Consider the following 559,994-nt stretch of genomic DNA (forward strand, 5'->3'; position numbering starts at 1 on the left):
AGGTATACATTACCTCATATTTGTTAAAATACATAGAAAATGTCTGGAGGAATATACATCAAAATGTTAATGGTCACAAATTAAAAAAAAAAGATAAACTGATTTCATCAAAACTTAAAACTTTTGTACTTCAAAGGTCACCATCAAGAAATTGAGAAGACAGCCCACAGAATGTTGGGAAACTTACAGATCATACATCTGATAAGGTACTTCTATCCGGAATATATACAGAACTCTTACAACTCAATAACTAAAAAGACAAATTACCCAGTTAAGAAACGGGCAAAGGATCTAAATAGACATTTCTCCAAAAAAGGCCAATCAGCACATGAAAAGATGTCCAACATCATTAGACATCAAGGAAATGCAAAACAAAACCACAATGAGATACCACTTCACACCCTAGGATATCTATGATCAAAAAGACAGATTAAATAACAAGTGTTAAGGATGTGGAGAAACTGGAGTCGTCATACGCTGCTGGTGAGGATGTAAAATGGTGCTGCTGGTTTGGAAAATAGTCTGGAAGGTCCTCAAAAAGTATCACCAGATGACCTAGTGATTCCCCTCCAAGGTATAGAAGTTCAAGAGAAATGAAAACACATCCACACAAAAACTTGTACACAAGTTTTCACAGCAACATTATTCATAATAGCTAGAGTGGAAACAAGCTAAGTGTGCATCGACACGGACAAGCGAAATATGGCATACACATGCAGTGGAATATTATTCTGCAATGAAAAGAAATAAAGTCCTGATAAATGATATGACTTGGATGAACCTTGACAGCATTATGCTAACTGAAAGAAATCAGTCACAAAACACCAGATTGCATGATTCCATTTCCATGAAAGGTCCCGAGTAGGTAAATCTATCGAATCAGAAAGTAGATTCATGCTTGCCTCAGGCTGAGGGTGGAGGGGATTGAGAGGAAATAGAAATTGACTGCTAATGGGTACAAGGTTTCTTTTAGAGTGATGAAAATGTTCTAAAATTGATTGTGATGATGATTGTCCAACACTGAGCATACTGAAAAACCATTAAGTTATATACTTGAAATGGGTGACTCATATGGCATGTGAATTATATCTTAATAAACTTGTTTTAATTTAAAATCATTAATGATATTGTTTTTATAAGGCTTGGAAAGGGGTAGCAGCATCAGTAGGGACAGGAGGGAGATGGATTTAGAAGCAATTGATGCACAACTCTGGCTTAAGCAAAAGAAAATGTTTGTGTGTGAGGAAGTTTTTGGAAGGATACTGGGGTAGTTCATAAACTCCAGTGAATTATTGAAAAACCAAAACTTGGTAGCGAAGTAAGATGGCAGCCCTGGGAAGTTTGGTAGGAGGAACTCATAGTGCTTCTCTCTAGAATGCTGCTGTTAGTATGACTCAGCTCTGGTGACTCCTAGTCTCAGGAGTCTCTATTCCAAGTTCCAAACTCCTGAGAGAGTATTTATTGTCTCAGTGCGGGTTAGGTGTCTACCCTTGCATCAGCTCGCTCTGGGTGAGGGAAGCAGGATCAAATAGCAAGGACCTGATTGCAGGAGGCCTCTGCTTGTGTATCCAACTCACCGGTACAGTAAAAGGAACAGCTGTGAGTGGAGCAGATAAACAAACACAAGAAATGATTTCTGCAATTACGTTTTTAAAAAGCAAGGTCCAGAACAGTGTGTATGATATGACTCATTTTCATCTTAAAAATTTATGTCATGTACAAATGAAAACCGCGGCCAAGTAGGTGACCCATGAATGATGCAAGCATGTGTAAGACCATAGAGCATGCTGGGGACTGTGGTAAACTAGAGAGAGGGTCCTGCGTTTAAAGCAAGCACATGCAACTCCATTCCAGTTGGTTTGTCCTTCAGGAATGCAAGTCCACTGTTGCTAGATCTTTGGATTTCCCAGGCAAAGCCAAACACTTGATTTTTATGTTAAATTTCCTGAGTTCAACAACCCTCTGGGAGCCAAACAAAAATCTCTATGGCTGGCTCTGTGTGTTTGCAGGCTTCCGGTTTACAACTTCTGATGTACGTATTTTTATATAAATAGTGCTTAGACAGACCTGAATTTCAACTGGCTGTGTGATCTTGGATAAGTTATTTTCCCTCAATTATGTAAACTGGGGGCAATAGTCCAAACTCATGCATCCATGAATTAACATAAATAAAGTGTTCAAGTGCTTCCAGTTAAAGATGGTGGGCAGAAAGCATACATTTAAGCCTGCTCCCCCTCCCCGCCAAAAAAACCTGTTAAAACCACAGTAAAAGGATTTAAAGAAGCAGGAATTCACCAGGCTAAGGGAGAAAGGAGAGGAGACAGGAGAAATAACATCTTGGAACTTGGAAGGAGGCAGATAGACACATGACTGGCATCTGACTTGGCAAATCTAAGAAACTAAATCTTACACTTGAAGAGGGAAAAGCAGAGAACCAACCTGATCTATGCTATGGAACCATCAAAAGGAGGTGGAACCTACTTTTGGGAAAATCTAGTGAACACCGTTTAAGAAACAGATTCTTACAGTCTCCTCCATATTTTATTCCCCTGAGTGACTACTCCATCTCTACTCCAGCAGAAGACTGAAAGGTTATTCTCTAGAAGAATAAAAAAGAGACGGGTGCCTGGGTGGCTCAGGCAGTTACTGAGTCAGTGTCTGACCCTTGATATTAGCTCTGATCCGCATCTCAGAGTTGTGAGTTCAAGCCCTGCTTTGGGCTCCACACTGGGCGTGGATCCTACTTAAAGAAATTAAAATTAAAAATTAAAAAAAATAGAAAAAGAGAGAGTCCCTTTATTAAGGGATGCATGGGTCATCTGTGGACTAATAAATATATGCCTACAGAAGGCTGACCGCCGAGACCTCCCAGCTCCGTTCCCCTTCTTGGATCCTAGCAGCTGAGGCATCTATCCTCCAGACATAATTAAAACATTTTCTGGACGATCTAATCAGCCAAATGGGAAATATATAAAACACACTGATGTTGGGGGGTTCTCTGACAAATGGCCAGAGATCTTCCCACAGTGAAGTTCCAAATCAACAGACTTCGCCTGCGTGCTCAGTGCTTCCAATCAATGTTTAGTGTCCCTTCTTCAACAGAGCAAACAAAGATTAACAAACTGAGTAAAATTTCTATCAAGAAAGATAAGACCAAACAAACAAGCAGATAAAAGTAATTTGGAGGAAAGAAAAATAATGCAGGAAAAGGGAGATTTCTAAATCACTATCATTAGTATGCTTAGAGACAAGATCTTTCCTCCCGCACTGAGGGGGGCACTTGATGGGATGAGCACTGGGTGTTATTCTATATGTTGGCAAATTGAACACCAATAAAAAATAAATTTATTAAAAAAAAGATTTTTTTCTCGCTATCATTATTTTTAATTGTATTTATTTGAGAGAGAGAGAGAGAACAGGAGTGGGGAGAGGGGCAGAGGGACAAGCAGACTGCCCGCTGAGCAAGGAGCCTGACTCGGGGCTAGATCCCAGGACCATGCGATCATGACCTGAGCCAAAGGTAGATGCTTAACCAACTGAGCCACGTAGGTGCTCCTTTCCTTGCTATTTTTAAATAAAAAAACATGCAGAGTCAAAACAGAGCTTGTAGAAAATGAAAACCTTAATAGAGAGATGAAAAATTCAATAGGAAGATTGGATGTTAAAATTGAAGACATCTCCTAGAAACTAAGGGGAAAATTCAAAGAGATGATAGGTGGGACATGTTCCTGGTTTCCTCTGTCTTCTTAAGCATATGAAACATATTTATAGTCTCTGTTTTGTTTCCTTGTCTTCTAATTCTAGCGTCTGTGCTATTAGGAGTCTGTTTCTATGGATTGATTTATCTTCCCATTATGGGTCTTCTGCTTCTTTGCGTGTCTGGTAAGTTTGATTTGATGCCAAACATTGTGAACTTTACATGGTTGAGCACTGGACATTTTTATTCCTTAATTATTTTGAGCTTTGTTCTAAGATTCAGTCAACCTACTTGGAAAGAGCTTGATCCTTTTGAGGTTGCTGTGGGAGCCGAGTCTAGTTTAGGGGTAATTTGGCTCCATTATGGGGCAATATCCTTTTGGATATGGTACTCTCCCCATGCCCAACGCGTTATGAGGTTCCTTTACTCTGGTTGTTGGGAGTATAAACCATTTCCAACCTTGTGTGTGCCCCAAGAATGGTTCTACTTGCTTCTTTCAAGTGCTCCTTCCCCAGCCTCAAGCAGTTTCTTCAAATGCATACAAGTATCAGTACTCCGTTGAAGCCTTCTGGAGAACTTTCTGCGGATCTCCAGAGCTCTCTCGGTGCAACTCTGTCCTGTCTGGTACTCTGCCCTGTGAATTCTAGCCTTCTTGACGTCCCTGAACAACCAGCTCTGCTTAGGTTGCCTCTCCACGCACTGCAGCCTGGAAAGTCTCTCCAGGCAGTAATGGGGTACAGTATTTGGACCCACCTTATTTTTTCTCCCACTTTTAGGGATCAATGTCCTGCACTACCCATTGTCCAAGGTCTGAAAACAGTTATTTCATGTATTTTGCCTGGTTTTATAAATTGTTTTAGACAAGAGGTTAAATCCAGTGTCTGCTATTCCAGTTTGGCTGGAAGTGGAAGGCCCCCTATTCCAATAACTCCCACATTTTCCCCAGATATTCTCTCTCATTGTTCAAGTTTAGATTGGTCTGGGATTATTTAGATGATGACTATAAAAAAGAGTGTAAAAGACACCCGTAATTCCCCTCGAGTAATAACTCCGGTTAGTGTTTCATGTATTTCCTCTCTCCTTCTAGTCTTCTATCTTTTAGTTTTGCATGGTTTTTACATCCGTCTTCAACTTCACCTTTTCTAGACTTTGACATAATAACCACTCCCTCATTTGAGAAATTTTGTTTGCTGTTAGCTTCCAGGAGATCCCTCTTTCCTGGTATCGTTTCTTTTATTATTTTTTTAATTAAGCTCTTAATTTTAATTCCATTATAGTTAACATACAGTGTAACATTAGTTTCAGGTATGTGATATAGTGATTCAACGCCTCCGTACGACACCCAGTCACAGCAAGTGCCCTCCTTAATCCCTATCACCTGTTTCACCCATCCCCCTCACCCACCTTCCTTCTGGCAACCATCAGTTTGTTCTCTATAGTTAAGAATCTGTTTCTTGGTTTGTTTCTGTCTCTGTCTGTCTCTCTCTCTCTTTCCATTTGCTCATTTGTTTTGCTTCTTAAATTCCATGAATGAGTGACATCATATGGTATTTGTCTTTCTCTGATGTATTTTGCTTCGCATTATTGTTCCTAGCTCCATCCATTAGTTGCTGCAAATGGCAAAATTTCATTCTTTAAAAAAAAAAAAAAAGCACAGCCCAGGTGGCCCAGCGGTTTAGTGCCGCCTTCAGCCCAGGGCCTGATCCTGGAGACCCAGGATCGAGTCCCATGTCGGGCTCCCTGCATGGAGCCTGCTTCTCCCGCTGCCTGTGTCTCTGCCTCTCTCTCTCTATGTCTCTCATGAATAATAAATGACTGAATAATATTACACCATATATTTACATAGATCTAATATACATATCATGTACATATGCATACCATCCTGGTGTCACTTTCATCCTTCCAAACCCTACGAATCCTCCCTCAGTCTCCCTCACTTCTTCCTCTTCCTTCGTGTATCCTTAAATGTTTACTGCTTTCTTGCTTCTCTTCTCACTCATATCTACATTCTCCCTGCATGATCTTATCTATTACCCATGATTTGAGTTATCATTCACCTGCTTACGACTCACAAATTCATATTTCTAAATCTCTTTTCCCAGTACTCTGGACCTAAACAGCCAATTGCCTAATGCACATCTCTAGTTAGAGGTCTCACAATGTGTCCCAAACAGAACAGAACTCATTATCTTCCCCAACAACCTAAAGTGTACGTTGGTTCCATCACAGTGAATGACACTAACATCCACCTTTCTTCCCAAGCTAGAAATACGGAAGCCATGCTCAACTACTCCTTCTTTTTCCTTCTTAACCCCTGTACATTTTTTAAAATTTTTATTTATTTATGATAGTCACACACAGAGAGAGAGAGAGAGAGGCAGAGACACAGGCAGAGGGAGAAGCAGGCTCCATGCACCAGGAGCCCGACGTGGGATTCGATCCCAGGTTTCCAGGATCACGCCCTAGGCCAAAGGCAGGCGCCAAACCGCTGTGCCACCCAGGGATCCCAACCCCTGTACATTTAATGCGCCTAATTCTTATCTACTTTATCTCCTAAATATCACTTTTCTTCAAACCAATGCTCTGGTTTTCCCACATTCCTGTCGTTCACACCTTCATTATCTGTCACCCAAAGGATTGCAACAGTTTCTTTATCTGGTCTCTGGGTAAGTGCTGGGTGCACTGTGGTCTTTAAGATACCAATGAGGTCGTGCCACTCTCTTGTTTAAAAAGTTTTAATTGTTCTCCATCACTTACAGGATAAAATCCAAAACCTTTGGCTTAGTATATACAAGGCTCTCAGACACCCTCTGCCCCCAGATACCCTCTTCATCCCTACCTCCTGCTTCTCCCAAATGTATTCCTCCCCAAATGCAGCATCCTTCTGCCTTTTTACATTCTCTCCTTTCTGCCTAGAAAGCCCTTCTTCATTTCCCCTGTTTGACAAGTAGCTTCTCATATTTCAAGATATGGCTTAAGTGTCTACTTCTTCAGGGACTCTTTCCCTGGAAGCCCTCAAGAACTGTGTCCCCTCATTCCTCCCATGCCCTAGACGTTCCTTCACTCGATCATGACTGCGCTTGTCATGGTGGCCTGTGATTACATATTTTCCTTTATTTCTCCTACTGGACTGTCCACTCTTCACAAACAGTGGCCACCTTATTCCTCTATGTACTTATTATCTCTCTAACAAAGCCTCAGTACAGTAGAACTCGGTAAGTGCTCAATAAGTGTTTGTATCATATTTGATTTCCTAACTGAGGTCTCTAATGGACTTTGGAGAGCTCCTTGAGTTCTGCGATATTTTGTGGAAAATTGTGTGTTTTGGGGGTATTTTCCTGGAAAGAGGGTTCATTCTAGTCACCAGATTTTCAGAGGGGGCCTGGATTCACAAAAGTTAAGTACTGCTACTTAGGGAGAATGTATAGCTAGGAAGTTGTTTTTTAGAAACGTGAAACTCAGTCAGAGGCTACACTTTGCCCTGGAAATGGGGTACTTGCAGCTGCTGCTGCTGTCATTTGGTCCTGGGATGAGGACAGAGATGGAGAGAAGGATGTGTAGCATCTCTGAACCACAGGTGGGACCAGTCAGATGACTGAATTCTCAAAGCTTAGGACACCCTTCTCCCCACACTTCCCTGTCTTTCTCTCTTTTTTTAAAAAAGATTTATTTATTCATTTTACAGAGAGAGCATGAGTGAGAGGGGCAGAGGGAGATGGAAAGAGAAACTCAAGCAGACTCCACCCTGAGCAGGGAGTTGGATGCCAGACTTCATCTCACGACACTGAGATCACAACCTGAGTTGAGACCAAGAGTCAGATGCTCAACCTACTGCACCCACCAGGTGCCCCCCCGTCTTTCTCTTTTATGCTCCTGATTTTGCAGCCTAGAATGAATGCAAACTTGAAATTCAAACACACCCACTCATATACACACACAGCCGTCTGCATGCACAGAAATGCACACACACACACAGCCGTCTGCATGCACAGAAATGCACACGCACACACACAGCTGGACAGGCACAAACACACGCATCTGCAGGCGCACAGGTAAAGAGGTGTGCACAAAGCGGCCTCCCGCGGGGAGCGAGTGGACCCACTGCAGGGCGGGGGGCGGGCACGCAGCCCAGCTCTTCTCTGCGGCTGAATCCTGCTGAGCGCGCCAGGCCGTCAGCGCTGATCAAATCAGAACAGAATTTTGGCAAAGCAGATGACTTGTGAGCTTGGCATTTGTGGGCCGGAGAGGTGGAGACCTGCAGGGGGAGGAAGGAGGAGTGGAAGGAGGGGAGGAGGGGAAAATCGCTTCCTGCCACACCGAGACCGAGAGGCGGCCTGGGGCCCGGGATGCGGATGCCACGTAAGAGAACCTGATCCAGAGTCCAGCTCTGGCGTTTCCTAGCCGCGACTTTGAACACGTTGGTTGGCCTCTTGGAGTCTTGGCTTCTCCTATAAAATTGACCTAATGTAATTATCCAACACACGGGGCTGATAACAGCATCCTCTAAGACACCGATTAGATCAGCCTGGTGCCCTGGCCCTCAGTGAGGGGTGGCTGTGACAGTCGCAGGACGCGGGAGCTTAAAGAGAACACTAGATCAGCAAGCCCAGCCCCATCAGTCCTCTTATTTATGTATTAGATTTATTTATTTATTCATGAGAGAGAAAGAGAGAAGCAGAGACACAGGCAGAGGGAGAAGCAGGCTCCAGGCAGGGAGCCCAATGCGGGACTCGATCCCAGGACCCCAGGATCACGCCCTGGGCCCAGGGCAGGCACTAAACCGCTGAGCCACCCGGCTGCCCTGATCAGCCCTTCTAACTCACCACCTGATCCCCACTGGGCAGCCAGACTGGCTACCCCGGTGGAGTGTGTGGTCTTCATCTGCAAACCAAATGCCTTGACTCACCTTGCACCCCAGAGGCCTCTGGTGTGGCTTCTACTCTTCCCCATACCCCCGGCTCGACTCGGAGAATCAACACTGCCCCTCTGATACCAGTCTTCACCGCCAGCTGCTCAGCCCGTGCGGCTCCCACCACCCCCATTACCTGATCTGGGTAATAGTGGTAAAGAATAATAGCAGTCTGCAAAATCTATTGAGCTCTCACTGTTCTAGAAATTTGTGAAGCGGGCAGCCCGGGTGGGGTTTAGGGCTGCCTTCAGCCCAGGGTGTGATCCTGGAGACCCAGGATCGAGTCGCATGTCGGGCTCCCTGCATGGAGCCTGTGTCTCTGCCCCCCCACCCCGCCCCATCTGTGTCTCTCATGAATAAATAAAATCTTTAAAAAAAAAAATAAGGGGATCCCTGGGTGGCTCAGTGGTTTCACGCCTGCCTTTGGCCCAGGGCACGATCCTGGAGTCCCGGGATCAAGTCCCACATCGGGTTCCCGGCATGGAGCCTGCTTCTCCCTCTGCCTGTGTCTCTGTCTCTCTCTCTCTCTCTCTCTCTATGTCTATCATAAATAAATAAATAAAAATAAATCTTTAAAAAAAAAATAAGACGTTGTCTGTAAGTCACGCTGTTATCTCATGTACCGCTAAGAGACCCAGGAAATTAAACCATGTTACAATGCTAAGATGCTTTGATGCAGGGATGCTTAAAATAAGGGGGTGAGTGTAGGGAAAATACATCGCAGAACCAGTGAAATACAGTAGTCGTGCCTTAGCTGGAACGTGACCTCTGAAGGTCTGTCTGCCTCCGGGGCTGCAGTTCACATTCACTGGAGCACTCCATGGAACAGACGTTGGGCTAAATTCTTTTTAAAAACTTATCACTGAAGTCTAGTTGACATACAATGTTATAGTAGTTCAGATGCACAGCACAGTGAGCTGACAATTTACAGTATTACTCAGTGTTCATTCACCCCGATAAGTGTAGTCACTGTCCGTCACCGTACAACGTTAGGACAGTATTATTGACCGTGATCTCTATGCTGCACATTTCATCTCCATGCCGTGCAGTGTATTGCCCCATTCAGACCTCAGCTCAGTCACTGTCCTACGAAGGAGACACTGTTCTCCACTTTAATTTCTAGATCAGGAAACTCTCATTCTGAGAAGTTATGTAATTTGTTCAAGGTAGCATTGTAATTCATGAATCTGAGATTCAAAACCGGGCCTGACTCCAGAGACCTTGCTTTTAACCATTTAAAAAAATAGATTTTATTTATTTATTCATGAGAGACACACAGAGAGAGAGAGAGAGAGAGAGAGAGAGAGAGACAGGCAGAGGGAGGAGGAGAAGCGGGCTCCATGCAGGAGCCCGATGTGTGATTCGATCCTGGGACTCCAGGATCACGACCTGAGCCAAAAAGTAGAGGCTCAACCACTGAGCCACCCAGGCGTCCTTTGCTCTTAACCATTATGCAAGTCAGATACCTTCTCTCTGATAGAAGAAGTATCTAGATACCCTCGATGGCTACTTCCAGGGTTTCCTCCAAAGGTCTCCTCAGGCTGGTTCTGGGGCTGAGCCACAGCTCTTGTTCTGATGATTCCCAACCCTAGAACTGATCTTGCTGTGGATGGCTGGTCAGTGTCTGGGGGCAAGGCACTGTCCTGGACTAGAGGTCTCCCTGTGACATCTGTCTCTGGGTGACATGACCTCTCAGCAGGCACTTGCATTGGGCCTCAGTTACCCTATTGGTAACATGGAGAGAATGATCCTACTCCTGGTACCTGCTAAAGTTAGTATATTCTTCTTTGAGATTATGAATGGAAGAAATCTGCATACAGAGCTAGAATGCTAGTAGATTGTCTATGGATCTAGCCCCCAACTAAAGTTCCAGCCTTGGTTCTCAAATGTTTCCACCAAACTAGGAAAATCTCCAAAGGATCGTCATCTCCCTGCCTTTGCTCACGACTTTTCATGGATCTGAAAGGTCTTCTCATCTTCACCTATCATAGTCCTACCTATCCATCAAGGCCCAATTCATAGGCTTCCTTCTAGGAGATATCCCTGGACACCTATCCTTGATGGGACCCATTCTCCTACCTAATCTTTGACTATAACTTCTTAAGACATGCATCATTCATAGCCTTGCCATATAATTACTAACAGAGGACATTTCCTCTATGGAGGACTTGTGTTGGTTTTTGCCTGCCCAACATCTTACCCTTCTTTTGGTAAAAGCAACTTGATTTTCTTCTGGTGAACCACCTTCCCTCCCTTGTAGTCCATATGATTTGGGTGGTGTTTTTTATTTTTAATTTTTATTTATTTATGATAGTCACACAGAGAGAGAGAGAGAGGCAGAGACACAGGCAGAGGGAGAAGCAGGCTCCATGCACCGGGAGCCCGACGTGGGATTCGATCCCGGGTCTCCAGGATCGCGCCCTGGGCCAAAGGCAGGCGCTAAACCACTGCGCCACCCAGGGATCCTGATTTGGGTGGTGTTGACCTCATTTCCCAAATCCAGAGGTAGGAATGTGCCTTAGGTCTTTTCAATCAGAGTCACTGTGAATCGATTCCGAGAGAGACTGGTGATTCAATACAACCATTGAGAATTATCCCTAAGCTTCTCCTGGAACCATTGGAGTAAGAAACTCTATTTTTGCTATGATCAGATGTAAATTCGGAGTTGTGAAGGAAGAAGAATTCCTGAGGATGAAGCCAACCAAGACTGGATTATGGAGAGAGATCTAATCTTTGTTGGGAGCCCTTGGGTCTAGACTTAGTTATTCCTAAAGGGAAAAGTAATCTGACTAGGACAAATAAATTCTGCCCCATGCACATATTTTTTCCCTCTTAAGCTAGTTTGAGTTGGGTTTCATGTCCCTGACTTATTTATGGACTCAAGAGAACAAGGCCTAATCTTTTTTAGCTTAACATCTCTTTGAGGTCCAGGATACTCCCTACTAAGATACAGGGTCCTCAGGAAAGGGGGAGTTGATGATTTATGGATGGGTGTTCAATTCATTAAATCATCTTGAGTATCTACAATGAGCTAAGCACCAAGATCACATAAATTGATTAGACATTGTCCTTTTCAAAGAGTTCAGAGCTTACTAAAAGAAGAGCTATGGGGGAACCTGGGTGGCTCAGTGGTTGAGCCTCTGCCTTTGGCTTAGGTCATGATCCCGGGGTCCTAGATCGAGCCCTGCATCAGGCTCACTGCATGGAGCCTGCTTCTCTCTCTGCCTATGTCTCTGTCTCTCTCTGTGTTTGTCATGAATGAATAAATAAAATCTTAAAATTTTTTTCTTTAAAAAAAAAAAGAAGAGCTATGAAAGCAAACACATTATAATATAACCCAGGCTACAATATAAATCTGAACAAGTTTTTGTGGGATCTAGGACGTGGGAGGTTTGGGGAGATAGGATCTGAGAAGGCTTCTCAGAGGAGGTGACATCAGAGTCAAAGTCTTAAAGAACAAACAGAGGTTCCTAAGCAGAGAAGTGGGGGTGGGAAGAAGGTATTGTTGGCATAGAGTATTGCAGGAAGAGAAAAAGATTATACATATTTACAAAATTCATAAAAGTAACCCCATCTCCTCTTCCTCAGGCTTCTTCCCACACTCTTCCCTCTATTTCTCTGCCTCACATATTGACAGAAAAATCATAGAGATTAGAAGCACAGCCTGTGGGCTCTGAAGGATTTGGATTCTCTCACGTACTACCCATTTGACCTTGAGCAAAGTCACTCACATCTTAGAAAATAAGGACAGTAGTTTTATTTGCCTCATAAGATTGTTGAAGACATTAAATGAAATTATGGATTTAAGGGGTGGGCCTGGGCCAAGGTAGTGCTGAAGAAATGTTAGCTGCAGGGCGCCTGGGTAGCTCAGTCGCTTGAGCATCTGCCTTCGGCTCAGGTCATGATCTCAGGGTTCTGGGATTGAGCCCCATGTCGGGCTCCCTGCTGAGTAGGGAGCCCGCTTCTCCCTCTCCCTCTGCGTGTGCCCTGTGTGTGTCAAATAAATAAATGTTAAAAAAAAAAAGAAATGTTAGCTGCTATTATTTTTATTGTCCCAGTTAAGAACCTTTAAGCCCCAAGGAACAGAAAACCTATCTCACCCTGGCACGAACAGTGAGGAGATTCTTCATGGCCTATAATGGGGGTCCTGAAGTAGAGTAGGCTCCGGGCATGGAATAATCGGGGCTCTGACTCCATTTCTCTGCAGTTCCCTCAGCTCAGCCCTCCTCTTTGTATTGGCTCTGTCTGCAGGCTGGCTCTCCTCATTGTCTAGAGATGGCTGTGCCACATGGCCCAAGCAACTGTGACAACATGCTTCCTTGTTCATGTCCATCATGACAGGCTTTGAGAAAAAAAAAAAAAAAAACCCTTGCCCGGACAGAACTGTGAATCCCTTCTGTTTAGGCCAGCTTAGGCTATGTGTCTGCTCCTGGGCCGATGACAGGGACCGGGGATTCCCTGCATTCACTGCCCTAGGCCTCGCTTCCTGAACCGGTGGGTCCCTGGGAAGTGAGGTTGGCTTGCCAGGAGCGCTCCGACTGCTTGGGATCTATCTCTGCAGCCAGACAGCGGTGGAGTCCAGCCTTGTCCTGGTCACATGGCTGTGTCACAGCAAGAGGGCAAGGGTCCTGGCAGAGACGGGGAGGCCTACGTGGGTGTTGGCTGGACAGCCAGCAGCAGCCTCCACGATGGTAAGTTTTCTTGTAGGCCGGTTCGCGTGGGTCTCGCTGGTTCAGGCCTTGGCTCAAATGGCTCCTCACCAGTGAGGCTGTCCTTGACCGTGAGACTAGTTACGTAAAACCGTGCACACACTCCTCCCTCTCTCCTCCACTCCTCTCCCCTGCACTTCCTATCTCCCTTACCCTGCGTTAGTTTTACCTAAATCACTTATCACCACCCGGTATGTCATGTACTTTGGGTTTGATGCGTTACTTGGCGTCTCTTCCTCTAGAAAAAAAATTCTTTTTTTAAAAAAGATGTTTATTTACTTATGAGAGAGAGAGCATGAGCGAGAGAGTGAGAGAGAGCACGAACAGGGGGGAGGGGCAGAAGGAGAAGCAGACTCCCTGCTGAGCCCGGAGCCTGACCCGGGGCTCGATCCCAGGACCCCGGGATCATGACCTCAGCTGAAGGCAGACATGGCGCTCCTAGGAAACAAATCCTATGAGGGTTTGGTTTGTTCAGTACGGTAGTCCTAGTACAGCAGGAGTTCTGGCTCATAGTGGGCACACCGTAACTGTTTGTTGAATGAATAAGTGATTCTGGCCACACCAGACTCCTCTTAACTTTCTCAGAGGTTGCCACCTGTTATGATGCCCAGGAATGGTCACAGCTTCCACAGAGCCCCTCCCCTTCTCCCCTGCTCTCGCTCCATCTATACTCCGCCCCCCACCCCCGTCTGTCCCCCTGGCCCTCTAACATCCAACTGCAGAGCGGGCTGATATTTGTCATTTTGCTTTCTTTCTACACAGGATTGATTATACATCTTTTCCATTTCCCTCTTCATGCTAACGATTCCCTCTTCCCTACGTGCACAGTATTAAATCTATTGTGTCCAAATAAAACTAGAAAACTTGAGTGGCTCTTCCGTCTTGCAAAGATATAAGACATGGCATTTCATTTTTTTTTTTTGAGAACTACATTTATGTTTTTAGACGTGTTTGAGAAATGCATACGGAGTTTCTGTAGGTTGTTCAGAGTCTACCATTCCACGGCATCCTAAATTTTCACCCTTTTGAAGTCTCCTTTGATATGAATATTTTAAATATTTTAAGGGAAAAGAAATCTTTGTTTCCCCCCATACCTTCCCCACCTTAACAAACATCTGCCTCTAATGAGGGACATGTAATAGGGCATTCTTTTCTTGGCTCCCCCAAGAAAAGAAAATTTTCTTTTTTCTTTTTTTTTTTTTTGAAAAGAAAATTTTCTGATTCTAGGGCTGGACAAAAGAGTAATAATAAAGGTAATGATAAAAAAAAATAAAAAAAATAAAGGTAATGATAAATATGTATTTGCTCAGAAGTTTTGTGAACTTGCCAATTGTTCTTGATTATAAAATGAATATGTGAGGGGCACCTGGGGGCTCAGTCAGTTAGGCATCTGCCTTCAGCTCAGGTCATGATCTCCGGGTCCTGGGATTGAGCCCCACATCAGGCTGCTTGCTCAGCAGGGAGCCAGCTTCTCCCTCTGCCCCTCCCCCTGCTCGTGCTCTTTCTCGCTCGCTCACTTTCTCTCTCACATAAATAAAGAAAATCTTTTAAAAATTAATATGTGCTCATAAAAATAGGACTTGCTTAAAGTACAAAGTGAAAGTCTCTCCGCCTTCTCTCATCTTACTCCTGGAGGTAGCGTCTGCTCATGAATTAGGGTCTATTCTCCAGACTTCTTTCTTCTCATGCACAATTTCAGAATTTCAGGTCCCCCTCTGCCACAAGCTGTGGTCAGGAAGCTGATGGGGCAGGGATTCCATCCTCTAGCCATCCCTGTGTCCAGGTGTGGCCCTAGGTGTAGTTTCTGCAGTGGAATGTGAGCAGACACGCGGACTCACTCCTGGGCCGTGGCTTCCAGGGTGAGTGTGAGTCTTCCACACCCTGTTCTCTGGCTGCCTCTTGGAGCCCCGGGGACGGCAGAGCCACCAAGTGAAGGGACCCTGGGTCTTAGAATCACTGAAGAGGGAAAGGGCCACCTGCCAAACAACCTTCAATTGCTATGAGTGGGGAATCAACCAACTTCTATCATGTGTGAGTCTTGACACATTCGGGGGATCATTTGTTGCAGCGGCTGGCAGGACCCTAACTAACCTCGCGTACACAAACGTGAGCTATTTTGTGTTACATTATATTCACCTACAGAAGTTTAAAAAAAAAAAAAATCATGGGATCACATGGTACACCATGATGGTCTTTGACTTTCACAGCTCAAAGAGGTTATCTAAGAGACAGGGGCAAGAAGTGGAAAAGCCAGAACTAGAATCTGGGGCTGATGGCCTCAAAGCCTGTGTTCTTCTCAGGACCCTCATACCAGATATAAACTGGTCTGAACCTACCTTTTTGATGATGCTAACATGGGAGAAGGTGTTATTCAAGAAGCTTCTTTGATGACTCACAACAGCTGCATTCCCCTCTGAGGTGGTGGGTGGGTAACCCAGGTAAGCTCTGCCCACCCAAGAGCCTGTGGCTTCCTGCTGGCCTCAGTTCAAGGGTTTCTCAGAGAAGGAGCCTTCAAAATGGTCCTAGTTCTCAGAAGACATGGTTTGATTTGACAAGCACAGGCGACAAAGACTGGCCCAAGGGACTGGGGTATGAGGGCGTGGTGAACAGCAGCGGAGATGAGAAGAGCTAGAGCCTTCAGCCTTCAGCCTAATGTGTTCACCCCCACCCCCCACCCAGGCACCCAGAGCTTACAATTAGTAAGCGTATGTCCCCAGAGGGGGCTCCTTCCTCCAGGTCACAGACACCCCCAGACAGGGACTGCAGAGGACCAGATGGCCTCAGCGCTCATACTCTTCCAGGAAACTCAACCGTTCTAAGAAGCCCCTATTTCCTGCGGCACATCCAGAGCCTGGGTGGGGAAAGTCACCCCTCGCTCACCGCGCCCTCCACCCCAGTCCTTACCCTGGGGAATGCCTCTGCGTGCACAGCTGCTCACAGAAGCCCCATGAGCGGCAGATGGGGTGGGGAGGGAGGCCCTGCTGCTTCTCTGACTCTGGGATCCCCCACTTCTCTGGGGCACCATCCACACCCCTTTCTCCAGGCTGAGCAGACATCTATCACCTCCTGAGCTAAAGACAAGTCCCAAGGTGAACCAAAGCAACTGATAAATCAAAGATATTATCATTGTGGCTGTGAAATTTAATAATTCAACGTCTCCCCGTGCGGGAGCCACATAGCCTTGGTGGGACACAAAATGATTTTAAGGTTTCCACATAAACACCACCACTAAATGATATTCAGTTATTCCTGTTTTCACTCCTCTTGATGACATCAAAAATGTCTTTGTCAGTGCAATCAATCTTTAACACCTCCGTCGTGCCAATAAAACTCAGCAGGAAAAAAGAGAGAGAGGGGAAGAGAGAGAGAGAGGAAGCACAAATAACGTTAGAACGAAAAATGGGTTCATGACAACTGGTACCAGCAGATACTAAAAAGACCAGCAATAAATATTTTCTAACTAATGTGATTGTCTTCAAAAAGATATCCTTTACAAAAGCAACCACAATTGTACACATCATCTAGAAACAAATCTAACCAAAGGTGTGTGTCTGGTCTTTATCAAGAAAACTGTAAAACTTTAGTGAAAAGCATAAAATAAGACCTCAACAATGAAGAGATAGAGCATAGACGGGAAGACGGCTCCGTATTATAAAGGTGTCAGTTCTCCCAAATTATTCTAGAAATGTATGTAGTCCCAATCAATACGCTAACAGCGTGTATGTTTGTGTGTGTGTGTGTGTGTGCACATGTGAAATTTTTCTAGCTGGTTCTACAGTGTAGTGGGAGGAGCAGAAGGGGCTGCCATTGTACATAAGGTGCTCAGGAAAGGTCTTTCTGAGAGATCACTGGGAGGAGTGAAGGTTCTGGGCAGGTGGGGCCGAGGCTCTGGGGCAGCAGGTGGCTTAGGATATTGGAAGAACATGAGGGGCCCAGTGTGGCTGGAGCGGACTAGCTGAGTGGCTGAAATGAGGCCAGAGAAGTATCCAGGGGCTAGATTATGTGGGCCTTGAAGGCTGTGGTAAGAGCTTTGGGATTAACTGTGAGATGGGACGCCAGGAGGTTTTGGAGCAACGAGTGACCAATCTGAGTAAACACTTTTAAAACTTTAAAAGGGCTGGAAATATTGAGTAAACATGTTTTCAGATGGTATGGAAGTGCGGTAGGAACCCTGAAGGGGGCGCATGAATGGGAGTTTGGAAAGTCCGCCTTGGTTGTGCCTCAGGTCACAAATTTGGCCTGATTCTGCTCAGTGTAAACAGAATGGGGGGAAAAAAATCTAAGTTCTTGGAGCCGACACTGACAAACATGCCAAAGGGCCATAGGGCCGGGCCAGGCCCACGTCTTTCCTGCTCCTATGGCTCGGGGCTAATGCCTTTGGGGCTTCCAATTACAGCCTCCCAGGGAGCAGATCTGAAAAACAGTAACTGTGCAGCTCTGGAAAAACATCACTGACTTCCAGACTAACGAGGCTTAAAGAAGCCTAAAGGTGAAAGGGACTCCAGAGAGGGAAGTAAAAATAATAAATTATAATACAAGTAGCATGTCCCCAAGGGAACTTCTTATCTTCTCCAAGCAATGGTTCCTTCTCGGGCCTTCCCTAGTCCTGTAAATGGCCACACCATTATTCAGTCAGTCAGTCGACACTTGTTAAATAAGCACGTGTGGTCAGGGCCGGATTCCCCATGAGGAGCAAAAGAGGCATAGCCTCCACCCTCCTGGAGTTTATAGTCTAAAGTGGGAGGAAAGACCATAGAAAATAAAGCTATTACAAAATGTTCAGTGCTGCGAAGGAAACAAAGAGGGTGATGTGGGAGAGCAAGGGTGCTAGAGGCAGCAGGTGGGTCAAATCTGGCCTCCTGCCTTTCCTTGGTAAATGAAGTTTTCTTGACTCACCCTGCCATGGTCATTTGTGCACACACTGGCTGCAAGGGCAGGCTTGAGGAGCTACAACACAGACCACATGGCTTTCAAATATTTACTGTCTGGCCCTTTACAGAGAAAGTTTACCTGCCCCTGTGATGAGGATAATGGAGGAGCCCCTCTCCTACTCATGTCCAGTAGAACATTCCACAAGGCAGAAATGTTCTAGGTCTACGCTCTCCAATATGGCAGCCACTAACCACGTGTGGTGACTGAGCACTGGAAACGTGGCTAGTAACTGAGGAACTTAAATCTTACCATGCTCGATTCCTCTACCTATTTGTTAAATAGGCTCCACCCTCAACGTGGGGCTTAGACCCACAACCCTGAGATCAAGAGTCCCATGCTGTACCCACCGAGTCAGTCAGGTGCCCACCCCTTTTTTTTTCCTCATTCAATTTTAATAATTGGAAATTTAAATTTGAACAGCCACATGTGGCTAGTGGTTACTCTGTTGGACAGCATAGTTCTGTACAATGGCTCAGGTCAGAGACGTAAAGCTCTTCCTTGCATCCTCATTTCTTCCTTTTTTTGTTGTTGCTGTTTTTAAAGATTTTATTTATTTATTTATTTATTTATTTATTCATTCATTCATTCATTCATTCATGAGAGACACAGAGAGAGAGAGAGAGAGAGGCAGAGACACAGGCAGAGGGAGAAGCAGGCTCCATGCAGGGAGCCCGACGCGGGACTCGATCCCGGGACCCCAGGATCACACCCTGGGCCGAAGGCAGCACTAACCCGCTGAGCCACCCCAACTGCCCTCCTCATTTCTTCCTCACGCTTCTCCCGAATATCTCTTGAAGTCCCAATAAGGCAACATAACCCCCAAATCAAAACGCATGTTCACCGTAATTGCAGTTTGTACACGAATGTATACAAGGATACGCAGAAGTATATTTTCAATACTTGAAAGCTGCTGCTATAGTTTTTATTAAATGGGGATGCATGGTGGATGATTGTATTTTGCTCTTTCTTTTTTTTTAGATTTTATTTTGCTCTTTCAACATTGTCACTAGCACTGCTGAATCTTGATAGTTATTAAAAATCTGAGATTAGTCTGTGCTTGGTTCCTTTGGTTGTCAGGGACAAAGAATCATCACTGTATCTCAAGTAGTGTGTCTAATGTGTGTGCGAGAGAGAAATGAAGAAGGAGACAGGCTTCTCATTGAATCCAAGGAGAGGACCCCCATTGTAGCATGGCTGGCCCCTAAAGTCTGGAAGGGTGCTCTGGATCTAGACGGGTTCCAGGGACCTTAACTACAGGGTTTCCCTAGCCCTTCGCTGCCCTGGTCCTGACCGTGACTCAGTTGCTCGACACGTCTGCCTGTCTGCTCCGCTTTCTCAATACTGTCTTCACTCCTGGTTTCTGATTCCTCATAATTCCTGTTTCTTACAACTGTTTTTCTGCTCATCACGCTTGCCCTCGAATGTCTGTTCCTGCTTCTAAATGTCTCATTCTCTCAGCATTTCTCTGTTTAAATTTCCAAGTGAAGAAACATGCCTTATCCCAGCTCCTCTTTCCGCGCCACTCAGTGTCGTAGGTCACGGGCTGGCCTGTGCATTGGTGTCCCCTCTGGTTCCAGCCTTCTGCCTCCACCCGTCCGGTCCACTGTAGCCAAAGGGAGGTAGTAGGGTCATGCGGTGCGAGCAGCACAACCCCGGGCTGCAGGGACTGTGGGATCCCTGACACGACTGTGGGCTCCTCCCCCCGCATTGCCTGCACTGGCTGCGACCACCTCCAGGTACCCGAATCTGTGACCCTGTGATCGTTCCACGAGGCTTTGACTCCCAAAGGGCTGGCGCTGTGACCTGAGCTGACTCTGGGCACGGCCAGAAGTTGCCAGATGGTGGCTTGCTTGGGGCAAACCCACAACCCTCCCCCGCAACTCAGACTTCCCCTATCCCTTCCCCAAGTTAGCTTCAGCAGGGGAGGGTAAGGCCAACGCTTCCCACACGTGGGGCTTAGAGCCCCGGAGAAGCCTCCTGTCCCTTGGGAGGAACCCTGCTGCAGAGGCCGCTGGAGAATTTCTGATTTTCTGCTTTGGGCCTTTAGTAGTTCAGGGATGATGCGGTCAGAGCCTGGAAGGATCCGTGAGCAGTTTCCCCCCTACCAGCATTGGCTTGGGCTCCGAAGCCTGGGCCACCTCTGACTCAGAGCTGAGTTAAGGAATTAAATCTGCGGCCTCCCAAATTTGGCAGGGACCGAGATGGGCGGTGGTGGCGCACGCCCTAGGCAGGCAGAGTGGGCTTCCTTGGGCCGGATGGGGGGGGGCGGGGGGCCTGGAAGATTTCCATTCCTAGCACGCCTTCCCCAGCTGCTCTGAGCACCAAAAATAAGCCAGCAGACGCTTCCCCTTACCTTTGGAAGCCTTGGTCCCAAATTAAGATGCAGCTCTCTACACCTCTCAACACTGTCCTCAAACCTGACCTCCATCCCACAGGCTTTTTTTTTTTTTAAAGATTTTATTTATTTATTCATTCATAAGAGACACAGAGCGAGTGAGAGACACAGAGAGAGAGAGGCCGAGACACAGGCAGAGGGAGAAGCAGGCTCCATGCAGGCAGCTGATGTAGGATTCGATCCCGGTTCTCCAGGATCACACCCTGGGCCAAAGGCAGGCACTAAACCGCTGAGCCACCCAGAGATCCCCAACCCACAGGTTTTTAATCATAGACGGAGCTTCACTTCTTGTCCTCTTAATCTGGTTTGGAGAGGGAGACAGCAGGAGCCTGAGGGGGTCTGTGTGTGTGTGTGTGTGTGTGTGTGTGTGTGTTTTGGAAGTAGATGTGGGAGGTGGAATTAAAAGAAGAACCGTGTTCACCATTGGGGTGGGGGGTTCCCCAAGATGCAGACTATCCCAAGGCTGGACCCCTGGTAAGGACCTGGGTCTAATCTGCCCATGCCACCCACTCTCTCAAACAAGTTGCTCGATCTCTCTGGGCCTCAGTTTCCTCATCTGTAAAATGAAAAGGTTGAGTAAGTCTCTCAGGGCCTTTCCAGTTCTGCATCGCTGGACCTCAACCGAATGCCCTCTGGAGGAGAGCCCATGAGAGGAGGAAATGTCCACTGGACTCTCTCCTGTTAGGCTATGAAATAGTAAGAGCCACAGTAGCGGCCCATGCTCAGGAAGTCGGGGGTAGGGAAGGTCTTATGGTTGTGTTCAGACTGTTCCAGCTTCCCACTGGCACTTTCGTGAACTCCAGTCCAACTGGAAAAATGTATCCCTTCTTCACGGCTGTCTTCCAGAAAATTGCCAGTGGCTGTACAAACCTACAATGTCTACACTGTGAAGGGCACTCCAAGGTTGTGCAAAGCACATCCTGCACATTTCTTGAGCAGTGGCTCCCCATGCCACCACACACTCTGGGAGGGGAGGCGTGTGGGCTCGGGAGGCACTGGGTGCCATAAAGACTGTTCGATAGAGCAGGGGTGCGCCAACTGCTAGGCCCCATCCTGGTGGGGTGATCCTGATTCAGTGGGTCAGGACCCATTTTTATAAGTTCCCAGGTGATGCTGATGCTGCTCGCCTGGGTGCCACACATTGAGAACCCCTGCTATAGAGTATTAGAGAAGAAAGGAGTCTCAGAGGGATCCCCCACCCCACCCCCATCCCCATCACCATCTTCCTTTCTTACAGATTAGGAAACTGAAGGAAAGTGAGTTGTCAACATGGTAGACCTGTGACTGGATTTCTTATCCGGTCCTCTTTCTACTCCATCACCTTGCTGTTCCCTGGATGGTGATATTAATGGAAACCCAGCACCTTCCTCAGTCTTCCTAGAGATCTCTGAGGAGAAGTGAGGCCAAGTCAGGGCTCCCTGGAGGCAGGGGAAAGGATGGGCAGGCCCCTGACAGGACCTGGGAAATTCTTTCTCACATGGAGGCTGCACCAGCAGGGACAGAGCCCCGGCTCAGGGAGGGGCCTAGTAGGGCCATGGGAGCAGCTCCTCCACATCTGGCCAGGGGAAGGCCTCAGTAATGACAGCCAGTTCAGAAGCAACTGTGTGAGATTGTAGCTTCCTGCTCCAGCTCTACCAACCCTTGCTGAGCTGACCTCAAGGACGTTGGCATCAAGGTCCTACACCTTGTGTTCTGTCCCTGAATTCCAAGTCTAGTTTTTCTATGAGGTACTGATCCTGCTTCTGCTTCACACCTTCAGGGAGTAGAAAGTCATCCCTTCCCAGGCATCACTCTAACTTTAGAGAATCGGAGAATTTCTCTTTTTGAAGAAATACCTCCACTGATGCCCAAGGTCTTCCTGAGGACCAAGCACTTTGTCTTCCCAAACCAGAGAGGCTCCCTCATGCCTATCAGCTCATTAGGTGATCAATCAATATCTGTTAAACAAGTGCAGTGGGGTAGGGATGGGGGCGAGGACAGAAGCAAGGCGACTAGAACACTGGCTTCACCAGCAGTGTACACCATTCAGCCTCAGCGTGGCCTCGCATGATCTGGCCACTCGCTACCTCTCCAGTCTCATCTAACACTTTTCCCGAACTCATAACTTTTGAACTTTGTATTTGTTTGTGTGACTTCTGAATAGTGTCTGCCTCTTCCATCACACTGGAAGACCTGTGAAGGCAGGGACAGCCTCTGTTTTGCTCACCGAAGTATCCCTAGCATTTAGCAATGTGCCTACTACATGATTTATGCTCAGTAAATATTGTGAAAGAAAGGGGGAGGGGAGACTGCCTACTCTGTGGTAGCCCCTTGGCTCAGACATCGAGGGAAATACGCCAAGACAGTGCCTAATTCCAGAAAAATATTGGGTGGATATTAGGGTAAAGGCCAAGGTGCTATCAAAAGGGCCCAAAATACAATGATTCAAAGAAAACAGAAGTTTATCTCTTGGGGCTCCTGGATGGCTCGGTTAAATGTCTGACTTTTGGTTTCAGCTCAGGTCATGATCTCAGGGTCCTGAGATCGAGCCCCATGTCAGGCTCAGCGTGGAATCTGATTGAGATTCTTTCTCCCTCCTTTTCCTTCCCCCACTGCTCCTGCCACCATTTGTGCACACACACACACACACACACACACTCTCTCTCTCTCTCTTTCAAATAAACAAACAAACAAACCACCCATCCCAAAGTAAGCAAGGCAGGGAGGTAGAGACCTTCTGATCCACACAGTCATTAAGGGTCCTGGTTCCTTCCATCTTACTGGTTTGCCACCCTCAATGACATTGTTTTCTTTCTTTTCTTTTCTTTTTTTTTTTTAAAGATTTTTATTTATCTATTCATGAGAGACACACACACACACAGAGAGGTGGAGACACAGGCAGAGGGAGAAGCAGGCTCCATGCCGGGAGCCTGATGTGGGACTCGATCCTGGGACTCTAGGATCACGCCCTGAGCTGAAGGCAGATGCTCAACCGCTGAGCCACCCGGGCGTCCCATTGACATTGTTTTCACTTGCATGGTCAAAGATGAGCCATGAGTGCCCATGTGTGTTTCAGTTTGTGAGAAGGGGATAGAGTACAAGTCCAGAGCAAGTGATTTTTTTTTTTAAGTGGGGCAAAGCTCCTTCCTTCACTTCCACTCACAATCCATCGGTGATAATTTAGTCACGAGGCCACATCTAGCTGCAGACTCGATGGCCATTTGCCCACCTTACCTTCTGTTACTGTAAAAGAAGGAGAGAATGGATTTGGGAGGAGACCTAGTAATTTTTGTCACAAGAGGGCTGGTAATCATAAGTAACCATTCCTTGGGGGATATAGTTATAACCCAAATTGTTTAGCCCAAACCACTAAGTCTCATCAATTAACTGCCAGGAAAAAAAATGTGCCTTATCGATGCTCAGACTTATTCTTGAGAATGTTTCAGGGTGCTATTCCGTGTGTGTTCCAAGAATAGGCCTCTCCTCAATCGGGCAATGTATGTCAAAATTACAAATGCTCATACCCTTTGACCCAGTAAGTGTATTTCTAGGAGTTTCTCCAATAGATCTATTTGCCCACATGGGGAATGAAATATGCACTGATAATGGAGAAAAAAGATTAAATACAATATGATGTCCCCATACAATGGAACACCATGTAGCTATTTTTTAAAAATGAGGACACTCTTTACAAACTGCTATGCAACAAATTCCAAGGTATGTTGTTAGGGGAATAAAAAAGGTACAGAATAGTAAGTAGAGCGTGCCACCTCTCATATAGACTAGAATAAAAGGTATACAGGTATTATGTATGTTTATATTTGCTTCTGTATTCATAGGATATCCCTGGATGAATTCAAAAGAAACCAGTAAAAAAGGTGAGGAGGGGATTGGTTGACTGGATACCTGTGATATATGCTTTTTCATTTAGGACCATGCAAATACATTGCCCTATTAAAAGAGAAGGAAGGGTTATGTGGGTGGCTCAGTCCACTGAGTGTCCAACTCTTGATTTTGGCTCAGGTCATGATCTCAGACTCATGAAATTGAGCCCGTGCTTCGCCCTGTGCAGTAGAGTCCGCTTGAGGTTCTCTCTCCCTTTTCCTCTGCCCCTCCTCCTGCTCATGTGCTCTCCCTCTCTCTATCTCTCAATAAATAAATAAAGTCTCACTAACAAATGATAGGAGCACCTGAGTGGCTCAGTTGGTTGAATGTCTGATTCTTGATTTCTGCTCGGGTTATGGTCTCTGGGTGGTGGGATGGAGCCTCCCATCCGGCTCCCTGCTTGGTGTGGAGTCTGCTTGGGATTCTCTTTCTGCCCCTCCCCTCACTCACTCTCTCTCTAAATAAGTAAATAAATTTTTAAAAATCTTTTCTAAAAAAAAGAGGAAGGAAGGAGAAGAGGATAAGAAAGGAGAGAACAGAAGAGAGGGAGAAAAAAAGGCAGGAAGAAAGGGAAGAGGCAAGAAGAGAGAGGGAAGGAAGAGGAGCGGGAGAATTCTTGCCGTTGTGTGCTGGCGTTGTCTCTGCACAGCCACTGTGGCCTCTGCTGTCCTGGCCTTGAGGCTGCTGTTCCCCGGGACCCAGTTGTCCTCTGCCAGCAACGAGTGTTGATGGTCTTTGGGTTTGACACAAGGCACTGCTCCCCTCTTGGCTTCTCTAACCCAAGAGAGAGACAAGACCACCCCTTCAGCACCGTGTACGCCAACAGACACCAGCTTATAAGGTTTAAAGAGAAGACACTGATGATTCCAGAATAACGAAAGGGAAGAAAACAAAGGATGGTAACTTCCTACAACGGCACAGACTCAGGTCCTTCCTCAGCATCCCCTGTGGTCCATCCTCATCCCTCCGTGTTCCAAGCCTGGCCTCACTGCCCAGGAGTCACTGTTCATCATCACCCGACGCTCTCCAGGAATGTCCCCACTGGGCCCCAGAGGGAGAGAAGGAAGATTTTCCCTTACCCTGACCTGTGGATTGGCTCACCGGAAATTATTTCCAGCCAAAAGACTGAACTCTTGTCAGGATGATTAACAATGGTAATATCCATCCCCTTCTGGAAGTATCCGCTGCATGCCCACAAGGGGGTATTTTGGCTTTATGGGCCCCTCAGAAGACAATCACAAGAATTTGACTTGAATACATTTCCAATGTCTTGTCAGTGGGCTTTAGAAATCAAATTAGGGTTTGTATGCTGGGAGAGCAATTGCCGACCCAGGGGTAATACGCCAAGCTAAGTCCAGTTTCAGCTGGTCTCTCTTCATGGGCTCAGAAGTCCTGGGGTCTAGTCTTTCCCAGAATCAACTTATTACATAAAGAACAACAACAACCAGCACCAGATCTTAGATACAATATGAGAAATAGAAGAAACATAACGGGATGAGATCGTTAGGGCTACTGCGCACTAATATAGCTCTGAGCTTCGCTGCTGCAAGAAAGAATGATGACGGATTGTGTGATCGTACTTGTTTGGTGAGGGGACACTTGTCCATAGATACAAACTTGTAATTCTGAGAAAATGCATCACAGATTCTTATAGAAAAGATAGTGAGCGAGAACACAAACAGCGTCTTCCGTGGCAGTGAAGCAAAAACATCCAGGGAAACACAAGCTGTGCCCAAGGGGCTGATTCCAGAACTCAGTGGGGAGGTGGGTAACAAGAAAGAGAGGAGAATTGTTTTGGGGGAGGAGTCCACATCAGAAGTGGGTAGTGGGGACAGCCCGACCTCAGGGGTGCAGTCTGGCCCAGGCCAGCATATTTGAATCGCAGTGTGCCACGCAGAGAGTTCCAAGCTGTGTGAACCCACAGCACAGACTTTGTGGCCTCCAGCTTCCATTTCAGCAGAACCAGGATTTTGTTCTTCCATCCTCTTCTTCACGCAGCCATGTACATTAGGGACAGTGGACTTTGCTCCCAGCTCCAAGGAGTAGGCCTGACCGGCTGCTCTAAAGGCAGTCTTTTCCCCTTGACCGTGTTCAGTCTAAGGGTGTGCATATGACCCAGTTCTGGCCAATGAGAGCTCAGAAGCGTATTGGAGGAATCTGGCAAAACTCTCTTTGTTTCACAGAAAGACTCACAGACATGTTTTCTCTGCTTCCTCTAGATTTTGTGCGATGCCTGGACCCTTCATCTTGCAGCTTGAGGGATGAGGTCGACATCAAAGGTGACGTGCAGAGAGAGCCGGAAAGAACCAGGATTCTCACGACATTGTTGAGTTGCTAAACAAACCTGAAAACATATCCTACCTCTAAACTTATTTTATTTTATTTTTTTAAAAAGATTTATTTATTTATTTTAGAGAGAGAGAGAGCATGTGGGGTGGGGGAGGGAGAGGCAGAGGAAGAAGGAAAGAAAGACTCGCAAGCAGACTCCCAGCCAAGCACGGAGCCTGACGTGGGGCACCTTCCCATGACCCTGACATCATGCCCTGAGCTGAAACTGAGAGTTGGATGCTGAATTGACTGAGCCACCCAGGCGCAGCTCTAAACTAATTTTTAAAAAGATTTCTTTATTTATTTGAGAGAGAGCGAGAGAGCAAGAGAGAGCGAGCAGGGGTGAGGGGCAAAAGGGAGAGAGAGAAAGAGTCTTAAGCAGAGTCCATGCGGAGCCCTGTGCAGGACTAGATCTCACAGCCCTGAGATCTTGACCTGAGCTGAAACCAAGAGTGGGAGGCTCAACCAACTGTGCCACCCCAGCGGCCCCCTCCAAACTTATTTTAAAGCAAATTTCAGTTGGGAGTTCGGCCACTTGCAATCGAAAGCATATACTCCACAAATATGTATCGGAATCCAACTATTTATCAGGTGAAGGGCAAACAGTTCTAAATGATAATACGTCTCTCTCATCTCTCCTTCCACAGACCTTATCTTAGAGTGGAGGAGGGCTAGACATCAGACAACTGATTTAAATGAATATTTACTCCTAATAGTGTAAATTGCTACAAAGGAGAACGCACACAGGATCAGAGCAGATCTGATCCGCTCTGCACATACGCTGTCTCAGTCTCTCTCTTCACTGAGCTTTTCTTTCTTTCTTTTTTCTTTTTTTTTTTTCTTTTACTTCAATTGTGCTTCCTGTAAGAAGGTAGTTTGCACCAGGTTCTAAGTTTGGCTTCTTGGTAAGGGCTTGTGGCATTCGTTTGATGACTAAAGGGATTTCCATAGACTTTCAATGTAAGACCAAAGCTGACGTGCTTCTGTAAACTTGTAAAGGCTAAACTGCATTCCTTCTTGGATGGAAGGAGTCCAATCTGTGGTTTGCCTCAGATGAGCAAATCCCATTCCACTAAACAGCAGCCCTGAAAGATTGCCAAAGAAATTCTGAAAAATGAGATAACTTAGGAGGGCTTGGGACAGTGCTCAGGGAATCATTCACAGTGGTGCAAGTATTGGATAAATTACGAGTAAGTGTTATATTAGTCATCAGTCAGCAGACTTTTGGTTATAAGATAGCAAAATCGAGGTCTTTTTCTTCTTTACTCAGAAATCAACCCACACAAAAATAAGACTAATAAATACAGAAAGTCCAAAAAAAAAAAAAAAAAAAAAACCACCCCAAAACAAAAAACAAACAAAAAAGAGGCCCCTGAGGGACTCAGTCAGGTAAACGTCCGAATCTGGGTTTGGCTCAGGTCATGATCTCAGGGTGGTGAGATTGAGCCCAGTGTCGGGCTCCACTGGGTGTGGAGCCTGCTTAAGATTCTCAGTGTCTCCCTCTCTCTGTGTCCCTCCCCACCACTCCCCTCTCTAAACAAAACAAAACAAACAAAACAAAACAAAACAAAAAACAAACAAAACAGAAAGTCCATTTCTGTTGACACCATCTAAACTAGAGAGAGCCGCTGGGGAAATTGTCTTAAGGAAGTGGAGGAAGGTAACGCTGCTACCCTAGGTCCCTGGGGTGTCTTACTCACATTTCCTCAGCCCACCTCTGATTTCAACCATAGCTCAACCTTGCCTGTCCTGATAGCATCAAACTTCAAGGGTGTGACTTGCATCTTTTCTCTTTTTTGCCCTGGAGCCTCTCTCATATTGTGAAAGCTGCTTGGCTCACGTACAAGTGAAAGAATTATTCTGGGGGGCAGTACTCAACCCAAAGGGAAGCAAACAGTAGACAGATAAGTGCTCCAGCGTCCAGTGCTTCAGACAGCCCATTCGAGGAGGCACGCTGGACACTTCTCCAGTTCCCATTGTCCACAGTGACAGTCTCAATAACGCACCCTTATAGGGCTTTTCCTTCTTCTCTTGACTTGTTTTTCTTTGCTTCCTTACTCCTGCTTCCTGGGATTGTTTCCTAGATAAACTACCCGCACCCTAGTTCTTCTCTCAGGCTTTACTTTCAGGAAAAACTAAACTAAGGCAAAAGATGTTTGTAGAGGGGGGGACTGAAAAGAGGCAAATCAGTTTTCCCTGCAGTATCTGGAATTAGAGGGACGCTAGATGTTCTGGAAGGCAGGAACAAGATCCACCAATAATGAACAAGTCAACTCTCCGCCTGTGGAGAAGCTTCAGGGAAGCCTTCTATCAACAATTCCTGCCCATAGATAGATTCTAATCAGCATTTAAAGACTCCATTCTTCTCTGCTGCCAGATGAATATTAATTTTTTTAAGTTTTGTTTATTTATTTATTTATTCATTTTTATTTATTTTAGAGAGAGAATATGTGTGCGAGCAGTGGGAGGGGCAGAAGGGAAAGGAAAAGGAGGGGGAAAAATCTCAATCAGACCCCACCCTGAGCCTACCATGGGGCTCGACCCCAGGACGCTGAGATCATGACCTGAGCTGAAACCAAGAGTCGGACGCTTAACCGACTGAGCCACCCAGGCACCACAGAATATTAATTTTTAAAAACAGTGTCAAACCTACAGAAAAGTTGCAAGCTTAACACCGACAGAGGTAATTCGAAAGCCGATGAGTTTTAATATACGTAGAGTAACCTCTTACCCCTGAACTCTTTGAGGGTAAGACATCGACAACAGGGTCCATCACTTTAATGTGTATTTCCTTAGAACAAATATAGTCTCCTACTTAACCACGGTAGAGCCGTCAAAATCAGGAACTCAACATTGACACATGACAATCAACCAGTCTTCAGGCCCCTTCTAAGTTTCACCAGTTATCCCAAAGAGATCTTTTACGGGAAAGCATGCCAGTTCAGAGCCACGTGTTGCATTTAGTTGTCCGGTCCCTTTGTCCTCCTTTAATCTGACACAGTTCTTCAGTCTTTCCTTGACATTCATGACCTTGACACATTTGAAGATTATAGTCTAGTTATTTTGTGGTTGGTCCTTCAATTTAGGTTTGTCTGAGATTCACGTTTTGCATCTTTGGCAGATACATCACAGGACTGATGTTGTGTTCTCAGGGCATTCCATCAGGTATGTGGTTTTCATTTATCCTGCCACTAATGATGTTCACTTTGATCACTTGGTTAAGGTGGTTTCTTCCAGGCTTCTTCACTGAAAAATTGCTCTTTCCTTTTGTAACTAGTATTTTTTTTGTTATTGTGGTAAAAAAAAATGCTTTACATAAAATTTACTGTCTTAACCATTTTTTAAGGTTTTACTTATTTATTAGAGAGAGAGAGAGCACAAGAGCAAGATTATAGGGGGAGAAGAGGGGCAGAGGGAAAAGAAGAAACAGGTTCCCTGCTGAGCAGGGAGCCCAATGTGGGGCTCGATCCCAGGACCCTGGGATCATGACTTGAACTGAAAGCAGATACTTAACCAACTGAGCCACCCAGGTACTCCTGTCTTAACCATTTTTAAGTGTACAATACAGTAATGTTAACTTTTTGCATATTGTCAAGCTGTTGATTGCTAGAGCTCTTTCATCTTGCAAAACTGAAACTATATCCATTGAGCAACAGCTTGTCTTTTTGTAGCTAATGGGTATTTTGTGGAAATGTGTTTTGAAACCACACAAATATACTGCTCTTCATTAAGCTTTCGATTTACTCTTTTATTTATGTCAGTATGCACTCATTGTTTCCTGCCTTATGTAGTGGATTGTACTCCATCATTATCATTATTTATTTTGAAGTATTCTAGATTTGCCCAGTGGGGGTCCTCTCAAGCTTGTTTCTATGTCTTTTTGATATGTCCCCCATTGTTTTTTGACCATTTCCTAACATTCTGATAGAAAAAGATGTTTCAGGCAGCTTCTTGAACTTTTCCTGACTGAGCCCTGGAAGCAACCTTTTCTCCAAGAAGCTCTGGTTCCTTCGGTGGAAATGGTTTTGAGAAACTCAGAACTGAGTATTAGGTATGCTCATCGTGTTTGGGATATCACTGCTTCCAGACCCTAAGCATGGGCAGCTACGGAATATATCTGTGTATATCCAGGTGTGAGTGTTTGTGAGTGTGGGTGTGCATGGTATATGTGTGCTGCTCACATACAGACATTTGTGTGTATATTATTTCTATATCTGTCCATATATATTGAAATTTATGTTTTTATCAATACCTCAAGTTCTAATTGAACACTACATTCTGTTTTTCTCTTTCACTATATTTAACTACATTCCAACAGTGAGAAAACATACGAATGTGTAGGGAATATACTCAATCAATATATGAAAATAAGGAAGTTACAAAAGAGTATGCACACTATGAGTTCCCCCTCCTTTTTTTTTTTTTTTTTAAGATTTTATTTATTTATTCATGAGAGACAGAGAGAAAGAAGCAGAGTTACAGGCAGAGGGAGAAGCAGGCTCCATGAAGGGAGCCCGACGTGGGACTTGATCCTGGGTCTCCAGGATCACACCCTGGGCTGAAGGTGGCGCTAAACCTCTGGGCCACCCGGGCTGCCCAAGATCCCCCTTTTTAAAGTTAATAAAGTTAATCTGCATTGCAAAAAAGTCTGGAAGATTGCTAGCACTGGCTTTTTGTTTTGATTTGTTTTTCAGAGAAGTGGGCTTATAGAAGCTTTATACTTTCTACATTACATCTGTATTTATTGTATTAAAATTAGCTTTGCCAAGAGCAGGAATTATTTTTTTAACAGGATGTCAGTGGCTCTTTTCCTACTGCTGTCCAGTCACACTAAAGCCTAGGGACAAAGAAAAAAAGACAAAACTAAATAACTCACTTTCTAAAGAGAATAAGCTATATTTGAGGGTGTACTCCCTTCCTCAATCTTCTCCTGGGCTTAAAAGATTAACTCTTTTCAATTCAAATTGATGATAGACCCAAATGTGGGAGCTAACAGTATAAAACTCCTAGGAATAAATCATGACCTTGGATAAGGTAATGCCTTCTTGATGAAGTCCAATTGATCTATTTTTTCTTTGGTTTCTTGTGCCTTTGGTGTTGTTATTATAAAAAATAAATTTATAAATAAAAAAATGGGTGATAGACTTGAATAAACATTTCACTAAAGAAGATATACAAATATCCCTTAAGCACATGAAAAAAAAATGCTTCATACCACTAATCTTTAGGGAAATATAGTTGATCTTTGTTTTTTTTAATAAATTTATTTTTATTGGTGTTCAATTTGCCAACATATAGAATAACACCCAGTGCTCATCCCCTCAAGTGCCCCCGCTCAGTGCCCATCACCCAGTCACCCCCACCCCCCGCCCACCTCCCCTTCCACCACCACCCCTAGTTCGTGTCCCAGAGTTAGGAGTCTCTCATGTTCTTATAGTTGATCTTTGAACAATGCAGATTTAAACTGTGAAGATCCAGTTAGATATGGATTTTTTGAGATAAATATAATACAGTACTGTAAATGTACTTTCTCTTCTTTATGATTTTCTCAACAGTATTTTCTTTTCTCTAGCTTACTATATCATAAGAATATAGTATGTAATCATATAACATACAAAGTATGTGTTAATTGACTTTATGTTATCAGTAAAGCTTTCAGCTGACAGTAGGCTATTAGTAACTAAGTTTTTGGAGAGTCGAAAGTCATATACAGATTTTTGACTACATGGGGGGTTGGCCCTCTAGCACTTGTGTTGTTCAAGGGTTCACTACATGAACCAAAACCACAGCAAGATACCATTTCATGTCCACTAGGATGGCTATAATGGAAAAAATAATAACAGATGTTATCGAGAATATGGAGAAACTGGAACCCTCATATGCTGGTAGTAGAGATACAACATGTTATCACTGTTTGGGAAAGCAATCTAGCAGTTTCTCAAAAGGTTATACATACAGTTACCATATGACCCAGAAGTTCCAAGAGGAGTGCAAAAGAATATCCACACAAAACCTTGCACTTGACTCTTCATGGCAGCATTATTCATAATAGCCAAAAAGTGGAAAGAAAACTAAATGTCTTTCAATTGACAAATAGATAAATAAAATGTGGTATATTATTTGGCAATAAAAAAGAATGAAGTACTGATACATTCTACAAAATAGATAAATCTCAAACGCGTTAGGATATCAATCAATCAATCAATCAATCAATCATCTCTCTATAGAAGAAGTCAACATAAACAGATGAACAAGAAAATATTTGTAACACAGAGTGCAAAGTTCTACTTCAGATATAAGCTCTGAAAATTCCAGAGCAGTCTGGAACTGGAGAATCAGTCAAGGTCCAAGGACTTGAAGATGTTTTGAGTGGGCTTGGAAGGATGAATAGGCATTAGCTAATTGATGAGGTTGGAGAAAGTCTTCCTGGTAAAGCAAACAGCATATGGTGTGCAAACATAAAAGTCAAATTCAAGGGGCACCTGAGTGGCTCAGTTGGTTAAGTGTCTGACCCTTGATTTCAGTTCAGGTCATGACCTCAGGGTTGTGAGACTGAGTCCCGCATCAGGCTCCACATTGGGCTCTGCACTCAGCAGGGAGCCTCTGCCTCTCCCTCTGCCCTTCCCCTCACTCTAAAAAAAAAAGAAGTCAAGAAATATTTACTAAGTGTCTCCTCTGTGTCTGATAGAGTGGTGGGCACCGGGATCCTGCTGTGAAAAAAATATGCGTAAAGCTCTTGGGGCTGATGTCCACTGTGGACTAATTAGCCAATTATAAGGATGAGAAATAGGGTGATGGAGCAGTCACATGGCTTTTGCGAAGTAAACTCCGGAGACAAGGCAAATAGTTTCTACAGAGAAGTCAATACATCAGTATATGTCCCAGTGTGGCTGCGAAGGTAAGAGTTTTGTCTCAGGTTCTGATGGGATCTGTGCAGTCTTGACAGCTTTTCCTGGGCCTCCTCCAGGTTACACACCCCTCACCCTTCCAAGCTGTGTCCCATCCCCTTTGTTGCTAGTTCAAGTTGTGCCACTAGGGGCTGGACAGTGAGTGACTGGCCAGGGCGGATGCACTCTGAGTCTGAAGGCAGCAGGGAGGTCGGGGTGCAGCCCCCTGACGGTCTGGCCTGAAGACAATTGGGCTGGCCCCAAAAGAGGCAGAGAGGATATGGCAGATGGATGCCTAGTGCAAAAGGCTCCCTGCTAGGCAGCTCCACTCTGCCTCTGAGTTCTTTCCATGTAATTACCACCCCGAGGCAGGCACTAATAAGGTGATCTGAGAGGCAGGCAGTATTTTGCATAATTCCCAGGAGGCCAGTACTGAGGACCAGGACCGATTATTCCCTTGTGTCTTCCAAGAACAATAAGGGCATGTGGATGAGTGTCACTGAAGGAGCAGACGCGGGGGGACACGTGGCAGCTCCCTGTTGTGGAACCAACCCGAGGGACCCTCTGGCGTGGTGCTGGGGGCGGAGAGAACTGAAGCTGTTGGAGCTGGGCTGCAAAATTGTCCTCTGTCTGGGTCAGACAGGCTAACTGTGGCATCTCTCTGGCTCTGCGCTCCTCCCTTCAGCCTTCAAACTGCTCAAGCCTCATTCCACGTTTACAAAACCCTCCCTTACACACCTCAGTTGGCAGGTGAGCTCCCTACCCCCCTCCCGAGCCAGACTTCTGGAAAGAGTTCGCATCTGCTGCATTCACGTCTCATCTCAATAGTTCTCACCAAAGTCTTTAAAGCAGAAACCAATCCCTTATCTTCCTCGCCCCTCAGGAGGACTTCATACGCTTGGGATCCTCTTCCCTTGGCTCCAGTAGCACCAGCCTCTCTGGTTCTCTTTGGACCTCTCTGTTTTCTCAAAATCCAGCTTGGGTCACTGAATTCTCCTCTGTGGCCTATTCCGTAAATGCTGCTCACACCCAGGATCTGCGCTTGACACCCTTTCCCTTTGGCTCTGGGTGATGGCACCCATACATCTGGTCTCACGGGCCCCTCACACACTGATGATGCCCAGCTCTCTATCACTTTTCTGAGCTTCCAGCCTCTTTATCATCTTGCTCCCCGGATTGACCAGGTCCCCCAACTCAATAGTTATACAGTTGAGCTAACCACCCGTTCCCTCAGATTTGCTCCTGTGATGCTCTTGAGCTCAGCCCGTGGCAAGACTCTTTCATTCAGATGCAAAAATAAGACATCTAAGTAGTAGTCTATCCAATCCATCTTCGTGTCTAATGTCATTGGCAATTTGATGCCTCCATTGCCCTCCATCTGCCTCCCCAGCTCCCTAGCATCACTAACTTAGATCAGGCCTCAGCATCTCTTCTATGGACTTTGCAACAGTTTGCTAATGCGCTTCCCTGCCTCTCATCTTTCTCTCCCTGTATTCCATTCTCTGTAATTCTCTCCAAGTGATTCATTGAAACCGAAATCTATGACTCCATCACCCGGTTGAAAATCCTTTAATGTTTCCCATTTCTCTCAGGATAAAATCCAAATCCTTGACCCCAAATCCATGCTGAAGGGGTACCCGATAGGAAGTCTGCAGGAGGAGGGTTGGGAGAGCGGCTCCTCACAACTAAAAGGGATGCACAGGAACAAATGCTCCTCTTCTCTTTTAGAGATGAAATGTCTGCTTGTGACATCTGGAAATTCTTTGCTCATCTCTTAACCACAAGGACAGATATTGCAGACATGCTAAGGAAAGACTAGAAGACAGACAGCACTTGGATCCTGCTGAGCTCCCTAAGCCAGTGAATTAACCAGCCCTAGAATGGCATACTTTTAGATTTCCTGGAGCATGGGGTAACAAATGCCCTAATTATTTAAGCTACTTTACTTAGGTTTTCTGCTACTTGCAGTTAAGAGCATCCTAACTAACACATTTATAATATGTTCCCCCTTTTGTAAGATAGAGAAAATATCAAAGACTGTGTTAAAATGAAGTCTTCTAAAGAAGGGGAAAAAGAGGAGGAGAAGGAGGAGGAGAAAGAAGAAGTAGTTATGACCCTCTTTGGAGGTATTAGGTCTGTATCTTTGTTTTGTTCACACAGTAATAGGTACCTTCCCCTGTTGTGGCACATAGAACAGAAATTTTTAGGCTTCTTTGAACACATTACAGCCCAAGCATTAATGCCGCTGCGGACAGCCAAATGCATTCCCAAATTCAGTGTCTTACTTATGCAAACAAAAACTTCCCCACCCCTCAGAGCCATATCTAGCCTGCTTTAGCCCTGAGGTCAGTGTAAGGAATATAATAATAGCTAGTCAGCCACCCTGTGCAGAGCTGGGTGTCTCAGCTCATCGCTGCTGAAACATCTAGTTATGCTGGGCTCGTCGTCATGGAAACACAGCTGATGATGTGAGCATATGGCCTAGAGCCTCTGTCTCTTACATTCCCAGCGAGGGAGGGGGCTGGTACTTGAGAACGACGCAACAATGTCCTATATTATCTGCTGTGCCTGTTGAACGAAAGGGGAAGAATAGATTGCTGTGGAGAGAGCTGAATTGGGGGTGCTGTGAAGAATTCGAATTTAGAGAGCTCTGGTCCCTCTGAGAACAGACACCGAGTAAGGCTTGTGTACATAAATTGTGTGCAGATGGACCTGTGGAGAGTGGAGGAGTGGAGGGCAGGATGCAGGAGAACACATGTCATCAATACTTACTGTGTGGCGGACTCTGAATTACAGCTGGTCACAATAACAGGCATTTTTGGAACACATAGGAAGCGCACATCATAATCTCACGCAATCCATGTGATAGCCCCATGAAACGGATTCCGTTATTATCCCAATTCTTCAGATAAAGGAAACTCAGTGAATAGTTGCCCAAAGTCACCCAGCGAGGAAGTGGCTGAGCCCAGGCTCGAACCCAGGGTGGTCAATCTCCAAAATATCTGCGTAAACCTATGCTACACAGTCTCTCTATTATGATTAGTACTTTGGATATCTTATTTTGTTCAAAAAGATGTATTGGTATTAGACTGCATGCCTAGCTTCTAAGATAGAGTACGGGGTGCTTGTCTGAAATATCATCACATATAGTAAACGAGACTCTCTCGGCCTGTTAACTGCATTATTGCAGACCTCTCATGATGATTTGGTGAGGTTGCTAAAATCATGAGGAGTCCTATGCTCAGGTAGGTGAAGCAATTTGCCCAAGGTCGCATGGCTGGTGGCAAAGAGGAAAAAGAAACTAATGGGTGGCATTCAGAGCCTGGGCTCTGCCCATTGCCTCCTCTGCTGTAGGGCCAGGTAGGCTGCCTCTCGCTGCCCACTGTGGCTGCTCCTACCATATGGAGTTCACCCCAAAGCCCACTCCTCTCTGACCGAGAGGCTCAGGCAATTTCACTGCTTTCACAATTTCATAGTCAAACTTAGTCTATCCAGACCAAAACCACCAAGACAACCACCATCACAACCAGAAAACCCAACGTGGCCAAAGTTGACCTAAAGGTCTTCTTCTGTAAAAGTTGCTCTTCCTCTCGTACCCCAGTCTTAGTAGACGGCATCATCATTTACTCTGTTGCTCATCCCAGTAACACAAGGATCTTCCCTAGACATTGCTCTCTCTTTCCCCTTTTCCTACTGGATCCATCACGGAGTCCTGATGGCTCTACTGGATTGGTCTAGTCTCCCCACTCCCCTAACCCACGCCATGTCCATCTTTTATCTGATGACTGCAAGAGCTTCTTAGCATGCCTCCCTGACTCTACTCTGGCATTCTTTCAATCCAGTCTCCACTGCAGTGGACTCTTCCCCTTACTCTCAGGGTTAAGTGAGTTCCTATGACTCTTTGAAGAATGTCCAAAATCTTTCACATGACTTCTGTCACATTATCCTCTGTTTTGCTTCCTCATAGTATCCTCTACTTTTCCTTCACAGCACCTGTCACATCTATGAATTAATCGTTGCATTATTTATTTGTTTGATGTGTCGCTGCATCAGAGTCCAGACCCTGCATTCCAGTCCTTTCTCCGCCCCTCACTGTCTGTGCTGCCTTGACAAATAAGCAAGATTATTGCTTTTGCGCCAGTCTCTTTGGTCTCTCTTTGTGTGTCTGTGTCCTCCGCTGCACTCTGAGTTCCTTTGGGAGGAAGGTGACTAGAAACCAAGTCAGCCTGACCTCGGAACCTAAATTTCTAATTCCTGTAGCAGGACAAGAATGAGGAGAATAATTGTGCGGATAAGGAAACCGAAGCCCAGAATGGTAAAGTGATTTGCCCAGTGTCACGCAGAGACAGGACAGGAACACTAGCCCCCTGGCTACTAATCCAGAGCTTCTTCCTGCAGCCACTGTCTGCCACGCAGCAACACCTGGCAGAGGCTAAGGCGACTTCCCACGTCTATCCTTGAGTGATGGCATTACGACTACTAGACTTCGCGGGGTCTCCACACCCCTCTTCTCATCCTGAATCTGCATTAGAGCTTAGCTCCAGATGAGCTCTGCGGGTTGTTCTCACTGATGGAAGGCAGCAGCGCTCATCTGCTTTGCAGGGGCCCTGGGAGGCCTCTGGGAGATGGGAACATATCCCTCTCTGGCCCTAGAAGACCTGTGTGGGTTTTGGGTTACCACCTTTTAGTCCTTGATACGACTTTCCTTGGGGCCCACGTGGGGCTCTGCTAGCTCAAGAGCACCCTAGGGCATATTATAAGCAGGCATCATGTCTGGTGGGTCCAACTGGGAAAGAGAGCTGCTCCGGGAGCCCACATGAAACCGCTTTCCTTCCTGGGACTGGCTCCGTGTCACTTGGAGGCCCTGGGCCACCCCCTCTGCAGGGCGCCTTTCTTCAGGGCGCAAACCAGAGGCCGCAGCCTATCAGAAGCTTGGAGCCCTGGAAATTCTTCCCCTCCACTGGCTATTTCTCTTGATCCTGTGCAATTTGTCCATAGCTTATTCACCACCTACTTGTTAAGATGAGGTCTAGAGGACTCCACATCCACACCTACTGCTCTGTACCAACCTCCGAGAGCATGGCTCTTCCTCTCCTGGGGCTCATGATCTAGGGAAAGAGACCAGGAAAGAACGCAAGGTTGTTCTGAGGAGTCACTCAAATTGCAACCGTTTATCTCCTCTCAGAATCACACTTAGGCACATGAGTGGGACCTCGTGAGGAGGGCCTGACAGAGGGGTCAGCCAGGATGGCGGAGGGAGGGACAAATGGAGAGGCAGTGGGTAATGTGGAACCAAGGGCACTGGGCCAGAGGTCAGGAACCCTAGCCCATCTCTCTCCTGATGTGTGACCTTGGGAAGGTGGGCCTGTTGCTGGGCCTCACTCTCCTCAGCGTGGTCCCAGGTGCCAGCCGTGCTTATAACTGGGGTCTCAGTCACTGTGGCCATACCATGACGGGCTCTGTAAAGGCTCACCAAATAGAGCAGGGGCTCTCCCAGCGAGCTGTACACGGCTGTCCCATATTATGACGGCTACATACTCATACACATCATGTTAGATGATCTTAGACGGTCAGAGGATGAGCGTTTTCTATTTTCACGGTTATGTATTTTTTAATAAAGTACAGTATATTAGGGAAAATATATAGCAAGCACTTAAAGAAGGGGTATATTTCTTCCTTGGGGAATATTTTTTGTTAGACTCTTTTAAAGTATTAACTTAAAGTATATGTGACACACAGAATCAGCAAAAGAGCTGAGGATGGCTTACAGAGGACCCATACCCAGCAATGTGGATTTAGAGAACATTCCATTTTCCCTGAAGACATGTAATCTTTTCCTCTGACTAATCTTCTTCTCCAATAATGAGAACAGTATATCTGATCATGGTTGGGTTTTTTTTTTTTTTTCTCTGCCTTCTCCGTTGTGAAACTCAGATCTCAATTCAAAACCCAATCCCCAATCTCAGAAATTTAATCGATTTTACATTGGCAAGCATGCGTCTGCTTTAGACGTGCTTTCCTTCCTACCCCCGTACTATCATTTCTCCGTGGAGGCTTCCCCTGGAAACCGCTGCAAAGCGGTGAAGTGCATTTAATTTTAAGTAAGATTCCAAATTAAAGAATGAAACAGTGTCCATCTGATGAGTGGGGACTGCCATCAGCCTAGCCTTTCATAATCTACGAGGCAGTTTTCATGTGTCCTTTCTTGTGTCATTCTGATCTTCAGTAATAAGACTTCTAGCTACCTATTGGGGTAAATAAATATTAGCGTGATCCCCATGTCACAGTCGGGAAATTGGGCTGTCAGGCAGCATGAGGACCTGCTCGCCCTCTCAGGCCTCTGACTCCTGTTTCCACTTTTCTGTATTTTGTCTTTTATTTTTTTTTAAAATATTTTATTTATTTATTCATGAGAGACAGAGAGAGAGAGAGAGAGAGGCAGAGACAGGCAGAGGGAGAAGCAGGCTCCATGCAGGGAGCCTGATGTGGGACTCGATCCAGGACTCCAGGATCACGCCCTGGGCCGAAGGCAGGCGCCAAACCGCTGAGCCACCCGGGCTGCCCTGTAGGGCTTTTTTCATTTGTTCATTTGTGTTTTTTTTTTCTTCCTAGCAGCAAATCACAGACCTTTTCTGTACCAACGAGTGTTCATCTATAATGTGATTTTTAATGGTTGTATGGGATCCCATTACATGAATATATCATAATTTATTTAATCAATACTCTGTTGTTTAGCATTTAAGTGGTTTCCATTTTTTTCTCACTGCAACAATGCTTGTGTTGAGTACTCAAGAACATACATTTTCATGCATTATTTCTGATTATAGTCTTAAATTCTTGGAAACAGTACTGCAGGGTCAAACAGTATGCATGTGCGTAAGGCTTTACTCCAGCAATCCTACGGTGGTTTTAAAACACTACTTTATTTAATGTAAAAACAACATTAGAGCAACAATAATGAATTCCTCAAAAGAACAGCCACCAACTTCTTCCTCTGACAAATCAATTGTTTTTATTTGCTTCTCTTCCTGGCCATATGCAAAGAGTATTTTTATGATTGTTTTTCTACCCATTCCAGGCCATTATCATCCCCAGGAATGCATACTCAACACAAGCTACAGGGTTTCATTGAAACCATTTAGCCAAAAGGGAAGAGGAAAGAGTTCCACTGAAATTCAGCAAAAGGCACTGGAGTCCAGCTAGGCCTGTGGGACTGGAGCCGGAGAGTTGTTCTGGATGTAAGGGAGCTTTCTGGAACTCAGGAGGACTTCTTGATCTTTGCTCTAGCTCTGCTACTTGAGTTAGCTACTCTTTGTGGGTTTGCTTCTTTCTCTGTCTACCTCTTTCTCTCCATTCACCTGACCCACTTCCTCACACAGCTTACTATTTTCTGGTTCTTTATGACACACATGTTCACAATCTCTCATTCCCATCCTTGATGTCATGATCTATGTGTCCTTTAAGCTTCAGCTCCTGATGTGATTTACCTGATTCGCTTGGTATTCCCCAATTCAGATTCCAAAGGATGAGAAACCTGTTGGCCCAGTTCACTCCTGTTTAAGCAGTTTTGCAGCAGAGCATCTCAGAGGATGTCGGCTACTCTGGATCTGTTGCCCATTCCTGACCCAGTCAGCTGTGGGGAGGGAAGGGGGTCATAGAGCCACATGGCAAAGAACGTGATTATTTAAAACGTGATCATGGGCTCCATCCCACGATCCTGAGATCATGACCTGGTAAGCAGGCACTTGTGGGTGATTCCGTTCCTTAAAAGGTGATAGTGGCTATTGTAGGTAGCTGGGCTTTTATGAACACTGTGATAATATAGATAAAATTATATAGGGTGTTTTAATTATTGTTTTAACATAAACATATAAAAACTTCATACTTATCCAGGCTAAATAGGCCTAATAGTTTAAACAGTGGATTGATTGTAATTTATTTATTTAATTTATTTAAGCAATCTCCTACAATTAGATATTGAAATTCAGTTCTTAAAAAAAAAAGTGTTAACCAATTTGGAAAATCCTATAATGAATAACTTATCAGTATATATTTTTACTTTTTAAAAAATTTTTTTCTCTTAGGGATGTATCAATTAGCAATGTTTTCCTTTTTTTTTTTTTTTCCCAAAGATTTTATTTATTTATTCATGAGAGACACAGAGAGGCAGACTCCCTGCTGGGAGCCTGATGCGGGGACTCGATCCCAGGCCCCTGGTATCATGACCTGAGCCAAAGGCAGCCACTCAACCAAGGACCCAGAAAGCCAAAATACCCCCTTGTGGGCATGCAGGGGATACTTCCAGAGGGGATGGATATTACCATGGTTATTACCACCATCTGTTTTCCTGTTTTTAAAAGATTTATTTATTCTTTTTTAGAGAGCAAGAGTGGTGGTGGGGGGGGACGGGAGGAGCAGTGGGAGAGGGAGAGAGAATCTTGACCAGACTCTGCACTGAGCCCAATGCGGGGCTCGATCCCACGATCCTGAGATCATGACCTGAACCGAAACCAAGAGTCAGGTGCTTAACCAACTTTACCATCCAGGTGCCCCTAGCAATGCTTTTTAACTGCAAAGAAAAGTAAGCTTCTCTGAAGTTCTTTAAAAGGGTTTTGTTTTGTTTTGTTTTGTTTTTAATGCAACGAGTCATTCAAAGGTGGATTTGGTTCTCTGGGCCTTTTTCTCATATTCATGTTCTCAAAATCAGTCCTGAAGCTCTGGGTATAATGTCAGCATTCAAGGTAGAAAAGAGAAAGAGATAATGTCATTCAGGTCCTCCTTTTTACTGTTATCATCCAGAGTCACCCCGAGTAGACATAGACTTACGTCTCTTTGGCCAGAATTGTGTTCGTGGTCACCCCTACCAGTCTGGGAGGCTACAAAAGCAAGCATCTTTCCAACCTCCTTATTTGGAAGCAGCATGGAAGAAAAGAGGTGGTAATGTGTACGGAACCAGGCTTTCTGGTGTTGTCACAGGGGCTTCTCAAAAGTGTAAAAGCTGTGAAAATCTTCCTTTGAATAAAATCTTGCCTGGAAGCACATTTGGAAAAGCTGATGCAAGTGCAGTTGCTTTGGCTAAAGTGACAATGAGGGTTTAGAGCTTTGCGTGGGCAGCACCTCCCCACTCAGTAGGAGGTGTTTCCTGCTTTCTCTCTGTCCAGCACCCATAGCATCTTGCAATTAGTACTCCAGGCTTCCATCTGGGGGACACCCCACATGTGTGTAAACTCGGGAGAGAGTTCCCATCTCCCCTTAGGAAGCTGAAGACCCAGATTCTGCAACCCCACCTCCTGCTTCCTTGCAAACCCTGAAGCATGGGATTTAGGTTCAGTCAATCAGATATTCTTTTCTGTCTTTGAAGGACAAGCATGTGACACTGTGGGGGGTGACCGGAGGTCATTTTCCTTTCAGCATCAGTGCCACATGCACCTGACTGTTCTTGCTCTGTGACCTGTGGTTCCAGCCGCCTAGCCCTCTGGAATTCTCATTTCCTGCTTGTTTTCAGAACCTGGTTGTAGAGCTTCCCGGAGATTCTGAGAGCCTCTGAGTTTGTTTCAGCCCATTGACTCTTGGCTTAAGGTGGGCAGGGTTGGGGCACCTGGGTAGCTCAGTGGTTGAGCGTCTGCCTTTGGCTCAGGCCGTGGTCCTGGGGTCCCGGGGTCCCGGGATCAAGTCCCTGCATCGGGCTCCCAGGAGGGACCCTGCTTCTCCTCTGCCTGTGTCTCTACCTCTCTCTTTGTGTCTCTCATGAATAAATAAATAAAATTAAAAGAAAAAAAAAAAGGCAGGGTTAACCTCTCTTGCTTGTAGCCCCCAATCCTAGCCAATACATAGGCTCCCTAGCAGTCCCATAGAGAGTTCTGTAGAACTTCTAAGGTTGCCAGGGGCATAGTTTAAAATCTGCTGCCTTAGGATAAATCCCTTGGACTGGAATTAAGGGACAAAGGTACAAAGAGTTTAAAGTTTCTTGATAATTATTGCCAAAGAGTGTTCTAAAAGTATTGTGAAAATGTACTGAACAACAAACATCGGGTTTTATCGTCGTCTTAACTTTTGCCAGTATGATGGCAGGGAAATGGTGTCCTATTAGTGTTTTAATTTGCATTTATTTGAGAATATGAAGCTCAACACTTTTTCCTTATGTTGATTTATGGTTATATTTCTATTTATGGAAGATGTCTGTTTATTCAAGCTTTAATTTTTCTGTTTACGATGTGAATTTCATATAATTTAGATATTCATTCTTTGAATGCTTACTGCAAACATTTTTCTTGGTCTATTTTTATCTTCCCCTTCTTACTTTTCTTTGTGCAAAAGCTTCACATTTTTATGTAGTAAAATCTGTTCATCTTCTCCTTTGTCATTTCTTCTTTTGCTTCAGTGCTTTAAAAGTTTTACTATTCCTCCCAAAATCTGATAGGGAATTCAATTTCCTGCCAGTTTTTCTGTGTTTTGGCTTTTATATATTTTATTCTTTCATCTGAGGGTTTTTTTTTTTTTTTTTTTGAGTATTGTATGTACCTAAATTATTACATTGGCTTTTAGATTGATAGGCTTTTGTGAACAAGCCAAGCCTCTGGGTTTTTGTTTTGTTTTGTTTGGGGGTTTTAGTAATGCAAACAAAATTGTCCAGGGAGCAGGGGCTTGTTATTGAGAGAAGTGTGAGTAAAATGGAGAGAGAACTTCAGACAATTGAGATAGAAACAAAGAGACAGGGAAGCAATGAATCAGAGACAGAAAAGCTGGAACAGAGAGTGAAACAGAAACAAAGAGAAGTGAGGAATCAAAGGTCAAGAAGCCAAAGGAAGGAAACCAAGACTCAGTGTAGGAGAGGCCTTTGGATGTCTCGTGCCTGGAGATTGGATTGGTGACCACAGAGGCTGTGGGAGTGACCAGCAGAGGCTAAGATGACACCAAGGGGCGGCAGTAGAGGTGCTCCCTCTGCCAAACTGCCCCATCCAGCATTGGCCTGTCCATGGGCCTGGGGAGGCCTCTCATTTCATTTGGGGCACCCAATTTTCTCCTCATTCTCTAGTTGGCTCTGGGTCTGGGGATCTCAGGCATAGAGAAAAATATCTTTTCTCTCTGCAGTCTTCCTTTCTCTGGTCTCCTTTCTGGTCTGCCTTCCTGCAAGCACTCAAGGAAGAGCCTGAAAACCAATCATCTACAATTTCCATCTGTGGGGGCTATAAAATCCAAATATCTCAGCCTGGCTCTGAAGCCCCCTTATCCTATCTGAGGGGTTAAGTAACTGTGCCCAATAATAAAGGGTAGATCTGGATTCAAACCCTGGTCTCGTCGTTTTCCAAGTCCTGTAGTTCTTTACCATGCATCAAGATACTGGGCTTATCCTACCTCTCCACTAGAAATTACCTCCCCTAACATGCTTCCCTTTTTATCTCTGCTTATCCAGATGCCATCTTCCCATCACTGCCACCTTGTGTGTCCTATAGCTCAGGCTTCATTTGGCATTGAGGCCTTACTTATAGTCCAACCTTCTGCTCTTACCTAAATATCATGGTATGTTTTTCTTGTCTCCCCATTATAACCTGAGATGGTGTGTTTTACCTTTGGACTTCCTGCATTACTTTACACTGAGCTGCCCAATTGTTGGATCATTCACTCTATCACTCCAGGGAAGAAAAGGCAAGCATTAAAGGGATGTGTTATGAAGCCAGATATTCCAGTGGGTGACTGGAGTTTATTCCCACCAAGAAATCATGAGATACAATCTGGATTTTCCTAAACAAAGGTGAGAGAACTGCATCTCCCCAGAGTCATTGGCTGAAGGCTGCTCTGGGAGCATGGGAGTGTGATGGGAGTAGGGGGTAGGTGCTAATTCCCTCAGCAGGACTGTTGGTGGCAAGAATGGACTTGCACAGTTTAGAAAAGTCCCTCAGGCAAAGAGATGAAATTCTTGAGGCGTTGGGTCCCTGAGTACCTTGAAAAGTCCTAGGATACGGGTTGGTAATCAGCAATGAATGAAAATATCTGTTTCTGGGATGCCTGGGTGGCTCAGTGGTTGAAAATCTGCCTTCGGCTCAGGTCGTGATCCTAGGGTCCTGGGACTGAGTCCCACATCATGCTCCCCACAGGGAGCCTGCTTCTCCCTCTGCCTGTGTCTCTGCCTCTCTCTGTGTCTCTTATGAATAAATAAATAAAATATTTTAAAAAAGAAAATATCTGTTTCCCCTTTCACACCATAGTGTTATTAAATATTTGACCTTTCCAGTTGTGTAGGTGAAAAATCATACTAATAAAACAAAAATAGTAACTGTGGCATTTTAACATTTATGTATATTATATAATTCACATTAACTTTTAAAATGACTTAAAACTCACCACCCATCTAATACTTCTTTAACTACAAAGAACTCTGACATGTTCCAGTAAATGATCACACCCTCATCTCACCCTCTAAGTAGGTATGACTGTTATTTTCATTTAAATAACACCAAAAGCATCAAGTAGAGGAGTGCCTGTGTGGCTCAGTGGGTTGGGTGTCTGCCTTCAGCTTGCCTCACGATCTCTCAGGATCCTGGGATCCCACCCTGCATCATGCTCCCTACTTAAAGTGGAGTCTGCTTCTCTCCCTCCCTCTGGCCCTCCCCCCAGCTCTTGTGCTTGCATGTGCTCTCTCTCTCTTTCTCTCTCAGTAAAGAAATAAAATCTTAAAAAAAAAAAAAAAAAAAGGGCACCAAACAGAGAGCAAAGAGATTCAGTGACCTGCCCTAAACCTTTCAGGTCGTCAGTGGTGCGGATGGGAGTTGACATCAGGTTTTCTTACTTCAAAACCCATGCTTTATTTATTGTACCTGTGTGTCCTTTGGACAAACTTTTATCTTTTGAATGGGAGACAACAGACCAGCCACTTAACCTCTCAGTTTTTTGATCTATAAAACAAAGAGTAGTGAACATCTGTTGTTTGTGTCTCTTCAGCATCTTCTCTCTCGTCTTCTGAGAGCATCAAAACGATCAACTGGGAATTTGTTAGAAATGCCAATTCATGGGCTTTCCCCATGTCTACTGAATCAGAAACTCCTGGGCTGGGCCGCAGCATCTGTGTTTTCACAAGTCCTCCAGGTGATTCTGATTCATGCTGAAGGTTGAGAAACAGTGGCTTGGGGAAAGAAATGGAGCCACCCTGCTAACCTCAGGGGAAACCTTGCTTAAGACAAGACCCATGTAGAACAAGCCCAGCTGAGAGATACAGAGAGTGAAAAAGTACTAAAGAGACCATTGGAGTCTCTGAGTCTGGTCCAGCTTGAAGTTAGATCAACAGCTGTACCATTTAGTTACATGAACCAATAAGTTCTTCTTCTTCTTCTTTTTTTTTTTTTTTAGATTTTATTTGAGAGAGAAGGGGGAGAGAGAGATAGTGCACGAGCATGAGTGAGCATGCACACAGGAGAAGGGGGAGGGGCAGAGGGGGATGTGGACTCCCCTCAGAGCAGGGAGCCTAACACAAGACCAAGACCTGTAGACCATGACCCGAGCCCAAGGCAGGCACTTCACTGACTGAGCCACCCAGATGCCCAATAAGTGCTTTTTAAAAACAAAAAGATGTTATTTATTTATTCATGAGAGACATGGAGAAAGAGAGAGGCAGAGACACAGGCAGAGGGAGAAGCAGGCTCTATGCAGGGAGCCTCATGTGGGACTCGATCCCCGGTCTCCAGGATCATGCCTTGGGCTGAAGGCAGGCGCTCAACCACTGAGCCACCCAGGCCTCCTCCAATAAATGCTTTTTATTTCAGTTTGAGTTGAGTTTCTGTCACTGGCAACCAAACAAATCCTGTTAAGGGGAACGTTTATTCCTCCTAAGTTCCAAGTGGAGAGATTCTCTGCAAGCATTGGTTTTCAAAGTGTGGTACCAGGATAGGTAGCATCAGGTCACCATGGAGCTTTTTAAAAAACACAGTTTATCAGACTCTACGCTGGTACCTACCCAATAAGGGTCCTGGGGGTGGAGCCTGGCAATCTGTGTTGGAATAAGTCTTCTTGGTGATTTGGATGCCCACTAAAATTTGAAAATCATTAGAGTGAGACTCCTTAACGACTCCTTCCCCGCCTCTTATTCATTCTTCTCCATGAAGATGGTATGCATTATCAGAGGTCAGCGGGATAATCTGGGCATGCTCAATTTGACTCTTCCCTTTGTTCTCTTTGGCAGCCTGTCTGATTGAAGGGGGCCGTTATTCTGTGTTCCTGTATGTGCCACAAGCTGTACAGAGGCAGATCCCCAGAAGAGGAGCCCTGCAGTTTGTCCAGCCTTGCCTGTAACTCGGCAGTAAGTTTATTCTGGGAACAGTGTAGGCAAGCCCATTTGGCCTCACATCTAAGCCATGTTCTCTGGTGTAGCTCTTATCAGTAATAAAGCTGACACTTTTTTATCTCCATCTGTTGGTTTTCTGTGTCCTGTTTCTCACTTGGTTCAAAACTTGGGTGAGGAAGGGGGCTATTATTTATTGGGCCCCCTAATGCCCAACACTGAATGATATGGTGGCGGGTGTGTGGCTAGAGGATCTCTCAGGTGCCTTCCCTTCTTACATTTAGGGCATTGTATCTCAGGCTGTCTCTCCAGTGCTCCTGAGTGCCCGGTGAAGAAAACCTTGTTTGTTCTCACTAGACCACTGGTGTTGCACCTGCAGGAGACAGAAGTATCCTGTGGCTCATGGGGCACAGGAGGGAAGATTGCAATCACAAAGCATTTCCTTTCAGTTGTCTCCTCAAACAGTGCAAATTCTGTGGGGCAGGAATTGGGCCTAGAAATGACTGCATTTTGAAAAGCCTCCTAGGAGTTGTCTATCTTGCCTAATTGTCAGGTTCTACCAGCGGTCTAACCTCAATCCATCTGGCTGCGTTTGAATTTGTGTCCTTCTGTTCTGGAGGCTAGGGTGGTCTTAGCTTATCATTCCAAAGGGAGGACTTCCATTTTCTCTCTTCCACACTCTTGGTTTTTTGCGAGTTCCTCACAAAGCTTTAAGACAGTCGTGGTCATGGTCCTGATAAGGGATGTGGATTACAGAGAGGCAGGCAGTGTGAAGCTCTATAATCCAGGCCTGGGTGCTACAGAAAGCTTGATTTTTCAGGGCTCAGTCCCCCTATAGCTGCAGGCACGACTCTCTTCAGAAAGCTGCTGTATGAAAGGAAGGGACAAAGAGGACATCATAGTTCAACCTGAGTGATACAGGATGACATAAATATTTTCTATATGTTGAACCAGATTCTTGTTCCTCCTGGAATAGTTAATTCTCCTAGATTATCTAACTAACACTAAAATTTCCATAGTTAGATTATATCTGTACAAGCTTGGCTCCTGCTTTGCTCATATCATTAAAAAATGTTCATAAACAGGGTTGCTTGGGTGGCTCATTTGGTTGAGCATCTGACTCTTGGTTTTGGCTGAGGTCTGGATTTTGGGGTAGTGAGATCAAGTTTGGGATTCTCTCTCTTTCCCTCTGTTCCTCCTCCACCTTACACACTCTTTCTCATAAATAAATAAATAAATAAATAAATAAATAAATAAATATCTTTAAAAATTTGTTAGTAAGCATGACTTCATATTTTTTCTGACTTAAAGATTGGATTTCATTAAAATAAAAAAAAATTGTGCATCAAAAGACAGTATCAAGGAGTGAAAAGCCACAAAACACGAGACTACATTTGCAAATCACCTATCTAATAAGAGTTTGCTATTCAGAATATAAAAAAGAACTCCTACGATTCAACAATAAAAAGACAAACAGCTCACTTAAAAAATAGGCAAAGGACTTGAATAGACATATATCCAAAGAAGATGTACAAATGGCAAATAAGCATATGAAAATATGCTCAACATCATTAGTCATTAGGAAAATGCAAATCAAAACTACAATGAATCGCAACTTCAACCCAGTGGGATGACCTGATTCAAAAATGGAAAATAAAAAGTGTTGATGAAGACGTGGAAAAATTAGAAACCTTCCACATTGCTGGTGGGAATTAAAATGGTGTAGCTGTTGTGTAAAGCAGTTTGGCAGTTCCTCAAAAGATTAAACATACAATTACCATTTGATCCAGTGATTTTAATCCTAGGCATATACCCAAAAGATTTGAAAACAAGAACTCAGATATTTGTGTATGAATGTTCATAGCAGTATCATTCACAATAGCCAAAAGATGGAAATTATCCAAATTTTCCTCAACAGATGAATGGATATACAAATTGTGGTATGTCTATACAATGGGATACTATTTAGCCAATAAAAGGAAGGAATCATGACTACATGCTGCAACATAAAGGAACCTTGAAACATTATGCTAAACAAAATAAACCAGACACCAAACTGTTATATGATTCCACTTACAGGAAATGTTTAGAATAGGAAAAATCATAGAGACAGAAAGTAGACTAGAGGTTACCAGGGGCTGGGGGTAGGAGAGAATGGGAATTGCCAAAAAGAAGAGAGAGAGAGAGAGAGAGAGAGAGAGAAAGAATGAAATGCAGGAAAACGAAAATTAGGAAATAAAACTCTCCTGTGATCTCACTACCTAGGATAACTGAATATCCTACTGACCTTTCTTTCTTTTCATCTATTCATAATGATTAAGTACAAAAGCTTTGGGCTACTTGTAGGTTCAAATATGCGTGCTGCCATTTACCAGCTATATGACATCTCTGTGCTTCAATATTTTTATAAAATACAAATAATAATAGAACCCACTTCAGATGGTTGAATTGTGGATTACATTGGATAATAGGTTTTAAGTGATTAGCACAAAGCCAGGCTCCTTTTAAGTGCTCAGTAAATGGTAGCTGTTATGTCTATATTTTATATTTTCATATATACTGATTTGTATCCTGTTCTTTCTCATTGTCCCATACAGCTACAAATTATTTTTAATGCCAAATAGTATTCTTTTTCTCCCCCAAAGATTTGTATTTATTCATGAGAGACACACAGAGAGAGGCAGAGACACAGGCAGAGGGAGAAGCAGGCCCCCTGCAGGGAGCCCGATGTGGGACTCGATCCCTGGACTCTGGGATCACGCCCTGAGCCACAGGCAGACAGATGCTCAATCCCTGAGCCACCCAGGCGCCCCCAAATAGTATTCTATTCATATTGTAGCATCATTTATTTAACTGAGTCTCTGTTGTTGAATATTTAAGTGGTTTTGATTTTTCAGTATGTAAAAGAGATGCAGTGGTAGACATTCTTGCTTGGTTCTTCCTGGCAGCTGTGGCTGAGAGGGGCATGACTTTGACCCTGCTCCATCTCCTAGGCTCTGGGGTTCCCAAGACAGTACGCTATGCTGAGTCAGGCCCTAAGCCGGGAGACAGAATCTGAGCTCCAGTCATGCTCGGCTCTATCTCTAGGCAGTGCTGGGGACTGCTCTTTTCCACCTGGGCCATTGCTTCCCCTACCTTTCAGATGAGAGCTTTCATAGGAATGATCTCAGGGTGCTTTTTCTGCTCTCAGTCTCTGATTCTCAGACAATCCTCCACTAAGCTACAGACTCCTCCGGCTCTGTTGTGGCCTTCCTCAGGGCTGCGTGTGCCCACGCTTCAGCGTGTTTCAGTTTCTATTCTTAGCAGTGTGATCTTTAAACAAGGAATAGATTTGTGCATCTGTCTCATCTCAGATGCATGCAGCTCCTGCTGGGCTGTTTCATTCTCTACCAGCCATTCATTCACATTAGAAGCAGTGGCCCATTAAGGAAATAAGTGGATGGTGCTCTTCCATCAACCATGGTAAGAACTGAACGCTCTCTGATCCGGGGTTTGGCCCTCTTTGGTTATCAGGCCTGGGCTGTGTCTGACTCAGCTATAGATGAGGTCATGGGGATCTTCGTTTCAGCAGTACCTCCTTCCCCACTCCACCCCTAGATCCTTTCTCTGGGTTGGGCCAGGGATGGTATTTGGGCAATGGTGGTTTTTAGAGATGGTGAGTCACCAGCATTCCAGATGAGAAGGTCATTGTTTGTTCTGAAATAGAGTGGACATGGATGACTCTCCTCTCCTCTAAGCATTTTCAGTTGTGGAGGTATCTCATGGTTACTTTGGATATTTCAATATTCGACTTCCAAATCTTGGTCTGCAATCTTACTTATCAAGATGGGTTGGGGGTGGGTGAGCCCAGGTTCTTCATTTTAAGACAATACAGGTGATTCAGATGTGCAACCTAGTTGGAGGGCATTGGCAGATAGTAGTAGGATTTGCAAACACTTGAAGCTCATAGAGGCCAGGCAGGTAACATCAATTGGATGGGGTGCAATATGACTGCTGGTGAGTCTGAAGAATAGGAATACCCTTTCTCAAGGGTAGCCTGTACTTACCTGTACCCAGTTGTCATGTGATAACATTGACCTGGTGTTGCTAGATGTTTCATTTAACTTTTTTAAAAGATCTTATTTATTTATTCATGAGACACAAAGAGAGAGACAGAGCGAGAGAGAGAGAGAGAGAGGCAGAGACACAGGAAGAGGGAGAAGCAGGCTTCATGAAGGGAGCCTGATGTGGGACTTGATCCCTGGACTCCAGGATCATGCCCTGGGCTGAAGGCAGGCACCAAATGATGGGCCACCCAGGGATCCCCCATTTCATTTAATTTTATTGGGAAGAGTTAGAAATCCAGAATTGTTTGTGAAATACTCTATTTTACAATACTGATAACTCAATTAAATATTGGTAATTCAATTAAAAAATTGAATTATGTACCAGAACACATCTGTTGGCCAAATCAAGCCTTGAATCTGCCTGTTGAAGTTTCTTGACAACCCTTTAGCCAGACAGTCACTCAACTGAGGCCAAAATGATGCATTTAACAGTTCTCTTGACTGGTAGCATTACACCATCTCTGTGCTGTGAGGCTCTGCGGGGTTTGAGATAATACCCAGCTTGGCATGAGGTAAAGTGCTCTAAGCAGGGGAGTCAGAAGACTCCTGTTAACAACATGCTGGGTGACGCTGGGAAAGAAATTCTTTCCCTAGTCACAGGATTTCTTTCGGCAAGGTAAGGGGGAATGATCTCTACCATTCCTTCCAAGTTTGTAGGTCATTCTTCTTGTAAAGATTTACATACCTATTTTATTCCAGCTACTTGAGGAGCAAATTTATCACATTAAGGTGAAAATTCATCTTTATTTGGCTCGAATGACAACTAGTTCTTTCTTTCCCATATTCTCCTGTGCCATCAGTGATTTGTTTTTGTAGAGGTTTCTTTTTGTGTAGGCTTTTGGGGTATTTTCTAAGGGCAAGAAAACATTTTGGAATAGAAGTCTGGGTGGAGTTGAACCTATAAGCTTCTTGCTGAACACTTGACTTTGAGTCCAATAATATTCATAATAAAAAGGAAGAGAGTTGATACAGGGGACATCTTGAAGCAAAAAGATGTTTCCTTGACAGTTCAGATAAAATCCTGCAATTGAATCTTTTCTCCTCATAGTTTTATTAGGATTTAATTCATATACCATAACAGCCACTTTAAAAAGTGTATAATTCAATGGTTTTTAGTCTATTTACAGAATTGTGCGACCATCATCACTGTCTAATCTCAGAATATTTTCTTATCTCCAGGACGAAACCCCATACCCATTATGGGTCACTCAGCATTTTCCCCTCAGTCCTGACAACCATTAATCCACTTTCTGCCTTTATTGATTTTCTTCCTTTGAACCTTTCATATAAATGGAATTATATAATATGTGACCTTTTGTAACTGGCTTCTTTCAGTTAGCATGATGTTTTTATGGTTCATCCATGTTGTAGTGTGTATCAGTTACCTCATCCATTTTTATTGCCAAATAAAATTCTGTTGTATGAATATACTACATTTTGTTTACCCACTCATCAGTTGATGGGACAATTGGTTATTTCTACTCTTTGGCTATAATGAACATGCTGCCATGAACTTGCATGGGTCCGTTTCTGAGCAGGGACCCTGATGCCGTACTCGACCCCAGGACCCTGAGATCATGACCTGAGCCGAAGGCAGATGCTTAACTAACTGAGCCACTCAGGCACTCCCTCATTGTAGTTTTTATCCCACAATTGAATCTGTTCCTGATTGCCCTGACCTAGACCATATACCCACCCTCCAGCTAATTACTGTGGCCAATGGAGGTTGATAATCCTAAGTGAATAAGAGTGAACCCCTGGAGCTGGTGGTAGGTGCCATTCATAAACTAAAGGGGAAATCCGGAGATACTATTTGAAAGGTAGGAGAAATAGATGGGTGGGAGGCAATCGGCCCATGTTGTCTATAGGATGAGTTTGCTTGCTTGGTTTCAGGAATTGTCCTACACACAGGGATCGTAGTGGTACAGAATAGGAAGGAAAGAAAATCTTGGTCAGGATTCAGGCATAGAAGCAGCTCACAATAGGTGATTGAAATAGATTCTACTGAAAATGGGCTGGTACTTCAGAAGGCAAGGAGCATAAGGAGGACATTTTGGTCATCTTCTTGGTCCTGAAAGTTTATGGGAAATTTTAGGGCTTGGCAGACATTGAGAGACATTTGTGGGAAGACTAACTGGCTCTTTCTCACACTTCTTTGAGATGGGCTCCTCTTTCCTTTCTTTCTCCTTTTCCCCCCTTCTTTTCACATCGACGCTAATACCTGTCGCTGAGGCCTTTCCGGATATTATTGCTGTGTAACAAATATTTTGCTCCCCCTCTCAAAAAATGGGGACTTAACACAACCATTTTATTCCATACTAAAAAAGATCAAAAGAGTTTGGCGGCTAAATGCAATGCTTGACCCTGGGCTGGATTCTGTGCTAGGGGAGAAAAACATTATTGGATCAACTGACAAAATTGGAATATCAATGTAGATTAGATGAAAATATTCCTATCAATATTAAATTTACTAAAGTTGGCAACTGTGCTACGGTTATATGAGATAATACCCCTATTCTTAGGGAACAAACACTGAACTACTTAGGGGCAAATGGCCATAATGTCTGTAACTTACCCTTAAATGGTTTAAAAAATTCATTTTTATATTTGGGTTACATATATATATATATAATATAAACTTATATATGTATTATATATATGTATTTCATATATATATATGAAAGAAATAGGGGAGAATGATAAAGGAAATGGGGTAAAATGCTCACAATAGTGGAATTTGGGTAAAGGCGGTATATGGGGGATCCCTGGGTGGCGCAGCGGTTTGGCGCCTGCCTTTGGCCCAGGGCGCGATCCTGGAGACCGGGGATCGGATCCCAGGTCGGGCTCCCGGTGCATGGAGCCTGCTTCTCCCTCTGCCTGTGTCTTTGCCTCTCTCTCTCTCTGTATGACTATCATAAATAAATAAAAAAAATTAAAAAAATATTAAAAAAAAGGCGGTATATATGGGTATACTTTATACTTTACAGATATTTCCAAATGAAGGATTGGGAGAAGCACAGCCAGTTTACTACTTTATTTTGCTCATGATTTTGTGGATCAGGAAGGGCTGGCCTGGGCAGCTCTTGCTTGGGGTCTCTCAGGCAGCTGCAGTCAGATGCCAGCAGGGACTGCCATCATCTGAAGGCTCAACAGAGTTGGGTATCCAAGCCGTGTCCCATGGCTGGCAGTTGATGCTGGGGGTCTGGTGGGAGCTCAGTTGTACCTCTGCACTGCATGCTTACGTGTGGCCTCACTAGCATGGGGGCTTTGGGGTAGCCAAATTTCTTACTTTGTTTCTCCCAGAGTGAGAATCCCAGAGTGAGAATCTCCCAGCCGTGAGAGGCTGCACGGCTCTCTGCCCTAGCCGTGGAAGTTACACCGCACCTCTCTGCATTCTATTGGTCCTAAGCGAGTCGCTAGGTAGTGCCCAAGAACTTGCAGTCGTGTTCCAAAGCTGCCATAAATGCTTACTGCATGCCAGGCACTGCTCTCTGTGCTTTGTAGGTATTCACTCATTTGATTCTTACTGAAAAATCAAAAACAAAACCAAAAAACCACAACTCCTTATGATAGGTAGTCCTACTGTCCTTAGAGAAAACTTGAGGCACAGAGGTTTGGTTCTCAACATCACACCATTAGTGGAAGAGCTAGGATTTGAATCCAGACAGTCTGGCCACAGGGCCTATGGCTTTATCTATTACCCTCTACATAGAGCTGTGATTCCTGCTACATTTGGTTAAAATGCCATACACATAAAATCACTTAAAAAAAAAAGATTTATGTCTTTGAGAGAGAGAGAACTAGAGGGAGGGTTAGAGGGACAGGAAGAGAGAATGGCAAGCAGACTCCCTGCTGAGCATGCAGCCAAAGGCGGGGCTCCATCCCGGGACCCTGAGATCAGGGCCTGAGCAGAAACCAAGAGTTGGAGGCTTAACTGGCTTAAGCCAGGTGCCCCCATAATCCCTTTTCACTCGCAATCACTGAATCCCTTTTCACTCACAATCACTGGCGTGCAAACTTCCCCAATACACTCAAAATCACATGACATAATTCTTATCTTCTCAGCTTTGACTTTTGCACATGCAGTTTCCTTTCCCTGGAATACTTATAATTATTCACCTATTATTGACTTTATTATATTATGATTTATTCTATTATTTATTCTTCAGAACTTTTAGGAAGCCTTTCTTGACCACCCGACTCTGGGGTGAATGCTTCTGTTACGGGCACACATGCTGCATGGCGCTTACTAGTTACAGCGCTTATCGTTATGCCTTATCGGTTTGTTGTCTGGCTGTCTCCCCGTGGGACGCTAAGCCCCCTGAGGGCAGGGACACCGTGTTGCTTAGGAAAGCGTCTCCAGCACGGAGTACACCCAGTGCCCTGTATGGAGCGGGGACATAGTGACAAACCGACCTCCCTCTTACACTCCTCCAGACGGCGACCACATATTTCTCGCACGCAAATACAGCCACTAGCACACTCTCTGGACACCTACAAAACACCTGTCCCATTCACTCTTGTCCATGCACTGTCCATCGCTGTGACTTATTCCCCAGGCTCAGTCTCTGTCACGTTCCTCACACACCCTCAACACACACAACACTGTGACACAGCTCTGATCCTCAGTCACTGTCACACGCTGTTTTTCACACAATCACGGTCACCATCTGTAGTCTTCAAACAGGGTATTGACTCTCCTACAGAAGAGGAGTTAAGATGCCAACAGTTGTGTTTTTCACATACGCCTTCAGATACTGTATTTTTTCATCCACATAATCCTTGACAGTCCCTGACGTTACACAGTTATGGTTACACACTGTGTCCTACCCACTCCCACTGGACGCCGACTCGCCCCGCACACGCGCACACATGCGCGCGCACACACATGCATGCGCACACATGCGCGCATCCTCTATGCACACACACGCGCGCGCGGACACGCACACGCACACTCACACACGCGCACACACACGCACACCCTCCACATGCACACACGCACGCACACAGGAGCACACACACACGCATCCTCTATGCACACACACGCGCGCGCGGACACGCACACGCACACTCACACACGCGCACACACACGCACACCCTCCACATGCACACACGCACGCGCACAGGAGCACACACACACGCATCCTCTATGCGCACACACACGCACACACACGGGTGCACACACACGCGGACACACACGCGCGTACTCACAGACACGCGCACACACGCGCACACACGCGCGCGCACACTCAGTCCCGGGATCCCAGGGGTCCGGGCGCGGGGGTCTGCGGCGCCCGAACCTCACTGCCGCGCTCACACCGGCTCCCGGCTCGCCCCGGCTGGGGGCCAGGGACGCGGGGGGCGGGCTCCGCCCGGGGGTCAGCGCCCCGCCCGCCCCTCCCTCCCGCCCCGCCCGCCCCGCCCCGCCGCCCGCCCCGCCCCTCATGCATATGCAGCGGCGCCGCCCGGCAGCCCGGCCCCCAGACGGCCATTTGTCGCGGCGCTGGAGGCAGCGATCGGCAGGCGCTGCGGAGACGTGCGCACGAGCGCGCCCCGGCCGCCGCCGCCGCCGGCCCCGGTCCCCCCGCCTCGCCGCGCCTCGGGCGGGACCCGGCCAGCCGGGGCGCCGCGCTGCCGCCCGGAGCGGCCCCCGCCTCCGCCCCCGGAGCCCCGCCGCCCGCCGCCGCCGCCGCCGCCGCCCCCCCCGCCCCCGCCCGCAGCCCCGGCCGCACGCGTCCCCGAGCCGGGCCTAGGGCGGGCGGGCTCGGCGGGTGCCCATGGCCGCGGCCGGCTGGCGGGACGGCTCCGGCCAGGAGAAGTACCGGCTCGTGGTGGTCGGCGGAGGCGGCGTGGGCAAGTCGGCGCTCACCATCCAGTTCATCCAGGTGCCTGGCGCGGGCCTACCTGTGGCCGGGCGGGCGGGGGCGCGGGGGCGCGGGGGGCGGCGGCCCGGCTCTGCCCTCCCCTGCCCTGCCCTGCCCTGCCCTGCCCTCCCCTGCCCCCTGCCCCCTGCCCGCGGCCGCCGGCTCGGCGCCCTGCTCGGCGCCCCGGGAGCCGGGCTTCCCAGGAATGTGTCCGGGAGGGCGGGGCTGGCGGCTGCGGAGCGCGGACCCACCTTATCGCTCGGGGGAGGCCGTGCGGCCGCGTCGGGCTTCCTGCCGGGCGGGGCTCGGGGCTCGGGGCTCGGGGCTCGGGGCTCGCGGCTCGCGGCTCGGGGAGCAGGGGTGGGGCGGGGTGCGCGGCCCCTCGGCCCGGGCCCGCCGCCTGCAGGGTCGCGGCGGCCGCTGGGCTGCGCGTGGCCCGCGGCCGGGTCCCTGTCGGCGCTCGCGGCCCGGGGCTGCCCGCTCGGGGCGGTGCGTGGGCTCCTCTTTGTGTGCGCGCGTGTCTGCGGCGGGAGCTCTTAGGGGTCGCGCCCGGGGGACTTGGGGGCTTCGAGGAACTTAGGGACGCTCCCCGATAGCGGGGAGACCCCCTTTCCCGGGGATTCCCGGTGCCTCCCGGTGCCTCCCTGCTTCGGGCTCGGCCGAGGTGAAGTTTGGGCTGCGCTGGGTGACGAGCGCCCGGGGCGTGCCCTCCGCCTGGCTTCCAGCTCCCCGCTCCCCCGCGCCCAGCTCCTGCGGTTGCTGGAGGCGAGAGTCAGGGTGCGGGGGTGGGGGTGGCGGTGGGGGTGGCGGTGGGGGTGGGGGGCGGCAAAGGAAAGGGAGGCGGAGTTCTTTATTCTTAGGATCTGCTCCTGTTAAAGAGGTGTCAGTGGTCTTCTTCGGGGGTTTTAAGAAAATGAGAAACCCAGATGGTTGTCTCTCTGCTTTTGTCGACCTAAAAGGTGTGGCATATGCTGGAAGAGAACCAAGGGTATGAAGGATACACCCCCCCCCCACCACCACCCAGTATAACAGGCAACAAAGATAGTCTTAAGATGTCAAGAGGACCGTGAAGATGCTCTGGTGGAGAATTAATTCCCGGTTTCCGTCTCATCCATTTGTCCTCAGCGGCTTATTTCATTTCGCTCAAGGTTTGCAGTGACATTCAGAGGCGAAATACTGCTAACAGAAACGCGACTGCTGGTTACCTTTCGTGTTGACTGAATGAGCAGTAATCGCTGTGATGCTGCTTCAAGGCGTTTAAGAACTGCTGTAGCCTTTGTGTCCAGGAAGAGATGATGTTTATGTAATGAGCACTTACAGTACGGTCATTAAGTGGGTTAAAAAGAATCACACTGAGTAAGAGGGGAGAAATAAGAAAATTCTTATTTCTAGGAATAAGAGCATTGTATACAAGTTTAGCAGGCTGCGGAATCAGGGATGTTGTCATGTTGCTATTTCCCCAGGGCCGAGAGAGACTTTAACTGATGGCAAAGCAAAGACAATTTATAGCTTAACCTTTATTAGGAGGCTGTAGTTGAGGGGCTGGCAGTGGTGGTGAGGAGTGAGAGGAGAATCCTGGGTTCTGCTGTTAGGAGAGTTGTCACCTGAAAAGGTAAACTACACAAACGTAGGTCCTTTGTGGAGAGGGACCGTCTGAATGTATTTGAATCTGTTAAGGTATTGAGGTATCGGAACCTTTTGCTTTTTTTTTGCGAAATAGTTTTAGAGGCTGTTAAGATAATAATAGCAATTGCTGTTTTTAAAAATGATTCTCCAGAATTCATTTGTTAAAGAAACACCTCCTTTATGGAGAGTACCCTACTAGACGATATAAAAGAAGTAAAGGAAGCGTGAATGGATGAGAAACACATGTATATGTATACACAGAAAAAGTGAGCTTGAGTCTGTCTTGCTCTATCATTTATTGGTTGTGAGAACACTGCCAGGATATTCAGCTTCCTTGAAGTCTCAGTTTAATCATCAGTAAAATGGATAGGATCACACACTGTAATCCTTTAAAGTATGGGAATGTTCTTAGCACTGTCACATAGTATGTACCCGGTTAATGATGGCTATGAGTAGAAGGGTCTATGTGTATAATTCTGTAACACATTTAAATACAGAGGGAGTTCGGAATTGGGGAAAAGTCAGTTTGGGAAGAATTGATAAAGTACTGCGTAGGCTTGGCGGTGGGGAGAGAGAATGCATCTTATGTGAGTATGGGGGAGTTCTATGCTAGTTTGGAGAAAGAAGGCTGGCAAGGAGGGGAGCGAGAGAGGCAGAGGAGTTGGAGCCAGTAAAAGGGAGGGATATGGGCTCTGATGCCTTTCTGGAGAGATAGGAGCCAGTCCACCTGGATGGAGTCTCAACTTTGCCACTTGCTGCACGTATAATCTTGGACAAATTACTTCACCTCTCGGTACCTCAATATTCCTCATCTGTAGTCTGGGGAACTACAAAGTACCACATACCCTTGTGGTGAGAAGTAAATGAGTTAACCTGCGTCGAGGCGTAAAACAATGCCTAGTGCATAATAAGTCTACAGACAGTATTGTTGTTATATTAATCTTATATTATGGAGCTAAAGTGACTATTTATCATCTACACTTAATCGAGCCACTATTTATTGTCTGACTCTTGGGAAATTAAAATTCATTCTGTGATTGTCTAGCAGTAGTAACTGGAGGGAAAGGAGAAGGCAGGAGGATAATATCTTAAGTGGAAGTCAGTTCTCTTTGTAGATCAGGATGACACAAATTGGTTTTATTTACTTTTTAAGTCTTCTGAAATATGACACTTTTTAGTCTTCAGTATGTATTTTTCTATTCTATGATCTTGAGCAGAAAAAAATACAAGTTGGGGAATGGAAAATATAAAAACAACTTTGTCTTTTAGCCTTGCCTTTCTTTGACCTTAGGTACACTTGTGACCTATGCATATGAAGAACTGCAAGATAGGAAATTAAGGCAATAATTACTTGACATGCCTTCTCCTCCTTAAAAATGAATTTGGCAGATCATAAAATGTATAAAAATGTAAAATATGTGGAGTTAATGTTTCTGCTCATAGTTTTTTGAGAATGTTTTAAGTTTTGTTGGTAAATAGAATACCTAAATGATGAGTAAACTGTAGATAGGAAATGATCTTAACATTGTATAAAATGGAGAGAGTTTTGCATATCTGGATTCTAGGTCTCCCTACTCAGGTGATGCTGGGGAATCTCTTAATCTCCCTTAATCTTTTCAAAGCTTTAGTTTTTTTGTCCATAAAATGTTGAGTTTGGCTGAACAAATCTGCGCCTTTGAAATTCTAGGTTCTTTTTTACATAGTTAACTAGCTGTGTGTCTTCAGGCAAGTTTCTTGGGTTCTCCAAGCTTGAGTTTCCCTGTATGAAAAGGAAGACTAATAGTAATAGCTAGCACCTTTAGGGTTTTTGGAATAAATACAGGAATGCATGCAAACCATTCGGCACAGTGCCTTCTGCAGAATAATTAATAATAATTGTTACCTGGTTTTATTTGCTGCTCTTATGTTACTTCTGTATCTTGTTCTTCCAAAACAAAATTTGTAATTTCTTCATTTTTCTTTGACATATAATCTGGTCTATTAAGTTTTTAATTCCTGGCACCGTGGTGCCCCCCCCCTCCCCGTCCCTCCCCCCCAAACTCAGATTCCCCTCTTCACATGGTGTGGTATTTAGGTGATGAATGTTGATCCTGTTTTGAGTTGGGGAAACTTCGTTTTATCAGTTGCAAGTTGATTTTATAAAATGATGGAGTAATTATTGGGGTTTTGGGTTAATGCTTTACCTGCTAACTCTCAAAAGAGAGCATACACATGTTTTACAGAATCAGAGGGAGGAATTTCCCAGCTTCTAGTCTTTGTTTAGCATCCTGACTTTTTACCTGAGCAGTTTGTCAGATTTTGAGCTGTGTAGGGGGTAGTTGATTGCTCACGTGTTGTTTTAGTCAGTCTTACAACCTGTTAGTCTAGACCTGACTCAGACATTGCTTTTTACCCAGAAGTTTTGTTTTTGTTTTTGTTTTTTTTGCTGCTGAATGCTTTTTCATTGCCTTTTCCTGAGGCAGAGATCCTAGAAGAGATTCCAAGACTCCACATATTTATGATATAGTTAATTGATCCATGTGTGAAGGGCGGGAGTTTAGGTCTTGGAATTGCTGCTCTACTGCAAGGTCTTGAAGACCATCTCTGCCATGAGAAGTCACTTAAAATAACTCGTGTCTGAATTTCAAACTATAGACTTATCTTTTGTGTGCAAACTTACTGTTTTACATTTTCAGAGTAGTTTACAAATGAGTTCTTAGTAGTGAAAAATAAGGCACCTCTCCCTACGGGGGTACTTATTAGAGATTGCCTTGTTTTGGTAAACACCTGAAATGGGTCCGCTAGCAATTCCTGCATAGAAATGGTAGGCATGCAAGGAGGAAGATGGCCACTTTCTTCAGAGGAGAAGCAGAAGGAAATTCTAACCTAGGGTCTCTTAAACCTCATTCTAATGTGTGTGTGTCTCCTTTTTGGGATGGGGAAAGTTGCAGGAGTGTAGTGGGGACATTTCTGTTGAGTAGGTCAAGAATCCTGTTTTTCCCCTTGTTATAATATCATTAAAAGGCAAAGTGATGATGACAGGCAGCCACCTACTGGAATGAGATTCTTAATTAATTTACCTGTGAGGCTGAAATGTGGGTCTCTCCCAAACTTTGACGTGAAAGTAGTCGGTAATTTGGTTAGGAAATAAATTGGCAACTTTAAAAGGGTGGGGGGATGGGGTGGGAAAGGAGACTTTTTAAAAGCAGTATTGTTTTTAAATTTTTAATGATTCCTTTTTTTCTTTTTCTTTTTTTGAGGGGGCAGGGACAGAGTGAGAGGGAGAGAGAGAATCTCAAGTGGACTCCCCACTGAGCTCAGAGCCAGTCTCAGGGATTGATCTCATGACCCTGAGATTGTGACCTAAGCCAAAATCAAGAATTGAATGCTAAACTGACTGAGCCACCCAGGCACCCCTAAAGATTCCTTTTTCAAAGTAAAATTGACCTCGTAAAATTGAAACAGATTTTGTGATGCCACATGAACCAACCTTCCTTTGTTCCTTCCAGGAAAAATAGAAGTGTCTTTAGAGTATTAGCTCTATTGTGCTTGCCTTACTGGAAAAGTAAGAATGAGTAAATGATTTTCACTCTGTTGGCAAACATTGTGGAGTTAATAGTGAATCTTCTTGCAAGGCCTTGATCTTGAATTACTTTGGGTGAAGCTGCTGAGTCTGTGTTTGGGTTTGAAACTTAGTTTAAAGTAATGTCCTTGGTAGGCCTTTGATTTATTTCTACTTTGCAAAAAGGAATGACACTCAGGCTTTTATAAAAAAGACCAAGATTTATATACTCACTTATTTTCTGTGTGGTTCTGAAAAAAAAACCCAAGTATAAAGTGTCTAAAATTATGTTTTTGGAGACAGAACAAGTTCCTGTTGCCTTATAAATTATATTTTCTTTTTAGTAATTTATAAAAGCAATGTGATTGTTTATTGGTTACATAGCATTATTAAATCATAGTTTAATTAAAACTATTAGAGTCACAGAATTTTTTGTTTGGATATATTTAATATTGCCCACCAACTTGTCACCTCATATGTTGATGTTTTTTCTAGGAATAAGAGCATTGTATACAAGTAAGTACATGTTCAGTACTGCAAGTATAGCTATAAATATCAAAGTAACATCCAATGTGCTTTTTAAAAAAACTTTACTCACATTTTCCAAATGCTAACATTTTACCATGTTTGTTTTATCCCTTCCCTTATCTATGCTGTTTTTTTTTTTAAATCATTTGAGTGTAAGTTGAAGACAATGACCCCTTATTTTTAAGTCCCTCTGTGTATATTTCCTAAACACAAGAGCATTTTCTTACATAAACATAGTCTATAACCAGAGACAGAAATTAACATTGATATATTACTAATATATACAGAGCTTTTTTTCAGATTTTGCTGGTGTCCCAATAATGTGCTTTATAGGAAGAGAAAAATCTCAGGTTATGCCCTGCATTCCATTTCCATGTCTTCTTTATTTTGGAGTAGTTCTTTAGTCTTTATGTTTTAGTAGGACATTGACATTTTTTGAAGAATGTAAGTTATTTGTAGATTTCCCTCAATTTGAGTTTGTTTCCTTATGGTTAAATTCAGGTTATGCATTTTGGGGGCAGGAATAACAGAAATAATGAGTTGTTCTTAGTGTACTATATCAGGAGACATAAAATAGATGTAGATTTGAGTGGTGTGTTTATCTTTTCACTCAGTAATCCCAAATCTAGGAATTTATCCTGCAAGTATACTTCCAACAGTATGAAAATCACAGGAACAAGGCCATAGCAATGTTTGTAATTAAAAAAAATTAGAAACAATTTACAGAAGAGGAGAGGGATTGAATAAAATATGATACATCTACCCAGTGGAGCATTATGTACCTTTTAAAAAATAAAGATCTCTATGAATTGATGTGAAGTGCTTTCTAGGATAAATTGTTAATGAAAAAGAGTGCAAAAGTATCTATAATGTGCACTATACTACCTTTTGTGTAAGAAGGAAGGGGAAATAAGAAAATATGCATGTATTTTCAGCTCTGACTGGATAAATTAGAGATTAATGCGATTATTGGTTAGCCATAGGGAGTGGGTAGGAATGAGGGGGAAGGAGTAGAGGGAATGGGGTTGGTGACCTTTCTGAGGATACTTTCTGACTTTTGAACCATGTTTAATGTTTCACATACTCAGTCCATAAACAGCAGATACCAGTACCAATCAAGTGATGAAGAAAAAAACACCCTAAGGTGGAACACAAATAAATGAACTAAACCTTATTTCAAATGAGGAACATAACCACACTGAAGGGGGGAAAGAAAAAACTAACTTTTGAACTGGATGTTTGGACTATGTCCTCAGGATAGAGACAAAAAGAACTTGAAACAAACGTTGAACTCCAGTGAATAAGCTTTGTGTGTGTGTGTGTATTTGTGTGTGTCACAGAGGCATGGATTTTCAATTCTGAAATGATTTTCTATACTAGAATTAAGCAGATAAGTAAATATATTGTGGAAAATGGGAGCCAACTTTCTCACTGTTTGTTCTCACCGTGGAAAGGGGGAAAATTAGCATCAACTCTGATGCTTGATTGGAGTTGAGGATATTGGCATAAATTCGTGGTTTAAAAATTATAGATGCAGAAATTGATGCATGTGAATACATATATACACATCTGTGCATCTTTTTTCCAGCTCTAAGAGTGCATAGAAACATTGACTCCCCCATAAGCAATGAAAAAAACTAGTGCCAGATCTTGATTTCTTTTTCTTTCTTTCTTTCTTTTTTTTTTAAGATTTTTTTTATTCATGAGAGACACACAGAGAGAGGCAGAGACAAAGGCAGAGGGAGAAGCAGGTTCCCTGTGGGGAGTCTTATGTGGGACTCTATCCCAGGACCTGGGAATCATGACTTGAACCATGAATCACGACCTGAACCAGAAGCTCAACCACTGAGCCACACTGGCATCCCTTGGATCTTGGTTTCTAAATACCATTCTTTATTAATAGGAACCTCAGAGAAATGACTGATCCCAGGGCTAGGGCAGGGAAATCTAGAAGATGAGCTTGGAGCATCGTGTAGCACGTGAAAGTAAGGAAGTGCTCAAAAGACTAAATGATGGTGATGTGTCAGAGAGACACAACCAACGCAGAAGGACTCCCGTTGGCTAACTCTGGGACAGTATGACCAAATAATTATAGTATTTGATTACTATTCATAAAGTAGGAATCTATGAATCCATAAGGATAAATAAATAAATGAAGAAGGGAGGGAAGTTCTTCCTTAAGGTAGAATTCTAACTAATAAACTTAGAGGAAGTGGTGGAATTAGGAAATCACTATTTGACAGTCAGAACAATTGATTTGAGTCAGAATCATAAATAGTTGTTAAAACTAGTGGATTTGAGGGTAGCTGGATATTAACATAGTCTTGAAGTATCTGCCCATGAGATACTATTATCGAGGGGAAAATAGTAACCACTGCGGGGAAACCTGGCTGATAGCACCTTGACCAAGTGATCAAAACTAATGCTTCTGATACTGCTTTTGATAATGATAATAAGCAGTTTGTTTTACTCAGTTATGTCAACAAAATCTGGTTTTCTTAATCAATCTAGCTAGGCACTGAGTGAAATTAAGCTTAAAGAAACCAAGTTGAGGCAAAAAGGGGACCAACTCTGTTTCTGTTTGAGAAAATTTCTGCCACGTATTTTCTAGCCACGTTTCTTTCAAGGGAAAAGTTGAAAAATTTAAGTCACTACTGATTTTGGCCATGATCTTTAGCATAATGACCTCCTTTTGCACTAATCTTGTATTTTGAGATATATATATAATATATATATATATTTTTCTGTGTTCAGTGGTAGATTTGAGTGGTAGATTTTCTCTCTTCCTCTCTCTCTTTTTACAACTTAGATGTACCTTAAAATTATTCATAATCTTAGGGCACCTGGCTGGCTCACTTAGTTGGTTAAGCGTGGGGCTCCCTGCTCGGTGGAGAGTCTGCTTTTCTCTTTCTGTCTGTCCCTGCTCATGCTCTCTTTCTCTCTCTCTCTCTCTCTCTCTCACACACATAAATAAAATCTTTAAAAAATTATCATAGGGGCGCCTAGGTGGCTCAGTTGGTTAAGTGTCTGTCTTCGGCTCCGGTCATGATCCCAGGGTTCTGGGAATGAGCCCCATGTCGGGCTCCCTGCTTAGGGGGGAGTCGGCTGCTCCCTCTTCTGCCTCCTTCCTGGCTTGTGTGCACCCTTGCTCACTCTCTTTTAAATAAATCTTTAAAAAAATTATTCATAATCTTAAACATATTTTAATTAGAACATCAGAATAATAGTGTTTTATTCCCAGTTATGGGAAATAGGGAATTTAGCAGTTTCGTTTGCTGTTTCTCCCATCTCTTTCATAAATTTAGTGTCCATAAGGCAACCAAAAATGTGTATTGCAGTGTTTTTAAAAGATTGTTTTTTTGTCTGTTGCATTTTATTTGCTATTATAATAGTAAATAATGTATTAATCCCTTTCTTATGAAGGGTTATTGCTTTTATTCACCATTTGTATCATTCTAACTGGTTTCAGTGCTTACAAGTAGTCTTTATCAAGTTAGTTTTTATTTTGAATTATGACTTAGAGAATTCTTTCAAGTGCTTTTTACTGAAAAGATACCTAAGATAATATTTACTTTTTCATGATAAATTTGGCTGGATGTAAAATTATTGGGCTCCAACATTTTTGTATTAAAACAATGGAGGTATATCTTATTTGGCTAGCTAGCCTCAAGTTTCCATTCTGCAGGAATAACTTATTTTTTACTTGCGTGCTTGTAGCCTTCTCTTGTCATTGGAAATGGAAACATTTATCAGGGTATATGTAGAACTTTTTCCCTGGGAAATTGAAACCCTCTCCGATCTGGGAAGGTTTTCTTCTCCATTTTTGTATTAATTTTCTCTGTCATTTATGAAATACTTATTATTTATGCATTGATTCTCTGAAATCATACCAGATTGTGTTAATAGCAAAAGGATAAGCAAAAAGATAGTCTCCATCTAGAAAATTTGTCAAATTTCCCTTCTGTATCACTGATGAAGTTTTCTGTATGTGAAATCTAATTACTGTCTCAAACAGATTTAATGCCCTTGATATCTTAGTCTGATATTAACCAGTGATAATGTTCTCTTGTTTTTCCTTAATGCCACAAGGCTATTTTCTAAAGTTTGCTACTGTTTAAGGAAACAACTCTTTCGAGGGGAGGAGTTTCTTCTTATGTGGTAGGATAGTTTTGTTTTTTTAAGATTTAAACATTGTATTTATTCATGAGAGACACAGAGAAGCAGAGACATTAGGCAGAGGGAGAAGCAGGCTCCCTACGGGGGAGCCTGATCAGGACTGGATCTCAGGGCCCCGGGATCACGACCTGAGCCAAAGGCAGACACCCAACCACTGAGCCACCCAGGCGCCCTGGTATTGAATGTTTTAAAAATGTTGATTTTAGCTGTTCCTAGTGTTGGAGGTAAAGAACTGACCATCTTTTAGAATAACCATGGGGCAATTTGGATTTAAAATTTTTTTTTATTTGACAGAATAAGAGAGCACTAGCAGGGACATTGAGAGAGGGAGAAGCAGGCTCCCTATAGAGAGCAGGAGACCGATTTGGGACTCGATCCCAGGAGACTGGGATCATGACCTGAGCTGGAGGCAGGTGCTTAACTGACTGAGCCGTCCAGGTGCCCATCTTGGGGGCACTTTGAGTCCCAATCTTTTTTGATGTTGAAGGGCAGTTTGATACTAGGGAGCTATAATTTTTGGAGTGTCAGCAAGATTTCAACAAATGTGAAATTCTATTAAACCCACTAAGGCATTCAGTCAATTTTGAAGTTTTGGCTGAGGGGTATAATTTTGGAGAATTAGAAATGATTAAAAGGGATAGTTTTTAAATTTATTTACCCTTCAAGAGCCACTGACGAAGCTGGGAAGGCAGTGAGAGCGTGTGTGTGTGCGCGCGCATGCACACACATGCTGTAAAATGAAGATGAAGACAAAGGTTTTCTTGCTGTAAGTATAGAAATTGGAATGGCTTAGAAGCAAAAGAAGTCCTTTCTTCAGTATGTGTGTGTTTGTGTGTGTGTCTGTAATCTGAAATATGCTTATTTTATATTGTGTATAGATGTCTATGATTTCACACATAAACTTTTTTTTTGTTGTGCTTCTTAAATTTTAGAATTCAAATTCAATTAACATATAATGTATGATTAGTTTCAGAGATAGTGATCAGTGATTCATCAGTCTTACATAATACAGTGCACATTATATCACGTGCCCTCCTTAATCTCCATCACCCAGTTATCCCATCTCTCCATCTCCCTCCCCTCTAGCAACTTTCAGTATTGTGCTTTTTTAAAAAATGAGATTAATTGCCATCTATTTTTCACAATAGTACTTAGGTAATTTATATGTTATAATGTATATTTTTAATGGTATTTTAAAGAATTTTTGTGTGTGGTTTTCCAGAGTATTTACAGTATCCTTAATGATTTGTAGAAAGGAATTATAGCACTGATTTTTGCATTATTTTCTTTGGTATGAAATCTTGTACTTTTTATTCTTAATTTTTTTTTAAAGATTTTATTTATTCATGAGAGACACACACAGAGCGAGAGGCAGAGACACAGGCAGAGGGAGAGGGAGAAAGAAGAAGGCTCCATGCAGGGAGCCCAACGCGGGACTCGATCCCAGGTCTCCAGGATCAGGCCCTGGGCTGAAGGCGGCGCTAAACTGCTGAGCCACCCGGGCTGCCCAATTCTTAGATAATTTTAATTGCATTTTGGATATCTCCTTAATTTTTAAGATACATATTTGGGAAAGGATCAAGTGGATCCTTTTGTGGATTTCTAGCTTTGGGCTGTCATCAAAGAACATGACCTGTAAATTCTCTGATTTGGAATATTCAGGATTTTTAATGGCCAAATGTATCATTAATTTTTGTAAATATTCCAAGAACATGAGAGAAGAAGGAGTATTCACTTGTAGCTTATAAGGTGCAAAGTTTTATTTAAATCTACTAAAATGGAATTTGTTCATTATATTATTCAAATCTTCTATATCCTCCCTTTTATCTATTAAATCTGTGAAACTGAAATACATTTATTAAATATCCCATGAAGACTGCGTTTTATTTTTTTCCTTGTATTTCTTAGTTTGATTATTTTGATGCTATGTCCTTTGGTTTATTGAATGTTAGGATTGAATCTTTGTATCTATTAGAATTCAGTAGTATTGGGGTGCCAGGGTGACTCAGTTAACCCTCTGCCTTGGGTCAGGACCATGACCCCAGGGCCCTGCATCTGGCATCTGGCTCCCTGCTGAGCGGGAAGCCTGCTTCTCTTTCTCTCTCTGCCTGCTGCTCCCCCTGCTTGTAGTTTCTCTCTCTCTCTCTCTCTCTGGCAGATGAATGGATAAAATCTTTAAAAAAAATTCAGTAGTATCCTGTGTGGAGTTTAACCTTGATTTTGATTCCATGATATTATATTGCCATTTCTGTATGCATTTACTTCATTTATATTTCACATTTCTTCTTTGGTCATTTTCTGGTAAGCTTTTGTAAGGAGTACTTAATGTGATCAAATCTGAGAATCTTTGTCTTTTAGTAGGGAATTCAGGCCATTTACATTTATTGTGTAATTTGGTATGATTATGTATTTGGTTATGTATTTGTCAAGTAATCTAGATAAATTTGTTTTTATCCTTTTTATATTTTGTTTTAAATTTTTATTTACGTAGGCTTAAATTTGTTTTTATTGCTTTATTTCTCTTGCATTGAGAATATAAATGTAGATACTATTTTAAAAGTAGAGGTGGTTTCTGTGAAACTTATTCCTTGTGGTTGCTTTTGTCATAGTCCTATGTAATCTATGAAATCAAACACCACAGCTGCCATGTTTTTGTTTTTTAAAAAGATTTTCTAGACCTGGAACAATTCGTGCAGCTTATCTGAGAAAAGACAGCTTGAGGTAGTGCAGAGAATCCTTGTAAGTCAAGACATTTATTTAGATCTTGGTTTAGTCACTATATGACTGGCTTTGGACAAGATAACCATTCTGTGTCTGATTCACTTTGGCATCATTATTTTCAACCCTGTAAACACTAGAATGTTTAAACTAAAAGTATTTTAGTAGAGGATTTTATAGATTTGGCATATTTTGCCTGAATGTCTGCCCCTTAGTTGTATTTGTTTATACATTTTATATTTTTACATTTTTTAATTTAAATTCAATTTGCCAACATACAGTATAATACCCAGTGCTCATCTCATCAAGTACCCTCTACATTTTATGTTTTATATTTTAAGAGTCATAGACCAGGGATACGTTTGTTACATAGAAGTAATTATATAGCAAAATAATTAATATTTATTAATTGTTAGTATTAGATCTTGAACAGGATATAGTAAGTAGTTGGGGGAAAAATGAGGGTCTTAAGAAAGATGAGTTGTATCTTTTATGTTCCATAGCCTCTAGTCACTGAAGAGGACAAAGAACTGAACTGTTTTTCATTTTGGATTTCAGAATTTCTCTGTAATTAAAAGATTATTTATATGTAGCGTGTGCATATTTGAATTGAATCTTGAATTTTAGAAGTTAATAATAGCATTTAGTGTTAATGAAAATAGTCTTTGGAGAAGATAGTCCTATTTTAATTTCTTTGTGGAAATTCTGACTCAGGAAATGTAAAACAGCCTGAGAGTGAAGTCTTAAAGATTTATTACTTTTGTCTTATTTCCTGGTGGGTTTTCTTTTAATACCTTGTTTTTGGTTAAATGATGACATGTGGTTGAGATTACAACAGTCAGCAATTTGTTAGCTGAAAGGAAAAGAATAGTAAGCAAGTAGTTGAGTCAAAATGCAAAGGAAGTTTTGTGATAGATACAACATTTTAGAAATCTTGTGGAGAAGATACATGACTATGAAATTTGTGATTTTTTTTGTCCCTTTAGTCTCTGAAATTAAAGTGTGTCAATAATGTAGAGAAATTCTCCTGACATTTGTGTGCATGTGTGCAAGCATACACAGATGTGTATCTTACTCAGACTGAGAAAAAGTGAATTTAAATTTGGAGAAGAGTTCATAGGTTTTTGGAATTTAAAAAATGGAGATAAAATATAAAACATTGGACTAGGTCTGTGATAATTTAATGACTTGCAGATGTTTAAATGAATGGTTTTAGTAGCTTGAGTACTACATGAATTTATTATTTTCATATATTGGCATGGAATTTCCTTGCCAAAACTTGGTTTGAATTAGCTACTTTTTAATTATCAAGTTACTTAATAATTTCTTATAATCACTGCAGTGTTATATGATCAAACACTTTTCATTTAGTTGAAAGTTAAGAATGGAGTAGGAATTGGTGAGATGGCATAGCAGTAATTCAAACTTCATCAAACGTTGAGTCTTGGGATTATTTTCTTCCCATTACAAAGTTGATAGGTTCTGTAATTAGCAAGTGTCAAAATAGTATGGAAAATTTTGTTATAATGTTAGGTTGTGATTCTCAGTTTTTAACTTTACATTTAAAGACATTGATATTTTGTTTATTTTTTTCCTTCCTTAATTGCAAATTCTGTATTTACTTAGATTTCTCTAGCAGTTTCAGGAAGGAGCCATTGGCTGAGCTGATTAGTCAAATGAAGTTGTCTGACATGGGTTACTTTAGTTTGTGGTTTTAGATGAACAGTGCATGGTGCACAGCTGTTGCTCCAACAGCTTTGTTCCAGCTGTCTTACTGGCCTGTCACAAAATACCCCACATTCCTTTTTTTTTTTTTTAAATGGAACCCCTTGTAATATTCTATACTTTATTGCTTAAAATGGATCCTACTAATTACTTTAATGACTTCTTCACTTTTATGCCTATCCATAGCTATTTATTTAGGATGGTGCTAAAATGGATTATGAATAATAGATTTAATCTTTGTCATATTTATAATTTTTTGTTGTTAAAGTTGCAGTTGTGAAATATTTGTACAAGTTAAAGAGTTAACATTGAAAAAGGCACCAAATTTAAATAATCTCAGCAATTTGGATAATAATAATTGGTATTTGGATAGTGAAACTGGCATCTTCTAATTCCTTATTTTAACCTTGAGTTTGTATTAATAAGTTTCAACAGAATTGTAAGATGAAAAGCACAATATAGTTTATAAAGCTTATATAGTACTTATAAAGGTAGACTTTAGTTTGTGGTTTTTTGTTTTTTTAAAAGGTCATAGTTTTACATAGTCTCTACATTAATGTGGGGCTCAAATTTACAACCCTGAGATCAAGAGTTGCATGCTCTTCCGACTGAGGCAGCCAGGTGCCCCTGGTTTGTGTTTTTGATAAAGTGGTTGGACTTCAGTTCATTTTACTATCTTAAATGGTAACTGAATTATAATAGTAATGGTTTCAAGTTTTCTTTCTTTCTCTCTTTTTTTTTTTTTTTTTAATTTTTAAATAAGGAACAGGGACCTATGCAGAACATTTTGAATCAATAATGTCAAATGTATGTTGAACATATTCTTTGTGTTAGATGTCATGCTAAAAGCTTTACCAGCATTGCCTCATTTAATCTTTACAGCTTATCATTTCTTTTTTATAGCTATGGAAACTGAGGTTCAGAGGTTAAATATGTTGCTCAGGATCCCATAATAATGGCTGAGATGACTTGAATCTCTTTTCTGATAAAGCACCCATAGGTGCTAAGGGCTACACTATACTACCTTGCCTGAGTAAAATACCTTTCATGTAATGAGCTAAATTGCCTTAATAATGAAATCTTTGAGTGTTTTTTTTTTTTTCCTCAGTGTTAAAAAAAAAAAGGTTTGTGAAGCATTTTCCATTTAGTTGAAATTAGAGCTAGGATTGAATAGTGAGTGAAGTTTTGTTTAAAGTATTGCCTTGCCTCCCTTTTTGCTCCCCTGCCTCCTTGTGACCGATGTCCCATTACTCCTGCACATGCTGCCTCAGCTACTGCTCTCTCCAGACCTGGCAACTCCCAGACACCTGTGCATACCTATTTGAAATTCCTGCTCTTACACAGTATTATGTCTGAAGAATCACAGTCTGATCACACTTAGTCATAATCTGTGTGAAGTACAGATCCATGACTCTTCTGAACCTCTATCCTTTACCAAGTATGCCCTTGTATCTGACTAATTCTTAGTCATATTTCTAGATGTGACTCAAGGTTCATCTCTAGGCCTTTCCCTAGGGAATATCCAGATTGGAATAGGTGCCCCTCCCATAGTATCCTATGCATTTTTTTTTTTTTGTGAATGTTCTGAAAGTTATGGAAGTAATGACCCATTAGTGTTTTTCCTGAAGAACAAAGAAGATCGTGAGGCATTAATATAACCTTAGTACAGTTACTAAAACCAGGAAATTGTAATACTGTTATCTAACATACATTATTTAAACTTAGTTGATCCAATAATGTCCATATAACAAAAGAAACATTTTTTTTGGTCTAGGATCCAATCCAGGATTGCACATTGCACTTATTTTTCATGTCTTTTTAGTCTTAAAGTTATTTGTAAAATATTCCACAGTTTGTGTTGTCTGATGTTTTCTTTTAAGAATCAAATTGTGTAGTTTTGACAGAAATATCACAAAGGAGAAGTCTTCCTCCAGTACCTCATATTAGGGAGGCACATGTCTGTTTTTCCCAATGCTGGTGTGGAATCTGACCACTTAGTTAGCCACTGTTAGACTGTTCCCTTTGTGATTAATAAATATCTTGTGGATAGAGATAGATACCAAGGCCAGGTTAATAACTTGTTACTTTTGAACCTTTGAGGTTATATCTCTAAATGTCCCACTCTTGTCTTTTCTTCATTTCCTAGCTTGCTTCTTTGTCTTCCATCTTGTACTTGCTGTCTCCAGTTTGCATTTTGTGACAGGGATTTTTTTTTTTAATACCCTCAAAGAATGCTTGATTTATAGTCACATTTTATTTAGGGGCAGAAGCCCCCAGTTATACTATATTTTCCTTATTCAGTGAATGGATCTATATCTTGTTGGCCTTGGTTTCTTCATCTGTGAAATGGAGGTTCCAAAATAGATTTTATCAGGTAGCCGGGTGGCTCAGCGGTTTAGCGCCGTCTTCAGCTCAGGGTGTGGTCCTGGAGACCCGGGATCAAGTCCATGTCGGGCTCCCTGCATGGAGCCTGCTTCTCCCTCTCCCTGTGTCTCTGCCTCTCTCTCTGTGTCTGTGTCTCTCATGAATAAATAAATAAAATCTTAAAAAAAAAAAGATTATATCTAGGGTCCTTTGAGATTCTCCAGTCCTTTGACACATGACTTTATGAATTTTTAAAAAATTAATTAGATTGTTTTATCTTGTTTGCCCTTTTTTCCCTAAGGTTTTTAAGAAGTTGTCTTCATACTTCTTTCTATACAATATACAATATCTAAATGTCTCATTGCTTTGGCTTACTTTGGCTTACTTTGATGGGGGCCATGATATTCTTTGCACCTGCATTGATAATGCCTCTTCCCAAGGTGGAAGACCGAGTGTGGTATTCTCTTTTGGTGAGTAGTGAACTAATTCCCACAGCATTCAATAAATAAATCCTGTCATTCCATGGAGTTTTCTAAATTGCTTAAAAAATAAGAGAAGAAGAAAAAAAAAATAAGAGAAGAAAAAAAACCCGTTTGGTCCAATAGTGTTTATTACTTTAAACACATGATTTATGTGTAACTTCTTTTGGAGGGTTTATAGAGTTTCTAATTATTATAATTTCTAAGGAAGTGAGAATCTTGATTCATTGTGGAATTTGGAACAAGTTAGTTGTAGAAGTTAATTTCATTTTAAATAGTCAAAGAGTTGTGTTATTTCAGCATTGTTAATACTTTTAAAGTTCTGTAGTAAAAGCATTACGTTATTTAATGAATTGTAAAAAATTGCTTAGCCACATTTTAGCTTTTTAGAATAATTCCTAAGAGTTTTTATAATACTAAGAACTCACTGTTATGATCTTTTGCATTTGTGTAATACTTTAGTTTTCAGAGAACTTTTATGTACATGATTTCCTTTTAATACCAGCAACAACCCTTTATGACGACAAGGTGGTGATCATGGTCATTGTTATTTCCATCCTAGAGAAGAGGAGATAGAGATTGGGAAGAAGTGATTTGCCCAAGGTCTTTTAGCAAGTAAGCAGCGAAGCTGGGAATGGTTTTCCCAACGCCTAAAATACATCAGTCTTCTTACTATAGACTGAATATTAAATTGGAACAAGAATGCCAACACCTACTGGAGGGGAACTGAAAGGAGTGATAATTCTCATTTAATGGATGAAATTCTCTTACTTGTTACAAGTATGATTCTAGGGGGAACACTGAATTGGGGAGAGGGGGAGAGAGAGTAAATGAGGTTTCATCAGAAGCACACTTGATGAGTTTCTACTACAACTGGATGAAGGCATTGTTGAAAGCTACTGTGGGGACAAAGATTTGTAATGCATCCTTTCTGTAAGTACAGTTTAGAAAACTGACAAACAGCAGATTTAGGTTCTGTATTGATTACCCCTTGGGTAGGGTCGGGGAAGAGGGGGGCATATGATTGTTGAGGAACATATAAAGGTCTCGAGTTGCTAATATCTTATTTTCTAAGTTGGGAGGTAGGTATACATATCCTTAATATTTTTTCTTCATAAAAAACATTTTCTGAGTTATAGTTAATGACGAACAGTAATGTGCTCTGAATTGACTTAAATTATGTAGTCAAATGGAAACTTAGCTTTTCATTTGATGTTCAAGGTATCATGACTTGGTTGACAAGACACAAGTGTGTTCTTCAGGGGTTTTCCTTCAAGATGGGAAACTATTTTTTTTCCCTGACTATTCAAACAGCAAATAAAAGTTGAGTATAATTCTTATTAGAATAAAATGTTCACATTTGAATTTGTGAACAAAACTGTTTCCTGTAGATTTGTGTGTATTAGTGTGTTGTGATTTGCTTCTAAAATTACCATACACTGTTTTTGAACATTTCTCCAAAGCACTGTCTCTGATTTCATGTTGGTGGTTACAGGAACTGATGATTAATTTTGCCTTAAATTTCCTGTATGAAGAAGTGATACTTTAACTTTTCCCATCACAAAATTCTTAATACTATTTGTAGATCTACAAAATAAATGCTCACATAATGTGATTTTAGGTAGGTGTGACTAAGTATAAAAGAAAATCTGGAGTATCATATACTAGACCTGTGTTCTGTGCTGTACTTTTGACAGTTTTGGCTCATACATAAAATGGATAACTTTTAGACTGAGAACATGTTTCATGAAGAGTTGATAATTTTGGGAGGGGGGAAGAATTATTTTAAAAATGTGTTACCCTTTTGGTGGCCTTGTTGAATGAGAGGAACTTTATTTCCAAGTTTGGTAGATGATCATGGGGTAAGAAAAAATGCTCTTCGTGGTTATGCTAAAAAGTTTTGCCTTTATTTGGATACTTGTGCTTTTTGGAGAGGTGAGATGAGAGTGAGAGAAGGAATTCTGTTTTCCAGTGTGAAAGTATATCTTTCAGTATGTATACTTCAGTACGTATACATCTTTCAGTATGTATACTGAGATGTTGCTAATTCTCATAAAGAAATTGATTGAAAACATGTCATTTAAGGGCACCTTTAGATTTATAGATTATAATGTGTGCTTAAGAGGAAGTGGGTGGGATGGGGTGGGTAAGAGGTGGAAGGCTGGGGAAGGTGGAATTAATGTTCTTGTTTCTGAGTTCAGAGGTTTGAATTATCTCCTTTTTTGGGAGATTACCTACAAATGAATTCATGGTGTGTGTTGGGGGTTTCTTGGTGGTTTTTGTTAAATTCCGAAAGCATCTAAGGACTAGACTCCTATGGTATTGATTTTTGAGAACAAGAAAAAGTGTTTTGCTTGTGACATAATTTAATTTTACAAGTTTTCTTTCTCTGGTGCCTCCTCAAAAACAGAGCTGTTCTTCTCATTCCAGTGGCACGTGGAAGCTGTGGTCCATTAAGACTTTTGAGATAGAATTTGGAAAATTTTCTACATGCAAGGCTTCCTTAATCTTTTTTTTTTTTTTTTTTTGTACAAATGACTCTTGGCAACCTGTTGAAACCTATGGACTTATCAGAATACAGTTTTTTAAATATATAAAGTATGTAGGTTTTAATTACATTTAAATCCAGTTATCAAAATACTAAAAACAGAAGTCTTCTTTTTTGACTTGTGTTGAGTGTAAATGCTATTCTGCTGTATCTGCAGTAATTGTTAAATGAGACAGGTCTGTGATTTCTGTCGCTGACCGCCATAGGTACTGCTACAGTAGTTGAAGGAAATACTGAATTTCAGTTAGAGGTTAGTGAAAAAAAAATTTTTTTTTCCCCCTTTATCCACAGTTTTGAATGATGATTTAATCCCAGGAACCCTTTTTATAATGTAATGAAAAAGTGTCAGGATTTGGAGCCAGATAACTATGAGATTCAGTTTCTTACTCACTACTTAGCTACTGTCAATGTAATTTCTCAACTCTGAACTTTAATTTCATCATCACTATAATGGAAATGATAGTACTACCCATGGGGTGTTAGCTTATTGTACCCAGAACACCCACAAAACCCCTAAAATCCCACAAGTATTATTACCATCTCCATCCTACTATCCTAGTCAACCGGCATTGTCATCTTACCAGTTTGAGTGAAGTATTAAAACCTTACTTTGGGCAGCCCCAGTGGCCCAGCGGTGGCCTTTGGCCCGGGGTCTGATCCTGGAGCCCTGGGATTGAGTCCCACGTCGGGCTCCCTGCAGGGAGCCTGCTTCTCCCTCTGCCTGTGTCTCTGCCTCTCTCTGTCATAAATAAATAAAATCTTAAAAAAAAAAAAAACCCGTACTTCACTTTATGTTTCTCTACTCTCTCCTGCTTACTCTCTCCTGCTTAGAATAATTTTCAGTGTTTCCTCTATATACATATAGAACCAATTATAATTTTGCTTCAAATGTCAAGTGTACTTTAGAAAATTAAACAGCAGGAAAATCTGTCATACTCGTCCATATTTTTGCTGTGTCCATCCTTCCTTCCTTCCTGAAGCTTCTTTTATTATTTCCTTCCTATTTAGAGAACTTCTTTGCCATTCTTTTAGAGGAAGTCTGCTCGTGGCAGAGTCTCTATATTTGCTTTATCTTCATTTCAGAAACAATTTTTTTTTCTGGATATAGGATTCTGGGTTGATAATTCTTTTTCTTCGGCACCTGAAAGATTGTGTCACTTCTGGTCTCTATGGTTTCTGATGAGAAATCTGTAGTAATTTTAATAGTTTTTTTTTTTCACCTATAGGTATGATGTTTTTCTCTTACTGCCTTTTTAAGACTTTTTCTTAAGGTTTTAGAAGTTTAGTAATGATGTATCTAGGTGTGGATTTCTTTGGGTTTTTTCCTTTTTTGGGTTTGCTCAGCTGCTTGACTGTAGGTTTTTGTCTTGCCAAATTTGGGAAGTTTTCAGCTATTATTTCTTCAAGTATTTTCTCAGTCCCTTTCTGTCCTCTTCTGGTATTCTGATAATGTGAATTTTAGATCTTTTATTATAGGCCCTCAGGGTCTTGAGGCCTGTTAATTTTTTTTTTTCCATTCTATTTTTCTCAGTTTTTCAGACTGGGCAGTTTCTATTCTTTAAGTCCATTGAATATCTCTTTTTTCCTTCCATTTGCTATTTAGACCAACTTCTAAATTTTTTATTTTATTCTATTTTCTAGCGTAATTTCCCATTTGTTTTTTTTTTTAATATTTTATTTATTTATTCATGAGAGACAGAGAGAGAGAGAGAGAGAGGCAGAGACACAGGCAGAGGGAGAAGCAGGCTCCATGCAAGGAGCCTGATGTGGGACTTGATCCCAGGTCTCCAGGATCACACCCTGAGCTGCAGGTGGCACTAAACTGCTGCGCCACCAGGGCTGCCCCCCATTTGGTTTTTAAAAACATATTCGCTGAGATTTGACCTTTTTTCTGAGACTTTTTTTCATTTCTTTCAAACATGCTTAAATATTTTATCAAGACCACTTTAATGTCTTCTTCAGATGATTGTAACTTCTCTGTCCTTTTGATGTTGGTATCTTTTGATTATTTTTATCCTTCTGTTTGAGATCTTTCTGGTTTTTGGATTTTCTAATTGAAACCTTGTACATTTTCATGCTTTGTTCTGAGGCTTTGGATCTTACTCAGGCCATTTATTTTAGTTGACTTTTTTCATACTACTCTGGCAGGAGAAGGAAGGTGGAGGTGTTGCCTCATTGCTGCCAGGTGGAGATAGATGTCCATGGAGCTGCCACTGAAGCCTGAGGTGGGGGACACTCCATATTACTCTTGGATAGGATGGAAATTCAGGCTTCCCCTCAAAATCTTCTTCGACACTGTTAGGGGAGAGTTTATAACCGGCCATTAGGGATGAAAGCCCTGGCTCCGTAGTTGGCCTTTTCTGACACTATTCCAATGGGGTGTTTATAGCCTTGAGAGTGGAACTCTAGGCTCCCCACTGGGCCTTTGCTGGTGGGGTATGAGTGTGACCATAGTGGCTTTTTCTTTTTTCCTTTTGGAGGGTGAGAGAGAATGTGCACACACGTGAAGGGCAGGGAGGGCATGGGGAGAGGGAAAGACTCTTAAGCAGGCTCTATGCCCAGCATGGAGCTCATTATGGGGCTCAGTGTGGTGCTTGATCTCATGACCCTGAGATCATGATCTAAGCTGAAATCAAGAGCTTAATGCTCAACCAACTGAGCCATCCAGACACCCCACATGGTGTGTGTTTTTTGTTTTTTAATTTATTTTTGTGGTGGTTTGAGTGGAGTAGGGTGGTTATTGTCTAAAAGCTTTCCATCTTTCTGGATTGCCCTTTTTATAGTCCCTTGGTCAGAAAGAGCATGCTTTTGTTGGAATTCTTTTTGTTTGCTCCTATTGGTATTTCCAGGTTGGAGGCTTTTTCAGATCCATTTCTGGCATTTTCAAGGTTAAAAAAAACAAAACACAAGGGACTCACCACAGTTTTTTCCCTTGGTTTCCAAAGCATTAGCACTGCCTCCTCTTTGAGTCTTCTTATATTTGTTTTGTGTGTAATATTAAGTTTTACTTTTGCATAGCAGGAGGAATGGAGAAAGTATGTGTACTCTATCTTTCCAGAAGGAAAAGTCTTTTAAGGTTTTTTTTTTTTTTTTTTTTGGATTATATGAAATAATGCTGTAATTAATATTTTCCTTCAATGTTTTTATTATGTTTTTTAAAATTTCTCTTGACTTTGGGTTATTAACTTAACAATGGATTAATATTTTTGTACCTCTTGATGCCCATTGTGAGTTATTATTATGCTGTTCAACATGATTTTTTTTTAAAAAGATTTTATTTATTCATGAGAGACAAGAGAGAGAGGCAGAGACACAGGTTCCTCGCAGGGAGCCCGATGCAGGACTTGATCCCTGGACCCTGGGGATCATGCCCTGAGCCAAAGGCACATGTCTAACTGCTAAGCCACCCAGGCGTCCCCAACTTGATATCATAACGAGTTCAGCTCTATACCTGTTGTGTTTGAGGTGAGGTGCTTTAGGGGCAGCTATGTGAAGGCATGTATTATCCTTATTTATGACCAGAGGAGTAGTGTAGTAAAGAGATCTGGGCAGAGAAAGATTTGGGAATATAAAGTAATGAATAATTGAGGTAGCTTGTGTAGATGAGGCTTACCAATATGGAGGAGGTCATGGCTCAAGATAGAGCTCTGGAAGGCTGCCATTGAAAAGAGGACAGGAGGAAGAAAAGGAAGAGAATGATTGTGAATGCCTTGGAGAACTAGAGACAAAAACTGTGTTAGGTATTGCAGAAACCAAGAGGAGAGAGCTTCAAGAAATGTTGTGAGTGTTGAGCAGGGTCACGTCTTACATTGGTTAAGTAATCTAAGGGTGAAAATTCTAAGATTGCAATGAATAGGTCAGAAAGGGCAGTATTAATGGAATGATAGGAATAGAAGCCAGACTACAATAAATGGGAGGTTAAAAGAATTACTGATGGAGGAGAAAGAAGGAAGGTAAAAACTGGGGTGCATGTGTTTTAAAATTAAAAGAATAATTCTTGTTTATAATGCCAAAGAAGAGCCAGTATGATAGGAAACACGAGAATGGTGATGGCAAGGACCTTTGAGAAAGTAGAAGATTGAATCTAGAGTACAAACTGAAGCATCAAAAGCTGAGCAGGATAGCAATATTTTCTTTTCCTCCCTGGAGGGTGGAAAGGAAATACATACATACGCACACACACACACATATACACACATACATGTATACACACACACACACAAATATATATAAAATCCAGTCACATCCATATGTGATTATGGATGAAGGAGACATTTTAGAAACAAGGCAAAGTCTGATGGGAGTCTCAGCCAGAAATAGGCAGAATAATCTAGATGTACATAAATGCTTTAAAAAATTTTTTTACCTGGGGATCCCTGGGTGGCTCAACAGTTCAGTGCCTGCCTTTGGCCCAGGGCGTGATCCTGGAGTCCCAGGATTAAGTGTCCTGCATTGGGCTCTGGGCATGGAGCCTGCTTCTCCCTCTGCCTGTGTCTGCCTCTCTCTCTCTTTTCTCTCTCTCTCTGTCTATCATGAATAAGTAAAATCTTAAAAAAATTTTTTTTTACCTAAATGGGTAATTTCATAGGTTACATTACAGGTATATCAGAATTGAATATATTTTAAAAACATGCTGACAATACAGTTCTTATGTCTTAAAAGAAAAATGTCAGTAGGATGAACAATTAAACAAAATACTGTGTTTTATCTCTCATTGAGTAGCAAAAAAGATAGAAATAAAAGAAGAAATATTTAAGTAAAATAAAATTCTTAAAAGAATTTTAAGTTATCAATTGACAAAAGTCAATAGAAGTGACCTATTATAGGTAAAGGTATGGGGATACGGATACTCTTTTACACTGCTCTTGAAATTATAAATCTAAAAGCTAAATTAAGCCTTCAGTTTCACAAACTTTGACCCAGTAGTTATTTTTCAAGGATTTTTCTCTGATCTGGGAATTTACTATATGGTACAAAGATTTATATATATATAAATATATAAATATATATATATATATATATTTATATATTTATTATGTGACTTATGCTAAAATTTCAGAAATGGCTTATGTGGTCAGTAATAAAAGATGGATTTAATAATGGCCCACGTTACTAAAATTAATTTTTAGACACTTTGGTAAGGAAGAAATGTATCAGTAAGTAGGGGAGGAAAATAGATTATAAAAGCATATACAATACAACACAAGTTTAATTATGTATGCATAGAGAAGGAAGGACTCAAGAGTAAACATTCCTGGATGATTTTAATTAGTTTTGTTGTTTTTCTTTCCTGTGTCTGGATTTTCTTCACTGCACTTATATCCTAAATAGGGAAAAAGAACTTCAAACTTCAGTGCTGCTGAATGTACTCTTAAGGGAATACAATTGATACAGCTTTCTTGAGTATAGTTTGTAGTTTATCAATAGCCTATCCTTATCCTTTGACTTGATAAGCATACCTCCAGGGATTTTTACTAAGGAAATGAGTAAGAACCATAAAGATCATTTTACAAAGATTTATTATGACAAGATTTATAATAGTGACATGCTGTAATTGTCCTAAATAGGCCAATGGTTAAAATACTGTTCATCCTTCTAGTGGATGTAAAGCAGATCAATGCAGCCTATGAAAAATGATTTTAAAAATCCATATGTTGAAACAGGAAGTTGCTGATACTATAATTTACACAAAGAAAAAATATTACATGGTATGTCTTGTCCTGATTTTCATCCTTAAAATAATAGAAAAAACAATGGGAAGAAAGAGACCCAAATACTGAGTTATTTTCTTCTGTATACTGCTATAAGTTTTTTACAGTGGTCATTTTATATTTAAAAAATTGTAAATAAATAAATTTGCTAATTGATAGGAAATGTATGCCTTTACTGTATGCCTTTTACTTCAGTTAGTTTTCCTGTTATGTGGTAAACACAGAATAGAGTAAAATCAAGATTTCTTTTATCACTTAAAGCTTAGAAAAACATTTCTCTCAAAATCTGGTACATGTGTCTTTTTCTCTGATCAGATTTTCTTATTTTGTTATATCTTTCTTTCTTTTTTTTTTTTTTTGTAAATTTTTATTTATTTATGATAGTCACACAGAGAGAGAGAGAGGCAGAGACACACACAGGCAGAGGGAGAAGCAGGCTCCATGCACCGGGAGCCTGACGTGGGATTCGATCCCAGGTCTCCAGGATCGCGCCCTGGGCCAAAGGCAGGCACCAAACCGCTGCGCCACCCAGGGATCCCTGTTATATCTTTCATAAGGGATCTATGTCTTGATTTCTGCTTTGCTCCAGTGATAATATATGTGTGATTGTTTTGAGTTGAAATATTAGTGCAAATTTCATTAAAAATAAGATTTTTTTTAACCTTACCATATACAGAGCAATACAAAAGTCTGTAAAAAAAAAAAAAAAAAAAAAAAGGTCAGAGCTTCCTATTATGCCCATCCATTGCATTCCTGCTTGCCTTCTCATTCTTTAGTTGTAACCATGTACAATAAAATGCAACCATATTCAGTGGATTAGGTGAGTGTTGACCAATTTGTATGTCAAAATTATGTGACCATTAGCACAAGCAAGATAGAGAATATTTCATCACCCCAAAAAGTCCCTTGTGTCCCTTCCCAATTAATAATCTCCAGAGGTACCCACTGTATTGATCACTATAGATTAATTTTGCCTGTTTTGGATTTTATGTTATGGAATTATACAGTATGTACTCCTTTGTGCCTGGGATGTTTTGGGATTCATCCATGATATTGCTTGTTTTGGTAGTTAGTTCCTATTTGTTGCTTGCTCGAGTTCCATACTATGATACACTGCAATTTATTTGTCTGTTTACTTGTTGATGGAACATTTGGATTGTTACCAGTTTTTAGGAACTATGAATAAAGGCGAACTGAAGGGATGCCTGGGTGGCTCAGCGGTTGAGCACCTGCCTTTTGCTCAGGCCTGATCCTAGATTGCTGGGATCCAGCCCCACATTGGACTCCTTGCATGGAGCCTGCTTCTCCTCCCTCTGCCTGTCTTTCTGTGTCTCTCATGAGCAAATAAATAAAATCTTTATTAAAAAAAAATAAAGCCACACTGAATATCCATATATATGCTACCATGTTGATTTATTTTTCATTTCTCTTGGATTATAAACCAACTTGTGGATTATTAGGTCATATTGTAAATGTGACCTGAGCTGAAGGCAGATGCTCAACTATTGAGCCACCCAGGCGTCCCAGTTGTACCATTTTATAACCAAAGGTGTATGGAAGTTTCAGTTCTTTTGGGTACTTACCAGCACTTGGTATTTTAGCTAGTTTAATGGATGTGAAGTAGTATCTCACTGTGGTTTTAATTTGCTTTACTCTGACTGATGACAGTGAACATCTTTTTAGGTGTATATTGGCCATCTGTTTGTTCAAATCCTTTGTCTTTTTAAAAAATTGGGTTGCTTATGTTACTGAATTGCAAAGCTTCTTACATTTGGAACACGAGTCCTTTGGCAGCTATGTGTATTGTAAATGTTTTCTTCTTGCCTTTTTGTTTGTGTCTTCCTATTTATTATTTAACTTTTGTTGAGGTATAATTGAGATATTAATTTATTTTTTTAAAGATATTATTTATTCATTCATGAGAAACAGAGAGTTAGACAGAGGCAGAGTGAGAGGCAGGCTCCCCATGGAGCAGGGAGAGCCTGATACAGGACTTGATCCTGGGACCCCAGGATCATGACCTGAGCTGAAAGCAGACGCTTAGCTGACTGAGCCACCCAGGCATCCATAACTTTATATTAGTTTCAGGTGTACAGCATAATGATTCAGTTTTTGCATATACTGGGAAATGATCAACACTATAAGTCCAGTTAATACCTGTCTCCATACATACTTTTTCCCTTTCAATAGTTAACTCTTGTTTCTATAATTGTACTGCTTGGGCTAGAATTTTTAAACTTTTAAAATATCAAGATAGTTAAAATCAAAATGAATGCAGTATATGTCCTTGTTTTGCTACTGATTTTTTTTTCTCCTTATATCCTATAAAATACTTTACAAATTTTTTGAATAATTTATATTAAGTGTCCTATTAGTGTTTTTACTTAATGTTGTTATGAGCAATGTAATTTTATCACATTTGACTACATGCTATAGATATTTTTTCAACTTCTAGTGTTTCTGATAGTTTTTGCATTGACAGATACATTCTGTTGCCTAAGTAATACTGTTTCCATTATTGCAGAATGGCATTTAAAAGTCTCCCTATAGCTGTTGCCGAATAAATTTGACCATGTTTGATGCGATGTTTTCATGTTTGCTTTCCTCTGTTGACTAAATTTGATGCTTTTTTTTTTTTTTTTTTTTGCTCACCCTTTTGTTGTTAAGCACCGGTGTTATAAGCACCGCATTGTTATATTTTATTTAAAGAGAAATCCTGTTGGGACGCCTGGGTGACTCAGCGGTTGAGCGTCTGCCTTTGGCTCAGGATCCAGGATCGAGTCCCACATGGGTCTTCTTGCAGGGAGCCAGCTTCTCCCTTGGCCTGTGTCTCTGCCTACCTCTCTCTCTCTCTCTCTCTCTCTCTCTCTCTTTCTCTGTCTCTGTCTCATGAATAAATAAGTAAAATATTAAAAAAAAAATCCTGTTGAGCTGCTTTTTTTCTAATGAAGCCACTTAACGTGACCATGATTAATAGTTGGCCTCTGTATTTTTCCCTCCTTGCTTTCTCATGTGTGACCTGTGTTTTAATCCTTTCATTTTACGGTGACTTACGGACAGCATTTCTTTTCATTACCTGTAGTGTGGGTGGGGAGTAAGTCAAGCTTTCATCTGTATTTTTTTCATCTCATGAGTTGTGGTTGTGGGCAAGAAGTACGTATGAATCTATGAAGAGCTGGTTGGAAAGACATTGAAAGTATGTATTATACGTTTTCTTTTTCCTTAAAGCATTTAGAGATTTGTTAAGTAGGGGGAGAATTTCTGTTGTTTGGACTTTATTGCATGAATTCATATTGTCACGATTCTAGTAGCACTTTTACTGATGTCTTTAGAATGAAATCAAATGAAAATTGGTAAGATAATCAGTTATTCTCCGGGAGTAAAATTTTAATCTTCACAGCCTTCTGGGGTTTTTAGGGTGTGTGTGTATAGGCAAACTACTGCAGACTTAGTTTGCTTAGTTTATGAGTGCAAATTAAAAGCCAGCTATGCTAGTACTGATAAAAATGCTTTTGATGCTAATGTAATACTGCTTGCCTCTTTTAATGTTAGTAATGGCAAATTGTATTTGTTCTTTGAACACATAGGAAGGGCGTGAAACTGATTTTTCCTCTGTGGGACTACTTTCCCTGGTGGAATAAAAGTTAGATAGAATGAGCATTTTTTCCCTCTTAAACTCTGAAGAAGACAACTTCCTCTATTTTGCATTTTTGGGTGGTGGTTATAGCACTTGTTTTGAGGTTTGACCACCCTTTGTTCAGCTATTTTTATTTTTACATATCATTTTGAGTACATTTAGTGGTATTTTAACTATAATAGCTTGTGTAATGAAATTCATGCATATTATATCTTAAAACTCTGCTGTTGTTTTGACTTATTTTGTATTAATTGGTTTATGCTATTTCTGCTTCATCTGAGTTTTTTTCTTTTTTTTTTTTAAAGATTTATTTATTTGAGAGAGAGTGTGCATGAGAGAAAGCATGAACAGAGGGAAGAGGCAGAGGGAGAGGGAGAAGCAGGCTCTCTGTTGAGCAGGGAGCCCAGTGATGTGGGGCTCCATCCCAGGACCCTCGATCATGACTTGAGCAGAAGGCAGACACTTAACTGTCTGAGCTACCCAGGCACACCCTGAGTTGTTTTTTTCTTTAGCCAAGTAAATGCCTAGTTTCCACCACTGAACTAAAAAGCCAAATAATTGATTTGCAATGTTTGTTTTCTCTGCTGAACATGTAAATTATTTAAGATATGACATAAATTTCAACTTATTGGTTGTTCGTGACCACTCTTCCACCCCCAAACACCCCAGTAGAGGATGGACTTTTTTTAAAATGAATTTTATATTTGCAATTTGCTTTCATTACTCTACTGCTAGACACTAAACAATATCTGGGTCACACACATTACAATGTTACAATGTTTTTTTCAAATGCCAAGGATCCCATAGTAGTGTAATATTTGGTTTCTATAGGTGAATAGGACTGGTGGTCAGCCAAGAGTGTCCATTGAGCACTTTTGTGCCAAGGACTGTGAAGAGAAGAGAAGGAACAGAAAAGACTGATGGAAAGAGCCCCACCTACCAGAGCAATAGCAATAATGACTGCATGGTTTTTATGGAGCAATATGACAACTTACATTCGAAGTAATATACTAACAGGAAGGACTTGAGTGCTCAGAGGGTCACAAATTGAAATTCAGGGCTCAGTTGGAATCCGAAGTTCAGGTGAGGGCAGCTGTGAAAAACCACAAAGGAGAGGTACAAAAGGGGCAGTTTTCAGGGGCAGCCAGTGTGGTCTAAACACAGGAGAGGACAGACATTTTGCTCTTAATGGAAACTATGTCCTAAATTGAATTGGAACTCTTGATTTTGTTACGTGAACTGGAGTAAATGCTTCAGAGAACTTTTACCATTCATTCATTCATTCATTCATTCATTCATTTACCATTGTTTAGCTTTCAAAGGTCTTACTAAACAAATTTCAGAATCAATGAAACTGGATAATTAAAAATAAATAGACGTCATGTAAAATAGTTAACAATTGTGTATTTCCTGGCACAGAAACTCAGTATACAAAATGCTATAAATTATGTAATAGTGACGTTTTAGAAGCCATATAACCTAATAGTTACTTGTAGATTTAAGCTGTCACTATGTCCTTTTGTGAATAAAGCATCAGGCATATGCCCTGGGATTTTCAGATTTGTACAAATTCTGTCGAAGCCTTCACTGCTGTTTTTGGGTTCCATACCATGGGGTAATAAGGTCATTTTTCAGTGCTATTCAAGGAGAGAAAACCAAATTACGCTGCAGAGGTTCTAGTATGTTAATGTTTTGCTGGATGCTTTTCTGTAATATTCCCAGACATAAAGTTTTAAATTTGAGTAAGTAGATTGAGAGAAGCCTAATGAATTCCATCCTCCCTCAAAATGGAATCAATTGCTGTTCTTTCTCTAATCCCTGCCCCAGTCCATATCGCACAGTAGTATTTCATGAAAAAAATTATCCTTTTATAAACCAAATAAAAGATACAGTGGAGGAAGAGACTCCTTATACGATAGCAAACAAAAAATACTTTTATGCACTAAAATGAAGTGTAACATTTCTGTCAGAAAACCTAAAAATGCTACCATGGTTCACATAGAAGACTTGAAAGAATAGAAAAGCACACTGTATTCTTAGATTTGAAGATGTAAGCTCTTAACTTATGTCAATTCTAAATGCTAATCTACAAGCTCAATGGCATTCTAAAAACACTAAAAGAACTAAAAACTCCACCAGTTACTCTGTTGTTAAGTATTAGTATAAGTTCATTTTGTAGAAGAGTAAATTGAATCTCAGAGAAATCAAGTAACCTCTCCAAGGTCACGAAGCTACAAAGTGGTTGAAGCAAGGCTTCACAACAAGGTGAGTTTGAGAGCTCAGACCTAAGAATAATATTTAGTAAGCACTTAAATCATTCAGCAATACTGTTCCAAGTAAAGCACTATATATATTTTTTTCAATTAGAATAGCATTTAAATATATTTGGAAAATAAGAATCTATGAGACTGCTAGAGAGGTTCTAGAGATAATGCATGCGGTGTTTGAAGATTTATAGGTCCCTCCACCCAGTTTCACTTTCCTCATATCCACAAGCAGCTATTCAAAGCATCTTTTTTTTGACTAGTTCATCTTTCCCCTATGATCTGTTCTTTATATGTCAGGTTTCATATATGTGGATTTTTTTGGGCCATCTATTCTGTTCCATTAGTTTTTCTGCCTATTCCGTGTCAGTTCCATTCTATCTTAATTTTACAAATGGTTAGGATAAGCCTCGCTGCTGTGTTCATTCAATAAAAAAGTCATTGAATGAATATTTGTGGCCAATACTGTATGTACTAGGAACTGTATATGTGCTGGCAAAACAGCATTGAACAAACCAAACAGTTCTCTCTTGTAAAGAATTTCTTGGGTGTTTTCCTATTCATAAATTTTACAACCATCTTCTGGTTCTTCTGGTTCTGTCACCTTCAGTGCCAGATCCAAAAACCTTTTGATTTTATTTTAAAAAAAATTTTAAAGATTTTATTTATTTATTTTAGAGATAGGGTGGGGGAAGGAACAAAGGAAGAGGGAAAAGCAGACTCCGTACTGAGCGCAGAGCCCGATAATGGGGCTTGATCCCACAACCCTGAGATCACGATCTGAGCCAAAACTAAGAATCAGATGCTTAGCCAGCCAAGGCACTCACGTGCCGTATCTTTAAGTTGTGTCATAATAATGAAAATAGGCATTTTGATAATGCTTTTCAAGTCATATGTATCTCCCGCTGTCTTTGGCCTTTATTTAAAGCTTTATAGTTTCCTTCCATAAAGGTCTAGAATATATTTTATTAGATTTACTCCTAGTTACCATTTATTTGCTGTTGCTACTGTAAATGGTATCGTCTATTTGACTAAAGTTTTGTAATAACTTGTATTCAGAAATGGCCTTTCTTGGGAGGGAGGCCTGAGGATTGTTATATAGATTTTTGTATCCAAATACCTTGTACAACTCTTGCCAATGATTATTCTGTATATTCTGTAGGATTTTTTGTATTGATGAACATATCAGCTAACAATTTGTTTTCAGTTCTTACTGTATTGTTTGGACCTCCAAATATAATGTTGAACATGGTGATGGTGGACATTCTCTCTTGTTCTTGATTTTAGAGTTTCACGGTTAAATTTGTTTCTGCAGGTTTTTAGTTCCCTTCTAGTCCCACTTGCTATGAATTTTTAAGATGTGACATTTTCTCATGCTTTCCTGTATCTCTTGTGATCATGTTATTTTTCCTCAATCTGCTCATATGGTGAATTATATTTGTAACTTTTTTTAAAAGCTTGTATATCCTTGTGTTCATGGATTCCTGGAATACTTTGGTCATAATGTATATTCTTGTGTTTGTATTTTTGGATTCTGTTTGCTGATATTTTATTTATGGGCTTTCGGGTTTTTTGCATCTATATTTTAGTGAAGTTGGCCTATGACTTTGATTTTCCTTAATGTCCTTGTCTGATTTTGATATCTGGATTATACTGGCCTCATGAGTTAGGGAGTGTTTCCTCCTTTCCTGTTCTCTGAAAGAATCTGTGTAATTCTGGAATTCCCTGCTCCCCGAAAGCCCAGCAGAACTGGCTCTTGTGACTTCTGGATCTGATTGTTTAGCAAGGCTTTTCTGTTTTTTAATTTTTTCTCTTATGTTGGTCCTAGGACTATTCAGGCATTCTAATTATGCTGTCCCCAAACAAGGCTGAGCTTAAATAAGAGGAGGGAGGATTTATTGATAAGAAAACACAGGAAAGGGAGAACTTCAGGAAGGAATCAGAATTTCAATTAGAGACTAAACTTTGGTCCAGATAAAAGTTGGGGGTGGCTGGATGGGAAAGGAGCTAAATCTGAGACTTTGCTGGTTAAGAAGGAGCCCTCCAACCAGGCTGACGTGGGTAGAGGTGGGCTAAAGTGGTCTTATTGAATTGACGGCCCCCCATTCTCCCTGCTGCTTTTACGCTGGAGTGATCAAGCAAATGTGCACCAGCAGAAAACAAGACCTGCCAGAAATAACAAACAGATTTAGGTTCCACCCCTAGCCCTGCAAGGGGGTTATTTTGGCACTTTCTGATCATTCAGTTGTTTTGGCGCGTTTTGATCATTCTTTAGAATGTAGGTGTAAAGAATAAAGGATGTCAGTGCCATCCTTGTAGAGTTCCCTACCCCATCCCACCACCTTTCCATGAAGGGAAATGTGTTGAGAAAATACATTTGCTCCTGGGGAGTCCTACTAGTAGAAGAGGAGAGCCAGTATGGACACTCTCCAGAGGTTTAAAAGTATTGACCTGCCTTTATTTCTTTACTACAATCAGTTTTCTCTTTTATTGTTAAGTTACTTAAGGTACTATGAAAATTAACTGGTATTTTCAGAGTTTTCCCATTTAAAAAAAAAAAGATTTTATTTATTTATTCATGACAGAGAGAGAGAGGGGGGCAGAGACACAGGCAGTGGGAAAAGCAGGCTCCATGCAGGGAGCCTGGTGTGGGACTCCATCCCTGGTCTCTAGGATCACACCCTGAGCTGAAGGCGGCGCTAAACCGCTGGGCCATCGGGGCTGCCCAGTTTTGCCATTTTTTATATGCTGTTTCTTTTCATAACTGCATATAGGGTCTTCAAAAATAAATTATATTACTTAGTATTTTTACTTTTGCCCATCCATGCTGTTTTTTTTTCCATCCATGCTGTTATATATATATATATATATATATATAATAAATTATATTACTTAGTATTTTTACTTTTGCCCATCCATGCTGTTTTTTTTCCATCCATGCTGTTTATATATAAACACAGTTTATGTAGTGCCTTTCAGAAAAATTCCTTTTTTTCAGCTTTTGTCTTCTATTCTTAGCTAATGTTTTTACATAAGTTTTTCTGAATGCAACAAAAAATGGATTAAGGCAAATCTCTGGGCCAACCTGAAGTTTAACTTTGGAGACTAAGTATTAATGAGTTTTCTACAGAAAAAAATTTCAGTTGCTTTTGTTTATAGATTGAAATTAGTGAAATGAGCAAGTCAGCCAGTGAGAGTTGCTTAATGCAGTCCATTTACAATTTTTGACTTAATATCCAGTTTTAGTGTCCATTGACCTGACTTTAGGTAGAGAGTGTATGACTCTAGACAAGCATGCAGTCATTCTAGGTATATTGCTGCTTAAGAAAATGACTTTAAAAAATGTGTTAGAACATGGGAAAAAAAGATGTTGCTCTCTTGTGGTTTTACAGGGTGCCAGAGGTTTGGTTGCTTGTATGTTTCACTCAATTGCTTTCTGTTCAATGAGTAGGATCACCACCATGCCTCACAACTTTGCAGACTCACTGCAGAGGAAATAGCAGGAGGTAAAATGACCTCAAATGAATGTGGCTTTTTTTGTGGGATGAAGTGAGTAGACAGGGCTACAACTAAATAAACGAATTATGCAGGAAGACCTTTACTTAACTCATCTTTATATTCTTTTACTCTGTGACTCTCTCGCCCCTATCATTCCTTCTTCTTTAAACATTTGTACAATGATTAGTTTGTTGTAAATATGTAACATGATTACAGTTGAGTTGTTTAGTATTTTTATAATCTTATTTCTGGTAAACTCTTTCTTTTCCTCTTTTGGGCTGACAGCTTCCTTATTGTGAATGCCTTAAGGTAAGAGGTCTTAGACTCAATGTTGGTTGGATGGAACTAACTCGCTTTATCTTGTCATGTTGGATTCTCTTTATCCTGCAAGTTCCTGTTGTTTTGATTACATAATCATTTTGTACTTGGGAAAATAAAACTGATTATTTGTATTTCTCTACCATAAGTGTTGGGTAGCATGATGACCTTTTACCAGTTTAGTATTGGGTATGAGATGTTTTGATATAACAATTTGAAGGGGAAAGAGAGGGCAGCCAGGATGGCTCAGTGGTTTAGCGCCGCCTTCAGCCCAGGGCGTGATCCTGGAGACCCGGGATCAAGTCCCACATCAGGCTCCCTGCATGGAGCCTGCTTCTCCCTCTGCCTGTGTCTCTGCCTCTTTCTCTCTGTGTCTCTCATGAATAAACAAATCTTTAAAAAAAATAAAGGTGAAAGAGAAATCATAATGTACAGTAAACTTGCAGTTATCTGTGAAGGTAGAAGGGAGTCTGTCTGGATAGTTTTAGATCTATGTTTATTGCAGTGTCCGTCATACATACCTAGGAAACATTTCTTTGACCACTGGCTGGCTTATTACCAGTGTCAGGATTGACCGAGATGTGTGGGGACGGTTTGAGGTCTGGACATTTAACTCCATAAATATAGAGAAAATAGAGACAATACATTTATTTTGTTTTCCAAAGGTAGCTCTCAGTGTAATGTAGTGGTTTTGGGCACAGAATTGAGCCAGACTGCTTGGAATCAGTCTCCACCACTTATTGCCTGTGGCTTTGGGCAAGTTACTTAACCTCTTCTGTCTCCTCCTCCTCACCTGTAAGATAGAGGTGAATAATAATAGTGCTTACCTACTTCATGGACTTCTTGTGAGGTTTCAGTAAGCTAATGTATCTAAAGCACTTAGTGCCTGGCACATGTAAATATAAATTGTGTTCAGGCATTGCTGCCAAGTCAGTACATGTAATTCTGTGTGTACCTGACTTATGTGTCCCTGAAGGAGTTTGGAGTGTAAAACTTAATTTTTCTGTTAGTCAGATTTACAGTTATTTTTGAATAGCCTCAAAAGTGGGGATTGAAAGAATCGATAAGATATCTGTGTTTGGGTTGTCTTTACTGTACACCGTCTGTCTTCCTCAGGAAATATTTTTGTCTTAGCTGTTCCGTGACCTGGCCGAGTTAGGTTCTTTTGCAGTGACCACAGCAGGGAAGCATGTCCTGGGAGACTGGGATAGGTGGTTCCCCTGCCCTGGGTTAGATTTCCTGCTGTAAAGCAAAGGTTTTGCTTCTCTTAGAAGGGGCACCTAACTGAACAGATGTCATCTCATCCCTGGGCACTCTAGTGTTAAAAAGAAGTGAATGTCCAAATAGGATTTATTAGGATAGTGATTCATTCATTCAACAAATATTTCTCTAGGGTTTATGTGCATGGCCTTAAGGAGTTTGCAAAGACAAGGCTTTCCTGTCCTAAAGTAGAGTGTTGGTCCTAACTGAAGGGAAAAACATGAAAATGATTGTTTTGTTCTTCCTGTTATCTCTGACAATGGCCTGGTTCTCTTTTAGAAATGTAGTTTATGATTGCTCTCTCTGTGCACTTAAAAGTGTTGGTATATCAGATTTGTTTTGTAGAGGAAACTTAAGAGGGAAAACTGATTAAGTTCTCTCATCTGGTTAATAAGATGGTTAGGATCTGGTTAAGTTTCTTTCTGATAAAACGACCATTTCTTTTTTTTTTTTTAAATAATAAATTTATTTTTTATTGGTGTTCAATTTGCCCACATACAGAATAACACCCAGTGCTCATCCCATCAAGTGCCCCCCCTCAGTGCCTGTCATCCATTCACCCCCACCCCCCGCCCTCCTCCCCTTCCACCACCCCTAGTTCGTTTCCCAGAGTTAGGAGTCTTTATGTAAAACAACCATTTCTTAGGAGTAAAAAATTACCTGTGAATTTTGTTTCCCAAATAATTTAGTGAAATGTCAATATGAATTTATTCATGTTGGCTTTAAAACTTTTTGTTGATAAAGATATTCTGCATCTCTAACAGGTCTGTTTTACATTTGGTAAATAAATTTGTTCTTGGCAAGATGTATAAATTTTGAATTGTATTTTCCCATTTATTTAGAGGATTACGGGTCGCAGCACTGCTCATGCTGACACCCGGACCTTTGAAGATAGTAATATCAGATGGCAGTACATCTACACCTGTGCCTCTCCAGTATTTGAGGTTAAACTCACTGTAGCGTTTGTTATCCAGAAACTATGGTATCTTATCCATTCTGAGACATTAAAAAATTATTTGTTTAATATCTTTGTAATTAGGATGCATCTTCCAATTGATGGCATCCTAGAATCAACAGAAGATGGCATTTTTTCCTTGTCTTGCCTTCTGTTTGACAACTAGTAGATGCCTTGAGGGCAAGGACTTACTCATTTGTGTTATCCTTCAATGTGTGATTTGCGTTTAGAACCCTACTTTTGCTGAATTGCAATGTAACAGTTTTTAGGATCATCTCAGTGAGTGTTAATTGAAATGAGAGTTTCTTTAGGAACTTTTGCAGGAGGATGCATTTAAGAGGAGGGCCCGGTAAATGCTGATAAGTTAAATGTGACTTCAATTGCCCCCCCTTTATACCCATTTGGTCTTCCTCTTGTGGTTCTCTTGTTCATATTGATGCAAACCAGAGACAAAGTATTACATAGACTTTACCAGAATTAGTTGCTTTTAGCAGATGCTAGTGAAGTGTTTAAGAATGTTACGTTCTTATTTATGATATGCTATTATTTTGTGAGCATCCTTTGGATATTGCACTATGCTATAGTCACTTTTCATTATGTAAATGAGGAAATGGGGAATCAGTGTGTTTAGAGACATGTTTATTTTCGTCCATGGTGATGGAAGAAAGGCCAAAACTTCCTGCACAAAGCTGCTTTAGAAGCATCTTCTGAATTACTATTTTTTTTTTTGGTTATTTTTATTGGTTTCAAATTAACTTATTTATAAATAGCTCTGTGATTATGAGACCTTGGGTTTTCACATCCTTATCATGATAAATCAGATGTTTGTTTGAAAGGTAAAGTAGGTCTAGACACCCTTTATCTTGCCCCCAAGTACTTTAATTATCAGTCTTGCAAAATCTAGATGGAATCTTAGTGCTAAAAGAAACTGCGTACTGAGTAGCTCTAGTTGTTTTCTATAAGTTAAGCTTTACATGTGGATGATTAGAAAAGTCTTATCTGGGACCTTAATTAGTATTTTACTGGAAATGACTGCCATGTAAATTTTAAAATAGATTTTATTTAAGAAAATTTTTAGATTTATAGAAAAATTGAGAGGATAGAACAGTTTCCATATACCCAGCATCGAGTTTCCCTGTTAATAACCTTGGACATTGTGCGGAATATTTGTTATAATTAATGAAGCAATATTGATGATACTTTGTTATTAACTGAAGTTCATACTTTAGTCAGGAGTCCATAGTTTTTACCTGTATCTGTTTTCTGTTCTGAGATTCAGTCAGGATACCACATTACATTTAGTTGTCATGTTTCCTTGGGTTCCTCTTTGCTGACTTCCTTTGTTTTTGATGACCTTGACCAACTTCTTTGAGGAGAACTTACAAAGTATTTGTAACTGCCCCTCTATTGGAATTTGTCTGATGCTTTTCTCATGACTAAACTGGGGTTACGGGTTTTTAGAAGGAAGACAGAAGTGAAAAGTGCCATGTTCATCACATCACATCACATCACATCACATCACATCACATCACATCACATCAAGGGTATCAACATAATTCTTACTATTGATGTTGATCATGGTCACCTGGCTGAGATATTGTGTGTGGTTCCTCTACTATAAAGCCATGTTCCATACCGTATTCTTTGGAAGGAAGTCGTTGTGTGCAGTCCACACTGAAGGAATGGAGATGCTGTGTAATTTTGTGTAAACATATCTAAATGGCAGAACAGTTTAAAATTGTACCTGGAGTTAGTGAAATTTTTGTTTTCAACAAAAACATCACTTGTTAGCATGCATTCAGAGATTCGATTTGGCAAAAATTTTCACCCTCAGTGTTGCAATCTTCGCTATTGTGTGGCAGCTTAGATGTTCCTCTTTACTACTTTTTGTGCCATCTATTTGATTCTTATTTTTGAGAAAATAAAATGAAAGCGAAATGTGGGAGATCAGTATCCAAAAACTCTTAAATAAAATTTGTTAGTATTTTGATCATCATCTATTGCTTTTTCTCTCTTAAAAATATTATTTCTAAAATTGAGGACTTGGTTGATATGTAAATTATGATTAGAGACCAGAACAGTTTAGGACCCAAAATGATGAAGGGAAAGCACCTTGTCGGAAACCCCCATGACAATAGCCTCTCCTTGTAGTTCCCATTTGTGTGTTTCAATTATAAGGCTTATGTTAAAATTAGATCAGAATTTCCATTGTACACTCTCAATTTCATAGTTGTGTAACTGCCATATAAACTTGATTGTAAACAAAGGCCTGTAATGCTGGGCCTTATTTGAGCAATAAAGGTGAGAAATTGTGGTGAGGACCAGATTTGATTTTAAAGGTGAGTATTAAATTTTTTTTCTTATGATTTCCCAAATTTTTTACAGCTGGGATATATTATTTTATAATAAAAAACTAAAGTAAAATAATATTTTGTTATGCTCTTGAGACTTTATTATTACATGTAATTATATATAGTTCTTTTTGATAATTTTGATAATTATACTTCTTTTAGACTATTTTCCCCAAACTATTAAGAACTTAGAACTATTTTTTTTTTTTTAAAGATTTTTTAAAATTTATTTATTCATGATAGTCACAGAGAGAGAGAGAGAGAGGCAGAGACACAGGCAGAGGGAGAAGCAGGCTCCATGCACCGGGGGCCCGATGTGGGATTCGATCCCGGGTCTCCAGGATCGCGCCCTGGGCCAAAGGCAGGCGCCAAACCGCTGCGCCACCCAGGGATCCCAAGAACTTAGAACTATTTAAATCCATATACCTTCCTTCACTTTTTATTTTGTTGACTGAATCTTTCTAGTTCAGAGAATGAAAACTGTTCCTTTCAGGAACTGTGTGTCTATGTATATCTCTTTGTAATAAATTGTGGTGTTGGTACTCTGAATGCAGCTCAGTTTTAATAGTTTCGTGAATAGAAAAAATATTCTGTTTTGTCCTCCACTCTTCTTGGGCTTACGAACGACATACAAAAAATTATTAGTAAGAAGGGGGAATTCAAATTTTATAGGTGAATGTGTTAGATTCCTGGGTCTGCTATAACAAATTACCATAAATGTAGCTTTAAACAACAGAAATGTATTCTCTTGCAGTTCTGGGGCCAGAACCTTGAAGTCAGGTTGTGGACAGAGTTGGTTTCCTCTGGGGGTTCTGAGGGAGGATCCCCTTCCATGCCTTTCTCCCAGCTTCTGATGATTGTTGGCAGTCCTTGGTGTTCCTTGGCTTGTGGACACATCACTCCAGTCTGTCTTCACCTTCATGTGGCCTTCTGCTCTGGGTCTTGTCTGTGTTTGTGTGTCTCAAATCTTCCCCTCTTTTCTTTTAGGAACACACAACCATTTGATTTAAGTCCAGGATGATCTCATCTGGAGATCTATAACTTAATTGTATCTTCAAAGACCCTAATTCCAAGTAAGATCAAATTCACAAGTATGAGCATATTAGGAGTTAGGCATCTTTCTGGGTGCCGCAAGTCAGTCAGCCCACTACAGTGAGTAAAACCTTTTCTCGAATTTGCTAATGAGCATTGTAAAAGTACTTTTACTAAAGGGAAGAATAGTATCCGACCTATGTACATACAAATGTGATTCAAAATTTAGTTGCATGTTTATTTTCTCTTCGTGTGGTTTGTAATTGATGTGGCATTCTTGTACTGTAAAATTAGGCTGTGTGCATATAGGCAAGCTATAATTTGGGACTTTAAATGGTGTGAGCAAAGTCTTAAATTCTACGAACACATGGCATTTAACTCTTGACTTTTAAAATATACATATTTGGGTATTTTTGTAAGATGAATGTTTATATGCTTCCTTTTGATATGAATCATGTTTTCTCCACTTAAAAGAGTTTAAATTTGTCCAGTGATCTAGTCTGATTTAAATTTGTGTGCCACAAGGAGGGATTTCACAGAAACCAGGAATTGCTGGGTGGATAAATGGGGCTAAATAGTTAGAAGTAAGAAGGGTAGGTAGTCTTTGGTGTGAATAGACAGAGCCACTTTCTGAGAAGTGCTGGCCCAACCTTCTGGCATGTGGTTAGGAGAGAACCTCTGGTAAGAACATTCTCTCCTCTCCCACTTTGAGATGAAGGTCATGAGAAATTTAGTTCTTATTTTTAGGATAAGAGGTTTAATAAGGCTCTTTTTCTTTTAAGTTCAGTTGTGCTATAGACCCATGGCTACAATATTTGGTACTCTAATTTTTTTATTTTTTATTTTATTTTTTCTAATTTTTTAAAAAGAAGCCCCTTCTTCCATCCATTCTCTAGCCACTGGAGTCTGTTCTGTTTTGTAGTACTTATCTCAAAAATTTTCATATTGGGGCTCCTGGGTGGCTCAGTCGGTTAAGCATCTGTTGATTTCAGCTCAGATCGTGATCTCAGGGTTGTGAGATCAAGCCTGCTTGGGATTCTCTCCCTCCCTCTCCCACCTTCTCCCTCCTTTTCTCCTCTCTCCCCTTCCCCCACTGTCCTTACCTCTCTCTCTATCTCTCAAAAAAAAGTTATCTTTATTCTGCTTATTTATGTATTGTCTCTGCTACTAGGATGCAAGCTCCACAGGAGGAAGGAGCCACATGAGTTTTATTCTCACTCAGGACTATATCCCAGTTCCTAAGCAGTAAATACTCCAACAAATATTTGTCAAGTGAATGAACTTACTATACCATGGGTACTCTTGAAATCCGTATTACAGGGGCAGCCTGGGTGGCTCAGCGGTTTGGCGCCTGCCTTCATCCCAGGGTGTGACCCTGGAGACCCCGGATCGAGTCCCACGTTGGGCTCCTGCATGGAGCCTGCTTCTCCCTCAGCCTGTGCCTCTGCCTCTCTCTCTGTCTCCTCTCTATGTATTCTCATGAATAAATAATAAAATCTTTAAAAAAAAAAGAAATCCATATTACAGTGTTAATATTCTTCACTTGTACCTATATTTCTATAAAATGATTAAGCACATTTAAAAATGTATTACTGAAATAACTTTCACATATAATTGACCTACATTTCCCTAAATATGTATAAAATGCTTTTACTTTTTTTCCTCCTTGAATCAATAGAAATCTTTTGCCACAACATTTTAAAGGGTATTGTAAGTGAAGTGTACATACACACTGCTTCGATTGCCTTTGTGGGATGGTTGTTGACTAATCCCTGTGAAAGGAAGTATCAGAAAGACTTCTGTCCATTACATACCAAGACTGGGAAAGGAAGGCTTATTCTACAGCCAGTGTAGAATAAGATCCGAGCATCAAACTCTGTAGTGCTTTTCATTTTATTTAGAATAAGATCCAAAGTCCTTAATCATGGCCTTCAAGGCTTTGCCTCTTTTAACTTTCTGAACTCATGTACACTTTGCCCATTCGTTCTTTCTGTGTAGCCACATGGCCTCCTTGCTATTCCTCACACATGATACCTGCACTCTCACCTCACTACTTTTAATGTCTCTCTGCCTGCAGTGATCTCCCCCACATAGCAGCATGGCTGACTTCCTCTGGAGTCTAGGATTTTATTGATCTAGGATTGATCTAGGATTTTATCCTGAAAAGTCACATTGCCAGCAAAGCCCTCTCTGGCTCTCTTAAGCAATATCACATTCTCCTTGCTAGTTCCTGCTGCTGTCAGCCCCCTTTATTTTCCTTTAGAGTTCACATGACCTTTCCTATATATATTTTGCTTATTTATATGTTGATGGTCAACCCTCTACAAAACTGCCAGTCCCTACAAAAGCTGGGATTCCATCCTTTGCTCCTAATGCATCATAGGTGCTCAGTTAGCATTTATAAATTGGATGGGTTAGTGAATGAGCCCAAGGAAGGTTCATGTGGAAGTTTTAAAAGTTTAATAGAACATGGACCGTGAAAATCACCAGCCCCCTTTTACTTCGAGTTTTGCTCCTACAGACCATTCATTCTCTGTCTGGAAGAAATGAGAAATGAAGACGGGGTTTAGGATATTCTAGGTGGCAGTGGATAGAAGGGAAAGGAAATGAAAAGGGAAGCAACCAGGCCCTGGGCAGCAAAAGTTACAGCCAGAAGAGAGATGTCAGCTACCTGCTTTATGAGGCAGCCTTTTCTAAGTTTGGAAATAAAGAGAACCATTTATTTATTTGTTTGTTTGTTTATTTTTAAAAGATTTTATTTATTTGAGAGAGAGAGAGGGAGGGAGCACAGGAGCAGGGGGGAGGGGCAGAGGGAGAGGGAGAAGCAGGCTCCAGCTGAGCAGAGCTCCATCCCAGGACTCTGAGATCATGACCTGAGCTGAAGGCAGACACTTAACCTACTGAGCCACCAGGTGCCCCAAGAGAACCAAATTTTATTTTATTTTATTTTTAACGATTTTATTTATTTATTTATTTATTTATTTATTTATTTATTTATTTATTCATTCATTCATTCATTCATTCATTCATTCATTCATTAGAGATAGAGAGAGAGAGAGAGAGAGAGAGAGGCAGAGACACAGACAGAGGGAGAAGCAGACTCCATGCAGGGAGCCCGACGTGGGACTCAATCCCGGGTCTCCAGAATCAGGCCCTGGGCTGAAGGTGGCACTAAACCGCTGAGCCACCCTGGCTGCCCGGGAACCAAATTTTAAATGCTTCCTTTGAGCTGAGCAGTCCACAGTAGCCCTTTCAAATGAGAATCACTGTGGCCATCTGATAGGTCAGGAAATTGAGATTTGAAATCCCAAGATCACACATCAGGTAATTGGGATATCCAGGCCTGACAGATTCCAAAGTCCATGCTCTTTCTTGTACTTAGTTTATAATACCTGGAGGGGGGATCCCTGGGTGGCGCAGCAGTTTGGCGCCTGCCTTTGGCCCAGGGCGCAATCCTGGAGACCCGGGATCGAGTCCCACATTGGGCTCCGGGTGCATGGAGCCTGCTTCTCCCTCTGCCTGTGTCTCTGCCTCTCTCTCTCTCTGTGACTATCATAAGTAAATAAAAATTAAAAAAAATTATAATACCTGGAGGGGGGTTCTGTATATATTAATAATTTACGTTTCACATACTGGTTTAGAAATCTGAGAAATTTTTTTGTGTCTTATTTTACTCCTTTAACAAACTTATGAAAGTAGCTATAATCTCAGCCTCCCAGGTAATAGTACTTGTTAGTGATGTGATCTGCTGCAAATTCTACAGCTACAAAGTAGTGGGAGCTCAGGGTATAAGCAAACCTTCCTAACTTAAACTCTGATATTTTTTCTGCTATATCACATGCATAAAAAAAAGGAATTCTTGATAGAATCTACAAATTTTGTTTGACACAGTATGGGGACTAAGTATGTCCTAATAAAATTAGAGAGCCAGAGTTTTTTTTTAAAAGATCAGATGGGGCAGATTTCTCATTTCCCTTAATAGCCAAGAAAGAGGTTTATTCCTCTAGGAACACTCATCTGGTTGTGGTATTGCTGAGTCTAGAACCAGGCTTCCTCACATTCCTGTGCCCTGCTTTTATTACTAAAGAGTTTGTGTTTAATTCATCTAGACCTTTCCCTTTGATTCCCTCTTTCATTCACATATTTTGGATTTCAAAACCTACAAAATTTTTTTTTCCTGCTCGTTTGGGTCTCCCAGCAAACCAGGTTGAGTTCTTCCCACAGGTAATGATATCTTGTGTCTCTTGTGTATCTTTCCAGAGATACTTTAAGCACAGTAATGCAAATAAGTAAACTCTGTTTATTTAACAACATATCTTGTAAATTCCTCCACGTTTATTAGTACATGAAGTCATTCTTTTTTTAATGGCTGCATTCATATTGAATGAATGTTTCATAATTTAAGCAGTCCATTTATTGAAGGATATTTGTTTCCAGTCTTTTAGGTTAAAAAAAAATTCAATAATGAATGACCTTGCACATTTCATTTCTTGTCTGTATAGATGGATCAGTAGGATACATTTCTAGAAGTGAAATTGCTAGATCAAAGAGTATTTTTTATATTCCATCCTCAGATCTTTATTCTGAATGTAGAAATGGAATGTTTTCATTTCGAATGAAACAGCTTTTGTTTTTTTCTATTTGGTAATAGCAGTTTGTAACTTTAAAAATAATTATTTGAGAGTGTTGGGATTTATTTTTAAACTGGTTCATGCTGTATGCTTTGATGTTAATATGACAGATTAAAGAAAGTGTAATGGAAGCAGGACATTGCTTTGGAGTCAAACCTGAATTTGGATCCCAGTCCTACAAGTTTACTGACTGTGACTTTTGGCAGGTCATTTAACTGTCGAGCCTCAGTGATCTCATCTGGAACAGCAATACCAGCCTTACAGAGTTGTTGTCTAGAACTACTGTATTGTGTTGATTCTAAGACACATTTTTCCTTTACATTCTAGCATCTCTGACACTGAGAGGCTTCATAGTCAAAGACATGCTAGAGTTGTTTTGGTGGCTCCCCCCTCCCTTTCTTGGCGCATAAAATAATGTTGGCCTTAAAATTAATGGCATCTTAGATTTGATGAAGTAGGGTGATTCCACAAACTGGCACAAATGAACTGTGCTAGGGCATGGTATAGGTAGAGGAAGTAGGAAGTTCGGTGTGATGAAGTAGAACGTTCAGGGTTGGGATAGGCTGGATGGGTGTTAGGGGAGTGGATATAGCAATGGAAGTTTTGCTCAGGGCAGCAGTTAGCATAGCAGATCTACCACATAGTAATAGAATAGTGCAGTTTGTTGATGGAGCACAAGGATAGACATGACTCACAATTCTGGGTATATGGAAGTTGGAATTATGGCAGATTGTTGATGGGTAACAGGACTTTGGCCTAGGGTTGGGATTTAGGAACTGTGTGCCCATTTATAGCAGGAAGACTTTGAAATAATGGGGCTATGGGAAAAAAATTTGCAAATGATACATCTGATAAGGGATTTGTATCCAGAATATATAAAGAACTCTTACACTAAACAATAAAAAGACAACCCACTTTAAAAGTGGTCAAAGATTTGAACAGACAATGTGAAAAGACATGTGAAAAGGGACTCAATATCCCATCTTGGGATGGGACTGCAGGGAGGGGCACCTGGCTGGCTCAGTTGGTAGAGCATGCAACTCTTGATCTCGGGGTTGTAAATTTGCCCACGTTGAATACAGAGATTAGTTTAAAAAGATTTATAACAAAAAACTATAAGGAGATACTACTGTATACTCACTAGCATCGCTACAATCAAAAAGACATACATTCAGTTAAAATATTGGTGAGGATACTGAGAAATTAGAACCCTCAAACACTGTTGATGGGAATGTAAAATGGCACAGCTACTTTGGGAAAGAGTTTGGCAGTTCTTCAAGTTAATGGTATGATCCAGTAATTCCGCTACTAAAAAATGTACCCAAGAAAAGTGAAAACATATGTTCACCCAAAAGATTGTACATGAATGTTCATGGCAGCATCATTCATAATAGCCAAAATATAAAAACAACTCCAATGTCCATCACCAATGGATGAGTAAATATAGTATGATATAGTCATATGATGGCAAAGGAATGGGAAATGAAGTACTAATGCATGCTATGACATGGACAGATGTTGAAAACATATACTAACAAGTAAAAGAAGCCAGACACAAAAGACCACATATTATGTGTTTGGATTTATATGAAATGCCCTGCTCATGCAAGTCAGTAGAGACAGAAAGTAGATTGGTGGTTTAGTTGGCCCCAGGGGTGGGAGAGGATTGGGAGGAAGGGGAAATGCCTGCTGAGGGGTGTGGAATTCCTTTTGAGGGTTGTGAAAATGTTCTGGAATTAGGTTGTGATGACTGCTGCACAACCTTGTGAATTACTAAAAACTGTTGAGCAGTATACTTTAAATGGATGAATTTTACAGTATGTGAATTATATTACAGTAATGCTCTTAAAAAGAGGCCCTATTTCTAGGAATGACCTGGATTATTTACTTAGCAGATTATCTGTATAAGAAAAGAGTTAAGGGTAGAAGCAGCCAGTTTATAAGAGCTGAAACACATGTTAATTGGGAAAGTCTGAGAAGAGGGAGGAGTGATGGTGATGTCTGCGCCTGCTGGGAATAAAACAGAGGCAGTTATCAGCATTGTGACTGTCCTGCCAAGGTCAGATGAGTTAGAGCTAACAGTGCTGAGACTCTGAATGTGGATCTTGTATTGGTTGAAAGTGCTTCCTGCCTGAAGTCAGAATTGGCCCTGAGGTCTGCATGGTGGGGACCCCCAGCACGGGCAAGACCCTGATATGGAGAGGAAGGATACAGAGATAAGACCCAGGTGAGGCCTGGCCAGTTGCATGCCCTAGAGGTCAGGGACTGTCTTCATCTGAAATGTCCGACAGAGGCCACTGTTACGTTGCTTAGGCAGCTTTGGTACGCATGAGGGTGGAAGTAAGGAAGGCTAACTTAAGTAAGTTAATAGCGAGCAGAATGGAAAGGATGGCTGGATCTGGAAATTCCCCAGGAGACAAGATTCAGTCAAGACAAGAACCGAAAGACACAGTAAAGACTTGGTGTGTTAAAGGGAATGTCATGGGATTTACTCAGTTTTCCAATGGGGATAGTATGAGCTGTTTATTAATGTTCACATATCATTCACAGGCTTATGTTGGCCCTCTGTTTTTCACTTCTGTCTGTGCCAATTGTCCTTGTGCTTTAAACAAATTAAGTCTTACCCTTAAAACTTCATTTAGGCTTTGTACGTTATCTTTTGAAATAAGATTGCAATTATTGGAGGATGACAGCAAATGAATAACTATTAAGTTCAAACAAGGAGCATAAACTTAATTATGCTGCATGATGGAGGCACTGGCTTACCATTGCTCACTGGGTTTTAAATATTATGGCAACTCTGAGGGATGAATATGTAGTTGTGTAGGCAGTATCTGAGTTAAGCTTATTGTACCTGCTAGTGGTCTGTATGTACGAATAATGGCTGTAGCCATGGCAGGGCCCTCCTTTCCTTTTTATCAAAATCACTCCACCGGTACTGTGAACTAAAAGTTTTTGTTCACCCAATAGATTAGTTTTACAAGTTGTGATAAAGTTGGTGGAGGGAAGGGGTAGGAAGAAAGAGGAAAACCTTTCTCTTCCCTTCTTTTCTTTTGAAGCTGTGGGTTTGGAAGGATAAAAGCTTTGAAGAGTAAGCTGACACTCCCTTTGGAGAGCTGACATCATGAAATGGTGGTTTACTCTTCTGAATAATTTTTCTTTCAAAGAGTCTGAAGCTTTTTCTTTTTGACCTGTGCCGAAAATGTTACTAACAATTCATTTTGCTTTAGAATTTTGCTCTTTAAAAGAGCAAGTATCACTTGAAGGGTTGGGGTGAGCTCCACTGCAGCATGCTCTAATTTGGACTGATAATTTTTCACCTTGTGCCTCTGGGTGAGCTCTAGCTCTCCGGAGGGGATTGTTAGTTTTAATTTGAGAGTGGAAAGTGGAAGGAGCAGTGTGGAGAGAGGTGAGTGGTTATACTGAGAATGTTATCAGAGGGAGGTAAGTGCTAGGGATAACAATGAGGTAGTAGAGAGCTGGAACAGGATGATGTGCCGGAGTGTCTAGGGGTGCCCTAAAGACAAGCTTTTCCTCCTTGGTGTAGCTTTGGCCTGGCTCTCTACACTGGGAAAAGAAAGGAAATTCTCTTCCCATCTCTTCTTGGGCCAAATGCCTCTGCTGCAGAGTTTAGATTAGAACTCAGAGCTAATACGACTCAGGACCATATTTCAGTGGTGGCTTTTGTGATCCGGCCTTACGGACCTAAACACAGATGAGAACAATTTTTCCTTGGGAAATGAGCACCGAGTAACTTACTTAGAAATAAACTTTTGAAATAGGGCCAGTTTTTAAGTTGACTTTGTACTGTACTTTTTCTTGTTGCGTACCAGGCCCATTGATTTGCACCTAGGTACTTCACATAAGATGTGAATATCATCCTTAGAGATTGCACAGAAGTCACATGAAAGGCATATGGGGGGTTTTGGACAATCTGAGATAATTAGCAACATTGCCTGAAGGCCTAAGTTTTGTTAAAAAAAAAAACAAAACAAAAAGAATTACTGGACTTTTTCTTTACATTAGAATTGTGGAGGATCCATTATGGAGATCTTCATAATTATACTTGTTAGATTAAATGAAATACTAAGTCCAGTCAGGAAAAACTATGTCCTTGCCTGAAGAAGTATCAAGCATATTGGAAACATTTGACATAACAATAAGGGAGGGTGTTGCAGGGAACAAAGGTTCTCTGTGACTTGACAGCTGCTGTTAAAAAGTGACACCAGGAAGAGCCTGACTCTGGCTCCAGCTGCCTGAAGTTACTGCAGCCTTCTCTAGTGTTACCAGAGGAATTTGCACTGCTCTTGTGTTAGTAGATAGAGGCTGCTGATGGATAGCTAACTAGGTCCTTATTGTGCCCTGTGGAATCACTTTCTGACTTCTCAGGACAATCTTCTGGACTACTAGGTTTTCTAATGGCCAGTATTTTGGGGTTCTATGTACTAGGTACCTTGCTTAACTCCAAGGAATTTCTAAGAAGCATGAGTTAGGTGGTGGATACATCAAATCTGGTTGGAAATATGTAACAGGGCTTTAACTGGAATTCTAACCTATTTTAGTTTCTCTTGAAGCCCAGAGGCTGAGAATAAAACAGTAGTTACCAAGTTACCTTCATATTTCAACGACTTGCATAGAAGGTAGCCTTAAATTGGTTTTGCATATTTTGCTCCTACCTTATCTCCAGGAAATAAAAGTGTGGAGAGTTAAGGGTTCTAAGACAAGGATGTTTTGGGAGAGAACTGCTAGAATGTGGTGTGTTCTGTGTCTTTTCCCACCTCCACACACAGCTTTTGGAGGGGTGGATGCTTCTCTTAAGCCCCTTTCATTGAAACCAAGTGATAGAGGAAGCTCTAATAGAAACATTCTGAGAACTTGACATGTATCCCCTGATGTTTGGCAGAGCATAAGGAATAGTATGTGAATCTGTGGATCTGTAGCACAGCAGAAAGGAACAGGGCTGTATAGTTAGTAATCTGCATTTCAGAAGACAGTGTTTCCTTGAGCTTCTGGATGGAACCAGGTTAAAACCTTCTAAAGAGGGACATTGTGCATGACCACCTAGAAGATGATATGAGCCAGAGGGAAATGCCCGTGGAAACCCCAAAGACTGAAGTTTAGAGGCATAAATGGCCAGTACTCATCAGGTTCTGGGAATTACACATGGAGGATCCCATGTAGGGACTCTTCTAGGAAATCCACAGAAAGCTAGCATGGACATAAGATTTCATTGGTGTCGCCTCTTTGCCGTTCCTTACTTCTCCCCACTCCTTCAGCTCCAACCCTAAAGGAGCCAGAGACAGCCTTGTTAGAAGTAGAATAAAATGGGGAAAGAGATGATGACTGGTGTCCCCCTCACCTTGCCCCACCCCCACCCCAGCCCAATTGCAGACTTTTTAGCTCTAGCTCAGAAAGGGAGAAAAGCTTTTGAATTTAGATGAGTATTGACTGATACACTGCACAAGACATCTTAATTATTGAAATCATAATGTCTTAGGGCTGGCAGTGATTGAACAACTATTTGTATGATTGGAAAAAATTGGGAGACTTGTGTTAGATTTTGTTCATGAGCAAGGAAAAACTTGCCCACAGAAGGGCTTTGAAGGAAAGTTTTATGCTTATACCCTGTTGAATTTAGCTCATTGCATCATTTATACTTTCACATATACACATATATGAAAAAGATAAGCAATTGTAAACGTAAATTGTAAGTACCAATTACTAACAGAAGGTATACATAAAGTTTGGTGTACAGATTTTCCAAATCGCAACATAGGTCTAGATTTTCCCAATTTCAAATATTCTATCACCTTGAGGGGTAAGAGTAATCCAGGCATATTGAGATGGTTTTCTAGTTGGAGTGTTTGTAGGTCTTGCAAAGGAAGTAAGATATGGATTGGGCTTCATTAGGTATGACCTGTAAGAACCTACTGTGTGTCATAGGCTGTACTTTGTACTCCACATACAATATTTTACTTTTCACCATAATAATCCTGCGAGCTTAGTATTATTTCCGTCCCTTTTTTTTTTTTTTGAGGGAGGTTGGGGCTGAGGGAGAGAGAGAATCATTAAAATATATTTTGTTATTTATTTATTTTTAGACAGAGCTGGGAGGGAGGGGCAGAAGGAGAGTGAGTCTCAAGCAGACTCTGCCCAGAGTCCAATGCTGGGCTCAGTTGGAAGAGAGAATCTTAAGCAGGCTCTATGCTCAGTGCAGAGCCCAGTGTGGGGCTCGATCTCATGACCCTGAGATCACGACCTGAGCTGAAATCAAGAGTTGGAGGCTTAACCGTTTGAGCCACCTAGGCACCCCAGTATTATTTCCATCTTATCAGACAATGAAATAAAGTTCAGACAGGTTAAGTGAGGTGCTTTAACTTCCCATAGGTAGTAAAAAGAGAAAGCTGTATTCTGGTCTATTTGACTTACATCTCAGGCTCTTTCCACTCCACCCTGCTGCCTCCCTGCAGCCCCACACACCAGGGTACAGTGGTAGGATGAAGCTGCATAACCTCAGCAGACACTCCTAGCCTGGAAGAGAAGGGGGGCATACATAGCACTCACTGGTGACTGCAGCTCTTCAGTCCCTCTGGTCATCTTCCCCATTCCTCCCCTAATCACCCCCCACCCCACCTCTGCCCCTTCCCTTTCTGGAAGGTTTCTTTTTTTCCCATGGTCCTCCAGTGCCACATCTATAGTGGGTGCTAAGATGTACCCTCCTTAAATTATCCCTGTTCTTAACCCTTTTCTGTTGAGGAAATGAGCTTTAGAGATGTTAATCATTTTACCCAAGGACTCAAATAGCTAGGAAGTGGAAATGGCACCTGGGTTTGAATTTCAGGTTGCTCAGACTGTGGAGCCCATATATTTTCTTCTCATTGTGCTGCCTCCAGCAAAGACCTCATATACATGTATTAATAGAAAATGAGCCCTTATAAAACCTCATGTTTTGGTTTATCATAAATTAGAAAACATAATACAAGTTTTGTGGCTAGGATTAAGAATGGGAAAGTACTGACTTGAAATGGAGGGGAGCGGGGAACCACAGAATTCTGTATCTACAGTGTATCAAGATGTGGATTCTTTTAAAAAATTTTTTTAAAAAATATTGTATCTATCCATTCATGAGAGGCACACAGAGAGAGGCAGAGACACAGGCAGAGGGAGAAGCAGGCTCCATGCAGGGAGCCCAATGTGGGACTTGATCCCGGGACTCCAGGGTCACGCCCTGAGCCGAAGGGGTCACTAAACCGTTGAGCCACCCAGGAATCCCCTCAAGATGTGGATTCTGTGTGTAGTTTGGGAGAAAAGAGGTGGGCTGAACGGGATATCAAGAAAAGAAAGTCTCCCTTTCCCTTCTTTCTGTACCCCGGGTTTTTAGAGGATCCCTGAGACTCTTCTGAGAATGGCACTATGCTCAGAAATACCTGTTCCTTTGCCTACAACTCCCCAGTGACAGTTTAGATCTAGCCTCCTGTCCTTTTTATATGCAAGGGTAGTAAACTTAACCATTGTGCTGGATTTGTGGAGTTGCGGGAATCTCTAGTAATTACCCATCCCGTTGTGTAGACCAGGCACCGCTCTGTGGCAGTGCTTGGGAACTGCACTTTCACCAGTAGCTGGGGGTCAGGAGAAAGTGTGCTTTCCCTCCTTCCCACTGAATGCAGAAGTGGCCTCAGCTCGTTTTCTTTCCTCCCCTTCCCCCTTCTTTTCATCCTTAAGGCGGTGGCTGCTGCTGCTGCCTTTTCTTTTTTTTTTTTTTAAAGACACCTTTGAATGGGAGGATAGTGAGCTGGGAGTTCTCTTAGGCCAGGCAGAATTCCTGTTGTGCAGTCTCATGGCGTATAATCAGGAATACTGTTCCTGCCATGTCAACAGCATGATTCTCTTGCATTATTAAGGCTTCTGATGACTTTACCCAGACCAGATTTTATCAGAGGGAAATAGACTCTGTCTGAATGGGATAACTTCCCTAATTCTAAACTTTTCTCCATAAATCTTAACCTTAAAGAGACTTATGTCCATTTGCCCTTCATGCTACCTGCAAGGCATCCTGCCCTTTGAAAGTAGGCTTTCCCTTACTCTCCAGTGAGGGTCCTTCTCCATGCATCCTTTCCTGTGATACCAAGAAAGTACATTACTTTCTCCCTGGCCCCCTTTCCTTTCCATGTGTTCTCTCCTGTCTTCTGCTATGCAATACTGTCCTTAATTTTTTTTTTTCTTGCTTTCTGCTATAGAATGTCTTTCCTGGACTGTGGTTGGCAACTTCTTTCAGCCTCAGGAGAGAGAGAGACTGTTTTCTTTTCTGGCAAATTGCTGTGAACTGTGTTTATAAGTGAATGCACACATAGTTCTATACATGACTGCAGTATTAACCACTTAAATTTTGTTGCCTTCTGAACTAGCATAGTATTGGCATTTCATGCTGTTTCAGTTCTTTGGCCAGTATATTTCACACTCCCCATTCCCCTCACCCTCAACCACAGCCCTGGATGTTGTGTAAAAAGCAGTGGGGCTCTGTGAAAGTTGGGCCTTGTCCCTGTGATGCTCCATAAATAACTGTCAAACAAACGAATGAAGCCAGGAGAACAAGAGCAATTGGTTGAGGATTTCAAATAGTAAAAAATAAAGCTAGAAGGTTTTGCATTCTGTGTAAAGAAAGTACTGAATCCTGTAAACAGCAGGGAACCATTACATTTATGTATTTTATAGAGTTCTAATTTGTATACATACGAAAAAGCGCACACATTTTATGTAGAGCTTGATGAGAGTTTTTACCTGTGTGTATATCTGTGTAATTACTGCTCATATCCCAGAAAATACCTCTAAAACCCAAGATGAGGAGATTTTATCTTGACTCATAAGATATTTCGGATGCCAGGCCCCATGGTTGATCTGTGGTATAACCAGGATTAAACCAGGATTAGGATTATTACAGTTGTTCTCAGGATTAACAAGTCTTTATACTTGAATACTAACTCATACCCTCTAATTGTGTGACAAAAATAATACAGCGTGGTTAACATTTATCAATCGCCAGCAAGTCTTGGCACTTTATAGGCACTACTTCCATTATCTGTTCCAAGAGGATTTGTTACTATTGTATTTTACAGATGCTAAAGGTTAGAGCGGCATAGTAATTTGCCTCAGGTCCCACAGCTAGCACATAGCAGAGTTCGTGTCAAAAATCTAGGACTGTCCATCACCAGACTGCTTTGATGGACAAATCGGTGATCTGGCTAATTGGTGGTGATCTGCTGCCCCAAATACTTGGTACCTAGGTTATGTAGACATGGTATGTCTCTGTGGTGGGAGGTGGATGATTATATTTGTTAACTGCACGTGAGAAATGTTCTTTTTAGGTGCATCCTGACCTGTGACTTATGAGACTTGAGAGAGGAGGAGGCCTTGGGTTCTGTGTCAGGTCCTGGAGCGGTGTTATTTGGATGGGTTTTTATGAGGGAAGAAGATGCTTCCAAAGAGGATGGGTCCTTAAAATCGATATATGGCAACAGAATGATGGTCCCTACAGACATGATTTGAAAACAGGATGCAATGAAGATGAAGCATGGACCTAAATATCTAGAAATCCCAGCAATTAGTTTGTCTTAAAAACGTCAGTGGAGGGATCCCTGGGTGGCGCAGTGGTTTAACGCCTGTCTTTGGCCCAGGGCGCGATCCCGGAGACCCGGGATCGAATCCCACGTCGGGCTCCCGGTGCATGGAGCCTGCTTCTCCCTCTGCCTGTGTCTCTGCCTCTCTCTCTCTGTGACTGTCATAAATAAAAATAAAAACAAAACAAAACAAAAAACATTAGTGGAATAAGTATGTGCCAATGTTAGCAAAATGGAGAATTCTTAGGACATTAAGGTTATGTTGGGTCATGTGGGTGCCCAGTTGTTTAAGAGTGTGACTCCTGATTTTGGCTCAGGTCATGATCTTAGAGTTGTGAGCTTGAGCCCCACGTCCTGCTCTGCCCTGGGCAATGGAGCCTGCTTGAGATTCTCTATCTCCCTTTCTCCTTCTCACAAAAGGAAGGAAGGAAGGAAGGAAGGAAGGAAGGAAGGAAGGAAGGAAGGAAGGAAGGAAGGAAGGAAGGAAGGAAGGAAGGAAGGAGAAAGAAAGAAAGAAAGAAAGAAAGAAAGAAAGAAAGAAAGAAAGAAAGAAAAAGAAAAGAAAGAAAAGAAAGACAGCCAATGTTTCAAGAGCTAAGGGTCAAAGAAAATGTGAAACTTGAAAATTTCCTCAGCCACTAAAAGGAAAAATAATTTATTTTAATGGCTCTCAAAGTTGCTTAAACCCAGTAATCTTCTATATACATTAATGTTTTACTTCTGTTTCACGGTGCAGGAAAAAACCGGTCACAGTGAAAGAATTCATTATTGTGCATGACTAAAATATAGTTAATATTTGTCCATTATTTTTTTCAGATTAAGTGGGAGGGAATGTGTGGCACATTTTAGCACATTTAGGTATAAACTGGGAGTAGTCAATGAAATTCAGGTTTCACAAGATGAAAGCATGGCAGGAAGTATCTGATTGCTACCGAGAAACATGTTTCAGGAAGCTAATCTTAAAAAGATATAAACAGCATGCTTATCCAACTTGCTTGGGGGAAAGAATGCAGTTTTAAGTTGTTTAGATTAGTGTGTACAAAGATACTGTTGCCAGTTGTATCACTTTTTGAAGAGGTGTGGGTGCCAAAAAGTAAGTTTGGGATTGTTTTAGTATCTGTTTATTTTTAAATGGGGACGGGGTGGTGATGGAGATGGTTTTCTACTCAAAGCTGCTCCTGTTGGTAAATGTTTCTTTTACAGACTTTGTTTAAAAAAAATCATATGTTTAAGTGAAACCATCCAAAGGGAAATAGGATTACGGATACTGAATTCTGTGATTAAAGTTAATCCTAAAATATAAATAAAATATAGAAAGTGGCCTTCAAAAATAAAATACATAAAATCATAGTAGCAAGCAGACCAGCGTCCTTCTTCCAACTCCCCAACCAGGGGTTTCTTTTACCGTCTTGCTCAGATGCCTGCCTCTGAGTAGCCGTATGGTGTTTGTGTATGTCATAGGCTGGGGGGTGTCACTTAAGAATGCTGTGTCCCTGGAGTCAGTAGGTGCAGCTGCCAGTAACCTGCCTGAAGGATGGCTGAACCCCTGTGGCTCTGGTTCCCAGCATTAAGTGGCCTTCCTCTAGGTCATTCCCTCAGATTTGGTCCCGAGCCAGTGGGAAAGTAGGCTCTGAGGAAGTCAGTCAAGAGGGGAGAGCAAAGGAGATGCTCAGAACAAAAGAAGGATGATGTCAGTGTCCTAGTTAGTGCCCTTCTGTAAGAAGTGGGAAATAAGTGCTCTCTCGGATTCTTGTTGTTGCCATTGTTTACTTTTTAAAACCTTTAAAAAAAATTGTGAAGTGTAATACACAAACATTTTTAACTGGCCCACTGAGATTCTTCCTTTCTTACTCTGCTACCGTAACTGTTTTTTCTTCTGGTGATGATTGCAGAAGATAACATTTGGAGGCTTTGCTAACAGAAGAAGACAGGAATAAATGTTGAGATAAAAAAAAAAAAAACAAAAACAACAAAAATATCAGCAAAAGAATAAGTTTGAGACCCCTGGAAAAAAAAAATTCTGAAATCCCATGGGAAAAAGACAAGGTGTGAGGAGAGAAGGGGAGAAATGAAGACAAGGCCTGGGATCTTCCAGGTCTCTGCTGTCTCCCTTTGCTTCAGACTGCTTTGTTCTCCGCCCTGATGCTCACCACTGAGTTGAAAATGGACCTGGATTATAACTGGTTGTCTTTCTAGTTTATAAAGAATGTGAGCTCTAGGTATATATTATCTTAGGTATACATAATTATGAGAAAGTTATTGTATATAATTATGTAAAAAACCGAGTAGGTCTTTTGGACTCTTATTGCATATACCAGAAAGGAAAATTGTGGTATTTAGTATCTTTTCTCCACTTGAAAGCGGCTCTGAATAGACTTCAGTTAATGGGGAATCAACATAGCAGGATAAACCTCAATACGATGAATGTATTGTCAGTAAAAATTCTGGATAAGTGGGATTTGATAAAGTTGATACTTGGAGAGGCAAGTAAACATAGATTTAAAAATAAGATTATTTTTCTTACAGTCCTATTTTGTAACGGATTATGACCCAACCATCGAGGATTCCTACACAAAGCAGTGTGTGATAGATGACAGAGCAGCCCGGCTAGATAGTAAGTAATCTTCTTTTATTTGATAGTTCACATATAATATTTTTAAAAAGTAAGCTTGGGTGTTTTGCTAGTTGGATACTACGATTGAAGTATTAGGTGGTCTTGAATATAAGCCTATCTCTTTCATTAGTTTTGATTGGTGAATCAGCATTTTAGGATAAATATTCCTCACTAAATGTAGTGTAAAACAATAATTGTGTTCATCTTGTGCTAGTGAAACCAGTTTCCACTGTAACTTGTCGAAGTTGTATTTTTGGGGACATTTGGAAAAAACATGAGGTTTTGGCTCTTCCTGCGATCTTGCAAAGGTTCAAATGAGTAAAGTAAATATAGACAATTGAGTATTTGTTAACTTGCTTAGAATTTTTAGCACAGAGGTTTTAGCAAATAGGGTTTTGTGCTTGGTCACATACTGTGTCTCCACAAGAGATAGCCCTGATCTTTTAAGTTACACAATTCTTTCATTCACAGAGATTAAGATGTATATTAGCACCTGCACTTTAAGTGTGGTATTTGGGGGTGGGGGAGAATAGACCAAGATTCCTTTCCTGAATTTACAGGTATCTTTTTTCAGTTTTTTCCCTGGAGGAGATCAAACATGCAAGTGACTTCAGAGGTTATCTGACTCCATCTGCCTAGATGTATTTGATATTTTTAACCTTGTAATTGGTATGCTAATATATTCTAGCTACAAAATCAACCCGTACTGATGAAGATGACTCTGAAACTGTCTCAGTGAGATATGTTTGTCTTTAGTGTTGAGAATAAAGCACTACGAGGAGAATGCCATGTCTTTATTTTACTAAGTCTGATGTGCTCTAAGGACCCACATTAATTGGGCCTGCCCTTGTGGAGAAGCCATTTATGAAATGAAAACATGAACATAGTTACATGTGTTGTTTTCTCTTTAGTTCTGGATACAGCAGGACAAGAAGAGTTTGGAGCTATGAGAGAGCAGTATATGAGAACTGGCGAGGGTTTCCTGTTGGTCTTTTCAGTCACAGATCGAGGCAGGTTTGTACCAGTATTAAGATGTAGATCTTATGTTCATATCTAGATCACTATTGTATTGAATTTGAACTTTCTTGTTTTTATAGAAAAAGGTAAAGTAATAAGGTACTAAGTGGGACGTGGGACTTGCCAAGCTCTGATATTTGAGCAAATTGATTTGTCTGTTTCTGTTTTAGTTTTGAAGAAATCTATAAGTTTCAAAGACAGATTCTCAGAGTGAAGGATCGTGATGAGTTTCCAATGATTTTAATTGGTAATAAAGCAGATCTGGATCATCAAAGACAGGTGAGAAGGAATGTTGCTGCTGGGAAGCCCATTGTTGATAATCATGTAGGTGAATAGATGTGTTTCATGAAACCAATGAAAGTGCCATGATCAGAAAAACTGCCCAGTCTGGCACACTGGATCTGGGGAAATCAAATTCTCATATATATTTACACAGAACTTCAGTTAGATCCTGTACACCTGTAATTATTTGCACCAGCTCCATTTACATTTTATAATTTCTTGGATAATCTCCAAAACTCTAATTCAATTAGCTCATCTTAAAGTTACCTTTATTACAGGCCACGTTCATTCAGTGCTAATGCTAAATACCTTCATTTAGAGAATGACTTTGACCTGAATGAGAGTATTTGGGTTTTCCCTGCATCCCATCAGTGATGGAGTGTGTGTGTGTGTGTGTGTGTGTGTATATTTATTTATTTATTTATATTTATCTAAAATTCCTTTGAACCTTTAGACCCCCCCCCCTTTTTTTTAAAGATTTTATTTATGAGAGAGAGAGAGAAGGGCAGAGACACAGGGAGGAGTAGCAGGTTCCATGCAGGGAGCCCAATGCAGGACTCGATCCCAGTACTCCAGGATCACGCCCTGAGCTGAAGGCAGACGCTTCACCCAGGCGTGAGTCACCCAGGCGTCCCAAAGAAGAAGATTGTTAGTATTTAGTTGTGTGCTCAATTATATTCACTTGTTTCTTTACCCACTTATTGCACATTTAATTTTTAAAATTTGAGGTATATATATCATCCACTCTTCTTTTGTAGGGGAGCAGAACAAAGTCAGATGTAAATTAGTGCAGGTGCTCCTTTATTTGGGGTTTCTTTTTGTGTCTTTTTATTTCTTTTCAGGGTTTAGCCTCTACTCCACATCTGGAATATAATGGTTTAAGTTGTTTTTAAATTTTTTTTTTTTTTAGTTGTTTTTAAATTTTTGCTGGTATTTGTCTTTTGTTTTTATATAGCTTTGTGTTAACATTAATGTTTTGTTGGAGAAGGACAAAAATCAGGAAAAATGGGTTCATAACAGATTGAGGACAGCCTTCTATTTCGTAGTTAACTATTTAAAACAAGTCTTTGATTTGTGTGTTCTACTTGTAAAATTTTGTTGAAAGTATACCAAGTTTAAAATATGGGCTTAAGAGTATTATTGTTTTAATATTAAGATTCAGAAATGTTTACTGGTGATACTTGATATAGAATAAATTTTATTGCTAGGACTTTTTAAAATTGGAAGTATTATAAAGTTAAGGTGAAAAAATATGATCTTCACTTCGAACCAGTATAAGCTTTTGGAAATAATTTAGAATATGACATTGCTCACATCTTAAGTCTAAGCAGTCCTATCTGTTTTTTAATTTTTGGGATCATTTCTTTCAGGGTGTCTGAACCTAACTGTATTTATTAAATGTTGCCAGTAGAACCTGTCTACTGATCTTCTCAGTTCTTTCCAGTACTAAAAACACTTTTATATGTCCCTGGATCTGGGGAATGAATAATTGCAAAGTAGCTCTGCAGTGAACAAGCGGCTCTCTTCCCTGTCTCACGCGGACTTCTACCCCAGCAAGCTGAGTGCTTTCTGCCCTGATTATGGAAAAGGTTTTTCTCAAACCTCTTCATGCTTGTACACAGCTCCAGTAATAGAATAGGTGGGAGGACTGGGGTGAGTCGGAGTGGTGGCAGGTCAGGGAGAGTGGGGAAGCCTACGTTCACCAGAACAAACAGGGCCTGCCGTGATGGGCCTGGGGCAGAGGGTCTATAGGAGTTATTTGTAAGTCATCTCTCTACTGGAGGCTGCCAGTATTTGTGGTACGGTTTCCATCTGTCTGCAGATAGTCAACAACATATTGTGGCACTTCAACTTGGTTTCACACCATGGGCTTATAAAATTTTTCATCTAAGTTCTTTTCCTTTTTTAAGAGTAAAGATTCTCAGAGTAAAATAAAAAACAAGGTGATGAGAGGAACAGTGTAGGGAATGATAAGTTTCATATTTCCGTCACCCTAAAGATATGCAGTTAGCCTGGAGTAAGTTCTTCTGTATTCGTTTCTCTGCTTTAAACCATATACAAGATAAAAATGTATATGCTGAAAGCTCAGATGTGTGTATATTCAAGAGAGAAGAGCAGGTGGCTGAGATCTGACTGCTTAGTTTTCACTTGTTCCTGTGGATTCTGCTCTCTGAAGGATAGGCACCGAGAAAAACTGGATTCCTGCTCATGCTTCATTGCCTCTGTTCTAGGTTCCTTCGTACACACACTCAGGCATGACTGCTGCACTTGTGGGAGCCTTGAGTGCTGACTGGCTGCAAATCCTACCACCTTTCCCTTGTCCAATCATTTTCTGCTTGTTTGCATGATTATTACTCACTTTCTCGTTCTTAAATTTACAACACTTTCTTCCCCTTCCTCATTCTCAGCTAATGATGAGTAATATTTTCCTACTTCACTGAGACATTTCTGCATGTTCCACCTCCACATGTACTAACCCAAGTACACATGTACCCCATCAATTGTGCCTTCCCCCACTTCGGTGGATAAACTGTTCACCTCTCTATGCCCATCCTCTCTGGTGGGCGCTGGGTCCCATTCCTTCTCACCAGCTCACAGGCCTCACCCCAGCAACGGTCCCGTCGCAGTTGTTGCATTTCTCTGCCGTGTGATCGTTCCCACCAGCATGTGCGATGCTGCAGTGGCTCTCATCTTTAAAACAAAACGTAACTATGGCAAAGGCTTGTTCTTAATCTCACATTTTTCTCCTGTACCTTTCTGCTTCTTCTGTCAAGCAGAACTCCTTAAAAGTGTTATCTACATTTGTTCTCTCCTCTCTTTCCTGCCATTCTTGCTTGGCCTGACCTCAGGCATGCAGCACCCGAGTCAAGGTCACCATTTACGCAGATGTCAGTAACATTTGACACAGTTGTTTGTACTCCCATTTTTTGAAACACTTTGTTTACTTAGCTCTGGGACACCGTAACCTCTGCCTTCTCCCTCCTCCTTTTGCTGATATTTCCTTCTCTCTCTCAGGTGTCTTAGGGCTCAGGTAAATTCTCTTCTAAGGCGCTGGGTGTACAGAGACCACCTTTCTTTTACCTCCCAGCCTTGAGGGCTATGCACAGTGCGTTTGAAATTGAGGTGTAGTAAAGGGGTTTCACCTTTGTAAAGTCTCTTCAAAATTACAGGTGTTGTCTAGAATGTCTTGGCACCTTGCCTTGCTTTGCTGACAGCCTGGACAGGCTACAGGGATCCCATAAAAATTTCTTCCTCATGTTTAGAAATGCTTACTTTTTTGGTCAGCATCCCGAAAGGGTTCTTATTCAGTAACCAGTCGGGCTTGCTCTTAGTTATTGACCCAGTTCATTCTTTTCTGCCTTTGTTATAGACATGATCCTTGGGACTTTTTCTATTTTCTAGCCAGTTTTTTCTTATATAGCAAATGCCAGTTCTCCATGTTCTTTGAATTTGTGGGTCAGTCCTGGGCATTCCTCCTACTAGTTCCTGAGATTTCTTTCTTTCTTTCTTCCTTCCTTTTTTTTTTTTTTTTTTTTAAAGATTTTATTTATTCATGAAAGAGAGAGAGAGACAGACAGACACAGAGACACAGGCAGAGAGAGAAGCAGGCTCCATGCAGGAAGTCTGATGTAGGACTTAGTCCCTGGTCTCCAGGATCACAACCTGGGCAAAAAACGGTGCTAAACCACTGAGCCACCCAGGCTGCCCAGTTGCTGAGATTCCTAAACCCTTCTGGGAAGGGAGATTGGCCGGAAGAGATTTTGCTTACTTTCTTTTGGCTTCTGTATCTCTGGATTTGCTGCTTCTACCCATCCACCCATGCAATATTTATTGAACCCTTTTTCTAGACACTAATGGTAGAGCAGTAGAAAGAACAAAGTCACTGAAGTTTACATTAAAAAGAATTTGAATGGCTAGAGTTACCACGCTCCTAGTCCCTTAGAGACACATTGATCATTTTGTTCATGATGTCAAAGATGAAGGAAGAAAATATAGCCAAATGACTTGTTTGTGCTTGCTAAAATGTTAAAGGTAAATATGATAGCACACTGATTCTGAAATTTAATATAGCAGTATTTGGGCTTGGATTGTGGACTTCATGATATCTCTGATTTCAAGTTCCTTATCCTTGACTCAGCTCTCTCTAGAAACAGACTGTTCTTTTTTTTTTTTATTTATTTATTTTTTATTGGTGTTCAATTTACTAACATACAGAATAACACCCAGTGCCCGTCACCCATTCACTCCCACCCCCCGCCCTCCTCCCCTTCTACCACCCCTAGTTCGTTTCCCAGAGTTAGCAGTCTTTACGTTCTGTCTCCCTTTCTGATATTTCCCACACATTTCTTCTCCATTCCCTTATATTCCCTTTCACTATTATTTATATTCCCCAAATGAATGAGAACATATAATGTTTGTCCTTCTCCGACTGACTTACTTCACTCAGCATAATACCCTCCAGTTCCATCCACGTTGAAGTAAATGGTGGGTATTTGTCATTTCTAATAGCTGTTTTGTTTTTATCCTCTCTTTCCTCCTCCGGCTTACCTTAGCCTCTCCTTCTCCTTTCTCCCTTATTAGGTGCTAGTGGCTACTGTCAATTTGAGTTAGGAACCCATTACACTTAGAGTAATACCCAAATGCTAATCCTGACTCCGTCTCTTAGCACCATGGCCACAGTGTGTCCCTGTAGCCTTTTAGGAAAAAGACATCACCTCTACCCCCAGTGGTAGATTAAAGGTCCTCTTCTTGCCTTACCTGTTTGTGCCTTGTCTGCATGAAAAAGATTTGTGAACCACTGAGTGTAAGTAGCATGAGGCTTCTCAGTTTTGACCAGGTAGTTTTGTTCATGCTTTGTCCTTAGCACATAGAACAAAGATATGCACTCAATAAATATTTGCTGAATGAATGATTCAAGGCATCAATGAATCAAGATGTGGTATTTGATGATTCTTTCTATACAGTAGATATTTTGGGGAAAAAAAAAACAAAAATAACTTTTGCTTCTATAAACTTAGGTTATTCATAACTAGACACATCCCTAAGTGAATATTGTAAATATTCTAGTCTATTCCTCTTAAACCCAGTTTGTTTAATAAAATTACTCTTATCATATTTATTTTACTCTTCTCTATTGGGAAATGCAAATACAGATAAGTTCATTATTGTGGATATCTGCTAATATTCATTTGTGTCTTGGAAGTGAGACTTGCTGGAGGTTCCTAAATGTAGATCTGTGAATTTGTTCTATTGAATTTATCTTTGTTGTTTCAAATGAAACATTTTGGGTAGTGTTGACCTATCAAGTTAAAATATCCAGGAGATACGGTGTTTAGCATTATTTGGGATCTTTATGAAATTCTCTGGGTTAGGGAACCTCTAAGATATCCTTATTTGTGTAGCTTTCAATCTTCTTTGATTTCTGGCTTCACAAAGCTTTGGCTTTGTTCTATGTGATATTATTTTTGTGTATTTTTGTTTGGTTTGGTGGTAGCAATGCTATTTCTATTTCTTAGTTAAAATAATATTACATCAGTGAGCCCAGAAGCAGCTTTATATGTGAATAGAGATTTCTTGAACAGAAATCTGTGTACAAACTGTGCTGACCTTGATTCTTGGAAGATAGTGATATGAGACCATGCTTTAAAAATAAATAAATGAAGCACATAAATAGTCTTAACAGTGGGGATTGTTTTATCATCTAGGCCATTAATTAATTTTACTTACTATGTATAAAGATAGGTCATTTGCCATTTCTCTCCAGTTGAATTACATTATGCAGAGGGATTGGGGAAGGTACTTTTTGAAGAATAGTTGAGCAGAAAGACAAATAGAATTCTTAAGGGCATATATTTTCCTTTCCCAATAAAAGTTATATTAGCAAAAAAAAAAGTTATATTAGCATAGTAATTCTTGATTGACTTGTCTCAAATATTAATTTTTATTTTTTTCCTGTATGTTCTCATTTACTTGTTTGATTGGTCCTACTCAGCATATGTCTTTAGTTAATGACTTTGCATTCTTCTGAGCTCTGGGCGTACAAGACAAATATTCCTTACCCCCTAGCTATGAGGGATATGATGTTGGGAGAATAGGAAAGCAAACCCAAGAACTGGAGTGTATTGTGTTCAGGGTTTTGTTACTGGCCACTCTAGGGCATGATGGGAGCTCTGGGGCACTGTTCCAAAACCACATTGACACTAAAGGGCAAGTTGTTGATTGCTTGAGTCTTGAAGTATTACCAAGGAACAAATAAAGAGTATAGAGTTGGGAGAGAAGGGGTGGCATCCCAGGAAGAAGGAACAGAGTTTGTTATAACATGGGGGTATTTTTGTGGGAAGGAATTTCCCATGTCAATTTAAAATAAGAATTTTCTTTTTAAAATTCACTTTTGTGAAGCTTTCTTTTCTTTCTTGGCTTTCTTACTTGTTAATTGCTTGCTTGATTTGATTGATATTATATTTCAAAACCATAGGCCTTATGGTACATAAACTATTTTGAAGAGAGGCAGGAAAGTTTTAAAATTTATAGAAACTTGGATATACCAGTGCTGTGGAGAACCTGCCTACTGCCCTTTTGGAGCACAACGAGGTTATCAACTATTATGAAGTAATTATATTAGATATATGTGTTAATGTAATAATCTAATGATACTGCCTTGAGGATGCTGAATTTTGGAAATGGAATGTTAAATTGAGAGAGCAAACTACCTTAAAAGACCAAAGGGAACAATACCTTGAGCTCAAATAGGGCCAGGAATAATTCCTATTCTAGTTAGCTAGAGTGAAAAACCTCATAGTCCTTGGGGTATTGGGTAATGTATTCATACGGGTTTTGTTCCAGTGGTAGAGCAAAATGAGTCCTAGATGAATCCTGTTCTGGTACTACGTAACAAAAAGGATCACACTTTCCAAAAAGCTACATCTGAGGGGCAAGCTCAAGAAAGTTTATAGGCATATAAACTATCTAGAACTCAATAGGTAAAAGTCCAGTACCCAACATCCACTCAATAAATACCAAGCGAAAAGCAGGAAAATATGACTCATAACAAGGAGAAAAAACAAGGAATAGAAACAGACCCAGAAACAACACAGATGATAGAATTAGTGAACAGATACTTCAAAAAGTTCTTATGGCTATATTCCATATGTTCAAGAAGCTAGAGAAAATTGAATATGATAGGTTGAGACAAGGAAGATGGAGAAAGATCAAAATCAAACTTAGAGAAATTAAAACTGCAATGTCTGAGATGAAAAATACCTTGGCTGGGATTAACAGCCAGAAGTAACAGCTGAAAAGCTTCTAAACTGGAGGAAAAACTGTAAAATGCACACATCTAAGAAACTCAACAAACCTTGAGCATAAGAAATACAAAGAAAATTACATGACACGTTTTAATGAAATTGTTTAAAACCAGTGATAAAGAGAAAATCTGAAAGAAAACTGTATTATGCACAGAGGAACAGAGTTAAAGATGGCAGCAGTCATGGTGGTTTCTCATGGGCAATGATACAAGGGAGAAGACGGTGGTAGGACATCTTTCAAGTTTTGAAAGAAGAGTCTTGTCTAGAATTAAATGCCCACTAAAGGGCAGCCTGGTGGCTCAGCGGTTTAGCGCCATCTTTAGGCCAGGGCCTGATCCTGAGGTCCTGGGATCGAGTTCCACATCGGGCTCCCTGCATGGAGCCTGCTTCTCCCTCTGCCTGTGTCTCTGCCTCTCTCTCTGTGTGTGTCTCTCATGAATAAATAAAATCTTTACAAAAAATGCCCACTAAAAATTTATTTCAAAAATGAAGGTGAAATACTTTGCCTGGATGTGCAAAAGATGAGAGGAGTCGTTACCAGCCGACCTACGTTACAAGAAATGTGAAAAGAAGGAAAATTATACCAAATGGCAATCTGGATTTATACCAAAAAATGAAGGGCACCAGAAATGATAATTGTGTGGGCAAATATAAATTACTTTTGTTGTTATTTAAATCTCTTTAAAATATAATTGGATGTTTAAAGCAAAAATAATAGTCTATTATGAAGTCAAAAGGTACTAACAATAAAACGTGGAAGGGAGAAACATACTATTGTAACAAGGTTCGTACATGATACGTGCATTGGTGTAGTAGCATTAAATGAGACTGTGGTTAGTGAAATATGTGTATTATAAACTCTAAAGCAGTCACTAGGGCGCCTGGGTGGCTCAGTGGTTGAGCTTCTGCCCTTGGCCCAGGGTGTGGTCCTGGAGACCTGGGATCAAGTCCCATATCGGGCTCCCTGCATGGAGCCTGCTTCTCCCTCTGCCTGTGTCTCTGCCTCTCTCTCTCTCTGTGTCTCTCATGAATAAATAAAGAAAATCTTAAAAAAAAAAAAACCGTCATTAAAACAACATAACACATAGTTCATTAGCCAACAAAGGAGAGAAAATGGAATGATAAGAGCAATACAGTTAACCCAAAAGAAGGCAGAAAAAGGATAAGTAGATCAAAGAACAAATGGGAGGGACAGAAAACAAAGTTCTAGATGACTCCATGACATCAGTAATCACAGTAGCGGAAAATAGTGTGAGGACCTCAAATAAAAGGCAGACATCGTCAAATTGGATAAAAAAGTGAGACCCTACAAGAAATCTACTTTCTTGTATAGACACAAATAGATCGACAGTGAAAGGATGGGGTAAGATATACCATGCTGATCTTGATGGAAAGCAGATTGAAGTGGCAACATAAATATCAGACTAAGTTCATTTCAGAGCAAAGAAGATGACCAGAAATAAAGAGGATTGTTTCATAATGAAAAAGAAATTCATTTAGAGAACAGAACAGTCTTAAAATATTCATATACTAGATAACATCTTCAAAATTCTTAAGGCAGAAATTGAAAGAACTGCAACAAGTAATTGACATATTCATACTTAGAGTCAGAGAGTTTTTTTAAAATTTATTTATTTATTCATGAGCGATAGAGAGAGAGGGAGAGACACAGGCAGAGGGAGAAGCAGGCTCCATGCAGGGAGCCTGACGTGGGACTCAATCCTGGACCCCCAGGATCACACCCTGGGCTGCAGGCGGTGCTAAACCACTGTGCCACCGGGGCTGCCCAAATTTTTTTTTTTTTTTTTAAGATTTTTGTTTATTTATCCATGAGAGGCCCAGTTTACTGCTAAGCCACCCAGGTGTCCCTAGAGTCAGAGTTTTTAACACCACTCTCAATAGTTAAGTAGAAAGAAAATCAGGAATATAGGTGGCTTGAATAACATTGAACAGCTTATTCTGACATTTGAATGCTCCACCCAACAACAGCAGAAAACATATTATTTTGAAATGAAAACAAGTCCCAGTAAATTTAAAAGGACTCTAGTCAGGCCAAGTGTGTTCCTTGACCATGGTGAAATTAATGTGGAAATCAGTAACAGAAACCTATCTAGGAAACCTCTAAATACGGGGAAACCAACAGACTTCTAACTAACCTTTGGCACAAAGAAATGATCAAAAAGGAAATTAAAAAGTATTATGAACTGAATTATAATTAAAGTACAACATATCAAATTTTGGGATGCTACTAAGGAAGAAAATACAGAGAAATTTATCGTACTAATGGTTATATTAGGAAATAAACCTAAATTTTTAAAGACTGGCTTCTACCTTAAGAAACTAGAAGAAAAAAAGCAAATTAAAGCCATAGTAATTGGAAGGAGGGAAATAATAATGGAAATCAACAAAATTGAAAATATAAAATCCATAGAAAAATCTGTTTTTCAGAAGATCAAAGTGACAAATCTAGCCATAATGACCCGGTAAAAAAGAGCAAAGACACAAATCAACAATATTAGTAATGGAAGAGATACCATCACTCCAGATCTTACAGATATTGAAAAAATAATAAATACCGTATAACAAAATACTATACTATAAAGAAACTTTATACCAATAAATTGAGCAAGTTAGATGAAATAGACATATGTCTTAAAAGACTCACAAACTACCAAAACTCAAGAAATAAATAGACAACCCGAATAGTGCTGTATCTGTAAAATTCAACTGGTTGTAAAAATCTTCCCTCAAAGAAAATCCCAGGTCCAGGTGGATTTGTTGGCGAATTATACCAAACTGATTGTGCTGAAAGTATTCCAGAAAATTGAAGACCAGAGGACTCTTTCCAACTCCTTATATGAACCCAACATTACTCAGATACCAAAGCCAGACAAAGATATAAGAATACTATAGTTGAGTAGTTCTTGTGAACACAGATGTAAAAATTCTTAAAACTTGAACAAATAGAATTTAACAGTACACTGAAGAGAAGGACAGTGCATTGTTACTCAAGTGGGGTTTATTCCAGAAATGCAGTGTTGATTTAACAGGCAAAAATGAATCAACAGAGTTCACCGTTATTAACAGACTAATGTGGGAAAATCACAATCTCAGTAGATGAAGAAAAAAAGGATTTGAGAAAATTTAACATACTGTTGAAAACTTTACAGATGGACTAGCAGGAACTTTGTTAACATGATAAAGGGCATCTGCAGTGAAACCCTGCAACTAACAGTGTGCTTCATGGTGAAGGACTATATGCTGCTGGCACCGCCCTGAATGTGCTAGGCTGTGAGGTCCGGCCTGAAAAAGAAATGAGAGGCATCAGAAAGGAAGCAACAAAACAGTCTTTAGTAGCAAATGACATGATAGTGTAGGAAGGCCTATGGAATTTACAAAAGAACACCCAGATCAGTGAGTTTAACATATTCCCAGGGTATAACATAAATACAGAAAAATCTTGATCCTATTTTTGTAGAGGAAAAGGTTACATCACTGAGAAAAAGACCAGAAGAATGTGGTTCTCTACGGGAGACCACATTTAAATGTACACCCCTCTTCCAATCTGCAGTTTCTGACTTCTCTGCAAGTGTTTACTTTTGTGGTAATGACAGCAATAAAAGTCTTTTTTTTTTTTTTTTTTTAGAAAAATAGTTTTCAGCCACGCTATATAAATGTGATGTAGTTTAGCAGTTTTAGGTAAATGTCATGACTTCAGCCTTTTATACTGAAAACGTATGGGACATTACATTCATCTTATGTTTCTTATCCTGTCCTACTATGGTAGGTTGTTACCTCGGCCGCGCTTTACCTGCTAGTATAAGGAAGGCATTGTGATCGTAATCATTACTCATTTTTCTCATGTATTTATTGTGAGTCTCCTCTGTACCAGGGATTGGGGAATGCAGAGATGAGGAAGACCCATGGCCTCTGGAGGCTTCTGTCCTCTCTGTCCTCACCTCTTTGTTGTTTTCTCTCTAGGCTGGTTGTATTTAAGCTTTTAGTTCCTGGAACTTGGAAAGTGGCTCTCACACATGCCATTTCTTTTGTCAGGGATACTTTCTTACCCTACCCCCACATAACTCCATACTCTTTATTTAGTTCTTACTTTAAGTGTCATTCCTCAGGGGAGCTTTCCCTGATCTGTCCAACAGGGTTATAGAGTCTACTAACACCTTGTACTTTTCCTTCCCAGAATTTATCACTGTTGTATTTGCTACTTTTTGAGTACTCACCAGACTGAAATTGTGTTGCATGGTAATATTTTTGTCACAAATATATTCTGAGTTGTTCTGCGGAGCTGGGCTTCGGTATGGATTGAGCTTGTAAGTCTCAGTTCATTTTATGACAAAGCAGCTTGGCCCGTGGCTGGATTAGCAGCACAGTCTGTGGCCAAGGATTAGATGGAGCAGACCTGATTTTTAATTCTGTACCTCAAATACAACTCTTGGAATTTCAGGTAACGCAGGAAGAAGGACAGCAGTTAGCACGACAACTTAAGGTAACATACATGGAGGCGTCAGCCAAGATTAGGATGAATGTAGATCAAGCTTTCCACGAACTTGTCCGGGTTATAAGGTAAGTGAAACAGATCTTAGCAATTTGTTTTGGGGTGCTTGGTGGCTCAGTTGGTTAAGCTTCTGCCTTCAGCTCAGGTCATGATCTCAGGGTCCTGGGATTGAGCCCTGGGTCTGGCTCCCTGCCCAGCAGGGTGTCTGCTTCTTCCTCTCTGCATGCGCGCGCGCTCTCTCTCTCTCTCTCTCAAATAAAGTCTTTTGCAAAATGAAAAGAAGTTTGTTCTAATTTATTGAATTTGACAGGTAGTCACACTATGCTTTTTAAAACTGTTAGCTGAGAAAGAAATTACCATTAAATATTTTTAATAAGAGAGGAGACTATATGTAGAAGTGCTTCTGTGCTAGGAGTTAATGCCCATGATGTGTATTAAAATTTTTAATTAAGACACACTGTATACTACGTACTTCCTACGTATAAAGCTGAATTTAATTATATTGAAGTAAAAAGTACACATAGGGATTTTGAGAAGAAACTATCCTGCTTTCAAAGATGTCAAGTGGCATGAAGATAGGGATGGCAGTAGCTAACATATGAATGGAAATTTCTGCCAGATACTGTACCTAGTACTTCACATGCCATATTACATTGAATTCTCACCTCAGTCCAAAAGCTAAATACTATCATTTATCTCCACTTTTGGATAAGAAAGAAGGTACGCAAAGGTGAGTTAACTTGCTCAGAGTTTTGGCTTTAAATGGCCCAAAGGTGTGGGACTCAAATCATATCTCTGATTCCACAGCCTGTGCTCTTCAGCTTCGCTTCTTACCCATCTCCTCCCAGGCTGAGGTAGTAGAGAGTTGGACCTCCCATTCAAGGGGTGAAGTATGATAGCTCAGATAACAAAGGGTTTTTCTGCTTGTTGGTCTAGAAGGCCCTGGCGGTTCAGAAAGTGTTAATGGTTCCAGGAAGCTTGAGGTGATGGGTGAGGTTACCTGGAGTTAGTTTCTGTGTGAGAAAGATTGAGTTGCTTTATATAGTGGGAGGGGTTTGATTTGATTATTTTTAGTCTTGGTGGCTTGGCCTCTACTTGACCCTGGGCTTTTCTAGATCTGCTAGTCTCTCTGTCTGACAGGTATGTGGATAGGGCTGGTGTTAATTATGTATCTAAGACGAATCAACATCTGAGCTATGGGCTTCCTGTGCTTTTTTAGCCCCTTGCCTGGGCATTCTCTTGTGGGGAAAGAAAAGTAAGGATTATAGTTTTTTTATTTCTTAGTAGTTTGTTAAAAGTACTGAGTTCCATTTTTAAATGAATACAGAGTTTCAGTTTTACAAGATGAAAAGAGTTCTGGAGGTGGATGGTTGTACCACATTGCGAATATATTTAATACTACTGAACTGTATGCTTAAAATGGTTAAGATGTTAAATTTTGTTATATGTTAACATGCGTGCGTGTGCACACAAATCAGTACCTTCTTAAAATAACTTTTACTGCCTTTTGAAAAATTTTGTCCTTGGTTTGGATCCTCAGAATCTATATCCATATACATCAATCAATCTGGAGTGAGAAGTGGGTAGATGAAGCTTTTAAAAAAAAGTGTTTAATTCTAATTTTATGTTTATTTTAAGTAGGCTCCACGCCCAGTGTGGGGCTTGTAGTACGACTGAGATCAAGAGTCGCATGCTCTACCCACTGAGTCAGCCAGGTGCCTCGAGAGGAGGCTTTTTTATTCCAGGCAGATAGGCTTTAAACACAACAAGATCTTAAGTCCTCAGAGCATCTATGAAAAGTAGAGTTTTATTATTCCCTTCTAAAAAACTGAGGTTCCAGAGAGGCCAGCTGACTTGTCTAATGCTGACTTTAGGTAGTAAATGGCAGAACAGGCATAGGAACTGTGTACCTCATATTTTTATATTGTCCTCTAGCAATGATGCTTATTCTTAGTATATACCTTGTAGTCGTGGAATTTTAAATTGGGAAGGCAACTTAGAGGTCCTTGAGTTCAGGATCTCAGTCTGATTCAAGACTTGGGTATCAGTGAAACTCGGCTCTGCTTATGCTGGTTTTTGAACCATTTGTGCCTTTTTTTCCCCTGGGAAGATTTGCTTTGATTCCCTAGTTGAAATTCAACATTGAGAAGCCAATGCCCATAAACTGGGCTGTCCAAAAATAATATACTTGTAATATTACCCCAGCAAGACAATTATATGTAGATTTTTCTGTCTTACAGGAAATTTCAAGAGCAGGAATGTCCTCCTTCACCAGAACCAACACGGAAAGAAAAAGACAAGAAAGGCTGCCATTGTGTCATTTTCTAAGAATCCCTTGAATTTTAGCTACCAACTGCCAGGAAAAGCCCTCATCTTCTCCTTTTCTCCTTATGGTTTACATCACATCACGTTGGTACCTTTTCTAGCCTTAGACAAATGATCACCGTGGTAGCCTTAGACCAAGAAGCTGGCTAATCCTTTCTGTGAAGCTAATCCTATGGTCATTTCAAGACAGATTTAAAGGAAACACTAAGGCTGCTTCAAAGATTATCTGATTCCTTAAAAATAATTGATCTACATACACAGACACATTCTTTTTTAAGGGCTTACATTTTAATAGGGATGAATCCATTTTGGAACGTAAGCTGTTTGCCAAGCCGAAGTCATAGGTTGTGAAATAACTTTTAACTTCTGGAATCCTATTGCCTATTGTTACTCTAAATAGAAATGTGAGGAGTTTTTTTAAAATGTGAATTTTTGCCTATCTCTAAAAATTTTGATGTCAGCTTCAGTTAACCTTAAATACACTGAATTGAATCTGCAAAAGTGAGACATCTCGACCTTTACTGATGTACAGCCTTTGTTTTCCAGTGGCCAAAATACCAAAATGCCTATTGTATTTGTAGAATAAAACTGCATATGAAGCCTTTATTAAGTGCTCCAATCCTAAAGATGATGATAATGTTCTGTGTGGCCAAATATTTGGACTTATTCTGGACTTAGGCATTTCAGTGTTCTTGGTTTTTTTAAGTTAACTCTTTTCACAGCCATGTTGAGAGTAAAAAATAATTTCTGTCTTCCTTTTCAAGTATTTCTGGATAAGGGATTCAAAGAAACTAAAACTGTTTTTGTTTGTAATATAAAATATGGAATTGATCTTTCCAGGTCAGAGATGATTAATGTTTTTGCTATATACTTTTATACATTATTTTCTTATCAAACTAGTTAACAAGTATTTTTATATGTTTGTAAGCAAATATGCTTTCACAGCATACCTTGTGTATATGTAAAGATAAGTATTTAATTCTCACTGTTCACTTTTAACTGACAAAGAGAAAAAAACAGTGAAAACTACAGAAACTGTGGTAGAACTTACTTGCCGTACTGGTCCTGGTCCTGGTGGCGCCACCTCTGGCCAGTCACACACCTGCTTGAGAAACCTTCTCCGTAGATTACAACCGGATGAGAATCTGAAGTCACTTTTGGTATCCTGTACTAGGTATTGACTGTTATATCAAGTAGTAAGTTGTAAACCTTTTAATTGACAATTAGTATAACTGTGGATGGCTTCTGATTTTGTTTTTAATTCTGTGGATTGTGTTTAAACAATTCAAAAGTATGTTCCTGATTGTGAGATACTAAGTGGTATTGCACAGTTGTCACTTTATTGAATGTGTACAACAGTCCCATGAAATTGATAAAGCGTACCCTTGTATAGCTTCAGGTGCTAGAATTAAAATTGATCTGTTATCACAAGATAAGGTTTGATGACTTGTTATTTTGGTGGTTTCTTGAAGGAATGAGTGTTGGAAGAAACTTATTTTAGTAGCTAGTTCTGTGCCTTTTCTCAACAGTGCCTTAGGGTTTGAATCTAAAAATCAATATTGGTTATTTGGCAAGTGAACTTGAAGTGAAATGGCTTGGTATTCTTAGGGATTTCCTGAATATTTTCTTAAGTTGGTGTTTCTTAAACTTTTTCGATGAGGTGCCCCTGACAGAAACCCCATCTCTCAAGGAGAGAGGAGGGTGAATTCATACACATATACCCCTCTGAAGATGAAGCCTAAAATAGCTCAAACAAAGCACACACGTGTATTTGAATGCTAATTAAAATTACTGCCCAGGAAAGTACCATGTTTATCCTGTGAGTTTTGATGCTTATAGTGCTATCACATATCCTTGTTAGGACTTTCAGCTGGGAACATTTTTTATTTATCATAGGTAGCTTCAGATAACGAGAGACTGTCCACATAAATAGGCAGATTTAATGGGAAACCTTTAATTTTATTCTGAAGAGATGATTTATAGCAAAGCAATTTGAAGGTTAAATTTCGTTAAGTCAGTTTACTTTTCTTTCCTCTCTGTGCTTCACTTTGGATACTTTTATCACTACATCTTCAAGTCCCCTTTTTCTTCTCCGGTTGTTTCATTTGCAGTTCATCACATTTAATGATTTTTTCATTTCAGACCCTGTATTTTCTTTTTTCTTCTGAAGTGGTTCTCTTTGGTTGTTCTTTTACATCTTCCATCTCTTTCACCGTGCTCATGTATTTCTCTTATCAGCCCCTCTCAACTGCATTCCTAGGGAATTGAGTCTAATGTCTTATCTATCTGTGATTTCTCTTCAGTGCATCTAGAGTGGTTCTAACTGTGTACTCTCCTTGGGAGAATTGAGAAAGGCTGCTTTGAATATTTATTTGAACATGGTCATAAGGGCTGTTTTAAAGTCCTTGTCTGCTGAACCCATTATCTCTATAATTTTTGAATCTGTTTCTCTTGACTGATTTTTCTCTAGTTATGGGTCACAATCTGTACCATCCCCTTTTTTTGCATGTCTAGTAAGTTTTGATTGGATGCTGGACATTGTGTATTTTATGTTTTTGAGTGCCTAGGTCTTATCTTCATTTAAAGGTTTTTGGGTTTTTTTCTGGTAATTAATTTACTTGTAGTTCAGTTTAACCCTTTCAAGGCTTGCTTTTAAACTTTACACAGTCTCATATATCTCCCCCACCCCAGGGTGGTTTAGCTCTACTACTAAGTTGTGGCCCTTTAGTGTCTCTATTGAATGCCACGTAATCAGTGAGGACTCTCCAATTTGGCTAATGGGAACCAAACAATTCCTAGCTCATGTGAGCTCTGGGGAACTGTTCTATCCATAGCTTCTGGGTGGTTCTTTGCCTAGCCTCTGAGTTTCATCCTATATGTGCATATCTTAATATCTGTCAAAGACTTGGTGACCCTATGCATGTATGCATATTTTTGGAGTTCTTTTTTTCTGTGTAGCTCTCTCTCCTCCAGAACTTTGTCCTGAAACTTTTAGGTGCCTCAAACTTCCAGTGTCTGGGGTGGATCTCCATTGTCTTTCTTTTCAGTTTAGGGGAAGAAACATTTATGCCCTGCTTGGAATCCCCCATCCACTCTATCATCTGGAACATGCCTCCAGGCAGAAAGAGCACTCTTCAGGCTCACATTTCTGTTTCTCTTCCATCAGGGATGGTAATCCTATGCTTTCTGGTGTATAACGGCTAAAAATAGGTGTTTCACATATTAACTCCAGTTTTATGATTGTCTAGGATAGGAGGGTAAATCTGATTCCTGCTACTCTTTTATTGGAAGCCTCAGTCTCTCCCATTTAATATCTATCATAAAATCAGAGGTACCTTGTAGCCTTCTTAATCTTTATGACTTGAAATCTTTTTTTTTTTTTTTTTTTTTTTTAACAAAGAACGGCCAGTCTTGTGGCAGGAATAGCCCTTGTTTTAGTGACCACTTTTTTCCTCTATAGCTGAGCGATTGTAAACTTTTTATTGTAAAGGACCATCTGGTAAATAGAACATCATCTTGGGTTTTGTGGGTTATATGGTTTCTGTCCCAGCTACTCAGCTCTGCCATTGTAGTGTCAAAGCAGTCATAACCAAGGTATAAATGAATGAATGTGGCTGTGTTCCAATAAAACTTTATGTGGGGACACTGAAATTTGATTTCATATCATTTTCATGTCATGAAATATTAATCTTTTGAATTTTTTAAAAATTCATTTAAAATTATAAAAACTATTCTGTACAAAAACAGATGGCAGATTGGATTTGATCTGTGGGCCATGGTTTGCCAATCTTGCTCTATAGCACATTTAGCATTTGAGGTTACATTCCCAACTTTAGAATCTCTTCTCTTTATATATGTGAAAATTCTTTCAAACAGTATTTCCTGAATTGATAGTCATGAATTTTTCTCCTAGGAATTTTCTCTCTATATTGTTTGTTTAGGGATTTACAGTTTTTCAGAGTTGTGTGTTATGCTCTGTTGATATATATCTTACATTGATGATTCCTCTAAATTTGGGGCTTCAGAGTTTTATCATATAAATTGGTCCCTTTAGCATTTGACTTTAAAAATTTGCTATAACAAGGTTGTATATATGCCGGATCTACTTGTTCCTCTTCTGACTTTTCATCACCACTAATTTTAATTTCTTTCTTTTCCCATTCCTGTACATAAATGACCCCATTAAACAGATAACTGGCAGGTAAGTAGGAGAAGATGATGATAGAGTCATTACTTTCAGTAGCACTTGACCACTTAGAGTGTTTAACCAATAACTGCATATAAAGTGTCAAGGAGCTTTTTAGAAAAAAGATACTTTAATTTGAACAGATGTCTTTCTGCAAGACTTCATTAGGTGTTCTGAAAAATGGATAATTGTGGGGTGTTTCCTCCCCACAAACTATTTGGTATCTAGTGGAGGAAGATTATGAGCGAGAACACAAATGCCAGGGCTGTAGTTAAGGCAGAGTGAGAAGCACGCACAAAGCTGTCTGTCCTACAGGTGGTATATATGTTCCTTCTGGAAAATCTGGGGGAGCTTCTTAATTAGAAGTGGTGCTATAGCCAGAACTGAATGGATTGGTGGGATCTCAGATGGGAAGGAGACAAGAAGAGAGGTGGTGGGAAGGAAGGCTGAGGAGAAGCCTGGGCAAAGACACAGAGTTGGCAGAGTGCAGGGAGTATTCTGGGATTGGAACTTTAATCTAAAAGGATTTTAAGTGCAATGGGAAAAAATAATGATAAAGTAGACTGGGCTCGGGTTGTGGAGAGCTTTAAATAGGATGGCCCTTCTGTATGTGACGGGAACTGCCAAGGATTCTAAACAAGGAGTGCCTGGATCTAGTCTGGTGGTAGTATGGATGACAGCGGTGCAGGTGCGAGGAGGGCTGGTCACTTAAGAGCTTATGGGAGTCATGGAATCTGTCCCTTTCCAATTTGTCTGCCACCACGTTATTGCAGTGACCCGTGAGGTAGTCTTATTTGCATTTTGCCCCTACAAAGCTGTTCTGTAAATACAGCCAAAGGATCTTTTTTAGGTCATAAATTAAATGTTACACTACTGCTTAAAATCTGTCATCACCTCAGTGCACTTGGACTAATATCCAGATTCCTTACCATAGTGCACAAAGAAAGCCCCCTGCAGGATCTGTCCTCTCCTTGCTTCTCACATTCAGGCTGCTGTACTTTCTTACATACCGGTGTTTCCCAGATCCTTGATTCACTTGACTCTTCCCAACTAGGCATTTCATCCTTTTGCTTTTAATTCAGATGCCACCTGCTCAGAGAGCCCTCTTAGACCAGCCCACTGTCACACCACATAGCTCTGTGTTTACTTGCTGACACATAGACATCTGTGGCGATTTTGTTTGTCTAGTTTGATCTGTACTTGAGTGTCATAGGCTCTGTGAGGGCAGAATCATGTCTGCTGTGTTTACTGCTTTACCCACATTGCCTGGCATGGGCAGAAAAACCATTTGATGAATGAGAAAGGCACACAGACAGCTCTCTAGTGATAGAAAAATCTATGGTGATTGTGACATGCAGGGTGAATCCAGGAGGCATTTGGGAATGGGGATGGGAGCTCAAAAGAAGAGACTAGGGGACTGCAAGTGCAGGTTTGGAATTTATTTATTTTGAGCTGGTGATTGAAGAGGTGGGAGTAGATTGAAGTAGAAAGAGTTAATCTGAGAGAAGATCTAAGGGTAAAACTTTTGGGGGAGATGAACATTTGGGGGTAAAACATTAAAAGGCAGCAGAAAGTCCAGTGAAGAAGTTGGAAACTGGAGAGAACCAGGATACTGTTATCAAAGAATCCAAGGGGATGTTGGTCAGAAGCTATGAGTGCTGTAAAAGATTGGGGTAGTGGGGAGGAGTAAGAGGCATCACTGATTGCATAGACATTGCTGATGATTTTGAAAGTGTTATGTCAGCCATTTGGTTGTGGGAACCAGATTACAGTGGGTGATGGTGTGATTGGAGGGCAAGGAAGTGGAGGAAGTGTGGACTACCATTCTGAGAAATTCTGTGGAAAAATCAGGATGATTGGGCGATTATCATGCTTGAATAGGGTCGGATATTAGAGGACTAAGGAGAGCCAGGGCATGGTGCTTAATCACATAAGCAGGTGTACAGGTCTGGAAGTAGGTATTGCCCTGTAGACACTGATTCTCTGGGGAGGTTCAGAGGCTGCCAGTTTGCAGGCTGGCGTCCCTTTCTGACTGGGGAGTGAGGGTGGCATGTGTTGAGCTTCTCAGACTGAGGCGAACAGCCAGTTGGAAAAATTGTTCATCTCCACTGCCGTGGAATGATACTTTTCCTAAATGTAATTTAAAAAACCACTATTAGAAAAATAATCATACTCTTGGCTATTGTGGCATTGTCAAATTACTGTAAAAGTTTCTGAACCCTTGCTTTCAATTTTTGTATCTCGTTGTAGGATGGTGACAGTAGGTGGATGTTCTCAGGCTGCATGTCTCTGCGTAGCACTAATGTAGTGAGTAAGGGAGCAGCAGATTCAGGTATTTTTCACAAGTGCTCCTTCTGACTTCCCAGATAGGCTCATGAATTCCAGGTGAAGATCACAGTAGGTAGCTGCTTGCCTCCTAAAAATACAGATCCTACCTTTTTTTTTTTTTTTTTTCTAAAGAAGTACAGACTCTACTTCTATAAACCTCAAGTGTTAAAAAGGAGTCAGTAGTCTTGAATAAGATGTTTGCCCGTTTGCCTTCTGCTAATACTTAAAATTATTTGAAGTAAAGGAAAACTGCTCAAACGCATAGCAGTTAAAATATGAGAACTGTTAACTTAAATATGAGAAATCCTAAAATACGAAAACTATTACCAGTCACTTCTAAAGCCAGGAAGTGGTTAAGAGCATATTCTGAATTTCATGAGAATTTAGAGCAATGTGAGAAAATGTTAATGAATGCTATCTTATGTTCAACATTATAAATGTTAAGTGAAAAATCTGAAATTGCATTTTGGCGTGATGAGAGCTGGGTTAGAAGTATTGCGTGTGTATTTTATTTGTCGGGACATTTTCAGTTCGAAGTGACAGAAATGCAAGTCAGGCCAGCTTCAACACAAAGGTGGGCGTTTACTGGTTTGTGAAGAAGTGGGGGGGCCAGTGGGGTGAATCAACTGGCATTCGGTGACTCCTCCGTCAGCATGCCATCACCACTCGCTCTTAAGATGAGAGAATTGGCTAAACTGGGTGGGGCTGGGAAGTCCTTTAGTGTAAGACCACTTGGATCAGAGCCTGAGCTGGAGAAGGGGAAACACCTGGGCCCCGCTCTCACGGCCCCTCAGGACCACTGCAGTGGTTTGAACGCAGGTTCCGTGTGCTCAGCCGTTGTAGGACTCGTGCTTCTCCGCCCCACCGAGTGCATAAAACCTTCCAAACCAATGGGGATCTAAAGTGGGGATGCCATTATTTAAATTTAACATTTTAGTACAGATCTTTTGCTCACATTTCAGAGGATTCAAAATGAATTATCTTCATGCTCATTAGCATTCAGTTGCTATTTATAGTTGTGCAGCGTCTCCCTCACTTTCAGAAGGGACTAATTAATTTCACTCATTTTCCCCACTTTGGGGCAATATGTAGAATAAAAATCAATCATTGTATTATTAGAATTAACAGCACCAAATAAAGAGTGGAATGAATGTGCCTTCCTTGATTCTGCATTGTAATTAGGAATTAGACATTTATGTTTACTCTTATTTGGACAGTAGTGTCCATTTCTTTAGGGTATATTTAACTCTAGGGGGGAAAGGGGACTAACCATGCAGTCCTGGTACCCTATGATATTTAGCTCCTTTAATCTGCTGCCGGAAACCTGTGGACTGTTAGGTCACAGAGATTGTTTGATGTGGAGAATTATCGTGTATTAACATTTTATCCATCGATATGACCTGGACTGAGTTTCTGGAGAATTGTAGTCCTATCAGAATGTGTAATGTGCTTTCCCTTCCCAGCAGCAGTATATAGACTTTGAGTATGCCTAAGACATGTTTAATACACAAAGTTTAAATTATAAACAGCACAGAGTCTTTAATTTTTTCAGTTCTGGGTCTGAAGAAGCCCAGGCTTTATTCTCTTTTGCTACAAGAGATTTCCTTCAATTAATGGAGTGGCAAGGAAGGTGCCAGGTGAGTGACCCCTTGTCTGCTTGGGGAATAGATCTCTGAACTTACTGTCATCTTCAAATGTGGATGTAAATCGGGTTACAGCTGGTTTGGCATTGGTAAAAATCTGTACAACAATTATAGCTCCTCTTTATGGGTGTTTTTTACTGGGTGTCTTATCTATTTAATATCTCATTTGGAAGTTGAAACATATTTCATTTTCATAGTAAAAAGTCTTTATTTCCAAAGGTTTGGTTGCCAGGAGAACTATAAACTACCTAACCCAAGACTTTGGTAAGAAAGAGATTTGATGCTTCTTATTAATTCCCCCTTGCAAAAAGAACTGTAACACTTAAGTAGTAAGAAACAGGTTACACATTCTTGGCCATTAACCAGTGACCAGGTTTTAAGTCTCCAAAATTAAGATTTAAAAATGTGTCCCATAGAGACCTGATAAGAACATGAGACACTAGGGTGGCTTGTCCTTAGACTTATTTAGGAGCCACTGATTTAAGGAATTTTGATTCTTCTTGGGTTGAAAATAAGTATGCCTCTAGATGGCCAAGAGTTATATTGGCTAAGGGGGCAGATTCTGTATCAAGACTTTTTGTCCAAATTAAACTTACTTCTTTATATTCTCCTTTGTGGGGCAGGATAGCAATTCATGTAAGGATTACAAAAATAATATTGGAAACAACTCAAAGTTCCAGAAGACTCAGGGATGTGGTAATCATGGCCCTTCTCCAGTGAGGGAACAAAAACAGTATCTTTTGCTGAAGATGGTTCAGGTAGAGAATAACCGAAAAAGGCTCAACCTTCTGAACACTTAATTTAAAAACACAGCAGACCGACCCAAATGAGTTTTTTATTGAACAGTCTCTGATGTTAAAGAAAATACAGATTCAGGGCTATACCATATATATGTTGTGTTTGGAAATATCTTGACGTGTTTAATGCAAATTCTTAAAGTAGTGTATTCAAAACATTGTATGCATCTCATCCATGATACATATTTGGATTAAGCATAATGAAAACCTGCAACAGAAATGAAACAGTTTTAACAATAAATCAATGAGTAAAAACTGATGTGCTCAGCTCAGTAAAATGTCCTTTTACACGAATTCTTGGTAGTCAGAATCCCTGAATTTGAGGCTTTATGAGTGCTCAGAAGGGGATGGAGAACCACGGCCTTGGCTACGTGTGTATGGGAGGACCAGAGCCCTGGTGTGGAAAGCTGAGGTAAAGTTTGGCTTCCCCCCAGATTTTCCTACCCAGCCTGATTCTGGAATATTCCTTTCTCCCTCGATTTCTGTCTGTCTTGGTCTCTGAAACCCTTTTTCTCTCTACATATAAAACTTTGATTTTTTTTTTTTTAAAACAAACAAAAAAACCCCTTTGAAGTATACATAGTAATTTTGTTGAAGCAATGGCCTGGTGGGATGTGGGCAGACGTTATGTAACTAAAAGATGTTTTCTTGGTAGAACTGGTTTGAAAACTTCAAAGTCTAGATGTGTGTCAGAACATTTTAAAAGCGCAGGTTTGGGACTGCTAGAGAGGCCAGTTTTGCTGCTTTGGCCCTGGTTCTGGTAAGGGTGTATGTCACAAGGTTTATAAGGCTGGCTTCCCAGGAGAATTGTGCCCCCCCCCCCCCCCCAAAAAAAAAAGCTAGGGAAAAATACTTTCTAGACTTAGTACCTTTTACCTCAGGTAGAAGAATTGGCAACCTTACATTCCATTAAAGCAGCCATCATTTCCTTTCTCTGGGATAGCAGGAACCAATATTAGGGGAGATGAATTTCTGAAAGAAAAGCCGCCCTACATCAGTGCTCTTCACATCTACCAGCTGTGTTTTCCCCACGAGGAGACTTAAACAAGGGACCTAAAGTTCCACTAAATGGAAGGACACGGGCGAACAAGAGGTTCCTACAAGAGCAAGCAGGCCGAAGGCAAGAACGAGAGGAAGCTGCGCTCTCCGTCTGGGCAGGGCTGTCTCCTCCCTGCTGTACCCCGAGACCGAGGCATGGACTCCCTCCCACACCCAGCTGCCTCTCCGCGTGGAGGGCCAGGCTTTTGTCGGCGGCCCAGGTGGATGCTCCAGAGGGACACATTTCTGTCTAGTACAGGGTGGCAGACGCTTCTGTGCTGCAGGAGGGCCAGCAGGGGACGAGGGAGCCCCGCGCAACCTGTGCCTACCAAGCGTGGACAGAAAGGATGGCCCTGGCATCCACAAGACTACTGGGCGGACCGGACCGCAGAAATGAAAACTAGGGTATACGGTTTAAATTGCCTTAAACAACAAGCAAACAGACACTCCAGCCATTGGCGACTGTGCAAATCTAGGGTGCAGCCGTGGAAAACTTACACCCTTGTTAACAAGGGTGAACATTGCACGCTCTGATCTCCTTCTTGTCCTTGCAGCTGGTAAACTGGGAGCTTTTGAACCTCTTCTTGACAGTCATGTAGCGTTCCTGGATCCCGCCGCCACACAGTTTGGTGCATTCCGACCAGGCTGTCCACGGGCGCATCCTACAGCCTGGAAGCATGAGAAGGCCTGGTTAGGCTAGTAGGAATTGGGAGACCAAACTGAATGCTGAATTCCAGTATACAGCTGTCAGATTGCCTGGTCTTGGCTTCTTTGCTCTTGTATGAAATGATGGGTTGAGTTACACAATGGTTAGAGAGTCCTTCTTAGGGACCATCAGCCCCTCTGTGACCGAATGCTAGAAATGCCCAGAAGTGCTTTGCAGCATTTCCCATCAAGGGGCAAGAGTCTGTATCTCCACCTCTAGAATCTGAGCTGCTCTATGACTTGATTTGGACAGTGGGACATGAGCAAACAGGGCTTGAAAAAGGCTGCTGGGAACACTCCCACCACCAGGTAAGCAAGCCTGGCTAGACTGCTGGAGAGAACATATGGAGAGAGGCTCCAGCCAGCCCTTTGGAGGCCCCAGAAATATAGGTGAGGCTGGTCTAGACCTTCCAGCTGAGCCAGCCCAAGTCACTGACCCACATAATCATCATCATGATTTTGATGGCTTGTGGATGCAGTTAACCACTTTCTCCTAATGCTTTGTTCCCCCTGTACTTGGCCTCCTAAATGCTAAGTAAATTCAAGTATAATTTGTTATTTTCCCTACACAGATAAACATGCCTCCCTCAAAGAAAGCTTCCCAGGGGTGCCTGGGAGGCTCCGTCAGTTAGGCATCTGACTCTTGATTTCAGCTCAGGGTCATGAGACTGAGCCCTGCACTCAGTGGCAATCTGCCTGAGGTTCTCTCCCTCTGCGCTGTGCTGCCCCCGTCCCCCCTTCCCCCTGCCATCCCGCTCACTCTTATGGGCTCTTTCTCTCACTAAACAACAAAAACACAAAACAACTTTCCTGACTCCCAGAGGTAGCTCTCCTAAAGAAGTGTTTCCATGGCCCTCTGTATTACTCTCGTACAACTAAGCATGTTTGACTCTCCATCCAATACTATGCTAAGTTTCACGGAGAAGACCATGGCACAGCGCCTGCCTGGCACATAGTTGGGCTTAATGAACGTTTGTTGAATGGCTGACCGCGTAGTGTCCAAAGCGCGCCCCACTCCTTAACAGAGGGGTAAGTGAACTAGCAGGTAGCTCTTCCTATCTGTTTTTCTCATTGTCCTTGGTGGAGGTGAAATGTCTTAAGAAAAAGAAAAGGGTAATTTGAGCTGTATCATTTAAAATAGAAACTCAGCATGCCCCTTAACCTTCAGTTTTATATGGCGTCTTCCTCACCCGCTCCAGGGAATCCAAACACCATCGATCAGCCTATATACCCAGGACTGAAACCTGAAATAACTCATTATTTCATCCATTTGCCAATGATACTGCAGTCTTCGCTTGTAGACCAGCTTATTCAACAGTGAAGTCCCAGGCTCTTTTTTTTTTTTTTTTTTTTAATGCTAGTGTAGGGGTCACGACCCCTGTGTTTTTCCTGGGCTACAAACACAACTGGCCTCTGTTTTTGCCATCCCCAAGCCATTCAACACTGGTCTATTATTAAAGCCCCTCTTGCTTAGAACCTCCTGCAGAATCAAGGCTCAAATCCTCAGCAGCCCACTGGACTTTTTATGGTTTGGTCCCCACCTCTCCAGCCTGGTTCCCGTGCACTCTGCTCCATCTGCCTCATGCTCTTTGGCACTTCTGTGCCTTTGTAAGTACTATTCTTGGTGCCTGAGATGCCTTCTTCAACTCGCAAACTCCTGTCAGTTCAAGAGCTGCTCTCCTCTCCCCTGCTTTAATGCTGCCCTGAATGCCAGGCTTGAGAGTGATACCTGGGAACTGCTCGCCATCAGACTCTTCCCGCAACTGCTCGCCCCTCCGGCTCTCTCGGGCCTCCCTCCAGCGCAACTTCTGGATGGATGGGTTTTTCAGGCATTTCCGGATGCGGCACTTTTTTCGCTGCACAGTCTCTGGGCAGGGTGCACCTCCAAACTGAGGCTCCATTTGGATCATCCGGGTTCGAATCATGTGGCCTTTCCCGCAGGACTTGTTACATTCCGACCACTGGGACCACTCGGTGAGCTCACAGTCAATGGCTGGCAAGACACAGATGGGCATGAGTGTATCTCATTCATGTCTGAAACAACATATGGCCCTTTACACCTTACTGTGAACATCTCAACACAAGCCTGTGAGAAATGCAGAGAAGGTGCTGTTAGCCCATTTACAGAAGAAACTGAGGCTCCTAGAGCATGCCGACTTCATCCAGCCCACATGGTTGGATAGTGGGGATAATGGTATTTTCCCCATTAGGTTGTGAGGAGAAGAGGAAATAATGCTCCCAGCCCTATTCCGGGTGCACAGTAAGTGTTCAATCTTTCTTCTCCCTTCAGTGCACCCTGTGAATCTATGTTTACATGGGTAGCTGTCTCGGTCAGAACTTCTGGAGCCCCAACTCTGGGATGAACTGGGATGAACACGGGGTCAGTCTTAGTTATTAAGAGCCTCAGGCTCCTTTAGTTTGGTGGTCTGGGTCTCCTTCAACACCTGACAGAGTCTGGTTAAAACAGCTCAGGAACTGTAGTATGGAACATCCAGGGCGGCCTAGGCTTGTCCGGTCTAGTGCTTGACACTTGGTACCAGTTACATGGTTCAATCCTCAGAGCAACCTAGGAAGTGTTTCCTGTGATTTTACAGGTAAGGGACAGGGGTGCTAAGTCACCTGCTGAAGGTTGTGCAGCCTGTAAGGGGCAAAGCTGGGACTTGCACCTAGGCAGGCAGCCTGAGTAAGAACAAGAGGGAGCATGAAAGACCAAGTGCGTTTCAGAAGAAGCCAGAAAACCTCCTAGCAAATGTGTCTTTCTACCTCCTAAAAGAGAAACTCACTTCGAAGACCAGCCAGAGAAATGAGCTCTCTCTCCTTGGAGGTTAGTGCCCACGAAATACAGCTCATCACAGGGATTGGGGACAAGTTGGGGTTGGGCACTGAGCTTTCCATGGCTCATCTTAGCAAGGCTGCAAACCACAGGAGTCACTGATGTAATGTCCACCCTTGGGTCACAGGTAAATGGTCCCGGGGAGAAGGAATAGAAGAAGCATGGAAAAGCCATGGATCAGGCAATTGTGGAGGTGGGGAGGGCAAGTCCTACGTGATCAGGCATCTGGAGCCCCTGCTAAGTGGTTTCCATCCCACTGGACTTCATAGCTTGTAGTTGAGGTGGGGTCCCCTCTTGCTATGAAGGACATTGAGAGGTCAATAGCTTTGTTAACACAGAGACCCAAAGCCCATGTTCTTTCTCCCCAGCAGGCAGCTGGGTTATAGGATTTGGCAGTAGGATCTCCACCCAGTGCTGGGTAACTGGAGAACTGGGTTGAGGGTGCTGGGAGGGGGGCACCGGGAGCTCCAGGACTTACGGCATTCAGGCAGCATGCACTTTTCCACTTGCTCTAGCTCCTCGTTACAGTCCCCAAGTTCGGCCAGAGACTTGAGCATCCGCTGGCGGGTCCTCATGCCCTTCCCACAGGTCACACTGCAGTCACTCCACTCCGACCATGGGGACAGCAAGCAGGGGATGGTATCTAGGCCAAGAGCCACGGGTTGCCTCTGAAAACAGGCTCTTTTGACTTTCTTTGATCTCCTGTCTCCCCTACCCTCTGTCTCCCACTCTAGCCCCTGGAGTCAAGTGAAATGGTCTGGCTTCAGGTAACCCAAATGAGCAAGAAATGGTTCAGCTTCTTGTCACTCTCCTGCCTCTCCCCTGGGGGTCAGGACGTCAGCTGTAATTCAGTAATATGAATACACAAGTCCCCCACCCCCGCCCCGAAACACAACCCAACCCCCAAGAGCCATACAATACATTTTTGTACACTTGCTGAAATCCCTAGTACATGGATGTCCCTAGTACATGGATGTCCATGTACTTGTGTGCATGTGTATGCTTGTGTGATGTGTGGGCCTGTGTACATTTGTGCATAGAGCAGGGGACTGAGGACTGGCTGTCCTCCCTGAATATTACTATACCCCCACCCTCCGCACCCAAGACACTCTGGGGTTCTATAAAACACAGCCGCAGAGGCCGGCAGCTTGCCATCTCAGCATTGCTCAGGATGTCCCCCAAGGGAGGCCCCTCCGGGTCTCCTTCATGGCCCTTATCTTGCAAGGACAGTGGGCACATTTTCTCCCAGCACCCTCCCAGCCTCTGGCCTTGTTGCTGGGGTTAGTAGGGGTGCTGTGATCCTCCACACCGCCCCCAGCCCCTGCCCCACACCCACTCACGACACTCGGGCATCATGCACTTCTCTGCCTGGGATGTCTCGGCCTTGCACATGGAGCCGTCCGCCGGGCTCATCTTGACCATGCGGTGCCTCTTCTTCATGCCCATCCCGCAGGTGGCGCTGCACTCATCCCACTCGCCCCACTCGGTCATCAGGCAGCTGCTGGGAGCTGAGAGGCCAGCCCAGTTGGAACCGCATCCGGCGGCCTCAGGAGCACCGCCCCACCCCCACCTGCTGGGCGCCCCCTACTCACAGCACTCCTCGTTGACCGTGCACTTCTCCGTCTCCTCAGTGGGCAGCGTGCACACAGAGCCGTCCTCGGGGAACTGCTTCACATACCTCTCCCGGGACCGCATGCCCATGCCGCAGGAGATGCTGCAGGGTGACCAGGTGATCCACTCGGACATGGTGCAGGTGGAGCCGTCTGCAACACACGAGCAGACGCTGCAGCCTGTGCGCCCAACTCCCCAAGGGCAGCAATCGAGAAGGAACTGGTGACTTTTTCCCACTGCATATTCTTGCCTCTTTTGCCTAAGTTTAATTCACCATATAGTTGTGGGTTTGTTTCTGGGTTTTCTGTGCTGTTCCGCTAATCTATAGGTCTATTTTTGTGCTAATACATGGTTTTGGAGGGGGAAAAAGGCAGTCTCTTCAACAAATGGTATTGGAAAACTGGAGAGCTGCCAGCAAAAGAATGGAACTGGATCCTTTTCTTACACCATACACAAAAATAAACTCAAAATAGGGATCTAAATGTGAGACCGGAAAGAGCACAGGCAGTAATTTCTGATATCGGCCATAGCAACATTTTTCTAGATAGGTCTCCTGAGGCAAGAGTTAAGAGCAAAAATAAACTATTGGGACTACATTAAAATAGAAGCTTCCGCACAGCAAAGGAAACAACAAAACAAACAGGCAGCTTACAGATTGGGAGAAGATATTTGCAAATGACCTCAAATAAAAGTATCCAAAATATATAAAGAACTTGTAAAACTCAACACCCGCCCCCCTCCCCAGTAATCCAATTAAAAAATGGCCAGAAGACATGAACAGACATTTCTCCAAGATGACCTACAGATGGCCAACAGACACAAGGAAAGACTTACCATGGGAATGTAAATCAAAACTAAAATGAGCTATTACCTCACACCTATCAGAATGGCTAAAATAAAAAACACAAAAAATAAGTGTTGGTAAGGATGTGGAGAGAAAGGAACCCTTGTATAACGTTGATGGGACATGCAAGCTGGTGCAACCACTATGCAAGACAGTATAGAGGCTCGTGAAATAGAATTATTGTAGGGTCCAGTAATCACACTACTGAGTATCCAAATACAAAAACACTAATTTGAAAGGATATACGCACTCCTATATGAATTGTAGCATTATTTACAATAGCCAGATTACGGGAGCAGTGTAAGTGTCCATCACTTGCTGAACGGATAAAGATGGGGTGTATGTATATAATGGAATATTATTTATCCCTATGACAGACTGAAATCTTGCCAGTTGCAACAACATAGACGGTGCCAGGGAGTATAATGCTAAGTGAAATAAGACAGATCCCATGGGATTTCATCACTCAGTGCAGAATTTCAGAAACAAAAACAAAAGGAGTCTTTTTTGGTTTGCCTCAACTACAGACAAACCAATAGTCATTAGAGGGGAGGGGGATTAAGAGTACTTATGACGAGCACTGAGGAATGTACAGAATTATTGAATCACTGTATTGTACACCCGAAACTAATGTAACGCTCTATGTTAAATATCCTGGAAGTAAACCTGAAAAAAGAATTGGGTGGCATTGAAGGAGAGTTAGCAGTTGAGGATGGAAGGGAACTTAAAAGGTAGATACATCTTGAAACCAGGAATTATTCTCTAAGAGATCCCCACTTTCCAGACTCATGGGCCACTCAAGATTACTCCTTATTCCATGACAATGCATTTGAAAGCTGCTTGAATGGATAGAAGATGTTTTATTATACATCAAGTAAAATTTAAGATAAATCATAATCTCAAATCCTACTTGTAGATAGTCTAGGATGTATCCTACACCTAAGACCATTAAATAAAATGAAAAATTCCCTTCCTCAGTCACTAACTGCATTTTAAGTACACAGTAGCCATGTGTGATTAGTGGCTACCATTTTGGACAATACAGAACTCCTTCATCACAGAAACTTCTTCTGGACAGTGCTAGAAAGATATTATATATATTCTGAGATACCGTGTAAGCTCCTTTGCTCTGAGCAACCAGAGATTTTATAGTTCTTGTCTAAAGCTGCCAGTTCCCGGTCTAGAAGAATGGATGAGAATTTGGTTCCTGAGGGTAAAGATTGTGACTGGCTTTTGGACATAGAGACCTGAGGACGGACACTGGATGGATCTGTACCCAACCAGCAGATTACGCTCCGTGACCACAGACCTCTCATTGCCTCTACTGAGGCTGGTTACAATGGGGAGCAAATGGTGGGACGGAGCGGGAATGTCTGTGTGTGCTAGAGGAAGAACGAGGAAGGCAGTATAACCAGCCTTCTCTGTTGATATCTTGGGCTGTATGTGCATTGGCTCCTATCCTGGTGTTAGCAAAGGCCATCGTCATGGAGGAGATACTCTGGAGCTTGGTGGAAAAGATAATCAGAGCTCTCGGCATGGCCTGGTAGGCCTGCTTCCAAGTAGTGGTGGGGTGCTGCTCCTGGTGGGAACACAGGTGTGTGTGTCGGCCCGCTTGTTCTTAAAAAGCACTTATTCATATGGATAAAGGTGTACGTACTAAATGCTTTGAAAGCTTAATGGTATGTTCTGAAGTTAAAAGGATGTGTAAGACCTGGATCTTGTTCTACTTTAGAAAGAGATGGGCACAATAATTCCAGGTATGGAAAGTATGATAAAGGTAAGCCCGCCCAGGGAATTGAACATAAAAGGGAAAAAAAACTCTTCTTGGAGTTGAGGGGTGTGTGTATGTGTGTGTGTGTGTGAAGATTTCACCCAAAGGGCACATCTGGGTATACTTTTGTTGGGTAAAGGATATCCGCATTTAAGGTGAAGGGAAAGCTGATGCAAACACCCCTGTATAGAGTGTTCACATACATGGTATTGGGAGACGGAGCTAAAAAGAAGGATTGAGTGTGAGTCCAGCCTGCATATGTCTGCAGCTGTCATTAGCACATGTGTGATGTCTAACACATGGTTGTTTAACCTATGAGCAGTGCTGGTGGTATGTGTAGTAAGATGTCCCTGCTGGAACCCACGTTAGACCCAAAGACAAGGCTACCTAAAGGCAGCATGTATGTACCACCGAACAAGAACATTATGTTCCAGACTCAGAGTGGTTAGGGGTACAGGTCTTGACAAGTCCTAGGTCAGGCTTTCCAGGACCTGGCAAGAGATTACCCTGGAAAGGGGGAATCAGTCACCCCCCTACTAATAGGAAGCGCTCCCTCCACTCTTCTGGTGTCCACCCTCCCCCCCACAGCCACCCCAAATGGCTGTCCACAGGTGCCTTTATTGACACTGTAACTAACATTCACTGTGTGGCTGTGTGGCAGCGTGCTCCTTTTCCCCAGTCTCTACCCTGGCTCTCTGCAGGACTGTTTTCCTAGTAAATGAAGCTGAGGATTTTGCATGTGGGCAAGAGGGAGCCACAAATTTTTCAGCTGGGGAGTGACGTGATCGGATCTTTGTGAAAGATCCCTCTGGTGGTGGCCTGGAAGGTGGGCAGCAGCGTGGGATGGAGGTGGGGTCTGATGATGAGGCCTGGCCTAGAGGGCTGGCCCAGAGAAGTAGGAAGAAACCAAGATGTAGTTGCTACAGTAAGATGTACATTTGTGTAGTTGTAGAGTTCCTTCCGAACGTCCAGAGGGGTCTCCGCTTCCTTCCTATTCTAACCACTCCCCAAATAATCAAGTGAAGAAAGTAACTGGGTGTGGGCACGAGAGAACGCTATCTGGCTTTGAGTGGGATAGCTTCTGGAGAGCATGTACACCAGGCACAAAAAGCAGGCACAATCACAGAAATGGGAAAAAAAAATCTAACCTAAAATTCATAGGGAGTCTTAAGGGCCCCTGAATAATTGAAATAACCTTGAAAAAGAACAAAGGTGTAAGATTCATACGTCCTACAAAAATTTACTACAAAGCTATAGTAATCAAAACCGAGTGGTACCGGCCTAGGGACAGACGTAGAGACCAATGGACAGAGAGCAAGACTAGAAACAAAGTCTCACATAAATGGGCAAATAATTTGACAAGGGTGCCAAGACCATTCAATAGAGGAAGGACAGTCTTTCCAGTAGACGGTGCTAGGAAATCTGGGTATCCACCTATGAAAGAATGAGGGTAGACTTTTACCTAAGATCATATTCCAAAATTACCTTGAAATGGATCAGAGACCTAAACACCAGAGCTAATACTGTAAAGCTCTTAGGAGGAAACACAGGGCAAAACCTTCACGACGTTGAATTTAGCAGTGATTTCTTGGACAGGACACCAAAGGCATAGCAACCAAAGAGCCAAACCAGATTTCATGAAAATTTGGAACTTGTACAATAGGACGCTCTCAAGAGTAAACGGGTAACTTAAGGGAGGAGAGAAAATATCTGCAAATCTGATAAGGGATTAATATCTAGAACACATGGGGATGGAAAGGTTCACTCCCCTCCGAAGTGCCTCTCAAAGGCATGAATGGCAATAAACCAGCGTGGGAGTACAGGCCGGAGGGGTATTTAGGATCACCCCCAGGAGGAGCCGGAGGGTGAATGACCTGCACTGGGTGAGCTTCCTTCAGTTACCCTCGGCTTGGAAGTGGTTTTCTTCCTTCCATAAACCAGCCTTTGGGCTCCCTATTGCCCCACATGGCACCTCTGAGATAGTTAAGATCAAAGTACAGAGAGAGTCTAGATCTCTCTAATCCAGTCCAGGTGGAGAGAGCGAGCGGGCCCTGCAAAGAAGGTGGCTGGGCTGACCTCTGCACAGCTGGCAGCTCAGTGCCATTCCGGAGCTTGAGCCATCATGACGGAGGTGGCACAAGCTCATAGCTCGAGCCTGATCACTGAGCAGATGCAGAGAGAGTTCTTGCCATCAGCCCAGAGGCCCTGACACAGGAAGAAGGTGCTCGAACTCGGGTGGAAGTGAGACATGAGGGTCCACAAGTGACACAGAATTAGGGCACCGGCTCTAGATCCAATGTTGGCCAACCTGTTCACCTGTTTCTTACAGAGACTGGAGTTAAGGCCCAGAAGCAGGCTGCTTGTTCCGTTTGTGATTTGTCATAAGATGTTTGCTAGCTCTTTAGTGACTGATGTATAATTGATCCCGTGGCTGGGGAGGGAGTTGGGGAGACAATCAAGAATTCTTTTGGGGGCACCTGGATGGCTCAGTGGATGAGCGTCTGCCGTTGGCTCAGGTCGTGATCCCGGGGTCTGGGGATTGAGTCCCCGCAGGGAGCCTGCTTCTCCCTCTGCCTGTGTCTCTGTCTCTCATGAATAAATAAAATATTAAAAAAAAATTCTTTTGCTGTCCTAAGACCTATAGGTTTTTAGAGCCCTCAAGACATTGTTGGAGATGGGGTCTTCCCTAGTGGTCGCCACCAGCCACTAGAGTCCAGGGCCTGGTGCCCTCCTAGGGACACTATGTGGGGCTGGCAAGGCAGTAGCACGTCCCTTCCTCTGGCTCGGACAGCTGCTTGCGCCCCTGGGCCGCGTCCTCACCTTCATCGCTGCAGCCCGGGCCCATGCAGGGCTGGAAGTCTTGAGTGTCTGGGCAGGGGACACTGAGGTCCAGCTGCGCCTTCAGCATGCGTTGCCGCATCCTCTTGCCTTTGTCACAGGTGGAGGAGCTGCAGGCGGACCACGGGGACCAGTTGGAGTAGATGCAGGTTTCGGGAGTGTCATCTGGAAAGAGTATGTGACAGGTTTTCCCTGGGAGCCTGTGGACCCTGGGGCTGGCCCTGTCACCGCACAAGCTCACTTGGGGATAAGAATATCGCCGCTGGCTGACCTGCCTCAGCAAACCTGGGTATTCTCGGGGTGGAAGCAGCTATTCACATGCCTGTAAAAATTCTAGTTTAATTGTTCCCGTAATATCTAAACAACAGAGAAGATCCTTTAACTACCCCTTCCCCTCAACCCATGAGGGGCTTTTCATGTCTATCCCTCTCCTTGGCAGGCATAGCACAGGCCATGTTGTTGTTTCATCGTCTCAGTGACCCTATACACAGGTGTCCTGTAAGGGAGCGGTGTTCACAGAGCACGTACTACACACTGACATCATTCCAAGAACTTCACATGTTTTATCCCGCTGGATTCTTAAAACAACTCTCAATGAGGCAGGTGCTGTCATTATCCCCATTATACAGGTAGGACACCATGGTGGGATATGAGCTGCTTGCCCAAGGTCACAGGAAGAGGCTTGGTTGTGTGGCTCCAGATCCCATGAGAAAACAAGCTCAAGCCCTGGCTTTGCCACAGCCTCTTGACTGTAGGATCTGGGCCTCCCTTCCTCGCTGGGCGAGTGGACATGTCCACACCTGCCTCACAGGCCAGTGCCCCAAAGCAGAGAGTGCTGGGGACACTCTGACCCCACGCAAAGGCCCGATACCTAGGAACACATACTCCGATATCCTACTTACTCCAACTCCCTTATACGTGGTGCTGAGTCTTGGCCTTATTTTGGATTATCTTCCACGTACAAGTCCTCAAGGATGAGCTTACCAAGTCAAAGGACACTATAGTTCCGCAGCTCTCAAAACCTCTTAGAAAATGGCTCTCCCAAAAGGTATTGCCAGTTCACTTTGGTACCTGCAGCAAGAGACAACTACATACCTTCATCTTTCTCTTCTGGAGCCAGATCTGCTACGATATCATCGACATTATCAGGCACAATATTGCATTGTTCCCCCTGCAAAAGGAATTTTACTTGGAGGGCTCACATTAAGGAATGGCATGGGGGGGGGGGCAGAGGAAGGAGGACATAAAATCGGATGCTCGCCCCGTGAACAGATCCCAGGCCGTGATAGAATTCTGAGCCGACATTCACAATCAGACCGAAAGAAATGGCAAGAAAGCCACAGCCTCCCAGTCCCTGGCCCGTGGCAGACATTAGTAATCAACTATGGAACTCACAACGAAACCTGTTTGTCTGGATCGAATCATTCAACTGATGAATGATTCGATCATTCATCTTACTCTTATGTTTATTTTGCTCATTTAGATCTTATGAATAATTTGCAATGCTTATATGCCTCGGGTGGTCCAGAATTTCTGGAATATGCAAGGGACCCCATAATTCTAGAGCAGAAGAGGGTACAGTCTGCTTATAGTCCCTGTGGGAAGAGTCTGTCCCAGGGTGAGCTCTATCTACTTCATTACCTTCCGGGCGATTCTCTCGATGACAACTCTGGCCACTTGAGTGATGGACCCTCCCTCTGGATCGTAAAAAGGACTCTGAGGATGGTCCAGGCTGGTCAGGGGCCGGATTTTCTCCTGGGGGATTGTGGGCTTGTTGGGTGACTGTGGAGGGTGGAAAACAACACAGTTAAGGAGTGTGGGGAGCAAAAAAAAAAAAACAAAAAAAACAACAAAAAAACAACAAACAAACCACACAAGCAATCTGACTGTAATATGATCAGAACAAAAGCCCTGATAGGGATTCACAACAGCTGTAACTACTACTGATGTTCATGCAATTCTATGCACGCCGAACGTCGTCCAAGGAAGTTGGTGGCCTGTACTTTCAGATTCTCCCGGGCACGCAGGATTACATCCTGATGAAGAAAAAGTTTCAGAGAGGCCATCCCAGCTAGGAAACAGCTGAAGCGGGCTGGCCTGCATCCAGAGCTCTTCCTGCTACACCAGGTGTTGGCAAACTCGTCTGGAGAGGGTCGGATGGGAATTATTTTAAGGCTTTGTGGACCCTCCGGAGTCTGCTACCGTGACTCAATTCAGCTGCTGCAGTGACAAAACAGCCCCAGACAACATGTCATTGAATGGGGGCAGCTGGGGCTGAAAACCGTACTTACGAATCAGGTTGGTTGCCCCGACTTGGCCCACGAACCACAGTTCACCCAGGTCTATTCTAGATGGCCCTGGCCCTGGTTTTCTGATGGCTTCAGACTGCAGTGCAGTTGGTGTGCTATGGCTGAGAAATTTTAACATTGAGGACAGAATCCAAACTCCTTAACCTGGCTGGCTGGAAACCTCCAGAATCTGGCCCAGCCTAAGGTACGTACGTCAACTTCTGTTGTTCCCCACTCTCACCCCTTCTTTTGCCTTTTTTTTTTTTTTTTTTTTTGCTTCTGTGCCTGTTTCCTGCTGTTCCCTTGCTCACCTAGGAACTACTCTTCAGCAGATTTCTTCTCCGTGGCCTCGTGGCCAGCTGTGTGGGTCCTACTGCACGTGGTGTGTGAGGGTGAGACGCCCGCCTGCCCGGGCACACTGTGAGCTCAGCTACATCATGAGCGTCCAGGCCTCCCCCAGCGCACTGGGCACAGAGGAAGCACCCAGGAAGGGCTGTCGTCAGCACTGCAGGTGCACACCCACCTCGTAGGTCACCCCGCTGTCGGTGCCAGCGTCCCAGGGGATCAGGTCTTGTACCACCTTCTGGACCCAGCCACACTCCTTGGTGCACAGATCCTCCGCAGACAGACCCACGTTCCAGTCGGGGCTGGGGCCCATCATGGTCAGGAAGGACATCAAGTGGCGCGTCCTGTCCACGGAAAATTCAGCCGAGGGTGCTGCTCTCCTGGAAACCAAATACATGACATTAGGGGTTCCAGGGGTGCACACTCTGAGGGACAACTGGCCAGACCACGGCTAAAGGAGGAGAGGACAGAAGGAAGGTCTTCCTTGGTCTTCCACCGATCTCTGCCTTTGGCCCGTTTTACACCCTTTACTGTCCAGAGCCCATCATCCCCTGGCCACGTAAGGGGAGAACCACTGCTGCCACCCTACCCAGTTTCAGGGCACTCCGAGCACTGGCTGGTTCCTCTGTGCTTACGGTTCGGCTCTCCCTGGAGGGGGCGCGCTGGGCAAGCAGGGCTTTTGTCTGTCTGACTCATGGCTGCATTTCCAGCGCCTACAACAGCGCCTGGCACAGAGTAGATGCTCAGGAAAAGTGTCTGAATAAGTGGGTGAGCAAATATCCCATGTTATTGTACCTGAACTCAACGCTCACCGGCCTGATGCCCAGCCCGGGTCCTGATGCGGATCATGGGGACGCGGGGAGGCGGCAGGGAGAGGGTTTGCGAGGCAGCCAGGGGAGTAGATGGGAGGGCAGGTCCACCTCCCCGACAAGGAGAGCCAGGGGACTAGGAAGCCGAATGGAAAAGGTCCAGGTGAGGAGTCGCGGCTGAGCTTACTGGTGTGCAGCTGGGTTCAGCCTCCTTGTCCCCCTTGGTTACTGGTTCCAGTCCCCACCGTCCTTTGATCGGTCCTCATGCTTGGGGGACTGAGGACGCTGACTGCTGAGTGACTTCCTGCTGAGATGGGGCGAGGGCCCGAGTTAGAGGAGTGCGAGCATCCGCAGGCCGTTAGAGCCCTTTGTCAGCTCCAGGGGGGAGCCCAGCGTCCTGCCTTATTACCAAGCCGCGTGCACCTTGGTTATTAGTGCTTGGCCCTACTTTCCCGAGGGCCTTCGGGGAGGTCTGTCGCAGCTGAGCCATCAGAGTTCTTGAGGGCAGCCCCCCCGACTCGCAGCTGCAGGTCTGCCAGGGGCTCACCGCGCCCAGCGCGCTCCCTGCAAGGTTCTCCCTGCTGACAGGCAGTGGGTGCCTGCGGGTTCTCAGAGCTCGGGTGGGAGGAACCCCCCGGCTCCATTCCCTTGGGTTTCATTGAAGAATGGGTGGTGTGCAGCAGCTCACAGCCCCCTGCCTGGACGGGGAGGCCGGAGCTGGCCCTCGGGGGCTCACCCTGCATGTCTCTGGGGACACCAAGTCTCCAGGATTGAGGGGCATGAGGCCACATCCATGGGGCACACCAGCCTACTGGGAGTGAGCTTACCCTACTGGGTGTACCCAGTAATATCCAACTCCCTCACATGAGCCCCATCAAGAACTCCTAAGTCTTGAAAAGGGTATAGAAAGAGTCTTCCGTGGAACATTTCATAGAGGCGTAAATCAAGCCCACCTGTAGGGCCCCTCCTACCCAGAGCGGAGCAGCCAGCAAGGCTTTTTTTCCCCCAAGTTAGTTTCTTCTCATATCTTTGCCAAAGTTCTTCTTTGTTTTTCCAGTTGGCTGGGGTCTCCAGGAAATATGTATCTCCATTGAACACCCAAGGCATTGGGCACCGCTTGGGTGACTTTGGCCACAAATGCAGCCCCACTGTCGTCTGAATTGTTAGCGGCGACCCAGACCTACGAATGATGTCGCTTAGAAGTGTTCTGACAACTTCTGAGGCCTCTGAACGGCGTGGGAAAGCATCAGCCCAACTTGCCTCTAGAAATACCGGCAAATACTGAAAACTACCTGTTGTTTTTGGCATCACGGTAAAGTCCACCTGCCAATCTTCTCCAGGTTCAGTGCCTAGAACTTCATAAGGGATTAGACAAAGTTCTAAGGTGTTTTTTTTTTTTTTCTTTTCCAACTCTTTTGGGGCAAGTTTTGCCATGGAGATAATATGAACTTATCTGACTTTCAATTACAGGCAGAACAAAAGTCTTGTATTGAATGCGTTTAATTCTAAGCAGATGCCCATTTTAATTGAACCAGCAACCTTAAATTAGCTTTAATACTGAATATTTTCAGTATATTTTATGGATGAGGAAACCCAGGCTCAGAGGGTTATGTTTCGACAATGCGTCCAAAGTCACACAGTTAAGTGGCAGACGGAGACCATGACCCAAGGCAACGTTAGCTCAAGATCAGTGTTCTTCTCGTCATCAGTTTCAAGTTCCTGCTCTCTGTCCCGTTTTCACTCTACTGAGATCTACATCGTGCCACAGGAGGACTGCACTGTCCTCACGGGGTTGCCTCCAGCAAGGCCCTGGGATCAGGGCTCCCACGAACTCACAGCTGGTTCCCTGGCCACGTCCTCCAGTTGGTGAGCAAGGACCCAGCTGCAGCACCACAGGCCTTTGCTTGACAACCCCCAAGCCACAAGGGGTGATTCTTCGACCTCCGTCTCAAGCTGCTAAGAAGAGGTCTTACTTGCAGCCAGGGCTGGGTGAGGTCAGGGGTGGTGACCCACCAGGGGGCTGGGGAAGGAAGAGTTCCACTCACTCAGCACACACCTGGTGGCCGACCGGAGTGATTTTATCTCCCACCCCCATGACAATCGTGTGGGGTTAGAATTATTATCCCGTTTTGTAGAGAAGCAAGCAAGAGTGTAAAGGTTAATGGACCTAGAGACACAGCTGGTAGGGGCTGAGGTTTAAAGGCAGCTCTGGCTGACTCTGTATCCCCAGCCTGCTAATGGTGGGGAATCCTTGGCTGGGGACCAACCCGTCTGCTCAGTCCAGCTGGCAGCTGGTGCACCTCAGCTGTGTGGGAGTCCCTGTGTGCTTCTGTGGAGACCAGCTGCTTCTGGCTGCCCTCACCTGTCCCCAGAAGCAATGACCCCAGACCTGGTTAGGCCTTGTGGAACTGGACCCTTTAGGCTCTGGAAGGCCAGACGGGGTCACGCAATGAGCAGAGAGGAACGGAAGCCTGGGTGTGCATCCTGGCACGCTCCCTCTTTTGGCTGCGTATCCTCGGGCAAATTACCAAAGCATTCTGTGCCTCAGTGTCCCAGTCTATAAAATGATGGCCTCCATATGTCTACTCCAAAGTTTTAGTGTGTTTAATGTGTTTAATTTAACTTGCACACAGTACTTAGTCCAGTGCCTGGCTCTGGAGCTCTTAGTACTATATTGAGAGAAGCCGTGGAGGGCATACAGAGCTCAGACAAGAGAGGCGAGGAGGAGGGAGGCCTTCTCGAGTAGACTTTACCTTGTAGCCTGCTGCCAGTCTAGGTTCCAGCACATGAGAGGGCGGAAGGGCCTGGCCTGAGCCCTGGCTTTGGCATCAGCAGCTCAGCGAGGCCTGGTGTCGCCTTCCTGTCCAGGCGCTTGCCTCCCACCCCACCCGCTGCCCTGTGCCCTGGCCAGACCAGCCTGGCTGCAGATGCCCTGTGCACTTGCATCTGCTGCCAAACTCATCTTCCGCAGTTTGCACAGTGTGGTCCCCTGGCAACTTGTTAGAAACGCAAAATTACTGAGCCCCACCCCAGATTTACTCAATGAGAGACTCTGGGGTAGGACCCGGCTTTCTAGTTTACCAACCCCACCAGGTGATGCTAATGCACCTTCAGGTTAAGAATCATAGGTTTACTCATCTTTCAAACCTCAGGTCAGGAGCCACCTCGTCCTGGAGCCTTTCTGATCTGAGACCAGTGGCCGTGGCCTGTGTTTCCACACGCTCCGAAGGTCTCTCGAGCTGTGCCCAAGGGCTGATTGACATCACTGTCACATGAGGTCTTCCACTTGTAGGCCGGGAGCTCCCTGAAGGCAGGCACCCTAAGCTTCACCCCAGGACCCAGGTGCCCCGCGGGAGTGTGGGAGGACGTGAGCTCCACGGAAGTCCCTCACCTGTCTCAGGTTCTTCGTCTGACACCCCCTACCTGCGGGGTTGCTGCGAGGCTGCAATGAGATGCTTTTTGAGGAAGCCTTTACAAACTGCTAACGCCCCGCACCTCCCTAGTGGGCTCTGCAGTTAGGCACAAATTGGGGGATTTCATCTTCTTTTCCCAGGTGTGCGGTTACTGGCATGTCAGTGAGTGGTTTTAGCAGCTTCTTTTTGTTTTTGATTTTTTTTTAAAGATATTTATTTCACAGAGAGAGTGTGCATGAGCAGGGGGAGCAGCAGGCCGAGGGAGAGGGAGATGCAGGCTCCCCACTGAGCAGGGAGCCCGATGCAGGGCTCGATCCCAGGACCCCGGGATCATGACCCGAGCTGAAGGCAGGTGCTTAACTGACTGAGCCACCCAGGCACCCCAGCAGCTTCTTTAAAGACCTGGCTTCTCTAAGAACTGCTGTCTGGGGAGCTGTGGCATTGCTCACCTGGGGGCTAACAGGACATGGTCCAGGGCCTGCCTTCCCGTCAGTGCCAGGCAAACAGCACGGACTCTCACTGGGCTGTCTTCCGCCCCAGTGCTCTTTGGCCTGGCCCCTGGGGACCCAGCAGTGCCTTGGCCACAGACTTCCTCTTCCATTCCCACAGAGACCAGCCCCTCCACTTATTACCTTCCCCTCTCCCTGGACATGTGGCTCTGAGTCAGGTTAGCCATTTGTACCCTGTAAACCATGGGTGACTAATCACCATGACAACATAAGAGGCGAAAGCCTCTCTACTCAGGAGTCCAGTCTGGGGAAACCGAGCCAAGCCAGACCCGACGCACCATCCTGATAACTCTGCTCAGCTGATGGATGTGACCCTCTGAGAGCCTCCCGTGTCTTACAATTTACATAAGTAAATTGTTCTCCGCAGCTACACTTTGGCCAAGTCTGTAACCTGAGTGGGGCTTTAAGGAATAGGAAATTTGGAGCAACCAATCCCTGCACAAAATGCCTGACCTTAGTGGGGTAATATGGCAAATTTGAATCTGTAAGGACCTGGGAGCATTTGTAGCAATTTTCTAGCATCTTCACTTATGCTCTGCTCTTTCCTCTTAGCCTTGGCGGGGACATTATGCCCTGACTCCCAGCTCATATAATATGTCCTGGAGGAAGCATTTCCTGACCTCTCCTCAAATTGTTTAGGCCTCCTGGTGCACTTTCCCAGAGTGCGCCGAGCTCACTCTTTCCTTGGGGTTTCTTGTTTAATTTCCATCTTATCCATTAGGTTCCAGTAGAGTGGAGACCATTTTTGTCTTGCTTACAGCTATATCCCAGAACCTGGTTTAGGAGTTGGCATGCAGTAGATTCTCCTCAAATATTTGTTTTAAATAAATTACTTCATTTAGGAAATGAATATGGAGCTCTTGTACTTCCTTTGACCTTCAAATTTAATTTAAAAATCACCTCAAAGTATTTATGACTTCTATAATAAAAAATGCTATTTAAAATAATGAAATGGGTAAGAATATATATGAGTTTTCTTTGGGAAACCCAAGGTTTGACTGGAGCTCTTTAATTTGTCCAAACCATCATAAAAATTCACATTCAAGCTTTCTTATATGCCATGTCTTCCCGGATGCGATATTCTGTGAATTTGGTTTTATTTTTCTATTCGGGATTTACATTTTTATCCGTTTTCTAGCAGAGAGAGTTGATCTGGCCATATCGTATAACAGAGTATATTATAAATCATGATAATTAAAACGGTGTCATATTCAGGATAAGAAAGAAATATAAATGAATGGCAAAGACTGGAGATCCCAGAAACTTTAGATAAGGTATCATACAAAGGAGACTTCACAAATAAGGAGGGGGAAATGGGAAGGTTGTGCAACAGTGGGGCTGGGCTAACTTAACTGCAATAAAAAAATAAAAAAGGGGGATTCGCATCTAATCTCGTACGCCAAGATAAATAAATTAAAAAAAAAATCCAGAGCTACATAGAAAGCAACCAGATTATAGGAAAAAAGTTGTTTACAGATCTGTGAGAGAAATGTTAATTTTCTCAGCTTTGGAACAATAAAGCAATCACAAAAGTAGCTAATTGAATTATCCACCAGCTAAAGACATCTGTGTAATGAAACAACAGTGTCGAATTAGAGAAAAAAATGGCAGGTTGACAAAAACGTCTCCGTGCAGTGTGGCTGACAAATGTGACTATCTGTAGTATGTCCAGAGCTGGTCCAGATCTGCCAGAGAGACACCACCACCGTCCCAACAGACACAGGACGGCTCTGAACAGACTGTGCACACCGGAGAAATGAAAAAGGAAGACCAAGTGAAGACAAGGAGAAGTGTTTCGCCTCTTTTACATTCGGAGAGGCAGTGTGGCGTGTCAAGAAGAACACAGGCTATTGGAAGAGGCGGCTGGATTTGAATCCGGGTTCAGCCACTCGCTAAGCTCTGTGCCAGGCTCTTACCCCAGTGCTCTTTGCAAAATGGGAGCATCCTCAGGCCGGCCCAAGGGCTTTGTGTGAGGCAACTGCTTGTGGTCGTGACCAGCACATCACAGGACTTGGTAAATGTTGGTTTTCTACTCCTTGAAGCTTTTCCAAACAGAACTTTGAAAAGCACCATAAAAGAAAAGAGGCAGTAGGGGACTTTTACGCTCCTTCTAAGAACTTGTTATTCCTTCTGAACCTGAGCCTCACTGGTGAGACTCCAGTCGCTGGCCGTTCAGATCCCTCATGCACTGGGTTGGGGCTCTCCTGTATTTCAAATAATCCCCAATAAAGAGCTTTCAAAGTTGCAGAAACTCAACCAAAGCACTAGAGGGCACCCGAGCCACGCGCTAGGCTGGACCCCCGCGTCGGGGGAGGCAGGTTTGAGCGCGGTTTCCTCGGGGAAAGCTGCTGCTAAGCCGGAGGCATCTAGGACTCCGGTCCCCCGGGCAGGTTAGGCCTGCCTCCTGCCCCTCGGGTCCAAGGCCAGTCTCTGCAAGACCGAGGACACCGACAGAGCTGGGCAAGTGCCACAGGAGGCAGGGAGGGCCGGGAGACCTTCAGCCCTGATCTGAGAGGCAGAGACAGACAGACAGACAGACAGACAGAGATGCCTCTGTCCTCGTGGGGCCATTTGCCTGGCGCTGGCCCTGCAGGGGCAGGATTTCTGGAGAGGGCCACCAGGGTCTCTAATCCACCCTCCCATCTGTCTGGGACACGGAGATGCTTGTCTTATTAAATATGAATTAAACAGAGTGGCTGGGAATAATGAAGGGGACTGTAGTCCCTGCCAAGATTCATTAGGACAAAAAAAACTATTTTGAAAAGTTCCAGGGATTCCTAGCATTCGGATTAAACCGGAGGAGTGGTGGAGATCCAGAGTCGATTTGCAGGAAACCTGGTCACTTTCTACCCTGGCGCCCGCAGAACTCGTGAAGGATGTGGGGTGTGCCCACAATCTGCCCTTTCTGTCTCCTCCTGCGCTCCGGCCCGGAGCTACGGCGGGGTTTACTGAGCTAAGCAAGGCAGCAGCGCACTTGTTGGGTCAGGGCTGTCCTTGGGGAGGTCGGTCCCGGGGAAGAAGGGGAAGATCATTGAAAAGCAAGTCAGTTTCACCGGCAGGACCTCACAAAGTAGGTCACCCCGGCTTTCCACTGGCCCAAGGGAGGCTGGCATCCCATTAACCTCAATCGGGCAGGCTCAGTGACGAGGGGCAGGGCTCTTTCTGCAAAACAAAACTTGGCTGCGTGGAGGCTTCCTCATTTGACTTCCTAATGAGATCTGGAAGAGGAATGGGGGTGCTGGGGTCCGGGAAAATCAAAGGAGAACTCCTCTCCCTTACCAGGCTGGTAGCACTAAGTGGCGAGGGACGGGGTGTTCGGGCCGTCCAAGTGTTTGCCAGCAATTAATTCTGTTCCACTGGGGTCTCAGCAAGTCTGAGGGATGGGCGAAGGGTGAGAAGGTGTCCCCAAGTTTTTTGGTGGGTCCCCCCCCCAATTTTTCAGAAAGTCTCTCCCATCTTAAAAAAGGCAAAAAAAAAACCAACCAAACAAAAAACCATCACAAACTTCATGGACTCTTTCATCTCCTTCTTAGAGCCACTGCTTGGTCTCCCTTCGTGCACAGCAAACCGCACAGAAGACCTGTCTATACGCGCTCCCTCCATGAACTCACTTTCTGTTCACATTCCACCTGCTCGAGGCCTCTGGCCGTTGGCAGCAGGAAGGGTTCTCAGTAACGTCACTGGCGTTCGTCATGTTGATCCATCCAAGCAGCACCGGGCAGCCCTCGGCTTACTTGACCTCTCAGCCACCGGGCGCAGCTGCCCACTCTCTCCTCGAACACTTTCTTCCCTTGGTTCCCCTCCGATACCAAGCTTTCTGCCCCAATCCTCTTGCTCCTCCTTTTCTGTTTCCTTCCTTTGCCCGCAAGTCCTCTTCTGCATTAAATGTTGGAGCTCCTTGGAACTTAGCCCTAAACCTTGGACTTAGGCTCTCTGTCATCCGTGCCCTTGGCATTGATCGTCTACTGCTCCTCGACGGCTCGTGGTTTTATGCGTCAGTGCAGAACTCTCCCGGAGTTTCAGAGCTCTGCGGTTAACGGGTCACGCCTCCAGCTGGACACCTGAAGCCTTCGCCAACGTATCGCATCCAGAACTGAGCTCCTGGCCTTTCCCACTGAACTTCATTTACTATTCGAAACCTTTTAAGTGGTCACGCCAACTTATTAATTTAGGTCTCCCTGCCTCTCTCACCCTCCCTACCCAGTCTATCACGGCAGCCTGTGGGGTTCTCCTACACATCTCTGAGATCTCTGCACCTGTCCCATCTCCACCACCACCACCCTTGTCAAGGTCACTGTGACTTCTCTCCTCACTGGTCTTGCTTCTTGTTCTTAACCTTTTCATATTGGAGCCAGAGTGGTGTTATTATTATTATCATTTTTTTAAAGAGATTCTTTTCATTCATGAGAGACAGAGAGAGAGAGAGAGAGAGAGAGAAGCAGGCTCCATGCAGGGAGCCCAACGTGGGACTCAATCCCGGGTCTCCAGGATCATGCACTGGACTGAAGGTGGCATCAAACCGCTGAGCCACCCGGGCTGCCCTTATTATTATGTTTTAATGCAGATGTGATCGTGTTGGCGGCCTGCTTAAAACCTTTCAATGATTTCCCATTACTCTTAATGCAAAAATCAAAATCCCTAATGTTGCATGACTTGGCTCCACACCAAGCTCACCTGTGATCTCTGGACCTACTTGTACCACAACTGCTTAGTACCCTAAGTATGCTGATCCCTCCTCAGGGTCTTTACACATGACGGTCTCTCTGGACTTTCTAGAATATTCTCCCCTTGCTTTGCTTCTTTACCTAGTCCACTCCTATTGATTCCTTAACTCTTAGCTCAATTGCCATCCCTGAAGGATGCTTTCTCTGACTTTCAGGCTGGGTCAGGGTCCCCTTCACACACTCTCATGGCACCTTCTATCGTTACTTCACAGACACATCACATTTGTCATCATCTGGTTAATGTCCCTCACTAAACCGTGAGTTCATGAGAAACTCCGCACTGCTCACTGCTGTATTCCCAAGTACCTTTGACAGTACTGCCCTTTAGAGACCCACCATAAATGTTTGTTGAGGCAATGAAATGCTTCAGTCATCCTTGACAGAAGGACACAAGTGAAAGTCACGGTTCTGTTTTGTTTTGGGGCAGGAGTCAGACAGTTTGTTGTGGTCACGCTATTTATCTCATGCTGGCCCAAAGTCTGACTAGCAGATACGTGGGTCTTGATTGATCTAAAAACTGGACACAGAATGAATTGTTACTTAATTGGAGGGACGATGTCAGAAGTGAAGGGCAGAGGTAGCGGAAGCAGCTGGATATGGCTGGAGTTCTAGTTCCTCCGCGGGCGGAGCTGGATGCTGAGGTTGGCCCCGCCATGGAACCTCTGAGCCTCAGTCTTATCTGCGAAGTGAGGCTCAAAATCCCTACCCTGTGGGTTAGTATGAAGATGAAGTGGGATGAAGGACATAAGTGCCTAGCAGGGTACCTGGCACACAGTAGGTGCTCAAGACAAAAGGTCAGCTCTCTGCTTTCTTCTTTCCTCTCTTCCCTCTTTCCTCTCTCCTTCTGGAAGCACCTTGCTTTGTCATTTGCATCTTCCTAAACCCAGGCTCCTTAAGGGAAAACTGGGCTCAGGGCTCCTTAGTGGTGTCTACGTGGGCATCTACAAACCCGGCTCAGATGCCCCCAACCCCTCCCAGGCCTGAGCCTCTTCCTGCTTAGAAAGCCAAGGTGAGGACCCCTTCACCTACAGGTTTTGGGAGTTGGGAGCAGCTGAGGAGCAAACAGGTTTCACGGTGGGCCTTTTTCCTGATTGATGTTAATCAGGTGAAGGGGCTCAGGGCCTCTATGAATTCACATTAGTGGGCTTTGGTGGGACAGGCCTGAGACAGGCAAATGCCCACCTAGCAGGGGAGAGCCCAGGGCAGCTGGCCTTGCCACTGTTGCTTCTCTCTGGAGGGAAAGGCACTCCCAGGGCTGGGCACGTTTTCAGTGGAGATCTCCCTCAGAGGAGATCACCGTAAACTAGAAAAGGCCTCCGTGCAGCCGGCTGGGCTGCCTGGGTCAGCTGTCCAGGTGTGGGCCTCTCTCCTCAGGTGTCCACGTAGGGCCTTAGTTCTGCCCAGATCTGGGCCTCTCCAGGGCAAGGAGCATCCTTCTAGACTCAGCCCTGTGACACCTCCTGAACGAGGCCTTCATGATCTCTCCCCAGCCCTCAGCTGGGTTGTGCCCCTTCTCTGGTCTTCTGGAATCACTTATATCCTCATCGTAACGTTTATCCCCTTGCAGTGTACGGGGCTACCATGATGCTGTTATATACATATTCTGTATATATGGTGCCACCTGAACGTGTGCAAAGGGCAGCTCTGGAGTGGAAGGACTCTGGTTTTGGACGGTAACCCCCTCACCCCCGCCCCCAGCCAGGCATTCCAAAGGGTGGGGATTGGCACATAGTGGGGGGATGGACTATTAATTTGCTGAATGTTAAACAGGTGGGCACCAGGGGCCTGGCACGGCAACAGCTTCCCTGCTCCCAGCTAGCTGGTCATGGGTGAGAGCTCCTCCTCCCTCCGCTCCTGCTGCCTCATCCTGTGCTTCCCTTCCTATCATTTTGAATTTGCCTTTTCTCCCACTGAGCAGACTCAACATTGCCCGTGTTGTCACTGTCTTCAATCCCATCATTAGTGGGTGTAGACTATTCCAGAGAAGGGACAGCCAAGCCATTCTTCCTAAACCATGTCCACGTGGCTGGCAAGAACTTTGCTCCAGATCTTGCATCCTTAAAGGATGAGTGAAACTAGAGCTCACTCAAGGAAGTGCACAGGATTCAGGGCAGCCGGAGTGAGCTGTGGAGTCGGGAGAGGCAAGACATGAGCCCTAAGCAAAAGGAGGCAGGGGCTGGGGTAGGTTGGGCTCACGGTGGCCTCATAAAATGATCCTGGAGACTAAGGGAGGTCACGAGGGGATTCTCTGGAGAGGAGGACACAATCAGATTTGGATTCTTAAAAGATCACTCCAATGACGGTGTCATGTGGGATCAGATGGGAGAAAGCACCGAAGAGGGCAGAGTTGAAGCGGTCCAGGTGAGAGCACGCTGGTTGGCACTAACAGTGGGAGGATGGCCAGATTGATTCGTGAGATATCAAGAGGGCAGGGTCCACAGGGCTTAGTGATGGGTTCCATTTTGGATAAGAGAGTTCAAGGTAGGTCCATGTGCGCCATCTACACAGAGGTGTCCAAGAAGCCGGTGGATGGAAGGGCATGGCTGGGGTCTGTTTGCTACTTACACATTGAGAGGCTGCCAGGCTGGCCACTGAGCTTTGGCTTTGATGACGGTGAGGACCTCATCACTCTGCAAAAAAAAAAAAAAAAAAAAAAAGGACCACAGATATTTAGTGAGGGGAACCAGGCTCCCGGGAACAAGAGAGGTTTGACATGGTGACACCGTCCATCCCCACTCCCTTACCTGCTGCTGAGGCTTTACCTGCCCAGGTGTGGAGCCATCCCTCCCCAGGGTAGGGAAGCCCTAGGACCTCGCCAATCCAGGGGAAGGGCTGCAGGGCCACCGTGACTGGTGTGTGCTGCACTCTGTTGGGCCCACTGAGCCACGCTTTGGTTTCTAGCTCAGTCCTCCGCTTCCCTACTGTAGCCAGGGCTGTGACCCGGACTCTGCTTTGGATGGCCAGGCTTCTAGATTGTGCCCAGCCTGGAGGGCAGGTCATGCATTCCGTGTTCAGGCATTGGCTATGTGAGGAGCTGCAGGGTAGCCAACCCCTGCTCCAGAGGATTGTCATTCCCAATGCCTCACCGGCTGTTGAGACCCACGCACCTGGTCAGACTCCCCTGGACCAGGAGGTCAGAACAAAGTCTGTGGCCAACACCCCTTGTGCCACTCATATTATTCTGCTCTATTCTGCTTTGGACAGTGTGTAGCATGGGCACTTAAAATAGTTATTTGAGGAAGAATGTGATAACATTTTGAAGGAAAGCATTAAGTTAGTCATCAGGGGGCAAAAATCAGAACTTTGTTGATTTTGCTTAACTTTGCAGTTTGGTTTTTATTTTCAATTATACGTTGGGTCAGAGAAGGAGCATAATCTTTTCAAGGCCTAAGACTTCCACAGGCCCAAATCTGGCTTCCCTGGAGTGGATTCAGCTCGTCCTGGATCTCCCCTCTCCCTGGCTGGGCCCAGTGGTACTCAGATACCACTATCCACAGTGCCCAGAAAAGCCTAGAATATCACTGACGGAGGAAGGGAGAACTTTGGTGCCGACGAACAGGCCCCTGAGTTCAGGGGGGCAGAGACTTGCTTGGCTGGCTTACTCACAGCTCCGCCCTCATCTTTACAGCCAGGGCTGGCCTAAGTGCCTAGAACATACTGAGGGGGAACTGGTGAACTTCTTAATTGGTGGGTACCATGCCCAGAAGACCTCACAGCCCTAAGGAAACTGGAAGGAGGTCAGAGGTGTCCCCGGGCTCAGGCCCAAGGATTATAAAAAGCCTTCTGGAGCACCTCGCCTGCATCCCATTGGGTGGTGGGGCGTCAGGAGGACAGGAGCTCAGCTGGATCCAGCTCAGCCTGGGCACCCACAGATGGTCTTGGGGACAAGCTGGCAGAGACAATGGCCTCTTGAGCTCAGGCTTCCCTGATTATTCCCTCTTCCGGTCAGAGGGAAGAATCTTTGGATGCAAGGACACCCCCACATTCACATGGCTGCAAGGAGCTCATTCCGAAGTCCCAACTGGGTGCTTTCCATGTCTCATGGGAGACTTGCTTAGTCGTTGGGAATGTATCCCTCACTCATTTCTCCTAAGTATCTGGTGAGTGGCTGCGAGAGGTTGTCTAGCGTGAAGTCTCACGTGAGACCCAACGCATCTCCGAATGCCAGCGCTGGACCTCCCGTGACCTGGTTCCCTGCACCATCTCCGAGGTCGGTGTCCCTGGCTGAGCGCCGCCCCTGGCCCTGGAGGTTGAAAGCACATCCACCTCATGCCTCCACTGCATCTCCCGCCCCTCCCAGGTCGGGCTCCAAGATCCACCGCGCTCACTGTCTGCAAGTCCTGAGCCCTTCCACGGCCTGCACGCCTTCTTGCTCCCTGCAGTGCACCCTCCACGTTGCTGCAAGTCCGACCACCCCCATCCCCTCCCTTAGCCCACAACTTCCACGATACTTTCTTAACGCCCGAGTCTTCCTACATGGCCTTCGTCATCTAGCCCTGCTGTACTTCTTCCCCTTTGCTTTTACATATACAGAATATTGCATAAGCAGAACTGTACATGCTTACTGTAGACAAATTTAGCATCCCAGAAGCACACAATGTGAATGCTGAGCGCATTCCACCCTAGCATCTTCCCTGCCTCCCGCCTCCTTCTCCAGAATGTTATAGTTTAGTGTGTACTGTTCCAGACCTTTTACTATGCATATGCAACTACGTGTGTGTGTGTGTGTGTGTGTGTGTACATTAGACAGAGCTCAAAAACTGCATCATACCGAATATCTTATTCTGCACCATGATTTAAAATTTTTCCCTTAATATATCATCGGGAACTTTCCACGTCAGTGGACACTACATCATTGCAATCCTTTTGTTGCATTTTAGTGTTGGAGATCTTCAAATTATGGTAAACCAAGTCAAGACGTATAAAAGAGAAACCCGAGATATGAGATCCAAGTAACGAGATAGTGTCTGATGACAATCCCTTTGCCGTTGAAGAACAACTTTACTAAGAAGTGAAATCCATGTGGGTGGAGTTAAGACGGCCACCAAGCTAGCTGGCCCTACAGATTTACCTTGCATGATAATTAAAACTTGGCTTTCAGGTCCCAGCTAATGACATATTGATTTCACTTTTGCAGTATATAACTCAACAAAAAATTGTTTGGGCCTTCCATTACTGTTTACTTACGGTGATGAAATTCCACCTGTAATTTTTATTTTTTTATCTTTAATTTTTTTCCACCTGTAATTTTTAGAGCTACGGAGGCTCCAGGGATGGTGGATCCTCGTGTGCGGGCATTAGAACAGCTTCTTGCTATAAATTGTTTCATCTCATGGTTGCATGCCGTCTGCATCTACTTGTTTATGATCATTTGTGTTATTCAATCAAATGAGAATGTAGGAGCATGACGGAAAGATTACTTAAAAAGCTAATAATTTTTGAAGCATTGAAATTCTTTGGTAGAACCTAAATTCTGCAGGATTGGAGAATGTCTGGCTTGCTTGTTCATGGCCATCTCCAGTGCTATGGATACTCAGCAAATTGTTGGAAAAGCAAAGCCTTTGATGTATATGTCGGATTCCATAGCACGGATAGTCTGTAATTCACTTAACCAGCATTTTTGGTGGACATTTGTTTCCATACATGATGCTATGATGAACACTTGCATATACATTTGTTTACCAACCCAAGGTTTCCTGTGTTACAGATTGCCAGGAATGCTGAAAAGATGAAGCAAATTTGTAATTTTGGTAGGACCTACCAAATTGTGCTCCAAAAATCTGTGCCCATTTTCACCCCCCACAAGAATGTGCCCATGTTGCCACAATTTTGGGCACACTGAATACTATCAAACTTTTTAGTATTTACTGAACCAGCCGGCAGGAGAGTAGTGTGTTTGAGAGCACAGGCTCTAGAATCACACCTGAGTTCCAATCTGGACTGTACCATTAGCTAGCGCTGTGTCCTCTGGGAAGTCTCTTGACCTCTCTTAGCTTTCTCATCTGTGAAGTGGGATTTAAAAAGAATCTCTACGGGGGCACCTGGGTGGCATATGCATCCGACTCTTGGTTCTGGCTCAGGTTGTGATCTCGGGGTTGTGAGATCGAGCCCTGTGTTGGGCTCTGCGTTCAGTGGGGAGTCTGCTGAGATTCTTTCTCTCCCTCTGCTCCTGCCCCCCTCTCTAAAATAAATAAATCTTAAAAAAAAAAAAAGAGTCTCTACCACGTGGGGTTGTTGGGGGATAAAATGACATAGTTCACATACTGTGCTAATACAGTGCCCGAATAAGCACATATTAGCTACTCGTCTTACTCTCATTTACATTCAGGCCAAGATGGTATTAGAATCAATTTGCACTGCTTGAGCACAGATTGTGAAGCACACAGTTGCATCTACAAACCCACAAAGCCTCGGGAGAACACTCCCTGACTTAACGCCAAGTGCTGAGGCTCAGGGAGCATATGATGGGAGGTTTATGGAGCTGGGTTGAGTCTTGGATGGGGCCGCTGGGGGGGCAGGGCATCTTCCATTCTGGAGAATGAAGGACTTAAAGTCAGAGTAAGCAATCCAAACTTTAGACCTAAATGAAAAGCTGTTTTAACAAGTCTCTAAGGCACAGAAAGGATCTTCCAAGAATCCTTAGAGCCCTTATACATCTCCCATAGGACTCTTTCAAACCAAGTATTTCAGGGTATTCACAGTTCATGCCTCTTCTCGATGACATTAGCACTTTTCCAAAATATGCCAATTAAAATAAAAAGCCCCAAAGAAGCCACAGGTCACTCATGTCCATCTTCATGGAGATGAGTTTTTCATTTTGCTTTTGGTAAATATACTGTGAAGATGCAGCTGTACGCAGACTTCATAGCTACTGACACCAAATGGGAAGCACACAGCCCCCAAGAGGCCGCAGGCTGGAGGAAGGAGGGCCACGTGGGGTGAATACAGGCCTGGGATGGGTTGGAGGCAGAAATCACATCGGTATTAGGAGATGCCAAGGCTGAGCAGAGCAGAGAGTAAGAATGTGGGTCCGCGGGGATTGGGTGGGGGCTGGTGTTAGAATCAACTTCACCCAACACTGACCCTCCCAGGCTCTCCAGAGCCAGCACTCAACACAGGGGGGGCTCTGGGCATCTCAGCCCTGCCCACAGTGAAGGGCCAGAGTGTGTCACCGCCTCCCGGCCTTGTTCCTCACCTCCTCTCTGGTCTCGGTGCCTGGGTCTACCCGAACCTTCACCTCCCGGTCCTGAACCACAACCTCTTTCCTCATCCTAAGGCCCCCTTTGTCTGCGGGCAGCACGGAGCATGTCTACCCTAGACCTACAATCTGGGGGTCAGCCTGGACAACCTGCCTCCTCCCTGCAGGAAGAGAAGTGGGGTGCAATCCATAGTCAGAGGGGGAGGCGATCAAAGCAAGTAGAAACAACAATAATAACAACAATGCTCGTTTTTCAGCAAGAGCATGGCTGCCCCTGGTCCACAGTTTTCTCCTAAGACCCTTGCCTTGAGGCACAGGGTCACCCAGACCCCTCCGTGAGGGCTGTGCCTGGCATCTCATGTAAAGACTCTGGCGAACGGTGCTTGGCTCCATTATTTGCTTGTCTCCTTTCCCAGAATTCCCACTTACCACCCATAAAAAATATCAACCGTGATGGCTTCCATGTCTAAAGGGAACTCTTTCATCCCTTGGTGGGTGTCCTGGTGATGAGCAGTAGGAAATGAGCCATTTTATGAGGTGATAATGGAGCTATAAGCATCTTTAAAATCAATTGTGCCCAACGTCATAGTTTCCCATGGTTTCGACAGGCTCTGGGTTTATTGGGTCATAAATAAAAACAGATGGTTCATATTGATGGTGCGCTATGGCTTGCCCGTGGTCTCATGTGGTCTACGCTGCAGAACTCTGAGGCAGGCAGGCAAATGGTTCCCATTTTTCAGATGAAGTCACTGAGATGCCTCCCTCCTCGATGCTGCTATGGTCAAGATCACGAGTGACCTCACCACTGCCAAGCGGTATGGTGCCCAGCTCCTAGCTTCCGTGACTCCTCAGCAGCGTTCGACACAGTTGGTCATTCCCTCTGCCTTGAAGCACTTTCTACCTGGCTCTGGCACCTGCTGCCTCTCCATCTCTCCTCACCCCACTGACCACTAGCCTTGGGGATGCTTCTCCATCCAGCCGGGTTCAAGCCCTTGATCCTCTTCCACGTTGCCGTCATTTCAGCTTGTCTCAGGCCTTAAAATACCGCTCTATACACAGCGATGGCGACTGAAGTTCAATCTTCTGCCTTCTATATCAACTGTTTAACCTCTTCATCTGGACACGAGTTGGTGTCTCAACCTCAACATGTCTGAAACCAAACTCTCTCCTAGCCTGGCCGCCCCCGTTCTCAGCCCACTCAGTAGCAGGGCTATCCTTCTACTTCCCGCCATCCCATCAACTCCACTTCTAAAATGTATTTGTGAGCTCACCACTGTCCATCACCCCTAGCTTGAGAGCATGCTCTCTCTTCTCTCCCCCCCCCCCAAAAAAAAAGCAAACCCTTGCTGGCTCCTCAACCCAGCATGCCCCCATCACTATCTGATTATGTTTTCCTCATCACATTGGATCACTGTCCAATATACTGTGGATTTTGCTTGCTTATTGATTGATTGATTGAGAGAGAGAGAGAGAGAAAAAGAGTGTGAGCAGTGGGAGGGGGAGATGGAGAGAGAGAATCCTAAGCAAGCTCCACGTTCAGTGTGGAGTCCCATGCGGGGCTCAGTCTCATGACCCAGAGATCATGACCTGAGCCAAAAGGAAGGGTCAGACAGTTGACCAACGGAGCCACCCTGGTGCCCCTGCTTATTTACTTTTTACGGTCTGTCTCTCCCCACTAGACAGGGGCCCCCTGTGGGCAAGGGCTTTCGTCTGTTTTGCTCCGTGCGGAACTATCAGTATTTAGGACGTGCTTGGAGCCTGCCCAAGCAATATCTGTAGAATGACCGAGAGGCTGGAACAGGAAGGGCCGGCGTCCCCCCAGGCCTCGGTCAGCCCGGGTCAAGCGAGCCTCAGAGATCTCAGCCCTGAGCTGGTGGGCGCTGGCGGGCGGTGCGGGGTGCCAGGCACCCAGCTCTGCTGGAACTGCCTGAGCTGGAGGGAGAGGGAAGGGCCAGGACGCAGGGGCCGCTCTAGGAACCCTGGCCTGCGCCCGGGAGTTCTGGGTCGGCCTCGGGGGGACCCCCAGGGACACGGGCCGGCGGCCGTAAGGGCCACAGGACGCCTCATCCCCGGGAAGCATCGCAGGCCCCGCCTGACCAGCTATTTCAAAGCCAGAGAAGGTCTCTGAAGCCCATTAACAGACCCGCCAGAAGATGCTGTGGTTGCACAGAAGCATTTCAAATTCCATTTCTTTTTAGTTCTTGTCAAACATAGCCTGCAATTCCGATGGGGAAATTGCATCATGCCCGGAGATGACAATTTTCCCGCGAGACGGTTCTGTGCCAGCGCGTGGCATTCCCGGAGCGGGAGACCAGAGCCCGGCAGAGCCCGGCCGCGCCACCGCTCCTCAGCCCGCGTGTGACCTGGCGGGTGACCTGGCGGGTGAGGACGCGCGTCACCCGCGACCCGAGAGCCCGGCCTCCCTTCCGTGTGCTTCCAGCGGCCGCAGGCATCGACTTAGCTTGTCCTTTGGTGACCGGAGTGTCAATCCTGGCTTTCACCTCCTTTTCCGGACTTTTTCATTTTGTCCTTTGTGATGCTCCTGCGAGTCGGCCCCGGGAGGGAGGGAGCTGGGGGCCAGGGGGGCGGCCTGTCTCTCCAGCCCACCCGGCCCTCTCGACCTGCTGCCCAGGCCCCCTGCCCCCCTGCCCCCCTGTCTCCAGCGATCGGGAAAACTAAGTAGCAAGGGGGCCGGGCCGGGCGAGCTCCCGACCACACGCGGGGCAGGACCTGCCAGGGAGGCCCCGCGTGGGGCTGGAGACCGGACCTGAAGGGCAGTGCCCCGCCCGTCCTGGGGGAGCCCCGCAGAGCTCTTCAAGGCACAGCACTGGGCGCCCCTCGGGCCCTGCCTGTCTCCCCCACCCCCCCTTCCTCTGAGGACAGCTCCTGGCCGGGTCTGGTCCCAGAGGCGGGCGGTAGAGCAGGGGTGGGGACGGTGTCTTCCCTGCACCCGGCACCAGCTTGGTTTGCAGGCGTGTGCAGGGGACGCCCGAGGGACGGCCAGCGGGTGAGTCCATCAGGTGACTGATCAGTGACAAGCTAGAGGAAGCCTGTGGCCCGCGTGGCCCTCCCCGGGGTCTGAGGACCCTTGTGAGCGCCGTGGGACCAGGATGCCACCGCAGGGTCTGCAATCAGGACAGTGTGACCCGACGCACGTGCTCAGAGGGCCCCGCTGCCTGCTGCCGCGGGAGGGTAACCGCTAGTGGGGCGGGGGGGGGCACTGGAGCAGGGGAGAGCGATGGGATCTCGGGAGACAGCGGCTGCAGGGCATTATTTTAGAGGGAGACGCAAAAGGACCTGCTGACGGATGGGGGTGTGAAACAGAGGGGTCAAGGATGACTCCAAGGGGGCGTGTCTAGGCGGCGGCTGGATAGATGAGGCTGGAGTTCAAGGGACACGTCCAAGCTGGAGATAGAAATTTGAAAGCCCTCGGCGTATAGGTAGCATAGTCACAGGACAGAGAACCTGGGGACTGGGAGGACAGAGGTGGCGGGGATAGCAGAGAGCCTAACGCAGGACAGCTAGAGAGGCGGGAGGCACTAGGATGTGCCCCAGGGCACATCTGCGAAGCCCTTGTGCTGCCCCCCCGCCCCCCGTGCCCCTACTACATTCCTGGTCCCCTGCTGCCCCTGCCATCCCCGCTGTCCCCTGCTGTCCCCACTGTCCCCTGCCGACCCCCGTCCCCCTGCCGTCCCCACTGTCCCCTCCCCTGCCCCCCTGCTGCCCCACCGCTACTGTCCCCTACTTGCTCGCTGCTGCCACCGCTGCCCCGCCCGTCATTTGCTGAAAATGCAAAACCGAGGCAGGGTTGGGAAAGCTGGGCGGTGAGGTGGGCGGAGGCCCGGAGCGGGCAGGAGCAGCAGGGCCACGTGGTCACTCTTTAAAAGGTGAGTGACACTCAGGCACGTGTGATGTGGAAGGTATAACCTCCTCCAGAAAGAGAGGCTGCTGCTGTGGGGCGAGGGGGCGCACTTCCCGGAGTGGGGTCCTGATCCCGACCCGGTGGAGGCGCGGCCCCACCTGAGCTGCAGGAGGGAAGAGCAAGGGCTGGTGCAGTGGCAGCCGCTGGTGAGCCGAGGCTACGGGCGTGGGGGGCAGAGGATGGGGGACAGCAGCTGGGGAGCAGCGGCTGGGGGGACAGAGGATGGGGGACAGCAGCTGGGGGGGACAGTGGCTGGGGGGGACAGCAGCTGGGGGAGCAGCGGCTGGGGGACAGAGGATGGGGGACAGCAGCTCAGGGGGGACAGCGGCTGGGGGAAGTAGCGGCTGGGGGGAACAGAGGATGGGGGACAGTGGATGGGCGAGCAGAGGCTGGGGGGGACAGTGGCTGGGGAGAGCAGCGGCTGGGGGGCAGCGGATCTGGGGTGGGCCAGCAGCTCAGGGGGGGGCAATGGCTGGGGGTGGCAGTGGATGGGGAGGCAGAGGCTCAGGGAGGGCAGATGATGGGGGAGCAGCAGATCCGGGAGGGGGGCCAGGGCTGGCGGGGGCAGCGGATGGGGGGGCCTGCACCGCGGTGGCTGCAGACAGAGCCCCAAACAAGCTGGAAGCCAAGCCTGCCTTCCCCAGCGGGAGGCCCACCTGCACGACCGCAGCTACCCCGTGCCAGGCTCCCATGGGCGCTCTGGGGACTGCAAAGGTGTGGGCTTGCAGAAGTGGGGAGGTGGGGAGGTGAGGGCGCTGGGCAGGCCCCCCATCGCCCCCAAACTGCTCGGGTGTTCTGACATTCATGCCAGTGCACGTGAGCAGGGACAGGTAGGTACTCTGTCCCAGGAGAATGACCTCACCTATTAAAATAAGGTCTTTAAAATAAAAAAGAAACCCAACATAACCATATTATAGGATGTTAGAAAAAGAGAGGGTGTGTGTGAGAGATGCAAAAAAGAAATATCCATTATTCCACCATCCCTACCAGCAGCTACTATCAATTCATCGTTACATTTGTATGTTTTCATCACAGAGTTGAAATCTGAGCTGCCACACACACACACACACACACACACACAATTTCTTTACCCTTACCATTTCTTTGCACAATAGTAGCTAGATTATTATACAAATAGATGATTACACAAATTGTCTGTATCCTTTCTAATTTACTATATTTCAGAGATGATCTTATTTGTGATATAGCTGCTTTAATGATGACTTCAAAGACCACAGAGCAGGGGCGTCTAGGTAGCATTGTCAGTTAAGGGACTGACTCTTGGTTTCTTTTTTTAAAAATATTTAATTTATTTATTCATGAGAGAAACACACACAGAGAGAGGAAGAGACAGGCAGAGGGAGAAGCAGGCTCCATGCAGGGAGCCCGACATGGGACTCGATCCCGGGTCTCCAGGATCACGCCCTGGGCTGAAGGCAGGCGCTAAACTGCTGAGCCACCCAGGGATCCCCTGACTCTTGGTTTCAGTTCAGGTTGAGATCTCAGGGCCGTGAGATCAAGCCTGGCATTGGCCCCATGCTCAGCGCAGAGTCTGCTTAAGACTCTCTTCCTCTCCCTCTCCCCCCTGCCCACACGTGTTTCTCTCTCCCTAAAATAAACAAAACAAAACAAAATAATATACTATAGAGCAAAGTAAAAAAAAGATACAAAAGCATACATGTGTGTGTTTTTACACTGCTCCATGGTCTTTGGGTTCATCATTAAAAGAGCTATGTCACTAATGAGATGATCTCTAAAATTTAGAGGACTTCTAAAATAGAGAGCAAGGTAGAAGCTTCGGGTACCACCCTGTCAGCTTGTTTTGTTGGGTCCTTAAATATCATAACATTTCACTTCGTCTCCCTTCATCCACTGATTTCCAGAAAAAGCTTTCAGATTATTAAGTAATGAAGCTGCAAATGACCTGGTCGGTGGAGAAATAGGTGTGCCTTAAGGTGCGTGCTCAGCCCCGTTAGCATCAAATAAGGTTCAGAAAGGCTGCTTTCTTAAATAGTGCTATTTAAATGCAAAGGAACAGCTTCAATAAGCTTAACCCTTCTCATTCCTGAGAACCTCCGGGCGGCCCGTCCCATGTCATCACAGAGGTTCAGGGACACTGGGGAGGTAACAGGCGAGGCTGTGCCTTGCGGCTGACACTAGAGGGGTGTCCCTACCTCGGGGATGTAAGAGCTGGCCTCTGCCAGGCTTCCCATGGTAAGGGCAGTTTCCCTGCCTGTGAAGACCAGCTCCTGGCCCCCGGACAGGAGTTAAAGAGCAGCGTGGTTCACGTCTTGGCTCAGCCACTTACATACTTACGTACGTTGGGGGAAATCGCTTGTCCTCTCTGAGCAGATTCCACATGCATAAAACACGGATTTAGTGAGCTCCTTTTATGGGTCAGAGACTATGTTGGGCACAGGGCATAGGGCAGTGGACAGGTGACACAGTCCCAGCTCTTGTGGGCAGAGTAGATGAATAATAATACCCGAGGATTGAGGGAGATGGGGTAAGGGAAGGGCCAGGAGGATGGCCAGGACGATAGCTGAGATTACCTAGTTACACCCCCACGTCTCCACCTCCCTTCCTTCTGTGTAACTGTCCACTTGTAGCCACTTATCTCTGTCCCCTCAAGCAACTCTTCCTCTGAAAGGCCTAATTCTTTTTGAGTAGAAACTTATATATTTAAGGTGTACGACACCCTGTTTTGACATATATATACAGGCCGACCCTGGAGATGCCGTGGGTTCAGTCCCAGACCACTGCAATAAAGCCAATATCACAATAAGGGGGGGTCAGATGAAGTTTTTGCTTTCCCAGTGCATATAAAAGTTATGTTTACACCACACTGAAGTCTGGTAAGGGTGCAATGGAATTATGTCCAAAAAAAAAACCAACAATGTGCAAAATCAAAACATAATTTATTGCCCCAAAATGCTAACCATCCTCTGAGCTTCCCGAGAGTCACAATCACTGATCACCCTAACAGACATAATTGTAGTGAAAACGTTTGGAGAGAATGACCAAAAAGTTACCAAAAAGAGACTGACCCAAAAGTGACACAGAGACACAAGGTGAGCAATTGCCACTGGAAAAGTGATGCTGAAAGAGTTGCTCAATGCAGGGCTGCCCCAAACCTTCAATTTGTTAAAAAAAAAAAACAAAAAAACAGTTTCTGGGAAGCACAGTAAAGTGAAGTGCAATAAAACGAGGCATGCCTGCACATAGTAACATGGCTACTGCTCTCAAGCTCATTCACTTATTCATCTCTTCACATAGTTACCTTTTTTTGTGTGTGGTAAAAGCACTAGAAATCTACTCTCTTAGCAAATTTCTGGTATAAAATACAATATTTTATCTTATTTATTGTTATTTTTTAAGGATTTATTTATTTGAGAGGGAGAGAGAGGGAGCACCAGTGTGTGTGTGGAGGGGCAGAGAGAGAGAGGGATAATCTCAAGCAGAGTCCCCTCGGAGCATGAGGTTGGATGTGGGGCTCCATCTCCCAACCCTGAGATCACGACCTGAGCCAAAATCCAGGGTCAGATGCTTACCTGACTGAGCTACCCAGGTGCCCCCCGATACAGTATTTTAAACATAGTCATGGTGCTGGATGTTAGATCTCTAGACCTCGTCATCCTACATCACTGTAACTTTGGACCCTTTGTCCAACATCTTCCATTCCATCTCTGATGCCCCCAGATTGTCTTTTTCCATCACCTCAACCATGTGGCATTGTTATTATTTGCATGATTATTTGTTCATTTGCGTGTCTTTCCCACCAGAGGTATCCAGCAAAGCACCCATCTCATAGTAGGTGCTTAGTCAAATATACTGAATGTCCAGTAAATGAAAGCTTTTATTCTCCCCAATTTTTCTCTTTATTTGAAGATCACATCACCTAGCAGTGCCAGGCAATTTCAGCAGCCAGGATGTGTTCGTGTTTATCCCACTGCCGCTCTGTACAACTTTACTGTGGACCGTGATGCTCTGCCTAGATCCCTCTTCAGCTGCTGGGAAAGCTGCAGAAATGCGGCTCTCAGTTGTCAGTTCTTTTGGGGGGAGTGCATTGGCTGGATAAAACCGCCTCGTGTGATGTTGGCAGAGGCCTTCTTTGGGTTTGCAACATAGCTCAGCCTCTCCCTCTGCTCATCCCTGCCTGCAGCAGCCCTCCCTACCCCCTCGACCCCCTTGCCACCCCAGGTGTGGTTCCCAGGAGCTTTCCCTAACTTCATGCATGCCAATCTGGACTCTTCCCACTGCCCAGAGAATCCAGCTGCTACAGTTAGTGAAAAAACAAAACAAAACAAAACAAAAACCAGAGTTGGCACATCAATGACATTCTCGCCGGGTTAAGATCAAATGATGCGTGAGCTGTCAGTGGTCGGAGAGGTTAGTTAGGCCAAGGGACAGGCATAGCCAACTCTGAAGGACCCTGTCAGGGCAGCCAGCATCAAATCTGGATTGTGAGCCGTCAATTTCAACAAAACAGCATCACCCACCATGTTCGAGCAATGTTCCTAATTAGCATTTTAAAAGGTTTGTAGTTTGTGTTCGTATTATTATCCTTATTTTGCTTTTATGGTCATATGAGAGCTATAAGCATAAAGAGTTAATATCCAGTTATCTTTGCATACATTTAAATAATATGATAATGAAAATAATTATAACTCAACCCTGGGGGTTTGTGAGCTTACACATGCCCTTTAAAAAAGGTCCGTACATTACTTGGGTTTGGGAATGATCTAATTTTGCAAGAGCTTGGTACGAAGAGCTTGGGTTTTAGAGGCTCTGTGGCTTAACCATGCAACCTTAGACGCGTTATTTAATTCTTTGAGCCTTGATTTTCTCGTTCTGTAGAGCGGTCTAATGATAATGACCTTCCAGGCTTGCTGCAAGATATAAATGAGCTACAAAGGAATGCAGAATGCTCGCACAGTTCCTGACACACAGTAAGTGCTCAGTAAATGGCAGCAGGCAGGAGAGGCTTAACCAGGAGAGAATGTACCTTTCTCCCCGCCTGGAGAAGCCCTGCTGTCTGCAACCATCCTTGAAAGATAGCAGGAGGATGGAGTTTTATTTTTATTTTTAATATTTTTATTTTTTAAAGATGTTACTTATTTATTCATGAGAGACACACACAGAGAGAGAGAGGCAGAGACACAGGCAGAGGGAGAAGCAGGCTCCCTGCAGGGGAACCCGATGTGGGACTCGATCGCAGGAACCCAGGATCACGACCTGAGCTAGAGGCAGACGCTCAGCCACTGAGCCACCCCGGCGTCCATGGAGGATGGCGTTTTAGGTAAGTTACTTCTGACAGGGGGTCAGAGTTCAATTTGCTTCAGAGTACAAGCAAGCAAGCAAGCAAGCAGACATGAAAGTCCCAAGGCACTCAAAAGTGAAAGGTTAAAAATAGAAAACTCAAAAGAGCGATGACCTAAATTTAAATTCAGGGAATTTTACGCTCAAGGATCATTCAGTAAATATCCCCAAGGTAGGCTGACCAGTGCCCCCACCCCAGATGTCCATGTTCTAATCCCTGGAACCTGCGAATGTTACCTTATGACCAGAAGGACTTGGCAGATGTTATTTTAAGGATCCCGAGATAGGGAGACTACCCTGGATTATTCAGGAGGCTTGCAATATAAGTGTCCTTGTAAGAAGGAGGCGCAGGTTTGACTATAGAAGATGAAGGCAGCGTGAGGATGGAAGCAGAGGTTGGAGTGATGAGGCCACAAGCTACGGAATGCTGGCAGCCTCTGACATTCTGGAAGAGGCAAAAAGCCTTCTGGAGCCTCCTGAAGGAACCAGCCTGGCTCCCATCTTGATGTTAGCCCTGTAAGACCCATTTTGGAGTTCTGATCTCTACATGTAAAGGGAATATATTTATCCTGTCTTAAAATACTTAATCTGTGCTAATTTGTTGGAACAGTATTAGGAACTCATACTCTTCCTATAGACCCTACTTGCCCTTTTTTTTTTTTTTTAAGATTTTATTTATTCACGAGACACAGAGACAGCAGCAGAGACACAGGCAGAGGGAGAAGCAGGCTTCCTGCAGGGAGCCTGATGCAGGACTGGATCCTGGGACCCCAGGATCACGACCTGAACTGAAACGCAGACGCTCAGTGGGTCTAGTGAAGATGTGGTAATTAAGACCAGTTATTAGAAGGGAGGAAAGGAAGGAATAGCACCGAGTCCCAAGAGCTGATCTGAGTCCTGTCCCTCCAGCTGTGTGGCCTCAGCTTCTTGGAGCCTCCTTGTCTCCATCTCTACAAGGACACTCGAGTTAACCCATAGGCCCCTTGTGAGGATTACATGCTAGTACACTTTTTGTACCATAAAACTATGTGAACTCTTTTCATTATCATTATAATTACCTTTTTTTAAAAAAAATTTCAAGTTGAAGATTGTAATCGAGATGCTACCTCTGAGAAGATGCCTAATGGTACATAAAATGTCCGTCTGAGGCGACTCCATGGACATGTGACCTAGGCATGACTATTCCATGTTTTGGAGCATAAAGCTGAAAAATTTCAGTTCTTGGACCTGTGTGTAGTTCCCACTGAATTGCGCTAAATTTCACCCAAGGCCTCCCAGCAATTCCTTATTTTTCCATCCCAGGCGGAGAGCCTATTGTCACTTGGACTTCTCTTTGATGAGATGTTGGTTTTCTAAAAAAGAGAATATCAATAATCCAATCACCTCTAACTACTGGGTACTTTTCCTGGACTTGAAGCTTCCTGAAATAAAAATCATGGGGAGAATCTGTGCTTGAAGAGATCACAATAAAAATGACTGTGATTTTTCAAACTCAAGACTGTTCACATGTCTCTGGTCTGTCTTCGTTGGTACAATCTTTCAAAGCAAAAGGAAGAAAATAAAGACCTTCAAAGTTTGAGGTTGGATCCTATCAACAATATTTTCCCCCAATTTGTAATTCAATTGAGCATTTCCCTACTTAGGTAGTAAGGAAAGAATTGCTGTTTTGATTGAAACTATGTGTAGTTTGGGTTTTTTTTTTTTTTTTAGAAAACATTTTTATGATGGATTTTTTTTCTTATTACAAAAATATGCTCATTGTGGAACATTCAGAAAATTGAGATAGGCAAAAAAGAATAATATGGAGTCAACTTGTAATCCCACCACCCACAGCTCGCCACTGTTACTGCTTCCATTTTATTTTATTTATTTTTTAAAACTGTTTCCATTTTAAACTGAAAAAGCATACTTCCATGCCTGAGTGTGACACACGTGGAATCACCAAAGCAGCTAATTCCAAGGATAATAGGAGCCTGGATTCTCTATTCCTCTACATGGTCAGGCCCCGCTGTGAGGGAGGGGAGTTGGCTCAGGAAGTCTGAGAAATCACAGGCAACACCTTGCGCCCTCACGTGAGTGCCTGGGCCTTCTAACTGCCTCCTGCCTCCAGGGCTCCTCTCCTGCTCCCACTCCAGTCCCTCGTGGGGACCTTTCTAGAGCATACATTGGACCGGCCCACTCCGCTTCTTGAACTCCTTCCTTTGGCTTTAGGGATAATGTCCGAATTTTTTAGCATGGAACCCAAAGCTCATGCTTCGGGCCTGCCTGCCCCTCCAGCTTCGTATCTCCTTCCCCCACCTCCCCTCCTCCCATAATCCCCGTCACCACCACCTTCACCTTCATCACCAACCCGGCCACCAAGTATTGGCTGTGGTCTCCGTGTGAGGTTCCACCTCAGCTCATCTGCACGCCAACAGTCCTCTAAGGTGGGGTTTATGGATGAGGCTTGAAGAAACCCAAAGATTCAGTCCCCTGCATGTGGCTAATAGGCAAAGGGGCCAGAACCTGAGCTTGGTGTCCTCCGATGGCAAAGCATCAGCATTAGGATACCCACGTCCCTACTGAACTACCTGAAGTTTCTTGAACCAGAAATGCTTTTTACAAGCTACTGTTCCTTTGCATAAGCCATGATCTCCCGAGGGTGCCTCTTCGCTCTTTCTCACCCACCTATTGCCTCCTTATCTTTCAGGATGCTGCTTAAGTCTTTGGTTTGGCGTAGCTGCCCCTCCTCTGTGCAGCCAAGGTACCTCAAATTTTTTTTAAAGATTTTATTTATTTATTCATGACAGACACAGAGAGAGGCAGAGACACAGGCAGAGGGAGAAGCAGGCTCCCTGTGGGGAGCCTGATGTGGGACTCGATCCCAGGACCCTAGCATGACGGCTTGAGTTGGAGGCAGACGCTCAACCACTGAGCCACCCAGGTGCCCCCAAGGTACCCCAATGTTGACCTTGGTCATGGGATCCACCTTACTGAACTGTAGTTACCCTTTTACAGGCATGTATCCCCCCCACCCAGGTGTGAGTGCCTCAGTGTGGGGGGTTGTGTCTCATTCACCTCTCTCTCCCTCTTTCCCACTGGCTAGCACAGGATTTGGGAGATAATAAAGACAAGTTTGTTTAATAAATGAATGAATGGGCAGCAGCTCTTATAGACTTCAAATAGGTTTCAACTGATCAAAACTTGATTTGCTTATAATGTTCGTGCCAGAAGTAGCTCAGAGAAATAAGGAAAATGAAACCCAGAATTCTTCGCCACCACATCCCTTGCCAGGCTGGAGCCAGATGAAAGAGCCCATCATTTGTAACTAACTGCTGATCCTCCGCGAGGCGGAGGGAGCTGGACTCCCTGACCTTTCCTTGCTGTGTTTAAGTCTCGACACTTGGTCATTTTGTCATCAGGATAAGGTCCAGTGGCAGGTGAAGGGTAAGAGAATATGCCACCCCCAAATATGCCTCTTTGGCACGAAGATTATTTTGAGAAACTGCAGACACAGAAGAAGCACTGAAAATAGAATAAAAGTTACCCTTTTGCAAAGGAAAATTACATTTAGAGAGGGGACCTGTGCCAGCAAGAGAGCTATTACTAGAGATCGTATTTTCATCTAAGAGACATATCTGCATTGCAGGGCAAATTTTGTTTATCATATATTTCCTCTTCTCACCTTCTTGTGCTTGTCTTCCTCCCCTATGAAGCCCCAGGCCCTTATTCCTTTCCTTAGCTTCAAGATGGCCTATAAGCCTCAATGACCCGGCTGCCTTTTGACATAATATATCTGTAATTAAATCTTTTTTTTTTTTTTTTTTTTACTCTTGTGAATCTTCCTTTTATTACAGGGGTGGGTGGGAATGTCTTAGTCAAGAACCTAAATGGGTAGAGGAAAATCATTTTTCCTTCCTGACACAGGGCACCTGGCTTTGGAAATTCTTGAGAGGCAAGGAACAGAGGCAGGAGGGAGAAAACTATGTCCAGTGAACTACATTTCAGGAGTGGGGAGGCAGGGAGGTAGGGAATGCGGGTTGAGGTGCAAGGGTGGACACAGGATTGGGGGGCCTTCTGCTCAGTTTCATGTTCACAAAAGCCTGAGATTAAAATCGGGTATGATTCCAGAGGTCACAGAGATACACCAAACAGGGCTGAATGAAGAAGTGCATCTTACATCTTTTAACACGTCCTGCTCCTGGCCAACCCCACCTCTGGTGAAGTATAAATCTTGTAAATGATCTTGAGATGGGCACAATTTTATTGTCTTATATATATTTTTGTTATAGCATTACCTCAATATACTAGTCAATCCTTAGTATAGCATTTCCTTCCACTTTTTAATATGTTGCAAACTTAAAAAAAAATGGGGGTAGCTTGACTTCTGAGAAGCCCAGGTTGTGTTGTAGGATCTGAGTGAGACCCCTACTCCTTGGGCAGAAGCTGGTTTGCTTTTTGGAGACAAGTAAAGGGGTGGGTGGTACTGTGGTGTTGGGAGCTCACTTATCTGGCTCACCTGAGCTGACTGGAGCCACCTCTTCTCAACTCTGTTCAGTGACATCATGTTAGTAGCTTGCAATTGGCCATGGTGGGAGTATTTACATGATAGAAATTGGCAAACACTACAAACCAAGGCCTTTCTTTCTTTCTTTCTTTCTTTCTTTCTTTCTTTCTTTCTTTCTTTCTTTCTTTCTTTCTTTCTTTCTTTCTTCTTTCTTTCTTTTTCTTTCTTTCTTCTTTCTTTCTAATGGTTAAACACTTACTAGCCTATCACTGGTGGTGGGAAAGGGGATGACAATCGTAAGCTGGAGGCTGATGGTATTTTTCTGGCTTCATGATGGCAAACATGAGGGAGGAAGGACTCACTACATTCACCTGGTGTCAAGATGTAGGGAGCAACCAGATTCCATAGGCAGGGGCTAAATGCCAGTGCTCCCCAACCTGGCTGTGCTTCAGAATCAGCTGAAGACTTTTTTATGTCTACTTGTGTTCAAATCCCACCTGGGAGCTACTGAATGAGAATCTGTGGGTGGGGCACAGGAATTTGTAGTCTTAAAAATATTCTGAAAAATGGTTCAGGTCAATGGAAACTTTGTTATGTGTCTCAAGGTATTAAGATGCCTCAAAAAGAAGATGATTGGGATGCCTGGGTGGCTCAGCAGTTGAGTGTCTGCCTTCAGCTCAGGGTGTGATCCCAGGATCCGGGATTGAGTCCTGCGTCAGGCTCCCTGCATGGAGCCTGCTTCTCCCTCTGTCTGTGTCTCTGCCTCTCTCTCTGTGTCTCTCATGAATAAATAATTAGAATCTTTAAAAAAAAAAAAAAAAGATTTCCCAAACAGATCTCCTGCCTCTTCACATAAGGCCTCTGTCAACCTGTCACAGCTTGATGAGATCTGGGTTACGATGGAGGTAGTGGTACAAGGCCTAAACAAGAAATAGGCTGTAGAATGTTCCCCTGGGAAAACGAATGGCGTGAAAGCATTTTTTTTGGACTTCCATAAAGCTTTATCAGGCTTACTTCTTTGATTTGGACTTAGCCCATTGTATCACCTGCCTCTGAATTCCTGACTTACTTCACGGGGCAACAAAAAACCTCCTGGGGCCCACAGGATTCCAGCACCCATAACAGCTGGACGTGGTCCCAGTCCCAGTGAAAACTGCTGACTTGGTTTGGAGAAGACAGTGATCTCAGGGCTAAAATCTTCAGTGAAGGTTGTGAGTGACCAGAAGGCTGGGAGATGGAGACCAGGAGGACAGAGGCGGGGTGGGTGGGTGTGACGAGCCTCAAAAGAGCATGGTTCTATCTAGGAGGTGAGGTGAGAGGAGGTGATGGAGATGAAGCAGAGCCTCACCCCTCCTCTTGCTGTGAGTTTTATGGGGTGTGGAAGAATTAATGCCCTTTGTTTGGGACAATGAGGGGGCGGGCATGGAAACCAGGTGTTTGAGAAGTAGAAAGAGAGCTGTCATGGGGTAGGGATGTACGGGAGCTTTACATGACACATCAGGCCACCTAGACATCTCCCACTGCCCAGAAGGGCAATGAGTCCGCCCAGAGTGGGGATCTGGCTATCACCACCATGGTTGTCCTGCTCCACATTACTGTGTGCCATTTGCATAACTTATCACCCTGCATCATAATATTTTAAAAATGTTTTTATATCCTAAATCCAAACTCTGAGTGTAGTGAAAACAGCTGAGACCTTGAAATAAGTCAGGCCTAGGTCTGAATTCGGATTCTTTCCCTTTCTAGCCATAAGGCCTCGGGCAAGTCATTTCACCAACCTGACCCTCAGTTTCTTTAGGTATAAAATGGGTATAGTAACTTTATCTACCTCATGGGCTGTAGCAAAGAAAAAATTGGATATTATTTGGAAGCTCCCACTGTGTTGTCGGAGATATAGAAAGTTCTCTGTAAGCCCTGACCCTCCCTCCTTGACCAAATCATCTTTGTTTCTTAATGGTCTGAACCATTTGTGGTTTCGTGAAGGTACACAAACTATGTAGGTTGAATGAATGAGTTGGTTGAGGGAATGAATGGGTAAGTGAATTAATGAATTAATGAATGATGGTTAATTTTCAGAAAGATATGGTTGAGGAAACTCATGGCACTCTGCCATGGCTGAAAGGACTTCTCTTGCAATTCTTTCAAACATTTAGGCCAGGCCAGGTCCTTTGTCCTATTTCAAGGTCAGGGCTATTCCTTTGTTCTGACCTTGGCATAATGAGCCATGAAAAGCTTGCAGCTTTTTTTCTATTTTAATCCTTCCGTCCATTTAATGGGCTATATTTTCTCTGGAAACAGTGGGGTGAACATCACCAAGATAATGGGTAATAACATTAACATTATCACCACTGGCATGATCCAGATATTATTCAATTAAAGTAATAACTCCTAATGCAGGATGAATTGTTTTTATCCTAAGAATCCAATTCAGCCATCAGCTCACCATCATATTCAAATGACAGAAATTACCTTTAAGTCATAGATCTATAATGTGATGTTGAAATGATTTCTAGTTATATTTTATGATGCTATATTACAGACATTTTTAAGGTCAGAGTGTATAGAGCTTGTCGTGTTTTCATTTTCTATCACCAGGTAATTTGAAATCCTTTTCAAATACATAATGAACAAAAATTAGAAATTTGGGGAGTGAAATCACTTCAAAGGCATGCTTAAAACAACTTAAAAATTCACCTTACTGAGAATAAAAAAGAAGAGAGTCTGGTTCTTATTTAATTTTAACACTGGCCCTCTGAAGACGGAGATGGGAGAGAAAAATCCTCTTCCTACAGTTGAGTTCAAGAGCTGTGTCACCTAGGATGTTGGCTGCACTGTGCACAGAGGGGGTCAGTCAGAGGGCTGACTCGTGCTACCCAAACTCTCAAGATGTAGAAGATGTACCCAACGGTGAGAAATACAGAAACGACGCAAGGTTTATGTAAACCCATGAGTGCTGGGTGGCACAGCCTCCTGGTGTAGCAAAGCCTTTTTGAGAAGCTATAATCTTAAGTGTGGTTGCCTGGGGAGCACAGAGTGGAACCGATGGCTTTAATGGACAGAGTCACAGAGCTCTCTTAGTCAAATGCGCTTACCCCCATTATGGGGGAGCCCTGTTGTAGATCAAAGCATCATGCCTGTGGGTCATGGCACCTACTCCCTTGGCCTGCACAGGAGACCTCGACCAACTCCTTCTCTCTGACCACCTGCTTTCTAAGAGGCTATGAAGACCACTCCCTTCTCTCTGCATCTTCCCTCTGCCAGGCCACAGGACGATACAAACAGGTGGCAGCTTTATAACAAACATATGACTTTAGAGGACACACCCTAGTTGCAGTGGCTGGAGTCTGGCCATCCCCCACTCATGACCAGATCTCAGGACCATTCCTTCTGCACCCATTCTTCCTCCTTCAACTCTGAGAGGGTTGCTCTCCTCGTGATGGGGGCCCCTCACCATAGCCCAATACTACTGTCTACACTCTCACTTAGAGAGAGAGGCTCACCGGGGACGGCTTGCCCCTCACAGCCTGAACTTGACTGTCAGCGTTTTCTAGCGAGGAGGAATTCCCTGCTGCTTTTCAATAACGTTGAATGTGACCGCAGCAGGTAGGAGCCCAGCAGCGAGAAAGAAACAGGAAGGTCCCATAAGTTAACGTGTGGAAGAAGAAATCTATATTTATTCTGGTTCTTCTAAGGGAGCTAGATGAATGGCTGCCAGCTTAGGTGGCAGTGGGTGTGGGACAGGCTGGGGAGCAGCGTGGCTTTCTGCACCCACCCAGCATGAAAAGAGCCGGAAGGCAGCAACAGCTCATGGAAAGTTCCAGAATAGGGCCCAATTCTTCCTTTGCTAAGGCCGTGCTCAGCTCCCACCTAACCCACTGACTGCTTTGTTCCTTTTCCACAGCCCAGAGCAGAATCTAGTCCTTCGCCATCCAGGATTCACAAAACAAAATATTCTACCCAAATGGTCAACAGACAGAGTCCATTTCAACTTCACCTGTAACTGGGCAATTATGACAGGGCAAAAAAAAAAAAAAAAAAAAAGAAAAGAAAAAAACCCCAAACAACCCCCCACCCCCACCCCCCCAGAGACTGGCTTTTCTAGGCTGTTCCTAGTGTGGTTCTGATCTGCCCTGAGAGTCTCTCACACAGCCCTCCTTGTGGCCGTGGACTGAGCCGAGGGGTGGAGGAGGCATGGCTCAGGGAACATTTCACAGGTACGTGGGCGATCCGTTTGCCTGCCTGTCACCAGGGCCAGAGATATATTGGCTGCGAGGATGCACCTACCACCTGAATGCCTCTAGAACAAATGCCCCTCTGATATTTGGGGCTGACACCTCATTCGTTCGCCACCCATTGATTAGGTGTCCACCCTGTGTACCAGGCGCTGGGAACACAGAGATGATTAAGACATGGTTCTTGCCCTCCAAGAGCTCATATTTCATCAAGGCGACAGACGGAACACACAGTGACAAGTCAGGGAGATATGGGCCGGCCCCAGGAGCCAGGGCTGCTCTAAGGAGGGGAGGAGCTACTCACTCTTTCTAGAGCAGCTGGCTCTCTGCACGTATTTCACAAACACCGACTGATGCACTCAGGATGCAGACCCTTGGGGGTAGGGGGCTAGGACCTGGGAGGTATTTGGCTTTCCTGAGTCTCTGACCTTCCATCTTTTTGTAAGGAATGGTTCTGAGAGCCACTCGTGGCACAGACGTGACTAAGTCAGTAAGACTCTGGGGGCCGTCACCAAACAATATAGAAGAGGACAGGCGTGCATTGGTTTCTGCACACACTATGAGCTGCAGTGTGGATGTGAACCTTATATTCTCTGTTTCTCCAACACCGAGGCTGGTGGTCTGCAAACTTGAATGCATGTCAGAATCACCAGGTGGGCTTGTGAAAGCAGAGTAGTGGGACCCCCCCCCCCCGCCCCCGTTCTGATTCAATGGGGCGGGGGATGGGGCCTGAGGAGAATCTGTAGTCCTCATAAGATCCCAGGGGATAGCTACGGACCTGGGTAGTGCCTGGCACGGAGTAAGGGTTCAATCAATGATGGGGTTAATAGTATTAGGCACTGTGCTTCGTGCTTTACATAAACCAGCTAACTTAACCTTCAGAACAGCACGATATGGTGGGGATTGTTACTATTTCCCTTCTCTTAGACACGAGCAGGTGTAAAGAGAGAGAGCCCAGTACATTCCCCAGGGTCACGGAGCTAAAAAGTGGCAGAGATAATAGTTAGACCAAGTCTTTTGAGTAGAGAAAAAAAATCCATGTTTTTTTCTCTCACTCTGTTCTCCCTCTTCCGAGAAAGAAGTATTTCTTTTCTTTCTTCTTTTTAAATACGGAAGCTAAAGAGATCCAACTATAAATAAGTGAAGTCTAGAATCATAATACTCTCATTCCATTTCAAATATGTCTTCAGATATATTATTAAAATTATCCCACAAGAGCCAATGAAAAGACCATTTATTTCTTGAAAACAGTTGTGAAAATATACGAGAGCATAAGCTGCCCGTGCCCTGTGCCCAAGGAGCCTCCTAAGCCAATAGCCATCAATCCTTTTATTTCCCCCAAATAATGGAACACATTTTGTTAAGCGAAAGTATACTCAGAACCCCAATATATAAAGCAGACAGGAATCGGGCTGCTTTTAGACTTGCAAAAAAACGTTGGTGCTGAAATGATGGATTGTGAGCGTTTCCAGGCAGAGACGGAGAGTTATGCCCACAGAAGCCCCAGCTCTGATCCAAGGGAGAGCCAGCCAACCTGCTTTGGTGTAGGGTGCAAAAGTGGCACAGTGAGTTTCTCAGAACCTGGAAGAAGGCTGAAGAAATCCTAGAGGACACCCAGGACAGATGCCACCTTCTCCTAAGAAGGGCTGCACCATCATCCTACTCAGGTGAGGCTGCTTGCTTGTTATGCCTTCTTTATGGGACCGGGTTTAACACTAGTTAGATCTGCTGCTGGATTCTGATGGTTGGTAAACCACTTGGCAAACTAGCGCTGGTGGGTTCCTTTTCAACTAATTCTCCTGCGGTCTTCGTGAAGTTTGGAGTAAGATGCTGCATGGGATATTTCTAAGGAGCAGGACCTGACCAAGTGAACCCAACTGACAATTATCATTCACATCCAATGAGGGGCTCAAGCGAGGTACGGCTTCTAATAGGGGTCCACCTGTACGTTGTTTGCTTCTGAGGCGGGGAGTGGCCCCCACACTTAGGGGTGCATTCAGAGTACCTGTGATTGACTACTCAGCCTTGGGAAGATGCTCTGCACTTACAGGGCTGATTCAGAAACCACCCCCAGATACCGACTCTACTATTTAGAGCTGAAACCCATCTACCACTGTCTATCTTCTGGCCGTCAGGAGAGCCCCAGAAGTAACTGTCTCTATCCCATTCTCCCCATCTTCCATTTGGTAACAATGTGCAGTCAGGTGTGACCATGGGCCCAGTATTTAGCCAGTGTGATGCAAACAGAAGGGATGGCTGTAACTTTTGGATCACCTTATTTTAGACAGCTGTTTACCTTCTGTTTTCATTAGCCTTTCCTGCTGCTTGGAAAGGAGTCGGAACCACAGCAGCTGACTTGGACTCAGATATGGGAGCCATGTGCAGAGCCTGGCAGAAACGGACCACCAGCCTTGCGCTGCTCCCCTCTGCACTGTTACGTGTGAGGGAAATAAACGTCAATCTGACTTAAAAACCATATTTTTGGTTTCTTTATCACAACAGCTTAGTTTACAGCCTATGTATGGGTCAAAGGTGACCATAATCCTATCGCTACTCTCACGAAGAGGTGGGGGTCCATGTCCCCTCCTCTTGAATGTGGGAAGCTTTGTGACTGCTTTAACCGATTTCTGGGCCCCAGCTTTGAGCAACTGGCAGCTTCCACTTTCTGTTTTTTTGGAACACTATCTTTGAGGACTCTGGGTCGTCATGTAAGAAATCTAATGACTCCCTGAGACCACCGTGCTGAGGAAGCCACGTGTGGGCATTCCATATAGTCCCAGCCTTCCAGACCCCCCTCCAAGGTTCCAGACATATGAATGATGCCATGATCCCTCAGACCAGTCCGTTTGTCAGCTGGTTACTGTGAGTACCCTGGTCTACAGCAGTCTGAACAGAAGAAATCACCCAGGCTATCACATGAGAAGGCGATGTGGGGAACTGCTGCATAGATCTCATGGCCACGAAGGGAGCCATGGTTGATACTCTCAATACGGCAGAGCAGAAAGATGTTGGTTCCCTAGTCTCTGATGACATCTGCAAGCCACTGTCCTAACCCTGGAACCATCAATCTCCAAATTTCTCATTCAGCGAGACAGTAAACATCCACATTGTTTCAGCCACTCTTGGCTAAGGTTTCTGTTACTTGTGGCCGACAGCATTCCAGATATATCTCCCTCGCCGTCCCCCGTCTTGTCTCTCAGGAGGAGTTTGTTACATGGACAAGAGCATTCAGCTGGGCTTGCGACCAGACTCTACTCCTTCAATAATACGTTTACTGGTGGGGAATGGCTGATTTCTCCTGAGGTTTTTTTGGAACTTGACATACAACGTCCAGTTATTTCTAGCCTCCTGGCTAATGTTGCAGGGGGAATCCCACTGCACATCATCCCATCTGCCTTCCCTTCACCTCGCCTCAGCTTCCCTAGGGCAGGGGAGTGAAGGAGAGCTGGAAAGCCCCCATGACTCCTAGAAGGATAATGAAGGGAATTCTTCCAACAGTTACCTTGGCTACAGAGTTTTTCTGGCTAGGGCTGCGGGCTTTATGGGCAGAGGACTGAATCTGAGGGTTTCTTCCCCAAGATGACACAGAGGAAGGGCCTAAAACTCAAGGAAAGAAGCAGAACCGAAAACCATATGGAAAAGACCAGATCTAGGAAGCCATACTCTGGAGGTCACCAAGCTGCTCAGGGCCAGAGGCCATCTGGGAATGAGGATTTGGAGCTGGGCAAATGCAGTGAGGGGAGAGGAAAGCAAACACATGTGAATTGGGGATGTGTCTGTGTGTCGTGTGCACACATGGGGCTGGTGGAGTGGCCCAGAAGAGCTGCTTGTGTTTGCTGACATCTGGGGCATCATGCACGGGTACATTGGTCAGCTCATCCACAAGAATCTGAAGGAACACATGCCTATAGGAAGCCTATTTATGTTCTACGATGCAACATAATTGCAAGTTGCTCATGAAAGTCCTTTTGATCCATCCCATTGATCTGTGCCCCTACAGGTGTGCCTTACACCCCGATTATAGCATTTATTTCAATTTCCTTGTATTTCAGCCAGTCTATTATTTAGGCATTTCCCCAACCGGATTGAAGGACTTTTGAGGGTAGGGACTATTTCTTAATTCTTCCCTCATAGTGAATAACACAGTGGTTTGTACATAGAAAGTGCTCAGTGAATACCTTTTGATTAATTACCATTGTCAACCTTTTGGCTTATTTTTCTATTGACATTTACAAACAGATCAAGAATGTTTCTAACAGTGCATTTTTTTTTCTAAATGACAGAATAAACACGGAAATCATCACCAAGGAGGCAAAATAAATCTCAAGCAGAAGAGTTAAACATATTTCAGGGAAAAAAAAGGGGGGGGGGGATAGGGAAACAAGGGAAGGAACTGGAGGCTGAAAATTTCTGTCTTAGACCAGCTCCAGGCAAATGAATGCCCTCTGAAAACTTCATCAGCCTTTTTCTACACAAAGTGCTTTCTGACCATTTCTCTACAGTGTCTCTCCTATTTGGACACAGGGTTTCATTTATTAATCAAACATAATTGGGCCCCATTTCAAAAGGATGAACAAAGCCTGTTTTGTTGTCCCATTCAAAAGCTGGGTTTAGTCTGGGTCATGGTGTTTGTCAGCGTCTGTTCCTAGGCCCCAAAGGGTTGGATGCTGGAGTAGGACAATTGGGGGCCAGTTGGTCAATTTCCCATTCCCTGGAGCCCTTGAAAAGGCCTCTCCTGAGCCCTGGAGCCTCTGTTCACTGCCTATGAATGTAAAGCCTACACCTCCACATCCCACTTGGCAAGAAAGGTCTAGCTGGCCCCTTGTCAACTGTGTCATTTCTCACAGCCTAGGCCCATCTTCTGATGATCGGTCCACAAACCCAGCTCAGACAATTACCAGAGCTGGTGTTCTTTCTTCAAAATCCTTCAGTGGCTCCCCATTGCCTACATGTTGCTGCTGAAAATATTGAAAAGACTATGAAAACTAGAAACCCCTTGCAAATACAATTCAGAGCCAAAGAGAAAGGAGATCAACAGTATTAAAAAAGAGAATCTTGTAATATTTTCTATTCATTGAGGACAGGCATGGTGCTAAGAACTTTACATACATTATCTGTAATATAGCAACCCTGGGATACAGTAACTAACATGACTTCTATTTATAAGGAAAATGTTGTCAGAAGTCAACTTAATTGGTCGAAGTTGCATTGATAAATTAGTGGTAGAAGCTGGTTGACAATTCAGGTCTCATTCCATGTATGAAATATAAAAAGGGGATAAACTTATATGTAAAAACTATACCTAATTACATGCTACTTGACTAAAAGCCTCAATACATGGATAACATTTTGAAATAACAACATAATATATTAGATATAAATATATAATAAAATACCCCAAATGTGACAATAAGGTAGGAAACCTTATTAAACCAGGAATAGAGAAAGAAATTTTAAAAATTTTCAGGAAACTCAACAAAGCAAGGCACACAGACTTAATGGATTTCTTCAAACTCCCAAGGAACAGATAATTTCCAAGCTATGCTGACTGTATCAAAACACAGGCTAGGATGGACTCCATCTAATATATTCTATGTGACAAGTTTTATCTTAATGAAGGTTACTCCAGGAATGTGGAAAACAAATCAATAAAAGAAAATCTATTAACATTAGACGATGCAACCCATTTCAACATATTTCAAAGAGGAATTAATAAAACCTTTCTTTTGAGTAAAATAATTAGTACCTTAACTCGATAAACATACTATTTAAAATCATGAAGCAATAATGGAATAACACTAAAAGCTTTTCTTTCAAATATAGGCCCAAAAGCAGAATGTTACTACCATCCATTATAATTTAAGATTGCTTTAGGCAAATTGCAAAAGATACAAAGAACAACTGTTGGAAAAGAAGTGAAAAATATTTACAGACTTTGCTAAACACTCGGAACTAAATCAACAAGCTTAAAAAGAAGGCAGATTTAACAAAAAAAAAAAAAAAAAGAAGGCAGATTTGGTATTCAAATTAAAACATTAGTAGCATTACTATACATATTACTGTATACTATATATACTACTGTATGTAAGCAGTAAAGACCTAGAATCATATAAATATGATAATATAAGAATAAGATACCTAGAATACATACAATGATTTAAGAAGTTAAGTATAATGACTTGATGTGCTCTAAAGCAAAATCACCACTTTTTCTTAGAATTTAACGATTCTAACATTTATTAGGCAAACAGTGTCAAGAACGTGAAAGGATATTTTGAAAAAGAAGTCTTCTGATTTTGTAAGGCTAGAACTATACATTCTATACATACAAAAAGCAAGGATAATTAAAATAGTGCAGTACTGGTATGAAACCAGACATACAGAATAGTAGGGGAGAATCAGATGCCAAATTAAACCTATTTGTATGTAATAACTTGATATACGATGAAGTATGATAAACAATGAGTCAAGGACAAGCCACTTAATAGCTGATACCAATTTGGTTTTTTAAAAGATTTATTTATTTATTTTAGAGAAAGAGAGCATGCAAGTGTGCAAGTAGGGGAGAGGCAGAGGGAGAGAGAGTCTTAAGCAGACTCTGCTCTGGGCCTGAGCCCGATGTGGGGCTCGACCCACCACCCTGGGACCACAACCTGAGTAGAAACCAAATTTCGATTGCTTAACCGACTGCATTGCCCAGACACCAATTTAACTATCAGTTATATTTAAACATGTACTGAATATGCTCAAATACATTAAAGCATTAAATATATATATTTAAAACCAGAAGAATAGAGAACCAAGATTGCATCAGATGTTGGGAACTATGAGTAATGAACCAGGATGAACTTTCCCAGGCTTGAAGCAATAGAAGAAATAACAATGGAAGAGATCCAAAGATTCCACTGGATAATACTTAACCTATTTTGATCTTAAAAAATATAAGAAGTGGAAAGAAAAAGAACATTCTGAGAAGATACTTATATCAAGATAGTAAAATCCATAACATAAAAGGAATCTGTTAAAATCAATAGGAACACTTTTCTAGAAAAATTGTCATCTGTAATGAGGATATTCAACACAGTATTACTTCTAAGAGCATAAAATAAATAAAAAGTTGTTTTAGCTGCGATGGAAGACCTGAATAAATTAGAGCCAACCAACCTAAACATCTGTCGTTTAAAAAGGTAACTACGAAAGATGTGTCTTACGTAATGGAACAATATTTACGGTATGGTGCTAAGTGAAGAAAGAAAATACAAAATGCTGTGCGCAACATGACAGCCACTCTATAGAAACAAGGATGCACGCACTCTGGGCCCGGAAAGGAGGTCAGAGAAATGACAAGTGCTCTTAGAGGGCTGGGTTTGTTGCAAACTCAAATGATAGCTGGCATCGGGCAGGTGAGGATGGATAGAAAAAACATCACAAGTCGCAGGGTTGGGGGGTGCAATGGTGGGGCTGGAGAATCAGGTTCTACCAAAGGTAATAAAAAACAAAACTGAAAACATAGAACACTTAAACACTTAGATTTTGCAGAATATATTTTTTTAAGATTGATTTATTTATTTGAGAGAGAGAGAGAGCACATGTGCATGAGTGGGAGTGAGTGGGGAAGGGACAGAGGGAGAGAAAATCCCAAGCAGACTCCCCCGCTGAGTGGGGAGCCCAACTTGGGGCTCCATCCCAGGACCTTGAGATCATGACCCGAGCTGAAACCAAGAGACAGAGGCTTCACTGACTGAGCCACCCAGGCGCCCTGGAACCTCTTTGATGGTAATAAAGGGTGTGGGGCCCAGAGCCACATTCCTCCCCGTCAGATCTCCTCGGAGACCTTACCCATAGAGGTCCCCAAGGTATCCCTGAAGCCCCACGGAGGAATTTGAAAGCTATCGGCACCAGGGAGCTGCACAGATTTTAAGTGAAGTGACTTCGGATTAGCAGGGTCAAATCATGCCAGCTTCAGAGGCCGTTATGGTCCATGGGTTTTCAACGTGTGACCTCTGTACAGTTTTTCTTTTAATGTTCTAATAGTGATTTCTACAAAAATGAAATTCAGATCTAAACAGAAGTAGTTAAAAGAAGTTATGTTCTTTGTTAACACAGAGCTGCCTGAGTTGGTTATGAGAGTGGCTCTGTGTCTTTGAACTGCTTCTGAATAAAGCTGTTTGGGAAAATGCCAGCTTGCTATCTAGTGGTGAATTAAACAGCTCCACATCCATCCATCAAATATTTATTGAGCGCCCACCGCATGCCAAGCCCCGGAGGAAGACGGAGGAGGAAAAGAAATAAGACATGGCCTCTACCTTCTGTGCGTGTGCAGATGGGTCCGAGGGCCAGACACATGGGGTAACTCCACGTGCAACCACACATACACGGATGCTAGGGGACCATGGCTCATTACTGCGAGTGCGGGAAGGGTAGCGCTCAAAAGGCAAAAATTTGAACCCAGTCTTCAAGCAAGGATACAGATCCCCCTGGCAGAGAAGAAGGACTTTCCAGGCAGAGGGAGCAGAAGGGAGGCAGGACACAGGAAGAGGGAGGAAGGTCAGTGGGCATACCTGGACTGTGGGAGCTGGGGGGGCGGTGTCTGAGAAATAGCTAGGCTGGAGAGAGGGCAGGACTGGGCCAGATTTCATCCTGTAGGCCAGTCCTTTGGGAACTTTGTCTCCAACTTCGTTGGGACTTCCAGCTTTGTTAATTAATTAATTAATTAATTAGGGAGAGAGCATGGGCAGTGGGGAGGGGCAGAGGGAGACACCGACTCCCCATCGAGCAGGGAGCCCCACGCAAGACTCTATCCCAGGACCCCTGGATCATGACCCGAGCCAAACTGAGCCACCCAGGCACCCCCACACAAGGATTATACACAGCTAGTGTCTCGGTCAGATTTTCTGGGGTCACGCTATGGGAAATTTAGGAGATTGCTGTTATATCCAAGATATAGGCCCTTGGCGGTAATAGCAAAACACCCCGGGTTTCTGATTTCATTTTCTTTGTGCCTGAGCTGCTAAGCCTCATGGATTTTGGACTTCTCTGCTCCCACTGCTGGAACGAGGGTTCCAGGTTTTGAATAGTGGGGAGGAAAAGTCCTTTACGGTAACGTCTCCCCTGATGCCGGGGACCAGCACTCACGTGCGGATCAGTGCTTGCTTAATCCTTTCTTTCAATCGGTGCACAAAAATCTCTGGGGGAGGTAGCGTAACCCGTGTGTGTTCATTTGTAGACTTGGGGCAACGGGGACCTGAATGCTGTCTTCTCCCCCGGCCCTCTCTGAGGTGTGAAGCTCCTTTTTAGCCAGTGGGTACTGCTCAGGTTACCTGGCTATGTGCTGGCCAGGAGTCGGCAGGCACTTAGGGTTGACCAATTTGTATTCTCCAAAAGCTCAAATTCTCCATCTGCCACCTCCATTCTTGGTGACTGTGTGTGATTGAGCATCCGGGATGCTGCTTTTTGGAATGGACATCTTGATGCACGATAATCATCTCTTAAGGACATTTACATCGCACGTTTCTCTTTCAGAGGGAAACATATGAAGATGTCTTTCAATAAGGCAGGTGCTGCTGCTTCTTGCCAAATCCTGCCTTGGGTATTAAAAGCAGCCCACCTAACAACAAGGCCTGGTAAGTGCCAGCAGCAATGTCTGTGTGTGGGGCTGATAGAGCCAAAGAAAATATCTTGCCAGAGAGGTGATTGGGTGATATTAAATGTCAAGATCTCAATGAATTACTCTCAGAGGTTCCATAAAAGAGAAACATGGTCTAGTTTCCATTGCTGCTGTGTCAAACAAAAAACATTTTTTGTCTGCTCCTTTGCAGAGAAATGTTAACTATTGGCTTTTGATTTGGGAATACATCCTAAGGAGGAATCAGAGGAGAGATCGGCCTCTTAAATCAGGAGTTCTAGGGCCCTGGCAGGGCAGGTGAGGAGATTTTCTGGGCCTCAAGGGCCACTTTCAGTGTGTTCCTGCAGTCTGGCATTTACCTTTTGGCGTGGTGAAGGGTAGATTGAGGTTGATTATAGACAGACACGATTAGCACCAACACAGCAGAGATTAACGGCCACCGCAGCTTCCAGATGAATCTGTAAAGAGCAGCGCCAACACCTCTGCTTGACTCTGCTCTGTGTGATCGGTGATATATAGAAGCCCACAGTGAGATGGCCTTGAAACTTGACTTAAGGAGAAGATTACCCTCTGAGAGTTGGATGAGTCAAATAATCGATGATATTAGCCACCTGCAGAAATCGTGGTAAAAGACAGGATGTTTCCCTAAGGGTTAAGCAGGATTTGGCACGCCTGAAAATGAAAGACACTGAAAGCTCCTCTGTAAGTTGGTCTCAAGAGGAAGAAGAGGTTAGCCGAGGTGGGTGAGGGTGGGCATGGGGCTGAATAAACTTGGAAAACAGAGTCCCAGAGACCAACCTCAGTGGAGTGGGACCCAATCTGGATAAGCTGGCACTGACTCTGGGGGCATGAGGATTCTGGCCATGGGGGGTGGGCATCCCCCTCCCTGCCTCACCCTCCTTCATCGTTTTCATTCAACACATATTCTATCAAGCACTGCTGTGGGCCACACACTGTCCTAGGCATGGAGTGGGGGTGGGTGCCAGGAACAAGACAGAAGGGGGTGCGTGGAAGATACATGGAAGAAGCTGCAAGACCCCAAAACATAAACAAAGGTATAAAACTGTTTCAGAAAGTGATAGGTACTGTGAAGGAAATACAGGAGATGGCTGAGGGAGGGAGAGAAGGGCTTTGTGCAGAGAGGACATGAGGCCAATAGCTTTCCAAGCCTCCCCCTTGTCTGGATGACTGGGCCTGGAGAGCTCCTCCCTCCCTTTGCTGGGATCCGTGATGATGACAGGCTGCTGTGCAGGTGCTTGGAGTCTAAGGGAAAGGATGCTCTGGGCGGGGGAGCAGATGGGAGTGTTCTGCTTACCACCCGGCGCCTTCCCTCGTCATAAGCGGAGAGTTGGCCTCTGGTGTAGGCATGGGGCTTCGGTGAGGTTGGGCAGCCTGACGTGGGCTGCCTGACACCCAGCAAGCATCCCATCAATGTCAGTTATTACCCTTGTGCTTGATGCCATGAGATCCCTCCCACACACTGATGGATGTCTCCTCAGAGACTGATATTTATAAAGGGACCATGTCTTTGACTCATGTTTTGCTCCTACAGTGGTCCATTAGAGCTCTCGATTTAGGATATTAATCCATATTAGGATCTAATCTTGCTAGAAAATCATATTAAAGGGAAATTCATTCCACTTAAACTAGGATATCTTTTCAAACAAGTTAATACAATGAAGAATTTATCCATTTTGTAGGTGAAAGAATAATCTTGTAGCTTAATTATAAGAAAATGAGCTAAACATATTAGAATAAAAATGGTTTCTCCATCACCTCATTATCTCTCTGTTCCCAGTGAATGTGCTGTTTCTCCTTTATTAGAATCTGCTACTTTATAGTCACCTACTAATGAAGCCATAACTTAAGATTGGATATATTAGATTTTGTCCCTAATCATTTTTTGAACAGCTATGTATATTTATTTAGTTGCATTTTCTCGTTTGACGTTCAAGTGAACGGTATGAAGTTGTTAGGTTTATCATCCCCATCTTATAGATGATGAAACTGAGGCTTAGGGAGGACAAGCAACTTGCCAGAGCCACACAGATGGCAAATGGCCAAGAGCGATTCAGACAGGGGCTTTGCTTCAGAGCCCACCCTCTAGGCCACCATCCTATGGAAGACCCTCTTCTGGAATCTGGGAGCACGACAGATGCGAAGCCTGTGAAGCCTTTGTATAACTTTAACACAAGTCACCAAAAGTGAGAATAATGAAATAAGCCAAAAGGTCTCTTACGTAAAGACGAGAAATGCACGATGTCAACAGTAAAACCGTATCGAAGTTAATAAATGGATGTTAAAAGTATTTTCTAGGCTTTGATGGAAAGGAACTGATGACAGCTCCGCTTTTCCACCTTCTCTTCCTTCTTCCCTTCCTTCCACAAATATCCAACATTAGCAAATAGCTACGATGCAAAGCACTATGCAGGGCACTGGCATCCTAAAAACTAGTAATTCAAACTCACTAGTCTCAAGTGGCTTACACTCTAGTGCACAAGACAGGTTACTCATTAGAGAGAAGTGTGGAGCCGTAAATGAACTTAGGGGCAGGCCAGAGGGATGTGGATAGAGCAGGGAAGGTTTTCTGGAGGTGGCAGTTCTTCCTCTGGGTCTTAAAGGATTGGCAGGCGCTAACTTGGTGGATGAGGGGCGGAAGAAAGTGTCCAAGGAGAGCGAACTCAAGGTCGTACCATCAAGTTTCACACTCTGCACTTCATAGGCGATTGAAACTTTAAGGACAGTTGTGATGAGGTGTGATTTTCACATTATGCACCGGGTTTCAGAGCCTGGCCTTCCCTCCAGATGGGAGCTCCTGTCATCATTCTAGTTATCTGCATGGTGGCAATGAGAGTTAATTAAGCAATTACTTACACTCTATTTTTAAGAAGAACTGGAAGGCGAGGAGGCTAAGAATGGTAAACTGCCTCTAACAACAGACATTTAGACACAAAACCAAAATAAAATGCAATTAGAAGGAGCAGGGAAATGAACATGGCCAGAGGCAGATTTACCAGGAGGCTAAGGAAGCTTAACTTCCAGAGAGGGAGTCCTCCTTGTGTGAGCTTCAGAGGCTCTGCCTTTAATTTGCATCCACAGTTCTGCATTCCTTTTTTTTTTTTTTTTTTTTTTTTTTCTGAGAAAGGACCCTCTCCCACACTGAATAAGCTTTAAGCCCCGTGGATTCTGGATTGGCCCTGTAGCCAGCAGTCACTACTCTCGGGCCCTCAATTTAGCTCTGCGCTTTCAGACACCCAGGGCGAAATGGGCCCCGTGACCTACTCTCTAGCAGCCCCCGAAACGTGAGGAGGGAAATCGGACGGGCCAAAATGCCAAACTCTGTAACTGCCGACCTAAATTTACAGAGACTGAGCTGACAGCTGCAAGAAAATTCGGCATCAATGCTAGGAAATCATACTATGTCACTGCCTTATTAGCCAATATTAAATTTACTTACAGTTCACCAGTAATTCAGTGCACGGACACTGATCAAGTTTTTCCTTCGTGGCCAGCCCTGTGCTAGATTTCTCCAGGAAATCGAAAAGGATAAAGATCAGATCCCTTTTTTCACTTTTTCACTCATAAATTCTGAGAAGAGGCAGATCGGTGTGTCCTGAAAACAGCGAAACACCTAACAGAAGGGAACACAAAACCGTTGCTGGGATCAACTGCAGACACGTGCACGTCTGCAAAAACAGAGAAGAGTGGAACAGCCACTGGTTGGAAATCAAGGAGCAAGATGTCTGATTTCCTTCCTTCCTTTCTTCCTTCATTCCATAGATGTTTACTGAGAACCTGTTTGTTTGTTTGTTTTTAAATAGCAGCTTTATTGACGTATATTTTACATACTCTACAACTTAGCTATTTGAAGTGGTCCTCTCAAAGGTTTCTAGTATATTCTTTTTTAAAGATTTTATTTATTTATTTATTTATTTATTTATTTATTTATTTATTTATTCATTCATTCATTCATTCATTTTTTCATTTTTGAGAGACACAGAGAGAGAGGCAGGGAAACAGGCAGAGGGAGAGCTCTCAGTGGGGAGCCCATGCAGGACTCAATCCCAGGACCCCAGGATCACGCCCTGATTCAAAGGTAGATGCTCAACCACTGAGCCATCCAGGCGCCCCTATCCTGGACATTTCTGAGCACCTGTCCTGCATCAGGCCTCAGGCCAGGAACAGGTGGCTACAGACACCAGTATCTCTCCCTTCTACCCCCAAGCTCTCTTATCAGCTCAGAGGACACACACCTATGCTCCCTGGGCTTCCCTTCTTTTCCTTCTAAAACTGAAAGGGCTGGAGTTCCTGGTACTTTAAAACAGTCTATAATTCAGTTCTAGAGAAAACAGCACGAGGGGAGTGGTGACGAGGTGGGGAAATGGGAACTTTGAAATGATCTCATTATGGACCAACTGTATAATCTTCCTAGAGGCCCATTTGCTAATCTGTATTAAAAGCACCAAAAATGTACATATGCTTGGCCCCAGATTCCACGTCGAGGATCATCCTTAGGTGTTCATCAAGGATGGCTGCAAATGTTGTTGACGGGTCTACTGAAGGTGGTGAAAAAGTATCTGACAAAAGAGAAAGATGTGACCTCTCAATTCTGGCCGGGAAGCCCCAGTGAAGAATCCTTATTCTAGATCCCATTTTCTAATGTCCACACTCACACCAGCCTTTCTGCAGCCTCTGTACGCCGCTGACCCTAGCCCCACCGCGCACTAAGACCTGCACGTTCTTTTTCTGCCCAGTGCTGTTCTCCGATCTTGTAACTGTGCTGTTGTTTCGGGGCCCAAGTGTGGGGCCTGACATTTCACCCTCCACCACAAGGCAGTGTGCTCACGGGGTTGGACCTGACCTGCCGTGGGAAGAAATCCACAGTATTCTAGGCTTTTTGATTATGGGATTTTGCTGTCTTCTCTTTATCGATGCCAGCTTTTGCCCTCCGACTCCAGGCTTCTCCCAGTCATTTATGTCTTCCCCATGAATATCCGCACTTTTTCGGTTCATAAATAACTTTCATCATTGTGTGGGAGAGCGGAAAGCCGGACACTTTTATCACAAGGCGTCTCCACCTCTCTGTGAGTGAATGGAAACGACTTCATTAAGGGCTTGCAAAGCGATTCATCAGGGACCGCCGCTGTTTGAACTTCGCATGGCATCCAGGGGAAGTGGAATTTAGAACTTGAGTGTGAATCTCTATATTATCATAATTTTATTTATTTATTTTTTATTTATTTATGATAGGCACACAGTGAGAGAGAGAGAGGCAGAGACACAGGCAGAGGGAGAAGCAGGCTCCATGCACCGGGAGCCCGACGTGGGATTCGATCCTGGGTCTCCAGGATCGCGCCCTGGGCCAAAGGCAGGCACCAAACCGCTGTGCCACCCAGGGATCCCTATTATCATAATTTTAAAGAGGGCAGAGTACACATTAAAATTTTTTATTTATTTATTTATTTATTTATTTATTTATTTATTTATTTATTTATTTATGGTGGGGAGGAGCCCAGGGGGAGGGAGAGGAAGAGGGAAAAGAATTCTAAGCAGATGCTGTGCTGCGTGCAGAGCCTGACCCCACCACCCAGAGATCACGACCTGAGCTGAAGCCAAGAGCTGGATGCTTAATCGACTGAGCACAGCCCCCTGCCCTGGGTGCCCCTGAGCACACACTTCTGAAAAAGGTACTACTTCTAGCTACTTCGTTGGCACCACGTGGTGAGGCGGCTGTACCAAATGATGACCTGTACAGCAAGCACCAACTAATTTCCACCCCTGAAGTCATTTCAGCATCTCAGTGACCTTGGCTGGTGAGGACCGTTCTGTAAACATCCTACACAGACTGCCCCCCTCTAGCATTTCTAATGATTCAAACATGCTTTCCTTTTTTTTTTTTTTTTGGCCATTTATTAAGGAGAGAATAAGTATTTCTTTTAGGAGTACCTTTATTTTATTTTATTTTTTTAATTTTTTTTTAGGAGTACCTTTAAATGTAGGGTTTCTTCTTGAAAAACTCAATACCTCAGTAAAAGACATCAACAAAACATTTCTCAGTCTAGAAAAATCGTTCAAGTCAGCGCTTTATCCTAGATAATTTTCAGAAGAATGCCCTGACTTTCACTTTGATACCAACTAATTTATTCTGTAGCTAATTTAATGACTTTGTAATTAGCTCAGCAGAGCAGGAGAGGAGACAAAGCAAATATCTTTGCGATTGGTCCTTTGTGATGAGCTGAGTGAGGAAGCACGTGGGCATGTACTTCCTACGTGTGTGCGGTGGGCCTGGGTCCCCTTTAGCTGGGGCCCATCGCATTCTCCCTCTTGAGCTTTCGCTGTGGGCATTTTCCTGTTGAAATCTACCCTTAGGCTTTAAGCTGACCCTATAACTGACATCTGCCATTCAAGTCAGTCACTAAGGAAGTTTAATTTGCATTTATTGCCAAAGGAGCTGAAGGGTCCTTAGGACTGTCGGGTGGCTCAGTGACAGGCCCACAGGTACATGCTTCGGTACGACCCACGTCAAGAAGAATCCAGAGCATACCTCGGAGACTAAATCTTACACACGATGCGAAGGTTTCATAGGTATGTTCTGATTCACCAGTGGGAGGAGGGGGGGACCGGAAGACCAAACCCTGGAGGAGGGCAGGTGAAGCTCATCCTTAACCCAAAGGGCTGGAACCCTGGGCCTGAGCTGGCAAGTGCCAGTGCAGACTCGTTTCCTATAATCAGCCTCAATGAGCCTGAAGACGTTTCTAGAGAAAGATGTTCCTTGGGCAAGCTGTGCAGCAGCTGGGCTCGCCGGGGCTCAATGGGGTCTTTTGGTTAATTGCCAACTTTTATTCATTTAGTTATTTATTTTTAGAAAGAGAACAGGGTCGGGAGGGTGGGGAGAGAAACCCAAGCAGACTCCCCGCTGAGCCCAGAGCCTGATGTGGGGGTGGGGCTCCATCCTAGGTCCCTGAGGTCATGACCTGAGCCAAATCCAAGAGGTGACCGCTCATCCAAGTGAGCCAGGGGTTCAGGAAACTGCAGCCTTCTAGAAGCACTGCTGGGGTCCTGCAGTGGCCAAAGAGCTCTGCAGGCCAGCAGGAAAGCCTGAGAGCCACTGATGGCCACTCTTGCGAGTCTTCTGCAAGCACCCTGGTATGGGTGAGGCCTCACGGTGGGGCTGCCCTGCGGCGGGCATCCCTGGATATTGGAGGGGAGAGTCTAGACCGATGGTGTATTTCAGGATGTCCTCACAGAGAGTAACAGTTTTCCACCAGGATATACATGCACTCGGAGACCCAGGTGGAGCCCGGGGTCAGGACAGGCCTTGAACTCCGACCCAGCTGAGACATTCCCACTTGCAGGCCTTGCCCGAGGGGCAGGACGATCCTGAACACCATCCCTCCTACTCACCTCCTTCCCACAGACACCAACCAAGTCCCCACCCGCCACTTACTGCTTCCCTTTTCTAAAGTTTGAGGTAGCACATGGCTTATCTTATGAGAAAATTTGTGCTCTGAGGGCAGGGTGGTGTTAGGTGGTGGGATCCCTAGCCAGCACTCCCTTGGGGCTTGTAGGCAACAGTGTGCCAGCCCCACCTGTCTGGGGAAGAACGGGGAGAGGAAGGCGGAGAATGAAGAACCTCCTCCCCCAGCATCTCACAGAGCAGCCACACTGAATGCAAGTTCACTTAAAATAAACTTGAAGGTCACTTCAAGTGAAATGAATTACGACCCCCTTTATTTTTGGGGTCAAGCAAGGCTCAACACCCTCAGAAGCCTTGGAGCAGGATGCTATGTAGGCATGTATGTATTTTTCCTGCAATGCCTTCTGGGTCTTGCCCATGTCCACAGGCTATCACTGATGAAGTTCAGGGTATGATGCCTTTGAGACTGGGGTCATGTGGCAATGGAGGTGAGGCCCCATCTTCCCTTCCAAGGAGGCCCTGTCCTTGCAGAGTCATCCTGACCCACCCGTCAGCCTTCCTGCCAACCCTTCTAGGCTCTTGGAATCTCAGGCTGACCCTGCTCTGCCCTTGTTCTTGGGCTCACCTGTTGCGGACACTGCTTTTTACCTCTGGGCTTGCGGCACTGGTACCACAAAAATATTTCTCCAGCGGCTGACCTCAATTGTATCCAATTTGTGGCTTCATTATTTACTTTTGGAGCTAAGACTCCATAGACTTGCTCTGCTGGGGCACCAGCTTAACTTTCTCTTTCATATTGTCGTTTATCCATCTTTTGTACAGTAGCCACATGCATTCTGCTCCAGTTTCTTCAAATGTGCACAGCCAGTTGGTGGGAAATACCAATTTGGACGCCTTCACTTTACTTTGAGAATTCCTCCAGACTTGTCTCTCTGAATATTCTTCACTCACTAGCATCTCTGGTTTGAATCTTTACCTTGGCTCTGGATTTTCATTTTATTCCTTGGCTTGGATTATTGGCCTTAATCTCTCTCTCTCTCTCTCTCTCTTTTTTTTTTTTTTTTAGTGAGGTGTAAGTGACATATAACATTAGTTTCAGGTATACAACTTAATGTCTCAGTATCTATATACATTGTGAAATGATCATTTCAATAAGTCTACTTAATAGTCTAGTCTCTATACATAGATATGAAAAGATGTTTTTCTTCTGCTGAGAATTTTTAAGATCTACTCTCTTAGCAACTTTCAGATATGCAACACAATATTATTACCTATAGTCGTCATACTGTGGATTACATCCCCATGACTTATTTTATAACTGTAAGTTTCTAACTTTTTACCCTCTTCATCCATTCCCTTTTGAACCCCCTTTCTCCAACCTCTGGCAAAGACCAGTCTGTTCTCTGCGTCTATGAGCTTGTTTTTTTTTTTTGTTGTTGTTGTTTTGTTTTTAGATTTAGATTGCACATATAAATGATATCGTATGGTATTCTCTAACTCACTCCACTTAGTATAACACCCTCATTATGCCTTCATAGTGACCTTGATCTCGATGCTGGGTCCCTTCTGGGCACAACTTCTAGTTCTATTTGCTCCCCAAACACTGCATCCTCTGAGGAGAGGTATCTTACTCTTTGTCCTTGGAGCACATGGCCTGGCTGGGCCTGTGGTTTGCTTGACCCCATTCAAGTTTGTGTGTGTGACTTGGAGGAGGGGTGTGGTGTGGAAAATATCTGCACGACAGTGTACAAAAGGCCTTCACTGTCACCTCTCTGCTCAAGTCCACTCTCTGCCCCTCTAAGATGCTGGCCTATCATAAAGCACACGAACAAAGCAGGCTGGAATCCATTCTTTCCTGCTTCCCTTTGTATATTTAGAGACGAGAGAATGTACCTCTACCTTCATGCACAATGAAATCCCTAAAACGTTGAACCAGCAACTGACTTACGGTATTCATTTATTCAATAAATATTATAGTCCATCTATTATGTGCAGAGAAGGTGTTGGGACATAATGAATAAGAGAAAGGGCTAGCAGGGTCCCAGATAAGAGAAGTTTCCATTTTCAGCAAACAAAACCCCCAAAATCCAACTCCTTAGTGATACCTTCCCTTTTACCTTCCATTTGCTACCAACATTTTCTCCACATTGCTACCTACCAGGGTCCCAAGTAAGAGACGGCTTCAGTTTCAGTACACTAAAAGAAACGTATAGCTCCCTAATGACATCTTGTCTTTCACCCACAATTTGCTACCAACATTTTCAACACATGTTGTTGTTTTCCTTCAGAACGAAACACATGGTTGACTGGCTTAAGTCCAATGACTATCTGAGGCTAATGCTCTTCTGTTTTCAACAACTTCATAATTTCTTTTGTTTTCTCAAGCATATTATGAGGTTTTGAGACCTATGCTTCTTATGACTTGTTCTATTGCTTTACTACTCTTTTTACTAAGCCAATCAGGGTAACAGACAATAAAATCCTCAAATAGTCATGCAAACACTGCTGTACAAACTGTGGAGATGGCTGGCATTTGGTGTTCAAAGGCAGTTTAGGGGTCAGTGTTTAACGTATGACAGCGAAGGTTATTTGAAACTTGAATATACAAAACCCACAGGACCGCTTGGCTCCTGAATGCCTCTTGTCTGACCATGATGACTTTCGTAATCGGCATCATTTTGGCAAAAAGTCTATTTCCAGCTGTTTCAAGTCACAGATGTACTGTTTTCTAAATTGTTCTAAAAATATGTACAGGCTGTTTTCTTAAGTTTTAAATCAGAGTTCTCTTGATAGATTTTTGCTTTGATTTGGAATCTTTTGGCTCAGGACTGTTTGTGAGAGTGAACGGGATGCTAACTTACCCTGAAAGAAAATTTCTGGAGCTGGAAAGTCACGCAGCCCATGCTGTTCCTCCCCTTCCTTTTATTATTTCACAATGTGTGCCCAGTCCCGAAAGTTCGTGAAAAACAAGATGTCCCCGAGTGTTTTAGTGTATGAGGAGGGAAGAGAGAAATGACTCTACATCAAAGGAGTCCTATTTGAGGAGGGGGGAGTGGGAAGATGTGCGGGAAAGGAGGGAAGCTCAGGTGTAAGGTTATAAATTAGGGAGGAAATCGACACGGTCAATGCACTGTTGATAAACTTCATCTACGAGCTCTTCCTAGCAGAGACTGGTTCTTAGTTGTCCAAGTTCTGTGTCTTTAGGGGCCACTTGGTACAGGAATTGGATTTGCAGCCCAGGGCTACTGTGGACCATTTGAGGCAGATTGGGGAGAAATAGGATCATCTCTAGAAGAGAGCTAAGCCTCGGAAGCCTCGTAGGGCACGCAGGAGGATTGATTTGTGAGAGGTGGCCTGGAATAGTGGGCGGAATAAGAGCTTTGGAGCCAGTGGGCCTGTGTTCAAATCCCAGCTGTACTGCTTGGACTCTGACTTTGGACAAGTGAGTTGCTCATCTACTCTGAGCCTCAGGGGTGTGTCAGCTGTCAAATGGAGATGATAACAGTACCGAGCTCATCTTGGGGTTATCGGAGTCAACATGACAATGCGTGCCAGAAATCCAGCACAGCATCGGCTGCCTTAGCTAATGTTCAAAATCGTGGGACTAATGAGTATGGCGTCATCCTCATTCTCCAAGAAATGTCTGATGATACAGAGAGATAGACAGCTTTGTTTAGATACATTTAAGGGAAAGCTGGGAAGGACACCTTACACCAGGCTGGTAAGGATAGTTAGCACCTCCGGGTGTTAGAAGGTGGGATAGGAAAGGGAAGATGTTCAGTGTTTTCTTTATACACTAAGTAGTGGGATTGTCAGTGCTTTTTTCTTTTTTGTTTTCTGGTATTATGTAAATAAGAAATGGGAAAAAGGAAGGATAAGGGAGGAAGGAAAAAGAAAGGAAGGAGGGAGGGAGGAAGGATGAAAATAAGGAGCAAGGAAGGAAATTAGAAGGAAGGGAGGGAGATGGTTCGGCATTTGCTGTGCTCACTACAGGGCTCCTGGCACGCAGCAGGTACTGAGTAAATGTTGAGTTGAAATACTGATTGATTATTGTTCATCCCGTAAAACAACATTAAAGAAAAGATGACTATTCTGTTTATTTTTACAAACATGGCCGTAAACTGTGCAGCAATTGTACGAGGCCGGTGCCCTAGGCTTCTGGGAGCAAGGGAAGAATGGGGACCTGGGCAGCTTGTTCTGTGCTCTGCTGAGGAGGCTCACAGAAGGTTCCACCACACGGTGAACCTGGGCCACTCTAGGTCCAGATGCTGGAGCTGCCAGGAAAAGCCCAGTTGTGAATTGCCCTTAGGGTCGACAGCGTCGAAGCCAAATGCTACCCAGTGCCTGCCAAAGCTGAGAAATTGCAAAAAGCACACAATTACACAAACTCAAGAGAAACCACATGCTCTTCCTCCTAGATGTTATCAAAAGAAGTTCCAGCTTCCAAGATAAAGGCAGATCAAGTGGTTCTACTGAGCTCTCCTTTTGACCAATGAAGTGCCTGTCTGTTTTTTTTTTTTTAACTTCATGGATGCCAGCTTTGAAATGATGTGATCGAATGACATTTCAGCCCTGTCTTGAGGGATTTCACAAAGTATTCAAGGCTTTAAGACTCAGAGTCTAAGTGTCAATGGGCTTCTGAGTAACCTTTAACATCCAAGTTAATCTTCTCCCCCTTTTATTAAGTGTATTTGGATGAATAATTTTTGGACACTTGAAAAATATGCTAACTTAGAAGGACACATGAGCTGTGCTGGAAATTATGGAAAAGAGGTTGCAAGTGGGCAAACAGCAGGGATGTGAGGTGGAGAAGGGGCAGGGCCGAGGAACATGCATTTGCAAAGCAGCCCTGGGAAATAGAGAGAGCAGAGCCAGGGGGCCCCGGTCGTGGAGAGCAGCTCTGTGTCTGTAGGAAAAGGAGCTAAGGTGTGAAGCCACAGAAGGGCTGGGACAGCTGGGTGAGAAGCCTAAGCTGTGCGTGGTGGCTCTGGCATGAAGCCCCCATGGTGGTGCCCAGATGGCAGGACACTGGCAGACAGGGGGCTAGAACTGCTGGTCTGTGGGCCTTGCAGGGAAGCCCTGCAGAGAAGAAGGGTTGGTTAATAAGCTGAGGAAAAGATTATGCTTGATCCTTGACCGATTGACCTTACCCAATCTAAAACATGGCTATGAGCTCTGTATTTAGGAAGGAAGGGAGGGAGATGGTCCGATTTAAAAGCATTTTCAGAGCATCAGCATAATGCAGAAGCATCTGTTCCTGGACGCTCAGGTTGCTTCTAATTTTTCACTGTAGCAAGCCGTTCGTGCAGAGAAACTCTTTGTGCATTATGCTCTTCCTGTATTGAGGACAATTTCCTAAGAATAGATTCCGAGAAGTGGAACAAGTGGGTCAAAGGATATGAACATTTTTATGTGTCTTAATACACAGTGGAAAGCATTTGGAAAGCCAAATTGCTTTCCAAAGGGTTGGTTGAACCCAATCACTTTTATTTCAAACAAGATTTTATGGGTGATTATGCAGGGCTTTTAATGAGATGTTTGGCTAAGAAATGATAGTATAAAAACTGACGTTTATTCTGTGCTAATCACAGCCCCTTTCTATCCACTGTCTTATTTAATCCTCGCAACAACCCTGTGAGGCAGATAGCATTATCCCCATTTGACAGATGAGGACACAAGCTCAGAGAGATTAAATATTTTCCCAAGGCCATGTGGTTAGGTAAGCGGCTGAGCCACTCTGAACTCAGGCCTGTCTGGCCACTGCCCAGAAGCTTAGTGCCTGAAGCTTCTCTCCCAATTGTGCTGTCTCTAGGGGTTTCAAAAACACAATCCAAGACACACAGATACACCTGAGATTCATTCGGGGGAGTCCAAAGGGCTATGAAGCTAGAAGCTGATTCTCTACAGATACCCCAACACTGGTGTGAAGACATTTATTTCAGGAGAAATGCATTTTATTTCAAAGTAGAATGGGTTGATTCTTTATTATTGTAGTCTATCTCCACCACCATTATCTTAATTCAGGCCCTTTTCACTTTTCCTTGGACCACAAAATAGGCTGTAAATTGTTGCCTCTTCCTGCAGCCTCCCCACAGCCCAGGATGGAACATACAGGATAATCCTGAACTGGATCCCAGTTTTCTTTTTCTGAGAACATGGGTTTTGACTATATTATTTCCTATGATTATCATGATCCTGAAACCTTCAGTGGCTGGGAATTATCATTAGGATCAAATACAAATGTTGGTGTTGAGAGTCCTTTAGGACGCCAAACCAACCATTCATTCCATTTTGAATTCCTATCTGTGCCATGTCCTTGGTACTCAGGGGCATGGAGCAGGATGGCAGCACGAGGTAGGGCCTAGGTTTCCAAAGACTGACTATAGTGAGACATCCTATCAAGGGTGACCAAAGAGGAAAGAACCAATGGGGCACATTTAGACAATAGGGTGCTCCCCGTGACTGGGAATCATGCTATGGGGTCAACAGCTTGGGGATTAAATCCCAAATCTATCATTTATAGGTGATATCACCTTGGGCCCTGACATCTCAAACATCAATTTCCTCAACTGCAAAATGGAGGTAGGAACAGCAGTATCTCACGGGGTTTTTTTGAGAATTAAAGACGATAGGATATTTGAAGCATTTAGCACACAAAGGCCTAGGTAAGTGTTAGTTTTAATGCTACAGGTTTGAGTCGGAATTAAGTAAATCTCTGAGGTCAGACATTAGAATTGGGTTTTCAGGGCTTGAGCAGGGGTATAAACGGAAAGCGTAGGCAAGGTTACAGGTCTAGCTGAGCTGGAACAGCAAAGGGTGCTGGTAGGGAACAAGAAAGACAGGGTGTTGGGTAAAAGACATGCCAGGCTTGAAGAGTGTGGAGCTTATTATTCACCTGGTTAGAGCATGTGGCGTAGATGTGTTGGGCTTGTTTGAAGGTGTAAAGTCAGAGCAAACATTGTTCACAACTTCCCTCTCTATCCATGCTCCCTAGACTCTGCCTACTGTCAAGCTCACACCCCTCTGCCCCTTTCCCCCAAGTATCCCATTGCCTTTCTGTCCACCCACCTCCATTTAACTCATCTTACATATACCTAGAATGCCTCCCCCACCCCCCCCACCATCGACCCAAATCCCATCTGTCCTACAAGACCCAGAACAAATCTCTACTATCTACTATTCTATCCAGCCTCTCTGGAGCCTCATTCCATCCCTCCCCCACCAGCTAGAGCTGAGCCTTCTCTTGTTCATATTCTTCTGGCAATTATTCTTCTCACAATTCACTTGGCAATTAATCACATACTGTCTTGTGATGCATTTACTGTTGTTGGCTTAAACAGATAAAAATATCTTCTATGCCTGTTTAACTTGTCACATGTGTCTGGCTTGCCTTTCTCTAGGGGAGTCCAAAGGACAAGCCAGCAATCACTAACAGGGGAGAGCTCCTTTCAGAAAAAAAAAAAAAAAAAAAAAATAACAACAAGGCCCATATGCTTTTCAAACTCATTTTGCATGTATTATTTCATTCGACACTCATGCAACCTGGGAGGGGGGTGCGTACTATTATTCGGACTTACTCCCCAGCTCAATAATCTTTATCGATTATGAGATCAGATGCAAAATCTGGCATCGAAAGGCCCCCTAGTCAGGTCAGATCAGTTGGACTAATGCAAAGAATCAGAACTCTTTGCAACGTGAACGTCGACTCTGATGTAAGGAAACGGTCTGATGAGGAAGCAGGTTGATCAGCCTGGAGCCAGCTGCAGATGGTCAGAAAGCACAGAACCCCACACAGACACAGGTGGACTGGGGAGGTCCAGCGTGGGTCTACTCAGCCGGCCTAGGCCAAGCGCCCTTGGGAGGGACATAGTCCTCATGCACCTTCACTCTGGAGTGCCCTCTGTTGGCTCTCGGTGGTGGCTGTGTACACATTAGAGCTCTGCGGTAAATTGCTGTAACTCCTTCTGCAGGGGGGGTTCAGGTTTTGCCTGCTGCTGCTACCCCTTTCTGTTGCAAGGAGTCTTTCCAGCTGTGGATAAGGAGTGTCACCCCCTTCGCTGGTTGGTCAGCATCCTGCTGTCTGTGATACGCAAGCAACAAAACACATTTTACCAGGGAATCCGTAGAGTGTCGTCCTGCGTATGCGGCCCACCCCTGAAGCACAACATGCCTTCCACGACACCGGTTCTAGGGACGCAGTACCCACCGGCCTGACTGCCGTGGTACCACCATCTCCAATGACAATGCAAGCAAGGAAGAATGAGTGGAATTCCTAGACATCCAAAGCTCTAAATGCCACAGAGAGTTCAGTTAAAAGCGGTGGAGTGCGCGATTCACTCTGAAGCAAGCCCCTGGTCTGTTCCCATGATTCTTTCAGGAAAAGGGATACAAGAGTCCAGAGATGAGTTATGAGTCCAGCCAAGTCTGACTGAGGGAAGTCTCTTCTCTTTAGGGAAAGGGCACAGACATTGAACAAGTCAGGGCTGGTGCTCAAGGGAGGGAAAGCAGTCCAGAGAGATCCTGGAGGAGAGCAGACGGGGGCTATGCCATGGGCACAAGTGCCAACTGGACTCTGCAGCCAACAGCAAGGAACGATGGCTTTACTGCTTGGGAGAAAGTGGCCTTGCGGAGGGGGCCTTCCAGACAGGCCCTGTGATGAGGAGGATGTGCGAGGCCACGTTCGCTTGATGGGAGTCCCTCAGCAACAGCGTGTGCTTCGCGCTGGCACCACCCTCGAATCGAAGTGGAAATGCCTCCGGGCTGCGAGAGCTGCCCGGGAGATCTGTGTGAGTCTCCAGGGGTTCCCTTCGTCATCTGGGGGAGCTGCTTGTGAAGGGGGCGAGGCAGAGTGGGCTGGTGGGAGGGTGGGTGTCCTGCAGCTGACCCCAGCCTATGGAGCGCTTGTCCTCCACGGGCTCTGAGTGCTGGGGGACGAGGGTCGTTGTCTCAGGGCTGGGGTGACGGGCCTGCAGCTACGCGCTGCGTTGACCAGAGCTGGCCGGACAAACAGGCCCACTGTCCTCTTCCATCGTCCGACCGGCTCTCAGGAACTCCTGGGGGCGGAGGGTCTTGGGGGCAGGGAAGGGCTGGCAGTGCCGGGCTGCAGGTGTGTGGCAGTGAGGGAATCCCCGGAGTTGTGGGGAGCACCCGGTCAGAGTCAGGGAGCACGAGCAGTGGGTCAGCCGTGGTTTGGGCCGTGACAGCCTTCGCACGCGTGTACAGTGTCCCCCTCGTCCGCCACCTCAGTTACCAGCGGTCCACCGGCGGCCAGAAGCAGATGACCCTCCTTCTGCTGTATCCCCGGAAGGGCAGTGGTAGCCTAACATTACGTCACGATGCCTACGTCATTCACCTCCCTGCATCTCATCACGCGGGCATTTGGTCATCTCGCATCACGCCACGAAGAAGAGGAAGGGTGCGTACAGGACAATAAGGCATTTTGAGACAGAGACCACATCTATGTAACTTTGATCACAGTGTTTTGTTATAATTGTTCTACTTTTTTAAGTTATTGTGAATCTCCTACTGTGCCTATTTTATAAATTAAACTCTATCACAGGTATATATGGAGAGGGAAAATCAGAGTATATATAGAGGTTGGGATTATCCGCATTCACGCATTCATTGGGGGGGGGGTCTTGGAATGTTTCCCCTGCAGATAAGGGGGGCCTTCTGCACTCCCAAGGTGACGTTCACTTTCCCTACCTGGCAGGTGATGGCTCTCAACTTTTGCATGAGAGCAAGAAGCATTCTTTTAGCCTTTCTCTCAACTACCGTGACCATTTGATGCTTCAAAGGTAATAGCAATTAATGATGATTGTAACAGTTATGAGCCATTAATCCATCAATTAATAAATTAATCTCTTGCCTCATTCCACAAGAGATCTGAGGCGGGAGTTATTAGTGACATTTATCATGGTAACCAGGAGGAAATGATGATGGCCTCGCAAGGAGCCCAGACCAACGGTAATTGCAATCATGGCTGTAATAGCTGTAAGTTAGTAGATCGATGCCAAGTACAATGACTATTTGGAGAAAGAATTTATGTTAATAGATCAACGAGGAAGAGACTTGGAAGAGAGAATCTGTAAGCGAGCAGGGCTCACAGAGGTGGAAGATAGCCAGGGACTAAGACGGGCTGAAATAATTGTGAAGTGAAATGATTTTGTTGAGTGTTTCAATTCCGGGCAATGTGCTGGATGCTTTATATGACCCCATCCCATTCCATCCAGGGATGAGCCTGCGCACCCCCTGCTTACAGATGGGAAAACTGAGTCACCAAGGGACCTGCAGATCCATTAAATCACCTCTGGAACCATGAACAACTTAACTCCTTCTCATGGTGTCATCTTCTTTTCCCTTTGGATCTCATTTACCCTAAGTCCCAAGGACGAGGTTTCACTTATGCTCTCTCTGACCTTCTTGTGGCATCAGCTGTGCGGTTTCAACCTCGCAGAAGGAAGGGAGAGGCCACCCAAGACCTCAGGAGACATTACCTATCACTTCTGTATAGTACCTCATCTGCAAGGGCCATCTACATTTATTACTACCTTTGATCCATACAACGAACTGTGAGGGGATGAGTATTATTATCATCCCTGTTTTATAGATGAGGACTCTGATGATCAGAGTGTAAAAGTGACTTCCCAAATTCCCAGGACTAGTAAGTGGCAAAGAGAGGCTGACGATTTAAATCTCGGCTCCACAATTTGCCAGCTGTGTGACCTTTACTTTACTTACCCTCTCTGAGCCAAAGTTTTCCCATCTGTAAGTGGAGACAATAAGGCAAGTTCACAGAGCTGTTATAGGCATTAAGCATCCTCCCCAGAACCTAGCAGATGGTGCCTAATAAATGTTCATTCCTTCCCTCTACCCTTCTTTCAATTCTAATGTTAGAGGCTGAGACAGAACAAACACTAACTATGATATTCAGAATAATAGGAGAGAAAACTTACAGGCTCTAATTAGATCTTAAAAACATTTCAACAATGGTGTCATATTAACCAGACGTTGTGTCTGCTAGCAATACTTAATGGTTCAAGTGGGATTTTGTGCAGTAAAGGGTCTATACCTCTAATTGCACAGAAAGTTGTGTTCCATGAACATTGCTAAGCAAAAGAGGGGGAAAAATAGCTCTTCTTCAGTTTCTTTTGCAAGGAACGCTGAGACAATCTAATTAGCATGCCTGGTGTCTCCAAAATTGAATTCAACCTAAGAGTATGCTATTAAAGGTTCCCACATTAGACAGGAAAGTAATTTGAAATGACTGAGCTATCTGCACAAACACCTTAATGTTACTCTAATGGGCCCAGAAAAAGGATGACATCAAATACAGTTAAAAGGAATTTAAGTTTAATTGCTGCCTAATAAAATTATTAGTACATTTTCCTAACCATAAAGCCATTTCACAGTCATGGGCAAGATTTTGCAGTTTGATAAACGATCAGACATAGCTCCTTGTTGATTTGGTGTATTCCCCCTTTGCAGACACATTGGCTTGGATGCTACCTGCTGGTGTCGCCACATCTAGACCCACCTGGGGGTTCAGCTCTTGCCAAGAGGAGCCAAAGGATGCAAAATTTGGCTGCCCTCTTGGCATCTGGAATGCCACCTTCCTGATGGAAACTGGAGTCCTAACTACTCTTCGGGGAGCAGCATCCCTTCTAAGGGCTCTGGAGTGTGTTGACATGGAAGGGTCCCCACTAGTCTATATGGTGCCTTTGTGAAAGGTAGAAAAGAGCCCCCTGAAGATGGCCAGATTAGAAAAAGGATTCCTCCAAGCTGGGGGCACTCAACTCGACAAGCAGAAACGAGACTGGATTCCAGCTTTTATTTGTGTCCTTTAGCTGGAGGCCAAAGTGTGTAACCACATATGATAGTTCAGAACAGTGAGGTCCCTGTTATTGGGGGCGTGGTAGGGTGACTACCTGCTAGGAATGTGATGGAGTGGTTTCTGGCATTGCATGAGAACTCGGTCTGGGTGATGGGCATTCAGAGGTTTTACCTAATGGCTGATAAACTGAGTGTTGATCTGGTGTAAAGATGAAGAGGCCAGGATGAGAACTTGGGCTTCTGATTCTCAGAGCGTGTCTCATTAGTCTTGCTGGGTTGTCTTCTACAGCTCCCTATGGAAAGATTTTCACTTGAAAGTGAGTAAGCTTCCCTCACACATGCCTATTCAAGTGTGATTTTTAAAAGATGAGTGAACTTGGGAGTGAATGAATAACTATCAGAAACAATAGCGCATGGAGATAAGGGGCCTAAGGGACAAACAGCAAGAGGTGTATAAGAGACTTTAAGGCGTTAGAGATTCCTCTACATTTCTAAGACTTAAGAGTGGAAGTATGGGAGTCAAAGCAGAACACAGGTGTTTCTATACCTTCCCACAGAGACTCATAGACACTTAAAAAAAAAAAACAACACCATTTTTTGGCTTTCACGGTCTGCTCCTGGATAGAAACATCACATTTCCCAGACACCTCTGAATAGTTCTAATTTTATCCTGTTCAACATACTATTGTCTTTCTATTCGAAAGCAAGTAAGCCTTAAAAAATGCATAAATCTAAATTTGGTGTCATTTAAAATAATTTTATGGGAGTTACCATTAGAAAGAAATCTACAAATGAGGGGGAAAATCCTTCATCAGACAAGAAGTATCATTTTAGCAAATACAACAAAAGCCAGGAGAAGGGAGAAAGCTAACATGTACCGGACATACGCTGTGCCAAGTAGGTTTCATAAATCTTCTCGGTGTAGAGATTAGAAAACTGAGGTCCAGTTAAGTGGGGTCACACAGCTTCAACATGGAAGAGCTAGGTTTTGTTCCCAGATCTGTGTGACCACAAAGAAGCCCTTGGACCTTTTTCCATTCCACACTTATTTCCAGAAACAATCACTCATGTTCCAATCTGCTCTCATTTTCTCCATCCTGCCAAACCCCTTGAGGTCTTAATCCCTGCTAGGTTTTCTACTCAACTTGCCGTAAAACTTTTATAGGGGAGAAAGTTACAGCTTACTGCCTGGAAAGGTGGTTGGAGGAAATGGACAGACCCTGCCTGCTGCCTGACTTCCTGCCATCAGGCGGTGGAATCTGCATTGTCAAAAAGGGCTCCCAGCTGTTTAATGCTGAGCTCCAAAAAGACTCAACCACTATGGAAGTGGAAATGACCCATATTTCATCTCTTTGTAGTGGGAAAGCCATCTGGTATGGCTTTCTTCTCCATGTGCTAGTGGCCTTTATACTTAACTGTGTAGGAAATCTAGTTGAGAATTTTCTTCTATCTGAAATCAGCCTTTGGACAGAAACCATTTTTCCTCTGGAGTTTGTGTCTATGGGACGGGGGCATAACCTTAGTAATTTTTAGCTATAGGTACTTAGGGACAGCATGGGGCCATGTTTGGTTCCAACAACTGGTGCCTTGTCCAGGGCCCATGGCTAGGTCAGGGGACAAACCGAAGGGAAGTTTATTTCACTATGAAAATTCATCATCTGGCTCCTATCTAAAGAAAGATGTATTTATTCATTCATTCAAAGTATTAATTGGGCCCTGCTGTGTACCAGTTACTAGAGGAGAACACCAAGAAATCAAAGAAAATCAAGATAGGTGGCTTTTCTGCTTTTGAGAAGTTCAAGTGTTGTGGGAGTGGGGAGCAAATGTGTATCTCTCATGTGTTCATTCTTTCAACAGTAAGCACTTACTTGTGTCAGCTTCTGGAGTTACAAAAATAGAGAAGACATAGTCCTTGTGCCCAGGGACCTCTCCATCGATTCGAGGAGACAGATCATAATCACAGAAGAGTGCAGTAGATGTCAGGTCAGAGGCAAGACCAGGGCACTATGGGAGCAAACTAGAGAAGCATCGATTGTTGGGGCTAAGGGAAGACTTCTTAGAAGAGTGGAGGCCTTAGATTCTCAAGGAGTCAGCCAGGTGAAATCAGTAGGGGAGTGGGCATTGCGAGTAGAAGGAACTACAAGGGATGCCTGGGTGGCTCAGTGGTTTAGCTCCTATCTTCGGCTCAGGGCGTGATCCCAAGTCTTGGGATCGAGTCTCACAGTGGGCCCCCTGCACAGAGACTGCTTCTCCCTCTGCCTCTCTCTCTCTCTGTATGTCTCTCATGAATAAATAAATAAAATTGTTAAAAAAAAAAAAGGAACTGCAAAGGCAAGGACAAAAATGGGGCTGGGAAAGAGCTCAACACATCTGTGGAAGTCCAATATCACCGAAGCATAGATGTGAGTGTTTGTGTAGCAAATACGGAGGGTGTAGTGAAGATGAAGGCCGAAGGCAGGCAGAGCCAGATTACAAAGGATTTTGTTTTGCGTGTTACATTGACCAACGTAAATTCATCTTGCAATTTCTTGAGGAACCTGTGAGAGATTTTTTTTTTTTTTTTGAACCTGTGAGAGATTTTAAGTAAGGATGTAGGGTGACCAACTCATGCTGCTTTGCCCAGCAGTGCCCTGATTTTAAAACTCCAAGTGCCACATCCTGGGATCCCCTTCAGTTCTAGGCAAACTGGGATGGTTTATTACCCTAGAGGGGAGGGATAGGAGGGATCACTGTGGAAGCCTCATGGATATGCAAAGGAGGGGGTAAGACAAGAGGAGAGGCAGATCTAAAGAGACCGTTGCATTAATGAAGAAACCATGCATGAATCAAGGCATTTAGCAGTGAGGTCTAAGAAGAGGGAATGGACTGGAGACAAAGGACAAATGAATTTTATCACCTTTTACTTGGGCAGGGGTGGGAGGAAAGGATAGAGTCAAATCTGAATCCCTGTTTTCTGAAATCCTTTAGCATCATCAAGGAGATTTTAAAGTGCTACTGTTGGAGGTGTGAAACAGGAAAGTAATATCATGCCCCTTCTATGACCAGACATTATCCTGAGTGCATCCTATAAAGTATCTCATTTAGTTTGCATAATAACATGAACTAGGAGAATGTTAATTCTTCTCCAGTGTGCAGATGGGGAAATCAAGGCTCAGAGAGCCTAAGTAACTTGCCCAAGATCACACAGCACTCGCATTCCCTGTCAGATATGCCTCATCTAAGGCCTTCTCCCCCTTCCTATTAGCTGCCCCTGCCGCCCCCCCGCCCCCCAACAACCACCCCCAGGGACCAGCAGAGGAAGCAGCAATTGAGCTGAGCTCTGCTGGAAGATACTATTTGTCCAAATGCAAAAGACAAGAAAAGGGAACAGCATGTGCCAGGACTCAAGGGTATGAATGAGTATGAAGTGTTCTGGAAAACCCCAAGAATGTCTCTGGTTCTCTGGTTTAAACAATAAATAAATACGTATGCATGTCAGGGTTAATTATTCTTGACCCTTTTATGCAGAACATCTGCAATGATGGCGAGATGCTGTCTCCTATCTTGACCCACTCAACGCATTTCAATTGCCCAAGTAAAATAAACAAAAATAAACCGAATGCTGCTTTCTTCACGGCTTCCAATCTGCTTGCAAATCCCAATGGCTTGCCAATATTTCCCAACACAGAGCCGGCCGAGTTGTGGCGCAATGAGAAAGGAGATCTGTGTCAGTAGAGACCACCGTACCCTGGATTTTATTTTCCTTTCAGGAAGTCTTTTGTTTCAGGACACTGAGCAGGGGTGAAAGTGCTACACTCTTGTAGATGTAATTAAAATGGAAGCGCGTCCCTCTTCCTCCGTTGACTCAAGTCATTGAAATTAATCATCACTGGGCCAGTCTACAGGCTGCCACGGTCTCTATAGGAAATGCATCTCGAGGTGTCTGCAGCAGCAGCTGCAATTAAAACCTATTGAGCGATGGGATAAAATGAACCAGACGCTTGTCACTATAGCAAAGACACTGGGGAATTGAAGGACATGTAATTAACAGATAAGTTGAAATGGGGCCGGGGGCTTCATGTAGATTGACACTTTAGTGCTTTCTTACAGGAACCATCTGATGGTAAGAAATTACTTTATTAACTCTAGCCATGATTTATTTAGGCATTTATTGTATTTACCACCAACTTCACGTGTATGATAGTTCGGTCTCGGAAATACCCCTTCTCATTTCCTTGCAGGGTATGTTAACCATTGAGCAAAGAAACAAACGAGGGGGGGTGGGAATTGGTCATAAGATGAGACCAAGTTTGTGTAGCATTCTGGGTTCTTCTGGACTTCTAAACGCTCATTTAATTGAAGAATTTTGTGTAGATTACATTACCAATGAAAACACATGCCTCTTTGCTAGTCACCTGAGACCAAAGTATATATGCGTGTTTAGGACAGTGTAGTGAAGAAAAAGAAAGTTAGAGAATCCTCGATCTAAATATACTTCGCAGGACAATTCCCTTGAAAGGGAATAAGAAACAAATATCTTAGTCTTGAAAATACTTCTGGAATTCTTACCTATGTTGGTTAGGAATCGATTTGACTGCATATAACTTAGAAACTCAAATATGATAACTTAAGAATAAAAGTGTGTCTCTTACATAAAAGTTCTGTAGGTGGACAGTCCAGGGGACAGAGACAGGCATGTGTACTCCTTTGACATACTCTTCCAGGAAATAGCACGCATTACTTTTCTTACATCTCATTCATTTTCATACATCTCAGAAACTTAGTGTCCCAGGCTAACTCAAGGGAAGCTGGGAAATGCAGTCTTCATTCTGGGTGGCCATGTATCCAGTTAACTATTGGTATTCTGAGACTAAAAGGCATAGGGGAATAGACACCCGAGCTACACATTAGGTTACTTGACAGGGGCAGCTCAGACTTAAGTGTGGGCTTTCTCTGAGTTTTTGCCATTTTGATGCAGCCAGTAAGTCTTTCCTGAGTGACAGTTATTCAGAGGAACAAAGCTGTTTCCAGAGCTAATAGTTAAGGGTGGCTGAAGGTGGGGTTCTCCTGCCCTGCCCACTCAACCCCATGAGTGCCAGGTAAAATATGGGCATTTTATGAGAGCTTTTCTAGAAATCACAATGCTTAGTGACTAAACAGTGACCACTAGGTAATGCTTAGAGAAGTCTTTACTGCTATTGTGCATGTCAGGCAGATTCCTAGAAAATCGGTACCTTCCAGTCTGAAGTGCTTTAGAGCACAAGCCTCCCTGTAAACAAGGGGGCACCTGTGCTGGGATAAAGAGCCTTTACGGGTGTGGAGGTAACAAGGGCTGTTGTCAAAGGGAGCTAGGGAATTGGGGAGCCCCTTTTTCAGGACTAAATATGGAGGACAACAAACCAAGGGTGCATTTGGTTCCCACTACAGCCTGAAGAATGGTAGCTCAGGAGCCAGAATTCAAATATGCTATAGGTTTCGGGAAACTATTGTTTTTCTGCATGTGTTCTTCTCTTACTCTGTGTCTCCATAGTGATGGTAAGAAAGTCCTTAAAACACAAAGAACTCACAAAGATGTCTTCAGAATCAATTAAGAAAAAGGGAGCTTTGGATGCCGGAAAACTGGGCTTTGCCAGGTTGGGGAGGGGGAGAATTTGGAAGATTAGAGTGCTCATCCTTGGGGAGGTTATCAATTCCCAAAGTGAAGGAGAATGGGCTGAGTTACAGTTACAGTTACAGATGCTGACTAGAGTCAAAAAAGGGGGGAAATGGCAGCATGTTGCTGTCCCCAGCCTGAGAAGCAGGCACTGGGCCACCACAGAAAGGACCCATCACCAACTCCTCAGTTCTGCTACAAGGGATGCGGGTTAGTGTGGGGCCAGGAGATGGGTTCTGGATTCTGATGGCCTGGCTTTGAATTCTGCATTTACCCTCACCAGCTAAGCCTTGAGCAAATCATCTCACTCCCCTGAGTCTCAATGTCCTCAGGTAGAAAATGAGGATAATAATAGTACTGCTTAAAAGGGGGATGAAGATTCAGCGAGATGGTCCATGTTTTGTGCGTTATCGAGTACAGGCTGGCACTTGATAACACACAAAACATTCACGGTCATAATTATTAAATTGAGGCAATATTACAGATTGGTGAAGGAGCTAACTTCGGTCATTTTGAGATCATGCTAGTGAATGGATGTGAGGGACAGGACAGGTGGCAAGGAAGGTGACTTCAAGTCAACACGATTCAACCCTAGCCTGAGCAAAATGAACTGTCCCCATTACAAGCACTGTAAGAAGCTTTCTTGAGTAACTGCCACTTCACCTCCTCACAGGACTAACCAATGCTTGTCATTTTCTCTGCAGGAAATCCTGACAGAGTCCCCTGCACACTGGATGCTTCCATTGTGTGCCATCCTTTGTGACAGCAGCATGCTTATGCTCCTGCCATAGACCTACGTGTTTACCAAGTTGTGTATGTCCCCATATCTCCTTCTGCCAGTTATTCTTATACTGTATTTACATAGTTTAATTTTTGAAATTGATGAGAAATGAGAAAAAGAAGGTGTCATTTTATGACCGCTTTGGAACGACTCAATAAAGCCAAGTTGCTAAAAATATTGTATGATTAGGTGAGAACAAGATAACTGTCAAAGCCTGGGAGAAGTAAACAGCAAGGGTTGTGCACTCAGATTGCTTTACAAGTATCTTTAAATACTAGGTCCACTTTCAAGAAGCCTAAACTGGAAATCAGGAATGATGATTTTTTTTTTGAATGATTTATATTTGTGACTAAAAGCATACTTCTATAAGTTAAAATATTTGACATAATCACATATTAGTTTTTATAATTCCTTGATTTAGTACATTCTTTTTGAGATTACAGTAATCAACTGCTGTTTGCAACTGAGCTGGGTTGGAGGGCATCTACCAAACTAGACATTCCTACGTATGCATTGATTGGTCCTCAATATAGCCAACACAATTTATTTTATACCTTCAGCAAAATCTGCGTTATTGTAGTATCATTCCTTTCAAAGATACTACGAAAGTCTTTGATAATGCCCAATTCACATTTAATGACTCAACCATTGAGAAAAAGTGGCATTAACTTTATAACATCTTAGAAGAATCAAGTCCTACTAGTTGACTACTGTAAAATTATTTATTTTAAATCCATAGATATTTTAAAAAGTTTTGTTTAATGATATGAATATTTGGAAAAGTCAAAATTCAATTTTCCTAGCACTTATGATGACCTATGTAGCAAGTCAGTCACTTGTATGCAATGGAAACCAATATGGCAGAAAGCAAAGCTCTAAGATAGGTAATTTGAGTTCAAATTCAGGGGCAGGTAGTTCCTTCGCACTGGGATTGTGCAAGTGGAAGCTGGACACAGAAAAATAATGTTTTATTCAGTAGTAGAGAGACTTCAATGCAGAGGAAAGTCCACAGATCAATGCAGAGGAAAGCCCCCTCTCCATTGCAGAATTTTGCTAAGTCACTCACATTGAAAGAAGTCACACATGGTGTGTGATACTGTATTTTCCAATATCAATTAGGTATGAAGATACATAGCAAATATAACTTATATAACAAATATAACTGAAGGAGGAGCTTTGAACAACTATAGTCCAAAACCCCTAGAGTTCTCTACACTTAGCACAGTAGTACTGAAACACCAGAAAGTGGGATTGGGTGGAAGACAAAGGATCAGAATGATGTTAGAGACACAGCTACGTGTTGGAAAGACAAACTTAAAGAAGAGATTCTTTTTGAATTAGCATTTTTATTTTCTTCAGGTAAATACCCAGAAGTAGAGTTATTAGGTCATATTGTAATTCCATTTTTAATTTTTTCAGGAACTTCCATACTACAGTGGTTTCAGCAATTACCTGAAGAAAACAAAAATGCTAACTCAAAAAGATAAATGTGCTCTTCTTCACTGCAGCATTATTTGCAATAGCCAAGATATGAAACAACCGAAATGTCCATCAAATATGAATAGATAAAGAAATTGCGGTGTAGATCACAATGGAAATACTATGCAACCATAAAAAATGAGAAAAATTCTACCGTTTGTGACAACATGGATGGACTTAGATGGTATATGCTAAGTGAAGCAAGTCAGACAGAGAAAGACAAATATCATACCATCTCTTCTATATAAAAACATCTGAAAATACACAAACAAAAAAAAAAAGCTCATAGATATAGAAAACAGGTTGGTGGTTGCCAGAAGTGGAGGTAAGGAGTGGGGGAAAATGGATGAACTGTTTTTTGTTTTTAGTTTAAATAAACTGAATAGTAATAATACACCAGAAAGGGGCACCTGGGTGGCTCAGTTAGTTGAATGCCAACTCTTGATTTTTGGCTCAGGTCATGATCTCAGGGTCCTGGGATGGAGCCCTGCATCAGCCTCCGTGCTCAGTGGGGAGTCTGCTTGAGGATTCTCTTTCTTTCCCTCTGCCCCCCTCCTTGCTTGCTCTCTCTCTCAAATAAATAAATAAATATTTAAAAAAAAAACAACAGAAAAAAATAGAGATTCTAGTTTCACCTCCAACAATTGTGAACTAGCTTATACCAGACCAACAACCTGCCAAGAGTAACTAGAAAATACAAATAAAACAAAATAAAACAACTTAGTTTAGAGCACTGGAGTGCTCTCAATGTAGCCAGGACTTGAAGGCCAAGATCTTGGAGAGAAGGGAGATGCATAGAAGTGAGTCAGATATTCTGAGATGCTTTTCCCCTTTAGGCACTGGCTTTTCCATCAGCCATATGAGGCTAAGAGGCTGAGAAGCTGAGCATAGCTTTTGGCAGGACTGGGGAGAGAAAATGACTTGAGCCAAGATCTTGAAGAGAAAGGAAGGACAGAGAAGCGAGCCCAGCATTGGGCACTGCTTTTCCTTCTGAGGCAGTTGCTGATTTGTAAGAGTCATAGGGAGAGAAAGTTTGCAAATCTGGGTAGAAATTAGTAGCTAAGAGACTGAACAGAGCTTTCAGCAGCCTCATGTTTCAAGAAGATTAAAATTGTAAGTCAGAAACCGTAAGGAATAGAGACACTGGTAAGTACCCCAGACTTTCCATTAGGGCCCTAGAAAAGCTGCATCCTTGGAGTAAGGGTGAACCATAAATAAAACAGCTTTCACAAAGATTGAAATTCAGCTTCAAAACAGCCCAAACTAAGATTTGATTAAAGTGATCTACCCTACACTAACTGCCTGCTAAAAGTGGAAGTAAATCTTCTGTGAAGGAAGATAATGTCATCCAGAGCCTCTACAGTTTTTCATATACAATGTCTGGCATTCAGTAAAAAATCATCAGACATACAAGAATACTGGACCAAGGAAAAAAGACAATGGAAAGAGACACATAGATAATCTAGATATTGCAGTTACCAAACCTAGATTTCAACAAAAACTGTGATTAACATGTTCAAAGAAACAGAAATCAGAATGGAAGATTTTTAGCAACAAATTGGAATTTGTGAAAAAGAATCAAATGGAAATTCTAGAACTGATAAATATGATAACTAGAACTAAGAAGTTTTAACAGTAGTTTAGACAAGTAAAAGATACTGGGTTAGGAAATACCCAGACTAAAGAATGTAGGGGAGAAATGATGGAGAATATTAAAAAATAAACCCATATTAAACATATGGGAAATGATAGCAAAATTTAACATTTATGTCATTGGAATCCCAGAAGAGAAAGAAAATTGGAGAAGATCCAATCTTTGGAGAACAAATAGCCAGGATTTTCCCAAACTGACAAAAGATAGGAAGCCATGGATTCGAGAAGTGCTACAATCCCCCCACCTACACAAAGGATAAACAAATCCAAACAAAACCACCCCTAACCATAGAGTAAAACTTCTGAAAATGACAAAGACAAAAGTGTAAAAACAAAAATGAAGACATGGTATCTTCAAAGGAGCAACAGTCAGATATGTAACTTCACAACAAAATAATGGAAGCCAAAGGCAGAGGAATCATGTCTTTAAAATACTGAAAGAAAATATTTGCCAACTTACTTATTAAAAGATAACCTTCAAAAATGAAGGCAGAATAAAAATATTTTCAGACAGACAGAAACGGAGGTTTTGCCTTCAGATTTTCACAGAAGACCATGCTGCAGGTGTCCTTCACCTGTAGAAGGAAATAATCCCGGAAAGCAAATGGAAGGAAGAAGCAAACAGAAAGGGTAAATACAGGGGTAACGCCAAATGAATACTGACAGTAGGAAATAATATGAATAATGCCTCGTAGGGCTAAATATATTTATATTTATATATATATTTATTTTTTAACTTTGAAAGCATTTCCTTTATTTTCTTTTTTAATAATAAATTTATTTTTTATTGGTGTTCAATTTTCCAACATATAGAATAACACCCAGTGCTCATCCCATCAAGTGACCCCTCAGTGCCCGTCACCCATTCACCCCCACCCCTCGCCCTCCTCCCCTTCTACCACCCCTAGTTCGTTCCCAGAGTTAGGAGTCTTCATGTTCTGTCTCTCTTGCTGAAGAAACGGGTAGGAAATATCAGAAAGGGAGACAGAATATTTATATATATATATATATATATATATATATATATATATATATATATTTCATTATTTGGCATTATTAAGGCAACAGTGGGGTGCAGGGAATTAAAATATCCTAAGGTCCTTGTATTGTCCCAGAAGAAGCAAAAGCATATTCCATGTTAATATGTTAGACTCCAATGAGTCAACAGTGCATTTTGTAAAAGAATGCAAAACCTCTGTGAAGGTTGGAATCATAAAATAAAACCCTGACTCAGGCCGGATACCTACCATGCAGCGAACACTGTCTTAGGCTCCAATCTGGAAGGCTTTGGAGTTCCATCTCAGGCCCACTTTTTTGTGGTTCGGTTTGTACGTAATATGTATTTGATATAGGAGTTTGCTTAAGTTTGGGGTCACTACTTTGCATGTAAGTCTTCAAAGGGGTGAGTCTTAAATAATTAGCAAGTCTGTTTGAAAGAGATAGCCCTTTAGGCATTGGTATGGAGGAAATCCTCATCTCAGAAGACCCAACCATATTTGCAGTCATGATCCCAAATCATTAGCCAGGTGAGCATACCCTTTATGTTTGCATTGATTGATATTTTTGAGTGAATTCCCTGCAGAAATTCATTATACTTTAAAGAATAAATTAATTTTGCTCTGGGAAACACATATATATCTGTCAGTTGGTTAAGTATATGCATCTATGAAATCTTATCACATACTTAGTCTCTATACCATATTATTTTTTTTTTAATTTTTATTTATTTATGATAGTCACAGAGACAGAGAGAGAGAGGCAGAGACACAGGCAGAGGGAGGAGCAGGCTCCATGCACCGGAAGCCCGACGTGGGATTCAATCCCGAGTCTCCAGGATCGCGCCCTGGGCCAAAGGCAGGCGCCAAACCGCTGCGCCACCCAGGGAACCCTATACCATATTATTGACAAGCCAATAGTCTCCCCTTTCGTACCTCCTCCCCCAAATCTGGTATGTGCCTATGCAGTAAAGGCTAAAAGCATTCCAGTCCCCCCAACACTGCCCCAGAGAGCCGCTTTCTGGAGCTGCAGCTTCCAATGAGCAGGCCGCCCATAACATACATGGATCAATGCCCTCTGGAACAGCATTGGCTTGCCAGTTAATAGACTTTTGATTTTCTATACCCATTGATTAATGAAGCAGTAATTTTGCTTCTGAATAGGAAGATAAATTAAGAATTACTGTAACTGGAGCCTACTGGGAAATAGGGTATCATTTGGAGAACTGATGGTAGCTATGGAGACAAAGTTGGTCGAAAGGCTGCCTTTGCTAAAGCAGTCTTCCTGTCGGCGATCTGAGGGCTAAAGGGTCACTTAATTCAACAGACACTTACAAATGGGTTATGAGCCAGTCACATGTAATGCCTCACTGGGGAGAGAGAGGAAGGGGTGGGTCCAGGGCATATCCCTAATGAGACAGACCCCGATGTGATTTTCTTTCTTCCAGAGGCAGACACAGATGCCCACAGCATAAGGCAGGAAGTGACCAAACTGGGATTCAGGATGCTCTGGAAGACCCGAGAAAGTGGAAGCAACCTGAGCGGACCAGGAAAGGCATCACGACAGGGTGGCATATGGGAGGCAGGGTGGAATTCTGATACAGATGGAGAATGAAAGCTTTTCTAGGGATGGAGAGGCAGCATGCGGAAAAGTAAAGAGCCAGCCAGAAGGAAGGAGCTCAGACTCAGGTGCTACAGATTATTAGCTGTGTGATCTTGGGTTAGAAAAGTTACTCAACTTTCCTGGGCTTTGATTTTTCTCATTTGGAAAATGAAATCAATAATAAGCACCTTCCAGGTTTGCCGTGAAGATTCATTCAAATAGGGAAGTCTGTAAGGAGTCTATCAAGTCTATCATAGTGCCTGGTATGGTGCAGACCCCAGTAAATGGAATGCTGTCAGTCCCTTCCTTGACTAGGAGGACCTGGAGGGAATCATTGGCCTTCCTTTCTTTTGCCTTCTTGAAGCAAAGGCAGTGTACGCTTTTTGGGTTTTCTGCCTATCTGAACTCTTGAGTGCTTGAGCTCTTTCAGGGTCAGATCTGTGTCTGTGCACTTGGGATCACCTTCTTGCTTACCTGAGGGCAGGGCCCCAGGAGGTGAACCTGTGTGGGAAAGAATAAGTGAATGCATGTATCCTGCCTATTTCATCTCCTACCGCTCTCCCATCATTTGGGGTTTGGTGAAGGTATCTCACACCTCCACGCGGCCTGGCATGCCCTCCCCTTCCGTCTACCAGAAAACTCTCTTCATCCTTCAAACTGATTTCATGAGGTACTTAATTCAAGCCAGAATTGGACAGGACCAACACCTAATTTTTGTGACCTTACACAAAACTTACTCCTTACAACAATCACAGCTCATCAGCTTGTGATTGCCCACTTTTCCCTTTGCTCCCTCAGCCCTCCATGCCAGGTCTTACCAACGTCATTGGCCACATGGTGTCAATGAGACGTTCTTATGTGAGGACAGAACCTGAGGAGGCCACAGAACATCTCTCCGTGAGACGGGGTTCCTGCTTCCTCTTTCGTTTGTTTGCTTATATATTTCTATCCTAAGGAAAAATTGCTATGTTTACATAGTTACAGAACATTTGGAAGTCTGACTTATGGCTTTATAATTTCTGTAGCTAATTTCATATAGTGGGAAGTTTCTCAGACAATTTAATTTCTTTCCTTCCGTGAGACAAGGATTCTAAATTGTTGCATGGGGTAAAGAGTGCATTATAACCCAGGGGGATGATGTGATGTGTCTCCCACACTAGGTCTTACTCATCTCTGTACTTTTAGGACCTAGCACGAGGTCTCACCCAGTGCTTTGCACACAATAGGTGTCAATAATTATGTTGAATGAATGAATGCCCTGGTCTCTGTTACTTCCCTTCCCAGAAACCCTTGATGGCTGCCCTATTCCTACTGGCCTACATCCAGTCTCCACAGCCTGGTATTCAAATTCGTTCATGAGATGATTCCAACCTCTAATGTCAGATAAAGCCATTTAGAGGCAAGCTGGACTACTGAGTGGAAGGCTCTTGGTTCTACAGGCTGGAGAAGCTTGTGTGCCCGTGGAACGCCAGGCTTAGCTTTAGGAGAGCTTCAGGATGAGAGAGCCAAAGAACTGTACGGCCAGGAGGGACCTTTACAGCCACTCTGATCAGAGGTGGGAAATGAACTCTGCATTCTCAAGCAGACCTGAAGACCAGATGCGTCTGTATCCCTCACCAGCTGGTGGTGAGGGATACAGCCCTTGGGACAGGTACCCCATTCAGCCCAAAGAATGTCCTGGCTGCATTCCTAACACATTTAACTCATAAGCTCATCCTCACATGGAAAAGGTGACAACAAAAATGGCTATCCCGACAAACAAGGAAAAGCAAGACAAGAACAGAGCTAGTATTTTTTTGAGCAGCTAACTACTGAGCTCCTCATGATATTGCCATTTTCTGAAGCAGGGAACATCCTGCTCTGTGCTCCCAGTATGCCCTGTACTGACTTTCCCTGCCCAAGTCATGCTATGTTGCCATCACCTATTTCCATGTCAACGTTTCTCAAGGGATCATGAGCCTCTTAAGGACATGTGATTTCCCAAATATGGTGCTTGACACATGAATGAATGAATGAATGAATGAATGAAGTCTATGAGAAGTGCATACACCTTTTTTACCACCAGATGGCAAATGTTCTTTGGAAAGTCTATCTGTAAACTGTCTCAGAAAGAGTCTAGTGAAAACTAAGTTTTCTGGATGAGTACATACAATAGCATGAGATTTTCAGGGCTGCCTATGTTTCCTGTCTGTTAGCAGAGATTGGAGAACGCATCAGAATGGAAGTCTGGAGTCCTGCGGTAAGGATCTGTGCTGCCATTACCATCTGGGCAAGTCACATATATTTTCCAGGCCATGGTTTTCTCATTTCAAAAAAATTTGTGGACTGTGGTCAATATTTGGGAACATCTATGCTATTCTAGATCATGACTCAGACCCTGAGGGTAAGGAAATGACTCTGCCTCGAAAACAATGCTTCTCAATTCTGTAGTGAAAGATCGGCTTGTTGTTACTGTTTTTAAATTACATAATCTGTTGCAGACTGTATTTTGGTAAAATTAAAATGTAATAGCAAAAAAAGTAAAAATGTACCAAGTCCAAGTTCTGATTTTTTTCTATTATTAGTTTTTTTTTTTCTTAAAGATTTTATTTATTTATTCATGAGAAACACAAAGAGAGAGGCAGAGACATAGGCAGAGGGCGAAGGAGGCTCCATGCAGGGAGCCCAAAGAGGGTCTCCATCCCAGGACTCTGGGATCACGCCCTGAGCCGAAGGCAGATGCTCAACCACTGAGCCACCCAGGGGTCCCGATTATTAGTTTCATTAGACATTGTTAAAGTGCTATTTGCAAATGCTTCTTCTTAACTTCTGGACTTAGTGCATCATGGACTGGTAGCAAATGGGCTGCAGGCAGGCACCACCTCGTAGACCACACTCTGAGTAATGCTGACTTAGCTCACACTCTCGCGAGAGAGGCTTGCAGAGGCCCCAGCAGGGCCCGTGAATGTGGGACGCTCCACTGACTAGGTTCTCTCTTCTGCAGAGTGTTCAACACTTTCAGCACATAGACCTACTGCCTGGTGGTTATAAAGGTAAAGAAGCGGTAGTTGTGATCACTTCTGGAGCCTTGACAAAGGCTCTGGCTGGTCCCCTCTGACCCTTTCAGACATCAGGCTGTCCTAAGCCATGTGGCTGCCAACACACCACAATAGGCTTTGGGCACATCACAGCCCTTTCCCAAACCCTTCCCTGGATTTCCTGTTGGTGTCCTCACCCCTCAGACCTAAGGCCAGGCACCGACTTTGACCTTTTTTCCTTGGTTTAGGATTTATATTTTCTGAATAAACTGCTTCTGGCCACCTGGATTATCAATCTGTACCTCTGACCCCAGGAAACTAGTGGGGCTTTTCAGGGCACATTGGTACCACATTGGCAAGTCTAGACAAGCTCTGTTGATTACCAGGATAGAACAATCTACTAAGACCACATGGTATGCTTCCTTATATGGTGTCTTTTAAAGATTCCTAGGCTGGGGGTGTTTGGCTTATTTCTTTCTTATTTCAATGATAAGAATAATCACTTTCTGGGGGGTGCCTGGGTGGCTCAGTTGGTTAAAGTGTCTGCCTTCAGCTCAGATCCTGGGATCTCAAGGTCTTGGGATCCTAGGATTGAGCCCTGAGTTGGTCTCCCTGCTCAGCAAGGAGTCTGCTTCTCCCTCTCCCTCTGCCCCTCCCCCTGCTTATGCCTGCACAGGCTCTCTCTTAAGTAAATTAATAAAATCTTAAAAAAAAAAAGAATAGTCACTTTTTTGAGTAGATATTGCAAAAATATGGTACAATATTCAAAAGGCACCTTGGGAATATTATGGAAAGTTCCCTTCCTATTCCCATCCCATAATCTCTCAGTTCCCCACCCTCAAGGCAACCACTATTCATGTTCTTATACACATCTTCTTCAGGAGATGTAGGCATATATCTTAAAAAAATGCAAATGGAGCACGCTATAAATACTCTGCTTCGCTTTCTTTTTTAACGAAACGGTTTGTCTTGGCAATGTTTAATTTCAGATTCTCATTTTTATTTTACTGGTCCCCTATTAATGGATATTTAAATTTTTTCACTTTTTCTGTTACAGTGTTCAGTAAATAGCACATTCCTATGTGTGAGCCTTTCTGCATGTATAAATTCCTGGATATTAACTGAGTCAGAGAAATGTACCCTCTGCAAAGTTGTACCCATTGGTACTGTTACAATCAGCTTGGAAAGGGTTTCCTTTCCTATACTTCTGTCAACATGTGGTTATCAAAAGCCTAATAGATCAAAAATTGCAGCTCTGTTGAATGAATTTGATTTTTATAATTGTGAGTGAGGTTGAGCATCTTCTAAAGTAACTAAAAGCCATCTAATTTCCAAGTGTTTTGATAATTTTTTCTATTACTTTATTGATTTTTTAAAGCAACCCCTAAGAACTCTTTATATATTAAAGAAATTAGCCCTCTGCTTATTGTATAGGCTACAAATATTTCCCTCCACTTTGTCCTTTACCTTTAACATTTTCAAGTATTTCCTAGAATTAAAAAGTTGTTTTTAGCTTAATCAGTCTTTTGTTTTATGACCTCTGTGTTTTGCGACATGCTTACAAAGGACTTTGCTTTAGATTCTAAAAATGATTCTCTCATGTTTTCTTCTAGTGCTTTTATATCTTCATTTAAAATGTTTATTTTATGATTTATTTTTAAATATTTTATTTTTTAAAAGATTCTTTATTTATTCATGAGAGAGAGAGAGAGAACGAGCAGGGGTGGGGAGGGCCAGAGGGAGAAGAAGCAGACTCTTGGCCAAGCAGAGAGCCTGACACAGGGATGGATCCCAGGACCCCAGGATCCTAAATTGAGCTGAAGGCACATGCTTAACTGACTGAGCCATCCAAGTGCCCCTTAAAGCTTTTAAGCAATCTCTATACCCAACGTGGGGCTCAAACTCACAACCCCGACATCAAGAGTGACATGCTCTCCTGACTGGAGCCAGCCAGGTGCCCCATGTCTTCATTTTAATATTTACATATTTGCTATATCTGGAGTTTAAGGATTGAGTTACAGAGCAAATTATTTTTTCCCCATGGCTTCATTTATTAAATAATCCATCTTTCCTTAACTGATAGGAGATTATAAGTTTCTTATATACTTGCAAGTGAATTTGGTTTTATTTCTGTAGTTTCTGTTAGATTCTACTTATCTCTTTACTCATGCTGGTTTCCCACAGTTTTAGTTAATGTGGTTTTAAAATGTAGTTTTATTTTTATCTATTTATTTATTTTTATTTGAGTATAGTTGACACACAATGTTTCATTAGTTTCAGGTGTACAACATAGTGACTCAACAACTCTATATATTATGCTGTGCTCACCACAAGTGTAGCTACCATCTGTCAGCATATGACACTATTACAGTACTACTGACTATATTCCCTGTGCTGTGCCTTTTATTCCTGTGACTTATTCATTCCAGAACTGGAAGCCTGTAACTCCCACTCCCTTTCACTCACTATACCCATTACTTCTACCCCTTGCCCTCTGGAAACCAATAGTTTGTTTTCTATATTCATAGGTCTGAGTTTGCTTTTTGTTTATTAATTTGTTTTGTTTTTTAGATTCTATATATAAGTGAAATTGTATGATACTTGTCTTTATCTGACTTATTTCACTTAGCATAATATCCCCTAGTAACATTCATGCTGCCACAAATGGCACAATTCATCCTTTTTTATGGCTGAGTAATATACCATTGTATCTCTCTCTCTCTCTCTATATATATATATAGAGAGAGAGAGAGAGAGACTTCCCCTCCAATCATATATATAAAATATCATATATCATATCTTTTTAAAAAAGATTTTATTTATTTATTCATGAGAGATAGAGAGAGAGCGAGAGGCAGAGACACAGGCAGAGGGAGAAGCAGGCTCCATGCAGGGAGCCTGACATGGGACTTGATCCTAGGTCTCCAGGATCACACCCTGGGCTGAAGGTGGCAATAAACCCTGAGTCACCTGGGCTGCCCTATATCATATCTTCTTTATCCATTCATCTATCAATGGACACTTGGATTGCTTCCATATCTTGACTATTACAAATAATGTTGCAATAAACATAGAAGTGCTTATATCTTTTTGAATTAATATTTTGTTTTCTTTGGGTAAATACTCAATAGTAGAATTACTGGATCATATGGTATTTCTAGTTTTGATTTTTTGAGGAACTTCCACATTGTTTCCCACAGTGACTGTATCAATTTATATTCCCACCCATACTGTATAAAGGTTGTTTGTCCCCCACATCCTCACCAACATTTGTTATTTCTTATATTTTTGATACCAGTCATTCTGACTCGTGCTTGTAGTCATTGTGGTTTTGATTTGCATTTCCCTGATGATTAGTGATGTTGAGCATCTTTCCATGTGTCTGTAGCCCTCTACATGTCTATTTTTAAAACCAGATTACTTCTTTTGTTGATGTTCAATCGTAGAAGTTCTTCATATATTTTGGATATTAACCCTTTATTGGATATATCATTTGCAAATATTTGATTTGGCTAGTTGTCCCTCCGTCTTCCCCTCCAATCATCACTATCTTTCTGACATTTTCTGGCTCTTCTTGGCTAGTTCATTTTTCATTTCCATAGAATCAACTCTATAATTTAAAAAATTATTTCATTTATTTGGGGGAGCAAATATTTTTTACAATATTCAGTTTTGAATCAAAGTTTTCTTTATTTAAATAACATTCATTTAAAAAGGTAACATGTATACATATAAATAGTACAAAGGGGTATATGATAAAATGTGAACACACCTTTCAGTTCTGGCTCATACATTTCTAGTTTGCTTTAGAGACAATGAGTTTCTGGTGTATGTTCATAGAGATATTCTATGCACATAAAATGTTGTATGTGCATATCATCATTTGGCTCTGACCCAGCTGCCTTTTTTTCCCAGATGGTAGCAAGCTAGAGACACTGTCCTGCTTTTCTCTACCCAACAATATATACTGGGGGAATGTTCTAAGTCAGTACATACCCATCTACCTTACTCTTTTTAATTGCCGCATGGTATTGAACTATATAAAAACAGCCAGAGTTTTCACTATGCTCCCTATTGATAAAAGATTGCTTCTTTCCATCTCTTATTTCTATAAACAATGTTGCAATGAATGTCTTTCCTCATATACCTTTGTGTGAGAAAATTTCTGGAAGACTAGTTCCTAGATAATTACTATGTTGACTTATAAGGAAAATATACACACTATGATGTGAATATACTCAACACTATTGAACATTTAAAAATAGTTAAGGTGGTAAATATCATGTTATGCTTTTTTTTTTTTTGCCACAGGAAGGAAAAAGAAAATATACAATGTTGACAGATATTGACAAACTGCTCTTTAAATATTAAGGCGACCAATTTTAATTATACCCCCTTTAAATTTGCCTTCTGTTTGCCATATTTGGGCTCAGTTGTAAAAATAGATTTTTTTAGCAAGTTAAATAACCTATAAGTTTTGAATAAAATAGTCCCCCATTTCTCTTATAGACTTTTGGAAAAATTCCAGGGATCAGTGACGCTCTGCTGGAAAACTGCGGAGGTTGGGAATTGCTGCTAAGAGGCAGGCTCTGCTTCCTTCCAGCAAAGGCAGCCCGCGCCAGTTTTATTAAAGAACAGGCTCTGCTGAATCACTTTGGCTGCCTGTCCTACTGTGATTTGGATTTGTTTGAAGACTCAACTGAAAGCAAACAAGAGCTTCATATAACTGAAATCACACCTTTCAGAGGATGTTCTAATTTCCGTATCAAGTGTCTGTGACTGGGAATCTTTAACTCCTTTCTCGATCCCCACCCTTAGAATCACCTGATTTCTATTGACCACATGCCTGCTTGGACACACTCTATGGAGTGAAGTCTTGAGATGTGAAGGACAAAGGAGGTATGGGTAGTGATATTCATGTGGAAGCAAATAAAACTCGGCACCCCTGGGGGGCCTTGGGCAGATGGGTGACATACCTACAAGGATCTACCCAATCTGACTCTAAGAAGCTTGAAAGGCACTGCAGGTCTTTACTGAATGTTTCTTGAGGAGGCAGCAGAGGGTCAATGACCTCACACAATGTTTTGCAAAGTGGACTGTTAAATATTACCTTTCGATGGCTCTTCTTGTAGAAATTCAATTCACAAAAAGTCTTCTCTGGCCCTTTCCTTCTCTGTCTGATTTCTACTCCAAATGGCAGCTGCTCGAATATGTCTGTTCTCACTCCTTAAAATTCTCATGTTGCCTCAGCTTCCCAGACTCCCTTCCCTCACTTCTCTTTCCTAGTCTTCACTCTCTAGCAGCTTCTGTGTACCACAGTTTACCTCTTCCAGTTGCATTCCCACCCAGTAAACCAGAGCATCTTAGAAGGTGAGAGGAAAAGAGGATGATAAATCCTTCAAATTTAATTTCCTGTCCCAATAATAAGAGTAACAATGGGCTTATACTTTGACAGGCACTATATGTATATGATTACACCTATCACTTCATAACCAACATAGGCAGTTCATATTCTCATCATCACCATTTTGCAAATGAAGACTCTAAGGCTCAGTGAAGGTTAGGTGACCTACTCAAGGTCAAAGACTTAGGAAGCCACATTAAAGCTTACCTATTTGCCTTGTACTGTGTTCATGGTTTTTAAGTAACAAGGTAAGGCAGCAGGTGGCACGGGCACCATGTAGTCTTGACAGTGTTCTCCATGCCCATATTCTTTCTCTGCTCTCTCTTTTCCCAAATCCTCATGCTTGGTTCTAACAATGCCTCCTAGTCCCACTTCAATGGCTGAACCAATCTCTAGACTTAGCATTTTCTTGCCCAGTTGGTTTAGCTCTGCATCCCAATGTTCTGTCAACCTCTCCTCTCCTTCACGCTGTCTCTGTTCTCTTTAGTGCTTTCCTTCTCTCTTGCAGGACTGACATGCTGCCCTGAATTCTGGTCCTTTGGCTAGGGTTCAGTGACTTGCCCTAATTCTGGCCAAGCCACTGCTACCTTGAAATGTCAATTTACCTTCTGCTTTCCATTCCTTTTCTAGTATAATCTGCCCTGCCCACAGCTCCTCTATGGAGTAACAGACTGGGTGGTTCTTTACATGGGGGTAACCACTAACTGGACTGGGGTAGATACCTGATACGCGGATGCCTGTGCACTGACTGTCCAATGATCAATTGTCTTTCTAACGTTTCAGCTAAGAGTCTCCAAAACAGCTCAGATGGCTATGAGAAGGCAAGGAACAAAGTTCTACGGCCAACATTTGGGGCCATGTACAACATAAGCAAGCAGAGACAGCAGGTCTATTGAGAAAGGATGGGGGAAGAGATTCACATGGATAGAAAATGTGAATATGATTCTGGGAGGTAGTGGGGTTATCATAGGGGGAAGAGTGATTAATTTGTCTCAGCCTGATGTCTTCCAGTTCCAGCTCTCATGAGGCTTTTTGCACTCAGTATTAACCTGTATTCTCTTAAATTCTACATCATCCCTACAATAAAGTATCCTTTCTTTCTTGAGTTAGTTTGAGTAGGTTCCTGTTACTTATAATCAAGAAGCTTCATTAGACCGCCTCCTTCCTTAGGTTGGGAGCCTTGCCTGCATTTCCAACCATGGGTGTGGCCTATTGCATGTGAGGAGATCTCCTGATTTTAGTTGCCTCGACCTTATTCTGGAGATAGCACTGAACTAGCTCCGGCAGACACCCAGATAAGGCTATTCCAAGGAAGAAGAAGAGTCTGAGGACAAGAAAAGCGTTGGAATGGGTATGGAGTTTTGCCGCGGCTCCTTTTTGATATGACAATGTGGTTTTTGTCCTTAAATTGCTTAGGGTCAACTTTGGGACAGACGGGTAGGGTATATATTGAGAGGGAGATGGCATTACTAAGCAGGGTAAGAGGGGCAGGCAGAGGCAGAGCTTGGAGGATGGGAAAGGAGTTATGTCCTCATCCTGTGGGTGTTCTCAGGCTGAGGAGTAACATAATGAACAATTAGAGTCACTAGCTTTTTTTTTTTTTTTTTTTTTTTTTTTTTATCACTAGTTTTTCTAACACCTGCAGAGGCTTTTCCATCCAAGGACAAACCTCTGATTTCACTGATGAGGAAACGGAGACCCAACAATGAAAACATGGCAATGATAGATAGCATTCAGTGAGCACTTTCTACAAGGAAGGCTCTGCCCCAACCACTGTACACACATCAGAGCACTCTGTCCCCACAGTAACCCTCTGAAGAGGTACTATTACCACCCTCATCTCATGGAATAGGAAACGGAGTCACAGAGGGGTTAACTAACTTGCCAAAGTCACACAGTAAGTGACAGAGCCAGCATTGAACACAGGAAATATTGGTTCACAGCCAATGCTTTTAGTTATTATACAATACTACTTCTCACAAGTACTGAAGATCATTGGAGCTTTATTATTATAAACAAAAACTGGTAATGAGTGTGCGTGTGTGTATGTGTGTGGGTTTGAGTGACTTTCTCAACCAAACGAGGCAGCATGTCACGATCCATGGAAAACATGAGAAATAAGGCAAGGGTTTTAATTAGAAGAAAGAGATCAAATTTTAGAAACAAAAAATCAGGAAAAACAAATGTTCGGTAGACATATGATTTAAATGTTTTAAAGGATTAGATGAGAAAGGAAAATTCTCAAGCCCTTCCTGTCCGTTCCCAGAGCCCTATACACTATATTAACTTTAAAGAAAAAGAACACCTGCTAATTTATTGATTCTTATGCCACAGGTGGTGTGACAATCCTGCCGGCTGGCTTAAGTAATCTGCCAAATCAAGGCCTCCTGAAATGAAATAATCAATGCCCTCTTTAGGGCTCACCATTATCTGACCTCTTACAGTCACAGAAGTCTTGAATCCAAGGATATATAAAAGCTGGAGTGTTTTTTTTTTTAGGTGGGGGGGGGCATTTTCTATGAGTAAGTGGCCATTTAACCCTCAAGGTTTTATGCAAGAAACATTCATGGCTTGCTTGTCGATTAACCAATTCAGATATTTGTTGAGCACCTGCTATGCATGAGACACCGTGTTAGGTGCTGGAGATGTTAGGTGGATATCTGGAAACACGAGACACTCAGCTGATACAAAAGCCCAGCTTTCTCCCTCCTGCTTCAAACACATAAAAATGTAAGACAAAATATAATAGGCAGATTTTAAAAAATATACAACTAAAAACTTAGACAAATTTAGAAAAATTTCCTGGATGCCAGCAACGGGGAGGGAAGTTTGAACAGGCACTCGCACATGGTGGCCTGCTTGGGCCATGGCCTGGGATGCGGGCCCCAGGGGCAGGGGTTTTAAAGCCACATGAGGAGAGAAGGGCAAGTCCTGAGGTGGTATGAGATGAGATGTGGGAAGACCACCCCCCCCAAGGCCCTCCCCCTGCCCCCCACTGCATTAGGCTGGACATTCTAAAGGGCTGCCTGGTTCCTGAACAGGGAGTGGGGCCACTTCCCACCAACCACCTTAGGAAGGTGGCAAGGACGCTTGTCCTGTGTCCTGGCCCCCTGAATGAAAATTCTCCTGCGGGGAATGGAAGCCCCAGCCTGCCTCTCTCTCTCTCTCTCTCTCTCTCTCTCTCTTTCTCTCTTAAATGTAGAGTCTATATTTACGCTGGGCCTTCAGGGGGGATCTCCACACTGAGAAATGACATAAAAATGTGGGTGGACAAGATGGAAATACGATGTTACCCCCAAGGAACCATCACCACTTGAGCACATAGGATGCCCACCAGAAAATAAAGAAAAGCATCTGCTGCAGGTGTGAGAACAGCCCATAAGTAAATGAGGAAACTAGAGATGGGGAGAGATACCAAGTTCAGTTCAAAGGAAGATTAATCCCTAAGACCCTGAGATAATAATCTGAAAGAAACAATTAGACATGTTTAAAATTGAAGTGATAAAAAGAAACCATACTAAAGCAACAGAGTAGGTATGGACAGAAGCAGGGGTGGGTTTGAAAAAGAGACTCCAGCAGTGAGGAAAACCAGGTGACACCTGATTCAGGGGACACACCGCCTACCTGGGGAGACAGAGAAGGAAATGGTGGAGATGATCCAGTCGAGGAGCGGGGCTGCAGAGGGAGCTAAGGAAGCCCAGGGAAGGGGCTCTGGACCCAGCTTCCACATCTGACGTGGAAGCTAACACGCGTCTCTGGCCATGGCGGGGACAGGGGCTGTTAAAGCCTGGGGAGGTTCAGGAAATGGCACATTAGGGATTGTCATAGTCCAACGCCTGCATTTCCCCGGCTGATGCACAGAGTCCCCTGAAGTCTAAGTACCTTATTAGACTGGATATTCAGGGACCTGCCTCTTCCACCCTACCTGCAAATTTTTCTTCAACTTGGCCTCATGCTGGGCCACACTTGCCCTCCCTCCCTCCCTCTCCTCTTGCCACACCAGTCTTCTCTTGGGTCTTTTTTTTTTTTTTCTTTAAGATTTTATTTATTTATTCATGAGAGACATAGGCAGAAGGAGAGTCAGGGTTCCCGTGGGGAGCCCAATGCAGACTCGATCCCAGGACCCTGGGATCCTACCCTGAGCTAAAGGCAGATGCTCAACCACTGAGCCATCCAGGTGTCCCTTCTCTTGGGTCTGAAAGCACTTTTCCATTTCAAGGCCTTTCCATATGCTGTTGTCACCACCTAGAATGACCTTTTCCTTATGTTTTTCTTTTGGGTCTCAGCTTAAGGGCTACTCTTTGGGGAGATCTTTCCTGGACACCTCAATTCCCAGTCCCTCCCTAACACTGCTTTCTGTGTCATCTCATCTTGGTTTCTTTTTACTTACCCTAATTTCTAAATATTTAATTTTGTCCTTGTCTCCCCTGCTAGAACAGAGACTCCACGAAGGCAGGGAATCATCTGCTCACTGCTGCATCTGTGATGCCTCACATTTAGCTGGCATTCAGTAAAGTTGAGTGAATAAATGAATACGCTCAAGAAACATTCATGAAGCAGCTAACACTCTGCCCAGCTCAGAAGACACGCCGATGGAAAGCGTGGAACTTTGCAGATTGGAACTTTGCTCTTTAGTGATGGAGAAACATCTGACAAGGGCCTACAGTAAATGTGAAGGTGGTGATGACAGGGGAGTATCAGGCCCTGTGTGAGCGCCCTGCAAGGGCGCCCGTTTGGTCCTGAATTAGAGAAGGCTTCTGGGAAGAAGCAACATGTAAGCTGAGCATGGAGGGATACTTAGGAGTCCACCAGGTGAAGGCAAGCTGGAAGATGTTCTAGGCTGGGGGAACACCCAGATGCCTCTTTGGGGAGAATAAAAGAGGTTCTGGCTGGGCAAAGCTTAGAGCTGCAGCAAGAAATATGATGGGAGAGGCGAGACAAGGCTGGATCACGGAGGGTTTTCAAGCTATGATAAGGAGTTTGGACTTTTTCTTTGGGTCAATGAGGACATCTGTGTCAGAGCGAATGGCATAATCTTATTTGTGTTTTACTGAAATGGTCCTGGAGCAGTGTGGATAAGAGAAGGAGGACCGGAGACTGGGAGACCAGGAAACTAGTGTGATAATTCAGGCAGGAGATGAGGATGGCTTAGATGGAGCCTTGATGTTAAGGAAGTGAACTGGATGAATTTAGGACAGAAGGCAGAAAGTTGGGGCAGGGGACAGAATCAAGGGTGATGCCTAGGTTTCTAGCATGACCAACATGGTGAATGAGGGACCATCTTTGAGCCGCATCTGGCAGAGGACCAGACACCTAGTACACATGACTAGGGGTGTGCTGGATAACGTGGAAATGGACTCAGTGCAACGTTTTCATAACAGTGAGTATATATACATCAGCTCACTTCGAGTTCCTGGGTCTGCCTACAAGTGCGATCTACCATTTCCTACTGCCTCCACCTGCCTTGGGTTACGGATTTGCGACCTGTCAGTCTAGCCTGAGCTCAGGATTTCTTTTTCTTTTCTTTTTATTTTATTTACATTTAATTTGCCAACATATAGTATAACACCCAGTGCTCATCTCATCGTGCATCCTCCTTAATGCCCGTCAACCAGTAACCCCAACCCCTCACCCACCTCCCCTCCTGCAACCCTTTGCTTATTTCCCAGAGTTAGGAGTCTCTCATGGTTTGTCTTCCTCTCTAATTTTTCCCCACTCATTTTCCTCCCCTTCTCTTATAGACCCTTTCACTATTTCTTATATTCCACATATGAACAAAGCCATATGACAATTGTCTTTCTCCAATGGACTTATTTCACCCAGCATAATACCCTCAGTTCCACCCATATTGTTGTAAATGGTAGGTAGCTCAGTATTTCTAATCCACAGTCCCCACTCCCCACCAGGACACTCTGTCTCTCTGTTAAGGAGTGTGATTGTGCCTTTCCCCCCACTCTTTGTGGCCACCAGTGTTATAGCCAGTAACGCTACTGTGATTTTTCATTAATTTTCTTGGTTGTTTTGCAGTTATAGTAACACTAAAATTTATACTCAATAATATTATTACAATTTTCCACTACTAATGGGATTATTATTTTGGTTCATTTGTGTTTGAAAGCCATTAGCATAAGATTTACCTCCAACAATATGTACTGTGATTTTTAATGCCCTTGAAACTTGCAAGCAAGCGATAAGTCTATAATAAGAGAATGCTAGTAAGCATATAAATGTCTTTCTTGGGAAAAGAGGGCTTTTTTTCATCCCGGTTGGACTCAGGTTCTTTGATAGAGCGATTGGTAGGATATAAGGCATTAAAAGCTAAGAACACTGTGTTAGTTTGTAGATCTGTTCAAACAAACTCCCAGTTATTCAGAGGACACTTTTATATTCTAGGAGGATTCATATTCTTGCTCCTTTTTATGTTGTTCCTTACCTGACTTACACAAAACTATAATAAATTATGTGTTTGCAGGGAACAATATTGAGAACTATGAATTGTTTGGAAGTGGAAATCACTCTATCTGACTGACTTTCCAAGGGGCTGGGGGGCTTGATGCACTGCTAGTGGAGCTCTGGAAATGGATTATTTCAGGGGCTGGTGAGAGGAGTTTCTCTGGGGGGCAGAGAAGTAGATGGGCAGGGCCAGCTTCAAGGGTATGTGACCAGGAGACTCCCAGGACCCCATGCTGTGAAATTCACAGTATCACCACCTTAGAGTTCTTAAGTTGAACAAGTGACTCCACTTTGCACTAGGCCCTGCAAATTATATATGTGCTACTGTGTACAAGTGTTGGAACCAGGCAGATTTGGGGTCAAGTTCTAGTATTCTCTAACTATTGGCTGTGTCTCAGTTTCCTTATCTGTAAAACTGAGATAATACTACCGTCTTCCCAGGCTAGACATGAGAGTAGATATCCAGCACCAGAGGGCCTGAAAGACAGTGACACACCCCAAGATATGCTCAGTGGAATTTTAATTCCCCAGTACAGTACTCATAATTAAACTTATTATTACGGTTTAATGTCAGGAATACTAGCCAGCTGGGATAGGCAGACTGCATGGCACAGAAGCTAATCCCATGTGTGCTGGTTAGGAACACACCAAAGAATGTTTTCCTGAGGGGGACACACCAAGGCTGGGGGCCCCATCCATCAGCTTCCAACCTTTGTGCTGCTATGACACATGATAAATAATGTTTGCTGGCACAACGGGTCCCAGTTTCTCATGATTCATACCTATTTCTCTTCCCTCCAGAAATCTCTCAAAAAAGACAACGAAGGAGACTGGCATTATTATGAAGATGTCCTTGACCTTGACCTAATTTATTTGCAAACTTTAGTATTTGTAACTTTTTCTCTTTTCTTTTCTTTTCTTTTCTCTTTTCTTTTCTTTTCTTTTCTTTTTCTTTCTTTTCTTTTCTTTTTTCTTTCTTTCTTCTTTCTTTCTTTCTTTCTTTCTTTCTTTCTTTCTTTCTTTCTTTCTTTCTTTCTTTCTTTCTTTTTCTTTTCTTTTTTTTTTTTTACACCATAGCACACAATGGAACTTGATAAGCCAGTGTACCATAATCCTACACTTGAGACCCAGGAACATGGTCCCTCAGGATCCCAAACAAAGGATCCTCCCCTTCTGACAGGCTGGGCTGACGAGGACGAAGCTGGAGCCTTCTATGGCTTCACAGATGTCTGTGCTGTGCTTTAGCCTGAATGAATGATGCCCGTCATGAGGCATGGCATCCGGAGTCAGAGAAACACCACTAACTAGTTCGTTGGATACACTTGTGATGAATAGCATGCAGTCTTAAAACATCTGGTTAAACATTTTTTTCCCAAGAATGTAGAAAAGGCTTTAAATCAAATTAATAAGAAACATAAGCTAATTCCTGGGCATTTCTGGACTCTGGTCCAAAAAGATTCCTCAGGGGATTATAGGAGGAGTTAGGGTGACCTTTGCTGCATTCAGTTTAAAGTTTGTGGGCAGCTTGGAGTCCCGATGGGAGACTTCAAAGGGAAGCACCAGGGCCCTCAGCTGTGCTTGCCCTCCGGTGCCGCTCAGGCCTCTGGGCACATACACATCATGAGACGCGGGCCCAGTGTCTCCAGGGCCTCCTGCGGTCTCAGATGTGGGTCAGCCTCACAGTGACCTGTGTTGTGAAATGACCACATCCCAAGCATGGCTTGCTCTTTCCTTACTCCCCTCTGAGCGCTTGTGGGCAGTGAGCCACGGTTGCCCACTGCGCTCTTTCAGGCCTGAAGGGCTTCTGTGGGTGGGAGTTGTCAAAGCTGGTCCCCCACCTCTCCATAGTACAGCCGTGAATGGCCATAGAAAAACTATGGCAGCTCTTCTTTCCAGATTCCTCCTTGGCCTCTTTCTAGTGCTTTGGATGAGGGACGACGGCACTGTTAGTGAAACAAATCCAAAAGAACAACGGCCGATTCCTCCCTCGTCTCTCAATGGGATGAGGAGAGACCTAGAACATAGTCTAGCTCCTGGGTCCATGTAACACGGTACATAGTGTCTAAAAGATGCTTCGATCCATAACTATTACGACTAATGACCCACTACTTTGTCAAACACCTCGAGGTATTGTTACAGGAAGCATGTGCTGATAAACAGCTTATTTTCATGGTGATTTTGAAATGGTGATTTTGGTTTGGGTGACTTCGGGGTCACTCCCTTGACCCTCTCAAGGATCGAAAAAAACCAAGTCACTGCACTGACTCTCGGGAGACCAGAGACGTGCCATCCCACCAACGTGGCCACAGCAGCAGCTTTTAGCCCAAACTAGAGAAAACGCAAATCCTGTCAGGTTAAATCTGAGACAACAAGATGGACATGGGTGACTCTGTCCTCAATTTGACAGAAACCCCCAAATTCAGCAAATAGATTTTGCTTCCAATGGCACCGATCATCCAGCACATTGTACTATAAACATCAAGCCCCTGGGAAAGAAATCGAAGGGATGCTTTGGCTGCATTCCTGGTTTTTGGTCATTCTGTGATTGATTTTCTTACCTGTTGCCGAATTTCTTCCTCCATTTTCACGGGTGAGCCCAATTCCGCAACTTGCTTGACACCTTCACTCGCATATCCTCCGTACTCCCACAGCACATAGTTCTTGGAGTGGGATCCACCAATGATTGCAGACCAGTGATTGGCCCGACCTGGGAAAGCCAATCAGGATGCAGGTAATCAGCGTGGCTGTGGCTAAAACTTGAGCCCCTTATATGTTGGGAACAAAGTGTCATTTGACAATCATTCAACCAGTGCTGGCTAAGCACCTGTGTTAGGCCCTGTGCTGTCCAGAGAGGAATAAGACCATCCCTGGAAGCAAGAAGGTCTTGGGAATGTGCAGACAGGAGAGCAACAGATGCCTGAGAGAGACACAGAGGCAGCCCAGAATGATGACTTCTGTTGGGGAGCGTTTCAGAGAAGGGGGACGACTGTGAGACTTTGAAAGGCTGATCAGATTTGTAAGACAGACTAGAGAGGAGAAGCTATTTCTGGCAGACTCAGAAGCATTAAATAACACTGTGTGTTTGGGGAGCCATAAGTAATTTAGCATCGCTGTGTCACCAACTGTCAGGGGAGAGGCAGGAAGCGATGCCAGGGAGGTAGGAAGGAGGCCGCTCATGGATGGCTCTGCTCGAAATGCTCCAGGAGTTTGGATATCATTTGAAAGGGTCTGAAACCACTGAAGGGTCCTGAGCAGGGGAATGGCATGATCGCATTTGAATTTTAGATAAGTCATCCAGGCAGCAGTGTGAAGAATGCATTAGATGGAGCAAAATGAGATTGTAGAGCTGTGGCGGGAGAGCGGGGAGCCAAGGGTAGAGGGAGTGAGTGGGGAGCAGGCTTGGGCAATTCTCGGGAAGGAGCTTGGTTGACTTTGAGCTGGCTTTTCTGTGCCTGCCAGGATGCAGGGCAGGTAAGCCAGCCGTGTGAGAGGATGGGCAGGCAGTCTGGATGTGTGGAAGGGACTGGTCCCTCTGCTGAGGATCACGGGTGGGGGCGGGGGCTGGTGGCCATAGGGAGTGCAGGAGGGAACCTGGGGGTGACACAGGGGAGAACAGAACAGCATCTGGACAGGACCAAGACAAAACTGACTGAGGGCTTTTCAAAGTGCCAGAGGGAGGATGGAGAGTCAACATCAGCACTGTGCTGGGTGTTGTTTCTGCCCGTGATGGGTGCGCACACACACACACACACACACACACACACACACACACACGGTGATCAATTACTGGCTAAATAACATACAATTCATCATAGGCCAGTTCAGTCTCAGCCATTCTTTGGTTGGCTACTAAAGCCCCGAGGTAAAGAACATTTGGGGGCACAGCACAGAGGAAAACCCGAACTGGCTGGACCCAGGTGCCACATGCAGTACCTGCAGCTTACCACCCTGTGGCCATCGTGACTGGACTCTGCTCCACCCCAGCATGTACGCAGACCACTCTGGACAAGGCCCGATCCTGCTGACATCAGCCCTGGGCCTGGGGAACGCGGGGAAGCCCCCCTCCCGGCCTGCCCAGGGCAGCCGACATCACTATGTCAGCCTGCCGATGGCTTGCTCATTGTTCCTACACATCGGGGAGGTGCAAACACTGTTCATCCATCATTTCCCTAGAGAAGACAGACGGGTGTGCTGCCCGCTTTTTCTGTAAGTCACTTCCTGAGCCAGGGGACTGTCCTAGCTGTCATCCAAGCCACGAGCACTACTTCTGCGCAGGGGCAAGGGCTGGGAGCCACTCGTGACCTTTGTTCATGCTGTGAACATACAGAGACCAGCTTCAGCATCTCTTGCTCCCTCTGCCTTGTTCCACCAAAATGCCCCCTTTTCCCAGACCCATTCTGCCTACAATTCTGTACCTCAGGGGCTTAGCACATGCTGTTGCCCGTGGCTCTCTTCTCGCTTGGCTTGGCCAACCGTCATCCCTCCTTTATGATTTACCCAGAAGTCCCCAAGATCCCCCACCCCCACCCCAGACTGACCTAAGTCTTGTCTCCTGTCTCCCCACACAGATCACATGTACGATCACTGCTTCAGGTCTGTTTGCCCGCCAGCCCGTAACGTCCTCGAGGTGACCTGTCATCAGCGCTATGTCCCCACGGCCCAGCGCTATGTCCCCAGTGCCTGGCACTGTGTCTGATGCACCGTGAGTTTAGTTTAGTGCATGTTTTCCAAAGGATTTCATCCGAGGGTATTATGCTGAGTGAAATAAGTCAATCGGAGAAGGACAAACATTATATGGTCTCATTCATTTGGGGAATATAAAAAATAGTGAAAGGGAATAAAGGGGAAAGGAGAAAAAATGAGTGGGAAATATCAGAAAGGGAGACAGAACATGAGAGACTCCTAACTCTGGGAAACGAACTAGGGGTGGTGGAAGGGGAGGAGGGCGGGGGGTGGGGGTGACTGGGTGACGGGCACTGAGGGGGGCGCTTGACGGGATGAGCACTGGGTGTTATTCTATATGTTGGCAAATTGAACACCAATAAAAAATAAATTTATTAAAAAACAAAACAAAGCAAAACAGGATTTCATCCAAACAATCAAAGGGGAGAAGCATTTCGGAGCAGGCTTACACAGATTTGATTCAGTGTGATTAAATTCAAGTCTCAACTCAGCAGAGTTCCTGACACCTATTGGGCTAACACACTCAGCTAACCTGCATGCTGTTAAAAAACAAACACTACCACCAACAAAAAAAGAAAGGCATTAGCCTTAACACCAGCAGACAGGGATTCAAATGCCAGCATTGCTACTTTCTAGCTATGTCAATGTGGTCCAATTCCAGTTATTTTATTTCCCTGAGTCTCAGCCCCCTCCTCTGTAATTCAAGGATGAGAATGCCTATCTTACTGACATATATAAGAATTAAATTAAATTTTTAAAAGATGAGATAATATATGTGAAATCACCACTGGCACACAATAGACACTCAATAATTAGAGTTTCCTCCTTTCCCGGTTGTTAGGGAGGCTACAAAAATGAGTAAAACATGAAACCTGCCTTTTATTCAGCAGAGGAAATAAGAAATCTATGTATTGTGAAATAAGAGAAGAGACTAGGACGGAGCACAATCATAGGGAGAGGAGGGGATGGGCCCAGATGGGTCTTTCTGATTTATTCATTCGACTTCCATTTACTGTGTGCCAAGCACAGTGGCAGGTTCTGGACACCGACAGGAATTGGACAGGGGCTTGTCCTGGAGGGACTCACAGTCTGGGGGTGGGGAAACAGATGGTTAAGCAGATTACTTAGGATCCAGCATGGTCAGGGATATTATAGAAACAAGAACGCAGAGCAGAGGGGATGGAGCTGCTAACTCCAAAGTCCCCAAATCCAAAGAATCAAAGTCCAAAGGCATGAGTACAGAGAAGCAGGTGCCTCAAGAATGGGATCTTTGTGGTTTCTTACCCTTGAATAAAATGTCATTGTATCAGTTCAACTTTCTGATCAATTTAGTTGTTAATTTCCTACAATGATCTTGCAAATTACCACATTAATTCAAATTTCAACCCACTGAATGATATCAACCACATAAATAGATATCTCCCAGGCGCTAGCTACGGGGAGGGAGCAGACTCTACTGCCCCTGGGGGAGAAGGCAGGAATCCATGGAAAACAATCTGCAACATCAGAAAGGTAATGACTTCAGGTGAGTGGCAGTGACTCGGGTGCAGAATGGTACAGGGAGACAGGCACTGGTGACCAAGAGCCAGAGGAACTGTGCTCCAGGCCTCCATGCATGCCCATGAATCACAGCCTCAGTTTGCCTATTAAAACTATTACTAGCCAGACTATTTCTCAGAGTTGCGCAAACTAATTGGGCTAGTTTTGGAAAGAACTATGAAAATTTTAAAAAACTGTACAATACAAAGTTCTCGATAGTGTTATGGATGGAAAGCGTAATGGGAATCCAATCCACGAGAGGAATCCAAAAGATGACAGAGGAGCAAGGAAACTTTCCCAGCAGAGACTTTCCCAGAAGAAACTTTCCTAGGAAGGCTGGCAGGACAGAAGTGGGAATTCCAATTATGACACAGATAAGAGGATTAAACACTTACTAGGTGTCAGGTGTAATGCTGTCCTAGGTGTGACCCTCACTACACCTTCATTCTCATTTTATAGTAAGAAAACTGAGACCCAAAGATGTTAAGGAAGCTGCCGAAGCTCACAGAGTCAGCAAGGGTCAAAACCGGGGGTTCAACTCCAGGTCTCCCTGGCCCTGGAGCACACACTCTTTTCCCTACATGGCACTGAGAGGTCGAGGAAGAGAGAAGACTGTTTGGTGGACTGGAGGGATGGAAGGCAAAGAGGGAAGATGAAAAAGAAAGTCAGGACTGGGTTGAGGAGAGTGCTGAGTACCCACCACGAGAGGGAGAAACATAATGGAAGTTTCCTTCTGGGAAGAATCATATGACAATAGTTAACATGCAGTGAGCCTTTACTAAGTGCCAGGCACTGTGCCAAGGCCTGACCTACATTATTGCATTAAACACTCAAAAAAAAAGAGAGCCTGCTCTGACACAGAGGCTGTAAGAATTCCCATTTTTCACATGAGCAAACCCAGACTCAGAGAGGTTAAGTGAGTTTAACCCAGGATCGCACAGTGGATGAGAGAGGACACTGGGATTCAAGGGCCCGAGCTGCGCTCCCTACCACAAGGCACCGCACCTGTATCCAGGCCACACCCAGTGGTGCCAAGGGAGAGGGCCCAGGGTGAGGAGACCCATCAACACTCTCTTGCGTGAGTTGTGTCGGGTGGGACTTAGGGGCAGTGGAAAGGGAATGAAGACACGGGATCAGAGGTACGAGCCAACAAGAGGGAAGACTGGACAGACTTCAGAAGGCAGGGTGGGCATGTAAGTTAAAGCTCTGGGTTCTGAGTCTGACCATCGTGTATTCCAGGCTCAGTTCTGAAGCTCAGTTCTAGACTGGACAAGTAATCAGTAATCTCTCTTCAACTCAGTTTCTTCATCTGGAGATTGACATGACCAGTCTCCAGGGGTTGTTCTGAAGTCAAGACTAGTGGCTGGAACACAAAGTAGGCTCAATAAATATTAGCCAGTCAAATTAAATGCGAATAGGATGTCCAGGAGCAGATCCAGACAAGCTTCTGGAAGGCATGGGAAGCAAAAAAGACCTGAGCAGGTGATTGGAGGACAGTCTGGTTTAGAATGGGTGGGTAGAGATGTCAGAATGTCAGATGCAAGGACCTGAAGCTGAAAGAAAATCCAGGAGGGAATCATCCAAGTGGGACTCAGTGGTCTGGGGCCTGAGACTGAGGTGGCTCAGCGGACCCAGTTAGCTGGGACACAGAGAAGTGAGGCACGGGGCTCCAGCATCCTCCAGGAAATAAGGGAGGAGGGAGAGGGAGAAGCCACAGGTAACAGAAGGCCCAGGGAGGAGGAGACAGGGCACATGCTTGTGGCTTTCTTAAAGGGATGCTCGGGGGCGGGAGTGGGGGGAGCTATGGCTGAGGTCCTTGGGGAAACACTAGGGCTTCAGTTTTGGGGTCAAGGACCGAGACTATCGCCAACCCTTTTGGCTCTCAGGTAAGGCCAAAGCTCTGGTGACCAGAGGTCTAAACCAGAGGTCTGGTTTAGCAGACCTCTCTCTGGTTCCAGTAGTGTTCTAGCGGCCTACACATACCTGAGTCTAGACGTTTATTCCCAGTAGTTTAGATGAAGCATAGATGGGACAGAGGCAGGTGGGAAGCTGAGAGGAAGAAATGATTAGATGTGTGAGTCTGAGATACTGATGGGCAACCAGGTACACCCCGGTTGAAAAGCCCCTCCAGGGGGACATCCTGAATATACGTGTTGTACCCTCACTTCTGACACCTTTTCTGTTGTCATGGCTGGTGCTAAGTTGCCAGTGATGCCCAAATTCACAACAAAGCTGAAAAGGCCATTGCTGATAAAAGAAGAGCCGTGCCTGGCTTTCTGTCTCATGTGGAAGGATGCGTGTTGCACATAGATGGATTCTCTGAAGGGTCCTACCTGTGGCAGGTATTCAGCAACGGCCCAGCTTTGCCGGCCTGCTTTGTCAGAGGCTGCATTCCGCTGACAATCTCAGTCCCGCAAAAAGTCCCCCGTGCATTTCCTTGACATGACATTCACAGCGCTTCACTGGAGACGTCTACAGCCTTGGTGTCTACATTGCTACAACTCACCCACTATATCTCAGCAAATCTTTGATTTTAGGTGCTGGTTGGGTCCTTATGGATCTGCTAGCTGCCTCTCCAATCCCCATGTCCTCCTTTCATGTCTGAGTGGATAACCTTGTTACTTAACTCTTCCGAGAAGACCCAGGTCAACCCATCCACAGACTTATCCAGGCACCATGTGGCTGGTGACAAGCAGAAAAATGTGGTCGGCCTGCCAGCCCTATTCATAAAAGTTGTCTTGGATCTCATTTTCTTCTGGCCCTTGCTGTTCTCACCCTAGGCTCAGTTCCAGAATCTGCCTGGGTTTTGATGCTTTTTGGATTTGGCTACAGAACTTGGCTCCTCTGGGTTTGCTCCTGGGTGCTGCCCAGGACACAGCTTGTACTTGCCCTCTGGCTCTTCCTGCCTTTGGTGGCTTCAGGAACTCACTCTGACCAAGCTATTCAGGTTTTCAGGATCCCCTCCCGGCATGGCCTCCTTGGAAAAAAAAAAAAAAAAAAAAACCCTGCATGGGGAGATCTGTCGGTTTGGCCAGAAATTCCTCAATTTTCTTTCTGCCCTCTTCACCTTCACCTTCAGCTAGCCTTTTTTCTTTCCTTAAGGTCTTAAGAAAAATGTCACTTTTCCATTCCAGGGAAAACACTTGCACTTACACAATGGATCATATTCTTTTGCATTTACTTAGAGGCTTCTAATAATATTCTATTCTATTAATTCGTTCACTAAATAAATGTTTACTAGGCATACTACGTGCTAGGTTAGAAATCAACAAGCCACAGCCCATGTCCTGTTTTTTTTTCCCCCAATAAAGTTTTATATTTTACATGTTACTTATGTATTATTTATGACTGCTTTCCTGCTACAATGGCAGAGATGAGTAGTTACGACAGAAACTGCCTGGCCTGCAAACCCTAAAGTATTTACTATCTGGTCCTTTATAGAAAAAGTTTGACAAAATCTGTGCTAGGTCATGGAGACTCTGAGCAGAATCCAGCCTTGGTCCTGGCCCTTGAGACGTTCAGTTTGGAAGATGAGGTGGACTGCATGGAGGACAGGTCATGACAGGTAATTTCAATAAAGTATACGTAGTACAACTTTCATAAAGGCAATGCAGAGTGATATAAAAACACGAATGGGGGATATGCAAACCAGACTGTACCAGAGAGAGCTTCCTGGAGGAAACGACAGCTAAGCTACCTTCTGAAGGGTAAGTAGGAGCTAGGAAGGCAATTACGGGGAAAGAGGAAGGTATTCTTGTAGAAGGACAAGAATTGTGCAAAAGCAGGACATAAGAGAAAGTCAGAGGTACATGGGAAACCATAAGGTAGGTCGAGGTAGAGAGAGAAAGAGAGACAGTGTGTATTTGTAAAGAAGGAATGATCAAATGAAAAAGCCAGTCAACCAGACAAATCAGAAGAGACATGAGTGTCTTAATAAAAAAGTTTTTATTTTATCTTGAAGGCAACATGAAATAGAGAAGAAAATATGATGGTTTTGTCTGCAGACGCCCTCCAAATTTATTTATGCTCACACAACTTGTGCTTCTCACTCTGATGGAATAAATGGCACCAGACTAGCCCTCACAACAGAAGTGACTAAATAGTGCGTAAGATGTATATAAAGCACCAATGTTCAGATGTTAGAAAATAGATGGCAAACACTATGACCCCTGAGAGAAGGGTAACAGAAGAGGTGAGCCCCATGTTTGTCCCAGACATTTTCTGGTTTGTGGTACAACAGAGCATGACAATCTTCTGAGCTGAGGAGATAAAGATAGGAATTTGAGGCTTCTGCGGGTAGATAGGATTTACTGGCAAGAATGCCAGAGAGGAGGATGCTGCACAGAGAAGGAACTTCAGAAACATGCACAGGAGTCCCTTTAGGTCTTTGAGCAAACACTAAGTCGCACATGTGCGGGACAAAACTCCAAAGGCTTGGGAAATAAAGCTACTGGGTAGCTAAGGGCTGAATGGAGATTGCAGAAGTCACATAATACTGAAGGGACCGGATTCCAACCATCCATATTCAAGACAACTTGATGACCATTCTGAGCATTCACCTGAGACCCAGGAAAAGGCATAATTTGGGAGAAAAATACTTCAGCACTAGAGTAAGGGCTAGTCTGGACTTACCCTGACAAAGCTTAGAAAACAAGCCTTGAAAGTAAAACAAGCAGATATACCAGTAAATTAACCAACTGCCAGATTGAAACTCCATACTCTTTAAAAGAAGATAATGAATCTAGTTATTCATCAATGTCCATCATATAGTCAAAAATTACTAAAAAGTGCAGAAGCAGGAAAATATGATCCATAACCACGAGGAAAAAAAAAACAGTCAAAAGAAAGAGTTCCTGAAATGATGGGTTTGCTGGGATTGCTATACAAGGACCTTAAAACACCTACTATCAAATTCAAGGATTTAAGGAAGAGATGAACATAATGGGTGAACAGAGGAGGATTCTCAGCAAAGAAATTATTATTATTTTTTTATAGAGAGAGAGAGACAGTGCAAGTACATGGATTGAGGGAGAGGGGAGAGTGAGAGAATCTCAAGCAGGCCCACACCCAGTGTGGAGAAGATGCGGGACTCTATCTTACAACTCTGAGATCAAGACCTGACCTGAAATCAAGAGTTGGATGCTTAACCCACAGAGCCACCCAAGTGTTCCAAGAAAGAAACTTTTAAAAAACCCAATGGAAAATCTAGAACTGGAAAATATAATATCTGTTTTAGGATATGGCAAAGAGAAAGGTCTATAAATGGAAAGATAGGGTGATAGAAATTCAAAGCAAAAAGCAGAGAAAAATGTTAGAAAAAAATGAACAGGAGTCTCAGTGACTTTTGGAACAACAGTAAGTTGCTTAACATAAGGGTTATTGGAATCTTGGAAGGAGAGGATAGAGATATTGAGTTATGAAAATATTTAAAGAAATAATACCTGAAATTACCCAAAATTTGATGAAAAATATCAACTTATATATCCAAGAAGCCCAATAAACTGCAGACAGGATAAAAACCAAGACAATTATACTTATGCACATCAAAAACAGTTAATGATGACTAGAGAAAAAGTCTTAGAAGCAGCCAGAGCCTATAGGACACATTATAATCAGAAAAACAAAAATAAGAATGACTGCTGGTTTCAAAAACAAGAGACAATGAAATGATATCACTAAGGTTCTGAAAGAAATAAAAAACTGTCAACTGTGAATTCTTTTTTTTTTTTTAAGATTTTATTTATATATTCATGAAAGAGAGAGAGAGAGAGAGAAAGAGGCAGAGAAACAAGCAGAGGGAGAAGCAGGCTCCACGCAGGGAGCCCAACACGGGTCTCGATCCCAGGTCTCCAGGATCAGGCCCTGGGCTGAACGCAGTGCTAAACTGCTGAGCCACCCGGTCTGCCCAACTGTGAATTCTATATCCTGCAAAAATATCCTTCAAAAATGAGGGTAACTAAAAAATAATAATAAAAATAAATAAATAAAAATGAGGGTAACTAAAACACCTTTCTGATAAAGGCAAGCTGAGTGACTTCATTACTAGCATACCTGCTGTATATGAAATATTAAAGGACTTCTGGCTGAAGGGAAATGAAAACAGATGTAAACTCAGATCCCATAAAGGAAAAAAATAGTGCTAGAGATGGTAAATACATGGATGAGCTCCACCTTTCATATCTTTTTCACTAAGGAGTTTCTCCCTTGAAGTAGGAGGTTCAAATTTCCTTATTCCAAGTAAAAAAAAATTTTCTCGTCAATGCTCTTTCCACAAGGCCTATCTTTTGTCTTTCCTACACCTCCGGGGTTTTTGAGAAAGTCAAGCTCATGGTTTCCACTTCTTGAATTCTTTTCAGGTCCTTGCAACCTGATACTGAGCTCCCACCACGTAAGCTCATTTATGCCACCCAGTCTTTGAAACTTCAACTTTTGCTCCCTTCTATTCCCATAGTTGGACAACTGCTGGGGCAATCAGGAGAATATTACTATCTGCTTTATTTCCTTTTAATCTTTAAAAATTTTTTAAAAAATATTTCATTTATTTATTCGTGAGAGACACAGAGAGAGGGAGAGAGGCAGAGACATAGACAGAGGGAGAAGCAGGCTCCATGCAGGGAGCCCGATGTAGGACTCAATCCCAGGACTCCAGGATCATGCCCTAAGCCAAAGGCAGATGCTTAACTGCCGAGCTACCCAGGCATCCCAAGCTTTATTTCCTTTTTAAAAAATAAAAGCATATTTTAAATTCAAGAGAAGTCATCCTTTCAAATGTATCATTTAGTGAATTTTGACAAAGGCATGCAATCATGTAACCAATCACAAGGAAGATATAAAATAGTTCTACTACCGGGAGACCTGGGTGGCTCAGCAGTTAAGCATCTGCCTTTGGCTCAGGTCATGATCTCCTGGGATTAAGTCCCACATCGGGCTCCCTGCATGGAGCCTGCTTCTCCCTCTGCCTGTGTCTCTGCCTCCCTCTCTCTGTCTCTCATGAATAAATAGATAAAAATCTTAAAAAAAATAGTTCTACTACCGGGACACCTGGGTGGCTCAGCGGTTGAGCATCTGCCTTCGGCTCAGGGCATGATCCCATGGTCTCTGGATCGAGTCCCACATCAGGCTCCTTGCATGGAACCTGCTTCTCCCTCTGCCTATGTCTCTGCCTGCCTCTCTCTCTCTCTGTCTCTTATGAATAAATAAATAAAATCTTAAAAAAAAATAGTTCTACTACCTAAAAAAATTGCCATGTGCCTCTTTGTAGTCAACTCCATTCCTCCATCCCCAGCCCTTGGCAACCTCTGATCTGTTTCTGCTTCCTATAATTTTGTCTTTCCTAGAATATAGTATAAATAACTCATACAGCAGGTAGCCCTTGGAGTCTGGCATTTTCAACTTGACATAATACATTAGAGATTCATCCATGCCCTTATATGTATCAGTTTATCCTTACATCAGATGCCTTGAAAGAAACAGGCTATCTCCTACTGGTTTAAGGTCATCATTACACTCCTGTTTCCACCATTTCCTAGTTGTGTTACCTTGAACAAGCTACCTAAAGTTTTGAAGACTGTTTTCTTTTCTTTGAAATGGAAATAATGATAGCACCCACCTTCTAGGGTTGTTATGCATAACGCAGAGGGAAATCCATATGAACATAGTACAATTCCTGGTACATAATAAATATTCAATAAATGGTTGCTTTTAATATTGATATTCTATTTCTCCAGGGAAGAAGAGATTGGGAGCAACCTGGAACATGCACAGAGTCTGTCCATTAGAGTAAGGCAAGGTCTTAGAGGAGAGTTGGATTTTCTAAGGTGTATGGTCAGCGTAGTGGTGGTTCTAGTGGCAGTCAGCACTGTGTTGGGGGTGGAGGGGATGAGTGGTAGAAGTCCATTGGATGGGGGGGAGTAGGTGGTGAGAAAATAGCAGCAGATTGAATCAGGTGAATGGACTAGTTCCCAGGAGCAAGCAGCAGAGCCTCAGAGCTCAGGTTCCATTGTCTGGAGTCAGTTCTATCTTCTGGAGGCTGATGGTGAAGTGGTAGCAAGTGTGAGACACCCATGCTGTGAGTGAGTGTCCACTTCAAGTATACTGTGCTTCTTTCCATTTACTGCCACAAGGCCTTCTCTGGAGCTTTGAAAGCCCAGTTGGCCAGCAAGCAAGCACCTGACGTGCAGGGAAGTTAGTATTCCTGGAGACAATTCTCCGCCTATGGAGGGGTGGGTGCTCGTGGACAATTCTGTACACTTTTCTGAGGTATACTGATGCCAGTGACCTCAAAATATATTCTTAGGTTGATTCTTCCTCTTCCCTTGTCATTCTACCCCAGGCCCTTCACTCCTGCTTCCTGGATCACCTTCTACATAAACTACTTGCACCAAAGTCCTTTTGTCAGGCTCTGCTTTTGGGGAAACTAGACATGGCTCATTTAACCAAGACTATGTGTATGGCCTCAGCCATCCATAAAATAATAGTCGGGAGATTAGGCAAGAGTCAGGTGGGGCTACTTTTCCTGTTTTGGGAAGCAGAGTAGTCCTATAGAATACAAATGATCCTTCAGCACCCCTCCACCCAAAGCTATGGGTGCTGACTTTGTTATTGTCATCATAATTGTTGCCACTGTTATCACTATAGATACCATCATTCTTACAACCACGACCATTTATTGAGCACATTCCCTGCAACAGGCACTTCAGAGATATTAGCTTAACATCCTTTCATTCTCACAATGGTCTTGCTAGATGAGTCAGTTACCAACCCCATATTATGGATGAGGCAATTGAGCTGCAAGTAAGAGGCAGAGCTGGAATTATCATCAGATGTGTCGAACTTAAGGCCGTGTTCCTTCTACTCCGATGGGAAACAAAGCCTAAGCTAAGTCCAGATTTAGGTAGGAGATCACTCTGATGTCATGCATCGCTGTCACCAGAATCAACTCTTAGGGTGGGGATGCCAGGGGATAAGTAGGGTGGTACCTGTCTAATGCCCCAGACAACAATGAAAGTATTGGCTCTCGATGTTCATAAATTTCCACCTTCTTTGAACTCAGTCTTCCTGGCCCAATTTTGTGAACTTCCAACTTCTGATTTATTTGGATATCTCTAAAACCTAGCCAGTTATCTGATTCTCATCTCAGAGGCAAAAACCATAATCTCAGAGCACCACCAAACTCCCATCCCTTTTGCTCTCTAGAGGCTGGTTATAAGTTTATTGTGCACTGACAAATGGCACTGCAGTTATATTTTTAGAAAGAGGAACTTTATTTAAAAGTGTCCTTCCAAGCTGACTTTTCTACATAAATATGGTTATATATGGGAGAGAGGCTATCCTTCTGGACAACTTCCAAATGTTTAATACACCATTAACACCTGAGTTTGAAGCCTCAGGGAAGGAACTGTAGCACTTTGGATGATAAATTCTAGCAATGTTTATCTAATTTTAAAAATCCAGGAGCTTGTATTTAAAAACATAGCAGGAGCAGTAAATAACTGCTTTGTGTCTTAAGAGTTCAACAAAAAGAATAGATTTCTCCCATCCCCATTAGTTCATTTGCAGGTTTGAATCTTAACTGTTGGCTAAGCTCTGTAAATAGGTAATCCAATGCTCTCCTATGTTTAAAAGTTTGTAGGCAGTAGATAGAAAAGGTAGCAAGAAATAGGAATTACTGAGCATATACTTGCACTAGGTGTTTTGGTATGTTATTATCCAATCTTTTAAATCTCATTTCATTGATGAGGAAATAGGCTCCAAGAAGATCTATAACTTGTCACTGGACACATTGTCAGTGAATGGTTGAAATGGGATTTGGCTTATGATTACTTTGTCTTTGAGGAGGTTTTTTGCACTGCCAGTGATCGAGAAGATAGGCGTCCTAGGGAAAAGTTTGTTAAGCTAATAATAGAAGCAAGGACTATTGAATCAGGTCTATATATAGGATGAAAGGGGAGTCAGGCTGGGGTAGAAAACTTCTACCCCAAAATTGAAGGGAAAAGTGAAGACAGAACCTCAGTCTCTTTTGTGACCACAGATGCAGAAACCTCAAAGAATATTAACAAACCTTATATCCAGCTATATCATATCACAGCCACATAGAGTTTATTCCAAGAATATAAGGGCAGTTTAACAATCAAAATTCAATCAATACAATTCATCACATTAATGGAAAAAAAGAAAAATATATATGTATACCTTCATAGATACAGAACAAGTATTTGATTGCATTTAGTATCCATTCATGATTTAAAAAAAAACACTCAGCAAACTAAGGATAGAACGAACTTTCTTTACCTAATTTTTAAAAATCTACAAAAAAGCCATAGCAAAAACCACACTTAAAAATGGGACATTAAAAGCTTTCCCCCATAAGACTGGGAACAAGGCAAGAATGCCCACTATCACCAGCTTTTAGCCACCAGTGAAATAAGGCAATAGAGAGAAACAGAAGGCACAATGGTTGGAAGGGAATTTTGGTAGAAGATACAATAGTGTATATAAAAATTTCAAAATAATTTATATATAAACTAACAGAATTAATAAGGACATTTAGCAAGGTCTCTGAATACTAATATGCAAGAATCAATGTCATTTCTATATACCAGTGACAAAAAAAAAAAGAAATTTAAAAAAGCTATTACTTGCTATAGTATAAAATATATATCTAAGAAAAAACCCAATGAAAAATGAGTAAGACCTCTTCTCCATAGACATCTATAAAACATTATTGAGTGAACTGGGGGTAAATAAATACATGGAGTGATAGAGTCAATAACGTAAAGTTGTCAAATCTTCCCTAATTTGTTCATAAATTCAACATAAGCTCAATAAAAATACTAGTGTTTTTTTTAAATGAAAATTGAGATCATGATTTAAAAATTTATGCAGAAATGTAAAGGCTTGAGAGTAGTCAAATAATCTTGAAGAAGAATAAAGTTAGAGAACTAATGCTTCCATATATGAAGGCTAGACAAATAGATTAATGAGACAGAATGACAGATTCCAGAATCCAGAAATAGACCAACAGATACATAGTGACTCAATACATAACAAAGGTGACACTAATGTAGAAGGGAAATGATGGGCATCTTGATGAATGATTCTAGCAAGAAAAGGAAAAAAGTACCTTGACCCTTACCTCACACCATACACAATTTCAATCACAGATCAATTCAGCATCTAGGCATGGAAGGCAGAAGTTTGTGAGAATCATCCATGTGATGGTGCATAATTTTGGTTTTCTTTTTCATAACTGTGTGTTTCACAGCATCAATATACCACGTTGAATTTTTCCATCCTATTCATGAGATTATTATGAATAGTGCTGTATAGACACTCATGTGCATGTCCTGGTAAATATATGTACACATTTCTGTTCTTTATATACTAGGAGTAGAATCCTAGTATCCTAGTATATCATAGGATATGTAGCCCAGCTTTAGTTGAGATTGTTAAACAGTTTTCCACAGTGAGAGAAATCTGGTAATCTACATCCTTGCCAACACTTGGCATTGTTGGTCTTTTATTTTCCTCACAAAAGAGGATATGCTATAAAAATTCCACTTATAAAAAGTTTAAAAATAGGCAAACTTGACCTATGATAGAAGTCAAGATGGTGGCTACCCTTTGTGGAGAAACGCAGACTGGAAGGGACAAAAAGAGGCTTCTGGAGTGCTAGTAATTTTCTGATTTCTGTGTTGCTAACATGAACGTGTTCCAGTGAATGGGAAACTGTGAGCTGTACACTTATAATGCATCACTTTTTGTACATCTATTTGTAAGTGTGCTTCTATTAAGTTTGCTTTTAAAAGGGAAAATGTGAAGGTAGAAGCAGTGTTAGCTTTCTTTTCTTGTCTCTCAAGGCTCACTGTGGTCTACCCTAGGCTGGAACTGCATTGTATTGGAATGAAAAATTTAATTCTCATGTAATGGGCATGGTGATAGGGAAATGACAGGGACGAGCTGCGAGCTTGTAAGAGGTAGAGGTGGGAGCTCAAAGCTTACCTCAGAGCATTTTAAGGATCAGAGGTCAGGGGCTCTGGGCAGGAGGCCAGCCTGCACAGAGCCATTAGCCAGAATTGCAACGCTGGTATCTTTATTTTGGGATTTGACCTGTCAGGGAGGCAGCTTGGTAGAGAGAGAGCTTGGTTCCTCTTAATTCAATAAATACTCACTGGTCATGTGTTATCTCTAAATCCTGGGTCCTGGGGATTCTGAGCCAAACCAGACATGGGCCCTGCCCTGTCTTGGGATATTAGGGGTATGAGACATGTGAATATGCGATTGCAATGCAGCATGGAAGCTGTCATGATAGGATAACCACAAGGCTGGAGCAGAAAAGAGAAGGGCAGCTAATCTAGATTGGGGAGTTGGAAAAATCTTTCCAAGGCAGTGGGATTTAACCTGAGAACAAGAGAAGGGGGTGAGGGCTGGACAGGACAGTTGCAAACATACAAAATGGCCAGTGCAAAGGCCCAGAGGTCACATGAGCATTGTGCTGTCTGAGAAAATATGATGGGTGTGGAGCCAAAAAAACAAGTTACAGAGGGCAAGAGATTAGGCTGGTCAGGTCTCAGTAAATTCATCTCTGTTGAAGAATTAGTCTTTTAGGTTAGGTTCATGTAATTATATCCTACATCTCCCCCTCCTGGGGCACGTGACCTTGGTCAAGTCTCTTTTGCATGGGTAGTATCAGAACTTATCTTAGTTTTGCCATGAATATTAGCTTTCCTTCCAATGCTTTTAAAAATACATAAAGAGGTGACTTATTTTTTAAAGGGCTGCACATAGTAGGTACATGTAGGAAACTTGGTTGATGGATGGCTGTCCAGAGTTGGCTGTTTGCTGGGGGTCCAGGGTTCTGCAGCAAAGGAGGACAGCATCTCAGCCTTATTATTTAGGAACACAGAAGTTGGCTCATACTCACGCCCACCACCATGTGCTGGCAGCTGAGAGCACTGCAAAGGCAATAATCAGGATGGAGAATTCCCTTTCCAAGTTCCTGAAACCTGCAGCCCAAGGTGGCAGCTGGTGGCCTATTATTCCCTGGAGCTCTGGTGAAATGGAAGAGCTCTGCTTGTGCAATTCTAAGCAGGAAAAGTCTGTTTTCTCTTGATGAAGAGGGATCGTTTATGATCAGAGGGATATTTCCTTAGGTTTTTTTTTTTTTTTTTTTTAACTTTTTAGAGATTAAATTATTGCAGTAAAGGGGCAGCAGGAATTCCTTTGACTTGATAAGGTCTGGCGTCCTAGTTCTTCCTTGGAGGGAAATAAAGAGGTGAATAATTTATTCATTGCTTGAACAAATTTCAAGGGTGCTGCCAGAATCAAAACCAGACAAGGCAGTGAGCTTAGAGATGAGACAGAGAGACTGGTGATGGAGATGAGCAGGCTGGGTGGAGAGCTCCCAGTGTAGAAAAGACCAAGGACACTGGGCATTACGCAGATCTGGCCACTCTGAGACGCAGAATTCCAGGAGCAAGGGAAGGAAGGACCTCATCTCTGCTGGGGCACAGAGGGGAAAGCTCAGCCAGATGGTAGGCAGTTCCTAAATATCTATGGAAGCAATGAATGCCTAAAGATCGAGATAAAATTTTAAGAACTGGGTTTCAAGGCAAGAAGTGGATCACACAAAATGAATCATAACGGTAGCTAACAATTATATAACACTTAATATATGCCAGGCTGTTCTAAGCTCTTTACATACATTAATCCATTTCATCCTCACAAGAGTCCCGGGAAGTTAGTATTGTTATTATTCCCACTTTATGGGTAAGAAAACTGAGGCACAGAGAGGTTAATGAAGAGATGTGCCTAACATCTCATGGACAGAAGTGGTGGAGGCAGGAATTAGTCTGGTTCCAGAGCCCACACTCTTTACCATTAGATGTAATGGCCTTGTTAGAATCCGGACAATGATGGGTTGCTTTAACTCCTGCAAAATTCTTCCAATCAAGGAAAATCACTGGTCCCAGAATTCGGGGTGGGGGGTGGGGGGTGGGAGGCTGAACTGAATCTGAAAATAGGGTTGAGGGTCTCCAGCAGGCTCACTCTTGAGGAGTGCTTTTGCCTGTAAGTGCTCTTTGCTGTGAGTTATTCTTCAAGCGTATACCCCCTAGTAGCCGTGATTAGCAAACCTAAGACTCTGGTCTGCCAGTTTTTTGCTTTTTTCCTCCTCCACCCCCAAGTTTTGGCCCATGAGCTACCAGGATGGGAAGCTGATTTTTGCTTTGGCTGATGGAAGTCTCGACTGACAACCTCTCAGTTGGTGCCTCTGGCATGGGAGTAGCATGAGCCACTTTTCAAGTGTTGTGTGTTCACAACCCAAACTGACATCAGAATTCTGATAACTTGTTCCCATGCTTTTTGGTTGAAAATCCATGTCACTTTGTAAACCTAAATAAGCATTTTCAAAGAGTTGAGATGTTGCCCTACTCAGGGTAGCCTAAGCAAGTCCTCATGAAGAATAAGACCCATGTAAGTTGGGGTGAAGAGGCATTTTACTGCTTTATTTCCAATGTGAAACCCAAGAATCCTTGCAAATTGGGAGGATGTTTGGCAGGAATGCAGTGGCTGGCAGAAAACATGCAGCAATTTCAGTCATGACCATGAATACTCAGCCTTATTTGGCATAAACAATTCTTCAGGGTATATTTTCAACTCATTGTTTGGAAAACTTTAAGCACATAAATGCTGTTAGCTTCATGAGAGTTCTGTGTATATGATTCTTAGTAACCTTATTAAGATTTTTAGCACATATACATTGCCTCTTCCTGTGATTGTGTTAGATAGGTAAATATGTATATATATTTATATGTATATTTACACATATACATATATATACATATTTACCTACATACATTTCTTTTTAATGGAGAAGATTTTTGCACCAAGACCATTGAATAGCATGCATTGAGCACTAATGCTAGATTGGACACGGTGTGCTTGGAATATGGTGATGGTCCCAACCAACTCCAACGTTTTTCTCCAGGGGTCTGGCATAAAACCACTCTAGAAGGTGGAGAAAAAGCAAAGAAGACACAGGAGATGGAAGGTAAGGAAAAGGACCATATAGGAAATTTGTCCAGGGTTATTTCTAATATACACAGTACCATGAGGATGCTAATTATAATTGCATGACCCAAGGTTGAGGAGAATACAAGAGATTTTTCCAGATCTTATGGATTAAAGGAAGTGGGATGCACTTAACTAAGGTAGGCTTTAGAGAGGGTCTAGATTCTGTCCTTTGTGACATTTCCTTGATGTCATTACAGGGGATGGTGCAGACCCCAGGAGCCTTTGAGCTCAATAGCTAAGTGGTTTCTTTATCTTATCCCAGCTTTGCTTCCTCTTTAGTTGGGTGCTGCTCAGGTCCCTGTATACTTGGAGGCAAATCCCACCTAAGAATTTTTTGTGCGTGCTTGTAGGGGGAGGTGGGGAGAGGGGAAGGAAACGAAGTAAAACCAATCTTGGTCAACAGAAATCACAGAACACATAAATCTCAAACTGTTTACTTCCTTTAGCTTATTTACAAAAATACAAGTCAGTAAACACTAACTTCTAATCAAGATTAGCTGACTAGTTCCATGTGTTTGCCTGGCTGATTGTGAAACGTATGTTGTATTTGTTACTAAATTCCTTTCTGAGTGGGGAAAAAGTGTCACAAATGCAAATTCTATTTCCTCACTGCTGGTTGGGCTAACCGAAGTATTAGATCTTTTGTAAAGTATCTTTGCATTTTAAATTTGAGGCTATTCATCTTCATTGGTATTTGTAAGGTTGGGGATGATAAAATATACCTGGAACTCAGCCCTGTCTCCTCTGGGACATGGAGAAAATTTAGGAGCCAGGCGGAAACTTCAGGAAATTCTCACCAGGTGATGGAAACCAATCAGATGAGAAGGTTTGTCCAAGATTTCAACATGAGATCACAGCTAAATCCTTATTTAAAGGTTGAGAATGTGGGTGGGAATAATGATAAGGTTAGAAAAAAGCACATTATAGCCACAGTTAACACAGAACTTGCTGTGTATCTGGTACTAAGCAAAAACAAAATCAAACAAAACCAATCCCTCCCCCCTCAAAAAACCCCACAAAACAAACAAAACCATTTACAAGTCACCTCATTTAAAACTGATAATGACCAACACTTTGTGAGCTTCTACTATATGCCAAGCCTGTTTTAAGGGTTGCAAGAATATTAACTCATCTATCCCTGCATTATTCCAGTGATGTTGATTTTGGTTCTACTACATACAATCAGAGCTCCAAGGTCAGCTGGTATCTTTTCCAAGGTCCTATAGCTAGTGAAGAGAGGAGCTTAGAGTTGAGCCCTGGCCCATTTTCAAAATAGTTTCATAAGGTAGGTGCTTTGATTATCCTGCTTTACAAACAAGCAAAGGAAGGCACAGAGAGGTTAAGCAATTTTCATAAGGCTCTAGAAGTAAGCGTCAGATGCAAGACTCCGAGTGGGATCTGACTTCCAAGCCCACGATGGTTCTGACTATGCAGTACACATCGCTTTTTAGCAGAGCACTGACCACTGGACAATCTTTGGGGCAAGAGAAACCTGCCTTATAGTTTCTCTCACCCGAGAAATGCTCTTCAGCTCTCACACTGTTCCGCTATTTGGTGCTGAGCTTCACTATTCCAGCAAGAAACTGCTCTCTCCCACCTCCTGCTTTAGCTTATTCTCCTGGCGTTTAGCCTTCACATTAAAAGCTAGCCCACTTTCACTTTTTTTCTGATGAGCTCGCCTTCAGAATACAGATCAAAGTTTAAGAGGGAGCAGAATTAGCCCAGGAGCTGGGTAACCACTCAGGTTGGCAGGCAAGAAATGTTTACCTAAAAATTCAGTCAATGGACTAGGGATGGAACCAGAGACTTGAAAAGCAAAGCCAAATGAATCCATGTCTGCTGTAGTAGGGACGGCCGGACAGATGTACAGCGCTCTTCAAAGGTTGCTTAGGGACCCAATAAACCTGAAAAGACTGTGCCCTGAATCTCAATGTGGGTGGGCGGATAAAGGAACATTATTCCACTTCTTCCTCTTGGTTTTCCCAGGGTGTGCGCAACAAAGCAAATGCAATTTGCATTCAATAACTGAAAGCCACTCACATCTGTAAACACTAACTGTCCCAGTCAGCAAAAGCCTCCAGAAAGCCTCTTAGCCCCATTTCGAGGAGCCAGATGTGAAGAGAAAGCCTTCTGCTTTTCATTGTTCTTTCCACTCGAGCTGCAGGACCCTGGGACGCTCCATGCGCAGGGAAAACATGGCACACGGTGCTCTTAAATTGAACCAAGCTTATTATGTTAGAGAGAGTTTAATTAAACTCTTGCTGGCGGTTGTGAAAAGGTTTAGCTTGCTCCCAAGCCTTTCTTCATGTGTTCCCTACAGGTAGCGCACACTTGTCCCTTCCAAGGGAAGGTCGTTAGAATCACATGGATATGCAGAGATTGAAAGGTTCCAAGATGTTCTGGGGGGGATTTGACTCATAACTTTTAATTTAATCAATCAACTCAGCGGTATAGTAAAGAGATTACAACCATCCTGCTCCCTGATCACAGGCAATGGCTTTACTGCAGGGCAGCCCTTACTAATCCTTTTTACTAAAAATAAGGCAGGGCTGCTTGTGCTGTGATTTCCTATATCCTTTGTCCTGTTATGTGTTTGTTCTTTCGCTCTGAATTTAACTGAGGCTAGGAAAAAGCTGCAAGTATTTCTTTGTACTCATGCTTCACTTCCAGCCCCGAACAGTAGAGTTCTTGCAAATTGGGAGGGAAGTTTGCCAGGACTATAGTGCCTGGCGCAGACCTTCGCAGAAACTCCACTTGTGATTATAAATAGTTGCCCTTTCTCGGCATAAACAATTCTTAAGGGTATATTTTTCAACTCGTTGTTTGGAAAACTTAAGTACATGAATGCCATTAGCTATAGCAGAGTTGTATGTGCAAATTCCTGGGTAACCATACATAATGCTGTGGTTGAATGGACTTTGTATATTCCCTCTCCTTCAGTTTCATCAAGCTTTTCAGAGTTTAGAATATTTTCATGCAAAGGGAAAATCAAATCTTTATTATTAATGTATGCGTTGGAATCACAGCATAGGTACTGGCAAACAGGTTTGAAGGAAATACTGCATGAAAAATGCATGGGTTGGTGTCATACTTAAATGTTAATTACATCCATTTTGTCAGGGGAACTGGTGGCATTAGAACTTACATAATTACTGATCCATGACTTGCCAATGAATCCTCCTTCTCAAATCGGTGGCCATTTAAGCTACATGAATGAGATGCAGGAACCATGTGCTCTTTGAATTGCCAATCCGTAGGAGTAAGTGGCAAATAAGTCATCAATAAATTAGTTTACCCCTATCGTTGGTAATAAGACTTAACAGATACAAGGACAGTAATACTTTACATAATATACCATATTTAATGGCCAATCCAGTGCAGGCATATCTTACTTAAGAAAGAGTATGCTTGAGAAATAGTTCGAGGACTTCCAGGAGGGAGGTAGCACAAGAGGCTGGAACCTTCCAATTTTGAGTCCCATTTAAATGCCAATAGAAGAGTCTGAGGCAAAGGTTTTAGAAACAGCAGTCATAATTATCACCCAAGGGAAAATGGGTAAAAGGGGGAGAAATTATTTTGAACTTTTAAAAATGTTTGGCAGTATAAGAACTCTGAATTAAGAAGTTGGATGCAGCGTGAGGTGGGGTGGGGACGTGGAAGCAGTAAACCGTGGAATGAAATGAGAATAAAAACAGAAGTTGGAGAAGAGTTGCAATCCATTTTTTATATATACCTATTTCGGGAGAGCTCATTATGGGAGGAAGGAGTGGGCAGGCACAAACAATGATAACACGGGTCCAGTATGGGACTGGATGCTATAGAAAACTAACCAGAGAAAGAAAAATGAACTAGGGGAAAATATGCAGAGCACGAAGAGAGATATGAAAAGATGGGAAAGAAGATGGCTCTGGAGGATGGAGCACCCTGGCCAAGCACTGAGCTCCTGCAGAAACAGAAGGAATAAACAGGAATAAGCTGACATGTTGTCTGCACACAGTAGATGCTCTGAATAGGTCTGTAGGATGACTGGACAGACAACAAACAACAACAACCAATCAAAGATTGGGGGAAAAAAACCAGAGGACTGTGAAGAATAATGTCACCAATAATAAAATAGCTGAAGGTATAAATAACACTCTATTTAAAGTCTCATTTAGAATAACAGGCATCATCAACTATTTTAACTGCAGGAGAAAAAGAAAGCACTCTGTATGGAGCTAGGTTATAGATTCCGTGTAAAGGAATATAAATCATAAGTGAATAAGGATGAAGTTTTTTATTCACTATAATGGAAAACCATGGACAAACCATAGTCAGAGGAAAAAAACTGTATAATTTGGGCTTTTACCCCAAGTACAAAGACTTGCACAGAATTTCAGTCTTAAGAAATTCAATCACCCACCAGTGGACAAGTGTTGGATCCCAACTTTATTTCAAAAAGAAACTTGATCTTAAAAGAGCTGAAAAAAAAAATGATGCTGTTAAAAATAGTAAGAAATTCTGAATCAGTACATCTTTTTTGAAGAGGTAGTAAGTAAATAAGAACAATAACAGAAGAATTGATGGGAGTTGGGAATGAGGAGAATTGTTCAAATAAAAGTAGATAAAAAGAAATGAACTGAGTAGTAAGTAAAGTCAATGAAGAATGGGAGTAAGAAAAGAGTTGAGAAAAGCAAAAACCAGCAAAGTTTTCTCATAAGAGTGAATCAGAAGATGCTATCTTAAGAAGATAGGAGTGTATTGATAAAATACAAGTAATATCCTGGTTGTATGTTTTAAATTGATAACTAATTGAATTAAAAGAAGACTGTTGCCAAATGAAATAAAAAAATAGCAAAACCAAAACCAAATAAATGCTTGTTGCCTATGTAATACCAAAGAAAATCCAGAAAAAAGAAAACAAATGAACTATAACAATAGAGAGGTAAAAAGTAGAATGGCAGGTTCTACTGCATAGAACTGAGGTTAAAATAAGTGTAAATTTAAATAGTCATGTTGAGAAATAAAACAGAATAAACAAATAAAAAAACTGAAACAAACAATAAAAAAAGAAAAACACAAAAGCACTTCCAATTGGATTAATGCAATACTTTACTGGAAAATCTTTAAAAGGTGTAGAAAGCCTAAAAATAAGAAAAAATATATTTAAGAAATACTAAAAGGAGAAATTAATTAAAGCGAAGAAACAGCAGGTAGGGTTTCTTTCAGACATGATTGAATTTAAGGCAAAAGTTAGTAAAACCAGCTAATTATGTCACTTATGTGATGTTGAAAGTCAGAGTTCATCATGAGGATATAATGATATTATGCTATAAGTTCCAAAGACATCGTGACAAATGGAGAACAATCTGTTAAACATCAAGGAGAAATGATAAGTTCACAGTTTTAGAGCAAGGTGTTAATACCCTTGAAGGTGTTATCAGAATATGAAAAGTCAGGAAGAAATGATAAGTAGAGCCTTAAAAAATGGAAAAACTCTCTGTAATATAACAGTAAGTATAGATATTGCAAAGAATTAAATGGATTGAACGCAGTAAACAAAAAACCCTGCGAGTTTATTGCTGGTTCCTGATGAGATAGTGAATTAGCGCCCACGCCTCACTCCTCTGAGTTCAGCCCTGGGAAAGTTCAGAGACACAGACCATGGAACTACCAGACATTGAAATAAACATGAGATCAAAGGCTGTCCTAGGAAAGAACCAATGTGAATGTGTATCGGGGAGAGGGAGGGATGGTAGACAACAAAGGAATCTGAGAGCACGCTAACGGTCTTGTTTTGTTCAGGGGAAGACAAATGTTGAAATGTTTATGAAATCAATACAGATAAATCAACATTAAGTATGTGTTCTAAATTAGGGCAACCACCACAAGCACAACAGCAACATGAATCCAATAATGTCTAACCCAGCAGAGGAAAATTTAATGCAGGCGACGGAGAGAAAAGAAGTGGTTAAAAGAAGAAGAAGAAGAAGAAACAAACAGAAGTATAATCAGCAAATACAAAACAAGATGGCGGAAAGACGAAATGGCGGTAAATGAAACTTGACACAAAGCAAGTAAAGCCAGAGGGGCTCTCAATGTCGGGCCAAGGATGCTCCTGTGCCACCAAGTAAATCACATCTCTCTCAGCACCTGAGGTGGAATAAGAGAAAAGGCTTTCTTGAGTAAACATGTATGAGGCCATGAAAAAAACCAGCAAAACAAGTTCCGTACATACAAAAAAGCAGAAATGTCCCATTACGAGCTCTCTTACCCAAACATGAGAAAGAAACTTCAGTGAAAAAGTGATGAGAAAGAAACCTGACCAGCACATGGAGACGACAAGAGCGGAGCTGCTCTGTCTCAGCCCCATCTCCAGGCTGAGCAAGAAGGGTCCCTCCTCAGAATTTATAACTGCGAGCTCGAAACTTAACATTGCCCCATTGTGTTGCAGCTTTTGTGTTGTTCTAAAGAGGTCTGATGCTTTGTTTGTCCATTTGCCTGTTTTTCTGGATGCTTTTCGTGTTGTCTGTAGCCCCGTTATTCTAAAATTTCACGATGGCATGCTTTATCTCATTCATTGTCCTGAACACCTGGTTCCTGAGGCCGTTCCTGCGTTTCTGTGCAATTGGTTGGCTTGGTTCTTACGCACCACCCTCTCTGCAAGTACGTGGGATTCTTCTTTCTTGACTCTGCTGAGAGTGGCCACCAGTCCAGCTCCCCAGATTTGGGCAATATCCCTTGTATGCTGTGGCCCTCTTTCCTTTTTTTGTCTTTGTGGGTTTTTCTTCATCTAGTGTTACCTTCATGGGATGTGAGGAAAGATCAGAGATGAATGTTTGCATTCAACCTGCCATGTTTAACTGGAAGACCATCAACTGACTTTCCTTCCCCACTCCCAGCACATAAAACAGGGAGTTGTTGTTGCCGCGAGACTTCCCAGAGAGATGGAGGGAAGAGAGGAGCAAAAGGGGAAAGAAGCGATTTGATCCTTTCTCTTTTTGCACCGTCTTTCACTGAAACTGTATCATGACACGTGTTCTTGGTACCAAACTCTAATCCTCGGTGACACTACTCTATTCATACTCAGCCTGGCGGTGGCACCACTGGGGAGGCGCTGAGGGACACAGTGACTCAGCGTGGAGAGGGATTTATCTCCCTGTCATGGCAGGAAGGAGTGGGATTATTGTTTGTTGAATGTTTCCTTTTGTTTCCGAAGTTAGGTTGAGAGAAGAGGCCCAGGGTCTACCTGTGACTCATCCCCGGTCTAGGCATGGGGCTGCAGAAACCCACAGACTGTCTTATCAGAAACAGAGAGAAACTGAGCAAGCTAAATATTACAAAGCTAACAATTCTTCCAAAAGTAATTTGGGGATGTAATGCAATCCTGTTTAAAATTCTGACAGAATTTGATAAAATGGTTTCACGATCACTTGCAAAAATAGAGAGACAATAATATTGAGGAGTATTTTAAGAAGCAGGAGTACTTGTCAGCTTTGATGCATCTCTCGTCACTCCTCCGCATCCAACCCATGACAGACTCTACCTCTGGAAGATACCTCAAGTCCATCCATTCACACGGTCACCACTACCTCAGGCCGAGCTGGCACCATCACTGTGGTATCCTCCTCACCGACCTTCCCAGGGACCGCCGGCACCATCCAACCTGTTCCCCACTTAGCAGCCACACGAGGCCCTCTCTCCTGCCTCACCCTCTTCAGGGGCTTCTCATTGTTTATCTCCCTCTACTCTCTTCCTTGCTCATTCTGGAACTGCTTCCCGTTCACTCATCCCACATTACTTATTTAGAGGCTTTCCGTGTACCAGACCATGAGCTAGGCCCTGAGGAGATAATGAGCAAAGTCAGACTTGACTCCTGTCAGCGCCCTCGTGGCTTTAGAGGCACACACAATAAGCACCCGAAGAAGATTCGAGTATGCTAGTAATTAAACCGATGCCAATTTAAAATAGCGAGATTAATTTTTTTATGACCATTAATTGGTAAAACCCGAATTGAAAACACTAAGTTAAATGCCGAGGAGGCCGGGAGAAGGAGACCTATTTATTCACCATTGGTAACATGGTGAATTGATACAAACATTTTGGAGAAGAATCTGGCAAAATGCCCTCAAGAGCCAATAAAAAGTGCATATCCTTTGATGGGGCCGTCTTACTCTTGGGAAATTATTTCAAGGAAATGATTCAAAGGGAGGAGGAAGGGTGGAAGAAGACCTTACTACAAAGCTTTTTTTTTTTTTTTTTTTTTTTTTTTAATTGTGGGGCGCCTGGGTGGCTCAGTTGGTGAAGCGGCCAACTCTTGATTTTGGCTCAGGGTCCTGAGATGGAGTCCTGCGTTGGGCTCCCTGCTCAGTGGGGAGTCTGGTTGTCCCCCTCCCTCTGTCCCTACCCCCGGGCTCATGCTCTCTCTCTCATATGAATAAATAAAATATTTTAAAAAGCCCAAAACAACTAAGGCGCCTGGGTGGCCCAGTGGTTGAGTGTCTGCCTTCGGCTCCAGTCATGATCCCTGGGTCCTGGGATTAGGTCCCACACCAGGCTCCCTGCTAAGGGGGGACGTCTGCTTCTCCTTCTCTCTCTCTCTCCCCCCCTCTCCCCACCACTCATGCTCTCTCTCTGAAATAAATAAATACGCAAACAAACAAAATCTTAAAAACAACAACCACCACCTAGGAGCTGTGTTTAGAGTAAGTGAGCAAAGAGACTCAGCATCTAATAGGCAACTCCCAATCCCCTGGCAAAGATGGAACGTGTCTCCAAGTTCTGGGACATCCTTCTGTGGTGAACCTGCCTGGTCACCATGTTCCTATAAAAGACACATGCTCCTGGACCGCTGCTAGGCACTGAAGAGCCTTAAGACACTGGGGAAGCTTGCCTGCACTTCTCCTAACACTCCAGGGTTCCGGATCTCTGTTCAGGCCCAGTGAGCCCAGACCTTCTCTTTCTGACTTCTAAGTCAGGCTCTCTGCAGAGGAAATCTTTGTACCAAGGGGCAAAGCTGTTTGGAATTTAGTATTAGCCGAGTCCACATTGGTACTGCAGATGCTTACAAGATGCTTTGTGTATAAGACATTTAATTTCACTGCAGAGGAGAGAAGACTGCCTTGTGGTAGCCCCCAGCAGAAGGCAGAAGGGAGTCAAGAGATCTGAGCTTTGATTTTTGTTTCTGAAACTCTCTGGCTATGTGATCCAAGCCCTTAGCTTTATGCCTCCAGGTTTTTTCACTTATAAAATTAGGAGGTAAATGGGTGACGGGCACTGGGTGTTATTCTGTATGTTGGTAAATTGAACACCAATAAAAAAAAAATAAATAAAAAATAAAAAAATAAAATAAAATAAAATAAAATTAGGAGGTAAAACTTGCACGATTTCTAGAAATCACCCAGTTGGGGAGGTTTTAAAAGGACTTCACTATTTCCTGACGGCCAGCAGAGATTTGTGGCATTACAAAGGAGAGGGGACGTCAAGTCAGTTGGGTTGTCCCCTCGCCTTCCTGATTTCACCACACCTAGCCTCTCACAGGAAGGGGGGGTGTCATGGATGCAGAGTACTCTGTTCTTTAAGATAGAGAACCCCAGAAACCGCATTTGGAACAAACAATCTTGTATAGTGGTTGAGAAGAGCCCCCTGTAGATGTGGGCCCCACAAGAAAGGACAGAAGGCACAAGGGCGTAGCCTGATCCGGTTGTAGAACTCAATGAAAATTCTCCAGGGCAAGTCACTCAAAGAGAACCGAAGGACAGACCCCTTCAAGTGCTATCCTGTCCTATGGCTGAAGTACTCAAAGTGTGGTCTACAGACCTCAGGGGACCCTGAGGCCCTTGCAGGGGATCTGTGAGGTGAAAACTATTTTCATAATAATACTAAGATGTTTGCCTTTTGCAACATGTTGACATTCACCCTGATGGTGCAAAAGCAGTCCTGAGTGAACCTGCTGTCACTTAGTGCCCATCAAAGCAATGGCTTTGAACTGTGTCAGCAGTCAGCGTGATCCTCACTGCCAGGAACCTCAGTAAACAATTCAAAGGGTCAGTTTCACTTAAGAATGTTTTTGATGAAACAATCAAAATTATTAATGTCATGTATTAATCTCTGTACCTCTAAGTACACATATTTCTTCTATTATGTGTGACTAACAGGGAAGCACGCATAAAGCACTTCTGTATATACTTGGGTGGGATGATTGTCTTGAGTAAATGTTCTTGTGCCTTTGTTGGAGGGGCAAGCTGGATGGATACTTTTATTTTCATAAACATTATTTTTACTTGAAAGAACCAATGACAGACAAATTATGGTTATTCAGACTAGAAAATGTGGCAGACGTTTTCTCAAAAATGAAGTGAGCCTGTCATTTCAAAGAAAACAACGGACAGTATTTGTTGCCAATGATACAGTTCAAGCTTTCAAGCGAAAATAATTTGGGGGAAGTTTGTTACAATGATTTTGATAGCTTTCCAATGCTTAAACGCTTTTCTGAGGAGAGTGGAAGCAATATTAATGAATGTGATTTTTGATAGTATATGATGAAATGTCTCAACATCTGGACCATCTGTAGAACTTGGTAAACCAATGTTTTCCAAATAACCAATGTCTGATGTTACAAAATCATTCATCTGTAAAAGATCCACTCAAAGTGCAATGCATTTTAATGTAACAGAGTACAAGTTCACTGATATGGTTTCATGTTCTAGACTGTAATTGTCCTTTGAGAGACTACCCTTTGTAGAGTTTTGGTATATAGTATCCAAGACGATTATCTGTAATTAATGAAAAAGTTATTAAAATATTCTTCCCTTTTCCAGTTACACATTTCAACCAAAAAAACATACCACAACAGGTTGAATGCAGAGGCAAATATGAGAATCTAGGTGTCTTCTAATTAGGCCAGATATTGAAGAGATTTGCAAAAAAATGTAAAACAATGATGCTCTTCCACTAAATTTTTTTTTAGACAATAGTTATTTTCATAAAATATGTCAACATGTAATGAGTTTATTATTGCTAATTCATTATGTTACCTTTAAAATTAATAGGAAGTATTTTTAAATTTGTTTTAATTTTTGATATGTTGAATTTTTAAAAATTTTTTTTAAATTTTTAAAAAATTTTTTATTTATTTATGATAGTCACACACACACACACACACACACACACAGAGAGAAGAGACAGAGGCAGAGACATAGGCAGAGGGAGAAGCAGGCTCCATGCACTGGGAGCCCGATGTGGGATTCGATCCTGGGTCTCCAGGATCGCGCCCTGGGCCAAAGGCAGGCGCTAAACCGCTGTGCCACCCAGAGATCCCTGATATGTTGAATTTTGATAGACACAATCCCTATAAGCAAAAGGATCCTGGAGTTCTCAATAATTTTTAAGCATGTAAAAAGCATCTTGAAATGAACAAGCTTGAGAATTGCTGTTCTGAGATCCTTATGGACGAAGTGGTGTTTGGGATGAGCAACAAATAAAGGGAAGTGGGGTCTTGACATTTATCAGTTTGCACTATGGTCGGGAAGCATCATGGCTTAATTGGGCTTCCAGGCAAGAGTTGGTTATCAAGACAAAATCATCCCTGGAGCAGCAAAAGGAAAGTCATCTATTACTGAAGATTAGTAGAAATCACTTTTGTCAGCATCGAATTTTCAAAGTCCTAATTAGACCCTCTCCACGCTCTTCCGATTGGCTCCAATCCTCTGGGTGTACAAGTCCACCCTTTTCTCCTCTTTTTTTTTTTAAATTTTTATTTATTTATGATAGTCACACAGAGAGAGAGAGAGAGAGAGAGAGAGAGAGAGGCAGAGACATAGGCAGAGGGAGAAGCAGGCTCCATGCACGGGGAGCCCGATGTGGGATTCGATCCCGGGTCTCCAGGATCGCGCCCTGGGCCAAAGGCAGGCGCCAAACCGCTGCGCCACCCAGGGATCCCTACCCTTTTCCTCTCTAAGGAAGGTCTGGCCTACAATCCTGCATCAGTATTGGCCACAGTGACTAGATGGGAGCTAGAAATCTGTCTCCCAGGCCTCAGGGAATGCTACTTTGAGTTCACCAATCAGAACACAGTACTTGGGAAGGCACCAGGTACTTCCAAGGCACAAAGAATGAAGACGAGCATGTCATGGCTTTTGTCCTGGGGGACTGGTCTGTCTGATAGAGAAGAAAGACTCCTTAAGAAATAATTACAATCTGATGTGATAAACACTCCTCTGGACATAGTGACCAAACTTTTCCAACCCCAAATCAAGACACACTGACCTCTAACAATGGAACAATCCTAGGGGATCTAGAACACATATCTGCTTTAGTTCATAAGAAATTCCCAACCATTCCACAGAAATTCTCTATAGATCTGTACTTGATTTGGCCTAAAGACCTAGAAACAATGGCCTGTACGCTTTTTTTTTTTTCTACAAATTCTAGGGAATAACAGCATCAGAAAAGAAAAGAGCAAGAAGCTCCTTAGGATTACGAAAGATGAGTAATGGGCCCCTAACATTTTATTTCCTCTGGGTTAGTGGACCGGAGGCAGTAGAGGAAATTTTTTTCATCATGCTAGTTCCAAGTGGTTTCTCACCCCTCCCCCTGCCCCCTGCAGGCAGAGAGTCCAGCTTTGCTCACACAGGTCTCCCACACCAGCTGAAGCAGATCAAGTTGAATACCAGAGTGAGAAGAATGAACTAGTAAGAAGTTTCTAAGATCCCAAGTCTTGATTACATGTGGGTAATATTAAACAATAGGGCTCTTGATCTGCCAAGTCCCCACTGGGTGGGCTGCTTGGGGACTGTGGAGGCTCTGGTCTGGACCAGGTCTTCTTCAGCCCCAACCACATTCATTTGCTCCCTCTTATTGGGGGACCGAATCAAATCCCACTTTTTAATCTCTTTCTCCCAGTTCCATTAGTCTTTCCCAGCTGTGGCAACTCCAAAGTGAAATGAGCGAGAATAAAACAGGCAATGAACAGAAAAATCATGCTCAGTGCCACACACCAACATCCTGCCACCCACAGTTAGAGAGAATGAGTGTCACTGGATCTTAAAGGCAGTCCAGTTGAAAGGCAGGGCAAGGAGCCTAACAAACCCCTTTTCAAATCTTGGATCTACTACTAACTTATATCTGACGAGGGGGCAAATCATGATGCCTCTCTGATATTCAGTGAGCTCATCCACATACACTGGTTATTCTGAGCATCAAATGACATAACATATGCAAAAACGCGTGGCACGCAGTAGGTCCGCTGTTCATTGTTAGAATTTTCACATTTTTGAGTGTGATTATTTGATTAGTGTCTGTCTCTCCACAAATCTCTGAGTTGTATGAGGATATGGGTTGTGCCTTTTTTTGTTCACTATTATATTGCTAGAGCTTAGTACGGTGCCTGGCACATGCTAGGCATTTGTTGAGACAATGGTATATGCTAAGAGGGAGTTGGTAGGGTCCTGATTAAGGATCTACTCCAAAATAGCAAGTGGGAAGTCTCCTAACAACTCCCATGGATTGGTATTGGCTATCTGGAGCATGGGGTCAACATGAAGGATTCTAAGGTGGTATCTGGAATCAGTAGGGAAAGGGCATGCAGACAGATTACCAACATTATGGTTGAGGATGTTGAATCTTTGTTGACCTTGAAATGTGGATTGAAGAGTAGGTCCCCTTTGCCAGCTATTTCCAGCACAGACAGATCTACTGTATAATTCAGGGATAGAGCCGCTTTAAGGGGACTGAGGTTACCAAATGCTTGACCCAAAGATAAGCAGCATGACCTTAGGAATATTTTTTAAAATCACAGATTAGAACAACACTATGCAACGAAGCTGAAAGTAGACCTGTCTTATATCTGCTAGTCTTGATGAATTCACTTCCTGGGAATGTGCATTTCATGAGTCAGCTGGTAAAAGCAAATAGACCTGACACACTTCGGCTGGTGTATCCCACAACCAGACAGAAGTTCACCACCCGCCTTCCCCCAATCCATGAAGTAGCTCCTCTACTCACGAGGGTAATCCTTTGGGTGCGTCTTCTCGGACCAATTCCCGTAGAATGTGAGTCTGTACTTGGCAGTTCCACAAGCACAGCAGTCTAAGATTGGTTTGTCAGTCACCCCGTCAAACATGGAATCTGGAACAGTCAGGGAAATCACTAAGTTAGGAAACAGATGTGGCTCAAGTGCCATCTTGGTCTTGTCTTGTCCTTGCTTGGGAAAAGAAGATGAGGTACAGTTTTCACTGACTGACACCACCCAGAACCAGGTCAGTACTGTGGCTCTAAAGGATTTTTATATACCTCTAAGTATGGTAATTATATTCCGCAAATAAAAAAGACTCAGAACTCTTGCTCTAACAATGTGAGGAGACCAGAGGGACCAATAAGGCTGAATATTTGGGAACCCAGGAATAAAATTTACTCCATTATCCTTTTTTTTTCCCACAATAGGATTTTTCCACTAAATTTTAGAGGAATATGCATGTGTGTGTTTTCTCTAAGAAATGTTCTCTAGGGCCAAATTGCTAGGACCGGGAGAAGCAGCTTTGCAGAGGAGCAGTGAGAACAGTAGACATAAAGGACTGCTGAAAATTATTTTTAAAAATGCATATATAAAAAACGCATATATAGTCACATCCCTCCTTATCAAGCTTTCAGAGACTTGGGAGGAATGGGGGTTTAGGACAATGTTGGTAAGTTCAGGTTTACTTCTGAGCACAGGAGCAGCCAGGAAAACCTTAACAAGATTCCCTCTCTGCCCCCATTTTTATCTGCAAATAGCTGATAAGTGGGGAAAGAGAGATTACATGAATAAATTCAGTATTTCCGATTGTCAAGCCCACATCCCTAACTGTGCCTTGTTGCATTCAGTCTGTTCTGCTTCCTGCAAGACGAAAACAATGCCTCCAGATGCAACTTACTTCAGTTGCTTTTCTTTGGTTTCTCTAGTGGTATTAACATAAAGGTTCTTTTTTCTTTTTTGGCAAGCTGGACATTTATTCTTAAATATGATATAAAGAGCAATGACAGTGTAAAAATCTTTTGGGGTGTCAGGAAGGGCATTTTACAAGTCTTCCTTGTGGAAATCACCGGGTTCCTCTGGTTTGAACAAGCAAATTCAGTGAGGGGTAGAAATGAATTCTGCATTCCAGGATGGAGACAAAAGTACGAACTATGGTAATAATCACTACATTGTAGAGAGTCCTTGTATGTGCTAATCTCTTTCCACACGTTGTCTCATTTAACCCCAGCAACCGCAGGAGGTAAATACTTCAGTTAACACCATTTTGCAGATCAGTAAATGGAGGTAATTAGGTAACCAGTCCAAGGCCACAGGGTTAGTGGGTATTGAAAGTAGAACTGGAGCTCAGGTTTTTTTGAGTCCAGAGCCCATACTCTTAATCTTTGTGCTATATTACTCCAGGAAAGACCTTAGGCTGGATAGGTCTGCATAGACACCAGTGAGAGAAATTTATGTGTGTACGTGTGTGTTTCCCTTTATGCTTTTCCAAGTGAAGGATGGTGCATTTAAGAAATGACCTCCCTGTATAGCTCCAGGATTTCTAAACAGCACCAAAGAAGAGGCTCTGAAACCACCCAAAATAGAAATCATTGTTTGGCTATTTTTTTGTACACTTGGAAGAGGCTAGCACATTGCCTGGGCTTGGGAGCAGGCCCTCTGTGGCTTAATGCACATGAAACCCAGGTATGATTCCTGCATGAGCCACTTTGATAGTTAAGGGACAAGCCCTCCTGAATATATTTCAGAAAAGGTAGTGTAAATTAGTAACTCCTAAAGGTTATTTTTTTCTCCTTGATATTTCCATTATTATCATTATGGCTGACTAGGTTATAAAAGAACTAAATCAGTTTTGAAAACGAGATTCCAAGCTAAGAGATACACGTTGGGGTTTCAGTTGTAGCTCCCAGGAGCTGTTCAATGAAGGAGCAGTCTCTCAAAAAACCAAAATAAGGCAAATTGGTTGGGGCACCTGGGTGGCTCAACAGTTGAGTCTGCCTTCGGCCCAGGGCATGATCCTGGGGTTCTGGGGTGGAGTCTCACATCGGACTCCCCACATGGAGCCTGCTTCTCCCCCTGCCTATGTCTCTGCCTCTCTCATAAATAAATAAATAAAATCTTTTTTTTTTTTTTTTTTTTTTTTTTTTAAAGGCAAATTGGTAGCTTTGCCTTCTCAAAAGGTCTTTCAGATATAGGTAGTAAACGTAAAGGTGTATCCAGGAGTTCAGGGGAATACATTCCATAGGAAAGTTAACTTCCGTTTAAAGAATAAGTTTGAAACTAAAAACAGACATGCTGTTTCCTCTGAGGAAAAGCCCATTGAAAATGAACCAGGTTTTCAAAGGGTGGTGATGAAAGAGAGGGAATGCACCCCTCTTCTGCTAACCTCGGCAGGGACCTGCCTAATATGGGGTGACTTCTGTGCTGATCTCTTGAGCTGCTCCCTCTCTCATTTCTACTCTCCATCCATCAGCTTCTTTCTTTTCAGCTCTCCCCTTAATCTTCCTTTTCTCCTTACCCCTTCTCTTCCACATTTTCCTCCCTTCTCTGCGTTTCCTATCTCCCTTCATCTGTAACATGGTATTAAAGTGAGCATGTGCACGCTTTGTGTTTATTAGGGGTCACCTTTTTGAATATTTTATGTTTCTCTGTTCCTAATTGTAAGTAGCTTAATGTTTTATGTTTCTTTTAAAAAATGATGGTCATTGCCTTTTATCTTTGCAGTTGTGAATTTTTCCCCTATGGATGAACAGCTTCAACGGAGAAAAAAAATCCTAGATCCCAGTTTCTTTCTCCCCTTCCCTGATAGATTTGATTTGACTCACCAAGGAACCAAAGAATGTAAAGACCTAGAGATAATTAAGCAGGCATACACATTTAAGAGAACTCCCTTTGCTCTCTGCTTACAAATTAAAGGCTTTCTTAATGTGATCTGCTTTGTTAATTGTGGGATGTCCTCATGGGTCTGCTGTCTCTGGGGATTGTCTCCAATAGCAGGTAATGATCCTTCAGCTCAGGTCCTGCAGGTCCTTTCTTTTATCCACAAAGTTGCTGTTGGAAAAGTCTTTTTGTACATATGAATGTTTAGTCATTTTGATAGGATCTGTGCTTCAGAAGCGATACCCAATAGAGACTTGCATGCCATTTGGTTGAACCTTCAACTGCAAAATTTCACATATTTCTGTGGCTTCACACAACATTAGGGCTGAGGCTTTGGCAAGTGCACTTTAGTTAAAGGATTGCTGTCCATATATGGGGTGACAGCAAAGTATTTCCTAAGAACCCTCAAATCTGGGAAATAAGATTGTCTTCTGAATGTCAAACTAACAAAACCATACCACAGTGGCTGTGATTAGCCACTCGTGGGTGTAGACCAAGAGGGGGCTTATGAATGTGTGATCCAGAACACTTCAACTCTGACTGGTAGGACCGTGGTGTCATCTCATGGAGACAAGGCAGGAATGGGACTGTACTTTAGAAACAAAAGGTCTCAACAGTTAAGATGTTCTCTGCTTGGAAAAAGGTTGAGTAAACTTGTTGACAATTAAATATGAAAAGGAAAACCCCCAAAGCCATGTGTGGTAATGTCTACCTAGAAGCTGACCAGGGACCTGGTCCATAGGTTCCAACTCTCTAGCCCCTATGATGGGTATGACCCTAATGCAGGGCATCCAATTCTCTCCCTCTGCACTTCTCATGCTTTCCAAGCCATCTTCCACATACGACCCAGTTTCTGCTCTTGCTCATCCAGAGGGAGCTATGCTTTGGTACACTTTGATCTACCAAAGGTAACAATGAATTGAAACGAAGTCCCTTCAACAGAAAGGCCATAGTTAAGAGCACTGGCTCCTGGGTCCAAACCCTGCTCTTGACCACTACCTGCATGAGGCTAAGTGAGCTTTTAAAACTTCCCGTGTCTCTGACTTCTCATCTACAAAATAGGGATGATTGAATAGTCTTCACCATATAGGGTTGTTGAGCAAAGCAATGCCTAGCATATAGCAAGCCCTCAAAAAATATTAGCTATTATTATTATTTTCCCAGACCTTTATGAACCTTTCTTTTTCTTTTTCTTTTTTTTTTTTTTTTAATTTTTTTATGATAGTCACACAGAGAGAGAGAGAGGCAGAGACACAGGCAGAGGGAGAAGCAGGCTCCATGCGCTGGGAGCCTGACGTGGGATTCGATCCCGGGTCTCCAGGATCACGCCCTGGGCCAAAGGCAGGCGCTAAACCGCTGCACCACCCAGGGATCCCCAACCTTTCTTTTTCATAGTAGCTTATGATTTGCTAGGATTGGTGATTATTTCTTTCAAAATGGTAATCGCTCTAAATGTGAATAAAAATTCTGCAAAAATGAATAGAAATTAGACAGGATGTATAATTGTAGAACATTTTCTATTTTTACTTAGTTCTCTAATGATTTGTAAACACATTCAGATGTTTAAGGTCTTAATTTTTTATAATAGGTTGATAAACAAGCGTTCGGATACAGATAACAATAGCTAACACTTATATATATATATATATATATATAGCATTTACAATGTGTTGAGGAGGCGCTGTACTATTTTATACATATATTAAGTCACGTAGCTGGGAAAAGCAGAGGGGGAATTCAAACCCAGGCTGCCAGTCTACTTGATCTCTATGAGCTTTGTTAGAATGCCTTCAACCCAAGGAGAGGGCATCAATAAGCTTGCAAATCCAAGGATCGTGTCCTTGAAATGTGGTAAAATCATAAGGTCAATGCTCCCTTGGCAATCCCACCTCCCACTTGCCTTTCTTGGAGAAAATCCACCGCCCCCCCCAATGTTGCATAGGTGCCACACAAGTTCTACAGGCGATTATTCCAGAGAACCATCACAGACATCTTAAAGGTACACAATTGTGCGTTTCTTAATTAAGTCCTGTGAATTATTCCAAGGAACCTCTTTAGAATAATCACTGTTTCGCAAAAATAAGAAGACGACACCACTATAAGGTACATTATCTCCTACCCAGGGAATCAAGCTGAGTAATTAGAGCTTAAGGCGGATCCAATTATCCACCGCACACAGCCAGATTAAAAATCAGTGCTACGTGAGGAAGCAGAACCAGGAGAAGCTCAGAAAGCCCAGTCACCTAATTCCTGCCCCTGGCTGATCGGACTAACTGAGCCACCTTCGTTTATCTGGCCTCCTCCACCTGCAGTTCTTACCTTGTTCACAAAGTTTCTTGGTCAGAGAGCCCTCATCTTGAAAATAAATGATGCGTTTCTGTACGATGCTGGCCCTGTGGGGAAAGAAGACATGAGCACAGTGGTGAGGAGAGCCAATCTGAGAGTTGTCAGATCATGACCTGGCCACCGATGGCTGTGCAGCTTTGGGTGAATCACTCCAACTCTCTGTGCCTCAGTTAGTTCATTGAAAAACTGGCATTAATCAGAATGTATACCTCATGGGATAGCTCTGAGAACTAAATAAAAAAAAAATGTATGTCAAGAGCACAGCATGTACTTAGAAACCACTCAATAAATATTAGTTATTGTGCTGTCAGTGGTGGTGCTAATATAATAATAGAAAGTGAAGGTAAGAAAGTGAACTAACGGCATTTTCAGTAACTTTTCTCAATGGCTCATTTTATTCCAGTTTTGTATCAAATGATTGAAGCCATTTATAGATCAACCAAATTCAAATCAGAAAAGCATGTCAAGTCCTCTTCCTGAAGGAGAAAAAAAAAGAATTTAAAAATATATTTTGATTTGTTCTGAAAATGTCATTCTCTATCTTTCCTGAAAGTCTAGACGAAACTGTCTCCTACATTCTGAACAAAGACAATTTCAGCTGTTATATCTCTCTCTTAAACATGTCAAATATGGGATCTTGGAATCTGGAAGGAATATTTGGATGTCGAAAAATTGCTTCTGGCCAGCACACATTTTCCCTTTAATTGAGGACTGCAGACATACTCTTTTAACCCACTCTGCTGTGTATTTTCAGCTGGCCTCGCAGATGTTGAACCCTGAAACTTGGCATTCCTGTAATGTGAAGTCTACAACACTTAACAATGAAACGGTACCAGTGGATTTCGAGCCCTTTCTATTGATTTTCTTCAGCAACACTACTCAATCAAAAGGTAATTTTTACTTTGATTTGCCCTACTTCACAGAGAAAGGGATCCCTTGGCTCCATTACAGCTAAACACACTAAAGGAGTGTTAGACTCACATGACCTGCCCTGGGTCATGTGACTGCAGATTCAGCCCTGGGCCCATGTGTGCCTGGCTCTGCAGAGTCCGGAAGCGATTTTCTCGACAGTGTGGGTCTAGGCCAAGATTACTTTCCAAAGAAACATCTACTCTACCCCCAGTCTTGCACAAAAGAATAAAATTCAGACCAGCCTGCAGATGTCTTTTATAGTCTTTCCTTACCCAAGAGAGACGAGATGTTGAAATAAATGAATGAAATATGCTTTTCGTGTCTGCAAAGCTACTTTGATCATTGATCCATTCTGTTGACCATCAAGCAGAAAGTTTCCTCCGGCCAAGAAAACCCTCTTGAGAACGCTCATCCCAAAGCCAAATAACAAAGCCTTTTGTTAGTTGGAGCATCCCATTATCTACCCTTCAGAGTGTTCCCCACCAAGCAGTGCTTCAGAGACCGCTGCAGAGGGTGAGGAGAAGTGCTTGTGGGAAGAAGCCCAAGCTTGGCATTCATCTTTCCAACCAAAGCAGCTTCCTCCCTCACTTGTCTTCCTGTTGTATTTATTGGTATATTTTTTCTTTTTTTCAAGATTTTATTTATTTATTCATGAGAGACTCACAGAGAGAGAGAGGCAGAGACACAGGTAGAGAGAGAGAAGCAGGCTCCATGCAGGGAGCCCGATGTGGGACTTGATCCAGGGACTCCAGGATCATGCTCTGAGCTGAAGGCAGACACTTAACTGCTGAGCCACCCAGGCATCCCTATTGGTATATTTTCAACCAACAGTTGTGGTGGCCTCCTTCGTGGCCAGATGCTGGCCAGGGACACCATAAGGAACAAGTCAGATGGGGCTCCTTTCCATTCTCAAAGTGGACAGCTTAGGGGGGAAAAAGCACCAAACAGCTAAATCCGCAGCTAATCATTTAACAAGGCAGTGATTAAGTGCTGAATAGAGATGTCCCCAGGATATGGGAGACTATAACACAGGGGGTCCCAACCCAGCCATGAAAGACTCTCCCCCAGAAAAGAAGGCTTAGACTGGAAAGAGTAGGAGCTTACTAGGGCCGGTGGGAGGGAGAAACAAGGGAGAGGACATCCTTTCAAGATCCTTGAGGTGGGAAGGTCATGGCTCACTGCAGCACTGACCAGTGGTTAAGTCAGGGAGGTGGTGTGAGATGAGATGGGGCGGTGCACAAGGCTACATCACCCTGAGTCTGCAGAGAGATGGCATTTTAAATCAAGCTTGATGAGATATCTTTGATAAGTGCATCTTGAGGAATGAGATAATCAGATTTGCTCTTTTAAAAAGAGCACTTTGAAGGGGTGGGGTGCCTGGGTGGCTTAGTTGGTTAAGTGTCTGACTCTCAATCTTGGCTCCGGTCATGATCTCAGGGTTGTGAGACTAAGCCCCATGTTGGCTCTGTGCTGGGCATGGAGCTTGCTTAAGATTCTCTTTTTCTCTCTCCCTCTGCCCCTCTCCTCCTTCTAAAAAAAGGTAAATTAAAAAAATAAAAATAAAAAAAGCCCTTGGGCCACACAGTAAAAATAAGTTGGTGTGTAGTTGCAGTGCAGAGTTCCAGGAAAATTAAGTTTTACTTCAATAAAATTCTCTTGGAGTGCCTGGGTAGCCCAGTTGGTTGGGCATCTGACTCCTGATCTCAGCTCAGGTCTTGATCTCAAGGTTATGAGTCCAAGCCCCACATGAGACTCTATGATGGGCATGGAGCCTACTTAAAACAAAGCAAAACAAAAAACAAAACAAACAAAACTCTCTTGCTAAAGTGTTTTGAAACCTCCTGATCTTTAAGATAAAATACAAAATGACCATTATATTCAAGGCTTTTCATAAATTTTTTTCCAAATGCCCATCTGGCTTCATTTGCCCCCATTTTAAGCCATGTCCCAGGGTTCCAAAGTTTGAGAAGTTTATTCCCCTATGTGAACACCTCTTCTACTCTACTATGGCCTTGTTGGTGCTGTTTCCTCTCCCAGAATCTCCCCAAACTTGACTTTGCTAGCATCTGTAACAATACTCTGAATTTTCTTCCTCCTGTTGTGAAAGAGAACAATGGAAAAGCCCATGATCAGGCTTAGAAAAATTAAATCACCCCAAATTTTCACAAGTATAATTGTAAAATATTGAGGGGGCAGAGATAGAAAACATGTATCTCCTATAAAATGTTTTCATTTCCTTCATGCCTTGTTTTATGAAGTCTTTGATGGCTTACTCTCTCTTTTTGATAATAGTTGTAAGTTCTGAGCCCTTCCTATGTGTTGGTCACTGTGCTAGGGAGGCCCTTTATGTACATTACCTTATATATCTTATGTTTTACATATATTACAGCTCCTCAAACTCCTTCCTCATCCAAAACCCTTGGGTTCGATGCATTGTTGAATTCAGAGTTTTCAGATATTAGAAAGTTAAGACGATAATATACCATTAACATCCCCGTAATCAAACCTATCAATATTCTGCAGCAAAATGTAAGAATATTCATAGTAAGATAGTAAATAACAACTTTAAATAGCTTCCTGTCAGTTTAGATCAACTTTAGCAAACTTGTCAGAATGCTTTTATTTTTAGAAGGATTAAGATGAGGGTTTGCAGCTGTTTTCCCCTTTACAGGTGATGATGGCCTAGAATGGGGGGCGGAGAGAGTGCCGGTAACTAACACGCCCAAGGTTTTGAGATTTCCCCTGTCTACCTACAAAGCTCATGGCCTGTCCTGTGCCCAGCGTGGTTATAAGGGATTAAAGATGATCACATATAAAAAGTATAACTGGCCTGTGAGGTAAGTGTTATGAAATGTAACCTCAAGTTGATTTTCCTTGGATCCATTTTAGCATCTCATGGAACCTACGATGAAGAACTGAGACTTTGGTGGGTCTCCCTGGAGCCTGGGTCATGATCATCTGAAGCTTTCCATGAAGACTGAGCATATATCTCCATACTCATGCTTGGCCAAACCTCTGGATCATGCCCTTTGGATTTCAAACTCTATGCAGGGATACAAGGCTTGTTCTGATCTGACTTCATCTTAACGTAATCCCACCTGAGCACTCTGTCCAAACCATACCCTATATTTCCCATCCCAATCTCTGCCCCTGGGCTTCTGTCCATGGGACTCCTTCTGTCCTTTTCTGTGACTCCTCAACACACTTATGAGCATACCACACACACACACACACACACACACACACACTTTTCAGTTACCCAGAATTCATACCCACTAAGATTGGTTTCTTGACTGGCTGCTGAGTTGGGTGCTCTTCATATGAGAGCCGCAGCCTCTTGGGTTTCTCCCACCATAGCACTTTAATAACCTGTACTGTAACTGCCTATTTACTTTTCTGTCTCCTGTGCTAGTTTATAAGCTTCTTGAGAACAGAAGCTGTATCTTACTTCTATTGATGTTGACGTTAGTATTGATGTAGTACCAGGATTCAAGGAGAAGGATAGAGTTTGGGGAAAAGAAGAGAATTTAAGATTGAGTGGTCTGTAGGACATGATGGTGGTCTATCTAGTGGGTAATTAGATATAGGGACCTGTAATTCAGGAGGGATGTGAGGGGTGGGGATCAGGGGCATGTGAGTCACTGGAGCAGAAGTAAGAGGTGAAGCTTCTGAAGCAGCTGATGTCACCCAGGGAAAGTGAACAGAGTAAGAAGAGAGTCAGGTTGAACCCAGAACTCTGGAGAAGATCAACATTCACCTACAGATATGCCACCAGAGGCCGAAGTTTGGTATGCTTGGTTGCAGAAGATGTTTCTTTTTATTCCTCATTTGGTCAACTCCTGAGAAAATTTATATTCCGAGAAAATGCATTTCATTTTGAGTCTGTTCCCATCAAAAGCATAAAACTCAGCTGAGATTTATAAATCATCTTATAGTTCAGAAAAATAATAGCTTTACAAGATGAGAAAGCTGTTAGTAAGAATTCCCTTAGCATTTCAAAATGACAAATTTCTCCCATTCTGTGTTGCAGTTTGGCAGTCCCGTTGCATAGCATTTATACACTGATACACTGAATGCTCTCTTATCATGAGAGAGCGTGTTAAGGAAATCTAAATTAAATTTCTCAGTATGTTAGCTTCTCAAACTTTGGAATATTGAGGTTCTAAACAACTTACTAATCATTTTGAAAGTTGTCTTTTAAACTGAAAGTGGTGGAAACATTTCTAGAAATGCTATCCTGGATCTCTGAGGTGCTTGACCCCTTTCTGTCTGAAGGGTTTATTTATTCATTTGCTATCATTTTTCCTTGGGGAATTTTCCTGTTGGGATAAAGTTAGAGTTTGTGAAATTGTGGGTATGCTGTCTAGGGCTAGGCGGGGACCCCTGCTCTCACCAAAAATGGACAGGGAGACATCAGCAACTAAAGGCCTTGGGAGAAATCAAGCCAGGAAAGGACTTAAAAATTCAAATTGGATCCTCAGCAGCAGGGTCACTGCTGTGTAGAGATAATTCATGTAAGGTCTTTATTACGTGTGTGTTGCATGAAGTCAATATTCACTATCTGGTAGCCATTCTCCTTACTGTTGTTAAATCACCATCTCCTACAAAGTGCCTGGCACATAAAAATACTTAATAAACAGTAGCTATTATTATGATTAACACTGGGTCTGTTCTGTCTCCTTGGCTTGTGGAGAGAGGAGTGAGGGTCTATCTTGGTCAGCTGCTTCAGGCAGAGATAATGGCCAAAATGAAGCTCAGGTTTGTCTCTAGACTGATTTTGTCAACCCTTGTCCCAAGTCCAGTAAAGTCCCTGTTACTCAACATTTCTTGGGGTGCTTTAAAAACTTTGTCTCTGATCTCAGGGACGATTTTTCCTGGAAGTGGTCCAGTTTATAACCAGTAACATCACTTCCTCCTACCAATGAAAGAACAACTCTAGGAGCACCCAGAAATAAAACAGTAGAGTCACAGTGATGGTAATATCATCAGAAGCTGAGGCTACCTGCCTTATTTTACTTCACAAGGATGCCAAGTACTAATGTGACCATGGTCTTATGTCAAACAACAAATATTTACTGAGACTGGGTGCATTCCATGATTCAAATTCTTTCCATTTTTTTAAAATATGGCTTTAGGTGGATGTCGGAACACAACACTGTGTCCAGGAGTTAACAGGCACCCTGATAGCCCATCAAAATGACCCATGGGAGAAGAAAAAGTGAAAGCTTATCTGCAGGGCTCTGTCTACAACACGCATGAGAACTCCCTGGCTGCCCAACAGTAAATTCATAACCTGTGTTTGAGGTCACAAAGCTAGAGACTCAGAGACTGGTATAGTCATCTGCCATTACTGCAAAGAAGCAATGCTAGTAATGCTGTGAGATTATTCCTGCTTAATTATCAATCATTCATAAAACATTTACCGAGGGCTTGTTTTATATCAGACACTTTGCTAGGAGCTGAAAATTCAAAGATGAATAAGAGACAGTGCCTTCCAGTAAGGAGATCCTAGTCCAGTGGGAGAAAGAGAGACAGAAAAAGGAAACAGAAAATCAATGTTGAGCGAGATGATGGAGGAGCCATGGGACGCAGAAGAGCAGTGACTAACTTGGCCTTGGCAAAGCTCCAACAGGAGGCAATGGTGGCAGCACTGAAGGTTTGAATTAAGATAGGTCAGTGGAAGTAGAGAGTCTGAGACACACGTTGTAGGAAAATTTATCAGGATTGGGTAACTTATAGGACCTAGAGAAGAAAGAGGAGGTTGAGTATAAGACATTTCATTTGTTTTTTGTTTATTTAACAATAAAACACCCAAGTCCTTCATAAATGTTAACTCATTTTATCATCCCAACAACCACATGAAGTAGGCACTACCATTATCCCTGTTTTACAGATGAGACAACTGTCAGAGGGTGGTAGGTGAAAGGACAGCCCAAATAGAAACCCTGGAGACTAGAGGGAGAGATGGTGGTGCCAAGCACTGAAACAAAAGGCAGAAGGGACATGGAGAAACTTTTTTTTTTTAATTTTTGGAATTTGTATTGCGATCATTGCAAATCCACATCTAGTTTTAAGAAAAAATACAGAGAAATTGTACACTTTGTCTAATTTTCCTCAGTGGTAACATTATGTAAAAGTTCAGTCTGTAGAATGTTACAGTGAGGATACTGACATTGGTACCATCCATCAGGCTTCAGTCTGGTAACAAAATGGTACATAATAGGGTTAGATGAGGCCTAGATGATGCCATCCTAAAGAAGGTGTGCCTATGACAAGCTGCCACACTCTAAGAACTTTCTCAAATGACTCTCAGAACACATGGTATGTTAGAAACCCAACTGGAGAGTCATCTACAGGAGATATGGTGATTCAGGAGTAGCAGGCCATTTCTGGCTGGGATGAGGTAGGGATAGAGCTGGAGTTGGAGGCATTATTGGTAGGAATGAGGTCCATCAGAATAACTTCTTGGGAAGATGCTACAGAAGCCGAGTCTGTAACCAGGGACAGGCACTTTGCAGCACCTACAGCTGCAGACCAGAAAGAAAGAGCCCCTTGGCAGATCCACTAAACATGGTCCTTCTATACCTAAACCGGGTTACCAGCTCTGCACAGTGCTGCATGTACACACAGCTTATGTCATGACCAGAATCTGGCTGAGAGGCCGGTTCAGTTCTTAACAAGACTACAATCCATTCCCAACCTTGTATGACGATCATCGGATTTCTCAAGCTCTTGGTTCACTTCATTGAACATAACTATGTCTATAATTTTCACAAAAACTAGAGAAAAAGTATTTTTAAACACTCAGTTTGTTTCTTCTCAGAACGACCCCATGACCTTGCAGATAAAGAGTTTATCATGGTTCCATTTTTCTCTTATTATTGTCCAATTTCAGACCTAATCTTTATCATACAGCTTGTTAACACTATTACGCCAGCACTTTACATTTTACCTTCCCAAAATCCAATGGGAAATTAAGACTGAGGAATTGATTTTCATAAGAGAGATGTGAGAAGAAAAGAATAAAACTAGATTATGCTTTAAAAGAGCTAATTTAGATAGGAGAGGCATTCAAACCAGACAGGCATTCATTTACCTGTGTTTTGTTTATCAGAGTCGGTACCACAGAGCTGTGTGAGGAAGTAAAGGTGCAAAGATGAATAAGGCCTACGTGATATCAAATAGTCAACAGCCTGAGAGAGAGACATACTTAGTCTGCGGAATCAGAATCCCGCATAACAAGTCCTGGAGTCCACCTAGCACCCATGCCTTCCATCTTCCATGATTTCATAACCCTGATTTTTGGGGGGTGGTACCAGACAAGCCAGTCATGATCGTCCTCTTCTCACTGTCCCAGTCTTCCTTGCATCTGGGGAATGGGCACACATGCCCCCACGTGGCTTCAGTATCAGAAGGGGAGATTTGCAGGATGGAGGGGAGACGGTCTGAGAAAGTTTTGCTCTCCAGGTAAAAAAAAATTAATGACCTACTTGCCTGTCCCGGTTTTTTCTTTTTTTTTTTCTAGCCATGACTATAAACACAACATGTGAAACAAAGCAGCCATTCTGTGACCATGAGGAAAAAAACAAGAAAAAAAGCAGAGACACTGGCCCTGACATTGTTTCATTACTGAAACAATATAAGCAGTTACCTACCTCTGGCCTTTCTGTTACATTAAAAAAAAAAAAAAAAAAGAAAAGAAACCCAAAAACCAATCCTCTATTTATTGAAGTTATCATTAGTCAAGTTTCCTATGAGTGCTGCTTTCCGAAGCATGCCTAACTGATAGAAAGAGGTTTGCATGAACAAACCATTGTGGGAGCACAGGAGAGGGTAGTTCAAAAGGTAAGGGGGAGCCCATTCTAGTGACCCTCTATACAGGGCCAGGAGATGGCACTGGGGAGCCACTGGGGGACTCTGGGATGGAGGCAGGGATGCCTTGATCAGAAGAGTCTTGGAGTAAGATGCTCTGGATTTGGGGGTTGGGGGACCATTCTGCCTTTGCTGGGACTTCCGATGGGATGCCAGGACAGGCACCTGTTCACGTTGGCTAGGAAGACAGCAGGCAGGCGGTACTATCCAGTGTGAAGAGCCACTTGGCTGTAAGGGAAGCAGGGTGGGTGGGAGTTTGACAGAACACACAGGAGAATGAAATATCCTTTTTCCCCACCTCTGGAGGAGGCTTTCACATGCCTGTAAGCTGTGGCTGAGGAAACAGTGGGAACCCTTAGGGGAATCTGTTAGATCACTGGCTGGAAATTTGTCATCTGTTGGAAAAATCTTAAATAAACTCACATGGACAAAATAAATAGACTGCAGGATGTATTCCCAGTTGTAGGAGCTCTGACAGGTAGGCGATTCTGGGTAGCGAATTTCTTATTCCCTAGAATTGTCTTAAACTAAACTATCAATTGTTTTTTCAATGTCTTTTGACCCTTCACAGATTCCTCTCTCTGGCTTAATGGATTCATGGCATTTCTTAACCTTGCAAAGAGAAATATATCTAATTGTTGCGCCTGGGGTGAAGGTACTATCTCACGATACACCTTTAGGCCAAAAATCTTTTTCTTGTAAGATTACAATAGCCTGGGGTTTGATGTTCCTGAAAATTTTTCTTTATTTCTCCCCCCCCCCCCAATCAGCCTTAGCATGCTATTCAGCATTTCACATGATTACCGGGACTCGGGGTGTCACCAGTCAAGGGACAACTGACAGTTGCTGCTGACTCTAAGATTCTGCTGGAAAACGTCTCATACAGTCAAGCTGCTGTTCAGTGCCTGCCTCTTGTTTCCCTCCAACTTCTTCATGTCCATAAATCTGCAGCAGACTATGAGCCCCTCTAGCTCTGGGGCCGTGTGTCCTCTTCATCACTACATGCCTGCGAAGTAGCAGAGGATCGGACCGAGGCTTTTTGAACGTGGGGTTCTCAGTCTGGGCATCTGCAGACAGGTTTCAGGATGATGAGATTTTGTGTGATGTGCACGAGTGCGTATGTCTGGTGAAGACCTCACTGTTTCCCTGTGCTTCTCAAAGCGGTCCCTGATCTTGAAAAGCCTCAGAACCACTATTAGGTCTGAAATGAAGGATAGCAGATATGTGAAATCGTGTGACTGTCATTCCATTTAATAAAATCTCCAACTAAGATATATGCCTTTTTTCTTTTTTTTTTCCTAAGGATGAGGGTTAAATTTTTATTCCAAGCACCTAAAGCTTCAACTGCTCTTTCTCCAGACTATGCTCTGATCTGGAATAGAACCTGTCTTGGCTGGAAAACAAGAAACAGAAGAGCAGCATTGCTCCTGAGGCTCCCTCCCGGTGTTCCTCGTGGTCCCTGCTGCTCCGCACAGGGCACAACCTTCCCAGCCTCTCCGCTCGCTCGAGGAACTGCTGCCAACATCGCAAACACTCTCCCACCTGGCTCATCCAAGTCACTACCTTTCTAGCCGGTCCTGCTCCACCGTGGCCTCCCCTTCCTGTGGGTACCTGCAAGCCACCGCTGGCAGCACGGTTCTCCCAAATGTAAAGAAACAGTTCAAAAAAAATAAAAAATAAAAATAAAAATAAAATAAAGAAACAGTTCAGGAGACAGAGCAAGGTCTTCACGCATAGGCCACCTGCCATCCTTTCTGTTCCTCTGAGAGCCTCCCTGTCACACCGGGTTTTCTGCTGTGGAGATGGGAGCTTCTTGTATAGCAGCAGATCTCTATGTTACAGGATTCTCCTTCCTCCTCTAGGCTGGGCTAGGGACTGTGGGGGTGGGGGTGAGGGTGGTGAGGGTGGTGGTGATTATGGTTCTTAGCTAGGGATTCATGGCCCACGAGTGGGTTTCAGAAGATTCCTGAGTCCCTGAAAAGACTCTTTGCCAACTTGTAAGTACGTGCATTGTTTGGGGGAGAGATTCTATAAGAAGCGCTGCTCTAAATTTCAGAGGCATGGTTTTCATGCCTGTCAATCCCCACCCAAGTCCTACCTCCCTCCCCGCCCGAGGAAGGACACGCAAGGGAGGAGTATCTGAAGGGCTCCCCGTATAATTACTGCAGTAACCTCCTGATGTGTCTCCTCTCCTTGTCAACCCATCCAATTCACCTGCACTCGGCCAGGGGATTAACTGTCACCCCCACACACTATCACTTCCTCTCGCAGACTATTAGGCAAAGGGGCACCATGGCCCTAATTATGTCATCCCCCACCTCCGCCCTGTCCCGCTCCACCCCAGCACAGACTCTGGCACATAGCAGGTCCTCTCTAGACAGAGGTGCCTCTCTCACTTAGAGATCAGAGTCCAAACTCTGTGGCTAAATATCCACAATCCTGAACACCAGGATGCAAGCTGCCTTCAAGGTCTGAGTCACACCACGTCCCCCCACCATGTCCCCCTGACGCTTTCAAACTACCCGAAGAACTCAGCCCTGCCTTTTCACTGGCTGCAGAACGTGTGGCACCCAACCCCTCCTGGCTTTTGCCCATGCTACTTGATAAACCAAGAATGCACTCTCACCCCCACTCATCTGTCACCATCTCACCGCTGCCTCGGAGTCTCATTGACCAGGACTGTCAGAAGCAACCTCCTCCGGGTTTCTAGAACACCATTGATCTTTCTCGTTCATTTGGCATTTGGACACTGGACACTCGATGTTTGCTTAAACTTTAATGTCTTGTATTACAATTTAGTTTATTGTGTGTTTGTGTTTTGTACTTCTAGCTGAAATCTGAGATTTTTCAGGGATGGGGCCTTTTCGTACACCCTGGCCCCTCAACACTGAGCGTAGCGCCTTTTGCGCAAAAAGCACTGAAGGTGTGTCGATGTGTAATGTTCTCATATACTGACTTTCCCCGTTAAGTCAACTCTTTTATATTCAACACATAGTGTCGAGTGTCTACCATATGTCCACGATCTGGCAAGAAGCATAAAGTCCTTTGTATCAGCAGTGCCACCCGGAGTGCTGGGGGAACAGCAAACAGTGACTGGTCTGAGTCACGAAACATTTCCCACTGCATAAAGGCTAGTTAAGTCTGCTCTGCTTTGTTCAAGCCAGGCAGTTTGGCTGGTGGCAGCCATTGCTCTCAAAAGGAACCATTCGGGTTGAATTCAAAATCCCTTCACAATGTTGGGAATCAGCAGGATGATGGTCCATCTGCCAGGAAGAAGTTAAACCAGGGACAGAGCTTTCTTTATGGAAAAAACCACTGCACTATGCATTCCACTTTGCTCATCCTTTGAGCTGACTTTTCAAAAAAAAAGCACCCATAGGCCTTACGTTTTTGACTCACTCCAGATTTGTCCCATGTTTCTTCTTTTCAACATCTGCAGCCCTCTCGTAGCATCTGACCTCATTCTTATGTCATATGAGCTCATTAGCGGTATGCCATGGTCACCCTGGACTCCCACAGAGCTCTACAGCAACAACATGAGAACACGTGTAAGCCACACAATCTGAGCATGATCTGTCCTGTTTTCTACCTTTTTTCATGGAGAATACTTTCAGAGAGAAGTTAAAAACAGAAGTGAGAGAGGGAGGGAGGGAGAGAGGGAGGGAGGGAGGGGAGAGGAAAGAGAGAAAGCAAGACAAAGCAAGCACGCCAAGAGCTCTATTTTCCTGAAAAATAATGTGAAAGAGAATAATGCGATCTCATTTTAATGCAGAGAAGAATGCAAGTGAAAATTCTTTTTAAAAAATATACGGTCAGTTAAAAAAACTTGCATTAACTCTTGACATGAGGGACTTAAGAGTGAGCTTCTTATCCATGTTAAACAAGATACTGCAAATCTTTTCTTTCCTCAAGTAGGCAAGGAATAAATTAAAACGCAACAAATCAATAAAAATATCTATCATAAAAGTGAAAGTGTAACCACATTTACATGTTGTGTATCTTGGAGAGAGGAGGAAGTTAAGCTCGAGAGCATGTGTCCCTGGGAAATGCTAGAACCCTCACAGAGCAAGGAAAGAAGTCATAGAGGAGATGGAGAGGAAGAGAGCGAGGGAAGGGAAGACTTCAATTTTCCCATCTCCATAAGGGAACAAGAGTAAACCCAGATGGTCGCCACCTTCAGAGGGCAGCACAACAGACATCCTCGAAGCTGGACCCTCACAGTGTGGTGAACCCACAGGTCAAACTTCTTCCAGGGTCTGTGCCCTGGTCGTGACTTCATTTTGTGTTTGCAAGTGGATGAGTTTGTGCCATCAGATTGGGATGCACATATCCCTATTTTTCTGGATGGCTCCCTGCCAATGATGTTTCTGATACAAAGATACAGTTCAAGAAAATGAACTCGCAGAATCCTTATCCTAGAAGGGTATTTGGTAATGATCTTCCAGCTAATGACACTTTGCACTGTATTTAATCCCACTGCACCCAAATGCGTCGATGTGCATAGTGTTTCTTTGGATGGATGCAGCTGGTCCTGAAAAATCTGGATTTCAACTTCCTGCTGACCTGGATTCTTGTCTGTTCAAGCGGTCTCAGAGATGACCAGCCGTCCCTCACAGCCAGAGGTTTAATGCCACTGACTGGCCCAGTTTTGGAAGACATTGTACCAGACTGTTAGTAGAAAAAGCTTTCCATGTGTCTAGTACCCTCCCAAGGAAGGCCAACCCAGTTCTTTGATTAATAAATTGTTATGATTTGTGTAATGTATTTTGGGAAACCCACTGAACTTCAACTGACTGGGAATCAATACACGAATGAAAGGCAACCAGAGATGGGTTGGACATGAGGGAAGCTGGCAACTTCTGAGCTGCTTTCCTGCTAACTCTGCCGGGTAGGAGTTCTGCATACTGAATGGTGCAAACTGGCCTCCTCCAATTGTCTTTTTTGGGGAAAAAAAAAAAAGACAAATTAAGAGAAGATGGGTCACTTACACAGGCAATGGACAATTGTTCAGAGTGCTTTTCTGCTCCTTTCTGGAGCCTGTGGCATCATCCCACTGTGACTCAGTTACAATAGTAGCTGATGTTATGTGACTTGCCATGCTGTCCCATGCACCTATGTGTGGGTGTGATAAGTTTCCCGCACTGAAGACCAGCTGTGCATGAGAAATACTACACATAAGCCAGTAGTTAGCAGCATTTCCATTTGAATCCCGTTGGGCTCTTTTGGTTGTTGTTGTCAGGGCTTATCAGCATAAAAATGAAGTTGTTTTGACTTACCACTGTCTCTCTGCTATCAGAAAACTGTTATTAGGAAAATTGCATTAATTAGCAACAGCTGAGGGGAGGACCAGCTATTTCGGAGCCGCAGCTGCAAGTCTCTTACAATCTGACTGTTGCCTAAATTTTAACAATTAACAGAATAAATAGTCTCTGAATGTATTTAATCACGTTAATTTTGTTTTCCTCTATTTATATGACTGTTTAGGAAGGGTAGTTAATCTGCATTAAATACTCTGATACCATTATCATCTTTAAATCATATCCTCAGCTATACAATTCCCCTATGATTTACTGGAAGTGAGGTTTAATGATAATTTTTTTTAACTTTGGGTGGGAAAATGAATAATTAATTAAATATACCCTAACGTTTGGCATATTAGCCAAAATATTTGATTAAACTAAAAATATTGTTATTATTACTTTTTAAGTAGCTCCATACCAAGCATGGGGCCCAATGTGGGGCATGAACTTAAGACCCTGAGATCAAGACCTGAGCGGAAATAAAAAGTCAGACGTTTAACAGACTGAACCATCCAGGCACGGCTAAAAATCTTATTTTATGGCCATGTTGGATAACAGAATTGGAAGGATGGATGGATGGATGGACAGAAGGAAGGAAAGATAAATGGAAAGAATGACAGATAAATAGGATAACAGAGAGATATATAAATACATACAGAAGGACTGGGATTTAAACCTTTAATCTCAACTAGTTCATTACTTTTCTTTATAATTACCATGAAATCAGAATGGTATAGACATGATATAATAGAAAGATCTTTCTAGTCAGATTTGATACTGGATCTACCTCTTCAGTGTGTAGTAGATGATTTACAGCTTATATCTCAGTTTGCTGCTCTATAAACTTGGGTTAGTATTCACTCTATGGGTGGCAGCTGGATGGCTCAGTCAGTTAAGCGTCTGCCTTCAGCTCAGGTCATGATCCTGGGGTCCTGGGATCCAGCTGCATGGGGCTCCCAGCGTGGCAGGAGCTCCCAGCGTAGCTTCCCCCTCTCCTTCTGCCCCCCTACCCTCACTTGTGCTCTCTCTCTCAAATAAATAAGTAAATAAATAAGATCTTTTAAAAAATATATCCACTCCATGGGGGCCCTTGTGAACATTAATGAACTAAACTAGTATGAAAAGCCCCTAGGCCGAATCTTCCTTTCTTCTTTCAACTTTAAACCTCATGTTGTTATTTCACTTAGGTATTTATGCCTTTTCTACCCAACTAAAGAGTTAATTTAAAAGTTAAACTGAATAAATTGTAAAGATCTAAATGGCTTTATTAATCGATTCACAAAACAGGCATAATCCCATCAACCAAGTAAAGGAGAGCTCCAAAGGGCTACAGAAAGACAAAGATTTTTAAGGGCAGGATGAGGAAGTAAAACAAAACAAAACAAAACAAAACAGGAAAAAAAAAGGACTGTTTCAGGTGAGGTTACCTTCATTTGGGGATAACAGGGTTTTAGTAGGTGAATTACCTTTCTTCCTTGAGGGATAAAAAGGGGCCATGGAACTGATTACCTTATTGGTGCTGAAAACTCCTGAGTGACTAGTTAGAAGTTATACTCCTTAGGAGCACCTGGGTGGCACTCAGAGGGTTGAGCGTCCGACTCTCGATTTCAGCTCAGGTTATGGGATTGAGCCCCATGTCAGGCTCTGTATTGGGTGTGGAGATTCTCTATTTCCCTATCCCTCTGCACCCCCCTCCCAAAATAGTAAAATAAAATTAAAAGTTATAGTCCCCGGGGGTTGAAACTGTAGTTAGGCTAGGTATTAAGTCTGGGTTTACTGACTTGAAGCCTTAATCTAAGTGACACCTTTTGGGGCCTATGGTTTTCTTTTTAACATCAGCCTTGGCTACTCATTAAAATCACTTGGAGGAGTTTCTAAAAAGCGTTGACACCCTGATTCCATCCCAGACCACGGGGATCAGAATTTCCAGAGCTGGGGCCAGAACACTGGTGAGTTTAAAAAGCTGCTCAGGTGATTCTAATGTACAGCCAAGATTGAAAATCAGTGGCATGGATGGCCTTGTTTCATTTTCCCAGCAAAGGAGGAGGTACTAGTATTATAACAGATGAAAAGAGCCGAGGCACTTAGGAACCAAGTATCCTTTTTTTTTTTTGAAGACTCTCATGTTTATTCTTAAAAACAAACAAACATGTGCATCAAACCTTTGATTTCTTCAACATAACTGGTTTTCCACCAACATCTTTCAGAAAAAATTACAATCCAGCAATATTTGCCTTCTTTCCTTAAACTTCGTATCCTTGGTCCATATCATCTCTTTGCTGTTCCAGTTTGAGAACTAGCTGAGATGGGGGTCCAGAAGGGTGTTAAGCAGGAAATTGGTGCAGTGCAAGAAAATGGATGATTTCAAAGTTTAAGATCAGCCCCATGGGAAACAGAGGGCACACAGTGGGGCAGGGCAGGAGGGACGAAGTATCTTGATCAAGTTTACGTAACTCAGTGAGCCAGGATTAGGAACCCAATGAGGTTGACTCCACAAACCAGAACTTTCTTCTCCCAATTCCCATGCCGTAAGGAAACCCTGAGCTAAAACTACCGGCAAAAAGAGTCTGTATAGGTGTCCCCCGTACTATACAGTGACTTTGATCATCATAAAAGAGAAGATGCAAAGCACAGCAAATCATTTCTGTTTTATTTATTTATTTATAAATTTTTATTTACTTATGATAGTCACACACACACACACACACACAGAGAGAGAGAGAGGGGCAGAGACACAGGCAGAGGGAGAAGCAGGCTCCATGCACCGGGAGCCCAACGTGGGATTTGATCCCGGGTCTCCAGGATCGCACCCTGGGCCAAAGGCAGGCGCCAAACCACTGCACCACCCAGGGATCCTCTGTTTTAAAAGTGGAGACCAGGTTTCTGTCTTGACTGGTACACTTAGGGTCTGGATGATCCAGTTCAAATCACAGTACCTCTCTGAGCCTTAATTTCCTGTGATGACTATGATGCCGAGTTTTAAGAGTAGTGGGTAGGTGGTCTATAAACTGTAGACTACTTAAAAAATGCAAAGGGACACTTCCCACGCCTCAGCTCCTTATCTCCATTTTATAAGGAGGAGAACAGGCTCAGACCTGATAGAGCCAGGACTCAAAGCTTGACCTGACTGACCCCAGAGCCCATCTGCAAGGGGCAAACTCTCTAAGGCCACTTTGCAATCAGTCAAGAACCACCTTGAAAAACGTGATTAGCAATTGAATCTTGTGGTGATGGCCTGAAAGCTGTGGAAATTAGGCTTTCTGTAAAAAGCTGTTTTAGAAATAGCCAGGACAGCGGCTGCTGGGGAAGCTGGCTCTTCCCTCCCACACTCCCCCTGCCCCCAGGCGGTGACTCTGTCACTTCCTGGCTTTGTTCCAGGGGCTAAAGTGAAAATGGAAATACCGGCAGGCTTGTTCCAAATGCCAGGTTCTCAGATAAAGATTCATGTGCCAGGCCTTCAGCCTTGTTCTCTCTTCTTCCCTCCCCATACCTAGCACAAGCCTGGCACATAGTAAATGCTCACTAAATGTCTACCAAGATGAGTAACTGAGTCCAGGGTGGAAAAAGACCCACTGACCTCCCCACTTCCTGCTGAGGCCAAGTGCCACCTGCAGCACCACACACCAAGGGGCCTTATTTAGAGTTTCCATTCTGAACTGCTCACCTTCATCCAGCTTTGGTGCCCTGTTCCTCCCCTCATGACTGCCTTTCCCACTGAGAGCCTTTTGGACCTGATCCTCAGCCTTCTTCTGAGATTTGAACCTTTGTTTCTTCCCTCTGCTATGAGTTGCCCTGGGTCTGCGGCCACCCTGGAGACAGCCATCACCCCGTCCGGCCCAGGCTCCAGGCTTCCCAGGGCCCATGGCAGGTCTCCCACAACTGCTGACAGTACAGGCTGGAAGGGCAGTGATCGGGATGAGAGGGGAGTGACCCAAGTGGGTAAGATGACTGCAGTTCCCAAGCATCTGCTCCTTTTGCCCCTACAGTTAGAGAACTAGATATAAAAGGCAATCCTTGGGACCCTGGGTGGCTCAGTGGTTGGGTGTCTGCCTTTGGCTCAGGTTGTGATCCCGGGGTCCTGGGATCGAGTCCCACATTGGGCTTCCCACAGGGAGTCTGCTTCTCTCTCTGCCTATGTGTCTGCCTCTATGTGTGTCTCTCACAAATGAATAAATAAAACCTTAAAAAAAAAAAAAAGGCAATCCTTTTTATAAAAGACCAGTAATCCTAGTGAGAACTCAGCCTCATGAACAATCTATTCAGACACTGTGGCAGAGCAAAAGCTTGGGCCGTGGAATTGGGTTGTGTGGGGTTCAAATCTCAGCTCTCCTGCTTACCATGTTGGACTTGTGCCTCAGTTTCCTCTCTGTAAAATGGAGCAATACTGCCTTCATCATTAGAAGATATATTAGCACGTATTTCATTTATTATTTTTTTCTGTCATTAAAAAATTAGAGCAACACTCAACTAAATGCTCCAAGGAGGGATGTTTCAGTGAAAGAAAGCATAGAGAAGAGAAGGAAAAAAAAAGTCACATTTATGGGGCACCACCTCTGCCTCAACTGCATTCTTTCTTGCTCCACCATCTGGATCCACATGCAAGTTCTTAACTGTTCCTTGCTTTCTCCGAGCTAAGGACAGTCCCACACTGTCTCTTCTCTCTCATTCCTCTTTCGTTCATCAGTTCCTGAGCTGTGTTCTCTGGACCTTCTGCCCCACCCCAGACCAGGCTGGGTGTCCACCCACCCCAGGCCTGCACTCTTCCCAGCGTGGCCCCTTCTGTACCATGCAGTTGCTGCCCGTGGACTGGCCTGTTCCTGTCACTGTGTTCCCGAGAGGCTGTGCCCTGCTCATCCCTGCATCCTTGGTGTTGGGCATGGTGCCTGGTACAGACCTATAGCACCGTGGGATGGAATCAAGGAACAGGTGAACTTAGCCCAGCGATCAAGCCTGGTGACTCCTTGCCTATATTCTTTCTTTTTAAGATTTTATTTATTTATTGAAGGGAGAGAGGGAGGAGGAGGGAGGAGCAGAGAGCCTGATGTGGGGCTCCATCCCAGGATCCTGACCTAAACTAAAGGCAGCTGCTTAGCCGCCTGAGCCACCCAAGCACCCCCTTGCCTATATTCTTGATTGAGCGCAGCATGCTCTCATCCACATCTTAGCCCGACTTTCTGAGAGGAGGAACCAGGAGAAAAGGGAAAGATCTAGAAGGGAAGATACAAATGCAGCTCTTCTCTTTTCCCTTCTACCCCACCACCCCTTGCCTTTGCACTGGGCCTGTTTAATTCAAACCTACTTTGACCTTAAAGAAAATTTATAAGAACAGCACAAAGAACATATCCCCCCCTTCCCACCCTCACCCCGGCCAAGCATCTGTGACTGAATAATGTCCAATCTCCTTAAGTACTTTCTTGTGTATTTTCTGCAAACAAGAATCTTCTCCTGTGTAACCACACACCGCCACCAGACACAGGAAATTAACATTAATACATCCAATCCTCAAACCCTATTCAAGTTTTGACTTAAATTGTCCCTTTATTGCCAAAAGATCTAGTTTAGAATCGCAGCATGCACTTAGATTTTATGTCTAGAACAGTTCCTCAGTCTTTCCTTGACTTTTATGACTTTGAAACTTTTGAAGATTACATGTCAGGTAATTCTATAAAATGATTGAGCTTGTCTGATGCTTCCTCAGGATTAGGTTCAGGTTATGCGTCTTTAGCGGGAATATCATTCTAGAAGTGACGCCACGTTCTTTGAATTGCATTCTATCAGGTGGCTCATGACTTAAATTTAGATTTGGCCCATCACTGGTGTCTGCTGGACTTCTCTCCTTTAATGTTCCTGTTTTGCTCTTTGCAGTTATTAAGCATTTTGAGGGCAGAGACCTTGAGATGATAGAAACACTCTGTTCCTTATCAAAGTTTCCAAATTAATTTTATTCATTCATTCATTTAAGTGGCAGATGTATTGACTTATATCAGCCCCCAGCTCTCCATTTTATTTCATGGGTCGGAATCCGCTCCTCTTACAACTTGGGGGGAACTTACGGCCCACGTCTATTTGTACTTGGTCGTCTTCTTGTCTTGAAGTTAGATTTTAGTTTTTATTTTCCCTGGTCTTGAGGTTTTGAAATTTAACATGACTGTTTTGTTTTATGTTGTTCTTAACACCACTTCATGTTCTGTGTGGGAACTGGCAAGGAGCAAACAAGCAAAAGACATGGCAAGACTGAAATGTAATAGTGCTTAAAGCTTTCACCCAGGTGTCAGAACGTTCAGCTTTTGTCCTAAATGCTAGAAACCGGAATTCACCTCCAGGGATGAACTACTACCTTTGTTTTAGAAACATGTATGTGAGTTCTTCATTTTATGGCAAACGTAAAGCAATAATTACAAAAACAACACCAAGAGCCGTGTAGCCATTTATAGAGCTTATTCTATACCGATGCTGTCCTAAACACTTTCATCCTCACATCAATCCTACAAGGCAGGTACTATTATTATCTGCATTTTACAGGGGAGCTCTCTGAGGCACTGGGAGTTTAAAATGACTTGCCTAATGTCATTAGCTAAGTGGTGGAGCCAGAATTCAATTTCAGGTCACCTGACCTGTGGCTCCACCTTCGCATCTGTAATGCTGAACAAACTAGTCCAGAGAGGAGATGGGTCTGGAATTTGGGGCATCTGGGATTTGTGCAAGGGCATTCCTTTCGGGGGAGCGGGGGGAGTAAACTGGCAACTGAGGGTAGGGGGAGAGTCTGATGCTCCCCAAGCATGAGGAGCAGGGAAGCCACCTCCCCCGCCCCTGCCAAGGATGAGCTTGTGCTTCTGGGCCCTAGGAGCAGTCAAAATCTAGAAGCCAGTTATAGTTTCTCTGTGCTACACTTCCCTCCTGGCATTCCCAAGCTTTCAGCGACAGTCTTATTCATCACTGTTGCTTGGCCTTAGGTGTGATATGGAGTATTAAGTGATGGGGCTTCAAGTATGAAGCAGAGCTGGGGAGAAATTGCCTGAGGAATGGACCCACAGTCTAGCCCTAGGTAGATGGCTGGGGTGGTAAGCAGCAGCCAGGGGTTTCTGATACATGTACTAATTCCCTAAAGATCCCCATAAATCTTGGGTGTTCACCCTGGAAGAAGCCTGGTGTCTCTGTAGTTAAGGAAGAGTTAGTTCCTGATTAATACTCTTCAAATAATACGTTCTATTTAAAAAAAAAAAAATGTGCCCCCCTTCCATTTGGAGGAGTGAGACTGGCCCTGGGAGCCCACACCTTGATTCTGTTTAGAGTGTCCTGTTATTTTTAGCACTAGATGGATGAGGCTGTGGATCATTCTTCTTTCAAACCACAACTTGAGAGCTGGGATCCAGGACATCTGCCAAATTTTAACTTGGGGTGGGTTCTTCTTTAGCATAGCTCATGTCACAGTTGTTGACTGAGGAAGGAGGCAAGGTGTCTTCCATCTCAGCATACAAAGAAACGAGTACGGAGATATGCAGTAAGTTATTGCGTATAGGGTCCCCACTATGGGGGCATCGTCAAAGAGGTACTGAGGGCCATGGCGTGAACACACGTTGGGTACAAGGTAAGAGCCACTGAAAGCCAAACACGCAAAAGCAAAGGTAGAGAAATGAGATCCGGGAAGTAGGTTTACCTAGCAACACAGCTGGTGTGAAGGAAGATTCCTCCAAGCAACGTGGACTGGAACAGCGGGGCCTGTTCAAGTACGTTCTGACTCATCAGATTCCTACGTGGAGCCACAGATGTGTTTAATTTTATACATTGAGACCGACTTGCACACTGTGAGCATGCACGAGCCCAGCTGCCTGAGCCACATAAGCATGGTAGATAGAAGAGAGTGAGTGGGAGACCCTGGCTGCCATTCCCAGGGCTGTTTGCTCTTGCTGGTTTCCTGATTCCATGGCCACAAGACAAGACTCGGCCCTGCGGTCTTCATCTGGGGTTGGGGCCCAGTCACCCATCGCTCACCACTCCCCAATTTTTTCTGCACTCTTGAAGGCTTTTCTGGGTAGCTGGGACTTTGTTCAGAGTCTGAGTGTAATTATCACAAAACAGCCTCTGACCTCAGGGGAAAGAAAGAAAAGAAAGGACCTTGGACCACGTAGGAGATGATAGCTAACCACTCCTGCATCGAAAACTGCAATTAGAGCGAGTCTGAGGTCATCGTTCATCATGCCGATTTAGGTTTTGAAAGGAAACCAAACGACGAATATAATGATTATTTCTGTTTCTGCTTTCCTCTCTTTTTCTCCTAAAAAATTGGCAATAGCACTAAAGTCAAATTAAACATCTGTTTGAAAAATAAGCTGGAGTGCTGATGACAGCTGCCCTGGACTTACAAATGCACCACAGCTGTCAAACTCTAAATTAACAAGATTTTCATTTATGAATAGCATAAAACTAAGATATAATGGAGCTTTTTCTCCTATTTCCCTCACTTCCAGGGGCTGTTCAATGTGAAATCTTAGGGAGATGCCCAAAGAAAAATGGAGCTGAAATGGGCCTGTAATAATCAGTCACGGAAGGAGTGGGGGACAGTCTTTCTTCTTATGTAATCTCATTTCTTCACTGGCTTTATGTTGAGGGTTGTCTGTGGCAAGTAGGCTTGCAGGGAGGCTAACACACTGGGGACAAGTCTCTGATTAGTAGTTGAAAGCGAATGCGGATGGAGCTGTGGGCCTCTGTGGAGGAACGTCTCCTACGGCATTGAAGACTCTTGCTTGGGGCGCCTGGGTGGCTCAGTGGTTCAGCATCTGCCTTTGGCTCAGGGCGTGATCCCGGAGTCCCGGGATCGAGTCCCACATCAGGATCCTTGTATGGAGCTTCTCTCTCTGCCTGTGTGTCTCTGCCTCTCTCTCTGTGTGTCTCTCATGAATAAATAAATAAAATCTTAAAAAAAAAAAAAAAGACTCTTGCTTTATCATTCAGCATCATCTGCATCTCTGGAGGGCTTCAGCCCCCCTTCCAGCCGCAGTCACGAATGCCCAGGTATATATGACTTTGTTATGCTGCGTTCCCATGCTGGGTGCAAATGATCTAATCAAGCCATTTTGGTGACAGGGTAAAAGACGCTAACCTGTTTCACACTTACTGCATGACCCTGAAAGACCAAGTAGACATGGAACCAATTCTTGATCCTTCTCTTTGTCCTTGAGTCATCACTGTCCTTCTCTGGGATGGGGCAACACATCGATTGTGTGTACTTCTTGGTTTAAAAAAATTTAGAGATTCAATATATGCAGGTGTGATACCATCAGGTACTTTTGCACTGTTGCCCAAACGTTCCTAGTTTTACCCTTTATTTCATATCAAAAATGCCACAGGGATAAACAATAAATAAATGGAATATTACTCAGATGTATAAAGGAATGAGTACCAATACTTGCTACAGTGTGGATCAACCTCAGAAACACTATGCTTAATGAAAAAAGCCAGATGCGAAAGGCCACTTAGCATAGGATTCCATTTATCTGAAAGATCAGTAGGCAAATCCACAGAGACAGAATGCAGATTGGTGGTCGCCAGGGCTGTGGGCAGGAGAGAGGGGAGAAAATGTTTAATGGGTGAGGGGTTTTACTCTGGAGCAATGGAAATGTTTCGGGACTAGACAGAGGTGGTGCTGGCACAACACTGAATGTACTAAACGCGACTGGACTGATGCCTTTAAAATGGGCCATTTCACATTACGTGAATTTTACCTTAACTTTTAAAAAATGTCCACGAGGTCAAAACATCATGTGTTGATCCCACCGTGACCAGCGCAGGGAACGTATTGGCAGCTCCTGCTCCACCGGCGGGGAGGACTGGAAGCAGTCTTGCTGCGCGGCCCTGGCCCTGGTGCCCATTGGGCGGGCTGTGTGCTGTCGCCCCGGCCCTCACCACGCTGGCGTGGGCTAAGAGCAGGGCTTCCGTGTTCCATCTGAGCTTTGGGCTACTGCCGTGCGGGAGCTCCCTTGCAGCCTGCACTTCCTATTTAATGCTTGCCTGTGTCTCCTCCTGGGGGCTGGATCCTGCACCTGGGACTCCAGCTGCTGAATGAAACTGCTGCCATTGGCCTGCTCTCCTGGAACCGTGCCACTGCTGGCCCTGCAGGAGCTCCTGGCATCTGGATTCCACCAATTAGATGGTAGGTCTCGGGGCATCTAAATCTTCCTAAACCAAGCACATGTTGCCCTTTTAGCCATGGGCAGCTGAGCGCTGTCCCAGAACCAGCCACTTCAACAGGCTCAGGGTTTCCCAGCTCCTTTTTTTGTCCTCTCCTTGCTTCCTCCCTTGGTTGGCACTGCTGACGTCCTGGCCAGCCACGTGGGAGAGCCACCTGGTCTTAGAACCAAGATGCTGTGGTTCTTCTCAATACCTAATGACAGAAAAATCGTGGGGGAAGCTGCATCCCAGATCCTCCTAACACTCCCAGCTTCCTCTAAATCATACACAGGCATCTCATTGGGCTTCCTCTGTTACTTCCTTCTGAGATAAAAAGGTTTGGTGAGGTCTATGAAGTTACAAAGTATAATGAATGTTCCCGAATTCCTCCTCAATACCCATCCTCTCTTCCCACCAATAAGCCCTTCTCTTGCCAGGTGCAGGGATTGTTTCCATTTTACAAATGGCAATTCGTTTCCTCCTTTAGGAAATAACATCATTCCACCCCCTACCACACACACCCCCAACAGAGAGTCCCCAACCAACTGAGGCAGAAGGCGAAGAGGAGGTGGAGGTCGGTCAAGCTCAGTCATGGTACTTCAGTGGTGTTTAGTTAGTAACAAAGGCTTTGGCGTCAGGTGGATATGGGTTTAAGACCCAGCTTCATCACCTTGCTGCTTTATTACCCTGAATAGAAACTCTCTAAACCTTGGTTTTCTCATCAACTATCATCTCTATTTTCTCTGTAGGGAACACCCTACAGAGAAAATAGAGAAGACTCTAGAGGCTTTTATGGGAATTAAGTGAGATAAGGCATGTGGTATAACTAGCACAGTGTTTGTTGAGGCACATGAGCCACTGACATGGTCAGGCACATTACTGATGCATCAGGCACCTCTATACCCCTGGCTCTACATATCCTCCCAAGCCAACTCTGACCTCAACCACTAGGACAGCAGTGACCAGCTCTACCCTACTGTGATTGCATGACGCACACTTCATCTGCATGGTGCTCTCTTGCTTCCTATCCCCAGACTTCGCTGATCCACAGTATGGGTTCAGAATCTGATGAATGCTCAAATGTGTGTAACTCGGAAGTACACAGGGAGTTAATGCTTGTGAGGCCAACCCTGATCAATGGAGGATGAAAGCCAATGGATAATGGCTTCCCCTCTATACTTAGGTACACTGTTCTGAGACCTGTGTCATAAGGTTTTTCAAAAGGTCCTGGTGGGGATCAAACACCAGTTGCCTACAGTGATGGCCAAGTTAACACTTTGAACCATGCCTTCCTTACCGCCAACCCCCCGCCTTGAGGTCACTTTCCAAATAAACCACTTGAAGACAACCCTTTGTCTCAGCTGGGCTTTTCTGCGGACCTGGAATAGGAGTCAGCAGTTACTAAGTTTGTAGCACTGGGGTATGTGTGAGAACAGGGGTCAGTACACACTTTCTGTAAAGTGCCAGAGAAAAAATATTTTACTGTTGCAGCTTCTCAATTCTGTTAATATAGCATGAAAGCAGCCCTCAACAATACATACATGAATGGAGGTGGCTGTATTCCAAAAATTTTTATTCACAAAATCAGGCAGTGGGCTGGATTTGGCCTCCCAGCTGTGATTTGCCAAGTCCTGCACTAGGGCCAGGAAGAGGGATAAAATTGATCCTCTCCATGGGGCTCAGTCTCAGACCTAGACATGGGACTGGAAAGAACAAGTCGTGAAGGGCCTTGGACACCATGCTAACTTTACTTTTTGGCAATGGGCGACACTGCGTAAGTTCTCAGATCTTGTAGCAGCTGCAGCTAGGAATAGGTTACGAAGTTTGGCAAGAAATGTGTTGCTTCTTTTTAACATTTATGTATAACCCAGTCCTGTCACAGGGCCACCTCCTTTGTCCTCTTGGAGTGATACTCTTCATTACCAAACTTCCCACTGTGGATTGTAATCAACAGGGCAAAGCTCCCTTATCTGATACCCCCCAGGCCAAGTATATTTCAGAATTCAGAATATTTTTGGACTTCAAAAGTCAATATTTAGTCAATATAGTGTAAATCCCATATATTTTGTAGTATTCCTATTAGGGTCTGGGGCAGCATCCAGCACACTAATATTTACACTAAAAGACTATAAACAACTTTAAGTCAGTTCAGAGCAGGTTCAGGCCCTAAATGAGTTAAAAAAAAAATCTTTTGGATTTTAGAGCTTTCTGGATTTTCAAATTGCAGATGAAAGATCGCGAACCTGATTGGTTTCATGCGTGTTTCTCTCCTAGACTGTGACATCCTCAAAGACAGCCTCTGAGTCCTCAGTGCCTACACACAGGAGGCGCTCAATAAATGTCACCAAGACAATGAGCAGACAGGAATGGCTGGAGCACAGGGTTTGTGGAGGCATTCAGGGCAAGAAGAGGCGGATCAGAGACTCTGGGAAAGGACATGGGGAGACTTAAATGCTCTGATTAAAATTCCTGACTTTATCTTGAAGGAGATGGAAAGCCCTGTTCAGCTTTGTTGGGTAAGTGGTGTGACTCAGCTGTGTAAGAGGATAGCAAGTCTTATCCCAGAGGAAGGAGCAGAGGGTAAGGAACCAGGGTGGGCAAGTAGCTGGTTCTTGTAATACCGTGGCAAGCAGTGTCTGTGAATGATGCAATGAATACAAAGCAAGTGGTAGCCAGAAGAGACTAGATCTGGCAACTAATGGTGTCAGGGGAGAGAGAAGTCAGAGTTGAATCTGACCTAGTGGCACCCATCTGCGATGGTAGAGAACAGATCACAGACCCTGGAGCCGAGCTCTTCTGTTTAAATCTCAGCTCTGTCACATAGCCCACGACCTTGGGCAAGTTACTTACTCTATCCTGTGCCTCAGTGTCCCCTGTAGTATCTCCGTCAGGGAATGGCTATGACAATGACATCAATATTTCTAATACGCCTAGAATAGGGCTTGGCTCATGGCTGTTAGTGCTTTGCCTGTATCCTTTTTTTTTTTTTTTTTTTAAGATTTTATTTATTTATTCATGAGAAACACAGAGAGAGAGAGAAAGGCGGAAACACAGGCAGAGGGAGAAGCAGGCTCCATGCAGGGAGCCTGATGTGGGACTCGATCCCAGGTCTCCAGGATCAGGCCCTGGGCTGAAGGCGGCGCTAAACCGCTGAGCCACCCAGGCTTCCCTGCTTTACCTGTATCCTGTACCCAACCACAGTTTCATATGGTTGAACTCCCAAAGAGGTCACCGAATGACTATCTCTTCAGAAGCAGGAGGACCCATATCTCAGACCCTTCCAGAAGGTTATAAATGCATGTCAGAAATCCAGTAATAAATGTATATGCTAAAGGTAATAAATGTATGAAAAGAGAAGATCACTTCAGGGGACAACATTTTTGTCAGATTTAAGGAGACGAGATTTCCCTCTGGTGGGATCTGTACACATTCATTCTATTCACAGGGGCTTTTTCTTTCAATCAGTTGCTACTTTGCTATGATGTTTGCAGCATTTTTCAGCATGCCAGGGCAACTTTAAGTGCTGGGTCATTCAACTGTAGGGAGAAGGCTATAAGGAGGTCTGCCTGGAAAGCCTGTAATTTAGAACTGTTCAAATCTTTGCATCCAAATGGAAAATGGAAATGGTGTCAGGTTTGTGCCAAAAGGAAAGTCGTAATTGCTATGTGCTTCCCTTCCTGCCCTCCTGGGCAAAGGAACACGACTAACCAAGCAGGCTTCAGAGCTGTCATCTACAGACATTTAGCAGACTCTGCAGCTTAGTCTACTAGGAATATTAACCAAACACCACGACACAAATGCTCCTTTTTGCAAGCGAGTGTTCTGCAAAAAAGTCGGCATCTCCTCTTTCATCTGCCCTGAGCTTTGCTGCCAGATTTAAGTGTCCTTACTAACTTTTTAATGAACTTTCTTCCCAGCATGTCAGTCCACTGTTTAATAACCACTAATGGCTCCCTTGGTCCTCCTGAATCAAAATCAATCTCTTTATCTTGACACTGGAAGGCCTCCATGACTTAGCAATGGATTTTGGCCCTCAAAGGCCTTCTAATTCATGGAGTCTGTCTCCTGAGGCTGCCATGCTTTTTCTTAACCTCCAAACCTCACTTCAGTTGCACTAAGTCCTCCCCTTCACCCAGAATAACCTCATTCTTCTGTCCATTTATCCAAACCCTACTATAGCCTTCAAGATGTAAACCAACTTTCCGAGAAACTTTGGTGATTCCATTATTCCATTCCTCACTCTTCTCCTTTCTGACTAGCCACGTTTAATTTGTCCCCAGTTCATACTTGTCTTGGGCTTGCTAACCTTTGCATATATATTTTTATTTCTACCACAACCACACTGAAAATATCTTGGGAATCAGGATCGTTGTTTAATACCCTAAGTCTTTCCCATGCTGGTAAACTCTGGGTACATGTCAGGTACACATGGAATCCTGGTTGTCCAGTTTCCCAAATGCTGTCTTCTACACAAGAAAAAGGAAACTTTCTTAGCTAGATAAAGAGTCCTTCTCGGGGTGCGTGGGTGGCTCAAATTCTTGATTTTGGCTCAGGTCATGATCTCAGGGCTGTGGGATAGGGTCTTGTGTCTGGCCGCATACTGGTCATGGAGCCTGCTTAAGATTCTCTCCTTCTCCCCCACACCACTCTCTTACCCTCACTCTTTAGGAAAAAAAAAAAAGTCCTTCTCAACTTGATTAAAGCACCAATTTGAAACCTGTACTTCATATTACACTTAAAAAGTAAAATATCAAAAAAAATTTTTTAAAAAGTAAAATATCATAGAATCCCCATTAAAATCAGAAACAAGCATGAACCCCATTTAATAGTCATCTAGAGGTGACAATAAACTAAATATGAAAAGGAAACACAAGGTATACTTATTCATAATTTCCCAAAAGAATGAAAGGACAAGCCATTAGTACTATCAAGAGAGTTGAACAATGTCCAGATTCAAACTCAGAGTACGAGAATCAGTGGCTTTCCTAAGCAAAAGCAATCGATGATTAGAAAGTATAATAGGGAAAAAAAGGGAGCCCATTCACAAAAGCACTAAAACTATAAAATATCTATGAGGAAAAAGCCACATAAGAATGTGCAATCTCAATGAAGAAATATCACAGTACTTTACCGAAGGATATAAAGATCTGAATAAATAGGGCATATTCCATATTTCTTACTGGGGAAGCATATTGTAGGGATGCTGACATTTCCCACACTAAACTATTAATTCGATGCAAGTCTATTCAAAATTCCAATATAAGTTTTATTGAACTACAACAAACTTATTCTATGATTCGTGTGGAACTATGAATCTGCCTGAATGGCTGTGAACATTTTGAACTAGAAGATTAACGAGCGAGGACTTGCTATCAAAACATAAAATAAAATTATGCTATAAAATGGTGTGGGTTTTGTGCAGGAATAGATAAAAAGACAGCAGAGCAGAACGGACCTGTGTAAAGATTTTATATTTGATGAAGTAGCATTTCAAACAATTGGGGAAAAGACAAACTATTCAATAAATGGATGTGGGACAACTAACTAGCCATTTTGAGAAATAGACATAGATTTCGATTTCCTATGTGTGCTGGATATCTTTGGTTTGCTCCTCCAGATACCTTCTCAAAAAAAAAAAAAAGGCAAAAAAAAACAAAAAAAAACAAAACAAAAAAAAAAAAAAAGAAAGGAAGAACATGGGGCTTTGGAGTTAAATGGACATGTGACTCAAGAAACTTGCCTAATTTCCCTAGGACCTCCTCTGCAAAATGGGGGTAGTTTGTTATGAAGATTAAATCTGATAAAACCTGCTAGATGTGCTGCTGAGTTACTGGTTACTGAGATAGTATTGGTTGACTTTTCTCTCTCCACTTGGCCCATGAGAATCTTGAGGGCCAAGAACTTATGTCAGTTGTCTATATATCCTGGATGCCTGTGCAAATAGAAGCTCAGTTACATTTGTTGAAAGAACCAGTGAGTGAACAAGCCACACTTGTTCACTGTTAATGGATAAACATATGTTCACATATGTTCATTGTTAACGGGTACACAAGAGATGCCTTTCTGGCTTCTGCCAGGAAGATCAAACATTTCTGGTTTGTGAGAACAATAAGTCAAAGAAAACCAGAGATCCGAGCCAGAAGGATAAGGATTTTCAGAGCAGGGAGACTCATCACATAAATCTAAGGTTTTCCAACTTTCTTCTTTAGAGCTCCAGGCTCTGCGGAGTGACCGGACAGCCAGGGTCAAGAGTGTGGGTACCAGAAAGCTACCTGGGAACCTAGTCCCTAGGCCGAGACACAGAAAACACCAATGGACAACAGGCAGGCCACATATGGCCACAATGATAGAGCTCTGACCCCCAAACTCTGCAGCAACTGGCCTGGGAACCCAAACCACAACCCCTGTAATGTCAGTCTGGAGCATTTAAGACTTGTCAATAACCACTAGCTCCTCTAATTTTTGCTCCCACTGCCTCCTCTATTTCCAGCTCAGGACCAATAAGAGAAAGCCAAATCAATTATATAAGATGTTCCACTTTTAGTTAGCCTCTTTCCAGCTTCCCCACACTAATACCACCTTCTAATCAGAACATACCTATAGTCTGCCCTTTCTTCCCGAAAAAGCTTTCCCACTTCTCTGCTTGTCTTGGAGTCCCTGCCAAATGCTAGCGATGGCAGCTGACTCCCTTGCTATATAGCAAGCACTCGATTAATAGCCCTGGTTTGTTCTTGTTTCAGCGGCCTTTATTTCCACAGGCCTTCTCCCATATTTCAGCTAGATTCATGTTATATGCTGGAGTTTATATATAAGGTTTCAATTTTTTAAAGTTCTACTGCTAATCCTTTTTTTTAAAAATAAATTTATTTTTTATTGGTGTTCAATTTGCCAGCATATAGAATAACACCCAGTGCTCATCCCATCAAGTGCCCACCTCAGTGTCCGTCACCCAGTCACCCCCACCCCCCGCCCACCTCCCCTTCCACCACCTCTAGTTCGTTTCCCAGAGTTAGGAGTCTTTCATGTTCTGTCTCCCTTTCTGATATTTCCCACTTATTTTTTCTCCTTTCCCCTTTATTCCCTTTCACTATTTTTTATATTCCCCAAATGAATGAGACCATATAATGTTTGTCCTTCTCCGATTGACTCATTTCACTCAGCATAATACTCTCTAGTTCCATCCACGTTGAAGCAAATGGTGGGTATTTGTCATTTCTAATGGCTGAGTAATATTCCATTGTATACATAAACCACATCTTCTTTATCCATTTTTTAAACAAGATTCACTAGTACAGATTGATGCCAGGAGATAAACTACTCAAGGAATCAAGTAAGCAGGCTCAGCTTGCATCAAACTAAGAAACAAGTGATGTATAGACAGTGGCAGGAAAGGGAGGCCAGACAAAGACAGGGCTGGGCCTGAATAATGGACAGAGGCTTCCAGAGACTTCTGTGGGCTATTTTTCTATAAGCCAGACACAGCTGAGTCCAGGGACTGGACTACCTCTTTGGAATGCCGCCTTACTAGCCCCTCCTCAGAGGTGGGCTGGAGTTAACTACAGTTCTAAGATTGTTGAAATGTCCACCTGCTGGGGGTGCAAACAAATGAACCAAATATAGAAATCAGGCCCTAGGGGACTCACATAAGAGGAAGATGCTTGGAAAGGTCCCAATGCCTTACCTCCATGGGAAAATGGCTGCTTGGATGCTGGGATTGGAGCCTTGTCCATCTACCTATGACAGTTTGCCTGTCTTAAATCCTAAAATTCCCAGTATCGCTCTATACGGTCTTTAAATCTATTTAAAATAGGTTATGGCTTGTATTTCCCAAACTGGTGAATGTTAATAATATATGTCACAGGAAAAAAGAAGTCAAATAAGGTTGGGGAATGCTGGTGAAACCAAGTTAAACAGCTTTCATTTTAGTAGGACTTTGCAAAACTAAATCTGCTAATATATGTGGGGAATCTGCAAGAAGGGGATACAGTCTACAGCATTTTCCAAACTTAGAAATTGGTTTCCTGCCCACCTATTTACATCTCCCTGAACATCATCCTATGGCAAACCACTTGGAGACGTGGGATTGAGATAATGCTACCTTCCATAGAAAAAATATTACTTGGTTAACACCTCTTAAAAAAAAAAAAAGATTTTATCATTTATTTGAGAGGGAAAGAGTGTGCAAGTGAGCACAAGTAGGGGGAGGGGCAGATGGAAAGGGAGAGGCAGAGAATCTCAAGTAGACTCTGTGCTGAGAGCAGAGCCCAACACAAGGTTTGATCTCATGACCCCAAGATCATGACCTAAGCTGAAACCAAGAGTCAGACACTTAACCAACTGAGCCACCCAGGTGCCCCAAGTTAACACTTCTTATCATGCATTGTAACTTAACAAAGGAAGGATCAGGAGACCAGCTAGGAAGGTCATAAGAGGGCAGTTTTGATGACAGGAGGAAGAAAATAAGATCATAACGCAGGGCCAGAGCCTAAGAAGGTTACAGTTGGGTCTCAGGTCAGCCTAGCGCAATTTAAGGATAGTGATGTTAATTTCCAGATGGAGGAAGTCAAAGATGATCCATACCTGATTTGTAATCTTTCTTAACCAGCCCTAGAATCAATATCTCTAGAATATACAGCATGGCCAGGAGAATCACTGAATTCAATAAAAATGGAGATTTGGGTAAATGGTTCTTTTTATAGCATTTCATCAGTGATGACCGTTGACTCCATTTCAGAATTAAGATAACTAAGGGTGGAGAGATGATGTAACTCATCTGATGCCCCAATAAAGCCACTTTTCTTCTTGCAACCACACCATGCAGTCTTTGCTAGACCACCAGGAAGGAGAGTGAAGTGTTACAAGGATCCCTTGTTTACTTACTTGAGAATCACACAGCCTGTTCCTGCGGGTGGCGCTATCCAGAACACCTGGATCCGTGTCCTCCTCCGTGGGGTGCTTTCAGTGACCGCGACGGGACAGTTACTCATAAACTGTGTTTCTTCTTCATCTATGATCTGTGGAAAATAAATAAATTAAAATGCAATGTCACTTTGGGAAAGGCTCTTAAGTTTCCGAGTTGACACTTCCTTAATTTTATTTTTAAACCTGTCATTTTGTGTTAGCAGCTCTATATCCCCAGACACCAGAATAGTGCCTGGCATAGAGTCCCAGTCAATGCTTGTTGAATTAACATGAGGGCAAGGATTTGGCACGTGTTCTCTGCTCTTTGGGACCAGGATCTTGTGTCAGCACTTTGAGAATAGGCCACTAGGTGATGATCTTGCTTATTTCCCTACCATAACTGTGTCCCACTTCAGGGAAAGAAGAGAAAGAGGAGAGGGAGGAAGAGGAGGGGGAGGGGAATAATCCAAAGCCAGCACTTTCTAAATAGCTAAAATTTGTAATTCAACTATGGTTTTATAACTTCAAATCAAAATGCTAAAAGAAAAAAAAAACCCTTTGGAGGAAGTACACCGAAGTACATAAATTCTATCCCAGCGTCATGGCACTATTTACTTGGCAGCCTCTACTTCGCTAGTTTGTGCATTGTGTCAGTGTTCTCCCAAGTTGGCCATCAAGGTTTCCTTGGACACTGCAAAAAAAAAAAAAAAAAAAAACCACTGGTGGCCATTCCTATTCCCCAAGACTGTTTCAGCACTTCTCCGCTTACTTCCGGGTATGCTGTCAGAACTTGCCTATCCCTCTTGTACTATTACAGACTGTTAGATCTGGAAGGATCTCTTGGGGGGAAATCATCTAAATCCAGTCTGTCTTAAGTGCCAACTCCAACTGATCGGCCGTAGCTATGTCATGAGTAGTGCTAATAACAACAATAAATAATACTTACTGAGTGCGTAGCATGTACTAGGCACTAAGCTAAGTGCTTTATCTGTGTTACTCATTTAATCCTCAAATACAATTTAATAAGATGATAATATCCATATTGTATTTATTTTACTTTTAAAAATTCATATTCCTTTTAGGACAGCAGGTAGAAAAATGAAGTCACTCAAAAATGCGTTGGGCTCATCATACGTTTTTATCGCTGGACAAAGCAAAAGCAATCTCGTATTATATTTTATTTATCTCTACATTCTTTACCCTTCTCCCACATATATATGCCCTTCTGAGTGTGTGTATAAACATAAGTTTATAAAGTTTATAATGTATATATGTATATATAAAATATGTGTATATATTATATACATTATGTGTGTGTATATACACACACGCACATATATATGTAACTTATAGTTACATAGAATTGTTTTTTCTTTTAATGTTTCTTTCACTTAATCTTATGCTTTTAAGACACAGGTTTTCCCCACTATCTGAATGTAGAGCATACCTATGAAATCTTTTATAAGCTAAAATGGTAAAAGCTGAAGAAGCAATTACTGTTAATTTATATGGAAAATTTTTGAGTGTTCCCAGACCCCAAAAATAACCTCCTCAGGCTTTTCTGATACCTTAAGACACATCCTGCTAACAGATGCACAAAGTAAATGAAGATAAAACACAGATGCTCACAGACACAGTTCAAAGCGATATGGGGCTTGATGCTGAGATGCTGAGTGTAGTTTCTGGGGAAGGAGCTTGGTCACGCCACTCTGGCTGCTCAGGTGTGCACTGCCTCTAGACAGCTCACTGCGACACAAACGCTGAGTGCTATTTTCACTTACTGCCTTTTTCATAAAAGTGAAAATCCTCTTTGGATTTCTTTTCGTTGGTGAAAACAGGTACTAGTGTAGGTCTTCCATAAACGCAGAGTGGCATAACATGAGCTTTCAAAAAATGAGGATATGGGATCCCTGGGTGGCGCAGCGGTTTGGCGCCTGCCTTTGGCCCAGGGCGTGATCCTGGAGACCCGGGATCGAATCCCACATCGGGCTCCCGGTGCATGGAGCCTGCTTCTCCCTCTGCCTGTGTCTCTGCCTCTCTCTCTCTCTCTCTCTCTGTGTGACTATCATAAATAAACAAAAATTAAAAAAAAAAAAAGTGAGGATACCTGTATCCAAGCTATTACATGTGAATGTAATTCATGGCTTCTGACTGCTGCCTAGTATTCCACAGCAAGCATAGACCACATTTTACTTATCCATTCTCCCAGTGAGGCACAGTCAGCTGACTTCCAGATCTTTACCTCCACAAACATTGCTGCAATGAAGCTCTTCATGCTGTGCTACTTGCAAACCCACATGAGAGTTTCTCAGCAATATAAACCATTTAGTGGAACTGTTGAGTTGTTTGGTTGTGAATATAATCATATTAATTTCACTAAGTACTGGGACACCTGGGTGGCTCCGCACGTGATCCCAGAGTCCCGGGATCAAGTCCCACGTTGGGCTTCCTGCGTGGAGCCTGCTTTTCCCTCTGCCTATGTCTCTGCCTCTCTTTCTTGGTGTCTCTCATGAATAAATAGATAAAATCTTTTAAAAAATTTCACTAAGTACTGCCAGATTGTTGAGCAGAATGGCTATACCATTCACTCTATTACCCATGCGGAAGTGTTCTCATTTCCCCATAACCTCGCCAGCACTTATGAGAATTGGACTTTCTAATTGTTTCCAATCTGATGGATGTAAAGTGGTATCTTAATTTAATACAAATTTGGGCAACTCTTCATAAATTTATCAGGTTTTTCCTTCTGTGAATTGCCTACTCAGAATCTTTGCCAATGGATCTTTTGTTATAATTGCTTATTAGTTTCAGGAAGTTTTCTGTTGATTCAGATTCTCTTATGTAGAAAATCATGTCATCTGAGAAAAGAGTTTTATTTTTTTCCTTCCCAATCAATATTTCCTTTTCCTACCTTTTATTTCCTTTCCTATCTTTTTCTTGCTGATTTATAGTTTTTTAGATATGAATCCCTAATCACTTACAAATATCTTTCTATCACCTAGAGGTTCATCTTATTTTTAGCACTCTTTGTTTAACAGAAATAATTTTCATCTAGTCAAATTCACCAATTTCTCTCCTATGGCTTGCACTTTTGTGGTCTTGCCTAAAAAACAGATGACAAAAGATATTTTCTAGTGTTTTTTTTTTCCATTAGCTTTATAACTTTACCTTTCACATTTAGGTCTTCAATCCATTTAGTTTATTTTTTAATATAAGAGAGCAGGACTCCAACTCCATTTTTTCCACACTGTGAGCTACTTTAAAATAATTAATGAACTTACTTTTTTAAGAGTAGTTCAGGTTTACGGCAAAATTGAGCAGAAAGTACAGAGTTCCCACTGACTCCCTGTCTCTACACATGAACAACCTTCCCTATTATCAACATCCAGCACCAGAGTGGTACATTTGTTACAACTGATGAACCTACACTGACACATCATCATCACACAAAGTCCAGAGTTTACATGAGGGTTCACTCCTGGTGCTGTTAATTCTATCAGTTTTGACAAATGTATAATGGCATGCATTCATCACAGAAGTTTTATAGTATTGTACTGAATAGTTTCACTGCCTTAAAAATCCTTGGTGCTCTGCCTATTCATCCTTCCCTCCCTCCAACCCCTAGTAACCAGTAATCTTTTGTTATAATTGCTTATTAGTTTCAGGAAGTTTTCTGTTGATTCTTTCAGATTCTCTTGTAGAGAAAACCATGTCATCTGAGAAGAGAGTTTTATTTTTTCCTTCCCAATCTATATACCTTTTATTTCCTTTTCTTGTCTTATTGCATTATTAGGTATAGGTTTTATTTGCAGATGTTCTTTATCAAGTTGAGACATTCCTCTCTACTCCTAGTTTGCTGAGGGTTTTTATCATGTGGGTGCTGGGTTTTATCAAATGCTCTTTCCACATCTATAGATAATGATCACATTTTTCTTATTTAATCTGTTGATGGATTATGTTAACTGATTTTCAAATGTTGAACCAGCCCTGCATTAGCTGCGATAAATTCCACCACTTGGGTTATGGTTTTTATTTTTTTTCATACGTTGTTGGATTTGACTTACTAACATTTTGTTGAAGAATTTTAAGTCTATATTCATGAGAAATAGGAGTCTGCAGTTTTCTTTCTTTCTTTCTTTTTTCTTTTTTTTTTTTTTCTTTTTTTTTTTTTTTTTTTTGCAAAGTCTTGGCCAGGTTTTGGTGTTAGGGTAACACAAGCATCATAAAATGAGTTAGAAAGTAGAGTGTTGGTATAATTTCTTCATTAAATGTTTGGTATAATTCAGCAGTGAACCCATCTGGGTCTGATGCTGTTTTGGGAAATTATTAATTATTGATTCAATTCTTTATAACAGATATAGGCCTATTCAGGTTGTCTATTTCTTCTTGTGTAAGTTTTGACAGATTTTATCTTTCAAGGAATTGGTTTGTTTCATGTAGGTTATCAAGTCTATGGGCATACAGTTGTTCATAATAGCCCTTTATTATTCCTTTTTTTTTTAAGAGTTTATTTATTTACTCATGAGACACACACACACACACACACACACACAGAGAGAGAGAGGCAGAGACACAGGCAGAGGGAGAAGCAAGCTCCATGCAGGGAGCCCGACGGGGGACTCGATCCCGAGTCTCCAGGATCACACGCTGGGCCAAAGGCAGGTGCTAAATCGCTAAGCCACCAGGGTTGCTCCCCTTTATTATTCCTCTAGAGTCCATGGATCTGCAGTAATGTTCCTTCTTTCATTTCTGATATCAGTGATTTTTGTCTTTTCTCTCTCTTTCTTTTTTTTAGTGTGTCTAGGCCTTACTAATTTTTTTGATCTTTTCGAAGAGCCAATCATTTGAGTCTGTTGGCTTTCTCTATTGATTTTTAATTTCACTTATTTCTGATCCCATTTTCATTACTTCTTTTCCTCTACTTACTTTGGATATAATTTTTTCTTTTTCTAAGGAGTAATCTAGATCTTTTTCTTTTCTAAGATACATATTTGATGCTATATTTTCCCTTAAGCATTGCTTTTGTGCATTGCGCAAACTTTGATAAGTTATATTTTAATTTTCATTTAGTTTAAAATATTTTTTAAATTCTTTTGAAATTTCTTCCTTGACCCATGTGTTAGTTAAAAATGTGTGGTTTATGGGGATTTTCCACCTATCTTCTGTTACTGATTTCTAGTTTAATTTCATTGTAGTCTGAGAGCAGACACTGTATGATTTCTGTTCTTTTAAATTGGCTAAGGCATGTTTTATAGCCCAGAATGTGGTATATCTTGGTAAATGTTTCATGTGAGCATGAGAAGAATGTATAACCTGCTATTGTTAGATGAAGTAATGTATAGATGTCAGTTATATTCATTTTATAGATAGTGCTATTGAGTTATGTCCTTATTGATTCTGACTGGTGGATCTGTCCATTTCTAAGAGAGGGGTGTTGAATTTTCCAACTATGATAGTGGATTCATCTATTTCTCCTTATAGTTCTATCAGTTTTCACTTCACATACTTTGATGCTCTGTTGTTAGGTGCAAATACATTGAGGATTACTACATCTTCTTAGAGTATTGACCCCCTTATCACTATGTAATACTCCTCTTATTTTTGGTAACATTCCTTCCTCTGAAGTCTGCTTTGATATTAATATAGCTGCTCTTGCTTTCTTATGATCAGTGTTAGCGCTGTGTATCTTGCTCTATCATTCTGCTTTTAATTATATGTGTCTTTATATTTAAAGCGGGTTTCTTGTAGACAACACACCAGGGTCTTGTTTTTGATTCACTCTGACAATCTTTTAGTTGGTATATTTAGACTATTGATATTTAAGGTGATTATTAATGTAGTTGGATTAATACTTGTTTTCTATTTGTTTACCTTTTTGTTTTTATTTTTGTCTTTCTCATTTCTATCATTTTTGTCTTTGAACATTTTTATGATTCTATTTTCTGTCTTTTCTTAGCAAATAAATTATACTTCTTTTCTTATTTGCTTTTTTTTTAGTGGTTGTCCTAGAATTCATAGTATACATTTACAACCAGCTCAAGCCTATTTTCAAATAACACTATACTGATTTGCAGACATGCAGTTACCTTATAATAACCAAATATTCCTAGTTCCTTCCTCCTCTCCTTTGCATGGTTGTTGTCACTTATTTTACTTATACATAAGCATGTATATATAGATGTAAACATACATAATTGAATGAATTGTTACTGTTATTATTTTGAACATACTATTACCTGTTAGATCAATTAAGTATAAGAAAAATAAATATTTTATTATTCTTTCACTTATTTTTTCTTTGATGCTCTTCTTTCCTTTATGAAGATCCAAGTTTCTGACTTATATTATTTTTCTTCTCTATAAAGAACTTTAAAAACATTTCTTGCAAGACAGATCTACTGGCAACAAATTCCTTCAGTTTTGACTTGTCTGATAAATTCTTTATTTTTCCTTCACACTTGAAGAAAATTTTATAGGATACATAATTCTCAGTTAGTGTTTTGTTTCTCTCAATACATTAAATATTTCAGTTTACTCTCTTCTTGTTTGCATGGTTTCTGAGGATAAATTGAATATAATTCTTATCTTTGTTCCTATATAGGTAAGGTCTTTTTCCCTACCTCTAGCTTCTTTCAAGATTTTTTTCTTTACCTTTGATTTTCTTTCTTTTTACCCCCAAGATATTTATTTATTTTGTATATATTTTTAATTGGAGTTTGATTTGCCAACATATAGTATAACCCCCAGTACTCATCCCATCAAGTGCCCCCCTCAGTGCCTGTCACCCAGTCATCCCAACCCCCTGCCCACCTCCCCTTCCACCACCCCTTGTTCGTTTCCCAGCATTAGGAGTCTCTCATGGTCTGTCACCCTTTCTGATATTTCCCACTCATTTTCTCTCCTTTCCCCTTTAATCCCTTTTACTATTTTTTATATTCCCCGAATGAATGAAACCATGTTTGTCCTCCTCCAATTGACTTACTTCACTCAGCATAATACCCTCCAGTTCTATCCACGTTGAAGCAAATGGTGGGTATTTGTCGTTTCTAATGGCTGAGGAATATTCCAGTGTATACATAGACCACATCTTCTTTATCCATTCATCTTTCCATAGACACCGAGGCTCCTTCCACAGTTGGCTATTGTGGACATTGCTGCTAGAAACATCGGGGTGCAGGTGTCCTGCCGTTTGACTGCATCTGTATCTTTGGGGTAAATCCCCAGTAGTGCAATTGCTGGGTTGTAGGGCAGATCTATTTTTAACTCTTTGAGGAACCTCTACAGTTTTCCAGAGTGGCTGTTCTGGTTTGCATTCTCACCAACAGTGCAAGGGGGTTCCCCTTTCTCCACATCCTCTCCAACATTTGTTGTTTCCTGCCTTGTTAATTTTCACCATTCTCACTGGTGTGAGGTGGGATCTCATTGTAGTTTTGATTTGTATTTCCCTGACAACAAGTGATGCGGAGCATTTTCTCATGTGCTTCTTGGCCATGTGTATGTCTTCTTTGGTGAAATTTCTGTTCATGTCTTTTGCCCATTTCATGATTGGATTGTTTCTTTGCTGTTGAGTTGAATAAGTTCTTTATAGATCTTGGAAACTAGCCCTTTATCTGATACGTCATTTGTAAAGATCTTCTCCCATTCTGTAGGTTGTCTTTTAGTTTTGTTGACGGTTTCTTTTGCTGTGCAGGAGCTTTTTATCTTGATTAAGTCCCAATAATTCATTTTTGCTTTTGTTTCCCTTGCCTTCATAGATGTATCTTGCAAGAAGTTGCTGTGGCCAAGTTCAAAAAGGGTGTTGCCTGTGTTCTCCTGTAGGATATTTATTTATTTATTCATTTATTCATTCATTCATTCATTCATTCATTCATTCATGAGAGACACACAGAGAGAGACTGGCAGAGATACAGGCAGAGGGAGAAGCAGGCTCCGTGCAGGGAGCCCGATGCGGGACTCGATCGGGTCTCCAGGATCACACCCTGGGCCAAAGGCGGCACTAAACCACTGAGCCACCCAGGCTGCCCTCTCCGATAGGATTTTTATATTTTCTTGTCTCACATTTACCTTTGATTTTCTTTGGCTTAAAGATGATATAGTTAGGTACAGTCTTTTGGATATTTATCCTTGGCATTCCTGAGCTTCCTTTATCTATGGTTTGGTGTTTGATATCAATTTGGGGGAAATTCTCAGTCACTATTGTTTCAAATATTTCTTCTGTTCCTTTCTCTTTTTCTTCTCCTGGTATTCACACTATGCATATATTACATCTTTTATAGTCCCACAGTCCTTGGATTCTCTCTTCTGTATTTTTTTCTAGTCTTTTCCCTCTTTGCTTTCAGTTTTAAAGGTTTCTGTTGATATTTCCTCAAGCTTACAGATTCCTTAGCTGTGTCCAGTCTACTAATAAGTTCATCAAAGACATTCTTCATTTCTGTTACAAGGCTTTTGTTCTCTAGCATTTCTTTTTGTTTTCTTCTTCCTTAGGATTTCCATCTCTCTTCTTACATTGCCCAACTATTCTTGCATGCTGTCTACTTTATCCATTAGATCCTTTAGCATATTGATCATTGTTGATTTAAATTCCCAGTCTGATAATTTCGACATCTCTGCCATATCTTCTTCTTATGCTTTCACTGTTTTTCCAAATTGTGTTTTTTGCCTTTTTGCATGCCTTTTAACTTTTTGTTGAAAGGTATCCCTGATGTTCTGGGTAGAAGGAATTAAAATAAATAGGCCTTTAGCAATGTGGTGGTAATGTGTTGGGGAGAGGAAATATTCTTTAGTCCTATGATTAGGTCTCAGTCTTTTGGTTGGTGACTTGTACCCCTGGACTGTGAAGCTCACTTAGGCTTCTCAGCCACCCTTCCAACCACTCCCCTTTTGCCTTAGATGGGACTGGATGGCTGAAGTGTCTGGAGTTGTGCATTTTCCTTCTACCACCTGGAAGGCTAGAGGCACCTGGCATTGAGTTTCTCTTCCCCCAAATAGGTTAGGCTCTAATAAAATCTTAGCAGGTTAGGCTCTGGTAAAATAGTTTCTCCTGAGGGCAGGCCCTGTTAAGAACAGAACACTTTGGTGTATTCAAAGATGGTTTCTCCTTTCCTCCCCTTGCCAGAAGCACAAAGAAGGTTTTCTCTGATATTCACTTTCAGAATCTGATAGAGTCCCTGGAAGTAAAATTCACAGAAGTTTTGTGCCCCATCCTTACCCCAGTGATTGGGTGCCTCTGGAGTTTTTAATTCTCGAAATTGTCCACACTGAACCTCTAGCAATCTAACAATTATAGTTTAGTTTTTCCCATGCAGCATGTGGAGATTTCTGCTCTGGTAGATTGTGATCCTCTGTATCCTCCTGTCACCCCGATATTGGGGACAATGGTTTGCCCTGTGAACTCAGTCCTCTGATGAACCTAAGAGCTGTTGATGTTTCAGTTTGCTTAGCTTTTGACTTGCTATCAGAATGCAGTGTTGACTTCCAAGCTTCTTACATGTGGGATGGGACACCAGAAGTCCACACTGTGAGTTATTTTTATACTACTTAATCCATCTTTCCCTCACTTTTTTGGTGATGCTACCTCTGTCATACATAGAACAACAACACAATTTATTGTCCAAACAAGGATGAAAAAGCTGTTATTAATCATTGTTCTGGGATAACAGGTAAACCTGAGGCTTTTCCAGGCAAATGAGGCATACATTCAATCTAATCATATATCAGGTTCCCAAACGCTCATGTTGTTTCTGGGCTTTCTATTCTAGTCTCCTGCCCACCCCTTGCCTATGGCACTATAATATAGTTTAACATCTAGAAGGGCAAGTCCCCTTTCTGTGCTCTTCTTTACCAACATTATGTTATCTATTTGTAGGTCTTTATTTTTAAATATATAGTATATAAACTCTAAAAACTCCCTTACCTCTCTGTCATTTCACCTTCCTGATGTGATGAAATCCCAACCTTACATAAACTGCTCACCCCAGGATAAAGTCAGTTGTCTTCTATATTAACTGACTCCTAGCCTTGCGCCTGCCCTGCTACACTGCTGTGTAGATCTGATAAAACCTCAGCAGGTTAGACTCTGGTAAAATACTTCCTATTTATTTTACTTTCCCATTCTTGACAATGATGATTTCAAATCTTCTCCACTCTTCTCAAACCTCCAACTTTTATGTTTCCTCTTATTGTTCTACCTTGTGTCTTACTTTACTGAAAAAACCCAGAAGTCATGAGATGTAGAGTCCCTCATTTTCTCATTTGCATCCGCCCTGTCCTCCTTCTTGCTATTAAATAGAGGAGCCTTACTATTCTTACATTTCTGCTTGGTTCCCATCACTTCTTTCTGACTCTAAGAATTACTTTTCTCCCTTCCACATTCAGTTTTGGCTCTAGTGGAATCATTCCCATTAGCCTGTTAACCATATTTGAGTCCCTCCCATTTAAAAATTAAGCAATCCTCAGTTATGCCTTCATCCTTCCCCAGTTACAGTGTTCTCTCTCTCTTCTCCATCACGATCAAATTACTTGAAGGAGTTGGCTATGCTTATTGTCTTCACTCTACCTCCTACTCATTCTCAGCTCAATCCCAGGAGTTTGGGGAACACTGTGGTACTCCGACAGCTCTAGCTGAGCCCACCAGTGCCTTCTGCAATGCTTAATCCAGTAAATCCTCTGTAGTCTTTCTTCTTAAAGCACTGTCTCCCTGCGTGGCTTTTGTGCCATAGCTCTTTGTCCTCCTCCCCGGCTCTACTTACTTATCTACTTTTTCCACTTTCATTGGCTGCTCATCCTCCTCTACTGGCCTTTGAATCTGAGATTGCTAGAGGCTAGTCCTAAACCCTCTCCAGTTCTGACTTTATTCTGTCTCTGCAGGTGATCTCATTCAACTCACCAGTTGAATTACTACCTATGTGTGGATGATTCACAAGTTTATATTTCCAGGGTTGGTCACTCCTCTGATCTCCAGACATGTATCTCTGACCTTCTACCTTCTATCTGCATTTCTTCTTGGATCAAAACCACCTCAAATCTACCTCGTCAGCAACTGACTTAACTATTTTGCCTCTAGCCTGGCCCTACTTCCATTGTTCAAGTAAGAAACACTGGATGTCCTCCATGGCTCCTCCTTCCCTCTCCCTTTCATATCCAAGTGTGGTCCATTTCACCTTCCAAATATCTCTTGAATTCCTACTACCATCCCTGCTACTACCCAGACTAAGCTACATCAGCTACATCTGAACTAATATAAAGTTATTCTAACCAGCCTTTGTACATTCTTTTTTGAATGATGGATTTCCAAATAATGTTCTCTATATGGCAAACCAAGGTGACCTTTTAAAAATAACAAATTTAATTCTAATATCTCCCTCTTTAGAACAATTTATAGCTTCTCACTGCATCTAGAATCAAGACTAATCCTTAACAGAGTTGAATCTCTTACTTCCTACCTTTTTAGTCTCATACTGTGCCATCTCCCTCCTAGTTTTCTACACTTGACTTCAAGGGACTTGTGTTTTCTGCCAAAGACTGACCAATTCCTATTTCCTTTATACGCCCCCCTCTTTTCCCTTCCTCCAGTTTTCACCCCTACTTCCTTCTTCCCTCTCCCCTCTCCTTCTTCCCCTCTTTCCTTAACTTCATCTCAGCTCACTCATCTTTTTCATTGAAAAGCCTTCCCTGTTAGGACGCCTGGGTGGTTCAGTGGTTGAGCATCTGCCTTTGGCTCAGGTCTCGATCCCAAGATCCTGAGTTCAAGTCCCATATCAGGTTCCCCACAGGAAGCCTGCTTCTCCCTCTGCCTATGTCTTTGCCTCTCTCTGTGTGTCTCTCATGAACAAATAAATAAAAATCTTAAAAGAAAAGAAAAGTCTTCCCTGTTTTCTTTCACTATAGTAATTCCCTCCCTTTCTCATAGGAACCATCTCTCTCAGACACTTTGTTTTTAAATTTTACATGCATTTATTTGATTCCTTGATTAATGTCTACTTCTCTAATAATCTATAAACTACATGAGGGCAGGCACCATGTCTCTTAGGTTTGTTTTTTTTTTTTTTTCTCATTGTTTCCCCAGGGCTTAGCATAGAGCCTGATACATAATAGTTTCATGCTGGAGACCTCTGTGTACTTGCCTCCCCCCTTTGGTTGTGAGATTCCCAGCTCTATGTCTGGGCTGTAATATCTCCCTTCACTCTCTTAAACAACTCCCTGGACTTCCTTCTGATTTTGGACTTTGTTTTTCTAGATGGTAATTAACAGCCTTAATTATAATCACAATAGCTACCATTTTGGAGTACTATATTGGCCAAGGACTTTACATATACTGTTTCCATTTCCCATCAAAATGGATAAGTATTATTAAACCTAATCCTTGAAGAAACGACTGTGACATAGATGGGTTATATAACCTGTCCAAGTCCCAGAGTGGCAGAGCCAGGGTTGGAGCTCTACCTGACTCTAATGTCTGTGCTCTTTCCCTATGCCACAGTCCCTCCAAATAGTGTCATTCCCTTATGTTAGGTAAGAGGCTTAGTCCCATGGAACCACATACACTGGGCCAGCCCACAACTAAATACACCATTCCAACACACACATAAGTACTAGTACTTTCCTTCAGATTTTCCTTAGATTTTCCTTCAGATTTTTCTTAGCTTCCCTTATGCAGCTTTGTTGGCGTGGGGGTGGATTTCCAAACAATGTGATTCTCTTAGACCTGTGCACTTGATTTCCAGTGAGAACCCCCTTTTGTGACAGTCATAGAGAACTTTTGGAACTTTTAGCCCTAAATATTTACAATCATTGGGAGGGTTCTAGGTGACTATTTCAAAAAAGCCAAAAGTCATTAATACTTAATTAACATTTTCCATGTGTCAGCTACTTAGCATGCCACATCATTGAATCCTTCATGGGAATAATTATTTCCATCTTACAGAAGAGGAAATGAAGCTCAGAGTGATCCATTCTGACCTAGCACTGTCTGAAGCCAAAGTGTGAGCTCTTTCCAGTTACCTCTGGCAAAAGTCTCAGTCTGGGATAAGAATAAGACCCTTGACCCAGTACTGAAACAAAGAAGTTGTTTTCCAAGATATAGAAGCCACCTCAGGTAAACACCATTGTTTACTCACAACCTCACTTGCCAGATGGTAAGTAGGCATTGAACAGAAGGAGTTGTTTCCTCTGATTCAGAGAATGCTCCCAAAGTTGTTTGCTTTTCAGAAAATATTAGCTTCTTCCAATAAGCCTTGGGTCTATCAAAATGTGCTCTTGAACCCTTCTGCATCTTCCCAAACCTCCACACTTCTTGTGGTCTGAGTAGAGCCACCATATAAGCCATCCACTAATATGACTAAATAAAGCTTCACCACTCCTTTCAATCTATGATTTCTTTTCTGAGTACCTCAGACCAGAAAATCAAGACATATTTCAAACAGTGGTTGTGTCTGGTCATAGTATTATGGGTGATTTTTATTTCCTTTCTATGTTTTTTGTATTTCCTAAGTTTTCTACAATGATGATGTATTAGTTTAAATGAAGAAGTTTCTAATATTTTTAAGGACCTTGTTACAACATTCTATGGCTAACATTTCTGTTCCTTGTTGTTGTTCTTTTTTTTAATTTTTAAATTATTTTAAACATTTATTTGAGAGAGGGGGAGAGAGAACGTGTATGCACACACACAAACTGGGGGAAGGGCAGAGGGAGAGGAGACAGAGAATCCCAAGAAGACTCCATGCTGAGCACAGAGCTGGATGTGGGGCTCCATCTCACAACCCTGAGATCATGACCTGGAGCAAGTCAAGAGTCAGATGCTTAACCAACTGAGCCACCCAGGCACCCCTGTTGTTGTTCTTTTAAAAAAATACATAGACTAATATAAACTTTTTGAGGCTGTTTAAGTTTAAAGTCACTTGGGAGAGATTTGTTGGTAAAGTGGGCTGCTTAACTCCCTTCAAAAGAGAGCTTAAAGGACCTGTGGCTGGTCCCCACCCAGCCAAGTGAGATAGCCAGGTAAGGCAAATCCAGGTTCAAACAGGGGAACAAGGTTTAATTTCCAGAATGCTTGACAACCTATAGTTAAGCCAACTGGCTGGGCATCTGGTCACGAATAGACCTTTTCAATACTAGGGGCTTTCTAAGCTACCTCTTCAGCATGACTGCAAAAGTTCCCAAAACTTTACATTGATCACACTCTTAGTCCTGAATCACATGCCATACCCATTTTGAAAGCTGCATCAGGACCTGCCTTTTCCCTTAAGGTATCTACTCTTGCCTCATCCTATTTGTGGCCTCACTTTCTTTTCAGACTCAAATACACAATACTTCTTTGTTAAATCTAATCTTGATCCTCCTTCTCAACTCTGATCTGGATCCTCTCCTGATATTTTGTCTTACCCTTTCTAATCTGACAGACATAAGCCTCAAGAGATTAACCTAAATAGTATCAAGGTCCCAGATGGAGTCTCAAGCATTCTAACAAGTGGGTGGCTCATGGCAGTGGACACCTGGAAATACTGTTCAGAAGCCCATGTAGGTGGCATGTTGGACATATGACTTCAGGAAGCAGAGCCTCAGATATAGAGTTGAGGGGTGGTGGTCAGGGTCAGGACTCCAGTTTCCACAGGAGAAGCAAGGATAAGTCAGATAATTGGAATGAGAACTTGGAATGTCATCCCCAATGAGAAACTGGTCTCATGAGCATGGTCTTGGAGCAGAGCTGGCAGGAGAGGGTAGGTTTGGAAACATGGCCCTTAGTGTAAGAAGGGACTTCTGCTGGGGAGATGTGAGATGGGAGTAGGATAACAACTTAGGAGCCCAGTTGTGGTGCAACCAAAGATGCCTCTCAGGGACAGTGATGTGATGACCCTCAACTGGGAAGAGTGATTGCTTAAGCATGCTGTCCTCAAGTCCTTACTGATCTTGGTAGTGGGTGAGCTGAGTCTGAGGGAGAGGGCAGTAATATATCTAAATACAGATTATTGCATCAGAGTACAGGCAACAGTAACACATAGGGTAGTTTAGGGTGAATGAGGGAAAGCATGTCCTTTGGCATCATCTCATAAATATTTTTTCTCTGGACATTTGTGTGAAGTAGTATGGTAGATGGAAAGTGCATGAATGTTTGAGCCAGGGAGATTTGGATTAAATCTTGGCTCTGCCACTTTCCAGTTGGATGACTTTGGCCAAGTCACTTGACCTCTATGAGTCTGTTTTCCCATCTGAAAAATGAGGATAATAAAGCCCATCTTGCTTGGTTAATATAAAGAATAAATGAGGTGGTATTTACAAAGCATTCAATACCCATAACAACCCTCAGTATATTGTAGCTGGAGGGAACTGATTGCCCAACACCTTATGCTAGCTAATCATATTAACAGAGGAGGAGGACATCCTGAAAAGGAGAAGCAAGTAAAAATTTTACTATTACTACATAAGCGATATTTATATTTGTTCAATGTAGGAAAATCAAATGTTATGAATCAAGTATTGCTTATAATTCTACAACCCCCAGGAGAGTTATTATTAATGTTTTGATGTGTATCTTTTCAGATTATACTTAAATATGCACACATATATGTGATTCTGGAAAATACATTAGTTACTGTCTTGCAACCTACTTTTTTTACTCTACAGCATATCATGAATAGCTTTCTTTTCTACTCGGCATATCTCTCAATAAAATTTTCTATGACTGCATAGTAGGCCATAGTATGGATACTCCACGTTTTACCTAAAAACACCTTAGAGTGTTGAACATTTTGTTGTTTAAAATTTTTAGGCTATTATGATCATCCCTTATGGCTAACTATCACATTTTTAATTTTTCTGGGAGTGAAATTAATGTAGGTTATTATTGCTGGATCTTTCCAGGAGGGGATTGTGAACCACTTAAGTAAAATCTGAGTGAGAATCCAAAGAAAATAATCCCAGTCATTAAGTCACCTCTTTCTAGTTTCCCATGTGTATTTTTCTTAGTGTGAAAGTCATGGAAGGAAAGACAGCTGCTTTGTCTTTTATGAAAGAGCTTCCAATACAGATTTTTAAAAATTAAATAAGGATTTTGCCTTTATTGCTCTAAGGCATAAATTCATTTTAGAAAAGTTTACACAGACAGAAAAGTAAAGGGGAGAAAAGTCCCCCACTGTTTCAGTCATTTCGGTCTATTTGGTTCCTTCTAGACTTTTCTCTCTTTATATTTTGAAATGTGTAGATAGCTGTTCATATTGCATGTATAATGTGTCTTGTTTTTTTCCATTTATCCTAGGAGGCTCCATATTTTTGCAGGTTTTTCTAAGCCCATCAGAAACATTTGAATGTCTGCATTGGCTGCATGAGGCAGTATAGCTTTGGATGGTCCCTCTTCTAGGCTGTGAAGACTTAAGTCCAGATCTTGCTCCCTTTCCCTAAAAAAGACCCTCACCTCCCAGTGTCTATCTGTATACTCTCATCAGTTATTAGCATCCTTTTCTGCACTAGCATCTCTATCAGCAGATTCTTATTTTCATTTTATTCATCTCATTTACCCTTTTTGCTCTAGATTCTCTGTGCTGGTAGGTGCACTCCACCTCCCAGACCTGAGAAGCATGTGAGGACCTGGGGGAGGAGCAGTGCAGAGGTGACCATGAGCATTGTAGATGGCCCCCATGTCACTTTGTCCTGGGCACATGGCCTCCAATCCATGGAGGTTGAGTGCTGAGAGCTAATGGATCGTGTTCCCCACTGAAAAGCAGATTAATCCTCCATGCTCTATGGGCTCACATATCCAGAGCAAACACAGCAGTCCAGGCCTGGGAGCAGGGCTGGACCAGGACACGTGAGTGCCTTGAGCAGACTAATAATCTGGCCTTCTTTCAAAATGATATTCTCTAAATATTTGCCCAATGTTCATTTGGAGGAGAGGCTGAGTGCTGTGTAGGAGGAGGCAGAGAAGACTGCTGGCTCAGCACTCACTCCCTCTTTATTGCCCTGAGCAGTTCAAGTCCTCACCCTGAACTTGCACACCTCACCCAGCAACTAAGAAGCCTGGAAAGCAGCCTAGACACCATCTCTGATCACTTAAGCATTCTCGGGGGGGTTGCCTCCTACTAGGAGGCAACGGTGAAGGGCCTGGAGAGCCCAACAGCCTATTTACTAGCAGTGTGACTCTGGCAAATTCCTTAACCTTTCTGGAAGGAGCCCTTTTACCTGTAAAATGGGAGATAATAACAATACTGACCTCAATGGACTGGAAGGGCTTAAATGTATTGATATATATAAAATAAAGAAGTTCCTGGCATGAAGCTATCACTGTATATATTATAATCATGGTGCATTGTATATAATAATAAATATCATTACAGTCATTATTTTCATGTCATGATAACTCTCAAAATTCTGGTAAAGACCATTTTCTCCCATCTCATTACATTTCCAGTGAGGTTTTAGTAATTCTTACAGACTATTATCCTGGCACCAACCCAGCTGGCCTGTACCTAAATCCTGCTTGGCTTGGGAGCTTCAAGTACAGTGGACAGGCTCTAATAGAGCTGGTGTATGTGTGCATGTTTTGTGTGTGTGTGCATGCATGTTGTGTGTGTGTGTGTGTGTGTGTGTGTTGGGGTCATTGCCTGATCACTCTATAGCCCCTGGTTAAAAAAATTTAAAAAAAGAACCTCATCTTCTACTTGGTAGATGCTAAGATAGGCAGAAATGGACTTGAGGAGACCTGGTGATTTACTAGGATTAGGTAATTCTCAGCAAAAGAAGAGGCATCTCCTTTAGAAGGACCAGGAAGAGAAAGAAGACTTCTTCAAGCCAATTGAAATATGCCCCCTGGGGTCCTGAGGGACAGTATGGGGTGGTGAGAGGGTTTGATGTTTGGGCTTTTGAACCAGGCCGACCTGGGTCTGATTTATGTCTTAGTAACTGAATGACCTTGAAAAAAGTAACTAACCTCTCTGTGCCTCAGTGTCCTTATCTGTAAATGGCTGTGTTGTGCCGATAAAGGAAGAACTCCCAGGTGCCTGGAAGGGTTAGGTGGCCAATAACTGTCCCTTTGAGACAATCAGAATGGGCACTGCCAGCACCCTTATACCCAGAGCCTAGCAGGTGATTGAAACACAGGAAATCCCAGGCATCCCGGGATGTACAGTCATAGGGATAATATCTACATGTGTTGAGTCCATACTCGATGCTGTTGCTAACACTTCATATCCACCACTTTACATAATATTCCAGTAATTCTGTGAATTCATAAGCTGGGACTAGGAAGTGGGGATCCCGGGCTCACATCCCCCAGGACACCAAAGCCAGTGCTTGTGTATCCAGTAGACACCCTGGATCTAACTGGTTGTCCCCTCATCTTCCACTTGCGGGGCTTGTGTCAGTTTTGACTCAGTGCTAGAAAATCACTCTGATAAATAGGTTTAAACAAATAGAACCATCTAATTGGGGAACATTATACTAGGTAGTCTAGTGCCTAGGAAATAAATCAGCCTTTTAAGTTTTATATTGCAATACAGTTGAAATGTTTAATAATTATTGCCAGAGAATGGTATAATGCAGTACTAAAAATGAGTAATTGAAAAGCCCATCAAGGCAGATGAGGCATCTTCTCACTGAATTGCTCTTGAATACTTAACATAATTATTTCATTCAGATTTATGATCAGCTCAGCAAAGTGTACATTTCTCTATCCTGCTCTGCCTGTAGCTGTTCAGGAAGCCTTTTTACATTGTGCTAGAAACTTCTGGGGTGGACAAATGAATGTCTCTTGGACACCGAGAGGACTTTCAATGGTTTGACTTCATTTAGCAAAGGACAAGGTTAGAAGTGAAATTTCAGTTTGCTGAGGACCCTCTGTGTCCCAGTCACTGTGCTAGAGTTTATATGTATTAGCCATGTTGGCTCCTTTAAGGTCCACAACAGTCTTGGGAAGGGACTATGTTTTCCATCTCACAGAAGAAACTGAAGCTCAGAGAAATGGTGTCACTGAATCAGATTCACCAGGCTTCTAGTCAAATCATACCCAGAGTCTGGCTCTGAACCAGTGGTCCTTCCACTACATCATCAGCCTCCAGAAATATCCTGTGTGCCCAGAGAAGGCTTAGATTTCTGGAAAAGGGATTCTGGTAAGGTCAGATGCAGAGAAAAACTAATCCCAGCCAGATCTTATTTGCAGTTCTGGCTCTTTAAACACTGGAGTTGATCCCCCATGCCATCTCTATTTCCATCATTCTTACAGTGTCAGCACCTTCAGGCAGAGGGGGGACCCAGCTCTGTCTCCATGAGGCCGCAGTTCCCCACAGATTCAGCCTCCCCATCCTGCCCAGATCATCTGAAGCTGTGGGCTTTATCGGAGACACAAGCTTATCAGCCTGCCTCTCCCAAGAGCCTGTGGAGTGGGAGTTCTTGGCAAATTTAGTTCACTGGCAAGTGTGGACAGATGGCTGCTAGGCTGAGCCAGCAACCTTTGTTTCTGGTCTCACCCATATGTCAACATAACCCAAAATGAGGAAAAGTCAGGCCGGAGCAGGGGGGTAGGAGGAAAAGGATGGGGCTATCTTATAGGCAGGAAAAATAATAGAATTTTTTTTATACTGCATTTAGAAAATTATAAATAGAAAAGTGAGACTTTCTGACTCTCCTTTACCATAGCACTGGACAATGTCATTTCCAGCTTGATATTTTTCTCCCCAGTGCCCTGGTCTCCTCCTTGACTTATGATGCTTGGTTATACTCTGCTGAAGTCAGCAAATATCAGCATAAGGTCAGAACTGTGCTCCCTTTGCCCCAACCCCCTCATCTTGAGGATGAGGTAAGGTATTGCTGAGGGCTATTTCACAAGAGGCTTAATAGGCCATCCAATGCCTTCATTCTCTAGGATGCAAATGCATGTCAGGTTTCCCTCTAGGTTTTTTGCTTTTATTTGTTTTGTTTTTGTTTATTTTGGGGTTTTTTGGGTGAAAACAGCAGACATAGCGCACGGACTTATCATATGTCACTGAATATGGTACACATCTGTGACCTCCACACCCTGGGGGAATGCCAAACTTCAATCTAGCCAGACTTTAACACTTAGAAAGGATCTCTCTTAAGGAAGTGGATTTACGGTAAATCTCAGTGGTTATAGGTCAAACACGTCCAATGTGGTTACCTGCCAGTGAGTACTGAGCACCTGCAAAACAAATATCTGGGGAGATAGTCTTTGTGTGCTAGATGGTTGGGGGGTGAAAACACTGATCCAGTCGTGCAGACAAGAGTGTGAAGCCTTCCCCCCTGCTACAGTGAGGCACCCTGGGCTGGAGGCAGTGGGGTGGGGGAGAGCCAAGATGTGAGCAGTTCACCAGCTGATGGATTACAAGAATCAGTTCTCCAAGATCATCATTAGAAGCCAGAGAATCAGCCATTGTCTTGTCAACAACAGTGTATTGTGGGAGAAGGAACATTAATGGGAAGGGTGTGAGGCCGGGAAGAATAAAGGGAGAGAGAGAAACGGGTAACAGAACAATAAACTGAGTGCTCTTCACTGGCCACGAGTGTGTTCAGTGGGTCTGTTACCCCTCCAGCCCCCACAACAATTCCCTGAGGGCCACCAGCCCCCCAGACACTGTTTCTCCTTCTTGTTGCTTGACTGGCTACTATTACTCTCACTCTACATGGCACTTCCTCTGGGAAGCCTTCCAGGCCTGCGCCGGCTGTGCAGCACTCTGTACCTGCTACCACCCTCACCACCTGGACCCTCACGTCTTCTGTGCTCCTTCACAGCCTGAATCCAAACCTGAGCCACCTGGGGGCTCTGTGAAAATAGTGAAACCTGAGCCCCACCCCAGACCCATTGAATCAGAAGTTCTGGGAGTGGCACCAGGGTAGCAGTGCTTTTTTCAAAGGCCCTGGGTGATTTTGATGGACCCTGGGGATGAAAACCGTCTTCAGTCGAGTCCATCATATCCAAAAGCAGGGGCTGGCTGACTTACTTGCCTCTGTGTCAATGGCACCTAGCACTGTGCTGGGCACCTCCTATATATTGAATTCATCTTTGCAGAATGAATAAATGAATTAATTAAAATTAAAGAAGTATTACTACTCCTTTTTCAAAGAAGAGGGAACTGAATCATGGAGGCAAGAATCACGGGCACCTGCTGGCAGAGTTGCTATAAGAGGAGGGCCTAGGGGGTGAGCTCCACAGGGCCCCGTCTGTTCTTTTGCACTTTTTGTTTCCAGGGCTAGAGCTGGGTCTCAGATAGAGCAGGTGCTCAGTGCGTGTTTATTGAATAAATGATGCCCATGGCCTCTCTTATTTTACATATCAGTCTCTTCCCACTATATCTTGCTATCAGCCCTGTCTCTGCCGTTGTCCAGCTGGCTTTGCACAAATCTGGAGCTCAGTTTCCTAAAATGAGGACATCGGGCAAGATGGCCTCGAGGATTCCTTCTAGTTCCAATCACACCCGACTGCCCTGTCATACCTATACTGTCACTTTGAAGGATGGAAATCCAGCTCTGATGCCAGCACCTGTTGCACACAGCATCTTCCTATTTGTCAGGAGGCCCCTGGATGGCTCCTTCCAGGCTTTTCCCCATACTTCTATCTCCCCTCCTTTTCTTCCTGCCTCTCTTTACTTTCTCCCTCCCTTAGCAACTTTTCCCAGGAGGAAAACTGTGGTCAGCAGGAGCTCACCTTCATCCCCTGGTCAGCCCTCACTCCAGAAAAGCAAATCTATAGCTCAGAAGGTGTAGTTATTAGTGTATCATCCCCCCTGAAATCCAATTAAAGAGAAAAGCATCGCTCTGTTGATATAGTTGTAGCACCAGGGAAGAAGGGAACTCACGTTTGTGAAATGTGTACTACACGCTCGCATCTTCACTACGTTGTCTTATTTAAGCTTCGCCTTGACTGCCTGCCAGTTATGCCCCCATAGTAACTCTCTCCAGCACCCACAGAGCACCCACGCTCCACAAACACAGTGGCAACCTCCTCGTTTCTCTCTCGGCTTCCATACAGAACCCTCACAATCCAGTCTTCCTGCAGAAGCCAGAGGGCACATTGAAAATCACGAATCAAATCATGTCACTTCCCTGTTTAATGACCTCCAATGGCTCTCCACTGTATCGGAAACCCAAACACAGGGATGCCAGCCTGCCATTCCTCACCTGAGCTGGCCCCTGCCAACTTCCCGCACATCATCTCCTGCCCCCCTCGAGTCTGCCCACCATGCTCGCCTCTTAAACACACTCTGTGCTCCAGAGCTGCTGGGGGTTCCCTTGGCTTGTCTCCGTCCTACAGGATCCTACCAAGAAATCTTAAACAATTAGAGCGAGGGACAAATTTAGATACACTGCAGACTTCCGTGGCAGCTGGTCTTCCAGGTGAACCAACATGAACCTCTGCTCCTCCCTTCTGCTCCTCTGTGTTCTGCCGCAGGAAGGGAGAGGACACAACTCAGGGTATCCTCCAGATAAAGTCCAATGTGGATGCGAGATGTGGTAAAGGGCCAAATACGCTTCCTGCTCTGCCCCTGCTGAAAGATTCCAAGAATTTATAACTTGATATTTTTAGATGGCAAGGGAACAGAAGTTTAGGGGAAAGAAGCTAGAATTTACTGAGCTATATGCCAGGCCTTTAGAGCATGATTTTGTTGAATCAGCAGACCAACCCTCCAAAACAGGTGGTTTGATCCTTTGTTACTGAGGAGGAAAGTGAGGTTTGGGGGGAGTTAGTGATTTCCTGGGGAACACACAGTTTTCCTAATGGACAGAGCCCCTATTCTATCCAGCTGTACCTGACTGCAAATCTCCTGCTGTCTCTCCTCTGCCCATTTTCCTTTACTGAGCACATCTTTTTTTTCCCAGGAAAGGAAACAAACATCTCAAAGTAAACAACAATGCATGGGGAAGTAACAATTAAGATGTAAAAGTGAGAAAAAGCTGTTTTCCAAGAGCACATCTGAAGCCTCCAGCTACCTATGCTAATTGGTAATATCTTAAGTATAAGTTGTTCTTAAATATTCATTAAATTGCGTCCTCTAAGGGCCTGTACTTGAGTGCTCAGTTGGCTGATATTCTGAATTCCTAACTGTACTTGAAAAAAACCAAATGTCTCTTCTCCCAAAGCATTCTATAGTTTAGCTGGGTAACCCATTCAAAATGACCCCCTGTTCAATTAGTGCTTTTCTGCCTTTTTCTTTTATTCTTGAACCTTAAGGTCAAACTTCAACAGCGTCACCTGCTGAGCCTCTCGCTGAGCTCTCTTTCTGGATGCTTGTTGCCAAGAGAACAATCCAGCTCTCAACAATAGAAACAACAATCAATGCTTGCACAGAAGACTTAAGGACAATGGGAGATGTGGGTGAGTTAATTATGCTCCCACTCCCTTTGTTCCTTACAAATAAAGGGCACAGGGGGATCAGTGCACTTGAGCAATGCAAGTCACACTGCATATGAGAAATGGGTTCTCAGGGATCCAGTAAATATCCTCTCACAACAACTTCATTTCTATCAGAAATAATCACATGGGTGGGTCCTTGGAGGAAGGAGCCAGCACCAGAGCAGGGTCTGGGAGGCACACATTCTGGGGGAAGTCAGGGAACTCACCTAACTTTTCTGGGCTTTGCTGTATTCCTGTGAAAAATGACTCCATGGGACCAAAATCCCCTAGAGTTGTACAATATATGGTTCTGCTGTCAAATTCAGCCTGTTTAGGAAGTGCTGAAGAGAGTCAGAGATTGGATTCTGGTGCTCTGGGGCCTGTTTTCTTCTCATACAGTATACCCCCCCCCCCCTTATCCTGGGGATGACTGATGGCCCTCAGCCTGGAGTTCTGGTCCACTTACCACCTCCTCCCTGAAGGGCATCCTGGGCCTCATCGGTACAGAACAGCTGCATCTTTGTAATCTCGGTCTACGCAGCCTACCTCTAAAACACAACCCCTTATTTTTCATTCATTCGTTTATTCATTCATTCAGCAAATGTTGACCACCTATTTGCAATGTGTCAGATACTGTGATACACAGTCATGAACAAAATGAAAGATGGTGCCTGCCCTCCTGCGGGTTATAGTCAGCCAGGTGAGGCAGACATTAGACACCTGTGTTTTAAAGGAAAGAAACACAGAAATGTATAAAGTAGAAAGTGAATTGTGCCCATGTTTCCACTTACCAGAAAAAAAGCATGTTTAACTGCTGGATCCTATTATCTTGCTGTTCCATGACTTCTTTTTTTTTTTTTTTCTCTTAATATTGCACCCACAGCTATTTCCATACATATACTGTCTCCCATAGATTTCTAAATGCTTGTGTAATCAGATGTGCCAGACATATTCTATGTATTTCATTTGTGTCAACTTCCTTAATTCTCAGCATAGCTTGGTGAGTTAGTATTATGATTATTCCGATTTTCAGCTAAGGAAACTGAGGGTCCCAGAGAGTTTCCCCCAAGACCTGAGGTCGTTTGGCTGGCAAATGACAGAGCCAGGATTCAAACCCTGGCAGCTGGATTCCAGAAGGCCAGATCTTAGCCACCATGCCTCGCATTCTGTTGCCAAGCTATACCATCATTTGTTTTAATTAATCCTGTGTGATGGACTTTTAGATCAATTACCCCTCTTTTTTTTTATTATAAAAAGGCTGCAATCAACCTTCTTGTACTTCTATCAGCCTGTACTTGTCTCAGTCTGCTTGTTCAGTTCATTCCTAGAAGTGGAATTTTAGAGTTAAAGGGTATGAGCATTCTACATTTGATGCACATTGCCAAACCAACAGAAACGTTGAATTAATTTGCACTCCCACCAACTGCATGCGATGGAGATTGCCATTCTCTTCCCAACCCTTGGCGCCACTGAATCCGCTCTGGCAGTGACCACTACAACGTCCTCGCTGCCAAATCTGACAGCTCTTTACAACCTCATCCTGCTCAAAGCTCTACCACATGGACCCCTGCAGCCACACCCTCCTGGAAACTTCCTGGGCTTCTCTAGGGGCTCTTCTTTGGCTCTCCTCTCCTCCCACGAGCATCCCCTATAACTCTTAAAGGAAAATACTGAAATGCTATTAGTACCCTTGTTTTTACTAATGAGGACACTGAGGTATAGAGGGATTAAGGAACTTGCCCATGGTCATAAATCTCCAAAGCAGCTGAGCTAGGATTCAAACCAGGTCAGTCCAGTTTCGGAGTCCATATGCCTGAATATGATGTCAGACTGCCTCTCCACTACCTGGATGATTAAAGGGCCTCGGATTTAACATGCCCCCAGTGGAGCTCAACATCCTCCTCCCTCTTAAGTGGACTCCTCCAAACTCTCCTATCTGATCCAGGCAGAAACTTGGGAGTCTCCTTAGACTTTTGCCTCTCTCCTCGCCCACGTCCAATCAGTGACCTTCTGAACATATTCTGAGCTATTCCGCTGTGCCTGGCTTACAGTAAATGCTTAATAAATGCTGGCTACTATTACCAGACTCTTCATGGGTTGAACTGCCCCTGATGCCTTGTCTTTCACCATCCAAAACCCTCCCAACCCATTGAACTCACCTGATCTACTGGCCATTCTTTTACTTTGGGTCTCTGAATACTATATTGTCTCCTTCCCTATGAGCACTCTGGACTACAACTCTCCCTAATTAATTCTTCTACAACTTAGCCCAAATGTCACATCCACTAGGAGGCTTCTGATTCTGGCCCTGCTCCCGAACTGACCTCCCAGCATGCTCTGCAGACCTCCATGCAGCCGTTATCACACTGCAGTTTAATCGCTGGTTTGCTTATCTGCCCTCCCACCCCACCCCCAGTCAACCCTGCATTCCCAGACCAGGTTATAAACTCCTCAGCAGTAGAAAAGAGTTTCTCAAACTCAGTCCCTTCCCTCCCCCTCCCTTTCCTCTGTTCTCTATCTCAATTACGGGCATCATTAAACTAGGAAATTCCATGTCCTCTTTTAGACCTTACAGCAAACTTCAACCTCTAATATGTTTGAATCCATTCTTTCTTTTCCATTCCCAAATGACTACCAGGGTGCTTTAAGATCTTAGCATTGTGGGGCACCTGGGTGGCTCAATTGGTTTGACTCAGGTCATTTTTGACTCAGGCCCCGTCTTGGCCTCTGCACTAGGCAGGGAACCTGCATAAGATTTTCTCTCTTTTTCTCCTTCCCTGCACTCCCCTGCTCATCCTTGCTCTCTTTCTCTTAAAAAAAAAATTAAAAATAAAATCTTAAAAAAAAATAAAGATCTCAGCCTTGATAACTTTGGCAAAGCAGATCTCTTCTATTTGGGACCTAGTTAGGGCTTTCTGCAGAGCTGAGAGGTAGAGCTGGTTGTTTGAAAGGTGCTTCAAATACCAACAGAGGCCCTCTGCCTCTTTGGAGGTTGAATATATCCCTGAATTGTAACACATTTTCACCTCTTTTAAATTAGCAACAAGATCCAACTACTCTGAACAGTACCTTGCCCCAGGGTTATTTCATAGGAAAAGGGGGTAAAGAATTGTTCAGTAGCTCTGGCAAAGACTTCTTAAAGCCAAGTAAAGTACAAGTTAATCAATCAGGCAGGTGATCAATAAAATATAACACCAAACACAGCATTCAATAATAGCGAGCTCTCATTCTAAATAGTCCGTGATTCATGTGTTTGGTCGATACATTACAAAGACATAACAAGTATGAAAACAAAAGGAGCCTCAAAATAGTGGATGTAATACATCCATTATCAGAATGTACATATTTTTCAAGATATTTAGCTAGTCCTATGGAGCCCAACAATTAACTTCTGCAATGTGCCGAATACCGGTAGAGTTTGGGTGAAGATCTTCCATTTGATGGTCTAATTTTGTAAATATTTAGGAAGGCAGCATGGCCCCATGAACTATGGTTGGCCTTGTCACTTTCTAGCGTGGTAACCTCAGGCAAGTCACTCAACTTCTGATTCTTCATCTGTAAAATGTGAATAAGAACCCAGTTCTTTCTCTATCACAGTGCTATTACGGGGCTCAAATGAGAGGATGATTGGGAACATGATGTAAGCATTGCTGAGTTTTCTACAAATGTAAGACACATTCTGCAAAAGGGTTAGTCCATATTCAAGCCAGCTAAAAAAGGAGAGGAGCTTCATTTACAGATTATTGAACAAAAATGATAAACTAATTTTAAGATCCTTCTGTTAATGCTTAGTCTAGAAACAAAGATCTTAATTTAAGAAGAAAACACGTTGACACTGACTTCTAAAATCAGTTTGTTTCATTTATTTTCTTATTTGGCTTTCCCTGTTAACTAAAGGGGTGAGAAACTTTTGAGAAATAAGTGTCACTGTTGTTATTTATAACGTCATTGGCTTTCATCTCAATGAAAATGCTTTAAAGAAACAATGTCATTATTTCAGCGCCCTGAATTCAGTTATACTTGGCCATTTGTTCAGTCTCAACTTGGAAAGTGGTTTGTAATATTTTCCTTAATAATGAGTCCTTCTGGAGAGTAAAATTAAATTTCTCATCTGAACATAGGAAAGTGCAATTCTATGCCAGGAGCGCCACTGCCAGTTCAAATGGGCCTGCCAGCAGCAGTGGACCATACAGAAATCCCCCCATGACCAGGAGTCCACAGGCACCTGCAAGGGGGACCTAAAGTCTGCCTTGCAGATTTGCAATGCCCCACGTGGGTTCTGGAAGCAGTCAGAGCACAGTGATGCACACAGGTTTTACTGGCCAAAGGCGATACCTGGCACTTACTTAGTAAGTGATCCCCATGTGGTGCCTGGACTGAAATGAAACAATGGCACATTCCCTTCTGTGGAGATAGAAGTAATTGCATGAGTCAACACCAAGCTTCCTGACTTTCCCAACCCAAGTCCCTAAAGCACTACTAAAATGATCGTTTTAAAATTCTACTTTAAAAGTGTTAATTTTAGATTAAACCAGATATGAGCTATCTTAAATTCTTTTTGAATAAGGTTGGGTTTATATTTCTTTTTTAATGTGAGTATAAAAATATAACAGGAAAAAAAAAAAAAAAAACCCTTGCTCTGCGAACTTGTTTTAAAGCACCCATTAGCAATAAATGAACAAACAGTATGTTCAGTTGACTACTAATTAAATTGAGGGGAAAAAAAAAAAAACATAGCCAATGCTATGGTTATGTGGGCCCTTTTCCAAATAAATACATGAATAAGTTAGCTGTTATTTTGGTATGAATGTCCACCTGGATGCATATGCTTTTGCCTTCTTGCTGAACACAGAGACAGCACAATGGGCTGGTCTAGCAGATCTGTTTGCTTTACCAGTTAAACCCTTTCACAGGTTAGTACAAGTGGAAAGTCACAGATGGTAAAACGTTCACTTGACTAGTTTCCTGAGCCACCCAGCTTCTTGGTGTTCAGTCAAAAGAATGATATTAAAACAAAAACAAAAACAAAAAAAAACCCACAAAAGAATCATATTAAATGAGATAGGATGTGAAAAGTTGCTTTAAACATAGCATGTGATCCCATGAAGTGTAGACACTCATTGTACCCACACAGGAAAGAAAATTCCTGAGGGTAGGGTATCCAGAAGCAATAGTGTCTGAACCTGCTGTGAGATTCCCTCCCCTTTTTGGCCTTCCTCTTCCCTGTCAAGGAATAGAAAAGTAATTAGTCTTAAGATTAGGTGACCCCAGGCATCAATCATCAACTTCCTAGGCCTCTGTGGCCACCTGCACTTGACCCATCACTAGGAAAGGCAGTGGTCTGGCACTTCAGAGATTCCTCCCATAGTCCCAGCGGTGTGGCCATTGCCCAGCCTGCTATGAGCAATTCAGCTAAGGTAGGGAAAGCCAGAGGTGGCCCAGAGGCATTCTGGAGGCGTTCCTAAGACCCCGAGCCCCTGACACACTCCACAGAGGCAGAATGACTTGCTGTACTCCTGGGAAGAGCTATTGCCAAACAGCCAACGTGATGAGCACTGAGATATTTCTAATATCCTCTTGTGCTTTGGCAGTAGGAACACAAAGTCTTTATTATCGAGCTTATATTTATCCATAGTTACAAATGCCAATCAACCAAGTCTTTGGAACATCAATTCGCATATTATCAAAAACTTAATCATGTTCATAGCTCTTAATAGACTAATTTCATTTCTGGGAAACCATTTTAATGAATCAATCTAAAACATAAGAAAAGCTTTTTAGGTCAAAGCCCCCCCTGCCCCCAAGTATTTATATAAGTGAAATAATCCTCAAACTATAACTCAATGAGGAAATGTTAAGTGCACTATTTGGAGCCTATTAAAAATGAGGTTTGCCCAGAATTCTGCTTCTAAAACTTATATACAAGTGAGGATGTGAGTGTGCACATAAACACATATGAACATGCATATGGGTTTGTAATAGAAAAAGAGGTAAGAACAATCTATGCAATGAAACATCCATTAATAGTTACACCGTCAAGGGGCACCAGGGTGACTCAGTGGTTGCACATCTGCCTTCGGCTCAGGTCGTGACCTCAGGGTCCTGGGATAGAGTCCCATATCCAGCTTCCTGCAGGGAGTCTGCTTCTCCCTCTGCTTCTGTCTCTGCCTCTCTCTCTGGGTCTCTCATGAATAGATAAATAAAATCTTAAAAAAAATAGTCAAATAGTCTATACAATGAAAATTTTAAATGTCATACTTCTATATCTTTGTTCTGCAACAAGAATATACTATTTTTTATAATTAAACTAATGCTTCAAAAGTATGAAAGGTATTTAAAAGGACCAAAGTCACAAATCTGTGCTAAGAAGAGGCAGGCTTTTGACCTGGTCCCTGGGAAATGTCTCCTGTGTATTATGTCCGTCAGTTTACAGTGAAAGACATAGCAGGAATCCCTCCATTTACTTCCAAAGACACGCACAAAGGTGCAAATGCCTGGCATCCGGGGTTCCCACCATCTCTCACATACACAAACGCCCCAGGTTATCATTCTTCCCCAGAACACAGCACCAGACTCCTCTTCCCAAACTCCACAGAGTCGCCACCAATTGATCAGAACCAACACATAAGACAAAACCTGCCTTGGTTCCTCAAATCGAAGGTGCCACTGAGTGCAGGAGGCATCAGTGATCCCATAACAGTTTATCTGGGGAGAAAGAATCCTCTATTTCACGTGCATATTGATTATAAGATGTATCCTGATTTCCTTTTTTTTTTTCTTTAAGATTTTATTTATTTATTCATGAGAGACACAGAGAGAGAGACAAAGACAGAGACACAGGCAGAGGGAGAGGCAGGCTCCATGCAGGGAGCCCTACGTGGGACTTGATCCCGGGTCTCCAGGATCATGCCCTGGGCCAAAAGCAGGTGCTAAACCACTGAGCCACCCAGGGATCCCCCTGTATCCTGATTTCCAACTACAGTGTTAAAGAAGGCCTTTCAGAATCGATGGAATGTAGCCAGCCCTGGTCTGTGACAGCCCTGCCTTTCTGGCCCTACCCAGGGAATTTTGTGCTTGCTACCATACCACCCACTGTTCGGAATCCACAGCACCGACATAAGGCAGTGGGCAGGGCTGGAAGGAGAAGAGCCAGGATCTGGAAGTGGCTGGCAGATTCAAGTAGGCCATGGGCAGCCGGGCTGGCAGAGAGGCAGGACGGGGTCTCTCGCACGCAGCCTCTCCCCCAGCATACACTCCTAATTTAATTACAGACAAAAGCTTCAAAAGAGCCAGCCTCTCCAGTTTACTCTACTTCATGCTCCTCTTTCTCTTAAGACCACAATAACTGCAAACAGGCTTCAACTTTTTTTCCTGTCTACGAAAATCCCAAGGGAAAGAACACCCCAAAGTTTGGGATGTTGTGGGCTTGAGAAAGTAAATAATCCCTCGGAGTCTCTTTCCTTATTTCTAAAATATTTCTAACACTTCCTTATAGATGGCCTGTAAAGATTAGAGCTAAAGGAGATAGGGCACCCAGTGTATAGCCAGGCATCCACTGGGTACTCAATAAATGTTGGCCATTACTAAGAGTAATATGGGGATAATTGCAGTGAAACTATTACATCCTCTAGGGGGTGTGCTTGACCTGAATGGAGCCTAAATCTATAAACATGAATAATTTTTTTAAATTGCTGACATGTCCAGAGATGTTGGAACTGTTTATTATAGTCTAGCTTCCTTGAGAATAAGTACACTGGGATGCACTTAGAAATTTAATAAGGTGAGCTAGATTTCCCCCAGCTGGGTAAACTGGTTGCTTAAGAGGCAGTGTATTCAGTAGTGGCAACAGAGTGAAGAGAATTCAAGCAGCTTCCAATAGTGTATTTGAGCTGCATAGACCCCAGGAAGATCCTACTCAATATCCAGGCAACACGGTGAATGGGACTTAGGGCAAGAGCAGCCACTGGTGGGTCAGAGAATTTGGGGGAAACAATTGTCACAAAGCCCCCTTAATTCCCTTCTTCTTCTTCTTCTTCTTTTTTTAAACAGAATGGCCAAATTGGATTAATTTGCAAGTCTTACTCAGAGAGGAGCTCTAAAATGACTAATTATCACTCCTTTACTAATAGAGTCAGATTTGTTTTTTACTCCAAAATCCCAAACTAGGATAAAAGCTGCCCAAATGGAAGTGGAGTGGGCTTGGTTTTCTCAGTCTCTGAGCACCACCCCCATGCCCGTACCAACGAAGCAGACAAGGCTACACAGACTGTGTTCAAAGAACAAGAAGCAAAAGGACTATCTATTCAATAACCTGCATAATCAGCCTAAGAATTAGCAGAAGTTGTTAGCATGGGCCTCTGGGACTTGCCTGGATCCATATTCCCAGCCTGCAAGTTCTTCTGAAGGAGAAGCAAGAGCCTAGGTTCAGGCTGGAACAAACTGATTTAGTAACATGTGTGAAATTACATTTGGAGGATGGGGTTGCTGTTAGAAACAGACCCACAGGGAAAGATGTAAGAAATATCATAGTCATCCAGGACCATTTTGTGCAGGGACAGGCCACACCTCTCCAATGAAGCCGGATACGTAAATGGACACATATGATGTTTAATAACTATAAAACAACACCTAAGATAGAGCCACCCTTTTGTTCAATAAACCGTTGTTAATTAATTAACTACCAAGAACTAATTTTTGTGGTGCTGGACTCTGGAGATTCCAAGATGATTAAAACACGATTTACTTTCAAGGGACTCTCAGTTTAGAAGATTGAGAGCATGAAGTACAATACAAGGAAAATTCACCCGAACCAAGGACGGTGGAAGCCTAAGGTGGATGTGGCTTCCACTGAGGGTTGGGGTAGCAAAGGAGGAACAGGAGTAGCTTCACAGAGGAAGTGTGGTTTAGTGGAAAAAATGTAGGCATAAGCTATGAATCCAACCTAATATAGCAAAGAGAAAACAAAGACCATTGCACCTGGCTTACCTGCCTCGGTGAGTTTGGGTAGCTGTGAACAGATGCATGGTAATCTATTGAGAAACGGGCCCGCATTGAGAATAGCGTGATCACGTTTCCCCATGTACGTGGTCATGTGCGCACATGGAAGCGCGTGTGCACACACTCTTGTCGCATAGGTCACCTGCTTGGCCTATGTCAGCAGGAGCTCTCCTCCTCTCAGCAAATGTGAAGCTTCCACATTCTCCACAAGCCCCCGTCCTCCCTGGAGCTCCTCCACCTTCACTGGGCTCACCTTCTGCCTCATGTGTCCCTCCAACTCTGTCTTTCCCTTCCACCTCCACACTTCTCTCTGCCACAACCATTTTTCACATCTGTGGCTCTTCCTTTCCAGAATGAGCTCCCAGTCTGCTCCTAATTCCATCGTGCTCTTATCTCCAGATGCTAATCCTCTTGTATCTCTAATCTTTCCTGTCTACCATGGCTTCACCAACAGCCTAAGTCCAAAGAACCAGCCTGAACCCCGTCTTGAGCTCCCAATTCAAATTTCCACCTAACAGTGAACCTCTCCAACTGAATTATCTGCTTGGCCTTTAAACAGGTGCAAGATGGAGCTATGATTTGTCCACCAACCTTTCTCCTCTTCCTGTATCTGATCTCCATCCTGCCATTATTCCATTATCCATTCATTTCTTTGGGCAATACGCATTTCTGAGGCATTTAAGTGTGTCAGATAACATGATAAGCACTAGGAATATAATGGCTGCAGTCATCAACTGATGGGAAAGATGGACATTAAACACACAGTCCTCCATTACAAACATAATTAATATCTGTGGAACTTTCTACAAAGGAAGACTATACATGTAACTAGAGCATATAAGAGCATATATGGGTGCTAAAGAAAACTCTTCCAAGGAAGCAACTTGAAAAATACATAGGCTGCTATCTAAAGACTGGGTAGATATTAGGTGGGAAAAGATAGGTTGAGTGTCCCAAAGAACAACAACAAAAACATTTATTTACAAAGGTCCTGGGGCAGGAGGGAACTTGGAGTGTTCATAGATCAGTGTATCTACAGCCCAGGAAGCAAGGGGGAGATGATGTGACAAGAGAGATAAGTAGGGGCCAAATCTTGCTAGGCTGGTATGAAATTTTGTCTCCTTTCTGAAATTTTAGTAATAAATGTACTACCTTAAACAAACAATTATTGAGCACCTACTTTGTACTTGGTACTTTTCTAGATGCTGGGGACACAGGGAATATAGCAGAAGATGAAACAGAGATCTGAATCCATGGAGCCAATATACTGGTCCTACAGGCACTGAAGGGTGCTCAGCAGAAGCACTTTGAGGTGGCAAAAGTGGGAGCAGGGAGGTCACTGTGGTCATCCAGAGGTACATGACGAAAGATTCAACTAAGACTGAGCTGGGCAGAACAGAAGCTGGTGAAGGGTACTTGGGAGGTACTATCAATAGGACATACGAGTAGATTCATCAGGAAATGGGTCAGTTTTTCTTTACTGTGAGATTTTGGGTTGTTATTTTAAGAAGAGTCATGGAAGATGAGATGGCAACCCTGAGCTGAAGGAAAAGCTCTAATGGGAAAGAAAATACTGTTTCTACAAAAGGGAGAAGTGGCCATTAGCCATTGAAGGCTCTCAAGAAGGTTAGAGAGGGAGGTTCCCAGAGCCCAAGCAGAGAACATGGCCTTGGGAGGAGGGAGAGAGTGCTCCCTTACCTTAGTGGGAGGATGGTGAGGAAAGACGCAGGTAACTTGATACCAACAAGTTAAAGAGTTTTGGTACAGGAATATCCTTGCGTGTCTGTGTGTGTCGTTGTTGTTGAATGTTTTCCTATAGAAAAGGAGATCGGGCCATTCAATGAGACTAATGAAGAAAGAGGTAGAAAAAAGCTGAGAAACTACAGGAAATCAGCAGTAGGGAAATGGGAAAGAGAACTTTCCAGAAGAATTTAGTCAGATTGCCAGGCAGGTTGAGGGCCCTCCAAGGTCAGTGATGGTAAACAGATGTGTGTGGCGGGCAGAAACACCTCCAAAATATATTCATCTCCTAATTCCTGGAAACTGTGCATATAACCTTACATGGCACAAGAGGTGGTTAATTTAAGGATCTTGAGAGGAGCTTATCCTGGATTACCTGGGTGGGCCTAGACACAATCACATGCATCCTTAAAAGATAAAGGCAGGAGGATTGAGACAGAGACACGGGGAGAAGGCCATGTGAAGACAGGCAGAGACTGCAGTGATGTGGCCACAAGCTAAGACTGCCAGCAGCCTCCAGAGACTGGAGGAGATGAGGAGGGGATTCCCCTCTAGATCCCTCGGAGGGAATGCAGTCCGGTTGACACCTCGATTTTGGCTCAAGGAAACTGATTTTGGATTTCCAGGTGCCAGAACTATGAGAGAATAAATTTCTGCTGTTGAAGCCACCAAGGCTGTGGGACTCTGTTAGAGCAGACTCCTACCATTTCATACCCAGGAGACGCACCATTTCAGTCTACCCAGCTGCACTGCAGTGAGACTTTCCGCACGGCTCAGATGCAAGCACGCAAAGAAACCAAAGACATGTTCCTTCAGGGTTGGAATCTGGTGAGGTGGATGTGAAGACAGGGGTAAGGAGGTTCTGGGCTCCAGCCTACAAGTTAGTGGGATACTGAGTTTAGATGAACAGGGGCAAGAAGAGATGAGGGGACAGTCAGATGGAAAGACAGCAGAGGGCTCGATGGACCAGCCTCCCAGCACCCATGGCCAAGCAAGAAGCCTCAGAGTCCTACTCAGCCCTTCAATTGTTCCCACTATTTAACTGGCCAGGAATCTGGGCCACGTGAGCTCTTTAATGTAGGTGGCAAATATTCATCTCTTGATGGATGGGCCTTGTCATCTCTCCTGGGGCTCCTGCCACAACCTCCTAACCAGCCTTCCCACCTTTGGTCTTACATTTTCCAAATTCTTCAAGATTGATAAGAGTTATCTTCCTCAGATTTAATTATAATTAATTACAACGTTCCCTAGTCTAAAACTCTCCTCCCCTTGCCAACAAACATATTTCCCTCTGCAGTTGGTAAAAGGATAAAAAGTCCATAGCCCTAAACTGGCGTGGGAGGGCATTTAGATTCCAGCTTTCATCATAGCAACTTGGAATTCCTTGCCATTCCCAGACCATAGCACTGTTTTCCATGCCTCCAATCCTTTGGCCTTGCTCTTCCTTCTGCCAGTGCTGCCTTCTCCTCAAGCTTTGTTTTTGTTTTTTTAAGATTTATTTATTCATGAGAGATACAGAGAGAGAGGCAGAGACACAGGCAGAGGGAGAAGCAGGCTCCCTGCAGGAGCTCGATGTGGGACTCCATCCCAGATCCCAGGATCACGATCTGAGCCAAAGGCAGACCCCAACTGCTGAGCCACCCAGGTGTCCCTCTCCTCAGGCTTTGGAATTCAGCTAAAGATTAGCTTCTCCCATGCTCCCCTCATAATAAGCACTAATGCTTATTAAGCACCAATGTATTAGACATCATGTTAAATCCTTTCCTTACAATTACCTCATTTGATTCGCCCAGTGAAGTAGGTACTGTTCTTACTATTCCCATTTCATAGGGAGGGAAAAAAATGGGCTTAGAGAGGCCATGGAATGGAGTTGCAGAATCAACAGTAGTTTTCTTACATTTTCACCCTTCCATTCCCTTCTTAACCCCATCAGCCTGGATTTAGTGCTATTACTCCACTGAACTGGTTCTTCCAGTTTCTTCAATGGTCTCCATGTTGCCAGGAGACACTTTTCCATCATCTCCTTACATATCCTTCAGTGTCAGAGGACTAACCACTTTCTGTTTCCTAAAATACTCTCCTCTCATGTGTTCCCAGTTTTTAAATTTTTCTCTCTGGCTCTGGCTGTGGCTCTTTTTGCTTCTCCTCTCTACCTGACCTCTAAATCTGTGTCTGAGACTTGACACTAGTGATGTTTGGGGTCAGATAATTCTTTGTTGTGGGCAGCTGTCCTGTGCATTGTCCCGTGCATTGATGGGGTCAGATAATTCTTTGTTGTGGGCAGCTGTCCTGTGCATTGTGTGTTTATTTATTTTTATTTTTTATTTTTTTAAAGATTTAATTTATTTGTTCATGAGAGACACACAGAGAGAGAGAGAAAGAGGCAGAGACACAGGCAGAGGAAGAAGCAGGCTCCATGCAAGGAGCCTGATGTGGGACTCGATCCCGGGTCCAGGATCACACCCCAGGCCGAAGGCGGCGTTAAACCGCTGAGCCACCTGGGCTGCCCTTGTTGGGTGTTTAGCAGCATCCACGGCCTCTACCCACTGAAGACCAGTAGCACCCTCCCACACACCAGCAGTGATAACCCAGAGAGTTTCCAGACACTGTCAAATGTCCCCATGGAACCTTGTAATGTTCCATGTCCTATGGAATGGAAGAACCAGTTTAGTGGAGTAATAGCACTACATCCAGGCTAATGGGGTTAAGAAGGGAATGGAAGGGTGAAGATGTAAGAAAAACAATCTGTAGGCATAATTCTCTTGAGATACTTGGTTCTGAAGGGGATGCAGAGAAACGAGGTGGTGGGACATGTAGTCCTAGGACTTTTTGGGTTTTTTAATGATAGGAGATCCTGGTGGTACTGCCTCCTCCCCAGCCTGGACCCTTGACCAGCCTTCTCAATGGTGTTCTTATTTGCTCTCCTTTGGCTGGATGCCTGTACCTTCTCATCTTCCATTGTACCCCTGGCTTTGTCAGCCCTGTGAAAATCCCACCACCTGTTCACTCGGCTCCTGCAACCAGGCTCTTGAGGGTTGATGGAGAAAATTTCAAATCTAGTCTGAAGGTTCCTCCTAGGGATGTGTTTTTTAAACTGGGTCTCTCTGTTGTTAGGCGGTCTTTCCATTCATTTTACGGACTTCATACTTACTCCTGCCCTTGTTCCCAGCCTCTTTTATATCCTCAATCTTTAGCCCTGTCCTTGCTCCTCTACAGATGAGCTTGCCTCTACCTACTTGAAAAATACTTGTTGAGCATGTTTCTGGCCAAGCTGTAATCAATGTTTATGGATTTCTTGAAGTGTGGTCTGTAGGGAATCTGTACCAGATTTATTTGGGGCATTCTTTAAAAAATGCAGGGCCCTCTGTCCCAAGTCCTCCCCCTCTTACATGCATAGAATCCAATTCTCTAGGTTGGAGGCCCAAAGGGGCGCATTAAAAATAAAAACCCAGGAGATGCTGATGTTCATTTCAATTTGAAAAAAAAAATGGTATTATATATTATTTGATCTTCTCAATAATCTTGTGAGGGAGATATTAATATTAAAGACTGAATTATATGGAGAGCATCCCCCTTGAAGTCTATCACCTTCATTTCTTGTTCATCAAATTGTTGTATGTTTTCACCAGTTTCCTTTGCCTTCCCCTAGCCTTCAAATAAAGAAGCATTCCCTCCCACCCTGATCAAGAGTAAGTCCTCGTTAAAAGGCTGGCTTTAATCCAAGCCTTCCTTTCTTCCTTTGGTTCTTGATCTACCAGTTGATGATGACAATGATGATAGTGGTAGTTATAATAGCTGTTATCTATTGATCCTATCATATGTGCCAGCTCCTTTGAAATGTCTTTTTTTAATTTCATAGTTCATCTAATCTTCAAATATTTCTTCTACTCCTTTCTCTTTTTCCTTGTCTGGTATTCCCATTATACCTATGTTATACCTTTTGTAATTGTCCCACAGGTTTTGGATATTCTGATCTCCCCACCCCCCACTCTTTTTCTCCTCTCTGCATTTCAGTTTGGAAAACCTCTACTGACATATCCTCAAGCTCACTAATCCTTTCCTTGGCCATGTCTGACCTGCTGATAAGTCCATCAAAGGTATTCTTCATATCTATTACAGTGTTTTTGGCTTCCAGCATTTTCTTTTGATTCCTTCATGGAATTTTAAATTCTTTGCTTACATCACCATCTGTTCTTGCATGTTGTCCACTTTTTCTGTTATAGTTCTTAGCATATCAGTCACAATTCTTTTAACTTCCCAGTCTGATAATTGCAAAATCTCTGCTCTAAGTCTGGTTCTGATGCTTGCTTTGTCTCTTCAGACTGTGTTTTTTCTTGCCTCTTAGCATGCTTTCTAATTCTGTGTTAAAAGCCAGACACGATCTGTAGGATAACAGGAACTGAGATAAATAAAACTTTAGCGTGAGGTTTTCTGTTTATCTTGTTGGAAGTTGGACTGTGTTTAATGTTTGCTGTGGCTCTAGGTGTCATAGGCTTCAATCCTCCCCCTACCCAGTATCCTTATTTCTGTCTTCTCTATGATTCTTGGTTTTCTCTAGAAACTCTTTCTTAAACAGAGTTTGTGCCCTGAATCTCTCTTAGTTTTAATCCACCGTCATTATCCTGGAGGCCTGTTGTTGGGACAATAAGGTATTGGGAAGGGGAAGCAGTCTATAACCTGATGATTAAATCTGGTTTTTACTAGGCCAGTCTCTAGGCGGTGACTTTCAAAAGCGTTTCTCAGCCTTCTTCTCTCTCTCTTTTTTTTTATAAAATTATTTTTTATTGGTGTTCAATTTGCCAACATAGAGAATAACACCCAGTGCTCATCCCATCAAGTGCCCCCCTCAGTGCCCATCACCCAGTCACCCCCACCCCCTGCCCACCTCCCCTTCCACCACCCCTAGTTCGTTTCCCAGAGTTAGGAGTCTTTCATGTTCTATCTCCCTTTCTGATATTTCCCACTCATTCATTTGGGGAATATAAAAAATAGTAAAAGGGAATAAAGGGGAAAGGAGAAAAAATGAGTGGGAAATATCTTTTTTTTTAACCCTCCCCCCCCCACCCTTATGTGGGATAGGAAGGCTAGAGGGGGCTAGAGTTGGCTAATTGCCCTTCCCAAAGCCCAGATGTGGCTCCGGTAGTTTCACTTGAGGGGAAATCTTATTATGGAGACTGTTCTAGATATATATCAAAATGGTTATTTTTTTCCACTTCCCTCTACCAGGAGAGAATTTTTCTCTGATCTTCACCAGGTGTGGCTTCTGGAGGTAAAATTCACAAAAAGTGTGGAGATCCCCTAATTCTGGTCTCTGAGGATTTTAATTCTCAAGCTAGTCTCTACTCAGCATCTGGCTGAGTCAGTGACAAGAGAAGTGTCCCTTTCAGTTATAGCCTCCAGCACTTCTGTTCTGGAGAAGCTGTGATTCTCAGTAGCCCCGGTCTCTCCAGTTTTGGGGCAAGGAGGAGCAGTTTGTCTTGTGTCCTTGATTCACGGATGGATATAATTAGAGTTATTGATTTTCAGTTTTTCAGCTTTTTTCTTGTGAGGACAGGAGTAGACTTCCAAGCTCTTTGTATGTGAAAGCAGAAACTGGAAATGCTGATCTAATCTTTACAACTCTCTGAGTTTATATTTTTCCAAACTGACAGGCAAGGAAACTGAAGCTTAGCAAGGTTAAATTAAGTGGCCCAAGCGTATGCAGTCAGTGAGGGGTAGAATGGCTCTATTGCCACTAAAATGGTAAAATTAAATTGGGATCCAAGCAAAGTCCGGTACCACAATCTAGAAAGGCAGCTGCACAAGCACAAGCTGCTTTAAGAAGAGGCCCGGAGGTATGCATAAGCATGTGTGTCCTTGCATAGATATATATAAAGAAGCCCTACGATGGTAGCGGACTTTAAGAAGGAAAAGAGTTGAAAGTAGATACCAGAATCCTTGTTTCCACCAAAGAGTCAGTTTCATTCTATTGTCAAAAAAACAATTTGCTTTATGGCTGAATTTTAAAAGGCACACTGGTGGCACCTGGGTGAACCGAGTTGGTTGAGCGTCTAACTCTTGATTTCCACTCATCATGTTCTCAGGGTCATGAGATCAAGCCCTGCATCAGACTCCAGGCTGAGCATGGAGCCTGCTTAAGATTCTCATTCTCTCTCTCTCTCTCTCTCTCTCTCTCTTCCTTTGCCCCTCCCCTTCTCGATAAATAAATAAATAAATAGGCACACCTAAGAAACTGACAGGTATTGGGATGCCTGGGTGGCTCAGCAGTTGAGTGTCTGCCTTCGGCTCAGGGTGTGATCCCAGAGTCCCAGAATCAAATCCCACATTGGGCTCCCTGCATGGAGCCTGCTTCTCCTGTCTCTGCCTCTCAATCTCTCTCTCTGCCTCTCTCTGTGTCTCTCATGAATAAGTAAATAAAATCTTTAAAAAAAAAAAAAGAAACTGACAGGTATTTATTAAATGCTTACTATATGCCAGGCACTGTGATAGTGCTGGACAGATATGTGCCAAACAAAGCAGTGCCCCTACCTTCATGAAGGAGACACGGTAGTGAGGAGAAATAGCTAATAAACCCTCTAACTATAACATGTCAGGTGGTGACAAGTAAAAGAAGAGAGCTAAAGCAAGGTAAGTGGGATTGAGTGATGGGGGTGTTGTTTTCTAAGAGATGGTCAGAAATGTACTCTTTGACAAACATAACCTATGAGCAGAAACCTGAAAGAAGTGAGGGAGAGAGATCTAGGGAAAGAGCATCATGGGCAGAGGGAAGGGGAAATAAAGAGTCCTTGAAGCATGCATCAGTGGCTTAACTTAAAACAAAAGCTCATTCAATCTGCAGCTGACATAAAGCTGTGAGGACAGTGATTAATTATGTTGGATAAAAGATGCCAAATCTAGAAGAATCTTGAAATGCTGGAGAGATGAGCTATGTTGAATAATCAATGTATCAGGGCAAAAATCTAAGGTCTTGAATTTTATTTCAAGAAGGTAATTGCACAAGAATGAGATTTGCAGTTGTGGTTTAGTCAATATGTGGTAAATGGATGGGAGCTCCTTCCACCCAATACTCTGGCCTCCCCCAAAGAACTATGGAACATCAGGTACTGGGAGTGGGGGCAGCTGGAGGGACACTTCTGTGTCCAAGCGGGCACACTAAGACAGAGTAATTTGGCAAAGGTTATACATTCTCCCTAAAAGTAAGATCTGAATCGGGCTCCTACTCAAATTCCTACTTGATCAGATGTGACAGAAACTGGTAAAATAATATATATCAAGAGCCTAAAAACTATCTGATACAGAAACTTGGGGCTCTATCCCATGGAAATTATCTAAAATATAGAAAAGAAAAGTCTGCAGGGCAGGGATTTTTGTCTGTTTGATCATAGTCATATTCTCACAGCCTAGAACATGCCTTGTATATACTAGTCTTAATAAGCATTTGTTGAATGAATAAATAAATGAAACAGGTTTTCTTTATAAAAATTATTTCTAATATTTTTTAAATCTTCCAAAATTTCCTACAATAGACTACTGTTTAAGTAAACCATGATCCATTCACTCTTTAGATTTACCTCTATTTTAAAAAGCAAACCATTTAAATGTAACACCAGAATTAAGATCTGTCCCATAAAGTAATTAGATCTGGAATGGAGGTTATTATTCTCATGTTATTTATTTATTTTATTTTATTTTATTTTATTTTATTTTACTTATTCATGAGAGACACAGAGGGAGAGGCAGAGACATAGGTAGTGGGAGAAGCAGGCTCCCCGCAGGAAGCCAGATGTGGGACTTGATCCCCGGACCAGAAATCACACCCTGAGCCGATGGCAGATGTGCAACCCCTGAGCCACCCAGGTGTCCTTCATTATTCTCATTTTAAAGATGAGGGGATTGCAAGATCACATAGTGACTTATTGGCATTTTTAAGCTACTTATTTCATATGTGATAAAAAAAAAATCCTTTGATGAGGACACAAACAAACAAATGGGAAGATATTCTATGCTCCTGGATTGGAAGAATTCACATTGTGAAAATGTCCATACTATCCAAAGCAATCCCCAGATTCGATGTAATCCCTATCAAAATACCAATAGCATTTTTCACAGAACTAGAATAAATAATACTAAAATTTGTTTGGAACCACTAAAGAATAGCCAAAGCAATCGCAAGTAAGAAGAACAAAACTGGAAGTATGATAATATCTGACTTCAAAATATACTACAAAGCTATAGTAATCAAAACAGTATGTTATTGGCACAAAAATAGATCATTGCAACAAAATAGGGAGCCCAGAAATAAACCTACACTTACACAGTCAATTAATTTATGATAAAGATGGCAGGAATATACAATGGGGAAGGACAGTCTTTTCAATAAATGGTGTTGGGAAAACTGGACAGATACATATAAAAGAATGAAAAGAATGACCATTTTCTTATACCATACACAAAACTAAAATCAAAATGTATTAAAGACCTAAATGTGAGACATGAAACCATAAAATTCCTAGAAGAAAACACAGGCAATAATTTCTTTGACATTGGCCTTAGCAACATATTTCTAGATATGTCTCCTGAGGCAAGGGGAAACAAGCAAAAGTAAACTATTGAGACTACATCAAAATAAAAAGCTTTTGCACAGCAAAGGAAGCCATCAACAAAATGAAAAGACAATGTACTGAATGATAGAAGATATTTACAAATGATATATCTGATAAAAGGTTAATATCTGAAATATATAAAGAACTTATACAACTCTACATCAAAAAACAAATCATCTGATTAAAAATGGGCAGAGGACCTTCATTTTTCCAGAGAAGACATCCAGATGGAAAGATGTTCAACATCATTCATCATCAGAGAAATGCAAATCAAAATGACAATGGGATGTTACCTTACACTTGTCAGAATGGCTAGAATCAAAAAGATGAGAAATAACAAATATTGGTGAGGATGTGGAGAAAGGGAACCCCTGGTGCACTGCTGGTGGGAATGCAAATTGGTACAGCCACTGTGGAAAACAGTGTGAAGTTTCCTCAAAAAGTTAAACATAGAAATACCATATGACCTGGTAATTTCACCACTGTTTACCCAAAGAAAAAAATCCCACTAATTTGAAAAGATATATGCACATTTATATTCATCGCAGTGTTATTTCCAATAGCCAAGAAATGGAAGCAACCCAAGTGTCCATCAATAGATGAACGGATGAGGATGTGGCATCTCTATAAAAAAATGGAATATTGCTCAGCCACCAAAAAGGATAAGATCTTGCTCTCTAGAGAGTATTATGTTAAATCAGACAGTGAAAAATACCACATGATTGCACTTATATGTAGACTCTAAAAAACCAAACAGATGAATAAACAAAAAGCAGAAATGGACACATAAATACAGAGAACAAACAGATGGTTGCCAGAGGGGAGGCGTGAGGGGGATGAACAAAATGAGTGAAGGACAGTGGGAGATGCAAGCTTCCAGTTATGCAATGACTATGTCACGGGGACGAAAGGTGCAGCCCAAGGAACACAGTCAATGGTAGTGTAATAGCGCTGTATGGGGACCGATGTGGTGAACACAGCATAATGTATACAGTCGTCAAATCATTATGTCGTACACCTGAAACAGGTGTAATGTTGTGTGTCAACTATACTTCAATTAAAAAAATAAAAAATTTTAAAGTAGGGCAGCCCCAGTGGCTCAGCGGTTTAGCACCGCCTTCAGCCCAGGGTGTGATCCTGGAGACCTGGGATCGAGTCCCACATCGGGCTCCCAGCATGGAGCCTGCTTCTCCCTCTGCCTGTGTCTGTCTGTCAGTCTGTCTGTCTGTCTCTCATGAATAAATAAAATCTTAAAAAAAAATTTTTTTAAGTAAAAATAGAGGCCCCTGGCTGGCTCATTCAGAAGAGCATGTGACTCTTGATCTTAGGGTTGCAAGTTCGAACACCATGTTGGGTATAGAGATTACTTAAAAATCTTTAAGAAAATAATAATAAAACAATAAAGAGGAGAGGATGGCAAGGCTACACGGTGCTTACCAGCATTTTTAAGCTACTCAATATATACCTGATAGAATTTTGTTGGGGGCAGTAACAGTTTTATAATATCGGCTACACAATTCTATAACATATTTAAAAATGATTTCCAGACCTTTAGAAAGATGGATGTGGAAACAATACTAGCTCCCATGCAAGAAAGCGTGAGACCTACTAATGCCCACGAACAAGGGGGAAAGGCCAGAAATTCTAGCGGCAAGTCATCCATCCATTTGGAAAACATTTATCAACTGGCCAGTGTGCCAAGCCTTTGGGAGGCCGTGGGAACACAGAGGCGGCCACGGCCCAGACGTCTGGTGCCCTGCAGAATCCTGTGGGGGAACGGGGATTTAACAGATCGGGGCCACAGCGTGTGGAGAACTAGGATAAAGGGATGTGCCAAGTGTGCAGGAGCTCAGAGATGCGGGAGGGGCCCATGCTCCAGATGGGATGGAAGTGGGACATGGGTGGCAGGTGAGGAACCCGTGAAGTGATAGACCCAGTGTGCTCTCTGGAACGAGCCTGAAGGGATGTTAGGGGACCAGCAGGCGCCGTCTGTGTGTCCGTCCCACACTTCTGCTCCCAGAGCTACACGAGCTGCTGTAGGGACGAGACAGCAGAGTCTGTCCTCACGGTTTCCACCCTTGCCCACTGCCACCTATGGTCCTGTGCCCCTTGTCATGTTTCTGTCTCACTCAGTGTCACCTGGCCTGTGTGATGTGGATGAGAATAGCACCAACCTCCCGGGAGGGTCAGAAACAGACTGGAAACCAGTACACTTACTTATTTATGGGACAAGTATGTGCTGAGGGCCTGTTGTGTGGCAGGCACTGAACCGAGCACGGGGTGTGCTTTTGAGAAAGAATCAAGCAGTCCTGTTCTCATGGAACTTGGAGCTAAGAGGGAGAAAATTAAACAAACAACTAGATGGGTTCATACCTGGAGGTGATAGTTGTCATTCCCCCCCCACCCCCACCCCCCATTTGCAGCCTTTGTCAGGGTAGAATTTGAAGCTGGGTTCAGTGAAGCTGAGGTGTGGGCAGAGGTCACAGAGCCAGGGATGGAGCCCAGCCAACCACCTGGCACCCTCACTGACCGCAGTTCTGCTTTTATTTACTGGGTATCCTGGATCCAGCAACACTGAAGTTTTTCTATTTTACTTTATAGCCTTCTCAATCATATTGCAGTGAAGATAGAGTCAGACGAGGCTGCCTCTGCCCTCACTGGTGGAGCTGGACAGACAGGAGGTTGGTTATATCCCAGATGGGATGTCTGCCCTGTACAGGTTGGGGTTTGTGATTCACCTGCCCCAGGGATGTGGGAAGAGTCCCTGAAACTGCAGGCTCAGGAGGAAGAGACCTAGATTGATGGTTCATTATATCCCAGCAGTGTGTTGGGAGTCCTACACAAATTATCTCATCCGATCCTCAAAATAACCTTTATCATCCCTGTTTTATAGATGAAGGAACTAGGATTCAAGGACATTAAGCAACTTCTTCAGCCAGCAGGTAGGAGCAGAATTTGAGCCCAGGTGCGCTGACTCCAGAACCATGTTCTTTTCACACACCCAGTGTATATTCTAAATAAAAAAGTTAAGCTAGAATTGGAAGAAGAATGAGATACATGGTCTTTTTTGAGGATGAAAAATCAGCTTGGATGGGAATGCTTTCTTCTTTCATAATGTCTCATATACCCACCAGTGACACTATCAAATTCCAAATGACCACCTCTAGAAATAGAGGAGCACGTCTGTGTGTGTGTGTGTGTGTGTGCGCGCGCGCTCGCGCAGAAAGAGAGATCAGCTTTGGTTTAACCCTGTAATTTAATTCTTGAAATTAATAATAAAGAAATGTTCACAGATGCTAACAAAGATTTATGTGTTGTGTTCACTGCAGTGGCTTTTTCAGGAGCAGAGAGAAAAAAAAAAAGGAAAACTGGAACTACCTATCTTGCCCAACAATAGAGGAATGGTTGAATAAATTATAATTCAATGAAATAGTGGAGTATCATAAAGCCATTAAAATTCATGCTCTGGAATGATGTTTAATTGCATTGAAATATACTCATAATACAATATTCATGAAAAATAAAAGAGGATCTAAGACCCTATATATAGTTTGGTTCCAATATTTGTTGAACACCTACATATATGCATATATATTTAAAATCCCCTCCTTAAAATTTAAAATGTATCCAAATGTCAGTGATGATTATCTGTAAGATGACATTTTTTATTTCTTCTTTATCCTTCCCTGTATTTATCCTTTTCTGTATTTTCCAACACAAAGCAAAAATGAGTTCTGTTGCTCCAGTCCCATAGCGCATCTGGTTCTCAGACTCAGGACTTGCTTGCTTGGAAGAAAACTACTTTTCATCCTCAGAAGCAGACGTCAGAGATTGGGGCTGTGGAAGCCTGAGGATCCAATGTCCACCTCAGGTACTCACAAGGCAAGCTACTTCTCACTCCTCTTACAAATGATTTCAGACAGTAATTTAAAAAAAAGAAAGCTGAGTGTCGAACAAGAGGTATTGTCATTGCTTTTAAAATGTGTTCTTTTGATGGTTCTTTTAGAATCACATCTCTACAGAGGCATTTTACACTGAGTGAGTTCCTGAAGGGAAGGGGTTGGCACAGCATGTCTTTCATACCCTGGTTCATCTGTTCATTCATTCATTCATTCATTCATGTAAGAAAACTTACTATGTCCTCTCTGGGCTCTATGCACTAATCAAAAATGATACAGTGAAACTTTAAGTAGGGAAAGTTTTAAGATGGAAGTCTGAGGAAAGAGTAGAGCGGTCTTCACACATACCCTTCATGTTCACCCCTTGTCCACCTGTAAACTTCAACCACCCAAAGAGACAACTCAGAGTAATCCCCTCCTTAAATGTCCTTTCTCTCCTCCCAAATCAGCACTCATGCCTCATTTCCTAAAGATGACTGTTTTCTTATCTGCACACACGCAGCAATTCTAGCGCCCAGCATGTTGCAATATAGTTCTTTCCATATAGTTCTTATCGGCTTGCTTAATGTACTTCCACAAATCCAAGTCTCTCTTCTTGTACATGGGCAATTGGCTTACTCTATGTCACAGGTGGAAATGATAGAATTTCCCTAGGGTAAACAAATGAAACCATCCCAAGATGTAAAGAAGTAAATGTCTAGGTGCTCCTGTAACCCACTTGGGATCCACTAGTGTACACAGCATAACAGGGTTGGAAAATTTGGCTGTAGATTTTGACCTCTTGATACCAGGGGCCAGGCCTTAATTATTCATCTCAGTATGCTTAGAGCCTACTATGCTGCCTTTCACATAGCTCGTAATTAGTGCTTTCACTAATTCATCTGACCTAGCATTTGCTGAGTGTCCACCATCTGCCAGCCATGGTGCTGATTGTTAGAAATATACTAGTGAACAAAACAGATACGGTTTTGCCCTACAATTTGGTAGGGGCAGAGCAATGTTAAACAAATAATCCTACAGACAAATACATAACTATAAGTTGTAAAAACCACTCTGAAGGGTAAGTACAGAGTGCTATGAATGCTAAGGAACTATCTGAATAAATGAATGAATGAATGAAAACACTGCATTTTACACTAATATTTATTCACTAGGAGGGTGTACGCTATATATATAAAGAGAAAATATCGTGAGCTCCCTCAGGATGGATTAAGAAGCCCATAAGACAATCTAACTCCTGTGTTCATGCTCCTATGATACATCCTAAGACCTCATCAGTTTTTCATGGTGCTATCTCATAGATGACTCTTCTGAATTTACAGGCAACTAAAAATCCCAAAGTATTTTGTTGTTGTTTGCTCAATGTGCTGCCACAAATTCAACTATCTCGGCTTGCACATGTGCAATTGGTTATTTGGATTTAAGCAGGTGACCTTCTGTGTTCCTCCATTAGCTTTCATTTTGCTAGATTTGGTCTATCAACTTGACCTCCCCAAACCTATGATTGGAGATTGCCCCAATCCTAGTCCTGACATGGGAATATATAGTTCCCTTCACATCAGTGAGTGTGGTTACCATGATGAAACGCCCATTATCAGGCTGTTGAAAGGAGTGCTGAGTAGAATTTTATAATCACTTTTGCAATACCTATCAAAAACATTATAATGTCCATACCCTTTGCATTTGAAATGCAAATGCAATGAAATAGATTGCAAAGGATACGGCAGGTTGAAAAATCCTAGTATCCTTTTAAGGGCATGATTAAACTGAGGGGACTGTAATAGAAGATTTCCCCGTAAGCTAAGAAAATTCCTAACAACAGGCTTGCAATAGCATTTTGTTTTTAGAAAAGTGTGTCCAAACCTCTCTGAGCTTCTCACGTAGCTCAGGCCCCATTAGATGCAAATACAGATTATTAATGAAGAGAAAATGAAAAGAGGTTAGAAACAGGTGATTAAGAATACAGAATAATTAGTCATTATAAAGATACTTGTTGCTATGGTATTGATAAGGGATCGTCTCAGGCAAACAACGCTTTATAAATGAGGCTTTCTTCCTTTGATTGGCAGACTATTACCCAAGCTGGTTGATGCCTACAGGCCTTAAGAACAAAATAAAGGGATGGTATTATAAATTGCCAGCTTAAAATTTTGCCAATAAATATTTGAGTGCCTACTCCTTGTGGAGCATGGTTAGAGGTACTGTCTGGTGGAGCTTATAATTTAATGGAAGGGGACAGAGAACATTCAAGTCAACAAGGACACTGACACATCATGTGGAATAAAGGCAACAGGACAAAAATTAAGTGGGGAAGAAGGACAGGAAGTCCAGTCCAGAAACGGAAGGTGGGGGGAGAGGGGGAATTTCAAATAGGGTGATTCGGATGGCCTCCCCGAGAAAGGGACATCTGAGCAGAGACCTGAAGGAAGTAGGAGAATGAGCTGGACTGTTGGCTGGGCCATGGGCATTCCAGGGAGCAATTCGGTTTTAGCAATGCAATGTTACAGGATTAGTGGGTTACTTTTATGCAGGCAGTCCATCCCCTGCATTCCTTGTCACTTTCAATTAACCATAAGCACACCCAGCTCGCTCATCAAAGACAGAGTCCCATGTCTCTCCCTTCTGGCAGCCAGAGACAGATACCCTCGTCTGTGCCAAGCCTGCCATGCTGGACCCGCCACTGGAAGCAGAGAAGTAGCCCTACCCCCTTCTCCTTGGGCCTTCTGCCACATGGTGAGAGCGTAACCCTGTACCCAGTGGCCCCATTCCCTCCCCTGATGAGTCTAAAGGGGCATTAAAATTCACATTTGTTTGTACCTGGTGAGTCTGCATTCTCTGTGTAAGGGCTCACTCATGTAGAAGCAAAATCACCCAACTCCCAGAGTTACTTTCAGAACTAAGCGTGTAATCTTTAACCAGATTTAAAGAGCAGTAGAATTTTGTTATTGTGGCGAAGTCCTCAAAATCGTTTTATCTGGAGTGAGGATGTTAACAAAGAAGGAGATTTAAATAGCAGTTAATCACTATGTATGTGTTTTTAAAATCACCATGGCCTTTGCAGTTTCTGGTCACCTGCTCAAGTTCCAGCCACACCTGCCAGCAGCACAGCTGATGTAAGGTACAGTTACAAGGAGGACACTGAGGTATAGGAGGGCAGGACTGTGTCTGGTTTTTCTACCCATCGTTACCCCCCAGTGCCTACCTTGGTGCCTGGCTCGTAGGAGACACTCCATAAATGCTCACGAGTAAATGAATGACACCAAAGATGACAGCTTTGGTAGAGAGAGAGGAGACCTGCGTGCTCAAGTGGGAGGGGGCAGGTATAAAGACTACGATGTCTGAAGCAGGAGAGGTAAGGTGGAGGCATGGTCTGGGATTCCTCTCCCTATGGCCTCTGGGACAAGGGGAACTGAAATGGATCATGCATTTCATGCACAAGGGCAGGGCAGGGGCAGGGGGAGGAAGGGTGAGAACATCACTGGCGCACTGTTTGGCCCCTCTCCCCCACGTAGATGTTGGATTATTTTGGTCACTTTACTTAGCAGCTTGGAGACTCAGTTCCATCCCCTGGAAAATGTGGGTAACAGCACTGACCTCACAGGGTTGCTGTGAGAACTAAGTAGGATAATGCATATAAAACCCTTGGCACAGAGACTTCTACCATAAAAACGTCCTAGTAGACTCTCATGTTTTCACTTAACGTGGACACGTTGGGAGGCAGAGTACACCGTGGTGGGGAGCAGCGATCCGGAGCCAGACTGGCTGAGTCTGAATCCCAGCTTTATCACTCCGAGCTGAGTGGTCTTAAGAAAGTTACTTAATTGCCCTGAGCCACAATTCCCTCATCTGTGAAAAACAGGACAACAACGCCTATCTCCTAGGGTTGCTCTGCGGATTAAATCAGTTAATAAATGTAAACCACTTAGAACAGTATCTGGCACACAAGCATTATTACTGTCTGCTAGGTGTTTTTTTTTTAAGATTTATTTATTTATGATAGACATAGAGAGAGACAGAGAGGCAGAGACACAGGCAGAGGGAGAAGCAGGCTCCATGCCGGGAGCCCAACGTGGGACTCGATCCCGGGACTCCAGGATCACGCCCTGGGCCAAAGGCAGGAGCTAAACCGCTGAGCCACCCAGGGATCCCCTAGGTGTTTGTTTGTTTGTTTTTTTATATTTGTTTCCCACTTTGATTCCTCTGGGACTAGTGGAAGCAGCGAGGATATGTGGGAGCAGATGGATGTGTTGATGTGATGGTGGACAAGGTCATATCGGATGGGCTGGATCCAGGTCTCATTTCAACACTGGTTCTCAAACTCGAGCAGACACACTGGATTCACCCTTTGTTAAAGCATGGGTCGTGCTCAGAGTTTCTCATTCAGTAGGTCTGGGTGGGGCTTGAGATTTTGTATTTCTAACAAGTTCCCAGATGGTGCTGATGCCGCTAGTCCAGGGACCACACTCTGAGAACCCTCGTGACGTTATAAAAAAGGATGTCCGAAGCTCCAAAAGATGGAGGAAGGAAGGATGCGTAAAGAGATAGGGGTTCTGGAAAATTCCAACTAGGACTGTGCAATGGACACTAGTGGAAAGAATGATGTGTTCATTTATTCACTCAACAAACAATTATTCACTGCCCACTGTGAGCTGTGCCCTGTATTCACCCATCAGTTTAAAGGAACAAGATTTAGTGGGGTAGAAATGATAATGAGTTGGGAAGGACTATCAATTTATTGAATTGAAACAGAAGCCTTTAAAGAAAGAAGCCACATCCTCCTCAGGCCTACTTCTACATCGTGTCTCCATTAGGCCTAACTCAGGCATCATTTGTGTGTGTGTGTGTGTGTGTGTGTGTGTGTGTGTCTTATAGGATATACACAAAATTGACCAATCTAACCATTTTAAGTGTACAGTTCAGGGGCATCCAGTACACCCACATTTTCATACAGTCATCACCCCTGTTCCCCTCCAGAATGTTTTTTTCATCTTCCAAACTGAAACTCTATTCCTGTCCATCAATAATTCCCTATTCCCTCTTCCCCTGCGCCCCCTGGCAACTACCGCTGGAGTTTCTCTTTCTCTGGATTTGACTGCCCTAGCTCCTTCACGTAAGTGCAATCATATAGTACGTGTCCTTTTGTGACTAGCTTACTTCACTTCACACAGTGTCATCAAGGTTCACTCATGTTGTAGCATGTGTAAGAATGTCCTTCCTTGTTAACAGTTAATATTGCACTGTATGTATACACATTTGTTTATCCATTCTCGCATCAATGGATGTTTGGGTTGTTTATACCTCTTGGCTACTGTCAATAGTGCTACTATGAACAGGGGTGTACAAATATTTGTTTGAACCCTGCTTTCAACTCTTTTGAGTATATATATCTTTCTCTAAATATCATCTTAAAGCAGATAAATTTTGTTTAGGTAAAAATTAAGGTCATACATTCCCCATCCAACCTTCCAACCCTCTACCCTTTTCCCTTCATAGAACTTTACCCCTCCTGACACTCAGGTACCCAGATGTCTCAGCTGCCTGAATCTGATAAATCATCCACGCCTCCAGGTAAATTAGCACAACAAGGACCAGGGGAATATATCTCAATGTTTTATGGGCTGAAGGCATGCATGAATCTCCCTTTCGCTATGATGACAAGCTTACCAAGACACTGTCCAAACACACTTGTGCCAGGAGCTTATTCAGTACTATTCAGAGATTAAACAATTTAGTCTCTGGGATCAGACACCTGGTGGAGGGACCTGGTGTCTTACCATTTACTAACTGTTGAAGCAAATGAGTTAATCTTGCTAGTTTCAATTTCCTGATCCATAAAATACGGATACTAGCTCCTGTTCACTTGGTTGTTTGGAGAATTAAAGTGAGATATAGGCACACTAATTAAATTAAGATAAACCAAGATAAGGTAAAGAACTTAACATAGCACCTGGCATATGGTCAGAACCCAACAGATATTGGGCATTGTTAGTATTATAATTGAGTAACTCCTTCAGATATACGCCCCAAAAGTTCCTCCTACCTAGATACACAGAAGGACATTATAATGAGCATGGAATTAATAGTCCCACTAGGCCAGAGGCCCAGAGGCCTAAACAATGGACATTTTTTTAAGACATGGGATTCAAAATTACCACCTGGCTACAAAAGATTAAAAGATGTCTTTGGATGGGGAAGATATTTTGGGGCAGGGTCCTCTGTGGCACCCACAATTACACGAGTCCCCAGCAGTCAACTATGGGTGTATCTTTGAGGTTGTTTTTTTTTTTCCTTCTGAGTTTGCAAATGCCAGATAAAAAACAGATTCTAGAACAATGGAAATTTGAGATGAGAAATGGATATAGCCAATTTGGCCAGGCCTCCTCCTAGGATGGCCCCAATCCTTCTGGGACATGTTCTGATGACTGGACAGCCTTTTTCTAAATCTCTGAAAGGGGATGATGTTCCCGCCATTTCCCTTGGAAGAATATTCCACGGTGAAATATGACTCACTGTCAGGGCCCTTGCCTTTGAGATTCTCTTTCTTCTCTTGACCCACTTTCGTCTTGCTGTGCCCTTTTGTGCAAAGTCAAACACAGCCTCCCCTGGAGGAGGCTGCTCTATGAGGACTGACATTTAAAGACCATTACCACCTCTAACACTCAGCCCTGTTCATTTAGCCAAGCAAAGCATGTTTAATTCTTTTAATCTCCTCTCATAAATCAATCTCTTCGTTCCCTTAATAGTCCTTCTCCTATGCTTTGAATTCCTTCCAGTCTGGCCATCCTAAGCTCTTGTTCCGTTTACACTTGAGAATTGCCCGTCAATCTCGAAATGGCTCTCAGGAAAACCAGCTGGGCCCTGCCAGGGCTCCAAGTGCTCCCACGGTGCTGGGCTGTCTGCTGCCCACAGACACTGGGAGGCCTGAGAAGAGCCCTGCCTGTTGGCCAGATCCAAAGGCCTTCAGGCATTTGCTGCCTACACTACTCTGTCTTTCACATGGACCTGGCCCAGCTGGCCCATGGTCAAGGGAAGTGCCCGAGAAGCCACCTCAGACATTTTGATCTCTGCTGTCACTCCAGCTCGTCTACATGTCCACCCTTCACCTGGCGTCCACCCGCAAGGGCACAAGGGCAACTGAGGAGCCCAGAGGGGTCTTACCTGGAAGGTCCCAGCATGGTCTTCTTCCTTATCACCCTCTCTGTTCTCTTTGAGGGCAATTAATGTGAATCCTCTGAAGTATGAGGGAGGGGCAGCTGAAAGTGTTACTGTGGAGAGAGAAGAAAGCAGATTAGAAGCACAGGAACTAGCTGGCTTCTATCTGACAAATGGATGTTCGTGACTTCTCCATCAACACATCAGACCTGTGGGTGGGAAGGGCAGTGGACAGCAGAGAAGCCTCATGCCTCTGAGTCATGAGCTATTGCCCTCCACCCTGCTCCCCCTTGCATTTCAGAACCTGCAAAATGCCTGAACTATGATCTTAGTTGGGCCTCCCTGAAGCAACAAAGGCTTTGGTGAGCTCCTTCCCAGTATTCACAATTTGATAAAGATAGTCCCCAGTCAGCAACCCCCATCTTGACAGCTACCTAATATTACACTTCCATCAGACTGGTCCAAGAGAAATCTAGCTGCTCACAGCACAAACTCCCTCACGAGGTCTTATAGGAGCAGAGGCTGCTGTGCATTTTCCAAAACATACTTCCCTTTTCTTCTGGGCTCTCAGCTAAACCAAATTCTCAGCTTCCCTTGAAGTTAGGTCTGCTTGCACCCTCATCCTGCCAAGGGAAAGCATGAACAGACATGATGCCTACTGCTTCCTGCCTGGCCCATACAAACTCTCCATAGGATCCTCCACTCTTCCTCTCCTATCTATGCCTGCTGAATGCAGGGCATCCAGTAGAAGACTCTGGTATCCAGGAGAAGATGGTGGAGCCACAGGATGGAAGGAACCTGGGTTTCTGAATAGCTACACAGAGAATCATCCACTGAGCAGAAACATCCATATTCTACTTTGCATGAACTGGAAATAAACTTATATTGGGGAGGATTGTTTGTTATAGCAGTTGGAGTTATGACTCTACATTCCTTCTCTTACTTCTCACACCTACCCAGATAACTATGTGTTCATGGAAATCTAGCTCAAGGGCCTTCTCAGCAATCATGGTCACCCCTTCCTTTGTATCTCCAATCTCTCGAGATGGAAATCCTTTATTGCAATTTTTGCACCACATTGCAATTCCCTTTTTACCTGCCTTCTCCACTGGACTGTGAGTTAATGCTGGAGAGGAACTCGTTTTAATTCTCTTTGCAACCCTAGCGTAGAGCCTGACATCTAATAAATGCTCAATTCAAGTTGCTTGAAATTCATATAAGTTGAGATTTAAATTACACTTTGGACTAAAGTGCTAAGATTCTAGCCTTAAGAAACATGGAATTATAGATTATCGGAGCCTCAAGCCTACCCCAAGAATTCTTCGTTCCAGACTCCCAATTTCACAGATTGGAAACAAAGACACAGAAGTTACCAGACACCCCAAGGTAGTAGGACCACTCAGAGGCAGACTTAGGGATAGACTCCTTCCCCAGCTTAACATTCTACCCATGGTGGTACATATTGAGTGTATAGTATGGGTATTCCACAACTGTTAAGTTTTGAAATTTTAAAAATCCACTCACTTGACATATAACATTTACATGATTCTGATAAGAAACCCCTGTTGGGGAAGGACATTCTAGTCTTCTAGTTTCAGCCCTAAAAATAAAGGACCCCAAACCAAAACTTAAACAATTGTCTTGGATAAGGCAGCAGTGGTCACGATGATATCTCAGGGAGGGACTCTGAGACACGAAGATTGCCAATCTCATGCTATAATTGGTCAGTTCATCCCACAAAAGTAATAGAGCATCCTGACTGGCCACTTATGTCTATAAAATGTCAGAAAGACCTTCCCAGTAAGGCAAAAAGGGCATGAGAAAAAGCACAGTAAAAGAGAGTCAGGAAAGTAGGGTGCCCAACAGTGGCCAGCAGAAAATGAGGACTGTGATGTCAGAAGAAAGAGGCGAGATCTCTGAGGGACAAAATGACAGGCTTAAAGCAGTCTGAGGCTATCTAGAGTGGGGTGGCAAATGACCAAGCAAAACAGAAACAGACTCATGGTTACAGAGAACAATCTGGTGGTCCTCAGAGGGCAGTGGAGTGGGGGGAATGGGTGAAATCAGGGAAGAAGATTAAAAGGTACAAACTTCCAGTTAGAAAATAAGTAAGACACGGTGATGCAACATACAGCATAGGGAATATAGTTAATAATATTGTAAAGACTTTGTATGGTGACAGAGAGTAGCTAGATTTATCAGGGTGATTGCTTTGTGATGCATAGAAATGTTGACTCACTATGCTGTGCACCTGAAACTAATATAATATTGTCTGTCAACCGCACTGCAATTTAAAAAAAAAAACCTACAGGTGGGCATGATAACAGCACTTACCTCAAAGTAAGAGTGTGAAGTGTGAATGGAAAGTTCTGAAAATCCTGCCTGGAATATAATAGGCACTTAATAAATATTAGCTCTTATTATCAGTGATGAGATTATCACATTGCATTTTGTGGATAAGTGTTTTTTACCTATTCATTTAAGTCCTTCAAAAGCAAGAACCATATCTAAGCTCAGCACAGTGATTAGCACAGAGGTGATGTGATGTGCAATTAAGTTCACTGAATCGTGTTCATGGACTAGTAAACTTAGTATTATAAAGATGTCAGTTCTTCTTAAATTGATTTATAGATTTAGCGCAATCGAAATTAAATTGCCATCATGGTTTTTCTGTGAAATGATAGGTTGATTCTAAAATGTCTATGAAAAATGCAAAGGGACATAAAAAAAAAAAAAAGAAAATGCAAAGGGTCGAGAATATCCAAGGTAGTCCTGAGAAAGAAGTAAAAAGTTGGAGGGCTTGTACTACCACATATCAAGACTTACGCAGCTATAGAAGTTCAGCCAGTGTATTAGAGAAGAGGCCAACTGTAGAGTCTGGGGTCTAGAAAAAGTTTCACAAGTACATGGAAACTTGATGTATGATTAAGGATGTACTGCAGAGCAGTTGGGGGGGAAAGACGATTATCTTTAAAAAAGGTGCTAGGGCAACTGGACAACTTGTAGAAACAGGTGAATCTTGGTCTCTACACATCACACACAAAATAAACTTCACAGAGATGGTGGAGCTAAACATGAAGAGCAAAACAGCCAAGCTTTGAGAAGTTGGCCAAGGATGGAATATGAATGACCTTGGAGTCAGAAAGATTTTTTTTTTTCAGAAAAAATTTTTTTTAAAAACAGGACATTAAAAAAAAACGCTGACAATAAAGGAGAAGACATATAAAGGGGATGATACAAAAATTTTGCTCAACAAAAGACACCATTCGGAACAAGTACGGCAGAGTGCAGAAGGCATTTGCAATGCACATAACCATAATCAACTTTAATCCAGAACATATAAAAACTATTTCAGATCAATAAGAAAAAGATAGACAACCCAACAGAGAAAAAATAGGCAAGACACATGAACTAGGGCAGTCCAGGTGGCTCAGCGGTTTAGGGCTGCCTTCAGCCCAGGGTGTGATCCTGGAGACCTGGGATCGAGTCCCATGTCGGGCTCCCTGTGTGGAGCCTGGTTCTCCCTCTGCTTGTGTGTGTACCTCTCTCTCTCTCTCTGTGTCTCTCATGAATAAATAAATCAAATCTTAAAAAAAAGAAAAGACATGAACTAATACTTCACAAAGAAGGTGCTCAAATGGCCAAAAAGTGTCAGAAAAGACACTCGACCTCGTTAGTGAACAGGGAGATAGAAATTACTGCATTTCTACCAGATTGGCTAAATGTAAAAGGATTAACGATATCAAATGTTAACTGGAACTTTCACACCCTACTGAACCGAAAATAAGCAGTTTTCACTGGAAAAGTCTTTGGCAGGATTTACTGAAGCTGAACATATACATACCCCATGATCCAGTAATGCCAGTCCTGAATCAACACGAATGTGTACAGATGTGGGCCACACAACACCTATCACAAGATTCATGGTAACATTGTATTAGCACCCAAACGGAAACACTCCATGTCCATCATCAGTAGGATGGACATGGAAGCTGTGGCACATTCGTATAATTGAATGCACTGTAGTAATGAAAATGAGGGAATTCCTGCTACATACAAGAGGGATGGATCTTTTAAACACAATTGAGTGAAAGAAGACACACAGAAGGGCACCTGGGTGGCTCAGTGGCTGAGTGTCTGCCTTTGGTTCTGGTCATGATCCTGGGGTCCCTGGCGTTCCTAGGTAGAGTCCCACATCGGACTCCCCACCAAGGAACCTGTTTCTCCCTCTGCCTATGTCTCTGCCTCTCTCTCTGTCTCTCATGAATAAATGAATAAAATCTTTAAAAAAAAAGAGACACACAAAATAATACAAAAGTTGTGTGTCTTCTTTCACTCAAGATTTATATCAAGTTCAAAAACAGACAAAGTCATCTATGATGCCAGAGACCAGGACAGCAGTTACACATGCAGCAAAGTGGAACAAGTGATTTGGAGGGGCTCAAGCGATGTCTCTGGAGTGCTGGCCATGTTCTGTTGCTCCGTCCAGAGGTCGGCTGCATGAGTGTTTTGGACATGTGATCATTCACTAACCTGGGTGATTTGTGACCTTTCCCATAGGTAAGTTATACCTTGATAAAAATATTATTAAATAATGTTTCTAAATGATAAGTATTCACCTTTTTGTATATCTGGGTAGTGTCCTTAAAGGGTCAGACATAAACTCTGCTTCCCAGAAGGCTGCATCCCCATGGGTTCAAATACACTAAGGGCATACTCTACCTCACAGAACACAATACACAAGATGGAAGTTCTGGAGGCTGAAGTCAGTGTGGGGTTTCAATCCGTAATTATCACTGGTGAGGACGGCAGTACACAGGATAATCCGAAGGCAGACAGGGGATCCTATGCCTCCAGAGAACCCTATTATGTGACTCTTTTCTGAAAGAAACAAACGTGCAGTATGTTCTGAATCCCAGTAATGACTGAACATGATAACTTGGCAATAAATAATAGAATCTTCTCTCTAATGACTCCTCCCAAGTGCCTCCCAAGAGAGGCCATTAAGAGACCCCAGAAATTCAAGGAAAATGCTTATGAAGAATTTTTTTAAAAAACCAAAAAAGGTCCATTTAGAGCCATCCTGTGAGCACTTACAGGGAACTGGTTAAGGGCAAAGATTTCAGATGAGAATCCTAGAGCTATCATTTATTAATTATGTGACCTCTGGCAAGTTATTTCACCTCCCTGTTCCCTCATCTTTAAAAAGAAGTTAATGATATTGCCTTCCTTGTAGGAAAGTAGAGAGGATTAAATAAACATTTATCACAGAGCCTGGCATAAAAGGATTCAGGAAGTATAACAGATGCTGGCGGTGGTGCTGGTACTGGTGCTGGTGACGTTTGAGCTGAAGAAGATGATGATGATGATGAAGGTGATGATTAGGATGATAAAAATCATGATGCTCAGCAGGCTGACTGACAATGGGTTTCAAAAAGCTGGTCCTCAAGGGCAAGCATGGAACCACAAAAAGGAACTCTAGGAGGTGCCAATGAAGGACCACTGGGAGGACTACAGTGGGGATAATCCTCACAGGACTTGGGGATGATCTTCACAGGGCCAGGTTATGGGGATATCTGGGTAAGCACTTCTAATGAACAATCTCCCTGCAGCTCATCACACCCAATATAGGGTGTCCTGTGAGGTCCCCTCAGCCCCACATGCTATATACCCTTTCAACATTCCTTCCTTTTTTCAGAATATCTCTCACCCAATTTTAATCATACTTATTTGTGAATTATATGTTAAGTGCTAGTCTCCTCTAATAAAGTGTAAGCTCTATGAGAGCAGAGACAAGTCTGTCTTAAGCTGCACTGTATTTTTAGCATTCAGTGTGCTTTTTAACACACAGTAAATGCTCAATACTCACTGAATGAATGAATGAGTGAGTGAGTGAATGAATAGGTATTTGTCTTCAATGCAGTTTGCTTGCTCCTGCTCTGGCCCCTCCTCAAAAGTTCCCATGAGTTACCATGTGTAGTATGTCCCTCATCCTTTTGTTACTGAGGTTTTGTCTGTGCAGCCCAGTGCTATGCCCCTGGGGACACAGAGAAAAGACATGGCCTTTCCCTCTAGGAGCATACAGGCTAAGAGCTGGGAAGAAAAGAGTATCAGCAGATTTTTTTTATAACATATGATGGGTGTTATGAAGGTATGAACAATGTGCTCTGGGATCCCAGAGCATCCGGGTCTAATGTGGGAGTCAGAGGAGGATTCGAGGAGGAGGTGGCATTTGAGCTCCAAGTTGAAGAATAGGAGTTTGTCCAGTGGACAAGAGGACTAACAGCACTCTAGGTAGAGGGAAAGGCATGATGAGCCAGTCTTGGCCTTGGAAACTAGAAGTAATTCTGTATTTCATAAAATGCAAGCTGAGAGTGTGCTAAGAGGTCAGGGAAAGAAGGCAAACAGGGGATAGAAATTTAAAAGCCTTCAAAGCCTTGGATACCAGTCTGGAGGTGAAGGAGGAGTCCTGGGGGGTTGAGTTAGGGAATGTCATATTCAGATTTAAGAAGATTGGGCTGGAAGTTGTATGATTACTGAATAATAGCCCTTCCCTAAAAACCAGTGGCAAGGGCCTCTCTGGCCTGCCTTGCTTGTATGAGGACTGATGTTTCACACTGGAGCCTCAGCTTAAATCTCTATCCAAGGTTGAGTTCTCCCCGTCATTGGGTACACTGGCCATATGCAGATCCCAAATTCACAAATAGCTTCCTGTGTCCTTCAAATGTTGGTGTGTCTACCCTCTAACACAAACTCTGATGAGCTGTTACCCAATGCATCTGTTGTGCTTTTCACCCTTGCTGGAGCTCATCTAGTACCATCATGCTCCTCACTCTGCCTTCAGGGAGCTCTCCCCGGCTCCAGCCTCAGTGAAGAGATCCTGAACCAGACCCCAGCTCTACCACAAGCCCAGTGCCTGCCATCCACCTACAAAATGTTACTGAGATGTCCCAGTCTTCACATTTCACACATCAACTATGGGGAACTTAAACTTCTGCCTCAACTTGCAACAGGGGGTTACAAGGACTGCTGGAGTAGTACACAAGCTACAGTGGTCCCTCCCTGCCCTGCACGATGTTCAGAGCACCAGGAAGCTGCAACATGCATGCTTCACTCAGAAACAATAGAGCCCACCCGCCAGCATCAGGCAGGAGATGCTGGTGATGGATTGATAGGAAGACAGGGCTTAAAGTCTAAAGATGAGCAAGTGTGTATATTGGGGTTGGCTTACTCTGTTCTGCTGGACGGTCTTCCTTAGCCTGTGCTCCAGCATTCCCAGTCAGAGATGAAACATCTCCTATTCCAAATTAAATATCCTACAGATATCTAAAAATTGAAAACTGGGGAAACCTGGGGGGGCTCAGCAATTGAGCGTCTGTCTTTGGCTCAGGGTGTGATCCTGGTCCAGGGATCGAGTCCCACATTGGGCTCCCTCCGAGGAGCCTGCTTCTCCCTCTGCCTGTGTCTCTGCCTCTCTTTCTGTGTCTCTCATGAATAAATAAAATCAGATAGATAGATAGATAGATAGATAGATAGATAGATAGATGATAGAAAAAGAAAGAAAGAAGAAAGAAAGAAAGAAAGAAAGAAAGAAAGAAAGAAAGAAAGAAAGAAAGAAAGAAAGAAAGAAAGAAAGAAGAAAGAAAACAGTTTTTCTATAATGGACGTAGCTAACAAATCTGGATTCAAATTCCCTTTGTTTATTATGTGTAACCTTTGGCAAGTTGCTTAACCTCTCATGGTCTTAGTTTCTAAATCTCCTGCAAAAATGGCAGTAATAGTGTTTATCTCACATTGTTATTATGACAAGGAATTAATATCTGTAATAGTAAGTATATATAAATGTTAATAACTTATATTAAAAATAAATCATTCTCTTCTATAAAATAGGGATCATCACTGCCATCTCATGGGTTTGTTATAAGGATTAAAGGAGAGAATGTATATGAAGCACATGTCTACAGCTCAATAGAAGCTCTATCTATAATTCTTCCCCCTAAGTGCTACCTCTTCATGGGATAGCTGGGAGCCAAATGAATGAGTCCTGAGCTGACCGTTATGTGGACGGGAAGAGGGATGGGTGGGAAGGAAGTTCCTGGGGAATTGGAGATGTGTTAGCCAAGAGAATTTAACTGAGAATATGGGTGAGGGCAGGGAGTACCAAGGGACACAATGTCCAGGCGCCCTGCTTCTTCCCCTCCTCAGATGATGGGATCTTTGGGGCTGGCAATAACAGTACCCCCTCTCCCTCCTGAAACATAATGCCATAGAAGTGACTGTGACCCAAATTTAGTCTCTCTCCACACCCCAGTCCTCCGGGTCTCTGACCCAACATAGACCAATCGGAATCCTTCCCTGAGATTTTCCAATTTGGAGTTAAAGGTACAGGGCTTGTCTTTCCTGAAAGGATTTTCATTCAAGGTTCTTGGCAGCTGTCCTCCTTGTTAATTTGGGGAAAGTTTATCTATAGTAAGAAAAATGAGAACAACACATAGAAACACAGCCAAAAGATAAAGGATGGGAGGAGTGAGACAAACAAGGTGGAAGAAACAGGTGGAAAGGATGGAGGGAGGAGAAAACTCTTCAGGGTCCCTAGATCCATTTATACCTGAAGCCAGACCCACCCTTAGACTTTCTAAATATGGAACTCAATAATTCTCTTTTTTGCTTTAGTTAGGTTGACTTTGCTCCTGTCATGTTGCATAGAAAGAGCCTTCACTAATATTGAAACAAAGAAAAAATTCTGCCCAGACTATATGATTCATTAGCAAGCTAGGAAAACAGTATTTGTGGCTAAACTGAGGTGGCTGACCAGGAAGGTGGCAGTTGGCACTTAAATGTCACTGAGATGACAGCAAATCTGTTGACTTCAAAACCATTAACTAGATGTCAACTTTAGGGAAAGAGTCAAGGGATGTCAAAGGAGCCCTGCTCTGCCCAACTATTCTTATCAGCTTTGATAAAGATTTCTAAGACTGCTTATAAGCTGTAGATCACCCAAAATTAGATTATGTGGCTATGCCACTCAGTGACAATCCAGATCCATAAGTGGTTGACAGCTATAGGGATGGACCCAAACATGCTGGAACCATTCTGAGGAAGACTAAGTCATGAGGAATCATGTCAAATCTTACATTCACGGACCAGTCGCACCAGTACAGGGAGACAAGGGACGCAAGCCTTCCCAGCAGTTCACAGGAATTTTTCTGGCTACAAGCTCAGCATGATCCCAGAGTACAGCACAGCTGCCAAAATAGCAAACACAAGACCTGGCAAGCTTAACACAAACACAGTGTTCAGGACAAGGAGATAATCATTCCCCATGTTCCATCCCTATCAGAGCACATCTGGAGTACAAAGTGTAAAGGGACAAGAAACAGGATCCCAGGAAGAATAGCTGAAGAAAGGGGGCGTGTTAGTCAGAAGAGATGTCATGGTTGGTATTTCTCCACAAACACCTCAAGGGCTGACATATGGCCAAGGGGAGACCTTATTCTCTCGACTCCAAAGAACAGAACCTGGACCAATGACTGGAAGATACATGGAAGGGAAGTGTTGGTAAGATTTAGTGCCTGTTACATCCACACCCCCCACAACCAGGTCAGCTGTGGCTCAGGCTCTGCCATCTTGTGAATACTGTCCCCTAAAGGAAGCTCATGATTCTTCTCTCTCCACCACTCCACTGCCAAGGCAGGGGAAGGCTGCTGTCATGCCAGCTTTGAGGACGTTCTACCGGCCACTGGACTTGTGTCTTACTGCAACAGGATAGGGCAGTGATATGACCAGTGCTAACGTATGTGGAGCACGGGAGGTGGGGGTGTGGAGCTGGGAGAGGCTGCGATGGGGAAGCATGCTCATAGAAACATGACAACCTTTTGGCCATCCTCTCTTTGTGCCTCCCATTCTTGTTTTAAAAGGGATAAAAAGTGAGGCATGCGGGGTGGCTCAGTCGGGTAATCATCCGACTCTTGATTTTGGCTCAGGTTATGATCCTGGGGTCATGAGATCGAGCTCCTCATCAGGCACCATATCAGGCTCCCTGCTTAGGATTCTCTCTCTCCCTCTGATTCTTCTTCTCTCTCCCTCTCAAAGGAAAGAAAAAGAAAAGACAGATTATAGATTTCTAGAATCCAGTCCTTTTTGGGGGGTGGGTCCAGTGAAGCTATGGTTGGTTTAACTTTCCATGTGATTCTATGCATAGCTAGGTTTGGAAACCATACAAATGACCCCAGTAACTGCTGATTTTAGGGAAAGTCACTTAATCATTGTTGTCCAGGTTTGATGGATCAACAATCCTCTCTGCTGTCTTCTTCATTCAATCAGAACCAGTGTCTGAAGCTGGGAGCCCCTTCCCTTTGCTCTTTGGCCTGCTGTCCTGCTCCTCACCCCTGAACCATCAATGACCCAGCTTTAGTATGCCCACCTTCTTCCTCCCAAAAGTCTTCACCAGGGACCCAGCCATCTACTTGCCCTCAAGGCTGCCCCAAGTCAATGCCCCAGGGCACAGGGCATCCTTCCTCTCTGCTGCCACCACCTGGATCTCCTTACTGTTGGTCCCTATCTCTAGTCTCACTTCTCTGGCTAAGAGAGAAATGCTTTCTTTCTCCATCTAGCTCTCTGAGAGGAAGATCTCACACCAGGATTCTTTTTTTTTTTTTTTTTTTTTCCCAAAGAAAAATGATTTAATGCCTGTTATGTCCACAAACTGTTCTGGGTGCTAGAACTAAATGGCAGATAAGAAAGATGCAGTCCTTGCTCTCATACAGCTCATATTCTAGCTTGAGGAGGCAGATGATACACAAGATAATTTCAGAGAGTGATTAAGGGCTATCATGACAATAAAATAAGGCAAAAGTAATGGGAAACATAAATTGGTGGTCAAAGAAGCCTCTTTAAAGGGATAAAATCCGAGCTTAAACTTAAAAGACAAGAGGTGAGGCACACAATGATGTGAGGCAAGCATTCTAGTCAAGGAGGTGAGCGTGTACAAAGGCCCCCTGGGAGGGGGGAAGGGGCAATGAGTTTGGTGTGGAAAATTCAAAGGTTAGTGTTGCAGCTGTGAGGAAAAAGAAAAGGAAAAAAGGAAAAAGAAGAAAGATGAAGGGAAAAAGAAAGAAAATGAAGAGGGGAGGACAAGGAGGAGGATCATAAGAGCTTCCTACAGCACCGAGAATCACTATCTACAATTTTTATGACCTGTTTGCTCTGAGTCTGCCCATCTTCCAACGCTCCTACCCCTCCCAACACAGTGGCTTGTGCTTGGCCCTTCCCTGGCTTTCTGATGTCTCACGAAGTCCATGAGGCACACTTACAAATATCTGAGCCACGACATTAGATAGGGTTCAAGTTCTTTCCCACGGGTCTTCTGGGCCTCAGCTAATCTGTAGATGTGTTTCAGTTTCCTGGAACTTTTCATGGAAGTTTTGAATATTCTGGGAAAGTTAGAAGCCTTGTCTATGTAGAGCTCACAAAGATGTCTGGTGATGTCACCTAACTCCTCGCCCTTAACTCCAGCCCAGCCAAGACACCCTGTAAAAGCAGGAAATGTATACCAGCAAGAGCTGGCCAGCCACACGGAAAGCTTTATGTAATGTGGTGAGCTCCCTGATACTGTAGGTGCCTTGACATCATCACATACAACTGTACACGGCCAGAAGAAAAAGGTAGGAAATAACACCATTGATAATTTGGGTCACTTCCCCCCCGCCCCCATTCAATGCATGCATGTGCTTGGGTGTGTGTGAGAGGAGACTCTCATTCCCTCACTCCATCATAGTGAGTATTTTGTACCTGTCATGTCAGTGGTCAAGGACAAGCAAACTTACAAGCTTGTTTTACCTGTTACTCAGTTGAGGAAACATGGGTCCCTTCCAGTGCTGGAGGGACAACTAGAAGTGCTGGACTTCTTGAGAATGGTCAGGTCGCTTCTATTCCTAACAGAATGGTCCAGAAGGCGACACAAATAAGGCTACGTTGAATCTAGTACCCATGTTGTTTACGTACAATTTGAAAGGATTTTTAAGGCATAATTTTGACTTATGGGATCTTTGCTTTCCCCAGTGCCCCTTGAACCTAACCCTCAAGTAAGATGGGACTCCAGTCTCCACAAATTATCTTTCATTTTCATTCTGAATATGCATCCCAGTGAGCTTTTGTTTTTTCTATTTTCCCTTCTCCTCCTCCTCTTCCTGCCCCTCCCTTTCTTCTTCTTCCTTCTTTACTTCCTCCTCTTCTCTCCCATTTTCTTGTGTGACCTACCTCCACCCTCATTCCTTTCTTTCCTTATAGCTTCCTCCTCTATTGATGAGGGAGGGGGCAAGACAGAACAGGCCACTATGACATATTGGCCCCTTTTTTCCCCTCAGTATGAAACCTATCAACACCACACACACACCGTGACACTCCTTCCCCTAAGTATATCAACTTCACATGCTGTTGAGAAGATCCTCAAGATACCTTTCACTGAGTGACAGGACTTTGAAATACTGTGTTTTTATACGAATGTGCATTAAAACATGTGGCAGAGATAGTTAAATGTTCCCTTAAATCTATTTTCACCTTCATCCTTTTGGGGAAAAAAAAACCCAATAACCAAATCCTTTCCCCAAGTGTAGAGGGGCATGTGGCTGCCTAGCTAAATGTCATATTTCCCAGGCTCCCTTGGAGCTAGGTGTGGTCAAGTCACTAAATTCTTACCGGTGGAGTGTGTTTGGAAGTCCTGGGCACAATTCTGGGTTACATCATGAAAAAGAAAGCTGCCTGCCCTCTCCTTCCTTTTCTCCTCTGCAAGCTGAGTGGAACCTAGATGTGCTGGTAGCGACATGGCTGTGACCATTTTGAGGGAAACACCCTACAGCAGTGCTGTCCAGTAGAAATAAGTTCAAGGCAGGTGAAATCCACTGTATTTGTTAACAAGCATCCGGTAGGGCTAAGTGTAAGGCAAGTAAGATTAATTTTAACAACGTATTTTATTTAACCTAATATACACAATTATCACTTGAAGGTGTAATCAGTATAAAAAATTACTGAGAAGTTTTTCTTTCATCCTAATTTCTCAACAACTGGTGTGTATTTTACACTCATAGCACATCCCCATTTGGACTAGCTACATTCCAGGTGCTGTAACTCGTGGCTACGCGATTGGCGGAGCAACACAACCAGAAGGAACCTGGGCTCCCGATTGACCCTGTGGAGCAAAGCTGTCATTATCTCGGACCTCTCATCTACCTCTCATTTAAAACACTGTATTCTGGGGTCTCTTTAAAACATGAGCTTAACCCGTATCTTAACTAATTTAACATAGTAAGAGGTTTTACTCCCCCACAGAAATTAATACCGACCTGCATCTGACATTCTGTATAACTAGCAAATGGAGAGTAATAGTGAAAAGTTCTTGCTATATCAGCCCATGTTTCTGAAATATCAGCAATTATATCCTATTGTTCCAGTTGAGTCAGTCAGCAGCAATGGAATGACAACTTAACGGTGTATGGGGGAGTACCCAAGTTCTAACCTTGAAAAATGCCTACTTGATATGCTTTCGTTTTTTTGTATGTTTTGTGTTTTTTGTCTGTTTCAGGAAATTCAAAGCAGTAATCAATCTCTTTTAATCTTTATTATCGACTTGAACTAAATACCTATTAAAAGGGGGCAAAGTTTAAAAATAAAGTTACAGGAATCCCTGGGTGGCTCAGTGGTTTAGCACCTGCCTTCGGCCCAGGGTGTGATCCTGGAGTCCCGGGATCAAGTCCTGCATCAGGCTCCGGGCATGGAGCCTGCTTCTCCCTCTGCCTGTGTCTCTGCCTCTTTCTCTCTCTGTGTCTCTCATGGATAAATAAATAAAATCTTTAAAAAATAAATAAAGTTACATAAGAAAAAGAGGGGGACACCTGGGTGGCTCAGTTGAACATCTGCCTTAGGCTCAGGATGAGCTCCTAGGACCCTGGGATCGAGTCTCTCATCAGGTTCCCCACAGGGAGCCTGCTTCTCCTTCTGCCTGTGTCTCTGCCTCTCTCTCTCTGTGTCTCTCATGAATCAATAGATAAAATCTTAAAAAAAAATAAAAAGAAAGAAAAAAGGGGAAAGGTATAAGAGGGGAGGTATAACGGGTGACTTACAGTTAATTACAATATCATCAGCAATTTTAATTTTTTAAAACCCCACTAGATAAGAAATAGTTTATTTAAAAGACCTTATCCAGGGGATCCCTGGGTGGCTCAGCAGTTTAGCGCCTGCCTTTGGCCCAGGGTGCGATCCTGGAGTCCCAGGATCGAGTCCCACGTCGGGCTCCCTGCATGGAGCCTGCTTCTCCCTCCTCCTGTGTCTCTGCCTCTCTCTCTCTCTATGTCTATCATAAATAAATAAATCTTTAAAAAATAAAAATAAAATAAAAGACCTTATCCAGCTTAAATTCCTCAATCCCCCATATGCACTTCACAAAAACATAATTTTGAAGGCATGGTAGTATAAATCTGCATGTAAAAATAAAACAATCAAATTAGGGCTTTTTTTTTTTTTTTCCCCTAACCAATTTGCTTCTGTTTCCCTACAAACAAAAGAGATTGGCTAAAGATTGACAAGGTTGTTCATGTTTCTAAATTAATTTTCTGGTTTATGAGGAAATATGATCCTGAAGGCTATAAAAAGAAAAAAAAAGCAAATGTAAATAAGGAGCCATAGCTTTATACTTTGTGTCCCAAGATATGTCAGTTGTTATCTTGAAATGCTGTTGCTCTTTTCCTTCATTGAAGACTCACCGTCCAGAAGGCCCAGGGTAGCTAGAGTGAATTCATTTTATTCCCCTTTCATTTTCGTGCATCAATATAGAAGACTGGTTAAGAACAGAGATTTAGGAGTCAGACATCCCATCATTTATATACTGACATCACTGATTATTAGCTGTGTGATCATGGGGAAGTTCCTGAACCTCTCTGAGAATTGGTCTTCTCATCTGTAAAATAAGAGTAACAATAAATTGCCTCAAAGAACTGTAAAGAATAAGTGAGATGAGTAGGAAGTACTTAACAAAATGTCTCATCCAGTGTCGCTGCCAAGTATTTTTATTTCCAAAATAATCATCTTATTATATAGATATTTTTGAGCACTTACTCTATGACAGCTTTTTTTTTTTAAACAAGGATTATTTCTGACTCTCACAGCAACACTGTAATGGGTGGGGGAGTGCTCTTATTTTACAGCCAGAGAAATTGTGGCTCAGAGAGGGGAAGTGGCCGGCCTGAGGTCACACAGTGAATGTATGACTGAACAGAAGTTGAAACAGACCCAGTCAATATCAAAGCCTCTGCTCTTTCTCCCAGACTGAGGTGGGGCTCTCAAGGATACCCACTCCTCTGGGATGGTGTGCCCCATGGTGGGACAAAGAAAGAGAAAGCCAAGCAGCTTTGGAGGTCTCCAAACCTCCCGGTTTAGAATAAATCCCCCAATTATGCTCAAAGTTGGACAAGCTTTTGAAATCTCAACTGGACATTCTTTTCCCATCAAGTTCCTTGAAATTTCCCCTTTAAAGAGCATCTAGGAAAAGCCACTCTCATTAGCCAGGGTCTGGCTTTATTTTCCTAATAAACAGACCTTTAGTCAGACAAAAAAAGCCTCTTTTATTTTCAATCAATTCTTGAACATTTCAGCTGATTTTCTTCTATTTGGCTTGAAATTGTGATCTGGGAATGGCTGGTCCGGCAAATTGTCCTCCTATAAGGGAAGCCCCTTGAGGATCCTCAACTTGTTATTTTTAATCACTGTAATCTCCTTGTCAAAGGAGGCCACGGTAGGAAACAGAGCAGGCCTTTCAGAGCTTTCTAAAGCACAATTATTGCCAAGGGAGGGGGGATAGGGGGAAGAGGGAGGGAGAGTCGAGAGAAGTGGTGGGAGAGAAGGAAGTCAATGTAGTACTAACAACTTAGAAAAGCCTGAATAATAATCTCCATTGGATCTTGGCTGTTGAGAAGAAACCCCATGTCTGTCTGTCTGTCTGTCTCTCTCTCTCTATATATATATATACACACATATATATACACACATAGATATACTTATATTTATATATATTTTTTAACTGTGACCATTTGATCCAGTGTACAAGACCTACAGGAGATACTGGGTGGGGGGGGTGGTGGAGAACAGAAGCTATTCAGGGATGAACTGGAATTCTGGGGACAAAGATTCTAGGCAGGAAAACAAGCCATGGTTTCGAAGGCTTGTGAGGGGCTCTAACCCACGGAAGAATAAAAAAGAGCCTAGAACATCAGGGGAATGTTAACTTCCAGAGCCCTAAGTCAATAACCTGAACAGAATGCATTAGACTTACTTTGAACATAATTATCCTAAGAAAGTATAAGCCAACAGAAAATGTCACCAACTAGGCCAGCGCCCATTTCCTCTGAACTTTGAGTGGTGGAATCAGGTTTGCTAATCTCAGAGTATTTACTCAGAAATGGTTCCTGCAACATCTTCCTTTCGAGATCTCTTAGCCACCAGAAGAGAGAAAAGGTGGCTGCTTGGCCAACAGCACGAGTGGGAGCATCACAGTCCAAAAGGCTAATGTTTAGGCTGGAACAAAAGTGTAGGGGAATGTCTAGTGATCCCCTCTCCCCCTCTCCCTGAGTCTGGTTCTGGCCTAGCTGTCATGAGCACTGGCAGTGGTGGGACCCTCCATTCCTGTGGATACCTGGTGCCGCCAATGCTCAGCCCCACAGGGAGGATTTGTGTGGGAAGAAATGGCTGGTAGGACACTGGCAGGGGCCCCAGACTTGCCTAAATCAACTAAAAATATCCTCTTGGGCTTATATTAAGAACAATCGAAGGCTAGGCTCCTAGTATGGAGAAATCATTCATTCATTCACTCCATTAATTCAGGAGGGCCCAGATGGCCACCGTTGGCTGGAGACTGGCCTAAGGAGCACCGAGGACACCTACTTTTAATCACATACACACACATCAGACACAGATCTGACTAGACACGTTCCCTCCTCCGTTCTTGAACCAACGAGGGCCTCCTGTGCGCCTGGAACGAACGTGTCCTGGGGACCTCGGGCACGCTCACCTCCGTCAACTCCTTCACTGCCTACAACCACCAGAGCGGCTGGATAATAGCTACTCTCTCTGCTGGGGAAGTAAGTTCAGAGGAATTAAAGGACTTGCACAAGGTCACGCCTCTGCCTGCCACGTGGAGCTTGGGCGGGTTCCCCGGGGAACCCAGGTCCTCGGGTTTGCGGAGGCCCCGAGGGGCGGAGGAGGGCACGGCCGCCTCCCTCCAGCCGCGGGGAGCACCGGGGCGCCGGGGTCGGAGGGGCTCGCCAGGTGCGGGGGCGCCGCCAGGTGCGGGGGCGCCCGGGGGCCGCTCTGCGAAGGTCCAAGGGGACGGGGTCTGGGGCACGATCCCGGGAAACCGGGAGAAGCGTTCTGAGAAGGGTGGCGCCTGCCCCCGGTGGCCTCGGCGCCCGCTGCCCGGGGCCCTAACTTTCTGGGAACCCGGAAGGCGGGGATGCAGGGGCGGCGGCTGCGCCCCCGCCCCCCCGCCCCCAAGACCCGCTCTTCCCCGCGAGGCGCCAGGGCGGACTCCGGACCAGGCGGTGGGGGACGCGCAGCCCCAGGTGAGACGGGCAGGCTTCCCTCCCTGCCCGGGTCCTGCCTCCCGACTGGAGACCGCGGCTGCTGCGCCCCCGGGGGGGGGGGGGGTCCGGGGAGATGTCGGGCTGCGGAGAGGCGGGCGATGGGGCGGCGTGGGGGTCTCCAGGTCTGCGCGGGGCGAGCGGCTGCCCTGCCCCGGAGGCGCTCCCCCGCCCGGGCACCCCGTCCCCGCGCTCCCCGAAGCCCGCGCTCCGCCGAGGAGCCGAAGCGCGACATCCCCCCGGGGCGCGGAGCCTGGGGTGGGGGGCGCTGGAGCCGGGGTCCCCCGGCCTCCGGGGAGCAGGCCGCGGCAATCTGGGCTTCTCTTTCCGTTCTCACCGGGTCTCCCCTTCCCTTTCCTGACCCACGCAGAGCTCCCCGCAGGCCCGCTCCGCTGGGGAGCCCGTCCCGGAGATCCAGACTCTCTTCCCTCGCCTGGGACCCTCGGAGAATAACTCGGAGTTCTTTCCGGGGAGCCCTCCGAAAGCTTCAGGCTCTTCCTCCCCGCGCCCCGGGACCAGTCAAGGGAGAAGCCCAAGCCCCTCTTCCCGAAGGCATCTGTCCGGGGAGGCTGGGGTGCCATCCCGCGGGGGGGGGGGGGGGGCGGGAGAGAAGCCGGCAGGGATGCATCCTCCCCTGCAGGGATGGGAGCGGGGAGAGCGCGACTGGGGGAAACGGGGGTTCCCTCCACTCCAGACCGGATCTGCAGGAGGACGCGTCTCCCCGGCTCTCCCGGAGCGGCCGGGGGGTGTGGGGCGGGAGAAGCCAGGGTCCCTCCCCGCCAGGCCGGCGTGGCGCGGCGCTGGGCTGCAGCCCACGCCCGGGAACCGCGCGTCCGGGATGGGGCTGCCCCGCCCGCCGCGGCCCCCGCGACGGCCCCGGACGCTGGCCCGGGAGGCGCGCGGGGCTGGCGGCCAGGGGGGCCGGGGCGGCCGGGCTGTGCGGGCACCGTGCGCCCGGGGCCGTGCGCCCTCCTCCGGCACCTTCCGGGGGCCGCGGTCCGCGCGCCCCGGCGCCACTTACCACGGTAGCTGGTTGCCGGCTTGTAGAAGTCGGGGTCGCCCTCCACGCGGAGGCTGAACTCGGTGTAGCCCTCGCGCCGCGTGCCCTGGGCGCGCAGGATGCGGCTGCAGTAGCCCTCCGACTTGGGCACCTTGTCCAGGGTCTCGTCGGAGAAGGCCAGCGCCGCGGCCAGGGGCAGCGCCAGGGCCAGCAGCGCTGGACTCGGGCTCAGCCCCGGGGGCGCTGGGGACAGCCTCATCGTCGCGGGCGCTCAACTTCGTGCCGCCGCCACGCGACGCCGGCCCGAGGGGTCCCCGGGGGAGCGAGACCTCGCGGAGCCCGCGCGGGGAGCGGGCGCTGGCGACCCGGGGGCCGTGCGGGGCTCGGCGTGGCGGCCGGCGGGCTGCGCGGAGCGAGGCTGAGCGAGCTGAGCTCTCGGAGCCGCGCGGGGAGGGGAGGGGAGGGGAGGGGGGAGGAGGGGAGGGAGGGGAGGGCGGGCGGCGGCGTAGGGGGAGGAGGGCGGGCTGGCTGCGCCCGGATCCCCGAGCGCAGCGCCGTTTTGTTTCCGAGCCGGCGATCGGCGGCGCGGCCGGGTTTATTTCGCGACGCGGGATTCCCAGGGTCTGGCGAGGAAATCCCAGGGCGCGGGGACCCTGCCGCCCCAACCCCGGCCGCACCCTTGCACCCCGCGGGGCAGAGCCCTCCGCGGAGCGAAAGCCTGAAAACTAACTTTGGTCGCGCATCTCCTTTGCGCCCCGCCACGAGCCGGGGAGGGGCTGGCGGAGGGTAGCTCCCCTCTCCCTGCGCTCAACAAGCGTGACCTTCCTTTCACTCATTTCACAGATGAGCAAACTGAGGCCCGTAGCCGCACGGGCCGGGCGGGGGCAGGGTGCTACGGCTGCTTGACTCCACTGCTCTTTTGGAGCAGGTCAGACTGGAGGATGAGAAGGGAGCCGAATGACTCATCCAACTGCGCCCAGTAGGCACAGCGCCTACAGCCTGTAATATTTTTGGAGGCTCCTGAAAATATTTCCTTTAAAATCAGAAGGGAGAAAGCATTTAGGTCTAATACGATGTTATACTATATGATATTAACGGGTTTCTGCTTATACCTACACGGTCCTAAAATAGGATGTTTGCTCTTCTTTCATGAGGGAAGGAGACCCCAAAGACAAAAGCGCCTAAGGCCCAGGGAAGTCCTCATCTAGCCCTAGGAAGGAGTTTCCAAAGGTTCAAAGAAAAGTCTGTGTTTTCTTGGCTTAGATTTTAGCCCCGGTTCTCAGTCTCCAGTAACCGATGTTTGGAGAGGAACCGAGCCTGAGGCACCAACCCCAAGGCCAGACAGGAAAAGGCCCAGGTGGAGGAATTACTCCCAGTGTTACCCTGGGGACAGACTAGAAGCAAACCTTGGTCCTGCCGCTGGCCCAGTGCGCGATTTGGGCTCTCCAGTCCTCTGTCTCTGGCGCTGGAGGGAGTGTGCGTGTGCCTGCAGGCTAACACACCCTTCCTCTAGGGGGTGCCAGAGTCCAGCGAAATGCCCCAGATGAACCACCTGGCCCAGCCGTCAGGCCTCCCCACCCCTCTGAACCCCTCCTCCGGATGGGTCTGGGCTAGACCTGGGACTCACCAAGCCCACCTGGGAGATGCCTTAAGGACCCGCTTCCCCTCTGTGGGCGCAAGCATCCCTCCCCAGGTGTTTTCAGAAGTTTTGGTTACCCCCACTTTCATCATCTTCATAAGTGCCTACATGTAAAAAGCAGTCTCCTGTGCTTTCCAGGTTTTTCTCATTGAGGCCACTCACACACAGCCCAGAAGAGCTTCTGCACTGGAGAGCTCCCTTCCTCCACACCCGCCCACTCTTCATCCTGGTCCTGGGACTCCCGCTAACACCATTACCTGGGCCCCTTCTCTCAGAAGTCACCCATGCTCGAGTGCCCACTAACTGAAGCAAATTGTCATTTCTCGGTCCTGACCTTTCTTGACCCTCCTGGCCCACCTGGTCTAGCTGACCAGTGCTCCTTTCAAGAGGTGACACCCTGGTTCACGTCTGGGTCCTGAGTGAATTATCTCCCGTGTCCCTGGCTCGGAGCTCATGCTAGATTCCGTGGTGCATAGGCCCAATCATCCAGCATGCTTTTGTTGAGTGTGGATTTGGGGCCAAGTCTGTGCTGAGCAGTGAGCACCACAGGGAACAAAAATTCATTCATTCATTCATTCATTCATTCATTCATTCATTCATTATGTTGGAGGCCCTCCATGCACTCAGCGCTGGACACAAGACAGACTTATTACTTGGCTTTGTGGATCTTCCCATCCAGTGGCAAAAGCAAACATTAAATACATAGTTACAGGATCTTTTCAAATTATACTTGTGATATATGCTACAGACTAAAGTGTTTTGTGAGATTTTATCTCAGAGGACGGGAATGAATACACAGAGATGAATAAAGTGCGGCTCCTGTCTTTACAGATCTTATGGTGTGTCCAATAACCCAAATATGTGCTCTTGAATATCTTTCCATCTAAATCAACATATTCAAATCAAACATGGATATGGGCGGGTGTGGAATGGGTAGGGATGTAAGAGTTAATTTTTTTTTATTAAACATTGACAAGAATACCATGTCAAGTATGAGGCCCATTTCTCCTTCTGCCTCATTTCCCAAATTAGGAACCTATAAAATCTCCTGTGTAGGTGCCACAGCTAATAAGGGAAAAAGATGCAAGATTCAAAACAGGCCTCACCCACACCAAAGTGGGGTTCTTCCCACCACCCAGTGTTAACCTCATCGTCTGGGCTATGGCAGCAGGCTCTCAGGAGCCCATCTAGCTCCAACACCACTACCCACACTAGATCTCCCCAACCCAGCTCTGCTGTCACATCAGCCCTCTGTTCTCTCTCCACACATCCAATCCATCACCGGGTTTCACCTTCTAACTACCTCTTGAACCTGTCCACTTCTCTCTATCTCCTCTGCCACCACACCAGTCAGGTGTCACCATCTCTCAGCCTCCTAATTGGGCTGCCCGCGTCCACTCGTGTTCCCCTCCAATCTGCCTTCTGCCCCGAAGCCCAAATGATCCTTTTCAAACTGGAGGTTTGAATGTCAATCCCAAGGTTAAAATCTGCATCAGTGGCTTTTGGGGACTCTCAGAGTAAAGAAATCAATCTTCAACGGGGCCTCCGGGCCCTCCCAAATCCTCCCAGGCCATGCACCCCTTTTGTCATGGGCTCCAGCCACCAGGGCTTTTCAGTGATGTGAGCATGTGCCTGGGCTCTGTGCCGGGGCTGTTCTCTCGGGGTGGCTTCCAACGCTTTAGAGGCACTCCCACCTGCCACCCCAACCCCCCACCCCACCCCCACCCTGCCAACTCCTAAGCCTCTCTTAGATCTCAGTGCCAAACTGCTTCCTCAGAGGAGTCTTTCCTGATTGCCTATTTGCACACTCGTCTTTACATGCTCTTCTGGAACCTGGTATATTTTCTCTTAATATTGTCAAGATTTATAACTCCATATTCACTTTTTATGTTTGATTTTTACATTTCGTATTCATTCCATGTCGTCGTCTCCATCACTAGACTGCAAGCTCTGTAAGGGCAGGGGCTGCCCCTGTGGCTCAGTACCCTCTTCTCCATGCACATCACGTTCTATGAATAAAACGTCTTTAACAGCCCAAGCTCTTCCCTTGACATTCAAGGCCCTTCACATTCACAGTGATCTGGTTATAGATCCCCCGCTGAGCTCTCAGTGCTGTCCAGCTGGGCTCCCCGGGTCCCCCACTTCAGTCCTGCCTTGACACCTTTGCCAGTAGCTCTCCCATCACCCAGAGTGCCTTCCCCTCCTGCGAGTTCTCCTTCCCTCCACAGAATGAGAGCCCACATTCTCTCCTCTGGCCTTCAGTAGAACTTAGAAGGAGAAAGTTTCGTCTTTCGACCATTGCATTCTGGTGGATTGTCATCAACTGTTTCGTGTGTCTGGGTCTCATCTCTGAGCAGTGAATCCAGTTTACTTTCTATTTAATTTCCTGTTCAGATGTTTTGTTCTGTTGTAAAATACACTGGACTTCAAGAAATCTCTTTCCAGTTTTGTAGCCTAAGGCAGAGCTGATGTTAGTTGCTACGGTGTTGCTAGGGAAAGTCATTTAGCCAGGGCAGATAATTAACTTTATCAGTATGTGTGGGTAAGTCGCAGAAAAGAAGAGCTGGGGGCTCTACTTATCCAAGAGGAAAAAAAAAAAATTCCTTTGATTGGTAAGAGGTGAGATCAGCTTCCACACACCCCCCCACTCCTACCCCCCCAACCCCACTTAAGAGAGGAGGGAAAAAGGAGTTTCTAGAGTCGTGTCTTTCAGAGTATGGCCATTGAAACACAAGCATTGGATGTTTGCCTCAAAAGCAGATTCCCAAATCCCACCCCAGACCTATTGAATCTGCACGTTGAACAAATTCAAGCCAAAGTTTAGGAAACCACTGCCTTAGGCTTGAAATGTAAGGGTTCTAGTCTGGTTTTCCCACGTTTTGGCTGTGTGAAGCGGAGTGGTCTTGGCATCACAGGACCAGCTTAAACTATTTTCAATTGAAAATAGTGATACTCATTTTCTCTTCATCCTGGGCTTTTGAGAAATAAATGGGTAATTGTGGTAATCATTCGTAAACCTCAGAATGATTTATACAAAAATTAAAATCTAAATTAATTTAGAACAAGAATCAAAAAATATCTTTGATTCTCTAACTCCTAGTTATACTCAGAGGCTTTGATGGAAAGGGGTTTCTAGTAAAAGAAAATAGATAGATAATAATGGAAGCTGAATCACTCTGAAAAATCTATTCATAATCTTTCCTGAGGAAAAGCTGTTTACCGGGGAGCCAGTAGGTTTTGAGACTAAATCATGGAAGAGGAATACAAGAAGTAAAAATTTTAGGGGTGCCTGGGTGGCTCAGTCAGCTAGGCAGCTGACTCTTGATTTCAGCTCAGGTCATGATCTTGAGGTCCTGAGATAGAAACCTGAATTTGGCTCTCTGCTCAGTGGGGAGTCTGCTGTCTCTCTCTCTCTCTCTCTCTCTCTCTCTCTCTCTCTCCCCCCACCCCCACCTCCCTCTGCCCCTTCTTCTACATGTGTGCTTTCTTGCTCTCATTCTTTCTCTACAATAAATAAATCTTTCAAAAAAGAAAAAAGTAGAATTTTGAAAAATTCTAAAAAGCAGAAAATTCAAATGGGGCACCTGGTCAACTCAATCAATAGAGCATGGGACTCATGATCTCAGGGTTGTCAGTTCAAGCCCCACATTGGGTTATAGAGCTTACTTTAAAAAAAAAAAGAAATCAGTTAGGGACGCTCAGTGGTTGAGCATCTGCCTTTGGCCCAGGGTGTGATCCTAGAGTCCCAGGATCGAGTCCCACATGCGATCCCGGGACTCTAGGATCGTGCCCCACATTTGGCTTCCTGCATGGAGCCTGCTTCTCCCTCTGCCTGTGTCTCTGCCTCTCTCTCTGTGTCTTTCACGAATAAATAAAATCTTTTTAAAAAATCAATTAATTGAAGAGCTATTTATCCAGCACCTGCTGTGTTCCAGGCATCGGTCATATCCTGTGTAACTACCCTACCTTTGGAATTCTGAAGCTCAGTGGGTCCATCCCACAACTCTACCTTGGTATGAGCTTTGTTCACCTGGTCTCTCTCCTCCTTTGCCCTCCATTCAGTTGTGCCCTTCCTTCTGCTCCCTGGAGCATTTCTCTACCTATTTCCCACTGCCGTGTCCAGATCAGGACTTTAAAAGGTCCTTTAAAAGTCCCTCTTTCTTGAAAGCATCCAGTTTATGCTTCTTCATCCTCCCTAATCCTCCCTCCATCAGCTATAGCCTCCAGGTCATTCCCCTGCAGCTGCAGAAAATCCTGCCACTGGCTACTGGCTACCTGCCCAGCCTACGGCCTGGGATAGTCACTGGAGACCAGAAAGTCTGAGTGTTATTCAGCCATCTTCTAATGTCTTCTGCTCCGATGAGCTTGGCTCCCTTCATGTCAGCAGCCAGCACTGATAGAAACCTCGCTTTGGAGATCTTGATTCCCACCAGCCCTCCATCATTCCACTTTTAGCTTCCCCATGTCCTCACCCCCTTGACCCCTCTGTGTCATTGAGACCGACTATTGCCTACTCACTTCTGACTTTGCCAGCCCATTTGTTGTCAACTCCTTTCCCACCCTGTCTGGATACCACCCTTAACCATTTTAACCACATCCTCACCAAGGCTCTTCATGATGTCATCTCTTCTGCTTCTCCACCTAACTTCCCCAACTAACCCCCACCCTAGATCAACTAAGCAGAATGATGGAGCTATCTCAGACTTCTGAGTTCTGCTGCATTAAACCTGGTAACCTCACCAACTGTCCTATGAATTCTTTTTGTTTGTTTGTTTTTAAAGATTGTATTTCTTCATTCATGAAAGACACAGAAAGAGAGAGAGAGGCACAGACATAGGCAGAGAGAGGGGTTCCATGTAGGGAGCCCGATGTGGTACTCGATCCTGGGTCTCCAGGATCATGCCTTGAACCAAAGGCAGATGCTCAACCACTGAGCCACCTAGATGTCCCCCTGCCCTATGAATTCTTAACCACAGTTTTAAAACTCATTCCTAATCAGTTTCCTCTCCCAATTTTCACAGTACCTTATCTCTCTCTTCTACTCCTTACCACCTTCTCAAGTCTGCTCAATCACTCTTGATATTCTCCCTCTTTAAGGGGTGTGTGGGGGGTAACCTCATCTCTTATTTCACCCCCCAAATAGAAAACATAACCTCCTCAGCTCTGTGTCCTCTATCATCACACCAAATCAGCAAGACCCAAGTTCATTTCTTGCCTTGAGGCAAGCAGAAGGATTTGACTCTGATTCTTCCCAGGCTGATTCCCTACCTGTGTTTTTGCCTTCAATTCTCTCCTGCCTTCTGCTGACCACTAATCTGGCTGTGAACCTCTTTGCCTCTTGGACCTCAGTTTCCTTTCCTGTTCACATCCACAGCCTGCAGGCACGGGTGAGTGGGTGAGCCTGCGCCCCCATCCTGGGATGGGATCAGGAGTGAGGAGGGAGGTGGTACTAAGCCTCATTGGACATCTCACCCATCTTCTCTCCCCCGCCAGCTGTTCTTTTATTGTGCACTTCAGAACCAGTTTCGTTGAAAGAATTGCCCCCACCCCCACTCCCACCTTGCTATACTGCTGCTCCCTCAGTTTTTATTCATTTTCACATGCGAGGCAGTTTGAGATCAGCTCACATCTCTTTATTGACTGCTCCAACAGAGGTCACCTAAGACCTCCTACCTGCCATAGCCCTTGTCTGAGTTAAACCAGACACAAGTCATCAGTGAGAGCCCTGTCATTGCATAGCTGGATGGGAACTCACCACTAAAAGAAGTGAAAGGGAATTACACCCATGTATAGGTCGAAGGCATAGGCCTACGGGTAGACCTGGTCCCACCTGGAGACTCCTCAGTCTTCCCACTTTGGATTTACGGATAAGAGAGAGCATCATGTCTGAATACAAGGTGCAGCTGTGGGCAGCACCCAAGAACAAGCCCTTGGAAGTCCAGCTGTGCACGGAACCCAGACTCAGCCCGCGTACCCCCTGTGGTTTTCTTGCTATTAATCCAGCAACCGAGACCAAGCAAAGCCACTTCTTTGAAGCTTTGGAACTTCATCCCTTAGGCCACATGACTATGGCACACTATTGCCACCTGGTGATAGGGAACAGAACATGCAGCGATATTAAGTAAGGAACTCTCAAGGCACTCATAAGGTCACCTCCATGGGCTTATTTTAGAGTAGATTGTTTGTTCTTTGATAATAGAGCCATTGGATTTTCCACTGTGTTTAGAATAATGTGTCTGCATGAAGTAGATATTCGGAGAATTTTTGTGAAATTTAATCCTTTCACTCAACAAACATTTATTGATTAACTGGGAGGAAGGTAGTACAAACATAGAACCTAATTCCTGCCTTCAAGAAGCTACGGAGACAGACAAAGCAGATATTTGTAAAACAAAGCATCATCTATACTGTTAAAGAGAGTACAGAGAAGGGAGGGACTGATTCTGATTGGGGTGACTGCCCAGGAAAAGGGGACATTTGAAAATGCACTCAATACCTTCTTGCAAGACTGGTGAAAAGTTGCTGATTGGAAAAAAGACCAGGTATTCGAGGCAGAGGGAACAGTTAGGGCAAAGACAGAGATGTTCGAAAAGGCAGGATGTGTCCTTGGGATAATAGAGCGACCTTTTCAGTGGCACTGTATGGAGATGGGTTGTCAGTGAGAGTATGGGGCAAGGACATATGCTAAAAGGCTTCAACAGTAGTCTATAGGAGGGCCTTGGGCTAAGGCTAGAGAAAGGATGACACGAAGGGTTGTTTAGGGTAAAGAGGACATACATAGTACATGGTGATGTGTGGGAGGGGAGAAGGGAGCCCAGTAGCTCTGAGAGTTTTCACCTGAGCCACTGGGTGGGGAGTGTCATGGTGGTATAATTACCTGAGATAATGAATTTAAGAAGAGAAGCCATAGCATGCGTGTGAATAGGGGGATAGTATGAGATTATAAATATATTTACTTGTGGTTATGTACACTTAGGGGGTCTTTCAAAGGTCTGTCTCTGACAGTGGACTGTCCAAGGCAATAGATCTTCAGCGAAGAAGCCAGGTGGGAGCTGGGGGCAGAGACCTAGAGGTTGGTAAGATCTTGTGCCCCAACCCTCCCTGTAAGACACTCTCAAAGCTTAGCCGTCCTCTGTTGCTTCCTCTCTGCTTTGTACTCTGATTTCCAAGACAAAGGACCAATTTGATAAATGTGGCACTGCTAGAATGCTAGTGGAAAAAAAAGAATCTTCTGTGTCCCTTACCTGGCTCACCAGGTGTCATATGTGGCTGTCACAGTGGTGTCACAGAGTGAGCCAAAGAAGTAGGATGCTAGACTGCGTAACCTGGAAGGTATCTGTGGTCTTGGTCTTGGGGAGCTTCCAGGGCTTGTTGGCTGATAGCTCTTCCACTCACACCCAGGACTAGAACAAGACCAGAAGGAAGCACTGAGAGCGGAAAAGAGAGAAGAAAATGGACCCACATCCTCTCAGCTTAATGCCATGAAGAAACAGGGGGGAAGGACTCACAGTAAAAAGAAGAGGAGGTCAAGGGAGAACATAGAAATGACCAGAAAATGTATTTAGTACGAAAAGAAATACATAGGAGAAACAAAGAAAGGGCAGAGGAAAAGATGCTTTTCTCTTCCTATTACCATAATGAAGTGTCCATGTGCTACAAACAACAACAAAAAAAGCTGTCTTTGCCTTCCAATTAACTGTGGTCCAAGTTTTGCACCTCTCCCAATCTGGAAAATATAATTGCTAAAGCGTCAGTTTTATTTATTGGATTGTGGCTTAAATAAGCTTCATCCAACTGTTACTTCAAATACATACCCAAAGAGCTTGGACCTGAAAAAAAAAAAAAAGTCCTCAGAACACAGTTCAGCCCCAAAACTCATTTCTCTTAGAAAACTGAAACCAAATTTATTGGCCTGAGTGTTAAGAGAGAGTAAGAATAAAACACTTTTTATTCATTCATTAAATAGTGATAACATTGACAATGCAGGGCCTTTATGGTGTTTCAGAAGGATGGGAGGGCATGCCTCCTGTGCACAGAGGGCCTGCTCTAATCAGAGCAGGTGGTCCTGAGCCTGCTACTCTGAGCCAGGCAGTAGTGGTCTAAGTGCCTCCCCGTAAATAGACTCATCTAATCCTCACATCAACCTGGCTATTTTTATTATCCCCATTTGGCAGATGAGCAAAGTGAGGCATAGGGAGTTAGGTGACTGGCTTGCCCAAGGTCACAGTCTAATTTGAGAGCTCATGCAAATCTATAAGAGACATTTCAGTGCCAGTTAAAGACCAAGACAGATGGTCTCTGTGCTTCTTGTGGAGTCTCCAAAGGGAGAAATCCCTATAGGATGGAGTGGTCCAAAGGTTTCATGGCAGCAGTGGTGCCTGATGGAGGAGTAGGATTTGGAGAGATGAGGGGGAAAGGTAACCTGAGTGGCACTGTCTGTAGGGGCATGGGCTAGTGGTGGAGGACCTCTTGGTCTGGAGCAGAAGGCTGGCGGCAGGGAGCCACAGGGGAAGCTGTCACGACAGTGATAGAGTTGTGATGAGCCTGCGGTATTGGGAGTTCCTCTTGAGAAGACTTAAATGTGAAATGAACTTTAGTTCTCAGCCCAGTGCATTTTAATGCTGTGATACAGGAGCCAGAATCCAGAGACCATGCTTTCATCAGGCTTCATTAATTCTTTAAACTTAGATTTCACTTTTGTCTCTGTTCCTTCCTTCTCCTCAACAAGTCCTGGCATCTCGGATGCTGACCTTTTAGAAAGCTTCTTATGCAAATCGTCAGCCCCCTTTCTTATCCTTGAAAACACAATTCAAATGGCACTTCCATGAAGCCTTCACTGATGCCTTGGGCAGAGTGGTCACTCTTGCAACCAGGCTCCTTGTGTATGACCCCTGTAGTACGTATCACCTGGGATCGCCATCCATGTATACATCTTGTTATCTCTCATCAGACCCCAGGGTCCTTAACAGGTGGAATTGTTGCCTTGCTATCCCTAGTGCCTTGCACAGTGCCTGGCACGTAGTAGATGCTCAATAAGTGTCTGCTGAATGAATGAACGAGTAGATGAAGGAATAAATGAGTCAGCATCATTATATTAGAAGGAATCTAGAAGATTATCTGGCTCAAACCTTTATCTCTTTTATAAACTATAAAACCAAAGTAGCTCCCTAGAACTTACTTGCGCTTATAGCAGCCTGTTTTTTTATTGCCTCCATATACTCATCATGACCTCTAATTATTTGATTTCCCTCTCTTAGGACAGTGCAAGCTCCATATGAGTGCAGGTACCACACCTGTCTTGGTCACCGTAGCTTCTACATCTCCGTGCATAGCTCATGGCATATAGTAAATGCTCTACAGATAGTTGTTGAATAAAACGAAGACTATCACACCTCTAGTTAAATAGTTATTTAGATTCCTTTTGGGTTTCTCAAGTGAAGGGAGGTGGGTAGTATAAACATAAAGTACAATTCCTATCTTCAAGAAGCTGCAAAGACAGACAAAGCAGATATTTGTAAAACAAAGAATAATATATACTATTAATGAGAGCACAGAGAAGGGAGGGACAAATTCTGACTGGGGTGACTTTCCTTTAGATGACTGTAATTATTAGGCACACATTCTCTGTATTCAAATAAAAACTACATTGCTAGGATCCTTACAGAATATGCCTAACTCTCTGGCATGACACAGAATGTGGTTTTTGAAAAATAGGTCCCCAAATTCTTTGAGACTCCTTCCTTCAAAACTAGACTTTGGTCTTCCTCCCCCTGAGTGTGAACTGGACTCAGTGACTCATTTCTTATTTTTTCTTTTTATTATACATGAGAGACACACAGAGAGAGGCAGAGACATAGGCAGAGGGAGAAGCAGGCTCCCTGCAGGGAGCCCGATGTGGGACTCGATCCCAAACCCCGGGATCACGCCCTGAGCTGAAGGCAGATGCTCAACCACTGAGCCACCCAGGCGTCCCTCAGTGACTCACTTCTAATGACAAGAATAATACAGGAGTTACGGTGTATGGTTTCAGAGACAAAGTCATGAAAGGCACTCTGACTTCTTCCTTGCTCTCTTAGATAGCTCACTCTGGGGGATATTATCTGCCTTGTTGTGAGGACATTCATACTACCCTATGGAGAGACCCATGTGACAGGAACTGAACCCTCCTGCCCTGTGTATAAGCCATCCTGGAATTGGATCCTCCAGACCCAGTCAAGCTTTCGGATGACTGCAGCCCCTATGGACATTCTGCCTGCAACCTTGTGAGGGACCCCAAGCTAGACCCACCAAAATAAGCCACTTCTGAATTTCTGACCACAGGAATGATAAAATAGTAAATATTATTTTAAGCAATTGGATTGTGGTGTAATTTGTTACACAGCAACAGATAACTAATACATAATTCCTTAAGTGTTTGCTGAAAATTAACATGCTGCACTATTTTCTTCTCTTTTCCAGATTAGATATGGTTTTCTGAGTTCCTCATCCTCCTCTTCTCTCTTCTGAGGGCATGTTGCACCTTGTCACTGACCCTGGCACCAAGAACTAAATGTAGAATTTAAGATATGGCTGTGTTTTTCCAGAAGAGAGAAGCTATATCTTCCCCATCTAAACATGGTCACACCATGCTATCAATTGACATTGACTTTGTGCTTCATTTAATGGTGAAAATTTTCCAACATATGTAAAAGTTGAAAAAAAACGTATAATTAACACCCATATATCCACTACCTAGATTCCATAACGAACATGCCTTATCACAAATCCATCTATCCATCCCTCTGTTATTTATTTTGTCCTTATTTGCTTGATCCTTTTCAAATAGGTTGAAGACATCCACATTGACCTTTCAGCCAACCCAAATCTCCAAATCCTTTACTTACTTGCTTCCTCCCTTACCTATTTATTCTCCATCCTCTGCTTGGTCCTGAAATACAGGACTTGTTTACATTTACTAGCAGAGAAAAGCAGGATGACACAGGGAAAATATAATAGATTTTGAAGGTGGATAGACTTAGGAAGGAATCAAGTTCTTTTATGTCCAACTATGAGATATTGAGCAAGCGACTCAAACTCTTGGAGTCTTGTCTTTTTTTCTTTTTTATCCATAAAATGAGGGTGATAGAAAAACCTACACTTCAGGATTATTTAGAGGACAAGAGATTACGCATAAAAAGCATTTAGCATCGTGTCTGGCATGTAGGAGGTGTTTAGTGAATGATAGCTAATATTATTTGGTCCACCATTCCTGCCCATCTTGTTAATTTTGGATTGTGAATCTGTCATTCCAGATTTACATCATCTTCAAGTCTATAAGTTCTGCTAGATATTCATGCTAGAAATTGACATAGAACGTGACTGGGACAAGTCCTGAATCTCTGTCAGTTATATATATTGTTATTGTTATTAAGTCTGATATTAATTAAAATAATATAGTGTGGCTCTAATAGTTATTGCTTAGAGAGCTGACATTAACTATTCAACAGCAGTCCTTTGAGTCTTTTAACCAGTTATAAATTTACCTTACTCTATTGTCACATCGTCTGTATTTCTCCATCCTATCTATAAGGACATTACAAGTGGCTTTGTTAAATGCCTTGCTGATGATGAATGCACTTACTACATGTGCCATATTTCCTTTCCTACCAGCCTAGAAACATTTGCATTGAAGAAAAGTCAGTTAATTTGCTTTGCAATTCCTTTGCAAACTCATGGCAGTTCCTAGTGATCAACTCTTTCTTTCTCTCTTTCTTTCTTTCTTTCTTTCTTTCTTTCTTTCTTTCTTTCTTTCTTTCTTTCTTTCTCTTTCTTTCTTTCTTTCTTTCTTTCTTTCTTTCTTTCTTTCTTTCTTTCTTTCTTTCTTTCTTTCTTTCTTTCTTTCTTTCTTTCTTTCTTTCTTTCTTTCTTTCTTTCTTTCTTTCTTTCTTTCTTTCTTTCTTTCTTTCTTCTCTTTTAATATACTTAAACCTGTTTCTCAGAAAATCTGTTGTTGGAAAGACTGCTAGGTACGTAACCAGCACCAACTGTCAACTTTTTTACTAACAAGTCCCTGGTGTTGCTGGGGAAGGGGAAAAATGTGCCCAGATAAAAACAACTATATTCTCACTTCTTTCAGAAGTCATGGACCATCTGATACATTCTGACCAAGGAGATACAGGTAGAAATTGCTGGGTAGAGCTCTGGGGGAAAGCTCCTTAAAGAGCAGAATGGAGAAAGAAAGGCAGAGTCAACTTATTCTTGTCCTTCCCCTTTCCTCTGCCTAGCACACAGAAACTTATGCTGGTCATAGGGAAGTCTACTTGGTACCCTGGGGTAGCAGGGAGGGAAAGGCCACGAGAATCTCAGAGAACTGAAACCTGATATGCTTGAATTGCTAAACCAATGCGTTCCTTAGGGCTGTTCACAAAATGAGAAAAGTAAGTCTCTAGATTGGTTAAGCTACTCTTTAGGGATTTCAACTACTAACATACACATGCGATTCTAAAGTGAAACATCTGTCCTAGAATCTTGAACAGGATCAACACCACTGGTCAATAGTTTGAAGGCTCCATCTTCTTCTGTGATATAGAATAAAGATGATGTTTGACTAATTTCTGGTTTCCAGCATTTCTGAATTTCCCACAGTTCCTCTCTCTACATGCCAGTGGTCTTGTCAGCAACTTATCTTTATGATGAGGTGGGAAATTTGTTTAGACCAGGAGACTTGGCCTCATTTGGGGGCCAAATAATTTTTCTTGGACTTCAGGTCTCTCGTGCCAGTATGGGTTTAACCCTCTCCAGCCCAACAAGTACTCTCATTGACAAAGATGGAAGCCAAGTAGAAGAGCTGCTCTGTTTTCTATCATCTTCTACTTTTACAGCTCCTCCTTCAGCCACAGATGCTGGGCTCTGCACTTATTATTCTTCCTGACAGAAGAAAAAGTCTATTTTGTTGATCTTGACATTTCTTGCATGTCTGCTCAGTTGGTCTCTAACCTTCCTTACACAATTCCCAATATATGTTTGCAGATTGAAAGAATATATCCAAGATATGAAAAATCTAATGAATTCAATCAACTATGGGAAACACAACAGGGAATGCTCAGTTGCTCTGAGAGAACCGGCATGGCTTGAGTTTTTGTTTCTGCTGCACAGACAGTGTGGACCAATTGTGCTACTTGACTATATTTGTGTAGCAACATTCACTATTCAAAAACACCGGGAGCCTTAGCAGAACATACTTGGAAAACAATTGACAAAGGAAGGAAGTGCCTGAATTCATTACTTTTGGGGCCAGCCATCTCTCTACTAGGCTAAATCCATGTTCCTTCTCTGCTTTTGCCTTCTAACTAGATTGTTTAGAAGCAGAGGATGATTCCATCAAACCCAATCAGAAATGCTAAATGATCTAGTAAGCATTCTCTATTTCAAAGATCCTCATAATCTCTAATTCCAGAAAGTACTTGTATTAAGCAGGGTTCTTTGTTGTGTGAAACAGAAAGAATTGGCAAACTTTTCTAGATAATAAATATTTTAGGCTTTACAAGTCATATGATTTCTGTAGCAACCAGTCAACTCTGTCATTGTAGTGTAAAAGCAGCCATAGACAGGACATTAACAAATGAGTGTGGTTGTGTTCCAATAAATAACTTTATCGATGGACACTGAAATGTGAATTTTATATAATTTTATGGTTTATGAAGTATTCTTCTTCTTCTGATTTTTTCAACCATTTAGAAATGCAAAAGCTATTCTTAATGTCTAAGACAGAGGCTGGATTTGATCCATAGATCATAATTTGTTGATCTCTGGAACAGAGATATCTTTAGGGCTGGTTCAAAAGAAGGATCCTCTTTATAAAGCTATAGTAAGAACTTATAGAAACTGGAAAAGGAAAATAGAAAGCTTTCTGGACCTCAGTCTATTCCATGCCAGACATAGTCTTCCACGTGACTTCTCTGTATTATTCAGCATTTCAACTCACTCTGTAAGTCCAGCCAGCTACTTGTTCCTACTTAGAACTTACAAAAATAAATCAATAGATAATTCAATATGATGGGATGAATGTGATGAAATTGGTATGCACAAGTTGCTACAGGGAACTATAAGAAGTTAGTAACTCAAAAACAAGGACCACATTGTAGAAGGGCATTGGTCATAGTCAAGGGTTTGAGGAAAGTGTAGAAGGTTTAGAATGGTCAATGTAGAGACATAGGAATCAGATAGAAGAACCAAAGGAATATCTTATTTATTATTGAAGACCCAAGTGATGCTTAGAGTTTTAGCATTTGGCAGGTGATTAGTTTGGTTGCCTGTGACAACAAGTAATAGAAAATCTTTTCAAAGTAGTCTAAGCACTAAGTTCACTAGAATACAGGTGCCATAAATGCAGGAATCTTCCCAACTTGTTCACTGATCCGGCTCCAATTTCTACAAAAGTAACTTGTGCGCAGTAGGCATCCAGTAAATGTGTGTTGAATGAAGAAATGCATGATCTTGCATAAGCGTGAGTGAGTTCCAGGCTTGGTTAACTCTGGCTCATTGGCATATCAACGATTTAGTTTCAGTCTTTCTTTTGGGCTTTGACTTCAGGCTAGTTTTTCATAGTTGCAAGATGGCTGCTACAATTCTAATCATTATGAACAGGCCCACAAAATGTCCAATGGAAGGAAAAGCAGTTATCTACAGCTTGAGTCTCTTTTAAAAAGTGAGAAGACCTTTTTCAAAAGCATTAGCAAACTTCCTCTCAGTTCTGTTGGCCAGAAATTACATCACATACCAATGTTTATATTAATCAATGGCAGGGAGAGTGGGGCCACTATAATCAGCTTAAACTCTGATTCCCCACTGGTGTGATTTTGTCATTGGGCCTCTATGACATCCCTATCCCCCACCCATCAAGCAATGTCTTGAGACATATTTGATCGTCATGATTGGGAAAGGGATTGCTAATGGCACTCCTGTTGGCAGAAGCCAACAATACTGCAAAAACATCTTAAGATGCATAGGACAGCCTCTACCACAAGAAAGAATTATCTTATTCAAAATATCGGTAGTGCTGAGATTGAAAAAACTTGACTTAGACCAATCCAAATCTTCCCTTGGAGCTGGGGCAGAGGCTACTTTCCTTGAAGCACATGGCTAGGGAGAAGCATGAATATCTGCATGAAATCAGGTTCTAAAAGGCAGGAGAAAATAAAAAGGGGGTAGCAGTGAGGGGGGGAATGGATGCTGGGGAGGCAATCAACTGAGTGGACACCAGAGCGGTTGATAGGATTTTCCAATTTAGCAGAAGACCCAAGGAGCCTTTGGCAAAATATTTTTTTCTAAGAAATGTAGAACAAAGATTTCTTATCTTCTGTAAATGTAATAAAGAGTTCCTCCCTTTTTGACCAAAATAAAAATTATATCCTGCTGGTCATTCACCACTCTAATAAATAGACATGTGGAAATATTAGGGGCAATTGATATTCACTGATTGCTTACAGTGAGTTCCAGTGCCAGCAGAAGCCAAGATGAGATGTGCAGAACCCAAGCCAGGCACTTACACATACCACTCAATGTCATCCTCACCACTACAGGCACAAGGTATGCATTATTATCTGTGTTTTACAGATAAAGAAGCTCAGGCCCAAAGTGATCCTCTGTGAGTCAGAAAGCTAGGATTCTCCACCACATTCTATATATGAAATCTCTTCTCCTAGTTTAGGATAAAGCAGAAGATGCAGCATTTCTAGAAGGAGCATAGCTTCAGAAGATACCATGTGCTGACTCATGGTGTTCAGGTGCCTTAGAGGCTACGGCATCTTCCAAGGGCAAACTGGCTGGGTCAGAGCTGCCTGGAGAAAGGGCCTCTAGACAGAAATCTGCTTCTTTTTTATGGCTTACAAGGCTCAGGAGAATCTCCCAATCTAAAATTCTGTGAATTAAATGATTTCTTCAGAGACTTTTCCTTCCCTCCCCTCCCCAGCACATACTCAGCTTTTATAACACTCAGGGATCTGAGTCTGATGGAGGAAAAAGTCAGAGGAGTGAGAGAAAGGAGAGCTGGAAGTTTTCTGAAGTATTCTTGTAAGACTCCATTGGGTCACTGGACAGTCTTCACCCATTTGCTGTTGAAAATCTTCCCTGAGAAGCCCCCTCTTGCTGTCAGGCATTAGGATTCAGCCTGGGTCTCCTGGCACGCATGCTGGGGTGAGAAGGGGGCCCGTCTCAGCTGTCCAAATAAAGAACTGAATGCCTTTGTCTCATATGAGACCACCGAGCTCCATGGTGATTTTCAGCTCTCACCCGGGGCTCTCTCCCTCCCTCTTTCTTTCTCTAACTCTTCTGTTTGTCTGGCGTAGGGGAGAAAAGGCTTGTGGTAGGTAGGTTGCAGGTTTGGGGACTGGGTCTTCAAAAGAAGAAGAAAGGGAACAGGCCTTACCTATTATGCATGCTGGGTCCCATCCAGGCGCATGGTTCTACCCTCATGGTACGTGCTACAGTGTTGTAAGATTCCAGGCACATTATTAGAACACAGATTGGACTCTGTGAAAAACCAAGGGCTTTAACACAACTCTTTTGGCCTGAAAGTTATCTCACCTATAATAAATCTCACTGAACTCAAGATAAACAAGCCCCTTCTTCAGAGACCCACAATATCTCTGCATTTATCCCTTCCCTGATGGCTTCCCCGCACCTCCCACCCTCCCACCCCCCCGGGACTCTTTCTAGTTGAAGGTAAGTATTGCCTGGCTCTTACTCACTTGGTTGTTTCCTAATCTACTGTTCAAGCTCAGAGTTCTCCTGTTGCCCCCAAGGACTGGCTTTCTGAAAACTGAAAGCAGAAAAGGTTCTGATTCTCTCCCTTTCTGGGGCTCATTCCACTCCTGAGACAAGGAACGCAGAAAGTTTTAATTTGAGCAGGGGAACGTCCACTCTTGGGGATGGAGTGTTCATATTTCAAAATATTATCCTAGTACATTTGCTTCCTGTTTCCAATGTGAAAGGATTTCAATCTAAAATGGAAGTGGAAGATAAGAAATGGAGAATCGCAGGAGTGGCCCCTCAGAGGAATGGAACTTAGGAACTGAGAGACTTATTTTCATTAAATGCCTGATTTATAGAAGACAGATTTATCTCCTGACCAATGAGCACCTGCCAAGAATCCTTCTCCATCCTCAAGACAATGAACTTACTGCTTGAACTCTGAGTGGACTTCCTCTTCTTTGCACGCCTGGACCATAAATACACCCTGCCCCAAACCCTCGATGGGCTTGCCTGCAGCTTACTACAGCATGCATTTCCCAAATTGCAATTCCTCTGCTGTTTCTGGATAAGCCCAATCTCTGGTAATTTGAGCGTGCCTCATTTTGCCTCCTTATTTAGGTCGACATCAACTACAAGGGTCCAGAATCAAGCCTGCACTTCCTCCACCTAGTAGTACTCCTTTGAAATGCTCACTTCTAGGATGTACTTTGTTGGGTGGCGTGCAGGTATTTACTCAGAAGAAGGTATTGGAATTGGAGGAATGGAGTTTGATTTTGTCGGGGAGCAGTCACTTGCCAGAAAATCTAATATCTTGGTCTATATGGTCCTTCTCCTGGACCACGGTGACTGAGTCCCATCTGAATGATTCTGTCCTATTTTTTTTTCACTATTACTGGTAATTTTTTTAAATGTCTACTATCTTATATTAGTTTTTCTATTGCTGCATAACACATTGCCACAAATATTACTGTTCACAGTGTTGCTTATCTCCGTTTCCATGGGTTAGGAGCCTGAGCACAGCTTAGCTGGGTCCTCTGCCCAGGATCTCACAGGCTGTGATCAAGGGCTTTGGTCTTATCTGAGACGAAAGGTTCTTGTCCAAGTTCACGTGGTTGTCGGCAGAACTAATTTTCCAGCAGCTGTAGGACTCATAGTGTCTTGCTTCTTCAAAGCCAGCAGGAGAAGCTTTCATTTACTTGAGGCAGACCCATCCAGGATAATGTCCCTTGTGATTAACTTTAAAATCTATGAATTTGGGACTTTAATTATGTCTGTAAAATGCCTTTACTTTTGCCATATAACTTACTAGAGTGAAATCCATCATATCCACAAGCCCCCACCCCAACACTCCAGGGGAGGTAATTATATGGGACATGCATACCAGGGAATCTTGGGGGCTGTCCTAGAATCCTGCCTAGCACACACTTATGGATGCTTGGGCCAGGCACCATGCTAAGCACTTTTATAAATACTGCATTTATAAAATATTGGTTGTGAGAACGAGCAATTAAATGATATCACTTGTCTGAGATCATTGTTAACAATGTCAGTGTCCTGAGCAGCCCGGGTGACTCAGTGGTTTAGCGCCTGCCTTCAGCCCCGGGTGTGGTCCTGGAGACCCGGGATCAAGTCCCACGTCGGGCTCCCTGCATGGAGCCTGCTTCTCCCTCTGCCTGAGTCTCTGCCTCTCTCTCTCTCTGTGTCTCTCATGAATAAATAAATACTTAGAAAACAAAGTGTCAGTGTCCAGCTTTAATCAATGTGGTATTTGGCCTTTCACTCTGGTACAAGAATACTTTTTTTTAGCCATTAGAGGGGATTCTTAAACCAGGAAGACACCAAGTCCTAGAACAGAGCCATCACACCATGTCAAAACATAAAGTCCATGAAGAGACTGGGTTAAGGGTTCTAGGCAATGATTGAAAAAGAGTCAAAGAAAGTATTTATTGAGCATATATGTGCAAGACATTAGACTAGATTTTTTAAAGATCTGTTTATTTATTTGAGGGGGAACAAAAGGAGAGAAAGAGAGAGAGAGAGAAAGAATCCCCAAGCAGACTTCCCGCTGAACTTGGAGCCCGACACGGGGCTTTATCCCATGACCCTGAGATCATGACCTGAGCAAAAACCAAGAGTCAGACGCTTAACCAACTGAGCCACCCAGGTGCCCCTAGACTAGATTTTTTTTTTTTTATAAGATTCAACTTTCATGTTTCCAGTAGCCCTGCAAGTAGGTATCAGCATCTGCATTTTGAAAGGTGAGGAAACTGAGGCTCAGACACTCAGGTACCTTGGCTGAGATCACAGAGCCCACAAACGGCAGAGGTGAACCTTGATCTGCCACCATCAGAGCAAACAACCTGCAGCCGATGCAGGTGGACAAAGGCGTTTCTGATGATGCACAGATTCTGTAAGTTATAAATACCTCCAGTTTTCTGAGCCTTCTCTCTGTTCTGGACTGGGGATGCAATCCAAGGAGGGACAGAGACTTTGGGTTACATTGATTTATGGGGCTCCCTGCTGTTTAAATGCTCAGCCTCATCTTGGGAAACTGAAGCATCACAGCATCTCCCAGGCGAGCTGTGCTTCTTCCCCAGGGGAGAGGATTAGCCTGTGATGCTCCCCTCAAGTCTAGGAACATCAGCAGGCACAGCCCTACCAGCGTAGCTCTCTCCCCAGACCCACCTCCACCCGCAGCCCAAGGCAGTGCCAGAGGCTCCCGCTGAGCCACTCTGTCCCTCTTTGTTTAAGACACACTAACAACATTTCCACTTAGCACATCTTTCTTTCAGAAAATGTCCTGACAGCTTTACTACTTTGGCTCCTTTATGGGGCAGTAGAAGAGCGAGGGTGAGAAAAAATCAATAGCAAGCAATAGAGGATGCAGGAGAATGCTTAGCGCCTGCGTTCCCTGACACCTTGGAGCCCTCCACCCCCTTCAGGGGCCCTTGCCCTGGCCCCTGTCACAGCTAACACTACCCAGATTTCAAAGTATACTGCCCAGGACTTGAAGGGCATCAGAGTGGAGCTGAGCAGATCCAGGGAGGCTACAGGGGAGGGTCATGACCACAGATTCATTTGCTCAGGACCTCCAGGTTGCTGGGAAGAGGTAGGATCCAGCTGGGGTGACAGGAGAATCTTTGGATCTAAATGGTTGGAGGGTGCGGTGGTCCCTCCCTCCAGTAGCAAGGCTCAGGATGCCGGAAGGTCGTTAAGGAGAAACCAGTACTCCCGAAGCAGGAGTGGCGGGGTGGCAGGTCCGCAGAAGCGATGGTGGGATGTGACTCATTGTGACCAAGTCAGCCTCCGCTACCTGGGACAGCTCTCAAGTCCTTTACCAAGCGAGCCAGTGGCAATCATTTTGCGATATCTCAGTGTATCAAATCAGCGTATTGCACACCTCAAACTCACACAATGTTATATGTCAATTGTATCTCAATAGAGTTGGAAAAAATAATTTATTTTTACAATTATAGCTCAATTAAAAAAAAATAAGGGAGCTGAAGTTGCCCTATGCTGTCTGCCCATATCAGGAAGGGACTACCTTTCACTTAAGTAGCATCTGTAGTAGAGAAATGAGCCCCTGGCTCCACCTGGGTCCCCTGTGTAGACACAGTATCCTGGGGGCTGGGGTAATGAACCTCACCCTGAAGCTGGTCCCAGAGGAGTCCCCCAAATGACAGATGTTTGGGGGGAAAGTAAAAAGGAACATTCAACCCTTTCTTAAGTGGAATTCCCATGAGAAGAAAGTAATTTCCTTCATGGTGTTATAATAAATTCCCAAGCCGCTGTATTGCTCTATGTTAAATGAGTAAATGACTGTTAAATGAAATTGCCCTTTTGTGGCTTTTACTATCTAATGCAAATTCCTACCAAAAGGGCTGCACCAACTAACATTGTCATAGGAAATGGGACCTGCTTCCCTGTGGATTTGGGTTTCCTCGTTTAAAATTTTTTGACTGCCTTAATGCCATTTTCATTTTTAATTTGCTCTTCTTTGCTTATTAGTAAGGCTAAGTGCTAGTTTTTCAGACTTGGGCTCCCTTTTGGAGGTTTCGGTGACTTCATAACCTGATTATGGAAGCGGGGGACAAATGCTCTAAAGGCACCAGTGAGAAGAAAGAAAAAGAAGGGTGAGAAATAGGAAAAAAGGAAAATCAGAGAAAGAGATAGAAAAATTTCTGCACTGATGTGAAGCAAGTCCTATGAGTATGAAATAAGCCGAATCTGGAGTCAAGCCCCATCCCCTGTGCCCATGTCTCCCCTTCCCCATTCATAACACAACTCTACCACTTAATAGATAATCTTGGGCAAGCCATTTTATGTCATCTGGAGATATTAATAGTTCCTGATTCATGGGATTATTATAAAGATTAAGTGAGCTAATGTATGAAAAGTACCTACTTTAGGGACTAACCATTACAATAATAATTATTATAAATACATAATTGCTATAAATATAATAATTAAAAATACATGATTGCTTTGAATAGAATTATAAATATTTAACAATATATGAAATAATAGTGTATTTATAATTCTTATTATTGTAATTATTATTATCCAAGACCATCCTAGGCAGTTTCCATAGGTATGTATTAATAGATTTATCATAATAAAGCAGCAGGATAGTGAACGGAGTAGAGTGTCTAAAACTGGACATGCCAGTTTTGGGGATGAGTCCTACATCTACTATATACTACCGATGTTAGTTAAGTACTTTGAGATTTGATCTTCTCATTTCTTAAGTCAGAATAAAAATAACTGGTTGACAGAAAGTATCTAAAAATTAAATAGCATGGGGGCGCCTGGGTGGTTTCCGTCGGTTGGGTGTCCGACTGTTGGTTTCAGCTCAGGTCATGATCTCAGGGTGATGAGAGGTCCTCGGGCCCTCTGCTCAGCGCAGGGTCTGCTGGGGATCCTCTCTCGCCCCTCCCCCCATTGCACACACACTCTCCCTCTTTCTCTCGTCAATCAATCAATCAATCTTTTTAAAAAGTTAAAGAGAATTGACCAGAGTCCTTGGCACAGTTCTTGGCAAGTAGGAGTTGAAGCAGCACTAGCTGTAACAGGACCTAATACTCAGTGAGTGTTACTATGCCAGGCCGTGTGCTAAGCACTTTACGTGGATCCCATTTTAATCCCTACAACACCTTGTGAGGTAGGGGTTCTACCCATTTTACAGATGAGACAACATGAGGTGTTGTACCATTTTGTAGAAGCTTAGATAGGGCTCATGTGACTTAGCCCAGGTCATGAACCTTGTAAGTGACAGAGGTTGAATTTGAATCCGAATCTCTTCAACTATTGGCACACACTGGTTTTCTGTAACCTTCTTCATCTGCCCTTTTAAAAATTATTGTAATAGTACATTCCATCTTTATTTTTCCCACTTGTCACCTAAAATTACTGTTGGCTTCCTCTCCATACTATGAAAGCCTGGAACTTACTCTTGCCTCTATTCCCATAGTACCCTCCCACATTCCCTGGCTCGCCTTTCCCCCTCCCCAGGCCCACCTGCAAGCACATGGTCCACCTGGTAGGATGTGCATGCCTTCTAGCCCACCTCCCCACCTCTACACCAGTCCTCCTCTGCGCAGCCTGGGACCCTGGATCCCATCCCGCATGCTCTGTTCCTGCTTTATGCCCACAACCAATCCTATGTGCAGAGGTGCTTGGCCCAGGGGCAGCTCCACATTTGGGGGCTCGTCATCAACCTCCTCGGACGACTCAAAGGTGCCCCCCCCAGGGTCTAACAGAGCCTCCAAACCTATCTTCTGCTCACCTCTCTGGTGATTTCTCTGCACCCATAGTCTGCTTCCAGGGTGGAGGGGAAGTCATGGTCTTAGTGCTGTGAGGAACTACTCTTTCGCTCCTCTGCCTATGGTCAGAGCTGCAATGTTAACCTTGAAAACATAGCAGTTAAGATGACATTTTCATGGCTTCATTTCAAGCCCAGAGAAGTGAATACCCTCAAGTCTGGCAGACAAGAAGACCTCATGCAGAAGTGGGGAGGCCAGCAAGGAGGGGTGCATTCATTTCAAGTCCTATCCTACTAATGGACATTTTGTATTTCAGACCTAATGGTTATATAATCTTCATACTTAAAATGGAATCCATCTCAGGACACCTGGGTGGTTTCGTGATTGAGAGTCTACTTTTCATTTAGGTCGTGATCCCGGGGTCTTGGGATCAAGTCCCACATCAGGCTTCCCTCAGGAAGTCTGCTCCTCCCTCTGACTATGTCTCTACCTCTCTCTCCATGTCACTCATGAATAAATAAATAAATAAAATCTTTAAAAATAATGGAATTCATCCCAGTAGCATTTAATGGGTACCAGCTTTGTGCCCAACTTGTGCGGGGCACTTGGGTGACAATGACTAAAGAACCAGTCATTGTTCTCAGGAAGCCCTGGTCCATCTGGTGCATATTCAGATTGTTTCAAGTCATGGTGGTGCTCATCCTTCTCTTATACATAATTATATTCTATGTATAGGTTTTTATTTTAAAAAATTCACTGGAGAGAGCCATGCCACCTGTGTGGATTATCTCTTATAGCTCTCAGCTCAGTGCCATGGGTCTAAAGGCAATTAATGTAAGTTCTTTGATGATATTGAATTTCCTGGAAGCTTCGGGCATTTTCTTTCAGTCATCCTAGTTAGTGTCTTAATGTGATAATAGGTTGATTGATTTTTATGTGAGTCTTAATCACCCATCAGATGCTCAACTTGGAATTCAATTCCAGCTCCACCAACCATATGACCTTGGGCAGGTTGCTTAACCTTTCTCAACATCAGTTTCCTCGTCTGGTAAAATAGGAACAATAAAACCGTCCACACAGGCTTGATGTCATAATTTAATTAAATAGAATTCCAGCCAAAAGGTTATATATAATCCTAATCCTAGTTAGAATTTTTTCTTTCCTTTCTATTTCTTTCCTTCTTTCTTTCTTTCATGGATTCATTCATTTTTTTCTTTTTACTTATTTTTTTCTTTTTACATACCATGGTCCAGATTGCTTGCTAGATCTTGGGAATATTAAGAGAAAAACACACAGTCTCTGTTCCTCACAAAACACACAATCTGCTGGGCAGAGACAGAGGGAAGCAAGTAGTGATGATACATGTAGACCTCTAAGAGAGGTTATTTAGAAACAGTGAAGAGAGGGAGTAAATATTTACTAAGCATCAACTATGTGAGTGTGAGGGAACCTCAGGAGAGTCAGTGGAGTGTGTATTTAGATGTGTGTATCCAGAAATTCATAAACATTTTGGACTTTGCCATCTCCATGGCCAGATTCCCTGGATGTCTGACTTTCCTGTAAGGAGTACCAGGAAGCCAATCTTGATTCTTCTTTGCTCGGGAGCAACCTTGTCCTCAAGAACGGTGGGGAATGCTGATGACCACTTAACACATTCTGAAGCCATCAGCCAAATCTGGGGCTGGATAAATATGCAAAGAAGGGCTCCCTGTTGACCATTCCCCTGAATGCTTTTCCCAGCCCTCCCGTCTCCTGCTGCCCAGTAACCCGTTGCCGTGGGAGACAAGTGTACTTAGTGTGACAAGTCACACCACACCCCAAGCCTCCCCAACCCCATGTCAGCCGGATCCCAGTACAACAGCAACTTCCCCAAGTTACAGAATGCATTTCTGTTTAAATGCATCACACATTTCTATGAGATCTTCCTTTGCATAATACTATGGCTTTTCCCCTCTTGGCAGGAGCCTGCAGAGGAATGGATCTTGCCTGGTTGACACCTCTACGGATGCCCGGATTGATTCCTTTGCTGCTACCCCCATCTCCTGGGTGTCAGGTTCCAAACCCACCCGAAAACAAGACTGGATGGGCCCCTTTCTTGATGAGACAAGGGACACTTACAGAATACAAATAGCTACCCTGCATCAGGCTCCCCAGCAGCACCGAGATGGAAGGAGAAGAGATAAGTGGAAGCCCGCTTTTGAGACTTCACTTGTTATTATCAAGGGATGGAATTGGGGTAAAAGGAAGCAAACAGGCTTAGCTTCTCTGCAGCTTAGCCTGACTTTTTTCCTTTCTTGCAGAGACAAATCGCAACATTTGGCAGCCCTTATATATCACACGCCCTTGCAATGTTTCGCTTATAGCGTTTATTATGAATAAGAACAGCTAATATTTATTGAACAATAATTACATGTCAAGCACCTGGTATGTTTATTTCCTTTAACGCTTACAGCAACTCTATGAAGTAGGTCATTGGATTAGCTTCTCTTTACAGAGTAGGCATTTGAGGTTTAAAAAGTGTGATTCTTTTGTCCAAAGTCATGTCTTAAGTGGGGGGGAGGTGGCATTCAAACCCAGGACGTCTAACTTCAGATGACTCAGACTTAACTCTTGCATGATATTGTTGCTAGGGAGGCAGCCCAGGAGAGTAACAAGTTGATGGAGACTACCTGGCCTTGCTACTTAGCTCCTGCATGACCTTGGGCAGGTTACTTAAGTTCTCTATAAAATGAGGGTAATAGTACCTACCTCATATGGTGGCAGTGGTAGTCAAGGGTTTTTACAGATAAAACATTTAGGATCATGCTTAGCACAAAGTAAGGAGTCAACACACATTAGTTATTTTTATTAACAATAAATCCTTCTAAGTTAGGAGCCTCGTCTTAGTCCCCTTTGAATCTTTATCGCCAATACATAGCACAGTGCAAAGAGCATACTTGAAACAGACTCAACAGCATTGGGATAAATTAGGGGATGAAATATTCTAGACAATATTTATAATTAAAATGTATATGTGCTTTATTATTTACAGAATGCTGTCATTTAGTTTAATCTGGTGTAAGGTTTGTGTTTGAGCTAAAATAGCAAGAAAATTTGACCTAGCCATTTGACTCCTAGGTACATACTCAAGAGAAATGAAAACCTATGTCCACACAAAAACTTGTGCATAATTATTTGTGGAAGCATTATTCATAATAGCTGAAAGGTGGAAACCACCTTGGGGAAACCACCCAAATGTCCATATCAATGGCAGGCACATGATGGACTATTATTCAGCCATGAAAAAGAATGAAGTGCTGACAAGTGAGTAAACCTTGAAAGCATCATGCTAGTTGAAAGAACGAGTCATGAAAGACCATGCACTATAAAATTCCATTTAAATGAAATGTCTAGAAAAGGCAAATCTCTAGAGACAGAGAATAAGCATAGAAGGTTGAGGGTACTGGGGAGAGTGATAGCTATAAGGTTCTGCAGTTTCTTTTGGGATTAATAAAAAGGTTCTAAAATTCATTGTGGTGATGGCTGCACAACTCTGTGAATAGACAAAACCATTGAACTGTATACTTCAAATGAGTAAAATACAGAGTATGCGAATTCTCTCCATAAAAAAAGCTGTTACAAAAAAAAAAAAAAAAGACAATAAAGTGACGTGTCTCCAAATCAGAAGCTCAACACCAGTGAGTTCTCGATCTTACCAGACTTCCTGTTCTGCCCCCACCCTGACTCAGGCAGCCTTGGCCACCTGCACAGCACACATCCTGGCCAAGGCTGACCGAGGAGGCACGAAAGACCAACAGCCTGCCATTATTCAAGATGAGGTGGGAAAAATTAATTAGTGATTATTCTTCCATTCTAGTCCAGTTGCCCTTCAAATGCCTCTTTTTCGTGTTGCCTCCTGTCTAGCTCTGCTGGGCAAGATGAAAGGCTAACAGGCTGGTCAATCCAACACAGAAATGCAAGGTGTGAAATGAAGCTGTAGCAACAGGCTGGTCTTTCTCAAAATTAAATGTAAGCTCCAAGGCTGGAAATCAAGGCTGGAAAGTCTAAATACCAAGTCTATTAATCATTTGCAAGTCACTTCCCTCCTCACGATCTTGTCTCAGAAACAAATAAAAGCTCGATGTTCTGACATACTCACTGCATCCTTTGTTTTAATGATGTTTTTCAAAACTTAAGCAAATTGCTGATGGAGAAGAGCAGAGTTAGGATTCTAATTAAGCCTCCCCAGTTTGAAAAGTTGCAGAAGATTGCCAACAGGATTCCAAGACCTGCAGGTATTTAAGAGTAAAAACAGAGGAGAAATGAGGCTTGCAATTCACGAGAGTAGCTACGAAGGTGTGTAATTATGACTGAGACCGAAATATAATCTTATCACTTGGAGATTTTGTTCTTTGCTCTACTTTGCACAAATTGATGCTATATATAGACATACTCACCAGGGAAATTCCTTAGGCAGAGGCAAGAAAGAAAAGAAATGAAAGAAAGAAATGAAAGAAAGAAAGAAGAAAGAGAAAGAAAAAGAAAGAAAGAAAGAAAGAAAGAAAGAAAGAAAGAAAGAAAGAAAGAAAGAAAAGAAGAAAGATCACACTTTCCCTTTTCCTGATAACTGTTAGTATTATTAATTCAAACTCAAACAAATATTTATTTAGGTGGTGATTTTGAGGCTTTCAAAGGATGTGTTGGTTTCACTAAATGATGAGTGCTGATCTTTATTGCCTGTTCGCAGATCCTCTCATGTTTTATCTCATTTAATTCCTGTATCTACCCTATGAGGTAGGTACCTTTAATTATCATCACCATCATCACCATCATCATCATCATCCTCATCCTGTCTCACAGATGGAGAAAGCGAGGAACAGAGAAGTTAGGTAGCTTGCTCCAGGCTGCGCAGCTACTATAAATAATAGAACCGAGATTTAATCCCATCTGACTCCAGAGCCATGTTCTTAATCACTATCCTATTCTGTCTCTCCAGTAAATCGACAATTCTTAATTTCCCTCTTGATGCTTCCACTTTGAAGAGTTGAGCATGTTAGAATGTTGGAAAGAATTACTGTACACAAGATCATCTCACGTACCTCATATTGCCATTTTCTTTACATACTTCATGTGTATGGAGTGCCTTCGGTCTGCAAGTGCTGACTTTAGCCCACCGTGTGGTGACATATGTTTCAGAAACTTTGCATATGCTATTCCCTTCGCTGGCATTCTCTGCCCTCCCTCTCCTCTACATCACCTAGCTGACGTCTACCAATCTCCAGATGTCAACTTAAAATATCACTTCCATTGAATCAGTATTGTTGCTTCCTTTGGGTAAATATCCAGTAGTACAATTGCTAGGTGGTAGGGTCGTCGTATTTTTAACTTTTTGAGGAATCTCTATACTGTTTTCCAGAATTTATAGCAGCATTATCAATAATAACCAAATTGTGGAAAAAGCCCAAAGGTCCATCAACTGATGAATGGATAAAGGAGAGGTGGTATATATAAAAGAATATTACACAGCCATCAAAAAAGAATGAAATCTTGCCATTTGCAACGATGTGGATGGAGCTAGAGTGTACTATGCTAAGTGAAATAAGTCAGTCAGAGAAAGATAAATACCATGTGATTTTTACTCATATGTGGAATTTACTCATATGTGGAAACAGATGAACATAGGGGAAAAAGAGAGGGGGAGAGATTGGTAAACCATAAGAGAGATTCTTCACTATACAGAACAAACTTGAACGTTGTTGGAGGGGAGCTGCGTGGGAGGGGGGATGAGTTAAATAGGTGATGGGCATTAAGGAAGGCACTTGCTACAATGAGCCCTGGGTGTTATAGGTAAGTGACGAACCACTAAATTCTACTCCTGAAACTACTAAATGTGTCACTTGCCAAACAAGCTTTCCTTAACCTTCCCTTTGCTCCTTCCTCTGTTCATCCACCCTCTTATGCTTTGCCTTTGTAGCACCTTCTAAGCTTGTAATCAAATATGGAACTAGTTGTGAAATGGCTGGCTGGCTCTCCCTCTAGAATGCAAGTTCTATGAGGACAGAGCTGGGCCTGTCTTGTTCACTACTGTCTCCTGTGCTTAGCAGAGAATCTGCTACATTTTGCTAATGTTTAAATAGGAAATGTATAAAAGGATGCACGAGACATCAGTTGTGCCCTGTGTTGCTTACATTTCAGTAGTATTATTATACAAACATGTATCTACAAGGGGAAAATGAGTTTAGAAGGAGAAGGAGCTCTTCAGAAAAGGGGCTTATCAAAACTATAACATTTGAGCTGGTCCTGGGAGGATGAGCCAACATCCAGATGGAGAACACCCAAGAGCCAAGCATGAAGCTAGGCGAGCACAGCCTGCTGAGTAAATTGCTGTGGTGTATTAATACTTATTTAGAAAATAAGGTGAGAAAAGAGTAAAACAGCAAATGTTGTTTTTCTGTCACTTGAAAGCATTTAGGAATAGGCTGCCTTTTGGGGCCTCAAGACAAATGGAATTTCTTAGCCTGAAGACAGCTGTCTTCATGTACTGATCGAAATTATAAAAGCCAAGATACAAAATATAACTTGTGCTTCTAATCCACGTGCTGTCCCTCACTGAGAAAAGAAAAGATCCCTGAATTTCTGAGAATAAATGGGGAAGATGTCTTTTTTTTTTTTCTCCTCTGCCTCATACTGTTTCCTAGTCCCTGTGAGGAGGAGGATGCTGCAGAATTTCTCAGCTGAGTCAGGAAGAGTCTCTTAAAAATCAGTTTGTCACTTCTTAAGCTCAAAATCAATAGAAGAAATCACATGGAGATCAATAGATGGAACTCCATAAAAATTAAAAACTACTCTATGTCAAAACTCATACAACCTAAATGAAAGACAAACAATAAATGGAGAAAAATATTCCCCACTGCTTTGATGGCAAAGCCCAGCGGAGGCCAGTTCACTTCAGCACCCCTCAGCCGTGCATTCCCTAGGAACTAGAACTGGGGGGCCTGGGACATCCAGAGTCCAGTAAGACAGTTTCTGTTCTCACAGGGTTCTGCTGAGAGGGCAGGATATATAGATGGACCCTTCCAAGGTGATGTTGCAAGGGTTCAAGGGGCTCTGACCAATGGAAATGATGGGTACCTCGTGTGGCATGGGGTGCGGGGAAGGCTTCCCAAAGAGAGGCCTCAGACATGTAAAAGGTGAGGAGAATTTATCCAAGGCAATAGGGGCACAAGAGGACAGTGACTGAAGGCATGGAGATGTGAAACATCTTGGTTTGTATGTGTGCATTGGGGTTGGTGACAACTTCTTTGGGGTTCTGGAACAAAGGGCAGTGTTGGGAGTGATGGAGATGAGGCTGGACAGGTAAATCGGGATGCTGATGGGGAGCCATTGAAACCTAGACAGTGATTTAAGGCAAATCCTGTAAGACAAGGGAAGAGTTAGGCTTCGGTAGAGTTACAGCATGATAGCTTTAGACTGGTTAGTACCACGAGGTTGGGGGTTTGAAGTGAGTTTCGATGAGCACGCCCTTAGTTTGGATAACCATTTAGCTGATTCACAGCCTCACCTCTCAAGAGTCGGTGTTTCCTTGGGTGAGCAGCTAAGTTCTACTTGCTTGATCTGAGCCTGGCTTATCACGGGCACAGAAAAGAGTAACTGGTCCCAGAGGTGTTTAACGAGGGGACAAGAAACTGTGTTGGTTTTAGCACAAGCATCTTACCTAAGACTGTCTTGCTTTGGCACCCCACGCCCGAGCCACCCCCATCCCTGCATGACATGTTAGGTGAACAAATCATATTTTAAAAAAATATATGCATTTGGGAAATGGTATGATTAGTGACCCTGGGATTGCCTGACTGGGAGGAACCAATGGATTCTACAGTTAGATCAACAACTATGGGTGGAGACGGAGGTCTCCCACCATATAGGGGAGGGATGTACTTTGACAGGTAGGGAGCTGAGGTCCAGATGGAGGGAAAGAGAGGAGTGCTGACCTCAGGACAAAAGGAATAAACTGGTACCTTTGGGAGACATCGTGGCATCCTCTGGGAAGAGTTTACCATTTTAGTTGTTCTTTTCCCATAGACCATCTTAGTCACTTTGGGTGTACTAATCCACATTGTCTTCTCCTTTATTGAGATAACTTTTGGACATCCCAGCACGGAGCTTTGAAAGTGAGGTGTTGGGAATTAGAGATTTGAGCAGTAAAGGGAAACACCGTCTTTGCAACATGATCCATCCACTGCGGCCAGTCTGGGCTGGAGGCACCCTAAGAGAGGAGGGAGGGCACCCAGAGCTCCAGCGGAGACGAGAGAGGCAGGAGGTGTGTGCCAGACCCCTATAGCTGCCACATAGATGCCAAGAACAAACTCTTCCCTGGTCCCCAAATATGTCAGAGAGAGGCTGCCCTTGAAGAGGACAAGCTGACGCTTGGGTTGTCTTTGTATCACTGGAAAAAAAGAAACAAGTTGAACACCAGAAAGAGACCTGGAAAAAAAAAAAGGGTTACTTTCATTTTCCATATATTTTATGCAGGGAGGCGGAAAGAACTAGATTAAAATGAGCAAGAATAGCCTACAAGATCCTTAACTGATAAGGGACGAAGAACTCATTTAATTGGTGGCTGTCCTGAATAATGTGCATTGGAAAGTGTATAATCTAAAGTAGCACACAGAGTAAGAAAAATAACCATGGAAATAAGGAAGTAGTCAAGAAAAGTTCCATAAATTAAATCATAGTTTGAAAGGATAAAGTCATGTTAACACTCATTACCATATTTTAATTTCATGGTGATTAAAATTATAATGTAGCATGTATTACTACTTAATTGATCTGCCAACATCAAGTATTTGCAAGTTTCTTTTTGTTCTCCGAAGTCATAAACTATCTATTCTTTGCTGCATAATTTTGGAGGTAATTTCAAACCATAAATATTTCTCTTTATTAAAATTCTCAGGAAATTAGAACCTCGATAGCTACTTATTTATATGTGCTCTGGCAAGAGGCCAGGAAATTCATTTTCTTATATTTTGAATTCTACAAAATTAAAGTGCTAAAGAATATTATCTATTAATCTTCATGCTTCCTTTTATGACAGTTTTACAGTTTAATAGCAATGTTCACATATCTGAGGGTGACTAGCTAAGCAATGTCCCTTTAAAATTGGGTATTTTTCTTTGATAGAGAGCTGTTCCTTGTGGAGGATACAGACCCAATTCACTGCCAAGCCTTGCACCTTTGTAGCACCCAGCCAGCTTGCCCCAGATAGAATTGTCCCCAGGTAGTGCCAATCCCCAAAGACCTGGCAATTTTCAGGGACTCCACCTTGCTCAGGTACCCCTACCTCACACACACACACACACACACACACACACACACCCCTTCTTGGATGAGATGATGTCTTTGCACCAACCCCTTGCTGCAATCTGCCCTGACCCCTGAGAATGCAGCTGCCTCCGGCCTGATTTAGCTCATCCCTCATTGGTGCATCTGTGCTAGACCACCCTGGCTCTGATGGCGTAAATAGGACACATATGCCGCTCTGGAGCCTCATGAGTCTCTTTAGATAAAAATAAATTTAGAAAATTGCCAAACCTTTCAGAGACAATACTTTCCTAATGATTCCTGACTCCTTTGACACCCCATTGCACTGATTAATGGTCATTCAAATTGACCACCTGGCATAGCTCAGTGTCAAAATCAAAAAGGACATATTTTCAAAAGTCAGGTACTACCTTTTGTGCTGTAAAATCCTATGCATGTGTGTACGTGGGGGAGGGGACAATTGTAAACAGATGGAGTATCTGAGTTCTAAAATTCGTTGGTGGCCCCTACCCTACATGTATGTTCTCCAGTACCATTATTCTTAGCACTTATAAAATTAGTCATTACAATGACTTCTCATACTTGGCAATATGGTTAGACCGAGGCTGGTCAAATATTTTAAGACCACTAGAGATAGAGAAATGTTCTTTAGAGATCTTTGTTATGAACTATCTGAAAGTTTAAAACAAAAACAAAAATGCCAGGAGCAACAGAAACAGCCTGTTTTACACCATTACAAATTATGAACAAAGAAATATATTTTCCGCACTGAGTCTCAGTCTGGATTTGATCACTCCCCTCTAACATTTTTTTTTGAAAAATCTGACTGATGGGCTTTACAATTGAGCACACTGTCCATGGTTGTACAGCTGAGTCGGGGAATATCTGATGGTAAGAAATAAAAACCCATTCGAAATGACACAAACCCAGAGGAGAGCGTACTGGAAGCAGACAAGGGCTATCTCTTGGGTCCCAAGGGCAGAGAGTGGCCCCCCAGAGGGCCAATATAAATGAAAGGCAGGATCTCCAGGTAAGGACTGCTTAGTGTCTCAGCAGAGACTGTTCCCGGAGTGATTCAGCTCATTTCAGTTCAAACGAGAGAGAGAAGGAGAATTGAGTTGGTCACTGGCCGGCCACTCAACTGGACCTTCCTAGGTCAAGTGGCTCAGAAGTTGGGGTGGTTTTAGGAAGAGTGGCATCTTATCAACAGTGACCTGATGTCTCTATAACAAGCAAGATCTCTGGTCAAAAGGAGCTTTGTGGCTTCCTCCTGTTGGTACTTATTTGGTGGGGAGAGAGTACCAGCGGCTGAATAAAGAGGTTCAGATATTTCACAAAGGGCCAGTGGGAGGTGTATGTCATGAAAAGGCCTGGGAGAGTGTGGGTTTAGTTCAGGATTAGAAAATCCAAAGACCTTAGGGAGCAATTCTAGCCTTGAAGTGAGGGTAAGTACAGAACAGGAGGGCCAATGTGAGACTCTGAAAAACGGAAAGTGACCAGGTTGAGGTCACAGACCAGGAGGACAGATATTGGGAGAGGAGTAAGGAATCCAAGGGTTAACCTATCATCATCTCAGCCAGAGACATTTAATTTAATGCTCTCATTTAATTCTGACAACAAGCTTCCCACACAGTTAGAGGTGGCATAGTGTGGTAATTACACACCCAACCTCTGGAGTCTGGGGGGCTGGCTCCAAATTCCAGTCGTGCCACTCCCTGGTGATAAAACCTTGAGCTATGATCTTTCTTGTCATGCCTAAATTCCTCATCTGCAAAACCCCAGCAAAGGGTTAACTCCAGCTCCTCTGCCCAGCCTGGGGTTAAACAGGATGGGAAGGGGAAAGGAAAAGAGGTGAAAGAAAGCAGACTAACATTTGCTGAGGGATCTATTAGGAGCCAAAGCCTACACACATGTCTTTACATCTTGGTAAATTCCCAAATCTTCAGATAAATTAGGAGATCTTAGCTGCGTCTCTCTACCTCCATCCCCCTCTCCCAGCTCTTCTAATCATGCCCAGTGATTACCCTGCAGCTCATGTGACTATTCTCCTGGCGGAGATCTGATCACGCCTCTGCTTTAGCAGGTTCTGTGGGTCCTCATCATCTACACCACACTTTAGTAAGGCACCTGGGGTCCTTCTCAGCCCCTCACTGCTTTCCCAGCCTTGTATCCTGCTCCCCATCTTCTCTACTCTGCTTCCCTTCCCACCATCCCAAACTGCCTTTCTCCGTGACTTCACCCTCATACCTCTGTGTGGTTTTGCCCATACACTTCTCTTTGCCTTAACTGTTCTCTTTCTCTCACTCTTCCAGTAAAAGTTCATCTGTTATTCAAGATCTAGGTAAAATACCATGAATTTCTTGGGCTGTCAATGGTTCCTTCCTAATATTCCAACTGTGCCGTTACAGCACATGTGATATTATGTGTGCATTATACCCACACTTCTTCCCAGGTCTCTAGCTCACCAGTCTCTGACGATCCAGACGGTGGGTCTCGGGTCTGCTCTATCCCTATGTCTCCAGGGCCTCGCATGGTTTCTAGGGTAGCCTTGTAATCCCTGCTTCTTGCATGAATAGGACCACTGGAGATTTCACACTCACAGGCGGTCTCAACTGGTTATTTTGCAAGGATTTTATCCCACTCCCTTGTAGTTGAAGCTTAATTGTATTTAGATACAGAAGAAGACAATATGGAATATTGTTGCTGTGGAAACAAACTTGGAAAATGTAGGAGCCGTATCTCATGGCTAAGCTGAACGTGAAGACTTGCACAATGGCACCGAAGGCACAGAGCTCGCCCTCGAGGCAGCCAGCTGTGCAGACCACGGATCACGCTCCAGGTACCATTCCAGCCTATAGTCTTTCTCACTTTGATGAGCAATCACTGGGTTAAATATTATTTTCAGTGCATCCTACAAAGAAATTATTGCATTTTAGTGGACTTCTGTTTGGGGATCTAAGATGTTTTAAAATCACACGATGTAACAATTTTTCGAGAGGGAAAAAAACCCCACATTTACCCATTATTTTCAAAAGTTCTTTTCAAAAGCTTCTATTCTGTCTTCTGTATTTGGGATCGGCCCACATAAAAGGTTTTCTTGAGATTCTATAGAAATATTTTCCCTTTCCTGCCATGAACTCCTACAAAAAAAGAACTTAGAAATAATAACAAAATACTTTGTGTTTTGTGATATTTCCCCTTGTGGGATGGTTCTTTGTCTAACCACCTCCTGACTGATTACTGTTCCTAAAGGAACATGAGGAAATATTCTTACTCTTTTTGCCTTAATTAACCAAAAGATCCTATTCGTGTATCAAAACCTCCATGTCCTATGTGATCTCTGGGGTTCTCTAACGTGACTTTTACCATACCGATAACTTTCCTGGATCTCAATTTATTTATTTTTTATTTATTTATTTTTTTCTGGATCTCAATTTAAACCATAGTAGCAGCTCCACTATCCTTGGCTCAAAAATTGAAGAAAAAAAGGGGGGGGGGGAGTTTCTCATTTTGACCTGTCTAGGACATTACATAATTCTAGTCTTAAAGAAACTCTTTACGATGGTACTCAAACTTTCTCTACATGCTTCCATGCAGTGGGTGCCCCTCATGTAATCGATGTAGAATTCACCTGTAAGTGGATTGAACAAAGAAAAAACTGAACTCGTTGGGTTGTTATGAGGATAAATTATGAGCGCATCTGGATCATGCAGGGTTCAGTGGGGTTCTGTCCTCTTCCCTCTCGCATGCTAGCCCTGGGTGACCCCCATCCATTCTGGGATGTGTGTGTGTGTCCCCGAAATATGTGTACTTCAGATTTTGCCCATGAATTTCCAATCTACACACTCAATTGTTCACCTGGATTGTCCAGTCACCTCTGACACAGTATGTGTAACACTGAACTTACCTTTGGTCTTTCCAAATTGGCTTCCCTTCCTGAACCTCCGTATTGGTGAGTGCACTGCTACCCACCCTATTCTCACTCTTGGGCAACCTTCATTTCCAATCCATCACCAAACCTTGTCATTCTGTGGCCAAGCCTAAGTGGACATCTCACTCGTCTCCATCCTGCACCTGTGCCTTGGGGCTAAGGCTGCCAACCTCCCTCACCCAGCCTCCCGCGGCAGGTTCTGGGTGGCCCCTGCCTCCAGTCTTGCACCTCACTCAGGCTTTACTGCAGCCAGCATCCTCACCTTCCCTTCTTTCTTTCTTTCACCATCATCTTCTCCTCGGAGCAAAGCCAAGCTCTTCATGATCCTTTGAATCCTTTCTCTGGTCACCTCTCCACCTCTTCCTATTTCCCTACTATTTCACTCTCCAGTGGTACCAGGTGCCTTTTGCTTCTTCTAAAGCTCAGTGTTTCTCTTGCCTCCAGGCCTTTGTGGACACTCAAACTTTGCTGACTAGGAGTTATTAAGCTAAGAAAAAAATCTTAGAATTTCTCCTCTGACTCTTTTTCACAGTGAAGTGTTTTCATTTACCTTTCCCTTGAACTCTGGACCATATTTCCAAATGTCTTCCGGTTCATCCTCCACTTGGCTGTTTAGCAGAAATCTCAGAATCAACCATGTCCCAACCAATCTTCTCTGTCCAGTGATGCCACAGTTCTCCTTAACACGCATCACCTCACACACACTAGGCATTTTACTTGTTCATTCTATTCATCATGTGTCTTCCTCATGAAAGGGAAATTCTAAAGGAGCAACTTTTTCTATTTTGTTCAATAATGAAACCCCAGGGCCTAGTATGGTTCCCAACTGTGATGGACTGAATGTCTGTGTCCCCCTCAAATTCCCACGCTGAAGCTCTACCTCCCTCACCCCCCACCACTGTGATGTTATTAGGAGGTGAGAATTAGATGAGGTCATGAGGGTAGAGTCCCCATGATGGGATCAGTGCCTGTGTAAGGGCCACAAGGGCGCTGGCTTCTGTTCTTTGTCAGGTGAGGCTACCTTGAGAAGGTGGCAGTCTGCAACCTGGAAGAGTGGTCTCACCAGAACCCGATTGTGCCCACACCCAGATCTCGAACTTCTAGCCTCAATAGCTGTGAGAAACAAATTTCCGTTGTGTAGAAGCCATTAAGTGTGTGGTATTTTATTATAGCAGTGAGAACAGACGAAGATATTGACATATAGGGGACACTTCATAGATGTTTGTTGAATGAATAAATGGCTCTATAGCAATAGGACGAAGGCAGATTGAGACTTACCCAGAATTCCTCAGATCTGGACAGCCATGGTGCAGCAGAAAGATCATAGATTCTGTTGGGCAGATCTGTGTAGTTGTGTGACCCAGGGGAACTCATTTAATCGAGACATTTTTCTCAGTTGGTAAAATGAAGATAGAGCTCACAAGATTGTTGCAGGCTAATTGATATAATTGACTTTAACCATACTGTGTTTGGTCCTAAATACATATATTCTATTCCCGAATCCTGACAAAGACTACTGGAAGCCTTAAAAACTTGGCAAGGTTAGCAAGCCTTATCCAAAGCAGACCTCAGATGAGGCAACTCAGGAATTAATCAAACTGTGTTCTAGAAGGAGCTCATTTTATTAAAAGTGCGATAGGTCTTCTTGGGTGGAACAGGGTTTAGTGAGAGGGTCAATTGAAAAGCATATTCTTGTAAACAGTTGCTCAAGGCATGGTCTCCTTGAGAAGAATTGGGGGCGTGAACTCCCCTTGCCAACTATTTCTCCCAACTCACTGGGAAGTGTTTATTTGAGCCATTGTTTATTGAGCTTGGAGGACTGTGCTTTGCCCTCCTGCTTAATGCCTAATAGCTGTGCAATTATTTATAAAGTTCCTTTTGCTGCAGTGTGGCCCCCAATCTTCTGAGGGGCTTAGATAGGAAGGGAGTTGGCACCAAAAAACTGGGCTATGCTACAGAGAGGTCCAAAGCTTCTGGGGAAATGAAGTGAAAATGCTGTTTTGCCTGGTGCTTCCGATTGTCAGGCCAGAATAAGACACAGTCCTCTTCCGGTGTGAACTCATTAAGCCGCATTTGTCGGACAATTTTGCAGCCACACTGATGTTTGCTGACATTGCAGTGACCCACAGGAACCAAGCCAATTGGACGTGGAAGGGACTGACACATCCTATAAGAATCACAGACTAACACAGCAAAAATGAAACCTGAGGAACCCTCTGAAGACCAGAAAAATGAAGCACAGAGAGATGGAGTGACTGGACGAGGGTCATACTGCTGGTAAGGGACAGAGAGACAACTCACACCCAGGTCTGTGGAGTCTCCAGCCTGTGCCCTCCCTACCGCTGGTGCTCTGAGCAATGGATGAGAGTTCCAAGAGACAAAGTGACTTGAGTCTTCAATGATACTTTTAAGGTTTTCTTCTCAGTTGGATTAAAATGACCTAAATAAGCTCAGCATTTAATAAACGAGATAATGCGTACAGAAGCACATGGTGCATTATAGACTATTGCCTAATGATTGGGTGCATTGCTGGTTAAACCTGTGAGATTAATAAATAAAATGGTCTGACCAGGTGGATATACTCATACAGGAGGACATGTCGTAGTTTAACGGCAACCAAACACAGCAAAGTGATTTTACCTGCTTTGTCAGCTGTTCCATTGACTCTCTCGGTTGCTGACTCCAGAGGAGGTAACATACCGATGACAAATTATACCAGGAAAATGTGCAGGAAAGTTCATTTGCACCTGGTGCTTTTTATTCAGATTTCTTTTCAACTATGAAACTGTTGTATTTAAAACTGGGGAAATACGGCAAAATAGAAAAGAAACTGAAAATTACCTGCGTTTCGAAAAACAGATACTATTAAAATGTCGGCGTTTTCAAAAAAAGATATTTACAAAAGACTACTGTCCTATAAGCACATCCTGTATGTGCAGATCAAAACCCCTCTCTTCAAACAATGGTGTTCGGTGACTATTTTTTTCCATTAATCTTTAAGAATGCTGTAATTGATTGTATATTATTTCCTTATATAGAACTATCATAGTTTCTCTATCTACTTACCTGTTGTCCATTTATCATGCCACCACATTTTCAATATTATATTTCTGAGATGAAAACCATCCTTCTTTGGCCTTTCCAAATATTTCAGATATTTATCCTTCCCAAAGTAGATTCCTAGAAGTTGGATTATGAACTCAAAGACTATGACAACTTTTAATGTTCCTCCTAAGGATACTCAAGTGCTTTTCAGAGAATGTGACCTATTTATCCTCACACCAGTACTGTGTATAAATATACACCTCACCACATCCTTGCCAGCATTGTCATAGAGAGCAGTTGACAATGAGTGAAAGTTTAATGAGAAAAAGGATATTTATGTGGCCTCAAAATCAATTCCCACAAGGTGCTTAATAACTACAAAGGGAAAAATAATAACTTCACAGAAGAGAAACCTTGCAGACACCACGTTAACAGAGATCAAAGTTAGTATCATCAATAATGGGACAAGCTGACATCATGTTCCTCATAACAGGATGCACAGAGAAGGATGCAACATCACTTCTGAGATATCCCTGCCAAAAATGCATAACCTGAATCTAATTATGGGGAAACATCAGACAAGCCCAAATTAAGAGACATTCAACAAAATCAATGATCTGTATTTTTCAAAAATGCCGGTGTCATGGGGCATTTAATGTTTTCTAGTTTCTATTATGATTGAATTGTGTTCCTCATTATATTATCTGAGTGGTATTGCTGGCACAGAAGGAAGCTACTGGATTTTGCACATTTTTCTTGTATGTCACCATTTGACTTACTCTGAATTAATGTTAAGAGCTTCCTGCTGATCCTCTTGCAGTTTTTTTGACGATATATCATCATATTGTCTGCAAATAACAGTAATTTTGACTCTTCCTTTCCAATAATTTTACCTTTTATTTCTGTCTGATGTCTCATTGCATCAGAAGAATTTCTAGAACAGTGCTATATAACACTACGGACATGCAGCATCTCTGCCTCTTCCTGGTTTTAGCGGGAACGTTTCTGGTCAATGTTAGGAATGGGACAGGCTGTCAATATACGATGTTGTATGTTAAAGGGAGTTTCTTCTTTTTTCTAGATTTCTATGGGCATGACTATCTTTTTGTCACCTATTGAAATTTTTATATGGTTTTTCTCATTGAGACTGTTGAACTGCTGTTAATATATTAATAGATTTTTCTAACGTGAAGCTACCCTTGCTTCCCTGGGGTACCCCTGATTTACCTGGGGTAAAGAGTTCTCTTAGTACTTCATTTTGCTGTTACTATCATTTTGCCCTTTTGCAAAGTTGGATTTGTATTGTATCAACTTAGTGTAGCTGGTACTGTTTCCAGAATTCCCTTCCCTGCATCGTTCTGGGTTAGCAGGGCCACAAGAGACAACAGTGTGAGATTGGGAAGGCAGAGGTGAAGCAGGAGCCATACTCTCATCACACTCACAGGTCAGTGCTGGGCACGGGGCATCGATGGCACTCAGAGCGCTGTCACTGCTCTGCTGGCTCACCTGATTGGGATGGGACAGCAGCCTGGCGCACAGCGACTCCAGCTCCTGATGGGCTAACACCCGTTTCACTGACCCCAGGACTGGATACATTTTGGCTCCAGGGGAAGGGGACCAGTTTCTCCCGTAGATCCCCCCCACCCCACCACCATGATCACTAAAATTGGAGACTCGAGGGCAGTGAGATGTAGGTTCCAGTCAATCTTTGCAGGCTTCAGTTCTCGCCACACCCACTTAACATACATCTCTCTTTCCCCACTGCCTGCTTTGCTGGACTTCAGGCTCCGGCCTGGGACACAAATGCAACAGCCACAGAGGAATTGTTTAACCAGCTCCCACGATGGTATAAGGTCCAATCCATAGGCTACATTCCTTATGTCCTGTATTTCCTAGTGGTGGTCCTTCTCTGACCTGATCAAAATACTGTTCATAAGTAAGCTTGGTCTAAGCCTGTGCTGATTATTCTTTGTTGACACCATAAGATTCATCCTCTGACCAGCTCAGCCCTGCTCTGGGCCCTGTGGCTAATCTTTACAGATTGGGCCTCGCTTGCCCTCTGGCTTCTCTTGGGCTTGGTTAGCGTTTGTACTGGCAGAAGTTTGAAAGACAGAAGGAGAGAGAACAGAGGGCTTGCCTCTGCCTCTCTGCTGAGCCTGGGCCCGGTGGCTGTGACAACGGCCATATCCTCTATGGCGACAGTTACTGCTCAGGAGCCCCTCTGCCACAATTCAAATCTTCTCTAGGGATATTATTTTTCTCCATTTATAATTCTGTATTGCCGTGTAGCAAAAGTTGCCCCCAAACTTCACAACAAACACTACTATCTTACACAGTGTCTGATGGTCGGGGGTCTAGGAGCAGCTCGGCTTGGTGGTTCTGGCTCAGAATCTTACTTGAGGCTGCAGCCAAGATGCTGGCTGGGCTGCACTCATCCGAAGGCTTAACTGGGGTGGACCATCTGATTCCAAGCTCTCACACGTGGTTGTTGGCAGGAGGCCTCAGGGCCTCACTGTGTGGACTTCCCCAAAGGGTTGCTTGAATGTCTTATGAAATGGCAGCTGGTGTCCCCCAGACTGAGCAATCCAGAGAGAGAACAAGGAGGAATCCATACACTTTTTATTTTTTTATTTTACTTATTTCATTTATTTAAAGATTTTATTTATTTATTCATGAGAGACACAGAGAGAGAGAGAGAGAGGCAGAGACACAGGCAGAAGGAGAAGCAGCTCCATGCAGGGAGCTTGACATGGGACTCGACCCCAGGCCTCCAGGATCACGCCTTGGCCAAAGGCAGCCGCTCGCTCAGTCGCTGAGCCACCTGGGCATCCCGCCACATGCCTTTTAATCTTAGAAGTCATACACCTTCACTTCTGCCGCATTCTGTCCATTTGAAAGGAGTCACTAAGTCCAGCCCACACTCAAGTGGAGGGGAATTAAGTGCTATGTCTTCAAGGGAGAAGTAGCAAAAAAAATGTGTGGATGTACTTAAAACCTCCTCACTCCCTTTGTCCCTTTCAGGACTGGGATGGTAATGTCTCCCCATCACTGCTGGTACGGAGTACCTCTCTACATCTGAACTTCCTAATCCTTGATCGTACTTCCATAAACAATCTCTTCATTAAATTATCTGTAGATAAACCTATTTAAACATAAGTCTGCTTCTAGGATTTTATCTTATTTATTTTTAAAGATTTTATTTATTCATGAAAGACACACAGAGAGAGAGGCAGAGACACAGGCAGAGGGAGAAGCAGGCTCCATGCAGGGAGCCCCACTGGGACTCGACCCCGGGACTCCGGGATCATGCCCTGAGCCAAAGGCAGACGCTAAACCACTGAGTTACCCAGGCATCCCTGCTTCTAGGATTTTGATACAATATATTTTGGGGGAGGATGTGCACAGTTACATAATTTGGAAATTTCATAGGTATATATATATGATATATTATGTATAATTATTCTATATGCTCTATAATTATATAAGTATATAAAATAATTACTATACCTATACATATATATTTAAAACATTTAATAACTATACAGAGAGATGAATATGAGCTTTTAAATGTTTTCTTAAATAACATATTTAATAATAAAATAAATAAATGTGCCAGGATGGCTGCTGATACTCCGTACCATCCTCCTCCTCTTCTTTCTGTGCTCTCTGCAATACAGGAGATAGAAACCTGAGAACTACATTTCCCCAAATCCTTAGCAGGCAGGGATCTGAGGCACAGTCTACTAATGAGAGGTGCTCACTATGAGATTTAAAAGGCAGAAGGAAACATATGCTGTTATATCTCCTCCTGAGCAGAGTGGCCTCAGGGCCTTTCTTGCCAGAGATACCCACTTGGTGGGGAAGGCAACTGTGACCATTGGCAGAGGCTGATTTTCTGCAGAATGGGGAGACAGCACCAACGTCTTGATTCTCTGAAAGCCAGCAAGAACCTGAGCGCTATCAGCTGTCTTCCCTAGGCTTTTTGTTTCTCTGCCTCTTCCTGTGGTTTTGTGTGTGTGTGTGTGCTTGTTTTTCCAATAGTTTTTTGAGCATATGGTTTCCTGTCCTAAATCACGTTCTTCTCAAAATACCAGAGTGCTTCCCTTTCCCCAACCAACTCTGGACTAATATAATAATCTGAAGGGAAAAAAAAAAAACTCCTGAATATATAAGGATTATTTTTCATTTACCTTTTCTGTAACCAAAGATCTATTTTGAGATTGCTGATTTCATTAGCCTGATGTTCTCTTAAAATTTTTAAATTCTCTAATTATGATACATTGGTATAAGTCTTAATTTTATTTATTTTCTTGTCACTCTTTTTAAAAATTAGATTTGCCAGAAGTTTTGTTTTTATTTTCAGAATCAGCTCTTTGATTTGTATACCATATAAATTAGAAGTGTATTTGGCTGCTTGCATCACAAAATAAAACTAACAGTGGCTTCAAATAAGCGTTTACTTTTCTAACATAATCATGAATTCAGAGGTGGGTGTGGCTGGCTTTGCTCAGCTACTCACCAGTGACATCCAGGATTTCATCTCATTCTATTCTTCAGATTCACCATCCCCAACCCTTTAGCTTTTCTCCTCATGGTCACGAGATGGTTATTATGAACTCAGATATTATAAGTACTTTTAAGATAGCAAATGTGGTTGGGGAAGGAGGAAAGCACTAAATCATCTCTGTCTGTACTCCTTTTGACTATTAAACCAAGATGGGGTCCTAGGAGCCCCATCAATCATCCTCCACTGGAATCTCAGTGATAAGACCTTTTTCATATGGCCACTTCTAACTACAAGGGGCCTCAGGAAGTTAGTGATTTTATTTTCTGGCTTCTATAGAAGATGATGATGGAAAATGAGGCTAGGACTGGAACATGAAGAATATCAATTCTACAGTCCCTACATCTATCAATTGCACAGTGTTGGTTCTGCCTCATGTTTATTTACCTTGCTGTTTATTTTCTAAGTTATTGAGTTGAAGGAGAAAGGGTCTGTTGTATTTTGTCATTAAATAAGGATTCACTTTATGCTATGAATTTTCCTATGAGGATAGCTTTGACAACATCCCATGAGTTTTGATATGCTGTCTTCTTACTGTAATTTTCTAAATAATCTTCAGTTGTGCCACTGATTTCCTCTCTTAATGACAGGTCTTTTTGGAGAGCATCTTTCATTTCCATGATATTGAGGGCCTTACCCTTGAACTTTTTCAATTTCTAGATTTACTTTAAGCAGAGAACATATTCTACTCTTTGATATGTATTGAACTTTCCTTTGTGGTCTAGTATAAGGTCTGTTTTAGTAAATACTTCACAAGCATTTTATTTTATTTATTTTTTTTTCACAAGCATTTTAATAAAAGGATAATTTAGCTTATAATATTATATAATATGAAAAAATATTACATAATATGGGTATATTGTTCAGATTCTCTATAAACCCAGTTTTGTGGTGTTTTATTTTTTGCTCCTAATTTATCTACAGAAATCACCCAGATGATTGTAAAACTATCAGTTTCTTCTTGTGTTTTGTTTGTGAAAAAAAAAAATCTTTTTTTTCTTTATCTGGTTTGATGCTTTGCAATTTGGCACTTACATTTCACAATAATACTCTTTGTTATCACTGGACATTGTGGAGTTATGGCTGCCTGGACTTCTGATAGAAAGACCTTGTCTTTCTGAACTGGACACATGATGAAAGAGGGACTAGATACAGCACATGGGTTTTAATCTTGGCTCAATTACTTTGTGGCTCCAAACAAGACACTTAGCCTTGTGGTGCGTTAGTTTCCTCATTTATAAAATGGGAGAATTCACAGTCCTTACTTCATAGGGTTTTTGAGAGGGTTGGATGATGTAACTCATGCAAAATGCTTAGAGCAGTACTTCACACATAGCGCTCAGTAAGTGCTGTTAAAGGAATCAAACAAGGAGGCCATTGGATTGAGGTGGCTCTAAGGCGGTGGGTAGCCTAGTAAGCAATCCAAAACCTACGCCTGGGTGGCTCAGCGGTTAAGCGTCTGCCTTCGGCTCAGGGCGTGATCCTGGAGACCTGGGATCGAGTCCCACATCTGGCTCCCCGCATGGAGCCTGCTTCTCCCTCTGCCTCTCTCTCTCTCTCTGTCTATCATGAACGAATGAATAAATAAATAATAAATCTTAAAAAAAAAAAAACCTACGCTAGAGCCAATTGTTGTAAATGCCTCAAGGTAAGAAGAACAGCTGATCACAAACAGCCAATAAGGCTTTCCCAAATAATGCAACTGCTTAAGCTACAGCCAATCAAATAATTTGTTTCCCTGCTGCATCTTCTCTGCAGAAATCCTGCCCAGAGCTCCTGACCATGGAGTGCTCCTAACCAGTTCCAGTTTGGCACTTCCTGATTCAAACAGATTTCAGCTTAAATATACTTTTAATAAATTTAACATGCCTGTTCACCTTTTAACAGCATCGATACTATTATTACTATTATTGTTTTCCATCTAGCCGACTCACTCTGTTTTTAACATCAGAGCAAGGGTAGGACAGAAGCTACATTCTCCAGCCGATGCCACTGGCGTTCAAGTTGGTGCTAATTAGAACCAGATTCTAGCAGTTTGTTAGCACTACTCTGCAGGTTTTTAAATGCATTTTTGACATTTTCTCTTTCTTCATAGACTTTTATTGGGAGGTTGGGTCAAGGGTTACTAGCCAGCCACCTTTTAAACCAGAACACTTGTATCTAATTTTTAAAAGCACCTCCTTCAATGTGATTCAAGCGAGGTGGAGATTGATGCTATAATTCAATTGCCATAAAGAAATAACCATTAATGCACTTTTCAGCCCTGGCTGGGCACTTTCTTAATAGCCTCAAAAGACTGTGAAATATTTCAGAGAATCTTTTTGTTCTTATCAGGAGTTCATTTGAGAATTTAGGTCCCATTTTTTCACATGTCATGAATTTCAACACTATCTTTCTGAATCATATCTGATCTACTCTCTAAAGCCAATCACAGAATCATCTCTAAAATAGCATCCCTGCTCCAATGAGAGCTCTCTTTTAAAAATAATAAGTCTGACAGACATCACGCATTTTAAATTGAACATAGGCTGCAAAGCAGCCTTCATCCATTAGTCCAACTGACCTTTGAATAACCCAGACCGGAAAAGAATAGGCCATAAATCGAAGAAGACTCTAATCCTGGCCGGGGCTTGGTGATCCTATCAGCCCAGGAGGGGAAACAGCAATAGTGCATGACATGCGAATTGTTCGCACAGAAATGTCAGCCTCCTGTAATGGAAAGAGCACTTGAGTAGGAGTCAGAAGATAAAGGTTGTAGTGCTAAACTAATTTCAAACCGCACAGGTCATGTTGCTTGACTTTCAGAGTCTTAACTCTTGCATTTATAAAATGAGGATAATGTCTGAGGCCACGCCTCCTCCCAACACTATCTTTTCCTGCCCTCAAGGGGCTCATGGTTAGTGGAGGGACGGTAGGGCAAAGTCGTAGAGTGGGTGAGCTTGGGAGATTTGGGATTTAAATACCAGCTCCATGCACTTATTAACTGTATGACTTGGAGCAAATCATTCACATTCTTGGTGCCTTGGTTTCCTCGTCTTTAAAATGGGACATGATAATAGTACCTACGTCATAGGGTGTTTGGAGGATGAGACGAAATAACGGACGTCAAGCTCTTAACCCAGTTCCTGGTAGAGGTAGGCATTCAGTAAATGGTATGTATACGTACGTGACTGGTTGTCCTTGGGCAGACTTAGTAGTTTGCCTCATTCTCCTGAAATCCTCCCTTCCCCCAAAACGTCCAGCTCCAGAGGATTGACAAATGATCTTGATGGGAAGGAAGATTTCAGAGGAAGAGGTTCAGAGGAAGGCGTGGAGTAACAATAGCAATAATAACAACTAAATTTTATTGATTCCTAGGATTTTTTAGTGTTGAATACTTTCCATAGATGATCTAATTTCATTCTATACCTACAGCAACTTTAAGCCAATTTTCTCTTGGGTATTTTATTTTTTCTGTATAGCCTCCTCACTTTAGAGAAAGAACGTTTTAAAAAGATTTTATTTATTTATTTGACAGAGCACACACAGGAGCAGGGGAGAGAGAGAAGCAGACGACCCCCTGAGTAGGGAGCCCCACACTGAGTTCAATCCCAGGGATTATGACCTGAGCCGGAGGCAGATGCTTAACAGACTGAGTCACTAAGGTGCCCAGAGAAAGAACTGCTTTCTGAGGATTTTCTTTCTTCTGCCCTCTTTTTGTCAAGGCACCAAATATTCCCTTTATTGTCCCAAGCAATTCGGTTTTCCCACCAAGTCTCACACCTCTTTCAGTAAAACCAAGGCGAGATAACCAGTCTGACCCCTACTATTCTTCTCTGAGTCACACGCCCGGGAACACCTCAGCTCATCCCACAATGTCTGCTAATTAGGGTCTAGGAGCGATGGTCCTCATCATGCGATGCTGTTGGGAAGAATGTCTAGGTTTCAGTCTTGCTCTGTTTTATCTCCTGTGCCTAATGCAAAGCCTGATACATAGAAGGTCATTTGGAAGTATTTATGGGATGAGCAAACGTATGATCAAACGAACATAAAAGTGGTTGGAATGAACTATTATCTAATAAACAGTGGTGATGTGCTGTGGGATACCGACTGAGAGAATGTGGGAAATTCTCATGGAGAAGGTAGGATTTGACCTTGAAAGCTAACTCAGATTTTAACAGGCAGAGACTAGAGACAAGAACATTTCCAATAAAGGGAGCTAAGTAATAGCACAAATACAAAAGAGCATATGGTTTGTTTGGTGTGGAGAAGTCATTTGAACAGTCTGGCTCACGGAGGTTCAGTGCCTGGGAAGCCAGAAAAGGCAGAGTCAGAGATCGGGCTGGCAAGCTTGTGGGAGCTGGCTCAAAGGAAGAAACTTAAACACCTTATTTAGGAGTTTGATTTGTAGGCAGTGGGGGAAATCTCCCAGTGACTGGCTTGCCCAGGTGTGTCCTTTAAATAGATGACTCTGCAGAGGATGGATAAGGGGGTGGGCAGAGCGAAGATGAGGACAGGCGACAGGATGGCAGAAGGCACAGGTGAGGCTCCCCCTGCCCCAAGTCTTTGAGGCAACGTCCTCATGGAAAACTTGTCCAGAGTGGCACTTCCAAAACCAACAGATTTGGGAATACTTGTCGTATGAAATAGAGTTGTGTCTTCCCTGCTCTTTGCAAGTACTTTCAACACAAGGTCATGGAGGGAAAGTTAATTAATATAGAAAATATATCCTAGATATTAAATCTTCTAATCCAGACTAACAAGTCTACCCTAATTGGGGCAGGGTAGGGTGAGTATATTCATAAATCCAATGTTTGAGAAAAGAAAAGGAAAGAGAAAAGCACTTTTCAGATCCTGGGAGACTCTCCATTGCCCTCTGCAGAGTTGCCACTTGGTTCTCGCAGGTGCTGGTATCATTAATTCATTACATCCCTAGAACATTAGGAATTCCAAACAAGGAAGCACCTCTGTTACCTTATGGTGCTTTTTGAAGGGCGTGTGTCTGCTCGTAGCCACCATTTTGTTTTCCTCCATAATTACTTTTTGTTTGCCATTGCTCTACACAAATGTAAATCTCTGGTTAATTCTAGTACCATATAATCACCATGGAGCTCCCTCCCTTCTCCGTTGCAATTTTAAAAATCATTCCATGCCCATTTGAATGTATGTTACAAGTAGGCATCAAGAGTGGAAGACAGGAGGGGATCGACATCAAGACACAAAATAGCAATAGTGCCTATAGCCATTTGAAATTGGTTAGGTATGGGGATAACAGCTCAGGAAACAGTTCCAGATGATTTGCACTTTCTAGCTTGGCTACTGGAAGGCTGGTGATGGTATTTGTCAGAAATAGTACTGGGAGGGGTGCCTGGGTGGCTCAGTCAGTTAACTATCCAGCTCTTGATTTCACCTTAGGTCATGGTCTCAGGGTTGTGGGATTGAGCCCCAAGTTGGGCTCTGCACTCTGGAGAGTGCTTCTCCCTCTGTCTCTGTGACTGCCCCACCCTCACTCATGCTGTCTCCCTAAAATAAATAAATACATCCTTAAAAAAAATAGTACTGGGATTGGGGGTGTTATTATTTAGTATTTAGTCAGAAAATCAGGGTCTGTCATAGTTCCTTCCCAAACCATAGACACCCACCATGTGACCATGAAACCCTGTGAGGTACCAGAGAGCTCTGATTGTCCCCCAAAAGGGACCCTCCTTCTCTGATGCACATCATGAAGTTGGCCAGTTTGAGACCCGTGTGTTCAGTGGCAAAGGCAGCCCAGGGAAAATCAGGCCCAGAAACAAACTGATGCTGCTGAAACCCATCTTTACATCATGATTTTTTTGTTGGGAACCTATCATTTCATTCATAACTTTGGGAAGATAATTACACCAGGCTAGTGAGAGACAATTTGATGAATAACTGTTTATTTTCAGAGGAGGCATATTTGGTACACTGGCTGCATAATGGGGTCAAGAACACAGCAAGCTGTCAGCGTGTTCTCGATGTCATTTAACTGCCTGGCAGGGTTCTACACGGGGAATGGAAAATCTCCTTATGATAGATAATATCATATCCTTGGCCTTGCTCAGAAGACGTACTTTGGAAGCAAGGTTTGTAAGTATATTATTATCACTTGTCAAATAGTACCTGTTAACCTGCCTGTTTCTGCCCCACCCCACAGTCCAGCATTGCCTGGTTGTGAGGCAGGTGGTAAGTCATCAACCCCCATCTGATGAGCCTCAAAAGCGGTAGTTAGTAGGGTTACCTGGGCTGAGTACCTGAGCTGTAGGTCATTTTTACTGCAGACCAGATCTTGGACCTAGAATCAACCCCTTTACTGCTCAGAGGCCTAGAAGAAACTGAGAACATTTTTTTACAATTAAAGCATATAAGTAATGAATTTGAAGTTTGGGCCAAAAAATATAGGAATTAGCATAATGTGAACAGCTAACATTTACTGAGCACTTACCTTATGTCTGCTCCTAAACTCTTTCCATGGATTATTTGATGAATCCTTGCAAGAACAAAACAAAACAAGAAACAAACTTATGAGGTAAGTCATATTATTTTTTAATACATTTATTTTTTATTGCTATTCAATTTGCCAACATATAGAATAACACCCAGTGCTCATCCCATCAAGTGCCCCTCTCAGTGCCCATCACCCAGTCACCACCCCCCCCCCCACCTCCCTTTCCACCACCCCTATTTTGTTTCCCAGAGTGGAGTCTCTCCTGTTCTGTCTCCCTTTCTGATATTTCCCACTCATTTTTTCTCCTTTCCCCTTTATTCCCTTTCACCATTTTTTATATTCCCCAAATGAAATGAGACCATATAATGTTTGTCCTTCTCCGATTGACTTATCTATGTTGTAGATGAGGAAATTATGGAACCCATCAAAAAAATCATCCAAGCAAGAGATGGCTGGATCAGACTTCAGACTCAAGAAAGTCTGAATCCAGGGTGTAAGTGCTTTACCGGGAAGTATATTCCTCCCTGTGGTGATTCTCTGATGTGCTGCCCAGATCTGGAACATCAGGGACTGAAACACTCATTTCCCCAGCTGAGGGGAGTGTCATGCCATCTAGTGACCTGTCCATGTGGGAGTCCAAACACCCGGCGTCTTGCTCCAATTCAAGACAACTTGGAAGCACCATCTAGAATGCAGAGCTTTCCAAGAATTGGCTGATATTTTTTGTTGTGATTGCATTATACTTCACCTTCTGGATCTGCCCAGCTCTGCTTCTTTCCTCCCCCATTGGTCTTACTGCCAAGAGTAAGCTCTGGTGTGCTTCCTGCACGCAGATCTCTCCCTCACAGTCTGCTTTCCCAGATTTTCTGCTTCTCCTCACTTCACTGGGGTCAGGGAAAACCACATAGACAGCATACACGACAGTACCACACACACACATAGATGTGGACACAAACACACATATACACTAGGGCCTTGGAGGTGAGTGAGTCTTTGGGGGTTAAAATACAGATTCCCGGGCAGCCTGGGTGGCTCAGTGGTTTAGCGCCTGCCTTTTACCCAGGGCATGATCCTAGAGACCTGGGATCGAGTCCCATGTCGGGCTCCCTGCGTGGAGCCTGCTTCTCCCTCTGCCTGTGTCTCTGCCTCTCTCTCTCTCTCTCTGTATCTCATGAATAAATAAATATATTTAAAAAAAATACAGATTCCCATACAACTGATCAGAACCATCATCACCTTAAAGAGCTAGTAGGACCCCCAGGCCCAGACAGGCATTGAACCTGTACATGAGCCAAAGGACTGATCAGATGTGGAAGTGCAGAAAGAAGTGCTGTCCGAAGTGTGCCCAGGGGAGAGAGTGCCCCGCCAGGCCAGGGAAATGCCAAACCACCAGACAGGCCCGTCGTTACTGGGAAATGGGAGCCTCAGGTTTTCAGGGCCAGTTGCCATTAAATTTTTAGATTTTATAACTCCCTTGTTGTGCTTCCACACTCACCGAGCACCTGTCTGATGATCTGGCTGGTCAGGCCCACATGATGATGGATTCGCTTGTCAGGTGTATTGCTCATTATAAATTAATGAGTTGGTGTTCTGATTTTATTTCCACTTCTTAGAGATTTTGTTCACATGGGTAAGCATTCTGAAGTGTGATCACCTCTGGAAAGCTGATAAGTATGGTCTCTTAATCCTGCAAGTCTGAGGGGCTGATCCCAGGCTTTGGTGAACCCGCAGGGCCACACCTAACAGAGGAAGCCCACAGACCCAGCCATGAAAAGTCTTTTCTCTTTTGTGAAACTGAAATCATAACATTTTCAAAAGGTGTAACCTCTATCAAGGGAAGAGGGAGGCATATTGAGTTGTGTGTAAACAGAAGTGGTTTTGATTTTTCACTTTTCCTTTGACTTCTCTAGACCTGTGTTGTCTTTCAACCAGAATACACAGCAGTAGAGCAATTTGTGATGATTTGTTTCTAACCACGTATCAGGGGAGGCTGGAGTCGTGGTGCCCCAAGGAGACAGCGTGGGGTGAGCGGAGCTGGGAACAGAGCAGGGTAACTGAGAGGGATGTTACCAAGGCCCCGGGGGCAGTGCAGTGCATATGGAGAACAAAGATCATTATTGCTACAAGTTCAAGGTCATAGTGTGTATCAGATCTTAGGGGCAAGAAGAAAAACCAGGAGGAATTAAAAACTCAGAGGCCAGGGAAGTTGGGAATGAGACAGGGTGAGGTCCAAGGAGTGACTTTTGGGCAGCTCACATGTCTAGCTCAGTGTTATGGACTCCCACTGCAGTTCCTTTTTTTTTTTTTTTTTTAATATAAAGGTAATGCAATATGGTGCCCCAGATTGGATCCTAGAACAGTAAAAGGACATTCATGAAAAACCTGCTGAAATTCGCATAAAGTCTGCAGTTTAGTTAATGGTCATTGTACCAATGCTAATTTCTTAGTTTTGACAGATATACCATGTTTACAGAAGGTGTTGACATTAGAAGAAGCTAGGTAAAGGGCACACAGGAATGCTGTGTTTGCAACTTTTCTATAAAGCTAAAATTATTCAAAATAAAAAGGCTATTTTAAAAATAGAAAGGTCTATTTGTTTCAGATTGGGCCTTAGAACATACTAAAGAAGGTCTAATTAGGTGAGGTAAGGGCATTGTGGGTGCCATTTTAAAAATTCCTTATCTGTTAGAGATACTTAGGAAAATATTTCTGTGTAGAAGAAAAATCAGTTTAAAAGTATACTGGTCTATCTGTTCTTTAACTCAGGAAAGTTTTTCTTCAATGTGCCTTTGATTATTGTTTCCAATCTAATTGCTTTTTTTTTTAAAGATTTATTTATTTATTTATTTATGATAGACACACACAGAGAGAGAGAGAGAGGCAGAGACACAGGCAGAGGGAGAAGCAGGCTCCATGCCGGTAGCCCGACAAAGGACTCAATCTCGGGACTCCAGGATGGCGCCCTGGGCCAAAGGCAGGAGCCAAACTGCTGAGCCACCCAGGGATCCCCTCTAATTGCTTTTTATAAGAAATATCTGTAATTTTTAGATTTTCTTTCTCTAATTTTGTTTCTGTTCTTCTCTAAATTCTGGGAAACCTTCTGCTCTTCATCTTCCACCTCGCAGACTTGACTTTCTTCAATGCTGCTCCTGCCTGTATGTCCTCCACAGTAGATATTCCGCTACTGTACTTTTCATTTCTTTGTGATTCATTCTTATCCAGTCCTTGTTTTAACATGGGCCCCAGCTATATATTTTTTAAGATTTTAAAAATTTACTTATTTGAGAGAGAGAGAGTATGAGCAGGGGGAGGGGCAGAGGGAGAGGCAGAGGAAGAGGGAGAAGCAGGCTCCCCACTAAGCAGGGAACCCAGTTAGGGGCTGGATTCCAGGACCCTGAGATCATGACCTGAGCTGAAGGCAGACGCTTAACCGACTGAGCCACCCAGGCACACCACCCTGGCTATATTTTAATCACAGACTATCTTCCACTGTCACTTGATCCTATTGTTTCACAGAAGCCATGGCTGCTTCTGTTCTCACAGACATTCATCTAAGGTGACTCTGTAAGATATAAGCATGTGTGCTTTCCCATTACTCTTGATGACTGGTCCTTTGTTCTGAGCTTATGGAGTACATGAGAATACACTCATAGTGTGAGCAAACATAGAACTCATACTGTCTCTGGAGCTCCCTGTGATAGTTGCTTGTAGAGATTGCATTCCTGAGAGTTAGGAATTCTTGATCAAAACCCCAGAAAACTTATATCTTCTGAGTAAGCTATAAATCACAAATAAAGGACAACCCCCCAGCTACCTAGCTCAATGTTGACACTCTGATGTTGTAATAAGGCCCACCGATGGGACCTTATTATTAGGAAGTACTTTATAGGAAATTAGAGTATGACATAGTCATACCACCAACTACTGAGTCAGGAAAAAAACTTTGCTATGCTCATGATGCTTCTATTTAGAAAATGGTATTTCTGTGACACCGTGTCTAATGAACGGATTGTTGTTTAGTGTTTGAGATATTATTCCATAGCAAGCTAAATGGGCTAAGCCTACCTTTGTGAGTAGGAAACAGGATTGTCATCTAAGGAATAAATTTCTTTCATGTGTTTGTGTGTATTAATCACCAGAGGCCTGCTCATCAGCTGGGGAGAGAGTGAAGCCATGCCCCTCCACTAAAGGGAGCACTGCAGGGGAGGAGGTCATTTTTCTTGAAGGGTCATGGACACACAGGGGACAGGTTTGGGTATGGTGGAGAGAGTCTGTCATGTGCAAAGGACAGGAGACATGCAGGACGTGGGAAATGAAACAAACCTTTGGAAACAAGCCAGTTGCAATAGAATTAAAGAAATAAATGTAAAATATCATTTTGACATTTGAACTTCATGCTACTTGTACTTTCTATCATTTTTCCTTTTTCTGTTCTCATTATTTAGTAAAGTTTCTTTAGGAAGTTAGACTGTCTTAAAAGATATTTCCATTTCTGCAAAAATAGTTTTCAAAGATGGTGAGTGGCATCGCTAGGAGCCTAGAGAGTGGTGACAGCTGGAGCCAAGAGGGAACCCCTCTAAAGGAGAGAGAATTTAGGAGTGATGAGAGAGGAACTCATTCAACAGAGACCCTCACTTGCCCTACTCTGGAGGAAGCTATGCTTCCCTTTAATGTAGGATCAGTCCTGAATTGGTTCTTAACATAGAGCTGTCATTCCCCACCATATTGCAGGCTTGCTTTCAACCACTGTTCCCTTCCTTTCCAGAACCCCAGACAAATCCACATGGCTGCCAGGAAGTGGTCCTCTTGCTCCCTGAGCCACCAGCAGTGGAAATCACTGAGATCACCTGAAACTCATGGACCTTCTGTCCTTCGATGGTAAAGGATTTTCTTAATTAAGGAAATAGTTCAAAAAGTTCTAGAATCTGCTCTGCATTTTTTAAAGCACTTAACCTACCACATGCACTCTGTTTTTGCAAAATTGAGTCTTAATCTTTTATTTTGTACAGATGGATATAATGGGACACTACATTCTCAGAATAAGATTTCAACCATAGATTGAGAAATTCTCTTCACTCAGGAACAACTTCTAGGCTTCTATATTTTTCTCCAACAAAGCTGAATAACTGCAATTAAGGCTCAGAATTTGGTACCCACCCCCATCCTCACAGTAAAATCCCAGGGGGAACTGCTAATATTTATAGAGCCCTTATTTGCCAGACACGATTTCAGGTGCAACAATAAAGAGGGTGTTATAATAAAGATAAAGACAGGAGATAGATTTTGGAGTTACATAAAACTGGCTCAGATCCCCACTCTGCCACTTATACTACCTATTTAATTTTGGTCAAATTTCCTAACCATTTTATGTCTCAGTTTCCTTATCTGTAAAAGGGAAATAATAGTAATACATATTCTCAAGGGTGTTTTTTGAAGATTAAGAGACCTAGCTTATGGAAAGAAAGAATGCCTGGCACATAACCATGGTCCTTCTCCTTTATTCCTTCCTGATGGAAGCATAAGTGTAGCAGAATGTGTACCATTTGACCCACAACACTACAAAATACAATGGTTAGTTTTCTACCTTCCAATAAATGGTCTCATTAATTTTCTGGCAAAGAGAGGAGAGAAAAGCTGGCAACTTACCAGGGCTAATGGAGTCCTTTTTGTAGGACTCCGTGGCTTATTGTTGATGAATGAAACTCTTACCTGCCATTGCTCTGCAGGGCAGCGCAATCCAAATTGGATGCAATTATGAGATTTCACCACCCAGGGGTGTGTGGGAAGTGTTGCTCCCAGAGCAATGGTTCTCAAACTGGGCTGAGTATTATAATCCCCTGGGGAGTTTTGAAATGATCAGATGCCCGGGCTGCTCCCTGGACATTCTGATGGAGCTGGATTGGAGTGAGGTCCAGGCATCAGTATTTTTTTACAGTGATGCTGGCAATCACATATGAGCCCTCTGAGGTCAGAGGTCTGATTCTACACAGCCTCCAGTCTGTGTTCACTGAGGAACTCGTATTTAGGTATTCAGTGTGACTAAGGGAATAATTCTGGTCTACCGGAAGTTCATCAAATGCAGGTTCCCTGCTCTTGTGCCTGCTAGGAGGATGTTACAATCTCCCTTTAAATTGTAGGCTCTGTTTATGCACTTGCTAAAAACTTAAAACTAAGTCTTTAGTACTGCTTTTTTTTTAATTTTTATTTATTTATGATAGTCACACACAGATAGAGAGAGAGAGAGAGGCAGAGACACAGGCAGAGGGAGAAGCAGGCTCCATGCACCGGGAGCCCGACGTGGGATTCGATCCCAGGTCTCCAGGATCGCGCCCTGGGCCAAAGGCAGGTGCTAAACCAGCTGCACCACCCAGGGATCCCTTTAGTACTGCTTTTGTACAGCAGGCTTATCTTTCCGTAGGGTATTGCCATTTTATCATTTCATGCATCATGCAGTCTATTTTAGAAAATGATTTTCAAATGTTTTCACTATAAGATAAGTTCTAGAAAAAGTTCAAGCAAGACAAAGTAAATAGAGTGCTTCCCCTCCCCTTACAAATTCCACTCCCTAGTATTAACTAACTTTATTTGGTGTATGCATTTCTAGATTTTTTCCTAAAAGCTATATTTTAATGCTTATAATTAAGGAGTACACATCCTTTATTGCGTAAAATATTCCATAATAATTTTCCAGTCTCCCTGACCACTGTTTTAAACATTTGCATAATATTCTAATAAATGTAAGTGCTGTAATTAGCCATTACCAGTGTCAGTGAAGTGGTCATTTATAATTTTTCATGATTATAAATAGTGCTGTGATAAACATCTTCTTGCATATTTTTTCATTTAACATAATTTACTTTGGTTTAATTCCCATAAATGAAATTACTTAGTGAAAGAGTATGAACAAGCTGAAGAAGCAATTTATGATTTAATGATAGGAAAATAAGAAAGACATATAGCCAAACAATGTAGTTGGTTAAATAAATGATAGTTTATCTGTATAATTGAATAATATGAAGCTATTAAAAATTATGTTGTAGAATAATATTTAATATCATGGAATGATTTCCACTAGATATTAAGTAACTTAACAAGTTACAAAACTTTCTATGTAATTTGTTTGAAAACATGTTTATAATCAAGGGGATCCCTGGGTGGCGCAGCGGTTTGGCGCCTGCCTTTGGCCCAGGGCGCGATCCTGGAGACCCGGGATCGAATCCCATATCAGGCTCCCGATGCATGGAGCCTGCTTCTCCCTCTGCCTGTGTCTCTGCCTCTCTCTCTCTCTCTCTCTCTCTCTGTGACTATCATAAGTAAATAAATAAAAATAAAAAAAAACATGTTTATAATCAAAATATATCTGAATAGAATTTATGTGGAAATACAAAGGCATGGGCAGCTTGGGTGGCTTAGTGGTTTAGTGCCGCCTTCGGCCCAGGGCGTGATCCTGGAGACCTGAAATGGAGTCCCAGGTCGGGCTCCCTGCATGGAGCCTGCTTCTCCCTCTGCCTGTGTCTCTGCCTCTCTCTTTCTCTCTCTGTGTATCTCTCATGAATAAATAAATAAAATCTTAAAAAAAAATACAAAGGCCCAAGAATAGTCAAGACAACCTCAGAGGAGAATAAAATTGGATGGTGTACCTTACCAAAAATCTGAAAAGAGCAAGATAGTAAATAGTTCAAGCTTTCTAAGTCACCTGGTCTGCCATGACAACTTAACTTTGAACAGAGCCATAGATAATATGCAAATGAATGGGCATGGCTGTGCCAAGACAACTTCATTTGTAAAAGCAGGTGGCTGGCCTTAGTTTGCTTCTCCCTGGGATAGAGAATTAAGAAAGAGAGCTGTGTTGTGTGTGTGTGTGTGTGTGTGTGTGTGTGTGTGTGCATACATGTACAAACATGTATGAGAGAGAGAGAGAGAGATACAGAGAAGGGGAGAAAGCTGTGGCAAAGGTGGTACTTAAACAGAATGAGAAAGGATTTGTTTTAAAATAAAGGATACAATCCAATTGGCTCCTATATTTTAAAAAATGAGATTTGATTCCTACCTCACATCCTACATAAAAACAAACTCCAGGGATGCCTGGGTAGCTCAGCAGTCGAGCATCTGCCTTTGGCTCAGGGTGTGATCCTGGAGTCCCAGGATCGAGTCCCACATCTGCCTCCCTGCATGGAGCCTGCTTCTCCTTCTGCCTATGTCTCTGCCTTTCTCTCTGGGTCTCTCATGAATAAATAAAATCAATCAATCAATCAATCAATCAATCAATTCCAGCTCAATTATAGACATAAATGTGAAAATTCAAACAATATAACTTCTAGAAAGTAATATAGGAGATACATATATTCATGACCTTATGGTAGAGAAAGATTTCTTAGGTAAGACACAAAATGTACTACTCACTGTGAAGGAAAAGATTGGTACGTCGGGCTATATTAAAAATCTGAACTCCTTTATCAAATGATGTTGGTAACTTATAGTCCAAAAGAAGGTATTAGCAAACATGTTAGTGAAAGGGGGTGCATATCCAAGAACATTAAAAATGACTACAAATCAGTTTTTTAAAAAAGAGAAAATTCAGTACTAAATTAAGTAAGAGTCTCAGACACCTAAGAAATAGAGAATATCCAAATAGTCAATAGATATCAGGAAGATGTTAAACTTCATTAGTTATCAGGGAAGTGCAAATCTAAAACATAAGGATATAATTCTTAGAATATCAAGAGCTAATGAGGATGTGGAGCAACCACTGATATTCCCAAACACTGTTGGGTATATGTACATTGGCACAACCCCTTTACAGAGATCTACTAATGTTGAGCACATCTACATCTGTGAACCAGCAATTCCGCTCCTCAGTTTATACCCATCAGAAATGCACACATGCATATCAAAAGACATGTACAAAAATGCTCCCAGCTACATTATTCAAAACAGCCTCAAACTGGGACAGCTCAAATGGCTCCAAATAGAACAGATCAACAAACTGTAGTATATTTATATGATACAGACTATACAGCAATACTGTTCCCATGAATGAATTCTCCTTCACATGATTTGGATGAGCCCCACATTCATAATTTGCATGAAAGAAGCCAGATACTATAAAGATTGCCAACAGGCAAAACCAACTCATGGCGATGTAAGTTGAGGCACTGAGAGAGGGATTGGTAGTTGGAGGCAAGCAATAGAGGGAATTTGAGCCCCTCATAATATTCTGCTTATTGCTCTGCAGGGCCTTTATATGAATTATTCAGTTCATGATAAGTTGTTAAGATTTATGTTTGTAACAGATACGCTTTTCTTGTATGTCTGTATATTTTAATTTTTCCAGGAGCTTATAAAAATGTATCTGAATAGAAACAGAATTAAGACAATTGATACTGTCTAAAATTGATAAACCAAGAGATAAATGTAAAAGCATACTTTTGTCTAGAGCAGCACTGGTTAATACAAGTTTCTGTATGATAGAAATGTTCTATCTCTGTTCTATCCACTGTGGTAGCTTCTAGATACATGTGGCTATTAAGCACTTGAATGTAGCCAGTGAGACTGAGAAGATGAATCTTCATTTGCACTTCATTTTAATTAGTTTTCATTTAAAGAGCTCCATGTGACCAGTGGCAAGTGTACGAAAGAACACTTGATCATAAGCTTTGAGGGCAACCACTATGGGAAGTGGAATCCACCAAAATATATTCTCTCTGGGAAGGGGGACAATATGAGGAGGTTGAGATAGAGCCTAGTTGCTATTTATCATAAACTTTTCTGGACCATTTAATGTACAACTTTCTGTGTGTGTTAATAGATATAAAACTTAATTTTAAAAAAGAAAAAGTTTGAGACGTATATTCAAAAGTGTTTATGGTGGTTGATCTTTGGGTGTTGGGATATATGGTAATTTTTCTTTTTTTTTTTTCCTTTTTAAAAAATTATCCTTTTTTTTTTACAGTGTTTACCATGAGCACACTTGGAAAAAGAACAAATTAATAAATCAAAAGCAAAAACCAAATATTGATGACAAATCTGAAAATTCTTTAGGGGTTTATCTTTACTCGCACTATTAAGGCAATAATGTGTTTAATGAGAATTTATGGCAGGTCATATTTTTCTTCTCAACATTTAATATCTAAACATGCTGGCTAAGCAGAGATTTCACATAAAGCATGCTATGTTTCTGCTGTTCTCTACTTTCTCATAAAGCACACAGATGGGTGGATTTGGGCTGAATCAACCATGTAGAATTTGGTGTGATCCACCTTCAGGATTAATTTGAGCAAGTGTCTCTGGAGGAATGGCTTCATCTTCCTGCTGTATTGCCTTACACTTCAGTATCAAGGTCTTCCAACGGCTAGATGTTGGGTAAACTTTCTAATAAATTCATGGTGAAGACTGCTGTAGGTTCTAAGCTGTGGATCCACCCATCACTGTACTTCCAATATGTCTTCACCCAGGTAGCCAAGCTAGGACCTTGTACTCTGGGATCTCCAAATCTCTCACTATCCTCTGCTCATTCCTGTTTTGTGCACCTTGGCATTTGTACATGTTAGCTTTTGCCTGGAATCTCTTCCTTCCCATTTTTTTCCCTTCTGGTGAATACTAACCTGCTCATTTAAGACCCATTCCCAATGTCAAGCTCCTCTTAGAACCTTTTACTTTTAGACCTGTTAATCCCAGTGCTGGAAGTCCACAGTCCTAAGTAAAACTTCTCAACCCTCAGCACCAGCTCTAGTCATAGTTCTCGGGTGATAGGTGGATACGTGACATCAGAAGGAACACTCTACCAAGGGTGACTCGTTTATAAGCTAGCCTCTAAACTTTTGCAAAATTTTAATTAGAAAATGGGTGAATTTTATGGCATGTAAATTATATCTCAATAAAACTATTTTTTAAAAAAACAAACCAAACACCTGAAACTAATGCAACATTAATGTGCCAACTATACTTAAAAAAAAAAAATTAAACCAAGAATTTTGAAATACTGAGGCTTCTGCTAATGAGAATGGACATTAAAAACCTGAGGTCGACCTGGACCCTGAGAAGCTGTGCTGACCATGCCAAAGCCACAGTTCTGATGAACAGAATCCATGACTGAGCAGAAGGAGGCAGCCAGGAGTGAGGGGGAGAACGAATCAGACATGAGAGAAAAAGGGACATGCCAAGAGACTTAATCTCAGCCCATGGGTTCTCCTTATAGTAACCACCCCCTCCTTTTAAAAGGAATTTGATTTGTAACTACAAGAAGTTGATGATAGTTCCCTGATTACTCAAAACAGAGTTCTCTCTTTTGTGCTATTGAAATTGCAATTTGTATACTCATTTACGAAAAATGTGTTTTCATTGGAAAGAGCTGACTCTGGACTCAGGCAGACCTGGATTTTAACCTTGACTCATCACTTATAACCTCTGCAACCTTGGGCACATGACTTCTTTCTGGGACTTAATTCTCTTATCTACAAAATGGGAATAACCCCGATGGTGAGGATTTATTGAGATGGCGCATGAAACATTGGCGAATGGGTCCAGATCCTAATAGGCGCTCAGTAAATGTCAGCTTTATCCCTTTGTACACCTGTGCTGTGACTGGCTCTCAGAGCCTTCATATATGACCTCCTAGTTCCTCCCTCCCTGGCCTATGAATTGGTGGCAGAAACTGCCTCTTGTTCACTTGAGATGCCACTCTTGACATCCAGCACTTAGCCTGGCAGACAGAAAGTTTTCGCCAAATAGTTTTTTTGTTTAATTTAGTAATAAAATCATAGGATCGCATTGTCCATCTTGGTAGGAACGCCAGATGTAGCAAATAACAACATAGGCAGCCCAGCTAAGTTTGAATTTCAAGAACAACAAATAATTTGCACAGTCGTATGTCCACTGTATATGTACACTAAAAATTATTTGTTGCTTATCTAAAATTCACCCTTCATTGAACTTCCTACATTTCATCTGGCAACCGCACATCCTGACCATTCCCTTCTTGTCCATCCACACCTTCTGTCTATAAGTATCAGGCATTTGGATCTAAAAAAACCCACCTGTTTTCAGAAGCAAAAACAAAAAATGCCTTTTCTAACTATGTGATTCCCATTAATGAATCCTAAGGATAGCAATGATGTATTTTAGAAATCACTGCATGTGGGGACCACACAAAGCAGCCCGTCCTGGGGTAACCCAATAATATGTAAGAGCTCCCCTTTCCTGGGGGATCCCTGGGTGGCTCAGTGGTTTAGCGCCTGCCTTTGGCCCAGGGTGTGGTCCTGGAGTCCCAGGATCAAGTCCCACATCGGGCTCCCTGCATGGAGCCTGCTTCTCCCTCTGCCTGGGTCTCTCCCTCTCTCTGTGTCTCTCATGAATGAATAAATAAAATCTTAAAAAAAAAATAACGATTTTTGAAAAAAAGGAGCTCCCCTTTCCATTCTCAAAAGTGACCCAGGTTGGATGATGAATGATACGGCCTCCGGGACACATCAGCCCCTGTTATCCGGGGTGGATGGAGGTAGAGGGAGTTGCTAGCTCATAAGGCAACACACCAAGGCTTCCCTCTCTGCTCAACCCTTCCACATCTTTCTTAGCTCTCAGCACCACGGTGCTCCCCTCTCCAATGCCCTTCCTGCTGGGCCAGTTCCCACCATTTATTGGGTGTTCACTCTTTGCTGAGATCCAAGAAAAACACTTTAGAGGAATCACGTTGCTTCATTTTCACAAAAACTTGGAGGAGTCAACCATCCTCTCCCCACTGCCCAAGGTCAGGTTCAGACCCAAATCTGAGCCGCTACCTGCATTTCTAATGAACCCTGTGCCCCTGATGCTGTGCTTCTGTTTTGTGCCAACACGAATTCGGTGAGACTGACCCTGTGGGTCATGGGCCCTTGGAAGGTGTGACAGGTGTGGGAGGGAGGGGGCAGAGGGAATATTGGTAATAATTGCCTGCTCTGTGCCACGGCTAGCTTGCAGAGCCTTCGCACGTGACTCCCTCAATCTCTCAGCCGCCTCTGAGGGATGAGCAGCACGGTGATGCCCATTTTATGAATGAAGAGACAAGGGTTCAGCGCTGGGATTGAGCCCAGGCTTTTTGCAATTAGAAGCATAAGTATTTCCTAATGCACTGCATGTGACTCTCCAAATTACGTTGTCTTGGAACACGCCTCCTGAGCAAGGAGGAAATGCCAGGTGAAAATGGAAAGGCTCCTCATAAGGACACTTAGAAGTACCCCCTTCAAGACACCTGTATGTCTGGGAAGCCTCCTGCAAGGGCAGCATATTCAGACTCAAGCTTTTCTCTACCAGGAGGGTTTCTCCCCCAACCTAAGACCATCAGGGATTAGCCACTGGTCCACGGGCCCACCGGCTGCTTGGTTTTTCCCCAGCTTTGTAAATATTCAGAACAAGTGGCCCTAATAAGGACAAATGCCATTTAATCTGCACCTGAACTCCTGCCTCACACACCAATGCTTCAGTCGGTCCTGAGGAAAAACAATGATTACACTCCAGCTTCCACTGGCGCAGGCTTCTGAACAGTGTCCATAGCACAACAGTTTATTGGCAACGAGATGGGAGGGAAAAAAATCAATTTTGTTAAAAATAAACAAACTATAATTCTACCTTCCTGACAAAAAGTACATTTCCAAGGCAAATGAATAACGGCATGGCATTTGAGTTCCCAGAAACAATTCCAGAATCATCTTTACAACACATTGCCTAAAAACAAATGTGTCTTGGCATGGCATTCAAGGCCCCCTGCCGTGGGCTCCTGCCAACCTTTCCTCCCTCACTACCTGCCTCTTTCCAGGCATGAACCTTGGCTCTGGCGCTGTTGAGCCATTTCCAGTTCTCTGAACACATACGTTTTCTTGAGCATTCTTCAAGACTCGGGGCAGCCCCCACCATACCCATGTGCTCCTCCAGACGCTCGTTCAATGCTGCCATGGAATCCAGTACATCATCCCCTCAACATTGCACGTACCACGTTCATGAAATGATGTTGCTTTTCTACACTGTCTCAGTCCATTTAGGCTGCTGTAACAAAATACCACAGAGCGGATGACTCACAGCAACAAACACTGATTTCTCACAGTTCTGGAGTCTGGGAAGTCCAAGGTGGTGGCACTGGCAGTTTCCACGTCTGATGAGGACCAGCTTCCTCACGGATGGCTGTCTTTCTGTTATAACCTCACAGGGCAGAAGGAGCCAGGGAGTCTTCTTGAGCCTCTTTTACAAGGGCACTAATTCCATTCAAGGGCCGGCTCCTCCCTTAGGACCTAGTTACTTCCCCAAGGCCCCACCTCCCACCTTGGGCCTTAGGCTTTCAACACAGGAATTTTAAGGAGGCCCAAGTTCAGAGAGAGTATGCACTAAAATTTACGGAGCATTTGCGCTGTTCCAGGAATGATTCTAAGACCTTCTGCATGCATCCTAACAGTCTTGACAGCGCTCTCCTGAAGTAGACATCATTTACAAATATTCCCATTTTACAAATTAGGAAGCCCAGGTACAAAGAAAGCAGGCAAGTTTTTCAAAGTCAACAGCTTATAAGCGGTGGAGCCAGGACTTGAACCCCAGCAGCCTGACTCCAGAGTCTACACCCCCGACGGTCACCCTGCTGTATTTTTCTGTCTCTTCTGGAAAACTGGGGGACCCAGGGCCTGATGCATAGCAAGTGCTTAACGTAGACCAGGGAACAAATGAATGAAGCCCAGTTCTCAGCCCCCCGCGGCCCGGGCTGCTGATGGGGAGCACCTGCCTATCTAACGCGGCCACCACCCAAGCCAGGCAGCAGTCAGCGGCTCCCGCGCCCCGACCCCCCCCCACCCCACCCCCCGACCCCCGCAGCCCCGGGGTGGGCGCAGGTGCCCCTGATCTTTAAAAGAACGTCCGCTTCCGCTGGAACAGGTAAATGGCTTCGGGGAATGACAGGTTACTCCTCTGACTCTGAAGATAGAAAGTGTGCCTTCTGCCCAGAGTGAGTTAGTTGGAAAAAACTGATTTCACGCTTTGCTGAGTCTGATTGCCCTTGAACGCCGGAGCGCGTTGTCTGGCCGCCCGCGCCGGGGAGCGGGGGAGCGGGGGAGCGGGGGCTGCGGGGGCTGCGGGGCGGGGCCGGGCCGGGGGCCCTGGGGGGGCACATCCCAGATCTGCAGGCTTCGCTGCGGGGCCTGTGGGACCGGGCCGGGCCCTGGGGGGGCGAGGGGGGACATCCCACATCTGCAGGCTTCGCTGCGGGGACTGCAGGGCAGGGGCCCCGGAAGCCCTCGGGTGGGGGGCACATCCCGGATCTGCAGCCTTCACTGCGGGGACTGCGGGGCCGGGCCAGGGGCCCTGGGGGGGGCACATCCCAGATCTGCAGGCTTCGCTGCGGGGCCTGTGGGACCGGGCCGGGCCCTGGGGGGCGAGGGGGGACATCCCACATCTGCAGGCTTCGCTGCGGGGACTGCAGGGCAGGGGCGCCGGAGGCCCTCGGGTGGGGGGCACATCCCAGATCTGCAGCTTTCGCTGCGGGAACTTCAGGGCCAGGCCGGGGGCCCCGGGGGGGGGGGGGCACATCCCGGACCTGCAGCCTTCACTGCGGGGACTGCGGGGCGGGGTCGCCGGGGACCCTCGGGTTGGGGGGAGGCACATCCCAGATCTGCAGCCTTCGCCGCCCCGGGAGCTCCGTCACAGCACAGCCATCCGGTGGGCAGCTTTTCTGGCCATAGCACTACTTTCTTGCCCTCCACTACCTTCCCCCCCCCCCCTCATTTGTTCCCGTTTTTTGTCTCCAGGGGCCGCAGCCCTGTTTTCCCAGCTGCCTACCTTAAGGACTTTCACCCTTGCTTGTTCCACAGGCTTCTCAGCCTTAAAGGTGCCTGAAAGAGACCTTTCCACCCCAAACCTGCTTTGCTTGTTTCATCAAGGTCACCTCTGGGCAGCCAGCACCCCCCTAAGCCTAAAGTCACCTAGACTCCGCCCCCCCCTATGGATTTCCTGGTCCTCCAGCCTCCCCTTGACATTGACATTCTAATATTAGAGGATGATCCCAGGTTCCCTGCCGCCAGCCCAGCTGCACGGGTGGCATGGGACCCCTCACGGAACAAACGGCCTCGCTGCCTGGAACCTTCCAAAGAACCACTACCAGCCCCCTCTAGAGAGCAAGTGTGACACAGGGCCCAGGCCTACTGTGGTTTCTGGCCTGGGCTCTGGGCTTGTGTGATTAAGGGCAGGGAGGCAAGACAATGAAAGCAAATCCAGACAGCCTAATGGTCAACCCAGGGGTTGAGCTATGTAGAGAAATCCTCCAGAAGGTAAGGAGGAGGAAGCTGGGAAAGCAGATGGAGGAGGAAAAACAAACGAACAAAACCTAGCACCCCTGAGGGGTGGGGAAAGAAGTCCCTCTGACAAAGGAATGAATTTTTGTGTGTTAAAGGGGAAAGTGTTATTGCAGAGCTTCTTTGAGAGCCTTTGGATGAAATTGGTGAAAGATGGCAAAGCTCAGCAGAGCTTCTTCATGAGCTTTAGATATGCAAGGAGTCCAGGGTTTGTGAGCAGAGGGTGGAGGCTCAAGTGTCCCGGGCATGAAATTAGTGGGAATTTGGTGGTTTGGGTGGGGACCTGGCAGCACAGGACGGGATGAGAAAGTTCTCCAGGCTGGGAGCAGAGATGAACTCCGCCAGCAAGACGCTTCCCAGGGCATGCAACTCCTTAGTTCTCTAGGTGTCAACAAGGAAGACCTCATCAGGGATCCCTGGGTGGCGCAGCGGTTTGGCGCCTGCCTTTGGCCCAGGGCGCGATCCTGGAGACCCGGGATCGAATCCCACGTCGGGCTCCCGGTGCAGGGAGCCTGCTTCTCCCTCTACCTATGTCTCTGCCTCTCTCTCTCTCTCACTGTGTGCTTATCATAAATAAAATAAAATTAAATTAAAAAAAAAAAAAACCTCATCATAGGTTATGATCTCCAGTGTGGGAGATCAAATCTCCCTGCTACCCCCAAACCTCCAGAACATCTACTCTCTAAGAGGCCTTAGTAGCTCCTGTAAGTATTCATAGTAACCCAGGGAGCCATGAAGGCTACCAGGTGATGCATGAAATGGAGCGAGGACAGGACCGAGGAGGTAAGTTACAGAGTGGGGATCAAGAATCCAGGGAAGGTGGAAAGTGGAGATGATAGTGGATGCTGTGCTCCTCCTCCCCACCGATGGGGCAGGATGGGACTCATTTGTACCCTTTGAAAGATGGAAATGGCCCAGCAGATGCCCTGGGCCCTGGGGATGCCCAGGTGGCTGACATCTACATTAGATTACTGACCAGAATAGGAAGGTTTGAAGCAGGAAGAACTAACGGGAATGTAGGTTGGTGGATTTTTTTTTTAATGTATTTATGATAGTCACAGAGAGAGAGAGAGAGGCAGAGACACAGGCAGAGGGAGAAGCAGGCTCCATGCACTGGGAGCCCGATGTGGGATTCGATCCCGGGTCTCCAGAATCGCGCCCTGGGCCAAAGGCAGGCGCCAAACCGCTGCGCCACCCAGGGATCCCTATTTTTTTTTAATTAGGCATCTGTGGCTAGAGGAGGGACCAGGTCAGGAGCTGTCACTGGCACTCACTGGCCTGCAAAATAGGGAAGAAAGCAGGCTCAGTCAGTGAACTGAACCAACCCTGTGAGGTTATAGATTTGCACTGGAGATTAAGTGAGGAAGACAGCTCTGTGTCTCGGCCAAAAAGGTGGGACCAAGAGGGTTCATCCAGGATGAACTGGGGTGCCCAAGGTGGGAGGGGTGGGGAGAGATGTGGTGGGAATGTACAACCAGCTTCTCTGCATCTGGTCTTGGGGCTAAGCCAGCTTGCATTTCACTTTGCTCCCATCCAGCTGATGGAGTAAACACCTGGCTGTGCTCAGTAGCCCTGGGACCCTCCCCCCAGCCCCAGGCCCTTCAGCAGAGCCACATTCCTGGCAATTGCTGATGGTGGAAGCCCAGGTAACAATGCCCCTCACTCCCTCCCTTCAGTTAGCTCCAAAATTCTGTAAATTTTACTTCCTGAATAGTTCATGACCCCTTTTTCCCTCCTAATGCTCCTTCATTTGCTTACTCCTCCTCAGCCTGATGTCACAGGGCTTGATACAACATCCCTTCCTTGGGTTAGATCTCCGTCTTCCCTTCCAGGCTTGGGCACAAGCCAACAGGTGCACCATCAATGCTTCTTAAGTGAATAGTTTCCCATCAAGAGCCAAACCCTTGTACTCCACACCCCTCACTGCACACGCACACACACACAAACACACACAAGTATTTCCTAATTCCTAAGGTAATTCTTTTTCCTTCCAGAAGCATGTGCCCTCCAATTCCACACCTATGTTTGAGTGTACAAGTAAAATGTACCAACATGGGAGAACTGAAAGATCTACAATATGTTGGGGAGATCTCACAAGTGCTATTAGCTTACTCCAAAGCTTTGCATGGATTGAGGAACCAGAAAGCCATCCTACTCTACCACAGTGGGTGGCATAGCTACCTTTAAATCTGTAACTTGTCCCTTCCAGGAGCTGCTGAGGAGCCATGTCCCTTTTTGTCTTCTCTTCTCCATCATCTTCCTCTCTTCCTGCCCTTCTATCCCCTCCCCCACCATCAATTCATCCTTTGTTGGTATTTGTTATGATGTCAGGCACTGTAGTAGGTTCTGTGAGTAACTTACCTCAGTTGTCCTCACCGCTACCCTCTGAGATGGGTACCAGTGCCCCCATTTTATGTAAGAGTTGTTCAAGGACCCGAGAGAGCAGTACTCCTCTTTGGTTGCAAAGCTCCTGCTCTTATTATTTAAATTTAAAATAATTTAAGCATCTGATGGTCCTTAACAAACTGCTCTTTGATTCTGTATCTGCCTCCACTGCTACAGTATTAGCTGGGAGAACAGGGACCTAGTCTGATTCATCTGTGTAACCTTCGCAATGCCTTATTCAGAGCCTGGGACACTAGGGACATTCAGTTGGTGTTTCTGAGTCAATGTTGACAGCAGAGTATAGAGTATGGGATCCATGGTCACATGGTTCTAAGTCTGATTCTACTTCATCATGTCCAGCTCTGTGCCCTTGACAAAGAAGCTCGCCCTTCTGAGCTCTAGCTTTCAAAATGATGAGAATAATAGTACGCACTCAATATTACATGAGAAATGCACATAAAGGGATCAGCATACTGTCATAGTAGAGTGAGTGCTAAATAGATGTTGGCCATTAGTAGTGGTGGTGGTGATGTTGGTAGTGGTAAGTGATCCTTCCTGTCTCTGACCCTTTAAGACCATCCAACACAGCTACCCAAACCTCCCAGGCCTGCTGGGCCCTTTGGGCCTTCTGATTATTCCCACCCTGCTCTACCCTGACTGCATTCCCCAGTCATAATCTCTGATGTCTGCATCCAGTCTTCTGATTCCAATCTTGCCTCACCCACATGGATTTTGTGTTTTATTTCTGGTGTTTGACTTGTGGATGCCCCTGCATGGTCTTGGGCTTGGGTCCTTTCGGTTCTTCCCAGAGCCTGGGGTCTGACCCTGCCCTGGCTCCAACCAAAGGCCACAGAATGCCCTAACTCTTCCCATTTCCGATCTATATTTCTCCTACCAAGAAAGAGAAAGAAGGAAGGTATAAGAATAGGTGGGATGCAAGGAGGAAAAAGGGAGAAAAACAAGGAAGAAGAGCCTCAGTTAGCCTCTCCTAACTCCTCTCTGGGCTTTTTCACTCATGCTTGAACTGGTATTGCTGCTTCTGACCTTATTTTCATCCAGTTCATCATCCCTATGGTCACTGCAATAACAACAACAACCAGCAGGTATTAATCATGTGTTACAAACATGACAAATACAATTCAAAGCACTTCAGATGCATTAATTCATTTAACCCTCACTGCCAACATATAAAGGAAGCACTAATAGCAGCCTCATTTTAAAGATGAAGAAGCTGACATGCCCACTTGTCCACTTGCTTGAATACCTTGACCAAGGGTGCAGCACCAGTAAAGTAGCAGAGCCAAGATTCCCATCAGAACAGTCACTCAAAGGGTACCCAAGGGGGCTCAGTCAGTTAAGTGTTTGACTCTTGATTTCAGCTCAGGTCATGATCTCAGGGTCATAACATCAAGCCCCGCTTCAGGCTCTGCACTGAGCCTGAGGTGGAACCTACTTAAGGTTCTCTCTTCCTCTCCTTCTGCCCCTCCTACTGCCTCCCCACCCCCCGCTCAAGCATGTGCTCACCCTCTCTCTCTCTCTCAAAAAAAAAAAGGTCACTCAAGATGCACTAAGTTGCTGTCATTGTATGAGGCTGTGAACACATGCTTCAAAAGAGGTATAGGCAGATTTTGAGGCAACATAGTCGGGTTTGGTTACTCCCTGGGCCTGGGTTTTGGATAGGATCAATATTTGTGCAAATGTGTCCCCTACTCCCCTGCACAAATTTTTCCCTAAAGGGCAGCCAAAATTTGAGAGGCCCTTGAGCTAGGAGAGACTCTAAAGGCCCCACTATCTTCCCCAGCCTGATACACACATGGAACAGTGGGTTCCTGCAGGTCAGAGAGTCTTGTCCATCATTAGACCTCCCTGACTCTCTTAGCTAGCACAGTGCCTGACCCAGGGCATGTTTTGCACCGTGGTGGTGTTCATATTGATCTCTCCAGGTTGTACTGAAAGTTTCATGAAACAGTATTTCACAAATGTCTTATAAGATGTTAGGTGTTTTTCAAATAAAAGTCATTATTATTAGTAGTAGCAGTATTGTCTCTAAAAGAATTCCAACTATCTGGGAGGTTACTGAAAATTTTTCATACCATTGGACAAGTGAAGGAGGCACAGCCATACAGAATTTCTTTCAAAGGAATTCAACTATTTCAATTCAAGGTTTGGAGACCTCTGTATAGGCTAATTTCTGTTCTTCTTGCAGATTTGTGGAGAAAGAGAAGCCTGGGCAACCCATCTTTGTCACACACCCCCAGTACCTGTTGGTGGCAGGGCCACCAAGAGCCCACCACCCTCTGGAGCGGGTGCTCATTCCTTGACTTTGGTTGATAAACAAACCTGGGAGACTGAGTAGCCAGTATGGGTGTTTGTATAGAGCCATTGAGGAAACATTCCCAGCCCAGAGCACACAGCTGGGGAGGCTCCCAGAACAATCAGGACCCCTGGGAAAAGGCAGGGCTTAGTCCAGCAAACATGGCCCCAGCCTGGGCTTGACCTTTGGATGCCACGTGTCACCTTCGGTGGGAAAATAAATAGTCCCCTTGTCTGGAATGTGCACCCCTCGTCTTGTGAAACATGGGAAACAGGCAGCAATTGTGTGAGAGGAAAAGCCTGTCTGCAAGCTGTCCTCGGAACATGAGGACAGGCCTGCCTCCCGCCAGCGGGTCAATACTGCTATTGTCTCCCTTCGTGGGCAGTGCTTGTCACTCAGGCTCCCAAGATTCAGGCTCTGGGTTTCAGGGGGCAGGGCTGCTGGCCACACAGTTTTGTAAGGAGTGGGAGAGGGTGGGCTAAGGGACACACACTTTGCTTTGGTTAGGGGAAGCTTGGTGCTGCTTGGTGACCGTGGATGGGGGAAAGCCCAGGTCAGGAGGTGCAGTGCTCACCTTTAGATCGGGGGTGCTGAGGCTTGTGGCCCGGAGCCCTCAGAGGTGTAGAGAAAAGACGGAGTCTTGGAGTCTCGAGGTGGGAATGATTTTGCTAGGCTGGCACTCAGTGAGGACCATGGCGCTCTCACCAGTCAACTGCGCTCCTAAACCTCTAGGTCTGTAAGAGGAAGCAAACAGCTCTCATCTTCAGAACTAAATTTAATTAACTGAAAATGACTTCCAGGGGCCATTATATTGCAAAGTATTCTGACGCTGGGTTCAAGCTCAGTGGGAAAGAGTGGCACATTGCTTAATAATACCTGCCATAAGTTCCAGTGGTGAAGGGTTGGAGCTGTCAGAAGGTGCGCCCCTCTTTGCCATCCCTGGCCCCAATTCCATGCATGGCTGTCAGGGTCTCTCTCTTCCCCAGACTGCACCCACCCCAACTGTCCACCTTTGTCCACCTCTGTCCCCACCAGTGAAAATATATTCTGTTCAAGTCAGAAACCTGGATCTGATCATGAGCTTCTCCTTTCCATTTCCTTCCTAATATGGGCAGTTCTACTTTCTCAAGTTCTTTTGAATCACCCCCTCCCCCATCACGTGCCTTTGTCTTAGCTCATCCCTCACCTCAGGGAGTGCAGAGCCCTTCCAACAGGTGTGTCGGACTTGGATAGCTTCCCATCCAGTACATCGTCCACCCATCACATCCACCATAGGAGTGATCCTGAGGAAAAGCTCATGTCAAGAATTACAGGTGACAAGACTTCAACCCAGAGAGGGGAAGCTCTTCAAATGGTGGAAGAGCTGTCTGAGATTGTTGCAGGCCAATTGTAATTCCTTGCACTCCCAGTGCCTAAAATCTGAGCTAGCTCCGAGTTCTCTCGCTCCCTGCACTGTTCTCTCTCTCTCTCTCTCTCTCTCTCTCTCTTTCCCCTCTCCCACTCTCCCCACTCCCCAGTTGCCTTGTTAACTGACCACCTGAATGCCTTCCAAAGCATCCTTACTCAAGTATGTGCATTAACCAGTTCAAAGATCTTCATTCTTCAACCTCTGAAGTCTAGGAAAACTAAGAATTGTCTCCTGTTCTTTCAGTTGCTTCCTTGTCTATTCAGGGTGTTTTGCTCCTGTCTCCAGAGGAGTTAGGTGCCCAGAGGAAAGTTTGAGGCAAAATATGGATGACTACTGGCCAATGAGTGGGAAGCAAGACACGGCAGCTCATAGGGCTCAGGCAATTCTTAGAGAGCCAGCTCTCAGCAGAGGGTCTGCCCTGACTAGGGGGGGGCAGTTGTAATTGGTTTCAGCCAACTACAGGGAGATGATTTATTCCCTGGAGCAGTATGATGGGCTTCATAATCATGGAAGAGGAACACAGAATTATGTAATAAACCCAGCAGATGCCCTTGCCCTGGAGGAAGGAAAGCTTAGTGACTCAGATATTAAACCATCACAGTATGACTGGACAGGTCAAATTAAGATAACCCTTGCATAGGGCCAGGTTCCCAGATTCTGGGGAAGGCTTGAGCCACCTACTGGTGAAGGAGAAATAAGACAGCCTCCGGAGAGCCCTGAAGGGAGAGAGCCAGGAAGCCAAGGTACTGCTTTTAATCACAAAATCTAAGATGTTGGTTTTTATTTTAATTAGTAAGTATGAGACATTATGCCTGTGTGTTGCACATGGCAGGAAAGGTAACAACTATTCCAGGGTTTCCGACAGACATCTGTTTTTATCGTTTTGCTGGCATCTCCAGAAGCATCCTAAGGTCGTGGGAGAGGGAGAAAATACAGACAATAGGAAAGATGCTTACCAAGGGTGATCTACCTGGAATGGTGTGGGGAAATATTGGAAGTATTGGTATTTATTGGAATGCAACTTTCAGTGCTTTTTCTAGATAAAAGTTGAGTGGATATTTTTTATAATTAAAAATTAACATTTAAACTGCAGAAATAACTTTCTCCCTTTTTAAAAGAGGAAATTCTTTTAGCATTTTTCAGAGAGGCCTTCCCTGTCCCTAGAGACTAGATTAGATGTTCTATTATGCAAACTCATTGCCTCCTGTACTTTCCCTTTCAAGCACTTCTCATAATTTTTAATCACACATCTGTATGTTTCCTCATGTATTTAATATCTATTTCCCTACTAGACTATAAATCCTAGGAGTACAGAACCAGATTATGTTTTTTCTTTTGCTTTATCCTCAGCACCTAGCACTTGCCTGGGACATAATCTAAACTCACAGGGGCTGATAATGATGGGCTATACGGTGAATAGGGAAGAAGATGAGGACACGAGAGAGTTAATAAAGAGTGAAAAATGGTAGAGTCTCTGGACTGGAGGTCTAAATGAGGATGGAGAATCTTACAGTGTAAGTTCTAGAAGGTTGACCAGTGGTTGTAGGAAGAATGGAATTGGGATTTTAAGAGGAGGTGTAGCTACTGGTGATGACAAGACTTAGACTAGGGTTTCACACAGGAGTTGATACTTAAGGTGGGTTGGAGAAATTCATGACAAGTGAGGAGCTGTCCTCACCTCCTCAGTGTCTGAGGCCAGCTGTTGACTGTGTCTTCTCCATAGGTGCTGCCATTAACAAAATGACTGTTAATGGCAGGAATGATATGCAGAGCTGAAGCCCACAGTGAATGCTGGGGAGACAGAGAAGTTGGTGGATGACAACAGGAAGGAGAGAGAGCAGTGGCATAGTCCAATGACATATGCTCTCTCCATCTGTTTTTGTTTTATTTTTTTTTGTTTAAGATTTTATTGATTATTTATTCATGAGAGACACACAGAGAAAGGCAGAGACACAGGCAGAAGGAGAAGCAGGCTCCATGCAGGGCGTCTGATGTGGAACTTGATCCCAGCACCCCGGGATCACACCCTGAGCTGAAGGCAGATGCTCAACCACTGAGCCACCGAGGTGTCCCTCTCCTTCTGTTTCTTTAAACAAATATTTACTAAGTGCCTACTATATATGAAGCCTAATTCATGCTATGAGTGATACAAATAAGAGTGAAATATTGTCCCTCCGTCGAGGAGCTTGTAATTTACTGCCTATAAATGTAAGTAACATTGAAAGGCATGTATTGATTCAAGTGTTATTGATGATCTTAATGTGTGTCAAGCATAATGCTAGGCCTTTAAGGATATGAAGACTCATGAATCTTGCTTTCAAGGAGTTTAGTGTATGGGGGAGACACAAATAGCAGCATAGAAAATTATAACCCAAATGGAAAAATGCTAATACTGAGGTTTACCCATAATGTCAGGAGGGCTATGAGGAAGTTTCTTAATCTAGACTAAGGAAAGGGAATTAGAGAAAATTTCTAGCAAGACAATATGTCTGATTTCAATGTTGAAGAAAGAGTAAGAGGAAGTGGAGAGGCAGACTGGAGATTGTTCTAGAGAGAGGAAATCATGAGTGCAGTGTCTGATGATGAATGAAAGGATGGCACATTCTGAGACCTGCAAGAAGTTCCGTGTGATGGGAGCTTAAGGGGAGAGATGGGCAGTGACAGAAAATGAACCTGGAACGCAAGCAGGTGCTGGATCATAAAGATTTTTATGACAGGCTAGAACTTTGAACTTCATCCTTAAGACTACTAGGAAACCATGGAGTTGAGTAATGAATGACATGGTTTCTCTGGATCATTAGCAAATGATGAGGTAAAGAAACCCTGATTCAAACAAGCTTAAGCAAAAACACAAATTTATTGATCACATAACTAAAAAGTGTAAGAGTAAATGTGGCTTCCATCAAAACCTGACATGGGCTTCCTACTCCATCTTTTGGTTCTGCTTTCTTAAGTGTTTCATTCTCTAGCTCTTTGAGGCAGCAGTTCTGAGCATATGTTTATCCACAGTTAAATCTAGTAGAACCAGAGCTTTCCTTCTGGGCAGTTCTCACTCAAGCAAGACCCATGAACTCTTTCCACTTAGACCGGTTTGGTCACATGCCCTCTCTGAACCAATCACTGTGGCAGGAGCTCAGTGCACTGACTGGCCAGGCTGCTCTCATGTTTCACCCCCTTGAAGCCAAACCAGGGCCCCTAGAAGGGATGAGGGAAGGGGGTTCCCCCACATAAGTATATTGTCACCACAGTAAGGATGAATGGATGTTGAGCAGGTAAGAACAACAAATGTGTGCTCTAGTTTTAAGGAGGATCACTCTTGGTGACTGTGTAGAAAATTTGGCAGGAAGTCTAGAGGCAAGGGTGTCAGTACCATCAGAGAAGACTCGAGGAGGAGCTGAACAAGGCAATGGAAATATGAGACGTACTTAGGCAAAAGCAATAGAATTTGAAGGATGGCTGCGAGTCAAGGGGAAGTGAGGAGTCAAGGTGAATCCCAGGTTTCTCGCTTAGACAACTAAGTAACGTCATTCAACAGAGATAGAAACTCTTGGAAGAGGAGCAGTTTGGATGGTAGTAGAGATTAGTAAGTTCAGCTTTGGCATCATGAGTTTAAAGTGCCTGTGATACTCTCAAGTGGAGGGTTCCAGGACACACTTAAATATAAGGGTCCAGAACTCGGGAAAGAACTCTGAGCCAGAAACATGGATTGGAGAGTCAGGTTATAGATGAGGACTGACTCCACGGAGGGAAAGTTAGACAAGCCAGGAAAAGTGTGTAAAGAAGAGTCCCAAGCACCCCAAAACTTAAGGGGCAGGGAGAAGAAAATGAACTTAACAAAGATGACTTGGAAGAAATTACCAGAGAGCTATGTTGTAAACCAGAATAGAGCATCATCAAGGAGGACAAGAATGAGGCAGCAGTGGGTGGAAGCAGCTGTGTGGGGGAAAAGGAGGCCCACTTTCCACCTCACGCCTCAGGAGAACAGGCTAGTAATGCTCTGGAGGAGCACAGCAAAGCAGCACCTTCAAGGACTGTCCTGTCTTACAGTTAAGATAAAAAGGTGAAGGGAATAAATAATGAGGATGGAATGTTTATTCTGGGACGGGGCAAGGGGGCTTCTAGGAGACAGGGTAGATACATTTTGAGGGAACAGGATGGGGTATTGGAAGAAAAAGCCCCAGAGGAGGATTGGAGACTGCAGGGGTTTGAATTTAGGAGCACAACCAAGGTTGATAGGGATCTGGATGTGGTCGGGATAGGTGATCTCAAGGCTCTAAATAAAATGCTGCAAAAAGTTGCTTCAAGTGCTGGTGTAGCCTGGTGGTATATAAATGAGATAATATCACTCCTCTGAAGCAGCCATCCAACGGCATCCCATTGTCCTTGGAATATAATGCAAGATCTCACCCTAGCCTTCAGGACCCCACCTGGTCCGACCACCTCTCTAACTTCCTACCTAGGTACTCCCCCACCCTGTTCCATCTACAAGCACGCAGGCTCTTTCTGTGCCTGGAAAGTCCCACGCTTGTTCCCATCTCAGGGTTTTTGCACCTGCTGTTCCTTCTGTCTACAACCCTCTCCCCTTCCTCAAATCTTGTTTGTTCAGTTCATTCAGGCTTCAGTTCTAGTATCACCTCCTCAGAGAGACCTCTCTCCTCCTGCCTCCACAAGTCACCCTCTTTCTGCTTACCGGCTTTGTTTCTTTCAGAGAATTTATGATTCTCTGAGATGCTTTCCTTTATTTAATTTCTCTTCCTTTCCACCAAAGTGTAAGATCCAAGAGGTCATAGACCTTTTCTTATCTTTGTGCACCTGTTACCTGGAGCATCGTGAACAGAATCTGGCACAAAGTAGGTGCTCCATAAATATTTACTGACTAAATAACTGACTGAATAAATGAATATTTAAAGCTGCAACCTCCTCTGTAGGCTCTGCATAGAACTGGGGCCAGATTCCTTTGAGTTTTTAGGAAGAGACACATTGACATATTTTGAAATGAGAAGTTACTCAAGGTTCTTCAAACAAGACATATTTCTCTGATGTAAATTATTCTGAATATCATATAGCATTCCAGAAGAGCAAAGTTTGCTGATGAGAGAAAGAAACAAAATCTACTTAAGTAAAATATGGCCAACAGGCCCATGTTTGGCCCATGGCAAAATGGTCCACCCATAAATAGTTTTTCATAAGGAGCTATTGCACAAAACAAAAAGCCACCTACTCTTACCTGAAATATTTTTGGAATTTTAATTTTAAATGGAAATTTCAGAGTGCCACATTCTCCAGCACTGTTGAGGCTTAATGAGATGACTATGCTTGGCAGAGACTGTCAGAGTCCATATCCTGACTATATTTTTGTTGTAAAACTGTATTTCCTAAAATAAAACTTGTTTAGGGGAGGATAGTGCAGTGAGATCTCCTGAGTAAGACTTGCCAGAAAATTGAGAATGTGAGAAGGGCTAGGGCCATGAACCAGAAGGGGGCATTCACATTTTCTAAGTGCTTTCCAGAAAAGGCTAATTCCCTTAACTAGAACAGAACAACAAAAGCTAGGTGGGTACGGGGCAGGGTAGTATTGTGTCAAAATAAATCTGCTCACGTAGGTATTTAATTTAAACAGGCTTCTTCTTTACTGTTGACTTCCATGCATTCGGACATGTTCCTAGGCTTTGAGGTGACCTATCGTATCCATTCTTTTGACCTGAACACTTCCCAAGAAATAGCTACTAACATGGGTCTTGGTATCGATGGTAGTTGTATGATTTTTTTGATGATAAACTTGGCTTTGACATATTGGAGCATCAGGACTGAATAGTGGTTTATGGAAGTGATAAAACATGGGTCACTATACACAGAAAAAGGATAGTAAACAGCAAAGACATAGCTTTGATGTTTTGTCACCTTGAAGGGCACAGGCTTAAATGCTTGAGTAGAAATGTGGGAAGGGCTGGGATTTTAAGAAGATTTCATGCTAGCTAAGCCAACCCACCTGACAGAAGCTTTCAAGCCGGCCTCTGCTCCCTTTAATTCATTTGGCTAGAAGCCATCTCTAACACAAGCATTTCCTTATCTAAGGTCTGGAGTCATTTTTTGCTTTCTATTTTGGTTTGAGGCTTAACACTGCTTCTCTTTTGATTAGTGCAAATTTAGCTAGAAAAGATCATTTTCCTTTGCCTTCATGTAATTCTAGAACCAAGAAGTTCAGAGAGGCAGGGTAAAGCACCAGCTTGGTGTTACAAAATATAAATTACAAGTATAAGTTACACATATAAATTACAGTACATCCGTGGAAGCTATCTTGTAATGTTTTTTGTTACACAGAAGGATTTCCTCAAAATTCTTTTGAATGGCCCATAGTTCTTTTGGGTATTAACTGGTAGCGGTAGGCCGGAAGTACACCCACGAACAAGCCACCGAAGTTCTGGAAGGAGGAGTTATGAGCGGACTAGACATCCAGTCGCTCATGTGACTTGAATGTTGTGTCTAGGAAGAAAGACTTGACTTCCTTCCGCTGCTGATACTTCGGACAGACCCTCTCTGAAGGGTCTACAAAGCCATGTGCACGGCTCTCTCATGGCCACACTATGGGCAGAAAATAAGAGGCTTCTCTAATGCAAGCTAGAATATAAAATGCCGTAAGAGTGGATCAAAAATGTATTTGGTTATAAAGAAGGAAAATGTAATGAATGATTGGGAGAGGGGGCAGTCAGGAAAGACTTCAAGGGCCTTCATGAATGGAAAATCCACCCCTGAGGCCAGAGACAATGACCCAAGGCATTGGGTCAGATGGTTCCTGTGTCAGGGCACCAGGCAGGGTGAACCGACCAAGACACTTTAGGGTAAATCAGGCAGCAGGGTATGGAATGGTGGCCAATGGCATGGCAGGTACTTGGAGAGTTCCTAGGACTGATTCTTCATTTGATTCCCTCTTTGCAGAGGGAATAAACTGCAGCTGAAGACTTCTTTGTCCTCACGGACTTCAGAATCAGTGAAATCTCTGTGTTTAAACTCTTACCGTCTATGTGACTTCAAAGAAATTATATAACTGCTCAATGCTGCATTTCTCCAGCTGCAGAGAGAGTATAAGGATACCTTTAAGCAGCAGTGCAAAGAAGAAATGAAGTTGGTGGTTAGAGCTGATCAGCCCAAGGCCTGGCACACAGTAGGTGCGAAACAGTTTCCTTCTGCTTTAGAAGGAAGAGCACAGTAGAGTGGCTTATGGAAGTCAGATGTCAAGATGTACTTTGTCCTGAATAACAAATAAAGCGCATTTAAGCAACTTTTGGTGGGTATCCCATATGCACACCCAGGAGTTTTTCAGTTACTGCTTAGTCATGAGGGAGCTTATTTAAGCTGTACATCTTGGGTACCCGAAAAAGTCCTTTGGTGCACGTGGTTTAAGTCTCTCTACTCAACAATACCAGTTTAATTTTTGGTACTTCAGTAGGAAAAAAAGAAAAGACTACGGCAGCCAAAGAGGAAATGCAGATGGAGTTTTCTTTTTTTATATATGACTTAAAATCATATCGCCGATCCTGAAGGTACAAAAGGTGACGGAGAAGTCAAAAGCACAATTCGTGAAAAATTGATATATCACGTGATGGAAAGCATCGCTGCTATTGACCACCCCCCCCCCCAAAAAAAAAAAAACAGAAAAAAATGTGAACTCGATGTTTGAAAATAGCTTATACTCAAGATCTGATTATGTTACGAGAAAAGGGAAGTAGTACATAATTATACAGATAAAGAGGAGTAGAAATGTAAACATTTGTGTTTCTTAATGTGGTGTCTGCTTTCCCTGAGCTGTTTGTAAATTGATGGTATTTTATAATTGAAGGGGTCGTAGAATCTGAGAAACCTGATATTTTCTGGTGTGGGTCCAGAACCCCCTTCTTTGTCACTCCTGCCTCTGTCCTGTTCAGTGACCCCATGCTGATTCTACTCACTTTCAAGGACGCCAGCCACACCCTGGTACCACACAGTCAATCCACTGCTTGCTGGATCAGTATTGGATTGAGGAGGAAAAATAATAATTTCTGTGTTAATTATAACTAGAGTGAGTTTTCCCCCATTACTTTGAAGCCCTTTTTTGCTTATATTTACTTTCTATGTCCTGCTTTCATATGTCTTCTGTAGAACGTGTAAATATGTACCCCATATTTACAAAAATATGGTTCGCCTCAGATATTTTCTCAGAAGTTCTGTGTATACATAATGAATTTCCTGTTTTATTTAGAAAATAATGTAAAAGCTTGTTTTTAAGCTTTGTACATTCATCTACATCTGCATGATTTTCTTTGTATTTATAATGCAACTGTTTTGATTTTAGATATAGTACATATGTATATACCGTGTATATAGAAATATACATTATATGTGAATCTGTAGCTACTTGATTTATAAATGAAGGGCTTTATCTCATTCATTCTGTATATCTAGCACCTGGTAGGATGCATGCCTGTATAATGAGAATCCTGGTAAATATTTGCTTATTATGGGTGAAAAACATGAATTCATTTCCAGATCTGTATTTAAGGTTTTGGGTTAAAAGGCTGTACTCAGCATAAGTCTGAATTGGTAACAGGAGGCTTTTTAAAGATGCCAACTTAGGAGTTCAAGTTGTTCCTGAGAAGTACTATTCTTACACTGGTTCAAGTCACATTTAGAACATTTGAAATACCTCTTGCAAGGGAGCATGCTTCACTCTGCTCCAGGAGCCAAGGGGATAATCACTTCCATTTATACAGGGAGTTTGGGAGATTGGACATCAGAGGGATCCTCCCACTTCCGGAAGCATCCCCACTCCACGTGATAGTCTAATTTTTCATTCCTGCCATATAGGCAAAACCACCCATGAAACCGTAGAAAGGCAAACTCACACATTCCATTGAGAAGGAATGAGAACACCTGCTGTATAGTGAAGTCAACTTCAAGAAGAAAAAAAAAGGCCTTTAGGGTTTTGATACAGTGAAGTCAGAATCCTTGATAACTGTGGTACAAGGAGAACATACTTAGTATATATGTAAAAGTTCATTTTGTCTTTAAAAAGCTGTCACAGTATAAGTAACATAGAAGTAATGCTTTGTTCACATCAGTTGTTTCCCTGTTTCAATAAAACTTCTGTTTCTATAAAATAAATGGAAAATCAGGTTGGGAGTCAAAGTATGAGATAAAACACATGCCTTACAGTTCAAGTCCAAGGATCCTATCACCAGCCAGGAGTCAGAGGTCTAACTGGCAGGCAAAGTTCTCGAGGCAGAGGAGGAGAAGGAAGAGCAAAGAACAGTCTTTGAAATATTTAACTAATAAACTTTAATTGCAAAGTCATAGGAAGCACCAAAATATATGTAAACATATTTCCACAGAGGCATCAGCCAATGTCCTATAAGTAACTTCATTTTAAATATCCCATGCAATTAAGTTCACAGCATCCTTCCTATTGACTTGCTCTTACCCCTTCCCTCACTCCACCCCACTTGATGCCTTTGATTCCTCTTCTTCCACTAAACCCTGCGCATCTGTAATTACCAGTGCAGGTGGCCCTCCTCTGTTTCTCCACAGCACCTTGGACATCCCCTGTAATAGTACTTACCAGGGGCACCTGGGTGGCTCAGTCCATTAAGCGTCTGCCTTCGGCTCAGGTCATGGGCCTGGGTCCTGGGGTGGAACCTCTCCTCTGGCTCCCTGCTCAGTGGTGAGTCTGCTTCTCCCTCTCCGTCTGCCCCTTCCTCTCCCCACCCAGCATTTGTGCTCTCTCTCTCTCTCTCTCTTTCTCTCTCTCTCATGTGGTCTCTCTCTCATGCACTCTCTCTCAAATAAATAAAATATTTAAAAAAAAATCCTAACTGTGCATCTCCTCTTAGATGATAAGCTCCTCGAGGGTAGACACTGTTTCTTGTCCCAGTGCTCTTAGAACTCAGTCTGAGGCTTGGTGCAGCATGGTTGCTCAACCAACATTTACTGACTTGAATTGAATTCTGGGGAAGACAGAGGAGGGATGAAATATGAAAGGGAAGAGAAGGTCCTCAAAATCACATCTCCAGAGCTACGTGACAGTAGGAAGAAATATGAACTCATACTTGCTTTCTGTAAATATTTATTGGGTGCCTCCTAATGTGAAAAACTATGTTCCAGCAATACATCAATGAACAAAACAAACAGAAATCTTCACCTTGGAGGAACTTACATTCTAGTTGCATGAGACACGCAATAAATAATAAGTAAATTGTGTGGTATTTGGAAGGTGGTAATTGATTTGGAAAAAGAAAATAAGAACTGAGAAGCCAACCGGGTGCAATTATGGGCTGAACTTTTGCACAGAGAGGTCAGAAGATGACATTGAGCAAAGACAGGAAGGAGGTGGGGAATCAGCCATGTGGAGATTGGGGGAAGAGTGTTCTAAGCAGAAGGAAGAGCATGTAGAGGCCTTACAGGGAGGGATGTCCCTGGGGCATCCAAGGAACACAGAGGCCCTTGTGGCTGGAATAGGAGAAAGAAGGAGAGAGTGGGAGGAGATGGTGCCAGAGAGTCTAGGGGTCCAGATTCCATAAGGGATTTGAGGCTGTTGTAGCGGCCTAGCCTTCACATTGGTGCCAAGAGAGAGACGGGCAGCATGAAGCCCCCGTGGCAGTGCAGAAAGGCTGAGGCCATGTTCTATGTGCCTCTCATGAAGCTGGCCCTTTCTGGGGGCCTCACCTCTTCCCAGGTCCCTAGCTACTCCCATCTGTGCCCACTTTGTGCCTCCTTCTCTCATTTCTCCATCTAGATCTTACCTTGACATTTGATTTTGTACAGGCCATAGACTTTGTCATATACCCGCCCCCCCATAGTTCGTTGACTTGTCCAATGTTTTAAACTGGGATGTTTCAAGTAAAAAGTAAAGACTGTACAATTTTCTTTAAAAATGAGAAGATCTGGTAATACTGGACCTGCCTCCTTTCATGGCCACAAGTCAATGGATCTGAGGATTCTTCAGACAGAGGCACTTAGCTTCCTGTTTGACACCACTCCCTACTGTCTTACACCCTACTCTCTGACCTCATTTCACTTACCAGTTGGACCCTTACAGGCATTTAACTGCATAGTCTTATCCTATAGGCCTACTGATGCCTACCGCTTCCCCGGTTTCTGACAGCTCCTTGACTTCCATTCTTTCCTTGGGTAGTTGATTTCTGCTGTTCGTCTTGGCAGGCCTGCCTTTCTCAACCTGGGCCAGCTCCTGGCTTCCAACCATCCTAGGCTTTGCCCTCAGACTCAATCTTGCTGGCTCAGTCCTGTTGAGAATTTCTGTATCCGCATACCTGGGCTGGAAGGTCTCCGGGAAGTCTGCCAGCGGAGGGAACCCCAGATCTCCTGTTTGAGCACAAAAAAAAAAAAAAAAAAAAAAAAAAAAGGAGAAAACAGGTGTTCAGCTTTCCTCTAATAAGTGCACTTTTAATTCCCTTGTCTTTTAAATCTGCAAAAGGATGAAAGACTGCTGTGCTGTTCTCATTTAACTCCCAGAGTTCTACCTGGGGTTTCACTGGTTCCAGAAAGAAACGTTGCAGAAAAGACAGTTTTTCTATTTTCTTTCTTTATAATTAAAGTGTCCTTTTGCCAATAGTAAATCTATGGGAGCTGAATGACTAATCAAAGCGAGGTTGTTTCTGAAGTGCGGTGGGAAGCCATAACTTGTTCCCTGTTCCAATAAAACTTCTGTTTCTATAAAATCAACGGAAAGTTATGTTGGCAATCAAAGGATGAGATAAAGCATCTGCCTTGCGGTTCAAGTCCAAGGATCCCATCACCAGCCAGGGGTCAGAGGTCTAACTTGCTGGAAAAGTTCTGAAGGCAGAAGAGGAGGAGGAGGAAGAGCAACGGAACAGTCTTTGAAATATTTAATTTGCAAACTTTAATTGCAAAGTCAGGGAAAGCCTCGAAATTCATTTATTTTACTCTCACCTAATTAGACTTTTAAAAGTAAGTACAAAGAAGGAAAGCAAAAAGGAGGGGAGGATGGGAGGGAGAGAGAGGGTAGAGGGTCAACACTCCCCCCTCTGCCCCCCACCCCTGTGCCCTACTCAGCCTCTGTGACCTGCCCCCACCCCCAGAGGGGTGTCATAGACAAAGGTCAGGTGCTGGAGTGAGATGGTAATGGTCTTCCCCACCCCACCCCATTCTTCACCCCTTATGATGTGTTCCCAGTGGCTAGACTGGAGTCTGAAGATGTCTGGTGCACAGGAGGTCCAGCAAGGCCCGAGGAGGTGGGGCAGGAACTGGTTTCTTGGATTTAACGTTGCCTGAGACCTCAGTGGAGATGAAGGAGGCCATGCAGTAGGGAGCCCACTTTAAAAGGGCAGAAAAGCAGGGTAGCAATGTGGGGTGCATTTAGGGCTGACTTCATATCCAGAATAAAGAGGAAGAATTTGGTCCAGTGCCCCGATGCTGGGCTTCCAGGACACCTGGGTGGGTTAAAAAGGTGACTAGAGGGAGGATATGCTAACATTAGGATATCCTACTGACTTCCAGTTCTAGGCTGCATGTTGAGTGAAGAACGGACTAATTCTCTGGTGGCCCATGCAACAGCTAAAAGACACCCCAGGAAGCTTTATCTGCAATGTTCTTTTTAAGATTGTTTTAATCACAAGCCATTAGAAAGCCCATAATGTTCACTGGGTATCCCTGACTGGAGCAAATTGGCCTTCTTTAAAGAGCCAAAGACAAAAAAAAAAAAAAAAAAAAAAAAAAAACAACCACCTTTTCTCTTTTGATTTGTGAGCCCCTGGGTTCCTCGAATGCTTCTCTTCAAAGATTATTTTTCCCATTTCATGCCTGTCGTTTTATTTTCTGATACCTGCTTAGAAATAACCTTGTCTTTCTGGTGCTTAGTTATACCCCATAAATCCTTCTGCCATTTCTAAGAAAACCACAGAACTCCGCTCTGACAGCCTTCCCAGCGCGGCCCGGCACTGCCACCTAGGCTGGCTTAGTGGGAAGAGGTTTAATGGGCTTCCTCCTGCTGAGGACTCGGACGGAATTTGTAAAATGGGATTTAATTGGGACTGAATAAACTCCGCTTTGAAATTCCTCGCACATCGGCCCTGGCTCATGGGTGACAACAGTCTGCATTTGCTCTGATTTGGGACAGAATCCTGGTCCCGCAGCCCCGGAGCCCCGAGAAAGAGGCAGCGATGGGGCCCCCGCACGGCCTTTCCCAGCTGCCAGTCACCTGCTGCTCAGCAAGAGGCTCCCAGCCCACGGCTCCCCTCTCTCTCTCTCTCCCTCTCTCTCTCTCTCCCCCTCTCTCTCTCTCTCTGCTAACAAAGGAAACAGGAACTACCAGGAGCCAGCTTTCTTTTTTTTCTTTTTTTTAAGGATTTTAGTTATGTATTCTTTAGAGAGAGAGAGAGAAGCAGGCTCCATGCAGGGATCCTGATGCGGGACTTGATCCCAGGTCTCCAGGATCACACCCTGGGCCAAAGGCAGGTGCTCAACCGCTGAGCCACCCAGGGATCCCCCCAGCTTTCATTTGATGAAGAGCTGTTCCCTGGTTCAGGGCTGGGTAGTGCCCACTGACTTCGTGCTGCCTATGGACAACTTTGGAAATCCCATTCGATAGCGGTGGAGGAAGCAAAATTAGACCCCTGATTAGTGAAAGTCTGGGAGAGCTTAGCAGGAAAGCCTGTGTCCCACCCAGAGCCTTGCCACTGCCCGGGGCTGCTGACAGAGCCACAGACCTGTTGTTCTTAGAATGGGTGTGGGCCTGTCACTTGGGGTGAGACTGGGGGAGTGAGAGTGGGGTGGGATGCATGACCCTGGAGCAAGGAATGGAGGGGAGCAGGGAGGGCGGATTGTGGTTTCCTGGATGATGGAAACTTTCTCCCCTTATGGAAATGGTGGGGGAATCTAGAATCAGAGTAGCAAATAGATTTTGTCCGGTGCATTGGTGGTAACCGCCTAGAAGACTGTATTGAGGAGAAATTCAAGTCTGTGTCTGGGCTCCAGGGAGGAAAAGGTATTGTGATTGATGAGTAGTCATATAGCATGACCCAGTTTGGAGAAGAAACTTTACCTCCGTCCGGTAAACGGTGAGTTAGAAAATTTGGGGCTGATATCCAGTGAGTTCATTGCCTTGGGAAACAGTAGAGAAACTTAACAGGATACGTAAAATTCTTCATGCTATGGGCCTCGGAGCTTCTCTAGCATAGTGTCCCACCCCACCCCCATCCCTCACTTTAGACACCCATCATGGGGCTCTGAACACAGTCTCAGGCAGCCAGAAAACCCATGCCAGAGACCGTGGGAGCTCCAGCCCTTCAGAGACCAGAGCAGAGGCCCCCAGGGCCACACAGTAGGGGCTGGGGCCCAGGTGCCTGGAGCTGTGGGTCCCACAGGGGGAAGCAGCAGCAGCAGGGGTGAGACATGTTCAGCCTGGCGCCAGCGAAGCCTTCAGACCAGAAGAACCTCAGGAGAGAGGCGCTACCAGTGGACAATGAGGAGGCACCACTTCGACTGCCATTTGATAAAAGCCACCAGTTAGGGATGGGGTTAAATCGAGTCTCCTTGGTAAGGGAAAGTAAGCAAGCGGGTATTTCCCAGCAGTGCCCCTGCTGGAGGGGGATGGGGCTCACAGGCTTGTGCTCTAGAACCGGGCATGGAGGCTTGGCCCTCAGTCCCACCCATCATGGGATTCAGCCCAAAGACAAAGGTAGGGCGAGGCCCTGTAGTCCCCACCTTAGCTCTGCGAACCACAAGCACATCCTTTAACCTCTGAGTTTCCGTTTCCTCAGCTGTAAAATGGGAGCAGTAACCCAATGCCATGGGGCCACTGTCCACTTGCTCACTCACTTGCTGCCTGTTTACTATGTGTCCGCCAAGTACCAAGCACCGAGGTAGTTGCTGGATGACAGGACATGGTCCCTGAGCTTGAGCCAGGAATCTAGACACAGAAACAGTCATAAACCAAAGAGGAAAGGCTTGGCTGCTTTTCCCATCCACGCGTATATTCTCTAATACCCACTTACACGTAGATAATGACTCTGTGGGGGACTAATGCCCAGCCCGGGATGTAGCCGGTATTCGAGAAATACTGGTGTTAGGAGAATCTCATTGAGAAGACGTGCCCCACTCCCAGAGGCTGCCCCAGGGACACAACCCTGAGATAGCTGACACCAGCTGGATGGTATACACATCTGAACCCACTTACAGCCTCCTTTAAACTAGTGGCAGGTGTGGAATCCACACGCCTTGCTGCCATTCAACACAAGTCCTGCATGTAGGTTCCCTGCCTGTTTAACCTGCTGCCCACCGGCCTGGAGTGGCCCGCCTGTTTCCTTGGTGTCACTGGGTCCTCTGCTTAAGCAGCTGGGAGGGGAGGGCCGGGGGCACCTCAGATTACACTTGGGAAGCTCCCAGGAACTTAGAAACACCAAGTGGATGACTGAATCTGACACAGGCAGCTTGAGGGAGGCATGGAAGTTAGTGCAGAAGGGGAGAAAGGGAAGGGAGACCTTGCCTGTGTGGCCTTTGGGGACAGGCCTGGGAGCCCCGTGCTTATCTGTGAGCCCTGGCCACACTGACATTAGCCTGTGAGCAATCTCCCCTTCCCCTGGCTGTCTTCCCAGGACCCCAGCAGTCTCTGAGGCCATCCCCACGGCTCGCCCACAAAAGGAGCAGCTCGGGTCTTGCCTACAACCCCCAAATCTGCCTACCTGTATCCATTTTGCTCTCTTCTCTCCTTTGACAAAATTCTCCAGGTGGAGTCCTGCCACGTGTGTGCTCACGTATGATCACTCTGAGGCTGTGCAGGACTTTCAAAGGGTAAATCCCTCTTCTAACCACTGCTCTATCAGTACCCACCCAAGAGGCAAAATAACCGAATGACCTGGATATAGCAGGCAAAGCATTCAAATAAACCACCCAGACAAGACTGGTAACTTAACTTTTTCACTAGCAGAAAGAGCAATACTTAGGGTCTCTAAACACCTACTAAATGCATATGAAACAACTTTGACAATGGGCGGATAATCAAATTGCTCTGAATAATCCAATCTAGTGTTTTCCTGCTTCCTCTTCATGCTAATTTATTCTGACGGCTTTTCAATAATGAAAATCTGTTCTTGTAGAATCCATTTCATCGAGATTTTCCATATTAAAATGGAGATGGAAATGTCGTGGAGAATTAGATTACTTGTCCTCCTTCCAGCGCCCGGCATTCCTGAGGAGGGGCTTTGTCTCGCAGTGGATAACCAGATGGCATTAATTGGAAAGGAGAGTGTACCTTCCATGGCAGGCCAGGCAATTATTTTTAAAGTGCTCTTTCGGTCTAGTCGAAGCCTCTTGCCTGCACAGACTTCATTGGTTCCTCTCCTCATGAAATGTGTTGATTTTCAGAGCATTTTCAGCCCTGATCATTACCACCAGGGTGAAAAACTAGCTTAAATAAACGTTTCAGTGACTAGAACATGTGTTGGTGTCTCATTCTGGAGAAACACTCTCTGGGCAAACCAAATCCTTGACATCAAAAACAAAAAGGCAGATTGATAAATAGGGACAGATTTGGGAGCACAGGTCGTGTATAGGGGCTGGGGGTGGAGATAAAGGCGTGAATAAGGTACAGTTCCCACCTGCTAGGAGCCGAAGTCCTAGTGTGGGCTTCTCAGGCTTCAGGGTGCATAAGAATCACTTGGGCAATGTGTTGAAAATGTGGCCCTCTGGGATCTGCTCTCAGGGATTCTGAATCAGTTGGTGCTCAATAGTTGAGCACATCAGTGGTGCTCAAATCAGTTGGTGCTAGCTGCCAAAGGCAAAATATATGTGGTACATTTTCCCTAAATTTCCTCTGGTAGTTTACTGCATGCAATTGTCTTGGGGTGTCATCAACCCTCTTTCTTGAGCACTCCCCAGAAGATCTTAAATATGAGACAGGCACTTTTTCCAAAAGCTATGTGAATAATTTCATTCATGTCAGATACTATTAATTTGGTTATTGCTGTAAAGGTGAGGCACCCCCATGGCCCCAAAGTTCTCATCTTATTCATTTTATTTGTGTAGCTTATTCATTTTATTTGTGTAGCTTTAGTTTTCACTTCCTAAATTCTCCTGCAGGATTATGCTAATTTAGCTTTTCTCAAGTAGATTGCTAAATAATAATATTAAGAATAACAACAATGACGATGATAAATATTTACTGGCAACTTACTATATAGCAGTAAGCACTCTGCATGTTCCATCTTGCTTCTCCCAGCCACCAGACGTGACATACGCTATTGTTATCTCTCATCTTACAGATGAGATGGGCATCACTGTAGGCTTCCCCAGCTACATGTGGGCATGGGCGATTAGCTGAGCCATCTGGGTTTTCTGGAGATTGCCCACGTAGGAGGACCAACTAGGACGGTCTGCCCAGCACTGAAGGGTTTTCTGGGAATCAAGACTTCTCATTTTAAAACTGAGAAAATTGGAATGAGTTGGTCATCCTCCTCCTTTTTATGAGGTTTTTTTGGAGGGGGACACCAAAATCCAAAGAAAGAATAGTTTCAAGTTCTTAGTGGAAAGCTGAGTCCTACGACCCAGAGGGAGTCCAAATGGTTCATTTAAGAGACAAGAAGCAACCAAAAAGCTGTGGCACAGGGGTCAGGAAAATGAATGTGAGAACGTCAGGTTTGAACACTTCATTGTGGTCTGGGACAATTAGAAAAAGTGGCCTTGACTCGCCAGCTATAGCATGGTACATGGTGTGTCAGCGCATTTAAAGGGCCACGTATGAAGTACATGTATCTGCTCTTCTCCTGTCCTCTTCCCCGAGGCTTCTCCAGAAATGCTTGTAGTGCAATGTGTTCTAGAACAATCTGGTGCCATCCCAAGTCCTACCGCTTAATGTCAACTCTCAAAAATCTCAACTCTCAATTCTTAGGAAAAGCAATGGCAAGTCCAGCAGCTTATTTCCTGTCGCCTGGGAGCATGTGTTGAACAACCTCATTCTCATCTTTCTAATGGAATGGAGAACGTTGTCAGGCCGCCCATGTCAGATTCAGAGTCCTCCACTCGGTGCTTCTAAGCTCTTGGGGAGCTTCCCAAGTATAAGCTGACACCCTCCCCCCTGCACTGCCACCTTCCAGACACAGAGGACCCAAAGAGACCAAAGAAAGAGATGGGCCACTCCAGACTGGTGATCAGCAGGTTAAACAGGTGGGAGAACTTACATACGAGGCTTGTCTTGAGTGGCAGCAAGAGTGTGGATTCCACACCTGCCACCAAATCTTAAAAAGTTTAAAGGAGGCTTTAAGTGGGTTCAGATGTGTATACCGTCCAGATGGTCTTAGCACCACATCACCCCACATCTCCAGGCTGTGTCTTGGGGCACCCTTATTGCTCTAGTACTTTTTCCTTTAAAGATTTCATTTATTTATTTAAGAGAGAGAGCATGGCGGGGAGTGGGGGTGGGGAGGGGGGTTGTGAGGGAGAGGGAGAAGCGGAGCCAAACATGAGGCTCCATCCCAGGACCCCGGGATCATGACCCGAGCTGAAGACAGCCTCTTAACCCACTGAGCCAGCCAGGTGCCCCTGCTCTAGTACTTTTAAAGGTGTACTTACATCACGTACACTAACGTCCCCTTGACCAACTCAAGCCATGTGGCCAAACTCAGGGGAGGAGAAGTAGACTCCACCTTTTGATGAGCAGAGCTACAAAGAATTTGTGCCCATGTTCTGCAACTTGGCACACCTGCTATATACCAGGTACTGTTCTAGGCACTGAGATCACCATGTAGAAAAGAGACACAAGTCCTTGCCTTCTCTTTCCTTTACATAATTATAGCTCTGTCTGCTAACCATAGGTAGTCTTATTGATAACATAGTACCTATAGTGAGAGTAAATGTGGGGGAAGGTAATACTCAGGGGCCTTTCTGTTTATTCTATGTTGTAATATTACCCTTTTCTGGATTTTTTATCCCTCAAAATCATTTTCTTGAAACCACAGTATTGAGACATAATTCACATACCCTACAATTTGCCCATTTGAAGCATACAATTCACTGCTCTTTAGTCGATCCACAGAGTTGTGCAATCATCGCCGCAATCTAATTTTAGAACATTTGCTTCTCCTCTAAAAACTGCTGCAACATTAGCAGTGCCTCTCCATCGGCCCATCCCTACCTAACCCCAGCCCCACTCCTGCCAACTCTTGATTGGAGGTTAAAGAAGAGCTCTGTCAAAAATCACTGGAGAACAAAAGCAAACAGTGCGAGAATTAAAAACTAAGCGGAAAGGTACACAAAGAAAAACTTCCTCTCGGATCTGTCCTTACTGCCTCCCCTTACCCCCAGCAGTGAACTTGACCAGTCCGGACTTGAAGAGGACCAGCGGATGGTATTCATCCATCTATTTAGTGATTGATCATTGGGCCCGGCCCTGGGAATATAGATGAAGGTATGGACTGTGATCTGAAGCAGCTCAGAGACCAGAGGTTGGGGGATGGAGGTGCAACGCAGCAAGAATCCGGAGGACAATGTAGCCTAGAGCTGTAGACGTGGCCACGGTAGAGATAACTTGCCTGATGATAAAGCCAATATGGATGGGGAGAGGAGGAAAACCTAGACAGAGAAGGGCCACCTGCTAATGACATTGTCGAGCTCCATATCCAAACATCCCACAAATGTGCCTCAGGTTCCCTAGGTACTTGACACGCAATTTCCTTTCTCTGTTTGAAGTTGGGTATCTGTCACTTGCAATCAAAATCAGATACATCCAAACTAATACACGGCTCAGCCCCCTCTTGCTTTCTCTGCAAAGTGTCATCAGAGAGTGTGAAAGTCTGGGGCATCTCTTCATCTCGCCATCTGCAGAGACCAGCTCGAATGGTGCCTTCTCCCAAGGAGCTTCCACTGACACCACTGGTTTCCTAAGCTCCCCAGGTTGTTAGAGAATTTGAAAGAGATAAAGGTGCGAGGTAGAAGGGCAGATGGGAAGCCAGGGAGCCAATGCACAGAAAAGCACTCGAGCTGCAGAATTAGGTGAACCTGGACCACTTAATTTTCTGTACCTGAAAAGTGGAAATCATGTTATTTACTTTGCAGACTTGGGCGAGCATTACATGAGAGAATACATGTGGCTGTGCTGATCATGGGGCTTCAAAAAATCGGTTAGCGTCCAATTTAACTTTGTCTCCCTCCCTTCTCCATGATTACGATTCTCAGGACAGAGGACTTGGTTTGTGGGGACCCAGGTTAAGTAGTTTTTTAAAGGATGGATTGATTGATTGATGTGGGGGAGAGAGAGAAAAAGCATGACTGGGAGGAGCAGAGGGAGAGAGAGGGTCCCAAGCAGACTCTTTGCTGAGTGTGGAGCCCGACACGGGGATCGATCTGAGGACCTTGAGACCGTGACCTGAGCTGAAACCAAGAGTCAGCCACTTAACCGACTGTGCCAGGCTCCCCCAGGTTCAACAGTTTTATCCCGTTTGCTTATTTGTGTCATGTATTCGACATATTAGTCCCACAAATGTAAACAAATCCTGGCCCCTACCTTCAGGACCTCCGAATCATTCATTTGGAAGCCTCCTGCAAGAACTGGAGTTAGGGAGGGAGGAGAGGAATGATCACTGACCCCAGGGCCAGTGGAAGAGCTGCAGGCCGGTCCGGGAGGGGTGGGACTGTGATGGGGAATGTAGCTCGAGATGCCCCATCTCTGGCACCAAGGGGTGTGATTGTGTGCTTTTTCTCTGGGAAGGCTGAGCTGCTGGTGGGCAGAGGCAGGGAGACTGATTGGCAAGGCGGGTGCACTGGATGCACCGGGGCTGAGGAGCTAGGGGACGTGAGGGAGTCTGGAGAGTGGGCACTGCGAGCCCAGTGGGGATGCCGGCCGTGGACAGACAGAGGACTGTCATTCCCAAGAGGACACTTCCTACAGGAGCTGTCCCAAGGCATCGCATGATGGGGGCCCCGCTGTCCTGTGGGGGGCAGTGGGTGACCAGGCATCCGAGGCTCTCCCTAAGGGGCCAGGATCCCAGCTACCCTTTAGGTTGTTTACAAAGAGGGCCTCTTAAAAAAAAAAAAAAAAAGAGCCCCCTGATTGCTTGATCGCGGGGAAGGTTTGAGACTGTTCTCTGCGACACCATCTGCGGCTGCCGTGGAAACAGACTTGAACTCGGGACAGGGGACAGCCGCCGAGGAGGGCTGCCTTCTGGTTTCTCCCCATGCGCACTAATCGGCACCTTTGGCCACGCAGACAATCACCAACTGGGGACACTGCGAGGTGACTCTGCAAACGGTGGAGAGAGGTGGAGAGAGCGGGCTTCCGCTACGAAGGCGTTTATTCTGACTTTGACAACCACCTAGAGGTTGGGGAGGGGGGACCAATGCCAGGCACCGAGGCAGAAACGATGCCACCTAGGCAGGCACACACTGCTCCAGGTCAAGTTGAAATGAGCGCTTCCGGGGATCCCTGGGGGGCTCAGTGGGTTGAGCGCCTACCTTTGGCCCAGGGCGTGACCTTGGGGTCCCAGGATCGAGTCCCGCCTTGGGCTCCCTGCAGGGGCCTGCTTCTCCCTCCTCCTGTGTCTCTGCCTCTCTCTCTCTCTCTCTCTCTCTATCATGAATAAATAAATAAATAAATCTTTAAAAAAAGGGAGGGGGGATCCCTGGGTGGCTCAGCAGTTTAGCGCCTGCCTTTGGCCCAGGGCACGATCCTGGAGTCCCAGGATTGAGTCCCACGTCGGGCTCCAGGCATGGAGCCTGCTTCTCCCTCCTCCTGTGTCTCTGCCTCTCTCTCTCTCTCTCTGTCTATCATAAATAAATAAATAAATAAATAAATAAATAAATAAATAAATAAATAAATAAATAAAAAATAAATAAATAAATAAATCTTTAAAAAAAAAAAAAAAAGGAGCGATGAGCACTTCCCCTGAGGGCAGAGCAGGGACCCAGGGCCCAAGGTACTCGAGGCCCCTCCAGCTCCCAGGCCAGGCTGTGACACAGGGCGTGAACAGTTTGCTGGGACTTCCAGGACCCCTGGAAGTAAGTGGGGTGAGGGGGCGTCTCTAGCCCCTGGCAACAGGCAGGGCTCTCTGTTCTCCACTCTGGAGACACCTGGAAGGCTCCAGCTGCTGGAGGCATCAGCTCCTTGTGGCCTTTGATTGCTTTTTGAGGAGCACCTTGGAGGAATCCAGAAGTGTCCTGAGTCAGACTGGGCTGGATCCAGAGCCCCTGGCACCCACTAGCCGTGCTGTCAGCCTGCCAGAGTTTCAGGGGCTCTCTGAGCCCTGGTGCCCTCGGCCAGGCAGGGAGGCTGGGGAACCCTCTTGGAAGCCTTAGGATCCTGGGCCGTGGCCGCAGTGGGCGGCTGGCCCTCCGGCCCGGGCTTCCCGGGTGCCTACCCCTTTAAGGGAGACAGCCAGCTGCTTCCCGAACCCCAGGCACCCAGAGAACAGTGCTAATCAACACAGTAAACAGAAGGAGGGGATTGATTTGTTCCCCTTCTCACACAAAGCTGAGCACGCGACAGGTTATGGTTTTGAATATTAATGCATTTGAAGTGAGAAGAACCACTTATAACAGAGACTGTCTTGCTTGCAAAGATTTATTCCCCATGTAGTTTTCCATGGCTCATAAAAGGTGATGGATGAACGTAATTTTTAGTTTAATTTCTTGCCGTGCCGTTCAGTAATTTTTGAGATAAACTCAAATTACTAAGGTTCTGGAACTGTTCAAAGCAATGAGGAGCCATGCACATCTGGTTGTACAGAGGACACGGCGTGTTTAATTTTTCAAGCCAGCCAAGGAAGAAGTGATTAGGAATCCCAGCACACATGTAAACCGTGTTATCTTTAAAGTTCGCTTCTGCTGTCTCCAAATGCAAACCAAACCACCCTTTGAGAAAATTTCTGTTGGCCCCTTTGGGGAAAGGAGGCAGGTTCATGAAGAGATAGGACAGGTATACAGCTTTTTTTTTTTCCTTAGATAGTTTCTATCTTTTATGGAAATATATATTTGAATGTTTACAAAATGGAAAAATAGCACTTAGGATTATGAAAAAAAATCTGGATTTTTTTTATAAAGGAAATAAAAGGAAATTTGCTTTTATGTTTTTCCTATAGGTTTTAAGTGTTCATCAAGCAAGATGAGCAGGGATCCTTTAAAAAATGAGCAGTGTGGTATAGAAGGGGGAAAATATGAGTCTCCGAGGCCACCTGAGCTAAACATGCACAAGGACAAGTGACCTCGATGCAAAAAAACTGGCACATGCAGTGACAGCCCCCGTTTGTTAGAGGCTGCAATGGGCCAAAGGGAAAATCTTTACCAACTGGTTTGTCTTGGCAAGTCCTAAATAAATGAACAGAGAAATAAACAATGAAATAAATGAAAGAGCGTAACTAGTGACCGAAGGGAATTAACATCTTGACAAAGGTTGGTAATTTTTTAGGAAGGATTTATGTTTACATTAAAAAAAAAAATCCCAAACCTTGTTCTATGTTATAACTTGCCTTAAATGTGGTCCTATTTATTAAACAGAGTTAGGCTAAATAAAATATGCTATTCTCCTAATGAAGATCTTTCGTCCTTATAATCATCCTGTGAACAAAGGAGAAAAAGATAAATGTTCAAATCAGTGCATGTTTGGCCCTCTATCACTGACATAGCCTAAAAAGAATCCTTTTATATCAGCAATTTAATGGTGGGGACATCGTACATACCCAGAATGACACTTTCAGTCTGGATGACAAGATGATATTTGCAGCATGCCGGCACAGCTAATGTGTTGAAAATAGAAGGGAAAAAAAAACTACTCAATATTGTGATGATTCTGGTTCTATGGCTGCAATCATCTTCAGAGGTAAAAAAAAAAAAATCATGACTGCAGTAAAATTAAAAAGATAGAAGGTAATGATTTAATAAAAAGTGTTATGACAGTTTAAACTATCTGTGGGGGAAAAAAATAAATAAATAAGTATCTGTGGATCCTAAGTGCACTCCACACCGGGCTTGGTGGATGCTCTCTAAAACTTCTATGGATAGGAAAAAAAAAAAAAAAAGCTACAGTGTATAAACTTGCCACAGAGTAGTATAAACAAGAGGATGAGACCTAAAAGAAAATAAAACAAGCTACAGTCTTAGCAATCTCCATTTACTTATTTGTCACTCGCATACCACTGGTTCAGGAAAAGAACTCGAAGTGGTTTTTTTTTTTTTTTTTTTCGAAGTGGTTTTTAATGAAAGATTCGAAAGTAATGTGATCCTAAAATAAAATAACACAGCCCAAAAGTCCTGTAGCAAAGGAAACGATGTTTGATCCCTGGGTACTTTCATGTCTCAGATTTGCCCTCACACTGAGCATCAGGATCACCTAAAAATCATCTTCCACACCATCAGGTCCTCGTGGGGAATCCGTGCACCTGACCAGTTGTCGGGCTTCCCGCCTCACCGTCGGGCCTGTGCACACCACGTTCACCTCACCTCACGTCAGGCCCTTCTGCTCGGTGGCTCTCCCTTGGTTTGACCTTCAGTTTGTCTCTCAGATTATCCCTCTGGTTTATTATGCAGGAAGAAATTGATCCAAGATCAAGGAGAGGGATTTAATACAAATTGCTACTGACAGGGTGTACCAATTTAAGCATTTATTGACTAACAAACTCTGCTCAGCCATGCCAGTGTGCACTCATTGAAACCTCTTGTCTGCACACTTGGGAGGCCCTGGTTCACTCAATAAGTCAGTGATCCCACCACTGACGTTAGCTTTCGAAGGAGCTCTCTTCTCAACAATGTCCAGTTCTCACCCATTTTTTGCTATTACCCACTTTGGGTTTTTCAGTGTCATGCTGCCCCTGTCCCCAGAGAATAAATGTAGGCTCTGTAGGTTCTGGACCAGAGGTTTCTAATTGTTTTGACCCAGAACCCACAGTAAGAAATACATTGTTGATCACAATCAGGGACACACACACACACAGACCCCAAAAGTTTCATTTAAAAACAAAAATAAAACCTTACCTTTACAACATGGGATGCATGCTGATTTTTCTATTCCATTTTATCTTACTTTTTTAAAAACTTGGGTCAGGATGCTCTAAATCAATTTCACAATCCCCTAAAATCATGTGACTTGCGGTTTCAAAAACTCTCATCTTGTGCAGTAGACAGCTCTGGTCTTATCCGCTGGGAATCAGGGTCTCATCAACATTGTTTTCTACTTTTGGAGGGTTTCACTACAGCTGAATGATTCTCAGGATATTGCTAGATTTTACTAGTCAGGTGACCACTGGTGTAAGGGCCATCCTCAGTAAAATAGGTACACATGCATGCTCATGCACGCCCATGTGCACATACACAGTCCCATCCTCTATTCTGTTGCTCCATAGAATTTCTGATGGGTCTTTTCCAGTTATGAGTTGTCTTGGCCACAGTCAATAACAGAGCCTTCACCAATAAAAAATAAATTAAAAAAAAAATAACAGAGCCTTCACTGCATTCACCACCCTGCGTGGTCTAGGTCCTCCAGATCTTCCAACATGACCCCATGCCTGATGCTCCTCTGCTCCACAAGTTAGCCCCCAAGAGCAAAGAGCAATATGCTTTACCATCCAGATAAAGCATAATCTTTCAACCCCTTGGAAGGAAAGATAAGAAGAGAGCAAGAACAAGGGCTTTGTAGGGATGTTGACATAATTCTCATTAACTAATAAAAGGAAATGTATTTCATCTGGAAAAACAAATATTTTTTCCTAGAAATAAACAGAGGAATTTATAGTGTGATATTCTTATATCTTCAGTAAGCTTTGAGATGCATAAAAGCTGCTGGAATCTTAATCTATATATAAAGAATTCTATAGTGTATGTCTTGGCTTTTGTCATTATTTATGCAGTTAATGTTTCTAGGTTTATTTTAAAAGTGTTCTAGAATTATTCATAGGTTTCCCCAAAGAGCATTTATTTAACTAACCGGCAGAACTGGGTTCTGATAGCCCCTAAGCAACCTTGAGAGTAATCCAACACTTGCTACTTACACTTCCTTACTACACACCCAGACTTTAACCCCCTGAGCTACAATTTGATTACTCTTTACCCCCTTGAGATCAGACTTCAGTATTTCTCAAATGAACCTTTTATCCAGGTATCAGTCAGGATAGGTTAAGTATGCTGTAGTAACAAACAACCCTAAAACCTTACTGGCTTAAAACAATCAGGTTTATATCTCACCTATGCCACATGTGTCTGTCTCACATTGGTTGGGAGGTAAGGGTGCTGTGCCATATGTTGTCCTCACTCAAGAACTCTGATTTATAGATTCTCCATATCCAGAATGGCACCAGTCACTGCGATGGGGAGAAAGAGAGGGAAAATTGAGCATCGACCCCGAAAGTCTTCTAACTCATAGTGTCACATGTCACTTCTGCTCTTATTTTACTCACTAGAACAAGTCACATGACCATGGCTAACATCAAAAGAATGAAAGAAGTGCCATCTTACCTTGTGCCCAGGAAAGATACACATGAAGTTTCATGAACAGCCTTCTTCTCCATCAGTAAAAAAGATGCTTCTCTGGGCACCTGGGTGGCTCAGATGGTTGGGCATGTGCTTTGGCTCAGGTCATGGTCTCAGCGTCCTGGGATTGAGCCCCATGTCTGGCTCCCTGTTCAGTGGGGATTCTGCTTTTCCCTCTCCCTCTGCCTCTACCTTGTTCATGTTCACTCTCTCAGTATCTCTCTGTCTCAAATGAACAAATAAAATCCTTTTTTTAAAAAAAAATATGCTTCTCCTCTGTGTCTCAGCAGCATTTAACTCTGTTGACCACCTGTCTTTCTTTAAATTCTCTTCTCCTTTGGCCCTGATCACCTGCTTTCTGACTCCACCTATTACCCTTCTTTTCTCCCTCAAAATGCATGTGTCCCCATGTTCTGAACTAAGATTTCATCCAGGATGGGACCTTGAAGAAGGCAGTCAAATTTTTATCTCTAGTCCTACAAAGAATGATCACCTCAGAAAACTAGGGCAAAAGTAAATATGCATGAATTTACAAAAAAAAAAAAACACACCTTTTTCTCCAAGTTCTTTCTTTTAAAATAGACAATAGAACCAACTGTCTAGAAATTCCACTTTGGAAAATCTACCTAACAAAAATAAAAGCCCCGATATATAAAGATACATCTACCAAGATATTTATCATATCATGGTTTATAGAGGCAAATACCCAGGAAGAACCTAAATGCCCAGGAATAAGAAATGTTCTTGACTCCATTGTAACATACTCAATAGCATAAATTGTTATGCAGCTCTTTAAAAGATTGAAATCAATCTATCTCTAATTGCCCATGGTGTATTGTTAAGTACGAAAAGCAATTTACAGAGTTACATTTATAGTACAATTCCATGTCTATGAAAACAAACACCAACTCCAACCAAAAAAGTACTAAATATGTGTTTCTGTTTGAGCATAAAGGAAATTGTGGAAAAATACATAATAGCTTGTTGATGTTGATCATCTCAGGAGGATTAGAATGGAAGGCAGTGGGAAGAGATTCTTAATCTTCTAAAAATGTATCTTAGGATGGTCTCATAGATTACAGCCATTGATGCTATAATTTTTCATTTAATGTATGGAAAGGTAATACAAAAACAAAAACTAAGATGAGTCTTCATTAAGAAAAATAATAATGAAAATAATCCTATAATTTCAACACTGCCCCCCGCCACATGATCCTCCACCTGTCCAGATTTATTTCATAGTTGCACCCCCAATGCATTTATCAGCTTTTCACTTAACTTCACATCTTAAATGCTTTTTCTCATCACCCCTTGATCTTACAAAGATCTTACAAATTATCTTACAAAGATCATTACCTTTATCTTCACCACCTTCTAAGGGACCAATAAACGAATTTATCAAACCACTATTTCAAAGCAGATAGCACGAAAACCATCACGATACCAGGTCTATCATCCTAATTTATGCTTTTAAACACTATTTTTCCTTGAGATGCCTTTTATATTATGAATTTTTACGTATGAGCAATATTAGTTTTTTTATTCTAGTGTGATTTAGAAGGTAAACACTGATTTTGCATTATTTATCATTAACTTCAGACCCTCCATAAATATTCCATGTACTATCACCATCAATTTATATGTATCTATTCCAACATAACTTGAGACTTTCTTTTATGGCAGATAAGGAATTAGATCATTTGTGAATTTTCTTACTTCCTTCATGCTTTCTCATTGATCATTAATTTAATCTGAGAGCTAATATACCTCCTTCTGTGTCTTCTGTAACCTGCTTTCATTCCAAGCAAATTAAAATCATTATCTTCACTCCATTTCCTTCTACCTGTTCATAAAAAGAGGAAATAAGAATATATATATTTGTGTTTCCTTGTTGGTACGTAAGAAATTTTTTCTGGTGTTATGTCTATGAGCTAGATAGTTTAATAGTCACTTCTTGTGGGAATGGGGATCGGGTGGTTGGGACATAGGATTGTGAGGGACATAGTTATTTTACGATATCGATCTACCATCGCTTGGCTATGCCTTTATCTGTTCAAGAGGTGCCACCTATAGGAAAGATTCCAAGGGGCCCCAATTAGGAGAGTTTCATATGCCTCTACTACAACTTATAGTAGTGTCAAAAGACAATGGATTGAATTTTCAGAATTTCTAAAGAAAAAGGGAGTGATACCAGATGGCTATGTCCATTCAACCTATTATTTTCTCGTGGAAGATATTCTAAGACTTGAAAATGTTTAGGAACTATGTAACTCAAATAGTTATTCCATTGAAGTCATTGGAGAGACTTAACTAGAAAAATGAGCCTTAAAATGAGAAATTTTGGCTATAAAAATACATAAATAATGAGCAGCAAAACCAATTATTGCATATAAACTATAACTATTATCTCAACCACCTATTTTGAATATAGGTAGAAATAACACAAGTGGAAGTAGTTTCTAAGAGAACCAAGAGTAAGTAATAGAGGAGTGGGAGGGTGTGACTGAACACTATTGGTGTTTAACTTTTATTTATATAAAGTCCATCAGACGATGTTGGGGGAGGCAGAAAGCATTCTTGACATCTGTTGGGCACTTTGTTTTCAGATACTATGTATGTTTGGATTGTATCCACCTTGTGATTCACCATTATAATCTTCTATAGTATCCATTTTACTTTTTATTCTTTTAGAGTTTTCTATGATTCTAATCATTGTAGAGCAGAATTTTAAGATGTTCTGTTTGTATTCATAACTGCCAATTCCTTGAGATTGACCTGCGGATTCTGTTTTGTTATAATTTCCATGCAGGTCATGAAATACAAAGAGAAGCAGGAAAATGGTCTCAGGAAAGAAAATCATCTCTGTCATCACTTAAGGATTCACAATATAGAAAAAGAGGCAGGCAGAAAAACAAATAATTGTAGCAATATAAAAAGCAGCGCCAGAAAGAGATGTGTCAAATTATAGGAACAAAAAAAGGGGAATTTGAAAGATGACATTTGACCTTGGCCAAAGATGACCTTATCCCCATAAGTACATGGATGGAAGCATTCTAAGCAGAGGGAATAGTATCTGCAAAGATATGATGGCTTGACTAGTAAGGACCTGAAAGGAATTTGGCAGGAATAATATGTATGAGGAACAAGACTGTGGGTTTTCCTGCAACTCAACTTTAAATGATCTCTAGTTGACTGTTCAGTCCTACCAGAAATATGTCATTTTAAGTAAATCAACTCAAAGAGTGCTTTATATTCTAAAAAGACTCTGAAAATCTTTAGTTCTCTGAGGGTATAGCTTCAGGATGTTCCCAGAACACACCAGTATAACATCAACATTTAGTGTAAGAAGAGGCAGAGGATGGGTTTTTAACTGACAGAATTATAGTGCACCTGTCAAAGTACACGAAATCAGCTACATAAATATCACAGGCCTACCCACCCTGTGACAGCATAAACCTCAAACTTTTTATCAAGTTAAGAAATAAAAATAAAGGAAGGCTCTCTACATGTCTTCTCACAGAAAGTCCAGCTACTTCCACATCCAGATTTTCTATACTTCCTTTCCCCAGACATTTTTTTTCCCAAGCCAAATGTATGTCTTCCTTTATGAAACAATTTCTCTCCTCTGGGTCTGCACTTAGTGCTAGAGTTTTCCTTTTCAGAAATGGTAAGAATGTGAAAAAAAAAAAAAAAAGAATATATTTTGAAATGGAGTTGCATCGAAAGGCATTCCTGCTGGAGCTTCTGTGAGAGAGAACCACAAGAACTTTGGTTGGGTGATTGGCAATGCTGAGCCAAACTCGCTGGGGCCAGGACAGGCTGATGGGGAGAGAGATAGGTTTTCTGAAATGTAAATGTGTCCAGCCTCCTCCTCTGATGCAGGACCAAGAAACAAGAGCGCTTAAGGCAACTTTTGCATGAATAATGCATGATAGCCTGGGATGGTGGTGCTCTTAAGACTGATATTTGTTGGAATAACAATGGGATCAGGTGGTTTCAGACATTTCAATTAAATTCAATAAATGTTTATCAAATACTTTGAGCGTGGCTGCCAGTCACTGCACCAGTTTTGTAGCACTTCTGCAGAAGCTACTGAGAAAAGGGGTTTTAGGCTTTGTCCTTCAGAGTGTACATCTAAACACGGAGATGGAGATGGAACAAGTGCAAAGACAACCCTAATAAAGTGCAGAAAACGCAAATGTCATAGAGAGGTAACAATCGTGTCTGTGGGAGTTGAGGGGAAACAAGGCCACAGGTGATCAAGGGGCACTGGAAGAAGATGGCACTGAAACAGTTTGAAGGAGTTGGATGGCAACAGTTTTGAGCATCAATGATGTGCCTGGAACGAGCATGAGACATCACACTTCATCCTCCCAACAGCCCTACCAAACAGGTATTGCCATCTCCATTCCACTGTTGAGTAAAGTGGGGCTCTGGAGAGTTGGGCAGCATCTCCAAAACCACAGCTATTAGAGGATAGAACCAAAGTTAAAGCCCAAATGTGTCTTTTCCTGCAGGACCGAGCTGACTTTTCCAGGAGTAAAAATGGGGAAGGTCTTCTGGAGTAAGGAAACAGCCAAATCAAAGGCATGAAGGCAGCGAAGGACAACGTATATTATGGAAACAGAGTGATCTGGTTAAACTAGAAAGAGAGTAGAGATTGACTGGGCTTAGAATGCCAGGGTAAAACGTTTCTACTCTTGCTGGCAATAGGGAGCCATGGGAAGTTTAGCAAAAATGCCATGATTCTATCAGTGCTTTAGCAAGTGGACCTAGATAAATCGTACAGGTGGGATGAGAGTGGGAAGAAGTTCAAATGGTCCTACTAGTCCAGAGTTGAGGAGGTATCAAAGTTCCATGTAGGATGAATCTACTTGGCTTTCTCCTTGGCATCACACACATCTATCTATTCCACAGTTGAAACCGCATGGTGCCTGTCTGCAACTTACAGATTTTTAATTGCGGCACTTTTCCTAATAAATGTGGAGTAACGGGAAAAAAAATGTTCTTACAAGAGTCAATGCCTTAGGGAACCACTTCTTGTAACAAGGCTGCTGTTCTCTTTGTGTGGCCATCACCCTCTTTCCATCTGATTCTATTCTTTTTCCCCTTGGAGGTAAGTGTGAGCACACATATATTCGAACACACACAAAGACACACATGCTCTAGTTTTGGCCCCAAGCCTTAGGTCCTCCAGACACTTGCCACCCCTGCAATATCTCACTGGTCCCACACCTGCCTGCATACCCACCTGTTTCCTCCTGTACAGGTGTACAGTGGCACATGGCCACATTTCCTGCCTGGAGTGTGAGTTTCAGGCTCTAAATTCCGTCTTCCCATTTGGTGCCTCATGCTTTGTTTTGCTTGAAGTGGCGTTTTCTCCAGGAGTTGCTCACTCTGGTAGCCTGTCTACTCACCATGGTCTGGCCCATTTCATTATCTTCTGTAGCCCCTCAACACAGAAGCAGCGGGTATGGAAGGGAGGAGGTGAGTGTCAGAAATGAACAAAGGAAGAACCTACTGGGACTTAGAGATAGGATGAAAAGTGAAATGAAGGCGAATAGGCCAAAGTTTGCCCAGTCACTCATTCAACAAACACTATGGACTTTTCTGATTACCATGTTCAAGGGTAAGTCCTGCCTATGGAGTGATTAAAAAAAAAAAAAAGGATACATGCCTTTGTTGACTTCACAGATGAGTTGAAGATTTGGGTGTAAAAGTAAATAAACAAATAAAATTAGGACTATCTCGGATCTTTAAGGAATTTAGAGAAGCTAGCGTCCAAATTTTAATGAGGGGAGAGAGTGCTCAAGGGTTGGAGAGGTGGCAGCAGTGAGATATGAAGTGAGTCACTCACAGACACTGGATAGGGGGTTTGGTACAAACTCTAACAGGAGGCAGTGCAGAGAACGTCTCTATCACTGGCAACCAAATGTAGCTGCCCCCTTGTCCCCGATCCTAGAACACAAGGTCCCTTGTGTTCTCTTGTCCTGAAATCCTGCCTTTACCGTGAATCAATCATCCCTGGTGTAGAATCAGCATCTTTCCTTGTCTCCTCCCACCTCATGCTCTCCTGTGGCATCAGTGAGCAACGTGGACTTGAATGGAGATCCCCAAAAAGAAGGAGGTGGCTCTCACATCCATATGTTCATTGTCCATTCTGGCCAGCAGTTTTGTCTTGTGTTTCTTTTGTTTACTTTAGTTGCTTGTTTTCTTTCCTTCTTATTCCCTTTCCCACCACTACTTGACTCCTGGGTCCTCCATCTTCGGTTTCTCTTGGAGGGTCTCAGTTGTCTGCTCTTCTACTAAGCTGTTCCCTATTCCTACTCTCCAGTTTACTCCATTACCCTCTCCGGAAGGCAAAGGGTCCTCAGGTTCTTAGGCTCCACCCCCTTAGAACACACTATAGTGACTCTCTCTTTTGCTACTTTACATGTCCTACAAGTCTTGCTTCTCTACCCGACCCCCATCTGTCTCCATTGCTCCCCACACCATCAGGCCTCCACCCTCCTTATTGCCTTATTTCTTCCAAACAAATATAACTCTCTTCCCATGAAGAATTCTAGCAACAAAAATTTCTCCATGTTATTACAAGTTATTCATGTATGCACTGAGAACAAACCATTATTTTAAAGTTACCAAAAAATATTCCCTGTTTCTCAAGTAGTAAAAGAGAACTCAGCTGTGACCAGCAGAGTAATGCTCTACCATCCTCTGGCCCCAGCAAAGAGGTCCACAGGCTAATCCCCCAGAACCTGTGCATATGTGACCTCACATGCTAAGAGCAGCTCTGCAAACATGCTAAAAAAATCTTGATGGGGATCCCTGGGTGGCTCAGCAGTGTAGTGCCTGCCTTTGGCCCAGAGCGTGATCCTGGAGTCCCAGGATCGAGTCTTGTGTCGGGCTTCTGCATGGAGTCTGCTTCTTCCTCTACCTGTGTCTCTGCCTCTCTCTCTCTCTCTCTCTCTTGCTCTGTGTGTGTGTGTCTCATGAATAAATAAATAAAATCTTAAAAAAAAATAAATCTTGAGATGGGAGATCTTCCCAAGATAGCCTGGGTGGGCCTGTGGAATCACAGAGATCTTGCAAGGAAAAAAGAGACGTGTCAGAAAAGAAAGTCAGTGTCACAGATGGGGAAGACTCAACTGGCCATTGCTGGCTTTGAAGATGGAAGGAGGCAAATGGTGGGTATTTGTCATTTCTAATAGCTGAGTAATATTCCATTGTATACATAAACCACATCTTCTTTATCCATTCATCTTTCGTTGGACACCGAGGCTCCTTCCACAGTTTGGCTATCGTGGCCATTGCTGCTAGAAACATCGGGGTGCAGGTGTCCCGGCGTTTCATTGCATTTGTATCTGTGTGGGAAATATCAGAAAGGGAGACAGAACGTAAAGACTGCTAACTCTGGGAAACGAACTAGGGGTGGTAGAAGGGGAGGAGGGCGGGGGGTGGGAGTGAATGGGTGACGGGCACTGGGTGTTATTCTGTATGTTAGTAAATTGAACACCAATAAAAAATAAATAAATAAATAAATAAATAAATAAATAAATAAAAAAAAAGAAGGAGGTATCAAGCCAAGGAATGAATGCCTTTTCCAGCCTCTAGAAACTGGAAAAGGCAAGAAATTGGGTTCTGTCCTAAAGCCTCTAAAAGGACTGCAGGCCTGCTGACACCTTCATTTTAGGCCAGTGAGACTCCTGTCAAACTTCTGTAAGTTCTTGAGAACTTTAAGATAATCAATGTATATTGTTTAGTTATAGCTGTGTGTGTGGAGGGAGGAGCCATCAAAGAGGATGAGGAAGACAATGACGGTAGGGCAGGCACAGGCTTTCTCATTCACCTTCCTGGTGGGCCCCAAAGGATGTAGGAGGCCTGAATCTGAACACAGGGGATGACCGTGGGCATCTCTGTTTACATGGGATGACCACCAGTGAGGCTTGCAACAGGTGGCAGTAGGAAGCCAGGGAGAGGTCTGACCTCTGTTTGAGAGGGAGCCATGTCTTTTGGTGGCTTGGGCGCTGAGACGCCCAGAACCCCATTTGAGATTTGTTTTCTGGATGTTGATGTTGTTTCCATCAAACTTTTAAGTTTTGTTGAAACGTATGACTTGAGCTTAACTGTGTCCTAGAGAAGGAGGAGGGTGAATCTGGAGAAAGGTTGTGAGGTGGCAAAGGGTGACCCGGAGGCCAGAGGTGACAAGCAATGGTTAGGACACAGTTCTGGCTCACACACACATTCTTGGGGAAAACTCAAAAATATTCCTGGGGGCGGCGGGGTTTGGGGTGGGGGGTGGTAGGCTTGTCTTGGGAAAAAACTCCAGAGAAGACCTGAATTCCTGCAATCACCAAGGAGGGAATCTTGACCAATTTTGGACTGATATCCAAAGGGTGATTCTGTGGGGCAGAGAATCTGGGGAAACCTGAAGATGTATATCTACATAGTCTTGTATAGTTTTTAAGACAAGAATGGTGAGAAGAATTTTCATTTGGATAACTGCATATCCCAGTTAAAGGCACTAAGATAACTCTTAGGCCATACATAACATTTACTTCTCATTCCTTCAGCACATTTGCTTAATATTATAGAAGAATGAACACAAGCCTGACGGGGGTGGGGGGCAGGTTTCCTGGCTTCAGTGTTAACTCCTTTCCTCTTCTTTTTTTTTTTTTTTTTTTTTTCCTTCTTGCTACCTCCTCCTCACCTGAACCCTGACTAGCAGACAAGGTACAAAGTCTTAAAAAACTGCTTGGAAGACCTATCCCAGGGTTATACCAATGACCCTGAACTAGAGGCACAGTTCCAAACATAGGTTTCTAAGCGCTGAGTGATGAAAGGGACTACCTGGGCCAACCCACAAGGAAACACACTCCTCTCTCTTCTTCACCCCGTAAAACCTGCTTTGACTTGGAAAGTCATCCGGTTGTCGCTACTCCCTGATGCACGTCAGCCAAATAAAACCTTTAGCCTGTACTGAGTCACTTAAACTATGTTTTTCTTGACCATGTCTTGTGGTCTAAGTTAGGTACTTCATTAGGTACTTTATATATACCGTTTCATTTAACCTTCACAAATAACCCTACAGTAAAAATGTTGTTCCCATTTCACAGATGTCAATACCGAGGCTTGCATAGATGGTATGACCTGCCCAAAGTCAAACAGCCAGTACATGGTACAGTCATGGTTTTAAACCCTGATCTACCTGACTCCATCCACAGGTGGAGACAGAGCTGTGGAAACCAGGAGATTGTGGATGAGTCGGGAAACTGAGAGAGGAGGGGAGGGAGAGACAATGGTGAAGGTCCTAGCAAGAAGATGGGAGAAGACTGATGACCTGGCCTAATAACCAGGCAGAAACCAAACTCTTCCTTTCTCCTGCTTTTTGCTCTATTCCGACCTACAGTATATTGGGTGAGGCCCACCCTTGTTGGGAAGGGCAACGTGCTTTGCCTTCTCTACCAATTCAAGTGCTTATCTTATCCAGAAACACCCTCACAGCCACATCCAGAATAATATTAAACTGAATATCTGGGCACCCTGTGACCCAGTCAAGCTGACACATCAAACTAACCATTACACAGAGATGCCCTTGTGGTCAAACCTTCATCACTTCTCAGCCTCCAACCTCCCTGAGCTTTATATGGATTTGACAGTGTTTATGTAAAGTTTACATATTGTAGCTGCTGTTGTGGCAGGAGAGGGGGCCGGCCCAGCTCCTCAGCCTCCCCTCCTGCCCCCTCCTCCCTGCAGCACTCTCCAAAAAACCTCCTCACTGCAGCACTCTCCAAGAAACCTCAGGGACCCTTGGATTCTGAAGGGCAGAGACTGAGTGGCACTCTACAGAGAAAAGAGCTCAGGATTCGACAATGCCTGACAGGGTTAGATATTTGATGCCCCCAAATCCATTCCTGTAGCCCTGAGGAGTAATGGGGGCCTGTGGTTGGTTTGCTCCTTCCCTTCAACGGAAGGGGGCTGGTTCAAGGGAGTTGACTGATGGACAAAGGAAAAAGAGCCTTGAGGAGCCAACATCACCATGAATGAACTTGGTCCTAGGAACATGGTAAAGAAAAACCTTTAGGCAGAATGAACAAAGAGCATTAGGATTTACTCTCAACCTTGAGCCCTTAAAAGAAAGCTCACATACCAGAGTACCTTGCATCCCTACAGACTATGAGGCTCTTTGAGGGCAGGGACCAGAGGAAGCTCCAAAAACATGTGGTGGGTGGCTAAAACTGAAATCCACCCACATACTATGTGAATTTTTTTTTGCCCTTAGGAATCACCCTCATCTCTGAGCCCACAGCTCTCCATGGGTTCAGGGAGCAACTGGTGCTGATATTTCTATATTTATATTAACCATTTCCAGCCAGTTGTCACGGATATCTAGAAGGTAAGCAAGGTACAAAAGTGAAATTCAACTTTGAAAAATCTTACACAACCATAGGAAAGTTTGCTTGTTTGTCAGAGAGATAGTCGTTAAAACATTAAAGTTTTTCACAGCAGATACTCTGGTTTGCTGTCAGAGGAAGGAATAAATGAAGGGAGCGTGTGCTCGGCCTGGGAATTCAGAAGAGACGGCTGTGTGGTTCTTGCTTTTTTTTCCTCTTCCAGATCAGCACCTGTCAACTTCACTCACACAAATTCAGAGCGAGGCACTTTCTCTCCATTTTACAAATTTTATGACACTGCTATCTATTTCCTGTCAAATTAGCGCAATTCTCACTTTTTACTAGCCTTTGTTATGTAGATCTATAGATAATTTTAATTCTATTGTCCTTGTCTTTATTAAACCGATACCCTCTACTGCATTAAATTGGGTCGTAAAAATTGTATCACGTTATTTTATGTAGCATAAATATAATGTCGTGTGTTCACTGTACTGTCAAGTGTTGGTGGTAATGAATAACTGACTTTCATTGCCCGCTGAGAATGCTGACGTTCCCTCCCACTCCACAGCTCTGGCTGATACTAGACTATTTTCAAGCAACACCATCTCCGCTTTCCCCTAAGAATCACCTGGTGAGACAATCACCTATTCTATTCCAACCTAATTGTATCATCTCTCCACCAAAAAAAAAAGGAAGATAAAGGAAACTAAATCCTCAGCAGTCCCTGTCTTTGTTCATGACTCAGACTCCCTTATAAGATTTTTCTTAGGCAGTAAGAAATTGAATGTTTCAAATTTTGAGAAAATAGGCAGTTTCTTGGTGACCTGGCTGATGGGACCAACTTCTTCAACTTTTGGTGTCCTGTGCTGCCTTCTGACACAAGTGTCTTAATCTACCAGGGGCCACTGACCATTCACTCAGAGTTCTCATGGCCTCAAAGGCCCCAGGGGCCAACTCACCAAGACAGTGCCCCCAGAGGACAAGTTGGGAATGGCAGAGCCAGGAAATAGCTGGAAGATTCCAGAGAGGCAAACCGCCCAGAAAATCTCTAGTGGCCGGCTGGGCTGGAGTCTTTTGGCTGGAGAGAAGCTTCCTAAGGGACAGAAGTATTTTTATTCCTAAGCTGGGGGACAGTGGGAAGAGAGGTGAGCTAGTGGGCTCCACTTTGTGAAGTACAAACAGGTGTTTGATGGTCACCAGGGCTTTCCTGATCTATCTCACTAGAAGCTCATGTACTCTCTACCTGAGACCAGAACTGTAAAGAGTTTGCAGGGCTCTTATTTCTGTCACCCCCTCTCTGTGTCCCTGTAGAGATTTCCAGAGAAACCCTTAAAGCACAAAAGAAATAAGTGCTTGTCTTAAGAGAGAGCAAGGAGGAAGCGGGAAATTGGGTAAACCACAGGCCACTATGCATCTGAAATTGCGGGCAGAAAACCCAGGGAGAGAGTGATGGAAACCCTAGAGGGAAGAAAAGCAGACCAAGTCACTGAGGTTTGTGTCAGGAAAAGAAAAAGGAGAGAACAGGTTGCTGGGCAGGTCTGAGGAAGCACCCTGAACAGAGGAGCAGGGAGGCCCTGACTAGAGCTCCTGCTGGCTCACCCATGGCTGGTGGGCTCCTAATCAGGGAGGGGAGGCCATCCTAGGCCAAAGAGTCCTGGATTCAAATCTCTGCCACTGCTGGCAGTGTAAACACAGACCAGTGTCTTCATCTCCCCGTGCCTTTGTAAAATGTGCACGAGAGTAATTTTCACCTCTTACAGTTATCATGATTCTTTTTCCATTTTTCTCCTGGCCTCAATATCAAAATATCTCAGAAATGTTTAGTCCTCAAATGCATTTGGGAGAAAAACAAAAATAAATATCATTCGAACCCTGTAGATATGGAAAATTGGCTTGTTCCTGTCAGTGACATCCTGCCCAGCTTGGATCCCTGTCAGGGAGGCTCATTGTTCATGGTATTCATTTCCAAGTGAACCCCTTTCATTAAGGACAACAAACCATGCCATCCCATTTGTCTTTAGCCTAGTTGCAGTGACAACTGGATTCTGAAGTTGCAGTGTATTCTGACACAGCCCAATCCAAGTCGGAGGAACTGTTTCAGATGGTGATGATGAAAGAAGGCAGCTCCCAAGCAAAGGATTACTCCTAGGAAGAGCTGTCAGTGCCCTGAAGAAGGGCAGGGATTGAGAAGAATGGGGAAACAAGCAATTGTGCAAACAAAGCAGAGACTCTGAGCTGCACTGGCCCAGAACTATGGGGTCCAAGTGGGTGTGCCTGTGAAGTAAAGGGTGGACATGGAAAGAGATTCCTGACCATTCCTCACCAATGCAATGCCTTAGTTCAGCCTCTCCATCTCCACTTGGATTTTAGCAACAGTCTCCTGTAAAAAAATGAAAGTGAAATGCAGAGCCTCCCAGTTTGAGAAGAAGAGGAGGTAACTTTGGCAAAGATGGGTGGCTAGAAGTGGCTAGCCTGAGAACCCTCACCAAACTCCCTCATCTCCTACTTGGGGCACTCCCCCTGCTTTTCTGCCACTACCACCATACAGACCCTGAAAGTCAGGTGGAGAGGGTAATAACAGCTTCTGCTTTATGGTTCTGACCTGAGTGTGGGCTTAACTCTACATTTAGGTCCCCTTAGCACAGCTGAGAAAGATGAAAATTCCAAAAAAGTTCACTAAATCCAGAGAGAGAGAACCGTAAATAAATAATTTCCAGAATGAAAAAAAAAATAACTTCCAGAATGCACAATTGCATAGAAACAACATGATTTCCAGTGTTTTTGAGGCTCTAGAAGTGAGCTTCTAGTCCCATAAGAACAGAAGTAGCCAGGTTTCTAGAATCCATGTTTCCATGCTCCTGTCTGAGGGACACCATTTCCTCAGGTTATTGATAACTTGGTATTGACTGGGGTATGTCACAAGGTATAAAAAGAAATGCCAGGAATGTGGACAGACAAATCAAGGGTCAGGGCAATCAAAAGAAGGTCCTAGTATGGACAGTAGACTGTCACATCTCAAATAACTACTCTCCCTGTATTATTTTTATGCCAGACATGAGCAATGCTAGGTTCTCTGAGAATGGGATAGGAAGTTGGTAAAAGTGATAAAAGTGAGATGGGGACAAGAAGTTTTTAATGACAGAAACCAAAAGAATAAGGAGTTTATGCTTAGACAAGTTTTCCTTGGCCAATTTAATCACTTTTTATGATGCCTTCCCTGACCTTTTTTCCTTAGTGATTTCCAGAGATGGCTACCACAAATATCTTCCCACCGTGTTCATGCACCATGTTCCACTGTTCAGGAAGTGAAATCTATGTCTCTTCCCCTTGAATCTGGTCTGGACTTGTGACCCGTTTTGATAATACAATATAGTGAAAATGACATTCTGGGACTTCCAAACTCAGGCCTGAAGAAAACTATCAGCTTCTATGTCCCCCCTCTTAGAAGCTATCTGCCAAAAGAAGGCTAACTACCTTGCTATGAGGAAGTCAAAACAAGCTAAGTGGAAATGCCACTTGGAAGGTGAGAGATGGCTGGCCAGCAGCCAGCTGTTCCAGTCCTCTAAGATGAATAAAAGACATGAAAGTAAAGGAGCCATCATGGACTTTCTGTACCAGCAGACAACACATAAAGCCAGTTTCCCAGCCAAGCCAAGCTGAGGTTCTAGAATCATGAGAAATCATAAATTGTTGTTTTAAGCCACAGAATTTTGGTATGTCTTGTTACACAGTAATAAAAATCTAAAAAAGCGACTCTACGCCATAGTAGGTCATCATCACCTCTGTGCTATCTAGGTATTTTTGTGCACACTTCTATAATTGTTGGATTTCTAATTGGTTAGTCTTCTTTCAGAGTCTTTAAAGACAAGGACAATGTCTTAAGCACCTCCGATTCCCCAAAATAGTAGGTGCTCAAGAATTAATTTTTCGGTGGATGACTGGCTAGACTGGATGGATGCCTGAGAGGTGATAAATACAGGGGCCCTTTTCCCTCTATGAGCCAAAAAAGAGTAATTTAGCTTAAGAGAAGGGTGCTTTCCACACAACCCTTTCCTCTGACATTTGAAGGAAAATGAGAGAATTTAACACAGAAATACAGAGAATTTAGAACCTGAGGATAAATGAGGGAACTCCTTCATTATCAGTCAGCTCCTATGAGGTAATAGAAAATATATATTGGTCTCTGTCCCCAGTTCTTTTCACAGAGCTCCTGAAATCCTTGGGACTTCCTAGGTGATAAGAGCACTAGGAGCATCTTTTGTCCTAATATTTGTCTTTGACCCATTCCCTGACACAGGACTCCTAAAACCCTTCTAAATTCCTAAGTGATAAGAGCAGTAGGAGCACCTTTTATTCTATTGAGGCAGTTCTGGGCAGGCTCCTGGATGGGGGCTGGTCACCAGAAAGAGCAAGCCATGATTAGAAGCTTGGGATTTTCAGCTCCACCCCTCCCATTCTCTAGAGAGGGGAGAGGGACTAAAATGGAGTTAATGATTGATCATGACTATGTGAAGAAGCCTCCATAAAATTCCAATAGCATGAGGTTCAAGGAGCTTCCAGGCTGGCAAACACATCCTTACCAGGAGGGTGACACACCCCAACTCCACAAGGACAGAAGCTCCTATAACTAGGGGCCCTCCCAGACCTCACCCTATGTATTTCTTCATCTGGCTATTCCTCTGTAGAATTTATCATATCCTTTAATAAACTGGTAAATGTAAGAAAACGTTTGAGTTTTGTGAGTCACTCTAGCAAATTAATTGAACCTGAGAAGAGGGTATGGGAACTTCCTATTTGTAGCCAAGTCAGACAGAAGTTGTGAGTATCCAGGAGATCTATTAGTTGTGATGGGCATCTAAAGTGGAGTGGAAACAGTCTTGTGGGGCTGAGTTCTTAACCTTTGGGATCTGACACTATCTCCAGGCAGATAGTTTTAGAATTGAGTTAAACCGCAGAACACCCTGCTGGTGTCTGAAGAATTACTTGGTATGGGGATAAATCTCCACACGTTTGGTAATCGGAAGTGTCAAAAGTGAAGTATTCTCTGTGAAAGTAAAGGAGACACACAGGGAAGAAATACCTAGTAGGGAAGAACTGGGTTTTTCCCTACACAGAGAAAGGGAAAAACAGAGTTTTCCCTTTACAGCTTCTATCTCACCAGTGATGAAGGGCATGTCATCATTTATTGAGGACAATGATGGGACAGATTTGAGATAGGAACTCAGAGAAAGAACTGGAAAAGATAAGGCAAAAAAAAAGGCATTAGAATGACTATAAAGGAGAAAACATTACTGAGAATGTCAGTCTGAGACACAGGCTGTTGACAGAAGCTTCTTAGAAAGAGGATCACCTTTCTATCCAGAAAGAAATAAAAACATACAAATTTTTTAAATGAAAGACTTTCCCTACTAGAGATGGTTGAGATTTGAATTCTAGGGAAATTCCTAGGTCTCCAGAAAGGCCAAATTGAAATGGTCATGAAGTAAACTCATGATTAAATTTATGAAAATAATTGTACATTTTTTTCAAGTAATAAGACTCCACGTACTCGGCAACTTCCGTAGATGAGGTGGGCATGCACCATCTGTGTAACAAAAATTATTACCAAATGCTTTCACACATCCCAATGTTTAAATGTGTCGTGAGGTCAAAAGGAGGAGATGATAGGGGCTAGAGATTTTTAAAAATAAATCTTTATAAGTTACTTTGAAAATTAAAATCAACATATGAATAGTAATAGCTGCTTATGAGGATTATCACAGATTCTTCAAAAACCAAAACTTAAAAACTTTTTGTTTTTTAAAGGTTTTGTTTATTTATTCAGGACAGCCACAGAGAGAGAGGCAGAGACACAGGCAGAGGGAGAAGCAGGCTCCATGCAGGGAGCTCGATGTGGGACTTGATCCCAGGACCCCGAGATCATGACCTGAGCCAAAGGCAGATACTCAATCCCTTAGCCACACAAGTGCCCCAAATATAGCGGGTCTTAATTTGTAATCACCATGCTCAGGTTAAGAAGCATTATGTTATCTATTTTCTTAAAATTATATTAAATCTGACTCTACCCCAACCTCTGACTGGCCAACCCCTCTTCCCCATTTTCCCCTAGAGTCTTACACAGTCCAGAATATTCAGGAAGAAACAGTATTGGTCATAGCTCATATACCCTTTGTTTATATCCATATAGTCTTTTGAAGGTAGAAAGTTTTATGTATCGTGTGCCTGATTTAAAATATAGTGTATTCGTAGAAAATTTGAGGTTTAGTAAGGCCAACAGATCAAGCGATGATTGTCATTGACTAGATAGTTTATAACTGACAGTTCCCAAAAGGGGAGGTCATGCCATGCCATGCAGGGGCCACACAGAGAAGCACCAGCGTTGGTTAGGAGGCACTAGGGAGGGGGCAAGACCACGTGCAAGAGTATTGCATTTTCTTCAGGAAGGAACAGATAAGGTGTGGTAAGCAGGTTTGGGCTTGGCTAGTTTGCGTTATTTTGGTGGGGTCTAGAGCATAGGGATTGTCCCTGGTTGTCTAGGACCTGACCCTGGGGTGATGAGTGCAGGTGGATAGTGGTTTAGGGGGTGGGAGTCATATAAAGGAGGTAATTGGGGTGTGGGCTCTGGATGGGAATTAGATAACTGGCGGAGGGGCAGGCCCTCCAGAGTGAGCAGGGCCCCAGATGTCAAAGCATCAGAATACAGAAAACAAAAGACATGGCTAATGTAGTGCCAGGATGACTGCATATCTGGGACTTTTTGTGCAGAATGGGAGCCCCAGGGTGGAAGATCCAGTCTCCCTGGGAGCTGCCATTTCCCTTACCTTTTGGAGAGCCTATTACGTCCCAAGAGACTCTCTCTCCTCTCAGTTTTGGGAACTGTTATCTTCTCTTAAATCAGCTACATCAACTGACACCGTCTGCGTTAATTACGATACTTGTGGCTGCAAGTCATAAAGAAAAAAGAAAACCTCAATTCAACTTGGCTTTAATAAATAAAGGGACGTTTTGGCTCACTTACTGGTAGGAAAGCCTTCAGGTGTGGTTACAGGATCTCTAGTGCCACGTGTGTGGTTTGAAAGTAGGACCATGAATTTTTTGATGCTTCTCTTTTCAAAAAGTGAAGACGCCTCATTCCCCTTGCATTCAGTATGTGCTGGACTTGGCAGCTTGCTTCTAAGGAATAGACTTTGCACAAGTCACGGTGTGTGACTTTTGAGACTATGACATAAAAGGCGTTAAAGTTTCCTTACTGTGGAGGAAGTCAGTTATCATGTTGCAAGAACACCTAAGCCTACAGAGAGGGTCCTACCCACAGCAGTCACGAACCTGCCAACTCTGAGAAAGGGCCATCTTCGAACCAGCTTGTCCGGCTTCAGACGAGCCTTCAGATGAGTGCAGCCCCACCCGATGTCTTGATTGCCATCTCATAAAAGACGCTGAGAACCAGAACCACCCAGACAGGCCACCCCCAAACCCCTTGTCCAAAGAGACTGTATGAGAAAATAACTTTGTGATTTTTAAGGCATTTAATTTTAGGATAGTTGGTTACCCAGCGATAGATAATGATGGTGCCTATTGCTGCTATTTTCCCCTGTTATGCCTTTTTCCACATGGCAGCTTACTTCTTACTAAGCTCACCTCCCTCATGAGGGTAAAATGGCTGTATTAGTTCCGGGTCTGACAAACAAACACCTCACTATCCAAAAGGAGAGTCTGTGTGGATATCTTAGAATCCTGAGCAATTGTCTTAAGCTTCTGACAGACTGGGCCACCCCTGGACCAATCCCTGAATTAGGGAAATAACATAGGCTGACCAAGAAAGCCCTGGGTTACCTGAACTATGACAAGTGGAAAGAACTTACCTAAACCTCCTGTCTGCTACACATGCCTCCCTGGGAGGCCCCTTCCAGAAACCCTAAGCTTTTGAAAACAAAAGCAACAACAAAGAGTTGCCTTCATGCAATGGACATTTCTATTGCCAATGTTCCCTGGAGACAAAAGGAAATAAAAACTTGGCTTCCTTTTTTGTCACAGGAGCGGGGATGTGGAGGCGAAAATATGATGACAGCAAAATACAAATTACAATCTCCATAAATTAACTTACCCCATATTTTAGTGGGTCTCTGATGGCTCCCTGTAAGATAACAGAAAATATATATATTGGTCTCTGCACCCAGTTCCTGGCATGAAAGTCCTAAAACTCTTGTAATTGCCTGAGTGACTAGAGTGCGAAGAACATCTTTTGTTCTAAAACTTGGTCTTTGATCCTAGTTCCTGACACAGAGTTCTTAAATCCTTTGGTATTTCCCAGGTGATAGCAGTGTCTTTTCTTATAATGAAACAACTCTGGGTTCCTGGATAGGCTCTGGTCACCAAAAAGACCAAGCCATGATTAAGAGCTTGAAAGCTTTAATCCCATAGCTCACTCTCCAAAGAAAGGAAAGAGGCTGGAAATGGAGGCAATGATGCATCACACCTACATGGTGAAGCCTCCATACAAATCCTAAAAGTATGGAGTTTGGAGAGCTTCCAGGTGGGCAAACACATGGAGGTACAGGGAGAGAAGAATGACTGCAGAGGGCGTGGAAGCTCCTTGCCCCTTTCCATATACCTTGTCCTACTCATCTCTTCCCTCTGGATGTTTGTTTACCTGTATCCTTTATCATATCCTTTTATAATAAAAAATAAACTGTTTTCCTGAGTTCTGTGAACCACTCTAGCATATTAATGGAACCTGAAGAGGAGGTCATGGGAACCTCCAGTTTAGAGCTGATCGATCAGACATAGAGGTGACAACTGGGCTTGCAATTAGCACCTGAACTGCTTGGGGGTGGTCTTATAGGACTGAACATCTGATGCTATGTCCAGGTACACGGTAGCAGAATTGAGTTCAATTGTAGGAAACCCAGCTGGAGTTGCAGAGAATTGCTTGTTGTGAGAGAACCACCCACCTCTAGTGTTCTGAGTATAGCAGCTCTGTGAGAGTAAGGGAGAAACACAGGACTGCCTTTCTGAACACTCCCAAATCTATATCCCTAGCCCAGAAGCCCTTCTCAAACTCCAGAATCATATCCAACTGCCTCCTGATATGTCTATGTTGTCGCCTAATAGACACCTCAAATTAAACATATCCAAACTGAGATCCCGATTCACCTCCACAAACATGCTCATGATCCACATTCAATCCATTGGAAATCATGCTGGCCCTCCTCCAGAATTCATCTCCAATTGCATGACTTCTCACTACTTTCTATTACCCCTGGGTCATGATCGTCTCTCACCTCTATTACTGCCTCCTAGCCAACTTCCCTTGCTTCCTACACATCTATTTTCAACACAGTAGCTGGGAAACCCTCGTATGCTCAAAACAAATGTTCGAAATATTGTAGTGTTTTCCATTTTGTTCAGAGTAAAACTCTAAACCCTTAAAACAACCTTAACAAGGTGTTATATGATCCCATGACATCCTAGGCCCCCAGTTCTCCCCATTCGGTTTTTGTTTTTTGTTATTTTTAACTCTGTTTTAGATACACTTGCCTTCTTCACCCTCAACCATGCCAGGAAACTTCTTACCTTGGGGCCTTTGCACCAGCTGTTCCTTCTGCCTGTGAGGGTCTTCTCCTGGCCACCCACTCAGGTAATTCCTTTACCTTCTCAGCAATGCCCACCTGCACCCCTCTATTTAACCATGGGACCTATGTATCCCTATTCTGCCCTCCCAAGCCTGCCTTGTCCTATCATACTTTCATTTTTTTTCTAGAACTTATCATCTATATAATTCATTTGTGAATTATACTCATTGACTACCAGCATCCCTTGTACTTCATAGATCCCACAAGAACCAGGGCTCTTTATACATCTTTTTCATGGCTGTATCCCAGTTCTGAGGATTCAGAACCTCAGAGCAGGTGTTTAGTAAATATGTGTCAAGTGAGTGAATGGCTGGCTCACACCATTCCCATGACATGGGGACTCTTTTCATGTACATTTGTGGAGTGGTTCCGGAAGTTGCTGGAGCTCACAAGACAAGAACAACTGGGATTAAAGTCTGGCCCACATTCCTCCCCACCAGAAATCTCTGTAATTAGACCCATCTCCTCCCTTCTGCCATAATTTGGAGCATAATTATGGAGATCTTATTTTTTAATCAGAGCAGATTTCATTAAGTTGAAGAAAATGTAAAAAATATGAAGATAGCCTGAGGCTAGGAATGCTATCAGTGAAATGAGGCTCTTAACTTACATGATTTGACATCTGGGAAATATATTTAGTGATCACTTTTGTCTTCAAATATGTAACAGTGTCCTAAAAAATGTCTTCCTCCCAACTGTTTCCATCTTCACCTAGGCATATTGATCTGTGCGTGTGCGCAGATGCACCCACACAATTACAAAACCGATGAATCTCTGTATATGTATATATTTTTTTGAAATATTTAATGCTTCTGACCTCACTCCACTGAATAATCAATGGACAAAATGTGCTCCTGTTGTATCATCAGAGGCCCAGGAACTTGTGTTATTCTGAGAAGTACACTTGCCCACTAGGGAAAGACAGGTGAGTCTGGAATTTGAGAGCCACCAGGGTCAAGACCCACCTTCCTACTCTTCCACCCCTGCCAGCCACTTATGCCATCCATGGCTGTACAACCCTGGCTTTGCCCTATCCCTTGGCTTCACCACTGGGGATGGTCTGCCTCTGAATGCTTGATGAAACATGGGGCATACACAAATTTATCCAAGGTGAATGGAGTTTACATTCAGGGCTAGCATATACTTTAGAAAACCAACCACTTGATTTCTGGTGTTATAATTCAAATTAGATTAGGTGGCCCAGGGTGAACTCCAACATATTCTAATAACCCTCATAACGTAGCACTTAACTCACTTTTGAATTAAAGCCTGTTTCCTTGGCTCTATATCCCTATAGGCAATAAAGTCTCGGAGAGTGAAAGCTTATCTGACTCACCAACGTGGCTGTAACCTCTGTGCCTGACACACAGTAGGCATTCTGTAATTAATTTAATGCTTGTTAGATTGCATAAAGGAATTCATTAATAATGTAATCAGAGAATTACATTAGAAGAACATTTATAAATAATGCATACAAAAAAGGGAATTGATTAGTAAGACTGCACCAGGGTTGAATCAGCTGCTTCCATAGAAGAGACTGAATTCTGGTCACCAGAAAGACATCCTTTGGCATATAATCCTATGGCCACTGATCTTATTAAGCTGATTACTACGAAATCTTGGCAGGAATACTGCTAAAGAAGCTATGGGGATTTCAGTTCAATGAGCCTGAACATTCTATTTATTGAAAAGGACCAAAATGGAATGGGCTGCCTCTGGGGTGGTAAATGCTGTGTCATTCAGAAGTTGAATGCCATTTTCTGAAGGGCCTCTGCAATCACGTAGAGAATTAGACTAAGAACATTTTAAGGTCCCTTTAATCTGTTACTTTATGAGTGGCCTTGAGGGGGTCTATAACTGGGAAGCCAAATGTGAATTATTCTAGAAGTGCTACAGAGAATGCACCTGGAGCAAGCCTAGAACCAAATGCCAAGGGGTACTCTGATGGCTTCCCCAGGGCAGTCACCCATGTACCAGGAAATGGATCTTGATTCTATTGCAAGTAGAGACCTTGGAAATGCTGGGTGGCTAATGAAGAAAAGTGAAATAACTAAAATTTAAAAACATTTTTAGTATTTGGGTGCCAGTAACCCTGACTTCACCCCAGGCTCATATGACTTAGAGGAAATACCTATTATACTTGCCCCTACCCCCAGTGCTGGCTCTTCAGATTGTTGTTCAAAACTCATTATATCCTTTCTTTGACCACCCCCAACACCACCAATAAAGTTTACCTCCTCTTTTCCTTACCCGTATTCTGTAATCACCCATTCTTTGTCCTATGCCATCTGGATATTTAAATGATTAGATCTAGAAAACCATAATTTTAGAAGGTACAGAATTTTCTTCATTCAGGGCTAGAATTTGCTCTTAGGGCAGATAGACTCTACTCTTTGCTTTATTTTTCGTTTAATTGTGTAGAAATCTGGTAGGTATCTACCCAAGAAGTGATTCTAATGCAGATGCTTTAGGCTGTGGATATTAAATATTCTAGCTACTAAAGGAAATTCACTCATTCATTTATTCAACAAATATTTCAGTGCCTGTGTATCCGGCTCAAATTGAGGTCTTGGCAGGACTTTTGAGGCAACTAAGCAATCTTTACAGGGCCTTATTTATGCCAACATGAGAAAACCTTCCCACTTGTGAGACTCCCTCTCACACCCTCCACACCTCCATTCTTGGGGTCTAAACAGAGCTCCACATGCTCAGTGGCCAACTGATCTTCCACAGGCCTCCACATCCCCAGGATGTGGATGGAAGAAGCACCAGACGAGTCTGGAAGAAGCACCAGAGCTAAGAGTCCTCCTTGACAAGACCCTACCCATCCCTTCCCTCTCAACACTCACAACTTCACCATCCATCTGTATGTCCTTGGTCTTCATTTTGTTAGTCACTGCAGGAAGCTCACATCCCCCAGTTCATTCCTCATCCCCAAGATCTCCAAAATATGTTCTGCATGTTCTGACCCATCTCATAACCCTCTCCAACTTCTAAAATGGTCAACTATCTGGAATTCATGGTCATAATAAGCAAGGTTCCCCAAACAAGCCTTCTCTATAAGCTGCCTTCATCTTTTTTTTTTTTTAAGATTTTATTCATTTATTCATGAGAGACAGAGAGAGAGAGAGACAGGCAGAGGGAGAAGCAGGCTCCATGCAGGGAGCCTGACATGGGACTCTATCCCAGGATCTGGGGATTACGCCCCAGGCTGAAGGCGGCGCTAAACTGCTGAGCCACCCGGGGTTGCCCTTCATCTTCTGACTCTAACTGAAACCTGGCTCTTCCCTGAGGGCACTGCTCCCACTGCAGTGGCTCCAACACCCCTCCTTTCACTGGAGCTGATGGGGAGAAGTCCTTCCAATTCCTCATTGTCGCTTCCCTGCCATTATCTCCTCTTACTAGTGTAAGAGTCATAGCTCTGACTCCCATGTCATCAGACTTCATCACCCACCATCTCTCACTCTTCCCATCATCTGTCCACCCTGTGTGAGTCCCACAGTTTCTTCAATATTTGGGGTCCTCTTCACATGACCCATGTCCATCAATATCTGTCCCTCCAACCCTCTTCCTATCATAATGCTGGATGACTTTAACATATACATATTTGATCCTTCTACTATCCTGATCTCCAGTGTGTTGACCTCCTCTCCTCCAATGGTCTTGTTCTCATGGAAATGAACCCAAGCTGGAACTCACTATAGAAAAGAAAATTTCCCGCAGACAATTTACTGTTCTAACAGGCTTTTCTTCAGTCATTCGTGAATCAGGCAGCATTGATCCAGCAGATAGAAAGGATCTCCAAAAAGCTGTACAAGGCAAGAGATTTTTATAGACCAAAGTGAGCAGGAACAAGGAAGATAGGGTGGCATTTGCTTTCCTTATCTGGAGCCAAGTAAGACTTGTGCTGAGCAGGCGTCTGCTGATTGGTTGACCTGGGCCTCCCATTTCTGGGAGAACCAGCACAGAAACTTAGTAACGTTTTGGTTTGCGGATATGGGGTTTAACATGATGACTCCATCTTGGGCCTAATCTGGTTACTTTAACAATTATGCAATATTTTTGGAGCCCATGAAAATATTTTAATTTATAATTAGAAGAAAAAGTAAATATATTTAGCCTAGATATTAGTCATCTAAATATATGCTACTACTATATATTTATATAGACAACATATAATCATAATGAAACCTCTTAAAAGCATGGAGCTGAACAAAAATCAAAATAGCTGCACTAGTGCTCCAGCGAAGTTCAATTTTAAACTAATATTTTTACCTCTCTTCTGCAAACCTCCTCTCCTCCCTTCTTAGCTTTTTGCTTCAGGAACCCTGGACCACCCTAAAGACAGGACAAAGGAGGCTGGCAGCAAGTACACAATTCCTGTCAAACCAGCTAGATCCTGTATTTCCCTATAAAACCCCTCAGCCCCTTCCTCCAGGCTGGCTTGCAGTTTTTTGAAGGCTGCAACCCACTGCACCCTCCTTTGGCAAAACAGTAAAGCTATTGTTCTTTTTTTTTTTTTTTTTAAGATTTTATTTATTTATTTATGAGAGACACAGAGATTGAGAGAGAGAGGCAAAAACAGAGGCAGAGGGAGAAGCAGGGAGCCTAAAGTGGGACTCCATCCCAGGACTCCAAGATCACACCCTGGGCCTAAGGTAGGAGCTAAACCGCTGAGCCACCCAGGGATCCCCAGCTATTGTTCTTTTTATCCCAAACTCTGTCTTTGTGTTATAGTTTGGCTCCAAAGCACGGAGGTCAGTTTTCAACAACAATCATATATAAATATGCAATAATGTAATTATTTATCATTTTGTTGTGTTAATTAGCATATTATATTATTAATTATTATGTAATTTTATATGATTATATATATATATATTTTTTTAATGGAGGAAGAGGCTTACAAAGGCAAAATTGTCTAGAGCCCACAAAAGTCATAACGTGGCCCTGAGCCTTCAGGTTCTAAATACCAATTAGGTATGTGTGATATCGTGACTATATACTAAGAAATATGTACAGACCAACCTTAGAGATATTTCTGGTTGGGTTCCACACCAGTGCTATAAAGCAAATATCACAATAAAGCAAGTCAAATAAATTTTTTGGTTTCCACTGCGTATACAAGTTATGTTTACACTATGCTGTAGTCTATTAAGTGTGTGATAGCATTACGCCTAAAAAATGTGCATAACTTAATTTAAAAATGCCAACCATCATCTGAGCTTTTATCGAGTTGCAATCACTGATCACAGATCACCACAACAAATACATTAGTAATGAAAAAGTTTGAAATTGTATGAGAATTACGCAAATGTGACACAGACATGAAGTGAGCAAATGCTGTTGGAAAAATGGTGCTGATTGACTTGCTTGAAGCAGGGTTGCCTCAAGCCTTTAATTTGTAAAAAAAAAAAAAAAAAAAAAAAAAAAGAAAGCAACATCTGTGAATCACAATAAAGCCATGTGCGATAAAATGAGGTATGCCTATGTTTAGCCTTTGTTCTCTTTCTGGCACAATCCTTGGAATTTCCTAAGTAAGGAGAGCTATAGAGGTATCTCTGTTACATCAAAGAGGCTGGTTGCCAAAAGAACCAACCAGATTATTAGAGGGGTGGGACTCCAGGGCGGGGAGGGGACTAGAGGTGGAATCAATGGCCATTGGCCAATGACTTGATCAATCATGTCTAAGTCAGGAAGTCTCCACAAAAACTGTGTTTAGAGAGCTTTCATGTTGGTGAACAAAAATCCATCCATATTCCAGGCGCCAAACTCCATTGGCCAGAAGCTCCTGTGTTTGGGACCTCTCCCTATGGATCTCTTCATCTGGCTGTTCATTTGTATCCTTTGATATACTTTGCGATAAACCAGTAAACTAGTTTTCTGACTTCTGTGGGCCATTCTAGCAAATCAATGGAACCCAAGATGGTGGTTGTGGGACCCTCTGATTTATAGCAAGGTGTTCAGAAACACAAGAAACCACTTGGATCTGAGATTGGCATTTGAAGTGAGAAGGGGGCAGTCTTATGGGGCTGAGCCATTAACCTGTGGAGTCTGACACTAATTCCAGGTAGTGTCACAGTTGAGTTAAACTTGTGGGACACTCAGTGAGCATCTGCAGAGAATCAAGTTAATTATTTAGTGGTGTAGTAAGAGCCACAGACTGGAATATGGACAACATTCCACTCACAAATATACTTCTCCAACTTAAACCTCTACCATGAATTCCAAATTTGTTTGTCTGTCAGTCTAATATCTAATTTTTCTTGCAATCTTAAAATACACAAATCAACCTACTGATCAGAATGAATCCAGATTTTGAGAGTCTGAAGCTTGTATCATCTGAGGGTCCCTCTTTTAAAAAATGTATTAAAATTTTTGGCATAAAATAAATGTTTACTTAAAATAAGTAAATATTTACTTAAAATGTTAAAAGGTGGGGCACCTGATTGGCTCAGTGGTTGAGCCTTTGGCTCAGGTGGCAATCCCAGGGCCCTGGGATCAAGTCCCACATCTGGCTCCACGCAGGGAGCCTGCTTCTCCCTCTGCCTCTCTCTGTGTCTCTCATGAATAAATAAATAAATAAAATCTTTTAAAAAAAATGTTAAAAGGTAACTGAGACATATTAATAAATTTAAGAGTTCATTTGAGCACAAATCAACCAGTTAGGTTAGTGCCAAACCAGAAGTGGTTAAAGGCACCCCACTGACAGAAGCTGGAGAAAGATGTAAGAAGAGGTGGTAGCAAAGAAAGGAAATTATTTGATTGGCTATAGCTTAAAGCTTAACTGGTCGTTTTTGATTGATTGTCCTTAAGTTTCAATTTCATAACCTTGAGGCATTTTATACACACAGGCTTAGATTTTGGGTTGTTATGTAGGCTCCCACCTCACAAGAGCTACTTCAGTCTAATGGCTTCCTTGTTTAATTAATTTAACAAGAGTGAGAGAAAAAAAATCACAACTAGATCCAAATTTTAAAAAGTCAACAAATCCTGTGAATACCACAATACCCAGAAGCAATATTTTGATTAATTATCTACCTGACACACCTATCATACTTCTCCTACCATTGGGGGTGCATACTCTTTGCTAAACTCTTCATTTTCTACACCAAAAATAAAAAGACAGCTAGGTCTTTCCAATAACATGGTTGATGAAAGTAGATTTTTAATACTAATATTTTAGAAAGTTTCCTTCAGCTTTACAAACTGCTATTTGTAATGTCATGTATGTTTTTAGGGTTGTTTTCATATTTGGGGAAATCTCCACCCAGTTTCCTTCACAGATGAGTTGTAAGATTTCAGAATATTTCAAGCTTTTCTTTCCAATACTTTTTTGAATTGACAATACTCTTTAATCAGTTATTGTTGGTATCATATTGTGTTGGCGGTCTTGACTTCTCTGTTATCTTCATTAATGTCATTGGTTTTTGTTTTTGTTTTTGCCAAATTAGCAATGTGCCTGTTTAATCACTTCTTATAATTAGATCAGCAAATTTATGGGATGATCAAGTTTATAACATATTTTATTTTTTTTTAAGATTTTATTTATTTTTTTGAAAGAGAGAGAGTGTGAGCAGAGGAGGAATAAAGAGGAGGGAAAGAATCCCAAACAGACTCCTTGCTGATCACAAAGCCCCATGTGGGCTCAATCCCACAACCCTGAGATCATGACCTGAGCTGAATCCAAGAGCTGAATGCTCAACTCACTGAGCCCTTAACTTATTTTAAATTTATCTCTCTCTCAATGAATTGCTGCTTTCAGTATAATCTGAAAATTTTGTTACAATTCACTTCTCAGTATCACAATAACTTCTGTTGATTTCACTGTTCATCTTTATTGTTTTTGCTTTGTATTCCATTAATTTTAATCTAAATCTCCTGTCAGTTCTTTAAAAAACTGGCATTTAAAGATGTCAAATGGTACCCTTTAAAAACATTCAAAACAGTAGTCTACAATTTCTCACTCATTTAGCTTAAACATTCCGAAACCCTTTTCTAAACTGCAGTGAGAGTAACATATTCAGGGACGCCTGGGTGGCTCAGCAGTTGACCATCTGCCTTTGGCTCAGATGATGATCCTGGGGTTCTAGGATCGAGTCCCACATGGGGCTCCCTCCCGCAGGGAGCCTGCTTCTCCCTCTGCCTATGTCCCTGCCTCTCTCTCTGTGTCTCTCATGAATAAATAAAAAAGTAAAAATCTTTAAAAAGATAAAAAAGAGTAGTATATTCATGCATTACTAAATACATATTTTCAACAAAAAAAGAAGAAAACATCTATTTTGTAATGATAGTATCCACTCTATCATCCAATGTATTCCTGAAAGGAAAGAATTGTTTTGACTTGGTCTTGGTGAAAACCAAATCCAACACTTACAATTGTATCTATCCAAAGGTTAGAATTTTCCATAGACTAGCTCTGACTCCATGTTTCTGCTTTTGATCTTTATGTCTGTTTTCAACAAAGCCAAAGTGATCCTGCTAAAAAGCAAGTCAGGCGACACCAATACCCTGCTCAAGATCATCCAGTGGATGCTATCTCACTGTTAGTAAAAACCAATAGCTATACAACCCTACATAGTCAGGACCAGGAACCTCTCTGACCTCACTCCCATTGTTCTCCCTCTTTCACTTTGCTCAAGCTACACAGCTTCTTGCTTTCCCTTGAATTCTCCCAGGACTCTCTGCCTCAGGGCCATTGTACATGCTATTCTCTTTGCCTAAAATGCCGTTCTGTGAGATGTACCCATAGCTCTCACTTCCTTCCCTTCTCTCCTTTTGCTTCACCACTCACTCCCTCACTTCCTTCAGATCTTCTCAAACATCAACACAGTGAGACCTTTCTTGATCACTCTATTTAAAATCAGCCCCCAATACCTTTTACCACTTAAAAAAATTTCCCCTACCTCTTATCATCAAAAGTACTCTGCACCCCTAAGGTTTATATGAGCATTCAATAAAAATTAGTTGATTGAATGTATGAAAGGCCAAAAGTCAAGGCCTTTCTTGGTGGGCTGGGGGTGGGGGTGGGGGGTTAAATACAACGTGAATAGAACCTTTCTGGAATATCATTGCTCATTTTAGGGGAACAAGTGTTTTGTCAAGTACTTGCTCGTTTGTTTTCTCAATCAGCAAGTCGATAAGTATTTGGTGTTTGCTGCATGCCTAATTCTGCACTAGGTATTGAGCACAAACTGGTAAGGGAAGGAAACATGGTCCCTGCTCTCCTGAAGCTCAAAGCTTCTGGAAAGAGAGAAATGCTATGAAAACAAGCTGATTGGAGTCTTGGCACATCACTATTTGAACATGTTTTACTTATGACTGGGCAAGCCAGGCTCCTGGAAATTCACTTTTGGCATATTCTACAGGTCCATTAGTCTTAAACACATGATTAACCAAGACAGCAGCATCATATGCAATGAATTTCAAGCCAGCCATGGATGGAAGATACTTAAAGTTAAAGAAACAATAAATGTCTTCTTAAATTTCTTTTTAGTCTCACATGCTGTGTTAATAGCTGTCATTATTGAGATTTGATGACATCTGTATTCCTAAAGGAGGAGCCAGTGGGGCTGGCACTTTGGGTTTTGGATCGCCTTCAAGCAATGAGATTTAGACTCTTTATCTAACTTAAATATTCAGAGAACATGCACATCAACTCCCCAACTCAGGCTGCCACAGATTTGGAACAGACTTTCTCACCCTGATCTCAGATGGCCATGATATTTTTTGAATATGTGCATCCTGTCTGCTTTAATACATAGTATTTCACAAGTTTTAGTCATTGCAACTAGAGCGTAGGCAAGGTGGGGGTGGTGTGAGGGAAGAGATTCTCACTGTGAAGAAATGTGAGACTAGCAGCTATTCAAACCAAAATTGTCCATATTTCCTCTGAACTCGATGAAATTCAAGTCAGAGGAAAAGTGTATCAGTGTCCAGCACACTGTGGGTTCTCAAAAAAAATATTATTGCATAAATTAACATTTCCAAAACTATATTCAGGAGATATTACAGGTGGGGCCACACCCATCCAGGTTAGCAAGCAGAATTGAGGACACTATGTTGTTTCTAATAAACTTAATCATACTTCTTTGGTTTGGCTCATTTGGTTGTCAATGTAACCCAGATGGCCTCAAATTCACTAAACTTCTGGATTCACTCTTTCCTTTCTTCCTTTCTTCCGTTCTTCCTCCCTTCTTTCCTTTCTTCCTTCCTCTTTGTAAATATTGTGTGTGTGTACACATGAGAAATAAAACACGCATACAGAAAAGTAGGTGAAATAAAAGTATATGACCAAATGATTTATCACAAAGTCAATGCTTTGTAACCAGCATCCTGGTCAAGAAATACAACCCTGCCAACACCCAGGAGCCCTCCCCATGCCCACCCAGGTTCCCCATGGCAACCCCTTCCCTACCTCCAAAGGTGACCACTATCCTGACTTTTATGCTAATCATATTCTTGAATTCCCTTTTGGTTTGACCATCTCACATATATCCCCCAAATAACTTTCAGTGAATGGATTCCATACTGTGTGTATGCTCTACATCTAGCTTCTAACTTAATATTTGTGAGATACACATTATTGTATACAGCTATAACTTATCCATTTTAATTATCATATAGCATTAAAAGGCACCTGGGTGTCTCAGTCAGTTAAGCGATTGCCTTCAGCTCAGATCATGACCCCAGAGTCCTGTGATCAGCACCTCAGTCAGGCTCCCTGCTCAGCAGGGGTCTGCTTCTCCCTCAACCTCTCCCACTTGTGCGTTCTCTAATAAGTAAAATCTTTTTAAAAAGTTATCATATAGAAAAAAATAAAATAAAATAAAAAATAAAAAAATAAAAAGTTATCATATAGTATTTTATTATATTACTATACCACTATGATTTATTGATAACATAGCACTATATTCTTATCTATATTCTTACACATCTCAAGATACACAATGTGCATGTATTTCTGATGGGTATTGTTGTGGGTTGAACTATGTCCCCCATAAAGACGTGTTGAAACCCTAATCCCTGGTACCTGTGAATGCAACTTCAATCCTTTCTCATTTTCTGTCCCTTTATATTTCATGAATATCTAATCTAAAGCATGAATTCAGTTTTTTATTAACTCTAAGCATGAATTTAGTTTTTTTTATCAACTCTAATAATCTTTGATTTTCAATCAGAGGGTTTAGTCCATTTGTTTCCTTATTATTGATGTGGGGGTGTTTTAATTTACCATTTTATTATTTATTTTCTCTTCATCCCACATATTCTAGCTCCCTTTGTTCTCCTTTCCTACTTTCTCTTGCAATATTTTTACTTGCTCAATTTTTCTCTTCTATTAGCTAGGAAGCCAAATGCTGTTTTGTCATTCTTTTAGTGGCTGCCTTAGAGATTACATTATGGTTTATGAATTTATCCAATCCAAATTAATTGGTGCTTTTACCTTCATCTTGGACAATGTAAAACTCTTAGAACATTTCAACTCTCACTTATGTGCTCTTCATCTTATAATTTATAAATTTAATTTAAACACTGTTAAATGGTAAATAATTTAAATGGTTTTACACAGTAAATATTATTTCTATTTACTTCCTTTTATTGCACTTTATTCCTTCCTACACAACCAACTGGTATTATTTCTTTCTGCCCTTTAGGACTCCCTGTAGTTCAGTCTACTGGTTATGAATTTTTCTCCATTTACTTTACATTCAGCTGAAAGTGTCTTTGTTTCTTATTTATTCTTGAGGATGTTTCTGATGGATATAAAATTCTAAGGTTGACAGTTTTCTTTTAGCACTTAAAAGTTCTTACTCCACTGTCCAGTGGCTTCCATTCTTTCTATTGATGTGTTAGTTGTTGATCTTATTATTGTGACTTTGAAGATTATATGACTTTGTTATGTTGCTGATTTTAAGATTATTTCCATGTCTTTGATTTCTGATCTAAACACATCATAGTAAAGATTGTGAGATTCTTTTTATTTGTCATGGAAGACATTTGTAGGGAGTCTTAAAAGACTAGATTCACATTGCTCATCAATTTTGAAAATTTGCAGCCACTATCTCCTCAGGTATGACTTCTTCCCCATTCCTTCTCTCTCTCTCTGTCCCTCTCTCCCTTGTGCTATTTCTCCCTCCCACCCTTTCTCCCTCTCTCCCTTCTCTCTCTCTCTCTCTCTCTCTCTCTGTCCCCCCCTTCCTGTCCTCTGCTTACTGGGATATTAATAATACAAAAATTAAATTGATCTGGGATATTCCTAGATCTTTTTGTCTCTTATCTTCTACTCTGTTTTCCTACCTCTGCTTCTCTGTGTTTCAGTCTCGGTGATCTCTTTAAATCTATCTTCTAATGTGTTAATTTTCTCATTAACTCTTAAACCCATTGATTGCATCCTCAATTTTGGTTTTGAGATCTAGGATATTCATTTGATTCTTTTTAAAAAAAAATAGCTTTCTGCTCTTTCCTTAAATTCTAGACATTGTATTTTATCCCCTTGAATACTGTAATTCCCACTACTTTAAAGACTGTTTCTGATCATTCTAAAATAGTAAGCCCTATTGGTTCTGCCTCTGATGGTTTTTCATTCCTTTGGTTTGTCTCCTTGTGTTTCTGGTTAGTTTTTATTCAGCCCAGGATGCTGTCTTTATAAAATTGTGTGCAGGAATAATCTGTGACTGACCTGATCATATCTTCTTTCTGATAGGATTGACATTTGCCACTGCCTGGTGTTTGGCACTGTGGGTTCATCTTAATTGTTAAGGATTGGGATAAAGCAAAGCTAAGTTATAATCCCTGTGATAGGTCCTCAAATTCCATTTCATACTTACTCTTAGGCTCCAAAATTTAAGGACCTACACCTAAAGCAAGTAGAGCTCACCAAGTTTCTCCAATGCCCAACAAATGAGCTGGTTATTAAGCTATTACTACTCAGCTTCAAACCCATTCTTTTATACTCTGCATTGAGATGCTAGGGCTGGAATTCTGTGAAGAACCACATTGCAAATTGAATAAAAATGCTATTCTGTGATTTTGAGCTAAGTACTTATGTCAAAATATCCTCAATCTGGTTGCAATCACTGTACTAATAACAAGTGGTTGTATATGTATATTTAATATGCTTCCATGACAAAATAAAATTTGGTACCCCTGTTTGTCCCTATTGGCATTTCTTTTTCACTTATTGAGCTCGGAAACTAAAAAGTCTTGGATCAAAAATGCAGTAGACATTGTGGCTCTGGATTTGGCAAGCTCTTCATGATGTGCTCATGGCCAAAATGGAGACAGGAGTTGGATGCAGAGCCTGCGGAGGCAGGGTGTCCTGATGGCAGTGTTTTATAACACGTCACCCTGACAACCAAGCCTCACACATTCTATGCTATTTGTCATTAACTTCTCCTCATGGGGCTCTCCCCCCTCCATCTCATGTCCTGTCCTCCTTCTGACCCTTGACTTCATTACCTATTCACAATTCTGCACCTGCTCTTTCCTTGGGATTTGCATTTGAAAATTTGAACAGAAATGAGCTAAGCATTCAATTTAGAAGATTAGAACAAAACAAAGTAAAAGAAATATGAGGGAATTAATAAAGATAAAATGCTGAAAATAATGAATCACAAAAGAAATGCCAGCAGAAATGATAGATAAGCCCAATACTCTAAGAAGTTTGACTAAGAAAAAGTGCAAGACAAATAAATACATCAGGAATGAGAAAGAAGATAAAACCATAGTTGCAAAAAATAGTAAAAATCATTATAAAATATTATACAAAATATTGCCAATAAATTTTCAAATCGAGATGAAGTGGCTGATTTTTCCAGCACAACAGAAATTACCAAAAATTGATTCAAGAAAAAGTAGACTATCTGAACACATTAACAACCACGCAATACACTAGCAAGTTTCCTCATAAATCCACCATTTTAAAAAGTAAAAATAAATAAGAACATTAGACCCTGCTTGTTTTACAGGCAAGATCTAACTAACCTAACCATCAAGGAACATATCATCCAACCTAAAATACTGAAACTGTTTTAGAATATATAAGTGGAAAGTTTCCCAAATCACTTTATAAGTCTAGCATAAGCTTAATACCAAAACTTAATAAATAACATACCAAAGAAAGTCGATCTTGATTAAAAATAAATAAGCAAAAATTCTAAAGAAAATATTTGCAGCTCGTATATTAAAATAATAATACATGTTCAAGGAGGATTTATACCTCAGTGAAGCACTATTAGCATTATAGTATTGTTATGATGTATATTTATTGTCCTCTGCCAGCTATGTTTTTCCCCACCAGTTGCAATGTTTGTAGGGCCAATAAGATGTACCTTCTTGGAGTCTTGTCCTTACTTCTTATGGATGACCATCTGGGTGTCTCAGACCCTGGGATGAAATGTCCCTAAAGCCACTTAACGGGCCTACACAGGCTTCTTCCCCTGTCCATTTTCCCAAGGGTGGTCTGTGCTGTTAGAATGCCCATGCCTGGGGATCCCTGGGTGGCTCAGTGGTTTAGCATCTGCCTTCAGACCAGGGTGTGATCCTGGAGTCCCGGGATTGGGTCCCACATCAGGCTCCGTGCATGGAGCCTGCTACTCCCTCTGCCTAAGTCTCTGCCTCTCTCTGTGTGTCTCTCATGAATAAATAAATAAATAAAATCTTAAAAAACAGAAAAAGCCCATGCCTATACCTCAAGTGCAGCCAAGGGGTGGCTCTTTACAAGGGGGTAAATGATGCCTGAGTGCGTGACCCTGTCTGTACCCTAGCCTGGGGTGGAAAGATAAGGGGAGCAGGCCATGGGTCAGGGAATAACTTTTTCCATACAACTACTTCTGATACAGAACTCGGAGTTCTAAATTTGAACATAGCTCTCCTGGGTTATTGTGAAGATATAATTGTCAAGGTAGGAAGATAGAACATATTCTGTTTAACAATTTGTCAGCTTGTTTTATAGCTTTTAAATATTCAGACACTGGTAAGTAAGCCTTCATTTTTACTCTTGCCTCGGGCCCCACAAAGAGTGAGCCAGCCCACCTCTTCCGGATTTAACACAGGTGAAAAACAATAGCAGACTAGTAAATATAGCATGAATAAATATTAGTGGAATATATATATGTGACACATATATGTATACATACCTATTGTATACATTCATGCAGTTATGTATGTATATGTATATATCCATCTATCAAGAGACCGAATACCTGTGTCTACATAGACATGCAAACATTTGTACATAGCACACATAAATGCATGCACACTAGCAGAAACACAGGAAAAATTGGAGCTTCCAATTCTAGGCAAGGTGGAAAACTACCAGGTGCTGCTGGCCCCCTTTCTCTCTACCAAACTGGAGATGCAGAATAAGTATAGGGAAACGGACCAAATGCAGGGCCAGTCCCAAAATCCTCACCAGATTGAAGGCAGTCAAGTTTTAACATAGGGAGAGAATGACATCCTGAAGTTAGCAGAGTTCAAAAGCATGGCTGAATGTTGGGAGCCAATATAAAGGTGCTGCAGACCAGTAGATGTTTTTCACTGTGCCTTCTATTTTACATTCCCCTGGCTGCTGGAGAAAATTGAGATTGGTCAGGTTCTGCACCACCACCCCATTCATGCTGCCCTTCTGGCCAGATGGGCACCTAGGATGCCTGAGCTTTTGCAATAGGGATTGTGTCAGAACAACCCCATGAGCAAGCTCATCAGGGTGATGCCCTAATTGATGTGCACTGTCATTGTTCCAAGGGAAGATTAGTAATGGCTGCAGCTAGAGGGAAGGGAACATAGGCCTGTTAGTGCTTTAGCCCAAATGAGTAGGGAAGCCTATGGGAATGGATACAGACCAGCTGGCTAGGCCTTGAGCATCCATTTAATCACCTGTCATGGAGAATGGCTACATCAGTTCGCTCTTTTTATATAACAAATCATTCAAAACTCTCAGTGGCTTAAAATGACAATTATTTATTTTTGATCATAGATCTGGAGGTTGACTTCTTAGGCTGATTAAGACCAGGCTCTCTCTATTCCCTGTGTCTCTCATTCTCCTCCTGAGCCAGCCGGTGAGCCCTAGCATGTTCTCTCTTTTTTTTTTTCCAAGATTTTATTTATTTATTCATGAGAGACACTGAGAGAGAGAGAGAGAGAGAGAGAGGCAGAGACATAGGCAGAGGGAGAAGCAGGTTCCCTGTGGTGAGCCTGATGCTGGACTAGATTCCAGGACCCCAGGATCACGACCTGAGCCAAAGGCAGATGCTCAACCACTGAGCCACCCAGGTGCCCCCCTGCCATGTTCCTTACATAGAGACAGCAAAACCTCCCATAGACAATGGGAAATACACATGGCCTCTTGTGCCTAGGCTTGGAACTAGCATGCCATTACTTCCACCTTGTTACATTGTCTAAAGCAAGTCACATAGTCAACTTGAAAGCCAAAGGGTGGAATAATATATTCTACTCCTTTTGCAGGAGAAATGGCAAAGTCACATGTCAAAAACATTAGATAATTTGCAATAACTTTAAGAGATTGTAATCTTACAGCATATGGGCTCTGGCCACAACAGAAAACAAATCAAGTAGAAATCATCAACAGTAAAATATCTAGAAAATCCCCCTAAATATTTAGAAATTAAACAACAAATTTGTGAATTTGTAAATAATCAATTGGTCAAAGAAGAAATCATAAGAGAAATTGGGAACTTGTTTCAAATGAATAATAATGGAAACACAAATATTGATATGTGTAGGATGCAGCAAAAACAGTGCTTAGAAGTGAGGGGAAAAAAATAAACCCAAAGGAAAAAGGGAAGAAATAATAAAAAATGAAAGCAGAAATAAATGAAATAGAGAAAAAAACCTTAGGAAAAATTAACAAAGCCAAAAGCTGATTCTTTAAAAAATTGTCAACACTGATCAACCTCTGGCAAGAAAGAAAGAGAAAGAGAAAGAATTCAAATTGCCAACACAAAATGTTGGAGGTGGGGATATTGGTAGAGAGCTTACTGACATTCAAAATATAATAAGGAAATATTATGAACACATTTATGCCAATAAACTTGGTAGTTTAGATGAATTGGACAAACTACTTATAAAACACAGCATACTAAAAACTGACTCATGAAGAAAAAGAACCGAATGATCATATATATAATATATATATAATATATCATATAATATATATATATTAATGAAGTAGAATCTGTATTTAAAAGGCTTCTAACACGGAAAAATCTAAGCTTGGAACCTTCACTAGTGAATCCTACCAAATGTTCAGGAAGATGTGATATCAACTTCACACAAATTCTTCCAGAAAATAGAAGAAAACCCTTTTCAACTTATTTTCTGTGGACAGCATTGCTCTGATACAAAACCAACAAAGATACTGTAAGAAAAAACAAGACCATATAACTCATAAACACAGACACAAAATCTTCAACTAAATATTAGTAAATTGTATCCAGGAACAATACATCATGACTAAGTGGAGTTTGTCCCAGGAATTCAAGATTGATCCAACATTTGAACTTCAATTAATGTAAGCTGCCACATTAACAAAATATATGTGGAAAATTATGATAATCTTGAAAGATGCAGGAAACATATTGAAAAATCTAACACATGTTGGTAGTATGTATATTAGATATGTTTTGAGAACAGCACTTTATCTCTAGGAAATTCCTTTCCCAAACCCCTAACCCTAGTCTAATCAGGAGACAAATATCAGACACATCCTAATGGAGATACATTTCACAAAATGTCTGACCAGTGCTCCTCAAAACTGTTATTCATAAAGAACCAGGTTAAGTCTCAGAAACTGTCACAGTGAGGAGGAGCCTGAGGAGACATGATGACTTAACGGACATGGTATCCCGAATGGGATGCTGAACAGTAAAAGGACTCTAGGCAAAAATGAAGGAAATCTAAATAAAGGTTGAACTTTGGTTGATAATGATATGACAATATTGATTCATTAAATGTGACAAGTGTGTGATTGTAATACAAGTAGTTAATAATAGGAGAAACAGAATGTCGAAATATAGGAACTCTTGTATTACTGGTGCAACTTTTCTATAAATCTAAAACTATTCTAAAATGGAAAAGGTACTTTAAAAAGAGCTGTATACAAATATTCATATCAGTTTTATGCATATTAGCAAAAAAGTGGAAATAACCCAAAGGTCCATCAACAAGTGAATGGACAAACATATTATGGCATATTCATACCATGATGGGTTATTCAACACTAAAAATGACTTTATTATTATTTTTAAAAATATTTATTTATTTATGATAGACATAGAGAAAGAGAGGCAGAGACACAGGAGGTGGGAGAAGCAGGCTCCATGCAGGGAGCCCAACGCGGGACTCCATCCCGGGACTCCAGGATCGCGTCCTGGGCCAAAGGCAGGCACCAAACCGCTGAGCCACCCAGGGATCCCCTAAAAATGACTTTAAAAACTGAACTACAGAGATTTGCCTGGGTGGCTCAGCAGTTGAGCCTGCTGAGGAGGCAGGGAGCCTGCTTCCCCCTCTGCCTGTGTCTCTGCCTCTATCTCTGTGTCTCTCATGAATAAATAAATAAAATCTTAAAAAAAAAACTGAACTACTGACACCAAAATATGGAAAATAGAATGTGATATAGAAGTGCCCAGAAGCCTCTCAGAGGAAGGAATACACTGAATGCCAGCAGGACCATTATCTTAGTTTCTCCTATTTCCCTGTGCTATCCTAGGATGTCAGCCCGTGGATCCGTGGATCTGGGAACAAGACAAGTCCTCTTCTCAGACACCCCCACCAGCAATTAACTGTCTCCTTCCTGATTGCATCTTTTATACTCCAGCCCACCGACTCCTAACTTAGCTCCCTGGGCTGAGGGGGAAGCAAATTTACCTTATTTTTGCTGAAGTCCAGACTCAGCCTTAAAGCTCCAAAGCCAAAAACATCATATGATCATATGTGTGTGTATATACATATACACTTTTCATTATCATTCTTTTTGCTACAACCCAACGCTAATTGCTGAAAATGTTGAGGTTTAATTTCAAATATGTTAGAAAATGTGGGATTGCAAGGGGAAAACATGTCCATTATTTTTAAATGTCAACCCACCTCACATACCTCTTGGAATAAACTATTGTTTTTTTTAAAAAAACAGAGTTTACATTATAAATATTCTATATTAGAGAGGGGAAATGAATCTTTCTGAAGGCTTTCCATTTTCTGGGCAGACAACATCAGTGGGAGATCCTTGGCTAGCCTCCTCTGGGTCCCTTTACGAAGTTGTCAGCGCTTTTCATAAGCTACATTTGCTTCTCTATCCCCAAAGAAATGCTAAGGTTCTGAAAACATTCTCAATGAGCAGATCTCAGGGTAATAGAAGGAGACAACAATGAGCTGTTGCGAATTGCTTCCTGTAAACATCCCGCTGACCCCCAATATGGCAGACTTCTTAGGTTTCCTGAGCTGTAAACCCCTGATGGGGAAAAGGGTGATGATATTTCAAATATTCCTCATTAAAACTATAGAAATTATTCTAGAACCAAAACAATCTAACACCTGAAACTAATTTTCTTGACACATTCATGGACTTTAATGACAGCTTCATTAATTGAATGGAATCACATGGGGGCAAAAATCATGTTTTCCTTAATGACCTGCCAGATGATGGATTTGTTTGGTTACTTACTTTACTATGAGAAATTTCAGAGGAAGGAAAAGGAAAGAAGGACGAGCTGCGTGTGTCATATCACAACTGAGTTGGAGCAAGAGGCCTCCTGGGGTCTTGGTGGTGGGCCAACCAGTGAAAACGGTAAGGTGGTTTTGGCAGGATGGGGAAGCAGTATGATGTCATTGCTGGGAGCCTCGCTTATCAAGGTGAAGTTCATGAACCAATAGCATCCACATCGCTAGGAAGCTTATTAGAAATGCATCGTTTTGGGCCCCTCCCCAGAGCTACTGAATAGGAATCTGCATTTAACATGACCCCCAGATGGTTCTCAGGCACTTTAGAGTCTAATGAGCACTGGTTGGGAGCCCAAACTTTGGAGTCCAGTGGACTTGAGGGTTCCAACTCCACTTACTGCTGGCTGCGAATAGAGCATATTATTGAGCCTGTTCAGCCTCTGTTTCTGTATCTGTAAAATCAGCATAAGAGTATCTACCTCATGAAATTATGAGGATTTAACAAAATAAGCACTTTGCATATTATCAGGTATGTACTCTATGTTGAAGAAATGGCAGATAATAGTCCCATGTGGCTTCTTTTGCCCACTCCATTTCAGAGAGGAAGTATCTTGGGAATCAGAACCGAGTTCAAATCCAGATTTTACAATTTAATAGCTATGTGATCTTGGTCATGTTACCTAACCTTTCTCAGCCTCAAATTCTCTGCCTTTAAAATGGGTATAATGGGGCAGCCCGGGTGGCTCAGCGGTTTAGTGCCGCCTTTGGCCCAGGGCGTGATCCTGGAGACCCGGGATCGAGTCCCACGTCGGGCTCCCTGCACGGATCCTGCTTCTCCCTCTGCTTGTGTCTCAGCCTCTTTCTCTCTCTTTCTCTGTCTCTCTCTCTCTCTCTCTCTCTCTGTGTGTGTGTCTCTCATGAATAAATAAATACAATTTAAAAATAAATAAATAAAATGGGTATAATGGAAATGTCAGTTAGAGACTCCCAAGTCTTAAGATACAGACTAATTACACAGCCTAGTGAAGTTATAAAACCTTCCCGGGCTTTCTGCTGCCAGGAGGATATCTGCTAAGTCCTGTGCTGTATCTGAAGATGCTGTCCTTGTTCCTCGGGGAGTCTCTCACAGTGCGAAGTTCATACTGTCCACAGTTTCCATGCAAAACCCACTTACTCCAAAATGTTTCATGAGTTGGGCAGAAATTTCTAAAGATGTAGAACATGGATCACAGGGAAGAATCATATGACATGTGACACAGCCTTAAGCCATTCCCCTCGCTCCTTCCCTTCTGTCCTCCAATCTCCCCCATCATAGCCCCTTTTTCATCCCAAAGAAAGCTTACCTTAGGCAGAGGGAGTGGGACAGGATGCCCGGGTGGCTCAGTTGGTTGAACATCTGCCTTCGTCTCAGGTCATGATCCTGGGGTCCTAGGATGGAGCCCCGCATCAGGCTCCCTGCTCAGTGGGGAGTCTGCTTCTCCCTGGCCCTCCCTCTCCACTCATGCTTGTGCGTGTGCATGCACACACACATTCTCTCTTTCTCTCTCTAAAAAATAAATAAAATCTTTAAAAAAAGAGATGTAGTGGACCCAGCAGTGAATACAAAATGAGAAGTGTGTGTTCTCATGCTAGCCTCCATGTCCTCATCCACACATGGGCAGGAATTCCTCGAAAACAAGAGTGTCACAAGAACTAAAGGAGGTCCCACATCTGACAATACTTACGATACTAGTACCTGGTGGGTCGCTGGTCTTTGAGCCACTGTTCTCGGCCCCATTCTTCCCCTCCCCCAGTCTACTTCTGAAGCTGGGGCGAAGCCTCTGCAAACCATGGGCTGGCTCCTCGGGGAGTGTGAGGGTTGGAAAAAGACAGAGACTTTCTCCTCTGTTTGCTTCCTGTTCCTATGGGCGTTGCCCCAGCCACACTTCTGGTTCCAGCAGTGCAGGTGGCTCTAGTTTGTGGTTGTTCCGCACCCACAACCAAGCACCCTGAGCCCTCTCTGAAATAGAGCCCCAGCCACTGGCACCTATTCCTGCGGGGTTGGAATCCCAGCTCCAAAGAGCCTCGTCTCCAGACTCCAAGCTCCAAGCATGAGTTCCGTTGGAGTGTGCCCCCTCCATAGAGGGCTGAGTCCCAGCTCTGCAGACTCCTTCTGGAAATTTCTAAGTTTCAGTAATCCCATTTTCCCTCTGTTCTCTCATCTCCAAGGGAGACAGCTGCTTCCTGCAGTTACTGTCTTTTTGATACCTCAGTGTCCCCCTTTTTGCCTGCCCATCTCTCCTCTATCTGGGAAATAGTTTCTTTATATCTCTCTGCTGAAATAATGGCGTGGTTCTGGCTTCTGACAGGATCCGGCTGATATGGAAAGTTATGTAAAAGATACTAATTTCCTTCCAAAACAAATTTAAAAATCTACCTTTAAAATACCAAGTTCTGCCACTAATAAAGATATTCAAAAGAACATGCCAATGGCTTTGAGAACAATTTCCAAAGAAAACTTTCCAAACTATTTTGGGCTCTGACAGCACTGTTGGAATAGAACAGTAGTCCTGAGCATTTGGAACAAAGAGTCAAAACATGTTTCTAGAGAAAGAAATGCCGTTAGACTTAACTCACACAGCAGAACACATGCACAATTTAGAGAGACGCTGACCTGTGTAGACAGTGTAGGCAAGGATGGGAAGAAGGTGAGGGGAGCCAGGGAAGGGCACCCATGAAGCAGGTGCAGGAAGTCACATTTCCAGATGTCAATGAAGTCTTGCACCAAAGTTGAAATGAACAGGATTTTAAGGACCTGGAAATAGTAATTTAGTTAGTGGTGCTTAAAAAGTCTGAGTTGACCATCCATGCCTTACTAAGAAGTTGTACTTTAAAGGCGCTGGCCGTGACTTAAATAGAAATTGATATGGAACTGAAAATAATATTTTATATTTATTTAATTAGGAAAGATAAATTGAAAAATCACAGCGCTCAGTGTAGGTGATCTTGCTCTAAAATAACTTGACAAAAATGTCACAATGTACATAAAGCAAAAGAATAACAGCTTAAAAGAGTCATAGTGATATTCATCCAGTTTAACCCAGCCATTCCATTACTGAAAATTAATCTCAAGGAAGTAAGTTGAAAGAATTTTTTTAAATGTGTATTTATGGGCAGCCCGGGTGGCTCAGCAGTTTAGCGCCGCCTTCAGCTCAGAGTGTGATCCTGGAGACCCAGGATCAAGTCCCGCGTCGGGCTCCCTGAGTGGGGCCTGCTTCTCCCTCTGCCTGTGTCTCTGCCTGCCTCTCTCTGTATGTCTCTCATGAATAAACAAATAAAATCTTTAAAAAAATAAAATGTGTATTTGTGAAGATATCCATCAAACTGCTACACCTAAAAGTGGAAAATAACATTATATAACTAGTAAACAAAATGAGAAGAGTTTAAAATGTATTTATATGCACTTGGTGAAATATTGTTAAGACAATTGTGATGATCATGTAAAAAAACGTGAGAAAGGTGGTGTGATAGTAAGTGAATAAAATCAGGATATAAAATGTGGAGGTGAGTATAGAAAAGAGAACAAGAAAAGAAGTTCAACAATGTTTTTCTTTATTACTACAGGGATGAGCATATGGAGCATTCTGAGAGTCTTATAAAGGCATCGTGCTAATGAAAAAATGATTGGAGAGAGTTAGACAGGATTGAGAAGCCATGCATGAACCTTCACCCCCTGTGGACTCTGTATAGGCTGGAATAGATCTTAATCATAAAATGAAGAGCCATCCTAATCGTCTTCAGGATTATATGTGTGTTTGACTAAAGATAAGACAATTTTGCTACAGACGACATTTCTTCCCTTTTATAATAAGCAGTAGAGTTTTGAGGTTACTCGAGTTCTTTCTCTCCTTGGCTTGATACCGAAGGTGGTTGCGCTCCAGAAGAAAAAGAGAATGAAGGGTAGAACCTGAGTCAGACAGAAAAGTCTTCTGTGGAAGATTCCGTATATCTCAAGCAGAAAAGGAAGCGATCGACCACCGAGTTAAACAGCTGGTCAGTGAAAAAAAGGCCTAACAGTTGGCCAACCAATTAGTTCAAGAGAAAGTTGGCTGCAGGTGGTAAGGTAAGAGCCAAGTCTGGACTATGACTGAAGGGATTTTGCCAGGGCTTGGTGTTTGACCTTCTAGGGGCCTTGGCTTGCTGTAGGAAAGCTTAAAGAACTGACTTCTTATGAGCCTCAGAGACCCGCAGAGTTCCTTCCAGTAGTGACATGGAGTTGGGCTGCCATATTGGGCATAATAGAAATTTTTCCAAATAGAGGGGGGGATGAAGTGCTGGTTACTAAGAGTAAAGAGAAATCTCATTTTCCTGGTGAGATTTTCTATAACTGCAGAAAATCCGTAAAGGTCAGTTTGTTCCTTGAGATTGTCCATCAGAGAATATCCAGGGCTGCAGGCCCACATGAGAACAGGCTGACTTTCTTGGTTGCTGGGGAAGGAAGAAGGTTGGAAGAGATCCACTGGGGTGAGGGGCCTACCACCAGAAACACTTGTTTGCTCTGCAAGTACTCACTGGACCCTGTTCTATGTGAGGCCCACATTCCATTAAGGGGGGTAAAAATGGAGATAATTCCCATAGAAGGTAATTGCTGTTTATAACCAAAGTATCACACTTCAGGGAGAAAAGCATGGCCAGGTTTCTTTAGGAAAGATTTCTGGGGAAGATTCCTAGAAGAGATGCTCTCTGAGCTGAATTTTGAAGTAAGAATAGGCATTTTCTCAAACAGTGTATTGGAGAGAACAGAAGGAAGTTCCGTGTAGCTGGAATATTCAATATGAGGAGAGCTGTGGCAGGAGATGATGTCAGAGACACGGTTCTGGCCAAGGTCATGATGGCTCTGAAATGCAGAGTTAAGGAATCAGACTTTGTCTAGATATGGAGAAACACTGCACTTTTTAAAAAAAGATTTTAAGTAATCTCCGTACCTAATGTGGGGCTCAAACGCACAACCCCAAGATGGAGAGTTGCATGCTGCTCTGCCATCTGAGCCAGCCAGGCACCCCAACACTGAGCAGTTTTAAGCACAGTAAGGAAGTGCATTTTAGGAAAAGGACTCTTATCTGTGATGGGGTGGAATAGAGTGAGCCAAGGCTGGAGGCTGAGAGGTAAGCAGGGAACTCTTCCAATAGTCAAGGCAAGGGACAACAAATACCTGAATGACGGGCAATGACCACAGTGAGGGGAAGCGTGTGTCTCTGCCTGCACTTTCTCTCCCTGATGCCAAGGATGCAGGCCTTCCTCCCACCTCTAGTGCTCAGCCTGGTCAGCAGTTGCTTCCTTGCTCAAGGCTTGCTGCCATGGTCTGGTGCTGGCTCAGGGCACAGATTCTGGCTCTTAGAGAGATCGCGTGTTGGGGCCAAGAGACACATGTGTGGGAGTCAGAGAAGAGGAATCCAACCCCAATGCCAGCACATTTTTGATCAAATTGTGATCCACCCCACCAAATTCTGTGTTGACACCTAACGCCCAATGTGACTCTATTTGGAGAAAGGAATTTCATAAGGTAATTAAGCTTAAATGAGGTCATAATGGTGGGACCCTAACTGAGAGGCTGTTGAGCTTATAAAGAGAGGAAGAGATGCCAGAAATGCTTTTCTCTTCCTTCACACGCATAAAAGAAAGTCCGTATGAGGACACATCAAGAAGGTGGCCATCTGTAAACCAGGATGAGAGGCCTCACCAGACACCAGCCCTCTTGGCACCTTGCTCTTGAAATTCTAGCCTCCAGAACTGAGAAAAGAAATTCCTGTTGTTCAAACCATTGAAGGGGAACAGAATATGCCACCCCCAAATATGCCACTTAGCCATGGGATTGTTTAGAGCTGAAGGCAATTGAGAAGTAGATACAAGAAAAGCTTTCTCTGCCTAAAAATAGGATATAAATCTCCTCTCCTCTCTACCAGTAAAAACAAAAGTCAATCACTGGAGACAACTTTAACCGTCTGGCAATGGAGAGGAATCTATATGACAAACTTTACTAACCCGGCTTCATCTACCACTAGTTTGCTGCTCCTAGAGACTCAAGGTCCTCTTCCTTGGTCTTGACACATTCTAATAATGTTGTTCTTCTGTTAAGATGCTATATAAGCCCCAATTCTAATGAGCCCTTTGAGTTACTCATGTCTGAGTGTTTCCATGTGTAAGGGTGAGGCACATGCTAATAAATCTGTTTTTCTCTTGTGGATCTGCCTTTTGTCAGCCCAATTTACAAGGTCCCAGTCAAAGAACTTAAGAGGGCAGTAGGAAAAAGAATTCTTTCTCCCTACACCACCCAGTCTATGGTATTTTATTATGGCAGCCTGAGTTGGCTCATACACACCATCGGCAGCTAATTCTCTTAAAGAAATTATTTAAACAGACCGAGCCTCGTTTTCCTAATCTCTAAAATAAAGTGGTAAAATAATAATAATCCCTACTTCACAGGGCTCTTGGGAGTGTCAGATGAGGTACACAACCAGCAAATGGAGCTCACATGAAAACTCTTTATAAAAAATTGTACATATAAAATAAATAATAAATATTCCTTCTATGAGCTCCCTGGACTGATGAGAGATTAAAATATGTTCAATCATAATATTAGTTTAATTATTATACTTAACTGTTATATCTGTCTCTTGGATATATTTTAAATGCATTTAATTAGCCAATAATCAAAAGCTAATTGATCGCAGATGTCGAAAGGGCTTTCAGCCCTAATTCCATGATGGTAACCAGTGCCAATAAAACCATTTGGGGAATTTCTGTTTTCATTAAAAAAAGGAGATGGAGTTCCAAATATAGGAATTACCCCAAATATAGTATAGCCTACATAAGAAGCTTCCTCGATGTGTTTGACATCTATAGGCACATCCTGAAACAGTCTTTACCAGAGTCTTCAACATTGGTTTTGTTTTATTAGTGTTTGTTACATGGAAATGTATTTAAAAGCATGGACAGATAGATAATCACATAGAAAGTGTATTTGTAATAGATATAAATATTCCTTTTATCTTTAGACCCCCCTATCTTAAGAGTGTTTCTCTAACTTTTTCCCTTATTGCCTCCAGGTAGCCTTGCAGGCATTTTTTCCCCTCCAGTGAGGGGGAAAAAATAATCATTTTGACCCTCCAGTGAAATTTTATTGCCACGGTTGTACTGTGTATCTGTTTATGTGTATGTCTGTGCTTTCTATATGACGAAGAACCAACTTTCACCTGATACGTCCCTGTTGAGAATGCAGGGCCTTAAGATGATTCACACAATAAATAAATCAAGATGATTCATACAGTAAATCGAATCAGTCTTCAGAATGAAGCTGATGGCAAATGCACTCAATGTGAGAAATGAACCCATTTCTCAGAAGGCATACCCGGACACAAAGACAAACAGAGCTGGAAGGGCCTGGCTTGAGACCACGCTGTGGCCATTCTCGGAGCTCAAGGAGTCAAACCTAGGAGCTAGGTATGAGGAGGTATGTCTACTGAGAAACTATTTTCAGGAGAAGCCCAGGAATCTTCTGAGATGGAATTCACCCTACAGGGAAAGAGCACAAGATCGAGTCAAAGACATTGAACGAGGGGGAGAGGGGACATCTAAGCCCAGCATGGGGTCTGTTCCATGGATGAGCCCTCGTCCCAGCAGACTCATCCTGAATCCTAAGGTGAAGGTGCTACAAGGGCAACAACAAGCTCAAATTTTCTGCATGCCTTCCTGCCGTTGTTCCCAGGGCTCGCAGAAGCAAGGCTCCAAGGCACTGCGCCTGTGCAACCAGTAGGGGGCCTCCCAGCACTGCTGCACGGAGGCAAATGTGCCTTGGAACTGTTGTCCTCAGGCCAGTCTCAACTACCTGAGCCCTGTGGCCCGGGAGCCACGGATCACACCCACATGACGATGGACGTTGGTATCCTCTGTCCTGGCATCCCAAGAGCGCCACATTCGAGGCTCTTCAGGAGGGAGGCTGAGCCTGCGTTTTTGAGCTCACACGTTGAAGTTCATTTGACCCAGGTTTGAGTTCGGTCTCTTCCATCATCTAGCTGTGTGGTTGCAGGCACATCACTCCCCTTTCTAAGCTTCCCACTTTCGCCTCCGTAAAATGGGGTGATGACAGCACCAGGGAGATCCAATTAGACGGTGCATGCAAAGGGCCCTTTGCACAACCCAGCACAAGGTAAGCGCTCGATAAACGTTAGCTGTTTTCAGCCCTCGACCATGATCATTCCACCCAGTATTGCAGGCACATGAAATTGAGGGAAATTTCTCAGGTATGTATGCTCCTGTACCTCTGTACAGCTTTCCTGTCTGGAGTGTTTTTTAATGACACTTATCTGTCTGGAAAATGCAGAGCCATCCAACTCCCAGGTCATGTCTGAGAAGGCGATTCCAGAAGAATCAGGGAAGCTCTCTGCTTAGAGCTCTGATCACACTGTAGGTTAATGCCCTCTCTTCCTCCCCTCTCCCACTGGACTGTGAGCCCTTTGACAGAGAAAGCTGACCTCACTTCCATATCTCGGGAGGCCTAACACCGAGTCTGGACCAAGAAATGATGCGTGGGTACGTGGCCTATTAATTATATTTCTAGAGCAATATCGAAATGCAGGTGGTCCCGCCTTTCAGAGCCCACCCTTGGCTTCTCTCTGAAGCTTTAAAAAGCCTCAATCCCTGGATTTTCTACTCACTAGAGGTCCTCGAGCCCAAGCCAGCAGGTTTCTCTTCTTTCAGCCCAGGATGATGGGCAGGTGCTGCAGGATATTGTGTGAATGTTAGTTTCTTACGATAAACTGGTTGTAAACACTGTATCTGATATCTCAAACACTTATTAAGTCCCTACTGTATGCCAGACGCTGCCCTTTCAGAACCTAGTTCAGAGTACTGCGGCTCAGAGAGATTAAGCCACTTCTCCAAGGTCACTCCGCCTCCGAACTGGGATCCACATCCATGCCTTCTGACTCCTAGTCCCTTGCTTTTGTTGTATCACGTTGTCTGTCTCTGACACTGAAGCCAACTTGAGAGTTGAGGAATGGGTGATGGTGGGAGGAAGGCCTGTGAGGGGAGGATGGAGATGCGTTGTGCTCACAGGATTGCTGCAACAAGTTCCTTTCTACACACCTGGAGGGTTGCCACCCTGTCCACAGGTGAGGGGCCTTGAGACCTCCTGCAACCTCTGCTCACCTGTCTGCTCATCCTTCCCAATTCCAGTGCTACACACACACACACACACACACACACACACTTGCTCACATAGATACACACGAGCACACATACATACACAGTTCAGGTAAAATTAAGAAAAGAGTATACTTTTGAGCAAACATCAGCCACCAACTAGATTTAAGCTGAACCCACTTCCTAGCACAGGTCAGAAGGGACCTGCTCAACGAAGAGATCAGGTCTGTGACAAACAAGGAACTCTTGCATGTCAGGCCGGTCCTGAGAACGAGAGGCTGCTTGGAAACAGTTGGCTCCCTGAAGTAGATCAAAGATCTTGCCTTGTCTCTCGTAATGTATTTAATCAACCTGGGCAGGGTAACTGTCCCCACACAGGGGTCCCCTTCAAAGCAGCCTGGCTCACACCACATGCCTCTGGGAACTTCCACTTTCTCTACAGGCTGCAGGTGGGCTTCTGAGAAGACCTGGGATGGAGAACAGACTGGCTGAGGCCCAGATCCTGACTCCATTCATCCCCAGCTGTGTGACCTTGGGCAGGTTACTTTACCTCCCTGAGCCAGGTTTCTCCTCTCCAGAATGAGGATCTTAACTGCAGCCGCTGCTTGTAGTTATTCTGAGGGTGGCATGAGATTCTATATGTGCAGTGGCATAGCACTGAGCATGGCACACAGCAAGGGCTGTGGAATAACGTGGAAACCAGCATGGGGACACGGCGAGCACCGTCTGGACTTGCCCACTGACCTGCACCTGTAGCCGAAGAAGGCCTCGGGCCCCCCTGCCCTGTGTGAACTTCCCAGCCAGCCCTGGACGTCACGGCCTCCCAGGCCCCGGCTAAGCTCCCCGAGCAGCTGGTTTCTCCTCTGCTCCCCCAAGCCCCCCACTCGGTCCTGCGGGATCAACACCAGACTCGGGGAGAACCGGGGAGGAAGGACGGCAGCGGAGCCACCCGGGCAAGGGCCACCGGGGAAGCTGCCTGCCCTCGAGGCAGGGGCGGGAGCACGCGGCCCCGGGCCCAGAGCCAGGCCCGCAGCGGCTGGGGAAATCCCCGGACCCCAGCCTGTGACCCACGACCCCAGCCAGGCATCCACCCTGGGCTGGGCAGAGCTGGCTTCTCTTTCAATTGCAGAAAAATAGACATAAACATTGACCCCGTTAGCCATTTGTCGGGTGCAGCCCAGCGGCACTAGGGACGTTACACCGCTGTGCTGCCCTCACCACCCTCCACCCCCAGGACCCTTTGCATCTTGTCAAATTGAAAGTGGCCCCTTGGAACATGACCTTCCCCGTGGTCCCAGCGGCTGGCAGCCCCCCTCTACCTCCGTCTCTAAGGGTCGACTATGCTAAGTACCTGGTCTCAGCGGAACCGTACAGTGTGTGTCCCTTTGTGACCGCGTTTGTCACTAGCAGTGTCAGCCAGGCTCACCCACGTTGTAGTGCGCGTGGGTTTCCGTCCTGTGTGAGGTGACTGGGTCTCTATCCTATGTCCAGGCCCCATTTTGTTTATCCGGTCGCCCATCAGTGGCCACTTGGTTTGCTTCCTCCTTTCGGCTCTTGGGAGTAACACTGCTGTGAGCACCGGGGTGCAAATACCTGTGAAGACCCCTGCTTTCCATCCTTTGGGGGTGTATGCCCAGAAGTAGAATTGCTGGATCGAGTGATAATTGTATGTCTAATTTTTTTTTTTCAGGAACCACCATACTGTTTTCTGATGTTACTTCTTCTTCTTCTTCTTTTTTTTTTTTTCCTAATTAGACATTGTTCCCTTTTCTACTGCTATTTCTCTGTGCCTCCTCCCCACCCCTGCTGGGCTTTGGGGCAGCGTCTCTCCAGAGGCATAGGTTCCTATTTGCTGCTTTGACCCATCCCCTTCGATTTCAAGGACTCTGCTCTCCAAACTTCTGGGTCTTTCCCACCCTTGGAATGCCTCGCCCACCTCACGCAGATGAGCCCCCAGAACCCATCCCAGATTTCTGTGGAGGCTAACAGCTCAGCACCTTCGGGTTGTCATGGACACAGATGGGAGGACGTGTTGCTGAGATCTATTATACAAAACGAGGGCCCAGTAAGTGCAGTTCCCAGAAACCAGCCATTGAGTTTTTCTCATTTGGAAAATGATGGACAAGAACTTTGGAACTTCCCAAAAGAATAAGAAAAACCGAATTGAAAGTAAGTAACCTTAATCTACATTTTGAGATAAAATAAGTTTATTTATATTTGTTCTGTGTTCAAAGTGATAATTCTTTAACTCAACTTGGATTTTCAAATGCCTTGTCCCATCCCATGGGCAGCATCCACACTACCAGAATGTGCCTACACCTTTGGGAGAATTATTAAAAATTAAAAATTGACATAAGCTCCATGTCCAGTAGACTCAGCCTGAATCCCCCCAAAACAGACGGAAGCAAATCAGGAGAAATGCACTTGAAGAAGCTCGCAACTGTGGTAAAGAACACATATTTCTTAACAAACGTCACAAAATAGTGGCCTGGGACATGGAGCGTGTGTTTGGGGACTTGGTGAGAAATGCTGGCACTGTTTTATTACCAGCAGTAAGTATCAAAGCCTGGCAGTATTTCCTCCTGGAACAATTATTTGCTGATTTGGGATTTTTAGGAGACGATTAAGCAAGAGCAACAGAAGATGATGTCTGCAGGACCCTCACAGGGTAAGTGGTGTGACAAGATCTTCCAAGATGGGAGAAATGAGGGGTTAAGGACAGTCCCTAGAGCTTATGTGAAAGGGGACAACACCCCCAGCAGGCCCACCACGACTGTGACTCTACACAGAGACTGGGTTGCTGTCTTTAATGAAACTTTGTCAGTCACGGAGTCAAGAAGCACGTATTGGGCATTTGCTCTGTGCCAGGCACTGAGGTCATAATAATGACCCAGCTAACATGGTTATTAAGTGCAAGGGCCTGTGCCAACTGCTTACATACACCACTCCATTAATTCTCAGGATGACGCTAGTTGGTTACCATAGTCCCCACCTTACAGATGAGGTCTCTGAAGCCTGGGGAGTCTAACTAATTTGCTCAAGGTCACAGGGATAGTGGCAGAGAAGGGATTTTAATCCAGGTACCTGACTGGAGAGCCCATGTCCTTAAGCACTTTGCTAAAATGGGGACAACCACTAGGGATTATTAAGAATACAAATTCAGGGCAGCCCGGTGGCTTAGCAGTTTAGTGCCACCTTCAGCCCAGGGAATGATCCTGGAGACCCAAGATCAAGTCTCATGTCGGGCTCCTGGCATGGAGCCTGCTTCTCCTTCTGCCTGTGTCTCTGCCTTTCTCTCTCTCTCTCTCTCTGTCTCTCTCTCACTCTCTCTCTGTCTCTCATGGATAAATAAATAAAATCTTTAAAAAAAAAGAATACAAATTTAATACAGTATGATTGCTCCCCATTCCCTGCCTGCCCCCACCAGGGAGCGCAGAGTCCCATCAGGACGAATCAGGCAATGATATTTCAATACTCTCTGCTAAGAGCTAATGTGGTATGCTGTTCCAGATACACTGATGACATCAAAAACACAAGTAACAAAAGAAAAAAAATGGTTTTGGGAGCTCCTGGGAGGGGCCTACCTTGCCTGAGAAGTTACCACCTTCTGGGACAGAAAGTGGAAGTAGACACACCATGGAGGAGAGCAGAGAGATGCAAAGTCTCCAGGAGCAGAGTGGGTCCCTGACCCCAAGGCACAGCTGGAGCTCACTACAACATGCTGCCAGATCTAAAGCAGTAGTTCTCTAGGGGATGAATTTGTGCTCCCCCTCCCTCCACCAAGAGGACAATGTCCAGAGACATGTCCGACTATAACAACTCAGGGGGGTGGAGTGCTACTGGCATCTAGTGACAGTGCACAAGACAGTCTCCAAATAACAAAGAATTATCTGGCCCAAAATGTCAATAGTGCCAAGAAGTTCAGAAACCCTGGCGTGAAGCAAGTAAACATTGATCAGCAGGGGAATGGTCAACCATAGATAAGCTTAGGAAAGGGGAATTCTAGAAGCCAGCTTCAGCAGAGACCATCTGTGATAGTCAAATTGTGTTCCCCCAAGAAGATAGATTGAAATCCTAACCCCCAATACCTCAGAATATGATGTCATTTGGAAACTGAGTGGTTGCCGATGTACTTAGTTCAGGTGAAGTCATAGTGGAGTAGGATGGGCCCCAGGCCAACATGGCAGGCTTCCCTATAAAGCGAACACCAATGGAAGAGGCATGCACAGAAAAAAACCACTGCCACGTGAAGATGAAGGCAGCTCTCAGTGAAGCCATCCAAAGATGGGCAGCAAACTACTGGAAGGTAGAGAAGAGGCGTGGAACAAGATTCTCACACCCTCAGAAAGAACCAAGGCCGCCAACACCTTGAATAGACTTCTAGCCTCCAGACCTGTGAGAGAGTACATTTCTAACGGCTAAGCAGCCCAATCTATGGACCTTTGTTATGGCAGCCCTGGCAAATGGATATATCATCCAGGTACTCCTTCTGGGCGACAATGACATGGTAAATGGGCTTTGCACATCCTGGACCCCAAGCCATGATGAGCAAGGTCAGTCCCTACACTTCCCTCGGTTCTGTTTCCAGCCTCACCAAGTTAGAGATCATTTTGATGCTCACTGCCTCCCTCATCCAGGGAGAGAACAGGCTGACCGCTCAGCACCTGTATGCCAGCCCTACCACCCCTGAAGGCCTGAGCTCTCCTGAACACGAACAGAAGAGAAGCTGTCTCAGAGCAGAGAGCCAGTCCTGGCTGGCCTCACTTTAAGCTGACGGTTTCCAAAGTGCACAGGGGTGTGTGTGTGATAAGGGATGAACAATGAACAAGACTTTCTATGGGAGTATGGGAAGGAACCATGAGACATTACTTAGAATTTCTTTTTTTTTTTAAGATTTTATTTATTTATTCATGAGAGACACAAAGAGAAAGACAGAGACACGGGCAGAGGGAGAAGCAGTCTCCCTGCGGGGAGTCTGATACGGGACTCGATCCCAGGACCCCGGGGATCACACCCCAAGCTGAAGGCAGATGCTCAACCACTGAGCCACCCAGGCATCCCAGAATTTCTTTAGTTAGAAATAAAGGTCAAATACTATTTAATGCATGGATTGACAAGGAAATCTGTAAGTAGTTTATGAATAAATATTCATGTAGTGTGAGCGTGTGCTTCAAAGCAGTGGCCACTGCTCTAGACAGGGCCTTAGAAAACATCATTGCCATCTCTCTAACCTGCTCTTGCTTGAAAGTGATTCATAAAAGACCATGAGTGCCAGGCTAGGGGATTCGGCTTCCGTCCTGTGGGCCGTGAATGCCCTCTGAGAGTCTGAAGTAGGAGAGAAACTCTAGCGGTTCTGGAGGGAGGTTAACGGCACAGTAACGAGTGCGGATTCTGGAAGCAGCTGAATAATTTCCGAGTTGTAATACTTGCTACCTGTTTAACCTTGGGCAAGTTATTTAGCTTATGTAAGCCGCGGTTTCCTCGTCTGTAAGCGAAGAAGAGTAACCATCTCTTGATGTTGTAAGGATTAAAAGAGATGACTGCATTCAGAGCACCTCACACAGGCACCTGGCAAGCCACATTATGATTCTCATTTAGGACACCACTCTCTTGGACCTACATCTCAATGTAGGGTTCAGTCAGACCTCCAGCTGCCACATTCTAGAACTTGCCCTTCGAATATAGATGGAAGCTGGGGCGCCCTGGTGCCTCAGTCAGTTAAGCAGCTGACTCTTGGTGTTGGCTCAGGTCACGATCTCAGGGATCATGAGATCGAGCCCCACATCGGGCTCCATTCTTGACGTGGAGTCTGCTTGAGATTCTCTCCTTCTTCCTCTGTCTCTTCCTGCTGCTCATGCTCTCTCTTTCTCTCTTAAATAAGGAAAATCTTGACAAATACATATATAGGTAGAAGTTGCCTAAAAAGCAATGTTTGAAGATACATAAATTCTTGGGCTCCAAAACCTGGTTCACTCAGCCCCAAGAATAATGGCGTTGAAGGCCTCTGGTAACATACAGAGGTAGGTCTGGAAGATATAAAGCCAGGCCTACCACACTCCAGTGTACCAAGCTGTCTTTATAATGGGGTAAGATCAAATATTAGTTCTTCCTCGAGTGCCTTAGTTTTTCTTCAAAGTAATATCACTTCCTGGCTTAACACCACAGCACTGGAAATACACCTGCAAACCCCCACCCACCCGCCACCACCACTAATCAACATTAATTGAATTTTAAATCCAACTGAAAACATGACAGGTGGTGTGATTATGTTCTAGCCACTCAGGCTTCTAGCTGGATTGAAAATTGCATTCCTCTCCCCATCAGAAAATCCAAGTCATTCTCTCAGTTTAAGAAGGAAGTCTTTGCAGGTGCTGAGCTGCTCTTGTAGCACCAACACCCCGGATCTTCTGCCAAAGTACATTCAAGAGCGCCATCTCCTGGCCAAAGCTCAGAACAGAAGGAAAATGAAAGAAGAAGCAGGTGCCTAAATGGTCTGTGTCTTTAATCAGCAGCTTAACTACTTAACCATGAAAATAAGCTTCCCAGGGCTAATGAGAGTTGCCCAATTTGCAGAAAGTGGGTGTTTATTTTTGTAGCACAATTTTCCAGCTGCCTGCATCTCGCGTCCTTTACAGCGTGTAGCATCTGCTTATGCTGCGCTGCGGGTGCACATGGTTTTGCTTAAGGACCCCTCCTGGATGCCGAGGGGCACAGGGAGGTCTCCCAGCATTGAAGATTGAATTGAGGGAATCCAGAAAAACCTTCCAGGTTCACCCAATTAGGACCTGGCATTCAGGCTTAAGTGTCTTTATGGTTCAACACTAACCAAACAAACAACATGATGAAAAGACAGGTTGAACTTTGCTAATACCATATAGAAGCAAGCAAATGAAGGAGAACTGAAGCAACATGGTCCACGGTCAGCACATCCATGGCTATTTATCATTCTGCTCTTTTTTAAAAAGTGCAGGTGTTTCTGCAATAACAAGGTCTGTGTGTTCCTGAGGGAGGGAGAAAATACTTTCGGTGAAATTGCACACTAAAAATAATAAGACTTACGGGAAAATGAAAATGAGGCAGACAATTCAACACAGACACAAATTTCCGACCAGAGCACTAACCAAAGCAATAACAATCTTAATAAAAAAAAAAATACCAGCAGAGTCTAAAAAGGAATGCTCAGCTCCTAATACATTAAAAAAAAATCTGCAGAAAACAAAGGACTTTGACTTGAAATGGAGAAAAAGGAGGAAAAGGTCATTTGATGCGGGCAATGTAAAGGAATCTGTAGTCTTCCGAGTCATGGAGATAAGGAGGCGATGCCCAGGGGCAGGGAGCACTGAGCCCGAAGCGTTCCTAAGACGGAGATTGTAGCTCAGCGAAGGTGACAGGAGGCAAGGGAGGACCTTGCTGTAGAGAGCTGTGTTCCTGCACTTGGGCTCCAGCTTCCAACAGGCTGGGACCATCACATGGGAAACCAGTGCAACTTCCACGTTCCCCTGACATCATCCCCCCATTTACCAACCACATTTGAGCTAATTTATGTTAAGATCACTCACAGCACACAAGTGTTATAACAAAACAGACTGAACGTGGGCCGCTTCCCCAGCACACATTGACGCTAGCCCCTGCAGAAAGAGTGGATCTGTCAGCCCCGCTTCTGCTTCTGGCCTTCTCCCTACAGCCTCGGGGTTGGATTCACAGATGTCCCCACCTCCCAGTCACAGGGCCCCTGTCGAGGCTCCCAGGCTTCCCAGGCTTCCTGGACATCAGTTATATTTGAGGTGCTACTAGGTAGTCAGTAACATACTATATATTTGACAAACCTCTTTTGGTGACAAGTGAGAGAATTCAAACTAAAACCACTTTAAGAAAAGGAAAACATTTTGCTGACTTATTCAAAGTCCAACTGTAGTATGCATTCAGGTACAGCTGGAGCCAGGTGGTCACATTTGGTCCCTGTCTATCTCTCTTTCTCCCCACATGCTACTGTCCCTGATGAGAGTGCAGGTCTTTTCCAGGCCTCTCCCACTGAGGACACGTGAACCCTCTAGATCCGTGGTTCTGTAGCCAGCTAGCAATGTCGGAGGAAACAAGAGTTTCTCTTTCCCAACAGTTTTGAAATAAAGAAATCCAGGTGTTGCCTTATTGCCCCAGCTCACTTGGTAATAGGATGAGGTCCCTGGTTGGGCCGGGTTTGTGGGCTGACACTCACATTCAGAGGCTGAGAGTCAGCCTCACCCAAACCACGTGTACATCAAGGGAGAGAAGTCCCTGAAGGAGAGATGAGTCCAGTACCTGGAAAGAGGGTACAGGTCAACCCAGACACCCATCACCTGTGGCATTCCAAACCAGCCACCCATCTAATAGCTTATGACATTTGGAGAATCTGGTTTCTGAGCCACACTTTTTATCTGCTCATGCTATCTGAGCAACACTATTTATCTTGCATTTAAATAAAGGAATGGAAAAAGATGCATCTTGCCAGCTTATATATTTTGTTTGGCTGGACAGCGCTGTTTGCTGTTAAAATTTAATTCACTGCAAACATTTAGAACTCGCAAAATGTAGGGCTTGCTTCTCTTAAACTGGAGCCACATCGTGCCTATTTCCCCACATGGTGACAATAGGCCGAGCTGAGTCCCTGCTGCTGCCTATGCTCCTCCACCCTCCCCCAGGTCACTAGTTTTGTTACCCACCCGGCCCATGGAGGCGTGTGAATTTGCAATCAGCCAGTGAATGTAGCTCTGGCCACCTAGCCTCTCCAGTGGCAGTTGGCAGGAGTTCTCGAGTCAAGAAGCACTGAGTCAGGGTGTCCTGCTCTTCAGTCTTGTCCTGGTATTTCAAACATACATGAAAGCGTGTCAGTGGTCAGGTGGTCTATTACTAGGACTTTGCTGCCTTAGCGTTACACCTTTAGAGCTAACTAGGCAAGATGGTGGAAGAGGAGGGGTCCTCATTTCATCCGATCCCCTAAATTTAGCTAGATAACAATCAAACCATCCTGAACACGTATGAATTCAACCTGAGATGTAAACAAAGAACAGCTGGAACTCTACAAATAGAAAAGTGACCACTTTTTGCTAGGTAGGAGTGTGGAGAAGAGAAACAAGGGATATATGGGAAGATAAACAGTGGGAGGGGGAGTCTTTGTAAGCCAGCTGCAGGAAAGTGATACAACCCTGGGGCTCAAAGTTGGGACCTTTAGAAATCTGCTCCTGTGAGAGCCTTCCCTGCCTGAAAGGTGCTCAGTGGTGAAGTGGGGCAGAACCGCAGGTGGGACAGTGCGGTCTCGATATTCCAGGAAGCACAGAAAGAACAGGGATGCCTGAGCCAGCAGAGCTCCCAAGCATTGGAGTGGGGAAACCGGTTTAAGTCAGTGAGCCTGGGAGACGGTTATGTGCTGTGCCATAACCGTGAACCATGGACGGATCAGGTGATCGCTCTCCATGTCAGGTCCCTGCAAAGGACTAAAACACAGCAACCCTCCACCTTCCTCAGGGAGAAGTGCAGCAGGTGCACACTTGATCGGGTGAATGCTCTCCATACCAAGGCCTGGCAATGGACAGAAACTGGGTGACCCTCCACCTCCTCCAGGAACTATGGAGTGGGTGCACACAGGAGCAGGCAAAGGCTGTCCCTGTTGAAACCCTACAAATTGCACAAATTAGTGTCCCCCTGCCTGCCCCTGGGGAAGATCCGAGTGGGTGAGCACCATAGAAGTCTGCAGAGTTTGGCACACACCCAGATCACTCAGCTCCAGGCCAGGGCTGGAGATCCGGGCACAGCCTTTTTTTTTTTTTTTTCTCATTTCATCATCAAAAGAGGCCTGGAAAGCCTTCAAGGAACTAAAGCCTCACACAGCAAACAGCTTACAGTGAGCCTGGCCCAGAGGCAAGAGTAGTGCAACTCCACCCAGGCACAGACACCTGAGAATCAGCACAGCAGGCCCCTCCCCCAGAAGGCCAACTGGAAGAACAGGGCAACAGCAAGTTTACTGACCAAACAGCCCTGGAAAGTTCCAGGGCTGAGGAAAAATAGTATATAGAACTTGAGTTTTTTTTTCTTATGGTTCGTTTATCCTTCCGGTTAAAATTTTCCATTATTTTTTCTCTTTTTCTCATCTCAACTAGTTTCTTATTTTATCAACTCATTTTTAAGTCTTTTCCAACTTTCATATTTTACAATTTTGTGTTATAGATATATTCTTCATTTTTGGCTTCCTTTCACTGTATTCAATTTTATTTTTGTACATATATGTTTTACTTTTTTATGATTTTTGAAAAAGATTTTATTAATGAAAGACACAGAGAGAGGCAGAGACACAGGCAGAGGGAGAAGCAGGCTCCCTGTGGGGAGTCTGATGCAGGAATTGATCATGCCCTGAGCCAAAGGTAGTTCCTCAACCACTGAGCCACTCGGGTGCCCCCCCTTTTTTTATAATTTTGGAATTTAATATCTTATAACACACAAACCAAAATACACTCAGAACCGGTGGGCCACCCCATTTTGTCCACCCTGTGAGATTATATTGTCTCTCCCCAGCCTCATTCCCCCCCCACCTATTTTTTTTAAGATTTTATTTATTTACTCATGAGAGAAAGGCAGAGACCTTCCAATAATTCCAATAATATGGATGTTACTTTCTTTTTTTCAAACTATTACTTATTTCTCAGAGCCTCTCCTGTGGGCTCTTAGTTTTTATTCTCTTTTCCTCGGCTTCCTTCCTTTCCATCAACTTGTCTTCCATGTCACTTATTCTCTCTTCTGCCTCATTTATTCTAGCTGTTAGAGCATCCAGTTTAGACTATACCTCAGTTAGAGTATTTGTAATTTTAGCCTGATTAGATCTTATTTCTGCACTAAGAGATTCTTGAGTCTTGTATCCTTTTTTCAAGCCCAACTAGTAACTTTATCATTGTAATGCTGAACTCCATCTCCAATATTTTAGTTAAGTCTATATCCATTAAATCTGTGGCAGAGAGTATCACCTCTGCTTCTTTCTTTTGTGGTGAATTCCTCTTTCTAGTCATTTTGTCCTGTGCAGAATGGCTGTATGAATAAGCAGAGTAAAAAATAACCGTGACCCAAGCAAAATACACATTACAGAATCCAGAAAATACAAGAAAACAGGCAAACAAACAAACAAATAAAAGTAAAGTAAAAAAGAAAAAAGAAAAGTAAAGAAAAACAAATAGAAAAAGAGAAATAAGGGATTTCTGGGTGGCTCAGTGGTTGAGCATCTGCCTTTGGCTCAAGGCATGATCCTGGGGTCCTGGGATCAAGTCCTGCATTGGGCTCCCTGCATGGAGCCTGCTTCTCCCTCTGCCTGTGTCTCTGCCTTTCTCTCTCTGTGTCTCTCATGAATAAATAAATAAAATATTTAAATAAATAAATAAATAAATAAATAAATCAAAGACTGTAGTAAGAGAAGGACACTATATCATATTTAAAGGGTCTACCCAACAAGAAGATCTAACAATTATAAATATTTATGCTCCTAATGTGGAAACAGCCAATTTTATCAACCAATTAATAATCAAAGTAAAGAAATACATAGATAATAATACATTAATAGTAGTAGAATTCAACACTCCACTCTCAGCAAGAGACAGATCTTGTAAGCAGAAGATCAACAAAGAAACAAAGGCTTTGAATGGCACACTAGGCCAGATGGACTTCACAAATATACACAGAACATTCCATTCTAATGCAAAAGAATACACATTCTTCTCAAATGCAGATGGAACTTTCTCCAGTATAGACCACATACTGGGTCACAGATCAGGTCTCAACTGATACCAAAAGATTGGGATTGTTCCCTGCATATTTTCAGACCACAGTGCTTTGAAACTAGAACTCAATCACAAGAAGAAATTTGGAAGGAACTCAAATGCTTAGAGGTTAAAGAGCATCCTACTAAAATATGAATGAGCCAACCAGGAAATTATAGAAGAATTACAAAGATTCATGCAAACTGATGAAAATGAAAGCACAACTGTTCAAAATCTTTGCGATATAGCAAAGGCGGTCCTAAGAGGGAAGTACATTTCAATACAAGCTTTTCTTAAAAAATTAGAAAGATCTAAAAACACACAAGCTAACCTTAGACCTAAAAGGGTTGAAGGAAGAACAACATATAAGGCCTAAACCAGACAGGAGAAAAGAAGTAAGAAAGATTAGAGCAGAACTCAAGGAAATGGAGACCAGAAGAACAGTAGAACATATCAATGAAACTAGGAGCTGTTTCTTTGAATTAGTGAGATAGATAAACTCCTAGCCAGACTTATCAAAAAGAAAAGGGAAAGGATCCAAATAAGTAAAATCATGAATGAAAGAGGAAAGATCACAACCAACACCAAGGAAATATAAACGACTTTATGAACGTATGATGAGCAAATAAATATATGCCAACAAATCAGGCAATAGGAAGAAATGGATGCATTCCTGGAAACTTATAAATTACCAAAAGTGAAACAGGAAGAGATAAAAGCCTGAACAGGCCAAGAACCAGCAAGGAAACTGAAGCAGTCACCAAAAAATCTCCCAAGAAACAAGAGTCCAGGGCCAGATGGCTTCCCAGAGGAATTCTACCAAACATTTAAAGAAATACCTATTCTACTGAAGCTGTTTCAAAAGATAGAAATGGAAAGAAAACTTCTAAACTTGTTTTATGAGGCCAGCATTACCTTGATCCCAAAACCAGACAAAGATACCATCACAAAAAGGAAAATTACAGATCAATATCCCTGAGGAACATGGATGTCAAAATACTTACTGAAACACTAGCCAATAGGATCCAACAGTGCATTAAAAGGATTATTCACCATGACCAAGTGGGATTTATTTCTGGAATAGAAGGATGGTTCAATATTCATGAATCAATCAATGTGACAGATCACATTAATAAAAGAAAAGACAAGAACTATATGACCTCCATTGATGCAGAAAAAGCACTGGACAAAATACAGTATCCTTTCTTGATTAAAACTCTTCAAAGTGGGACGCCTGGGTGGCTCAGCAGTTGAGCATCTGCCCTCAACTCAGGGCATGATCCCAGGTCCCAGGATCGAGCCCTACATCAGGCTTCCTGCAAGAATCCTGCTTCTCCCTCTGCCTATGTCTCTGCCTCTGTGTGTGTGTGTCTCTCATGAATAAATAAAATCTTTAAAAAAAACCTCTTCAAAGTGTAGGGATAGAGGGAACATACCTCAATATCATAAAAGCCAACTATGAAAAGCCCACAGCAAATATCATTCTCAATGGGGAAAAACAGAGCTTTTCCATTAAGGTCAGGAATGACAGAAATGCCCACTGTCACCATTGTTGTTCAACATAGTACTAGAAGTCCTAGCCTCAGCAATCAGACAACGAAAAGAAATAAAATGCATTCAAATTGGCAGAAAAAGAAATTAAACTCTCATTCTTTGTAGATGACATGATACTGTGTATGGAGAACCCAAAAGACTCCACCCCAAAATTACTAGAACTCATAGAGCAATTCAACAATGTGGCAGGATATAAAATCAATGCACCAAAGGCAGTTACATTTCTATACACTAACAGTGAGACTGAAGAAAGAGAAATTAAGGAATTCATCCCATTGACAATTGCACTAAAAACCATAAGATACCTAGGAATAACCCTAACCAAAGAGGTAAAGGATCTATACTCTAAAAACTACAGAACACATGGGAAAGAAATTGAGGAAAACCCAAAGAGATGGAAAAACATTCCATACTCATGGATTGGAAGAATAAAAATTGTGCAAATGTTTATGCTACCCAGAGCCATTTACACATTCAATTCAATCCCTATCAAATACCATGGACCTTTTTCACAGAGTTGGAACAAATAATCCTAACATTTGTATGGAAACAGAAAAGACCCCAAATAGCCAGAGGAATGCTAAAAAAGAAAACCAATGCTGGGGGCATCACAATGCCTGACTTCAAGCTATATTTCAAAGCCGTGATCATCAAGACAGTATGGTAGTGGCACAAAAACAGACACAGAGATCAATGGAACCGAACAGAAAAATCAGAAATGGACTCTCAACTCTATGGTCAACTAATCTTCAACAAAGCAGAAAGAATATCCAATGGAAAAAAGACAGTCTCTTCAATAGATGGTGCTGGAAAAACTGGACAGCCACATGCAGAAGAATGAAACTGTACCATTCTCTCACACCATACACAAAGATATACTAAAAATTGATGAAAGGGGGATCCCTGGGTGGCTCAGCAGTTTAGCGCCTGCCTTCGGACCAGGGCCTGATCCTGGAGTCCTGGGATCGAGTCCCACATCAGGCTCCCTGCATGGAGCCTGCTTCTCCCTCTGCCTGTGTCTCTGCCTCTCTCTCTCCCTCTTTCTCTCTCTCTCTCTCTCTCTCTCTCTTTCTGTGTCTCTCATGAATAAATACAAAATCTTTTTTAAAAAAATTAAAATAGATGAAAGATATAAACGTGAGACAGGGAATCCATCAAAATCCTAGAGGAGAACACAAGCAGCAACCTTTTTGACCTTGGCCGCAGCCACTTCTTGCAAGACAGGTCTCTACAGACAAGGGAAACAAAGGCAAAAATGAACTACTGGGACTTAACCAAGATAAAAAGCTTCTGCACAGCAAAGGAAATAGTCAACAAAACTAAAAGACAACCTACAGAATGGGAGAAGATATTTGCAAATGACATATCAGATAAAGGGCTAGTATCCAAGATCTATAAAGAACTTACCAGGGATCCCTGGGTGGTGCAGCGGTTTGGCGCCTGCCTTTGGCCCAGGGCGTGATCCTGGAGACCCGGGATCGAATCCCACGTCAGGCTCCCGGTGCATGGAGCCTGCTTCTCCCTCTGCCTGTGTCTCTGCCTCTCTCTCTCTCTCTCTCTCTCTCTCTGTGAGACTATCATAAATAAATAAAAATTTAAAAAAAAAAAAAAAAAAAAGAACTTACCAGGGATCCCTGGGTGGTGCAGTGGTTTAGCGCCTGCCTTTGGCCCAGGGCGCGATCCTGGAGACCCGAGATCGAATCCCACGTCGGGCTCCCAGTGCATGGAGTCTGCTTCTCCCTCTGCCTGTGTCTCTGCCTCTCTCTCTCTCTGTGTGACTATCATAAATAAATAAAAATTAAAAAAAAAGGAACTTACCAAAGTCAACACCCAAAAAGTAAATACTCCGGTCAAGAAATGGGCAGAAGACATGAACAAACATTTCTCTAAAGACCTAGACAAGGGGGGGAGGGGCAAGATGGCAGAAGAGTAGGGTCCCCAAGTCACCTGTCCCCACCAAATTACCTAGATAACCTTCAAATCATCCTGAAAATCTACTAATTCGGCCTGAGATTTAAAGAGAGACCAGCTGGAACGCTACAGTGAGAAGAGTTCACGCTTCTATCAAGGTAGGAAGACGGGGAAAAAGAAATAAAGGAACAAAAGGCCTCCAAGGGGGAGGGGCCCCGTGAGGAGCAGGGCTGAGGCGGGGCGAGTGTCCCCAGGACAGGAGAGCCCCGTCCCGGAGGAGCAGGAGCTGCACCAACCTTCCCGGCAGAAAGGGGCTCACAGGGAGGTGGAGCAGGACCCAGGAGGGCGGGGATGCCCTCGGGCTCCCGGGGACACTAACAGACACCTGCGCCCGGGGAGAGCGCCGAGCTCCCTAAGGGCTGCAGCGCCCACGGCGGGACCCGGAGCAGCTCAGAGGGGCTCGGGCGGCGGCTCCGCGGAGGGGGCTGCGGGCCGGAGGCTGGGGGCGGGGAGGCTCGGGGGCGGCTCCGGGGAGGGGGCTGCGGGGCGGGAGTGCGAATCCAACAGCGCAGACCGGGAGCATAGGGCGCCGGGACACAGCCCAGGATCCGGCCTCCCCCGGGGACAGGCAGAGGCCCGGAGGGCCCAGGACAGCAAGGACGCTCCTGCCCCGAGCTGAGCAGATCAGCGGCCCCGCCCGGGGCCTCCAGGCCCTGAAGGCGGAGTTACTGCGGGAGCTGACTCCAGGGCTCCAGAGCTGGCTGCCACGACTGTGGTTGTTCCTCCTGCAGCCTCACGGGGTAAACAACCCCCACTGAGCCCTGCACCAGGCAGGGGGCAGAGCAGCTCCCCCAAATGCTAACACCTGAAAATCAGCACGACAGGCCCCTCCCCCAGAAGACCAGCTAGACGGACAAGTTCCAGGGGAAGTCAAGGGACTTAAAGTACACAGAATCAGAAGATACTCCCCCGTGGTTTTTTTTTGTTTTGTTTTGTTTTTCTTCTTCTTCTTTTTGATTTCTGTTTGCTTCCCCCACCTTTTTTTTTCCTTTCTTTCTTTTTCTTTCTCTTTTTCTTCTCTTTTTTCTTTTTTTCTTCCTTTTTTCTTTTTTCTTTTTCTCTTTTCTTTCCTTCTTTCTCTCTCTTTTTCTCCTTTTCCCAATACAACTTGTCTTTGGCCACTCTGCACTGAGCAAAATGACTAGAAGGAAAACCTCACCTCAAAAGAAAGAATCAGAAACAGTCCTCTCTCCCACAGAGTTACAAAATCTGGATTACAATTCAATGTCAGAAAGCCAATTCAGAAACACTATTATACAGCTACTGGTGGCTCTAGAAAAAAAGCATAAAGGACTCAAGAGACTTCATGACTGCAGAATTTAGATCCAATCAGGCAGAAATTAAAAATCAATTAAATGAGATGCAATCCAAACTAGAAGTCCTAACGACGAGGGTTAATGAGGTGGAAGAACGAGTGAGTGACATAGAAGACAAGTTGATGGCAAAGAGGGAAACTGAGGAAAAAAGAGACAAACAATTAAAAGACCATGAGGATAGATTAAGGGAAATAAACGACAGCCTGAGGAAGAAAATCCTACGTTTAATTGGGGTTCCCGGGGGCGCCGAAAGGGACAGAGGGCCAGAATATGTATTTGAACAAATCCTAGCTGAAAACTACTAATCTGGGAAGGGAAACCGGCATTCAGATCCAGGAAATAGAGAGATCCTCCCCCCCCCAAAATCAATAAAAACTGTTCAACACCTCGACATCTAATAGTGAAGCTTGAAAATTCCAAAGATAAAGAGAAGATCCTTAAAGCAGCAAGAGACAAGAAATCCCTGACTTTTATGGGGAGGAGTATTAGGGTAACAGCAGACCTCTCCACAGAGACCTGGCAGGCCAGAAAGGGCTGGCAGGATATATTCAGGGTCCTAAATGAGAAGAACATGTAACCAAGAATACTTTATCCAGCAAGGCTCTCATTCAAAATGGAAGGAGAGATAAAGAGCTTCCAAGACAGGCAGGAACTGAAAGAATATGTGACCTCCAAACCAGCTCTGCAAGAAATTTTAAGGGGGACTCTTAAAATTCCCCTTTAAGAAGAAGTTCAGTGGAACAATCCACAAAAACAAGGACTGAATAAATATCATGATGACACTAAACTCATATCTTTCAATAGTAACTCTGAACGTGAACGGACTTAATGACCCCATCAAAAGGCACAGGGTTTCAGACTGGATAAAAAAGCAGGACCCATCTATTTGCTGTCTACAAGAGACTCATTTTAGACAGAAGGACACTTACAGCCTGAAAATAAAAGGTTGGAGAACCATTTACCATTCAAATGGTCCTCAAAAGAAAGCAGGGGTAGCCATCTTTATATCAGATAAACTAAAATTTACCCCTAAGACTGTAGTGAGAGATGAAGAGGGACACTATATCATACTTAAAGGATCTATCCAACAAGAGGACTTAACAATCCTCAATATATATGCCCCAAGTGTGGGAGCTCCCAAATACTTATTTATTTTTTTTTATTTTATTTATTTATTTATTTTTATGATAGTCACACACACAGAGAGAGAGAGAGAGAGGCAGAGACACAGGCAGAGGGAGAAGCAGGCTCCATGCACCGGGAGACTGACGTGGGATTCGATCCCGGGTCTCCAGGATCACGCCCTGGGCCAAAGGCAGGCGACATACCGCTGCGCCACCCAGGGATCCCGCTCCCAAATATTTAAATCAATTAATAACCAAAATGAAGAAATACTTATATAATAATACACTTATACTTGGTGACTTCAATGTAGCTCTTTCTATACTCGATAGGTCTTCTTTTTTTTTAATTTTTATTTATTTATGATAGTCACACAGAGAGAGAGAGAGGCAGAGACATAGGCAGAGGGAGAAGCAGGCTCCATGCACCGGGAGCCCGATGTGGGATTCGATCCCGGGTCTCCAGGATCGCGCCCTGGGCCAAAGGCAGGCGCCAAACCGCTGCGCCACCCAGGGATCCCTCGATAGGTCTTCTAAGCACAACATCTCCAAAGAAACGAGCTTTAAATGATACACTGGACCAGATGGATTTCACAGATATCTACAGAACTTTACATCCAAACTCAACTGAATACACATTCTTCTCAAGTGCACATGGAACTTCCTCCAGAATAGACCACATACTGGGTCACAAATCAGGTCTGAACCGATACCAAAAGATTGGGATCGTCCCCTGCATATTCTCAGACCATAATGCCTTGAAATTAGAACTAAATCACAACAAGAAGTTTGGCAGGACCTCAAACACATGGAGGTTAAGGACCATCCTGCTAAAAGATGAAAGGGTCAACCAGGAAATTAAGGTAGAATTAAGAAGATTCATGGAAACTAATGAGAATGAAGATACAACCATTCCAAATCTTTGGGACGCCGCAAAAGCAGGCCTAAGGGGGAAATACATCGCAATACAAGCATCCATTCAAAAACTGGAAAGAACTCAAATACAAAAGCTAACCTTACACATAAAGGAGCTAGAGAAAAAACAGCAGATAGATCCTACACCCAGCAGAAGAAGAGAGTTAATTAAAATTCGAGCAGAACTCAACGAAATCAAGACCAGAAGAACTGTGGAACAGATCAACAAAACCAGGAGTTGGTTCTTTGAAAGAATTAATAAGATAGGGATCCCTGGGTGGCGCAGCGGTTTGGCGCCTGCCTTTGGCCCAGGGCGCGATCCTGGAGACCCGGGATCGAATCCCATATCAGGCTCCCGATGCATGGAGCCTGCTTCTCCCTCTGCCTGTGTCTCTGCCTCTCTCTCTCTCTCTCTGTGACTATCATAAGTAAATAAATAAAAAAATTAAAAAAAAAAGAAAGCCCTTTGCTTTAAAAAAAAAAAGAATTAATAAGATAGATAAACCATTAGCCAGCCTTATTAAAAAGAAGAGAGAGAAGACTCAAATTAATAAAATCATGAATGAGAAAGGAGAGATCACTACCAACACCAAGGAAATACAAACAATTTTAAAAACATATTATGAACAGCTATACGCCAATAAATTAGGCAATCTAGAAGAAATGGACGCATTCCTGGAAAGCCACAAACTACCAAAACTGGAACAGGAAGAAATAGAAAACCTGAACAGGCCAATAACCCTGGAGGAAATTGAAGCAGTCATCAAAAACCTTCCAAGACACAAAAGTCCAGGGCCAGATGGCTTCCCAGGGGAATTCTATCAAACGTTTAAAGAAGAAGCCATACCCATTCTACTAAAGCTGTTTGGAAAGATAGAAAGAGATGGAGTACTTCCAAATTCGTTCTATGAGGCCAGCATAACCTTAATTCCAAAACCAGACAAAGACCCCACCAAAAAGGAGAATTACAGACCAATATCCCTGATGAACATGGATGCAAAAATTCTCAACAAGATACTAGCCAATCAGATCCAACAATACATTAAGAAAATTATTCACCATGACCAAGTAGGATTTATCCCCGGGACACAAGGCTGGTTCAACACTCATAAAACAATGTGATTCATCATATCAGCAAGAGAAAAACCAAGAACCATATGATCCTCTCATTAGATGCAGAGAAAGCATTTGACAAAATACAGCATCCATTCCTGATCAAAACTCTTCAGAGCATAGGGATAGAGGCAACATTCCTCGACATCTTAAAAGCCATCTACGAAAAGCCCACAGCAAATATCATTCTCAATGGGGAAGCACTGGGAGCCTTTCCCCTAAGATCAGGAACAAGACAGGGATGTCCACTCTCACCACTGCTATTCAACATAGTACTGGAAGTCCTAGCCTCAGCAATCAGACAACAAAAAGACATTAGAGGCATTCGAATTGGCAAAGAAGAAGTC

The 559,994-nt window shown here is 43.4% G+C and overlaps 2 protein-coding genes and 8 long non-coding RNA genes across 22 annotated transcripts; 6 read left to right on the forward strand and 4 right to left on the reverse strand.

Annotated features, from left to right (window-relative positions):
* The first annotated feature begins 51,401 nt into the window (after positions 1-51,401).
* Positions 51,402-132,427, forward strand: RRAS2 (RAS related 2). 8 transcript variants are annotated; one of them, XM_072793991.1, is made up of 6 exons: positions 51,402-51,455; positions 115,466-115,553; positions 116,465-116,567; positions 116,741-116,849; positions 128,616-128,734; positions 130,907-132,427. In XM_072793991.1, the coding sequence occupies exons 1-6, from the start codon at positions 51,453-51,455 to the stop codon at positions 130,992-130,994; spliced, it is 510 nt and encodes a 169-aa protein (XP_072650092.1). In that variant the 5' UTR covers positions 51,402-51,452; the 3' UTR covers positions 130,995-132,427. The 8 variants fall into 8 exon arrangements, with proteins under 8 accessions (XP_072650092.1, XP_072650087.1, XP_072650089.1 ...); XM_072793986.1 differs by lacking the exon at positions 51,402-51,455 and adding an exon at positions 57,826-57,984; XM_072793988.1 differs by lacking the exon at positions 51,402-51,455 and adding an exon at positions 58,829-58,951.
* A 7,538-nt stretch (positions 132,428-139,965) lies between these two features.
* Positions 139,966-391,061, reverse strand: SPON1 (spondin 1). Of its 4 annotated transcripts, XR_012015539.1 has the most exons (18): positions 390,752-391,061; positions 372,113-372,219; positions 318,363-318,496; positions 285,205-285,278; positions 279,999-280,121; positions 247,280-247,428; positions 166,239-166,303; positions 154,397-154,598; positions 153,227-153,367; positions 152,681-152,756; positions 151,568-151,750; positions 146,114-146,284; positions 145,862-146,029; positions 145,000-145,164; positions 143,418-143,681; positions 141,482-141,652; positions 140,815-140,917; positions 139,966-140,153 (listed from the first exon to the last, which is right to left on the reverse strand). XR_012015539.1 is itself a non-coding variant. In XM_072793985.1 (17 exons), the coding sequence occupies exons 1-16, from the start codon at positions 390,987-390,989 to the stop codon at positions 141,489-141,491; spliced, it is 2,424 nt and encodes an 807-aa protein (XP_072650086.1). In that variant the 5' UTR covers positions 390,990-391,061; the 3' UTR covers positions 139,966-140,917; positions 141,482-141,488. The 4 variants fall into 4 exon arrangements, 2 of the variants coding, with proteins under 2 accessions (XP_072650086.1, XP_072650085.1); XR_012015538.1 differs by having other exon boundaries at positions 140,815-141,652; positions 390,752-391,060; XM_072793985.1 differs by having other exon boundaries at positions 139,966-140,917.
* On the forward strand, positions 190,084-191,303 carry LOC140614751 (uncharacterized). Its single transcript, XR_012015535.1, has 2 exons — positions 190,084-190,497; positions 191,143-191,303. It is a non-coding gene; the product is annotated as an uncharacterized lncRNA (long non-coding RNA).
* LOC140614752 (uncharacterized) lies at positions 214,067-220,023 on the forward strand. Of its 2 annotated transcripts, XR_012015536.1 has the most exons (4): positions 214,067-214,658; positions 215,119-215,287; positions 215,585-215,669; positions 217,360-220,023. It is a non-coding gene; the product is annotated as an uncharacterized lncRNA (long non-coding RNA). The 2 variants fall into 2 exon arrangements; XR_012015537.1 differs by lacking the exon at positions 215,585-215,669 and having other exon boundaries at positions 214,070-214,658.
* Positions 236,467-242,028, forward strand: LOC140614755 (uncharacterized). Its single transcript, XR_012015540.1, has 2 exons — positions 236,467-237,763; positions 239,052-242,028. It is a non-coding gene; the product is annotated as an uncharacterized lncRNA (long non-coding RNA).
* Positions 265,928-290,582, forward strand: LOC140614756 (uncharacterized). The gene is made up of 3 exons (XR_012015541.1): positions 265,928-265,992; positions 285,986-286,121; positions 289,033-290,582. It is a non-coding gene; the product is annotated as an uncharacterized lncRNA (long non-coding RNA).
* A 50,533-nt stretch (positions 391,062-441,594) lies between the features above and the next one.
* On the reverse strand, positions 441,595-496,658 carry LOC140614757 (uncharacterized). The gene is made up of 8 exons (XR_012015542.1): positions 496,255-496,658; positions 492,771-492,846; positions 490,719-490,834; positions 475,853-475,904; positions 464,331-464,427; positions 463,719-463,878; positions 442,142-442,186; positions 441,595-442,031 (listed from the first exon to the last, which is right to left on the reverse strand). It is a non-coding gene; the product is annotated as an uncharacterized lncRNA (long non-coding RNA).
* Positions 496,659-507,621: 10,963 nt separating this feature from the next.
* LOC140614759 (uncharacterized) lies at positions 507,622-533,491 on the reverse strand. The gene is made up of 4 exons (XR_012015544.1): positions 533,357-533,491; positions 532,047-532,131; positions 509,499-509,528; positions 507,622-508,335 (listed from the first exon to the last, which is right to left on the reverse strand). It is a non-coding gene; the product is annotated as an uncharacterized lncRNA (long non-coding RNA).
* LOC140614758 (uncharacterized) lies at positions 515,583-537,254 on the forward strand. The gene is made up of 4 exons (XR_012015543.1): positions 515,583-515,684; positions 516,791-516,866; positions 530,683-530,830; positions 534,307-537,254. It is a non-coding gene; the product is annotated as an uncharacterized lncRNA (long non-coding RNA).
* Positions 537,255-544,964: 7,710 nt separating this feature from the next.
* On the reverse strand, positions 544,965-554,981 carry LOC140614760 (uncharacterized). Of its 2 annotated transcripts, XR_012015546.1 has the most exons (3): positions 554,837-554,981; positions 548,583-548,718; positions 544,965-548,181 (listed from the first exon to the last, which is right to left on the reverse strand). It is a non-coding gene; the product is annotated as an uncharacterized lncRNA (long non-coding RNA). The 2 variants fall into 2 exon arrangements; XR_012015545.1 differs by having other exon boundaries at positions 544,965-548,718.
* Positions 554,982-559,994: the final 5,013 nt, after the last annotated feature.

Source organism: Canis lupus, chromosome 23 (assembly GCF_048164855.1).
Source record: "Canis lupus baileyi chromosome 23, mCanLup2.hap1, whole genome shotgun sequence".
In the NCBI taxonomy this organism is placed as follows: Eukaryota; Metazoa; Chordata; class Mammalia; order Carnivora; family Canidae; genus Canis; species Canis lupus.

Excerpts from the sequence above, each read along its gene's own strand:
- RRAS2 (XM_072793986.1), top strand. The coding sequence starts at position 57,877 with ATGGCCGCGGCCGGCTGGCGGGACGGCTCCGGCCAGGAGAAGTACCGG. Across the intron at positions 116,568-116,740 it reads TCAGTCACAGATCGAGGCAG|TTTTGAAGAAATCTATAAGT; the intron begins GTTTGTACCAGT and ends TTTCTGTTTTAG. Across the intron at positions 116,850-128,615 it reads ATCTGGATCATCAAAGACAG|GTAACGCAGGAAGAAGGACA; the intron begins GTGAGAAGGAAT and ends TTGGAATTTCAG.
- SPON1 (XM_072793985.1), bottom strand. The coding sequence starts at position 390,989 with ATGAGGCTGTCCCCAGCGCCCCCGGGGCTGAGCCCGAGTCCAGCGCTG. Across the intron at positions 247,429-279,998 it reads GCACCCAAAGGATTACCCTC|GTCGGGCCAATCACTGGTCT; the intron begins GTGAGTAGAGGA and ends TGGCTTTCCCAG. Across the intron at positions 152,757-153,226 it reads TCGAGAGAATCGCCCGGAAG|GGGGAACAATGCAATATTGT; the intron begins GTAATGAAGTAG and ends TTCCTTTTGCAG.